Source organism: Drosophila bipectinata, chromosome 3R (genome assembly GCF_030179905.1).
Source record: "Drosophila bipectinata strain 14024-0381.07 chromosome 3R, DbipHiC1v2, whole genome shotgun sequence".
Lineage (NCBI taxonomy): Eukaryota > Metazoa > Arthropoda > Insecta > Diptera > Drosophilidae > Drosophila > Drosophila bipectinata.
This window is the reverse complement of record NC_091739.1, coordinates 4,072,350-4,568,141: the sequence shown is the minus strand read 5'-3', so window position 1 is coordinate 4,568,141 and position 495,792 is coordinate 4,072,350. Positions and strand designations below refer to the sequence as shown.

The 495,792-nt window shown below is 41.7% G+C and overlaps 49 protein-coding genes, 4 long non-coding RNA genes and 1 pseudogene across 109 annotated transcripts; 26 read left to right on the top strand and 28 right to left on the bottom strand.

Annotated features, from left to right (window-relative positions):
• Nucleotides 1–58,483: 58,483 nt before the first annotated feature.
• Nucleotides 58,484–62,917, top strand: Cnx99A (Calnexin 99A). Its single transcript, XM_017245696.3, has 9 exons — nucleotides 58,484–58,858; nucleotides 59,477–59,818; nucleotides 59,958–60,029; nucleotides 60,108–60,241; nucleotides 60,505–61,090; nucleotides 61,157–61,297; nucleotides 61,653–61,781; nucleotides 61,856–62,095; nucleotides 62,157–62,917. Exons 1-9 carry the CDS (start codon nucleotides 58,715–58,717, stop codon nucleotides 62,199–62,201), a joined length of 1,833 nt encoding a protein of 610 aa, XP_017101185.2. The 5' UTR covers nucleotides 58,484–58,714; the 3' UTR covers nucleotides 62,202–62,917.
• A 23,661-nt stretch (nucleotides 62,918–86,578) lies between these two features.
• Nucleotides 86,579–100,399, top strand: LOC138926570 (uncharacterized). Its single transcript, XR_011443133.1, has 3 exons — nucleotides 86,579–87,392; nucleotides 88,609–88,895; nucleotides 99,344–100,399. It is a non-coding gene; the product is annotated as an uncharacterized lncRNA (long non-coding RNA).
• Nucleotides 100,400–122,698: 22,299 nt separating this feature from the next.
• LOC108127994 (uncharacterized) lies at nucleotides 122,699–123,039 on the bottom strand. Its single transcript, XM_017245343.2, is given in 3 exon segments — nucleotides 122,699–122,902; nucleotides 122,904–122,940; nucleotides 122,942–123,039. Coding segments are annotated over 3 exon segments (339 nt in total).
• A 1,018-nt stretch (nucleotides 123,040–124,057) lies between these two features.
• Nucleotides 124,058–127,456, top strand: stg (string). The gene is made up of 2 exons (XM_017245714.3): nucleotides 124,058–124,722; nucleotides 125,325–127,456. The coding sequence occupies exons 1-2, from the start codon at nucleotides 124,667–124,669 to the stop codon at nucleotides 126,703–126,705; spliced, it is 1,437 nt and encodes a 478-aa protein (XP_017101203.2). The 5' UTR covers nucleotides 124,058–124,666; the 3' UTR covers nucleotides 126,706–127,456.
• Nucleotides 127,457–129,328: 1,872 nt separating this feature from the next.
• Nucleotides 129,329–134,644, top strand: LOC108128173 (aminopeptidase Ey). The gene is made up of 7 exons (XM_017245595.3): nucleotides 129,329–129,467; nucleotides 131,134–131,608; nucleotides 131,665–131,820; nucleotides 131,974–132,831; nucleotides 132,895–133,444; nucleotides 133,708–134,228; nucleotides 134,286–134,644. Exons 2-7 carry the CDS (start codon nucleotides 131,142–131,144, stop codon nucleotides 134,512–134,514), a joined length of 2,781 nt encoding a protein of 926 aa, XP_017101084.2. The 5' UTR covers nucleotides 129,329–129,467; nucleotides 131,134–131,141; the 3' UTR covers nucleotides 134,515–134,644.
• Nucleotides 134,645–134,838: 194 nt separating this feature from the next.
• LOC108128174 (aminopeptidase N-like) lies at nucleotides 134,839–138,753 on the top strand. 2 transcript variants are annotated; one of them, XM_043212237.2, is made up of 7 exons: nucleotides 134,839–134,939; nucleotides 135,552–136,020; nucleotides 136,098–136,253; nucleotides 136,309–137,166; nucleotides 137,228–137,777; nucleotides 137,836–138,356; nucleotides 138,412–138,753. In XM_043212237.2, the coding sequence occupies exons 2-7, from the start codon at nucleotides 135,560–135,562 to the stop codon at nucleotides 138,638–138,640; spliced, it is 2,775 nt and encodes a 924-aa protein (XP_043068172.1). In that variant the 5' UTR covers nucleotides 134,839–134,939; nucleotides 135,552–135,559; the 3' UTR covers nucleotides 138,641–138,753. The 2 variants fall into 2 exon arrangements, with proteins under 2 accessions (XP_043068172.1, XP_070137897.1); XM_070281796.1 differs by having other exon boundaries at nucleotides 134,881–135,362.
• Nucleotides 138,754–140,787: 2,034 nt separating this feature from the next.
• On the top strand, nucleotides 140,788–143,929 carry LOC108127993 (aminopeptidase N-like). The gene is made up of 6 exons (XM_017245342.3): nucleotides 140,788–141,251; nucleotides 141,319–141,471; nucleotides 141,535–142,392; nucleotides 142,441–142,990; nucleotides 143,050–143,558; nucleotides 143,615–143,929. The coding sequence occupies exons 1-6, from the start codon at nucleotides 140,791–140,793 to the stop codon at nucleotides 143,841–143,843; spliced, it is 2,760 nt and encodes a 919-aa protein (XP_017100831.2). The 5' UTR covers nucleotides 140,788–140,790; the 3' UTR covers nucleotides 143,844–143,929.
• Nucleotides 143,930–144,486: 557 nt separating this feature from the next.
• LOC108128225 (sphingomyelin phosphodiesterase 1) lies at nucleotides 144,487–147,539 on the top strand. The gene is made up of 4 exons (XM_017245709.3): nucleotides 144,487–144,640; nucleotides 144,822–145,713; nucleotides 146,356–147,223; nucleotides 147,284–147,539. Exons 1-4 carry the CDS (start codon nucleotides 144,514–144,516, stop codon nucleotides 147,404–147,406), a joined length of 2,010 nt encoding a protein of 669 aa, XP_017101198.2. The 5' UTR covers nucleotides 144,487–144,513; the 3' UTR covers nucleotides 147,407–147,539.
• On the bottom strand, nucleotides 147,513–156,483 carry LOC108128226 (corticotropin-releasing factor-binding protein). 2 transcript variants are annotated; one of them, XM_017245710.3, is made up of 7 exons: nucleotides 156,067–156,483; nucleotides 150,799–150,877; nucleotides 148,810–149,096; nucleotides 148,645–148,751; nucleotides 148,467–148,585; nucleotides 148,114–148,277; nucleotides 147,513–148,048 (listed from the first exon to the last, which is right to left on the bottom strand). In XM_017245710.3, exons 1-7 carry the CDS (start codon nucleotides 156,115–156,117, stop codon nucleotides 147,806–147,808), a joined length of 1,050 nt encoding a protein of 349 aa, XP_017101199.2. In that variant the 5' UTR covers nucleotides 156,118–156,483; the 3' UTR covers nucleotides 147,513–147,805. The 2 variants fall into 2 exon arrangements, with proteins under 2 accessions (XP_017101199.2, XP_070137827.1); XM_070281726.1 differs by lacking the exons at nucleotides 150,799–150,877; nucleotides 156,067–156,483 and adding an exon at nucleotides 149,528–149,561.
• Nucleotides 156,484–157,185: 702 nt separating this feature from the next.
• Osi23 (DUF1676 domain-containing protein Osi23) lies at nucleotides 157,186–158,083 on the bottom strand. Its single transcript, XM_017245413.2, has 3 exons — nucleotides 157,663–158,083; nucleotides 157,392–157,594; nucleotides 157,186–157,332 (listed from the first exon to the last, which is right to left on the bottom strand). The coding sequence occupies exons 1-3, from the start codon at nucleotides 158,081–158,083 to the stop codon at nucleotides 157,186–157,188; spliced, it is 771 nt and encodes a 256-aa protein (XP_017100902.2).
• Nucleotides 158,084–158,630: 547 nt separating this feature from the next.
• Nucleotides 158,631–169,397, bottom strand: aralar1 (calcium-binding mitochondrial carrier protein aralar1). 3 transcript variants are annotated; one of them, XM_017245670.3, is made up of 10 exons: nucleotides 169,317–169,397; nucleotides 163,193–163,345; nucleotides 162,420–162,582; nucleotides 162,266–162,357; nucleotides 162,004–162,198; nucleotides 161,722–161,945; nucleotides 160,674–160,840; nucleotides 160,487–160,605; nucleotides 159,563–160,172; nucleotides 158,631–159,497 (listed from the first exon to the last, which is right to left on the bottom strand). In XM_017245670.3, the coding sequence occupies exons 1-10, from the start codon at nucleotides 169,380–169,382 to the stop codon at nucleotides 159,205–159,207; spliced, it is 2,082 nt and encodes a 693-aa protein (XP_017101159.2). In that variant the 5' UTR covers nucleotides 169,383–169,397; the 3' UTR covers nucleotides 158,631–159,204. The 3 variants fall into 3 exon arrangements, with proteins under 3 accessions (XP_017101159.2, XP_017101162.2, XP_017101160.2); XM_017245673.3 differs by lacking the exon at nucleotides 169,317–169,397 and adding an exon at nucleotides 167,101–167,374; XM_017245671.3 differs by lacking the exon at nucleotides 169,317–169,397 and adding an exon at nucleotides 163,492–163,670.
• A 1,485-nt stretch (nucleotides 169,398–170,882) lies between these two features.
• On the bottom strand, nucleotides 170,883–173,670 carry LOC108128000 (STAM-binding protein). 3 transcript variants are annotated; one of them, XM_017245348.3, is made up of 5 exons: nucleotides 173,250–173,661; nucleotides 172,635–173,171; nucleotides 171,815–172,130; nucleotides 171,643–171,755; nucleotides 170,883–171,584 (listed from the first exon to the last, which is right to left on the bottom strand). In XM_017245348.3, the coding sequence occupies exons 1-5, from the start codon at nucleotides 173,363–173,365 to the stop codon at nucleotides 171,419–171,421; spliced, it is 1,248 nt and encodes a 415-aa protein (XP_017100837.1). In that variant the 5' UTR covers nucleotides 173,366–173,661; the 3' UTR covers nucleotides 170,883–171,418. The 3 variants fall into 3 exon arrangements, with proteins under 3 accessions (XP_017100837.1, XP_070137521.1, XP_070137520.1); XM_070281420.1 differs by lacking the exon at nucleotides 173,250–173,661 and having other exon boundaries at nucleotides 171,815–171,910; nucleotides 171,961–172,130; nucleotides 172,635–172,941; XM_070281419.1 differs by lacking the exon at nucleotides 170,883–171,584 and having other exon boundaries at nucleotides 171,815–171,910; nucleotides 171,961–172,130; nucleotides 173,250–173,670.
• An 848-nt stretch (nucleotides 173,671–174,518) lies between these two features.
• CDase (neutral ceramidase) lies at nucleotides 174,519–180,279 on the top strand. 2 transcript variants are annotated; one of them, XM_017245712.2, is made up of 6 exons: nucleotides 174,519–174,585; nucleotides 177,466–177,620; nucleotides 177,690–178,013; nucleotides 178,077–178,949; nucleotides 179,236–179,846; nucleotides 179,908–180,279. In XM_017245712.2, the coding sequence occupies exons 2-6, from the start codon at nucleotides 177,492–177,494 to the stop codon at nucleotides 180,089–180,091; spliced, it is 2,121 nt and encodes a 706-aa protein (XP_017101201.2). In that variant the 5' UTR covers nucleotides 174,519–174,585; nucleotides 177,466–177,491; the 3' UTR covers nucleotides 180,092–180,279. The 2 variants fall into 2 exon arrangements, with proteins under 2 accessions (XP_017101201.2, XP_070137789.1); XM_070281688.1 differs by lacking the exon at nucleotides 174,519–174,585 and adding an exon at nucleotides 175,222–175,886.
• A 447-nt stretch (nucleotides 180,280–180,726) lies between these two features.
• PH4alphaEFB (prolyl 4-hydroxylase subunit alpha-1) lies at nucleotides 180,727–197,770 on the top strand. Of its 4 annotated transcripts, XM_070280987.1 has the most exons (10): nucleotides 186,186–186,203; nucleotides 186,320–186,408; nucleotides 188,896–189,079; nucleotides 193,815–194,123; nucleotides 194,182–194,369; nucleotides 195,950–196,119; nucleotides 196,183–196,665; nucleotides 196,731–196,796; nucleotides 197,190–197,355; nucleotides 197,428–197,770. In XM_070280987.1, the coding sequence occupies exons 2-10, from the start codon at nucleotides 186,393–186,395 to the stop codon at nucleotides 197,511–197,513; spliced, it is 1,668 nt and encodes a 555-aa protein (XP_070137088.1). In that variant the 5' UTR covers nucleotides 186,186–186,203; nucleotides 186,320–186,392; the 3' UTR covers nucleotides 197,514–197,770. The 4 variants fall into 4 exon arrangements, with proteins under 4 accessions (XP_017101134.2, XP_017101135.2, XP_070137088.1 ...); XM_017245645.3 differs by lacking the exons at nucleotides 186,186–186,203; nucleotides 186,320–186,408 and adding an exon at nucleotides 180,727–181,082; XM_017245646.3 differs by lacking the exon at nucleotides 186,320–186,408 and having other exon boundaries at nucleotides 186,066–186,203.
• spdo (sanpodo) lies at nucleotides 191,288–193,472 on the top strand. The gene is made up of 2 exons (XM_017245644.3): nucleotides 191,288–192,802; nucleotides 192,872–193,472. Exons 1-2 carry the CDS (start codon nucleotides 191,465–191,467, stop codon nucleotides 193,205–193,207), a joined length of 1,674 nt encoding a protein of 557 aa, XP_017101133.2. The 5' UTR covers nucleotides 191,288–191,464; the 3' UTR covers nucleotides 193,208–193,472.
• Nucleotides 197,771–199,193: 1,423 nt separating the features above from the next.
• Nucleotides 199,194–200,058, bottom strand: LOC108128004 (serine protease 1). The gene has a single exon (XM_017245353.3). The coding sequence runs from the start codon at nucleotides 200,024–200,026 to the stop codon at nucleotides 199,211–199,213; it is 816 nt and encodes a 271-aa protein (XP_017100842.2). The 5' UTR covers nucleotides 200,027–200,058; the 3' UTR covers nucleotides 199,194–199,210.
• A 1,945-nt stretch (nucleotides 200,059–202,003) lies between these two features.
• LOC108128144 (serine protease 1-like) lies at nucleotides 202,004–202,847 on the bottom strand. The gene has a single exon (XM_017245546.3). It carries the CDS (start codon nucleotides 202,834–202,836, stop codon nucleotides 202,021–202,023), a length of 816 nt encoding a protein of 271 aa, XP_017101035.2. The 5' UTR covers nucleotides 202,837–202,847; the 3' UTR covers nucleotides 202,004–202,020.
• A 1,009-nt stretch (nucleotides 202,848–203,856) lies between these two features.
• Nucleotides 203,857–204,737, top strand: LOC108128143 (serine protease 1-like). The gene has a single exon (XM_017245545.3). The coding sequence runs from the start codon at nucleotides 203,889–203,891 to the stop codon at nucleotides 204,702–204,704; it is 816 nt and encodes a 271-aa protein (XP_017101034.2). The 5' UTR covers nucleotides 203,857–203,888; the 3' UTR covers nucleotides 204,705–204,737.
• A 1,459-nt stretch (nucleotides 204,738–206,196) lies between these two features.
• On the top strand, nucleotides 206,197–207,023 carry LOC108127992 (serine protease 1-like). The gene has a single exon (XM_043211867.1). The coding sequence runs from the start codon at nucleotides 206,208–206,210 to the stop codon at nucleotides 207,021–207,023; it is 816 nt and encodes a 271-aa protein (XP_043067802.1). The 5' UTR covers nucleotides 206,197–206,207.
• Nucleotides 207,024–207,500: 477 nt separating this feature from the next.
• Nucleotides 207,501–209,431, top strand: LOC108128140 (prolyl 4-hydroxylase subunit alpha-1-like). The gene is made up of 5 exons (XM_017245542.3): nucleotides 207,501–207,763; nucleotides 207,828–207,991; nucleotides 208,045–209,018; nucleotides 209,073–209,238; nucleotides 209,303–209,431. Exons 1-5 carry the CDS (start codon nucleotides 207,576–207,578, stop codon nucleotides 209,395–209,397), a joined length of 1,587 nt encoding a protein of 528 aa, XP_017101031.2. The 5' UTR covers nucleotides 207,501–207,575; the 3' UTR covers nucleotides 209,398–209,431.
• Nucleotides 209,432–209,754: 323 nt separating this feature from the next.
• LOC108127991 (prolyl 4-hydroxylase subunit alpha-1-like) lies at nucleotides 209,755–211,565 on the top strand. Its single transcript, XM_017245340.3, has 5 exons — nucleotides 209,755–209,934; nucleotides 210,013–210,176; nucleotides 210,248–211,197; nucleotides 211,247–211,412; nucleotides 211,471–211,565. The coding sequence occupies exons 1-5, from the start codon at nucleotides 209,780–209,782 to the stop codon at nucleotides 211,563–211,565; spliced, it is 1,530 nt and encodes a 509-aa protein (XP_017100829.2). The 5' UTR covers nucleotides 209,755–209,779.
• Nucleotides 211,406–215,630, bottom strand: PH4alphaMP (prolyl-4-hydroxylase-alpha MP). Its single transcript, XM_017245541.3, has 6 exons — nucleotides 215,392–215,630; nucleotides 213,455–213,609; nucleotides 213,242–213,398; nucleotides 212,011–212,866; nucleotides 211,788–211,953; nucleotides 211,406–211,729 (listed from the first exon to the last, which is right to left on the bottom strand). Exons 1-6 carry the CDS (start codon nucleotides 215,562–215,564, stop codon nucleotides 211,629–211,631), a joined length of 1,608 nt encoding a protein of 535 aa, XP_017101030.2. The 5' UTR covers nucleotides 215,565–215,630; the 3' UTR covers nucleotides 211,406–211,628.
• Nucleotides 215,631–216,270: 640 nt separating this feature from the next.
• On the bottom strand, nucleotides 216,271–220,333 carry PH4alphaNE1 (prolyl-4-hydroxylase-alpha NE1). Its single transcript, XM_043212374.2, has 8 exons — nucleotides 219,898–220,333; nucleotides 218,873–219,027; nucleotides 218,670–218,817; nucleotides 218,019–218,224; nucleotides 217,803–217,951; nucleotides 216,872–217,381; nucleotides 216,652–216,817; nucleotides 216,271–216,379 (listed from the first exon to the last, which is right to left on the bottom strand). The coding sequence occupies exons 1-8, from the start codon at nucleotides 220,071–220,073 to the stop codon at nucleotides 216,279–216,281; spliced, it is 1,611 nt and encodes a 536-aa protein (XP_043068309.2). The 5' UTR covers nucleotides 220,074–220,333; the 3' UTR covers nucleotides 216,271–216,278.
• A 699-nt stretch (nucleotides 220,334–221,032) lies between these two features.
• On the bottom strand, nucleotides 221,033–223,616 carry LOC108128141 (prolyl 4-hydroxylase subunit alpha-2). The gene is made up of 6 exons (XM_017245543.3): nucleotides 223,010–223,616; nucleotides 222,740–222,930; nucleotides 222,521–222,675; nucleotides 221,795–222,220; nucleotides 221,531–221,711; nucleotides 221,033–221,168 (listed from the first exon to the last, which is right to left on the bottom strand). The coding sequence occupies exons 1-6, from the start codon at nucleotides 223,495–223,497 to the stop codon at nucleotides 221,146–221,148; spliced, it is 1,464 nt and encodes a 487-aa protein (XP_017101032.2). The 5' UTR covers nucleotides 223,498–223,616; the 3' UTR covers nucleotides 221,033–221,145.
• A 146-nt stretch (nucleotides 223,617–223,762) lies between these two features.
• Nucleotides 223,763–225,991, bottom strand: PH4alphaSG1 (prolyl-4-hydroxylase-alpha SG1). Of its 2 annotated transcripts, XM_070280970.1 has the most exons (7): nucleotides 225,756–225,991; nucleotides 225,542–225,682; nucleotides 224,816–225,483; nucleotides 224,309–224,758; nucleotides 224,201–224,257; nucleotides 223,979–224,144; nucleotides 223,763–223,920 (listed from the first exon to the last, which is right to left on the bottom strand). In XM_070280970.1, exons 2-7 carry the CDS (start codon nucleotides 225,615–225,617, stop codon nucleotides 223,823–223,825), a joined length of 1,515 nt encoding a protein of 504 aa, XP_070137071.1. In that variant the 5' UTR covers nucleotides 225,618–225,682; nucleotides 225,756–225,991; the 3' UTR covers nucleotides 223,763–223,822. The 2 variants fall into 2 exon arrangements, with proteins under 2 accessions (XP_070137071.1, XP_070137070.1); XM_070280969.1 differs by lacking the exon at nucleotides 225,756–225,991 and having other exon boundaries at nucleotides 224,816–225,491; nucleotides 225,542–225,745.
• A 159-nt stretch (nucleotides 225,992–226,150) lies between these two features.
• Nucleotides 226,151–229,652, top strand: LOC108128142 (prolyl 4-hydroxylase subunit alpha-1). 2 transcript variants are annotated; one of them, XM_043211865.2, is made up of 10 exons: nucleotides 226,151–226,358; nucleotides 226,428–226,573; nucleotides 227,206–227,356; nucleotides 227,407–227,704; nucleotides 227,749–228,204; nucleotides 228,253–228,306; nucleotides 228,374–228,539; nucleotides 228,606–228,934; nucleotides 228,993–229,144; nucleotides 229,206–229,652. In XM_043211865.2, exons 1-8 carry the CDS (start codon nucleotides 226,159–226,161, stop codon nucleotides 228,668–228,670), a joined length of 1,536 nt encoding a protein of 511 aa, XP_043067800.2. In that variant the 5' UTR covers nucleotides 226,151–226,158; the 3' UTR covers nucleotides 228,671–228,934; nucleotides 228,993–229,144; nucleotides 229,206–229,652. The 2 variants fall into 2 exon arrangements, with proteins under 2 accessions (XP_043067800.2, XP_070137081.1); XM_070280980.1 differs by lacking the exon at nucleotides 227,749–228,204.
• Nucleotides 229,653–229,749: 97 nt separating this feature from the next.
• Nucleotides 229,750–232,061, bottom strand: LOC108128021 (prolyl 4-hydroxylase subunit alpha-1-like). Its single transcript, XM_017245379.3, has 8 exons — nucleotides 231,838–232,061; nucleotides 231,637–231,773; nucleotides 231,435–231,585; nucleotides 231,180–231,379; nucleotides 230,523–231,124; nucleotides 230,423–230,470; nucleotides 230,201–230,366; nucleotides 229,750–230,143 (listed from the first exon to the last, which is right to left on the bottom strand). The coding sequence occupies exons 1-8, from the start codon at nucleotides 232,035–232,037 to the stop codon at nucleotides 230,061–230,063; spliced, it is 1,587 nt and encodes a 528-aa protein (XP_017100868.2). The 5' UTR covers nucleotides 232,038–232,061; the 3' UTR covers nucleotides 229,750–230,060.
• Nucleotides 232,062–233,856: 1,795 nt separating this feature from the next.
• On the top strand, nucleotides 233,857–237,502 carry LOC108128216 (prolyl 4-hydroxylase subunit alpha-2). 2 transcript variants are annotated; one of them, XM_070280968.1, is made up of 10 exons: nucleotides 233,857–233,949; nucleotides 235,038–235,290; nucleotides 235,348–235,499; nucleotides 235,559–235,715; nucleotides 235,764–236,091; nucleotides 236,142–236,618; nucleotides 236,679–236,741; nucleotides 236,800–236,875; nucleotides 236,940–237,029; nucleotides 237,088–237,502. In XM_070280968.1, the coding sequence occupies exons 1-10, from the start codon at nucleotides 233,874–233,876 to the stop codon at nucleotides 237,228–237,230; spliced, it is 1,815 nt and encodes a 604-aa protein (XP_070137069.1). In that variant the 5' UTR covers nucleotides 233,857–233,873; the 3' UTR covers nucleotides 237,231–237,502. The 2 variants fall into 2 exon arrangements, with proteins under 2 accessions (XP_070137069.1, XP_017101177.2); XM_017245688.3 differs by having other exon boundaries at nucleotides 233,871–233,949; nucleotides 234,932–235,290.
• Nucleotides 237,503–237,791: 289 nt separating this feature from the next.
• On the bottom strand, nucleotides 237,792–247,528 carry jdp (DnaJ domain-containing protein). Of its 2 annotated transcripts, none has more exons than XM_043211868.2 (5): nucleotides 247,436–247,528; nucleotides 246,717–246,852; nucleotides 243,706–243,807; nucleotides 239,980–240,135; nucleotides 237,792–238,900 (listed from the first exon to the last, which is right to left on the bottom strand). In XM_043211868.2, exons 2-5 carry the CDS (start codon nucleotides 246,801–246,803, stop codon nucleotides 238,664–238,666), a joined length of 582 nt encoding a protein of 193 aa, XP_043067803.1. In that variant the 5' UTR covers nucleotides 246,804–246,852; nucleotides 247,436–247,528; the 3' UTR covers nucleotides 237,792–238,663. The 2 variants fall into 2 exon arrangements, with proteins under 2 accessions (XP_043067803.1, XP_017101181.2); XM_017245692.3 differs by having other exon boundaries at nucleotides 240,019–240,135.
• A 5,661-nt stretch (nucleotides 247,529–253,189) lies between these two features.
• Nucleotides 253,190–302,644, top strand: tmod (tropomodulin). Of its 15 annotated transcripts, XM_070280971.1 has the most exons (9): nucleotides 253,190–253,255; nucleotides 253,712–254,131; nucleotides 295,563–295,715; nucleotides 295,776–296,288; nucleotides 296,348–296,599; nucleotides 296,688–296,835; nucleotides 298,085–298,382; nucleotides 300,239–300,475; nucleotides 300,843–301,102. In XM_070280971.1, exons 2-8 carry the CDS (start codon nucleotides 253,901–253,903, stop codon nucleotides 300,243–300,245), a joined length of 1,602 nt encoding a protein of 533 aa, XP_070137072.1. In that variant the 5' UTR covers nucleotides 253,190–253,255; nucleotides 253,712–253,900; the 3' UTR covers nucleotides 300,246–300,475; nucleotides 300,843–301,102. The 15 variants fall into 15 exon arrangements, with proteins under 15 accessions (XP_070137072.1, XP_017100980.1, XP_043067792.1 ...); XM_017245491.3 differs by lacking the exon at nucleotides 253,190–253,255 and having other exon boundaries at nucleotides 253,697–254,131; XM_043211858.2 differs by lacking the exon at nucleotides 253,190–253,255 and having other exon boundaries at nucleotides 253,698–254,131; nucleotides 298,085–298,479.
• Nucleotides 276,376–281,222, bottom strand: LOC108128108 (uncharacterized). Of its 2 annotated transcripts, none has more exons than XM_017245503.2 (2): nucleotides 280,969–281,222; nucleotides 276,376–276,939 (listed from the first exon to the last, which is right to left on the bottom strand). In XM_017245503.2, exon 2 carries the CDS (start codon nucleotides 276,729–276,731, stop codon nucleotides 276,588–276,590), a length of 144 nt encoding a protein of 47 aa, XP_017100992.1. In that variant the 5' UTR covers nucleotides 276,732–276,939; nucleotides 280,969–281,222; the 3' UTR covers nucleotides 276,376–276,587. The 2 variants fall into 2 exon arrangements, with proteins under 2 accessions (XP_017100992.1, XP_017100991.1); XM_017245502.2 differs by having other exon boundaries at nucleotides 280,976–281,222.
• On the bottom strand, nucleotides 287,656–288,834 carry LOC108128107 (microtubule-associated protein RP/EB family member 1 pseudogene; annotated as a pseudogene).
• LOC138926525 (uncharacterized) lies at nucleotides 290,092–294,774 on the bottom strand. Of its 2 annotated transcripts, none has more exons than XR_011443075.1 (2): nucleotides 290,938–294,774; nucleotides 290,092–290,875 (listed from the first exon to the last, which is right to left on the bottom strand). It is a non-coding gene; the product is annotated as an uncharacterized lncRNA (long non-coding RNA). The 2 variants fall into 2 exon arrangements; XR_011443076.1 differs by having other exon boundaries at nucleotides 292,407–294,774.
• A 724-nt stretch (nucleotides 302,645–303,368) lies between the features above and the next one.
• On the top strand, nucleotides 303,369–305,710 carry LOC108128103 (sodium-independent sulfate anion transporter). The gene is made up of 3 exons (XM_017245490.3): nucleotides 303,369–303,734; nucleotides 303,877–304,966; nucleotides 305,028–305,710. The coding sequence occupies exons 1-3, from the start codon at nucleotides 303,369–303,371 to the stop codon at nucleotides 305,600–305,602; spliced, it is 2,031 nt and encodes a 676-aa protein (XP_017100979.2). The 3' UTR covers nucleotides 305,603–305,710.
• Nucleotides 304,352–307,270, bottom strand: Rpt6R (Regulatory particle triple-A ATPase 6-related). The gene is made up of 2 exons (XM_017245500.3): nucleotides 306,876–307,270; nucleotides 304,352–306,827 (listed from the first exon to the last, which is right to left on the bottom strand). The coding sequence occupies exons 1-2, from the start codon at nucleotides 307,030–307,032 to the stop codon at nucleotides 305,776–305,778; spliced, it is 1,209 nt and encodes a 402-aa protein (XP_017100989.1). The 5' UTR covers nucleotides 307,033–307,270; the 3' UTR covers nucleotides 304,352–305,775.
• Nucleotides 307,271–307,813: 543 nt separating this feature from the next.
• On the bottom strand, nucleotides 307,814–311,553 carry LOC108128238 (sodium-independent sulfate anion transporter). Its single transcript, XM_017245726.2, has 4 exons — nucleotides 310,219–311,553; nucleotides 309,512–309,814; nucleotides 309,304–309,449; nucleotides 307,814–308,589 (listed from the first exon to the last, which is right to left on the bottom strand). The coding sequence occupies exons 1-4, from the start codon at nucleotides 311,348–311,350 to the stop codon at nucleotides 308,257–308,259; spliced, it is 1,914 nt and encodes a 637-aa protein (XP_017101215.2). The 5' UTR covers nucleotides 311,351–311,553; the 3' UTR covers nucleotides 307,814–308,256.
• A 5,351-nt stretch (nucleotides 311,554–316,904) lies between these two features.
• LOC108128190 (phosphoribosyl pyrophosphate synthase-associated protein 2) lies at nucleotides 316,905–325,080 on the bottom strand. 10 transcript variants are annotated; one of them, XM_017245638.3, is made up of 8 exons: nucleotides 324,985–325,080; nucleotides 319,351–319,587; nucleotides 319,002–319,290; nucleotides 318,777–318,943; nucleotides 318,129–318,185; nucleotides 317,711–317,855; nucleotides 317,499–317,645; nucleotides 316,905–317,434 (listed from the first exon to the last, which is right to left on the bottom strand). In XM_017245638.3, the coding sequence occupies exons 2-8, from the start codon at nucleotides 319,545–319,547 to the stop codon at nucleotides 317,276–317,278; spliced, it is 1,161 nt and encodes a 386-aa protein (XP_017101127.1). In that variant the 5' UTR covers nucleotides 319,548–319,587; nucleotides 324,985–325,080; the 3' UTR covers nucleotides 316,905–317,275. The 10 variants fall into 10 exon arrangements, with proteins under 10 accessions (XP_017101127.1, XP_017101122.1, XP_070137082.1 ...); XM_017245633.3 differs by having other exon boundaries at nucleotides 324,786–325,059; XM_070280981.1 differs by lacking the exon at nucleotides 324,985–325,080 and adding an exon at nucleotides 324,589–324,605.
• Nucleotides 320,295–323,374, top strand: LOC108128189 (cytosolic carboxypeptidase 6). Of its 2 annotated transcripts, none has more exons than XM_070280967.1 (5): nucleotides 320,295–320,361; nucleotides 321,228–321,793; nucleotides 321,849–322,223; nucleotides 322,278–322,593; nucleotides 322,650–323,374. In XM_070280967.1, exons 1-5 carry the CDS (start codon nucleotides 320,349–320,351, stop codon nucleotides 323,237–323,239), a joined length of 1,860 nt encoding a protein of 619 aa, XP_070137068.1. In that variant the 5' UTR covers nucleotides 320,295–320,348; the 3' UTR covers nucleotides 323,240–323,374. The 2 variants fall into 2 exon arrangements, with proteins under 2 accessions (XP_070137068.1, XP_017101120.2); XM_017245631.3 differs by lacking the exon at nucleotides 320,295–320,361 and adding an exon at nucleotides 320,981–321,041.
• A 626-nt stretch (nucleotides 325,081–325,706) lies between the features above and the next one.
• LOC108127990 (uncharacterized) lies at nucleotides 325,707–332,626 on the top strand. Its single transcript, XM_070281953.1, has 13 exons — nucleotides 325,707–325,914; nucleotides 325,971–326,264; nucleotides 326,322–326,521; nucleotides 326,575–327,122; nucleotides 327,176–327,223; nucleotides 327,276–327,423; nucleotides 327,491–327,518; nucleotides 330,580–330,921; nucleotides 330,973–331,124; nucleotides 331,179–331,329; nucleotides 331,383–332,205; nucleotides 332,258–332,426; nucleotides 332,486–332,626. Exons 1-13 carry the CDS (start codon nucleotides 325,745–325,747, stop codon nucleotides 332,569–332,571), a joined length of 3,159 nt encoding a protein of 1,052 aa, XP_070138054.1. The 5' UTR covers nucleotides 325,707–325,744; the 3' UTR covers nucleotides 332,572–332,626.
• Nucleotides 327,819–329,824, top strand: LOC122321560 (prolyl 4-hydroxylase subunit alpha-2). 2 transcript variants are annotated; one of them, XR_011443074.1, is made up of 6 exons: nucleotides 327,819–328,007; nucleotides 328,059–328,210; nucleotides 328,266–328,416; nucleotides 328,470–329,292; nucleotides 329,390–329,518; nucleotides 329,578–329,689. XR_011443074.1 is itself a non-coding variant. In XM_043211864.2 (6 exons), exons 1-6 carry the CDS (start codon nucleotides 327,829–327,831, stop codon nucleotides 329,661–329,663), a joined length of 1,560 nt encoding a protein of 519 aa, XP_043067799.2. In that variant the 5' UTR covers nucleotides 327,820–327,828; the 3' UTR covers nucleotides 329,664–329,824. The 2 variants fall into 2 exon arrangements, 1 of the variants encoding a protein (XP_043067799.2); XM_043211864.2 differs by having other exon boundaries at nucleotides 327,820–328,007; nucleotides 329,350–329,518; nucleotides 329,578–329,824.
• An 807-nt stretch (nucleotides 332,627–333,433) lies between the features above and the next one.
• Nucleotides 333,434–334,195, top strand: LOC138926612 (uncharacterized). Of its 2 annotated transcripts, XR_011443192.1 has the most exons (3): nucleotides 333,566–333,735; nucleotides 333,796–333,935; nucleotides 334,003–334,195. It is a non-coding gene; the product is annotated as an uncharacterized lncRNA (long non-coding RNA). The 2 variants fall into 2 exon arrangements; XR_011443191.1 differs by having other exon boundaries at nucleotides 333,434–333,735; nucleotides 333,796–334,008.
• Nucleotides 334,196–334,325: 130 nt separating this feature from the next.
• LOC108128034 (prolyl 4-hydroxylase subunit alpha-1-like) lies at nucleotides 334,326–336,279 on the top strand. Its single transcript, XM_070281778.1, has 6 exons — nucleotides 334,326–334,517; nucleotides 334,576–334,727; nucleotides 334,783–334,933; nucleotides 334,987–335,809; nucleotides 335,862–336,030; nucleotides 336,094–336,279. The coding sequence occupies exons 1-6, from the start codon at nucleotides 334,339–334,341 to the stop codon at nucleotides 336,171–336,173; spliced, it is 1,554 nt and encodes a 517-aa protein (XP_070137879.1). The 5' UTR covers nucleotides 334,326–334,338; the 3' UTR covers nucleotides 336,174–336,279.
• A 12,275-nt stretch (nucleotides 336,280–348,554) lies between these two features.
• Nucleotides 348,555–348,940, bottom strand: LOC108127989 (uncharacterized). The gene is made up of 2 exons (XM_017245337.3): nucleotides 348,789–348,940; nucleotides 348,555–348,735 (listed from the first exon to the last, which is right to left on the bottom strand). The coding sequence occupies exons 1-2, from the start codon at nucleotides 348,938–348,940 to the stop codon at nucleotides 348,657–348,659; spliced, it is 231 nt and encodes a 76-aa protein (XP_017100826.2). The 3' UTR covers nucleotides 348,555–348,656.
• A 2,708-nt stretch (nucleotides 348,941–351,648) lies between these two features.
• On the bottom strand, nucleotides 351,649–356,317 carry LOC138926754 (uncharacterized). 2 transcript variants are annotated; one of them, XR_011443381.1, is made up of 4 exons: nucleotides 356,228–356,317; nucleotides 352,818–356,172; nucleotides 352,360–352,701; nucleotides 351,649–352,294 (listed from the first exon to the last, which is right to left on the bottom strand). It is a non-coding gene; the product is annotated as an uncharacterized lncRNA (long non-coding RNA). The 2 variants fall into 2 exon arrangements; XR_011443380.1 differs by having other exon boundaries at nucleotides 352,818–356,240.
• A 671-nt stretch (nucleotides 356,318–356,988) lies between these two features.
• On the bottom strand, nucleotides 356,989–358,844 carry LOC108128018 (uncharacterized). The gene is made up of 2 exons (XM_017245372.3): nucleotides 358,574–358,844; nucleotides 356,989–358,506 (listed from the first exon to the last, which is right to left on the bottom strand). The coding sequence occupies exons 1-2, from the start codon at nucleotides 358,700–358,702 to the stop codon at nucleotides 357,388–357,390; spliced, it is 1,248 nt and encodes a 415-aa protein (XP_017100861.2). The 5' UTR covers nucleotides 358,703–358,844; the 3' UTR covers nucleotides 356,989–357,387.
• A 14,688-nt stretch (nucleotides 358,845–373,532) lies between these two features.
• On the bottom strand, nucleotides 373,533–376,000 carry LOC108128024 (prolyl 4-hydroxylase subunit alpha-2). Of its 2 annotated transcripts, none has more exons than XR_011443176.1 (7): nucleotides 375,677–376,000; nucleotides 375,310–375,612; nucleotides 375,062–375,255; nucleotides 374,482–375,005; nucleotides 374,291–374,428; nucleotides 374,062–374,243; nucleotides 373,533–374,001 (listed from the first exon to the last, which is right to left on the bottom strand). XR_011443176.1 is itself a non-coding variant. In XM_017245383.3 (7 exons), exons 1-7 carry the CDS (start codon nucleotides 375,856–375,858, stop codon nucleotides 373,919–373,921), a joined length of 1,602 nt encoding a protein of 533 aa, XP_017100872.2. In that variant the 5' UTR covers nucleotides 375,859–376,000; the 3' UTR covers nucleotides 373,533–373,918. The 2 variants fall into 2 exon arrangements, 1 of the variants encoding a protein (XP_017100872.2); XM_017245383.3 differs by having other exon boundaries at nucleotides 374,062–374,239.
• A 123-nt stretch (nucleotides 376,001–376,123) lies between these two features.
• Nucleotides 376,124–378,644, bottom strand: PH4alphaPV (prolyl-4-hydroxylase-alpha PV). Of its 4 annotated transcripts, none has more exons than XM_017245357.3 (8): nucleotides 378,399–378,644; nucleotides 377,816–378,118; nucleotides 377,571–377,758; nucleotides 377,378–377,514; nucleotides 376,703–377,170; nucleotides 376,592–376,645; nucleotides 376,357–376,522; nucleotides 376,124–376,277 (listed from the first exon to the last, which is right to left on the bottom strand). In XM_017245357.3, exons 1-8 carry the CDS (start codon nucleotides 378,593–378,595, stop codon nucleotides 376,216–376,218), a joined length of 1,575 nt encoding a protein of 524 aa, XP_017100846.2. In that variant the 5' UTR covers nucleotides 378,596–378,644; the 3' UTR covers nucleotides 376,124–376,215. The 4 variants fall into 4 exon arrangements, with proteins under 4 accessions (XP_017100846.2, XP_070137453.1, XP_070137454.1 ...); XM_070281352.1 differs by having other exon boundaries at nucleotides 376,592–376,642; XM_070281353.1 differs by lacking the exon at nucleotides 378,399–378,644 and adding an exon at nucleotides 378,202–378,279.
• Nucleotides 378,645–412,668: 34,024 nt separating this feature from the next.
• Nucleotides 412,669–414,834, top strand: Spn100A (Serpin 100A). Its single transcript, XM_017245351.3, has 2 exons — nucleotides 412,669–413,813; nucleotides 413,906–414,834. Exons 1-2 carry the CDS (start codon nucleotides 412,710–412,712, stop codon nucleotides 414,749–414,751), a joined length of 1,950 nt encoding a protein of 649 aa, XP_017100840.2. The 5' UTR covers nucleotides 412,669–412,709; the 3' UTR covers nucleotides 414,752–414,834.
• Nucleotides 414,835–416,292: 1,458 nt separating this feature from the next.
• On the bottom strand, nucleotides 416,293–417,764 carry LOC108128023 (cAMP-dependent protein kinase catalytic subunit 2). Its single transcript, XM_017245382.3, has 4 exons — nucleotides 417,204–417,764; nucleotides 416,975–417,140; nucleotides 416,637–416,914; nucleotides 416,293–416,585 (listed from the first exon to the last, which is right to left on the bottom strand). Exons 1-4 carry the CDS (start codon nucleotides 417,614–417,616, stop codon nucleotides 416,372–416,374), a joined length of 1,071 nt encoding a protein of 356 aa, XP_017100871.1. The 5' UTR covers nucleotides 417,617–417,764; the 3' UTR covers nucleotides 416,293–416,371.
• A 75-nt stretch (nucleotides 417,765–417,839) lies between these two features.
• On the bottom strand, nucleotides 417,840–419,487 carry Pka-C2 (Protein kinase, cAMP-dependent, catalytic subunit 2). 7 transcript variants are annotated; one of them, XM_070281376.1, is made up of 5 exons: nucleotides 419,078–419,487; nucleotides 418,785–419,014; nucleotides 418,561–418,726; nucleotides 418,226–418,503; nucleotides 417,840–418,163 (listed from the first exon to the last, which is right to left on the bottom strand). In XM_070281376.1, the coding sequence occupies exons 1-5, from the start codon at nucleotides 419,423–419,425 to the stop codon at nucleotides 417,908–417,910; spliced, it is 1,278 nt and encodes a 425-aa protein (XP_070137477.1). In that variant the 5' UTR covers nucleotides 419,426–419,487; the 3' UTR covers nucleotides 417,840–417,907. The 7 variants fall into 7 exon arrangements, with proteins under 7 accessions (XP_070137477.1, XP_070137479.1, XP_017100862.2 ...); XM_070281378.1 differs by having other exon boundaries at nucleotides 419,071–419,486; XM_017245373.3 differs by having other exon boundaries at nucleotides 419,075–419,485.
• Nucleotides 419,488–428,226: 8,739 nt separating this feature from the next.
• On the bottom strand, nucleotides 428,227–429,888 carry LOC108128025 (uncharacterized). 4 transcript variants are annotated; one of them, XM_043211980.2, is made up of 2 exons: nucleotides 428,677–429,888; nucleotides 428,227–428,613 (listed from the first exon to the last, which is right to left on the bottom strand). In XM_043211980.2, the coding sequence occupies exons 1-2, from the start codon at nucleotides 429,785–429,787 to the stop codon at nucleotides 428,522–428,524; spliced, it is 1,203 nt and encodes a 400-aa protein (XP_043067915.1). In that variant the 5' UTR covers nucleotides 429,788–429,888; the 3' UTR covers nucleotides 428,227–428,521. The 4 variants fall into 4 exon arrangements, with proteins under 4 accessions (XP_043067915.1, XP_070137750.1, XP_043067917.1 ...); XM_043211982.2 differs by lacking the exon at nucleotides 428,227–428,613 and having other exon boundaries at nucleotides 428,683–428,861; nucleotides 428,917–429,887; XM_017245385.3 differs by lacking the exon at nucleotides 428,227–428,613 and having other exon boundaries at nucleotides 428,683–428,852; nucleotides 428,917–429,887.
• A 27,807-nt stretch (nucleotides 429,889–457,695) lies between these two features.
• Nucleotides 457,696–459,897, top strand: eIF4H2 (eukaryotic translation initiation factor 4H2). Its single transcript, XM_017245356.3, has 2 exons — nucleotides 457,696–458,946; nucleotides 459,001–459,897. The coding sequence occupies exons 1-2, from the start codon at nucleotides 458,030–458,032 to the stop codon at nucleotides 459,662–459,664; spliced, it is 1,581 nt and encodes a 526-aa protein (XP_017100845.2). The 5' UTR covers nucleotides 457,696–458,029; the 3' UTR covers nucleotides 459,665–459,897.
• A 13,495-nt stretch (nucleotides 459,898–473,392) lies between these two features.
• Nucleotides 473,393–474,456, top strand: LOC108128030 (adenylate kinase 2). Its single transcript, XM_017245391.3, has one exon. It carries the CDS (start codon nucleotides 473,483–473,485, stop codon nucleotides 474,353–474,355), a length of 873 nt encoding a protein of 290 aa, XP_017100880.1. The 5' UTR covers nucleotides 473,393–473,482; the 3' UTR covers nucleotides 474,356–474,456.
• A 722-nt stretch (nucleotides 474,457–475,178) lies between these two features.
• Nucleotides 475,179–475,862, bottom strand: LOC108128020 (MD-2-related lipid-recognition protein-like). Its single transcript, XM_017245378.3, has one exon. The coding sequence runs from the start codon at nucleotides 475,824–475,826 to the stop codon at nucleotides 475,353–475,355; it is 474 nt and encodes a 157-aa protein (XP_017100867.3). The 5' UTR covers nucleotides 475,827–475,862; the 3' UTR covers nucleotides 475,179–475,352.
• Nucleotides 475,863–495,792: the final 19,930 nt, after the last annotated feature.

Genomic DNA, 495,792 nt, shown 5'->3' with positions numbered 1-495,792 from the left:
CTCTTTGGCCACCGCGACCTGCTCAAGTCGCTCCAGCAGGTGAGTCGATTCATGAAACGGAGGAAACTCGCCCACAAACAGTGGTGATTCAAAGAGCTTCGGCAAGAAGTCCGTTCTGTCTTGATATCAGACTTGAGCTAATAAGACAAAAATGTTCTTTTAAAATTTTTTCAAATGAAATTTGTTATTTTTTGTTTAGTATGGAACATTATTTGAACAAACAAAAATAGTTCAAAATTTTGGTATTATTTACATTTGTGAATAATTATTACTTAAGCATAATTTAATTAAAAAGTGCTAAGTGTCTTTTTTATCATTTATGTTTATTGTTTCCTTATCTCTTTAGAAAGCCAAAAAAACGAATATATTAAAAAAATATTATTTTTTTAATGCTGATTCTGGGTAAACTATTTTGAGTCGACAAAAATTTCCAATGTAGAATTAAGGGTGTAGTCTCATGTAAGAGGTTGACAAAATCGATTTTTTTTTCACATATTTCGAAAGTACTGTTTATTGAGATTGTATTGTTGAAGTTTCAAATAAAAATATCAAATAATGACAGAGATACAGCTCATAATCGAGAGCGCGCCTACACCGAATAGTATGAGTAACTCGGTAGCGTCTAAACTTTAAACGCGTTTTTCTCGGAACGACATTTTTGTGTACCGATCTAGCTGATTTGGATATGTTGTTCTTAAAAGTAACACCTCTGTCCCATACTAGAATTATTTATTTTTAATGATTCGTTTTTTATTTATCATTAATTAATTATTGTGATTAATTTTTTTTTTTTTGAGTTCGCCATTTTGTTGTTTGTTGATGAAAATATTTCATTCTAGTACAGAGCCATAAGCTTACAAAACAATAATCTATTCTAATTTTTTGTTTCGGATGACTCTAGCAGTCGAAATCACCTGCGCCAGGGATCTACAACTTTTTTTGTATACATACTTTGGCATGCTATAATGTGTATTAAACTACACAAGAATAAATTAAACAAAATGTTTTCAAATAGTTGACGATGCCTATAAAAACATATTTGAAAATTGAAACGATCGCATTATTTTATATTAAAAAAATTTTTTTTTCGAAATAACCTCCAAAAGTATGCCGAAACATTAGACTACATCCTTGGTCAGGATTTTTAATCCAAACGAATTTAAAACTCAACAAAAATATTCTTTTTAGTCTGAAAGCAGAATAACATAATAACAATAAACAGAACTAAATAAAAATCTTATAATAGAAATGTGAATTTTTACAGGTCCTAGTTGATTTTCAGGATATCACGATACAGCTCTTTCTCCACATACAGTGTTATTTGGCCTACGCTTCCTTTTGAGTTTTCTGCTGTTAGAGTCCTGCATACGGAGTACCTACAGATCCACGGAAAATGTTACTTTGCGTCTGAAAAATGTTATATTGAAGTACTGTTATTACTGTTAAAGGTCCTTATTCATTTTTACAGAAATAGAGCAATATTCGAAGGGGCTTTGTTTTTAAACTACTGTTAAAGGACCTTTTCGCGAATGTTAATGTTTTTATCAAAAATGTTTTCCTGGGCTATCATAACATAATAATAGACAGCAGGGGAATGGTATTCGAAATCCTTTTAAAAGAACATTCGGGGTTGAAAAATTACAAGGACTCCTCATGTGCTGAAGCTTTACAGAACTGTTAAGAATCCTCGAACAATCTACGAATGTTTAAATTCATTCATCGAATGGGGAAGGTTTCGCAGGACTCTTAACTCTTGTAACATAACAGTCGGCAGGATAACATCTGACGCTTTACAGAACTGTTAAGAATCCTCGAACAATCCACAAATGTTTAAATTCATTCATCGAATGGGGAAGGTTTCGCAGGACTCTGAGCACTTGTAACATAACAGTCGGCAGGATAACATCTCACACGTTAATATTCGGGACTGAGAACAGAGAAGTTTAGAAATCGAAATATATTCGAAAATGTGCAGGACTGCCGAGCCCTTTGCTAATGTTTTTTTTTAAATTTTGCTGTAGCTTTACAGAGATGTTAAGGGTCCTTGAACAAACCACGAATGTAAAAACTCAGTCATCGAATGGAGAAGGTTTCGCAGGACTCTGAGCTCTTTAACGTAACATTAAGGAGGATAACATCTCACACATTAATACTCGGGATTGACAACAGAGGAGTTCTGAATTTGACAAGCGTCCAGGATTACAGAGCCTTTTTCTAATGTTATTTTTTCTTGTCTTTTTCGAAACTCGTTCTGTTGTGTTACTGATGCTGATGCTGAGGATAAAGGTACATCTTTTTGGAGCTGTGACATTAGAGACTGTTATTGCATTAACTTACGGAATGATTGCTTGTTCTGTAAGGTCCTTGAAGCCCTGCTAGAATGGGACTACGTATAATTTAACATAAATTTCTCCAGTTCTATTATTTTTCTATATTGCTCTTCCAACAGTAGCTGTAAGGTATTTGGCGTATTTGAGGATTTTTTCTTCAGAGCAGTAACAATGCTCTGTAAAATAAAAAAGTCATATTTTTTGAAAGGTTTTGGTGAGCACAAGAAAAAGTAGAGCTCCATTTAATATTTTGGAAATTTTTATTTAAATTTATGAGTTTTAATCTTATTTTATATTCTATTTAAGATTATAAATATGCGTTATTTATTTAGATAATAATTTAAATTCAATAAATGTAACTACCCCATTGCTATGGTCTTTAGCCTACCTGCGACCAATGCCACTTACTCGCAAATGGAACCCAATAATTTGTTGCGCTGTCCGGCAGTTGATCAGGCCGAAACTTCCGCAATTATCGGCCTAGCCCATGCACCTGCCTCTAAACGATGGCCCCGCCTCTGGAGGCAGTCAATCGTCCTCAATTTAATAGCAATGAGCTGCAGGACAGCCGGCCCATCGAATGTGTTTACCAGCAGCAGCAGCAGCAGCGCCAACAACATCAAGGCACATCCTGCCGCAACCGCATTACGAAAACAGAGCAGAACCCACCCCCAGGAAGTCGGTGTTGCAATCGTGTTCGCAGTCCTGTTAATCGCAGGCTCTTCATGTTTCCGCCGTTGTCAACGCCTCTGAAAACGAGAAGAAGGCCAAGAAGGCAGAAGGCACACGGCACATGGCAGAAGCCACCCCTAAACTAAACCAGCCACGATTTATAACAAATTTTAAATTGCAAAAAATTGCAACAGTGATAAGGGAGCAGACGACTCTGGCATAGGGCGAAACCGAAACTAATTTGCAACAAGCGCAATAAAAATTATGAACAATAGAGGAAATTAGCCATGGCAGTAGGACGGCGAGAGGGGAGGGAAAGTCACACTCAGTCAATGCGGTTTTTGCCAAATGACAGCGCAACGAAATGTTAACCAATGCATGACGAATGCAAGCTGCGTCTGCCAAGAAAAGGGGATAAATGCACAGAGAGATAAATAATGGAGGCAAATTAAATATACATATTTAATTTCAGTTTTTATAATTAATAATAGGCCAAACAAATAATGTTTTTTAAGTCTCAAATAAATAAGACTTCAGTGTTTTCTTTTTGTATTTCTAATAACTAAAAAATCCATACCTTTGTCAACCATGGAACAAAATTAAGTACTATTTAATATATAATTTATTTTTATCAAATGAACATTAAATATATTAAAGAATAACATTAAAAATAATATTTAAAAATAAAACCAATTTTTTATATTTTTCAGTGCATTGATAGGACTATCCCGAAACAATCGCAGATGACATTGGGGGATAACACTTTCGTTGGGCGGTGGAAGTTCTGTGTTTTGTGGGGCCGAAGTTCATCAGCCCCCTCCTCCCCGCCAAACACAAACTTTAATTAGTAACTTTTTTCGATTTTTTTGTTTTTGCAACTTCCATTTTCCGTGTCCTCGGTCGCGTTAGAGTGGCGGCTGCAGCTTCCGGCATTGCACCTTTTTGCCCCCGGGCACATGTTCGTGGTAAGTTGATACTGCTCTCTATATCTCACTCATTGAGTATGTGTATATGTGTGTGTGGAAAAGTTTGCTTCAGTGCCAGGATAAAGGATACTGCTCGAGCTTGGAGGGCGAATGACACTTGACAGTGATTTATGGCCGGGACCACTGATAACCCGCCAAAGCCCGAACGGCAAGTGCAAATCCAGGGCATAGGGTGCCTGATTGTCTCGCTAAACTCACCCCTCCGATTCCCCCGATCGGGTTTTGTTACGAATTTGTTGAGTTCCTCTGGCCTGCGATATATATTTTCCATGCCGCAAATGCTGCAATTTCGAGCCAAAACGCTCGCATGTGCAATCATTTTTTATCGCAAATCTCCCGTTCGCTCTCCATATCAGAACTCTAAGCGGCTGTTTCGAATCGCTGTCATGTGGTGAGGTCCTTTTTTCCTGCGCCTTCCCCTGTCCTGTCCTCTCCCGCCCCTTGTGTGCTGCCCAGCGGGGTGTTAAATTGCCAGTGCTGCTGCCTCAATTTCAGCGTCATTCAACGCCATTAACCTTCTATCAATTTCAATAAGTCAGCGGCGCAAAAACTAAAAAATCCCATTCATGGAAATCTGCTGCAATTGCATACGAGACCATTAGGCAGCTAGGCGAGTCCAGATCTAATACAATATTGATAAGCACGAATTCAAGTGACCAGGGCTAAATTTGAGCCTGTCAGCCGGGACATGAGTGTTCCACATTATACTCGGTTCGTTGGCAGTCGAAACCACCAGAGACGGGCGGCACGAATCAAAAAATAGATCTGTCCGGTAAGCTATTGTTAATGGAATGCTGTCTAAAGTGTAAAGTGCTTGAAAAGCTGTCCGATTTTAGACAATCCAACTATCAGTTAAAATGTAGTAAAACAATCTATAAATTATTTTGCAACGTAAAACTGTTTGAAGTTGTTATGGAAACCATAGAAAAATATCTCATTTATTTAATGAATTTATTAATTTATTCAGTCGAGCCATAGTTAATTCAAAATTCCGTTGAAGTGACAAACCGCGAATAAAAAAACTGAACGAAACCCTACTGTTCAGACAGGACCTGGAGTATTTTGTATTTTTATCACTGAATTGGTGCGGCACACCTTTGCTGACCGCATTCCCCAGGCGGCGGACATCGGGCGTTCGTTTGGTGGCTGCGCTTGTTGCCATTTCCGCTTCCGTTTGGCGCTGTCGTCGTTGTCATGTCTACATGTCCTGCGTCCTGTGTCCTCCGTCCCACGTCCTGTGTATATGTCCTGTTTCCCTTGCTCCAACTGCTGCTGCTGTTGCTGCTGCCGTGTTGCACATAAATCGTTTAAAATAAAGTGATAATTGCATTTGTGTTTCAACTGTCAAAGTGACGTCAGTCCAGGGAACTCTACGGCATGACTGTCTCTCTGTGTGTGTGTCGTCCTGTATGTGTGTATGTGTGGCTTAACGGTAACTGTAAGCCGCATTGTCGGCCAGCACTTGCGCGACATTTTATGAATGTCGCCGCCGTATGAATAATTGCGATAGCAGCCAATTTGAATTGGTCCCATCCCGAGCCATCCGCGATTGCTCCTCGTTTATGCCACAATTTCGGGGTTGTTTATGTCCCGCATCCCTGCCATTTTATCAGTAAGTGTGTCTGTGTGGGTAAGCGTCTGCTTGTATGTTTTAATTTCGGTGTCACTGTGAAGTGGATTAAAGTATTTCCATCGGCTTACATCCTAAAACGAGTGCAACCCCTCAGCAGCTGGGCCGCCCAGTGAGCTGCACTCCGGGTTACCCAGCCGTCAAAACGCACTTTTGACTGCGTAAATACACGGAGAAATATAGTTATTAGTTATTAAAAAATATATATAAAATTCAATAGACTTAAGATACAAAATCTTTCAATTTTTGGCTTAAATCTGATTTTATTCTCCCCTCACCCAGAAGGAGATATCTTTCTGGGCTTTATCTTTAAGCTGAGAAGTGTTTAAGCAATAAACAATTATTCTCAGTGTCTGAAACTTGTGAATTTATAGCAGCTCATATATAAGGCATTCCTACCTCGGCCAGTGTCTGTGTGATTAATATGCAACACCCCGTTGGCTCGGCGTGTGAAGCAACCAAGTGTTCCCCGAACCCTCTCGGCCGAATTGAATTGTTAAGCAAATAGCATTAATATTTATATTGTTTTTTACCCCGGCCGGGGTGCACTGGAGACCCGACGTCAATTGCGTCGCTAAGTGCCACTGCAAACAATGAAAATTTTTATATACATAAGTGTATTGGATGGAAACGTCGAGAGATCCGCCGCATGTGGCAAATTAGCCAGCCTTTGATGCACGATCATGGTTACGAAAATTGAAAATAATTAAATTGCTTTAAAGAAAAAGTCTGATACTTGTAAATAATGAGAAATTAAAAAATCTTCAAACATCCTTGCCCGGCACTTCCCCAAAGTAGTGTAAACACGCCTTACCTCTTGACCTGCATTGGCTGGGGACTTTGTTCCTTCAGAGGGAGCTCCTGGGGTTAAATCGACACGAACTTTGCGTGTTTGTCCGCTGTCGAACCCTTCGAAAAAAGTACGTGTCGATTTGATGAATGACGTTTATTAAGCAAACAATTTGAAGCTATTTGCAGCCTAATTGAGCCCCATGCATCACCGTGTTGTGGCAGTTAAATGGCTTATTAATATTTAAAAGATATTTAAAGGAGGGAAACTAGAGCTCTCGTCCAAACTAAATACAAAATTGTAACACGACATACGAATGTAACTGGCCCTAATTCGAACATCGGACCTTTGCATGTCCCAAGTCCCGGGTCCCAGGAAAAAAGGTGAAAGCAATCAAAGTGCGGTAAAGCCGAGAAAAACATGAGGAATAACTGCAGTGGTGCAGGCTTTCGAGTGGAAATGAGATTTGCATGCAACACGCTCGGATTCAAGCCATAGAGAGAATACCGTAATGGAAAAAATGAAAATGGAAGGCCCCTGCCATTAGTATTAAGTGGAATGGCAACGCGTTTATGGTCGGAAGTGTAACTGTTGTCAGGACAGAGGTATTTTCATAGGCCCAACTGATTAGTTAATAAGTCTACTTCAGAATGTACACACATGCAACAAATGCATCCTGTCTTTGTTGCCAAAATCTGGGAATTTGCAGAACCTTAATTCTCGTTGGCAAGCTTAATTTGCATAATAATTCCCTGCCACTTGACTGTTGCCAAACAATTTACAACTTGCCATCTACCGGAACCCTTTTCCGTCATCATTTGCAAATTTTTCGGTTTGCTAACTCTTGAAAAAATTAAATAAAATATGCATTATGAAGAGAAAGTTTAACCGAAAGTGCCACACTTTCCGTGGTGGCAAACTCCCTCAAAAAAAAAGAAAAGGGACGAGCGGGGCGAAAAAACTAGCAACTGTAGTTACAATAAATACATATGCAGGACTGTCTACTGTCGACTGTCGGTGGCATTATAGAAATCCCGTTAAACCCACTTAATTCAATAAAACACCTTTCACACACTTTGCGCTAAAGCCGACAACAAACTATAACGTTTGAATGCGCTAGTGAGTGTGTATGTGGGTGGGTGTGGGTGTGGGTGTGGGTGCCGGTGGTTGTGCCAGTGTGTGTGTGAGTATAAATGGCGGGGCTGGAGAGCGTGCGCCAAAAGCTACTTCACGGCGGCAATTTACGTTTAAAGTTGCTTAAAGTTGCTAACGACAAAAGTTATAATTGCATAACGTGTGTATATGCACGTGGGGAAAGGGGGTAGCCAGGGATAGGGGTGCGGGCTTTTAGTATGTGTCGCCTTCCAAAACACACTCAAACGAGACACTAGCTAATGCACTTGGCAAAAATATAGGATAGACGGTTCATAGTTTTAAAAACTTCATCGAAAGTATAAGTTTTTTTAGCTAGAGGTATGAGTGCGGGAAGGCTTTTTATTTTTCTTCTTTAAGCACTGATTATAAATCCTCCCCATTCCCTAATTTGTCAAATATCTATTTGGAGTACTAGTTTTCTCACCCTGTACAAGTGCAGCTAGAATGCCGCCATGCTCCTTGGCTGAATTCGTATGCGAGGCAGCATATGGCTGCCGGAAATGAAACGTAAATCAAATAAGTAAGAAGCGTAAATGCGCGCACACACCCACAGTGACACACGCCCGTGAGGGTGAGGGTGGGGGTGGTGGGAAGGGTAAACTACTCGCCCCGATGGGAGCACAAGTGTATTGTCATTAGCGACAAGAGCGACACAACAACAACAACAACAAAAGCAACAGCAACAGGAACCGAAACAGAAACGGCAACGGCGAGCGATGAATCCGAGACGCTCCTTTTCGCAAATTGAAAAGTTTTGAAGTGCATTTTTCATGAAAGTGGCAGCGATTCGAAAGGAAAGCGAACGGAACAGACTGAAGCGAAGAAATGGAATGAATCGGCAGCCGAGGAAATTGTTCATATTATAAAATAAAAGCGGAAAGTGTTGCGAGCAGGGCAATGACGGAAACTACACGCCCTGCAGACGCATGTCCTACGTCTTCGACCCACGACTCCTTTCACCTCTCGCCCCACCCTACTTCCGACCAACTGGCTTGTCAGTCCACAAAAAAAATGTCAACGGCAGGCGGGGGGCGTGGCTGTCTGTCGCAACGCCCGTCGTTTCTTTTCTCCATTTTCATTACGTTGAAATGCGTTTCGTTGAATTAGAAACATTTCATTCCGTTGCCACTTCCCATTTCCCGGACCCGGCCCGGCCCGAACGGCTTCATTCTTTTCCGTGTGAGTTGTCCGCCCCACCTCTGATTTTCCCCCATCGCCTCCATCCCATTTCCCAAGTCCAGGCCCAGGACCCCTTCCATTTTCAGAGGCGTTCCAAGAAGGTGTTGGAAATGTTTTATGTCTTAATAGCTTTTTGCTGGCTGTGCCTCACGCACTCCCCTTCCAGAAACCAAAAAAGGGATCAAACTTGAGTCTCGCGCTGGTTTAATGGGTTAACGAGTTTGCATTCCCCTTTTCTATTTTTTTTTACATTTTTTTCTATATTGAGGAAACTTCAATTAACGCTGCGGGAGTTGTGAAATTTGATTTCACCCAGTGGGGGAAATTGTTGTAATTAAGTTGGAGCTCAATTGGAAGCTGGTGACGTGGTCACTTCGGGCTTGGATGGATTTTCGGTGGAGTTTGGAGTTGAGTCCAAGCTCGGGCACTGATCCACGCTAACGCAGCGTCCATTCTTTCGAATTAGTTCCTCACGGCAAACGCAACCCGGCCTGCAGAAGCTGGCGCAGTCGATATCCCTTTCGACTCCGCAGACACTTTCGCACTCCTTACAAAGGGATCCAGATTCCTTGGTCGAACATCCCAGAAAAAGTCCCAGTACGTCGCTGTGCTGAGGAATCCATACCCGACCTGGCTGAACTTGCCAAATGCAAGTGGCCAACACAAATGCGAAAACAAACAAATGACTCTCCATCGTGATCCAAGTCAGCTTGTGAACTGAGTCCCATCGAAGGGCAGTTTATATTTTAAATATTTAGACAATTCTGGTTACCTGCGCTTACATATTCAAATTGTGTAAACAGTTTGCTCAGAAAGCATTAACTCAAGCCCGATGAATATGCAACCGCACGTCTCAAGCCCAGAGCTTCGGGATGTACTGCATGCCATTGAATGCAGTTTCACCTAATCGGCTTTGGCGTTCAGTTCGCATTCAAATGTCCATTCCATGCCATTCCACAAAAATAAAGCTGGCGTGCAGTGTTCAACATTTAATTTGCAGCAAACCAAGCGCAAATTAAAATACTAGCCCAAACCCCAACCAGGATCAAATGAGAATTAGACCAAGCAAAACATAATTTCAATTTCCGCTGCAATTATTTGTTGGTCTCCCGGCACTCCATTGTTGTCATTTTGTCGCCAGCTTAAATAATTAAAATTATACACATACTGTATATATACCATATATGGGTCTATGCATTTCTGGTTTGGTGCCGTAGTGGGTGGGAGTTTTAAGGTCACCGCCCATTAACATTCTAATTTAGTCCCCAGCTAGCTGCACTGACCGTCAGTGGCACAATATTTTCATAATATATGACAACAGTATTAAAAAGGGCCACAAATTTTCAATTTGTCCCGACAACCATTTGATACGCGGTCGAAATTTGCGCATGAAAAATTTAGTTAGATAATTCCATGATATTGTCGTCCTGTGTGAATTATTGCAGTTAGTAGCAGAAGTGTACACATATCTATGCAAATGCACTCGAAAGAAAAAGCTGATTATAAATGTTTTCAATATGTAAATGGACAAAATAATGATGGTTTTATTTTTACAAAAAATCTTGTTATTATAGTTAAAAAGCAAAAGGGTAATAGAATCATTCTATCTTGAAAATGTCTAAAATATGGACTTGCTGCTTACTGCCTTTGAAATTTTTAACTTATTTTTTCTAACAAAAATCCTTTGAAATTTATAGAGGTGTATAATTCCTTTTTATCCACCATCCTGTCAGCGGCACTCATTGGGCTTGTCACTTTTGTCGAGTCTAAAACACTGAGGGTCAATAAAATGGTTCGCAAATGCTCATCAACGACCTGGCTTTAAGGCACATCGGCCGTTACCATTCGATTCTATGGGTACTGCGATCTGGGAGATGTGAATTGAGACTGGGAGCTGGTGAAATGGCATGATTCCGTCTCTCATATCAGTCATCTAACCATTTAGATAGGCCGTGGAGCAGGAGAAGCCAACGATGCGTGGTCGTTAGGCCTCCTTTCCTGACACCGGGTCGAAGGTGGGGCAGATTGCGATTGTTGCCTGCGACTCTGACTTCGATTCTGAATCAGAAACTGACTTTGGCTCTGTGGCTGGTATCTTAATGAAGTATCGATTTCTGGCCCCGTCTCTGCTCGAGACGAGGATTTCTCGATTTCATGTGCCTTGCGGTGGAATTCCTTCGAGTCATGTAAATCACTTATTACATTTTCGCTTTCCGTTCGGGCTTCCTTTTTCCTTTTCGCCCGTGCTCCCTGATGCACAAAAATGCTTGCAGAATTCCCGCAGACAGCAATCCCCAATGGCTGACTGGCTGGCTGGCTGGCTGGCTCAATCTCGGAACTTAATCTCAAATTAGTTTTAAGCCCGTAACGGAATTTGACTAACTGAATTGTCATAATGGCAAATAACAACGGAAATAATGGCCCCATGGAAGAATAAAAATGAAATCAGCCTTCCAACCAATACAAATCCATGTGGGTGAGTGAACAAAGCCCCTCGACCCAACTCGACTCGAGTCAGACCAGTTTAGCTTCACTAAACTCATCTCATCTCGCATCCTTCGACACTGTAAGCGGTGGCGTATACGTGATGACTTTGCAAATGGCATTTCTATCATACATGCGTGTTCGGCTGTGTGTGTAAAGTTGTATCGTAATCATATTGAAAGCTAACATCATAAAAAGTATTGGATGCTTTATTCGCATTAGTGCGGTAGTCCGATTCGATAAGGGATAATTTGTTGGCTGCTAATGCCAAAGCAATTTCTCCTGGACCTTGAATCTTGAGCGAAGTGTTGCCATTAATTATGACCCCGACCATTTGTTGTTCCTTGTGGCCCGAAATAGTTCACTTAGCTGCGGCATAAATTGAGATATGCCTACTGGGAGGGTCGGTGGCACATTTTTAACCGCGCACATGAATATGCATGAGTCAGGGCTGATAGAGCGATTAAAACGCTGTCTGGCGCTCTTTCCACTTTCGTTACTTTCGTCTTTTTAAAATATTTTTTATTTTTGTGCGGCTTTTTTGTTTGGTTCCACTCCGTCAGGCACTTAAACAAATGAAGCTGTCGCCGTCGCGTTATTTATTAGCCAAGCTGGTAAAAATGTTCAGCCTCAAATGCTTTTTTATTAATTTGCATTGTGGCCAACATACACAGAGACATAAACGGACGTAAAGAGGGATCTTAACAAGGAAAAATAATGAGTTTTTAATATTTTTAATAAGACTAGTCTTAATATCATTGCCTTTTAATTTTTGTGAGAGAGAAAAAGATCTCGCACTATTTAGGTCTATATTAAAATATGAATTTTCTAGTACAATAAATACATTTATTTATCTAATTTTAATATTAAAAATATTATCTTCATACTATTTTTCCTAATTTAAATAATTTTCTTCAGTGCTGTGTTAAGAGAGCTACCGCCATCTCGTTCAGCGACTGCAATCTGAGCCTGCAATGTGGCTTATTTGTCTGGTTGGAGCTGCCAAAATGGCTGCTTGTCTTCCCTGCCCCCACCACCGCCTTGGTCTTTGCCGCCACACAACCCCCCCCCCCCCATTGGCTGCCTGCCCCTCAATCTCCTTTGGACTCTTTATCGTATGTTAAAGTCAGAGCACACCAAATTTTTAAGTGGTTTTGCCGAAAGTTTTCGAGAGTCGGAGTTCGAGAGCCTTCAGCTTGGCTTTTGTTTCAAATGTTCCGGCTTTTTAAGCGCCACGCTGAGTCCGCCTGCCGTCTGCTGTTAGCCCACTCAGTGGGCGTGGCCAGTCGCACACACCCACACTTAAACAGTCAGACTAACACACACACACACATGGCCAGCACGCTAATTCGCAGCGGGTGACAAAGTAAATTATGATATTCGTTTCCCGACTAACAGACTGCGTGCACTTCCTGCAATGTCTATTTTTCCTTCTTTCATTTTCCGGATTGCCTCCTCCCCTGCGCCGACAGCCCTCCGCTGAATTTTCCGCCTCCTGTCCAGCAGGTTGGGGGCCAACCAACGGGATTTCCATTATGCCCGGTCGGTTGGACGGCTGCAGGATGCTGGGGTTTGAGTTTGGTCCTGGGCATGTGCCTGGGCCTGGGCTTGGGATTCGGGCCTTGAGTTTGGGCCGTGATTTGTTGCACGGCCAATGTCGCGCCCCCGCGACGAGTACTCCGAACTTTGCGTATCTGTTTTTGAGCTTCTTAATGGAAAGTTTTCGGGGGCAAAATTTACGATTGGAGGGTCGATTCGTGGAAAGGTTTTTCGGCGTCATGTGAAGATAGCCGACTGCAGCTGAAGCTCGCTTAAAGCGAATTAGTGTAAGTTTTCGACCATCAAGAGTGCAAAGGGTTTGTCACGTCGTTTGCAGTTTGTGATCCGAGTTTCTATTGGCGAAAGGATCTCATTCAAAGTGTCTTGTCCTGCAGCGATTTAAGGGAGTTGTTGGTAAGCAAAATTTTAATAACCTCAAATAAATAATTAAAGTTCGTTTTTAGAGTTTGTTTATAATTGGAGTTTTTTGTTGCTTATCTGAATAGATTTGTTGGAAGGACAGGACATACTTCCAACTAACAGGGTCATTTCAATCTCTTTGTTTACCCCATTTTTGCCTACGAAAGATCCGCACTTTTTCGTGAAAACTTTGTTAACTATTTAAGACATAATTTAGCAAATTATTTTCTTCCAAGCTGCTTGGCGGTGGGAGCAACGGCGCTGCGAGGCGGCTCATAAGTAAATATTATGCAAATGAGAGCTTGGGGAGCACCCTGTCCTGCCCCCAACTTGGGGCAAGTCAGCCTGACTCGGCTAAGCTGCAGTGAAAGTTACTTTTTTTTTAGTACCCGGGGAGGAGCAGCTGGCTTGGCGCCATGTCCTTGCCATGGCTGTTAGTTTTTTAATCCTTTGCAGTTATTAATTTAATCGCACAGCTGCATTTCAGTAGCGTGTGCGGCATGGAAAGGATTGGGAGAGATGGGAAAAGTTACTGCCAACTTTTTGGCTGCCAGCCGTGACAGTCACTCCGCTGGCTGGCTGGCTGTCTGGCTTGACAAACGCTTGACACATAAATCCGACGTTGGCTTTAATTAGTCAGTAGATTTGTTGTCAAAAGTTGTAACTTTCGCTTTAATTATTCACGTAGCTCAGCCGAAGCTGCACCATGCTGAGTGGCCACTAAATAGACAAATCAACTAGAGCCATAAACATCGCACCAGTAAACGCCATTAAATCCTGGTTAGGGCAGACAAGGAGTTATCTGTTTACATTACCCCGAATTATAATCAATAGGCAGCAATTAAACCCTGTCATGGCATCTGAAAATTTACGGTATTATTACTGCAAACTTTGGGTAAACAAATCTTCTCTTCAAACGACAGCACACTTTCGTGTGATTGTTCTTCTCCGAACAAACAGACAGCCAGAGTTCCTTATGGCCGCATTATGCTTTAACTGATTTTCACATTTGAATGATTTATGCCTCCCACCAGACTCGTTCGCATTTTACCTGTCGGGCCAACGCCTTTGGGACCTCTTGTCTGGAGCTCGTTTTTCATAATTTTGCATGTGATTTGCGCTTGTTTTTAATATGCCCCGGAACTCGAATTTGGGGAAATTTTTGTGAGTTTTGTTTTTGTTGGATAGACCCGTAGACCTCTGCCAATCGCTAATCAAAGGCGTGTGAAATTCTCCTCAACGACATGGGACATGCCCATAAATTTATCAACAGGTTAACAAGTGACTTACACGCACCAGATGTCTGGGCCAAAAAATTTGACTTTTCATTCATTTATGGCTCGACTTTTCGTATGAACGATGAGGCTGGCTGGGACGGCTGGGAGTTTTACAAGCTAACAGAATCATTTTACGCATCATTAACGTTTTTGTATTTCATATGTAAATTTTGCTCTAGTCCCCTCATCTTTCGGCTCCTGTGAAGACGAACATCAGACGTCCGTCCAAACAAAGTCAAACTTTTGGCAACCAGTTCGTATTGGTGTGTGTGTCTTTGACCGCACCATTAGTGAGGTTCACTGCACATCACATCACGGGTTTTTCCGGGATCTCGAAGGGGTAGGGCATCCTTTGAGGGGGAAGGCCGCCGCCCCCACATTGGCCACATTATGTGCACGCAATGAGCCTTGAAATTTAGTTTTCGGTTAGTTTCGGACTCGGCTCCTCAAAAGGGTCCGCTCACAAGTCCTCTTCAGGCCCTTCTGGTCCGGACACTTTCTGGTAAAGTTTTTGCATATATGCCAAGTGGCAGTGACAGGCCAGGAAGGGCCTGAACACCAGCACATTTTCGGGCTACCTTTCGAGCCGCCTCTCATTAAGCCAACTTCTCGTAAATTGCAACGACTTACGGTGCATTGGCTGCATTTAAAAACTCATTAATTAATTGTAATTAAAGTGATTTTCGTTCGCCTTGTGGTGCCACCTCGCATGCCTTTATTGTGGTTGTCGCTGATTGAGTCTTAAATTGCCGCATCGCCTTTTGTGGCCGCAATCGTTGCAATAATGAACAGTAATGCATAATTATTACAAGCTGCTGTTCCGCCTTTTGGCCATTTGGGTCGAAGCTTCAGGGTTATACATATAAATATCCCAAAGATATTTACATTTCTTTCATATCCAGAGTGGAGTGAATATGTAAGTTGGGTAATTAAAAGCGAATATTCTTCGGATAAACACACTAATCATATGGACCAGCATCTTGGGGAGCACTTATTAAATTTATTTGAACAGTTACCAGATACTGCCAGAATTCTTACTTATATATATAGATCTTAGGGCATTAGGCAGCAAACTTATACATTGGGTTAAAGACACTGAAAATCCTAGAAACCAAGGTATCTAACAACTCTTTATAAATACATTAACTTGTCTTCAACTAGACTAGAATAATAAAATAAATTTAAAATAAAATTCTTTAAAGAGATGGACCTCTAATATATCCTTTTATAATTTCCCAAGATAAGGACACATTTTTTCTTTCAGTACACCCTGGCACACATATTGGTAGATATGGTAAACAGATGTTGAAGTTCGAGTGGTGGACGTGTGTCTGTGTGGTGTCGGTGAGGCGATAAGTGACATTTGAGTGAAAGCTTTGGCTCAGCACAGTGAACGTGTTGCTGTGTGTGTGTGAGCTTATGGTGTGTGTGTGGAACGCGCTTTGGCAAGCCAACAAATATTTATCTATGCCAGTGGCCATTTAGCCAGAGCCTGCCAATAAAATTGCCATTGCTGTCGTTGTCAGCTTAACGGCAAAGTGAGCAACAGACAATTGTCCTTCGTGCGCCGTGGCTGTAGTGCGTCTGTGTGCCGTTTGTCACTTAAGTAGTGTGCGTGTGCGTGTTGCTTTGACAATTGATTAAATATGTGAAGTGTGCGCAATTATGTCAATTAAATGGAAATTACTTTATACCTTGGCCAATACTCTATTGTGCTTGACAAATCACAGAGGGCCAGACACAGGCGTATTTCATTGCCGGAATTAACTGATGCATAAAGTGAATAATGAGCGTCAGGATGCCAGGACACCGATAAAGAAGTCCGAAATAATTGGCTTCCCTCGCCTCTGGTTGTCATTAGCAACCGATATTCAAACACTCACATCCGAAAGTGTCTGGTCAATTGCATAATTCATTAACCCAAACATTTCTACAAATAATAATTGCAGTTCTCCCCAAAATAATTGCCTGACAAAATATTTTACACACTGTCCAAAACAATTAACAAGGCTTACCAAATTACGGAAATCAAAGCTCGTTTGCATAGCCGACAAGCGAAAAAAAAACCAAACAGAACAGATACAGATACATGCAGAGATAGAAACAGAGATACAGGGCCAGCTGCAGATACTGCCACACGCCATGTCCTAGGTCCTTGCCCACTATATCCTGTAGTCCCCATTCTGCCGTTTCGGCACCAACTTCTAGTCCTGGGCCAAAGCGCGTGTGTTAATGGCAAAGCGTTTAATGTTTCTGGTCACGTAATAAATCCAAATCTGTGCTCTGCGCTGTGCACGCTGTCACTTCCGTTTTATGATTTAATTTGTAATTTACTCCGAGGGCTGCCCCTGCCCCCGTTGCCCATGAGTTTTTCTGCTTTTTGGCAGTTAGTTGAGTTGATGTTGTTATTTTTGACAACGATACCTGAGGGCATGCTCCCGAAGGCTCGAAGAGACTCAAGAAGGCCCGAAAACGAAATATGTTTCCCCGCCATTTCGATTATGGCGAATAGTTAACTTCTCGGAGCCAAACGCTGCATGGGGAGCAATTTCCGTTATGGCCCAGATGATGGATACGAATCCGCTCTTTAAATGACCCAAAGAAATAATCATTCCTGCCCCGGCATTCCAAATCCATCTCCAGACCCAATCATCTCTTTGTGTCCAATCAGGCTGGCCTTAATAATCCCTGGAAATGTTTTTCGGCCACTAACAAGCAGCCGAAAAATGGTTGCCATATCAGCATAAGTCCCCTCGGAACTTTCCCCCTTCCACTCACAAACTGCACTCATTGAAAGTCCAAACATTTTCTCACACACAACGAACTGTCAACCGGGCAAACCCTAACCTTTTCCACATCCTGCCCTTCCACAGTTTTCCTTCAAATTAACACCTCTGGGAGGCGGCTGACTTTTATGGTGTACTGCTTTGCATATCGGAGCCTCCGCGCCAGCCCAGCCCACGCAGATTGTATATGGAAAATCATTATACACACTGAGCTCCTTTCCAGCAGGCCTCTAGCAATTCATTTTTCTCCCCCACTCCGAAGTGTTCTTCAAAGAGAAATTACCTTTTTTCGCGTTACCAAGCCACGCCCACAAGCTTAGAGCCTCGAGGAGCGGGAGTATTGGCTCGAAATGGTGTGGGATATTTTTCAAGACGTAGCCGGGGGTCGAGGTGGTTGGGGCCAAAAAACGGTCTTTAGTGCTGATGGCAAACTATCTTTTCACGGTTTGCAAGCTAGAAAATTTGAACATTTTCAGGCACGTTTGGCCGAAGCTGACGTCACCTTACCCGTCTCCAGAGGATCCCTTTTAGCTCAGGACTTCAGGACTCCAGGACTGGAGACCCCAGGACTCCTCGCTGTCAACGCCTCGATGCGTTTATGCTTTCTGCATGTGAGTGCAGGGCAAAAAATGTCTATCTTTTTGAAGATTTTTTAAAAATAGCTTGAAGCTCGTTGGTCACGGTCTTAGGAATCCAACTATTTTACGGAATTAATCTCTAATAAAAGCATACGTTATGCGTTAATATTTTTTCTTGTTTTCTCAATAGATTTCTTCCAATAATGTTAGCCAATTTTTTCTCTGAGTATCATGTTCCTTGGGGGATAGACTGAGGCAGATTGCATACATTTTTGTAACGCCAATTGCTTTCAACACCTCTCGGACCGACCTGCATGTAAAGTTGCTTGGCTTCATCTTGCCGGCTCCTTTTTGTACTCGTTGTTGGTTTTGTTGTTTGTGGCTCTGCCGGCCTGGCCGACAAAAGGCGTCGAATGTGTTGGCCATCGGATGGTCGGTCGATGGTCAATGGTCGATGGCCGCTGCCAAGGCCCATGTGCTGCATTCGAGCTCGTATCTTGGCCAGCCAGTCGTCGTTCGCTCTGACATATTGCAAGTGCCTCAATGGGCAGTGAGCTGCGATTATGTGAAACCCACCCACACACACCCATAGATACTGGTAGATTGATACACACACTCACACACGTATATGCCGTGATTGCATGTGCTATCTAAGCGGGCTCGTGTGTGTGTGGGAAAGGTAGCGTTTCCGTTGCCTTTCTGCAAACGGAAGTGGAGTGCTCTAAACGATTTGCTTGTTTCGTGTACTGAAATATTAAAGCAGGCTGTCTTCCCCTTTGACTTTGAGGTAACTTCATTGCTCCGCTTCACTTAAGAATTAAGAGATATCTGGCAATGAGTCGGCAGCCGACGGTTGGCTCACTTTTTGAAATACTGCACTGGCTTTGCATACAAATTATTTGCATTGATAATGCACAGATAAAAAAAAGGTGTATAAGTTATAAAAAATTACTTATTATATATTAATTTATAGGTGTACCAATTCTACAAAAAATGTTGAATAACAATGTCTATATAAACTTTCATTTCCAGCTTATAAATTTCTTTCTCTGCTTGCGAGAATCTTCAAATGGGGAGGTGTAGAGCAAGGCGGAGCCAGCTATTTGTAACCATTTAGTTTACTTAATTTGGCGTGTAAAGTACTGTGGTTGCAGGGGCAGAAGCCCCTTGCCCCTTGCAACCTTCTCCCCTCACCATTCCACTTTAGATGAATGTTTGTTTGTGTTATTAATGTCGCTGGCTGAAAGCCCTGGAAAGTATGCAACGCACTTCACTCAGCCTGCGAGCAGCTGGCCAAGGGCTATTTTATTGCATTGTCAATTTAATGGTGTGGAAATGCTTTACGAAGTAAAATCTGCTGCTGCTTCAGCTCGTGCTTCTGCTTTTGCTTCAAACTTCACTTGTTCCGACACTTTCACAGCTACAGATGCAGATACAGATACATACACAGATACAGATACCAGCAGTTCGATGTTTCTTGCCGTCTTCTCGCTCCGCCTGTCCCTTGCAAGTAAAATAAGGCAAACGTTTAATGCCTGCACAATATTTATTGCCATGTTTCATATTCGTGCATATATATGCAACGCTTCCACTCCTTCTCAAAACTTTTTTATTCAGATTTTGCCCTGGCCACATAGCCATAGTCATGGCTACAAAGTAGCCTGAGACTCAGACTCTGGCTGCATTGTTTAGTTTTGTACTTTGCCCGATCCCGGCCGATGTTGTCGTTATTGTTGCTGCTTGTTGCTGCTGTGTCAAGCGATTTATAAAATGCCAAGCTGCTGGATAGATGGAAAGACGGATAGGCAGAAAGGGAAAAGCCGGCCATAAAAACAACAGGCTGAGACGCAGGCATTGTGCCACAGCCGTTGCAACTACAAGAGATAAACGGAAATTATTAAAGTGCTGCCAGATTTATGAAAACGTATTTGTTTCGCTTTCGTTTTTGAGTGCATATTGAAATTGTTGAAAGCCAGCTGATATGTGTTTTTGTCTGGCCCAACTGCAAGCGCTATTAGCCGGGCTTTTAGTACAATAATCCCTACCCAAAAATAAAGCAGACAGCTTTGAAATGTTAAAAACACAATGAACGTTTTAAATCGAGTTCGATTGCATTCGATGGTTTTTGTTTATTAACAGCTCCGACTGTTATTGTTATTCCAACTCCTAAGCCCACTAGCTATGTATATTCGAAATTAAATCATAAATGTCTCCATATATGTGAGTTGGAAGGAGGATCCAGAGCAGCCCTGCATAAATCATTTTCATAAATATATGGCCACGACCTTCGTCTGCAGCTGGAGCTAAGGGCATAATTTAATCGAAGGCAATAAATTGGCATTTAAATGTAATAAAGACGTGGAAAATAATTACGAATCTGTGGAGGGGGCGAGCCCACGCTTTCATTACTTAATGCCTCCGGCGTTTTCCACACTTACAACCACCGCACAATTTATGTGTAATTTTTGGTGCAGAATTATGCACATATTTTTTTGTCAGACTTTATTTACTTGGCCAACGGCTATTGTCGTATTGTTATGGCCGACGAATGACAGTTAAGTGACATTTAACGGTTAATAAGCCTGACAGATTTACAACTGTCAGCGACGTTTAAAAATAATGAACATCAACTGACAGCACAGAATACGTAAAAAAACGAGAAAGGCCTAGGCCGAATAGCCAAAGCGATTTGGCCAAATTGACTGCGCAAAGTGAATTATTAATGTCATGTAGGGACTTGGCCAGACAGCCGGATGAAAATGGTCAAGAGAGGGGAAAATGTGCGTCTATTTAGTTCCAAGTGCTGAAAATTTACTGGGCGTATTAAATAAATGCGATTTTCCGGCACGTGAACCAAACTTAGATCCAGGCCCAGGCCCAGGCCTAGTCTAAAGAAGAAAACTCCCACATCAAAAATAAAAAAAGAAAAACCCAAGAGAAAAAAAGGAAAAACTGAGGAAAACTTAACCAAAACAAAACAAAACACAACCAGGCAGAACAAAACTGGGAATAAGACAGCGGCAAGGACAACGCTCATAAAACATAAATTTAATTTATGTGCAATTTTAGCAAGTCGTATAAATTTTCGTAGCCCAAACGAAACAACAAGGAGCCAAAAAATAAACCAAATTCCAGCCAGCGGCCAGCTGGACATGGAGAATGTCCTTGAAAATGTCGTATTGTTGTTGTTATTTATAGCCCAAGGCCTGGGCGCTGAAAGGGTTTCTCTTTTTTCTTCGAGGGGACTCTCAAAATATATTTATTTTTTGCCATATTTGTTACTGCACTTCCACACACGTTTGTACTCCTATTTGTGTGCTCGGGCTCGGGCCCTTCTTGAATTTTAATGAATTACTACAAATTCATATGGATGCAAGATAAAGGCCACAGGGCTTGAAGGCTACAAGCCAAATTACCAGAGTATAACAAATATTAATTAAGCCGAAGCTCAGGCAGTAGGACTAGAATTTGACTTCTGTTTCTCAACCACAAGGAAAAGTTATTAATAAAGTAAATTGCATCTTCGGGCTTCTTTTGGATGCATTTTTAAATGATATCCCACAAAAGATCTCTATCGTCCCTGCAGGGGACGCTCCGTTTGTGTTAGTTTCAGTTTGTGTTGCGTAAACATATTCTGGATTCAATTTGTTTCACATTTAATTTGCAATTTTCAGTGCCGCAAAGTTGCCGGAACTCGGCAATGCAAATATGTAATAACGGCTTGAATGAAAACATGGCAGAAGTTGTTCTTTTTGTGACCGTAATTTGCTCTGCAGAAGAAATAAACACACAAATAGTTGGCATAGGAGATAAAGTCTCAACACAATGGGCACTGCACCTTGCAAAATTTGTTTTGCCTAGAATTTGATTGTCAAACTGGTTCAACTGTCCAGATTTGTTGGCCAAACTTTCGGCAGCCAGATGAGTAAACAATTTTCTAGTTTCGACAAAAGTTTGCATTTGCCCAAGAAAAGAAAACATTTCTTTCTGTGATCACAGGATCATGGTAACAAAAACTTTGAGCCAACAACAATTGGTTTCCGAAAACAGGATGCTTTAGCCCCGAATGCAGAATTTAATTGCCTTTACCACAAATCAACATTGCCTGCATCTTACCTGCATGTGTGGAATTTATGACCTCCGCAGATGTTCTGGCCCCTTTGAACTTTTTGTTCGGTATTCTTTTTCGATTCGGAACGATGGCAGGATGGCCATAAAATCATTTTGCGGTCAATGAATTCGGGGGATATGGCGAGGATGCCTCTCGTCTAAGCTGTCGCTCTTTAAAACAAAATAAGAAATTTATGAACTTCCTAGGCGGACTTTCTCCTGGGCACGTACGAAATCCCAACCACAATTTTCCAGCTGGCTTTCTTTCTGTGCCACATCTAATTCATTTGGGAAAGTTATTTATTGTATTATTTACCACTTGAGCCATGAAACTTTGTCAATTGTTTGTGTTTGCTGGCCAGAAACTTTGGCCAAAGACACTAAAAATACTCCACTTTGAATAATCTTTTAGCTGTCAGCACTTTAATATGGATTCCTCTACTTCAAATTTTCCTAAAAAGCTTCAAGCGAACAACACATTTTTTGGTGAAATGGTGTTTACGATTTGGTTTTTACAAATAAATGTAGATTTGTTTATGAAAAAATGATGTTAAATTATGATTGATTATCATTCATAAAACCACAAAAAAAAGAAGTTGAAAATGCCCAAAAGCTGTGGCGTTTCCACATTTAAATGCAATATTAAAATGGAAGTAACCATTGAATAAATTGAGTGAGATTGACAACTTGTTATTTACGAATTCGGAGTTTGCAGCCATCACATTATCATCACAGTAATGGGATATATATTTTCCATTATCCAATAAAAATTGTAAATTAGCTCCGTCAAGATGCGCAAATGTAATTAGGCTTTGCTTTGGGTAAACAGTCCCAACAAAAATAACGCAACACAACCGCCAGGAATCCTTGACAAGCCGCAAATCCACCACCCCATCAACCCAACCGCATCCTTCGTTATCTGGAAGCAGCCACAAGGATTCCAGTGGGGTGGGGCACCGACCCTTTTCCCACCCGTTTTTCTACTTTTCCCATATTTTCAGAGTGTTTACATTGGAGTGTGATCTGCACTTAATTAATATGATATTCGTAAGCCTCTCGGCATCTTGTGTGAGCACTTCCATATCTTTGGAAGATCTCTTCCGTATCTTGGGCGCGGTTGCCTGGCCAACAGGTCTCTTTCTTGTTGTTGTCCCCGGGCTAATTAACATATGTAAATGAAAAATCAAAACTCAGCTACTTATCAAAAAGGTAGCAGGGTTGTTTGTACTCTGCATTACAGTCATAACAACTGGAGTAATCGCTAGGTGTGGCTTCACCTCACGTTGTGGCAGTTAAAAAGCTCGCAAATGGCTCACAACTCCGGCGATAGTTACGGGAGTAGTCGGGAATCTTGGAGCTGGTGCAACTTTTGCGAGTATTTTATTGTATTTAATTTAATTAAAGCCGCCGCAGACAGCGCTGCGGACAGGAGCGTTGACAAACCCACAGCCTAGTGGCAGCCTCATTTAAATACAAATAATTTATGAATGCCTGCTGTCCTGTCCTACCCTGGCATCCCAGCAACCCAACATCCCACCATACCACCTCTCTTGCGACAGCTGCGTAAGGATTTTCATATTTTTTATTTATTTTTAATGCTTGCGCTGCATTAAATGCTTTTTAACTTATTTGCCAGTCGCTCGTCCGGCGATTATTTTTTTGTTTTCGCATTGTATTCCATTTTATTCTGCGCTGGGCCGTGACAACATTAAGCAGATTACATATTCGCTGAGATTATTAAAAAGTTAAGAACTTTAAGTGCCGCATAATGAGATGCTATTGCATTTGCATTCATACTCAATGCATTTAATTAATTCACCCGCTCCCCGGCTCCGTTTGCTTGGCTGCCATCGCGCATACGCCCCGTTGGCACTTGGCGCGATCGAACTGTCCCGTCCCGGTCCCGTTCGTCCTGCCAATTAATTGCCAGGGAGTGTTTCCGCAATTGCCCAGCCCTGCGGTGGCACTTAATAACGATTCATGGCCCAGGGAATCGGGACTCTGAACTCCGGATTCAGGATTGGAGAGCCAGTAAGAAGGAAGAAAGGAGCAAGGACACACAAGGACGGCAATCAGCGAGCGTTTTATTGATGGTCATCATCATTGACTCCTGACCCCAAATTGTCTTTGGATTTCAATCAACCAATACCCCAACCGCAAAATCAGCCACTCTATCGGGCGGATAAATAATGAATGCTTTTGACAAACATTTAATGGAAAGTGGCAAACGCATTTAATAAAACAGAACTTAACTTTCGGATCTCGATCGCATTTGGTTAAATATGTTATTGACGCTTATTTTGATGGCAAAAGGTATACCCTTTTTGCCTGTGTTGGCAAGCCAAACAAGTCACCCCAGATAACTTAAAAACTTTATTGACATTTGGGGTTTATCAATCTACATATGACATTTGAGCATTTTGGGGGTAAACATATTTGCGGTTTACTGCTGATAGTTTTCTGTGGCCGAACTTTGCACGAGACATGTACGGAACAATCAATTTGGTAGCCTGTCGGAATGTGTTCAGCTATCGTAAAACAAAGCCGAGTTCCAGTTGACTGGCACAAAGTGGGGGGAGGTCAACAACAGCAAATGGCCAGAAAGGAAACAGTATAAAACAAAGCAAAACAAGGCTAAAACTGAGAAGAGAAAACTACTTAGGCAATTTTCAAGTGATGTCCTTGCGTTGTTCAACTAAAAGCGATAAGTGGATGGGTCCTTTTTCATCTCCCTGTATCTCTTCTGCTTTTTTTGTGTGGGTGGGCATTTTGTGGTCCATCTGCCATACGCGTCATCCTCGCTCCCCACACTGCCATTTGAGTAACTAAAACAAACGAAAACAAAAACAAATGCCCATAAAAATGGACAACGGCCAACGCGCTGATAAGCTGCAAATAATTTGTGTGTCTGTGTGTATTTTTGTGTGTGTGGGTATGTATGTTAGGGTATGTGGGAGGGGGCTTATGAGGGGCGACGATAGCGCCAATTTCAAAGGCGCTTCAAAAACACCCAAAACAACAGCCACAAAGCATGCTTCGCAAGTGCCGCTGTCTGTGAGTCTCCGAACTTGAGTCTGTATAAGTGGTTTTTGGTGAGTGTGTGTGTGAGTTAGGGCTTTATGTTATGGCGTATCGTCGGGTCTAAGGACCTCGTTGTTTCTCTAGTTAAAGTGTGTTTTTTTCTGTTGATAAGAAATGCAGAATCACAACAGAGTTTGCTTTAAAAAATAATAGGCTTATAGAAATTCTTAAAATAGAAAAATATAACAAAAACCTATAAAATGAAAAAAAAATAGTAGGTTTCTCTGTATTATGTGAGTAAAATTATATGTTTGCAAGAAATGGAAAATAATATAGATTTGTTTTTATTGTATATGATTTTGGTATACGTTTTTATATATTTTATAATATACACTGCGTTTCACTTGAATAGCACACTTTACATAGGGAATTTTAAATCTCGAAATCTTTTAAACAAAAAGAAAACTCGTTGATGTTTTTGTTTCTATTTATAGAGTAATCAATTTTAAATATAAGAAAAGTAACAAAACTTAAAATAAATATTTAAATTAAATATTTTTAAATATTTTTAAATTATATTATTTATATTTTGACATTTATTAACATTTTCAATAAAAGCTTTTTTTATATTTTCCATGAAAAGTTCATAAGAGAAAAGTAAAGTTTTCTTTAATGGTATTGACATTTATAACGAATCAATACTGTCTGACGGGTGGAGGGCGTGGTGTGATTTCTGGCTCATTATTGGCACATTTTCGGTTCACTTGGCGCCCTTTTTACCGAGATCTGGTAATTATGGAATTGCTTGCTTCCTTCCGCTTTGTCAAGCATTAACTTGTAGCTGCGACTCAGCCGATCTGGTAATCCAATCAAAATGCCAATAATTATTGTCATGCAAATGAAATGCAAACAAGGAGTGGGGGAATCAAACACCACACATACCTGGCAAGTTTAATTCGCCCAAGCTGACCAACTGGCGTTCTCATTAGGGCTTTCAGTTTTATTTTTGACTCGGGTAATGGCTGCGATAAGCCGGAGCGGAACACGCCTGGGCCACGTTTGCATTTTCTGGGCGGACAATAAAAATTGAGCTAGTGCAAATGGCAGCACACATGCATGCGAAAAGCGGTAATATTTGCATACGCTTTTTTGCACACTCGGCGCACAGTCGGTTTATTGACCGAAATTGCTGAAATTCGAAGCAGGAAACTGGCAAATGGCCGGCTCAACCGCTGCCAAAATGAACGGCTTACGGTTTTTAAGCGCAAGTTATGGGCCATCGTGCGTCGATTGGTGGCGGTTTTAAATTTCAATAAAAGTGAATTCCAAATTCGGGCAAATAGTGCTCAAAGGGGGGAAGTAATGCCAAATGGCGGAACAACACTGTTAAACAAATCGGTGGATCAGAATGGCCATGGAATGGAGAAGCGAAAAAAGGAATCCCCCACGCAAGAAACGGAATGGAAAACAAAAGAGACTGAGCAGGGAAAAAAGGAGCAGCCACGAGCCACGAGGTAAATGCACCAAGGACGAAGGACGAGGGGCCGCTTCAACGCATGACATTTATGCCTGACATAATCCGCTTACACAACAGGATAACAAGATGAGCACTCGTACATTTTTAATACGCCCGAGATACAATAATTTATATGCGTGGCACGTAAGCAGAATCGCCCGGCAGCAGAATCAGTAGCTCTGCCAGAAACCGTAGCTCCCAAGGACCCAGGACCAAGATCCTGAGTGCCGAGCTGCCAGGAGCAAGGTGGTACCAGTACCAGCATCAGCAGCGTAAACAAAAACTGCGTCTAGAGCCCGCCGGCTGTTTCACTTCCCTTCGAAAGAATACCAAGCATATGGAGCTTAGCGGCGGAACAAAAAGCCGGGGGAGTGGATTGGGCCAGCAGCAGCGGGCCAAGTAGTTAGGGACAATAAGACAGGCGCATATGGCAGCCTTTGCGAATACATAACTAAGCAGCAAATTGTGGTCTAAACCGCATCCGCTGTGCCGGCAAAAAAAGTCCCCAGATTAGCATGTCTTGATTGAACAAAAAAGGGAAACTATTTATCCATAAAATAAGAGCATTTGATTATACAAACAATTATCATAAAAATGCAAAAAGATAGTTTTTAGGACATATTGCGAACATTAATTAAAACTCCATTCTTGAACTAAAATTAAAAAATAAAACATTAATACTCACCATCAAGTCTAATGTACCCGCTTATGTTAGAAACATAAGCCAATAATTGGGTAAACCAATCCTCTTAGGCTGAAAATAAAATTTCCATATAATTTTATTAAATTTCAATTTAAGTTTCCTAGAAAAAATATCGCTTTTGGAATCTGTCGGATTCCAGCCTACGAGGTCAATAGATTTCAAACGAAACCCAAACAAAAACCAAAGCCAAGGCCCAACAGCAAAAAAATAGGAGGAGGGCACTCCGGCCAAGTTAGAGCAATGTCAAGAACCATTTACAGCAGTTGGTGGGGCAACAATTTATGCGTTTTTGACTCGGTTCTCAGTTTGGTTTTGTTTTGTTTTCCACCTCATATTTTTTTCGTATTTTGCTGAGCTTCCCTACAAAAGGCGTTAAATTTAGGAACGCCCACACGTAAGCGTGTCAATGCTATACCCCGTGTGTGCTGGTGTGTTTGTGTTTGTGGGAAAACGTGTGTGTGCGTGAGCACTTTATGTCTTAAATAAGTCAACAACAGGAGTCACAGGCCCACAGGAAGACAACGGCAGCCACAACAACAAGACCCGAAAGTCGGGAACACGTTTGCGGAGCTGTGTTTACACTTCTGTGGGTTTTGTTTATGATGTCAAATAAAAGTGCACAACAATACCAAATAAATATTTTATTACTTTGATGAGTCCGTTTGACTAAAACAACAAAAACGACACGAATCTTTGCCAATCGAACTGTGGGACTGTGGTGGTGCAGGAACTTAAAGTCCTTACCCACACAATCAGGAGAATTAAAGATCTGTTCCCCAAGAAATGGAGAGATTTCATCTTTTCTTTTCTTAGGGGGAGTGTACACACTCGTAAACAGCTTTTGACAAATGTGCGCCTAATAGAAATAAATGCAAATATAAACTTGTCCAACTCGAAATGCTCACGGGCCTGTCGTCTGTCAGACATTGTCCATTTGTCAGCGCCAGTCGACGACCTCCCGCCTGAGAAAACGGCAATGGTGGCTGCAAAGCGCGGCGGAAAATGCTGGGGGAAATGCCTGGGAAATGGGAGCGGTACTGACGTCTGTCTCCGTTTTTATTGTCTCACTCGTGTGATAAACATCTTGGCCTATTGCCGCCAGTATTTCAAGCCAGCCTCCCTCGATCTATATATCCAGTTGCCGCGCCGCTTTTCGCTTATCATTAAGCATTATACCGCGACGTATGTAGTATTTTTTGTCCCGGTTTTTATTGTTTCCTCCGGTCGCGCCCTTTTTGTCTTGCCATTGTTGCTTTTATGTTGATTAAATTATAAAATATTTATTTTGCCGGCTTTCGGCATACTGTTGCTACTACCGCGGCTACCGCTACATATGTATAAATATATCTTTTATTGTGCGTACTATGCGGCGTATACGTAATGTGCTGCTGTCATGTGTCGTCTACACATATCCCGCGTCTGTGTCAAATTATTTTAGAGAGATTTTCACGTACAACCTGCTAGCTGAAAGATTTTCTTGGGAAAATAGTAAACTATTAACTGTAGTAAATTATGATATTTGATAAGGGTAAAATTTGGGAGCATAACTCATATAAAATCTTATGAAGTGCTATATATTTAAAATAAATTAAAGATAGTTTGATAATTAGATATTAAATTTGATAACTTTTTATAATTTGCCAGATAATTTGAATAATCAATTATTTCAGGCACCGTTCTTCTGCAACATTTATTTTATAAAAAATCTAAAAAAAACTTTTTTAAAAAAATATCTAATTTAAATAAAATAAATAGTATTTCTGTTTAAAGTAACAATTTCAATTAGTAAATTTCAAATAAAGCGGTCTTATTTTAATCAAATTCATCAGCCTTGGGGGATTTCATTAGAATAAAAACTCTGATTGAAGGCAGCTTGTGTTTGGGGCAAGCATAGAACAAACGAACCACCCACGGCGACCCATAAGTTCTCACTTTCGAGCGGTATGTAGGTAACCCAAATAGAGCCTGGCAACTGACAGGACAACCCCACTCTCAACTGAGGATATCCCAGAGGCTGCAGCCGTAGCAGTTTATCAATTCCTAGCACATAGCGAAAATTGATTGCAACGATTTATACTTTCTACTTCCTTTCACTTTATCGTCGTAGTGCATCTACCCAGCCACCTACCTCAGTGCTCGCTGTTCGAGGTGCTCGGTGTCCTGAGCGCTGCGGTGCTTTGTCCCTTTCGTTGTATAAATACTTTTACTATAATATCCTTTCATTGCTTGTTTTCTCTGTCAAGTGCTCGGGTATTGTTTTCTGTTGTTGCTCAACATGTGCATGGAAAAAGAAACCTTATGTTTTTTTTGGATTTATTTCCTTTTAAATTAAAGTTTAAGTTTAAGTATATGGGGATTTATTTATTGTGCTGAACTTCATAAAGAAAATGGTTTATGGTTTTTGGATGTCTTAAAACCAAACTATGCATATTTTCTCTAACTGCACCTATTCGTTTCGTTTCGCTCCGTTTCGATTCGAGGAGAATCGTTTCTTTCGCTTTCATTGGCCCTGCCAGGAGTCCTTGTTTCCTTTCTTCCTTCTTGCAGCTGGAACACCGGGTACCCCAACAACCAGGAACCAAGCCGCCAGCCACCCAGTCACCCATTGAATCCATCGAATCCTTTTGGGTGGCACGGCGCTGGCAATCTTTTGTGTAACACAATACAATGTCCTGCGGTTGTAAAACGATTTATTTTGTTATTGATTCGCTGTAAGTGCGCCACACAGTCGTGTGCACGGTGTGCCAAGCACATCCTGCAGGATATGATGTAAATAAAGTAATGGCCGCTCCAAGGCTCCTTGGGCGCCTCCCCAGATCCCATTGCTATACTTTTGCATACCACAGAACCCAAGATTCAAGCTTCAAGCACCACGCTCCACGCCCATCCTGGTCGTCTGCGTGCTAAACATGAATAAATATTTCGTTCAGATTATTGAAGTTTTATAACTCATTTCTGTCGATTGGTGGGCGCGGCGTCCCATCGATGCAGACAAACTCGAGCTCAAATACAAATATAGCGCCAAAGGAGGTCGAGGCTACTCGGTCGGACGGAGCTCCTTCAGCGTTCAGCTGTCCGCTCGCCGTGCTCTGTACTCCGCATGCCTCATGTCCTTTGCCATCGCAGGCTGCTTCTTCTGCTGCACATTTTAATAAATCGTTTAGAGTTGTTGGGGCCGGAGGGGCAAGACACGAAGACACAAGACAGGGACAAGGCCAACAGAGGTGCACTTGAAAAAAATTTCTTGCGATATGAAACCCTCCAGTGGGATATTCCATTTTAAAGCAAGCTAGTGCCAGACATAGATGACCCTTGATTTTTTTGTAAGAATCTTTACTTTAAGGTAGCGTCTATGTTGTTTTCCTTCAGTGCAGCTACAACAGCAGCTAGGAGCACAATAAGAAAATTCATGATCATAAATATCCTGCAGGCGTTAAACGTTTGCCTCGTTTTCGTCGTCCTTTTGCCGCCTTTAATCCTTGTGTTTTCAACTCGATGCTCTTTGCTCCATGTAAACTCTACCCAACCCGCTGACCTCCGCTCCTGTTTCTGCTTTATGCACCACTTTTGATTTAATGTGCTCATTCTCTGCCACCGCCAAGAGACAACAACAACAGTGCCAGGACCTGTTTTGCTTTTGTTTTTGCTCCTCTTTGCCTGCCGAGTTTTTGTGATTTGTGTCTATATTTAGGTGGCTCGTTCGTCTGATGTCCTCCAACTCCTAATGCCTCGTCATCGCAGCCACTCCCCACCCAACTGTGTGTGAGTTTGTTTGTTTATTTTTTCCATTTCCAAGCCATTAAATAAAGCGCCCTGACACTCCAACAATCACATGGCAAAACAACAGAAAGCACAGAAAAAAATCAAAAAGTAGAGAAATTTCCCACGTAATGATTTGCGACACATTTATTCGTGACATAAATTAGAGGCGACCAGGCCATAGCCAACTGACCAACTGCCACACAAAGAAAATATATGTGTGCTTTGTTTTTGGCCACGTTAGTGACAGTCATTAGAAAATCGAACTGGAACTGCAGTTTATAAATTTTAATTAAATTTGAAAGCCCCAGGAGAGCCCTAATTTGCCACAAAGTTAATAAAATTATCATTGTAAATAATTAGATTATTCTGTTTTATAAAGTAAACGTCAAGGTTTTTATTAAAAATATAAAAGCAAATAATATACAAAGTATCTCGTACTTAAAGCAAATTAAAGCTGAAAGAGACTTGGCCACGTAGCAGATGACAACAACAACAAGAAGAGCAGTATTGATAGGAGCCAGGACCACAAGGACAATAACAGGACGCGGCAACAACAATGCGTGAGCATAACTAAACCAAATTGGCACATGCAGACAGCTCATCGCTTATTCCATCTTTATGATTACCGAAGCGACCCAAAGCCAACATTCAGATTAAACAGCGTGCGACACTCGTGCGCCAAACCCACACACAAAAACAGACAGACACACACTCGGGCAGGGACACAGTCACAGATACAGATACAAGAACAGACACACACGCAGTTTTGCCGTAGATACATTTGTATCTGCATGTCTAAGTTGTCAAATGTATGCAGAAACATAAGCTAATCAAAGCTAGTTTAATGCGCGCACAGCCAAAGTTAATCCTAATTAATTTAATTACGCTTTTGGCATAAATTATTACGCAAAGTACGAGAAGTAGCCGTAGCCGGGAGGAGCGGGAAAAGTTATATATTATCCACAATTAGGCGAGGATAGCGGCGCCGTATCTAATTGTTATTAATTACCGATTCAGGCATAAAAATAAAAACGAAAATTTAATGCAGAAACCTAATTTGTGGCGAATGGATCCCATCACAACCCCACAAAAGACAGGCAATTTACCGTCAATGGTTGGAAAAATATGAAATCATTGAAAGTTGCTCCTCTTTCTTAACGTAAATATATTTTATTGAAATATTGTACCTGCCACGCACCATCCATACGCCCAAAAACAACCGACTCTCTGTTGCAGCAATCGAAAAACTTCGTTTTGCGATGCTTTGCACGTGCGGGAAATTGTCGAGATGGCAAATAGTTTTCCACCAACAACAATAACCAAGATGGCAAATAGAAAACTGCAAATGTCCCAGTGACAGACCGAGATCCTTGCGACAGAGCAGAGCAGGAGGGCAGGTCAGCCAAAGGACTCCTGGGACCGTCCAGTTCAGGTTCAGCACCCTCTTCAGCTTCTTCAGCTGGCTGGAAAACTCGAAAATTATTGTTTTTGTTTTCGTTACACTCGAAACCCGCTCTTGTCGCAAAAGTTTTATTAGGTGTCTGCATCTTTCTGCCGATATGCTTCATCTTTTGCCAAAAATTACTTGAGGGACTCTGGCGAGTCCAAAAAAATAATAAAAGTAATGATAAAATCGAAAAGTGCAAAGAAAAAACATGAAGCTCGTTGCAATCACGATGCCACACTTCAGGCCAGTACGGATAGAAAAGAGTTTTTAATTAAAATATTGTCGAAAGTCCCCCGACCAAGTCAATAAATCAACGACCCCTCTTTTCAACAGGTTTTATCAAGTGCTGGGCACCGCTTATACTATATATATATTTGGGCATATCTGGAGGACCTCAAACCCGTTAAATGGTGTCCGGACACGCAATCGGCAAGAAATTGGGTAGCGGGTGGTGGGTGGTTGTGTGGCGGTAAAGGCCTTTTCAGGCGCCGTGAGAAACACATATTTTATCTCTGACCAAAATGTGAACTTGGCATGCGAACCATTACCTAGTGCACTACTTACCTAACCCAAAGGAACGCACTGGCAAAGGAACGTAGAGTTCGGGGGTGTGCGTCGAAAAATCCTGTTAAACTACAGAAACCTAACATTTAAGAGTAGGAAGGTCCTTACTGCGCAATCGCTGAGCTGTTAGACACAATGTTACTCTGAGGAATAATTGGAAAACGAAACAGAATGCCGCCAGGGAGTTCCCTCATATATCAAGTTTGAAGTTTCCATAATGAGCTTAATTTTCTTAAACATAATTAATGTTTCAGGACTTGGAAACTCGCCCAACAACATTTTCATAAGGGCAGTTGTCTGTTTCCAGCGAATACTTTGAGTCCCAGTCAATACCATATCCTTTGGTCTTAGACTATCTTCTGCAGCCGTATATCCTACCGAATCCCCGACGACTTGGAAGGATTTGTGTGCTGACATTTGGTTTGGCTATGCGGTCGCCTTAAGTGCTTGAATGGTCTACAAGAGCAGGTCCTTAAATGACTAGCAATGGCAGCGACACGAGCAAGGACCAGCTTACCAACCAGCTCTTGTCAACCTGTTGGTTTCGCAGCTAGAGGTGGTCTTAAAATATATTAAATGGCTGGGTTTAATTTTAAGATTTGGATATGACGTAACCTGGTGGTTATATTAAAAACGAAACAAACATTTCGCTATATATTCTACCAAAATCTGTAGAAAACAAAAAGTTTACTGCTTAGTCAGAAATGAAGGGGTACTCGAACTTTAAATTCTCACTGAAAACTTCCTAAAAGCGGGAATTTTCAACTAGAAACCTGGTAACCTATGGCTTCCCACTGGTGATTGAATTCCGTGCAACATCAAAATTGGGAACTCACGCACATCCCTAATGCCGCGTATGAGAATGAATGCCAGCGGCTGGCAAACAGTTGCAACTCCGCATATCATGCCCCTGTCTGCCCGTAAGTCTGCGGTGGAGATAAACGCGCACCTGGTCCGGAATGCAGGTGAGTTGCATTCGACCGCAAGGAGGAACACGCATCAGATTAAAGTCGCTTAATTTGAATGCAATCCGGTCTCCAAGGGAATAGCGAAGGTTCATTCAACTAATGTAGCGCCATGTAAAGTTGAAATGCACTGCAAAAAATAAGAGACCTTGACAAGAGATTTAAAAGTGAGGGGATACCTTGTATCGTAATATAAAAAAAGGATAACAAATTTATTTTAGAATATTTCACAAAGATAAAAGTATCAATTTTCAGGCAATATATAACCAGGAAATGAATATTTTTGCTGTGCCTTTGTAACAAAAGCATAAATAAAGCAAACAGTTCGTGCACTTGAAGATTATTCTGCCCTCGACAATGAGGGGTAAGTATGCAGCTGAATAGCCACCCCCATGGACCGATTCCCCCAGTTTTTGGACTGCCCATTAAGCCGGGCCCGTATTCCCAGGGCTTATGAATAATGTGCACGATTTGCGGACGCCATAAATAATACGCAAATCGAAAGCGCGCTCGCCCTCTAATTGAAAATGCTCGACTGGGGAGATCCGGAAATCCATGAAAAGTACAGGTCAGGGGTGGAAGGGGAGTCTGGGGGCGGAGCTGCAGTGGTCAGCTGCGAAACTCACTCTTGCCAAATAGATTCATTCGTTTTGCCAATTAGACAGCCCAGACACGTGTCGCAAGCGTATATCCGCAGTTAGCTTTGAAGGACACTATACTGCTGGGTTTTTTTCAGAGAAAGATTGAATAGAAGGATGGTAATCTTGGTCCTTTAAGAAAACGTCTTTAATTTTCCGTCTTTAGTAATATTTATTTTCCTGCCACAGTAACTGAAATCCTGTAAATGGTTCTCAGAGTCTCAAAAATACTTGACTTTTGTTCTTTAGTGTAATTTATCTTCTGGAGTTCAAGGGAGCCTGACGATTGAGGATATCCGTGAGCTTACAACCGTTAGCCGTTAACCGTTAACTCAATGGCCATGGGGGCTGGGGGTGGAAGCGGTGGAAAGTAGTGGAAGGGGATCCGCCAAAGACAAGGACTTGCCGTGGAATAGAGCGAAAAGACCGCCGACCTCCCGTGAGTGGGCCAGAAGTGCGCACTTGAACTACACACGTTAGTGTTAGCGGCGTGCTTTTATGGCCCAAAGAAGGAGGGCAAAAAACAACAAAGCCCGAGTGGGATGCGGCCAAGTAGGCTATGAAATTTTACTGTCCTACATTGTACCAACAGCCACTTAAACTTTTTAACACCAATTTAATCAACTCAACAACAGCATTCGACACTAGTTGCCCTCCGATCCGCCCAAAAAGTGGCATTGCCCAAAAAGAATACCCCCATTCGCACAATGGGCTCTGAATTCGGAAAGGAATGAAATGATGAACTCAATGAACTGAATGACTGCGGATGGATGCGGATGTGAAAGAAGGACGATTGAGCTGCCAATGATCTGTGAGGAATGATGGCTGCTTTTCGGCTGAGACATGAGGGATTGCCAGTCAATTATGAACTATCGGAAAACAACCCAATTTGCGGCATTTAAATGCCTCGTAAAACATTTTCTCGGCCCCTCTTGTCCATTTTTTTTATTACCCACACGCTGAATTATTTTCAAGCTCTGCTGGGGGACACTTCCTAATGGCTTAACTGCTTTGTTGAGGAATTGCATTAAGTCCCCGCAGTTTCTCTTTAATTTCTTTGACGTGACTCTGCCGGTATTCGCAAGAAAGCCAGAATCGTACTACGGATGGAGGGAGCAGGCAGTGCTCAACTTTCACTCAACCCTACACAAAGGTGCACTCTACACTTTTATGGTTACTTCTTGTTGAACTTGTAGCAGAGTTTTTCCTCCTACCTTTTTGCCAGATGCAACATTGTTGCTGCCATCTTTACCAGTATGTATATGCATGTTGCGTGTTGCCATCGCAGCGCCGAAAAACAGAGCTGCGGCAAAAACCAAAAGTCTGAAATGGAAGCTTTATGGCAGTTGCACAAAAAGCGCGCACAACTCCTACAAATTAACTGGCGACGTAGAGAGCTAATTGGGAAACCTGTTCCACACCCCCACATCCTTTAAACGTCTTCCCCCCGAGCCAAAAAGGAACTGCCAGCATGTAAAACGGCAGTTGACTTTTGGACGTCATGTCACCGCCATATGGCTGATATGGGGTTGCCGAGCTACTTAGATAACGTTTAAAAGCCAACGACAGCAACTTAAGTCGTAACACTTTAAATAACGGAAACTGCCACGCCCGCCAGCTGGAAGACACACCAAAGAAGTCATAATACTCATTCAAAATTATAAAGTTTTATCTTAGATTTTTGTAAATTATTTATTCAAAATATAGACTTACAAATGCGGATCAATAAATTCAATATCTGTTTAATGAACTTTTTGCTAGATAAATAAATACATTTATAATTATATATCATCCTTAATTTTTTTAGTGCATCAACTACCAGGACCACTGGAGACCAACCTGAATCAGTTGAGAATAAAGTACAGACTACTGACACTATAGGGAAAGTGCCGAAAAAGTCAACGAGAACGACAACGTTGACGACGCTTCATTGCAGCAATTTGCATTTTAAGTTGCTAATGACAAAAGTTATAATTGCATAACGCTCGGCATCGAGGACATCACGAATGTGAGTGAATGAGTGTAAGTTTGGGTGTGAGTGTGAGTGCCACATGTGCTTTGTATTGGTGCTGAGGTGTTGTTGCAAGGCAGCCGGAAATGAAAAGTAAATCAAATGAGTTGCCGTTGCCGTTGCCGTTGTCGAGATGCTGCAAGTGCGTACTTCATCAACGCGAGTCCGTTGCTCTAGTACCTTTACTTCTCCCTCCAGAAAACCCCCTTCTCGACCCTCCCCCACCATTTTGGCCGTCCTTCCTGAGGAGGACACGCCGCCTCTTCCTTCACCGCCCATGCATGTATCACCTGTCGTCGTTGGCGTTTCGCGTTGTCGTATTTCTGTTGCCATGCAACAACGTCACTTGCAATTGGCGACATTTCCATTTGTGATTGCTCGATTTTGGGGAATGCCGCCAGGCAGACTTTGAAAAGTGAAAGACAGTTAGCACTCCCTATAAGCTACAGTCTTTACTGGAGAACAATTTTAATCAGGTAGGTTATATGCATAGTACCACAGAGTACTTTACTTTCCCTCCTAAGCTTAAACTCCTAATACGATTGTAAAAAGATTACTCTTTAAAGCTTTAAAAGATAGACAATATGTCAGTTTCGTTTATACCTAATGCATGTTTATCCTTTTGTCGTACATTATCAAAATGCAATTACTTGTGTCTCCTGTCTCCAAAAATAAAAAGCAAACAGCAATAACAAAAGGCGAGACTCATGACTGGAATGAAAAGCGCATTTCTCTAAATGTCAAACACAACCTGGCCTTGAGGGCAGGCCTCATTAAAGAGGATGAATAAACAGAGAAAAGCAAATGCATTAGCCGAGCCAGGTGCATCCCACCTGCTTGCGTGGGTGGTGTTCATACACATATGCAGCCTCAAAACAGGCAAAGCTCTTTAGCACACAAGTGCAGAAAAGAGGCGGGAAGGCGGGGGCGACTGCGACACACTTACAGATGAGCTCACATGTGATTCCATCTTTCCCTGTTCTTTGAGGTCACTTTGACAACTGCCAACCGCAGCTAACTGGAAGCTTTACCACTTACCAACAGAGCAGAGCAGCTTATAAAGGCCAGGACAGACAGACACACCGGGAGGCAGACAGGCATGCGGACAGGCGGACAGACGGACAGTCAGAGAGGGACAGCGTGCAAGCGAATGGTTCTTGGCTAAGAGTATCATTAGAGAAAAATGTTAAATACACTTAAACAGAGGAGTTTAAAAGTCAAAAGCGTACGAGTGCGACATAAAAATAAAATGCTACAACATGCAACTGAAAGTAGCGTACACAAAATTAGAAAACATGCCCCATATGGGGGCACCGAAAAAATGAAGGGTGAACGGGTGCCTGGTCCACTAAAAGCGAGTGTAAATACTTTATTTTTTCTTATTTTTTTCCCCCATCTTCCAGCATCCTTGTTGTTTTTGTAGCCTTGCCACCGATGAGATCCTGGCTGTTGCTGCCACTGCTGCCTCTGTTGGCTGTGCTGCCGTTGCGGTTGTTGTTTTTAATATAAAACGTTGATGCTGACGCTGCTTGTTTTTAGTTTTTACTCGCAGCGTTTCTGGCCGCAAAACAAAAACAAAATATCTCCGAGCAGCCACATACATAATACAGGGAACCACCCCCTTTTGGGCCCCGATGGGGGGATGTTTCGGCCAACCCCCTCCACTTACCAACCGGTCCTGGCTGCCGGGCAGTCCTTTCTATTGCAAATGCTTAGCCAGGTCCTCGACATAAATAGGAAATGCTAAACAGCAAAAGAAAACCGAAAGGGACAGCAGCGCCAAAATGAAATATAAATAAATGTGCATGCCAAAGCAGAAAATCAAAGGGCACACATTATGCATATTGCATGGACTTCACTACCACTTTCTCCTTTCCCATTCCTCGCTCCTCATAAATTATTAATTGACCAGAGGAGATTGCCGTTGGAGGACAAAGAGTTCCATAGCCGGATCTTAGCCCGGAATGATTCGTACCTTTCCTTCCAAAATATTTACCTAAACGGTATGGGAAGCCCTCGACGCCGAAAGAGACATTTGTTGGCAATGCAATTGTCAATATAAATCAAAGGTAAATGCAACATTTCGCCGCCAATCACTCGAGAATGTAACCGAATTTGGCGTAAGCACTTCCCATTTACCTGGAACACATAAAACCACTTTGCCTGCACTTAGTTGACTTTTTCAAGGCAAAAGAAAAGTGGCAGGATGTGAAAATTTACTTCGAAACTCTTAGAGGTCCAAACTCTAGAATCGGCAGAAGTACCTTTCAAGAAAATCTCTCATAGTGTGCCGCAATTATAATGAAATGTTTTCAGGACCTTATGGAAATATCAATTTGGCAAGGCATTTTCGCTTTTAAAATCCCCCACTGCAGTGCAGTTCGTGCATAAGATAATCATATTTTTTACTCATATGCTGCAAAGCCCTTCCCGCACTTTCCAGCTAAATAATATAAACTTAGTGTGTACAAGCCAAGCTGGCAAATTACAAGAGGGGGCTACAGTTTTGAGGGCAGCTTGCTGCATTTGCCAGCTGGCAGCTAACTAAAATTGAAAGCGCAAAAGTGGCTGCCAGCAACAAGAACCAACACAAAAACACAACAAAAGTCAAATTAAATTTCGCATAATTTTTTTTTCGGCTTTGTTGCTCTTGCTGGTTTCTTCCTTTTTTTTTTCTTGAGTGGCAGAAAGTTTTTTGTTTTTGCGGCTTTGGCTGCAACTTTCTTTTGAGGTTTTTGCGCTTCTTATTTTTATGCCAGCCACATGTCGCATTTGCCTTTATTTGTTGTTTTGGCGCAGTTTTCTTGTGCATTTTCGTTTTGATGAAAAATCAGTCGCCCAAGTCCGGACGAACTTGAACCAAATATGCAGCCCCTTTCTCAGCCACAGAGACAGCTGCTCAGATAAATCGGGCAGGAGAAAGTTTTCAGTCACAGCTACAAGGACGAGCGGGGCGTCGCGTGGTACAAATCAAAAGTGGCCCAATGAGGCGCACGAATCTAATTAGTTTGCTAGCTTAACGCAGCTGCACAACAGCAAGAGCAGAAACGGAAGTTTGCCATCGCCATAGCCATCACCATCGCCATCGTCAGCGCCATTTGCCATTGTTGTGTGCTCTTCAAGCAATTAGCCAAACTAAAGGCAGGTCTCGTCCTTCCAGTCCTTTTGGTTGAGGTTAGACACTGCTAAAAATAATGGAATCTGAGAGTCCTTTGAAAAAAGCTATAATAAAACCCTTGAGACTTTGTGTTTTAATTTTTTTTATTCCAGCACAACAAAATAATTATTTATTTCTAATTTAAATGCATTGTTTTTCTGTGTAACCTTTATCCCAGTCAATGCATGTAAGCAGCCTGAGCTCAATTCATACTCGAGCCTAATGTCAGCTGGCCCGCCCCCTCTGCTCAACGCCCATCCTTCCGCCCACCTGCTCATTTCGGTTTCCAGCTGAACTGGGCAACGTTGAAACAAAGGCCCCACGCCGGCACACGTACAACAATATAAACAAAAGGTGTCCCATCCCAGAGCCTTCTACCACCTCTTCCCCCCACCTGGGTGTATGTGTGTGTTCAGCGCTAATCTGCACTAAATTGTTGTTTATTTTTTGGCTTTAAACGCTGTGTTTAGTCCGGAGTCCGGCGTACGGAGTCCGGAGTCCACAGTCTACCGGCCCTTGTCGTTGTAGTCGTCGCCTGTCGCTACCCTTGGCTGATTTTGCGTGGCAATTGGCCATTGAGCGAACTGGCTAATTAGCCGGCGCTCTTTGTCCACTTGGCGCAGGAGGAGCAGGCTCGCTGGCAACAGTAGAGGCACATTAAAATTAATATGTCAAGTCCTCGGGACAAAAGTGTAAATGCATATTTATGAGCTACTCAGCTGCAGCTTGTGATTAGCCGAAGCTTAGATAGATTGTATGTTGGAATAGGGGAACGACCATCAAAGGGCTGTTATTAAGTTTTGCGGGCGTGGTCAGTACAAAAATGGCGGACTTAATCGCAATGAACAGCCACGTGATATTACATTTAAAATTCACAAAATGAAGATTTCGAATTCTTTGCTTATAGAAACTTTCAAACAAATCTTTCCGAGTATTTGTAATTAGTATTCTTTGGCCAAAACATTTTATGGCAACTGGAAATTCGCAACCATAAGCCCCAGGATACGCACAGAGATCCTCCACACCTTTGTCATCTAATTTTTGCACTCCACAGCAGCAACCCCAGGGATTCCCCACGGAATGAGTCAAAGCTGAAAAGGCAAAAGCCTGACAGTTGGATGCACTCGGTTTTTTTGGATTTAACAGGCTTTTGGGCAGGTGCGAAATGGCAGGAGAAAATTCCATTAACGCCTTTTGGGTGCCCAGACTCAAAGGATTGTTCCTTTGGGTCGTTCAGGAGGGCTAGAATATTTCTCTCGTGGCACACTTGTAAAAGCCACAAAGTTGCGCTCAACAGGGCATGCAACGTAATTAGTTTTTAATTGATTTAAGCACAAGTAATGTTGATTAAACGAAGGCTGCCAGCGTGCCAGCATGGCCAGCAATCTTACATGACAGCAGCCACATGACAACAATGTGACAGCGAGAAACGGAGTGGATGTGGATGTGGATGCAGCAGAGTGGTGCAACATTCAGAGCGCCACTCGGTCCCAAAGCCCTTTGCCGGCTCATATTTTCTGTCGAGCTGTCATGCAGCTGCAACAGCAGCCAGTGCGAGTGCCATTGCAACTGCAACTGAGCAAACTTTCTTACACAGTCCCGTTGACAGCACACAACAAAAGTCCTGACATCACAACCAGCCGGGGCAGAGCCAGGAGCAAGTGGAGTAGCACTGGCAACAAAGTGAGACAGTTCCCCCCAGCGGTGTCGAAGTTCATTGGGCAGGCCGCAGTAGGAGCGGGGGAATCAACTTAAGAACAGCAGGAGAATCGCCTTAGAAGATATCTCCATCTCCCGGAGCCCCAGGAGGGCCACCCCGAAAGATGTTCCCCCAACAAACTTGCCAAATGAGCTGGCCGGGGCCACTTAGCCGAAATGCAACTTGAATATTAACCAAAAGAATGCACAGTAACCAATCAATGATATTACGATTTTTGCTTGTAATATAAGAAATATTTTATTTTATAAAATTCTCTTGTCTCTTAATGGCCTTTCACTATAAATTGGTCTAAAACTAAATTAGTGTGCTTTCTGCCAAATTTTTTTTGTCTACGACCAATCTGAATATCCAGCAGACTGCCTGGTACCGGTTGGTCCTATCTCTGGCTATTTGCACTCGATGTGCGCTAATTTGATTGTGTTCATGTGATAAACACAGGCCTCGACCCTTGCCCGGGATCTCGAACTGTAGCTGGAACTGAATGCGGGGACTTAGATCTTCGGCATACGGCGTACAGTTTACGGCGGAATGTTGTTAGTGACTTCCGACGATAGGCAGGCAGCCAGTTGGGCCACACATCCGGTGGCAAATAATTTTCAGGCCTCTAATACGATTTTGCGATTTATTTGCTGGTTGGTTGGATGGCTTGCTGGCTGCCTGGATGGCTGACTGGTCTGACTGCTTCACTGGCTAAAAGACAAAGAAGCCCAAAAGTTGAGAATCCTGGCGGGCAGATAAGACGAAAAGTCAAAGCAGAAGGCGAAAGGAAGAACTATGCAAAGTAATCAGGGAAACGTAAACGGAAGGCGTCTAGGCACCAGAGCACGATATCTTAATGAAGTATCGATTGCTAGCCAGGCTCAATCTGTGGACGTGGGTGTATGGATGCCTGTGTCCTGGTGGTGTCGTGATGCCCTGGCATGGTGTGCGGGGGCGTACAAAGCCAAATGGAAGATATTTTTAAATGACATTTCCCTGAAAAGACACAATGGCGAAACTGAAAGAAAGAAAGAGCGTTTCGGTAAAGTTTCATTCTAATTATGTCCAGGCCACAAGCAAGAGTAACTCTATTCAAGCCAAAATTCTTGGAAAAGAGCTAAAAACTAATCAAATTCTTGGCCATAGAATCTGAAAGGCAGGGATGGTTAGTTAGTAGCTATGAAAATTCCTTCCTAAGAAGTCTATTATTTTCTATTTTATTTTCAATATTTAAAGTTAATTTTTATCCATAACATAGCTCTAGAAATTGTTAACAAAGCCAGGCGAACTGTAATCACAGCTTTTTCGACCCCCAAGCTAAATTCAAGTTTCATTTGCTTGTTTAGCGCTTATCGGATCCCTAATCCCAGCTCATTTCGCCTGTCAGTCAGTCACTCTTCATTGGCCTGGCAACCGAATGTGATACGCAATCGGGCCAAACACAAAAACGCCAAGAAAATGTTGTATAACATACTACAGCCACACGAACATATAAAGTCAAAAGCTGCGGGGGGCGTGTCAACCTCGATGGCTTTTGTTGTTTAATTATTTAAAATGCGAAAAGTTTCGGTTCGCTTTATATACGATTTTTGCAGTCTAAAGCACGCATACGAAATCCCAAATGAGTTCATTAGGAGCTGGAAGTCGGGAAGTTTGTGTCAGGTATATTTGGTTGAACTGCTCGCTAAATATTCAATAAGCGGCAATTTTTGCAGCATACAAATGGGCGCATTAGGGCGTAATTTACAATCGACGCCGGCAGAGCCAAAATATGAGCACAAAAGTGCTGGAGCCGGGGCTTCCGGAGTCTCAGAATCCGGAAAGGAGAGGCCCAGACAAGCGTAGTTTCCATCCGGGATATTTATGCATGCATGAGTCGCTGTCGGTGAGAGAGTGTGTGTAACCAAATGAGTCAAAAGGGAGACATTACTCATGCCGCAAAATCGGGGAAAAAATATGTGAAACCTAAAGGACTCCGAAATTGGTTCCCTAGAACGTACTCTCACACGAAACGAGCCAATGGCCTTTAAGCCTTATCTTCAGCTTTCGGCTTTAGCCGGAAGCCAAATTGAAAACTGCTATCAACACGGTTTTAATTAGTGAAAAAATACTAAGTAGTTGCTGGGGATGTGCAAAATGGAACGAAATTCATTTAAGGGCTTCTCACCGGGCAGAGTCTCCGCCTGGGAACTCGTAATAGAAATGCCAAAAAGATTCCAAGGTAAAATGTCTGGCTATGCAGTCGGCTTCAACTGATTTTAGCCGCCATCCCTTCCCTTCGAATGTCCTTCCATCTCGGCCTCCCGCTCCGCAGTTTTCCGTTTGTGCCAACTTTGGTGCTTGTTAGGAGGAAACAATGTCAAACTCATTAGTGCTCCCAAAAGGCTTTCTTTTACAGTGTCGGCAAGCAGAGAACAAACTTACACTCACACACACCCGTTCGCATTACTATAATACACACGGTGGGTTTCCTACCGTAGGAAGTGTCCTTGCCGGCCCGAGAATGTGTATGTCGGCGGGTGTATTTGTGTGTGTGAGTGTGAGCAGACGCTTTGAACTTTTTCTTGTCGTATACTTAATGGATTAATGAGATTTTTTGTTTGCCCAAGCCAACACCATGCGGAGGCGCCTAGAAAACGAAAAAAAGGACCCAAGACGAGGCGAAACAAGAAGCGAAGGTATAAAGGAAGCCAGCACAAGACGGTGCACTATAGGAAATATGACCACTTTTTCTGGCCAAAAATAATATCTCAAGAACGAAACCAGATATTTAAGTTCTGATTTTTGATTTGAGTTCACATGGTCAATAGAATTAAGATTTAAAAAAAATGTGGGCGTGGCACCGCCCACTTTTTAAGAAACACATTCTAACTCAAAAACTTTGCAAGATATTTAGATTTTGATTTTTGATTTGAGTTTATATGGTCAAAAGAACTCAGAAATGAAAAAATTGTGGGCGTGGCACCGCTCCCTATTTAAAAATAACATGCTAACTGTTCGGTTTTGCACTAGTCTCACAGCTAACAGATTCACATTCAAGGTGTTGAGGTTGCCTCCTTAAATTATGAATTTCTTCGAAAGTGCATCTTTATGCATATTCATATTTCACTCATTTGAAGAAAATTAAACAATCTAAAACATGGACTAAATTACATTGTCCGACTCGGCCTGACTTAGTTTAAATCTCTTTTTAAAAATGTGATTTAATTCTAAAAATTTCTGTTGCTAGACTACTTACATTTTCACTTTATTAAAAAGACAACACAAGTTTTTTGGACACTTCACATACACAAACACATAATACAAACCACATTGAGAAGTATTCATTTCAAAACTTTTGATTTTGTCCATAAAATTTTCAGTATTCGCTTTTTAAAAATAGCACCAAAAAATCTTAAATTCTAAGCTCATGCAAATGTTAACATCAACAGCTGTTTTTAACAGCTGATTTTTTCGCAGTGGCGCCATCTATGGAAATTTCTGGTACGCAACATTAAATATTAATCTATTGTGAATGATATGCAGTTAAAATTATTTATATTCTTTAACTTTCAAAAAATGGTTTTTGGCCAGAAAAAGTGGTCAAATTTCCTATAGTGCGGTGGCTTGAACCGTTTTTTAAGGTAAACACTGTTTATGTCTAAAACGGTGCCAATGAGGTTGCGGGTGCAACGAGGTCGTTCTCTTAAAGGGAAACATGAATTCTTTTCAAGAGGATTCAACTGCGTGGTCAATGTGATGGGGAAAATAAAGAAACAGATAACCTTTAATTTGTAGCCTTTCTGACTAATCAAAACATTGATAGATCTTTCCATAAATAAAATCAAACTTTCTTCTGAACATCCTCCTGCTAAGCTGCTCCAATCAACAGCAATGTCCTGCCATCCAAGTAGTCCGAGCAAATCCGTTTATCTTCCAGCTCAACCACAAACGAATACGAACACCAACTGCACAAATACGTAGAAAAATATAAGCAGAAAACAAGCTGAAACCGAGCTGCAAAACAGTCAAAATACTTTCCCTAGAGCTTTCCCGGCCAACAGATCAGAGGCAACCCCTCTTTAGTGTCATAATCACCCGGCATGGCAAAAAGCGTTGACACTTTTTTCACACTTGGCCAGCGCCCCGCAGGACCTCCAAGGAGCTGTAGCGCCACTGAGTGGAGCAGCTGGCAACCGGGGCCAAGTCATGGCACAAATGACTTTGAATTATTTGTTTACCTGAGCTGCCTGCTGGCCTTTCGCCTTGCTGCGCCCTGCCCCGGCAGCTACTTGCCGTTTAACAGTCAGCGAAGGGTGCACCCGCCCGTTTTCCTCTCATTATATTTAGCACTATGCTCTTTCAGAAGGTTAAGCTATTTTCACTTCAAGTTCAAAAACCAGGCAAGAACGAAAGGCATTAAATAATATGTATTAACATACATTAAACAAAATAGTTGTAGTACGCAATAAAACGAACTTAAAGTGAAGGATGTTCACAATATCTCATTAAAATTTTATAGAAAAGCAACCTCCTATCAAAATATACCATAAAATAATATTTAATAAAACCACAATTAAATGCTCAACACTTTATTATCATCGTATAAATCTTATGGCTGATTTAGGGTATTAAACTCTCCAACCTATTTTGATTGCTTACCCTGTGGTTGCTGACTTTTTTTTCCGTAGCTGACGAAACGTTTGTGGCCAACACGCACCATTGTGCGTAACAAATCGCAGCCATAAACAGGCAACGGCAATCCCCCAGAATATCCTGGCGCCTGCCTACGGACGGATTCAGGATCAGGAAGGGGGCGGTTGTTGAGCGGCTGAACTGCCATAATAATTCACAATTTTTCACAGCTAAGTGTCAGCGGTAGCGTTGCTCGCAATTGTCGAGAATTCTAAGCGGCGGCACTAAATCAACCGAACGACCAGCCAGCAAGAAATAAAGCCTAATCCCCGTGCCTTTATATTGTTGCGGGCGGTACCACGCTGCGTATGCGCGATATTCCCTGGACAGGTGCAGCAGCAAAAGCAGCAGCAACATTTACTTGATTATGATGCTGGTGGTGTATGCATTTGTCCAAAAACAAAATGCGCAACAGCTGGCTGACGGTGACAAGCCCATTAGCCCTGGCAAAAGTGCATTGTTGGACCGAAAAGAGACGGGGCTGCCCGCAGGCGTGGCATGAAATTTCTAGCTTTTATTCGGTTGCCACTTTAACTGTCACCACCACAGACATCAGCCAAAAAACAAGAGCCAGCAGCTAGTTTCCAGAAGGCTAACTGCAACTGGCCAGCAAAACAAACACGCACTTTACGTCCTGTTTCTTGGCCCAAAACACTGTGTGGGTGTGCCTTTTGATGTCTGCTAAGCTTCATATATATTCTCAAAGTTTGATATATGAGCCCCTAGAAACACTTTACCCAAGTCCATGGACTTTAAGAGTGCAATTTAATTGGACACCCGAAATTCAGACGGACATGTGAGCCCCTTACTTGGTAAAGTTTTCTCAAAAAATTCCTTTCAGCCCAGACGAATAAATTTCACTTTCTGTAATTAAAAAATATAATCTTTCTCCAAAGGAGTTTCAATAACTTTAAGCAATTTAGAAAGCAATTCATATAAAATAGTATTTTTGATAATTTATAATCTTCTTTCGTACGTTCATTTATTGGTTCTACACGACGAATTTTTATTTTTATTTAAGCCTTTTTAGTTGACCAATTATTAAATCTCTTGAACGACAAATGAACTTTTTGGTATCAATTCCTCTACAATGATGATTTTGGAAAATATGTATGTATTCCAATTATTGTTTTTATAAACCCTGTGCATTGTCTGCTCTTTGAAAACTCTTACTTTTCTTCTTCATAAAACGGAAAAGTTCCACGGCAATCTTCTTTTGTTATTCGCAGTTTTCACAACAATGCGAACTCGACTTTGCCCAGAATTATTATACTATTTTCTAATAAAGCAAACTGTGGAAAGTGGAATGTACTCGACAAATAATTTGGCGAACCGGGAGTGGGTGGCTTAGGGTCCCAGGTGCCAAGTGAATAAATGTGCCATCAAATTTATTAAAATTGCTTTGTGTTCGATTGTGCAACAGTTGTGCGAAAATAAGTTGCAGCTTTATTTGCAAGCCGCAAGTATAGATTGTTGGATAGGAAATTAGTGCAGAGGAAAAAATAAAGTTATTTTTATAAAGTTTAAATTTATTTTTTCTAACATTAAAGTTTTTGGCTTTTTTAAAATCAATCATACTTAATTTCTGCTTAGTTTTTTTTTTGTGAACAGACACCATCCAAAGTGGAAACTTGCTAGGGTTCCGAGCTTCGCCGACTTGTCTGAGGCACAAACAAACAAGGCGAGTTAGTTGCAGTCCTCACCCGTTGGCTAGCTCCCGGTATCCCCATTCCCCCGCATCTCCATTCACTCGACTGGCTGCAACTTTCAAGTTTTAAACATTTTCATTAGCGTTAATTAATTTGAAATATTCTTTTTATTTTTGTTCCAGCCATTTTTTGTAGTTTGCTGTGCGCAAGCAAATTATTCAACGTGCCGGTCGGGTGAGGCGGAGGAACCCCCGCTGCAAGCTAAACCTCTTACATTGGTCTAAACTAAAAAGCGCATTTAAGGGCAGCGTCAGCAGAAAAGGACCCACCACAGGAGGGGCTACACAGCCTTTTTTCCCGCTTTTCCTGCGGGAAAGCGGCAGGCCCCGAAGAGTGGGGCCGTGGCAGTTGCACGGTCGGCTGGCCAACGGTAGCCGCAATTTTTAATTACGCGAAAGCCGATCCGCAACAGTTTTGGCTTTAGCATCCCACCAACATGTTGCGGGAAAAATGAATGAAAATGGTGCGGGAGGTGCGCAAAGCGGGGGCTCAGCCAGCGAGTTGCAAAGATTTGGCCGCAGGACAAACGTTTAATAAGCATGGCGCAAGATTGAGGCTGTTATGAGGTCAGCACTGCCAAGTGCATCACCAGGACTTCACTTCGATGAGTGCCAAGGACTTGGCTGCCACAACCTAATTGCAACGCCAAGAAAGGCTGTAATCATTGAAATCTTTTCCATCTCTGCTTGTTTTTCTCCCCTTTTCCATTGTTTGAGCTTTTTGCCTTTCACTGAGATCTCTATTAACACTCTTCTGTGATATTATTAACCAACTTTTGCGACTGTACTCTGGTTTTAAGAGCTCGCCAATTGAGTTCATAACTTGGAATATTAAGCAAAATTTCTTGTGTGCTTTTTTCTTGCCGAATGCACTTTAGGACTGCTGGCAGTTTTTCCAGTAGCTCTTAAAGCCCTCTGCACCAGGTGGACTTATTAACTACTTCAAAAATACAATACGGGGCGACGATTTCTGTTTATGCTGAACAACACAGAGAAAAAATGCTCTAAATAAAATACACCTGAATATTTAGAGTGTCGTCGTATGGGTTTTTTCTGAAACTGTCAATAAAATTACACAATTTTTCTCAGTATATAGTAGGGTTTATTAACTCTCAACGGGCGGTAAACAACATAGACTCTTTTCCAGTCAACGGAACTCAATTACAGAATTGTGCATGTCAAGAAATTTGTTATTCTTTCGCGCTTGTCGTGCAAGACTTTAATATTTCACGTGTCAGAAAGGCAGTAACAGCAGTAGCTTAATTAAAGCCGATTTTGTGAGCCTTGTGTAATATGCCCAACCTCCAAGCCGTATAAGTTAGCACAAAGGGCGCTCTAACTAATGCAGTGAACCGCAGGCCGCAGCTGAACGGGTCCAAAGTCCAGTAGTCCGAAGTCCTTGGTCCGTTGTCTGTTGGCCCAAACTAAATTATGCTGATAAAACTGGGCGCTGCAAAAGTCACGTTAATGTGGCAGGAGCGAGGGACAAGATATACCCGACTTCCGACTTCCGTCCGGACTCGAATACGTGAGCCTTCTCTATGTGTGGCAGATAGTTTTCGGGGGAAGGGCGGAGTATGGGCATGAGCAAGTCCTCCTTTGGACAAAATTATTTTTGTTGATTTAACTAAATGGCGACAAGTTCAACGAGTGTCGCAGATGAGATTATAAGCGGACGAGGGGCGGCGGCACGTTGGCAGATTCCGGCACAGCCCAAGGGCGAAGACAAGTGGATGCCACTTGAGCATACGGCTACCTTTGACAGTGATGGATAAAAGTTTACAATCCCTGAAAGTATATAGTTCTTTGATACACAAACTGAGTGATTAAAAAATTGTAAATAAAGACTGGAATATTTTTCAGAGTAATAGTCTAGTTATCTCTGTTATTTGAGAGTCTTTAGTCCTCTTTTAAGCGTAATTCAAGTGTAAGAAAACTTTCTTTTAATACTGTAGCTTTGGTTAAACACATGAGGTCCTGACTAAGCTTTTGCCTAAACAAACACAGACAGATAAACCGAAGGACGGATAGATGGACGGACGGCCGGCCGGGATCCGCACGAGCGATGGCCAAAGTTTGAATAGCAGAACGCCTTCCATATTGAATTAAACGTTTTAATATGCGGCCGGCTCGCAAATTTATAGTTTGGCTTTGAATTAGCATACGAGCACGTATGTGTGTGTGCATGGGAGCAGTCCTGGGGTACACTCGTATATAGCCGGAAATGGAGATGGCGGCCATTTCTTTTCGGTGGCCAAACATTCGACAGCAAGGCCGATCCCAATTTGAACAAATTGTGTGCACAAAGCGCTCATGCATATGTGTGAAAAAGAGAGAGGGAAATGGGGCAGAGAAAGAGACGGGCGATACCCAGTTAAAGGCAATCCGGAGTTTGTGTTTATCTTTGCTGCAGTCTCTCATCTGAATTATCCACTTCATTTTTGGCTCTGCTCGAGACTTTAAGCTGATTTTAAGTTTTCAACCCTATGGAAATCTTTCAAGTTTGAGTCTTCAATCCTGTAACTGGGTTATCAAAACTTGAGGGCATATGATGGTTAAACTGGATATAAAAATATATAATTTTTCCCTTAAAGGTAGGTACTTTTTTGGGAGTAACTCCAAATGGACACACCTTAACTTGCATAATAGAGCAAGCATTATTTGTGAAAAAACCCTTTTGCAATTCATTTCCATTCATCCTATTTTTCTCTATCAACGATTGCGCTACCCAGTGTCATTTGTCATGCACAACGTGACGTATACGTAATGATTCATTAACAAGCCAATTTGCCTGGCCAGCAGAGAGTCCTTGGTCCCCGCCCCTACTCGGGCTCCACACGCTTCATTTGCTATGACTTCGCTGATTGTTGCCGCCGTCATTGCCGACAGTTTGTGTTTATTACGGACTTTTAATTTATTTCATTACACAAAATTAGCTCGCTTATCGTCAGCAGAAATCTTAACGCGCCGAACAAGGACAACACTTAGGCAAATTAATGCCAAAAATATGTACAGACTGTTTGGAGAGGATGAACCAGAATCTGGCCGAATCAAAATCGAAATCAAAAGACACAGTTCAAAGAGTCGACGTCGCCAGGAAGGCTGATGCCGACACGCCCCCTCGTTCATCACAGCCCCCCCTCAGGGTCGCGGGAGCATCGCGATAAGCAAAGGATAATACGGCCGTGTAGATTTTTCCCTTTGCCCCATTGGTTTTTTTCTCTTTTGTTTTTTTTTTTTGTGCGTTCAGTTTAAACCAAAAAAAATATAAAGATAGATAGAGGGGCCAACAAAAAGTAAACGAAATAAATACCGAGGGAAGCCTGACATAACAAAGGCAAACAAAATAGAGATGGCAGGCTATGCCTTTTTTGCCTCACCTCTCCGAATTTTCCACCCTGCCTTACCCTTTAGCGATGGCCCGGCTTTTCTTGTCAGTCGAATTCTTTGTGTTTGCCAATTTCCAAAAAAAATGCTATACAGGACTTCAGTGTATTGAAAAGATGGGAGAATAAACAATTAAACCATATTTACCTTTTCAGAATATTTTATGCCTACCCTTAATTTTTAATAATAAAGACAACGCGATATTACTTGGGATTCCGGTAGTATCCTTAGAATATAGTATTTATATATATTTTTATAACATTTCTTCACTAAATTGATATCTAGTCTTAGGCAACATAACAACTTATAGTCTCGAAAGCCCAAAATTCAAACCTATTTCTTCTCAAATCCTGTCTCCTTGGTTTTTTTAAGCTAAAGGATTATTTGCTTGGTTTATTCCTTTGACTCTGTGTTTTGTTTTGTCTTTGGTTTGTTTTGTCGGCTCCTTCACATTTCGTTTGCTGTTCTGCTCCTGCGGTTTTTTTCGACACCCACCCACGGCCCCGCCCCTTGGGGTTATTTGCGCGCCTAAGCACGACCTTGGGTACTGGCTAGAGTGTGTGTGTGTTTATTTAGGTCGCCTTCGGGTTAAGGCAAAGCCGGCTCTGTTAGTTTAGTTTATTGCTTAGCAGCTGATTTTGGTTTATTAATTTCGCATTAAAGCTGGGACTTTGCTTCCTTATTTACAGCCCGCTGGGGCCGTATTTAAGCTTAAAATAAAGAAATTACGTGGCCCCACTTGTCCCAAACTTGTCATCAAAACTTGATCTGCAATCTGGACGGGCCAATCTTTATGCTGCACATTAATTTCTGGCTCATATCCAATCTACGGGCATCTTTCGAGCTCGTCAAATGTCTCAATTCCATAAAAATGCAAATTGTTAGGAGACAAGCGCTAAGGCTTCCTGTCTATCATTAAACCAGGACAAAAGCACAGCGAGCTGAAATTGCACGAGAATTATGACCTCTATGAGCCAGCCAGTCAGTCAGTCAGGCAGTCAGACAGAGAGACAGTTTCTGGGGGAGTAAGAACCAGAACCGGACCGTAAGTGGGTCACAAAGTGGCCACCAACTTTCGCTGCCCTCAGCGGATTTTTATCCCAAAGATTTATGGGCTGAGACATGGAATGATGACCCGACCCTCGCTCCCTGATGTCCTGATCTGCCTTTCACGCTCGCTTTTGCAGCCTGGACACTTTTTATGCTTCGCCACCTGCGGTCGATTACAAAAACAAAAAATGAGAGAGAAAAAATAAATAATAACCATCAAGCGGGGAAAACACCATAAAGGGCTAATAAAGTTGGCTGATTTGCATAAGAACAAATGTGGCCATTGGCTAAGCATTTATTATCAGAATGTAATTGGATTTGTGTGGCCAAACATTCCTTTGATTAAAAATATCCAGCCAAAAAATGTGGGTAAAGCAACTATGGCAACCGCCGCTGTGAGGAAAAGTTAAAAAAGCATGTGCGGTTTCTGGTAATAAATTTTCAAAAACCAGCGCCACAAATAACAACAGCAACAAAAGGGCTAACCGGGAGTAAAGTAAAAATAAAAACATAAAAAAGAAACAACGAAATTACTACACGGAAAGTAAAAAAATTAAATAAAATACAGTAATTGCTAGAAATTCTAAGAAGGGATCATGAATTTTGAAAAACATACAGCGCAAGTAGTAAGTTATGCAACTTAATAATAAAAACATTTTTTAATTATTATTTCTGATATATTTTCTTAATGTACAGCAATTTTTGGCAAGGGCGCACGCGAATCCAAGGACTCCACCCCCATCCTGGCATCCCATTACCTATTTAATGCAATGTCTGCTAACCTGTGCGCCCACCCAAGCCACCGCCCACTCGAAACCACCCACCCACCAAAAATGGCCGCTGGCTGTTGGTCAATGCGGCCACCAGGTTGGAGCCTTATATTATTTTTTGTTTTTTTCTCTGAGCCCATCCTTTTCAGGTGAGTGTGTATATGGTGGGTGGGTGTGAGTGTGGGTTGTGTGTTGATGATGATTTTTTCGTACTCTTTGTTGGTGTATTTTGTTTGCGGCGGCTTTGTTTTCGCTTCGTGTGTCCCTTTTTTGCGCTTACGCCATTCTCGTTTATTTATTAGCAATTTTATTAGCTATGAATTTGTTTGTTTTTATCGTGCAGCCCTCTCACCGCAGAAAGAAAACAAGCCGGAAAATCAGGAACAAAAAAACGAGAAGAGGAACAAACAACAAACGACCTCCCCACCCGCACTCATCCTTGAAGTCAGCCACCCATTACCCAAAGGGTGTAGGCCAACAACGAAAGTGATTTATATTTCCAATAATGAAAGTGACTACACCGCCAGCCCAAGAGTCCTGCTCCTGTTTACACTCGGGCCCGGAACATTTAAATTTAAATATTTTCGCCTATGCCCTGATTTATTATTTTGCACCGCACAATGCAAAGAAAACAGGAATCCTGGCCCGGAGTTGTGCTGGTTTCACGCCCGAATCGCTCGCCAAAGGAGTGACGCGAACCGCTTTTATTTGTCTTGACTTGTCAACTGAGGTGATTAAAATTTAGGGATTCCAAAGCCCCAACTCAAAAAGAATTGTCAAGCCGAAAATGAAAAGGAAAAGGTAGACAGTTGCCTTGCAAATTAGTTGGTTGGTTGGGAAAAGTTTTCCGGAGAGATTGACTCTTTAATGCGATAAATAGCTGAGGGTTCAATTCTGAAACGACCATGAATGGCACTTAATGGCCTAAAATGTGAATGAAATCCGAATGAATTTAGAATTAGCTGACCACTCCACCAAACGAGTCCTCTTTTCTATCTCTGAATGAGTTGCTAAATTGAAGAACCATTTTTAAGTGCAATTATACACTTTTGTTATTATGCTCATGCCACTGCTTCATCAACATTTTTTATTTAGGTTAAACAAGAGGTAAAAAAGAAAATATGAAATGTTAATTTATTCGAAGAACCCTCGTTCACATTAAAATTATGAAGCCACTCAACCCACAAGCACTCCTTTCCCGCACATATACCCTTTTCAATTAAAATTAGTTTAAGATTTTTGCCAAATACTTTATTAACATAAATCATGCTGGATTATTCGGTTTTCATTTCAATTTACATTTTAAGAAAAACTTTTATTAGAATAAATAAATTGACATTGCTTTACATTTTGTTAAAATTCTTGTCTTATGTCGATATACCTTTAATTTTAAAGGAATTACCGATTTAAGGTGTGCAACATATTCTGTTTTCAAACATGCCACTATGTTGTCGGCGTTTCTCTTTATTTTCTTTTAGTTTGTATTTTTAAACATGCACTAAATGTTCCCCTTGTGGCAATTTAATAAATATAAAAGCCAAGCCAGGACTCTAGAGCAACCCACACAGAGCCATTAAAAAGTACAGGGCCGGCTGACCCTAAGACGAAAAATATAAATATAATATTGTTATAACATTGTATAGTAATAATCTTGTTAGAAATAGTAAGGAATTATATTCCAAAAAATATTAAATAAATACTTAAAAATGAAATAATAAAACAAATAAATGAATTTCAAAGTGCCTATTTTTATATAAATTTTTCTCAACAAAACTCATAAATGCTGATTCCGCTCCTAGCTAAATTAAATGTTCACTATTTTCAGCCTGGGGCCAAAAGTCGGCGCCATTGGCCACGTCAATTGAATGGTAGGTGGAAAGCCAAAAGTGTTGGCCATAAGTCAGAAAACATGAATAACAAATCAATTCAGTTTCAGCGGCAAAGCAAATTCCTCAGCACACACAGCCATAGAGAACACGGAGAGCAGCCGGCCGAAAGGTGAGAAAACCAGGTGTTGAAAGCAAAGCAAAGGCAGGAAAGTAGGGAAAGACGCTGAAGAACTTGCCCCCTCAAACACACACACAAACAGATTCACACACACACTCCATGGCTGGGTGTTAATGGCAGGCTGGGCGTCGGGCATTTTGAATTTTTAATGGAAAATGGCCCGTCTGCTTACACTTTTCCCCGTCCGCCCATTTCCTCTTACCCCCGTGGAATGTACCAGATTTTTTTAGGCATGTTTGCATACACTTACGGCCAGCCAACTATGCATATGCATGTGTATGTGAGACCGTTTCCCCTCCCCGCGGCGGCCATTGCCCCTACCCTTTTCGGAGGGGCTCTCTTTTTTATGCCCCTCGGCAAAATTGTCCGGTAATAAATTTTCAGCGTTTCCTGCCGACAAAGCGCCGCACTTTACAACACTTTTGGCATAAACAAACAAACACCTACACTACAAAAAAGTTTTATTATTCACATTCTTCACATAAAATGCTAAAAATATAATGCCCCAAATAAGTATGCTATAAAATAGTAAATACTACATCATAGGATTCTAAGAGGTTTTAACTTATCTTTTAATCCAAACTCTTTTAGATTTTACTACCATTACTTGTTTTCAGTGTATCTGTTTATGTGTGCCGCTGTCCATGCGTGTGAAAGGATGTGTGTTAAGAGTGTGAGTTCGGTTGTAGGTGTAGTGGTGGCCATGTAACGGAAGTTAAGTACACACTAAGTTGAACTCGTGCGCTTGTAGCGGCGCTTCCTTTATATGTTTTGATACTCTCTCACACATGGATACACCACCTCCCCGTGGCCACCTGCAATACAGAGGCCCCAACTCCCACGAAAACACCTCCTCCGCCCTCTTCCGCTATTTGCTTGCAGGTGAAAATGTTTGAGATTCTGCCGGTGCTGTCCAAAAGCTTAGAACAAAACTTTCTGGTATGCCATCAACATTGATGTACCGTACTCGCAGATCCTGCCCACCCTTGCCACTCACCTCTCCACCCCCTCCATTTATGCCAGCGACTGGATGGTGAGTGTGTTAAGTATGTTTTTTGAGTAATTCGTGTAGACAAGAGCTGCTGTTCCAAAATAGGAGCACAATGGGAAATGGCTGGCTCACTCCTTCCCAGTTTTAAATGCTTCTATAAATTAGCCAAGAGCTGAAAACTTTGGCTAAGACTAAGTGCTTATTAATACAGATTCAGTTATACTATTGAAATGTTATTACATCTTTTTTATGCAGAATTTTCTAATAAGATTCCAGAAAAATAATTGATAAGTTTATGTCCTATATACTTACTATTATTCTAAGAGGTGTATTATTTCCTAACCTTTTAAAATATTCTAGTTTTCGAAAGGAAGCAAAAGCGACATAAATTCCATGGTGGAGGATCCAGCTCAAGTGTTGGTAAGTTGGCCTCGTTGTTAATAGAACACTTGACAACACTGGCTGATTATGCACAGGTGCCAGGAGTGAGGTAAGATCCTTTTACAGGTACAAATACATACGTATGAGACTTACACGACTCATTCAAGGATATGCATCTTTAAAAGTGCGCTTGTCTCTGTTTATGTAGTACCCTCATTAACTGTCATTACACAATTTCCATAAAAAAAGAAGTGTGTTTGAGTGTGTAATTTTAGTTTCTTCAGCCCCGAAGCTCCAGCAAAAGTTGCCAGCCTGCTCCGCCGTCCTCTCTTTTCTCCATCCGTTCACCGGCATGTGAGCTTGCGAGTCTTTGTTTGTCTTTAGAAAAAAAAGTTTTTAAATTGTGTTAAATATTCCATTAAACAGAAAGCTTTTTGTATGCAGTTGCAAACAATTGTTGTTGCGATAACAAAAACAAAAAAACGGGGAAAACTGTCAGTGGCAGCGATAGAAGTAAAAGAACAAGAGATGCGCGTGCCACAGATACATAAGTTGCCACAGTTAAAGGCTGTGGGCCGAGGCAGATCCCACGCTCCACCCACTTCGATCAGCCCTCCCACACAAGCACAAGCACTCCCAATAAGCCAGGAATTTTTATTATAATTTTATGCTCAAATGCAGGCCACTTTATTTTTCACGGCAACGGGAGGGGCGGTGTTTGGGTTAAAAACTTTTGCCAACCATCAAGTTTATTGGGGGGCTTTGCAATTGCAGCGGCGGGGCATTAATTGAGCCACCGCGCTTTTAAAATAATTGCCAACATGCAACTTTTCTTTTGTGTGCCATGCGGTCTCTTCGAATCAGATACACGGCTAATGAACGAACGACAATATTTCAATAGAAAATTATTATGAAAGTCCATTTTTAATTGTCTATACAAACAAGGACATCCTTTTAAAACATGATTAGGATCTAAATTGGTTTGGCACTAAATTAAAATATATGAAAAAAATACTTTTATGTATGAGACTGCTTTATCGCAGCGATCTCTTCATCTGAAGTCAGTCTTCACTCAGTCGTGAGCCTATGCAGCCACGGGCAAATCATAGATTTCCAGTCATTATAATTAATCCCTAAACTTCTATACTGTTTTAATTCTTTACTATTTTCATCACTTAATAAATTTAATATATGCTTTCATACATAAAATAGATTATATTATTTATAGTGATGTAAAGATCACAATGAGGCATTTCCTGATCCTGATGAAGGACGAGTTTTCTTTTGGAAGGAAAAAATTACACAATACCTTTAAAGTGGCTCTTATAAAAACCTAAAACTTTTTAGCGGGTAGATTTAATTTTTAATTAAACAATAGCTAGATATATGTACCTAAGCATTCTACATACTAATCCTAGAGCAGTCATATCCAGTAGGAACCTTCTCCCAACATCCTTTCCGAACTAATAGAATTACATATGGATTTGTATAATTAAGAATCTTTTTCCTTCTATTTTAAGGTAAAAAACCGATCCGGTTTTTATTTCTAGTTTTATATTAAATTTATCCCGTTTCCCACAGGATCTTAAGACTGTAAAGAGAGGGAAAGATATATAGAGAGAGGAAGAGATAGAGATTGTGACAAAACAAGTGTGACCGCATTTTAAATTTATATAATATTACTAAATTTTAATAATTAACAACTAATTAAATAATAATAATATCCCCCATTATTTTATTGTTATAAAGTTAATAGAAAAAAATCAAACTTGTCAAGTTATTGCGAACTAAAAAATATATTTTACAATGGTTTTCTTGAAATTTTATTTTTATTTGTATTTTGTAACAATTACTTTTTTAAACTGAACCCTAAAGAAATATAAATTTATAACTTTTTGTACATGCATTTATTTTCTTTGTTTTCAACCCCTTAGATTGTTTACATTTTCAAGAAACAGCTGGTGGCGTCAAACGGTGGTATTTTCGAATACCAAAGAAAATACCGAATCCGTTCAAAATATTTAAGAGGACCGTTTGTGTGGTGAAAAGAAAATACCAAAATCCCATGGGTATTTTAGGGGGGACGCACACCCACCTTTGACAACACTAAGTAGGCCCAGCGAGAGGCAGAAGCAAAAATTGTTTAATTTAATTTAGAGCAATTACAATTAGTTCGTCGTGCCAGATCTCTATTCTCGTTGTAAAAGCGCCCCAGAACGAGGCAACTGGTGTAAAGCAGCGCAACGCGTTCCCCGCTCGGTCGCTTATTCTTGATTTTCCAATCGCCGGAAAACGCTGCCGAAAACGAAAACACAGGAACGGAAAAAATGCCGTGGAAAATGGGCCAGGGCGCAACGCTGGCGTTGCTAGTGGCCTCCTGTTTGCTTCTGAATGCTGCCACGGGGGCTCATGCCGCCGATCCGACAGCGGAGTCCGACGATTTCGAGGACGGCTATGTGGAAGATGTGCCGGTGAGTTGCGATAAAAAAAAAAAAAGTGGAGAAAAAAAGTACACGTCAGTGGCAGAAGCTACTAGAAGAGCATGTGGTAAGGGGTGAGGGCTGGAGGCCAAGAGTGTGACGGCCGCCGAAAGGGGGAGGAGCAGGTGGTACGGCCGGCGTTTTGATTTTTATGACCCACAATTAGCATGCTCGTGTGTGAGTTTTCCAGTGATACTTTTGAGGAAAGTGTTTACACACAGTCTGGGCCATAAAACTAGAAGCCCCGCATGACCTACTAAAAGTGGTTATCCATAAATATATGTAAGCCTTAAAGTGGTTATCTATTACTCAGGAATACTCTTTTCGTTTCATAACATTACATTATTTTTTAACTTATTTTTTATATTTTTAATATATACCTTTATATATTATATTACAACTATTATCATTCAAATAATATTTTTCATCTAATAATTATAATATATTCAAGAAATAACTGACCATTATAGCTACATAGTTACCGCCACCTGTAACTCTTGTCTCCTACTTTAAAATCACTATTTTTTATCTCATTCCCTCTACAAATACCGCGTGTTTCAGATTTTATCGCACCTTATCTAACGTATAAACTTTGAACATATCTTTCAGGAGGAGGAACCGGCCACCGACAGCACTGATGAAAACCTGGTCTACGAGAGCCCTGTGATTGATCACAACAAGTTCCACTTTGCGGATCATTTTGACGATGTTGAAGCCTCCAGGAAGAACTGGGTCTTGTCGCAGGCCAAAAAAGATGACATAGCCGAGGAGATATCCAAATACGATGGCCTATGGAACTGGGAGTCGCCGCAGCGCATCGTTTGGGCGAACGACCTGGGTCTGGTACTCAAGTCGAAGGCCAAACATGCGGCTATCGCTTCCCGTCTGCGCGAGCCCTTCGATTTCAAGCAAGACAAGCCGCTGGTGGTGCAGTACGAGGTCACGTTGCAGGTACTATCACCACCCATCCGCCCACTGAACCGCTCAAGCGCTGAACCTCTCGGATTGCATCAGCCGTCCGGCAAATCCAATTAATACCCGCTTACTGACCCACTTCTTTCACTATCTCTTCTCCATTTCGTTTTTTTAGGAGGGTCAGGAGTGCGGTGGCTCGTATCTGAAGCTTCTGTCCGCCGGAAAGGAGACGGACGAACTCACGAACGTAAGTGCGGGTGGCAATGCCCCCCGAAAACAGCAGCTGGCTAAACCATAAACAACCCCCGAATATGTATATTTGTAGTTCAATGACAAAACACCCTACACCATCATGTTTGGACCGGACAAGTGCGGGAGCGATGTAAAAATGCACTTTATTTTCCGCCATGTCAATCCAATTAATGGCACCATCACTGAGAAGCACTGCAACAAGCCGAAGTAAGTTTTGGGGAAAATATTAATCCCTTCAATAATAGGAGTAATCTTATGATTCATTTTATGAATTGCAAACTTTATCAGTTATACTTTCGACTTTTAACGTGCCAATTATCTTTGATTGCTACTGTTAACACCCCTTAATGGTTTCTCGTCACCATGCTGGACTTTATTCCCAAGTGTTCCGATTTTCTTTGGAGAGATAAGAAGTCGCGTCTATTTATACCTCCCAGATGATTAACAGCCTTTCGGTCATTTACTTTTAGGAACCGCCTGGAGGAACCATTCAAGGACAAGCTGCCGCATCTGTACCAGCTGGTGGTGCGCCCCGACAACAGCTTCGAGATTCGTGTGGACCACAAAATTATCAACGAAGGCTCACTGCTTACCGATTTCAAGCCCCCAGTCAACCCTCCGGCTGAGATCGATGACCCCAATGACCACAAACCAGAATCATGGGACGAACGCGAGAAGATCCAAGATCCAACTGCCCAGAAGCCTGACGATTGGGACGAGGATGCTCCACCACAAATACCCGACCCTAGTGCTGTCAAGCCCCAGAACTGGCTGGATAATGAGGCTGATATGATCTTTGATCCCACGGCCGTCAAACCCGACGACTGGGATTCCGAAATCGATGGCGATTGGGAGGCTCCGCTGGTGGACAATCCGGCCTGTGAAAAGGTTGGCTGCGGAAAGTGGAAGGCTCCACTTATTCCCAACCCCAACTACAAGGGCAAGTGGCGTCCACCAATGATCGAGAACCCCAACTACCAGGGCAAGTGGGCACCCCGTAAGATTCCTAACCCGGACTTCTTTGAGGATCTGAAACCATTCCAAATGACACCCATTGTAAGTGGTTTTCTTGCACTCTAAGCTCCCGATATTTGAGTTGGCATTTTGTTGCTTATCCCTCAGGGCGCTGTGGGCCTGGAACTGTGGTCGATGTCCAGTGATATTCTCTTTGACAATCTTATTATTACGGACGACGTGGATGTGGCCCGTGAATTTGCCGCCAACAGCTTCGATATCAAGCGTCGCTACATTGACCGCGAATCGGTAAGTTGTGAGACAACCTTTTCCCATTCCCCTTACAAAAATACACAGAGACACGCCATGGATAACTATTTACTTGTTTGATCTGAAGAAAACATTCTGGCACCGCCTGATGCGCCGCATGAACTACAAGCCCGGCTGGTGGGCCCTGTACTTCTTGTACCTGCTCATTCCGGCCAGTTGCTATGTCTTCTATCTGTACCGTCGCGCCAAAGAGGTTGGCCCACGTGCCCTATCTTTTGCTGCTATATTTTAGATAATAACACTGACGAGACACCCTACATGAACACTTTCATATTGGCCCTTGCACTTGCACCCGTAATCGCTATTGCTATTTTTTGGCTTTTTCATTTCGTAGGAATCATTCGTGAATAAGGTAGTCGAGCTAGCCAAGGCCTACCCCTCGGTCTGGGGCATTGGCCTGGTGGCCATTGTGGCCTTGGTGGTCATCGCCTTCTACTGTAGATTTGGTTCATCTAAGAGTAAGGTAAAGTGGCTTTTTCATCGAATTTTATAAAATTATTCCTATTTATGTATCTAATATTGCGTTTTGGAATTTAGGATGCGGCTGCCAAGCGCTCCGCCGCCGCAGCTAAGAAATCTGATGAGCCCCAGCCGGATGATGAACCCAAGCCAGAATCAGAGGAGGAGGAGAGCGATTTGTCTGGCGAGAGGGCTGCTGGTGATTCGAGCAAGGAGAGCACTCCACTGTCCGCTAGTCCCAAGAACAAAAAGTCTGATTTAGATGTTAACGAGGAGACCAAAGCGGAGGAAACTCCAGAGGAGCCCGCACAGACTGAGGTAGGTTTTTAACTTAAATTATTATTTAATGTTATACTATAAAATCTTAATCTTATTTTAGGAAACTACCACAAAAGCACGCAAGCGTACTGTTCGCAAGGATTAAGCGGGCATCCTTAAGATCTGAAGAAATCATATTAAAACTTTAAAAACACTATCCAATTCCATTATGGCAGCGGCTGCTTAGAGAGCAACAACTTACTGACCAACAGCCAGTCAAGAAAAATTTATTTTAAAAATGCTGAATCTTTGCCACGGCCCCGCATCATCTCCCTCACAAACACACACCCCCCAATCATACACACGTATTGTGGAATACACACACACATGTACACGAATCATATGTTCGTTGGCTGGCTCCGGATATCCAGCTTCCAATGCAGTCTTTAATTTAAATTAGTAGTTTACGTGGATCGGTTTAGTCAACTTTATACGTATGTACTTTGCTGTATTATCGTTGCATTTCTGTTGTGTTCGAGCCCGATATTCCCTTAACCCCTAAAAAAAAGATTCCCAATCTAGTTTTGCATTCTTTAGGGCAATCACCTTCCCTTCTATTCGAAAACTATTCATTTCTGTAACAAAAAATAACTAAAAACGAACACCAACTAGACAAATGAGGGAAACAAATAAGAAAAAGCCAACAAAGATGAAACTAAAGCAGAGAGAAAATTAATGGCAAACATAGTTTAATATTATGTAATTTAAACGAAATTGAATAGTACGTAACTATCGTTTCCAAGTTTCCACTCAAGTTTCCATTTTCATTTATATCGATGAAAATTTACAGCGAAAAATAAAACTAAATGTCAAAACCAAAAACTGTGAATTATTCGCCAAGGACTAAGGACCCAACAGGGCAGCGTTCAACCACCGAATCCCATTTGGACTTCCATCAACTCCGCACCAGGCTGTGCGGTGTTAATTTAAATGTCAACCCCCCCAAATTTTGGCCTGGAGGAGATACCAATCGGGTTTATTCTGCTCGATGGTGCGTGTGGCGTCGACCGGACCAGACACACTGCATTTGTGCGGTTTTTGGGTATTTCCCTAAAAATATTTCCATTATTTAGCTGATTGGTTGATCTGCCTGATGGCCTGATGGCCGAAAATACATTTAACAACAATTTGCGAGCCAAGAATAGGAAAGGCTGTGCAAAGGAAACTCTTGCCAATCCATTTCACTGATGCTGTGGCGCTGATTTCGAAGCCGATAGAATCGACATGTGAATTGAGTCGGGCGGGCCTCCTTTTTTGTCGCTCTAAATAATTCAATTCAATTTCCTAAGCTCATAAATATGCCAAACCAGACAGGCAGTCCTTGTTAATGGAATTGTTATGACAACAGTAAACCAATGACGATTTGCATACGCAAAGTCGGGCGGGCTTGTGGGAGTCACATACAGGCCATTGAAAATTAGATTTATGCCCGCCCGCCAGATGCGAACTTGACTCCCAGATAACCCTTCGATTGCCAAAAACCGGAGGGCAATTCAATAAAAAGATTAAACGATTCGCCGAAATGTCTGGCCCCATGGCCGGTCTCACTTAAAAGGATTAAAATTTTGCGGCTAGACTGCGCTGCATATTAATATTTTTATGGCGAATGGTTAGATGCAGGGGAATCCCCATAACTCAAGCATAGACAAAGGCCTCAAGGGTTGCCGCTGCACCCAGAAACAAAACAAAACCACAGAACCACCCGTTACTCAACTCTGAGTAAGCATTATAATTTTAATAAAAATGTTTTCGTTTGTCAAAGGCAGCAACTTTCTGCGAACCCTTTGCATACCCAAGACCCGGAACTCCGATCCAGAAAATTCGCCGGGGTTAGGGCTTTTAAGTGCTCCAGGTTTCCGAGTGAGCAGAATTAGTTGAAAATATTTTTTGGCATGGGTCAGCACGGGACACTCCTGGGAGCTCCCCAAGCTGCGGAGTCCTGATTGAAGTTAGATGCCAATCGATGCGTAAGCAAAATAGAACCACCATATGTAATGCTATTTCAGGGAGGCGACCCCATCAACCCCATACAAGAATCAGCATCAACTTGGGGTTGTCCCCGAGGGTTGCAAAAATAAGTACGCGATGAGGTCTACTCTCCTCATTACCCGCTATTTTGGCAAGTCCCTGCAATTAAGGATGGCATTATGTGATCCAATCGCCTTGCAAACTGCCCCCAGGCACGAGAGTCCTGGAATTAATTGCCGAGCATTGCAAGCTCGATTTCATCATAAAGATTTCGTGTTACAGATAACAATTCATAAAAATAAATTGGTTTTTGAATGCCTCTTAAGACCTGTTCGAAAATATTGGTTTCTGATTTATTGGATTTTGATATTGCTTTTATTGATTTAACACAGAGATAATCGTCTTATGGCCTTTCAGTTGTATAATCAAGGAGTGTATACGCTTGAGCCAGCTTTGTAAATTATATTGAAATTAGAATACGTTTGTTTTTCTTATAAAAATACGTTCCCCTTGTTCGTTCTATAATAAAATTTTATAACAATATCTAACTGGTTACTTACTGAAGTTTTCATTTCATGGAACACACGTTTCAGGAGTTGTGGCTCCATGATGAGCCTGGTAATAGAGATTCAGCGAAGGGTCATTTCTTTATAAACATAAAGATCAGCATCGTCCGGGTTTCGTGATTCGAGAAACATTTTAGCATCGGCAGGCACCTGGCGTCCAGGAGAAGTCCAGGCCTCAAGATATTTTATATACCAAATGAAAGGTATTTGTCTGTAGAATATTTATTTCTGCTTATTTATGCAGTAGATTTCGCCGCCTAAGGGATATTTTGATTCGGTTTTTATTTTTGATTATTAAAATAAAAATCACAAAATAATTTTTATAATAAAAATTGATTGAAAATTGAAAATTGATAAAATTTTTTCACTTTTATTTTCACTGAATGAGTCGGAACGGCTGGGATCGGCCGACTATATCCTATAGCTGCCATATAACTGATGAATCGGAAATGCCTTTCCTTTGAATTTTTTTGGAGTTTAAAAGTTGGAAATTTCTATGGAATCTATTGTTGGCCTATTGTCGTACCTAACAAATTCATAAAAATCGGATCGGCTTGCTTCCATATAACTTCTATAGATAGAAGCTTGGGAATTTTTTAATAATGTTTAGGATATAAATTTTACAATGAAATTCTCCTAATGAAAAAATATATGTATGCTTTATCCGATTTTAACTACAAGGGTATTTCAACTTCATTCAAAGTTAGATTTTCTTTTCTTTTTTTAATTATGTATAAACCAACTCATTCTTGTTATCCAAAAATAATCATGTTATCATTATTAACAAATAATCGCTAAAAGCTAAATTATCGTTTGATATGTTTGGTAAAAAATAATTTTTTTTTTTTGAACTTTATGACCATAAATATTAAACATTACTTAAAAAATATAAATTGTCATTATATGTATATATTATATTATGAGCGTGTTAAAGCTTATTTAAGGATTGAAAACATTTGTGTTGTTTCATACATCAAGGAACATAATTTTATTTAGCATAGGTTTTGATTATTTAAATCCCGCGTTTGCTTTGAAAGTCTTATTCGATAACTACTATCGATAAGAATTGCACTTTACATAATATCTACATTTATTTACATAAATGTTTTGATTGACATAAATTTTACCGAGTTTTTTACATATACGCAGTGTTTATTTTACACATCCCAGCGGGACATTTTTTCAAAAACCTTTAGGTAAATACACATTTTAGGTCCTTTTAAACGTAGTTATACGCGAATTTACTTACTTTATGTAGTTACTGAAAGGTAGTGTTAAACACTGAACATTTAGTTTGAAAAAGAAAATCAGGATGTACAGGATAGAAAATTAGAATGTAGATACATTCCAATGTGTTTACGTGAGTTATTAGATCGTTTCCCTTAATTCGAAAATCAAACACAAGGATTATTTCAATTTGGCGCCACTTGATAAACAGGACAAGAAATCATATAAATATATATAATTCTTTAAATAATGAGAACAGTAGTAACTTCAATACAAATACAATAAATTATATCATCGTTTTAAATATACGTTATAAAACGTTTTAAATATATTTAAGAAAAAGATTTTTAAAGGTTTAAAAATGAGGGACCTTTACGAATCAAAATAGCGAGGCATTTGTATCCTTGACCGTTAAAATCTTTCAAGATATTCAGACAACATGCTGGTTGCAGTATCTAAACAGGATTTTGCGCATTAGACACCTTTTTGAATGCATTATAGTAGGGTCCCGCAGGAATAAAGAGCCCTCGTCCTTGGTGGTGGTCAGCCAATCATTAATATCCTTGACCAGCTCCTTGAGCGCGCAACTTGAGCAGCGCAATCTGGCGGTGTAAAGACAATAAAATTTGATTGTAAATCGTTTATCTTCATTACGCGGCCAGCGTCAAAACTCTGCAAATAACCGCAGTTTGAAAAGTTGCCAAGTCGGTGACCGGAAACCGGTTGCCGTTTTCATAAATGCGCCGTTGGCCGTTGTCCGGCCGGGTTCAAGTGTCCACCCCGGCCAAGACTTATTCGAGGAGACTTTTAGGAGACCCACCCATCTTTAACCCATTGCAACCCCTGCAACTGCCGCGGATGCATGAGTGACCCCGATGCCCGAGGCTTTATGTAATTATATTTCTTTTGTGCGCCGCTTAGTTTGTCTTTTCATTGCCTTGTTCTTGAGATTAAGCTTTTGTTTTTCCATTTAACGCTTAATTTCAACATTTTGATGGCCTAACGCGATTTGCTGACCCCTCCGCGCTGCGGCAGGATGGGATCGGTTACACAATATCCGCTGATCCTTTGAGCAAACGCAACTGACCGCAACTAAACAAACACTTGGCTTGACCAACGGGTTACGCTTCGATCCGCATTTGACTTACGACACAAGAAATTTGAAATTTTAATTGCATTAAAAAAGCCAGAACCCGTAGTTGGTCTATTGTCCTGTCCGGAGTTGTTTGTTTTACCGAACGGGACCGCTTAACCTTTTCCCTCGACCATTCACATGATACTTGCGTTTTAGCTGACCAGTGTCCATTGTCTCACGGGTTGCTTTTGATGCACTTTCCCGTCCTGTTTGCACTATATTGTTAAGCGGATCAGTTTCCATATCAAGGCTCCTTGACCGCAGCTCCCTGCCTTCCCTGCCTTCGGCTGCGGTTGAGCTTCGATTTGCATGTGCACGATTTTTGTGGCTCATTTTTCGGCAATTTTCGACAGCACTCCCCAAATTTCAAGATCCATTCAGAATCCAGCCAGAACTCAATTTGGCGTGATCATAATTTTGTAGGTACGTGCCCTGCACGCTTTGGTGGCCTTTTTGCGAAATAACAAAAGAACTTAGTACAATTGCATGAACATATTAAGACGGCATCTAAGATATCTAAAGTCGGTCTGGCTTATACCCTTTAAAGGTTTGTTATGATGGAGTAGGTTTTTACAAAAAGAGGAAATAAATTGTTGCCTAAAAAATCAATGAAACAAAAATATGTTGTATTCCCCCATTTTAGCTTTAAGATTACGAGGGCGTTCTCGAAATTCCATTACCCTCGGTGAGGGTAAGTTGGCAAATAATTTGCGTTGGATTCCAAACTGACGCTCCCCAATCTGAGCCGATCCTGGCATCCTGCCTCCACACAATATTGCGTGACTTTACGTGGGCCCCGAAATTGACTTTGATCTGGCACTCATTAGTACTCGCACTGCACTCATCGTCTGCCCTCTGCCAGACTCCCCTTGGAAACAATATATTTATGCAATGACTGCCGCCCAAAAAATTGCTCAATAAGTTCTGAAGATTCGAGCCGCCGCAGGAGGATCACGTTGGCGTGTTGCCAAGGAACAACTAGGAGTGCCCAGAGATCGCAAGAGTCAAAGTGGGCGATGCAGATTGCAGTTGTGTGGGCATTGTCTTAAAAAATATAGCTCAAGATATGTTACAACAGGAAATACTATATGTATAGTGATTGAGTTCCACACTCTCGTAGCTCTCAAAACTAAGCTGCATTTCCGCCACACCTGCGTCTCTTGCGAAATCAGACTTTTGGAATTATAGTCTGGGGTAAGTCCCCCCACGATACGGTTCAAATGCTAAATAGCCCAGGTCAGAAACTGAACCGAAATTGCGCGCATTTTACCTCCCGACTTTGAGCATTTTGAGCCAAGAAAGGCACTTGCAGTTGCGTTATACGGTTCGACGACTCTTAACGCTCCTGGTGGTTCCCCTTTGAACCCCACCCCTTCCTACCTTCCCGACTCAATTTGGTGGAAGAAAGCCAGAATGCATAAAAAGAAACACCTGATCAAAATTTCAAATTATTACAACGAAATGCGCTAAACATAAGGACATAGCTCGTGCTACGCTATCGCTACAGATGTCTATGCACCCTCTATAGGGCCTGGCAATGCTTTGGTCTAATGAGCACCGCTCCAGAGTGGATGTCGCAGTGGCTCTTTGACCTGGCCCGGCCCATAAGGAAAAACTTCAGCTTGGCCTCTGTAATTACGCGCATGAAGGAGACGCCAACATAGCGTAAGAGGGAGAGAGCGAGAAAATAAGAAAATTCTTGGCCCATTGAGGGTTGGGGTCGCCTTCGCGGTCGGGGTCATTTCGAAGGTGCAGTGAAGAAAATTTCTAGAAAACACACTATTTTTAAAAGTATTACTTGTATGGAATATTAAAAACAAAATACCATGGAAATTTTGAAATGAAAATATTAAAAATAAATATATTATACAAAATGTTAAAATTATATAACAAAATCGAATAAAATAAAAAAAATATTAAAAGCTTGTAACATTTATCATTAACATAAAATTTAAAATAAAAAGTTCCAATATATATATTAATTAACAATATCATTTAATATAACATCCATTCATTTGAATTTAGAAAGAAATTTAAGAAATTTAAAATATAATAAAAAAGATCCATCTACATTTTACCTGCCATTAAAAACAGAAAATTGTTATGACTATTTTCATAGATATAGTTCTTAAAGTCCTTATTATTTTTATTTTCCTTCAGTGCAGCGTTCAAGCACCTGACACAGTCGACTCATTACATTTGGGTGCTCAGAAGGAAGTTGAGGAAATGGATGTGGAAGCGCGTGCTCCCGGCCCATTCCTATTCCTGTGTGTCTAGTACCCACTCCACAAAATTTGGCCCAAAAGGTCGTGGTGGTAGAAGGTAAAAGTAGAAGTCAAAGTCGAAGTTGAAGGCAGCGCCAAAGACCGGGCCAAGAGACCGAACTCAGCCAAGCGCTGCAGTAACTTGGGCATAATTTGGTTGCGCTCCGGTGATCGGTGGTGCAGTTGTTGGTGGTTCCGTTGGTGGTGGCGGTGGCGGTGACGGAGCCATAAGAACTAACAGTTTTCCTGAGCGACAACCCCCGAGGACAGCGAGTTTTCCTGCATTGGGAATTGGGCGCCAAAAAAAAAAACAGCAGCGCCAGTCAATGACACTAGACACGAATATTCCCGCTAATGTTGTTGTTATCGTTTATTGTTGTTGCCAGGACATATGCCACTCCGATCGTGGCTCGTGCCAACATCAGCATAACAATTAAAACGAGAATATTTCTAGGATAACAACCATTGGGCAATGTGGGCGAGTCAACAGCCGCTGTTTTAGGTGCCGTTTTGGGCAGCGTTTTTAAACTAGAACAGGGTGGTTTGAAAAGCGAGGGAGTTTTGAGACTTGAATTTTGAGTCCTGCATTTGCCGGCTGCATTTAAGGGTTAGGACTTACAGACCAACTGACGCGCGCCTCAACACCCGCGCCCTTATCCTTGTCATATCCTGACTATAGCACTGAGTCATCGGTCCTGTTAGTAACGGTCACGCACGCAAGGATATTCTCAACTGTGTCTCATCTGGCCCACACATGGGTGGGTGAAAAAAACTAAAACGTATCCTGGCTGGTTGTTTTCTTTGTCCTTTGAACTTCATGCTGTGCCTCCCCCTGTTATCTGGCAGTTCACCCATAAAACTGGCCAACTGACTCCTGGTTTGCCGCCCAAATGTGCCGCCCATGTGTGACTTTCCGAAAGGAGAACTCTGTACTTTTGGTTTCACTCAGCGCTAAAATTTGCAATTATTAATTTTCGAAACAGGCCAGGACCTGGGTGGCAGGATCAATTGCAAGCGGTGCCATATGGTAAGCACTTCAAACCGGTGGGAAGTCAAAAAGTTTAACTCCAAATGAGCGAGCTTGGGTTTGCAATAATCTATTTTTCTGGGCAGCAGATGTTGGTTACAAGTGGTTTTTGAATCCGAAATTAACAGGAATCGTACCAAAATTCATTGAGGATTAAAGAGGATCGATGTACAAGTCCTTAAGGTCCGCAATGAAAAGATATGCAATTTTCTCTGAGACTTTCTTTCATACTTTCTTCCACTCCCAGGTCTTCCACTAGAAATATCCGAGTATAATGTTGTATAACTTTTAAAAATCACCCAATATCCAAAGAAATATTTCAAAATCCATTAAATGCAGCTTATAATTAATGATTCTGTGACATATCTTTTCAAAAAATGGTCACAGACTCTTAGTGTATTTGTTACACTTAATGCTCGTTTATCGATCATTTTATTCTTTATTACACAGATAGTGTTAATGAACTCGGGATTTCAAGAGCATAACGATGGTTTCTCAAATTGTTTTGTTGACATTTTCTGATCGGCATTCACAGGAACCGGGCTGAACTCGATACATTTTGAGCACAGCCCCAAGATAACCATAATTTACGTGTTTGCCACAATATTCCCACATTAAAAACGCATTTTATCCTTTCGGTAGCCAGGAGAGCAGCAGGAAGCTCACATCAATGGGCACTTGAGGGGATTCCAGTGTTGGAGGCACGTAGCACCATGTCCAACACAACGAAAAGTTGCCAAAAAGTGATCGAGTTACACCAGCGATCGAGTGAGTGAGTAACCCTATAAGTAGGTCGCTCCGAAGAGGTCGATATTTTGCTATATATAGTTAAAGCACTTGGAGGTCCCTGTGTGGCTTCTTGGCGAACAAAGACGAGGCGCAAAAATATTAAACTGCCATAAAACGGAATCGTGGGCCGAGCAGCAAGTGCACATAAAAATCAAATTAATAGTCCATGTCGGAGCCAGTAACTGGCACTTTGTTTTGGTGCGATCAGTGGGAAACCTTTGCGGACAACAAAAGGCGAGCCTCTCTCCTTACAAATGCAATAAATTCGGGACACAAAAGAGCAGCAAAGTCCGTTGGTCCTATCAGCTAACTGCAATCTCTCACCTTTCAATTGTCAATTAGTTCAAGTGCACAGGATCGCATCGGTCTTTGGTCCTTTGGCAGGTAGATGTGTCTTTGATTTTCGGGCTGGCAGATTCTGTTTTATGGGTTTTCCAAATCAATAAAGTATTTGTGGGGCGAGGGCGTTTCCACAGGAGCACTTTGTCCAGCACATGTTTTGGGCCAACTTAAAGTGGGGCGTTGGCCGGCAGTTAGCCGATTGGCAGAATCGTGGCCATATGTTGGAGATTGGCGTTGAAATGTCCCGCGTCCTGCCCGGCAATTAAGCAGCGGGTGGAGAAGGGAAACGGAAAAGCAGAAAGTCAGAGAAAAAACGCGATTAGATATTCGCTACAAAGGAGTGAAAAATGTGTAAAACGCAGCGAGTGTCGCAGCAGAGTCCTGTTTTGGGAAAAGGACAAGACTCCTTGCGCGTGCTTCTTGGCCTAAAACAATACAGTTAATTGCAAAGCCACCAAACTGAGAGGACACCACGGGATAGGCGCCAGCCTGGAAAACGCTTAATGAGCCGAGCGTCTGGAGCGACTTGAGATCCCGATCCTGGCCAGGATGTCCCGCACGGATCGCTCTGCGTGGGTTAGGCGCAGCCAGGTATTGCCCGTCCGACCGTGCGAAATTGTCCCAGGATCCGGGTCAGCAGAGTGTCCTGCTGGCAATTTGACACGTTAGTCACAATCCTGCGACGAAATCCTCCATAAAACGCGACTGACCTCGACTTGTGTGGTGGCAAATCATAATCGGCTTGCCAACTCCTTCGCACCACATCGAACAGAAAGTCCTTCCCCGCCTCGGAACCTTGAAAAGCAAACAGCCTACACCCCGGCAAACAAATGCATCAAGTAAATAAATAAATATTACCGAAAAAATATCCGAACAAGTGGTGGAATATTAACAATTGACTGGGCTCCGCACAGCATTTATTTAATTACTCCTTATGTTATTTCTCATAATATTTTTGCTCACTCGTTTTGTATTTGCTGGCTTCCAGGAACTCATCCTCGACCACCAACACGTCCCCAAAGAATAAAAAGAACCAAAAATCATAAAAGGCGGCAAAACCTCAGAGAATAAAAGACGACCAAGGAACCTGTGTGCATTTATGATATATTTTGGTTTCTGAGGTCGCCGATGACGCAGTGCATTTGATTCTAAGACACCGACTGTCGGCGGTCAGTGTTTGTGTCCCTATAAATTTGTTGCCTCGGTCATCCTCCTCCTTGTCCTTTGTCTTTTGCACGGCACTCGAGCCGCAATTGTGTGCAATTGAACATTTTGATTTCCCGGGAGGTCCATCTATCTGAGACTGTATCAGGATCGGCTTATGGCACCGACCACTATTTTCCTTGTATCTTGCAATTTCATGGTTGTCCCAAAAATGCCGAGGGACGAGTGGGCGGCACTTGCATTATTTTCGCGTGTCACGAATTTTTACGATCTTATTCCAACTAATGATCTTTTCAAGATACTCTGCCAATTTTTGGGTGGCCCTTGAAACCCTGATATTGGATAATGTTTATGGTTAAAAGTGCTTTGATTCTGGGAAAATTAATGAAGTGTATCTGTTTGGAATTTTTTAAACATTTAAAATCTTTTTAACAGTTACCAGTTCTATTCATGGCACACAAGCCTCTCCAAATTTAATCCTTTCATTGGAAGATTCTTCTCCCAAAATATATTAACCTTGATCCTTAATTAAGCAGACGCCAGATGTCCTCAAATTTCATGGCTTGATAGTTTTTAAGCTGAATCCTCCTCGATCATTAATTAGAATGCACTTGAGCCAATCGGCCATGAAATTGGAGCAACCACGCTGACAGCTTCCAAATCAATGCACACAAAAATATAACCATGAATATTCGGGCTCACAAATTGCTCAATCAACACCACAAGCAACAGGAGCCTCCGATGGAGAACCAAAAAAAGGAACACATCGAGGAGAAGGATGAAAACATGCATATATCACCGGCGACAAGGATGACGACGACATATGGTCGGATTTTTTCCAGAGGCTGACCACTTCAAGGATTCCGCGCTGGAGCTGGAGCTGGAGCATCGAGTTTCACGATCCGCTCGTAATTCTTTCCCAAATTCTGGGTGCCCATAATAAACACATATAGCCGTAAACAAATCGGGGCGGCAGCGCCAAAAAGGATCTAATGAAAACGGATCGCTGCTACCGTTATCCTGCCAGATTTTTGAGTCGAGTATTTTTTTGTTGTTTTGATAAAATCTCAAGTAACCCCTGGCTGACTGCTCATTAGCAGTGTCCAGTGAATTGTCTTCGACTTTGGGTCAAAAGTCGCGACTCGAAAGGATCAGCGGCAATTTATTGAGCCCTAAATCCCAGCTATTGGGTTTTTGTTTATGCCGCCGTTGTCCTGCAACATTTTGTCCACATGTGTTTGAAACTTTGGTTAACATGTCCGTGAAATAAAAACAATACCCAAATGTCGGGTCAACTAAATTGTCTTGTTTATGTCTGCCCAGGAATCGGTCTTAAAATATATTTTTTCTTCAAATATCAAACCTTAAATATCCGATTTTTTAAAGACACATTTACAAAATAATTAAAAATATTCCATAGTCACCGTCTATCCATCCTTCTGAAACAATCAAACCCTTTATTTGCTGCCTTTATTTACCTCTTACAACCCAGCTCATTTAAAATTGTTTTGTTTATGGCCGTGATTCGAGGCCCAAAGAACAAACTCCAACTGATTTTTCCAATATTTTCCCATGCCAATGAAGGATCCAAATCACACATTCCCCCGAGCTCCCTTTGTTTGGTCATTTACGTTGGAACGCCTGCGCAGCACGGAGAAGAATGGAAAATAGTTTGGTAATCTGTGAAAAAGCCAAACCCCCATAAAAACCACAAGACCCTCAACTCGTTTTCATAGTTCTCCCCAAGATGTTAGCCCACGATTTTGAATACAAAACTCGTTATTGGATCTTTGACGTTGGAAGTGCGCAGCGCGCATATAGATGAAAAGGGCTTCATCATTGTGAATCCTTGGCATCCACGTGCAGGCCTCGCTTCAGACGCAGTAGATGTCTGAGGGCTACTGCCCAGATAGGTCTCCTCCACCCCTTTTTCAACGTCCCTGCCCTGATCTACCCCTCCTGCTACCTGTCCTCAACCTGTTTGCATGGCATTTATCATTTTTCCTTTTGCCATCCTTCTGGGCCTGGGTTTGCTTTTCCCATTTCCTTGCGGCAGGAAATCTCAGCAGGTCTTATATGAGAGGTCCCGAGATTCCAGTTGGACTTTTCCCCTCCAACAAACAGGTTCTATTGTCCTCAGTATATACCTGTCTCTATGTATTGGATTTTCTTCTATGCACTGCTTCTCCCTCATACCTGTTTCTCCCTCCTCTCAAGGAGGGGGAAAATTATATGTTTTGATTCTTTAACGGAAAACTGCTGAGCTAGGATGGAAGGGAGTAAAATGAAACGAAATGGATTCGTTGGATACTTGGAAACACTCCAAGAGATCGCATACAAATAGTCCGATTTTAATGACACACTAAAACGCAATCATCTAATTTTTATGTGAAACCTCTTCAGAACTCATTTGATCGAAGGGTTACGCCGTCGGATTCTCACGATCATCTCTGGGGTCATTCAACCAACTCCACCAGAGTATCCTTTTCCCGACTCCCTGATTGCCGGCACTTAATTGCCTTTTCATAACCTGGCGATTTATTCATCCATCGCCCATTAGATACATATACCTGAAAAAATAAAAAATAATTTCACGGCTTGTTAGTTGTGGTCGTAGGCTGGCTGTGGGCGTGTGCTTAGTGTTTGATTTCCATCTAAAGATTTATCCTATATGAATATGTAAGTAGCGAATCGATTGGTTACCGTTATGGATCGAAAGTCCTTTTGATGATATTATCATTAGAATGTCAGGGAGTCGGTGTGTTTCATGTACCATCGTTGGCTCCTGGCAAGAAAAGGTGAATTAATGATCTGCTGGCGGAATGCTTAGCCACCTCAAAGCATTGTGACAACATCACTCCTGTGGCTTAGAACATTATGTCTGTGAAGAATTTGTTTGCAAAAACGTCCTTTTTGCTCATTTACAACTCATTTCTTTGAGACTCTGGCCAAAGGCAATTAGCATGCCCCAATGAGGTTGCAAAATTGCATAGAATGTGGTTATTTCGGTTGGATCTTTGAAGTTTGCTTCGGATCTGATGCACAAAGTCATCAAATGGACCGATACTTTTATTGTCTAAGGTTAAGAAAATCTAACGATATTAAAAATAATACATAGTTATGCATAGGATTCCCAACTACCACTGATGTATCTCAAAAACACTAAGAACCTTTAGATAACTTAAGAATTAGCTGAAATTCCTGTAAAGAGCTCCTTTAAAAACAGCCTCGAAAACAATAGTAATTCCTGTTCTTAACACTCTGTTTGAACAATCAAAGTAATTTACATTCGAGTCAAAATGCATCGTCCTTTGAATTTTAGCGGCCGAGTGTGAAAAACTATTATGCCTTTCCCTCTACTCATATATCTATGCCGCCTCGGCAGACCAGATCTGCATGAACTTGGACCCTCCGAAACAATAAAACTGAAAATCAAAAAACAATAAAATCTGTGCTATATACAGACAACATAAAACATTACGCAAGTCAGCTACTGTGTTCAAAGTTCTCTGGAAAAAATCATAAAAACTTCCGGTGCAGTAGTGCGATAGAGCACTTGTGCAAAAAAACAAAAAATTCAAAACAATTACATATAGAGATGTGTATCAGTGGATCAACTTCCAGGAAGTTGAACAATTTGGCCATAATTTGCATATGAGCTGAACCTGTCCGGGGATGAGCACGAGGACTTAGGGCGGCAACTGTTTGACGACAGATTGCCCAATGGCCAGGGATCAATGCGATTTGACTGGATATCTGAATAGACGTTGGGCCTGGAAACTAGAAACTAGTTGGCAGATGCCAGCTCGAGTTTTGCACAACAAAAACGAGATCATCTCATATGGGAACAAAGGTGTTTCGCACATTTGCGTTTCCAACTGAATGGACATTGGAATATTGGTCATGTTCGCATGTGTGGTCACCCAGAATGGGTTTCGGGTTGCCGGCTCTATTCTAGATAGGCAAAGGAACTCGCAGAAACTGTAACTGAACATCTACAAGTTGCTATTGTGGATAGTTAATCAATTTACAATAGCTACAGGTCTGCTGGGCAGGATATGGATTTTGTTTCCGGATAAGCCCGCTTTAACTTGAAAATATTACTGACAAGCACCGTACTCTTTGGAACCCCGTAGAATAACTAACTTGGACGTGGCTTTGTTTGGTTTTGTTTGGCTTTTCCTAATGAATATACCCCGATCTCTGTGTGGGTGGAATATTTCTTTCAGGCTCTGCACATGCAAATTCTGGAAATGGAATTCTTAAGCCGGCCTAACTCACGATGTGAGCTCGAAGATACCGACTACGAAATGCGCACACACCGTTAAGAGTTATTGGCTTTGGTCCTGTGTCCAAAAAGAACAGCAATACTGGAAAATCCTTTTTCAAAAAAATCCTTTCACAGTAAAATTTTTCTCGTTCTCAAAAAAAGAGCGCTAAAAATAGTCTTTGTCTTCTGGGTACCCCAGATAACAGAAATCAGAAAAACGAGAAAATTGAAAAAATACATGCAACTAGGAGAGAGTAGAAGATATAATCTCGGGTTCGGCAGGACCTCAAGTGGGATGGAACTAGGGTCAGTCAGCTGACTGGCAAAGAAAATAACTAAATGAAATCCTTTTTTCTCTTTGTTGACAGTCCGGTTCATTCAAGCATTCCAATCATTTTCGGTAGAGATGAGAGACCTCAGATATAGCTAGCTGGACCCTGTATCTGGGACTCACTGTGGGTGCTATTGATAACGGGCGACCATTCATCCGCAACTAATCTGCGTTTGCAATAATTATTTGCTCCAGGAAGGAGATCTCCTCGGAACCTGCTCTTGATAATTGAGACGATGATGCGCAAAATGTCTCCACTTATCAGGACATATCTGTATTTTCCTCTCGGACTCTGTTGTCCATTTTTCCTTCCTGCACTTATGTGAAATGTATATAGGGATTTGTGTGCTGATTTTGTGACCACCAAGGAGGCAGTCCAGATTAAAATCAATTAGCCATAAAATGCACATCTTAATTTGGCATCGCCTGTGAGGGCGGGACACTTGAGTTTATCTTTTAGAAAGGTCTTAAAAAATAATCAATAGGTAAAAATTTTATTATATTCAATAGATTTTCATTTCGTTATATGATGAAATTTTGTCTCTAGGAATATTTCATATATTGATGAAATTCTTTATACTTTAGTGATAAATAGAAAACTGTAATACAGCTAATATTACAAAAACCCTTTATTGGGTTTTAGCCCTTTGATAAAATGATGGAGAGGCATTTTCCTTTCCTTAGCACATTAAAATTCATGATTTCCCAAATCGAGGGAGGTCGTTTCCCTCTTCCGATCAATGTCTTCTGTTTAATATTTTCCACGCATCATCGCCTGGTCGACTTCCTTCCGTCTTGGTCTGGAGCAAATCGGCTTACAGAAATGATTTCCTCCAGACTTTCTGCCAGCGGGTTTTATTCCATAGAATCGAAAGGCTCGGCAAACATGGCTGTGGTGAGGTAAATAAACTTGACTCCTAGCCAGCTCCGGCCGAAAGGGGGATCGATCGACGTTCAGATAGAGCCGAAAGGAAAACAACAACATTCTAAGAACCCAAACAGAAGCATAAAAAAGGCGGCAAGCTGAGATACACGTACTGGTACTAGACAAACCTGTTGGACGTGCGCCCTTTGGAGAAAAATCAGGAAAAACGCCAAGCCAGGAGGAAAAGACTGTACCCATCCATGTACAGTGAACGCTGGGGGAACGGATGTCAGTACCAGTTTGGAGCCCACAAGCAAACAAATAAGCGTGCAGCCATAGAGCAGGAAAGTGAACTACAACTGGGATGTATACTAAATAGTGGGATGTTCTAGGCTCTGGGCTGGCTTGTGATTGCACAGTGGAGTCGTGGAGAAAGGAGGCGACATGCCTGGCATATTAAAGGAGTTAAGATGGTACACAGTACCCCCAACCCACCGCTCACAGCAAAACATCATAGAGTCAGGGATTTCCTTTCTGATTCTAAATTTCTTTCAGTGAACCGAAGCTAAGATCAGGGGGGTGGAGCAATGTAAATGTTTATGTATCTTTGGGATACCTTACATATGCACATATCCATTTATGTATGTAGGTAACGCCTAGGCGATCCACCAAAAGGTGACTGATCTTTACAATTCGACACTTAGACTTTACAAACGAGAAAGAGGAATTGGAAAAAGGGAATGGACCTGGGCGTGGGTATGGGTATGGGGATATGGATAGACATGGGGTTGGGGTTGGGGACAGGTATGGCTATGGGGAGGGGGAAGACTGAGAAGCGGACAGCGAAATCAAAACAAAATCCATCGAACATTGGCCCACGTCGAAAACAGAGTTGTAGAATCGAGGAAAACGAAACCAAAAGGTGAGCCAAGGGCAACAAGCTGTGGAAACGAAGACATAAAACAAGTATCCAAAACCGGGGGGAAATAAAAAAAGGATGCACGACTTGTATCTATGAGATACGTTGGTCCGAATGTGTGTGTGGATGCAGGGTCAAGGCAAACAGTGAGTTTTAAGTACTTCTTTAAGGCAAGGCTTATGATTGACTTGCCCGACTGAGCATGCTAATGGATTTCCTCTCCTCCTGACAGGCCAATAATTTTGTTTTGTGTTTTCCATTTTTTTGGAAAGCTGCAGCCTAGGATTTTCGGAAAATGCGATAAATGTAAATGGATATGATGGGGTTAGGCAGAGTGTAAACCAGTTCTAAATGAAAATGGATATACACACAGCATGCAGGGCTGTGTACTACGACTACAGCTTGGAAACTTGTTGAGCTGGCAGCTGGCCCAAGAGGATTCTTATTCCCATTCCCACTACCATTGCCATTACCATTCCCGTTCTCGTTCTTAGCTTTGATTTGGTCCGGTCGGCAGCTAAAGCTACATTTTGTAAATCCACCCTGCAGATACGAACATGCTGACTATGCGTAATTTTTATGACGGAATTATTACATCATTCATCTTCATCAGGCGACAATGACACAGATTTTGAGTTCCGAAACGTGCTTATCTTTTGGCTGCCTTTCGGTTGCATTTCCAACTGACCATTACAGTAGTTGGTGTCTTAGGGATGCGGGTTTTTCTTCGGGGTTGCTGGGAAAACTTCTTAAAATGCAAATGTCAGTCTGTCAGTCTGCTTTCTCCGATTTGTAATCAAATTAAATTGTGTTTTGTCCAAACAATGAGATAGACATGCGACAACATCTACGTTAATGGTTGGGATTCCCTGGAAACGCCAAAGTCAGGCCGGAAAATGCAGTTTCCCACAGTTACCGCATAGCTCCACTCACTTTTCACTTTCCCGAGAACTCCCTCCTCCGCCAGTAAACCTCATAAATTCTCACTTTTTGGCAGGCCGCACACAGCGAGGGAAATATGAGGCGGAAGGACTCTGAGGACAGTGCGCCAACTATGAATAGAAATTCCTGAGATAATCAACAGCATTATCTGCTGATTATGTGTTGAGCAGGAATTCCATGGAAATTGCGTTATAAAAGGAGCGGCCAACTCGCAAAAAATATCGAACTATATCCGGGATGATCGGCGGATGATGAGGATGCGAGAACCCACGAGTGAGTGGCTGAGTATCCGTTTTCCCTTTTTTTCCCTCAGGTTCGCCTTGCAAATTCCCGGCGAGCTCATCATCAAACCCTCGGTCACTTGAGGTTTAAGCCAACATTAAAAAAGGAGCCGAAAAAACTCCCAAAAATAAATGAAAGAATGAGTATGAAATAAACGTGAGAACATTGAATGTCCTCGTACAGAAATTTGCTTGGGCCGCAGCTCCGCATTGTTCCTGAAGTGCTTGTAGAGATTTGCTAGTTGTGTCCTTATTGTTTGCGCGTATTGTAGGTGAATGAATGGTGAGGGCCAAGAGTTGCATGAATGAAGTAGTGTACGACGTCCCGATTAAAAAATATCAAACAAGAGATTGCCGCGTTTTTAGCTGGAAAGCGAATGTATCCCGGGTTCCGGATGCATCCAAGGCGTGAGAAGGAGGCCAATCCTGCGGCCTTGCCAACAACTCTATTAGGGCCAAGTCCACTTGTTTACGGCTTACGAGTAACTTGGGTGGCAATTGCACACAGACACACACGTGACATGGGCATCGGCAGGAAGAAGGATGTTAAGGTCGGAAAAATCTGTGAAAATGCCGCAAGGATGTGCCTTGAATTTTGCGCGCCAAACTGCGTTGGGTAAACACTCGCATCCTGTTTACCCTTGACCCTTTCGCACGACACTTGCAAATGCAAATCGCACATTAGAACCCATGTGCAACTTTCCGCCCAGCAGTCAAAACATTATGCAACCAAAAACGAAGGTCGCCGCAGTCATTGATGGTTAGAAAATCCAAACTCAAGCCCAAACCCATTTGGGACACGTTTTTATGAAGGTGCGAAATGGCACATTTGTATTTTTTTCTCGACGGAACCTGCCGCGTCATTGAGCTCGAAGGCAAGTCCTTTTTTCAGAGGCAATGCAACCTGTGCAACAAGCCTTGCAATTTGTCACCCGAGGCGACATTCAACTCGCCAACGCATTCCAGCTGAGTTTTTGCTTTGAGCCGTGTCACCGTTTCGGCCTTTTCATTTGGCCACGATTTGGTAGCAACTGTTTTATGAATCGAATATCCAACCGTTACAGGAAATTTTCATTCATGCGGCACATACTCCTTGGAGACCTTGACACAAATTTCCAAAATTTTATTTCATGGTTTTATAAAATATTTATTAAATTTCCAACGAAAATATTTGTACTCAAATTTGGCAAATCATTTCCTTGTGCAAAACGAGAATATTTTCCCAGGCTTTGGAGCCAAAAAATTGCAGTTTATGTAAAGGGGAAGGTTTGAGCAGAAAATTAAGGAAATCCCCAAAGGAAATGCCAGAGGTTCTAGGTAAAGGTCAACTATCAAAGATAATTTTTAATCTGGGAAAGAAATCCCCGAATTTCTAGGAAAAATGCTCTAAAGTTAACCTAGTAATACCCAGGATTCCACTTCAATTCCACCAACCTGTCAACGAAATTAAACCCCTGAATCAGCTGATGGCGGTACTGCCTTTCTTGAATGGTCCAAAAAATATGAACAATTCATAAGAAGAGAGAATGCGATAAAAAGGAAAAATTGTGGGCCTTGATTTCGTTTTTTATTTAACCTCTATTTAGCCCCTACGTTCCCAAGGATGTGCCTCCAACACGGCCACTGTTGTTGTGTTAATTGTCCAGCATTGTGAGCAGGTCGGGTGCCATTAACAATATTAACAACATCAAGAACGCAGGATCCACAATAACGGCCGCAGATCCCACGATCCCACGGCTTGTCGCCTGGTTTCTTGAGCGGTTTTTTATGCCATTTACACAGAAATCTTGCAACAAATCACGAGCTCCTTTTTCTAAAGTAAATACAAGTGTGCGTTCGGTCGTGTGTGTGACCTTTATTCATTTGATGTTAAAAAATGGTTTTGCCAGAGACGTTAGACCCTTGTTTTTCCCCCCTGGTTTGTGAACCTGTGACGACGCAATTCTTTGCCATTATCAACCTGCATCCTTACAGGTCCTAGGATCTCCTCTCGCTGCACTAGTTTCCGATTCAATTTGGCTTTTATTGGGATCTCCAGACGAGCGGCGAGATGTGGCCTAATTGCAGTGGAAATAGTTCGGAGGTTAATCATTTTGTACCTGCGGCTTAGGCAGTCAAACCCGAACAGTCAGTCAGTCAGTCATTTCGGCGGGGAAAAGGATGCGGAGGAGGAGTTATGGTCCTGCAAATGGATCGGCCTCGATTTTCACAAGCCAAATTAAATTGCGGCTTTGTTGTAACCTTTTTCCATTTACCATTGGATACAATTTGGATCGTTATCTGGTTCTGGTTCTTTGTGCTTTCAAGGTTTATGGATTTTCGGCCTTCTAGCACATTTCCTGTGAGAACAAATCCCAGGCTAGATGACCCCCGAAGAAAATACAAACCCAAAGTATCATCACAACTAACAGCAACAACATTCCACTAAGTATTCCCATCCCAGTACCAAACGTTTTTTTATGGGGCGAACTTGTGATCGCAGTCTCGAAAATCTACATAATGACAGAGCTATTCTGAAAACTAGTTCAGATTGCAAATTACGAACCGGTAAGGGATGGGATATCCTGGTGTCCTAGCAACTGCAATTCCCATTCAGGACAAGACATCGAACGCGACGGGAGACGCGGCGTTTGAGGTTCAGCAAAGGTCATGTCAAGGATTGCCTTGCAGCGGCAACTTTGCATAAAATATTTGAAAATGTTTTCATTATGGTAAGTAGACACAAAAGCCCAACACACACAGCCTGTGTGCGATTCCCACCGAAGGGGTGTCGTTCCTTTGCCCAGGATCCCTGGCATATATTGGTGATAAATTAGTTTAATGTTCGAAACACCGAAGTAGAAGTAGAAAAAAAGGCACCCGACCGCAGCTGAGCCGGCAAAGCTTGGCAAGAAAAATTACTCTTACCCATTTTGGCGGCATTTTTCCGAAATGTACGTGTCCCCTTAAATGAACTCCTTCCGCCAGTCCAGCTATCTAATGAACTGCCCAAACAAAAACTTTACAAAGAGAATAGAGAATGAGGAAAAACTACATGAAAATCACGTCTTGAGACATTTTCACATCGCTGATTTTAAATGGAAAATAGTACAATGATACAAGCGGACAGTGCAATTGCAGCGGAGGGACAAACAGGAGATCAGGACATGACACAATTGCAGGCCGCCGGACAATTGTTATCCTCACGCACGTGCAACGTTATCCTAGCATTCGGAGTCGAGTGCATTTTGCCACGCCCTTTTGTCATATGGGCGACTATATAGTGCAGAGTCCTGAATGAAGCGAACAGAGTTACGAGATATTTTGAATAGCGGCCTCAGTGGCAAGTGGATGTGATCCTGTGACAATGGTCTTTGTGCACGATCCTGGTTGTTGCTGTTGTGTCCTTTGTCCTCCGCCTTGTTGGGGGTGTGCGGTGTTGTTGCAATTTTAGTGTAATTTTATTGTTATTAATTGTATGAAATGGGTTTTTAAATGGTTTTTGTTTAACGCCAATGAATGGGCGTAGATTTCTGTTACAATTAAGAGGATTTTGAAAACGTGTCCATTGGATGGTAAAAAATATAGGGTTTTTCAATATAAATTTACTAATTGTATAAAAGTATTATAAAGATATAATATGATAAATTTCCTTCAATACTATTCAATATAAAGAAATGATTTTTATTTGAAAGGCGTTGAAAGTTATACCTATGTATAGTATATAAATAAATTATATATAAAATACTCAATGCCCAGGATTTCAAACTGAGTCCTCAATAAAAAAAATTTTAAATATCCTTTGAAAAGTGATAAAGGAGTGCTAGGAAGAAATTCTAAGGTCAACACTTAGGAAACCACAAGATACCTTCCAGGAGTACTTTGAAGTAACCTCTCAAATTAAACAGAAGTCACTCTCCATAAAGGATTCTTTCAGCCCAGTTCTCCTTTCACTCCAGCCCCCTTGGATGCTATTTATTTTAGAAAAATGCTTTTCTTTTTGCTTTTCGGGATCGATTTTTGCACAGCTTCGTGTCGGGCTGCTGTTTGTTTAACACCTACTTCAAGGATCGCGCGAACCAGAACGATAATTTTTTATGGCAGGCACTTAAAAAAATATGGAACTGAAACAAAAAAAATAGGAACTGAAGAGGCAGTGGAGAAACCTGTTACAATGCCTTACATAATAAAGGAAACCCGTGCAGGGCGCGGCAGGTAACTCTTCAGGGAGTTTCGGTCCCGCTCGGAGAGGCTTGTAATTCATATTTTCCAAACAATTTTTCTACGCAATTTTAACACTTTTGTTCAGTATATTTCTAGGTTTCGTATCCAACCGAACCTGACCGCTCAACCTTTGTCATTTCAAATGGTAAAATAATAAAAACCCTTGAGAATCGAAGGCTTGAAAGCCAGGCGGGAGTCTCTAGAACTCGATCGGTTTTTGAAGAGGCCGCGACTCGAACTGGGACTCTCACTGTGTCACCTAAATGTATTCCAGGAATATGGCACTGATAGAGAAACTACCATTCAATAAATGATTTTGGTCAATGGACTGGGAGTGGTCAGGAAATCCCATTGAGAGATGGTCCGACAACGATAAAGCCCGACTATCCCTGGAATGTGGTTGAGCCTGCCGCTTTGAACAATTTATGAAGTCATTCCGTAACTTCCAGGAATATGTTTCAAGCACTTTAATGTTATCATACACACTTCACGATACGCCAAATACAGCTGTGTATTCAAAGTAATAGATAAACAAGTTCATTCAAAGCTTTAAATACATGAATTTATTGCGATAAAATTTCATTATTTTATTTATTTGTAAATAAATGTTTTTGAAAACAGTTAAAAACTATTTTCCTGGAGGCAAATATGGCAAATAAGGCATAAGTCCCGGTGGAAAATCTACAGCTAAACCAAGCATCGTAAACACAATTAGCACTGTTTTCATTCTGACTGAAAAGCCAACGTTATTTTATTTTAAATATTATTCAGCATTTGATACGCAAATTAGTCTTTCTCGGTAGGTGTATGTAATGCACTTTCCGGAAAATATTCTTTATTATACCCGGAGTAGTACTAAATGTATATACCTTCAAGTGTACACATATATTCTTGATCGGAATAATAAGCCAAGGCGATAAAAGTATGTCCTTTTGTCCGCCTGTCTGTATGACCGCGTGGATCTCAGAGACCAAGAAACATACAGATTTGGCACAATGAATCCTAAAATACCTACGCAGATCAAATTTGAGTTTAAAATTTTTTTGTTTGCCCCAAAAATTCTTAGTAGTGCCAGTTTTTAATAATTTTTTTTTTTTTATTTTTCTGTTGCCTAAATTGTTTAACATATTTCCTAGAAACTCTCTATGCTCAAATTATGTAACTAGTTCCATGACTATAACTTATGACTTGTATTATGTTAAAAAAAAACGAAAAGAAAACTTCGTGGAGTCCCCAAGTTTATTTACCCTTGTAATTAATTAGCATTTTAGGTTAAATCTTTGACAGTGTAATTAATTGGCATATGATATATATCGACTAGAAAATATTATATATGTCGTATAGCCAATCTTTTGAGAATTTCATTACGAAGGTAATTCGCGCAGAGCCGAAGATTATATACCCCTGCAGTTAAGATTGGATATATATCGCAATTTGGGTAGATCGGATCATTTGGCCCAAAGAAATGGCCAAATCTGTGGGAATTTCCAACTTTATGTTATGTTTTATAAGATAAACACAAATATTAAAAACTTAAAAACAGTTAAAGGCCATTGCCGAAAACTATTTATTTAATTTTTTAATTTTGTTTCTTTAAGAATGGGGTGGAGGGATTGGAAATCCTCGAGGAGGCAACGCACCCATAACGATAAACACTAGAATGGTCCACTTCATTGCGATAATTGAATCTATTTTCTCCAAATCTTACGTTTTTATTGTGCTTTTTTCTTATACATTTTAACGCCTCTATTTGATTTAACCGTAACAATTTGTTCAATGTAAATAGTTTTTTGTTTAGCTGTTTTTAAGTTATGTAATCCGGGAAGACTTTAAATTGGAACAAGAAAGGAAACCTAAAGTCAAAAGTTGATATACCCTTGCAGATAAAACCAGATATATATCGAAAATATCACATATAATTGGCCGATCCTTATTAGAATTTTAATTTAAATCAATTGTTAGAATCAAAAATTAAAAAAAAGGCTTCTATCTTCAAAAATACCTAAGTTTGGGCAAAGTTTCAAGTCGATAAAAAACGGAGAGAACGGTTTAAAAACGGATAGACAAGTTTCCGGAGAAACAGACAGACGGATATGCTTATATCAACTCAGGAGAATCACCTCCTATAGAATCCTTTATCCTCCTTTATAGAATATATATACTTTATGGGGTCGGAGGTATCTCCTTCACTGCTTTCATTTCACTTTTGACCTACATATTATATTATAGTACTCTCTGCAAGGGTATAAAAATATCGAATAGTCAATTTTTTTGAGGATATACCCTTGCTGTTATGATCGGATATATATCACAAAAACCGTAGTTGTCCCCTCCTTAGAAAATTTGGTAGATCAGGGCAGTTGGCAAAAAATAGAATCTGTAGAAAGTCCCAACCATATATGTACGTATCCCAACACCAAAGATGGGTCATTTATGATCGTTCATTATTATTTCTTGATTAATTTATTTTGTTTATTTAAATATGCATTGGTGGAAATGGAAATCCACGAGGAGGCAGGGCACCCATAACGATAAACACTAGAATGGTCCACTTCATTGCGATAATTGAATCTATTTTCTCCAAATCTTACGTTTTTATTGTGCTTTTTTCTTATACATTTTAACGCCTCTATTTGATTTAACCGTAACAATTTTTTCAATGTAAATAGTTTTTTGTTTAGCTGTTTTTAAGTTATGTAATCCGGAAAGACTTTAAATTGGAACAAGAAAGGAAACCTAAAGTCAAAAGTTGATATACCCTTGCAGATAAAACCAGATATATATCGAAAATATCGCATATAATTGGCCGATCCTTATTAGAATTTTAATATAAACCAATTGTTAGAATCAAAAATTAAAAAAAAGGTCCCAAGCTTCTATCTTCAAAAATACCTAAGTTTGTGCAAAGTTTCAAGTCGATAAAAAACGGAGAGAACGGTTTAAAATCGGATAGACAAGTTCCCTGAGAAACAGACAGACGGACATGCTTATATCAACTCAGGAGGTGATTCTGTTCTAGAATACATATACTTTATGGGGTCAGAGATGTCTCCTTCACTGCTTTCATTTCACTTTTGACCTACATATTATATTATAGTACTCTCTGCAAGGGTATAAAAATATCGAATAGTCAATTTTTTTGAGGATATACCCTTGCTGTTATGATCGGATATATATCACAAAAACCGTAGTTGTCCCCTCCTTAGAAAATTTGGTAGATCAGGGCAGTTGGCAAAAAATAGAATCTGTAGAAAGTCCCAACCATATATGTACGTATCCCAACACCAAAGATGGGTCATTTATGATCGTTCATTATTATTTCTTGATTAATTTATTTTGTTTATTTAAATATGCATTGGTGGAAATGGAAATCCACGAGGAGGCAGGGCACCCATAACGATAAACACTAGAATCGTCCACTTCATTGTGATAATTGAACCTATTTTCACCAAATACTACGTTTTTATTGTAAAATTTTAACGCCTTTATTCGATTTAACGCTCATACCTTTTTCAATTACCATAGTTTGTTGTTGAAGTGTTTTTAAGTTGTATAATCCGGTAAGAATTTAAATTTAAATAATTAATCAGTTTCATACCTTTGACTAATTGATTTTACTTTTTGTACAAATTTATTTATTTTATAGTACGTTTTTAAAAAAATGTTTTATTTATGATTTAAAAATTTAAAAATTAAAAAATTTTTAAACACTCTAAACCTATTCAAGCTAGCAAGCAGACTAGAAACCTTTGATAGTGTCTTTAATATCAACTAAAAAGCAAGGATTTTTGAAGGAACATTTCTAGCCTTTTTAAATCCTGCGCTTAATAAAATTTTTTACTATTTTTGCATTTATTTTGATGTTTTACTAGGAAAACTTCATTATATAAAATTAATTTCAAGTGTGAAACTAATCTTTTTTCCTAATATGTGTGTTTGAAATCAGTACTTTTTTTCCATAATCATTTCCTTAAAAAATGTATGTATACCCGATTAAATATTATAATATTTTTATGTTTTTTTTCTCATATAACTAGTGGGTGATAATTAAGTGTAAACTGACTGAGAAAACGGACTCCACTTAATCTTCGGACTTCTTTAAAAAAAAGCTATCGCATAAATTAAAATTAATTTTTTAAGTGAATTGAATTTCATCCATTAAAAATATATAATAATTATAACAAAGTTTACTATTAATTTGACAAAAATCTACATAACAGGGTATTTTATGACTCGATTAATTAAAGCAGTGGCTATCAGCTATACCCATTATTTGCTTCATTCCCCATCCAAAGCACGCGCCAGCCTTAGTAAATATTGAATGAAGCAGAAAACCAAATAAAATAATATGAAATATATACAAAAATATGCACATACATATATGCATGCTATATGTGATAAGTCTGCATGAATTGCTGACTGAAATTGTAGCGAATTGGTTGACTAAAGCCCAGGGGAAACAGGAGGCGCACAATGCCACATTGAGCACGTCGCAGTCATTTCCGTGGTAAGATAAAATATGATTTTTCAGATACACTACATGTGTAGGTACATTCGGGGCATGTGTGTTGGTTGGCTGGTCCTCACATTATTTGCACACTTTCGTTTTGTGGGGTATCATATGTATATCTTCTGTTTCTTCTGAATTATATGTATTTTTGTATCTTCTGGCAGGCACGACTCAAGGTCAGTCTTCAAAAGCATTGTCGCCGCCTCCGAATCCGCAAAGTATTCGTCAGATTGCAGCGCAAGAGCAACAATCGCTTGGCGCTCTTTCATTGATAAGCAGCGGGAAATAACGGCGTGCCGGTTATGAGGCAATCAAAAATCAGTTTCCTTCATTCATAAAATTTCAGTTTATCAGTGGCGTGCATGCGGGTTGGCGAGGGGGGTTAGCCAAGGGGACATCTAGAGGGGGGCGTTTACTCAGCGAGCAAAACTGCGACAATCACGTGCTGGCGACCTTAATGCAGCTGGCATTAGTTATTTTTTTGTGTTTTTACTTCAAATAACTTTGGTATATTTAAAAAAAATTTTTTTTTTTTTACATGTATTTTATTCATTTTTTTTTTTTTGATATTCATGTTAATTTTTTAAATCTTATGGGTGTCCGTTTCTGGTATCTTTTATATATTAAAAGCTATTAATGAATTTTCCTTTCCGAATCTGCTCCGAAATTTTTTAACGCTGCCCGCAGAATCTTAACTAAATATTTCTCTTTTCTTATTTCCCCACCCTTTTCTTCCGCCCACACTCCCCAAACCACTGATTGTTTATTGACAACCCACAAACAGATAAGTGACATTTATCGACTTTTTACGCGCTTTTAACTAAGTTCAAATATGTTTGCACACTTCTGTCAGACAACTCGTATCTTTCGGCCAAACGTATCCGTATCTGCGACTGCATCTGGGCAGTATCTCCGTATCTGGTATTTGCTTATCAAACAAACTGGCAGTTACTGGCAGTTAGTCGAGGTTTTATCGAGAGCCCACAAAAATAAAGAAACGCGGATTTCTTTTCCCAAATTTTGTAGATTCTGTTGCTGCCTCCGAGTTGATACTTTTTATCGCCAAGATGCCCTATCGACCCAGCTCTAAAGACCCCGAAACCCGAGGGCTCCTCCATGCCACGCTTATCGAACAGCCCGGGATTTATCTCTGAATAAATAGCGGAGCAACAAACTTTCAACTGTTTGCCGAGACTTAGCAACATTGTTGCCATATCCCTGTTCAAATCGAAATTCTTTCCTTTCCATACGCATTTCATTCATGCAATCTCCTCCATATCTGACGCTGGATTTCGTACCTTTGTGTTAAGTATATATCGCAGTTATTTGATTGGGATTTCATTGATTTACGATGTCTGAAGACCTTTTTCCTTTCGATGTTGCTGAACTTGACCGCCGACCGGAAGAGTCGATATTAATGGCCATAAAATGTCGCTAGGGTATCATAAATAATACTTAATTCCCGACCAACAGGTTCAAAGTGCAAAGTGATATTACTGTTGTGATTGTATCTGTAAGGCAACATGTGCATGGAGATTAGAGTTTTGGGAAAACTAAACATCTATTTTTCTTTAAATATTAAAATATCTATAGTAGTTTCTTTCATTTTTCAGAGGTAGATAGGTACTAGGTCAGTACTAGTACTCGATTATTTTATTTAAAAATTAAGATTATTGTTTAAAGGTATTGCCTAAGTGAAGACAATGAAAAGCCCCCTGCTTGCCTTTAAAATTGACACCTATTTCATAGGTCGTGAGAAAGTGTATTGTGAAAATTTCTTCCAATTGCGACATCCACGTTGGTCATGACCAAAACTGACTCTCACGCACGCCAAATGCATCTGCCCCTGGGTTCGGAAATTTCGGCAGGACTACTCCTTCATTTTGGTCCAGGGACTGCTGCACGCCCAACCATTTCTTTTATTTTCCTCCGGACTCAAGTGGCCCGCGCACGAAATTAGACTGTCTCTGATTGTCTTTCCCAGCGCTGACCACTTGAAGGTCTCCTGTAACCTAGTCGCATGGTAAACGCGTACTACACTTTCTTTGTGACCAGTGGGAAAGCAATGGGAAAACAAGTACAACAAAAAATTGGAAACATTTGTCTAAGAAAACACGGACGAACGAATGGCGACACTTGAAGCCCGCAGACAATGCCATATTCCTACTTGTTTTTTGTTTTTGTCACAATGCCCATTCCCACGATACTCTCTTTCGGATCGGACTTGTCTGATTCTTTGGTGTATCTGTTCGGGCAGAATGCCTGCAATTTCGACTACAGTTGCAAGTGCAGAAACCCAAAGATGAGAGGAAACTGGAGACCTTTGCAGACCGAACATAACTCATGCTCTTCACTATCCGATCCCATCCGAATCGAGCCGAGACATGTACACTTGATATCCTGGCGTGTTTACTTTTACAATACTCTTTCTTTCCAACTGTCTGTCGCAGTTTTCTGTCTATTTTATTATTATTATTTCTTTGGCCGACTTTGGGAAAATATCTTCACACACACTTGGCCCAGTGACAGCATCGTTTATGGGCTGGGTCCAGGTCATTTATCATGTTGTCCACTTTCCTGACTACGCAATTTGCTCTCGTATTGCCGGTGAATTCGAGTCCTTATTTCTAAACAATTTTTTTACATTTTGTATTCGCACGTGCATTGATCTCGATTCGAACTGGACTGATTTATGGGCCAGGCCGAAATGCGAATGCCATGAAATGATTCGTGGAAGTGATAATTGCTCATGCATTTTTAATGAACTTCGGAGAAGGTGATTGAAATGCAATTATATTTGAAGGTTTATTTGTTATTGAGTCATGGCTTTTTTTTCTTATATACATATTTCATCATATTCTTTTCAATAAAAAACAATAAAATTATTGCATATATTGATTTGTCGCTTATTAACAAAAACAGTTGCATACTTTTAAGGGCAATTATAAAAAAATCTGTGTTTTGGCCGAACGCTGTGTACATTATTCAATCCTATTGAGATTAGATGATGCTATACTCCTTCTTTCAGATGAAATTACTCCAAACCCTTCGGGGGCCCCCATTTTTCTCAACTCCATCCTCCCCCAATAACAAATGCCGCTTTCCGAGAATTTCATCTACAATAACTCCAACTTCCTCTTTATGGAAATGGCACGAAGCAAACATTACACTCCCCTCGACTAATCTCATGGCTGGTGATCTGCCCCGTATGTCGAGCATACTCCAAAGCCATGATCATACCCAAACCATTACCACCACCCCTTCTAGTCCCCCCAACCAGTCTCTTAACCAATCCACCCCAACACTTTTTGGCAGAACATAAACCATACCAAGACTTCCTCCATTTCCGCTCCGATCTCGTCGTCGTTGTTGTTCATATGGGGTTAAAAATATATTTTAAATTTTGCCAGAACATTAATCATAAGTGTCTTGCTTTCGTCGTCGGCCCCCAAAATGGAACCAACATGGAGCCCAAGACCTTGAAGCCTGAACCCCTTTCTCGAATGCCTGGGCATCTAATCTTTCAGATATTTTTGGGGCGCTATTAGTGCCCAAAACAGAGTGCTGCCCCACACCCGTTAGCACTCGCCCCGCGATCTATCTTTCTATTCCCTTTGCTCTGTCTGGTTTTCAATTATATGGTTTTTATTGCCTTGACTTCGGCTCTGAAAAGTTGACACTCTATGCTGAAGTACACAGAGAGAAATGTTGTACTATTTTTACTACAAAATATACATCTATTTGGGATGTATATTTATGAGATGTCTAATATACATCTATCTATCTATATACATCTAGTAACCAGAATTTAATATCCATATTAGATATTGAACAGTATTAGTTATCTTTGAGAGTAGACAATAGTTTATAATGCATTCATTGTTTTTCTTCTCTGCATTTATGTGGGGGTTAGTTGGGGAGGGGATCTCTTATTTTCTATCTTTCCTTCACTGCCTCCATGTATATATTTTAGTACTGGCGTGTGTGTGTGTGTGTGTGTTTGCCACACCGACAGAAAAATACGTTATTCCCGTTTATGTTGGCTGAGCCTCATTCTCATTCCGATTCTCCGCCTGGCCTGGAGATGGGGGGCATAAACACATGCAGAGAGGGCTCAATGTTGAGCTGCGAGAGTCGCGTCACGTTCTCCCGGTTTTCTCGCTTCTCGCATTCTCGCAGGGAGGCTCAATCTCAAGCCCGGCGAAGGGGAGTTTCGGCGGCCAGAAGGGAATGTGCCCATATCGCATTTTATCAAACATAAACACACACTCACAAACACTCTCGTTCGGCTTCCCAGACGTTGTGTGGCAGATTTTTGTAACGGACAAATTCAGTTTTTTCCTATGCACTTTGGCTCGCTTCGAAAGGAGAAAAGTGAAACCGAAGAAAGATCGAGAAACTAGCTGGGGAATTGGCTTTTGATTCGCAATTAGACCGTCATGCGTTCTTGGGAGGTTTATTGAACTTTGTCCAACGTCCAACCTTGTACATTCCTAATCTTAAAATTAGAAGTTACTTTAAAATATTGAACCAAAAGTTGGAGAAACTTTATTGTCATTACTGTTATTTTTCAATACCTCTAAACTGTCAAAATTTAATGATCCAAGGAGTGAGTTTACAACCAGGACCCAAATGACCCGGAATCCGCTCGGTGGTCCTCAGAAACGAAGGTGGAGCCGTTTCCCAGGGCAATAATTCTGCAATTGTAACACCTCGAGGGGAGAGACAATGGCAATAGAAATAGCGTTATTAGGGTCTATTTGTGATGGGAAATCCAGGGTATCCATAATAGCAACCAGCAACCTGTCCTCTCCTGACCAGCCCAGTACTTTGTCACTGACTTGGCATTGGCATTGTTTGGCGAGCGTGAGATCAGCACACGGCAGGTACGATTCCCAAACACTAGTTGATTCTCGGGACCCCTCTGAACCAAGATCCCTGTTCCTTATCCCTCATTTCTTCGCCCACTCGCCACGCTCGTGCAGCTGGAAAAATGATGCTGCAATCCGACATCGATTCCCATCATCATCATCATCGTCCTCGTCGTCCTTGTACACTCGGCAGCACTTGATGATTTGCTGAGCCTTTGTTGGGTCAGAAAATCAGGACAATAGCTCACCAACACACCTACTCCAGCCCAAGCAGCAACAAGTTAGAGGCTCAGCTCACACAGCTAAAAAACCAAAGCCAGTGGTAACAACAAAAGTCAAACAGGTTTAGCTACACTTCAGGACAAGTCGGTTGAGAGATCCCAAAAACCTAAAAATCAAGAACCCAAAACCCAAAAACCAAAAACCGATCCCCTACGAGGTACCATTTTCCCATAACGGTGTCGCCAACAACAATTTTTATGTTTCGACCAACAGCTGATTGAAGAAAAATTTTCCCAGCACCTCCCGGCTCAGCTGATGTGTCCCCACGTCTTAAGATCCTGCTCAACGCACAGACAGACAAACACTCTTTGAGGTTCACTTGTTTGCTTAACAGGACAACGGAACACCACAGGACGGCGGCGACAGGAACACAAAAATGTCAAACTGTCTGTCCAACAAGGGATATCTCTAACTAGCCGTAAAAAAAGTATCTTTTTGCCGTTGTTGCACTTTATTTGGAGTGTCAACGACTAAGCGAAGTGCACAACAGGATACTGGTGTTTGTCCATCGAGCGGGAGGATCCTTTTGCGGAGTCCTATCTCTGGTTCCATTAATTGACCCAACGCATTGGCAATGATGAGAAAATTGTTCGCCTCAAGTGTCCGAACGGATTCAAGTGCAGTGCTTAGATTTGTCCTTCCCGATAGGCGCATCCTTAGACCGGGATCACTTTCCCTATCCGACCCAGTGTCGTATGTCATCTGCACTATCTCTTTCTCGGGCCATTTAACTGTCACCGGAGGTCCGAAAAGTGGAAGGACTATTTGCGGTCCAATTCCACGAATCGGAAATCCAGGATTGCGCAAGAACAGTTAGTCACAGGTGCCACACCCACCGGAATGTCGAGGGTTTCCCGCTAAAGCAAACACTTCAAAGGCAAATACCAAGTTCGCATCTAACTGTCCCTTGTTCCGCCCTCCCAGTCCGATTGCTTCTGGATCCTAAGAACCTGCTCATCCTCGAGAAACATGAACTGAAATGCGTGCATCGATTATGTAAGACAAGCCCTGACCAAAAACCATTCGCAGCCTCTTCAAGCGTATTGGATTACAGCCAAATGTCACTTCGGTTCTACTTCTGCTCTCTGGGGTTTTTGCGGTCAATCGAACTTTGCTTAACGGCTTCGCCAGATCTCCGCTTCGTCACCGTTCTCATTTCAGTCTCAGGATGTGGTCAGGTCTGTGTTGTCTCTATCTATTTACTTAGGACAGTTCAAGGATGGGTTTCCGATCTCCAGAAGTTCGCCAAAAGTTTGCCCAGAAAAGGAAGTCTGAGGCCATTTCCTTCCGGCGAAAGTGAAAACCGGAAAAAGGAAAACGGAAGGTTCAGTGCTGTGGGAATTTGTTTTCTCCGAGGTTTTTCGTCTTCTCCATTCTCCAGATAATTCGTGAATTAAAATGCTATCTCCATCAGCCTGACCCCCAAACTCCAAACAGACGCCAACTTTCGCGCCAAAATTGCGTCACACACCACGAAAGCGATTGTGCCCAGCACTTTGGCGGTCTTTCACAAAACAAACTCCATACTATAAAGGCAAACCCAATCTCTGGAAATACACACATATACACACAATCCCGGAGAGATGGGGAACCACACATAACGATCTTGGCAAACAGCGATAACAGACATGTACTTCTTGCTGCTTTCAATAAACGAGAAAGATGTCGCGATTGTGGGTGAGACGAGGAGACCAATTCGAAATCTCACTCACACTCCTATCGAGAACCGAGAACCCAATACCAAAAACCCCATCCCCATAACACAAGCCCCAAGACCAAGACCCAGAGCCAGAGAGATGGAGCCAAACCTCGGCGAAATGCACAATTTGGTTCTCTAATCACGCAGGGTCTCGAATTGGCGAATTCCTTGGTCTCTTCTTGGTCTCGAAAACGCCGACCAGCCTAAAAAAAGATATAAATATGATTGGTATTTTGTAATTCGAATGAGGTATACCTACTAAAAATTGTTGCAACTTCATTAAAAAGGGCTTTTTAGGGAATGTAAATTATTAAAAGAATGTTTTATTATAATTTCTTGAAAGTAATAGATAAGGCGGGAAATATTTTGATTTATTTATTTTATTTTTAGCTCTGGGCTTTGAATTTAAAAAAAAAAATACACCCTCTATTTTATAATAGTACCGATTATAAGAAATTTCCTTACTTTCGCATGTCCGGATTCGAATCGATTCAATCCAATCCGTTTCGTTCCATTCCTTGGCAATCCGTGGCGATCCTTCGGCTTTAGCGGCCCTGCACTTTTGGCTGTTAAAAACATTTCGCCGAAAATGTGTCTGGCACGCTAAATGGTTTGGTCAGGTAAGCTTGCAGTTCTAACCAGACAGTGCAACAACAAATAGCATTGATCAATGGCTGTGGCTGTTTAGGTCTTTGATACCTCCGCGGTGTTTGCCGGCATGCATTTTGGTAGTTTTTGCCTTGCCCTGGCTTTCGGTGGATGTCCCATGGAATGCTGTGGCACCAGTTCTCGATATGCTTCAATAAGGAGCCCATAGCCAAGGAGAGCCCAGCCAAAGCAAAGCCCAGGCACCAGCAAAAGTTCCTGGGAAAAAATGTTGCACAACTTTACTACCTGCGAGTGGATGATGACGGCGACGATCACGTCCAACTCCGTGCCGCTCACTCCGCTTAGATTCATTAAGTGAAAAGTTTAAAGGCTCAAATTTTTCGTTCATTCTTGGCAGTTGATTTTTATGACTCTCTTGTTTTCGCTCTTTAATTTTTTTAAGGGTCCCGACGAGGGGGAGGCGTTGGTCTTCGCCGGTTGCGGAGGTAGAAAGACACATTAGTCCTGGAGGTTTATTACAAATTATGCGTCGCCTTCGCCGTCTGATTCGGATTCTGGTGGGATCCCTTTTATGGGTTGGGCACCCCGTACTCCATACCCTTGTCTCGACGGATGTACTTTGAAGACTATCAATTATCTTAGTTTGTTAGATTAATCTCACAGGTCTTGATTTTAGGTGGGATATCCATATCCTGTTTGTGAAATGAGATCATGAAGTGATGCTACGATACTGCATTTGTCAAATTTAATTTTAACTTGTGGGGTATAATTTACTTAATTTAATTTAAGGCATTATTTTTTATACTTCCATTGAAAACTATAGTTTTTTAACCTTCCTGTCTGAGAATATAAGTTCTTTAAATAGAAACCTTCAAATTTCTAGTACTTAAGCCTCAAAACATATAAAATAGGTAAGCAAAAGCTAATTTCTCTAGGTATACCTCTCCAACTTGAAAAAGGTCACTTGGGTTCACTTCGAGGCTAATAGAAAGAGTATTACGGATTCATTCTGGTCTACCCTTTTTTTCGCAATTCAAACGCAAAAGTATCTGAGGCTGTGTGTGCGAAAGCTCGCTATAAATGTAGACCGCACTGACTGCCTCAATGACGAGCGCCGATAAGCGACTCACTCACACAGATTCACTTTTGCTTGGAACGTGCAGACGTTAAAAAAAAGGCGCAAAAAGGATTTGAGGCAAATATGCAACGCAACTGGTTTATCAACTTGCATTTTGGCGCCAAAATTTCTGCAAATCTTTTCGTTTCCACGCCACGCTTTGAACGCCCTTCGTGCTCACACACAGATACTTTCGGGCATTCGGGCTTGAATGTATTAGCGTATGCATATAATTTTCGTTTTATTGGACAAAATTAATTGGGCGCCAAGATAGAGGCATTAAAAGCCACTTAAACTTATGGAGCACGCACTAAACCCAACCGAACGGAGATACCGCCAAAAAATCGAGACTTGTATCCTGCAGACACTTGCTAATGAAATTGTCCAACATTAAAGCCCACACACATGTGATGTCTATTCTCCGAGGGGTTTTTCAGCTTCCTGTCCGATTATTTGCGGTCAGCCCCGAGGAAAATTAGCAACAATGTTGAACCTGAAACCTGGATAGCTGGCCGAGAGATTAGGACCTTGTACGTCATCATCAGGTCCTTTTCGGATCGGTCCTACGGTCCATTCATTTGCCATTTTCGGCATCCGTATATCCTTGGTCATTGTGTGTGCAAAAAATGTAGAATAGAGCTCTGAATAGAGAGATTTCCGCTTTGTGCACTTGCTTCCTGTGATTGTAATTCATCGGCCAATAAAGAGATTGCCCTTCAATTAGTGGTTGACTGGTGGTGGTCGGTCGATATGATCGGGTGGTCCTGCCATCGGGCATATGTATATACCTGTCTTCGTATCCTGTGAAAACCAAGCAAATTAAGCGATTAGAAAATATTAAAGATACGCCTGCTTGGCTTTGTTCCTTATCGAGAGAGGTTTGCGTTTGGTTTTTAGCGCACATTCGCGATTATTTGGGATTCGGACAAATAGGACGGCTGTTTCTTCGCCCTGTATCGATATAATGTGTTTTATGTTCCTCGGCAGTTTTGTTTTCGCCTTTGTGCCTGTATGTCCGTGGGTCCCGTGGGAATACTATCGGAACGTCTGGGTGATTTTTTACTCATTTAGGTTTTTTCATGTTTAATATTCGTCAGGCATGCCACTTTACTTCCGATCATATAATGGGCACAGAACCGGAGGGGAGTGAAGGCAAATATAAATGATTTTTTTTTCGGATTACTCACTGAAATAAAAATCCGGCATGGTTGCAAGTTTTATGTATTTTCTGATAGCTCTCTCCTACATTGTCAGCCACACAGAGTTCAAGTTTAACATCAATTTATGGCAATTACATGTTGGCCACCCCCTTCAACTATGGCTCCCCCAAGTCCAAAATGTTCCCCTTTTTTATGTTTTTTTTTAGGGATAATCTAAAAATATAAAAGAGCAAATCAAATGCCCCCATGGCCATCGACGCCAACACGAAGAAAATGCAAGGCGAGCGATACATAGAAAAGATGCAGGACAAGTTCAAGAACAACTCCCCACACACTAGTGCTCGGATATGGGGGATACACACCCATATATATACAGATACAATCCCAATTCCAAGTCGTGCAGTTAGGTTGTTACATGCATGGGGATAGATACACGGAAAACTCGTATTTCTGCCACCAAGCGAGCCGAGAGGCTGAGGGCTGTAGAACTGTAGGACTGAGGCTGGAGCTGAAAGGTCAATGCATTTAGTTAATGCAGCCCATGCCAGTTTATTTTGTGCTGCACTTTGTCCCAATACGTGTATGTGTGTATCTGTGTGTTTACATTGGAGCTGGATGAGCTGTTGTAGTTTACCCAGCAGCCCCCACACAGAACTGCTGAAGAGATATTAAAACAAGCCTCTGTTCTCCGAACTCCCCCACTCTAGTTTATCTAAGGCCCCAGCATCAGCAAACTCTATAAAAGTACCCAGAAGAGGCCTAGGATATTGAAGATCCAGCATCCCATACAAATACTTTTTAAGGTGGACTTGTAAGAAAAGCATACAAATTGAGGAATCACGAAACCTAATATATCTGAAAGCACTTTTGTGCCACATTGGAGCCACCCTAGCATCCAAACCCTAGATTGGATCCCCACAAATACTGATACAGAGTATCTATATTTTAACGGACAAAAAATTAAAAGCGGGAGGAGAGCCCCAAAGGGAAGATCAGCCTCCACACAGCCACACACTAATATCAACAGCTGCGCGCCAAACACTGTTGTCAACACAAATAAACATCATCATTATCATGCCCGTCGATATCTGGAGGCCAAAAACAATAAAACCAAATAAATAAAAACGACCGTTTAGAATATTCCCACGCAAATTGAAGCCGCCTCCTCCCTTTTTTTTGGGCTTAAAAATTTGCTACAGTAAAAATTAGAAGAAACATAAAAGGCAAAAAAATATTCATATATATGTATAACGAAAATGGACCCACAAAAAAGACCCAAGACCAGATCAGCCGAGATCTATAAACGCCGATTGGCAAATATTTAATACTCTGCGTAAACTTTAAACAACTTGACAATTTCACACTCGCCTGCGAAGCGAAACAACTGGCAGGCCATCTCCTCCTGCCTGTTTTATGATCTTCAAATATGCATGTCTCGATACAATACCCGCCATCCCATCCCATTCCATCGCATCGCCATCTCCTCATCGACTTGTTGGCTTTGTTGAGCCCTTGGACCGTCTGGCTGGTCCGACCCAGTGTCTTTTGGAATATCTGGATGCCTCTTCGCGTCGCCAGCCTCTGGTTGTTGTATGTTCTACAACAAAGTAACAGCCAGCGACAGCCAGAGCAAATATATAACGTGAGGGTTATGCAAAAAAAATGTTTCAAAATCAATATTGGATAGTCACGAATCTTGAAATACTCTTGATTCAGAAGAGTGTGGGTTTTCAGACTTGCATTTTCTTAGAATGGAAGTAATATCAAGCTTTTATATACATGTACTTCATAGATACTTTCATATTAAAGAAAAATAAAACGATACGAAGATACATCGACTGAGTTTATTTGGAGATACATATATTCTTTATTTCCTACACGTATGTTTATATATTAAAAATCTTAAAAAAGTTATCATAATAACCATACACCTTCAAAGGGTGTCGTTTTTAAGAACTCCCAGTTTCATAATGGAGCAATCTCATTGCTAAACTTCAGTTTCCCTCGCATTGTACGTTGCTCCCCTTTTCGCAAGTTTTTCTTTTGTTTTTTGTTATTTATGCAATGTTTTTTCATAATTTTTTGCATATTCAAAATAACTTTGGCGCATACACAAGCTCCATACAATACCACATATGACAGACGGCGCTCAGCATTTCCGTTTGTCAGCTGGTTTCTGGGATTCTGTTGGGTTCTGGTGTCTGGAGCTCTTGAGATTCGAGTACTGGATGAAGCTGAGGATGTTGTCGCTGCTTGGGGTACAAATTCCGGGCCAGGCAAGCATTCGCAGAAAATGTGGAAACAAACAATTGTTTTAACTGGAAGAAGGCGTGCAAAATGCGTCAAATGCTGTTCACACTTGGCCTAGGCGCTAGTCCAGGCCCTTCTACTTCGGCCATGCTCCTCATCCTCAACCATGGATTCTGCCTTTCCCACAATCATCGCACTTCGAGTCCGAGTTCAAGTTTTTAGTTTCATTCATGTTTCTGTTTATTTTCGTAAGGCGTGAAGTTTGTGGCAAGCGAACGCGGGATGCTTGGGTGGCCAAACGGAATGCGTTTCAGATAAGTCGGGTGTTAGTCATTTAAAATAACGGGAAACTGTTCTAGACATTATCAACAAACAAGCTGTTTAGAGAAGAAACAAACAATATTTCTAAAAATAATAGAATATAAATTGCACATACGGGTGGTCTAAGAGGCTAATCATTTGCAAGATGGTATATACATATATTTGATTGTGTAGTTATGGTTTATTTAATGAATTTATTTCCCTTTTCAAGGCAATTTTTAACCAGTCACTCTCTGAAATAGGAAACTAGCAATTTAGCAAAAATTACTTCGGGGAATATCATGTTAACAGCTTTCATAATAAACCAATTAACACTTCCCTTGGAGATCAAAAGCCAAGCTCCTCTCTCACACGATCTGAGGCTGAAATCCTACATCTCCTTTTTCGAAATGCAATTGCAAGTGCACTTTGTATCTGAAACTGCATCGCACACGTACCATGTACCACGCAGGGTCCATCCATCTGTGTCGTTAAGTACACTCAAAAGTCACGAAGCATTAAAGATGCAAACAAGCTGAATGAACGACGTCCACCAGCAAAGCAAAAAATACATAAATACAAAGTGACTACAGTTTGTTTTCATTTAAATTGAAATTGAAGTCCAGTCCCACACACTTACATACTCCAACTCCGGCTTCGATTCCCTCCGAATCGGACCTGCTCCCAGGCCCCAGGCTATAGGTTGTCCGATTCCTGGGCCCCGGGCTCCAAGGCGAAGTCTCCACAACCGCAACCACAGACACTCATTACAAATACAAACAAAATAAAGCCCCAACTTGAGACATGCACATGGAAAAATTGGATTACTTTTACTAAAGGAAATTACTAGTCTTATTTTAAAATCTTATCAAATATTTTATCATTTATTTTAATAAATTTTTGAAATAATTCATCAATATACCCTCTGTGATTTTTCTCTCAGTACCTTTATATGAAACCCCAACTACGACTGGGACTGGGGCATTTATTGCAGATGATTTTCATTGTTTTGTTTCGCTGTAATTCTCGCGCTTTGAAAATTGCATTACAAACAAAGGCAAAAAATCAAGAACAACAAAGAACGAGAGCAAGAACAAAGTCTCCTCTGGGGATTCTCGCTGGATTCTCGGTGGGGATAAGTGCCGAAGTTGCTGGGGGGACTCGAGAGCGTGTTGCAAAGTCTCACAACATGCCACGCACTATGTTTCCTTCGCAACCAACGAAGAAGTCCACTTAACTGACCAAGTCGTATACTTGTTTTTTAATACAAATATTAATATACTAATCAAATTTTAAAATTAATGTAAAATATAAGACAAGTTGGAGTACTAAAGACATTTTTATAGGAACTGTGTATTGAGTTTCTTAAAAGAATGCTTACATCTTGCACATAGCTAGAGCTAAAGCTTTAATACCATAAAAAGATCAAACATTTTTTTTCTGAAATATATTTTTTAAAATATTTAAATTCTGTTCAAAACATGATTGTTGAAGTAGAGTATAAAGAGCTTTCTGCTGTACAAGTCAAAGTGCGTCTCGCACCAATTCGCGCGGCTGTTGATGATGTCGTTCTCCGTCTGATAATCATGCCAATGATGAGCTCAAGTCGGTTCTCGACTGGCGGTAATGATGCTGCCCCGCCATTGGCTCTGCTCCGCTCTGCTCCAGGCGCTTTCTTTGGACCTCCGCTCCGATCTGCAGACCAGACCAGACCAGGCCAGACCCGACCAACCCAAAAGCCAACCCATCCCATCTCATAATTATAATTACGCCCCGGCACCGACACAAGAAGATGAAGGGCCCCAACTGTGTGACCGGGTCCTCGGTCCTTCTCCCCCCTCTGAAGACCACTCCATGTGGAGTCCATACAGTGACTTCCCTTCGAACTTGATGAAGCGGTGGAATTCGCTTTGCAAATAACAAGCAATTGTCGTTGTCAATGTTCGTTTCCGTTTAGCTTGGTGGACTGAAGCAGGCGGCTCCTGAGGAGGCAACCATTCGAGCCTGAAGAGTTGCGTGTTAGGCTGGGAGGCAATAATCCTGGACCGCACTGAAAAAAATTATGCTTACATTAGAGTTTATGAAGTATGGTATCTTGTGTATTGCAGATTTCAAAGATTTTACTAAAAGTAGTATCTTTATATTTTTAAAGGCCTTTTCTTCCTGTGCAATCGTTTTGTGAATGATTCCAGCACTTAGTGCCGCCAGTTATTTACTAATGAGCGCTAATTGAGTTTAAAATGCGACTAAAAGGATATAGCCTCAGCCCTGTGAAGTGTTTTTTGTACAATTCCCATAGTGGGGTGGTTTTGGAGGCTGAGCTAACGGTAGCCCAACTGGGGCATCAAATGCCGCACGCATCTCGGTCTCGATCTCGGGAAAATTAAATTTAACAAAAGTTAAGCCGCAAAATTACAAAACCCAGAACGAGATCTGTGCAGCTGTCATTCAATTGGAGATATCTCCCCTCGAGGCTCTCTTGGATATCTCGGAATAAGTGACTGTTGATGGGCATAATGCAGCAGGATCGCCCCAATTTCCCGCCATGCTGACATACGGCTCAAAATTACGATGCGCGCCCCCCAATATGAGAACAGAAACTGTTTTCAAGATCATGGCTAAAATTAGATACCTTAAATGGAGCATAGAAGGTGCCAGGGGATGGCGGGAAGGTGGGGTAAGTGTAAGTGAACCACTTCCGGGTTTGGCGCGTGCTCGAAAACCACTCCAAAGATCCAAATCCAGAAAACTTGAAATGGAAATCAAACTAATTTTTCTTTAATTGCAGCGAGTCAACGACCGCTGCACTCCGTAAATAAGAGAATGAATGGCTGGTCGGCGAGTCGGCTTTTCATAAATTATGAAACTTTAATGACGTCACTGACATTTATAGCCCCTTTCGCCGAGTTGGCAAAATAGGTCAAGCCGAGCGGATAAATGATGACGCAGCATCCCAAAAACTGGATGAACCCTTCAGATAATCCTCGCTACCCCTTCATTCCTCCGACCACTGGCCAAGTAAATCACAAAAGAAAATAAAAATGTCCAAAGAAAGTGTCCACAAGCGGGGACAACAGTCCCAAATAAAATATAAAAAAAACGTATCAAAACCACGCTGAGCTGATTTCGAATGCAAATTTTCCTCAAAGGGGCCATTTGGTGGCATTGTCTCGCTAATTGTGCAACTGGGCATTGCTTTTTTCATGCACGGTCATTAGCCGCATCCGTGACCTTATGGCGGACACTCAGCCGGGACAGAGGTCTCCGAAGATCCGGGTAGATCCCAGCAGATCCTTGAAGATCACCGGTGAACCCAAATACCGCGGGATGCTGTTCGGCGCACTTTCCCATCGCAGCTTTTCCACCCTTTTTTGCATTTTCCGCGACCTCGGGGCAATCAAATGTAACAACTTTCTGTTTGAGTTTGGGATAGATGTTGGTCCAGTTTTTTGGGTTGTTTGGATGGAAAAAGGGGCCAGCACTTCATGTAAATTACGAGGTTTTAGGAGGTAACCCTTCCAAGACAGCATCCCATTCGCTGATCATTTCGGCTAGCGCGTCAAACGGAGTAGAAAATGTTATGCTTAATTTTAAGTGCCCGTTTTTTAGGGCCGGAAAAGCGAAAAAGAATGGAAAGTGTCTTAAGCTGCTTTATGGGAATTACACTCGCCTTTGCAGATGGCCCATGACAGACCTTAAACAGCTCGGATCACAAAGGTCGTTACAGCTTTTTTGCCTTTTTTTTTTTGAATTTTGAAGATGAAATGCCACATAAAGCTGTCTGCTGATTCCAGAGGCGGGATGCTTCCATTGTGATTTTACTCTTTTCTTTATTCCGCGGGACAAAAGTAAACAGCAACATAATGGAAAACACTTTTGGTACACAAATTTCCACAAAAGACGACCAGAATTAAAAACTCGAAACTCCGTTTTGTCGGTTACAAGTCAATTTCGGTAAATGGACGAGTAGACTACCCCCATTTCTAAGATCAGAACAGAAACTTTTATGGCTGTTTCCCATGTCTCAATTAGGCAGTGAAAGCACCAGAAGGAACCCAACTACGATTGATCAATTAGTGGAGGAACATATGCCAATGATGATCTCACAATCAACCCACTTTCTCGCTCTCTCAGTTCACTTGAAGGAGATCTTAATCGGTCCCCATTTCCCAATTACACTAAATCATTGAGCCAACGAAGCAAATTTAAATACGGAGAAATCTATTAAAAATGTTTCAGCATAAATTTCAATTAATAACGCCTAGGCCGAAGGAAAACATTGAGATCCCGAAACAAAATGAGGGCACAAAAGAGTGTAGTAAGCCCCCGCACACAATAGAAATATAAATCTAAGAAAAAATTGAAATCCCCTAAACTGTAGAAACACAAGTGCTTTGAGCTTACCCCTGCACTGTGAAAAATAATACAATTTTGTATGTATTCCTAAAAGTTATACATGATCCTATAACTTCTTATATTTTTTTTCCTAGTGCTATCGATTGGAGTACGATTTTGTGGGGTAGCCAAGGCAAACTTTTGTTTAAGAAACAAACACTTGAGAAATCCGATAGCTGGATGCGAGACACTCAAGATTGTCGAGCTTGGGTTTGGAAGCGGAATGGATTTGGGTTGGGCTGCTGCTCTACTTTTGCCCCCATCTCATATTGATTATTTACGAGCTGCCGCAAATGGGTTAGACGTCACATAATATAGAGACAAGCGTTTCCGATGATTAATCAACAAAACCATTGTCCTATCTGGATGTGGCGCACTTTCCCAGGATGCTCCACAAGGCCACATGGTTTTAATTGCGTTTTAAGTAGCTCCAGTAGAGCACAGGTGGCTCCACTCAAAACGGGAGCCTCGCAGGAAGCGTAAAAAACCAGAAGCGTAGCTCAGGTCTTGGCTGTGAATGTATCTGTATCTGAAACTCGTTTTCCCTCACCCAGAATGCAAATGATGATCACTGAATTAGTAATGCATTCGGCCCATCGCTTAACTACAGCTCATAAAGTATTCGGAAATATTCATTAATTTGTGCCGCCACAGAGACATTCACCGTTTCCCATTTTCTTTAGCGGAAATATTCAAATGAGACTTTTCCAGACTCCCGATTTTTCGCACTCTCGACGCCTGATAAGGGTCTCCTGGCTGCTGGTTCCTTGTTCAATGATTATGCAGCAGCTTTGTACCGAGGCGTCAAGTAAAAAAATGCATTTGCCAGCATCCCGCCGCCAGACCCTCCCAGAAAACCATCTCGTGGAAAAAAAACATGAGCCTGACGCCTTTCACGGCATGGCGTGTGAAATCTTTGGGTTTACTTAGAGCTACTCAGTGCAGGACTGGGTGAGCACCAATGCTATTTCTGGCACATCCAGTAGGGTGAGGATTTCTTTATATATGTGTATATATTTTTTTCTAGTTCTTTTTTTTATGCCTCCGATTGCGAGCTGGCAAGGGGTGGCCTGGGTGAGTGACTGGCGCAAGGTTACTGGTTCTGTCCTTTGGACAACTCTTTCTTAGCTTTTTTCAATGTTTTCCTTTAGGATTGCAGCCTTTTGCTTGGTTGCATTCGCGGGTAACGGCAATTTGTAGTTGTTTTGGCTTTGGGTTTCTACCTTTAGGATTCCCTGTCATGGGGTATCATTTCAATCAGAAATCTGGATTTTTTTTAAATAAAAAGTGCAAGGAAGTTTAAATACTCTTCTTTGGTTTGAACAACTTTAAAGCTGATTTGTTTGCCCTTTTTCAAATTATTTTAATCCTTTTTTAAATTCAAATATAAACTTTATTGCAGATTATTATATTTTCAATATACTTTAAAATTTCTTCCTTAAATTCTTAGACGTCCCAGTTTATTTCTTAAACTTTAGTATGTCTTAAGGATTCCTGTACTCTATTTTAATTATTTATCTTGGACTTAAAAACAGTGGTTCCCTCTGTGAGAGTATAAAATAATAGACAAAAAGAATAATCAAGCAAACTTTTTGCCTCATTCTTTTTCTTAACGCCCTTTGTAGTCATGTTTTTTTTTTATTGAAAAAATCCTAGGGTTGATGCATTTTTTGTGATCTTGGGTTGGGCGAAAGTACTGCGCCTTATTACAAAACACTTGAAATTTTCAACATGAATTTACCCTTTTTCCCAGTAATTTATAACATAATTTTTGACTGTTTTTTCATTGAATTTTTTTCAAGACATATCAATGGCATGGCCCGGGGTAAGGCTTTCTTTACATGACAGGGGTAGTGCCTTGAATGGAAAAAAGACACCAAAAAGCATTTTTTAAATGGGGAAAATGTTTTGTTGGAAATGGGATAAAAATTAGCTTAACAAAATGCTTTATTTGGCAGGAGGAAGCGTGTTCGGGCGCAAAAAGTTTTTAATGGAAAAAAATTGGAGAAAAAAACGAACAATAAAGGACATTTTTTGTACACATTTTTCTGTAATAAATGTAAATAATAGTGCCAAAGGCAGAAAGAGCTTATGACACTCAATTTAATACAGTTTTCTGCGTTTTTTTTCCAAGGCATCATTTCTTGCAATAAATATTAATTAAGGTTTATTGCGTTGTAGGTAAATCTCACATCTGGCGTGATCTGCAATCGGAATTTCTAATTATCCCTTTTGTAGACAATCCCAGATCAAACCCTCCCAAACGCCCGAAATTCAAATTGCAAAATTGCCAATTTCAAGAAACGCAATAAATTATTCGCAAAAGAATAAGAGTTCTTTTTTGCGAGAAAATCCCTCGGCAATGCATACTGAATTCTTCATTGAAGGGTGCTGGGATCGGTTCGATTTTCAATCGATAGCTGGAAACTGCCACCCTTGAGACCCACTGCTCCTTGGCCACCCTGCTTACCTAATCTTGGGCAAGGGCTGAGATCCGAAGGGTAAGCGAAATGATCATTGTTCGGAAGGAGTCTGGAAGGAGTCCTAACAAATTGCGAAAATTCGTGACGCACCCAAATCGCGATCCCTTTCCCAATTTCCCAACAGGAGTGGGTATATAGCAGCACGATATTAACCGTAATGTATGTTCAATAAATATTTGGTAATTAAATAAATAGCAGCTGTGCAGCTTTGATCAATCCCGGGGTGACGAATCCTCGGTGGAGGGTTGCTACAATTTCACTTTCCTTGAGTTTGTCGTGGGATTTCAAGGAACGCAATGAGAAAGTTGTTTGAGGTAAAAGTAGGCCACTTTTGGTGGGTGAGCAGTACTTGGATAGACGAACTCTTTGTGACATTCCTCAGGGAGCTATGTAAATAAAATTAGAACATAGGGGGTTACTTTAGCCAGTTAAGCCTTCTATTGGTCTATTATGGGGATCACTGTCACTCTAGTAGTCCATTGGGGTTAAGAGCAGCTGAAAATTATACTCCCCAATTGGCAAATGATTTATGAAACAAACATGATTCAAGGGATCTATTCTAATCAGTAAGCTTTAGAATTACTTAGTATAAAATGTGTAACCCTGATTAAAAAATTATTCAATACTTTCAGAAGGGGAATACCATTTCCCTACACACATATCCAAAGTTCTTAGATTTATCACGTGTTCAGAGGCACTCAGCCCCTTACCCTCCCCTTTTGACATTTTCCAAGTCGGATGTCTCCTGTGACTTTTTCCAATTTTTGCACAATTGCCCTACAATCGATGCTTTCTCCGCAAATCAATTGCGAAAAAAACACAAACAAAACCCCATGACACATTGCATCGGAGAGAGGAGGAAACCTTACCCTACCTCACCGATCCCTGCCCCACCTAACCCTACCTCACCTCACCTGGCCGGTCCTGCACGTACTACCTTGCCTCACCTTGCCACTCCCTGAAGTTCCGGAGGACCGGAGACAAAAGGAAAAAGGGTAAGAAACCAGGAAGGGTTGCCTTTGGCAGGGTTTTCGATTTTTCGTACATGGATATTCCGGGGACCGAAAAACCAAAGACGTTTGCTACAAATTTTTCTGGGAAGGGGCAGACGAGTTAAAAAAAAAAATGAAATAGAAGGAAACCAGACAGACCGTAAGGGATTTTAATTGCATTTTTTAAGCGCGCGCGCTGCGATTTTGCGAATTTTCAGCTGGCTTTGGGTTTTGGCGAACTCCCGAGGAGGTGAACTCATAAGGATCAATGCAGTCGAGGACGATCGATCGAATGGTTGATCGGTTAGGGACGCTCGACTGCACATCCCAGTGGCTGCATTCAGGCCTTTGTCATGTTAATGTTGCGAAATGTGAATTTGATTGCCTCCTGCCGGAGATCAATAAACCCTAATGAGCCTACAGGCAAAGCCCATTTGCATTTTCCACCAGCTTTTCCGAATTTTCCGATTCGTTGGCGCTGAAAAGCGCGTGTGCCAGCTTTAGTTAGATTCCTCTAACTCCCCCCGGGGGATCCTTTTCACATTCAAATTCAGGACTCATGGTGATTTGGCCGCAAGGCGTTTTAAGTTGCTTTCTTTTCGGGTAGCAAGTTAATTGGTTTGAAGTTTTACACACATCTCAAGGATTTGCATGTGCCCCAGGAAGGTTTTTCAGAAAAGGTTTTCCTTTCACTTTTCTTCGAACTTTGATTAGTCAAATGAGCTGGTTCTTTGTTGCACTTCAGGTGTTAAGAGGCTGGCGAGTGGGCTTTCATTGGCCAGAAAAGGTGAATGCCAGCTGAAAAGTGTCTAAGAACCTGCTAACGAAGTAGCTGGATGCCAATTTTTCAACTGACTTGACACTTTCTCTTAATTAGGACTCCCGCTTGGCTGGAAAGGAGTCGGGGAGCATTTCCCAAAAGAATACCCCAAAAATAGGAAGACAGCTTGCCAAAAGCGGAAAACCAGAAGAACGGAAAACCCCCTGTTGGAACAATGCCAAAATAATTAGCTCCTATTGATGGTGTCTGAATCAAACTCCCTGGGCGTGACACGTCACAATATATCCACAAACGCCCCGCCAGCGATCGCAGATCCTAAGAGTCCTGCGGCTGCTGCAGCCTGCTGGCAAATAAATCTCCAAAAGAAAGTCAACCAAGTTGGAGAAGAATGAGGAAAGGGAGCGAATGTCTTGGCACGGGACAACGGCCTCTAGATTATCAAAATGACAGCCAGCCGGCATCCAGCATTGTTGCAGCTTCATCATTTTCATTTTTCTTCCCATTTTGCAGACGCACAGCACCAATATCCTTGCCACATCAGCAGCTGCAGTGCCAAGGACCTCGAGCAATTGCCCCCTCTTCTTTGAGGGAAATGTTTCACTTATTTGAGGTCCTTCCTCCTCCTTGGGCTGCTTCTTGGTGTGTGTAGTTCCTTGTGTTTTATCAAGCGCATTATTTTTGCATATACATATTTTCACACACAAGCATTCCTTGCACTTTTTGATTTTTTTTTTTTTTTTGTGCCTTTATGGCAGAGATTTTTGCATTTTGCGCGCATTTCTACACCAAAAAAAAAGCACCACCGGCTGAAGGTTTGGTTGCCTCAGATCCTTCAGGTCCTACTCCTGCTCCTGGAAAAGGGAGATGGAAAAGGAACCGGAGAAGCCCGTTGACGACGTCGTCACCCCATGGGCAAAACTTTTCATTATGCTATTTCTCCTTCTCCCTAACTTTTTGTGCCTCACGGCAGTTTTTAGTTCTACACTTAAAGAAAAAATTATTAATATTTCTTGTTTAATTTGTTTTTTAAAATTCTATTCTTAAACTATTTTAAAATAGTAATACTTAGTCGATTTAAAATGTTCATAGTTTTCTTTCAAGTCCAAGTTGTTCATTTAAAATATTCATTAAAAACCTAATTTATTAAAATAATATTTTTAACTTACTCTTCTATTTTCTTAATCTTATTTTTATTAGTCCCTTATATCTTGTGTTTTTGTTTCCCATTTAAGTGTCTTAGACCCCTAATTTTCTGAGTGTGCCTCCCTGTTTTCCGGCTTCCTTCCTTATTTGCTCCTTTGCTTCCTTGCTTCGCTCGGCTGCTCCTGCTCGGTTCCTTGCGTGTGCATTTGCCACATAGCTCGCGCCAAGAAAACGCATATGCCACCTCGATCGCCCATCGGTAATCCTGCTCCTTACACAAGGACACACTCACACTAGAGCGGGCACACAGACGGAGGCATGCAATCGCATTTGAAATGAAGCAAAAATTTAATGAATCGTGGCAAGGGGCCAAGGCAGGGCCACAAGAACCGAGAAGTCTCAGGGAAAACTCTCCAAAGTCTGTGCCACAAGGAGCAGCTGCTCGACGGCAGGGCGGAGGGTTCAACTTGATCCTCGAATCCGACTCGAACTCGTATTAGTGGTAAAGCACCACCAGTCCCAACCAGCAGCCGAAGCACCACCATCACCGGCAATAGTTTACCTCCCGATCGATCGACTTGGGTCACCACAAGACTTGGCACAAAGTCCCAAGAATATTGATGAGGTTTGCTGAAGAAGATAGGGATTTTTCTTAAAATTATAATAAGGTAGATGGCAAAAAAAGGCACTTGAGTACAAAAGAAAATGTTTAATATTTTAAAGAAGAAAAAAACATTCTTGAGAAAATGAATATTAAATAACAATAGTACCGATATTAAAAAAAACCGCACTTTCTTCCCTTAAATGTGCTGTCTTTATTTGGGGTTTATCTGTTCTCCATGCACCCAAGATGCATTTATGGGGGTACTGCATACAAAATAAATTTTGGTGGAGTTCCAATAATGTGGTGCGGCTGAAAAACATTAGGGGCATGAAGACAGTTGCTCTGCTACATAAATAAATGAAACTGCCAGCGTGACAATGACCCCAAATGTAATTAATACGCTGCTGAAAATGCAGCAGTTCCGTTAGAGCTAGGAATTCCAAGGGGAGTGGAAAAGTCGTGGTGGAAATGAAAAGAAATTATTCCGAGTTCGCGTTGTGCATATGTGGGGCACTTATCTTGCTACTGTCTTAGGTTAGGGACATCGCAAAGCAAACAGTTCGTTGAACTTCCTTAGAGCGTGCCACATACACCGCGTCCTATCTATGGGGCGGCATAAAAAACAGACACAAACTTCCCAGAAATCCATCACATGTGATAAGCAATAGGGAATTAGACAAACTATGAGGAACTATATTTAGATTGCCATACATATAACGGAAAGGGGCCAGAATACAAAAAATAGTCTCTAAAGCAACATTCCTTGAGGTATTTACATTTTTGTGGAGTTTTTATAAATATTTGATAGGCTTGAGCGGTAAAATAATGTATTGGGTTGTTCAAGGTATTTTGGAATTAACTTTAGGGTTTTATAAAGCAAGATTATGGGCTGAATAAAGTTATCTTTATGAAAGTTATCGGTTCGAATTATAAATATTTGGGAGGGAATTTAAAACTTACTTGTTTAGTTATATCCCTCTATAAACCAATTTCTTATGACTATTTCCATTAACTGAAAATCGCACTGCAAGCTGCAAGTGGCACCTTAATTTCACCTTTTGTCCATTAACTCTTTATGAAAATGGATCGGCTTGGTGGAGCAGGTCAATAATTCCAAATTAAGCTCAATTATGCTAAACAAGAGTTCGATTCAATTGGCGCTGCTCCAACCCCTGTGGCTCCCCATCGAATTCATTAGCCAACAATGCTCAATTGGTGGTAAGAACCCGAAGGGCATTGGTAAGACATTAAGGTATTTGCCGTTTTGGGGGGATGATCGAATCGAATTGGGGAGACCCAAGGAGACCCCTTTAGCTAGGGATCACTTACCGAATTTGTCGCCCGGCGATAAGGACGCTGGCACCTAGAAAACATTAGTGTATCAGTCTGCACATTAAAACCGCACAAAATATGGGACAGATGTTTGGTAACGAAAGGTTCTTGGCTTGCGCCAAGGAAAACACACAAATTGAAGGTGTCAAGCTGACTCTGACGCGAAGGAGTGGGATCATCAAGGGAGGAGAGGGTGAGTTTAAGGACGACGGAGGGAGGACGAAGGAGCGGCAAAGCCGGCTGCCAGGACCTCATTATTCGCTGCATTTGCTCGCTTCGCTTGGCTCGTCTTGGCTCATAGCTGTGTTACAGTTTTGCCTCCTTCAAGACGAAAACCCCGCGCACTTTGGCACGAGCTACGATCAGCTGTAGTTAGGGGGATGAAACGCCGAGTCTTCCAGGTGGCGGCGTCTAGCTTCGTCCTGGCAAGGAAACCAGTTACACAGCAAGAAAAAGTGAATGCACCATACAAAAAATTTATTTAGGTTTAGAGGCAATCGGTCTAAAATATGTTTTCTTTATCTTTATTGAGAGAATTACTCTCCTCTTAACATAAAATTCCATATGTCTTATTCTGAATCCACATTTTCTTTCAGTGCACTTTTAGCCACCCCTAAGACATCTTGACGACTGTCTTGAGCATTGGAAATTGTGCAAAATCGATTACAATGATTGCATTTTGGAGACGGAAGAAGCCAGGAATTCGGGGATGGAAGCTGCCCGGCAGCAGAATCGCAGCTATTGCAGGACAATAGCCGATGTGCGCCGGAAGAATAATGGCATAAACATTGGACCCTATTGTTAAGGGGACTGCAAGATGTGCGCCAGGAGCCCGGTGTTGCACTGATTTTCCTTGGCTGGCCATTGTGCGATGCATTGTTGATTTCTTGATTCCGTTTCTACCTCGGAGATTTTTGCACAGCCGCTTTCTGGTGACATTGCGCAATGATTACCGTTGTGCGCAGCTAATGTCCTGCCAGTAATTTATATGATTTGAAGGAAGAAGTAAAAGTGAAGGAGGGGCGACTGTTTCCTTGTGCCTCGTGCCGTTTTCAGTCGTCTAGATGGCCCGGTGTGCCGGACAATGTGCTCCCTTTCTGTGGTCAGTCGCTTGCCGTTCTATTGCACAAATTTGACTATTGTCCTGCCGGGTTTTGATCGAATATTAAAGATCCCGGGCTGTAGAGGACTGTACCCAGCTGCGAGCTCGAGTTTGTTTAGACGGGGGGCAGCAATAGAGCTTTTGCAGCTGCTCCTGCTGATGTTGATGTGCACCGCCCTGATTTATGTCACCCATGTAATCGCCGCACTGATTAAGCTGCTCACGGTCGTTGACTCGACAAGGACTCGTCGAGTGCAGCTGCCGCCCGTAGGAGCAGCATCATCAACAGGACTATCCGTTGAACGAAATCAGAGCCAGACTATCATCAACCGCCGCCAGCATGAGACAGCACCTGCCTGTTTACAACTTTTACAACGGGAACGTGCCATATCCTGGGGGTTGGCAACCACCCCAAAAAAGCAGCATTAGCACCACCACCAACACCACCACTAGTTCACTGTACCGAAATTCGTTGGAAAATCATGTGGAAGTTTTTCAGTTGGCACTATAAAAAAGTTTATGAACAATCCCCCTTTTGTTGCAAACAATACAGGTTTAAATAATGGACTTGCCTGTAGGTTTAAAATTTTTAAAGAAACAAAACATATTTGATTAGAGTTTTAGAAATACATAAATGTGATGCTAGATTTTTGTTTCAGTGATGAAGTCCTTCCACCAGCAAAATGCCACCCTCTGGCGCACTCTCAGCCGTTAGATTCACACGCGCATTATCCTGGCGCTGGTTTTGCGCTGGCGCACTGTACCAGGATAACGACGCCAGCACCGCCGCCACCACCATCACCAGCCACCACTACCAGCAGTACCAATAAAATTACCACCACCGCCATATAGGATCAATTAAGCGACTCGAGTTGTGCGGAAATGGTATTCACTTGTTTTCATTTTTCCAGCCCGGGGGTGAACGCTTCCCATTTCGCGCAGGACTCTCAAACGCACGTGCGCTAGATCCTGATCCTGCTGCGCTCGCCCCTGCGCCTGCTCCTGCGCCTGCGCCACACTTTCGCGCATTTCTGGGACTGACAAAAGGATCTGCTGGCGCATACACACCCTCTACACCATTTGTATTTGATATCCTGATGCCGGGCCCTCTAACAATGCCACTTTTAATGCAAATACAATCGCACATCCTTTCGATCCTGGCGCACAAAGGGACGCATATTAACAATTTTGTCAAGAATAAACACATTTCATGCGGGCCAAATATAAATATACATATTTTCAAAATAGAACGTAGAACGTGCCTAGGAAATTCTATGGCAATTCCAAATGAAAATTGTATCCGGCACACGTGCCAAATTGAAAGGATTCGTCGAAAATGCTGATCACGGTTTTCGGGTCTCGTTGTTAAATATTTTGGTGGGCGTGAGGTGGGATTTGGAAAATTACGAATTTAGTGGAAATACTTCCGAGAAGGACATACTTACTTGTAATTAGAACACCTCGAAAATAAAGCATTAAGTAAGATTTTAAATAAATTGCCTAATAATATCTAGTTACTAATTTTTGCAAGACGCAGAAGATTTCTTGAATATCTTTCATCTCCGCTTTCAAATATGATATGCGGAGAACTCACTCAGCACTCGAGACCCAGAACTATTCGCATATGAATGTGTACAAATTATAGATACATATGAAGAGATGTGAATTTTTTTTTGTCTTATTTTATATCAGACCCCCAAAGACATACCAAAGGCAAGACACAGCCAGAGTCCCAGACATGCCATGCAAACGAAGTTATTTTTGTAGAAATCCAAACCTGCAGTGAGTGAATTATGAGCCAGCGCTGTCAAGGCTATATGGGAATGGGCTGATGCTTGGCAAGCGACACACACACGGTGGGAACTCGGATCGGGGAACGGGGTATTAATGCCCGGAGATACCATACACCATACACCATACACATAGGTGTGATCGCGGGAGGACGGGAACACCTTAAGGCCGAGTGCAGGGAACAGGTTGCAGCCCCGAGATTCCGAACAATAGGTAGACAAACTCACGTACCCTTGATCTTGGCTGGTTGTGTTGCCTTGTTTCTAACATTTTTGAAATCTGCGCAATCTTTTTTGGTATGCACGGTCTTAGTCTTGGGCTGTCAATAAGGTTTCCCATACTGTGATGGCAAGACAGCTATTTTTCAGCTAATTTTTAAGGGGTTTGTGTAAGTATTTTTCGGAAAAAGAAAGAAATATATAAAAGAAACTAATACGTTTGTTAAATTAAATAATTTTGGGATGTACTAAAGGTCTTTTTAAAACATAAGATCTTAAGCAACACCCTTAAAGTTATATTTAAAACTGATTCAAGCTGAGATAATGTATCTATTTAATCTTAAAATAGCTACTTCTTTAAGGCTAGTAACTATATATTTAGTTCTTTCTTAAATATTTTAAAATTATTGAATTATAGGCATATATGTATCTTTGTATTGATAGAACATTTTTAAGAATTTATTTAAAATATTTTATAAGAATTTATTTAAAATCGTTTAAAATATTTAAAAATCTATCTTTTTCTAAAATTGTTTTGGCATTTAAATCCAGCAACACTGTTTGCATCTTCAGGTTGCTCAGATTGCTCAGGTTGTTGTTTCTCTTACTCCTGCTGATGATGATGATGTTTGATGTTGATCATCGGCAATGACTAGGAAATATTGCCTTTCCTAAGAAGGATTTGTGTCAGCAAACGTGACTCGAAATACCAAGTTCCGAGTGCATGTATATGTATATGTATTTGATTGCTGATCCCTTTGTGTGTGCCTATTGTTTGAATAGTTAATTATGGGCTGGATCGGCGGACACTCCTTTCAGCCGGGCGGAGTGCGAGAGGCTCAGGATCTGAAAACAAAAGGGAAGCCTTTATCCCGCTCCCGCTCCCAGTGGCAGCTCGGATTGTTTTGCCGCCATAATCATTTTTAACCATAATTTGGGAATTATTTTTAAAATTTTTTCGAATTTTCACATAGTGAGTGGGCGGGGGGTGGCCCATGGGCGTGGCTGCATTGACAACTGCTGACAATGACTTCATTTGTGTGCCAACCGGCAGGGCTGACAAGCATCATGAAGAAAAAAAGAAAAAATGACAAGACGAACTCCCAAAATTCTGTTTTGCAGATTAATATTGCACACATATGGCGAGGATGGTTAGGATCAGTTGATGGATCGATGGAGTACTTGTCGAAAAATTCATAAACGTCATGTGCCCTTTGTCTGGACCACAAAGAACTGAATGCTGAATGTGTGCAATTACCGATATTCTGGCGAAAGATTGCAGTTCAACAATCCATGAGATGAGCATGTGATTGCACTTGTAACGCCTTGAAATTTTGGATAGATAATTTCAAAAATTTCGACGGTAGTTTCCAAGGATAGAATGGATAATCTTTTTTTCCCTAACCCAGAGTTATGATCACTTCATTTTGCTCATTAGGACTTATAAAATTCTCTAAATTATGGTGTAGGTTTTCATTTTAAAATAGTACACAGGACAGGATATCTATAATGATAGATCTTCCACTAACAAACAAAACAGGTTTAAGTTATTCGAACTTTCTTGTTGGCTATTTATCCGTTAGAAACGTAATACTATTTACAATTTTAATATATTTAAGCCTCTTAAAGTACCTTAATATTGTCTTTGCTCATCGCGGATGCGTTTCCCATCAAGGGCCAGGCAACCTAGATCAGACTTCAGATCTCAGCACGAAGTGGAGAATCCCTATTGATCCCGATACCTTCCCAGAAGATCAACTTTCTTATGCAACCCCCTCGGTGAACCCTGCACCACCACCGCACACCCCAACTGAGACCATGAGTGGAAACTGCATAAGGACATGAGGCAATTGCAAATTGACATGGACCATTTGCCGATGTCTTCGGGATCTTCAAGTTTTCCCACTCGCATCCCACGGTTGCGAGGTAAAAATGCACCCATGTCACATAAATAAAATTTGTATATACGATTAAATTTGAAATTCGAATCGTAATGCATCTCGTGGCGAGGTAGGGAGAGCTCCTGTCAGTCAGGACGAACGGAAGACGGAAGGGCAGACAGTCCGTCGATTCCTGGCATCCCTAACCCTCCTAAAGGGGCACATGATAGACAAAATCTTGTCATAACTTTGATGTTGGAAGTAAAACAATGAAATTGGCTGTCCTGCTGCTGAGACTTGCTTTTTTGCTTTCTTGGTTTTCGTCTTTCTAGCCCCTTTCAAGGTGAACGAGCCATCCTTATCCCAGGACCTTTGGACCTATGTATACCTCGACTATCCTGTCTGGGAATGGAAATGGTGCGAAATGGGTGCAGCTGCCGCGGGGAAAACCGTTTGGGCTGATTATGCAACAACCACGAGCACATCGATGCCATCTAATGTGCTGTGTAATTCGTTGAGACATTGAAAAATTACTGGACCACGATGATTTTAAGATGATTTTTTGACTGATTTCACTTGGCCCTACCCCCGTGTCATGGGGAATTTGTCAAGAGTCCGAGCCGTTCCGAGAACCACAAAAACTGCGCATTAGGCAAGATCAAAATCAGCGCACTAGATCGGGATCCAGAGATGCCCAGTTTCTGGTTCTAACCTCCTCTCCTGCCGCACCAGCCCTCCCTCGTCTTCGCATCTCATCCCATATTCATTGTCCCGGATCTGGTCAGGCAAATACAAATTGCCTATGGAAAGGAAAGGGTTGGGCCAAATGTGTTGATGGCTGTGCCGCTTTCCAGTTTGTAACGCGATAAGATCGGTTCGGATCACATCAATCCCAAGGAATGCTATCCCTAAGAACGTTAATCAATTAATTACATGCTGTGCCGGCATGGAGGGAGCGAGGAAGAAAGGATTCGCCATCGACAAAGGGTTGCCCCTTTCCACTTTCTTGATTTATTTCCGACATGTCCCTAGGCTATCTATATATTGGCATGGGGCGGCGACTTTCCTCGGGAAATTAGCTTGACCAGTGGTCAGTTCGTGGGCCAGTCGCGTGGCTGATATTAATATACAAATAAAATATTGACCATCATTCAAAAGGGTTGAGCAATAGATCACAGGCGGAGGGTCTCTGTTGATCTAACACGAAGTCAAGATCGCGAAGTCAAGATTGTTTTGGGGGTAGGGAGTTCTTCCTGTGAGGTACTATAACATATAGACTTTACAAATAAGATTTAAATTATTATCTTTATTATTTTTTGCGACTAAGGCCAGCCAAGATTGCATCGAAGGCCAATATAATTTATACAAAACGCTTATCTTGAATTTTAGGGACAAGGTTAGTGTGGATGCTATTTTAAGAACCCGTATATCTGGGACACACAACCCAGGATTTGCGCGCCAAAAAGTCGAGCCACTTGAGAAGTCATCCAAGGCTCGTAAAAAACCGAGAAATGGAAAGATCTCAACTGCCTGCTGTGTGGGAACCAAATCGATCCGGTTGCATGTGACAAGAACAACAAAATTTTGCACTGCCTGTCGGACGGACTTGCAGAAAGAGATCAGAACTGTTTCATTGTGTGCAACACTTGTTTTAGTTTTGTTGTTGCACATATTGTGACCCAAATTACGTTTTGGCGAAAACAAAACCGGCCATAGAAACCTGCAGCATACATTTGAAAGGAATGGCAATGTGCCGAGCACAAGGCGAGCAAATGTCCTGCATAAATGGGCAACCACTTGACGAGGACAATGGACTGGCCGCTGCTACTATTCAAATTATAGAGAAAATTGCCAGTAAAACACAAACTAATTGTGTTTGCCAATACATTTCGGAGCTGCAGCTATCCCACATCGGGAGGAGGTGCCCTGGGAAAATTATCAAAAAAAAAGTCCAAAACAGATCACATTGGAGTTGGCCTGGGAAACTCAAGTGGCACTCAGCGTGTGCTCTTTGATGGAGTTTCATCGATGCTATTTTGCCTGGCTGCAATGTGGCAGGCAGATGATGATCCCTACAGCACTACCAGTCCCAATCTAATCTAGCTTTTCGCATCACCCTGAACTGGCCTGGAAACCCCGATATGAGCGACAAGCATATCAAAATCGAATTGAAATGCGCGCAACTCATAAAAATATATTAATAAACATGGGAGAAAGAAGGCACCCTAGAAAACGAAGTTGCCGGGAAATTGAAATACTCTAGCTATGAAGTTCCTTCATATACCTCAAGAAATAAATAATAAATTTATATAAAAGTACACTTCTACGAACTTATTGGTAATAGCACTATTAAGACTGGCAAAAATAACTATTTTGTAGAGAATTTTCCATCTTAAATCTACCATGCTTTTGCAAAAATTGAAATACCCTCCATCTTAGGGCATTAAAATAAACATACCATATCTAAGCATGTCAAGAACATTGTTCGCCTATTAGAGCGAATATGTATGTTGATCTACATATGGAATACTCCACCCCCAGATGTTTCTACTGCGATACAATAATAACTTTTGTTGTACTACTGGGCCGTTAAAAATGTGGAGAGGGAACAGAGAGTAACGTTGATTAGTACTTCCTGAGGCTGCTGTATAGTCCAGATACGACCAGCAGTATTTCCATATCATTCCACAATGCTATAAAAAAAAACATTGGCATAGAGCTCCGCCAACAAACAAACAAACAAACAAATACAACAAGCAAACAGCTACAAGAACAGGAACTTGGGGTGCACAGAGGAGCTTGAACTTAGCTTATCAGGGTGGTACCATTTGGAGCAGTTGCCTTGGGGGACCTATGCCTACCAGTAGAGCTCTTCTTTGAAGATATTGTAAGGAACTCGAAGAAATACTCAGGTGTTTGATATTGTACTTCGTGTTCTTTAAAAGGCTTAGCGAGGAGCTTGACAGTTTCCGGTTGGAGCTCAACTAAAGCTTCCAATCCCTGAAATCAGTGCCATCATATCTTCAAATTCATTAAGGTGACTTCCTTTCGGCACATCGCATGGGGACCGAACACCCACCCAGGGAGATGGCATGCCATTCAGCATTAATGGACAATTGATTTCCTCCTTTTCAGCTTTCTTTCACATTTAAACTCTGAACCCGGCAATTGATTGTCCCGGAGAGAGCTTCATTTTACGGACAATGCGGCGCTATACCATATAGTGTATGGGTGTGCGTTCTCTAACATCGAAATGAATTGCTTATTTTGACATTTATTAAAGCTTTAAATAAAATTTATGCAGAGAATCAATTAGTGGAGCAAGACCATAAAGGCGGAATGAAAAATGAGAAAAGGCGAAGAGTTGATGGTGGAGAAGAGTCGTGGGGAGGGGGAGGGGAACGACACGCAGCCGAAAGTCAAGTAACGAAATGTATCTTGAAGATATTTCTCACAATCAGTTTGTAGACAAGGGAAAAGAACAGAACCAGGCGATGTGACTAAAAAAATATAACAACAACATACATATTGTATCTGCGGCGGTGGCCAAAGGCAAGGGCAAAAAGACAACAAAATCACATGGAAGAAGGCAGCGAAAGATAAACAGAATACATATCCAACGAATACGTTTACGAATACCTCTGGCTCCTTTTCTCTCAAACGAGTCCTGCACTCACACCAGTACGAACAAGGTTTTGGCGCAAAAAAACCTACGGCTATTCCGTCTTCACCTACTTCTTCGCTGCTGCACTTCTGCTCTTCGTCCTTCTCCCTCTCGAAGGAGCGGAGCGGAGCGGCCTTCTCCTCAAGAGTGCAAGAAATCTCAGTGCCGTGCCTCCTGCCTCCTGCCTCCTCCATCCTTTTTCCTCAGCTCGTGTTGAGGAATTTGCGCGCGCACGTTGTGCCTGCTCCTTGCTCTCCTATCCCCCTCCTCAGATCCTTTCACACACACACACCATCACAAAGCAGGATCTCCTCAGGAATTCCTCCTTCTTGCTGCCTATATCCTTCGGCCTTTGGTCGATCAGCTGACTGAGAGGGAACCGCTATCCTTGTCTAACTGTTTTTTTTCTTTGCGCCTTGGCGAGGATGGGTATTTGTTCTAATCAGTATCCTTGCGCTGCTCTTCCCACCTTATGTATAAGGACACTTCCCCTGCCTGGGTATTTACCCCTGAGATGTGTTATGTAGGAGAGGAGTAGGGGTACGAGGTTTAAGATTCAAGTTAATATTATTTGGAATAAAATCAGACATTACTCATACGCCTAGACTGGCTCCTCTTGGGGCCTGCTTCTAATTGCCTTGCCTTGTCTGCCGAACATAAAAAGAACACACACCAATACTGTCGTATGGGGACCGCCCAGTCTTTAGCCCACAGCCACCCCACCACCCCTTAACCCTTTGGACGTGATTTGCGAAATGCGCGCGCGCGCGCAAATGTATCTCAAAGTTTGCACACTTCGCATGGCTCAAACCCTCACACACACAGGCGAATGCTGGCAACAAAAAGCCCACTTCTTGGAATTTCGATTTACAATTTGGCTGTTTTTGTTGGTCCTGTGTTTTTTAATATATACATATATATATTAAAGCCCCCTCCATTCACATTGTTGCTGCAATTTCTCTCTCTGCGGCCTATTCCCATTCTTTGGCCCGCAATCAAATCAGCGCTCGGATGTGTGGGTTTTTTTGCATACGTTTGGATTTCTCCGTTCTTGCCCTTTCCCTGCCTCCCAATCTTCTGGATGTGGCGATAGTACTGTGGGCTTTCAGATAATTCCAAAGCTATGACTACGTTGGATGAATAGCTGAAACTGAAAATACAATGAATGTGGAGACTGCGGCACTCCATTCGCCCCAGAACCTCTCCGCTTGGCCCACTGTTCCCAGCATCTGGCTATGAATGGGCTGGGGCCTGGGCTCTTTCATTCCCTCTTCCCCTATGCGCTTTTTTAACTTGTTCAAAACCACTTTATGATTTCTGAGTCCTTTTTTGTTTGGGTTTCTTGGTTGTTTTCCATAAAGATGATCCTCGGCTCTTCCTGCAGCAACAACAAAAGCTCAAAGGAATTCTTCGGAATGAAACCGTAGCTCATTTGGCTGCTTCGGCGGGCGGAACTGGGAAAAATCATTTACTTTGTGGATGGTTTGGGGTACTGTGAGTGATATTGGCAGTGGATGCTCGGCTCGCAGGCGATCTTACAACAACACACTTGCGCTGCAGCCCATGGGTGTCCAGCCCCCTCGGTGCTGACCCCTCCCGTCCACGCAAGTGACTCCCGCAGGGCCTCGGCGCATATGTAACTCGATTTTTGCTTTAACTTTGCCGCGATTCCATACAAAACAAGGAGGCAGTGGAGCATTGATATGAAGACTGGAAGAATATGGAATCTAAGCAGTAGATCGCTGTTATAATAGATATACTGCCAGCAAAGTCCTCGATAGATCTTGGCCCTAAAAGAAGGTAAGATCTATGTCCAATGCCCGTCTTAATTAACCAATATCCACTGTTGGTTTATCTGGAGCTGGAAGCTTTGCTCATTTAACGACATTGGCGTCTACGTCTGCAAAACACAAAGGAGCCACGCCTCCCTGCCGACGCCCCACTCCGCTGGTGCGGCGATCATATGACTGCCACTACCTGCTGATGTGTGTCTTGGGGCGGATGCGCGGGGGGTCACCTGGGGGAGGCGACGACGTTGAAGAGGGGCACCAGGCACCAGGCAGCAGGAATGCGTGGATCTCACATTATTACCTGCAAACGACACAATCGATGCCGCCTTGAAATTCTGCTTAAAGATTTGCGCGATTCTTGGCCGGCCTAGCCCCATCCCTGTCGCTCCACTATTGTGGTGCAGCGTAAATCACATGTGTTCCCGGCTTCGGCTCCACTCGGCCCCACTTCGGGCGGTCTCGTGTGGCGGGGAGCTTCGCGTCAGGGTATAAAAGCACGCGCGCCAAAATCAGAGCCCCAAATTCTTGTGTATCGACGCTTCCTTCAGAGCTGGCGCGACCATCCGCCTGATGTGGAACTCTGAGACTTTGCCCTGAGCAGCGGTAGGGGAAATGTAGGGGAAAGTAAATACATATATACTAGGGCTACCTGTTGCAGTAGTGGTCTCCAACTGCACAGATTCCTTTCCGATTCCCTATTATCCCGATTTTTCCATTTTCCTCTTTGCGCTACTGCCCTTTCGTTCACTCCCGTGCAGCCCTGGCTGCCCTGGCTGCCCTCAGCAGTAGGTAATCAAAGGTGCAACAACAACTAAACCGGCTTTCTCTCCATCAGCTGTGAGTGCAGGCTCTCTCTGAGTTGCGCTCTCGAGATCGGAGCATATGGCATGCGCCGTCCCTTTCTGGCGCGATCAGAGGGATTGCCGGCAGAGAGCGCAGTCGCTGCGCTCGGCCGACTATAAAAGCAGGGGCCCTCGAAAAACTCAATTCATTCGTCCTCGTCTGCTCAGCTCAGCTCATCAGCTCAGAAAACTAAAGAACTCGGCGTACAATGCAACACTAAGTAGAACCGTCAATCCGGAAAAGTGCAGCCCTAACTCGTACCTAGAACACGGCTATCGCGAAACAAAAAACAATGCCTAAACGGACAATGCTCAACTAACTAAAAACACACACACACACAAGTGCATAGTGACAAAGAAAATTGTGTTTTAGCAATTTTTCTAAGCCAAAAAAACACCGCCATCAACCCATAACTCAACCAACATCATCAACCTTCTAAAAAATAAATAAAAAACCAACAAAATGCTGTGGGAATCGATCGCCGAAGAAACCAACTGCACCATGGAATGCAATATCAGGTAATTATCTCGCCGCCAAGAAATCAAGGATTACCCATTTTCCAAAGGAATACCAGTTGAACGGGATATACATTTTAAAATTAAAATTAAAGAACCGAAAACTAAACAAAAGTGCAAGTTCAAGAACAAAAGTAAGAGTCTTTTTGTGGAAGCTCCTCACGTTTTTCGTTTTTTTTGGCGCTCAGCTGTTGTTGTTGCTGCCGGCCGATCTTGCTTGCTTTTCATTCATTAAACCGGCTCCCAAAGGCGAAAAAACGCCAGTTTTTTACTTTTTTCCCTGTTTTCTGTTTCTTTGCGGTTCTTTGTGCTCGCGTGACGTGTGACCCAAAAGTCTAAAAGTGCAGATGCAACGCAAAGGGGGAGTTCCCACTCCGTTCTGGGTACCGCAACTTCGAGGGCTAGAAGAAGTAGAAGTATAAGTAGGGCTCCCGATCGAAATATTTCTAACCTCGCGCTCGTGTTTACAACAACCCCTGGTTGCCCTACAGCACCACCACCACCACCACCGCCGACGCCTGTATTTTTAGCCCGAGTTTAATGACCGCACTCTCCGAACTCCGAACTCCTGACTAATCCTCCCTCTCTCCTCTCTCTCCTTGCAGCAATAGCAACAAGAACAACACATCCTCGCGCCGGGCCCGTCGTTCCCTGGAACTGATGGCCATGGACCAGGAGGAGCTCTCCTTCTACGACGACGATGTGGTGGCCCAGGACCAGCAGCGGTCCGCCAGTCCGGAGCTCATGGGACTGCTGTCGCCCGAGGGTTCGCCCCAGCGCTTCCAGATCGTCCGCCAGCAGAAGGTGCTGCCGCCGGTCGCTGGGATCGCGGAGGCCAGCAGCGCCACTCCTGCCCGCAGCTTCCGCGTCTTCAACAGCCTGTCGTCCACCTGCTCCATGGAGTCCTCCATGGACGATGAGTACATGGATCTGTTCGAGATGGAGTCGCAGCAGCAGCAGAGTGCCCTGGGATTCCCCAGCGGCCTCAACTCGCTGATCAGCGGCCAAATCAAGGAGCAGCCCACTGCCAAGTCGCCAGGTCTGGCCATGCGCCGTCCCTCGGTGCGACGCTGCCTCAGCATGACCGAGAGCAACACACCCCCCGCCCATCTTCACCAGCAACCAAAGACACCAGAGACTGCCCGGGACTGCTTCAAGCGTCCGGAACCGCCAGCATCCGCCAGCTGCTCGCCCATCCAGAGCAAGCGCCACCGCTGCACCACCGAGAAGGAGAACTGCCCCGCACCCACCCAAATCAGCAGCAGCACCACCGCCACCTCCAGCAACCCACCGCCGCTGAGGAAGTGTATGTCCCTCAACGATGCCGAGATCATGTCCGCCCTGGCTCGTTCCGAGAACCGCAACGAACCCGAACTGATCGGCGACTTCAGCAAGACCTACGCCCTGCCTCTGATGGACGGCCGCCACCGGGACCTGAAGAGCATCTCCAGCGAGACAGTGGCGCGCCTGCTGCGCGGTGAGTTCGACGAGTCTGTGGCCAGCTACCGCATCATCGACTGCCGCTACCCCTACGAGTTCGAGGGCGGCCACATCGAGGGAGCCAAGAACCTGTACACCACCGAGCAGATCCTCGAGGAGTTCCTCACCGCCCAACAGACTGAGCTGCAGCAGCAGCAGAACGCCGAGTCGGGACACAAGCGCAACATCATCATCTTCCACTGCGAGTTCTCCTCGGAGCGCGGACCCAAGATGTCCCGCTTCCTGCGGAATCTCGACCGGGAGCGCAACACCAACGCCTACCCAGCGCTGCACTACCCGGAGATCTATCTGCTGCACAACGGCTACAAGGAGTTCTTCGAGACCCATGTGGAGCACTGCGAGCCCCACGCCTACCGCACCATGCTGGACCCCGCCTACAACGAGGCCTACCGCCACTTCCGGGCCAAGTCCAAGTCCTGGAACGGCGACGGCCTGGGCGGAGCCACCGGCCGCCTCAAGAAGTCGCGCTCGCGCCTGATGCTGTAGATCCGAGTCGTCTCTGGGTCGTTATCTGAACTGGGTGTTATCGTATTGTATATATAGACGTATAGGGGTATTTATTTCACGCTGACTTTTAAGTTGATTTTTGTTGATTTTCATTTGTTAATCCGTAGCCTAAGCTTCTCTCCCAGACACTACCGAACACCCACTACCACACACTCATTCGCAAACACAATTCATTTCGAATCAACGTTTTTAGTTAGTTATTATTGTTTTATAATGGATTCGGCTTTAGTTCAATTTATTTTAGCACTTTAGTTCAAATTTTAAAAGCGAAAATGAAAAAAATGTGCATTATAATCTAAAAACTATGAGGAACACTGTCATTAAAATTTAAGAGGCCGAACCACCCGCATAGATCCAGACCCCTTAATCACGAATAGATGATAAGAAGAAAAAAATGGCTAAAAAACACAAAAAAACATACATCGCTCATCCACACATATTCGACATCCATCGTAGGGCCTAAGGAATTAGCACATAAGAGTTGAAAGTTGAAAACTTCTGCTAGGTACAATTTACGCTTATTATTTGTTTATTTTTATGTAATCCGTAATCGAAGAACCCCCTCCCGAAAAAGAAACTTGCTCATCGCAATCGCATACAACAACAAATGATTATTTTTACTGTGTAATGATTATTATTTAAGCAAAGCTTATTTTTGCATCAAAAAAGGCAATATTATTGAACAAAGACCATCAAATTTTAATATATTTAATACACGACTTGAACCGAATCGCTTGGATTTTTATCTTTGGCGCCACAAGGCGACTTTGGGCGGGAACCTGGGAGTATATGGATTTTTTCCAGTAATTCCTATTCGAATTTTAACGCGGCACTATACTGTATATGTATGTATTTTTGTGCATATGTAGTGGAAGTTTGTTATTTTTTTTTTGTACATGAAAAGTGCAATATAGTTTTATATCAAAATATTAATTTTATGTACACATATATTAATTTGTTTTTGAATAAAATATTTATTTATTTATTTATTATATTAATATATTTGTTTTTGCTTAAATAAGTTTCACGTCCCACTGTGTTTGGCGCGTATAACAGAAGGGAAATTCTTAAATGTTATACATTGTTCAAACGTGCACACCAGAGGGCGTGCTGGTCAGTATACAAATACAGTAATATTAGAAAGTCATGTAGAATAAACTTTGAGCGCGCCAAACGCTTCTTCAGTATTAATTTTATAAAATATTTTGTTGATTTATCCTATATATATCTATATGTATATTTGTGTAAATCTATTGTTAATTTTGTATAAAAAAATAGTTTATCATATACCAAAAATACATTTATGGTAATATATTTTTAACTAAACTATTTATTAAAAAAACCGTAAACTATTTATTTAAAAAATTTTAATTTTTTAATCGGTTTAATACATATTATCAAATATTTAGTCAAATTTGTTTTTATACATATGCACATATGTATATCTATTAGGTCCATTATTAGCCTTTTATTTTTATTATAATATTTAATTTTCAAAAATAATTTAAAAGATAATAAATTCCGTTAAACTTTGATCGATTTAGGCGCCAATATCAAAACCGTTAGAATATTTCCATTATCATAGTTTTAAGAGAAACATATTAGGCCATGAACCGAACATTACAATCCCTCACATTCATTTACACTTTTAGCTCCAAATTTTAGAGATTTAAATACAAAGTACTTACACAAATATAATGCCTTTGAAATCACTATAAATGTATGTTTGTACATATTTCAACCAAGATAGGGGCTAAGTATTCATAAGTATTTCATATGGTAATTAAATCCATAGCTGCGCTTGTTTGAAACTTCTTTTTTTATGATCCCAGCAGGTAAGCCAGGTAAGAAGATTATTAATTGCTTAATGCTGATATTCAATTCCATCCACGCCCATCGAGCTTTCTCTGCCTTTAAGTAAAAAAAACAAAAACTATCACAGAATTAATCCCAACACTCGAAAAGTGAGGAAAGGCGCCAAAGCGCGGTTTGTGGCAATTAGCCAAAGGCAGGGCTTATGCTTATGCCACGACAATATTTACGAGAGTTCCGTGCCAGGTTAGCCCCCCGATTGCCCCAAAAACCCCCACAACCCTTCTGAAAGCCGCCATGCTGGGTCTGTCTACACTCGGCTTGTTTTGGTTTGTTTTTGCCACTTCACGAGTCCGTGTGTCCTCTTATCTGCGGAGCTTCCTCCATGGGGGGTTGCCGAGAAACGCTGGCTTTGGCAAGGAAGGGGCTGGTAACCTCTAGGGTCGAGTGCTGAAGTGCTGCTGGCATACGAAATAAAAAGAAATGGGTTAATCAGCGCAATTAAGGTCAAAAACACGTAGTGACATCTTTTCTGGGCATGTGTGTGTGCAGTGTGATTCAAAATTGCGCATACGCCGGGTAAGCCCTGCCATTATTTCATTGCAGGCACCCGCTGTGCTGCTGTGCGGCTGTGTGGGTGTGCTACCATGCCAGCCAGCCAGCATATAAGTACGGACATGTATATGCTCCTCTGTGATAAAGATTCTTTGCGCCGACGTCGACGTTTCAATGCCCCAAGCTAGGCGAGACTCTCTTGTATCTGTGAGCGGTGTAATAATGCGCCTGTGTTGGTGTGTGTGCGGCAGTGCCGGGCTATAAGATAAAAGCGCCGCGCTCAGAAAACTTTAGATTCGCGGCGACCGTCGAACAGGTCGCACTCGGTCCTCGTTTTCGTCCTCTGGCTTCCTGCTCTTGTTGTGCTCCAAACGGTTGGTTTTTTCTTTTTAGAATTTTTGTGTGTCAAGCACCTTAAAGTGCGGCTCGAAAACAATTAAGACAAACGAAAAACAAGAAACCCGAAACCAGAAACCACCAAATTGCAACGCAAAAGCTCTAACCAAAATGGTTAAGTAGCGAGTGTCCTCCAAAATTGGTTGAAAAAGGTGTTCAAGTACTGCCTCTAACCCGTTTTAGCTAATTAATGGTTTCTTGCTCAGGGAAGAGTGTAAATTTCATTGCAAATCGAACAAAAACGGACAGTTCTATAACATTAGAAAAATCTTAACTTAACGACCATAGGCGTGCAAATCAATTAGCGCGGCTTCCCTCGAGTATATATAGTTAACTTGGATGAGTTCAATTGGCAAGTCAATGTCAGGCAAACACGTGCTTAAGTTGTATCTCAAACAAAAATAAGCTAAGGAATAAATTGATAAAATGCCGATAAACAAAAACCTTACAAAGGAAAGGTTTGCCTAAAGTTTGACCTTTAATCTAAACAACTCGAGCGATTGACCTTTATTTTTCAAACTGACCTTAATGGAAACTGTTTCATTTAGCTGCTGAATATTTAACGTATTTCCTTAATCTCACCTTTCCTTATTACTGTTTTTAATAATCCCAATCAAAAATACTTTATGAATATGCAAATACCTCAAGTTCAATGGCCACACCCGCATTGGGATTCATATATGCACTCAAAGAACTCGAAAAGTTGAAGCAAAATCATTTTTTTTTGCATAATTAAAAAAGAAAGAGACGCACAGCGAAAAAAGAAAAGAATCTACAATCTTGTAATCTGGTTTGTCCAGTATATGCAACTTCTTCTTCTGGAACTATTAGGGCGGGGATACAGGCTCTAGAAGCATCGTAAAATAGGAGCCATAAAGTAACTAGGAGTATGTATACTTTCATGCAAGATGGGATAATATCTTATAATTATAAAGTATGTTTTTATATCTCTTATATATCCATATCCAGTGAAGGGTACTCTCAGGTAGAAGTCACATAATGCGACTTGTGAGGAGAGTTTCAATCGGGTTTCATTGGCCCAGACCTTAATACGTGCGCGGCATAATGAGCCAAAATAAACACTTGCAGCGAAAACATAATAAATAAAACAATTTGCATTAATTTAAAATAAATCAGCAAAAAGTCTAAAAACATTAAAAAACGGGGTTTGATTAATGCAGTAAATACTGGCTAACAAAAACTACTTTAAATTTGGCGGCTAATATGCTTCTCCATCACCTGATTGTGCATTTAATATTTACCGTAAGGGCTTATATCCACCTGTTAGTGTTGTCGAGTATAAAATAGCTTTTATTAAAAAATTTAAGTATTTATATAAATTAAAAACCTACATAAAGTTCTTCAAACACATTTTTTTTTTTTTTTTTAATTATTCCTTTTACTTCAAATAAAAAAACCTTTCATTTCAAATCTACTCCAGAAAGGTGTCAACTCTTAGAAGCAAATGCTAAACAAATCGTGGGGCCACCGCCAAAAATTTTAGTTGGGGATCTGTGCTGTTTTACTGTTTGTTTCGTTAGTCAATGTCTACTGTGCTCGATTTGCCAAAGTGATTTAGTTAATTGCTACAGTTCGCTTCGCTTGAACACCCATTAAACAAGTGCCGTCCTCCCTCGTCCACAGAATCGGGCATGAAGTGGTTTCTCTTGTTTGTGGTGGCGCTCGGGTTGGTTTTGGCCACGGCCAACACCGATTCCAGCTACAGCTACTACCGCCTTCCCACGGCCCTCCGGCCCCAGAAGTACCATTTGCGTATCCTGACCAATCTGGAGAATCCCGAAGATCTCAAGTTCGCCGGAACTGTGAAAATCATAATCGAAGCCCTAGAGAACACCAATAACATTACGCTTCACTCGAAGAATCTGACCATCGATGAGTCTCAGATCACTCTCCGGGAGATTAGTGGCGACAAAAAGGAAAACTGCGTGTCCTCCACGGCCGTGAATCCTGCCCACGACTTTTACATCCTCAAGACATGCCAGGAGCTGGTGGCTGGTAACATCTACGAGCTGAGCCTGCCTTTTTCCGCCGACTTGAACAGGCAACTGGAAGGATACTATCGCAGCTCCTACAAGGATCCAGTGGCCAATGTGACAAGGTGGGTTGCAACTTTTTGAAACAGAGAAATTTGTAAGTCTCTAAATTTGATTTTAGATGGATCTCTGTTACCCAGTTTGAACCAGCATCAGCTCGTTTGGCTTTTCCCTGCTTCGATGAACCTGATTTCAAGGCACCTTTCGTTGTGACCTTGGGTTATCACAAGAAGTACACTGGCCTCAGTAATATGCCAGTGAAGGAGACAAAACCTCAGTAAGTAATAATTTAAAAAATGACATTGTTACTACCACTGTTAATGGTTAAATGTCTAAAAATATTTTAATGAGTTTCCACTAATAACTAAGTTACCTTATCATAATAAATAGGTTCATTTAAAAAATCTTAATTAAAATTCTTTTCTTTTAGTGAAACGCTTGCCGATTACATCTGGTGCGAATTCCAGGAGTCAGTGCCCATGTCCACCTACCTGGTGGCCTACTCCGTCAACGATTTCTCTCACAAGCCCTCGACTTTGCCGAACAGCGCCCTATTCCGCACCTGGGCCCGACCCAACGCCATCGATCAGTGCGACTATGCTGCCGAGTTTGGACCGAAGGTACTGCAGTACTATGAGCAGTTCTTCGGAATCAAGTTCCCCCTTCCGAAGATAGATCAGATTGCCATTCCCGACTTTAGTGCCGGCGCCATGGAGAACTGGGGTCTAGTGACCTACCGGGAGATAGCCCTGCTCTACTCGGCGGCCCACTCCTCGCTGGCGGACAAACAGCGGGTGGCCAGTGTGGTGGCCCACGAGCTGGCCCATCAGTGGTTCGGAAACTTGGTAACAATGAAGTGGTGGACCGATCTGTGGCTCAACGAGGGCTTTGCCACCTATGTGGCCAGCTTGGGCGTGGAGAACATCAACCCGGAGTGGCGATCCATGCAGCAGGAGTCACTCTCCAATCTGCTGACCATCTTCCGCAGGGATGCTCTGGAGAGCAGTCATCCGATTTCCAGGCCCATCCAAATGGTTTCGGAGATTTCCGAGAGCTTCGACCAGATCTCCTACCAAAAGGGTTCCACTGTGCTGCGCATGATGCACATGTTCCTGGGCGAGGAGTCCTTCCGCTCGGGCCTGCAGTCCTACTTGCAGATGTACTCCTACAAGAACGCTGAGCAGGACAATCTCTGGCAGTCCCTAACCCAGGCTGCTCACAAATACCGTGCTTTGCCCAAGAGCTATGACATTAAGAGTATCATGGACTCCTGGACACTGCAAACGGGGTAAGAAGCAACTAGCAATTGTCAATATAACTCTAAACACCATAATATATTTTTTATTTTTAGGTACCCTGTGATTAATGTGACTAGAGATTACACAGCCAAAACCGCCAAACTTAACCAGGAACGGTATCTCCTAAACACTCAGATCACCCGAGCTCACCGCGGAGGTTGTTGGTGGGTGCCGCTTAGTTACACCACCCAGGGGGAGCAGGACTTCAACAACACTGCCCCCAAAGCCTGGATGGAGTGTGGCAAGAACGGCGAGAGTCTGCCCAAAACCATCCAGAACCTTCCCGGACCGGACCAGTGGGTGATCTTCAACACGCAGCTGTCCACACTGTACAAGGTGAACTACGATGCCCAGAACTGGAAGCTGCTGATCGAGACCCTGACCAATGGAGACTTCGAGCGGATCCATGTGATCAATCGCGCCCAGCTGATCGACGATGCTCTGTACTTGGCTTGGACTGGCGAGCAGGACTACGAAATCGCCATGCGACTGATTGAATATTTGCAGAGGGAGCGCGAGTACCTGCCCTGGAAGTCGGCCTTCGAGAACCTGAAACGAGTTGGACGCATTGTGCGCCAAACCCCTGACTTTGAGTTCTTCAAGGTGGGTTTTAAGTCTTGAAATTATTTCCTAAAAAGCCTATCCATAACTCTGCTCCCCTGTAACCTCATTCTCCATTTATATTTCGAAACAAAACTTTCAAAATTGCTCACACTCAACTCCATCCTCTTAAAACACAACCTTTGGGTGCACATCGAATAGATGTTTTTTGTCGTAAGTCTGAGGATCTACAACATATTTGATTATTGTCCAATAAATTAAAGTATCTGTATTACTAATTTTATAAACAAATTAACTCTTCTTAGCGCTACATGAAGAAACTGATCAGCCCGATCTACGAGCATCTGAATGGAATCAACGACACGTTTAGCGCCATCAAGCAGCAGGATCAGGTCCTATTGAAGACCATGGTGGTCAACTGGGCCTGCCAGTACCAGGTGTCGGACTGTGTGCCCCAGGCATTGAACTACTATCGCAATTGGCGTTCAGAGCCCAATCCCGACGAGAAGAATCCAGTGCCAATCAATGTGCGCAGCACCGTTTACTGCACTTCAATCAAACATGGAAGCGATGCCGACTGGGAGTTCCTGTGGACTCGCTACAAGAAATCCAATGTTGCCGCTGAAAAGCGAACTATTCTGACTGCTCTGGGATGCTCCCGAGAGGTGTGGCTATTGCAGCGCTATTTGGAACTCACCTTCGACCCCAAGGAGGCCATTCGCAAGCAGGACTCGATGTGGGCGTTCCAGGCTGTGGCTTTCAACGAAGTGGGCTTCTTGCTGGCCAAGAAATATTTCATGGATAATGTGGACTTTATTTACAAGTTGTAGGTTTTGATATGCTTAGAGTAAGGAATTACTTACCTAAATATTATATTTTTCAGCTACCATCCCCTGACCAAGGATATGTCACGCCTTCTATCACCACTCTCTGAGCAGGTCATAACCCAGAGTGACTTCAATGAGTTCCGCGACTTTGTCAACAATTCTCGCCAATCGCTCAAGGGCTTGGAGCAGGCCATCCAACAGACTCTGGAAATAATGCTCACCAATGTCCAGTGGAAGGAACGAAACTACCACCAGATGTCCCGCTCCATCCAGCAGCTTCTATAGATTAACACTCTCGAAACTCTCATCAGCTCATTTAAGAATTTTAATCTCTTGATTTCAGCAGGAATATTATGAATATTTAAAATCCCCTAAATAAACTATTTAATTCTATAGTATTATTCAAAAATCAGAATATCAATGTAGGCTTATTTAGGTTAATGATTACGATTATTGGAATTTCTAATCTTACCTTTTAGTAATCAGATTTCCGGTTGAAATGGAATATCTTTAAATTGCGTATACGCCGGGTGAGCGCTGTGGATTGAAAACGATTCTCTCTATCTCTGAGATGCTAAAGATTTCATTTTATGGATTGTCTCTCTTGTCTCTTCGAGCATCGCTGATTTAAAGCCGTGTGGATCGTCGATCTTGGGGCATTCGATTGTCGGCCTCTGGCGTGTTCGGTTCAGTGGCGCAGAAATCTAAAAGTGAGTGGTGGCTTCTAAATATAAACAAAACTAATTAAAACCAAAAAGTTAAAACACAAAGCACGTTCCAAATTCAAGCTCAGCAAACAAGAAACACAAAAAGTAATAAAAGTACTCTAGCCTAAACAAGTTTTGTGAAAATACTAAATGCAGTTTGAAGGAGTTTTGGTGTAATATTTATCACCTTCCTATGGCTGTAATTATAAATATGTGATTTGCATATTTAATTAAAATGTTTCTGGGAATTTTAGAGTGCAAGAGATCAGCTGATCGCCGATTTTGATAACGCAAGCGTTGAAAGTTGTTTTCTAATTACACAACAAATTATAGTTTAACAATGAATTCATTGATTACTTTCAGCTTAATTGTATAATAAATAATCTTTTAGAATAATTTTTCATACCTATATGCTAACTATCTAAGGTGAGTGACCCCACTCGATTTATATTCATTAAACACTATTAAAAACTTTGTCTATTCTATGTCTACTCTGTAGTAGTACTTTTCCCTCCATATCATGACCTAAATAATTATTGAAAACAAATCTGAAAGCGGCACCTACCGTAACTAATTCCAAGACCCAATTAATATTAGTTTTTTATCTTTTTATAGAGTTTGCTATGAATTGGTGTTTGTTTTTTGTGGTGGCGCTTGGCTTGGTCATAGCCAGGGCCGAGTCCTCCTACGATTATTATCGGCTTCCAACTGCCCTGCAACCGAAAAAATACAACCTGCGTATTCTCACCCACCTGGAGGACCCAGAGGACTTGCAATTTTCTGGAGTGGCAACGATTGAATTGGAGGCTTTGCAAAACACCAAGAACATAACGCTCCATTCTAAGAGCTTGGCGATCGATGATTCGAAAATAGCACTTTCTCAAATCAGTGGAGAGAAAAAGGATAATTGCATAACTTCGACAGAAGTGAACTCGGTTCACGACTATTATATATTGAATGTTTGTGAGGAACTGGAAGCTGGTAATGTTTATCAGCTCACACTGCCATTTAAGGCGGAGTTAAACAAGCAACTGCAGGGCTACTACCGCAGTTCCTACTATAACCCAGCAACTAATGAAACAAAGTGGGTAAAAACATTGTTTAATTTTAATAGTTGTTAGTTATTTTTAGCTTTATAACTTTTTAAATACTATCCCATAGATGGCTTTCCATTACCCAGTTTGAACCGGCTTCCGCTCGTTTGGCCTTCCCTTGCTTCGATGAGCCTGGTTTCAAGGCTCCGTTTGTTATAACTTTGGGATTCCACAAGAAGTTTACGGGTCTGAGCAACATGCCTGTGAAGGAAACCAGGCCACAGTGAGTTTAAATAAATACTTTGTAAGACATTACACTTACAAACTCTATTCTTCAGCGAAACCCTTCCCGATTATGTGTGGAGCGAATTTGAAGAGTCTGTGCCAATGTCTACCTATCTAGTGGCCTATTCCGTGAACGATTTTTCGTACAAACCTTCAACTCTGCCAAATGGAGCTCTTTTCCGCACCTGGGCCAGGCCAAACGCCATCGATCAGTGCGATTTTGCGGCAGAGTTTGGACCCCAAGTCCTGCAGTATTACGAGGAGTTCTTCGGGATCAAGTTCCCCTTACCCAAGGTCGATCAAATGGCTGTCCCTGACTTCGCGGCGGGTGCCATGGAGAACTGGGGTCTGGTCACCTACAGGGAAACCACGCTTCTCTACTCGGCGGGGTACTCCTCGCTGGCGAACCAACAGCAGCTGGCCAATGTGGTGGCTCATGAGCTGGCCCACCAGTGGTTTGGCAATTTGGTGACCATGAAGTGGTGGACCGATCTTTGGCTCAACGAAGGCTTCGCCACCTACGTGGCCAACCTGGGAGTGGAGCATATTCATCCTGAGTGGCGAGCCAAGGAAAGGGAATCCTTGAATGACCTGCTGACCACTTTCCGCCGGGACGCGTTAGAGAGTAGTCATCCCATCTCCAGACCCATTCAAATGGTTTTCGAAATATCCGAAAGCTTTGACGAAATATCGTACGAAAAAGGTTCATCAGTCCTTCGAATGATGCACTTGTTCCTGGGGGAAGAGTCCTTCCGCTCTGGCGTTAAGTCCTATCTTCAGACTTTTGCCTACAAAAACGCCGAGCAGGATAATTTGTGGGAGTCGCTGACAGAGGCAGCTCACAAAAATGGTGCCTTGCCCGAGAACTATGATATTAAGAGTATTATGGACTCTTGGACTTTGCAAACTGGGTAAGCTTCTAATAAGATCATTATATTTTAAATAAGTAACTAATTTGTAAATATTTTGTAGCTACCCTGTCATAAATGTAACCCGAGATGAGTCTGGAAAAGTTGCCAAGATCAGTCAGGAGCGTTTCCTTTTGAACAGAGAGATACCACATGAACATCGTAAAGGATGTTGGTGGCTGCCACTGAGCTACACCACCCAGGAGGAGCACGACTTCAATAATACCCTGCCCAAGGCATGGATGGAGTGCAGCAAGAACGGGGAAAGCCTTCCTAAAACGATCGACGATCTACCTGGCGGAGATCAATGGGTGATTTTCAATCCCCAACTGGCCACGCTTTACAAAGTCAACTACGATGCCCAAAACTGGAAGCTCTTGATCGAGACCCTCACGAAAGGCGATTTCGAGCGCATTCATGTTTTGAATCGGGCCCAGTTGGTGGATGATATTCTGTACTTTGCCTGGACAGGAAGTCAGGACTACGAGGTGGCCTTGAGCTTGATCGGGTATTTGCAGCGCGAACGCGAGTTCCTTCCCTGGAAGGCGGCCTTTGATAACTTAAAGCTCGTGGGTCGCATTGTACGACAGACTCCTCACTTTGATTTGTTTAAGGTAAGGTCCTTGTACATAATCCTTTACTTCTTAATTAATAGCCCTATATCTTTTACAGAGTTACATGAACAAGTTGATTAAGCCAATCTTTGAGCACCTTGACGGCATCAACGATACCTTCAGCTCAATCGAACAACAGGACCAGGTCCTTTTGAAGACCATGGTGGCCAATTGGGCCTGTCAGTACGATGTTCTGGACTGCATTCCCAAGGCCCTAACTTACTTCCAAAGTTGGAAGTCAAGTCCAAATCCCGATGAGACGAATCCGATACCAACAAATGTAAGGAGAACCGTGTACTGTAGTACTGTCAGACATGGAAGCGATGAAGACTGGGAGTTCCTGTGGACCAGGTACCAAAACTCGAATGTAGCCTCTGAAAAGAGGACTATTCTGAGTTCCTTGGGCTGCACAAGGGAGGTGTGGCTCCTTCAGCGCTATTTAGAGCTCAGCTTCGATCCAAAGGAAGTAATCCGTAAACAGGACTCGACTCTGGGCTTCCAGGCAGTGGCCTCAAGCGACGTGGGCTTCCTTTTGGCCAAGAAGTATTTCATTGAAAACGTGAAACAGATCCATAAATTGTAAGATATTAAAGGAAGCCGCAGGAATTATTTAATAACCAATTTTTATTTACAGCTACCATCCCCTGGTGAAGTCCATTGGTCGCCTTATGGATCCGCTTTCCGAACAGGTTATCGAGCGCAAGGACCTCGAGGAGTTCAAAGAGTTTATTAGCCAATCCGGGGAATCATTTAGCGGTCTAAATCAAACCATCCAACAAACCTTGGAGATCATGCTCACAAATGTTCAATGGAAGGAACGAAACTACGACCAATTCTCGCGATCTATTGAATTGGTTCTCTGAATAATTTTTTACAGTATCCCTGAAACACCTTCACAAATGAAAATCATGCAAAGATAATAATTTACAATTTTTTTTAATAAAATATTAAATACTTAAGTATTATGACATTGAAATTAAGACTTCAGGTTTATTTCTCGAGAATATGAAGCAGATATAGGCATTTCTAAAAACCATTACCGAAAAATTGAATATGAAATATTCTTAATAAAATAATTTGAAAAATTTTAAAAATCAATAATGATTTGGTTTTATTATGATATTCTCATAGGGATCGGCTAACTATATCCGGTATTTGCGATATATATCAGGTTTTAACTGCAAGGGTATACGAGCGGAAGTACATTCGGGGTCCCAGGAAATTCCCATACATAACAGAAATTATTTATGCACCTAAGTACCTTTAACGTAATTTACATGGCTTGCTTTTTTTTCGCGGTCTTTCAGAATTTGGAAATGGAATAAAGCAGACGACCGCGGGGCGCTCGAGAAACGATTAATTAGTATATATTAAGATTAGCTGGAAAACTATTAAGCTATTTGTAATTTATTAAGCTAGGAGGAGTTAGTAAAGAAATTTAAAATTCTATGCTTTAAATTAGCAAAGACAGGACAGGAAAGATATGTTATAGAGTAGAGACCATTGTAGTTCGAACATAAGACCCTAAAGGAGTCGTGCTGTGCATATGTCGAACTACAATGGCTAAGGAATAGAGGACTAAAGTTTCTAGTGCTTCTATTAGGAAATTTAAGCGTGTTAGTAAATACTGGCTATCTACATCCCCATTAATTAGGTTAAGCAGAAAAACTACACCGGGCATTGTCCTACGATTTGTTAAGCTAGGTAAGTTTATAAGTAAAAGTCTACTATTTATTATAAAATGCAAGGTGAAGTTTTTCATCCCAGTTTAGACCTCTAAGTGAAAAAGTTAAGAAATTCTTTTGTACGGATTCTATGCGGTCCTGATGTTCTCCATATTGGGGACTCCAGGCACACGAACCGTACTCCAGTATCGGACGGACCAAAGAAATGAATAATGTGTTAGTTATGTACGGGTCAATTAATTCTTTTGACCACCTTTTAATAAAACCAAGGACTCCTTTAGCCTTATTAACCATTAAGGAAATATGGTCGTCAAATTTAAGTTTTATGTCTAAGGGAATCCAATAGAGAGAATAACAGCTTAAGGCCTTATTCAAACTCAAACTACAATATAGAGATCATATGGCTCGTTTTTTTTATAGTGGCGCGTGGATTTGATTAAGTTCTAAGCAAATCCTTCCAACCCTCTTACGCTCAGAAAACCTTAGAGGTTTAATTTATCTTGATAATCTGAAAGCGATATAAAACGAATTTAGGTGGTTAGCAGGATTATACAACGCAGGAAATAAGATAAATTAAATAAATTTTTTCAAAATTTACGAAAGTTTTTCAAAGGCTGGAAATAGACTATTAGTTGGACCACTGGCGCTTTTCTCATCATTGAGTCATAGAAAAAAAGAGTATACAAAATTTTTAGTAAAGTAAATTTTAATTTTAAAAAATGAATGAAAAGCTAACTTTTCTGGCTTATCCGAAGCTTATGTCCCCTTGCAGTCAAGATATAATGGCCGATCCTTATGAAACTTGGCAATGTAAAAATCATGGTACTTATTGGAAGCTGTTTACGTGGTCCAAGGAGATTTGCTACAAAATAGCTAGAAAATGTAATAGTAGCCCTAATCATAAATTGAGTTATATTTTTGAGCGAAAAAATTTAATTCAAATGCATGACAGCTTAAGGATATAATCGGCCTATCACGGCCATTCCAACTTCCGAATGCATGCAAAGTTTGAAGTCGATAGCTTTAAAACTGAGAGATTAGTTTTCGTAGAAACAGACAGACAGTGGCCCAGCCGGACAAGATCGACTCAGGAAGTGATCCTTTATAGGCTCGAAGATGTCGCTTTCACTGCGTGTACACTTTTGACCAAAATAATAATACCCTCGGCAAGGGTATACAAAATAAAATTGAAACAATTATTCAACTACAATGTTTTTTTTTAAATTACCGGAAGGTTTACCGGAACTAATTATTCATGGTAATTAAATTATTTGATTTTTGCTATGCTTCTTAGTTCGATTTCTCATTAGTTTCTTTGAAACTAGGCGATGGAGTGGTTCATTATATTCGCGTTGGCGTTTGGCCTGCATTTGGCAACAGCCACAAGTACTTATGACTATTATCGCTTGCCAACGGCCCTATGGCCCCGAATGTATGAATTGAAGATCCTGACCCGTCTTGAAAATCCAGAAGATCTGAACTTCTCGGGTTCTGTCTCTATTACGCTAGAGCCACTGGAAAACACTAAGAATATAACCCTGCACTCGAAGAATCTTAAAATCGATGAATCCCGGACCACTCTTGTTCAATTGGGTGAAAAAGCGAAGGCTAACTGCATTAACTCTACATCTTTGAACGAAAAGCACGATTACTACATCCTTTACGTTTGTGAAGAGTTGCAGGTTGGTATTATTTACCAACTGACTTTGTGGTTTTCTGGTGAACTAAACAAGAAACTAAGTGGATACTACCGGAGCTCCTACACGGATTCTGCCACCAAAAAAGAAAGGTTAGTATTTTTTTTGAGCAGGTAAAAATGACTTCTAATAAATCATAATAATCAATGCATTTAATAGATGGCTTTCGGTAACTCAGTTTGAACCATCATACGCGCGTACTGCCTTTCCATGTTTTGACGAACCCCATTTCAAGTCGACTTTCGCGATCAGCTTGGGGCATCCTCAGAATTATACGGCTCTAAGTAATATGCCGCTAAAATTTTTATATGTGTAAGTTTTTTAAATTTTCAAGTAAATTTATCACACTTATTATTGCTCTTCGTTTCGCATTAGTGACGACCCACCACTTTATATATTTAGCAAATTTGAGGACTCTGTACCAATGTCTACATATTTAGTGGCATATTCTATAAATGATTTTAGACACAAGCCCTCAACTCTGACAAATGGAACTCTTTTCCGCACTTGGGCTAGGCCCGATGCCATCGACCAGTGTGACTTCGCGGCGGAGTTTGGACCCAAAGTTTTGAGATACTTTGAGAATTTCTTCGGTCTTAAATACCCGCTGCCCCAGTTGGATCAGATTGCCATACCCGACTTGTCCGCTGGTGCCATGGAGAACTGGGGTCTAGTAACCTATAGGGAAACAGCACTCCTCTACTCCATCAATCGCACTTCTGTCAAAGCCAAGGAGACCATCGCCACCACGATTTCACACGAGTTAGCCCACCAATGGTTCGGCAATTTGGTGACTATGAAGTGGTGGTCTGATTTGTGGCTGAATGAGGGATTCGCCACCTATGTGGCTAAGTTGGGAATCGAAGGGGTACACCCGGAGTGGAAAACTAAGGACAGAATATATGTGCAAGACCTGCTGACCACATTCCGATTGGATGCATTGGAGAGCAGTCATCCCATATCGCGACCTATTCAATCGGTTTCGGATATTGGGCTAAATTTCGATGCGATTTCCTACAAAAAGGGAGCTGTTGTCATTCGCATGATGCACCTATTTATGGGGGAAAAGTCCTTTTACTCTGGTTTAAAATCCTACCTAGAGCTGTATGCCTACAAAAATGCAGAACAAGACGATCTGTGGAAATCCCTTTCGAAAGCTGCTCACCAGTTTGGATCTCTGCCCAAAAATTATGATATAAAAACTATAATGGACTCGTGGACTTTGCAAACAGGGTGAGTACGACATTTTTATACAGGACATAGGTTATATCCTTTTTCTAGCTTTCCTGTTATCAACATAACCCGAGACTATTCGAAAAATACAGCCACACTCAGTCAAGAGCGCTACCTTCTAAACACCCAGATACCACACTCCCAGCGCAAAGGTTGTTGGTGGCTTCCTCTGAGCTACACCACTCAGTCTAAGAAAAACTTTAATGACCTAAAAACGGAAGCTTGGCTGGAATGCGAAAAAAACGGAAACCGTCGAACGACAACAGTCCCACGTATGCCAAAATCAGACCAGTGGGTGATTTTCAACAAACAAATGTCAACTCTTTGTAAGATCAACTACGATGTCCAGAACTGGAAGTTGATCATCAAAACTCTGAAATCAAACCGTTTTCAAAATATCCATCCAATAAATAGAGCTCAATTAATAGAGGACATTATGCATTTTGCCAGAACAGGAGAACAAGACTACAGCCTAGCCTTGCAACTACTTAGTTATTTGAAAAGAGAACGATCCTATTTGCCATGGTTTACGGCCCTTAGCAATCTTGGCCAGTTGAGTAACGTTCTTTTTCACACCGAAAGCTATGAAATTTTTAAGGTAAGTCAAAGGAAATATTTTACTAATTTAATTCATTTACAGACATTATTTATTAACAGTTTTATGTGCAAAACTTAATCACACCGATTTATAACTATCTGAAAGGCATGGACGACAACTTTAAGTCATTAAAAAGTCCGGATCAAATACTTCTGAAGACCTTGATTCTAAGCTGGGCTTGTCGGTACGAAGTTTTGGACTGTGTGCCTAAAGCTCAAGCCTACTATCGTAGATGGGAATCGGAGATGGATCCGGATAAAAATAATCCAATACCAACAAATTTACGTGGAATTGTACTCTGCACCGCCGCACGAAGTGACAAATTGGATTTCCTTTGGAAAAGATACAATAATACAAATGTGGCTGCTGAACGGAGCTTAATCATTAGTTCCGCCAGTTGTTCTGTGAATGAAACAAGGCATAAGTTATACTTAGACTATATTTTTCGGAAAAATTTCATTCGTCAACAGGACTCTTTAATGGCTTTTAATGCGATAGCTGTTGAAAGAGTTGGCTTTCCAATCGCAAAGAAATATTTTATTGACAACGTGGAAGCTATCTACAAATAGTAAGTAATTTTTATGAAAGTACTTTTTTTTACAAATTATGACAAGTGTTTTTCAGCTATTATCCTTCTACGAGGAAATTGAGCAACCTGTTGTCGATACTACCCACACAGCTCACCGAACGCAAGGACCTGGATGAGTTTAAAGAATTTTTCAAGAAATCAAAAAAGTTCTTTGTTGGCTTGGAAGACTCCGTTCAGAAGGTCCTTGAAAACATTCTAATTAATGTTCAGTGGATGGAAAGGAGATATGAGACATTTTTTGAGGCTCTTCTGGAACATATATAAAAAAGGAAGGATTTACTAGTGAATTAATGATAAGTATCAGATAGAAACCATTCAAAAGTTTGAATAAAAGTAGTTGCTTATCACTATCAATGCTAATCTTGTGTTTTTTTTTCTTTTTAAAATAGGACTTTGTTTTTAGTGCTCACATTATCGGCGATTAGCGCCAATTAGTCAATTGGGGCTTTTCTTGGCCATTAAATAAGAAGTCGGCTGCTAGAATGTTTATGGCCCGGGCACTGCCTCTAATGGTGATTATTTTGGGCTTGTTGGTAATACCGAAGCACGTGCAAGTGTTGAAGTATAGAAGAAATATTTTTTCGTAAGATTTATGATAGATTACCAATGGTAGTTGATTCATGGTGTTCACAGAAGCATGATAATCTCTAAGCGATTAATAGGAAGATAAGAACAGAAGTAAAAACAACATTTACCATTTATTAAAATATGATGGAATTTATCCTTTTATCAAATTAATATTTTTATTTGATTACCCTATGCTAATGGTGTTTAAACATCAAGCAACTTAAATTAGTTATTTTTATTGATCATTACATTTTTTCTGGCTATATCTCTGCGTTAGATTAGCTGCTGCCAATAAACTGATATCACTTCTATATGCTATTATTCCTATAAATAGGGGCCTGTTATCACCTTCGGCCACAGTCTCGCGATGAAGTTGATCTGGAGTACAGCTCTACTAGGAACCGCCCTCCTAGTCATTGGCAGCGGTGCCTTCAGCCTGCCAAACGTTCCCGATGGCCTTACCAAGGAAGAGCGATATGCTGCTGCGATTTCAGGTGGGTTACCAATCCTTATATTTAAAGGCCTGTTTCTTCAATTCTAATATAATCCAAAACTTTTTTACTATTAAACGAGTTTATTATCGTAATTAGAAATGGTTTGCCCAAAGATAACCATATATTTTGTGACTGACAGCCTCAAGTATTAACTGACAGACGAAATTTCCTTTTTTTATAGTCAGCATGGCTGAGGAGATAAGCCGTGAGTACCTGAAATATCACCATACTGGAATCGAAACGGAGAGGCTTAAGCAACTGGGATACGATCTCCGGAACAGCCACAGCAAAAAGGCCATTTTTACGGAATCCCTGGCGGATCTGAGCTCCACCGATCAGTATTTCGTGTGCACTCTGTGTAGATCCACTGTGAATGTCCTGGTGCGAACTTTCACGGAAGGAGAGCTGAGTGGAGCGGAAAGGGACGCTGAAGTAAAGCAATTGACCCTTGGAATATGTGATTACTTTGATATCAGCACCCCGGAAGTGTGCTCTGGATTGTTTGAACTTAATTGGCCAGTGTTTGATTTCATCTTCAATGAAACGGCCGCCGAGTCGCAAAGTTTCTGCTCAATGCTACCCATTACCATTTGCCAGGTGAAACAGGACGAGTACAATCTCACTCTGACCATTGAGGGCGCCGTGCCCACGGAGTCCAATTCGAACTTGCCCGCGCGCAGTCCCGACGACATCCAGATCCTCCATCTCACGGACATTCATTATGATCCCGAATATCTGGTCGGTAGCAATGCCAATTGCGACGAACCCATGTGCTGTCGGGATGTGTTGGCTTCTGGAGCGGATTCCTCGTCGGCAGCCGGTTCCTGGGGCGACTACCGAGCCTGCGATGCCCCCCGACCGCTCATCGTTAGTGCCTTCGAGCACATCAAGGCTAATCACAAGTTCGAGTGGATTTACCACACCGGCGATGTCCCTCCGCACAATGTTTGGTCCACCACCAAGCAGGGAAATTTGGACATGCTTTCGGAGATTGACGGTTTGCTGGCAGAATACTTCCCGGAAACGCCCATCTATCCCTGCCTGGGAAATCACGAACCTCACCCGGCTAATGTGTAAGTACCCAGTAATTTGCGGACCCTCGGTATGATTAAGTTAATGACCCATATGGTGAAAGGTCAACCAGAAACGTGGCCGAACTAGAGAGAATTAGGTGACAATAGGTGGTAATTTTTTCGGATAATTTCAAGCTCCTTTTCGCTTCAAAAAGAATAATTTCAATGAGATTAGTTTTAGGGAAATTCATGGAATTTATTCCTTAAAGTTCTTATGGGGTTTTCTCATTTGCTTCATTACCACAATTTATGGTGGGTTTACCTGGCCATGTCATTAATGTTTTTTCCCAAAAAAATTATTTTATGATTGAACTGCACTAATTAGAATATATAACCATAATCCAGCATAGTTTCGCAGCTATTTAAATTCTCAAATTAGCAACAAGGTTCCGATATGGTTTGTTAACTTCTGTATTTTATTATTAAGATAAAGTTTACGGTCAACTTTTTCCACACTAGCCACCCCACGCAAGTCAATAAAATATTTTATGGCCTCCAATATCAGTCAATTATTACGCCAATTGGTAATATCCATTAAACTTTTAGTTAGTCGGTAGGGAGAAATTGGTAGGAGGTAGTAGTTTTAATTATTGCCGATTGTAATCAATGGGGTTACTGAAATAATTCGATAATTTTTATTAGTTTTGGCAACGATGCAATTCCTGACTCCTTGAGAGTGGATTGGCTGTACGAGCACGTCTGGAGTCTGTGGAAGAAGTGGCTGCCGGCGGCGGCAGAGGACACTGTGAAGAAGGGTGGCTACTACACCGCCTCCCCAAGCCAAGGTCACCGGGTAGTGGCTCTCAACAGCATGGACTGCTATTTGTACAACTGGTGGCTCTACTACAACGCCACCCTCATCCAGGAGCAGTTGCAGTGGTTCCACGACACTCTCTTAGCTGCCGAGACTGCCGGGGAGACGGTGCATGTCCTCTCCCACATCCCATCGGGAGATGGCGACTGCTGGAGTGGCTGGTCCAAGGAGTACAACCGTGTCCTCACCCGTTTTAGCAACACAATCACCGGGGTCTTCAGCGGGCACACTCACAAGGACGAGATGAATCTCCACTACTCCGATGAAGGATACGCCACAGTAGTTAACTGGAACGGTGGCAGTCTAACTCCCTATTCGGACAAGAACCCCAATTACCGACTCTATGAGCTGAATCGGGAAACCAAGCAGGTGGTGGAGCACCACACCTACACCACAAATCTCACAGAGGCTAATCTGGCACCAGATGTGCAGCCCAACTGGGGTCTGGAGTATCAGTTTACCCAGGAATTTACGGAGGACACAAGTCCTGCCGGCATCGATCGTCTCCTGGAGGACATGGCCGAAAAGCCCGCCCTTTTGCGTAAATTCTGGCGCTACAAGTTCACGCAGTCGGATCCCAAACTGACCCAGGGATGCGATGATTCGTGTCTGAGTAAGACTATTTGCAGGCTTGCCACAAGTAATTACCAGGAGCGCACTCGTTGCAAGGAACTCCAGGCCAAGTTGGAGGAAAGTGTGAGTATTTGGCTAGGATTAGTCTATAAACCTATCCTGAAGCCTACTTGGTTTTTTCAGCTGGCTAACGAGGATCCTGGCACTGACGACAATGACAATGGCGGAGGAGGTGCCTCCGGACTTAAGACCCTTAGCTTGGCTTCCCTCGTGGCTCTACTGGCTGCATCTACATTTCTTGGATAAGACTTATCTGCCCACACTGGACTATTCATAGCCATCGATAATCGCCAGCCGTTCGGGCCATAAAAATTAAACACTAAAAAACCACCCCGGAGATAAACACAAATAATAAACACACACGATTCTTTGTAGTCAACACTCAGAATGTTCGATATACATATACAGATATATATATATTGGTATATATATATATATAAATTACTTAAGATGCCTCTTTGGTAGAGAATACTTTGCGAATTAGTTGGATTAAGTTAAGAGTTAAGTTTAAGCACTACTGTGGAGTCCGGGCGATTTCTTCTCCTGGCCGCTGTACTGGTTTCCTGTTTTCTTATTTTTTTTTTTACAAACATATACACACTTGGATTTGGTTTTCGATTAGCATAGCTCCTTACTACTGGCCGCTTAGAGCGCGCAGATGAGCGTGGCTATGTCCAGGTCCTGGTCCTCGGCCTTTCGGAGGACAAGGGCGGCCTGGTTCTGGTATCGCCCGGAGGACACCAGCCGCACAGTGCTGACCCCGCAGAAGATTGCCTGCTCGGGTCCCGGCTCACTGGAAGCTCCACAAACGGAACTGGCCATCTCCATGGCGATCGAGTCCAGTCCAGCGGATCCTCCAATCTCCAGACGGTCACTGGGCACTTGACACTGGTTGGTTATGAGGGTTTATAGGTTAGAGGGTTTGTAATTTTTAAGGTTTGGTATATACGCACATCGTAGTTGACTTTCTGCTGGGCTCTTACACTCTTTCCACCAATACGCAAGTTGGCCAGGGAAACAACAGCGGGGAAAAGGGCGGAAATGGTACAGTTCCGGGCCTGACCAAAGTTAGTCATCTTGTAAACAGCAGCGGTGTCCTGGACCAAAACATTACAGGCTGAAAAAAGGTAAAAAGGGTAACAAAAAGAAGTTGCTTAGAAGTGTTTTTTTTTTATAAGCGCCAGTTAGTCGTATAAGTGGCACCTGAAATACGAGTGTTTCGCTTTTATACTTTGAAGTAGTTTCCATGATTTATGATCCATTGAGATTCTGGAAAAGGCATTGCTTTCATAGACTCTATACTTACGTTGTGTTATTTTGTGGAATCGTACGTTGGCCACAAAGGATCCACGAATAGGAATTCTATACTGCAACAGGGCGGCATTTTGACTTGCGCGGAAGAACTTTTTGTTGCTAATACGAGGCCTGAAATATTTCAAAAGAATTAAGCCCGAGATCCAGGGGAAAAGTGAACCAAATCCAACCATTGTCTGTAATTGTTGCAAAACTCGTAAACTCGCTCCTCCAGTGGTCGGTGATGATCTTTTATGCCCGGGAAGTACTCGCCATTCAGCTCCCACCCATCCACAAACTGGAATATTTAAGCCAAACATAGTAACGTATAAATTAGGCTCCTTTGGAACAATTACCGCCATTAGGGCTCCTGTCTCGCAGTTGGCATCATAGTGTTTCATTGTAATCTCCACAATAGTGTCTGGCTCGCCAATTACATACAGCCCACAGACTTCGGGTTGGTCCTCCGTAGCAGATGCCCCAGGTTCTGTGATTCCAGGAACTGCCATTCCGGCTCCCGCTCCGGCAACTACAGCTGCTGCCTCCAATTCGAGCAAGGCTGCCTCCCGATTAAGGGCTGAATTCATGGGATGGAGCTTCTTGAAAATATAGTCACCTGCCTCGGAGGCCACGTGCATACAATCTGGAAGAGGAGTTTTGAAGGAGAGTCTTAATGCATTACAGTAAGAGAAAAAATAGTTCGAAGTGAGGGCTCTGTAAAGGACCGAAATCATTTCTTCTCGTATGGCAAGTGCAGTGGATCCCTTGAAGCAGTCCCAAACTGAATCCGAAACCAATTTGTCTTGGCAAATTTCCACCAGTGGCTGGGGCAGACAAGAGTGGAGGGAAGGATAAGCGAAATCCCCTTTGATTGTCCCTAAACTGGCTCCTGGGCAACAATTAATTTATCATGCGCATCCACTTAATGCCGGCCATCGTTGGCTGATTTATGGCCAGCATTATTAGCCGGGCGCCCACTCATGTGTGGGTGGGTGGTTAGCCGCTTTTTTACGACCTCTTGGCCCCTCTGGCTCTGTTCTGGCCGAAAAACAATTAAACTACTATTTGACTTACTTTTTGTCCTTCTCTTGTCATGCATGTCACATACTTGGAGTGTACTTGCGAGGGCTTTGGCGAGAACGTGAATCCCTTGTAAGGGACTTCCAGTCATGGAAGGAGTTGGTGGAGCTGAGACAGCAACTGGGGACCAACTCCTGGCACTTGGCGCCAATTTGTTTATGGCACTCGCTAATTGCTCTCAAGTGGCGAAATTTTTGCCCTTTTAACACTTGTATTTATTGCGGCTGACAATTAAATGGATGCTATTTACAATTCATTAGGCATTATGGTTTAATAATCATAATTCTGATGTAAAATATTGATGGCTTTTATATCAAAATTACCAAATATTTTCCACTCAGCTCAAACCCTTTTAAAGCCCACCTTGATTTAATGAATAAATTATCTACAACTGGCCAATGCCATGCAAACTGAGTTGCGATTCTGGGGAACTTAGTTTTGTTTATACCATGGATTAGAGTTACTTTCAATTTGCCTCGGAATATTCTGAATTTCCACAAAGTTTCTATTTCTGGAAGTGACGTCATTGAACCACATTGCCCCCAAAGCCCCAACCTCTCGAAGTTCACCTTGCCCGTTGTCCTGGCTATAAATAAAAGCAATTACAAATCGGCATAGCCACAGATTTGTTGATGTTTCACCTGATGACGAGAGCAGATGCAACTTTTCCATTTTCCCTAAACTGATATGCGGTTGCTTTGACGATTCCCCCCCTGGGGAAATGGGAAATGAATGGAAAAGTCGGTGAGGGATTAACTCAATTGAAGTTTTGTACGAGTTGCCAGCTATCCATGAAATTTATTAAGTTTACATTCATCGGAATCACAGTATTTCTTCTCTATGGCCATCGAGTGACCACAGATCTGTAATGTTTCATTTCCATTTGGCCAGTTTGGGTCAACTTTTTGGGACGAACTCTCGGGGCTGAGGGGTAGTGGGTTGATGGCAAAGTGAAGTGCACTTTGATTTGAATTTTAATGGGCAATAAATTCGTGTGTTGCCTCGTTCTACAAATTGCGCATACGACCCGGGGGTGTTGTTGCCGAGGTTGGATGACGGATAACAAGAAGTGCTCACATCTTATGCAAAAATCAATTTGAGAGACAAGTAAACAAGGTTTAGAAAGCGCTTTAAACTTGTCGCTACCGCCAAAGTGCATCCTCTCCACGGCCTCCCCTTTTCCATCGCTATCACTACCTTTCCCTGCCGGAGGCACTCGACTCAGAAACTTTCCCTCAGAGCTGCCGGTGAGTGCGTCAACTTACCTGAGACCGTGTGCACATTGTGCGGCACCGCCGGGCTGCCGGGAAATAGTTCAAACGACCGCTTCACACTGGGCCAGGCCTGAAACAAAAATTAGTTAAGAAGGTGAACCTTGAATAGTACAATTAAATTCCCGCAAATAACAGAACTTTCTCCCAAAAGGATTTAAATTTTGGGCATTGTAGCAAGATGTTAAAAAAAAATAGGGATTAAATAAGAAACAATTTATTTAATTTCTCTTCATATCAGTCTTTAAATATATTTTTTCCTAATGGTTTTATCTTTAATCATTTTAATGTCTGCTGGTATTTATATGATTATTTTCTAACCGAGCCAAAAACTTTACTGAAACCCAAATAAACGAATTTCCTAACTGCCTAAATCACACGATACATTCATAACAAATTCCTTATTTTAATAATAAAATATTTATAAAAGCTTTATAGAAAACAATGGTGTGCCATATATTTCCATGATACTTCCTTTTGTAGGGAAGTTAAACAAGCAACTGCAACTGAATGTGGCAGTCAGATCAGAAACAGTCACCCCATGTCCCCCTTTTGCCTTTTTGCCAGTAAGCACAAAGGACAGACACTAAAGTCAAAAGGTGGGGTAAGCAAGGCGGCGTGTCCTGGCCAGGAGATCAGCGGGATATCCGCGACTAATGCCCGCCGACTTCTCTAGTTGTTGCCAAAGAAAAGAAGCCAATGGGGGGCATCTAATGCGGCACTTAGGGCTCGCCGCAATGCAACTGCAGAGGATTTGGGGACAGGGAATAGAGACAGGGAGCCGGGGGATTAGGGGTCAGCTGGGCTAGAGGACAATAGCCAGTTTTAATTAAACAACCACACACGATTCTCCAATAAACAAGAATAGAGCAGATGACGCCCCGAACGTGCTCAATGGAGGGTACATTTTAAGCATGACAAATCGGTGGCAAAAGCTAAAAACTTTTTAAAATTATGGAAAAAGGAGCAGGATAAACGATGGCAGCCCTTGGCCTGATTTCTGGCTCCTTTATGATTGATTAGAGGTAACTTTTTTCTGATTTTCTTGTTAATTGAAAAGCCCATCCCCTGCGGCGAAGTTGATAAATGGTGACGCGTTGTGAGTCGCGGGCGCGAATAATTGAGTTAGGGACGAAAAAGTTTTGGCTTTCGTTATTCGGCTTCTGGGACATTTGTTTGCGCAACACTCGAGCTTTGGCTTTAACGACTCGTCAGAGCGTTATGAAACTGTCAATTAGTGGCGGTTTAGGCCAAAGCCAAACCAGCTTTAAGCCTCAAAAATAGATGGCAAGAGTAGTGTATCTGGCCCGCTTGCGTCACAAATCTTTTGGAATCGAATGAAAATCAAGATTGAAGCGAGTCTGGATAAGCTGTCAACAGGCAGTAAATAAATAATAAACATGATCCCTTTGAACACACTTGAGGCAGCCTCATTTGCATAATCACAATGCTATATTTGGGGTTCGGTTGGCTGGCTCAAGGGGAGTAGCTCCAAGCTGGACGCCTTTGTCAAACTAAAACGATTCACAGGATGCGCCATCTGCTCCATCAAAAGGTCCCAGCGCGGGTTTCGACTTGGGATGGATTGCTATCCAAAAGTTGCCACGGCGATCCCTCCATTCAAAAGAAGGTGAAGCCCAGTGGGCGAAAAAAAGTCACTGAAAAGTAAACCAAGAATAGAAAAGTTCCATAGAAATTCAACCGAGAAGCCTCAAATTTGCCTTTCAATTTTTCTGAAGTGCATTGATGCATTTCTAACGCCATAAAGGCGTAGATGATAGAGTTATTTTCAGGCCGATTTAATTCAATAGAAATTTTTCTCCAAACCTTAAATAAAAAAGCCTTTTAAAGGTAAAATAATGTAAAAATCATTGTAAGCATTATGCAAATGTAAGATCCAGAAATACCCCATTGTTTACGTACAATTGTTTTTCGAAATTAAATTAATTAACTCTTCATTCCATTATATTCCAACCCTTGAGATTGAGATTGTTCTATTTTAAAATCTCCAGCATCTCCAGTTTCCCAAATTGATTAATGAGTTTTTTTTCGGCGAGTGAATCAATTCCAACACTTTAAAATGGGAAGATGAGTTGGATCAACTCACAAGGCCGTCGTGGGTGACGGCACCCTTTGTTCCTGTCACTTCAGAATCCGCTAATTAGCCAAGGATATGCGAATCAGGTCTGCACATGCCACTGCCGGGAATTAAAAGACCCAAAATATTTGTGACTTCATTAAAAGTTGGCTGGCATTCGAGAGGAGGATCTGAGGGCGACACCTAAGCGGGTAAGCGACAGGAAGCACCTGGCGAGATTGGCATCCTTACGGAGGTCAGGTAAATATTGACTTTCAGCATCGCGGTATGGGATCCGGGTGTAATCCGTAGCCCACGCCAATTTCGCTCGCTTCCAGTTTTGGAGGGGAAATGGATTTTTTGGTGGCAGCATGACTAAGTCATAAGGCAGCTTCAAAGGGGACAGCTTTATGGGTAGCGGGAAATGGTTAAGGCGTCCCGGCCATGAATAAGTGATGCACTTGCCGGAGTCCGGCAGAGGAGCAACAGGCTGCCATCGAATACGCTCGCAGTCGACCATCAAATATTTAGACGCCTTCTTGGCCATCGTAAATTTCACTGAAGGAATCGTCCTGAAAGGATTTGTCTAACTGAGTGATGATGACTCAAATATGCGCATAATGCCGGATGCTAAAGAAACATTGCTCAACTTGGAATACAGTTAAATGAGTCCAGAACGGAAGGACTTACGAGGAGTCCCTGGAGATCAAGTGTGTTCGCTCCGAGTGTTGGGAAACGAAACCCACAATTCAAAATAAACAGCTTTTGGCTTATCAAGAAATCGTTTTATTTGTGTCAACCACTCAACCCGCCATACGATTAAGCAGTAAGCCCGGCGATTGTCAGAGCTCATACTTGTCAAGTGAAATTCCGAGGATTAACAGCCCAAAACCGCAAATGAATTCGATTACGCATACGCACCGTTGAACGAGGCGATGGGGGCGTTGGAGTATCAAAAGCCAATGGGCTTTAATCATTTAATTAATTTCGCGCAACCGCAAATGAACTGTAAAATGCAATTTAGCCCAAAGTTGTCAGCTTATTTATAGCCATCTCAAGTAATTTGTGTGCATTATTTCGATGCCATGGCTACGTGACCTTTTCGATTTTCAATTCATACCAACCGGCTCAGTAGTATCTGCAGTGGCTGCAAAAAAGAGTCCATAGAGCAATGGGTAATTTCAGTACGGAAATTAGTTTTGCCCTAAAAGCCTGGCATCCTACTTTTTTCCGTTTCTATCTCCTTCGAAATTTTTTATTAAACATATTGCATTGCAGATTTATGCACGAGTTCTGTCAGAAGCAAATTCAATACGCGGCATAAATTTCGCGCGGCTGCTGTTACATGACGAGGGCAATTTATGGAAATGAAGGGAACATATTTGGTTATTTTGCTACTCCATTTAGGTAAACGATTCTGGATGATACCGCCATCCGTTGCATAAGCCATTAGGGTAGAGTATGGATAGGTTTCGTAGCTTTAATTAGGGCATTTTAAGTTTTTCAATATTTTTAGTTTACCTTTTTCCCTGCGAAAGTTTGAGTTCAATTTCCTCTCAGATTCCTGATCAATTATGGAAATTGCAGATAATGAAGAGCCCTCTCCCATCTCTTGAATATTGGAAAGGAAATTGAACGAAAAATAAAATGGAATAAATAATTAAGATTGCCAAGCTCTACTGCCTTTGTGTATTGCATTTTTCTGAAACGTAATTATGAAAATTAAACGAAACTTTAAGCCCCACTTGAGGTTTCAGCCACTAAAGGACACCTCTCAGGTTGAGATTATCATTTCAGTTGGCCGAGACTACGACTCTATTTCCTGCCATTGCCTCCGTTGACATTCACGGTTTAATTGTTGTCGTTTTCACATGCTACCAGAGTGAAAAACGAAACTTGTGGCAAGGGGTGAGAGCGTTACGGATATGGGACAACAGGGGTGTGGCTGTCATGTCCTGGCTTAAATGGCTGTAAAGTGCCAAAGCGTCCGTGTCAACATTAAGCGCCCATCAAGTGCAGGACTCTCTGGCAATCGAGAAGGATGTGAGTCCGGGATATGCGAAACGGGAGTTGCGGGTCCAGGGCATGGTGTTGTAAGGTCGTAGGAAGCTAAATCTCATCCATGTCTGAGTGAGTGACCACACAAAGAAATGAGTGCCGTTGGCAGAGTTGCAGCTTAAATGCAATTGCCAATGTCCGGAAACACCTCAACACCTACGGAGCGTCGGTTTTCCCATTCAGGTTTTCCCCACCTGCAACTGTTGGTTTTTCCGCCGCATGCCAGCCGCAGGTTGCGGCTCAATGGCAGGTGCAAAATTTACATTTATCCTTGGCCATTGAGTGGATTCCTGGTTTCACACTGACTTTCCGACTTAGCCCACAATGTTGCCATTAAGCAAACAGATCGGGAGGTTCTCCAATTGATGGATGGCAGGTTTCAAGGCAAAGAAGCTTATAATAAATATTTCTAGCTAGACTTTTGTATAAAATACGTCAAAATGATAAATATATTGCCAAAATTATTTAATTTTTAAAATAACTTATAGGTAAGGACTAGCAGTTATCCTCATAAATTTTTAAACAAAACATATGCTAGCTACATTAACTTATTTTCTATAAAGCTATAAATTAATCACAAAGGGCTGAAACTTCAAAAGATAGGATATTCCCTTTTTATTGAATCAAATAACCTTACACATTTACTCCCCACTTTCTGTAGATGATGATGGATCCGATTGGCTATTTTTGGGCCTTTCTATCTTATCTATCTTGGGAGAGCTTCAATCATAATTAGCTGATTTGTCGTCACGCGTTCTATTTCTGTTCAGCTGCAGCCAAATGCCACGGGAAAGTTTGGCACGATTGGGACATTACCAAATGGAATTAAATATGTATTTGGACAGGCCGAAACTTTGACCCGCTGACCCGTTTGCACTTTCATAAATGAGTTACCCAGCCTAATGAAGGTAATCTGTTCTAACATAAGTCGACACGTTCTGGGGCTAAGGGCTGCCAAAAGTTTGGCAATAACCCCGACAGCGGGAATCAATCAATCAGGCCAAAAATCTCGGCCGGAACAAATTAGATCAAGTCATTAGAGAAACATGGAAACAAAAGTTGGTCTAACTTGTTGATCGAATTACAGGCTCTATATTCGTCTAACAATTTCTTAACCCGACACTCACCTGAACGCCCAGCACAATCATGGATAGGTAAAGGTATACGACCAACTTCATTGCGGCTTTTGATTTTCGAAACCGAAAGAGTCAAGTTTCCAATGCTGGTCGGTTGATTTTGATGAGACTTTTCAATTAGCCTTCGGGCTGCCGGAGCGCGTCCTTTTGATCCTTGGCCTGACCAGAGATTAGCGCAGGAATCACGCACCCAATAACTTCATTAGAGCGTGGAATTAGCGACGGAGGCACGCGATGCTCACGGCCCACACTGCGTATACTTGATGCGGGTTCAAATAGCGCCTGGGAAACCGTTTTGGGGCCAAGAACAAAAGAGCCAAGAAACCGTTGCAGGACGAAGGAGGACGATGCGTCAACGCTGCCGCACGACGACCGAGTGTTGGTCCTTATCAGCGGCGCATTTCCTTTTATAGCCCAGCAGTGAGTCGTCCCTTTTGTAGTTGTTGCTCTGCCTGTCACTATCCTGACGGGCTTCAAACTTTTCAAAGTGTGTAAATTTTCCAACTGAGGTTCTTATAACTTTGTTTTAAATAATATTGTATCAGTTTGTTTTTAGCATTTTTAGTTTTCTGTGTTTTTGTTACATTTGGGTTTAAAATTTTCTTTTTTGAAATTTCAGCCGCTGTTTTAGTAACTCACCACAATTAGCTTTCAAGGTGAATTTCATGAAGGCATTGCCCTCTTCAATGGCGGCTAAAAAGCTTTGCTAAAAGCTCTTTTAAATTCAAATGTTAAAATAATTCATGCCATTTTTATTTGAACAAACATTTTATCTAATAACCATAAACACTCAAACAATATTATTTGTTTTTGGTTTCTTAAAATCGAAATTTCTATATTAAACTTACTTTCAGTTTATCAAATTCATATTTCTACTCAACTCTAATTAGAAAATGACAAATTATATTTACTCACATTTTTATAAAAACTAAAGGACTTTATTTGTGCTCTTTCAATTGTATTAAGAAAATCTTAATATTAGATTCAAATAGGTAATGTGTCTCTAAAAAAGCACATTTATTCTACCATCAAATGTATTTTGGTCCACTTGGTTTTCTTTTCAAAACTTAAACAATTTTAAACTTTCTTCTTCATTTTTCCTATTTCCTTTTATTTTAATCCCATATCCAAAGATGGAGCAACTGCCACGGGTATGGGAACATTTCTCGGGTGATTAACATCCCCCCTGTCATAGTAGCCTCCTAAATGTTCTCCTGGAACATGATATAAGCCATAATGGAGTCCACTGTTGGCCACCTGCATACGAATTTAAGATATAAAGTGCAATTAAAACAAAAAATATAGGCTTAACTTGCCCTTTTTAGTCCATTTATGGAGGCCAGCAGTAACGCCATCTTGGCCAATAACAAGGCTTTGCCGCTCACAATGGATAGCATCTGGAAGCCCATAGGTACCAAAATGGCTCCCAAGGCTGTAACTCCAAACATCATTGTGATTATCATGTTATAGCGATGACGCCTTAGTCGGGCACTTCCAACCGGATCCGTAGATGAGCTTTCTGTTAAATAAACACTTTTGATTAATAAATAAAATCCTATTATTTAATGTGTCTGGTGAGAGACTAACCACTATTCAGATATCTATCGGTGAGTTTCCCCAAGTTCACTTGCAATGTGTGAGTGGTCAGGCCCTTGGCCAAGCTTCCAGCCAAATGGTCAAACCAGGTAAGATGCTTCAAGTCCTTTCTTTCATCATCGGACCTTGAAGAATTCGATGTGGAATTCGGAGCTGATACCAGAAGCACACCATCGTATATGGGAATCACAGGAGCTGTCATTAGTCCTTCAAACATCTTTATACTCCTCGAACGGAAACACCACCACAAACTTCGAGTTACATCCGAGCGATAGCAATCTTGGAGGTCGCTTCTTAACTTTGTCAATTGCGGTATCCAGCTGGAACTTTTTTGATCCTCTCCAGAAACGAACCGATCAATCAGGAGAAGGCCTCCCATGAGAAATAACACAAAACCCGACTGCAAACGCATTGTTCACTCTTCAAATTCCGAATCGAAACTGCAACACATTCCCCAGCATTGCTTGACTTTTTATGGGTTTCTTTGGCCACCGATTGGAAAGCGATCTCGTCTAGTGCACCCGGTCATTAGGGCAGATGTGGAAACCTCTTGGCCCTCTTCAATCACTAACGGTTTGCCTTAGCCATGGTCATGTCATGGTCGGTGGCCACCTTCCGATCAGGAGGCGGTTCCTGCACTTGTTGACTTCGAAAACGAGTCTGACAATGGCCAACCTAGAAAACCAATTGGATTGGGGCTGCGCCTCGAATTAACTTGTCAACATCGATTTGCAGATGCTACCATTCTAATCAGATGCGTATTGACCATGTTAGTGGCAGTTGGCCACGCATTAATCGCTCGATTGAATGGGCAACTGGCTTTCATGGGGCGGACACCGACAACAGTGGGTCATTTTAAATCGGACTAGGTAACTAGGGAGCTGAGTTTGAAAGTTATGCGTCCATTTTAATAAGAAAACCTAGATCGTTTACCAGAAAAATGAAAACATTAAAATGAATTTGTTTCAAACATGAGTTTTTATTTGTTATTTCTTTATTAGCTAAGAGGTCATTCATTGCATTTCCTTTGCTTGATAATTGTTTTGAACAAATTCGCACTAAGATTAAAATATTTACGCTTTGATAGTTCCATTGAGTGCAAAAGTTGACGTTCAGTGATTGGTTGTTGCTCTAGACATTAAACTAGTTAACAAAGTTTACAAAAACAGTTCTACACTTTCCTAAATAGATTTTCATCAGCCCCCGTCTCACGTAAAATCGCTACTATATATCCCCTAGGTTTTACAATTTTCATATTTATGTTTTTGAATTTTTTTTTGTGAGTGTGTGGTAAAAACAGTTGCTCAGAGCCAGGTTTCCGGTTGATTTTCAGATACATTAGTTCGATCGCTTCTATGCTTTTTGTCCCTGATCCTCGTTAGAAATATCCTCAGTGCTTCAGTGTATTTGTGTAAACGCGTCCTAGCAAAAAATAGATCTTTTCTCTCCAAGAGGCCCCCAATCCCGCCGATCGACCACTTTGCATTCACATGTTGACTATGTGGTGCTGGGCAGGCGGTGGCGCCAGTACAATCAGGATCCCGTGGCCGTTGGGGGCGTGGCTACTCCCCGCCCGAATCGCGGAAGGTACAGGCCGAACTTGGACTCGACTCCGGCCAGAAGAGGAACTGCTGCCCTGTAGCCGCCGATGTGATCGACCTTTTCGGTGCTAACCTTCTCTGCCGCCTTCTCCAGTGGCGTGGTGACCTTGTGACCCTCCGATCCCTTTGGCTGAGTGCCGCCAAAGTCCACGTAGAAGAGTCGCTGCAGCAGCTCATATGTCACCAGGGTCACTCCAAACTGAGGCGATGAGCGGAAGACACGGGCTGGAAAAATACAATATATTATATATTAAAATCATATTCGAAGGCTATATGAACTCGCAGCTTACCGGCTGTGCCCTTCCAGAAGGCACGTGGTCCCTCCTCCGCCATAATCTTCTTGGTGGCATCCCAGACTCCCGTATACGTTGTTTGGCCGCTGCGGGCCACCACCTGAAGGCGTGTCTTAATGACGTCGGCGGGTGTGACGAGCGAGGCAGCAGGAACACCAGCAATGGCACCGGCGGCCAGAAGGGTAAGCGGGTGATTGTACCCATCCTTGTCGGCCATCATGGCCTTGGTGTGAGCATAGGTCGGGAAGTAGATGGCCGAGAACGGCACATCGCGCAGAAGGCAGGCCCTGGCTCCCTTGTAGAGACCGAAGAGTCCCAGCTCCCGCACCACAGACCAGGCGCGAATCTTCGACCCACTGGCAATCTCACCCGCCACCTGCAGCCGAATCTTAACGATCTCCAAGGGGTTGGTGAACACCACCTGTGACGCACCTGCACAACCACCCGCCAGCACCTCCGCCCATGTGGCAATGTTGCCCTTCTTATCGGTCAGCTTGTCTCTGACCAAGTCGTTAACCGTCAGTTTGATGGCCTTTTCCGGTGCCACGCCCATCAGCTGGGGCAGCAAGCCTCTGTACAGACCCAGGGCGCCCTCGTGACGGATTACCTAAAGGGGCGGTTCAGGAAATAATTATTATTTAAATTTTTTAATCAGAAATGATAAGCAAAACAGTTGATAAGAAGTAGAATTGATAATACATATTAGAATTGCATAACAAAGTTTAAAATGATAAGGTAATAACTAGCTTTACAATTATAATAATATCTTTCCAAAAATATTCTTTGAAATAAAGAGTTATTCTTAAGTTGCGTAACAATAATGATAAGATAGTAACTATGTATGCTAAGAAATTATGCAAAATCATTCCTATTTAATCTATAAAACTGAAGTGACTAAAATGTTACTCATCTAATAGTTACCTTCTTGAAACAATCCCATGAGTTCCTGTAGGCCACTTCACCAATATACGAGCCCGCTCTCTGATTTTGCATGCGAGTCTTCACCAAATCAATGGGATACACGACCGTAGCACCGACAGCTAAGTATAAATAATTTAAAAATAAATATGTATATATCAGGAATACCTATTCAGAAATACAAAGTTACCGCCAGCAAAGGATCCAAGAGTGAAACGATAAGAGCTCTCCAACACCTGAATAAAAGCAGATCGATCGGCAGGACTCTCCACAGCCTTAATTTCTGTGAGGCGGTGTGTGATATGCTTCGAGTAGTGCTCTGGAGCAATGCTGTTCAGGTCGCTGAAGTCAATACGGCTGTGGATTCCATTAAAAGATCATAATTAGCTAATCAATAATTTAAAGATAATTATTTGAAAAAGGGTAACTAAGATACAGCAACAGGGTTAAGTTTGGGTGGGGTTTTTTGGGGCTTGGAACTACAAACAATTAAAAATGCGAAACTCAGGCTGGGAAAGGACGACATCACTTGCCTACTAGGAGTAATCTTTCTCCGGCGCTTCCACCAGCTGACAGTGGGAAGAATTTAAGTGAGAATTGCGAGTGCAGCGGAGAGAAAAGGAGAAACACGAAGAGAAAAGATACAAACAATGAACGGTTAGACAAAACACGACCAACACTTAACTGGGCTATTCCCAGGCGTATAATCCCATTCTAAAAGACACTCATGCACTCAAGGCGGACAGTTTTAGCTTCTCAGACGGACCTCTAAAGTGTTGCCAACTTAGTTATTAAATTGGTCTATAACTGGCATTTGTTAGTACTTAAGATTTATTTACATACTTTTCCAAGTGGAGAAAAAAGTTCTAGAGTCTGGAATACAATTAAAAATGTTTGCTTTAAGCTTAACTGTTTTAAAAACAATAATTAAAGGCTCATTAAAAAATGTCTTTTTGTAGTATTTAGGGCTTTAAAAATGATTTATTTTGTGTTTATTAAGAGGCATGAAACTATTTTATCTTCAAAATTGAAAAACTAATAATATAAGCTAGAGCTATCACATAATATTTCAAAAGAACTCATTAATGTATGTACATACGAACAATACAATAGAATATTAAAAAATTAACCAAAAAAAATCCGTTTAAGGAAATATAGCTAATAAAAAATTATCTACTTTAGGCAAACCAAAGTTGGCAACACCCAAAACCCCCGGGCTTTAATGGAGGTCTACTTACCCCGCTTGGTGAACAGCGCCGGCCAAATGGAACAGGATGTCCACCTCAAGAGGAGTGATCTGGCTTAAGGGCTGGGCGGCCTGCAGGATTTGATCCTTGGTAACCATGTCAGTGCGGCTTCCTTGAGTGGCTTGCAGGTAAACCTGCTTGATCAGTTCCATGTTGTTCAGCAGCGAGGTAAATGCCATGAAATACGGGAAGCTCACTTTGTGGCCCTCAGTAACCTTTAATAAAATAGTACGATTATTATGGGAGACTACGAAAAATCTACTAATTCAGTACCGATACAAGGTTGTCCTTGACGTTGGGCGTCAGTAAATGCCGCTTGACCTTAACAATTATGTCCTGGAAGTCCAAGGGGGATATGAATCCAGTGCCAGCTGGATCCTTGGTGCGGAAGGCCTCCATTGCATGTTCCTCGTGGAAGTCGTGCAGCAGTTGCGTAAACTCAGCATAGTTGATAAGGCGTTGTTTCTTCTACGGATCATTAAAGATTTAAAGATTAGACTTTGTATACAATTTTGTAACCTTTCCGTTTACTTACATCACCAAAGTATCTTTTAATAAAAGGTCCATCTAAGCTAAAAGGTATCTTTGAGTGCAGTTCGGTTTTTTGTACGACATCAGCAAAGTCAGCTGTAAATATTCGGATATATTCGTTATATAAATTCGAATAGTTATATTTTTGAATAACTAACCATAAGAGACGGTGCCATTTCCCTGACGGTCAAACAGCTGGAAGGCGGTCCTGTAAAGGGCATCGGGAGTGCACAGTAGACCCTCGAAGGCCTGGAATTCCGAGAACGAGATGAGTCCATCCTTGCTCGTATCGGCAATGCCGGCAAAGAGGCGCACCGATTCCTGTCCAGAAAATACAAAATATGGTACGTTTGGAAATAGGTTGAAGAGCATAAATGTTGTTTGTTTTTGGATGAGTCTATTACACAGAGTATTGGTAGAAAAGGCAAGGATGTACTGATTCATAATATATAGTTATTAATATTTTACCAGTGAAAGGTTAATCAGCGTTTATTGGACATTAGACCGGTAGTGGCTATTTAATTGACGAGATAAACAAAGGCCAATAAAAGAAACTGCCCCCACAGACTTCGACACCTGATTGAATCAGTGTTGATTTTGGGGGCACCTACCGATCAGGTTCAGTTCTCTATGTAGTTCTCAGACCATAAAAAACTGATAAGGGGACCGATTAATTTTAGAATGTGTGACGTTGGCATCAGGCACGAGGCAGTCAAGTGATTCCCAGCCAGTTAGCTCAAATACTAATGAGTTTGCGGGTGGGTCAAGGTCAGTCGCGAATGACTATTTCCTTTTTATTTCGGCGGGGATTTATGTACGTGATGTAGTCGGTGGGTGGTAGTTATCTAGTGATAAGATAGCGCTCTTATCGGCCAGACTATGTTGAATAACCTTGCAATGACCCGGTTGCATTGGCTGACTTCGAACTTACGTCATTAAATGCAGATTCCGTGAAGAGTCCCAGGAAATTGCGCACGAAGTCCTCGCTGGTCATAAAGTGTTCGCCATTCTTCTGGATTGAGGCGTACTTTTGGAACACCTCTCGCAGCTTTTCCGTACTGGCGCGCTTCAGAAGCGACGGAGTCTGTGAAAATAAACCAAAGAGAATGTGAGTTTGAGGGTTAAAACCAAGCAAAATAATTACAAAGCTCTCTTTTATGTTGTCTACCGACTCTCCCTGGCGAAATCAACACGTGTCAGCCACTCAAAACAGTGGGGTCTTAGACTTACATTAATTGTGTTCTTGCTTAGAGGCATTCCTGCACTGTCTTTTTGCACTTTCTACTATTTTACTGTTGTTTCCGCGAGCTGATGGGGCATTTAATTAGCTCATCAATGCAAAAAACCGATCTAATCCACGCCAAACCGAATAGCTCCCACCGCTCAACGCGTCTGTTGCTCGATTGCCAGTGGAGCTGGTGGAGAACCACCACCACCGCCACTTGTAGTGCCAGTGAGAGCTATGTAGCTCTCTTGTAGTGGCGGTAGAACTGAGAAGGTTCTCTCTCCCCACATACATAATACCTACAGTCAAGAACACAAATATAAAACCGGTAATAGGTTCAACAATTTGTTAAATGAATTAAACAACTTGTAGTGTATACAACAAAGAGTGTAATTTTTGTAAAAGGTGTTTGAGTTGGAGCTTTAATATAAATTTATAATTTAATACATATAAAAAATAATTATAGCAACCACTATATCCTCTTGAATCATATAGTAGATGCTCTTCTAATGACTAATTTCTCTCTTTGGTCAGTCAGTATTTTGATTTATTCAATTCCCCAATCAACTGTGTAATCAAAACAAGTTGAATTTGTAATCAAAAATAATCTCACTATGTTGAGAATGTGTTTTATATTAATTTTTAAAAAATATTAAAAGAACTCCGTTTATTCTTTTTAACGGTTAAAAAAGAATAATTCTTGAAAATTACTTTTAAATTTTCCATTAAAATTACTCATTACTAATATTTAAAATATGACTTACAGGTCTTACGTTTAATGACACACTTTAGGAGATAAGATTGTTCATGACATCAGTTACAACGACATCAACAAGCGTTAAATACCACAAAGTTGTAATCTTTAGACCTACTTTTTATCAGTTAAATCCATCGCATCTCAGGTATTCCTAAAGTGTATTAAATAACAGTCACACCCTTTTGTTTACTTGCAATCTATAAAGGTCAGCCAGTTCAACTTCGGCGACAATAAACTCGATTCGGTTCGTTCGTTTATCAATTGTTTTTGTTATTGACGTAATGCGATTAGCTTGCATTAAAATTGTAATTTCCCCAGACCACTCTTTAGTCTTCTGGTTGCTGGGGGCTTTATACCTACAATGCCCCAGTCAGATGTTGATTATTTTTGCCAGCAAATGGCAAAAACAAAAACAGATTTCATTACGACAGCAGCGAAGCACGAAAACAATTTGGAGTCCCCAGCCTCGAAATATTCGAAATATAATTATGTTCTCTTCCAACCCGCTTGTTGTTATTTGATTGATATAGCACCCTATAAAAACGAAACCCTTTTACCCTTTTCTCTGGCTGCCGTATTTTTGTATCGGCTAAAAAAGTTATAGTTTTACTTTAAAAATCTTTTAAAAATGTCTCAATGCCAATTGAGTTTTAATAAACTTATTTATTTTATATTTTTTCTTTAGCAGGATCGACTACTTTTCAATCGATTGACAGAGGTAATAAACCAATTCATTTTCCGCACAATTTGCGTTGCCATCAAAAATTCAGCAGTGAAAATACAAAAATTGAATTGCTCGCTTGATGAAGATATATGTATAATTTATATTGGTTTTTGAGTGTGGATCTGGTTGCTGCATTTTAAAGTAATAATTCCCCCGTCTACTAATGAAAATGCATGGGTTATTTCCGTATAAAAGTCATTTTATATTTAAATTAATTCGAGCTGTATTAAAGGGTCACAAGAGGACACAAGTGGAACTCTGAATACTCACATTAAATTATGAATACTTTTATGCCAATAGTGGTATTCAAATACAACTTTTTTGTTAAAGAAAGAACATTAGTTAATGGACTGTGTAGGCATCGAATTACTTTCTTTACTTATATTTCTGTAACCACTCAAATTCAATATTGATGGAGTCGCTGGGCATGAAAGCTTATCCAAACAAATACAAGGAAGTTCCACTATTGGCAGTGCCATGTGAACTTGAAATCCCCAAATGAACTGTATTACATATTCATGCACACTAGAAACAAACTAGTTTTTTTCCTTGCTATTTTTTACACTCCCATTTTTATTTGAAAGAAAAATATTACACATACGACCCGTGTGACGGCAGACAGAAGCAACTTGTTTGCTTGTTTGCTCGGGTTTTATGTCTTTGTGTTTTTGTTTGGCTTGTTTTCGCTTTCTTTCCCCTCTTCCATTCTTGTCCCTCCACTTTCCCTCTTGACTTTTGCTTTGTTGCATTTGCATAATGAGTTCTTCTTGGCCATGGTCGCCGGCCCTGCCTTGCTCCAGTCAAAGGTTACAGAGACAGGTGGTAGTTCCCCCGCTGGTCCTGCCCTCGGCCTGCAGCGAGTGGCACGTGCTTGTCACTGTAACTGTATCTTTGTATTTGTATCTGTGTTTCTGTGAGGACAGTGCAAATATCTGATTTATTTCATGTGAAATTCTAATCAATTGTAGTTGGTTCAAAAACTTTAGAAATAAAATCGAATGAGCTATTAAGCCATAGGACTCATAGGAAATTATATTTCATTTTGCAAAAAAAAATGTAATATTTTGAAAACTTAAAGCATAAAATTTAAATCAAATGGATTTATTCTGGTGAAGTATATTCATAGTTCTCTCAATTTCGTAAAATTCCAGCTTAATAAAAGAAGGGAACACTTTTTTATAAACAGATTAGACAAATTGTATAAACTAGACCACAAAAAAACTTACTTTATGACTCTCCCAGACCTATTAAGTAATTATTAATTTTCTATAATTTCTCTCTGTGTTAGAGCCATGGAAATTTGTTGCGCGAGCGGCAAAGTTTTGTTTTTGTTTGCAATTTCAGGCAAGGTCAACCCGGCTGTTCATTATCGCTGTGGTTGACGTTCCGGGAGCGGTTTCGGTTAGTTCTTTCACCCCCACTTTGCCAACTGAAGTCATACAGGAATTTTGAAGGCCTGGAAGCACCAGAAATTCCCACAAACTAATTTATAATGAAATCTTATGAAAACGCGGAGAAATAACGTTGTACTGCAACTGTAAACATTTTAATGGAGGAAAATGTGTGAAAAAGGCGGGGTGTGCTGGGAATTAGCTACAGCTGCACGGCTGTCGGATTACGTATACGCCGGGCGAGCCATGGGACCCCAGTCAGCTGGCTAATTGACGACATGAACTTGAGAGAAATAGAATCTAAATCCGAAATAAAGAGAATAAACATATAAGAACACGTATGTATGTACGTATATGGATGTGGGGACTGGAAAGATCAAAACTGCAACCGGAGAATCTGAGAAACAGAGAAACTCTGAGGCTTGAGATAGCGGTGACTTTTCCAAAGTCGTGAGCAGCGACAAATCCGACGGATTGAAGGTGATTCTGTTCCGTTCTGTCATCACTGAATCACTGGACGATGCTATGAAAGCTTTTTTTGCTTGGAATGAAACTGTTTTATTTTTTATATAATTATCTATTCTGAGAGCTTTTGAGATATTAAATATTTATCTTTCGACTATTTCGTAATGTTCTCTATCGCATCTGATGCCTGGCTTTATTGATATTAATTAGTCTAGACACTTCCTCAATCGGTCACATATCAGTCAAAGACTTAATTAGCTTCCTGGATGACCGTTACCTCTTCTTGGATATACATGCTATCCACTAATTTGTATGAACACAATCGGTTAGATTCCTTTTATGGCCGCGAACTTTAGACACTTTCGCGTTATCTCGAGATAAAACCGTTTAACTTAAAAAACCGTTTTTTAAATAAATCTCAAATTTTTAATAAATAATTTGTTTCGTTCGTTTCTTTTAAAGGAAATGGAATTCCACTAGCCCGTATCTTAATGCCTCTGCTGGGGAGCGCGCGTTTCGCGATTTTCTCGGTCTGTCATCCGCTGGCGGCGCGCTGCTTTTCCATTCTGAACTGCGATTCCCGTTCGACCATTTGCACAGAGCTTTCCCGCTTTCAGTAATTGAGCGAAAATACACCCACAGAGCCAGAGCGAGAGAGAAAGTGACTGAGAAAATAGAGCCGCTGGCGATTGCATTTCAGATTCATAATAAATTTGATTCACAATTCAGTTTGTTATTGTTTTGGGCCCGGGGCGTGTTCGTTTTGTTGGCACTGCAACTGAACAATTAACAATAACAAGCCCGAGAAAAGAAAAGAACCCCTCCACGAGGTGCCTTATCAAGGTGGTGTGATGTCGAGAACAGTCACACTTTCCTAATCCTCCCAGCAAATTTGATGATAGTATGTCAGTGTGATCCAAAACTGCAATGTGTTCACGGAAGTAATTTCAGTGCGATTTCTGTCTCAAGGTGGGAGTACACAGCAAACACATATGGTGGCATCATTAGCTATTTATTCTTATATTATATTTGTTTAACAATTATACTATCGTGAATATTTTCATATTCCAGATGCCTTAAAATTATACTAAGCGTTAAAGTTTAAATTGAAATGAAATAAAATTTCATTTTAATTGATGCCATTTATTTGCGTCCGTCTGTAAATTCATATGCACGGCCGGCAAGGTCACAATTTTCGTGCGTGCCAAGTGGTTGGCGCTTTTTCTACAACGAAAATTTATTAAATGCAGAGGCATTCATTCACAGCTGCTTGGGTCTCTGTTTACAATGTAAACACGTGCAAGAGAATAATGCTTGACTAAAGAGAAGAGCTAAAGAAAAAACAAGATAGAGAACATATCGAGGGGAGAAAAAAGCGGAAACGTTGCGTATACGCATCGTTGCCCAGCTGCGAAGAGCACGTGAATGAAGCATGCTTGGGTTGAGTGTAAAAATAGCCAGGCGTTTGGTTCTTATTATATTATAGTCATATTTCGGGCCGCCCTGCTCTGAGGAATTTTAACAAGGTCGCGCCATCCTTCAAATTACCGGGCGGAGGGGGCTGGGTGGGAGTTTGTTTAATAAAATGAACAATTACGAGCACCAATCATGAGCAATGTCTGCACGAACCGACAGACTTTGTCATGAAGGTTGCCCAAATGTCAGCTTAGCTCCCTCCTCCCCCGCGAAGAATGTGGGCGTCCTTTTTGTAAAGCAGCAGTCACGAACATAAACGCAGCCCAGTAACCTTCATTTCCGCATTGTCGTTTAACAACACTACTCTTTAGTGGAATGATAGATGATGGCTGCCGGAAGCAATGGCTGCTCTTATCAATTTATATCTGTCCATCGCGTTTTCCTTGTTCAATTTGCTTGAGGGTCCTTCGATATCAGGCTTTAGCTCTTTTATACATTTTCTCATTTTACTGCCTTCTTCAGACTTAAAGTGGATAATCCTGTTTATTCCAAGCAAACGTTTTCCTGACACTGAAGGTAATTGCACTTGAGACTTACCGCCTTGATTAAATTTAAAATTGCGTGCGGCGCTCATGTTTGTGGAATAAGAACGCCATTCCATTCAAATGATTTTCAAAGGATACGCTTATACGGATTTTCATCCATATTATTATTTAAATTTGTAATTATATATACATATATAAAAAACTTTAAAATTCCGTAATGATTTAGTCTTCCTATAGCAAGAGTATTAACTAATTCACCCACCAACTGTTTTAGCTTGATTGTATTTATTTGCTAGCCGGCATGTTTGCGCCTCTCCGTGCTTTTCCTGCCGCACTTATTTTTAGATCCAAGCACCAAAGCACCCGCTTTGAACACAAAGCGGGTGCCCCGCAGGGTCAGGTGGCTGCCACCCAGGGTGGGGGTGGGCAGAGATAATTAAACCGTAAACTGGCGCCCACTTGATGCAGAAGGGTAGCTTTGGCTGGGTGGTGGCGGCATGTACAATGGCTAAGCTTCGCAAAGTGCACTTACTTCTTGACATCGGGCGACTGGCAGAACGGGTATCCAATTAACCGGATACGGGATGTGCATTGGCATTATCAGCGGCTCTCCGGGTGGGCGTTGTTTTGTTATGGCGGTGGTGGGCGGGGCAGGCGCTGACTTTTGGCGCTAGAAATGCACTTTTCCCTCCTCAAATATTCAAGTTCAGCTAGGAATCAACCAGGAGGCGAGGGATGATTTTCAATGGGCAGTTCTTTTATCGATTTTACGCACAATATGGCCTTTATCCTGCAGCAAATAAATTTACGTGACCAGTGATTTTTTATTCGATTCTAAATCGCCATCAGGATCCTGTTCAAAAATATACACCCAGCACTGAATGCAACGCAGCTGGAGGGTCGGTTGTTGCACTGGGAGTCGTCGAGAACAGGACCAACTGTGCCACACAAGAAAACGCGCTAAACTGTGCGACATTGTGGCAATAACAAGGGTTAACAGAGTCTTTGGGGGTTGAAAAGTTTAAGGGGGTACCATACTCAAATCGTTCACGATTTCATACATTTTTTTAAATGAAAGATATAAGACACATTTTCTGAAATTAATATGCAGTTTTCAAGAAATTCAAATGATTTATTCAAAATAATAAAATAACAAAAAACTTAGTATCTGTATGTTTATTATTGGTAAAAATTGTATATGAAAACGGGAGAGTTTTTTTAGAACAAAAGGTTTTAAATATTATAAGCTTGCAAGATATTTTACAAATATATATTTTAAGAAAATTTGTATAAAGTTATCGGTAAAAATTCATTTTTTATAATATCAAAATACTATAATATAAGTAATATATGTAAAAATACATACATAATATAATGTTTAAATTTATATTCGAAATATTAAGTGACGGGTTTATAAAAAACAATTTGTTTTCAACATATTACAGTTGCTTCCCCCTTAATGACAATAGGGAAATGTTAACTTAGGGAAATTTCATTAATATTACAAAAATATAAAAAATATTTATTATGTATATTTTTTTAATATTAAATTAAATTTTATTTAATTTTTTTATAATATTTCTACTAAAGACTATTAAAGGGAAATTTTCAAGGGCCTAACATTTCAAGATATTTTTACTTTGGTCACTCTTCTGCCAAATAATTCTACCGCGAATATTTAAACGGCCACACATAGTTTTTTATTTCTCAAACATCTTACGGCTTTCATAATATTTATGCTATGAAATACAAAACAGAAACAAAGAACTTAACTTAAAATTAGTAATAATTTATTACTTTTGAAAAACTATCCTAGAATATAATATTTTCTCAACGTTGCTGTAATTCGGTGTAATTTTATTACACGGTAAAATATTACTTTTGAAAAACTTTTTTAGATTATAATAATTTCTCAACGTTGCTGAGATTCGGTGGTCTTTTTTTGTAATATTTTATTAAAAGAAGCCTGTGGTGGCCGTTCCGAATAATATTATACCACATCCCCTTTAAAATTTTGTATAAAATATTTTATGAAAGACGATCACTTCGAATTCGTTAACATTCTCCCCAAAGAAGATAATAAAAATACATTAGGAAGTTAGTCATAAATATTTATTCAGTTTAGTAGGTAAGCTTGCACAGTTCAATAATAGCATTTTTATGATGATTCGTCTTTAAACAACAGGTTATTGCAAGTAGTAAGCCATAGAAGGATGCGCTTTCTTTGGATAATTCTGAATAGTTTTCCTCTGTAAGCTGGATGGGTGTGTGAATGGTTTTGGGCGTGCAAGTGTTTGAGTGTTTGTGTCTAAAATATTAAATATATATATGTTTAAAGATATTAACCAAAGCAACGATAAGCCACAATCGAAAATCACATTAGGTTCTTAAGTGACAGAATGCAACGAACGGAAAATCCCGAAACGCAATAATAAATAACAACAAATGGCGCCGAGTGCTGAAAAGTGATGTGTGAGACGATCCGTGGATCAACTGCTTGCAAAAATACATTTCTATCTCTGTATGCCGAAAATATGTACTTTTTCTATCTTTGTATATCTCTGTAATTTCCATGGATAATCACTGTTTGACACCCGAAAATGGAGCGATTGCTGGATCCAGTTTTTTTCGCGACTAGCTGCGCAAATCAATGACCTTTATTTTGGCCTGGCCGTCCATCCGGATGTGCTGGGCCTCCATAAAAAGTGGCGGGTCATTCGGATGCGGATGAAAGCCAGTCTGCCGACACTGGGCTATAAAATCCAGTCCGTAATGCGGCGTTAGTATAAAGAAACCAGTACTAAGAAAATAATTATACGTAAATATATTAGAGAGCTATAGATTTACAAGTGACTCACGTGTTGTACTTGGGCGCACAAACAATGGCCAAAGCCTCGGGCATCATCATCTGGTAGGAACAGTGCGTATGCAAGTCAACGGAGGACAGAAACGCAGTCTGGCTGGGATGTGTCTGTAAATTAAGCCATTTTAATATCAAATGTAACTTTTTGTTAGCCGGAGACTACTAACATGTATCCAGCCTAGGGTAATTAGCTGCATCTGGTCCTGGACATCAAAGATCTGCTCTTCGTGCATCGTGTTGCAGCTGTCCGGAGTGCCCTGCTGCTGCGGGATGATAATGTGTGTGATGTACAGCTGATTCTGCGACAGATTACCAGCCAGAACTCCGCACGTCTCGATGTTTTTCGAGGTGTTGGCGTGTGCCAGCTGCAAGAACACATCCATCGTATCCCCCGGCACATGGACGAGGCGTAGTGACCCCGCCAGAAGGGAGTCCGTGCGGTTATAAGCCGGCTTCTGGTTGCGATCAAAGCTGGGCTTGGAACTAAAAAAAAAAGCGTATTTGTTAGAGTGGTGTTGTACTACTTTGAACTAAAAGTGTCGACAGGTGTCATACGGCATGTTTAAAATAAATATTGGAAAATAAACACCAGAATGAACAATGTTTGTGTAAAATTTGGATACGCCTAAACTTATCAAAACTAATATAATCTCAATGTCAGGTCATACCCAGATTCGTCATTGGGGAAAACATAGTTTTTTTTTAATGCATAAACAATCTATCACTTTAAGGAAAGTATCAGTGCCTTATCAAGCCTAATCAAAATCGTATCGTTATAGCCGTCATAAAAACGATCGGTCGTAAAATAAACCCAACCGCTAAAAAGCTTATGTTTGTTGTGAAAATTCCAAACAAAAACCTTGCGGTTTCAAATGGCCCCATCGTTGCGCCTCATCAAATGACAAAATGAAAATAATTACAGGAATACCTAGACACTTCTGAGTTGGATAATCGAATACTTTAGGCTATTTCCAAACAAAAACTTACTTGGGTGTCTTATCGGCGACGGTGGCTTCGCTGGCAGCTGGTAATAGGAGACCAGAACCCGATCCCGGCAAGCTTCGATTGGCGCCCGTTGGAAAGTCGTTGGGATAGACCACCTTGTCGAGCAGGTCAAGATCCGGGGCTGAGGGCTGGTTGACCTCGTCAATGAGCACATGAAGGTTGGCTGGGATCAGCGAGGGTATAGTAGTGGCACTAGCTTGCTCCCTTTGTCGCTGTCGTTCCCGTTCCAGTTCCCGTACACGTTCCGCTTCCTTGCTCGCTAGGAACTGTTCGTATTCGCGTTGATAGTGTGCCTGCAGCTTGGTGCGCAGCTTCTCCGTCGTCGGCATAATTTCGTCCTTGATCTTTTTGCTGATGTCGCGCACCTCAGACTTGACAGAGGCATAGTCCGGATGTTGGCGAATCTTCTCAAGGAACAGTGTCATGTAGCGGAGGTAGAGGATGAAGGCGTTTTCATGGTTGCCCTCCCGTTGGTAGACTTTCGCCATGCGCAGCATCTCAGTGCCCGAGCGGTAGTAGCTGCAAGGACATTCGAAAAGGGTACGAGCATGAGAAAATCCTTGGCGGCAAGGTCGCCCACAAAATCGAAGGACTCACCGTGTCACAGGCATATTTTTGTCCACCTCGATGAGGGCTCCGCAGTGCGACAGGTGCTTCAACCTCTCCTGCGGCTCCACGACGCCCATGCTCATGTTGTTTACCGACTTTGACATGGTTTCACTTGCTCCGTATCTTCTACTCTGTTCCTGCAAATCTGCATCTGCCTCCTTCAACTCGCCGTTCCGTAGGTCTGTCTCCGCTTATTGTCTGCTCCGATGGCTTTGCATGGGCTGTCAGTTGCGAGATTCGCTATTTTGCAAGGTTCTGGCCAGAAGAATTATTACTCATAATTACGCAGGTGGCGTCCTCTGGAAAACAACACAACAACAATCGAAAATCGAACAGCTGTTGGCGTAAACAACTATCGAAAGAAGTCCACCCCTAAAAAAGGTGTCGTCTCTAAGAGGGCGCGGGCAATTTGAATGTGTAGTTTTGTGAAATGAAAAGCAATGTAGATTTTTCTAACAAAAAAATGTTACAATTCTATTATGTTAGAATTTTTAAAATATTTAATACGAAATAATTGAAAGAGCTTCAGTTAAAACTAATGGTCCCTAATCAAAAGACGCTAAATTTGAAGTCTAAAACAACGAATATATACGAATTTAATAAAAATTTGTAATAAATAAAATTCATACTATAAACCAAGTGTTTGGGTAACGAATTGAACTGTATTGTTTTCGTGTAAAAAAAATTTATATTTAAAGCAATATTTCGTTATTAAAGCAATAAAGCAATGTTATTTTTTGTAACATTATTTCCTGGTTTTATTTTTACTGCACGTGTCGTTTTTTGTCTGTTCAGTACGCTCGTGCACTTAAGTTTTTAAGGTATGTATGTAAAATACAGAAAAAAATAAGTTTATTCAGGACAGCCCTATAACGAGAACAATCAAGGTGCCATAGAAAATATAAAAGAAGAAACCATTAGCTAAAATATAAAACATTATCTCTTAGGAAAAGAAATAAAAAAAAAAACCGTTTACAAACAAATGACCTTTTTATATGACCAGCTTATATATATACCCAAAAGCGAAATAAAAGCCTTTTAATAATGCGTTGCAAATTTAAATTTGTGAAAAGTATAACAATAATTCTTCCTATCAATTGCACGTAACCTAATCCGTATCTCGGCAAATAAAACACGGTTAATCTTGGTAGTACACTTAATAACACAGCGATAGTTGGTAATAATCAAAGTGGCTATTTAAAAGACCCCTTGGCGGATCGATTGTGGAAATCTTTTGCCCGTTCATTCAGTAGCAGCGCGTGGTCTGAACGAAAAGGAAGCCATTGCGACTCCTCCTGGCCAGCCGGGCATCTGTTTCTCTGGGGTAAGTCAAATATCAGGCAATTAGCAGTTTAAATATTGGCGATCCAAAAGTGCGAATATCTGTTGTTTGCGGGGGTCAAAGTGCACACTTGTTTACCCAAGGGTATTAGCACTAAGTGGCCCAATCTAACGCCACTGATCTGCGGAAACTAACGAAGCGATATGATAAGTTATCGCCGGATTATTTAAGGCATGCAGATCGGGCAAAACCTAGATACAGTGCAGGTGGCAATATTGGACAGAGTCAAGAGCTCAATGAGTTATTAAAATTAGATAGTTATCATTTTTGAATTGACGTTTAAAATTGTAGAAATGAAAGAAAATTTCTCCCTGTTTAAGCCCATTGTTTAGGGCTTGTAAGCTTGTTAAACATAGTAAATTTTTTGCTAAAATTTGTAAGCTAAGTGGTCTTCAGAGATTGAAAAACCATGATTGACCGCTTGGGAAAGTGACCAACTGAGGGATTGATTGCACGTACGCCCGCAACTAGCCAAAAAAAAAGAGAATAAATAAAAGCCGAAAACCAAAAAACCCATTCACAGATGTAGACGCCGAAAAGCGAACAAAAATAAATGCGATAAAAGAGAGGGAACTGAGCTCGGATTGAGCCGCGGATTGAGTTTGGCTTCCAGCTCGATCAGTTTTCAGTCGAGTGCCAGCTTGGGCGCAAAGCGGGCGACAATCCCACGGATCTCGGTTTTGGGTTCGGTTGAGATAGTTTCGTTTTGAATGGTTTCATTTGTGTTTTTTGTCGGGGCGGGGGAAGCAAAGTGTCGCCTTCGTGGAAAGATAAATAAATAAATACAGAAAAGACACAAACAGAGTAGTGCCCAGCATGTTTTGAAATCAGTTTTCGGCATCGACAAGCCCCGAATCGCAACTGCAAATGCAGCACATTGCCGGGCAGTTAATTACATCGAATTAACTTTAATTTGGCGTGTGATAAGCTCGCTATAATTAAACCGCTACACCGCGTTAAAACTCAATTTAGACCAGCTCGGAGTTTGGCTTTGAGCAGATGAACTGGCGAGTGAACAAGTTGGCCGTTGTCAAGGAGCTGCCTTATTGCATAACCCCCAAAAAACAAGTCCAAGCATCCCTAAATCAGTGCAAGTGACCTCAACGAAGAGATACCCACGTATAGCGTATATTACCTCTGTATGGACCGCATTAAGTGCGAAGCGTATAAAAGGCTCATCAACCGAAATCTTCTGTAATTTGCTCAATTGGCGCGTTGTCCGGCGATCAGCGTTTGGCGGCCTGTATCCAAGAGATACTTTTGCAGTATCTCTACCTAGCAGCGTGTAAGTGTGTGTTACATTTTCGAGCCTCTAGGCGATTGCAAAAGTATCTGAAGACCTGAAACTGAAACCCCGCATCGAAATCCGCACAAAATTTACGTGTTTACACAGCCATTTGTATCGGTATCTGTATCTTTTGCGATGGCCCTGCAGCAGATGGTTTGGCCGCATAAATGTTATAGCTTTTTAGTTTTTTTTTACCGCCTGTCCGATGCCCGATCCGAGCATATTTATTTAATTTTCGTTTTCAATGTCAGCTCGCTGTTGTGTGTAAATTATGCAAAGTGTGTGGTCAGGGGGTCTTTTGGGGGAGCAAGGAATCACAAGCTGCTTTACATGCACGACACTCGCCCACTCGATTTCCAATTTAACGCCTTTTTTAGGGAAACCAGAGAGTTCTAGGCGAAGCTCCAGTCTGCATACAAAAGAAGTCGATTCATCACTTCGCTTCGAAAAAAAGACAAGGGAAGTTAGTTGATACAAAGGAAGGAAGGCGTTGTTTATGGGGGTGTATGGAAAACCCCACTGGTATTGGCTTTCAAGAGATACAATGGATGTGGCTATGATAGCTTCTGAAATTTCCATTAGACTAGTACATGAATGGAATACCTAAAATTTGGATCTTTTTATTAATTTCTTCCTTATTATTTGGATTTAAATACTTACTACTTTTATGACCGCTACTGTATGATGGCCTATAAGCCACTGAAGAAGCCGCTTTGTGTTTCGCAACTGATAAAAACCGGTTCCGGAGACAGTCTGATAAGAGATCCCCCGGCTGCGGGTCGGCTGTTTGCTTTTGACATTATTGTTATTATTATTATTGTTATTGTTACTCGGCTTGATGTTGTTGCTGCTATTGTCGCTGGCTCGTTGTCAATAAGTCTGCTGGAGGTCACACCCCACCCAACGTTGATCCCATTCGAGCGATTGCCAACTGCAAGCGGGAGGGGGGAATTTGCATTTGTCCGCTGTGGCCAATTAATAGATGATGGCCAAGTGGATCCAGCTGTCCAGTTGTCATTTCGAATCGATTGCTTTCGTCAGATATTTGCAATCTACGCTTCGATTGCCAAATACGAATGAGGGATTGCTGATTTCTGAGACTTTGAATAAATGAAAAGATTTCACAAATACGTTGCCATTGTTCAGAACTGGGGGGAATCCTATAAAAGATTAATTTTCAAAATCAATCTGTATTAAGTTTTTATAAAACAACTGGACGTTTAAGCACTTTAATAAACGTGAGAAATATTGTCAAATTATGTTAAGCAGGTTTATTATCACCATTTAAAATTCAGTTTTAATTTATTCATTATTTTACGGTATTTTTGAAAATAGACAGACACTAGAGGAATGATTATAAAATCTATAACAATTTACTTAATATTGTTAATTGTTCAAAATTCATGTCAAAGATAATGGTTGTTTAATTGAGTTTCTAAAACATGATCTATTAATCTGAACCATGTCATTAGAAATAAGTGGCTAGTTTATGGTTGGGCAAACATGATCATTTTTTATAAATTATTTAACTAATGCTAGATATTTTATAATTTAAAATTGTTTTCTTCTTCCAGATTAAAGTTAACAGTTGAGCACCAAGATGGCGTTTAACAAGATTGTCTTCTTGGCTTTATTAGCCCTAAGTTCCATTTGTGGTTTGGCCTCTGCAACCTACAAAGTGGGCGTGGGCCGAGCTGACATCACAGGACCTTCTGTGGAAATTAATTTTGTGAGTTTATGACCTTACGCAATATCCATTATTGGCAAGTTACTTATAAACAAATTTCTTTATAAACAGATGGGCTATGCCAATATTAAACAAATTGGCCGGGGCATCCACACCCGAGTCTTCGCCCGAGCCTTTGTGGTGGAGGACGAGAACGGCAACCGAGTGGCCTTTGTGAGTGCCGACTGCGGCATGATGGGCTATGGCCTGAAGAGGGAGGTGGTGAAGCGTCTACAGGCACGTTATGGCAATATCTACACCACCGAGAATGTGGCCCTGAGTGGCACCCACACCCACGGTGCTCCTGGTGGATTCTTGATGCACTTGCTCTACGATATCTCCATTCTGGGCTTTGTTCCCCAAACCTTCGAGACAATGGCCCAGGGCTTGTACTTGGTGAGTTGGTGATTCTTGCTTTTTAGTATCTTTAAATTATACGTTTTTTTAACGCCCATTTAGAGCATCAAGAGAGCCACCGACAACCTGGTTAATGGTAGGATTTTCCTTTCCAAAACCACTGTCTTGAATGTAAACATCAACCGCTCACCCTCCTCCTATCTGAGAAATCCCGCCGAGGAGCGTGCTCAGTACGAGCACGATACGGATAAGACCCTGACCCAGTTGAAGTTTGTGGACTTGGATAACAATTTGCTGGGAGCATTTAACTGGTATGCCGTCCATGCCACCTCGATGAACAACACCAACAAACTGGTGACCAGCGACAACGTGGGATATGCTGCCCTCCTCCTTGAAAAGGAGTACAATCCGAACAAGATGCCTGGCAAGGGAAAGTTCGTAGGCTCCTTCTGCTCTTCCAACCTCGGGGATGTCTCGCCCAACATAATGGGTCCTAAGTGTTCTATTTCTGGCAATGAATGTGATCTGCTCAGCTCCCGTTGTCCTGCCGGTGAAGGAGATTGCTTCGCCTCCGGTCCCGGTAAGGATATGTTTGAGAGCACCCAGATCCTGGGTCAAAGGTTAGCCGATGCTGCTCTCCGTTTGCTGGCCGACAATAGTCAGGAGACGGAGACCAAGGCCCGCGAGGTCACTGGAGATGTTCGCTTCATTCATCAGTTCGTGGACATGCCCAACTACAATGGAAGTACCTACAATCCTTTGAGCCGGAAAATCGACAAGATCCGTGGATGTCAGCCCGCTATGGGTTACAGTTTTGCTGCTGGTACCACCGACGGACCAGGAGCCTTTAGTTTTGAACAGGGCACCACCACAGACAATGCCATGTGGAACTTCGTGAGGGATTTCATAGCCGCCCCAACCCAGGAGGATATCAAGTGCCATGAACCAAAGCCCATTCTTTTGGCCACTGGCAGGGTAAGTTTTGAATTAGGTTTGTTTTAAATAAAGGGGTTTTGTGTTATTTTCTTAATTATATCAGTTTTAAAAATTAAATTTTTCCATTTAAATGTTGTCCCTGAAATAAATAATAGCCCCACTTTCAACGTTCACCTCAAACTTTGACCCAAAAAATGCACTTGAATATTAAGGTTTCTAAGTTTTTGAAACTTTACTTTTTTATAAATTTAATGTTTACATTTTTTATGAGATATTTTAGTTTTGTTAGTTTTTATTATAAATCTTTACTATTTTTAAATTTCAGGCCACCTTCCCTTACGAGTGGCAGCCAAAAATTGTGTCCGATCAGTTGCTGAAAATAGGAGACGTTATCATTGCCGCAGTTCCCTGCGAGTTTACCACAATGGCCGGAAGACGTCTAAGAAATCAAATTCGCGCTGCTGCCGAAGCCATATCCGGTATCGAGCCCGAGGTGATCATCGCCGGACTGACCAACATCTACACGAGTTACACCGTCACCCCGGAGGAGTACCAGGCCCAGCGTTACGAAGCCGCATCCACCATCTTCGGACCACACACCCACTCCATCTACATGGATGTTTTTGAGCGATTGACCAAGGCGATGATGAAGAACGAGACCGTCGAGCCGGGTCCAAGTCCGCCTTACATGAACGATGTGATGTTGTCCCTGAACACTGGAGTCCTCTTCGACGGACATCCCATCAATACCGATTTCGGTTACGTCAAGTCGCAGCCTAACAAGGAGTACGGAATCAATGAAACCGTAAAGGTCACCTACATATCTGGAAATCCTCGCAACAACCTTTTCACCGAAAAAACATACTTCACTGTGGAGCGAAAAATTAATGAGGATCGCTGGAAGGTGGCCTACACGGATGCCAGCTGGGAAACGAGGTAACCAGGGTCTGGCAGCTCTTTTTTTAATCTTAGATACTGATTTTTATTTTAATTTCAGAATGATCTGGCACCGTACCAACACCATTCTAGGCTTCAGTGAGCTAGATATCTACTGGGACATTAGTCCGCAAACACTTCCTGGAGAGTACCGCATCCGGCATTCGGGAGAGTACAAGTACATCCTCGGCGGAAAGTATCCCTACGAGGGTCTGTCGCATTCCTTCACCGTGAAGGAGGATTAGGTGTAAATTAAGACAACCCCGATAGAGAGTTTGTCCCATTTAAATATTCCTGGCCAAAAATATTTTGGCCCATCAAAATGAAAATCCAACACTGATTCCATGTATTTATTTACCATTTGTAAGTGAGAGGAAAAGCTTTATTTTTGCAGATTGCGAATAAAAAAGATGCCAAATTTTGTTGAAACTAAGTTTGAAGTTGTTTTATTTAAAATGGGATAAGAAAGCCAAAAAAAAGTTTAAAACCCGAATCGCTTCTTGCGATATAATATTACTATTTAGATTGCACAGCCATATTTTATGTAAAGCTTATATTAGATCCATTTTTAAGGTTTGACAATATTAGATGGCATTCTCAATGGAATATTTAGTTGTATACCGAATTCAAATAACCCGCCATACTTTTTTGTACACAAAAAACAGCTGTTCGAATGCGATCCACAAAAGAGAGTGGAATGTATCTTTTCGATTGTGGAGTGTAGGTGTTTGACTCTCGCGTTCTCTCAGTATCTTTGAAATTTCCAGCTCCAAGAAACACAATCCAAAACAAAAACCAGAAAACACGCACTCTCAGATACTCTCTCGCTGTGGGCCTGGAAATGTATCTTTATCTACGAGTGGCCGAGGCGGCAACAACACCAGTTCCATTCGGTTTTGCTCAACGCGCGGACGCAGTGTTGTGGTTTTAAAGCTCGAAAAAGTCAAAACTAAAAACCAAACGAAATTCAAAAAGAAAATCGTGGGAGAGAAAGAAATCAGAATCAGGACCGAACAAAAATATCCCAAAGATACGCAAATCGTGGGTGCTAGTGCAATTCCTATTTATTTGGTTCCTAGGCTAAGAGTGCGAATGTATCTGTGAGATACGCAGTGCTGGCGTGCAATGCAATCGGGGTGTGTGGTTAGCTGTCCCTTACTTTGAGAGCCTGTAAACAAAGAACGTCTCAGGTGATTGGACCCGATATTCGTCACTCTTCAGCAACAAGTTCACAGGGTAAGTTGGGGCATCCGAGAGGTACTTTTTCTAGAAGAAACCAAGAACTACTGACGTGTTTCACAGCTTCCGTCTTGCACTGATAACACTGAAATAAAACACTGGGCCTTTGAATCGAATAGAAATGCCGGAAAGTGGGGCAACTAAATTGAATATTCGATTTTGATTAGAGAGAAATTCTCGGCGACGGGATGGGATTTTTTCCATACAACCCGGCGGGTCTGGTATGGGTATGCGAGCTTGTGTGTGTATGCACTTGTTGTCACCACATGGTCAGCTACTCAATTGACCGCTGAGCACGCCCCTTTCCCTGCGCCTCTCCACTAAACCTCATTTCCATACAGATGCTTCTGCCCCCCGACTGGCGATAAGGCACTAAATATCTGGACTCGAAAAATATTTCTATGCCTAGACGAGCATACATCTTTGCCACATCAGTCCGGGTCTGTTTATATAATAGTGGGGGCATCGGGATCGGGATCGGGATTTGGGGGGCAGTTAGGAGGAAGTCGCCTCAGTCACGTAGTCAATTGTCGGCATTTGTTTTGGTTGCGTTTCATCGTCTGCACTTCATCTTCTCGCTCTCTGTTGTTGTGCTTCTGTTTTCTGGAATGCGTTTCTGGAATAAGATTCATCCCCTAAAAGAGAACTAGTACTGGAAGTGGTTCTAGGACCCCTAAAGTATTGCCAACTATATGAAAAAAGGATATTTTTGTTAAGATCCTTATTTTTATACTTTTTTTAAATTTATTTAAATTATTTTCTATGGTTATATTATTTAAAAAAGATTTAGCAGCTCTTACTGATATTAATTATTGGCCAAAAGTGAGTATATTCTCTAAGGACAGAATGTCCTCTCTCTAGCCGAGACACAACCCACTCTTTAGTTTCCTGTGCTTGAAATTTCCCTTCTCTGGGTGATATTTAAAAATGAAATTATTTAATCGAAATAAAATTTATATAACAATTGTTTAATACTAACAATTAGTCTTTAAAATAAAAAAATTAACTTCCTTTCTATTCAAAACATATAAATAAATACAAATTTGTTATTATTGCCCAATTTTTCAAATTAATAGCCTAGTTAATTGAGCGCATTTCTCCAATTAGATTTTTTCGAATGATTAATGCTTAAATGCTATACACAAAAATAAATTGGGCAAGCGACTTCAATAGCTTCAATTAACTTACGATTTAGCCGGCGTTAATTTATGAAATTTATAATTCAGCCACCCTCCGGTTCGGTTCGTTCCCCTTTCGCCTTTTTCGGCTTTCGGGATTATTGCTGAGACGATTTGATCAGTCCAGCATTTGGTCAATATTTGCTTGCTAATTAGACCGGCAATGGCAACCGGTTGGCAAGGTGGCGGCTGTCCGCTAATAGAGATGGATTTGAAAACGAAAGTCGCTCTCTTGCCAATTCCAGTCGTGTGTCGAATGCAATGAAAGTGAGGACATTTACCCACTTCCTTGTCTGGCTAATTGCCCCCCTTCGCCTCGTCCTCCCTTGATCTGGCCCAGTTTTTCCCACTTTTTTCCCGAGCTCATCTTTTGCCTTTTTATGATGCTTCGATGTGGACTTTCAACCGGTTTGGATTGCGATTTCCATTTGGGACGCCGTTTATGCTTACATTTTCAAGGTGAATTGTAAAATTTATGTGTGCACACGCTCCGTGACTTCATCTGTCTGGCATTGACAGGGGGTGGGACTTTTGGGGGCACGAACTGGTTGGGGGCGATCTGCGAACATTTGTCATTCATTACTAATTAGAAAACTGGCTGGGTGTGCATGAATTATTCCTAGTCCTTCCTTCCTTTCTGCTGGTCTCATCTCCACTGAAAGTTTAATGCGATGACAATTTTTCAGGCACAGAGAAAAATAATTTACGATTCTAATAGTCTAATAATGTAAGAGTATATGACTCTTATAGTCTCCACTGCCACCGCTTAAAATTCATTACTTTTGATCTCCAATTTAAGAGCCAATATTTCATATTTTAATGTTTATCCCCCATTTTTGAAGTGCTCTGGCCTAAGGGTTGAGTTGTGCCCTCAAGCAAAACTTGGGGCAATCAAATTAACGCTTATGGAATTGAAAAGTTTTTGCTTCGATGTGGATGTCGTACGTCTGGCAGTAGAACTTCTGCCAGCAGTCTGAAAATCACATTACCCCAGGGTCGGACTTCAAGGAGCACTGCAACATGTGGCTGTTGGCCAGGCCAACTCAATTACACTTAACCAAATTGTTTGCATAATTTGCACAAACTAGACCATGATTTTCCCGCTCAGAATTTATTCTCTGTTTATTTTTCTCAGGAAAGTGGAGAGACCCCAACGCTGGGGTTAGGGCAAAGTTTCTTAGACTGATGATGACTTTAAAGCGAATGGAGATGATGAAGTGAAGCGGTTGTGGACGAGGCGCGTCTAACGAGGCCCATTAAGTCAGTGAATTAGAGACAAACTCGGAATCAAATTACAGTGCCAAGCAGAAATCACAAGAGTGCCGTCAATTCGATGCGATTTTAATTATGCATTCGATCGACGAGTATAGCCACGCAAATTGGTCATACCTAATGGAAAAGAGGAGGGTCCCCAAAGGGGGAGTTTTGGACATGAGAGGAAGCCTTACCCATCGCAAATTCCGAATTGGCAAATGTCACAGCAGACTCAGAAAATGAAGAAGCTTTTTTTTGGAGTGCAGAAGGTCAGCTGGCGGGGATCAGGGGTCTGACATTTAGCAGCTGGCAGACTTCGGTGGGAGTAGTTTGGCGACTTCGTGCCACATTAACAGACACTGGCCCAAAGAGGCATCGTGGTCTAGGACCACAATATCCACCAGCACGAAAATGCCATACCACAAAGAGCAAGCATTGAAAAAGTTAAATACGGCACTACCAGAAAATATATCTTTGAATTTTTAATTTAAAAATATTTGTTGAAAAGTTTCCTTTCTATTTAAAGTTTCTATGCATTTTAATAGGACATCTGCTCCACCCAAACTGAGCAACAAATTAATTCAGAGAAACTAGTTTATAAAGTCATTCTGATTTCCAATTCTTTCGTCAATCAAATCCCACAAAATGTATTTATATTTCGGAGTGGCATTTAAAACTACTTAAGGTTCATTTTGCAATTTATTATTTATTTAAATCTCATTTCAATATTATTGAGACTTTAATATGGAACTTAGCCATAATGAAGATTATTAATTAAAAGCTTAACTATACTGCATCTACGCAAGAAACTTGCTTTAAAGCTGATTTCTTTATTGAATCGAAAACTCGCATTTATAAACGTTTGCAATTTTTAATCAGATTCATTTGTCACCTGAACATTTTTAAGGTTAGAGATAAAACACACACTTTTTTCCAGTGCCCATCGGTTGAGTTCCGAATTGGCTGCGAATGCACAGTTAGTGTGTTTTTGGTGGCTCATAAATGTCGGTGGTGCCGGCTACTGGTGGATGAGTTATAGTCGTGGCCCCGTCCATCTAAAACTTGGAGTCGCTTCAGCAGCTTCCGCGACCCCTTGGCTGGTCATAAAATTGATGGACGACATTTGTTGGGGGCCACAACGGAGCGAGACAGATAGCCCGGCCAGGAACCTGCCAATCGGCCTTGCCCAAGCTCTGTGTGCTTCACACAGAACCCAAACACCCCCAACAAGGTGTGTCTGTCTACCTGTAACATTTGCTTCTGAATAATGATGTCGTGTCGGCTCAAATTGTGCCGTTGCATTTATAGAATTTGTGGCAGTTGTTGACAGTTTCATCTGAGCAAGAGTGTCGCAGATCAGCAGGAAGGATGTGGGGGAGCTGGGAAAAATGTAGCTAACAATAAGATAGGTTTTATCATGGGGGCTGCCAGGTGCCACAGTGGAAAATTTGCCAAAGTTTTCTTGCAAAAATAAACAAAATAATTTAGTTTCATTTCGATTGTAAAGTTTTCCTGACTAAAGTTATACAAAAAATTGTACATTTCAATTTGGAAACTCAAAGTAGGTCATCCTGGGTAACAATTTTTTACTGTGACAACAAGGACAATGATTTTGTCCCGCAGGTGGGAAATAGTTGCTGACTGGCCAGATAGGTGGCAAGCTTTATGTGTTAGACGGCGCTGTCGCCCCACACAAACGTATCTGGATCCGTGCCTGCTGTCAGCAAACCAGCCAACCATTGAACCTTCTGTAAGTCAGTGGGTCGTCCGATGTGCTTAGTCAGCGTTTTGCGAAAAAAGTATGTATTTCATAACTTAATTGCAGGCGAGCGCGCAAGATAACAAAAATTGTTGAACAAAAGCCGGCAGAAAATTAATTTTCAGTTCACCCAACTTTTCCTCCTCGGCTTTCGGAGAAGTGCATTCAAACCGAAACCCCGAAAAGGGAGACGGGTGGCGGGCAGAAGCTTCCACTGGCCGCAATCGAAATTGTTGCTGGGTTGCATAAAGTACAAAGAATACGAAAAAGTGCAGCACGCAAGCCAAAAATTGCTGAGCCACCTATTCAGAGGCTCTCCGGTTGCGTCTGTCTATTGGATTTTTGTTGCATCGACTTTCCGGACGGGAGGCGGACTGTGAAAACGAGGCGTGGCCCTTGTGGAAAATGCAATCCGACGATGATGAAAGTCCATTTCATTACAGCACCACAACTTCCACTGCAAACGTGGTGAAGTGGGCAGGTGGAGAATGATGAGGCGTGAATGAAAATTGATTGGGAGATTAGTTTGCCTAACTAACCAGAAGTGGAGATGAGATGGAAAATTATGTTGTATCATAGAAAATTGCAACATTTTTTTTTAAACCCTACTACCAGTACAGCCATAGAATATGCCTTCTCCTGCCATACCTTCTACCAAAAATTCCATATAATCCATCATAGTTGGATTATTATTTTCACCGCAACTGTGTCCCAGTGGCCAGCCACCCTTGATGCATATTAAATGTCTAAAATCGAATTTATCTCGGTTATGCCTTAATTTCCGTAACCATATCAACTTGCAGCACTTTTCCACCTGGCTGCCGTTTGTAATTTACTGCCAATTATTTAAAGTAAAATCAAATTTCAGCTTTGTTCTGACATCTCTGGGCCCAGTTCCGGCCGCAGTTGGCTACTTCAGAGTCTATGGTAATTAAAGCTTTCTGACATTTTCCCCAAATAATCTAAATTATTTGTGTTGTGGTGCCGGACTCTTTGTGTGCTCAATATTGATAATTTTGGCATTTTGCATATACTTATTGGAGGTTTAAAACCGAACTGTGTTTGTATTCCGCTCTCTGACAAAAACGACATTTCGACTTTATTGGGGCCATCAATATGATCGACCAGAAAAGTGAGTAATCCAGTATCGGGTGGCATTGTGTGTCCAGACAACTTGGCAGGTGCTTCTGCATAAAAAATTCACACAAATATACCTGTAGGTAGTTTTATTGCATTATTTTTTTTTAGGTTCGACAACAGGGTAATGTGCTAACTACACCAGTTTGGGATGAGCTCGTAAAATGTTATATTTATTGGATTAAATTGAATCTAATCACGTTCATTAAACAGCATATCTTAATAAGATGGGGATAAATTCAAAAATTAATTTTAAGAACAAAAAAAGCTGACAGTTATAGTTGAGATTATTTTAATGCCTTCACTTAGCGAAGATAACATTTAAATTAAGAGAATTAAAAGGTGCAAAGATCAACTAATACTTTTTTATTAAGCATTTATTAATAAAGTTCAAGCGGTAGTCTATTTATTATTTGACATTCCTGTAAAAGTTTCAGCATTTTATTTGCATATCTTCACATATCTTTAATAGCTCCCACGCACAGCTCATAAAGCACACCTTACTTTAGCAACTTGCAAATGGGTGGTCGCTTCCTCCAGCTGGAATTCTTTGGGCCAAATGGTGCAAGCCATGGCAACAAACATTCCGTTTGTTGCACTGAAATTCTTGCAAATTAAAACACAAGTATTCGGTCCACACTTTATGGCCGTTTCGATGGAATGAAAAGGGTCAGTGCGAAGCGATCGCCAGAGAGGTCGCTGAACTCATTTGCACGAAATGCAGAAGGAACGGGGAAATATGTGTGTCCCATTCATCTGGATGAAATAATATTTGCATTTCAATAACTCTGATTGTGTAATGATGAGGAGGAAAGAGCGAAAGTACCGTTAAACGTTTGGTCATCACTCACAATGAAATGTTCTGTTTTGTTTGCCGCTGCAGCGACGCGTATCTGTGGGATACATTTGCATATCTAACGGGGAGTTCTTTGAACCCCAATTAATCGTTCTCCAAGAGATGCAGGGCCAAATTAGTGAGAAGTGGTCTATCTTCATCTAAAACTAGAGACGAAAATTCCGAAAAGCATACGTAGAAACTGGATGGTAAATGTTCGAGCTGGAATCGTAAAATTTAATGGCTGTCCGAGCAGAAACATGCCCTCGTTCTGATCAGACTGCCCGAAACTCCAACTAGAAATGGAAATTGGAATAGATACGTGTACGTGCCGGGGTTTGGCGGGGACTTCAACCGGTTGGGCCATTAAACTGGGCGAGATTATTTAATATTTGCTGACAGCTCTGTCCGCTTAACACATGTTAGCTGACATAAACCGCCGCAGCTAAGAGCATCCATAATTCTGGCCAAAAAGTGTTGTGACTGTTGGCCGAAATGCCGCGAATTAATAACAGAGCTCATCTGAAAGACTGTGTGATTAATGTGAGCAATTACCTTCCCAACTACCAGTCTGACTTGGCGGTGGAAAATAAATTAATGTTGATTAATTATTCAATGCCCTTCAACTCAAACCGCCTGAGTATCCCATAATCCTTGTGGTTAGCGGATCCTGTTGGACGGCCACCCACGACCACTTCGATATGCAAATTAAGTGCCACAAAGCATTGGCGGCGTGCATTTATCTTAAAGACGCGAGTTAACGGCGCGCAGCTAATTAATATCAATTAAAATTTATTGGCACGCTAACTAAGCCGCAATCTATGAATTCCCCGCCTCGAAAAACGGAACTGGAAACAAACTCGTTTCCTGTCGGGTGTCGGGAGAGTGATTGAGGTACTTTTGCCTAAAAAACATGGGTCAATAACAAGGTAAATATTTCATCGGAGACACGGGGATGATACAAAGCAGTTTGCCTAGTAAATAAAATATACAAATCAACACAAATGTATGTACTTATTCAGTTATCAAGGCAAACTGAGACTCGTTTGTACACACTTGTTATTGAATAACTCCTCTTAACGACCTCTTCAAATTGCTACTTTGGCGTTCTACTTTTTTAAACAAAAATGAGGAAACTATTAAATTGCAAAGGAAATACTCGCTTTTTAAGAGCTTCTCTGTGTAATGAAAAAGTGCCATCGAATGTATTCAAAAGTGTATATCTGGGACTCGTTTTATTATCGTCAGCGTGTTGCGAACGCAGTAAAGCAATCGCCATAAAACAATCCGCTCGCTGGCAGGTCAAATTAAAAAACGCTCATTAAAATAAATGGCCAACTGCCCAAACTCAAGCAACAGCTGGTTTTCAAAAACAATATTTTGTTTGGATGATTCGCTTCTAGGTCGGGAGCGATATTAATCAATATGAAAGTCGAGTTCGGGTTCAGTGAGCTTAGAGCTTCTCTTTCGTTTGGGTTTCCCTTTACACATGGTCGGATATTTAAGGCCAAAATCGATGGACGCGACCCATCTGCCCATCCCTCTATGCCCCCTTGTGGACACAGCATCCCCATACATATTTTCGTTACAAATTGGTAGCTATCGGAAAATGGCTCTCATAGTATCCTATCTGTTTTTCTTTGGCAGGCTTTAAAATGGCAGCGGACTGGCGATTGATTGGCCTTCTCAGCCTTCTGGTCGTATCAGTGGGCGCAGAGGTGTACACCGCCTTGGCGGAGATGGAGGAACTGCTAGAGACTGAATCCGTACTGATAACCAACCTGGAGGGCTATATACGTGAGCAGGAGAACAAGCTGAATTTTCTCAAAAAGTGAGTATCTTTTAAAATGAATTTTTATACGTAACATATTTAGTATACATATATATGTTCGATTACCCAACTAGTAAAAAAATAAACTCATGCTGGCATTTGCCCACGCCCCATTTACTAACTAACTAACTAGCATTTATGTTAGCTTTCTGTAAAAGTTTATTTACAAATAACTGAATTAGCACGAAACAAATATCTAATTAGATTATTTGCCAACATGCCAGAAAAATGGCCTTTTCCATTTTAATTATCATAATTGTGTTTGACCTTTCGCTTTTAAGCTTTCAATTTATTACACAGAGCTAACCTTTAGATTTTGTAATTTAATATGTTTAAAGCAGCAGACGCAGTTACTTACTAATTTATTTTAGTAATGAGGTACTGGAAACCTTTTATTTATCGAGAAGAAATATCCATTCTTATGCAAATGTGGAGATCTAGTTTCGAGGCGAATACAAAAGATGTTCAGGTAGCCGCCTGCATGTGAGGTAATTACTTTTGCCACGTGCGAGGGGCAGCTGTTGCACGACTGTATGTGGCACCTAGTCGCCCGTACGTAGGTTTGTGCATATGTGCATCCGTATCTGCAAGATACATATCTTTTGCTTATGTACAACTGACAGCGGAAATGGGGGAGCCGATAGGTAACAGTGGAGAGGTGCAGGATGTGGTGAGACAACTCCCCTAATCAAATAATACCAGAATGCCAGGCGCACTCAGGATCTATGTGGCAGCGCTGTGGTAGTTCTTGTGTTTGTATCCACTATATTTGTATCTGCATTTGTATCTCAAGCTGTGTTTGTATCTGTATCTGTGTTCTTGTTGCTGTCCCCTGGCTTTGTCACAACAAAGGACGAGACAGGATCCTCACAAACAGCTGACAGCTGTGAGCCTGCTGCCTCAGTCTCTCAGTCTTGGTCTCCTGTCTGCCAAAGTTATCCTTGCGGGCTGTCATTGCCCTGCCGTATATCTGTATCCTGTTCTCTCTCTTCTCTGTCTCTCTCTCTAAGTATCTTCTGGATGCAGTTTCTAGTCATCTGCTTGTGTCGCGTGCCGTCTGCTTGAGTTGTGAGTTTTACTGTTTAATGCCGCTTCTCTGTTCCAACTGGCCAGCTGCCAGTGGCTGCAATTTCTGGCTAATCCGTTTGACAGTTGGCCTCGCAAACTGATTTGCTTTTGTGGCCCGTGGCAAAGCCTCCTGTCCGGCCGAAAGGCAATTGGGTTGGCCAACACACACCGCCGCACCGGCCCACTGGCGCTTCCAAAATGCCGGGATATACAATGCAACGTCAATATGCGTATGACTGCCTAACATTTGCATGAAAACCACGATCGGAATAGCAGGACAAGTTTTTGGAATTTGTTCCTGTGCCAGAGAAATGTAACGGTCGGTTGAGCCACCAAAAAGGCAGGGGAGTGGTTGCCTTTGGGGAAGGTTTTCTTTTGAACAAACAACTAGCTAAACAAGTCAAAGGTTTCAACGACTTGGGAATACCCTAGGAAATACGCAGAAAAAACCTGGAGTCACGAGACTCTAAATAAAAGACATTCCAATCTAGAATTATATTTATAGTTTGTGCTTTCATTGAGATGACTATTTTTAACACTATTTGTTTTTCATAAATATAATAGTCCGAGTTTTTTGTTTGCATTCATTTGAAGCTTTGATAATCTAGTTTCTTTTTGATATTTTATTATCATAGATATGTGCATATTAATGTATAAATTCGAATTAATTCAGAAGTATGACGCTGAAAGGCTTTTAAAATAAAAACTTGACAAGTATGAGCCAAAACAAAAATAAACTGACTAGCGAAGTTTCTTCAGCAATAATAGAGAGACCATTATACCCTTAGACACATCCTGACATAAGAGGTATCAAAATAGCATTAAACAGCCAGAAGGGAGCGCGCTGCAGTTATGAGTTGGTAAATAAGAATTAAAAACGCTGATAAACCGAACCGAATGAATGCCGGCTGCTCCTGCTTATTTGGTGTCATGGTCTTAGGAACTGGGTTTTCAACCCTCGTTCTCTCATTTGGTTTTTGGGCAGGAGCAGATGTTTCTGGCTTAATGGAACGCGCCAAACACAGAGCCGGGGCATTGTGCGGTTCGTTCTACGGGTGTCTTATGTACCAGCTAGTACATGGGCCGGAGTCGGGGATGAGGAGAGGGCGGATCGGGGAGGGGCACGATCCACTCGACTGCGCGCCGGCGCAGGAAGTGGAGGAAGTCTGGAAGTTGAGGAGCTGCGGCCTGGAACGAACCTTCAGTTCAGTTGAGTCGCAGTTGCCGAACGGAGCGGATCGATCTTGAGAGTGAAAAGTGCTTGTCAGTGAAAATAAAGCCCTTGAATACCCAAATAGAAACCAGTACAGTGCGATCATGTCGCATCACAATTATACCAACCCGGCTTTTTGCCAAAACAGTGAATTCTATCCAGTTTCCAGTAACAAATCAGCTCACGTAGAGTCCATCTACAATAGGAGCTTGCAAATGAATTTTGGGGCAGCTCCCCCGCGATCGGCACACGCCACACCGACTAGAAAAGGCCAAATGCAACGTAGCATGTCCACGCGATCGGTGACGCGGAAGCAGTACCAACAGCAGCAGCAGCAACAGCAGCAGCAACATCAAATAAAAAACCAACAACAGCAGGCCAATCAGCAGCAATCCAGTGGCCGGTATGCCTTGGTTCCCTTGGAGGAGCTGAACACCAGCAAAGCTGGTAGATATGCTATAGTTCCTGGGCAGGCGGCCCAGAGGTTGGCCAGATCACAGGATAATCTAGATCGGTATGGCTCGCGGTACGGCATACACGAGGACGAGGAACCGCACTCCTTCCACGAGGAGCCCCACCAGGAGACCCAGTTTGCCAGCTTGCCGCCCATGATCAATCTGCCCCCGAAACCCATCACCCGGAACAACAACAACAGCCAAGCCCCCAACCAATCAATCAAACACGCTTTCAGTAGCGATTTCGGGAGTAAAACCTTTCTGATTGTGGATAAGAACAGCAACCAGCGATACCAAATGGTGCCCACTGCCGAAGACGAGGAGCTGGTGGACGAGAACCAGGAGATTATCCAAATGCACAATGGCCGTGCCCACAGGTATGCGATGATACCAACAGAAGCGGACGAAGATGATTTGCCACAGCAGGACCAGGAGGAGCAGCAAGAGACCTGTCTGAGCACCACCGAGATCTCCCAGCAATTCGCAGCCAGGACTTCTACGCCGCAGCAGAGAAATGCGGCAGCGGCAACCAGGGCGCTGCACGAACTTCTGGTCACGCCAAGGAAGATGCAGCCGCCTCCGAGGCTGGCCCATTCCACGCCTCGGAATGCCGCCCACCTGGAGCAGTTGCAGCTGGAGCGCAGGTTGCAAATCTACCAGAGCCAGCAGGTGCTCAGCCAGTTGGGATCGGGACCACCCGCCCTTCCCCTTCGCCAGAATAGACTTTCGCCCCAGAGACTGCATTACGAGACGGTGAAACCAGCTCCTCTGCAGATTGCAGATCGCTCGATGGCCGTCATAAGCCCTAGGGTTCAGGAGCAGCAGGAAAGGGATCAGGACATGAGCAGTATCCAGGGAAAGCCCCAGAACAACAACTCCTATCCGCAGAAACTGGCAAACGCCACAATTACCTTGGCCGTTGTTTCCCTGATGATGGTTTTGGGCAGCACCATGAATTGTGGATTGGCCATCTATATGATTGCTCACGTAAGTAAATATTAATCTGGCGTCCTCTGTCTTTATTTATTGACCTTATTTTATTTATTCTTTCAACAGTTTGGAAAATCCTTTTTCTTACAATTCAGCCTGGCCTCCTCCTTCTGTGCTGTGGGCCTTGGATTCCTCGGATTCAGATCGCGTCACTGCGAATGGTTGCCCAACAGAAGCTACATATCCGGCTACATCCTGGTGACCGTGTTCTGCCTCTTCAAGTGTTGCGGCCTGCTGGTGATCCTTGTTTGGGATCCCTTCCCAGGCCTGCCTGTCCACGACATAACCTCCGGAGTCATCCTTGGGCTATCAACCTTCACCGTAGTGTTTATTGGCTTGGGCGTGCTGGGAAGTCTCTGGTGCAACCGCCCGCCGCCAGATAATCGCGTGAATGTGGTTTAATTCCCAATAAAAATTAACTAAGCTTGAGATTTAATATTAAAATAGTTGTACACCAGATCCAATAACAACATAAAAACTTGGCACACCGACGGCTAAAAGACCAAAAAGAAGTATTAGACTTTTAAAGAGAGGAAGTTCATCATCCCCTGAAAAGACTGTAAATAATAAGTGGGTTGTACTTACATCATAATATCTTAGAGTATGCTAAGAACGGTTATTCATTATTAAATTATTAAATGTATTAGTCTAAGAAAGTTAAAAATATATCTGCACCCAATAAATATATTTTTTGAACAAATTAAATTGGTTATTACTCAGGGTCTAACGTACATAATTGGCTGGCTGAAGAAAAGTTTTACACAATGCTTAAAAATATTATCCTGCCTTATTAAGTTATTTTTTCAACTGCTTACTTATTGATTGACATTGAACTAACACCGCATAGACTGAGCTTGAGCTACCCGCCCAAGGACTTAAAGTATTCTTGCTGGAAAAGTTCGAACTTCGACCATTTTCCCATCAGCTGGAATGCAATTTTCTGTTCGCGGAAAGCAAAAAGCACTTAGTGAACTGTCTGGTAACTTGGCTCCTCCTTTTAACTTTTCAGCAAAATGGATGACTACCAGAGGGAACACGCCGACGCCTCCAGTGACATTACCGCCTATGTCTCAAATCCCATCAATGCTTACCTACTCACCAAGCGCCTGACCACCGACTGGAAACAGGTGGAGAACCTCATGGAGCACGACGTGGGCACCGAGTTCGTGCAAAACATTACCCAGTATCGCAACATCCTTAAGTTTCCCTCCGACGAGGATCTCAATGGAGCGGCAGTGGCCTTGCTGCGCCTCCAGGACACCTACCAGCTGGACACCTCTAGTGTAGCCCGTGGCAAGCTAAATGGCATACAGTACAGGTGAGTGCGGCACAGTCCCGAAATCCCAGGGATTGCCACTAACTTTATTGCCTTCCAGCACGGAGATGTCCTCGGATGACTGTTTCGAGTTGGGCAGACAGTCGTACGTGAACCACGACTACCATCACACAGTCCTCTGGATGAACGAGGCGATGGCCCGAATGCTCGAGGAGCCCTCGAACCAAACCAAAAGCTTCACCAAGGCCGATATCCTTGAGTACCTGGCGTTCTCCACCTACAAGGAAGGTGAGTGACCAATATTCGGGGTTTTTGTATTTTCCCCTAAAGTGGTTAATTTCACTTGAAGAAAGTGTGGGTTAACTTTTCAAAGAAATGACTACAAAAAATTTATATTTTTATAAGTAAGCAACATTTTATAAAAGAATGTAAATTTCATTAAATGTTCTTATATGGTTTTTAATAATTTGATAGTTTAGTACTTTTATTTTTCACTATTAAACCGATTTCCCTGCCATTTTTAATTAGTTCCCGAAAGAAATCCCCCTAGTACCTAGCCTGTTACTTAAATTTGAGTAATTAAATTCTTAGAGTGTGCTCGCTATCCGCTCTCCCTGTTGTCCTTGCTCGTTTGCATGGCACTTTCAGGGTCCATTTGGCTGCAGGAAATTGCACTCTGTCCCCAGCCACTTGCTATTTTAGAACAACCCCCCCTTCACGTACTTGCACCTGCCCTGGCCAGGTAGCCGGGCTGGGTCGCCTGCCCTGAGAGCCTGCCATTAAGTGCGAAAAAGTGTTGGCCATCTGCAGCCAGAGCGACAATGTTGCCGCAGTGGCTAAGAGCAATCACGTAGAGGGCAGGAGCCGGCCCGGTCCTGGCACGTTCCTGGCCCAGGACCCGTGTGGTTTATTAACGTCTTATTACACCCGTAGACCGTTCTTATCCCCTCATCAAGGAGTTGCCAAGCACACGTATCTGTATCTTTAGTGGGTGCTCTCCGAAAAGCCACCGCCCACTATTGCTGGAGAGTGTGGATTTATGGGCGTGCCGGAGGCAGGGCGGAAGTGCCACCATATTGTGTTGAGAAACGGCACAAAAAACAACACAAATGGGTCCGCCCTCGAGGCAAGTGACAGGCTTTCTGTCATGGGACACATGTGTCGGGAGATGCAAATTTAAATTCATGTAGCTGACAGGATCTCAAAAGTTAAGGTCGTGGTTGAGGTTGAGGTTAAAGCTAAAGGACTCCTTGACCGAGGCAAACTTATTAGTGGGCGGCCAGGAATAAATTGTTGGACGGAAATGAATAAATAAGTGCACAACTTGCAAAGTTTGGCAACAATCCCATCGACTTGATGGCCTTGCCGAGGCAAAGTTCGAGGTCAGTGCCGGGCAACTTTCAAAGTTGCAAATTCACCACTAAGGCGAAAGAAACTGTGGCATACTTTTGGGCGGGTCTTAGTATTGGGGGCATCACTTGACCCTGATGAATTAATTGTGCCACTCGGCTTAAGTGACTCTTAAAAAAGTATTTTACTTATGTGCAGATGATTTATTCAAACAATTTGACCCTTTTTAAGTTACTCTGCAGTTTATGGCTCCGAAGAGCTGTTTATGCTTTATAAAAAATTTAAGCTCTATGAAGGATGAGAGTATAAAGGAGCGTAATGAATTTAATATTAATCGTATTAAGTGCTTTACAATTCAGGATTCTTTAGCTGCTTTTAAGTCTCATTAGGCGGATTAATAAGCTCGTTGTATTATTATTTAAAGAGTTCAAGATTTTGCATTTAGATACCATGACTTTAACATTTAAGAGCTTCGAATGTTTTTTGTTTAAATTAATAGTTTTTTATTATTTTCTTAGGAAACATTGAGGTGGCTCTGACCATGACCAACGAATTGCTGCAACTATTGCCACACCACGAAAGGGCCAATGGCAACAAGAGGTTCTACGAGAAGGAAATAGCCAACCAGCTGCAAATGAGAAAGATGAAGGGCGACGATGGTAGTGACGAGATGCCTAAGTCTGACTTGGTAAGATATATTAAGGCCCTTAAATAAAGTCACTCCCGCTCACAGCTAGAAATCCACTTTCAGCCCGTGGCCAAAAGTGATCCCTCGGTCTATGATTTGACCGAGCGAAAGGCCTACGAAATGTTGTGCCGTGGCGAACTAAAGCCATCTCCGGCGGACCTGAGACCTCTACGATGTCGTTATGTAACCAACAATGTGCCCTTCCTGCGCCTGGGCCCCCTGAAGCTGGAGGAGGCCCACCAGGAGCCGTACATTGTGATCTATCACGATGCCATGTACGACAGTGAAATTGAATTGATTAAACGGATGGCACGTCCTCGATTCCGGCGGGCAACTGTACAAAATTCCGTTACTGGCGCTCTGGAGACGGCCAACTACCGGATTAGCAAGTCCGCTTGGCTGAAAACGGAGGAGAACCGTGTGATTGGAACCGTAGTGCAGCGAACGGCGGATATGACTGGTCTGGACATGGACTCTGCCGAAGAGCTCCAGGTGGTCAATTATGGAATCGGTGGTCATTACGAACCGCACTTTGATTTTGCTCGAGTATGCCAAATATTTCACATTAAATTTTCTTTCTTTATTATATTTTTTATATATTTATTTTTTAGAAAGAGGAAAAACGCGCCTTTGAGGGCCTCAATCTGGGCAACCGCATCGCAACAGTTTTGTTCTACGTAAGTTTATTTTAATATTTCCAATTTTCACTTCAATTAAAAGAGTATCCTTTAAATGGAAAACTCTTATTGCTGCAACTATTTGAAAAGCTCATATGTATCCACACATGGAGTTTAAAGCATTCTTTTCAAAGGAAAAGCATACAAGCAAAAAAAATATATTCGGAAACCAAAAGCATCTGTATAAACATTTTTTTGCTCTTTTGAATGCATATGTGGAGATAAAGCTTTAAGGACTTTGAATTCAAGAGATGGAATAGACAAAAATGTGACGGTTTTAATGTGTTTCAACATGAAGTGCGTCCAGACTAAAATTTTTGAATTTAAGCTCTCCGTTGGAAAACACTTTATACATATTTTATGGTTTTTTACTTTTTTCTTTCTTTTTTCCAGATGAGTGACGTTGAACAGGGAGGTGCCACCGTCTTTACTTCCCTTCACACTGCCCTATTTCCCAAAAAGGGCACGGCAGCCTTCTGGATGAATCTCCATCGAGATGGTGAGGGCGATGTGAGGACACGTCATGCTGCCTGTCCTGTCCTGACGGGCACTAAATGGGGTATGTCCTGCACAAACACAATTTAAAACTCAACGCAGAACCAGAGTAACCATTTTAATTGTTTTCCATCAGTGTCAAACAAGTGGATCCATGAACGGGGTCAGGAGTTCCGTAGACCCTGCTCTATGGGCGAGGATCATGGCGAGTATGCCATCTGAACTGGAGTCTAGTTAGTGAAATGCAACGAATCTTAAATGCGGAATCTCATCCATCGTCTGGCCATCGAATTCCTAATGTAAATACAGCATCTAGCCAGGAGGCGGCCGTCACTCTTTTCTACTTATCGGTTCTGTTCCCGGAACTAATTCTATCTAGTTATATCTTAGACTCTTACGAAAATTATCTACTTTTGTATATTTTCTTAGTTTAAATAGTAGAAAAAAAATTAATTGAAATAAATTTGAAATTGAAAGCACTTATGGGTTTGAAATTGAAAGCACGTATGGGTTTTGTTTATTATTTTTTAGCCCTATTAGCAGTAATAGCCCGAAGCCAATATAGTATAAGTGGACTCATCTAAGAATTTCTATTTTTCCGAGTTTTATTTCCAAAAGTTCAAATTACTTAACTATTTAAAAAACCTGTAAAAAAACAGAGAATTTTGAATCCGAATCGAGAGCCGTGAAGACCACTGATCCGGTTGTGATGTTCGATTAGTGGGTGGCAATTCATCAGCCGGAGGGCTCATCCATCAAGTGCGGTAAGAGGAGCTTCAGCTGCATCGCCTGTTAACCGATACTGGGATGTACAGCCGTGTTGCTGTGTGGGTGAGTATCTGTGTGTTTGCATGGGTGAGTGGATACAAATCGGCTTACTGTTCAGCCTTGCATCTGCCGCATTGGGTTGCGTACTTTGTGGCGCCTGCGGAAAATTCGATTTGGCCCGATATGCTAAAAGGGCTGGCACGAGACGACGGCAAAAACGGCAACAATATTGCATTTGACTGAAACCAGAGAGCATTTTTGCATGCAAAAATGCATTTGGTAGATGATTTTATAAAGTGACGCATGGAGTGTGAATCACAACTTCGTTTGGAGCACCTATCCATAAATTGTGTAAACCATTATTGATTAAAATTTATGTTTCCTGCTAAGGTGGAACATGAAAATGATAAGATTTTACTAAACACCAGAAGTTCCACGTAACTAATGAATGAAATGATTATCAATGAATGAAAGCCACCAACTGGCAGAAGCAATCTTTATTTTTTCACACTGATTTACTGCTTATCTTAAGAGATTGTCAACGAAATTTACAATTTTACTTATCAGATATGCTAAAAGAATAAATTATATGGATTTTGATTACAAGGAAGGCGCACAAGCCGATTTTTAATTCAATTGATAAGAGTCCCATAATGCTTTCATTAAACTTTCGTGTCATTCGCCTCTTCGCACTGGTATAGAAATATATTTGATTTATTAAAGGAATTAATGGTATCTCTAAATAAATTAATAGTAGTAGGACTACTAACAAATATGTGAACAAAAGCTTTTTGTGTTTAGATTGAATTTTTGCAAACCATTTTATTTTTTTTTAGGTTGGCCTGTTAGTTAGCCCTTTTGGATATAGCCTGTTAAACGTTAAATGTTTTTACTTATGCTACTTATTCACATTTCAATTTTTTGTATATCAATATGTTCTAGAATATTTCCTTTATTTTAATAATCCAGCGTTGACTAAAAGAAAGAAAGAAAGCTTTCTGACCAAACAATCCATTTTATTAATTGTTGATTTTGTATTCAATAATTTTATCTTTAATGGAAACTTATGCTGAGTAAGTAAAAAACGATATATTTTGCAATTTAAAGTTATTTTTATTTAAAAAAAACTATTAAATAAGGGAAAAAAAGTCTTAGTAGGATATTCCGGTGTTGTCGCGGATCCAATCCAAGTAGCCAGTGACACGGCTGAAGACAGCGGGGTGTCCGGCCATGCAGCCAGCACCAGAGCCGTATGAGGTGACACCCACAAGACGGTTGCCGTCGTGTGTGACCAGAGGGCCGCCGGAGTCACCGCCGCAGGTGGACTTGCCGCCGGAGGTGTTGATGCAGATCATGTTGTCGTGGAGAGACCAGAAGCGGCTGCATTCATCCTGAGACATGATCTGAACGTCCACGCTCTGGAGCCAGTCGGGCAGGGGGCTGCCGTCATAGGTGCCGCCCCATCCGGAAGCCACGGCCCAGTAGCCGGCGTAGCCGTTGTAGCGGTCGTTGTAGCTGGGCAGCTCCACCTTGTTCACCAGATGCCAGAAGTCGACGTGGGGGGTGCGGATCAGGGAGATGTCGTTGTGGAGGTTGCCGCTGTTGTAGTGGTGGTGCTGGATGATGTCGCCACGGCCAACCCAGTGGGTGTACTGGGGCTGGGTGCGGATGCTGGCGCCGTAGTTGATGGTCACGCCATCGGCGTTGTTGGTGCAGTGAGCAGCGGTCAGGACCCAGGTGTTGCCGATGATCGAGCCACCGCACCACCAGTTACCACCGTTGCCGCTGAAGAGCAGGCCGACGATGTAGGGCACCTTGCCCTCGTAGGCGGGGTAGCCGTTAGTGATGCGACCCTGGATGTCCTTAACGGGCACTGGGGTCAGCTTTCCCTCGGCAGAAGGAGAAGCGGGGGCAGGAATAGCCGAAGCTGCGGCCACGGCCAAGGCCAGGAATACGAACAGTTTCATCTCGAATGAGTCTTACAACTGACTTGGTTTTTCCCAGCAACGGCCCCTTTTTATACCAAAGTTTCGGCTCTTATCAGGTCGGCTAAGAAGTGCCATTTTGTATGTAAAAAGCGCGCTATTGTAAATATTTTGGCGATGACAAGTTTAGCCAACTGATAAAGATGCCTAATTTATAACATCCGAAAAAGAAAGGGCTTGAGAATATAAAATAAAATCCTATCGTAATAATCAAAACGCAGTATATAGAAGTACAATTTATTTCATAATAAAACGTACTTCTTGACCATGATCTAGCGAATATTTCCATTAGTCAATGAATTTGCCTTTTTTCTTAAAGGCTTACTTAACAAAAATGTTTAAATATAAACTAAAACATAAAACACTTTATGCTAAAACATAAAAAAAATATCTCCGCATTCACTTTACTGCGATTACTTTTTGCGATTTTTAGATCAATTTTGTATCAACCTGCATGAATAGGGTAAAAATAAAAAGTTCTTATTGGAAATTGCATTGAATGTTGAATGTCATACTGTAGAGATATTTTTATACGACTAAAGAGCGCATTATAACTTTGGTCAAAAGTGTGTATCACCTCACGAATTAATATAATAAGTTCCATCTGTCTTTTTGTCTATCTTGTCCGTTTTACCTGTCTGATTCTACGCGATCTTAAATAGATTTGAAATGTTTTAAAGATAGAAACTTGGTTAGCTGGTTAGTTAGCTGGTACTCGTAGAGTAGAAAGGTATAATGAATTCGTGTGAACTAATGCATGTCACATAGAGAAGGAATCATCTCCGACCCCATAAATTATACATATTCTTTATCAGCATCAACAGCCGAGTCGATTTAGTCATGTCCGTCTATAACTATATAAGATATAGAGCTATAGGATTTTGCATGGAAGCTCCTAAAACACCCACAAGGTGCGATTTACTCACAAGGTGCATAATAGTTTTTATGCAAACTAGTCTCTCAGTTTTAAAGCTTATATACTTGCTCACCCTTCTTTCCTTTGCACGCAGTATAAAAGTCGGACACCCACTGGACATCCCCTGGACTAATTTCTAATCACAGCCTAGTACTGTAATTTTAAAAATTGTCACATAGTTTAAATCTACTTAATCTTATGTAGCTTGTAGTCATCATAAAATGTTATCTCTTCTTGTTCTTATCTATAATATTAATTTAACAATAAGCCAAGTTTACTGTAAAATAAATTAATGGTTGTCCAATAAGGACAGCTTAAAATAAAAATTACCCCTGTTATACTAAAAAAAAATATAAGTCGGAATTGCCGGGATCGGCCGACTATATCCTAAATCTGCCATGATCGGTGTTTTTAGAGTTAGAGATTCGGGATTTTCTAGTGATTCAATTTTTGGAAAAAATAATACGACATATTAAATTTCATAAGGATCGGCCGACTATATCCTATTGCCATCATACTATATAACTGAAAGATCAGAAATTACCGTGTTTTTAAAGATTGAAGCTTAGAACTTTATAAAGATTATATTTTTTTCAAATTGATTCTACCTGCCATATAACTGAACGACCGAAAATGGTATGTGGTATTTGGTAAATATATGTACCATTTTTGGTTTTTTAAAGAAAGAAGCTTGGGACTTTTTTTGTGACTTTTGGGATTTTTAAACTGTTTAAAATTTTCGTGGGATTCAATACATTTTTTTTATGTTTCTTTTTTTCGTTCTTTTTTTTCGTTTTTTGATACGTTCTATATTAATACCTTTTATAATAATCCTGTATCGTGAATTGGCTAAAACAAGATCAGTTTCATGGAGGCATAACTGCATTCAAATATAATTATCTTTCTAAACAAACAATCCATTTAATTACTCGTATAGTTTGTATTCAAAAGGTTGAGTTTTAATCCAATCTTATGCTTAGTAAGTAAAACATATGTTTTGTGCAATTACAAGTTATTCTTTATTTAAAAAACCAATTAAAATATGGAATTATAAAAACGCTTAGTAAGAAATTCCGGTGTTGTCGCGGATCCAGTCCAAGTAGCCAGTGACACGGCTGAAGACAGCAGGGTGTCCGGCCATGCAGCCAGCACCAGAGCCGAAGGAGGTGACACCCACGAGACGGTTGCCGTCGTGTGTGACCAGAGGGCCGCCGGAGTCACCGCCGCAGGTGGACTTGCCGCCGGAGGTGTTGATGCAGATCATGTTGTCGTGGAGAGACCAGAAGCGGCTGCACTCGTCGTGGGACATGATCTGAACGTCAACGCTCTGGAGCCAGTCGGGCAGTGGGCTGCCGTCATAGGTGCCGCCCCATCCGGAAGCCACGGCCCAGTAGCCGGCGTAGCCGTTGTAGCGGTCGTTGTAGCTGGGCAGCTCCACCTTGTTCACCAGGTGCCAGAAGTCGACGTGGGGGGTGCGGATCAGGGAGATGTCGTTGTGGAGGTTGCCGCTGTTGTAGTGGTGGTGCTGGATGATGTCGCCACGGCCAACCCAGTGGGTGTACTGGGGCTGGGTGCGGATGCTGGCGCCGTAGTTGATGGTCACGCCATCGGCGTTGTTGGTGCAGTGAGCAGCGGTCAGGACCCAGGTGTTGCCAATGATCGAGCCACCGCACCACCAGTTACCACCGTTGCCGCTGAAGAGCAGGCCGACGATGTATGGCACCTTGCCCTCGTAGGCGGGGTAGCCGTTGGTAATGCGACCCTGGATGTCCTTAACGGGCACTGGGGTCAGCTTTCCCTCGGCGGAAGGAGAAGCGGGGGCGGGAATAGCCGAAGCTGCGGCCACGGCCAAGGCCAGGAATACGAACAGTTTCATTTCGGTTGAGTCTTACAACTGACTTGGTTTTTCCCAGCATTGGCCCCTTTTTATACGAAAGTTTCAGCTCTTATCAGTTCGGCTAAGAAGTGCCATTTTGTATGTAAAAAGCGGGCGATTGTAAATATATTGCAAAATTTTGACCATGACAGGTTTGGCGAGATAAGTTGGTCTAAAATATGGTCTGTACTTGACCAATTGACTTGTTTGTAAAAACAAATAAAATAACTTGGTGTATTTTTAATATTTACTTTTATATATTAATATTTCAAATTAAAAATTGTGTACGCTTACGTTTAGTTCTTAGCATTACTTTTTAGATTTTTGAATTATTTTTCTGTGTGGATGGAAGTGACGAACCGCATTTAATTATTTTAGATCATCATTTAGACAAGCACACTAAACGATCATCCTGTTCGTCACCTATGTGGACTCCTCAACCGTATGTAACTCAACTTTCAACGCATTTTTTAATACTTTATATTTTTACTCTTTTCATGCAGGTTGGTAGTAAATTGGGTTATAAATCGCTTTTGATATTCGGTATTCTGTTGTTTAATGAGATACTTGTTCCTTTAGCTGGGCAATCAATAGGATTCACAATTTTACACAAAGTCAGTAAAGTTAATTCGTGAATATTTTTTCATATGTTTTAGTCGGTCTTATTAAAAGAATTTAATATATTTCTTAAATATTTTTGTTAAGTAATGCCGTTAGGAAATAAGGCAAATTCATTGACTAATGGAAATATTCGCTAGATCATGGTCAAGAACTACGTTTCATTATGAAATAAATTGAACTTCTAGGTACATATTGCGTTTTGATTATTTCGATAGACTTTTATTTAATATTCTCAAGCCCTTTCTTTTTCGGATGTTATAAATTAGGCATCTTTATCAGTTGGCTAAACTTGTCATCGCCAAAATATTTACAATCGCCTGCTTTTTACATACAAAATGGCACTTCTTAGCCGACCTGATAAGAGCCGAAACTTTGGTATAAAAAGGGGCCGTTGCTGGGAAAAACCAAGTCAGTTGTAAGACTCATTCGAGATGAAACTGTTCGTATTCCTGGCCTTGGCCGTGGCCGCAGCTTCGGCTATTCCTGCCCCCGCTTCTCCTTCTGCCGAGGGAAAGCTGACCCCAGTGCCCGTTAAGGACATCCAGGGTCGCATCACTAACGGCTACCCCGCCTACGAGGGCAAGGTGCCCTACATCGTCGGCCTGCTCTTCAGCGGCAACGGTGGTAACTGGTGGTGCGGTGGCTCGATCATCGGCAACACCTGGGTCCTGACCGCTGCTCACTGCACCAACAACGCCGATGGCGTGACCATCAACTACGGCGCCAGCATCCGCACCCAGCCCCAGTACACCCACTGGGTTGGCCGTGGCGACATCATCCAGCACCACCACTACAACAGCGGCAACCTCCACAACGACATCTCCCTGATCCGCACCCCCCACGTCGACTTCTGGCATCTGGTGAACAAGGTGGAGCTGCCCAGCTACAACGACCGCTACAACGGCTACGCCGGCTACTGGGCCGTGGCTTCCGGATGGGGCGGCACCTATGACGGCAGCCCCCTGCCCGACTGGCTCCAGAGCGTTGACGTTCAGATCATGTCCCACGACGAGTGCAGCCGCTTCTGGTCTCTCCACGACAACATGATCTGCATCAACACCTCCGGCGGCAAGTCCACCTGCGGCGGTGACTCCGGCGGCCCTCTGGTCACACACGACGGCAACCGTCTCGTGGGTGTCACCTCCTTCGGCTCTGGTGCTGGCTGCATGGCGGGACACCCCGCTGTTTTCAGCCGTGTCACTGGCTACTTGGACTGGATCCGCGACAACACCGGAATTTCTTACTAAGCGTTTTTATTTTCCCATATTTTGATGGGTTTTTTAAATAAAGAATAATTTTGAATTGCACAATATACATGTTTTACTCAGTGAACATTAGTTTGGATTTTTATTCGAGCTATTAAATAAAAATGAGTGATTAAAAAAAATGACTGTTTGTTAAGAAAGTTCAAGTTCGTCATCGCCGCCTGAACCTAATGTAACCTAAAAAAGTTCAATCTATTCCAATGTAGTAAGACATATATTCCTATATAAGACATATATTGCAGAGTTAATATAAAAGGTTATAACCTTAAATACATTGGAAAAAAAGCTTTAATCAATATTCTTATCAGTTAAATTGAAACTAATTTTCTCATTCAAAAACTTGTTATCAAAATCGGAATAATTTATATTTTCAGTATGTATATCTGATAAGTAAAACTTCACCTCACCCTGTGTCAATCTTGTACCATCTATTTATAGTCAAATGATTTCGGCCGTTCCGATTTATATACTGATTTCAAAGAAGAAGGAAAGAAGGTTGTGAATAGATTAAAAGCTGACACACAGACGTAAGTGCTCATATCGACTTAGGAAGTAATGGTGATCAAGAATATATACTTGAAAATGTCTTCTTCAATGCGTTGTTTTTTACACTCAGATTACCTCTATATTAAGAGAAAGGACATCACCTTTCTAGGCTTTATTTTTTACATTATACCCCACTTATGTCAAAAATTATAACACCCATCATATAACCCTATAAAATTAATAAAAAGAAAAGGCCGAAGATAACCTCTTGAGCGGCCCCAGCTTATAGCTAGTCAACGAACTAGTCAAGTCCCTAAAAAGGACACATCGGGTTCTTTCGTCAGGTAGCTAAACATGTGAGAAGATCTATAGAAAATCTCAATTAAGTTTACTCAGAAGGTGTGACTTATTAAGAGAGTAAAATGGTTTACAAAAATAAATTCAAGAAAACTGCCAATTGTTTAAAAACTCTTTTGGAAGCTACCTATTTCAATAAAAACTAGCTCCGAAAAGTTTCTGTGGGGATGCGGGACATGAAATATGGAACATACATTTTAATAAACACGAATACTTTAAAAGATTTGTAGATCGCCTTTCGATTATTTCTTGAAGATTTTTAAAATATTTAATGAATTTTAAATTAAATGATTACAATAAACTATAGACTATACAATAAACTAAGCTATATAAATAATATATTAAAAAATGTTCTTCAATCGAATTATGGTAAAATTATGGAAAAATTCGTATGTTTACTTTTTTTTTACCAAATTGTTTTAACAAACAAGACAAACACCAACGACCAAGTACTGACCATATTTAATCGTCTTATCTCCAGGCTAAAGCTGACATGGTTAAAAGCTGGCAAAATATTTATAATCAGTCGATTCCTACATACAAATAGCACTTCGTGGCCGGCACGATAAGAAGTGAATCTTTTGTATTAAAGGGGCCGATTCCAGGAAAAACTAAGTCAATTAGTTGAACGACTCAATCGAGATGAAACTATTTGTATTCCTGGCCTTGGCCGTGGCCACAGCTTCGGCTATTCCCGCCCCCGCTCCTCGTACCGCCGACGGAAAGCTGATCCCAGTGCCCGTTAAGGACATCCAGGGTCGCATCACAAACGGCTACCCCGCCTACGAGGGCAAGGTGCCCTACATCGTCGGCCTGAGCTTCAGCGGCAACAGTGGTAACTGGTGGTGCGGTGGATCGATCATCGGAAACACCTGGGTCATAACCGCCGGTCACTGCACCAACAACGCCGATGGCGTGACCATCAACTATGGCGCCAGCATCCGCCACCAGCCCCAGTACACCCACTGGGTGGGCAGTGGTGACATGATCCAGCACCACCACTACAACAGCGGCAACCTTCACAATGACATCTCTCTGATCCGCACCCCCCACGTCGACTTCTGGTCGCTGGTCAACAAGGTGGAGCTGCCCAGCTTTGACGACCGCTACAACGGCTACGGGGGCTGGTGGGCCGTGGCCTCCGGATGGGGTAGCACCTGCACCGGCTGCTCTCTGCCCGACTGGCTCCAGAGCGTTGACGTCCAGATCATGTCCCAAGAAGATTGCAGCAACTACTGGTCTCTCCACGAGAACATGATCTGCATCAACACCTCTGGCGGCAAGTCCACCTGTGGCGGTGACTCCGGCGGCCCTCTGGTCACACACGACGGCAACCGTCTCGTTGGTCTTACCTCCTACGGCTCCGGTGCTGGCTGCGAGGCCGGATACCCCGCTGTCTTCACCCGTGTTACTGGCTACTTGGAGTGGATCCGTGACAACACTGGAATTTCTTACTAAGCCTTTTATTTTCTATAGTTTGAAATGTGGTTTTAATGAATAATTATTTTGAATTGCAAAAATAGTTTGTACTTTTAAATCTGTAGAGTAGCCATATCCTCGTGGTATAGGGAAGAAGAACCGGGATTGATGGAGGCTAGACAATGGTTTAAGAATAACGTTGGCCAAGGAAAACACTTGTAGTTGGAGATGTCTCTGAAAATTATAACACCATTTTCTAGGGTATAAAAATAAGTTTTATGAACGTTTTATTGTATTCTTTCTTTATTCTATTTATTCAAAAAGTGTCCATCTGCCAAGTATTTAAAATTTCTTTAATGAGAGCTAGAGTCAAAAAAGAGCAAGCAAGGTGGTAGTTGAGCACAAGTATCTGTGTCTTTATTTGTGTATCTGTATCTGTGACTGTGGCTCTGCCTGTATCTGGCATCTTTGTTTGCACAACATTTTTTCTGGATACGTGACAGTTTTTAACGGAGCATACTTCTTTTTTGTCCCAAACCACACTATCCAAGGTGGTTGGTGGCTCAGTATTCCACTATCGGTCTTCGTATAATGTCACATTTAAATTGGAGCTCCGTTTTGGGAATATTCCTGCACTTGATTTTCAATGGAGGAGTTCACGGAGAGTTCTATTCCTCGGCAGATGCGATGCAAGATCTGGCCCAAGTAGAGCGGGAAATTTTGAATGCCACGCGTTCGTATCTGGAGGAACAACAAAAGCAGTTGGATTTTTATAGAAAGTGAGTTTCATTATCTGGAAACCTTTAAAATCGATACCAAAGAAAGATATTAATATTCCCTCAGTTTTTTGGAGCAAATAAAGGAAGAGCATGATTGGGTTGTCGATCAAACGAACTTGGATGAATACATGGGTCATCCTTTGCATGCTTTTCGTTTGATCAAACGATTGGTCCAGGATTGGGATGAGCTCGTGTTTGATCCCATAATGTCCAACGCGCCTAGAGAAGGTTGGGTGAAACTAATGCAAATTTTACATTTTATATTAAACTTTCTGTTTTAGAGCTTCGTGAATTCGTGGATAGTGTAGTAAGCGAATTGGGCTATCCAAATGAATCAGAACTTCAAGGAGCTGTAAAAGGCATCGCCAGACTTCAAAACGTCTATAATCTCACCACGTCAGATGTCGCCGATGGCCTCATAGATGGCGTATTGTATGAATCGGAGCTTAACTGGCGGGAATGCTATGAAATCGGAGTTATACTCTTCGATCTTGGGGAATACCAACGTTCTCTGGAGTGGCTTCAAGTGGCCTTTGTCATTCTTAGAGGGAATCCTGGCCAAGAGGAAAACGAAAATTTCTACTTATCCGATATAAAGGAATACGCGGCACTTGCAAACTTTGAACTGGGAAATCCGAAGCGATCTGAGAGACTTTTGAGCCAAATTCTGGAGCTGGAATCTTCATCTACTTCCCATCTAACTCGCAAGTATATTGATGCTAAAAAACCGGGAAAGTCTTCGGAAGTAAATAATCCCACATGGTACGCAAATTATACGAGACTGTGTCAGGGTAAGAAGCTACCAGAGGGGAGTAATGGAAGGCCGTTAAGTTGTTATTTGGATGGAAAGATAAACCCTTATTTCGTATTGGCACCGCTGCAAGTTGAGCCAGTACACGTTGATCCGGATATTAATGTTTACCACGGAATGCTGAGCCACCAACAAATGAATTCCGTTTTCGAGGAGGCGGACAAGCTGGTGATGTACCGTTCCTCCGTTGCCGGGGCTGGCGGGCAAGGAACCGTTGCCGATCTACGGGTCAGCCAGCAAACGTGGTTGAATTATACTACACCGGTCATGAAGTCGATTAGCCGGATTATTCAGTTTGTTTCCGGTTTCGATATGGCCGCAGCGGAATTTATGCAAGTGGCTAATTACGGCGTGGGCGGGCAGTACGAGCCGCATCCGGACTATTTCGAATTCAATTTGCCAACGCAGTTCCATGGTGATCGGATCTCTACAAGCATGTTTTATGTAAGGTTTTGACTGTGTGCTAATAATACTATTATTTATGTAACATTATTTTAGCTTTCGGACGTGGAACAAGGCGGCTACACGGTATTCACAAAGCTGAATGTGTTCCTGCCACCAATAAAGGGAGCCATGGTCATGTGGCATAACTTGCATCGGTCCCTGGATGTGGATGCTCGAACGTTGCATGCAGGCTGTCCAGTGCTAGTGGGTTCTAAACGAAGTAAGTTTCGATATAATATACACTTCCTCTTCATTCAGAAAGTTAAAAATCACTCGTATTATAGTTGGCAATATTTGGATGCACTCGGGCTTCCAGGAATTCCGTCGTCCATGTAACATAACTTCAGATAGTTACAAGTCTGCAGCCTACAGAAATTGAAACTAACTTTGAAAAGTTAAATCAGTAAATATTAATGGACAGTCATAGAACTAAATAATTTTTAGCTTAAAAGTTTTCATAAAAGTCTATAATTTAAATAAACGTTTTTTATTTCTTTCTAAAACTGAGTTCTTAATTGTGGAATAAAAAAAGGGGCAGTTGAACGACGCACGAGTTAAACGAGTTATTTACCTTGAAGCACTTGTATTTGTATCTGCCGGTGTCTGGACTCCTTGTTTACATACCTTTTGTATGCCTACGTGACAGTTTGAGCTCTTTGGGCTTAATTCGCACTCAAGTACGATGATAGGCTCGCCCCGAGGCTAAATTCCTCAGTCAGTCGCTCAGAATGTTGCATTTAACTTGGTACTTGGCTTGTGGAATGCTCCTGCATTTAATTTTCAGTAAAAGTGCGAACGGAGAGTTTTATTCTTCCGTGGATAGTTTACAGGATCTGGCTAAAGTGGAGGAGTACCTGATAAATGCCACTCATTTGTATCTGGAGGCACAGCAGGAAAAATTAGACATTTACAGGCGGTATTATATTATAAGTTCCATTTTAGGTTGATACCGTCTGTATTAATCATTTTATAATAAAAATGAGTTATTTTTTAGGTTTGTAGAACAAATCAAACAGGAACAGGAACAGGCCAGGTTTTTAAATAATTTGGACGACTACCTAGGACATCCGCTGCACTCTTTCAGATTTTTAAAGCGTTTAACTTACGATTGGGATTGGCTTGTCTTTGGTCCCATTGTCGACAATAAACCAAAAGAAGGTAAGTTTTGAATCCACGATTCTAATACCAGAGCTCCTAATCTAACTTCCCTAATCCTAATCTTAACTTAGAGTTTGAGAATTCTGTCAATGGTTTAATTGAAAACTGGGGCTATCCCAATAGCTCGGAGGTTCAAGGAGTTGTTAAAGGAGTGGCTAGACTCCAAAAGGTTTATAATCTCACCGCTTCAGATCTAGCGGATGGAATCATAAATGGCTTACTCTACGAAACACAACTGGATTGGAGGGATTGCTATGAAATTGGAGTTCAGCTTTTTGAAATCGGAGATTATTTAACATCTGAAGAGTGGCTGGAGGAAGCCTTGGTTCTAATAGAGGAAAACCTAGAACAGGAACACGGAGCTGTGTATAAATCCGATATTAGGGAATACTTGGAATTAGTTAATTTTGAGTTGGGCTACACCAAAAGATCTAAAAGCTTATTGAACGAAAGTTCCGCTCAGCTAACTCTTAAATTCTTGGAAAATTCAAAACGAAAGGAGATTCTGGCACAGGATGATTTCCCTTGGTTTGCCAATTATTCAAGACTTTGTCAGGGTAATCGATTGCTAGAAAAAAATGACAACATCCTTAATTGCTATTTGGATGGAGAACGACAAGCTTTCTTCATTCTGGCTCCATTGAAAGTGGAGCAAGTCCATCTGGATCCCGAAATTAACGTTTACCATGGACTGCTAAGCACCCAACAAATTTCCTCCATTTTCGCCGAGTCCAATAAAAAGGAAAGGATTCGGTCAGGGGTAGCTGGTGAAAATGGAGAAGATAGAACCGTTAAGGACATTCGTGTTAGCCAGCAGACTTGGCTGAACTATTCAACCCCAATTATGAAATATGTGAGCAGGATTAACGAGTACATTTCCGGCCTTACAATGCAAGGAGCTGAAGAAATGCAGGTGGCCAATTATGGAGTCGGTGGTCAATACGAGCCTCACCCTGATTATTTTGAATTTAATTTGCCTTCAGACTTTGAAGGCGATCGCATTTCCACCAGCATGTTCTATGTGAGTAATAAGTATACTTTTTAGTACCTAATTTAGATGTTTTCTACAGCTTTCCGATGTTCAACAAGGTGGCTATACAGTATTTCCCAACCTAAATGTATTTCTGCCTCCAGTCAAAGGCTCCATGGTGTTGTGGCATAACCTTCATTATTCGTTGGATGTAGATGCCAGGACATGGCATGCCGGATGTCCCGTCATAGTGGGTTCCAAAAAGAGTAGGTTATTCAATTACTTTATTCCATTTAGCATACTTTTCTTAACAATATTTCACAGTTGGCAACATCTGGATGCACTCGGGCTTCCAAACCTTCCGTCGACCATGTCATCCAATCTCAGATAGTCATAAATCACTGGCTTATCATAATTAATATTCTCTCTTACTTTTAATAAATTAAAATCTTATTTTTATAAATGGTCATAAGTTGTAGACTTTAGTCAAAGTCTCTAAAGGGTACTGAAATTTCATGGTTTCGCTGGAGATCGCAGGGCTTCACATTATGCTGATTCCGTTCTCGTATCCAAACATTGGCAACTACAATGAAAAGTTATTTTTCTTTAATGTTCAATAAATATTCATCAGGTCTACTCACTCCATTTGCTTCCTTGAAGGACAGGGCAAGCAGCATGTTTAGTGCGATAGTCCTGATCTCCCGACGCATGAAGATTGTACCAAAAGAGTAGACTTCCTTTTTCAGGAGTAACCAACAGAGGTAAAAAGGGAAAGGCAGTGCCACCTCCTGCCTCCACATCTGAGAGCTGGAAAAGTATATTATTTTTTTTTTGACATAATTATCAATTATAGATTATACCTACATAATATATTCCCGTGGCTATGCGGTTTCCTCTGTCGTCCCCCTCATCGTATACGTGATTTTCGGGGAAACTGTCCCAGTGGGGTTCGTAATGACCACCAATTCCATAATTGGCCACCTGCAGCTCTTCTGCATAGTGCATATCCAGGCTGGATAAGTCGCCGACATGGCAGCTGAGTATTTTGGTGGCTGCATTTCGCGAATAATTAAAGGAGGCCCCTTGACTGGTGCGGAAGGCAGCGGCCTGGGAGGCGCCTCCTCCTCCAATAGCATACACAGTAGATCTTTTGATTTTAGGTCTAGCCATTTTTTGGATGAACTCTGCTGTTTTCGAGCTAACCACTTGATGCACCTGAAACACCAAAGGCTCGTGGCTTAGCTCTTCCAACTTGAAAGGAGCATAGCCCAGTCGACTCCTTCGTAATCGACACCTCAGTTTTCGCTGTTTGGCCGGAGAAGGGTTCAAGTCTCCTCGGCACACCTGTTCATACATTTTAAACTCCCGGGACGCGTGGTAGTCCCCAGGTCGACGCGCCGTCAAATGAAGCAATCCGTTCTTATCCCCATCAGTTATTAATTCCTCTAATTGCTGACGGGTTTCCAAAAGGTGGCTTCGGTGCTCTGGTTCGATTGAGAGAACATGATTCACCAATCCAAGTGCCGTCTCATGGGCCCCCATTTCCCGATGATAGTCCACCACGGCTTCCATGAAATCCAGGGACGCAGACTCCTGGCCATAGCTCTGTTCTCCGAGCAACTGCATCGATTGTTGTAGCCATGGAACCGTGTGGTTGTAGTCCCTCAAGGCATAAAGGTGCTGGCCGAGAACAAAGCAGTCCTGCCAGGACATGGCAGTGCTAAAAAGAAATGAAAAACCAGCTATATTTTTTCGTCTCCTTTTAATTCCAATTTTTGAATTATTGAGTAACTTCCTTTTCCACTTTCAAAGCTTCCCCTGTCATTTAATAAGCTTGTGTTTTGCCAACATTTTAGCTCCCAAACTATAAACTTTCTGGCGGAAGAGGAAAACAGACGCATAAACCCAGTTGCTGTGTATTGTTCAAAATTTATAATAGGTTGTGTGAAAAAGTTGTGTCATCATTAACCACAACATTTGTACCTCAACATCTAACCAGAAAACATTTTAACAATTTGTTGGAAGCTCTGCCAGTCTTTGTACGTCAATGAATCACATTTCGGCTAGAATGAAAATGTGGGAACTAGGAACTCACCCATATTTGACTCCATTAAGAATGCCACTGGCCAACTCGGCCACATCAAGTTGGTAAGTCTGTTGCAACCGGGTCAGGGCAATGGCAGAGCCCACGAAATCATCCTGAGAGGGAAAGCTTAGGTTTGCCTTATGGCCGACCATATTTTCCAGGAAATCTGTAATAGTAAGGTTTTAGTTTTTATATTAATTCTTTTGTTATAGTGAGGTTTACTTTCACGACTCGTGTCTGCGGAAACACTGCTTTCGAAAGTCTCCCAGTCGCTATGTAATCGCTTAATTAACCGGAAAGCGTTTACCGGGTTGTTGAGGTAGTCATCGATGTTTTCGGCGGCACTCAGGTGCTCCGTACGGATTGCATCAATTTCGCTGGGGAGAAGGAAAAAAATTCAAAAAATAAGATCCCATTAATCAGACTCATAAACGCTGGGCAAAGCAGCATAACTAAAGGCATTTGCATTAATTAAGTTTGTTAGTTTGGACAAACTATAACCAAAAATTCTTCACGCTTATACACTGATAAAAAAGTTTTTAATTTTATATATCTTATAAAATAAAATTAAGCTACAAACCAGATTGGAATTTTAAATGCACTTATAAAAAGACACTTATAAACAGCATTTAATTCTCGTAGTGTCGGGCACCTGACTGAAACAATTTTTCAGAATTATGGTACAAAAAATACATTGTAGAAAAAATACATAAATACAGGTATCCAGGGCTATCGGTGGGTTACCTGTTTTGTATAATTAACGCATTTATTTTCACGCCTGTCTCCTGCAGTGAGGCTAATTTCAAGTCATTAAGATGGTAGCGTAACCATAATCTAAATCAGAAACAACACTCTACTAATTTTGGTTCAACTCTATTGTTAAATTAGTATTGTTTCAATGATTAAGTGGCAGATGTGTTTGCCAATAAATCTGCTTTATTTCAAAGAAGACGCCATGCACTTTGAACAATTGTTTACACGGTGAAAAAGTGTGAGACCTGTTCTTTGTTTATTATTGATCGACTGATTACTCATTTGGTTATAAATCGTATACTTTACATTTATCTAACGGTTCTCGAGAGCCAATGCAATCCGGTTTACCAAGTGCGAATGATAAACAAAATTAAAAATATTTATACAAATACGCGGCTGAGGCGATGATTGCACCATATTTTAGTATTCTAAATTTGCCAAGTCGATGACACTTATGGCCGAGCAACAAAATAAACTTAAAGCAATTGATTCTTAGATCCGACTGCAGATAACGGGGCTGGTAGCCATCGATAGCCTCTGATATGCAAATTCATATACATATTTCCTAAATGCCGCCAAATGTTCAAGACGATTGCCCAGCGATTTGTGCTTTATATGAGCCATTAATTAGTATAATAACCGGCGCGAATAAATCAAGCCAAGAAATAGGAGAAATTAGCAGTCCATAAAATAAAAAGAACCGCACCGTATCTAAACAAATAGCCTCAGTTAGCCTCAGACAAATCGATGGGCATCGAAGGCTCATAAAGTCCGTTTGCCATTCTCTTTTTGGTGCAACCGGTTGAATGGGGATACTAAAAATCTTCCAAATCGTAATAAAACAGAAGTTATCTAGAGTTTAATATGGCGATGTCACCTCTATCCCACACCATTTCAATTACCGACAAAAAAAACTATGAAAATCGCCCGCCCACCCGGAGTGCCCATTAGCATGGAATTTATGTGGGTGTTCCACCGCGCTTATGAAATGAAAAATTCATAATCTGTTGTCCGCTGACATCTGTCAATTGTTTTTTATTCAATTGAGAAATTGTATAAATATACATATTCCGTTGGAAATTAATTGGTTCTTCGAATTCCAATAGTTTTGTATGCAAAGTAAGAATCTAATTTGCATTTTTTTAAAGCAAACGACCGTAGGCCTATACTTAAAGCCAAAACCAGCCTGGATTAGTGGGCTCGACAAGAAACCAGTTAAACTTTCATTTTAGTCCAGGCTTTAAAATAGTTTATTACTAATGGAGGAATGATTAAAAAAAAAAGAGCATATGTTCTTGTATTCAGACAGGATTTGTTCACTTCTATTTTAAAGAGATGCATTTTTAATTTTTTTATTCTTTTACAATTTCAAGCATAAGCAATAATATTTTTTACAATTAACTCACCTTTGCAGAGCCAAAGCATGTTGATTTATCTCATTTACATAATTTTGTAATTCTTCCAGCAGCACTATCTCAGTTTTGAATAACTTTTCCAGACCCGAGGTGGAGCTGAAAAACTCTCCACGGCAGGATAATATGTGTAGCACAAAAAAAAGGACACTAATCACTCCGGACATATCTCTAGTTTAACCGAAAATGTTACCGGCTTTCAGATCGCGTCTAGCAATTCGCTTGCTGTTCCACCGGCGCTTCGTTAGAAACTGACTTTCAGTCGACGGCAAAAGCGACGATCTTTGTCCGATCTTCTAAAAAAAACACAACAAATAAAAAGCTCGAGGCGTACTGCGGGAGGTGATCAAGCAGTTCCAGTACTCGAATCAAATGGTGTGGAATCTCTGGTCAAAGAACTGCCCTTAGGGTTTTATTTCTGCATGAATAGCTGCGGCATAATGAGTACTTAACAAGAGGAGTTGGGGTCAATAAACTAGAAAGCTCACAAATTATTAACATTTACATAAGACAGAACTTCTGGCAGCTATTCCAAGAATCATAACATTTTCCCTAGGTGGTGTGTATTAAACATTTAAATTATATGACGCGAATTTCTCCCACTAATTACTTTCACTTTACTGCTAGCAGCAGTTGTCACTTCACAAGCTCTAATATTCAAATCACCCACAGAAACTTTGCCCGTGAACTTGTTTATGCAAATTAAGCCGGCAAAATGAATAGCAGTCGACTGGCTTTTTGTTTTCAGTTTTTTGGCTCAGCTTCAAGTCAACTCGCTTGGTTTGTTTTGAGTGGAATCGTAAAAGCACTCAACACACTTTTAACCCACTACAACCCCGAAACAAAAACCACATTAATCTGACTAGGAAATATCACAATCTTTATTTTATTATCTCGTACTCCAAGGAAACCTCATGATCCCGGAAAACATCGCAGGGCCGGGCAAAGGTCTGCGTCATGTCGTGGATCCAAACGTTGCCAACTGCAAAGATCAGGTCAAAATTGTTAAGTTCATTTCAAAGGTGAGCTCTGTAGCAGGTGGATGTGACTTGATGGCTCAATTGGAGACTCTTAAAGTGGTCTAACATTTAAAGTGATTATCTGACCGAAACAATTGCTGAGATTTTTTTAATTTTGTGATTAATGTTAATGCTTGAACTGGCATATGTAGCTCATTGTATTTTATTGTTAAATGTAGAATGCGTCGTTTTTTAAATAGTTTTCTTCAATAGATTCATGAAAAACAACACTTACTCCACTTACTGCCCTTTAGAACGGGACAACCGGCATGCTTGGTTCGGTAATCCATGTCCAAGGACCTGTGTAAATTGTACCAAAAGAGCACATTTCCCAGCTGGGGTTTGACTGCAAAGTCCAGAAAGGGAAATGCTGTAGCCCCTCCTTGCTCCACGTCTGAAAGCTGATTAAAAAGAGTTGGTAATTTATATACAACAAGAAACAAAAAAAAAATTACATAGAAAATGGCAGTGGCGATGCGATTTCCCTCCTCCGCAGGGTAATGATTTGGATCTCTGAAAAAGTCCCAATGCGGTTCGTAATGACCGCCCACTCCGTAATTGGCCACCTGGAGCTGCTCGCAGTAAGTGGTGTCCAGTCCGGTGGCATCTTTCAGATCTCTCAGCATTCCTTCCATGGTGGGGTGGGACTCGTACGCCAGCCAGGCGTTCTTGCTCACCCGAAAGGCAGACTTTTTATTTTGCCCTCCGGGTAGGGGGTTGACTGTAGACCTCCTCATCCGAGGAACTGCCATTTGGCGGAGGTCTGTGATCTTCTGAGGACTGAGCATGTCGTGGTACGTGACAACATAGGGGTCTAGGTTGTGTTCCTCCAGCTTTAGTGGTGCTAGCAGTCGAAACGGATGGCTTCCTCGGCTTAGCCGACACCTTAAACGTCGCTCCTGCCTCGGTGTAGGACTCACCTCGCCACGGCACACCTTTTCGTATTGAGCGAATTCACGAGTTAGCTGAAAAGGATAATGCAAAAATGAAAATTCAATGTGTCTAAATACAAAATATTCATTCTTTAGTAAAAATAAACTACTACCAACTACTGATACTAGTTCCACTAAATACTAATACTTTCCAATGTAACCCAGGTAACGATTGAAAATACATTTTCATAAAAATCTAAAAGGTATTTTGGTCGGGTGAGAATGCCTTAAGAAAAAAAAGTATTTTCTTAATAATTAAATTTAAAGTATAATTTATCACAAAATCACCGCCAAATTTATTTTATGAACCAAAATTACTCATACGCCCTGTTGTCATGCTTCATCTTAATTAACAAATTATCTATACCTTGCTTTTAGGCTTTAAGCTCGAATAAACCATGCGCTAATTAATTCTTTAATTCATTTCTACATGTTGTGGGATTTTTCAACTCACACTATATGAATCGGAGTGCCTGGGCAATAATGGGTCATCGGTCTCCTCCGGAAGTGCCACGCCTTTGTCGCCCAAGTGCCAATTCCGGATGCGTTTCGGATCGAACTGAAGAACCCGCTGGCTGAGCTCGTAGGCCGTGTCGAAGTCGCCTAAAAAATATAATCGAACTCGAATTAAACAGTGTCCCCAAAGCTTTGGCACTCATTCAATGCTCACCCAGTTGGAACAAACCCTTGGCGACCGTTTCCATTTTGTTGAGGGTATCGTAGTCGGGTCCGTTTGTGGGCGTCGAGTGGGCGGGGCTGCTGTGGCGCCGCAAACGCTCCATTGACTCCCTTATCCATACCTTGGTGTTGTTGTAGTCCTCCATTTCAAAGAGTTGTTGGCCGAGCTCGAAGCAATCCTGCCAACTCATGTCGGTGCTAAAAATAAAAACTAAAAATATTATTTATACAAAAATCGACTCGACGATACACTAGGTTGAAATAACAGAAGTCGGGCTTATTTGAATTTCAATGAAACAAAACTTTAAATAGCAAAACATGCATAGTTTCACGGTTTATGGGTAAATATAAAATCAAAGCATAAACTTGTGGGTGCTCTAAATCTGTTTTTTTAAATAACAGGTATCGGAAGTTTTATGAATGCATAAAGTATAATTTTCTGTGTTTATAATCAGGATATGAAATCTTATTATACCGACATGTTTAAGGAACCATGGATGAATGAAATATAAACTATTTCCAGAGCATTGAGACTTTCTGGGGAGGATTTGGAAATAGATAGGTTTGGGGCCGGGATTAGCTGGAATAACTCGACGTATTTTAAGCCTGGCTGGTTATTGCTTATTCGCCCCCGTCATCTCACCCGTATTTGACGCCATTCAGGATGCCTGCGGCTACCTGGGCCACATCCAGCTTATAGGTGCTCTGCAGGCGAACCAGAGCCAGGGCAGCTCCTTCTACATCCTCTTGGCTCGGAAAACTGAGGCCATAGCTACGGGTGGCATTAAAGACTGAGAAAGTACACAAATTAATTACTTCTACTAAACAAAATATAATGATACTAACTCATATCTTCGGAAATCTGCTGAACACGTCCTTCCATTAATGCCCAATCCATGTTGAGGCGCTTCATCAGCCGATAGACATTCACAGGATTGGTGAGGTAGTTTTCAGTATCCTTTGATGCCGATACATGCTCCTGTTCGATGGAGGACAATTCTCTGCCAGATTTAAAACGGGTTTTGGATTAGTAGTGTGTTAGGTGCCTACCAGTTTAACCGATTTATGACTCGTGTCGTCATAGGAGGTGACTTTGCATGCGCATACCCGTATTCCGACTTAATTAATTCTAATTTATGTGTGATTCTATATTCATAATAGTTTTTATGATCGCTGCGATAAGAAACAAAGCAGGCGAAATGGAATAAAACGAAAGCGAAATGCCACGATCACGCAGCAAACATGATAACCAATTTGATATTAATATTTTGGTCTTCTGCCAATACTGACTATCTTTCGCTAATGTTTGAATGACTTCTCTCTCGAGGAAGTGTCACCTATCTATCATCAGACTTGGTTCACACATTAAAAGTCGACACAATGTCTGGTACCCTCTTGTCTCATGTGTAAACTTTATAAACTAGTTCTCGAAAGGGGCATAAAAACTTTAATGGATTTGCTAACAACAATGGGTTGTAATTAAATTAGCATTGTTTTTATTTGAATACGAGATCTAGCTAAAAGTGTGTTTAATTTTGTAGGCTTTTGTATTTTGATTCTTTTAAAACTATATTATATTAGCTCTTATTCGGGATATCCTTTTTAAGGAAAAAACAGTATAACATTTTGTTTAAATGCAGGGTTATGCAAATTAATAAAAAATATTCCACGACACTTGAAACGTTTTCATTCTAATCAATGTTTTTATTTCATTTTTAAGACTACAGGATAATTTTTTGAATTATTTTCAAATATAGTAGTTTTTTTACTGATATCTGGATATTATATACATAATAACTATCCTTTTATAATTTTTGTAATTTCTGCCTTCGATTTCTAACTATAACACATTTTTTCGTCCTTCTACTTACCTCTCCAATTGCTGAACAGAGTTCTTAATAGTATCAACTTTAGATCTCAGGTTTTGCATTAGATAGTTCTCTGTTTTCAAAAGTTCCTCCAGACCGGTGATGGAAGAAAAATAATCCGAGGCAAGTGAACTGTGACCCCAACAGGACACAAGTCCCAGCAGTAGAAGTAATCTCATTCTCTATTAATTTAGTAAGTCTCGTTTGTAGTTATCCTTTATCAAATGCTTTCAAAAAAATGGTATCAATATTTTCTCTATTAATCCGTCGTCGTTCGCGTCTCGTGGCGAACTGATCGGATAGATCTTCGACGGATCTCGATTCTCAGACATCCCGGAGCGAGAATTAATTTCGCAAACTAGTTGCGGCTGGCCGTCTATGATTTGGAAGAAAACTGTTTTATTAGCCAGTTCTGTGCATGTTCCGAGAACCCAGCCGAAGCCGAAGAGAAGTTCGAGAATATCGAGCGTGTTTTATGGCTTGTTTTGTGCTGATTTACTGATGCTTATCGGCCGAACGAGCTCGTTTCGAATTCAGAATTCGATTCGGGCTTAGATTCGGATTTGCGGCTATTGTTTTTGGTCCGGATTGGAGCCGCCCGAGCATATTAATACGGGCTAATTGGTCTTTGATATTTAGCACTGCACTTCGCAACTTTTTTGGTTTAGCGACAGTGTTGGAAAATCGAGCGAATCTTTATGGCCAATTAACATTTCACATCCGACCGGTGCGACAGTTCCATGTTGTGGTTTATGGACCCCCGGCTGTGGCATTATTTATTCTATCCCCCCGGGGCTCCTCGGGCTGCCAATTTGGAGCAATGATTTGTTAATGAGCCAGCCGACGGAGTCTACTATAATTCACGATGTTTTGATTTGCAATCTTGGATCGTTGATTTATCGACTTCAGAGGTGGTCAACACTTGTTTTATGGCCCACCAGTGAGCTCTGCTGTTTCACCAGCTTCCACTTAACAACAAACACCAAACAAAAACAGAAAAGCCGCAGATGGCTCACAATTATGGATCTCATTCAAGCCGAAATGCCTCCCATTTCGCTTTTGTTTACCCAACCCATTCACATCGCCGACCACTCCCCACGGCCAATAACGCAATAAAAGGCTGATTTTTAATCAAATGCCAAGGCCAACTTTATTTCAGTCCCCCGCAGCCAATTAATGCATACATATGTACGTAACACGCATCGTGGAAAGCCCTCGTGGAAAACTCTCGCATCAATTTCCCCGACAGAGTCAACTGAGTCCTGTCCATGCAGCTGCATTTGCAATTGAAAGGAATACAAATGAAAATGAAAACGGGTTACAGTATAGAGTCGACTATAAGATACCCTGGATTTTGAGTATTTTCATATACATATACTATTTTTCATACCACATCATAGGGATATATGTATATTACTTGTGATATTTAGAACCTTTCGGGTTTAAAAACTAATTAGGAAAATAATACTTTCTTATGTAATTAGCTCTTTTAAAATTATAATATTTGAAATAGTTTATGTGATATACCCTACAGAGTATCTTAAGTCGACTGGCATCATAAGTACATATATGTACAAAAAAATGCCGCTGGGCTGAAAATCAAATCCTGTCACGCACTTTCCGCCAGAATACTTACAAACTTGGAAACCCAAAAGCACCGGACATACAGCATGCTGACTGCGGTAGTCCCACTCCGGTTCGGTGAGAGATACGCCGGAGATGCGTGTACGCCAGTAGAGCACCGAACCACGTGGGACATTCACGCCGAGTTCCAGTTGGGGGAAGACCAAGGCACCTCCCATTCCGGGGTCTTGCAACTGAAAAAGGCCGTGATGAGCCAAAAATTAATTAGCGACACATTAGTCAATTAATTTGGCAGCCAGCGCGGGAAACCACGTACTTTCAGCAGACCACGTGCCACATGTCCCGGATTATCCTCCAGCCGGGTGGTGGAGTGTTCGTGGCTATGACGACGTGCCTCCCACGCTGGGTCCTGGGCTCCCACATCGCTGTCAAGGTGATGGCGAATGCTTCTCAGCTTCTTCTGGGCCAGCTTAGAAAACTCCAGAGGCTGGTAGCCAGTTCTACTACCCTTCTGCTCATCCACAAGCTCCAGCAATTGATCGGTTTGCTTCTGGGTCATCACATCGTGATATAACACCACATAAGGGTCTGAACTTAGGGGTTCCAATCTATATGGCTGGAGGAGGGTCCATGGCGTTCGTCCTTCAAAATGACACTGACTGAAGCGACTTCCTATTGTTGGTCCTTGGGTTGCCCCGCGGCAGAGTTCCTCGATGAGCAACTGCTCTGCTGACTTAGTTTTCTGAGAAAAATATTTTTAAATTACTTGAGGGCATCTCGAATTCAAATATATTTAAATTTTTACTGAAAGTTTTGCTTTTTCAGGCTTAGGTAGAACTTATCGAGAAATAAATATCCTTCTTTTTAAATTTATTATATAACCCCCCTAAAATTAATTTATTATTGTTGACAGCTTTGAAATGCGTACTACAAAGGATTAGAAACATTTGCTTTTATGTTCCAGAAAGGCGTTACCTTTGCCTGCAAAGTTCTTCTCTTTTTTAAATTACAGGCTTAACCTGAAAGTTAGTCCTTCACTTACTTGCGTCTTTGCCTTTGACTTTTGTGTCTTTCCCGCGGGCAAATCCTTCTTGGCCAGACGTTTCTCAATCTTGGCCTTGGCTTTTAGAACGCTTTGGTTCATCGGAAACAGAAGCAGCAACTCCTCGGCAGCTGTCAGAGCCCGGGTAAGTTCACCTAAAACGGGAAAAACCTTTTTAAAAAGGCTAAAAAATTGCATTTAACCCTGAGGTGTAGCAACCTGCTTTGTATTCCATGTTTAGTTGTTCCTCCAGAATCTGGACTCGACCATTTTCCCGCTCCTTCGTGTGGTCCGTGGAGTTTTCAGTGGGCGACGGCAGCTTGTTCATGGCTGTTTCCAGCCAAAATCTAGCCACAGAGGACTCTGAATTGCGCGCCACTTCCAGGCAGTCGCCCCAGGACATTGCCGAGCTATAAGTATGCAAACAATTTTTGATTGCTTTTCTTGGCTCCTCTTTGTTAGCATTTTTTCTTATTTCGGTTGTCTTACCCCATTTTTATGCCATTGACTAGACCCAAAGAGAGACTGCTGGGCTCCAAGTCATAGACCGACTGAAGATGCAGGAGACTGCTCAACGATTCCTCATACTCCTCGTCGGTGGGCAGAGCCAGGTCTCTTTGGCTGAATTCCTCATTCACACCCAGTTGATCCGTGGCGTTTGCCATTTGCTCCAATCTGGGCCAAACACTTTCGAAACGTTTCAGGATAGTGAGGACATTCAAGGGATTCCCCATGTACTCCTCGACGCCATCAGGGTCTACCTGGCGGTGAATCTCAGCAATGCCCTCCGTCTCCCTTCGAATCTCCTCTATCTGTAGCTCCAGCCTCTCAATATAATCCCTCAGTTCATCAATAAGCTGTGTTTCCGTGACCAAGAGAGACTCCAGTTGCTCTTCACCTTTAAGAGAACTTCCACAAGCCATCGAAGTCATCAGCATAAGCTGGCATAGGCACAGAAACCCATACAACATTTGCATAATTAGCCAATGGTTTTTTTGTGATTCTTGTTCTGTATTTCTCTTATGCCCTCGGGTCAATGACAAGGGATTTTTTGTATAAAATCTTTGGTTTAAACACAGAACATGCGACCGAACAGCTTGGACGAAGTTACTAAACTGACCCCTAGAATCATAACATTAGAGACTAGATGTTGGTTTTTTTCTAGAAAGTGGTTTGATCAGGTTTTTTTACAATAATTATCTAACATTCGTGGTAGTCTATTTATTATTTGTAAAGCTTTATTAATATTCAAATAATTTTATTTGTTAATGTTCTTTTAAAAGATTAAAGTCTTGTTATTTGTTATTTATGTTCGAATTGCAAAAATCTTCCTTCATCGCTGCTAAGTCCACAGGGACGTTTAAAAACCTGAGTTCCTTCATGAAACCATTCATTGCAAACTGAAAATGTTTGAGAATAAATGAAATATGCAGGAATTAAGCATTTTGTGAAACATACTCCATTTGGATCCTTTGAGAACGGGGCAGCCAGCATGCTTAGTTCTGAAATCCTTGTGCAGAGAACGATGAAGGTTATACCAAACCAAAAGGCTGCCTTTGACAGGCGGGACGGCCAGGTGGAGAAACGGAAAAGCAGTTGCTCCGCCTAAGGCCACATCGTTAATCTGAAAATTAAACATCGTATGCCACAATTCATTTTTTTAAAGCTCAACTAACTTACATAAAAAAGTGCAGTCATCAGACGGTTTCCTTTCCAGCCAAATACTTTCTGGGGCTCCTAAAATGTATTTTTATTTACATATCTCGCCGAACTGATTTACAAACTTACTTCCACAAAATCGAAATGCGGCTCGTATTGCCCTCCAATGCCATAGTTAACCAATTGCAGGGGCTCTGCACTCTCTGTGCTCAAGCCTGTGATATCCTCCAGCCGTTGCTTGATTTTCGAAAGCCAGGGATTTTCGTTGTACCAGAGCCAGGTATTAGCACTGGTGCGAATATCAGAAGTGGTGGCATTTTGGGATTGGCCCACTCTAGAACGCACCATGCTGCCCAAGCCTTTCTCAATGATTTGCTCCATTTCACTTGGATTTATGGCCTGATGGTAGTAGGCCACATACGGGTCCAGGTTGAGTTGCTCAACTTTAAAGGGAGCCAGACGATAGAAGGCCACATTCTGGTGGCTGAACATGCACCTGAGTTTCCTCTGCTCTCGAGGAGATTGCCGGAGCTCTCCTCTACAGACTCGTTTGTAAAGTTGATAGCTCTCCTTGGTCTCCTGAAATAAAAAACACTTTTTAGCCCCCTTGTGGCTTACTTTTATACTCATACAAACCTTATTATTTGGCTCAGGCAAAGCTACTGGGATTCTGGGACTATGATTACGTTCTTTGGCCAATATAGCTTCATAAACAACTTTATTTCTTAAAGCCTCTTCGTGGTCAGATTCCTGTTCCAAAATCTCATTATTCAGCTTGTTAGCTAGTTTAAGGTTTCCCAAGTGGTAGTAAGCGGGTATTAGCTTTTCCAAAATCTCCACGTCCGTGACATTTGGTGAGATCAAATCCGAAGAATCATCATTAATTTTCTTTCTGGCCTCCAACAGCCATTCTGAGCCATAGAAGTACTCTTGCATTTCGCACAGATTCTTTCCCAATTCTAGACAATCGCTGGCACTTAGGGAGATATTCAGATGATTTTTTTCTCCAGCAAGAACTCCATTGGCTAACTGAGATGTGGGTAACTGGTATATATTTTGCAGGCGAAGTAAACCACGAGTGGCTCCCTTAAGATCCTCAGCATTGGGTCCTTTGAAATCGATCGTTTTCAGGCCCCCGCTTAAAGAATTCTTATAGTCCTCGAGGTTGGTTGTATTGAAAATTGGCTCGAAAACGTTAAACTTCCAATCGTAGACCAGACGTCGAATTGTGGTAAAAGCATTCAAGGGATTTCCAAAATAATCGCCAAGATCGTCGTTATCAGGTTGTAGCTCCTCTACTTGATCTAGAAATCTTTAAAGAAATTGGAATTTTTATTTTAAAAAAGTTTTCATTCATTTAACCTTTTAATATTGTCTTGTTCTCGTTGTGCCCTATCAAGATATTCCTCGAACTTTTCCACAATGAAGGCTTCCACATCTAGCAGTCGCTCTAGTTCACTTGTAGCTGAATAGTAATCTCCATTTACTGAGACCAGGTAGAAGCTGATATAAAGTATTAAAAAAATGGAATGTTTTCGGGACATTATCACTGCTCTGAGTTTGAAAAGTTACTAACCAGAGAATCCAAATGAAGGAGTCGAGACTCTTGGCTGGGAGCGCAGCTAAGTAAACATTTATACAGTTGGAGTTGTTTTTTGGGCATTTCTAGTATGGAGTGGGGCAAACGTGAAAGTAGGTGGCTTTAAAGAACATTCACAAAACGAGAAATACACGCTTATTGTATTACGAACGAGTTGACACAAGGATGTTTGCTTTGGAGATCAGACGAATCATTTGGGATCTAAGTTGGTTAATAACAATATATAAAGCAACATTGTAACATCTTAACAATAGTTTTTATAATTTTAGCAAAAGCATGAAATACTAGAAAATGTATTTAAACCATAAAAAATCGTATTAAAGACATGGTGATTTTTCAGATTTCAATACTTTTTTTTAGTACAGATAAATTTTCCATAATGTCAAGAACTCATAAAATATTTTCACTTTTTTCTTTATTTATTTGTTTTATTATACAAGGCTGCCGAAATTCTACAAATAATAACTATGCAATGTCGGTTTACGATCTTAAAAACCTTATAGTCTTGGAGGAGTACTTACTTGGTGTCTTGGACCGATTTAGGCAAGAACTGCAGTACAAAGTTATAACAATAGAGAAGTATGTGATTATTTTTAACAATGAAATAATAAACCAAATTCAATGACGATTTTTTTTTCTTTTTATTAGTTACTTGGAGATGACAAAGAAACGAAATAATTCATTAGAAATTAATAAGTTTGCATTTAATTTTGAAGAAAGTGTTCCCATCGTGCGCCGTTTATATTTTGATTATTCCCGTTTAGTGGCCTTCCTTGACAATAATTCTTGGGATGGTGAGAAAGACCTTTTTTTTGTCCAAAAGTGTGCAACGCAGTGAAGGAGACATCTCCGACCATATAAAGTATATATATTCTTGATCAGGATCACCTCCTGAGTTGATATGAGCATGTCCGTCTGTCCGTCTGTCTGTTTCACCGCAAACTAGTCTCTCAGTTTTAAAGCTATCGTCTTGAAACTTTGTACACACCTTTCTTTCCTTTGCACGCTGTATATAAGTCGGAACGGCCGGGATCGGCCGACCATATCATATAGCTGCCATATAACTGATTGATCGGAAATGGTATAACTTTGGTGTTTTTAGAGTTAGAGAGTTCAAATTTGACAAGAAAGCTATTTTTGGCAAAATAATACGACATGCCAAATTTCGTAAGGATCGGCCGACTACATCCTATAGCTGCCATATAACTGAACGATCGGAAATGACCCAACTTTCGTGTTTTTGAAGATAGAAAGCTGGAACTTGGTACAGATTATATTTTTGGTCAGTTGATCCAATCTACCAAATTTCATAAGGATCGATATATATCCGGTTTTAGCTGCAAGGGTATATAAACTTCGGCTCCGCCCGAAGTTAGCTTTCCTTTCTTGTTTTTAAGTAAAGTTAAAATAAAAAATTGGCTTTTAGTTTGTATTAAGGCTATATACGATCAGGAACCAAAATTGCCAACAAAAAAAGATTTAATAGAGACAACGAATGGATTGTATATCATGCAGAGCGTTTACTCAATGAAGATTTCCAAAATGGCGAAGGGCATTTTTCAAGGAGTGGACTACAAGTGGGTAATATTAAATTCAATGTTTTAATATATTTTAATATTTTATTTAGTTCCTCACTCAATGCCTTTGAGTGCTTTACCATGGCCATGTTTCTGGAAGAATTGGATGAATTGATTTATGCCAAGCAATGGCTTGAAGTTTCGCTGGATTTCTACATGAAAGATACAGTTAATAGAGATTTATATGCAGAACTTGGATTCTCCTCAATTATGATATATGAACTATACGCATCGGTCTTGCATCGTTTGGGTAACGGTAGAGACAACCTAACAGTTAACGATACCCTTAGGTCACTTAATCCTGAAGGTTTTGGCATTGAAAAGGATCAAATACAGGAACCAGATATGGTAAGATTTTGACAAGAATTTTTTTTTATTTACCTTTTCATTAGATTTTAGAAAAAGAAAATTGGGAGGCCTATACAACGTTTTGCTCAACAGAAAACCGTCCTTCAAAATCTAATCTATACTGCTTTTATAAAAGAAACACTTCACACTTCTTGTATCTGGCACCTCTTAAACTTGAGATCCTGTCCCTTAATCCATACATGGTGTTCTACCACGATGTGATTTCCGACAACGACATTTTCCTCATAAAGGTGGAGGGTCAAAAGAATCTGACAAGAGCACGTACTTTTAACTTAAAATCGAATAATCGGGAAGAAGATTCAGGCCGAACGACTAAAGTTGGTTGGTTGGATAATAATAGTCTGGCTATTGTGCAAAAAATGAACAAACTTGTAGAGGATATGACAAACTTAGACTTGAGCTCGTCTGCAGTTTATGAAGTTCTCAACTATGGAATCGGAGGATTCTATGGGGCTCATGTTGATTATTATTACGACGATGTAAGAAATTGAATACCAACCTGATGTGTTAAAAATATTCGATTACAGTTTCAGAAAAACGATGAATTTTTGGACGATCGCAAAGCGACTATTGTGTTCTATGTAAGTAAATGTATATTTCTGATTATCGAGAACTTTTTACTGTAATAATGAAATAATTACATATTAGTTAAGTGATGTGACTCAAGGGGGAGCTACGGCATTTCCAGCTCTAAATATATCAGTTTTTCCCAAAAAGAGATCTGCCCTAATGTGGTACAATTTGGATAACAAAGGAAATGGTATTCCAAATTCTATCCATACCGCTTGTTCCACTGCAGTGGGCTCCAAATGGGGTAAGAATATTTATTTTAAAAAGGAATAATACTTGGCTAATAATATACATTTTTCACATCCATCAGTTATGATTAAGTGGCTTACTCAAGCTGCACAGATGTTCAGGAAGCCCTGTTTAAAGGAAGTTTAAATTTTTTTATTTTTTACCAGACCGTTTAATTCTATTAAGTTTAACGATAATATTTGTCACGCTGATTCATCGTCAGTTTAAGTGTGTACTTCAAACAGTAATGCAGTTGTTTTTTAAAGCCACTATATTCTTAGTGGCTCTTAGTTTTCCCGAAGGGACCTACACATCGGTTTTGGATGACTACAAAGATCTGGATGCAAAAATCCGAAGCCATTTAAGGGACTATTCTGGGATCTTGAATAAGAAAATCAGAGTGCTGGATCAGTATAATCTTATAGAAACTTAAATGGAATCTTAAAAATAAAGCCCTTATTTGTACTAGTTATCTTGCTGAAAGACGAAGTAAACTGAAGAGTGTGGGATCTGACCCAGAGGTCTATTTTTCTAATCCTATTCATGCGTACTCCATGATACACCACTTGCACTATTACTGGCCGCTTTGGCTAGAATCAATGGAGGAATCACCGGGCAAAGGTTAGTGTTTTTGTTTTGTAAAACGCTTTAGTATCTCTACCAAAAAAGTTTCTTCCCATAGAATTAATAGCTCAACTTAAGAGACTTTTAACGCAGATTTCTAATGCAAAAGTCGCCCAGAATAGGCTGGGATGGTTTCTTCATCTACAGATAGCGATGGATATGAAAAATGACCTAAGAGAAAATTTATTTAATCTCAACCATGAATCCTTTAATCTACTGGATGCTCTAGAAATAGGAAAGTTTGCCCTTGACAAAGAGAAATTCGAAATTGCTGAAAAGTGGTTGGGCTCAAGTCTCAAAAATATAAAAGAACTTAATCCAGTGCAACAGGATGTCTTCAACATACTCGGAGCTCCTACTGAACAGCAAGTGCAACAGCTACATGAGGAAGCAATTTTAACAACTAAAATTAAAAATAAATCAAGCGTGACCAAATAGTTTAGATGCAATACAAAAAGTGTAAAATTAACCATTTCAGATAACATAATAAATTTTGATAACATAATGAATGCTTACTATTAATATTAATATTATTGTTTTTAGATAATCTAAAATGGAATGTATATATTTAAAATGGCAATGGCCATTTTTGCAAATGACAAAAAAATATAAAATGGTATGTATATATTTTTCAAGAGTTATAAACGGTATGGAACATAAATTATTTAAATGGAAATCAAACCCATTAAAGACGGTGGGAAGTTTTGTTACTAGTTTTTCTTTACAGTGACATATGCAGTCGGATTGGATAAACTGACAATCATCATTTATTAAAGTCTTAATTTGTTGGCTGTAAATTAGCTGTCATTGAAAGTTTTTGAATTTTAAATGCACTGTATGTTTATTAAATGCTTTTTTAAAATATATTTATTATATTATTCATAAGTAAACTGTTTACATTGATTACATAAAGCTAAAAAGGTAATGGAGAAATTTTAGATTTGTAACAAGGTTGCCGAAACTCCTGGCCCATATCGGTCACCCACTTAGTCATGACTGAAAATATTGAATAAATGAAAATATTTAATCGAAAAAATTGTTCATCAAACTTACTCCACTTTGAGCCTACAATAACGGGACATCCTGCATGCTCAGTCCTCTTATCCTCGTTGCCCCAATTGTCCAAATTATACCAAAATAGTGCTGACCCAGATTGAGGATATACGGTGAGGTTAAGTTTTGTAAAAATTGTGGCGCCTCCCTGCTTCACATCACTTAACTGAAGGAGAGTAAATATTAAAAACAGGGCTTTATAGCTTAAAATATTATTTATACCCAAAATATAGTAGTGGCAAAACGATCATCTGTTCCGTTGAAACGATCCTAAAATGGAGTAAATTAGTTTTTAACTATTTGCATGGGATCTGTAACTTACAGCATCCGTAAATACCGGATCCACGTGGGGTTCAAATAGACCACCGATTCCATAGTTAATCACTTGGTACATCTCCGAAGTAGCCATTTCAAGGCCCGTGGCATCACCCACTAAATTGGTTATTCTTTCAGTCAAACTGTGATTCGAAGGAGCCCACACTGACTTTGATGTGCGATACGAATCAACACTATAGGCGTTAGTGGTGTAATTTATTACAGTCGACGCTATTAGGTGTTTCTTGCTCATTGTGCGAATTTTTGTGAGTTCCTTTTGGGAAACCACATTATGGAAAATAACGATATACGGGTCCTTGGAAAGTAGTTCTGTTTTGATAGGTGCCAAGCGTAAAAAGGGCGAGGTTTTGGTGTTATATACACAATATAGACTGAAATTTTTCGGAACCTCACAACGGCCATTACAACATCCGGGCATATTGGGGTCCTCTCCTTCTTCTTTTAAACTAAGCTTTGAGTCGTTGTTGAGGGGTTCAGGTTTGGAAAGCATCTGGTTCTCTAATTCCTGATAATTTTTAAATATTTCTGCATTGGGGGGATGATGTTCAATAGCATTCCTATATATCTCTAAGGCATGTTTCGTTTCATCTACATTGAACAAAGGTACATGAAATATAGATATGTAAAATTATTTTTCACCCACTTTGTTGGAGCAGCGAACACGCCAATGAAATGTACAACTTTTCCACGTCAAAGCCTCTTATTAACTCCAGTTCTGGCAGTTTTTCGGTAAATTCAAACATTTCTGTTGCGGCTAAAGTCCATTGTTTAGCATCCACCCACAAAGATTGATTCATTAAATGATGAGCCATGGCAATAGAGTCCAAATAAGAAAATGTGGAGCTAAAATAAATAATTTATGAATAACTTTGATTTACGAAATGCATGTCAGACTTACTTGTACTTAACACCATCTAGTAATCCTGCGGAAATATCCATTGCTTTTAACTTGTAGACCCTTTGCATTCTTTTTAAACCTTCGGAAGCGTCTTCAAAATCCCAGCTTTGTGGAAAATATGGTTTCATAGACTTTATGTAGTCAACATATTCTGAAAAAGAGCCTTATGTCTTGGATTAAACGTAATAATTATTTTACAAACCCGAAGCAACTGGTTTTTCAATAAATAATTGCCACCTCAACCAATCTGCCTGCATATGATGTAAAACGGAATAGGTTTTCAGGTAATCCCATGCAGTATTTTTCTCGTTGTGTCTTTGGGCCATCAGCTGAACACCCCTTTAAAACTTACAGCAATATAAGCTAATGCAATAAAAGTTAACCCTTATAAGTTACAGCCCACCGTTTTATAGTGTTAGCTTTCTGCATGAGAGCCTCTGCATATTTCTCCAAATTCAAAGCCAGTCCCTCCTCCAGTTCTAATAACTCATCCATATTAGCCACGGATCGGGAAACACGTGTATGAACTGTAAAGTTGTACTGTTCAACCAGTAGGCATTGATAAAGAGGCAATAATAAAAATATTCCGATTAATAACTTCATTGTTTACAAGTTATATTTAAACTATGGTAAATAAAATATACTATTTGTACAGCCATAAAATAACTCATTAAAAAAAAATATTCGTTTTACTGTGCTATTTAGTTCTGGGTTTTAAGATTTGTTTCCCCTTACTATGACTTATATGATTTTGTAGTTTTAATAGACTTGCATTATTGGGTTGCCTTTTTAGCAAATGCTCCAAAAATTTAAAGACCTCGGTTTTTTTCTAAAAAAAAATCAATTTTTTCAAATTGTTCACCGAAACACCAATTTTTTTATTTTGTTCTTGAAGAATATATAATATATTAATTTGAAGTATACACCCAATAAAGCTAAAGGTGTTTTCATAGATTCCTGAAGTTTGGTTTGTCCATTAAGGAAATTGTAATGTGCAGTAAATCCTCTGCTTTCGGGTAATCTTGAAAAAACCATTTTTTGATTTACCATACATTTTCACAAAAATGTGCAAGATTTGATTACGACTTTCCCTAGGGGGCAGCCTTTGTTTAGTCGTAAAAAGTCGAGTGCATCTCGCAGCTCCAAACAATATTAAGAAGGATATATACCAATTAAACATTGACTCACCGTTTCATCTTAAAGGCAATGCTTCAAATGAACCCAGTCCGACTACGTATGGTGAATAAGAAAAAAGCTGTTCACAGCACTCGATGCAAAAAACTTTTCATTTTCCGCATCAATATGAAATTTTGCGTTGTCACGTAGCGCTTAAAAAAATTAGTAATATTTGACGTAGTCGCGAATTAAGGCCCACTCATCGTTAATTGTTTCAACTTTGGTTGTTTGTTTTCCTATTGAAACTTCGATTATTATCCAACAATTTTTTTTTTTAAATTCATCACCTGCAATGGATTTTAATAATTTCTTGTATTATCTTTTCATTATCCAAAAATATAAATGAGAACAGAAGGAACCTTTTTTTCGTTTCTTCAACACTCTTTGTAGGGTTAGTTGTTTTGTATTTGTAAAAGATGGGTTTTATTTAATTTTCTATAAGGCATGGTTTCCGGAGCTCTTGTCCTTCGTCATATATCCATTACTAAAACATTAAAATAAAAGTGAGAAAATAATTTTATTATAAAGTTTACTTGTAAATTTTATTTTTTAAATTTTTATATGTAGCTTATATTGAACTCCTAAGGACTTCTAAGGATTATCTGTGGATTGTATCCAAAAAGCGTCATAATTTTGCTTACCAAATTCTGATAATCTGCATAAAGTTTTGCATCGTAAGAATTCTTTAGGGCATCTTGATCTATTTTTTTGAATAAAGTATGCTCTTTCTTAGTTGATTTAAACTGTTTTACTCACTCTGCTTAACCCTAAAAAGTGTCAGTACTTTGTCGTGGTAGGTCCTCTCAACAATTGTAACTCTGGCTGTGAACTGTTCCGTTTCAAGAGCTTAAGTTTGGTTGTGATCCATTCCTTGGCATTCGGATATCTTCGGTAAAAAAAGGATATCTTACTTGTATCTAAGTATATCTTGTAGTATGTAGTCTATCTTGAGCCATGTCACTCGCAAACATTGAATACACGCTTTTCCTTGTTGTGTCATGCCCACAGAGGCATAAGGTGGTTCGATAAGAAAATTTTTCTGAAAAATAAAAAGTCCTAGGGCTATTCGAAAATGTTTCCATAAAGATTTACCCATTCCTACAGGCTCGTCCATATAATGTAGCCACATTAAACTAAGCTATTTATAGTGGAGGAAAGAGAGTGAATATTTTAGTTCCACGATTAGTTTCAATTCACGGCTCGACTAAAACAAATAATGCATTTGAATTATATTTACTATTTATTTTCCAAGTTTTTTCGAATATGTGTGTTAGACCGAAACGGGTTTTCCCTAATATCCTTTTATGCCGGCGGCAAAACTCCAGTTTTCAGCGACTTGGTAAGGACCTTCCACAGAGCATTTTTTTGTAGTACAAACGCCCACTGTGTACTGGGAATTATTACGGGTATCGCGGTAATACAAAATCTGCATGGATCGTTTTATCATTTCGTGAGCCTCTTCTAAGGTAAATTCTCTGTCTTTTGGTTTGGCTCCCCTTATAAACGGAATTGTCAGATGCCGGGCAAACCCCGTGGCTACCACAAAATCGTTATGGGATCGACCCCGTAAATCAACATTAGCCAGATAGGGTTTGCCCTGCTGATCCAAACCGCCCAACACCACATCTACTAGCAAAGGGTTCATTCTAGTTCGTCGCTCGTAAAGGACTCTGGTCATCCATTGACCCAAAGCTTTAGGTTTCATTTCGATGTCGTCACCGTTGCACTGATCCTCCACTATCTTCTGCTCAATACCACGTTTGATGGATTGTACGTCGGCAAAGTCGCCACAGCCCCCGAGCAGGATATTTTTGTTGATCATAAATATTCGGTCAACGTTCTGATAGCGAGCCATGTTTCCGTAAGATACCAAAGTATCTGCTGCCATCAAGACACCTTCGTCGAAACGTACTCCAATGACAGATGATCCGGTGGTTATAGCGGCGGTATTGTGTTTGGTTCCAAAGCGTCCTGGAGTGGTATATTCCAAAGGTAATTTGTGCGGCTGTAGCAATAGATCTGCATTAAAATTGCATGCATCTCCATGCCACAGCGGTTGTCTGACTTGAAAATTGTTGCACATATTAATTTATTTTTAGAAAAATTTTTATTTTTGAATTTCTGAATAACAATACTGAGTAGAAATTCAAGGAGGGATGTTTCCCAGTTTTTAGTTTTTATTATTTGTTCATAAAAGTACTAAATTGTAGAATATTTCTTTAAAACGCATCGCATCGCATTACCAGAAAATCTTTGGCAGAGATAAATAAACAAATCTCACATATTAAGTCATCGACTTATCTAATTTGTCCTCTCCCAAGCCATTTCTATAAATTTTCTTAGTAAAAACCTGTTGCGGCTCAATGAACCCGAGGGTATTCTATCGAAGCGTGTAACAACTGGTTTGTGTTGACTCTTCTTGGTCAGTGTCAGGCCGGGTCAAATGGCGAAATCAGTCGGAATCGAAGCTCTTGCCGGAGCAGATCTCAATCAAAACGATGTTCCCGAAAGTATCGCTAATATGGCTTCTTATGAGTTACATAATTTCGCCGGCACTGGGACGTGAGTTCTTCTCCTCCGTACACGAAATGACGAAGGTTTTCGGGTATGAAGAGCGAATGCTGGGATACATGCAGAAATTCCTCGACGACAACCAAAGCAAATTGGATTTCCTGAAAGCGTAAGGAAAGGACTCTCACCAAATCGAGCAGGACTAATCGAATCTGAATTCCAAAAGGCGGCTGCGGGAGTTCGAGGTCGAGAGGGAGGAGGCCCGGGAATGGGGTACGGCGTACTTTGACAGTCCCGTAAATAAATATTTGCTCAACAAGCGTCTAACCGTGGACTGGCAGCTGGTGGAGAACCTCATGGAGACGCAGTCGGGCAAGAGTGGGTTAAGTGGCCAATCAAAAGGGTAGCACCATTAAATATTTTAAAAACATTTTCAGAATCGCTGGCACGCCTGCAAAAAGCAAGGGCGCACAAACTGATGCCAAAGAAAAGTGAACTGGAAGGCGCCATCGATGGTTTACTTCGACTGCAGACCGTCTATAGGCTGGAGGCCAAAGACATAGCCAAGGGCGTACTGGATGGCGTTGATTACAGGTGAGGAAATTAACCTATCTTTGGTTTCTTGCTAAATGTTGTTCTTAGCACTCAGCTGAACTCGGAGCACTGTGTGGATATTGCTCGGTTGGCTTTGAGGGATAAGCATACTCGTCTGGCCCACTTCTGGTCACTAGAGGCTCTTCATCGTTTGGCCAGCGATAAAGAGTCGGAGGAACTAAAGCCTCAAATATTGGCTCTCTTGGTAGAGACTAAGGCAGCTTTTGGTGACTATAGAGGCTTGAATGAAACCTATCAGGAGCTTCTAAAGATTCAACCGGCCAGTGCAGATTATGCGAAGAACTACGAGCGGTTTTTGGAATCCATTGGAGGAGAGCAGTCTTTAAACGAGACTAGAGCTGTAGAGGAACATCCAGTAAGTAATCCAGTAATTTTATCAATTAAAATTATTAAATGAAATTTCAGCCTATCCCTGGAAAAGGAGACATAGTTTCTGACTTCGACGGGTACATGCTGACCTGCAGCGGCCACTGGCGACCAACTCCGCGCGAAGAGAGGGATCTCCGCTGCGGCTACATGTCTGAAACACATCCTTTCCTTTGGATAGCTCCCCTCAAGGCGGAGGAACTAAGCAGGGATCCCCTGCTAATACTCTACCACGATGTGATCTATCAAAGCGAAATTGACACGATCAGGAAACTAACTACAAACAAGTTGAAAAGAGCCACAGTCACGAGCGAGAAAGAATCCATAGTTTCCAACGTCCGTACCAGCCAGTTTACGTTTGTATCGGTTTTGGACGACAAGGTTCTGGCCACTATTGACCAACGAGTGACGGACATGACCAACCTCAATATGCGGTATGCGGAGGACCACCAGTTTGCCAATTACGGAATCGGAGGTCACTATGGCCAGCACATGGATTGGTTCTACCAATCAAGTGTAGGTTTTAATTGGACTCTACTTTTGTTTTCGTACTAACCTTTCTGAGTACCTTTCTAGTTTGATTCTGGTCTGGTAAGCAGTCCTGAAATGGGTAATCGAATCGCCACCGTTTTGTTTTATGTAAGTTTATGTGGAATTTTGGGAAGTTGAAAATTTTTTATGTATTTTATATTTAAAGCTTTCTGATGTGGCTCAGGGCGGAGGAACTGCTTTTCCTCATATCCGAGTGCAATTGAAGCCTAAAAAATATGCAGGTACTTCTCCGCATATATATTTTAACAAACATTTTTGGTAATGAACTTTATTTTCAACTTTAAGCCGCCTTCTGGTACAACCTACATGCGTCAGGTGTCGGTGATCCCCGAACTCAGCATGGAGCTTGCCCTATAATTTCCGGTTCAAAATGGGGTAGGTTTTTTCTTTATTAAATAATACAACTTTTTAATCAAATTCCATCATTTCATAGTTCAAAACCGATGGATTCGAGAGTTCATTCAATCTGATCGCAGGCCTTGTGAATTGTGGGACGACTCATTGGCTACATTGTCTCAAATCCGTGAAATGGAAAGACAATTAAAAGCCCAGCAACTCACTAGTCAGATAGCCTAAATTTTTTACTACTTAAGCTTTAGGCCAAGTTATTGTAAATAAAAAATACTTACCAATATTTGCAAAGCCCCCAATAATAACACAGAATTGTATACCTGAGGCTCCACCTGGAGTGGGATCCCCTTTCAAAAAGTTATTTATTCGGATCTTTTCACTCGCTGCTTACGTGTGCCAGCTAAGTCAGAACCAATACTAATTAATTGCATACTTGCTAGTTCTAGCTGTTACCCCCCGCCGCGCCATACCCTTCTAAAAGGTCGGGGGCCTGGGGGTCATGCCTTTGGCTTGCAGCTGTTCCTACTGGTCTTTTCATCGATCTATTTTGATCTGATCTGATCTGGGTCTGGTCTTCTCTATCCGCAATATGTGTGTATTTGAATAAATTCAATATAGTATGTCTTAAAACAAACATTCATATGTATAATAATATGTTCTTGTAATGCATTTAAATCCAGCAACAACATTTAGTAATTATTTTCGCTCAAAAGTACATTTATAATGACGGTAGTAATTCTCTGCTATCTGTATCTGTATAAGTTGAAAAGTTCACCACTCTATCCATTAAAACATTTATATAAATTTCTCTTTATTCTTTTTTTTTTTTTTTGATTTTTTCTTTGATATTTTGTTAAATTTTTTTGTGATTTTTTGCGAAAATGACTTTTGTTTCAGGTAGATAAAATAGTTCAGTTGTGGAGCAACATTTTGCGCAAGTGGCTTTTAAAAAGGACACCGAGTGTAGGTCTTTTATTTTGACTATGCAAATGTCTTTAGTGTACAAAGGTTTAAATTCGCTTTATGTGAAGTATTATATGCTTTTTTTGGTTCGCTTGGATTACGCTCTTATAGTGTGTGGTGGGTGATTTGCTAGTTTTAACTTTAGTTTCAACTTCAGTTTGAGTTTTGTTCCAGGAGCTCAGATAGGAGCACCTGCCAAGGGATTGTCTTGAGGGTACATTCATGGTACATTGAAACATCGATATACAAATACACTGATTACATAAATATATAGAGTGTATATTTAATATTTACGCGTTAAAATTTTTCTAATATTATTCAACTTAAAATTCTTGCCGCTCCGCCTTTGCTTTGATTCTTTGGGGAGTTTATTGAAATTACAGTTTCTTTTTCATAAATATAAGTTAATTAATTACCATTTTTTAATATATACTTTTTTGTACACCTATAAACAATTATATATGAGTATACATAGTGCTCTGTATTTCGCAACGCTTAAGTTCACATCGATAATAAGTGGGTTTCCCGTCTGAATATTTTGATAAAATTGCATATCTTTTATGGATGAGTATTCTCCGATTTCTAACCAATTTGCATTTCTCTATTTAGTTTATTTGACTTGATGCTTGCTTCTGGATGCCTGCTTGTCTTTAATTGAAACTCCTCTCGCCGCAAAACATCCTTCGGTCAGCTCCTTAGATCTCGTAGTTGCGGAACTTGTTGGCCACGTCGGTGTTCTCGGTGCCCCACTCCGCCTTGCGTCCGCCGTAGTACAGCGCTGCCCCGCCCTCCGAAGCCCGCCGGTGGGCGGGATTGGGCGAGGCTGCGGTCAGGCCGCCGCTGCTGCATCCTGCGCCGGATCCGGGTCCGGCAGTTCCACCGGTCTCTGGCAACATGCGATCCTTGGTCTTGGGAGTCACCCAGTGCATGGACTTTGATTGGAGGTTGTGGGAGAGGAATAATGGACTTTAATTAGATTGAATTCCACGGTTGTGAACGAAGGCCAAGGCAGCTGGCGCTTTTGCATCTGCATTAACCCCCCTTGGCACATGCAAGCACACCGATACACACATAGAGTTGGATGAAGAGGCACATTCAAGAGAGGTAAACATTCGGTGGAGTTTTCGGGCACTCAGGAGCGGGCTTATATACATAGTATATTCAAATTTTAAAAGATACAGAGAAATAGGAGCAATTTGATCTAGGCTACAATTTTAATGAATGTGGTGGAAGAATAAAAAAATATTTTGGGTTTGTGTAAAACAAAATTTTAAGACAAAATATTTAAGAAAAAATTATGATTAGTTTCCACAACCATTTTGAAAAGAATACATTTTTCTACTGTATTGTGTCCCATTAAAAAAAGGTACTTCACTTTTTACGAGAGAAGTCATTTAATATTATTTAAAAGAAAAACACTTTCAAAAATATATTGATAATAACGTAAGCCTGAAATATTTTAGTCCCTCATAAATAAATTAAAATGTCAAAAACTTATTTTTGCCAAATTTTAATTTAAAAGACTCGTCCAAGGTATCGCAGTTTTAATTGAAAATGCAAATGTGGATTTTCGGGGCTCATAATCCCGCATTGAAACCCAACAGACAACAGGACAATGGCCACCACAGATGGATGGGCGACAATTTCCGCTTGGCCCAAAGGCGGAAATTACCATAGAGTCCTTGGAGGGGGACCTAGATTTTGGGTGGATCCTGGGCGGCTGAAGTGAATGAATAATCGCGTTAATTGAGCTACAACAAAAATGACGCCGGCTTGGCTTACAAATTTCATTAGCTGTGGTCCCAAAAGAAAAACAAGGTAAACAACCAAGGGGGAAAAAAACTAAGCCGCAATAAGGCCAAGTGCTTGGTCAGTGCTGAAAGGACGAAAAAATTATAATTCCTTTGTGCCGGACAATAGAAACGTGTGGGCGAGTGAGGGATAGACAGTGAGTGGAGGAGACGGGGCGACTACTTCTCTGGTTCGCTGAGTTCCTGGCCCATACGCATACCTCTTTATCCACTTTCTCGGCAATCGTGTATCTTCTCACCTGACCGACATGCTCCTTCATGCCCAGCCACTGTTTGTAGCTCATCGAGATGCCGCTGTTGCGCCATTTGTCATAAATGGCCCTCTTCTCAGGGTCGCAGAGGGTTTCCTTGGCCTCCTGTAAAAAATTTTGAAGAATTTTTATGGAAAAGTACTCGCATAGAATAGTCTGAATTTCTGAGAATTTTTCACTTTATTCATTTTTATCTGAAAAGACCTCATGCGAATTTAAGTCCACAAAATAGGCGACTATAATATGATATGAATTGAACTTCATTTAATATCTTAAGCTTATTAAGGGCTCCCTAAAATGTTTTCTTTCTATTTGAAATAATTGTAATTGTCAAAAAGGGGATTCAGAAAAAAACCTATAGAACTTTAGTGCAATTTCTAGTCTGTAGACAAGAGAATTTCCGTTTCGAGTCTGAAAACTAATCACCACATTCAATATTGGCAACTTTACTCCATTAAATCAAATCACTTTGGCAAACAAATAAAACAAATGAAATGCATGTGTTTGCAAATAGACAAACCATTTGAAATTTAAGTATAGGTAAAATTGGTCATTCTTTTGAATTCCTTACCAGCTTTTACAGGCATGCATTTGAAGAGCAAAAGAGACTTTAATCTATTTTTTCTGAAAAATAAACATGAAAGACACTGACACACACTGGAAAACCTTCCTTAAACCCCTCCTCAATGTGGCCATGAAAGTCAGGACTGGGATTTGCTCAAGTGCAAAATCAACAGCTGCCCAGGTTTGGGAGAGCCCACAGTTTTTTTCCGGCTCTGCCTTGATTTAGCCTGCATGTTAATCAATTTCATATGCCCCACTATAGCACACTTATTGGCATGCCTTTGGAGCAAACACCCTATACAGTGTGTCTGATGGGTGTGCAGGGGGACACACACACTCATCTGTGGAGGGCCTCTCACATATTTGCACGCTCAAGTGATTTTGATAGCTTTGGCTGGGGCTTGATATATATCTTGACTACTTTTACGACCAGACCCACACACACAACAGCACTCTTGTTTGGTATTCAACACACAGTTCAACACGGATGCACACTCGGATAAAAAATTATAGAAACTTAATTAATAATGAATATTTATTGCTATTTTATGTATTCTTTCATATAAATATAAACTGTAGTCAAGCTACTATTATCACTAGTCTGTATTAAAATAATACAAAGGGGTACAAGAAGTTTAATGTTGTGGGTTTCTATACTGAAATATTATTAGAGATTTTCCTAATTTAACCTAGACCTACTTGAAGAACATATATTTTTAAGATCTTGAGTGCTCTTTTTCCAAGTGTATAGCCACATGGTGAGACAGATACCCACTCCCACACAAGCACAATTGAAGCCCTGAGATTTCATCACTGGGCCGCAGTTTTATTGTTCCGGCTGCTTTTCGGGCCCTGTTTACATGATAATCAATTATTTCACTACCCACTGATTATGTGGGTCAGCAAACACGACTCACATCCCCAGCCAGCTCAGCCAGGCAGGATGACTGGCAGGATGAGTGACTGACGAATTGGGGAAACTGTCTAACTGCCAGGATAACCGGGCTAGTATGCCCAGCAGGTTATTTGTGTTCAATTAAGGAAATCATTTGGTTGCTTGCTCGAAATATTTTCAACCTCCTGCCGAGTCGCAATTAACAGTTCGGATGTGGTTCATCTGCACCTGACAAGAATCAAATCGCAATTCTTAATTCCAGACTGCCGCTCGTTTATCCTTGTCGGATTGTTTATCCTTTTACTATTATACTACATATAACCCTAACGGCCCGGGGGAGATATTTGGGCCACTTGACATCTGCAAATTGTGTTGTAAGTTGTTAGTGAATGCCCATGATGAAGTCTCCGATGGCAGGACCCGTCTCATTTGCATATTCCACGGGGTGAAACGGATGCTGCGGAATTTCTCTTGGAATTTTCAGCTATGCTTGGCCTTTGAAAAATCTCGACATTTCATTTTAAACGCTTCATGGGCTCACTCCGGTTTTGTTTTATGGCTGCCCATAAAGGTAGCATCCGCGTGCTCCTGTTCGTGCTCCAGCTTATTCCGACATATTTACGAGCTCGGAACACACATGCACGTGCAATTTTACGAGCCGTAAATTGTACGGCACTCTCCTCCGCCGGACAGCAAGGTCCCGAGTTTTCGGAGAACCATAAGTATGATTACGACTGGGAGGGGGAATTGCCACGGTCCTGTGACCAGGATGCTCATGCATATTCAACTACAAAGCCCGTGTGCCTGTCTTCGATTTCGATTTTTGTTATTTTACTGTCTTTAAGGTTCCAAATATGGGGGAAGAATATATATTTGCCATAAATCCGAACTGGAGGGAATTTCAATGAGCTAAATTGATGGGCTTAACCCTTTTATAAACTTCTGGGAATTACACAGACACCTGTTGTTGGAGTTTCCGGCAATTCTATATAGTTTTTAGTTGGAATTTAGCTTGGTTAGTGGGAATTTATGTGGAAGGAAGGAAAGGAAACAATTTATTACTCAAGAAGCTTCCAAAAGTTAAACGAACCTTTAAAACTTGATCAAAGTAGAACCGAAAACTTTTTTCATATATTTCCATTAACTTTAGTGGGACCACCGCAAAAATCTGTCCTTTGACGTCCCACATTAATGAGTTGTCAGGCTCTACCACGCCTTTTTTCACCCTCTATTTTTCTCAATGGCCGAAACACTTCATACTTTAACACGAAAAATCAATAAATGTTTTCAAAATATATACGTACATTATGTATGAGTAATTTATTTTATCTCATCGGGGCTGCCTTGTTTTTCTTTTGTCGCTTGGAAATTCAATTTGAGGCCAGGGTGCGTATGTGTTTTTTGAGCCACTGAATAGTGTGTGTGCGCGTAAGTGGGTTAAGTGCATGTGTGTGGGTGTTACACAAGTACATAAATAGGGATCTGTGTGCGTGCAGAGGGTAGCCATTGTTTAATGCAGCTTAAAACTTTCCCCAACTGACGACACGAATCTGAATAGATGTGTTCGGTTGAGCGGACCCTCAGCTAATTAAGGAAACTATCCACGGGGAGACCCCCAAGGACCTTTACTGACTCGGCGAGTTATCGGGATGGAGTACGAAAAGTTTTAAACTATGATGAAATAGTTCTTGGCGCTTTTTAAAGTCGTGTCCTGAAAACTCAGACTCAGACAGAAAGTTTGCCAAATTTTAGCCACACCAATTATTATACCATTTTTGCCAAACAATGCTCTGAGAAGTATATCACCATTAATTTTCCACATAAACCTAAAATCTCTTATTGGATATAAGGATATAATAAGCATAATAAACAAGAATAAAATATGCATATGTAGGTCTCGCATTTCAAAGAAATATCCTGCCTGCGGCATCCGACGTTCAATGTTCTTAAGCAGCCCTCACCTTAAGCTACATAAGTATCAGGTTTAAACATCTTTTAATTTTGAGCTCGCTCCGGCAACTTTCTCCTCAACATATTGCCCCAAAGGCTGTCAAATTTACAATCTACCCCAAACCACCTTGCGATTCTGCTCCTGCTCCCGCTCCCATCGGGAAACTTCATTAAATATGTAAAATGTAAAATGCTGAAACGCTTGCCTCTTCGTTATTTCAGGGTGGCGTCCCTTTGGATCTTTTTTCGAGCTTCGCATTACTTACCTTTAGCTGTTGGAACTTGGCCTCCGCCTCCTTGTCGCCGCTGTTCTTGTCCGGATGATATTGGAGGGCCAAAACCTTGTACTCGGCCTGGATCTGCTCCGGCTGTAATGAAATTGGGGATTCGAACCAATTAGTGGAGCAAATTAAGTGAATGCGATGATGAATTCTCTTTGCCTTCAATTTGGTAAGTATTTGTTGGCATACATTTTTAAAATGCCCATCCGGGTAAACATATTACCTAATGGCCCACAAATACACACACAAGTCTCCTGCGGCATGCAGATTTCACCGACACGGGAGGAGCGGCGACTCCGAGGAGACCGCAACACAGGTAAAGCCGTCTGTCAGTTGCACACGAATCCCCCCCAAGATTGAGACATCAAAAAGGTGAAACCGCCATCTGCCCACAACTCAAAATAACAATAAGAAAACATTAAAACTTGACTGGGGAAAAACGTTCGTGCGCAGCTGAGAACCACTTAAAGTAATAGAAAAGCTGTCGCACTTTGGGAAAACTAGCGCGGGGCAAAATGTAAAAACTTTGGGGGTTTCAAATACTGTTGCCAAATTAATTCACTCGTCCTTGACTCTGACGAAAGGCTTGACACTTGCCAAACAATTAAAATTAATTAAGCCCAAGTGCCTTTTGGCCAAAAGCAACAAGTTGACAGCCATCAGCCGCGATCCGAGCCTCCTTCTGACGATTGCGACGTCTATGGTGATGCTGCCACTATATAAAGCCGGCTGTTTATTGTCTTGTAAATGGAAATGGCTTTTCGCGCACCATCGAGCGATACACAAAGGACCAAGGGACTCGCAAAAAGCCAGATAGGAGAGGAGAGGGGTGGCTGTGACCAGCATGGGTTCCCTTTTTATTTGATTCGTTTTCAAGTCTATTGTTCGGCACTAACAGGGGAAACGTCAAAAAGCAGCTGCCAGAGAGCAAACCTATTTAGGTCACCATGCACTGAGATAAAATACTATATTTTGAAGTCATCTTATATGGATACATACTAAAGAAAGTTTTCGGCTGAAAGAGAAAACTTTTTCTTTGTATTTCTAAGTATGTTTTTTTGAAAACTCTCGGGAGCTGATGTCCAGGGAATCGATGTCATCTGCCCGTGGTCACTTCTGAATCGCATTCTACTCGACCATAAGCACAAACACATTACTTGCATACATTGCTTTGAGCTCTCGCCTCACTTGCCCCAAGTGCGGTGTCAACCGCGCTGCAACGGTGCGTATAATTAATTTCAACGCAATTAATATTACTCATACGTCAGGATGTACGGCGCTCAAAGCACCCACGGCTAATGAGAAGACCTGGTTGGGGAAGGTAGAAACTACTAATTCACCCACCTGACAAACGTAAACAGCCACAGATTTCTATAATTAGACAAATGGAGTCTGCTTTTTTCGTATACACGAGCACGCGTATGTTTTTGTGCTCCTGTTTGTGCTCCTGGGCGTTTGGTTTTCCGAGAGTTTTCCCCTTCAATTATTATTATTCATCACACCCACTGGCAGTGCACAACAGAATGGCCCCAATTAAGGCAGGCCAATAGATTCGCACCACAGTCACATATGCAGCCAACCAATTCCAATTTCCACTTGATTAAGTCACCCCACAGATTGCACCCAATTAAAACGGTTAGAGATCTCTCTGCAAATTAGCCCCAAAAACATTTGAAGTTTGTCCAGCAGCAGTAGTTAGATTCCTCAGATTGGATTGTTTGGCTTGGGTATGCAAATTCGCATTGCGAGAACAATTGCCAACTAATCTGCATGAGAATGGAATGGAACGGACTAGCTGGCGTTCTCTAGTGGATGTTCTGATTGCAAGTTGAGATAATTGCCCGGCAATAGAGATAGTTCGGTGCGAGACGTGATGCAAACAAGCCCAGAGGGTCAGAAGCCAAGATACGTGATAAAGGCCAGGCCATAATGCTTAGCCAGCCCCCGATTACCAATTCTGTTTGAATTTCCTGCAAATATTTGATTTTGTTTACACGTCAGAACAAAATCGATTCTGATCGAAAGGCGGTCCAAAACCTCCGGGATAACTTGGTCCTTTGCCCTGGGGCTCTTGCATAATTCAATAGGTTCCCTATTCAGCTCAAAGACCGATGCAATCGACAGCCAACCAAATTTGTGCGTGCCTTTGAGTGGCTTGGTACATTTTCCGGGCCAATAAATTTGATTACGGAAAGATTTTCCCACCTGCCAAGGGAGTAACTGAACCGAAAATTCGACAGACATCTGAACCAAGATGAATGTGGAGAACTCAGAAATTGGAGTCAGACGACGCTGATGGGTAAATGCCATTAAGCTGCCCAGATTGTCTGCCAATCCGAAAGTGTTAATTTTTTGAAATACCCAATACCCAATAATTGACAGGCTTAGGGGACGCTCAACGACAGTTGGACTTGGGACTCGATGGATAATGGAAAAGCTGGCAGATTGTAGTCACTGCTCGAACTGCAGCCCAGATGCAGCGGATCAACGCCAATTCTGCCAATCTACGATGGCTGACTGAGTAATTGAAACTAATTTTCAAAGCAAACATCTCGCCTCAAAGACACACTGAGAAAAACTAAATACATTTTTGTCACGCAAAGAATGGCCAATAAAATTAATTACGAAGAAACATGGTTAATGGAATTAGTGCGGAAATATTTTCAAGAAATCGTTGATGATTCATTGGTTTTTATGTTGAAACCAACTTGCTAAAAAGTTTGTGGTTTTTCCCTCAGCGCAAAAATTCCTATTAGGTTTCGTTTGAGTCTCACGAAGGTGAACCTAAATTATTTATTACTTTAAATTTTTTTGTGGTAACTTTTGGCGCACCTCAACTCAAAACTCTTCCCTTTCGTAAGCCTAATTCGATTGGGGAAAATTTTAAAAGCCCCAATTCCATTATGATCCAATTAAATTCGAAGAAAAGTTGAATGAAATTAGCAACCTTGGCAGCCCTGGGTTAAAAAGAGGTATTCGCAGAGAAAGTTACTTACCGATGAGTTCTCATCGCAATGGAGCAAGGCGTAAAAGTCCTCGTTGGGACTGCGCTTGTAATTGATTATGGCATCCACGGCGCTCATTGCGTCAATTTTCAGTTATATGGGATTATTCGGGATTTAATTTGTTTTTCTATTTGAAAATATCACAAATTAATAATCACAAATTACAACATAGATTAAAAGAGATCATTTCAGAAATAGAGATAAAGAAATTGAGTTCTAGTCAAAAAATATGGCATTTTTCAAAGAGTTAATTATATATTTTTTATATTTTTTTATATTTTTTAAATAATGAACAAATCTCTCTTTAAAATTCAAAATTTTATAAGAAATTAAAATGTAAGCCAAGCAGAGCCCAAATCAAGGCTATTGAAGGGGATCGAATGACCTTCGACTTCGCAACAATTAGCAGCTAAAAATAAGTTAATCACAAATGCACAAAACAAACGAAATCGCTGAGAAATCAGCTGAAAGATCTGGTTTTGTTTTGGTTTTTGGTTTCGGTAGTTTGCTTTGTTATTGTGCGTCTTACACTTTCACTTGTTGTTTTAAACCGCACTTAGACACTGCGACTTTTTTTTATTTACTTCTGACCGCTCAAAGTGATAATATTTCTAAGCTAGGTTGCACCAGAACAGTCTCTCAGTTTCTCTCTGTTTTTCCAACTCCCACTCTTTTTATATATATATGGATGGCAGCGAAACACAACGAACCTGTTCAACCCGCGAACTTGCTTTCGATGCTATTTCTTTGAGCGCGTGTTTGAAAATAACTTTCAAGATACTTTTAAAAGTTGCTGTAGTTCGAGTTGCGTGAGAGCGAAGTTCGATTCGAACTCCAGTGCTGAGAAATTTCGAACCGAAATTCCATTTTTTGACGTTTTTCAACACACACGAAAGAAAACTTTTAACTAAAAAGAAGAAAAATGTCGTCAAACATTTTTTCATTTTTAATTAGATTTTTCTAATAAAATAACTTATTTGAGCTTCAAAGAGGCCAGTTCTTCAAAAGAAGGCTTATTTGGACGTGGCCAAGAACCTGTTGATTTGGAAAACCCACTTGGGGGTTCTTCTGCTTTAGTGGATATGACTCAGATGAAGTCACATGCCATGGGGGATCCCCCGAAGAATTTTTCTTATTGTAATTGAATTAATCAATTCAATTTTATACAATAACTCTTCATTTTAAAAGTTAAACATATTAATTGTTTTGTTTCTATTTATAAACAAAAAAATAAAACGTATTTCATGAAAATGTACATTTGCTTTTAATTTTTAATTTTTAAAATAAAGCTGGTGGTTGTCGACACAACTAAAAAAATGACTAAAAGCATTCTGAAGCTTTTGACTTTCATTTGAGCTTTTAGCCATAAAAATGATTTCAGCCATAAATATGGCTCCCGCCTACCACTTGTTGCTCCCACAGCCGAAGAGAATTAGTTTATCTTCCTGGAGCTACAAAAGTTTGCAAAATTCGTTAAAGGGAAATTAATTCTCCACCCGAAAAAAGAAAACTCATCAATCTGCGGCCAGCTGCTCTCGAAAACTTTTCCCTCCCGAAAATGAAGTCAAATCGAAACGAACTGAAACAGAGTCGCATTGGTTTTCAAATAAAAGGAGTCAGCCGAGTGTAACGGGAAAGTTTGCAGGAAACGGAAACGAAATTGAAAACTGTTGCATACTTTGGGCCGAAGTGGTCTCTCAAAATGGAGGCCTAGACCAATGTACCAAAAACCGTTCCAAAGACCAACAGCAGAAGTCTGAAAAGCCGCACTGGCCGAAAAATGATTTCCGTTCATAAATCATCTTAATGGCAAAGCAGGACCCAGCATATGTATGTCTGGCAGGAAAAACAGAACCAAAAACCAAATGAAGACGAAACCGTTTGACCAGCTAACGATGGGGAATCTAGCAAGGGGCGGGGCCCGGGGAAAAAGTTGGAAAAGTGCGCCCGTGCGTTTGTCTGTCACGCACACATAGGGAAGAAGGGAAAACAAGGAATTCCGGCGAAGGAAATCCAATTTAACGACTATGCTGTATCCTGTAAGACATTTCGCGAAGAACTCAGTAATGTTTGGCACAATTGCAATCATTTTTATTTAAATGTTTATTTTAAAAGAAAAAAATAGGGTCCTCTTAATAACACAACTTTGTCGGAATAAATACATCTTTCGTATCCTCTCGAGCAGAATTCCTTGTAACTTTTAATTATTTTTCATGCAAAAGTCACCTCCATTTTAATGACAAAATAGCCCCTGGTAGCCACTTTTAAAGGGTAAAGAACACACACACGTGCATTGTGCGTGTGACGTCAACAAATGGAGCTGGAACGAAATGAAACGTTTTAATTAGACAAAAGAGCAAAGCAACTATTTATTTCCATTTCTGCTTCGCCTGCTCACTGCCCGCAGCCCGCAGCGAAGCTGCAGATACAGATACAACTACTGGTGCGGACACTGATACAGATACAACTGCGAATGCGAATGCGTGGGCCAGAACTCACAGAATGCTTAGAAACAATCCCAGTGCAAACCCATTCTTTTAACTCGGAGCCTGCAGCTTGTGATAGCCAGAGCAATTGCAGTCTACTGAGCGACCTTTAAGCTTTGCTCACATTAAGAAAATGTTTCAAGTTTTTATTAAAAAAAATAAACATTTGTTATGTTTTACCTTCAAAGACACTTAAGAACTGAAATTTATAAAAAATATTTAATTTTAAGAGACAGTTTGATAAAAATATCCATTTTTCTTAGTGTACAACTGTGGTAAGTGCTGGGCCCCACTTGGATTCTGATAAACGTACATTTTCCGCAGCATACTTCCGAGGGCAAACATTGGCAGGGGCCGAAGAATTGCTGGAAATATGCTCATTCCGGGATTCTATGGGTGAAGGGTAAACAATGCCGATCCGAGATTCTTGGCCAGTGCAGATTTATTCATACCAGCACTCATTCTGGCGCTCAGATTAGAGACATTCCAATGGTCTTGCCAACTTCCACCTAAAACTATGCCACGGAAAATCCCTCCTGCTTGCAGTTTCCGTTTTAGTTTCCCCAGAATTGCATTTCCACTCATCTGAGTTGGTGTATGGGTGTGTGTGTGTTTGCTTTTTCTTCATTTTCCTGCTTCTGCTGCTAACTGCATTTCGCTTGACTTAAACGGAAAATCGCAAGTCAAACAAGTTGACTGAGCAAGTGTGTGTGTTTGTGTGGGTTTGTGCACGCCATCTGAACTTTTCAATGGTCGATTGCCAGTAGATTTTCCGTCTTCACATTTTCACTAAACCCCATTTCCCACCAACTCAATTAATGGACGGCAGGGAATGAAAATTCTCCAGAAGTTGACAGAAATCGTTTTTGGGCCTTCCGCTTTTGCATGTCGGGGAACACCGAGGCAGAAACGAAACTTTTCTTCATTTCCGAGAATTATCTTTGTGTTCTACACATGAATCTTGCCATGCGTTTTCCCCGACTCCAACCCCCCACCAGCCAGCCCCTGGTTTTATATTCCCTCTAGGTCAGTGAGAGTCAACGACACTTGGCAAACGACAGCGCATTCAAAGGAAAGTCTCGAATAGAAGAGGCCGAAGGCGGATGGCAGGGGTACACGGAAAAATGAAGAATATAAAACAAGTTCATTGTTTATTGATCGATGCTGTGACTGAATAATGAAAATCGAGAGGTCTTTATTCTTTGAATAAATTGGTTTTTAAATTTTCAATATAATAAGACTTGGCTTTGTCTACATTTTAATGGCTTAATAAATGTATAATTATGTGATTAATTAATTAAAATTGCTATTCAATTTTTAAGACTTTTGAAATGTACATTTTTTAGCTTTTTCTTTGTGTACTGAATAGGCAACTTTAGCTTGTTGGCTTATAATAAAAAGTACTTCATTTACTTTGTGCAATTTACAACTGTGAAATAAACAGGGAGCAGCCAAGGCCAAGGAGCCGAGCCGTGGGCGGGGAGTGTGTGGGTGCAGGCTCCGGCCGGGCCAAAAGGAAGTGCGGTCACGCTCTGCTTGCATATAAGCCACCGTCCCTGCGCCCTGCACCGTCCTTTTTAGCCACATCTTTGTATCTCCGCTGTCGTCGCTTTGTTTTATTACCCGTTCACATCCATTCAGCGCAGTTCATCTCGCCCCACTTTGTTTTCCTTGCCTCGGCTCGCCCTATAATTTATTTATACATGTATTTTATTAAAGATTTCCATGGCGTCGTTCCCTTCAGTTCCACTCGTAGTCGTTGTCGTTATATATTATATTATATGTGTGGGCTATACTGTATTCGTTATCGCTGTCGTCATCCCAGGCCATCCGAGTCAGTTGTTGACAAAGAAATTACTTATTAATCATATTTGAACGCTGATTTCTCGACGCCAAAAGGATCACGACCAGCTGTCCTGAGAAATTCATATTCGCACAAGCACAGATGGCGCCAAATATATAGCACTCGACATAGGACAGTACTTTTTCATTAAAAGGACATACTTTCAATTTTTTTATTTAAATAAACATTTTTTGTTCCTACAATGTTTTAAAATTCCCCTAATAAAAAATACTTTCTAAACTGAATCTATAAGTCTACCCTTTCCTATTTTTATTAAAAGTACGAACATCTGCTCTGAGTACTAGCTCATGTTATCCTGTGACTTTCAGTGCTGTGGCTTGTCTGTCATCAGTGTGGTTATCCACATGCAAACACACATTGGCCGGGCTAGGGGAAAATGAAAGAAGTACTTGCTCTATTTCGTGGCTCTATTCATTAACCCGTACTCCTCGGTTGCCCCTCGGCTTTTCCACATAATTGCATTTGCTCATCAGAGACACAACCATTGGGTGTATCTATATACGGCATTTGTCCCGCTTCATGTCGCTTGGATTGCCGAGCCGAAGAGACATTTTCGAAAATTAATTTTAGAATATTTTGTCTTGCGCTTGCTTGGCGCTTTGTTTACACAGCGCTATGTGGGGGAATACGTCGGGACGTTCGAAACACTTGTCTTTCATATATCTTGCAGTCGTGATGCGATACAGGAAGTCCGCACGTCGCTGTCAAAACGAGAGCCCCGAATGCCAGCAATTGAAGGCACTCGCTAATCAAAATCCAAATCTAAATCGGAATAAGCACAAAATCATATTAGATAGAAGGCAGAAGGTAAAGCCACTCGAGATGGCTCACTGACAGATGCCCCTGGCCCAAAGGCACCCTGTACGATGAGTGCCGGTAAGTCCCATGGATGCGGACTTGCATGTGATGCACTGCCTCTGCTCATCTGTCGAATGCCGGCAACGCAAAAAATACGGTTTTGTTGAAACTGAAAAGACAACGCCAAATGCCGACCGGCCAAATGGCCAGCCAGATCAGCCCCATATATTCCCAACGATTCAGACACTCTGGCTTTCCCAGGGTGGCAAGACATGGTTGGGTATATCCAAGATCATTATTAATATGCGACAAATACAACATATATTTCAATTATTTCATTTTTTTATGATAAACCATTAAAACATAAGCTGAAGAAAGCTTTAATAAGAATAATAATTTTAATAAAAAGGAAGCTGTTTTAAAGTACTACTAGTCGTATGAGTAATATGTCTGTTAAATGGCTGTTAACTGTTAACAGATAAAAAACCAAAAAAGAAATAATACCAATTTATTATCTGAGCTATGCTTGGATATCCCCCAGTCTGTAAGCTATTTTAAGCCAACTTCATTCTCTCGTTTTCCATTTTCCTCTTTTTGTGGCCATTGTTTTCGGGATATCACCAAAAATAGCTCCACGCACCCCGCACATGGGAACGCATGGGAGTCGGGTGGCGAGGGAGTACGGAAACGAGTTTGAAATTTGACGTGCCGCAGACGTCGGGCTGCCGTACTAATTGCAATCGCTTGGCCGGACGGAGAAATTGCAACAGGCGGACAATTAGCGAGCAAACTCATTCGCATTCATATTCACATTTGTTCAAAGAAAAAACTAGAGGCAAGTTGAACTGAAAATAAAGGAAGAAAAAACAACCAACAGTTTTGAAACGAAGAGATCAACATTTTAAAGTACACATGAAACAAATAGTTGTAAGTTTTAGCTTATTTTTAAAATCAATTTTTTATATTGAACTTTAATCTAACTCGAAGACAGGATCTGAATATGTCTTAATATCTTAATATATTAAGGGACTCCTAAAAATAAACATATTATTTTTTAGAAAATATTATTTTCACTGTATGAAACGTCAGCAATGGGAGAGAGTGATCCAAGAGCAGACCCGAGATACCTCCTGTCTCTCTTTCTCTGTCTCTTGGAGAGATCGTCGGGTGTAGCCATCCCGCTTCCACTTATGCCGCCGCCCATTGGGGCTTCTGCCCCCATACCCTGCCCCGATATGTAGGCCATCTCTGTCTACTCTCCGGCGGTTCCGGTGGCAGGCAGAAGATTCTAACTAGCAGCAGCACTAGAGGCAGAGGCAGCGGAATTAGAAGCAGAATCTAAAACAGAAGCAGAAGAACCGTGATCGTGTAATTCGCCTCGTGTGCGTTCCGTTATTCCGTAATTATTCCGGATTTGTTTGCGAAACATCCTGAAGTGATGCGATTTTAAATGCCATTTCAATTTGTTTCGCTTCACGCGACTTTCTCTTGTTCCGTTGTCCCCATTGTTCCGTTATTCCGTTGGCTTTCTTCCGTTGTTCCCACAGTCCCGTTATTCATTCACCGTTGTTGACGCGCCTTTCGTCGCCGCTGAACGGCACATCGCTCTGACAGTTTGAAAATCAAGCACTAGCCGAGAGGATCGTTAACTCACTAGCGAGCCCAAAGGATCAGTAACACATCCAGCCAGATACTGATAGCAATCGGAATATAAAGTTATTAAACAGTGATCGTGCCGCGAAATTCCACTTGTTTATATAATATTCAGTGGCTGCCAAGAGCCCAACGGAATATACAAGAAAATTCATTTTTCTGGCTCTGGTCGTTTATTTTTTCAGGCAACAAGCTAGCTAGAAAAAAATATAAGAAAAGAAACCGAGCATTTCTGCGTGTTATGTGTGGTTGTTGTGATCAGAGATCAGTGGATCAGTGATACGAACCAAGTGAAAGTGAACACAGAAACCCTCAACGAGAAATCATCTCAAGTCTCAAGTGAAACTAAGGAATAGGTCCTCAGATCAGAAACCATGTCGGACATTGAGGATGTTTTTGGTGGCTCCGCCGAGGAGGAGACCAAAACCGATGCCCAGCCGGATGCCGAGAGCAAGAGCAGTGTGGTAACCGAGCAGACCGAGGAAGTAATACCCGGCGAGACCGAGAAAATGGTCACCGAAACCATTGACGAGGATGGCGACGTGGTGGAGGAGACCACCGAAGTCACCCGCAAAACCGTCAAGCGTACCATGAAAATTACTGAGGTGAGTAAAAGCTATAAAATATTAGTATAATGTTCAAAGTATTTTGGCAATCATACCACAACAGGGCTAATGTATTCAACTATCATTATTTTTAAGTAATGGAAAAAACTTATAAGAATCTTTAAAAATGTGAAGTGGGCATTAACCCATCACCAGTATTATTTAAGAAAATGTTCGATTTTTGAAAGCATTTTCTTTTCCAGAATTGTTTACACATAATAGAATAGATATAGACCTCAAAATATTCCACAGAAAAGCATAATTTGCAAAGTAGATATATACCATTTTATAAAAAAACAGAAATCCATTAATTTTTCATCTGTCCAAGTATAGAATTAAAATTATCATTGAAAATGAATATAAAAACTTAAGCCAATTATAGAATGATATTCGACGAAAATTTGCCACCCTTGAAACGCCTCTCTTATGAAACACAATAAATCATCATTTGTTGCTTTGTGAAGGGATCTTTTCATGCACTGATCTCTCAGCTTGTGAAATTGGCCAAAACATGGCGAACTCTGGCTATATTATTTATACCAAATGCCATTTTTCTATGTGCGTCTTAACAAATTGTTTATACGGTCCCACGAATATTATAAATCTTCCCCTACATTATACGTCACACACACACCGCGACTGTCATATACTGGCGGACATATAGGCGGTCCTATGTATCGCTCTGGTCCGGCCACACTTTCTATAGGCGACGTTGCCAAAGAAAAGTCAAAATAAAAAAATATAAAAAAAAAGTGTGCGAAAAACAAATTTTGCAGCTGTTTGATTTCGGCGCAAATTATCACAAAAGATTCCAATTTTGTGAGACAAATCGGACGATTGTGAATAAAAAACAGAAATTAAATATTGTTAAGCTGAAATCACTTAAATACTCGATGCGAGTGATGCCAAAAAATCCCAAAATATTTGACAGCCAAGAAATTGCAAAAAAATTAAATGCAATAAATTCTGTGCCACCAACAAATGCAACAAAAACAAAGGCTAAAAAAACAACACAGCCAAGGCAAAAAACAAAATTAAGAAGACCGACAAAAAACATATAAAAAACCAACTAGCAAGGAAAACGCAAATGTAAAAGAATAACAAAAATAAAAAATGGAAAAAACCGACTGTAAAAAATAACAAAAAAATAAATATTGAGGTTTCCGTGTCTTGCGGTCTGGCGCGCATTACACCATCGAAGGTGGTGCTTGGGGGCGGTGGGGTTTTTTTCGCTCGCTGGTGCAAGTGGCTTCTGGTGCAGCAGCAATTAATTGCCACAAATCGTTGCACAAAATTACAAATTGCATTTCCGGCTTGGCGCGCCATCCACGCATGCAGTTCCCCTTTTTCCACCGCCCCCCACCGTTGCTCTACGCCACCCTCCCGGGGCACCTCACGAGAATCTTCGATTTCTGTGCTGATGTTTTACGACTGTCTGGCCCCCGCCACGCCCCCATCTACCATTTCTTTCATCGAGTTTTATGGCAGCCAAATTAAATTTGCATTGCAATTTGCTTTTTGGGGTCGGCTCGGCCTTTTCTCGTTTTTATGGGCCCGAAATTCAAATGAAAACGCATGAGCTGTGTAAGCTGGGTCCTGTGGATAAGGATAAGGATATGGAATCCCTAGAGCAGAGCAAAAAAATGTTCATTTTATTGTCCAAAAATCATTATTTATTTAATCAACAATAGATACCTGATATTTAGCAAGGCATGTCAAAAAAAAAATAAAAAAAATTTAAAAGTTTATTTATAATTATTTAAATATATAATTTCTAAAAAAAAAAAGCTAAAAAAGCAAATTATTCTTAAAAATACAAATATTACACATACGCACTGTTGGTTTCCCTGTTAAAATTGATTCACAGTCTATTTTTAAGGAAAAATGATATATTTTTACAGTGCAGGCATCTGTCCGTATGTGTGTTTGTAGTATGCATGTGTGCCCTGCCCGGAGCGAACTTACGGAACTAATTGCGTTGCTGATGTCGGGGTCCGTTGCTGAACTCCTGAACTGTTGAACTGAACTTCTCGCTCTCACTTTCACTGCGTCCCTGCCGGCCCTTTCTTGCCCGGCTAAAACTCGGCTAATGAGTCACGTAGCGTTTTTGTCATTTTTATGCGCTTAACAGGTCAAAGTTCCAGCCGCAAGGCTACGTGACCGAAGTCGAGTTCAAATTGAAAATGCAAAATTAGTTAAATAAAGTCACAGATACGGCAGAGCCTTTCCCACTCACTCCTCCCCTATATTTTATCCCTAATTCAAGCCTCCCGGAAAACTGTCATAAATTTCACAGTTGATTTAACCTTTTTCCGTTTGTTTGTCGATTCCATTCGCTTATTGGATGGGCGGTGCTCTGCTCAAGTTACAGTACTTTTAAAGCTATAATGTTACCTCAGCGTACCCAACACGTTATAGTTGATATATGAGCACTATGATTTCTTACATCAGAATGCATTTAAGCCAAGCTATAAGTCGTGATCAAATGGGGCATGCTAATTTGTGCAACAAGCCGTAAACCCACATAACCGAGCAACATCACCACCACCACCAGCCAGCCAGCCATACAGAATGTTGGTCACATATAAGGATAATGGAATTTCCTGGGGCGCACAAGCACGGCCACAAACTTCCATTGTCATGCCATCCTGCCCAGGATTCTGTTGATTAGACATCATAATATTGAACCGAGATTAATTGAAAATCCATGAGGGACCAGCTCAGCACTGAAGGGACTTGGGTGCGGATGCGAGGGCGCATAAGGGCGGATAAGGGCAAACTATTCAGAGCTTTCCAGGCGATTAGACAGGCCACGAACCGGTATCGCGCACCACAGCAATTTGCCAGGATTTTATTGTGTTTTGTCTGATATATTAATTTGTTTTCAATTTTGCGAGCGCATTCCGCAAAATGTGGCTAGCCGCAGTGCTAATCGGAGCAGGGCCATATTTTTCACCCACATTCTGCAATGTCCGCTAAATAGCACCTCCCCTTGGTACACATTACCCCTGCACTGCACTTGTTTACCCCCTTAGTGCCCTTTACCCTCCACTGCCATCCATTGACAGCTGTCAGCGTTGGCGCCTGTTGAAGTCCAAACAAATATTTCACAGCCAGGCGGCCATTGAAACATTTCAGAGCAAATGGGAGAGTTCAACACTGAAAATCGAAAACTGTGAATACCAAAATTATTTCCGATTAAATAGCTCTGGTTAAAGAGCTCTTTTAAAATTACGATTTTATTTTAAGGAAAGAATTTCTCACTTTCTCCCAAAATTATTGCGATGGTTTTGAATGGACTTTCGAAAGTGTGTGCCACAACAAGACAATTCAATGTCAGGCGTTTCTTGGCCTTTGATGCTCGCTTAGCTTCCATTCACTTGTTGCAGCTCCCAAGGAGATGCCGCCCCACCCTCGATGCCCCTGACTCATATCCTCGCCCTCCACCACGCCACCAACGCTGCCCATTCATTTCGAGTCCAAATTTCGAGTACATTTGGTCAGTTATTTATGCGCTTCGCTTTCATTTCGGCCGCGTTTCGTTCCGTTCTGGCCCGTTCATGGCTCTGTGTTTTATTTATTTGTGCCTTTGGCTGTTCAAACAATTTATAATTTTAATGCACACACATGCCCACCCCACTCGCTGGTGTCTCGCCCTCGTCCGTTGACTGAATACAATCGGAATATGTTTATATAATTGAAAAGCAAACGTTTTGCGTGAAAACATACGGCAGAAACATAAGGCGAATATACGTTCATGCCAGAAACGATCCCCGCGCTCATGCTGGGCCGTATGTACTGACGGGTATATAAATAAAGCTGCCAAATTGTGTGCTCTCGGAGCTCGGCGCACACGGGGCGTATGATGAACGTGCCATTTATTTCGCTGAGCGATTTGCTGTCCCTTTCGCCCGCCGCCTTCCCCAACGAAATCCGCTTTATGACTGGCACATATTTCATGTAATTTTCAGACACTTTGCTTTATTTATTTATCCAGATCAAATCCAAATCCGAAACCGCTCTCAATTGCCTGAGACTCATCCTTCGAGCACTTCGACCTGCCACAACGGAAATTCGCCCATTTCTCAGTGGTCCCATCCTTTGGCCGGGCTTCCAGAGCGTTACATCCCATCCAGAATAACAAACAAATAATTTCATTGCCTGCCATAAGCTTCCGCCACTTCGGGCGGATATTCTATTGAAAATTTATTTCAATTACATTTGTGCGCCCCGCCAAAGTCTCAACAAATAAAATTCAATTTACAAAATGTTTTGCGTAGTTTTCTGCGTACCGGGCCAAGAGAACGAAAACAACAATCTTATCTGTTGGCAAGCCGATGAGGAAATTGTGCAGATTCAGTTCGGTTCATTTTGATCGGCTTGTAAGCACTTAACAAAGGCTTCCAGCTCCGGTTACCGTAGTAGAAGCCAATTAGCTGCAAATTGCCGGGCTTACAGATACAAGGCTGATTAAATAGTCACCTCGAGCTATTAGCATTTCCTTTCAATTAACATCTCAAATTTGTGACTGTGTCTTGGCCCAAATGTAATTTGCAAATTAATTCAGCTGCACAAACAGCGCAGAGCTACTTAAACATTTGCGTAACCCAATTCAAACATAATTCGGCCATTGCAAACTGACATTTGCATGTTTACGTAGAGCCGTCATCTTGTGGCTTCTATTTTCCATTATCCCCCATAGCCACCAGCACAGCCGGAAAATAAATAATCCCCATAAAGTTGCATTTCCATTTGGACGATGATCAAAACCCAACAAGCATACCGTATTGCCAGTGCCACCTAATCCGGTTTATAATTCCCCAGACCGAAAATTGACATTCGGCCATGCTCCCAATTGACTTTGTTTTAAAGCTTCCAGTGCCACAAATCTGGTTATTGCACTTGTTTTTCCCGTCATAACTATAAAATAATTGCAATTAGATTGCTGTTCTAATTACAAACTATTGGGTTTGACAAATTTTAATGCAATTTCAAAAATAAAGTAGACATGCATTTCTGCTGATTTTAGTTTTAATATTTTAATATAGGTTTTAGTTATTAAAATAAGTATGCAAATGAAAGTCAGCATCTGCACTATAGTTTCAAGCACTTGACCATGACAATGGTGGCCATTTCCTGGCAAAGAATGCGAAAAGTTTGCAAAGAATATATTTGTGAGAATGCCGGGAATTTGTCAACAGCGAAAGAAATCGAAAGTTAACCCAACACCTTCCCAGATATATATAGACGGACAATAGAGCTCGTCGTCTTCGACGTCAATTGGCACTTTGATTGCATTTCGATGCACTTTTCGATTCGAATTTAGTTGCATCGCGAAACCCAAAATCAAAGCAGCGCGCACCGACAAATCAATCGTGAACCGAGCCAATCGAACCGAAACTATTGATTTATAGCACCAGCTGGAATGAAACGCAATGGCCAGTCCAGTCAGCTAAATAAATAGATTAGTTTTGGATCCCCTCTCGCTCGATAGTCCCCTCGGTTCGCCCTCGTATCACGTTTGTTGCGTACTTTGTGACGTGCGATCTCCAGTATTCTGGTGTGTCAGTGTATCTGTCTATACAATCGAGTTGTGTGTGTCGTTGTGTAATCCAACAAAAAAAAAAAAAGAGTATATAGTAAACCTATATATTTTACCATTGAAACGAAAACTACAGAATTTGAATTGGAATTCTGCGCAATAGAAAAGATTGCCCCATTCAAGTTAATTTCGATTTTGGCAAAAGCGGATTAGACCCACTCCCCCAGCATCGCCCCTGGCCCGCCAGAAAGCTCCCAAAAACCACCAGGAAGCCAAACAGTCACCATGGCCATCACGGACGCTGCGGTAAGTCGCTCACCAGGGGGCACAGGGTCGGATCCGGATTCGTGACAGTTCCCCCATAAATCTCTAGAATATAAATTGAAATGTGTACAGTTGTCGAGTAGGAATAACAATTAGAGATCCTTGAATCATTTAGTTCAATGATTTGTTAAATTAAGTTCAAATCGAAATAAATAACACTGCATAAAGTGGGTGTTGTTGCCCTTCAACTCTTTAATATCTAACTTATTAATTCAGTTCATCAGTTTAATTGCCATGTAAGAGCCACACCTGCTTGGAACATTGTCCGAATTATATCCCTCTTAGCCTTAGCTAATATCGTAGATTAAGTTTAAAGGGCTATCCCTTCAATCTACCCGACCACATTTGGGCAAAGAACTTGTATTAATCAAATAAATTCCCAAACTTTTCGCCCATCAAGGCCTACACTTTCCCACTCAATCATTCGATCAAATTCTGCAACAGTTTCAGTGGTCAGAATCCTCCCCTGCCGCCCCGAACAAATTAAAACCGCCCGAGGGTGAGAAAATCTATCGACTTAGCTAACTAAGCCACACGAACAATGCCCCAAACAATTTCCTCAAACAAATTTTCCAAAAAATAGCCCAAGAGCAGGAAAACCCGGCCGGGGGAAACCCGAGGCAACTCTCAAAACTTTTGCCTCACCTTGTTGTTGCCACTGCCACTGCCGCTGTTGCCTTTGTGTGTGTTTCTGTGTGTTTCCTGCGCTTGCCACTTAGGTGTGAAAATCACTTGTCAATCTTTTATGTAAAGAAGTCGCCAGCTCCGTCGACGTCGTCGCTGCTTTTGTCACCTGCTGCTACCTGCCCCACGCCCCACAGTCCCCCATTTTCGGTTGCTTGGCTCGTAAAATTTTGTCGTCTGCTTCCGTTTTCTTTTCACTTAATTGTGTCTGATCGACACTTAAAAAATATGGCTTAAAGACAAACAAAATATTTAATATTTAGAAATTTTTTTACTTAAAAAATTTGAAAGATTTCTCTGCTTTTGAAATAGCCTAGCCAGGGATTCAAGCCTTAACTTTTTTAAATTGTTTTGAAGTCTGAAAATATTTATAAAAAATACCCTTTAAAAGGAAATTATTTGAACAATTTTCTTAAATTTTTGTGAATACTTTTAAGAACAGAATTATAATTTTTTTTTCAGTGAATATTCGCGGCAGCTGTGTGCGTGTGGTGCTCAGTGTTTTGAGTGGTGCTTCTGTGTTGTTATTCCTGCTGTGGTTCAAGGTGAGCCGACATCGACAACGACGCTCCGACGCATCTTTCAATCAGATATCCTACGATTTTCCTTGGCCCTCCCCTCCTCAGCCTCTTCGCTCGCTTAACTCGAGCGGCAACCCGTTGAGTTCGGGGCAAAAATTTCGCCACTGCCAAGGACCTGAGTTCGCTTTTTGTGTTCTTTTTTCTTCCTTTCCGTCTGCCTTGGCTTTGGTCTGTTTATTTTGGCTGCGGGTTATTTTCTGCCTTCGTATTTTTCACTTAATAAAATTGTTTTCATTCGCTGCGCTTGCCTCGGCCGATGCCTCAACTTAACCATTTCTTCTTGCCTTTTCAATATGTTTAAAAATAAACGTTGACTGCCTCGCTCGCTTAATCTGTGGCCCGTGCCCCCGATTTCCCCCGATTTTCCACGGAGTTTCCCTTTATTGCTTGTACGTTGAGCTGCTATCGACACACTTTTTTATCTGCCTTCAGCCTTTGTTGTTTTTCCTCGGGCCGCCCTTTGCCGCCGTCCTATTATTTGTGCTTTGTGCTGGTTTATTAGCAATTTTGCTAAGCAGTTTGTGGTCTCCTTTTCAGTGTATCGCTTAAGAAGCTAAGAGACTTACGCTAAAAAAAATATTCCAATTTGAGTATCACCCTTATCACTAAAAATAGCTTTTCTTTTTTTTTTACTTACTCTTCTATTATTAATTAAAATATTTATTTAATCAAAAATATGTAGTTTTTCCATCCCATATCGAACATATTTTCTCTCTGTTGGCTTTATCCTTCAATTTTGCTGATGAAACCGCCTGCAAATATTTATTTCCAACTCTGCACTTTTCCAGATTCTCTCTAGAAATATTCCCTTCTTTGATTTGTTTCTGTTTTATTGAGCTTCTCTTTCCATTTCGCAAATAACCCCTGACCTCTCTAGCGCAGCAGTTGCACCTCTGCATTGGCTTTTATGTAATTAGTGCGTTCCATGAGCGATTGAAATTTTTGAGGTGTTAATGTGATGAGTGGTGCCATTTGGCTCGGTGGCGGGGTTTGAACACCGAATGCATTAGATTGATTAAATGCATCTGCGGTCAACCCATTTCCCGTGGCCATTGCCACACATTTTGGCCGGGGACTCTCGCACAATGGGAAGCCATTCGCCCCCTGCGAACGCCTCAGTCCACCGAACATCCACTATTCGCAGCTGCAGCTGTCATGAATATGCTTCCGATTCTTTGGCCCCTCCGGTTGATTTGAACATTTCGAAAAATCATTTCCCAGCGCTTTCCCATTTCCCTATTGTCTTGTTCAGCTTGCAGTGTTCGCGCAATCAATCAAAATGTGCTGTGATGCGGGAAAGGAAATCGAATGAGGTATGGAAATAATAAGAAATTTTTATGGAAGGACGTAGCTAGCATCCGAAACCCTCAAGAAGTTTTTTAAAGAACCTACCTACCCTACCTATAGAGAAAACCCTATGAAAATTAAATCAATTTAAAAAGCAAACTTAATTAGCAAAACCAGTAATGTCATTGCGACATATTAAACGGCTTATTTTCGAAATAAATAAATCCACTTTAAATTCGAATGTCATTTTATTAATTACCAATTTTTTCCACCAAGCCCTTGATTTTTAATGAGCTTTAATTGCGTTTACTTTCAAGTGGCCACATCGGTTTAATTAAATAGTGGATTAATTTTTTTGTCCGTCACATTAGCAATGTGTATTCGCATTTAAATAATTTGTTAACACTTTCGGCCACCACATTTGATGTCGGTATTCCCGAAAGTATGCAACAAAAATTTAAAACGGAAGTGAGGGCATTTTCTTGTGAAGAGAATCCTTGAAAGTTCATAGCTATAACCGAATCATATCTCCTTGCGATTTTGTCTCCCCTCAGCGTCTCTGCCAGCCTTTTGACTACCACTAATGCAAACAAAGCCAAGTCAGCGAACGCTGCGGATATGCATAGAAATGGTAGGAAACGGCAACAGGCAACGGGCAACAAAGCAAACAAACACCCACACACAAACACATGACAGCTGAAAATGCTCGCAATCTATCACAACATTCAGAATATGTTCCAAAGATTTTCAATTTATTTTCACTAAAACGATTTTCATTCTCTGTTCTGCCCGATGGCAGTGCATTCAAAAAAATGTACCCGTTGCTGTTGTTAGTGTTGCCGAGGATGATGGTTTTGCAACGAAATGTTTCCAACCAGGCCAGAATACAGAGAAACTCATAGAACATATAGCACAGAAAATCAATGAAATGAAATAAAATTGAAATGCGCCAGCAACTGCAGGTCCCAGCGAAGTTGATCGCCACATGTGCTCTTCTAATTAGTCGTCTCTCGGGGGCGGGGAAATGAGGGTGGCGGGGGAAAGGCGACTGATCCCGGAAGTGGGCGGCGAAATTTAAGCAACGCGACACGCGAACAACTGCAGTTCTGACTAGCTATTCTGGGAACGTATCCAACACCACATCGCCATCCCACATGGCGTATGCTTAATATCGAACTGGGGGAATGTCGAACAGGGCGTATGATTGATGTGCGACACACTGGCTTGGGACGATTAGCCACAATCAGAAATGCATATAACCAGGGAATAAACATCCATAAAAATGTCACGTGGCACCGACTCCGGTGCCCATAAATCAACTGCCCATTAGCGAGGGCCGAAAAAACGGGGAAAATTATTAATTTACACGAGTCCAACATGCAGGAGGAACAACTGCAGAAGAAACCACTCGAACAGCTCGTTAAATGCAAATTGAATATCCAGCTTCTGTCTCGCTTTTATAGCTGTCATCGTTTGATGATCATTTTATGGGCACGTTTCTAATGGAATCTCGAGCAGAGTGCTAGCAGATGAGTATCTTTTGGAAAAGTTCCTAAAAAAGAAATATTAAGGTTTAACAAGGTTCGAGATAAAAAAATGTATATCAAAAACAACTATAAAATATATAAAAAGTTGCTTTTAAAAAAAACTTTGAATATTTTTGAAAAAATAATAAAAACAGAATTGTGTTATTACTGAGGAACATAAAAAAATGATTTATTTCCCTTTCAAAGCTAGACAAATTCATGAAAATATCTTTACATAACCATCAAATGTCAACGCCACAAACCTGAAACAAAGTCGTATTCAAACTTAAATACCTTTATGTTTCTGAATCATTTAAAATTGATTCATTGGGAGGCTTCTGCCAGCCCAAGCCCATAATCCCTGAACTTGTTGTGCCTGGTCACCCCTCCATCGGTGAGTCCTCTTCTTCATTTCCCAGACCCATCACCGTTGACAATAACAAAATCTATAAATATTCCGTACAACAGTCCTCCGCTCGTGATTCTTCTCTCTACTAGGTACGTGTATCTATCCGCGGTTTTTTGTATTATTTTTTGGATGGGCGACCCCAGACGAGGTGAAATTCTTCAGCTGGCTCTTTGCTTTCCATTTGATGTTTTGCCCGGTCTCTCTATCTCGTGTCCCTCTCATCTGGTCGTTTTGTTTGATTATTTAAATTATAACCTACATAATTTTAATGGCTTGGAAAGAAACATATATAAAATTAAATAATATTTATGGGGCGTAGACAGGCACATGGTCAGGCGCGCCAAACATTCCTGTGCCGTCGCGGATAAGAAAGGCGAGCGAGCGACCAAGAGGAATTCCTTTGCCAAAAACCATTATTCGTGTTTAAGGATGGTGAACTATTTAATTCGGATTTAAGTCCCAGCATATATGTATAGGGCTTAAAGGCATAAATTCCACTCTTTGCAATACTTACATAGAAATGAACCATAGTAATCTTCGTGGGTAGTTCTTTATTAGAATGTATTAATAGTCTAAATAAAATATCCTTTTATGAATAAAATTAAATGAATCTGAATATTCCTTTTATTTTCTCTTTGGGAAAAATTGAAATTTTATTTTTAAAAGTGCTTTTGAACCCACCTCACCTCTTCAGGCCGAAAATGAAAATGATTTACCTTGAAAGCAGCGCGGTCACTCAGCTAAAACTATGAATCAGGTGGGAGTGTGAAGGAGACGGACTCATCCAAACACTCACCCATACACACGCACACCCCAATGGCCAAAATACCAAAAAAAAAAGAAGCAACAGTTTGCTCACCTCTCTTCTGGCTCTTTTATTTTTGTGAGGAGCAGCAGGTGTGTGCGTGCCGAAGAGCCAATTATCGCCACTCAAAGAGAGCGGAGTGCTATTTTCTCTCCAAGAACACCTGAAGAATAAAGTGTCTGTGTGAGTGTGTGTGAAACACCTTCAGCGCGACAATGTCAATGATCATTTCTGACAAGATGCTGTGGGACGTGGGCGGCGTACTGCCAAGAAAGTGGAAACTCACCTTGACTCACCTCAGCAGTGGCTCTCAAACTGCTGTTGCAATTGAATTTCTCGCTGCCGCCGCACCTCACCTCACCTTTCCGCGGCGACAAGAGGTTAAAGCCCTTTTATGCCTGTCGCTCCCTGCTTTCACCCTGATTTATTTCCCACCTTTTGTTTGTAAACATCGATGATGGGAACAGAGGAAAACGCCAGACTACCTATGCTTTCAGCAGTTTTGCGATATACGCCATTTATCTAGCCTGATTTCCCGTTTTCCCTGCTGTATGCTTTTTCTCCGTTTTTTGCGTTGCATTTGCATCTGTGATTTTTACATCAACATGCTGCACATCCAGCTGCGAATTGGAAATTCAAAAATCATTTCACTGCATATTGATTCGAACACACATGTGGGGATATACACACACAGATATATGGCCGCCTTGGGCTATAAATAATATTTTATTTTCTTGCTTTTTGGGTGGAAATATCCGAGAGCGTTATTTTTAGCAGGCGTTGCGCCTACAAATCGTTTGTTGTTGTTTATTTATATGCCCCAGCTGGAGAAACAGTAGTCCCAGTAGAAAGGGGGTGTGGGCCTGCTCAACTTTTGTTGGCCAAAGAAAGAAAAACTTTTCGGCCAGGGGAGCGGAAAAAAGTAAAAGCCGAAACAATTAATTACACGGCTAAAAGGACAGCTGGGATACGTTTTTGGAGTTTTGGGATGAACCCTTGCCGCTTTAATCGCATCCTTTTTTCAGCTTAGCCCACGAAAAGGAAATCAATGCAATTTAAATTAAATGAAAATTTTGCGTAATTAAAAGCAAACAACTCATTAGCCGAGATTTGGCAAGCGGTTCAGCATCTTCTTCCTTGTCCACCGTAGAACGCAATTCGTCCACAATTGATGGCCGCAGAGGAAGAAATGATTCCTCTAAAAATATCCATCCCAGAAACGCAATAAGCACGCGACAATATATATCATAAAGTTATATCATATATATCATAAAGTTAAGGAAAAATGGCAACACACACACTTAAAAAATAACTGTATGGCATAAAGAGAGTGTTTTTGTGTGTGTGTTGCTTTTCATTTTGAAGATGATGAGCGAATTGCGGAATTTTTCAGCTCCCCGCGGCCACATTAAGTGTTGATTGTGTGCGCCGCTCTATTAGCACCCTCTCTTGCTTTGTGCCCCTCGCGCTGGCCCCCTCGGGCTCGGGCTGAGCATTAGCCACTTATTTCGACTCGCGGCGGCCAAAAGAAATTCGGGCTAACTCAGTTCGTTCGACGCGCGTCTGTGGCTGAGGCTGAAAACTGTGCCCGACAAATGTTGTTCCACTTTAAATTTGCATGCGAACAGATCCAGCCAATAATGCCATAATATCCGATGAAAACCAAACACGAGAACACCGCCTACCCACGCGCTATCAATGCAAATCGAAGCCGAAACAAAAACAGGCACACCACACACAAAACAAAAACACAAATATGGACAAAAAAGTGCTACACGCCACAGAAACATGCAACCCAAATCAAACAAATAATAATTCAACACCACCAACAACATCAACAATTCAAACAGAAACAACAAGAACAGTGATACAATAACAAACAAAATGATTTTCAGCGGCATTCATGCTCGCTGTCCATAAAAGTGCATTAAAATGCATTTCATATAAAACACTTTTAGCCACAAAAACTGACACGAATTCAGGCGATTAAAATACAACAACCTAGTAGAATAAAACCATAAAATAGTCAAATAAACAGAGCCTGAGGCAATTTCAAACACATTAATACAGAAATTGCCCCGAATTTATATTTCTATAGTTTGGATTTTTTTTAATAATTTAAGTGACAATTTATGTATTTTTAACCCAATGATTTTGTTTATCAATTTTACATAAAAAATAAGTTTTTGAATCCATGAAGAACTTTCAACAAAAATTTTTCCCATTTAAAATAGACATTTTTGAAAAAGGATTTAAAAGGCTTAGAACTGTGTATAGCTGAATTTTTGAAATTGTGTTTCCAAAATTAAGAAAGTAAATTGCAAGTTAATTATTTATAAAGTTTACGCCTTTGGCCCGCAAATCTGGTTCCAAGAAAAAAGGATTAATTGGTGAGGTTGGAACACTCTGGGTGATGCCGGGGAATGGCTTTTCCATAATTCATGAATGTCAAATTGGAATTAATTTATGGATACGCCCCCGTAGCCGATCCCTCTAGAAGCCCACCCCTCTGGCGGGTTTATAAGTTCATAAATCTGCGTCCATTGCCGTTTATTTACAAATAATTACAGAATTTAATTGCCGACCAACTTTGGCGCACAAATTTGCACTCGAAATTCAACGTGTTGTTTTTGGCTTTATTGCTGATGCCGTTGCTGATGTTGTTGGTGAACGAGTTTAATTAATTATGGCCAAGAATTTCACTTTTCGAGGCAGCTGCAGCCATAAATTCGCTCCGGCGACTAAAAGAAACAGTGAAGGAATAACAAATCAGCGGTTGAAATAAATAAATAAATAATAAATTATATTTTATTCGTATTCATATTCATGTGTAGATATCGAAATGAATGTCTAATGTGTTTCCAGTGAAAATGAGCGTGAGAGAGTGAAAATCTCAAAAATATGTTCGTGAATCACTCAAACAAGTAAAGAAATAAAAGAAAAAGTTCAAGAAAATTATAAGAAAATATTTGTGAAGAAAAAGAATCATTTATGCAAAGAATTTGGGGCTAGAAAGGATTACAGCACTCTCGCACACACACACGCAAGAGCTAACAGGACACTCCCTTCACACACACCACCACACTCGCGTTCTCACACCATGGCGGACTCAGCCAAAGACAATGACGTCATCGAGGAGGAGGAGGAAGAGGAGACCACCACAACGACAACGACGACCAAGAAGACCTCGCAGTGGCGCAAAACCCGCTCCACCAAGGTGGGTGAAGAATCCGGTCCAGGGGGGTGGTGCGGGGGTGGCTGTCAAACTGACAAATGCCCGACGGATTGAAAGTCCCCCTCTTAGTTGACGTTTTTCTGAGAGCGACAGTTCTCCTCAGAAAGTGTGGAATTTTACTAGGGAAGCAGGAAAATCATAATACAAATTCTATAAATGCGTTATCAAATATTATAGCCAAAAGAAACATGTTTTAAAAATATTTTGATTGGTAAAAAATGCAACCAGATAAAATATTACATTATTGATAAAATCTTGATTCATATTCGAGTAGTTCGCCATTAAAAATGATTGCTCTTTAATAAAAATATCTCATTTACAAAAATTAATTTAAAACAAACATATTAGAAAAGGCTGGAAGAAAAATCAGCAAAAAACTATTTACATTGGACTCTATAAATAAAATTTCATTTTTATTGAACTTGTCCTCTCTATGTGTATACTTTCGAGCAAAAAAAACTTTTCATTTGTTTAATGTGAACTCGTATAAAGGGAACTCTGCCTCCTTTTAGGCCATTCATCGATAGCTAATTAACTGAAACATTTAGTGAAGCTCTTGCGCCTGACTAAACCTCTAAAAATAAACAGAAACCAAGACACATTAATCACCATCGGAGGCAGGGAACTCTTTCAGGTCTGAACTAATGTATGCACATGCTTCGGGAGGAAGATTCTGGGAAGGAACTGCCCGGCCACCAAAAGGGTTCCCAGCTCGCAAAGGGAGACGAGGGAAGGCATTTCCAGGTCGCTGAGTTTAAGAGGCGGGGGAGCCAGGATAAGCTGTGGGGTGGAGCGGCGACTGGCCAGCCCACAATTGCCACTTTGATTGTAGTCAGCCACATGGGACCCAATCTGGGGTCTTGCTTGCTTTCCTTTGGGCCCAAGTCTGGACGCATAAATTACGCAAGGCCCCAGAGAAGTTACATAACAAGAAAATACCGTTTCTTTTTATTTGTAAATAATATTCAAATAATAAAAGACAAATAAAGAAGTTTTCTACTGACCATTTTTTGATATAAATAGCTTCAAAGTGAAAAAAATGTGCCAGTTCTTCACTAGAATTTATTTTCGGTGTACTGGCAAGGATGCTTAAGCAGCTACTTATAACGTAGAAGATCCTGGTTCACCTGTCGCTTCAGGAATTCAAAACGTTGAAGGCGCAATCAATCAAGCTGTAAAGTATTTATTAAACGATATTATGAGGTTTACCAAGCCGGGGGAGAAATTCCACAAAATTGTGAAACGAAAGTAGGGGGTCGGGGAACCAACACACACACCCTTGAGTGTGTTTGTATAGAAAATGGCGAAGGTAGAGCTTACATATTTTTTTTAATAGCTTCATTGTTTCGCTTAACAGGATTTCATTTCACTTAATGTACCAACACTCAGACACATGCTCGTATGTGTGTTATATGACACACCCTTCCGCCCGCTCTCATACCTTTGATTGTTTGCCCGGCTTTCTTGTTTTTTTTTGCACCACGCCCCTTTTTGCCCAGCGGCATTTTGGCACTGCCTTTCTCAAATGAGCAAAAAAAAACGCAAGTGGGGCAGGAAGGGAACAGGAAAGGCAGCGGGAATGGCAGAAATAAAAAAGGATGAAAGAAAAAATAACATTCTCCGACTGACTCCAGCTGGCAGGGAACCAAGCGGGCTGTATATGAGCGTATATAGAGCCGGAATAGTTGACTTTTTATCCGCAGGTTTTCATGGCAGGCAGCAATCAAGGCGTTACAATAACAACACCCGCTCCCACACACACACACACACTCATGAAAACATTACGCTCTGTCGCTCACTGACTTTTCCTTTTTTCCTTTTCACTTCCCTTTCCCTTAGCACCTTTCTCCGCACTTTCTTCTCTCGGGGCTTCCCGTAACTGCTCCCAAAGTTTATCAGAAAAATGGCAGTGGAGCAGTCAATGCAGTCTGCCGATCGATTCCGGGACTTAAGCCATTAGAAAATGCAGTAAATAGGAAATCATGGGAGAAGTTTCATAAAGGAACTCCGGTACAGCTCTGGCACGGGAAGCTGATGCCAATATTTGCCAAAGGAAGCCATCAAAGGCTGAGCTGGAACATCATTTTTTTACGGAATTTCGTTTTTTCTTAAAGTTTCATGGAAAAGCAATAATATTTTCCAGCTTTGCAGGCACTTGCTTGGGTTCTTTTAAAGGGATCAGCACACTTCAATGTTTTTATTTAATAAACCCTAACTTTTACATTAAGTTTCATGTAAAACTCAACCTTTGTCTCTGTGGTAATTTTTATCCTTCCCCTTTATTAATTTAAAAACAATTTACATTTTATTGAATTATCTTTAAATTCATTTAGTAGGGCCTTTTAAGCTCCCATTTCCCACACTTCCTAGTGGGTTTTCCTCTAGCAGTTGCAAACATTTCCATCTGTTCCTGGCCCCGCCCCGGGAGTGTCCTTCCTGCGGCTCAGTTTGCCACTTTGGCTTGAATTTCCCGTTGTCTCTGTGTTGTGTGTGTTAATTTCTTTAACAGTTTCTTGTTCTCCGTTTTATGCGTTTTGACGCGTCACCTCCAGGAGCACATTACCCGCCCCTCTCGCAATGCCGCCCCCACCCAGTCACCTCGTAAACTGTTGGACAGGGAATTTTTATCTTTTAATTAAAAGTGATGCGACTCCCCCGCCCCTGCCTCTTTGTGGCACTCTTCCGGAGGGATAAAAGACTCCTGAACAGGACTGCCCCACTTTTCCACCTTTCCCCAGGCCCATGTGTAGGTGAGCATTAATTAAGCATTTTACGATTGTTTTCCATGTGAGGCTGGGAGTCCTACAGAGAAATAAAATTAAATCAATAATAAAGTGTAATATCCTGTGGATATTTTTCCTTTGTAACAAATTATAGATATTTTCTTTTGACAGAATTCTTTAGTTTTTTACTTGTAACACTCTTTTTGTTTTTGTGTAGGGAAATCGAAACCAGAACAATAAGCACCTCAGGAAAATGCTGAATATCCCCTGCAATTTTGTTTTATTTCCCGACTCTAATATATAAATGTTTATATATGTAATAAAATAAATTATATGTTCCTCAAGTGGCTCGGCGCATGGTGGCAGCTGCTTTTCACTCATTTTGCGCAATTAACTTGGCCAAAATAGGGGACAAAGCCAGCGCTGGAGGAGGGTGCTGCAGTAGGGGCAGGGATCATTAGGGTTCAGTCAAGAGGCTAATTGACTTTGAGCTGGTTTGGCCTTTTGTCAGAGGGTGTTTTCAATGGGCGAAAAAATTAGATAATAAAACGATTCGGAAGCAAGGGGCAACATTTCATAGATTTGCATGTGAAGTGGCTCAAAAATAATATCTGGCTTGCAGAATCGATTTTCCCATTTGTTTTGTTCTGGGAATTCAGAAAATCAAATTTATTATTGTTTTTCATTCCTACTGTTGCTTATAAAAGAGGCTTATATTAGCTTAAATAAGCAGTATATGAGAAAAGACGCAGTATTAAAGGTCATTGAATATTTACTTTCTCTGTTGAATGCGCTGGGGAATATTATTTATCTGAGCACAGTCTTGATTCTTCTCTTTAAATTGTTAAGTTTATACTTGGAATTTATTTGTTTTCCTAATTCTATATAATATATATCTGCTATACAAGTTCTAATTTATATTTTTCTCTTTTCAGGTAAGAAAATAGCATTTATTGAGATCTTACTGAGTAAGTTCAGCTTTAATTTATAATTAATTCTACCATTTAGCAACTTCATTACTGTCCCAGTCTGTCTTACAAAACGATTGCAATTAATATTTTCGGATTGAGTTATACACACTGGGGCTGGCCAAGTTAACACAGCTGAGGAAAGAGCTAAGAGCGAGCTGTTCGAAAATAACACACCGATACACGTGCATATATCTGGTCAATTCGCCGATATGTGTGTGTGTGCATGAACAAGCGGTTATAAATAATTTCTGGCAAAAAATCAGCAACTTTTTCCGTTGATCTCCAAGTATAGAGCGTTGGCACGCTGCCAAAGCGAATTGCGCATACGCCGTGTGGTCCATTCGTGGTCCGATGGAAGTGTGCGTTTCTAATGCATATACACGTATGCTTCTGTCTGCTTCTTCTGGCCATCTCTCTGTGCTCTCTCTGGAGAAATCGCTCTTTCGTGTATTCTATAATTTAAGGGATATATAGACCTTATTCCTCTCGTGTTTGGTGCTTTTTTTATAGGCCAACACTTTTTTTCGTGCGCCCAAAGGTCATGGAAACGGGTGGGGCTCAGGGGAAGCCCCTACCCTCCCACCACACCCTCCTGCCAGTTGGCTGTCCCCACTGCCAAATTGTTTGTCAGCTTCTCACATTTTCACATCGCATTTTCATCACATTTGTTTTTCCTTTCGTTGCGGCTGCTGATTTCTCGCTGATGCTGTTGTGGCACGGCTCATTAATTTGCGTCTAATTAGTTTTGATTTTCGTTTGTCAATTGGGTGGAACAAGGACTCCTTGTTCCCCTGTCCTGCCCCAGCCCCCCTGCACTGGCCCCATCGCGCTCCTCAGCTGACTTGACTTTGGCAAAGAACTTGTCGCCGCACAGATCAAAGTGGGCAGGCAAACGACACGAAATAAATATTAAATAAATATCAAATAAATACTATGGCTTGTTTTCGGCCATTCCACAGAGCCAGAAGCATTCCCCTGCGCTCTCGTGAGTGCTTTCCAACCTTCGACAGCTGTCGGCCAATGCCAAGTGAAAAATTGACTGTCGGCCGCTCTAAGCGATTTTCAATGGGAGGAGGCTCTACACTTCCATCTTTGTCCCAGCTTTGGTTCATGTCTGTCTCTATTTATTTTACACTATGTGGAAGATCGCCAAATTTAAACTGAAATTTATAATTTGTTTTTCAGAGCACTAAACCTCAATTAAATAATATTAACCATAAGGTATGCGTTTGAGGATTTTGTAGTGCTATAGTAGTTGCAACTTTTGTAAATAATCTCTTGTAAATATCTCTAAAGATCAAAATATTTTCCCAATTATTTGCAGTGCAATTTCCCTCCGATTTCGCATTTATTTCGTTTCATTTGTTGACCAAATTTGGTCAAGGCGCTGTTCATTGTAATGCAATAAAATTCGGCAAACGAGACCAGCTACAGCGGCCATAACAATAACAAAAGTCCATTTGGGTGGCACTTCGGCCTTCTAGCCCCACCACCCCACTTGCAACAGCCGCCCGCTTTTGTGTTTCTTTTTGTTTTTGTTACTCATCATGTCCGCTGGTCTTTTGAAAGCTCAGACATCTTGGCATGCAATAAAAACAAACCCCAGAAGCGAGAAGAGAAAAGCAGCAGCATTGCAGCATGGTCGGCTGAGGGGTGGGAGGTGGGGGGAGGATGCTGCAAGCTTGTTGCATATAAGGAAAATAAGACCGAGGATGGGGGCAGCAACGGGTGCGGTCGAAATGCCTGCCCGGTAGCTTTTCTTTTTGCATTCTGGCCAAGAGCCAAAAGTTTCGTCCGAGGACTCAGTGTCATGACAAGCGGCTGCCCCGCCCCCTCTCGTCCTCCACGCCCTCTTGTCCTGTCCCGCCCGCCCCCTTTCTCCCCGGTTGCTAAATGGCTGAAATAATGTATTCATTTCTTCTCATGCCAATTGCCCAATGCTCGATGGTTAACACTTCCTCAAGGGGCAGCAAAACGAAAATGGGAACGTTAATGGACTGGTCACTCAATTCGGGGAATGGATGAGACCGAGGGGCCTAAGGCGGGCTAGGGCGGTGCTAAGTGCGGGTTAACCCCAATTATGAATGCCGAAAGCCAGTGCAGTCACAAGTCATTCGAGGAAACCCAAGATGCCCCTGTGGGAGGGCGGCATTTTAAATGACATTTTACAGCTTTATTCATAATTCAAGAAAATCCTGAAAATCAACTCAGTAATGAAACACTTTCAGTTTTTATCCAAAGAACATTTATTCACTTTATTCAATTTAGTTCGATTTCGATTCGTTTTCATTGTTCAGATCTAGCTACAAGTTCGATACAATTTTAAAGTGTTATTTATTTGTGGTGACTGCTTAGCACTTATCGATCGATAACTAAAACTATTATTGTTCGAATGTATATATCATATATCTAAGTATGTATAGCAGAGTATATAACCGTACTCGTAAAATGTTCCTCTATAATAGATTCTTGTTTGAATGTAAAACGTTTTAATTTTCGATTAATACATTTTGATTTTTTTTCGATATGGGTGTGATAGTGTCCTCGTGTCTCAGTGTATTTTTTCGTTTTAAACTTTGACTCTTGAATTTAAATTTAAACACAAGTTTTAACAAAAACAAAAACCTCTAGAAAACTCTTCGGCAAACTTGGCCCACATCCGCTTAGTGCTTAGTGCTTTGAGCTTTTGATGAAACTTTAATTTCCATTTGGACACACTGACAGCAATCAAGTTTAACCGCCTCGGCCGGAGCTAAATGCTGAGCCCCGGCCCCCCTTTTCCGCCCAGATTCACCCACTGCCCAGACCCTACCACGGGCCATTGTAAAGTTTCAATGCTCGGCGTCGAACGGGGTCAAGTGTGTGTATGCCCCTCAAGAGCTCGAGTGTTGAAGCAACAGCAGCAGTTCTGGCTTAAAAGAAAACAATAAAACGCTGCGGCGTGCCAAAAGGAAAAACAACCGAAAATATGAAACAAAAAAATCCGCAAAAAAATGGAACAAAACCCAAGCTGAAAAGACTTAAAAAGAGCGGCCTCGAGTGCGGCTAGAAATCAATAACAAAAAAGTGTCCACAGCTTAGGCAATCTGCCACGCCCACTGAACACGTGGCAATTGTTTTCGGGCCGGGCTTAAATTTAAGACCAGAATTTGTGCCTTTGGGCAGAACCAGGGGGCTTGTTTCCTAACCTCTTTCAAATAAATCTTTTTAAAAGAGTTAATGGATAATTTCATTCCACATTTGCCAACTGCCAGTGACACGCTGGAACAAATGAAACAAATTTGTGCCAAAAGGCTGCAAGAATAAATCAATTACTTTTTATCAATAAACAACAAATAGAAACTGGTTTCCCAAACCATGTCAATTAAAACCCAATTGGTAACCAGTTTCAAACCCGCCCCAAAAAGTAGGCAAGGAAAACTTCTAAAGCCTGGCTGCCAAAGGGAAATTGCATCGATTACTTTCACAAAATATTTCTGATATTTATGTGATACATAACGTGTACAACAGAATATGATTTCCTTTTTTACTCTTTAAAAAAAAAAGTTTATATAAAAAAACAACATAATGAAAAACAAACAAGAAAGTCTGAACAGAAATTTCAATCGAAAAAAAGAAAAATCCCAGAAATTATGATAAAATTAATTCAACCATTTTCCGGACTGCCTTTCCTGAATTCTTTGGCTCCGGCTGTCGCGGATTTTTCAGTGGTTCGACTTTTCCAACGCTTTTCCCCTGGCAACTGGAAAACTTTCTTTTGTGCGGATCTCCCTGTGTGTGTGAGAGCCTTCTGTGGGTGTTTGTGTGAGTGTGTGTTCAGTGGTGTGTGGTGTGTATTGTGCACTCCCAAGACTACCGTTACTAATTAGCGAGCAACCTAGTTTAACAGTTCTTCGAGGGTTTATCTTCCTCCTGCGGTGATCCCCCCAGCCCCCCTTTTGATCTCCTCGGCCGCGCTTTCTCCGCCATTTCCCTCTTTATTCTCCAGACTTTTTCCCACTTTTCTCGCTCAACCGTGAGTTGAACCTAGTTGAGTTCCCTTTCTTATTAAATAGAAACCGCCGTGGTCTGACTTCTAGCCACTGTCGCTGTTGGTGGCACTCCATTTTCCCACACCGTGAAAAAAACTTTTCAACGAGAGGGAAATTCTTGATTCAAGAAAGTTATCATGAAGTGTATGCCTAGTTATATTCCTAGGCTATAACTAGTCTTGATTAGGCATTCAATTCTACAAAAAAAATTATAAATAAATCATTAAAGTTATCTCTTCTCTCAGCACTTGGCTAATTTTTTCTTTGTTTTGCCCTTAAGGTGAGTGGGTGGTTCAGCTGGTATTATGCTTTCCTCGAGTGGTTCAGAGGTCTGTCTTCTAGACAAATATAATTTCATTGCGCTCCGCCTTCTGGGGCGACGGCTGGCGCTGGAACGCGTAAACGTTGACGATTAACTGCGCCATGAAAATGAAGCAAAATAAAACGATTAGAACTAAATACAGAAAGATATCGCGCAGCATCGCTCCCTCTCGCCTCGCCTCGGCTCGCCTTGCCGTATCGCAGCTATCCTTTTCACTCGGCCAGAGGCCAAAGCACCAGACTCCGGCGAACTCCAGATGTCATGGCTCCGGTACGGATTCTACCGCTACAGCTGCTGTTCCGGCTGCCCGTCGTCTCATTGCCTCATTACGGCCGTGAAAATGGGAAATGCGGAGAAATGGAAACCAGCTGCAATGGAAAAAGAGAGGTGGAAAGGGAAACGTGAGTGAAAAGCAGATGGAAATAACGCGCAGATTATTCATATCCCCCCAGCACGCACGGGAATGTGGGAGCCTTAAGGATGTAGTCTCATGTGCCGGCCTACTTTTTAGAGGTTATTTAAAAAAATTTTTTTTGTAATAAAAAATAATGCCATCGTTTCAATTTTCAAATATGTTTTTATAAGCATCATAAACTATTTGAAAATATTTTGTTTAATTTATTCTTGTGTAGTTTAATACACTTTATAGCATGCCAAAGTATGCATATAAAAAAAAAAGATAGATAAGATGGCGCAGGTGATTTCGTCTGCTAGAGTCATCCGAAACAAAAAATTAGAATAGATTATTGTTTTGTAAGCTAATGGCTCTGTCCCGTAATAGAATGAAATATTTTCATCAATAAACAACAAAATGGCGAACTCACAAAACAAAAAATTAAAAAAAATTTAAAAAATTTATCTTAAATTAATGATAAAAAAAAAACTAATCATTAAAAATAAATGATTCTAGTACGGGACAGAGGTGTTACTTTTTAGAACAACATATCCAAATTTCAGCTAGATCGGTACCATAGAATTTTGTGAATCACCTGCGCCGCACACAAAAATGTCGTTTCGAGAAAAACGCGTTTAAAGTTTAGACGCTACCGAGAAACTCATACTTTTCGGTGTAGGCGCGCTCTCGATTATGGGCTGTATCTCTGTCATTATTTGATATTTTTATTTGAAACTTTAACAGTACATTCATAATAAACAACACTATCAAAATATAAAAAAAAAAAAAAATTGATTTTTTTAACCTCACACATGAGACTACATCCTTAAGAAAGAAAAATAAAAGTAATCCCAGTATGGTACACGACATGATGATATAAACATACACAACTATTCAAAAGCTTATAACTAATTGTTGAAAAATGGCAAAAGACTAGCCATTGGCAAGGAAATGAGTTAATTAATGCATGTGCTAATTAGTAACCATGGCGAGTAAGGAGGACCTTAATCCACAAAAAAATAAGAAAGAGTATTTACAGCAGCGATTTATCAGATTTATGGCAACAAGGTTATAAAAAGGAAAAAACGTGCAAAATACAAGCTGAAACAGAAGCAAGAGATAAGGACGAAGCCCGGTCCAAAGGATTATGTGTGGCCAGCAAGAAAGGAATCCTGTCGTTCTCCCAGCATGTGTGGGAAAAGCTTCTCTTTTTTTTCCTCCTCAAATGCCAGATGCCGGATGCCTTCGGGGAATACGGAAAGTTCTCGCCTCACATTTTTCCACCGCCCGCGACTTTTGCGATGCAAGGAGAAGAACACAAATTACGCATACGCCACGTCAGCCCAGGCTTCCCGAGGCCCATTCAGAAAACATTCTCCCACCCCTACTCGCAGAGACATGTACAGAGTCGAGTTGCACAATTGCATTTCATGTTGCCAGATGCTGTTGATGTTCTTTACCCTGTTCTTTTCGCCATTCCCGGCCCTCCTACGGCGCCGCATTGTTGCATATTTGCTCGGCATGTTGCCCAATATGTTGGCCAAGAAGAAAGGACCCCAAAAGGATGTACGAGCTTCTCGGGTGCGCGACGAGAGGAAATTAAACAAATGAAATTTAAACTGAACAAGGTCTGAACGGCCACGAAGGGAATTAGATTCCGGGATTTAAAAGAGTGGGCTACGGGGGCGTGGCAGGCAGTTTCCACATGAGCAACATGTGCACCGAATGCACGCCACTCGACCTGACCCTTTTTGACGTGCCACGTACCGCAAACCGCACCCCTCCTCCTAGGTAGATGCCTACCCCTCCTTCAGTCACAACTTCCACTTGGATCCACTCGAAACGTTCTCAATTAGTGGGGGAAACAATTTAAACCAAATTGGAGCCGAGACGCAAAAAAGCGAAATTAAATCCAGCCAGCAAACTAATGAAACCATCAATTACTCTTAAAAAATCAGAACACATTCCAAACGATATATATATTTTTTTTAATTAAATAATATTGTTTAAAATTCCTGATTCTTGGCATTAAATCTAGAAGCTATTTTCAAAACTTCTTATGATTTAAAACCACCAAGACTATCAAGCCTTTATTTCGCTCAGTGTCAACCCCTTTTAAAAGTTTAAAGAGTGTGGGTTCCCCCAACAGGTCAGAGGTTACTGCTGCATTTGCGTAAAAAATGCATCTGCCAACTGCCAGCTGCAATCATCAGGCATCCAGCGACCTGAAACGGACATCAGCAATGAATCCTTTATGGAGGGTCCTTTCGCCGTCCCCTCCGCCCCAAAAATGTTTGGGGTCGCTTTCAATTAAACGCTTATCGCGGCCCTAGCACTCGCTGAATAAGTTTTAGTCCTCGACTCTGGCTCTCTCTATGCCCCATGTCCTAGCACCGTCCCCACGAAGAAAAACAATTTTCAAAGGCCGCTTGCCACATTCCAGGGCTCGCACATCATTAGGCCGAAAAGCGGGTGGCAGGGCAGGGATGTCGGAGGCGGAGACTGGAAACAAAGCGAAGCGCATCAAAGATTATGAAACTCATTAAAAAAGTTTTGGGGGGCAACAAATCTAACAAGCTGAGGAATGTGACGCAAGGCCCCGCCTCCTCGAGCCGCCTCTTTTTCAACATAACTTAAGGCCAACAAAAAAGAAATTACCACGAGGCCAGCAAGGAGAGTTGGTAGCAAATGACCGGGCCAAGTTCAACTGGGATTTGTTTTTCCTCCCTAGGCAGTTTATTTTTAGCCTAAAACAAGACTATAATTGCATAAAAGAAATAATATTAAGGGAGTTATTAAAGAATTTTAAAAATAAAAACATTTGTATAAAAATCATTTATAAATTATAAAATTCAATAAAAGTCACCCAATTTAATTTCCAAAAAGGAAAATAAAATAAAAATAGAAAAGGCCCATATTGAATCTAAAATATTCCATCAAAAAGAAAACTTATTCTCTTACCAGTCACAGGCGTTTTAAGTTATTTTTCTTAAAGTATATTCCCAAAAAATAACGATAAAATAAGTAAATTACATAAAAAAGAAGTATATAAAATAAAAAGACTACGTGATACCCTGTAACAAATGAGTCACCAGGGAGGAATTGCAGCCTGTTGCTTGAAGCGGAACTGTGCGCCTCCTTCGGAGGATTTAAGAGGGCTTCATAAATTAGACGTCAAAGCCTAGGATCAGACAGCCATGGCAACACCCCCACTCAGGCCCTCTTGGCCACACACGTGGGTATTTCCTTCTTTATATAAGTGCACACATTCATGTGTGTATCAGGGGTGTGTGGGTGTGTGTGAAAAAGGGTCAAAGGCTATGAAAGGAGTGGGGGTAAGAATGTGCTGCTGGCAAAAGTTTGCGGCGCCTGGCAAACTTATTAAAGAGTTCGAAGCTAAACAAATTGGCAAGTTAACGCATCGTGTGGAGAGAGATGGCCTGAAGTAAAACTTGCCAAAGCATTGCGGCCATTAATTTTCACTGGCGGCGCACACGAAATGCAAATGAAACTTTCACTGGAATGTTGACAGTCAGGCAGCCAGGCAGTCAGTCAGCCTGCGAGTCAGGGAGTCAAAGAGGCCACAAAAGTCAATGAAGTGTTAAATGTCCTGCGGTGTTGGGCCGCTGGTTCTTGGCATCCGAAAAAGGTGCTATTATCCTTCCATACGCACACACATGTCCAATTTTCTGCGGCCTTCCATTTGCATTTCTGCGTGCCTGGCTTCCATAATCATCCCGGCACATCAAAGCGCCAACTTTCGGACCCGGACCCCATGCAGCCCTCGAAGTCATATAATTAAAGCAACAAACGCCAGACAGCCTCGCGGCATAAATCACTTTCGCCAGGAGTCCGCCTGCGTCGGTTTGTCAGCTTCATTCATGAGTTTTCGGTTGGAGATTCCATTCATGGACAAATACTCGGCTCACACGCACTTTTATGAGCCATTTGACCCGCGTCCCGAATCCCCCCAAGCCCCATCCTCAAAAAATAAGAGACATACACGTTACCAATTTATGCTGAGCCGCTCGTAAACTGGCCAAAAGGCAAAAAATTTTCCACTAACGAGCCGAGGCGGTAAACTCTTTTTTCCTTTCCCTTATATATTTTTTTGTTGGGTTTTTTTGACAGCTTCACTTCACTGTTATGGTTTTCTTTTGGAGACAGTTCCACGCGGCGTATACGTAATATTTCGTATGCTGAGTGTTCGGCTTGGTGAGCCTTTGAGAGAATGCCGCGATGCTTTCAGCTTGACGTTGCTAACGCGACTCCGACTATTTGGCTTTGCAGGCGGCTTCTTATAGCAGGACGTTCGGGGCTCGTCCTTCGTCCTGAATCGTGCGAACCTCACCAGTTGAGCCTCGTCTCGTTTGGCGATTCGTTGCCACGGCGTTCTCGGCATTCGCTGCGTTCTTTTCGTGCCGGAAATTGTTGTTCAACAAATGCAAAGAGTTCTCAGTCAACAGGCAGAAGCAAGTGGATGGATGGACGCTAAGCGAAAGGATTGCATATCCTGCCTATCCTTGTGGGTCGGCTCATGGATGGAAACTTTTCAAAATGGCGATCGCCTTGAAATAGTTTTGAAGAAACTCTTGCAAAGATGAGCTCTTACTAAGAAAATCTCCGATTTTTTAATCCTTTTTCTAGAGACCCCTTAACCCTAATTCCAGTACAATCCTTTACCAAATCGCTTATCGATCTGACTAGCAACGACTACCCCAATTTTAAGCCCTCCTCCCCCCCAAAAAAAAACCACTCCTCCAATTCAAATATTTCCCATTTTTCTTGTTTACGCCTCCTTCCGCCCTGTCATGTTTATATTTTCAGCCGCATCATAAGGCAAACATTTTAATTTTCCGTAGCCTGTAGTGCCACGCCCCTTGCGCCCCTTCTAAAAAACCGCCCATACACAGGAGGCGCACAAATATTGACACTCAACTAAGCCGGCAGGCAAACGCTGACCAAATCAACCGCCCTCCCCCCTGTCCCCTGTTCAGGATCCATCGCTGATGACGCCAATCATGTTTCTGGCCTGCCCCCTCAAAGGAAGCTGGGGCGTTGCTGGTGGGAGAGAGGGGCGAGGCTCTCGGGCCGTCAGTTGGCGTGACAAGCAAGACTTTAGACTTGCAGGAAGCGGCGAGCAGGGTGGAGGGGTGGAGCGCCAGAGCCATACAGACATCGGCACAGTTTGTTATTATTTAAATCAGGAAGTCGACGAAATTTCCTGTGCCACTGGCATGGCCAACAAATTGGCAGCTGACTTCCGCAGTCGAGTCAATTAAATTTTCCCTTTAAGTGATTTCTGTCGCCATCAAATGTCGCAGCAGGATCTCCCCCTCATTCTCCTGGTATCCCCCTCATTCTCCTGGATGAAGGGGCATTCTCCTGGTATACAACTCACCTCACCCATTGATTTCCTTTTCCCTCCGACCCTAATGAGAAATCGATGTGTTGTAATTTGTTCAAATCCAATTTCGGAGTACGGCCGTCGTAACCGTGGTCCGGAGACTCCGGACAACACACCTGGCCCCCAATCGTCACCGGAGCCTCTTGGTATACCGTAAAAATAAAGACTATAATATGAATATGAATAATGAATAATATGAAATATATTCAACATATTTATTATTGAAATTATCCTTAGAAATTTCCTATTCTTCAGGTAATAAAATATTATCCTATTTTAATAATTTTCTTCAAATATTAAGAGTTTTTTAAGAACGAAAAAGTGGATTTTTTATGAAAACTTTCTATTCTCTAAACCATCTTTTGTTCTTTTTTAATAAAGTTTATTTTTTTGTGAATTATATTTATATTTTTTTCAGTGCACTCTTCGCTTCACCTGTTTCCTATTTTGAGGGGCTCATTTTAATGAGTTTTTATTGCGCTTCAGGTGCTTTGATTGCTGCGATTTTTAACTTGATTTACGCGAGTTTAGTGCGGGAGTGGGTGGAAGAGGGTGGAAGGCCCACTATTGATTTTTCAATTAAGCCGGACTCCACGCCCCCCACAGCCCACTACCCCCCTCCAGACTCCTTCAATGCATTTTGCATGTTTTTGCGTGTTGGCAACATTTGTTTTGCGAGAAAGCCTTCGCGGCTTCGGAAGGACTGTCTTTTGTAGCAAGTTTTATGCGCCGCATCCTGTGCACGCCAAACACAAGGGGGGGTGAGGCAGATGGGGTATTTCGGGAGTACATGCCAGAGGGAAGAGGTAGTCGGGGTACCATACCGCGTTGTAGCGCAATTTATGCGGTAATTGCTTTTTTAAGCGCTTCGCATTTATCTTTTCGACACAAGTGAAATGAGTTTCTGCCTCCTTTGCGTGCCTTTTGTCGATTTGCCGGCAACAACAGCAATAACGAGCAAGGATAACAACAACAGCAGGAGCAAAAATTACTACAAAAGCAGATACCGCCTGTCACAACGCCAACAAAAGCCAAAAAAAGAAGCTCAACTACTTACAATGGCATTTTTATGACGTCTTCTATTTGTCTGCGCATCACGTTTGCCCTCGCACCACGCCCCCTGACCTTCCCTACACTGAGAAAATATGTTTAAACCAGGAAATGATTTTTTTTTTAATCACAGAGGACCTTAATCTTGTACTATAACCATGAAAATCCACTATATTAATATGCCCAGACCCCTCAGTTGAAATATTCTCAGTGTACCGTGCCCCCTAAAGTATGCAGTGTCTCCTGTTATGGTTGTTTATGGAAATGCCGCGCAAGTTTTTCCCTCGCAGTTTCATTCCTCTGCCCTCCCCTTGCCAGCCACCACTACCCTAATTAATTTCACGCAATTCGCTCAAAAATTACACAAGAAAAGTTGATAAAACGAACTGAAAATGATATGCAGAGCGGGAAATGGCCACATCTGGATTCTTGGGTCCTGCCAGTTGATTTATGGCGTGCATCTTGGATAATATTAATTTTATGTGACGGCCATAAAAATTACCCGTATGGAAAATTTGTCATTTGCCTTCCAAATGAGAATGAGTTAACGATGTGCGGGAAGTAACTCAAATTTATGTTCATAATTTCCATTAATTGGGATTGGCAGGGAAATGATTTTTGAATTTTCAATGGCTCTCAAACCTTGCCGCGTAGTTACTCTCAAACTGTAAGCTCCAGATCATTAAAAACACTCAAATCTAACCAACACAAAAGGCACTCAATTGAGAATGTACTAAAAAACAACATTTTATAAACATTTTTTTAAGATTTATTTTAAATAAAATTTTAATAAATTTATTACTTAAATTTTTTGATTTTTTCATTAACTACTACATATTTAGTATTATTTATAATTTATGGCTTATTTAAAAAAGTCTTTGTTTCACAATTTGTAACCAGATGTTGGGATAAAAGTTTTATTTTGTTTATTATTAAATTTGATTCTTATTTAGTGATATTTTTCTTTTAATATATTTATTAAAGTTATCAATATTTAATTTTACCTGTAATCAGTACTATATTGTATAGTAAAACCTCCCCACTTGAGTAATTTTTTATCGTTTGAGCTCGGCTTGACCTTTACCGGTTCATAAATTTCTACCCGGTTCGTCTCAATGAGATTATGAGTGGAAATGAGAAATTAGTGTGGCCAGACACAATGGAAAAATTGTAGATTTTTCGAGAAAACAACAAAAAGAAATAAAATTCGTAAATAAAATTAGACCAGAAGTAAAAAAAATAAACAAAAATATTTTGAAGTTAAGTGGGAAATAACGATAAATGTCATCCAACTAGAGTTCACAAATCTGGCAGGTAAACATTAAGAAGACCGTTTTCCACTGGTATAAAAATACCATCTGGTACTTTTTCCCGCTGATCCAGCCAGAGATGGCATGGAACAACATACTGCCTTTCAACCACTACTTTTTTCGACCTTTTGCCGTTAACTACTAGTAGCTATTAACTATTAAACAATTACGCTGGCTCGTGATTGAAGACGCAAATCTGTAGGCGTGCTTAAGTCAGAAAACGAGTGAAAAAATCAGCAGGGTCGGCTTACCGAGTGTCACGCCCAAAAAAAAACAAAAGAGTGGGTTCAAGTGAAAGAAACAAAAAAATTACAACAACAAAATTCTTGTGCGTGTCAAAAAAGCAAATAGTGAATAACAACAAACACAAAAGGGTGACCCTAACGGCGAATCAAATACACATAGCAACAAACAACAACAATAATGGAGGTTAGTGGCGCTGCTCAAGTGTTTAAATTGTTTTTTCATTGATGTTTCGGTGGCTCTCCTTGAATGATTTCATTTCATTTTATTGTTTAAATTGTTTGCTCCGAGTTGTGTTTTCGCTCTCTGGTTATCTCCTCCCCCCATTTGGCTCCGATTACGTCAGTTTGTTTGTCTCTCAGTTGTTGAGTTCTGGAGTTTGCGCTCTTTAACGTTCTCTCTCGCTCAGCCGGCTTCGTCATCGAATATTTTTGATATTTTATTTTACGAATTCCACCCCGTCTCACCTTTTGGTTAATTATTGATCCCCCCCAATCGGTCCATGAGGCTATTAATTTCCATTAATTAATAGTCTGTATTATATCATCGGAAGGCGCTTTCTTTTCCTTTGTTTTGTGTCACAATTTTGGGTATTTAGCATTTTTACATAATGTCTCCGAGTGAGCCTCCTTATCTCGCTGGAACAGCTGTTTGATATTGGCAACCGTTTACCGCTATGTCGCGCGACCTTATCTGGAGAATCGAGTTACTCACCTTACCCCTGAAGTGACGTTCTGAAAGATACCGAGACGTCCCTTCAGATAGTATGTAGTACAGCAATACCTCAACAAAATCGTTAGTTTACTCCAATCGTGGTTTCATGGTCAAAATACGGGGATAAATCTTAGGTTTCTGAACCGGTTTTCTATTAAAATTATCAAGTTTTGAAAGTATTTACCTTTCTAAAGTGGTCTAAAAAATATATGTATATCATATTTTTAAAGTGGTCTAAAAAATATATGTATATCATATGTACATAAATAAAAACATACTCAATATATCATACTCAATATTCAATAAAAACTATATTAAGGTTATAAGATTATTTTAAAAACCCTAAAATTAAAAAGGGTTTAATTTGATTCCTTTCTGCAGAGATTCTTTTAATTAGGTTTTTTGCACTCACCTAAGCCCGTGGGATAATCCCAGTTCTCATTCGCCCTCAATTAAGCTAGCACCACCCCCCCGGCCTAGGGCCCACTCTTCAGCTAACCGGAAGAACTGCCGCGGGGGCGTCAAAAGCGCATTTAACATCGCTGATCTGAGTAATTAATCGCCTTTGCCGGTGCTCTGCCTTTGGTTTCTGGGGACAGATGGACAGCCATCAAAGCAGACATGAAAAGCCATTTCCCAGCCCCGGAATAGGGGCACAGAATAAAAAGCCAAAAGCGAAAAAAGCAACAGAGATGTCGGCCAACATAAAATTGCTCATTTCCGTCATTTAATTGACGGCCGGCACATGAAAATTGACGAAAGACAAAACCATCAGAGACCGCAAACCATCAGATACAACTTGTTGGCCCACAACTGCTTGCCTACAGTGGGTTTCGTGAAGGTAAATGAGTTCAATAGAGGGTAACTAATCCTTATCTATATAATATACACCTGATGGACTCCCACTTTGTTTACCTTTTTTATCTACTCGTCGATATTGGATCCATAATTTATATTTCAATGAGTTTGGCAACAAAGAACTTACTGTACTTCCATAAATAGACCAGCGGAAGATGACACACTGGGCTCACAACCAGGTTCAAGCCAACTCTCTTCAATTAGCACCTCGTTCCGGCCCAGTCATGGCTAAGTGCTGGGCGGCAAAAGTTGATATTATCATCGCCTAATGCCGTGACACGATTAAAGCCTTTTTCCAAACTGTCAGACAAACTTTTTCGGTGAAAAGTTGTTGCCCACTTGGATTTTGGTTGTAAACATGGCCCGCCCTCCTCCTCCGACAGCTGAGATGTTGTGGGCTCTCCTGGTGGCTTAAAACTTCCGAGAGTTCTTCTATGGAAGTGCACCGTCCCACATTTATTACTCGGCGCTGCGCATTTTCATAAATTTCCACTTACTCATCGGGGGGGAGGAGTGAGCCCAAGGGCGATGGGACACGGGATTGTGTCTCCGGCCTTATAACACGCTCCGTTAACCGTTTCTGTTTCTGGCTTGGATGGGCATTACTCCATCATTCGGATGAAACTTTGCATAATTTTCATTTATTACCGCAACAGTTTTTTTTATGAACATTGCGTATTTTTTATGCGGCCCTGTATCTCACCCTCCGGAGGGCCCTTTATACCGTATAGGTTATGATTCCCTGGAAAGTGACTGACAAGGCCTGCCCGCCACTCCAATTTATCTTACAAATTTAATCTTTCACATAATTTTCTCTGCGTGGCTTTCATGTAATTACCTGCCTCTTGCCGCACTTTGTCCTGCATTGTTGGCCCTCCTCTGGGAAAGTTTCCAGCTGCCGCTTTATCTTTTGGCCAATATACATAAATCAGGCATAGCCTTCCCTGCCAGCTTTACGAGCCCAGTTTCCCCCTTTCACTTAATAATGCATTTCGTTCTCCGTCTTTTAATTGCAGGTGAGTTTGATTCGGAGGTGCGATGGCTGGGCACTGATCGAAAGGTCAAACCTACTGTTGGCCACTGTTGGGTAAAGTACGAATGCATCGGCTTCTAGAGTATAATAGTAACAACTGAACTGTTTCTTTTATTCACATGCAAAATTACAAAAATACAAGTGAAAACCCCTCCAGACACGTTGCGCTGTTCGGATTGTGGATTCATAATCTCGGCTCCTCATGACTGATTCATGAGTGGTTGGTCGGTCTCGTCGGGCTTATCACGTGTGGGAGTTCGGGCTCTTACATAAGGCAGTAAATTTCATCAGCGTTTTTAATGAGCCTTTATTACATGGTGACTAACTAGCGCCCCCTCCTACTCTTCTCTGGTTGCATGTGAGATAAAAGTGGCCACACCCTCTATCGGGGGCCAGTATACCTGGCTTTTGGCTTGTGGAGAGCGTTGACAATCTTGAGGACCTTCGCGGCCACGGCCTTCGCGCTGCACCGCCTGAAATCGCCCTGGCATAGTATTTCTATATCTCGGAGTTTCGAGAAAGCCATGTCCCTGTCCTTCTCGATACCCTCCCAATGGTCGTTCTTTCCAAAGTATTCCGGCGCCAGCTTGTCGACGACTCTGCGCGGTACTGGCCTCTGGTCCTCCTGGCGAGGGCGCTTAGCAGTTCGTGGTGCTTCGAGTGTGTCATCGACTCGGAGAGGCGATAGGATCCTGTCCTTGGGCCTCACGAAGTTGGGACCATAGCCCAAGATGTGCCCGTTCCGGGCTTTGCTGGCATGGTAAACGTGCCCGTCGTAGTTGGTCTCCACGAATTTGCAGAACCACTGGCAAAATTCCAAGTTGTCCTGGAAACGTCCCTTGACCAGCCTTTCTACGGGTATCTCCTTGGCCACCGCGACATTCTTGAAGGCTACTTGCAGCAACTTGAAATTCTGCAAGGAATCGTACTCCGTGTTGGTGCGGAACTTGATGCGGTTCATCGGCACAGAGTTGGGGAACATCATGTCCATAAACTGGCAGTAGGCAGCTCCGGTGCAGAGCTCCTCTACCTTTGTGAAACTCGCCTCCAGCAGCTTGTTGACCCACGCAACCATCTCGTGGCGCGACGGATTGTCCACAGTTCCGTTTGTGGCGTACACGTTTACAGCCCTTCCCATGGTCCCGGACATCGTTAACTTTGAATTTTTATTATTGTAATTTGAATTTTTTTGATTTAGCATCTAGATTTTGGACGGTCCTTTCGAGTCGATGTTTTGTAGTAGAAAGATGTTTGTCGGGGAGCTGTTGTTTGAATCTCCCTAAACAATTTTGCATGGATTGCTTGATCAAAAAAATAAAACTAAGAATACTGTAAGCACTTAATAACATTTTGTGCTTTATAATAAAATTGAATCTAAAGCTTCTAAAAATCAAAGAAACCAATTTTTCTTTGGAGGACTTTTTAGTTCTTAGTGAAATTAGTGGATCAAACCATATTTTAATTTGGGATTAAAGGAAATGCTTTTTATTTTTGACTATTTAGGAACTTTTAATATCATTTTATGAAAAAGTCAAGGTCATTTACAAAAATTATAATGGTTTTCTGAACCGAGCTTTCAAAGGGACTTGTTTTTAACCTGGAAATTGTCCAAATGTGTAATCCTGAAAGCGAATCCTTGCCGAATAAGCCACTTTAATTGAAAATCAAAATCTGAAGCTTTAGAATTAAATAGCTTTCAATAAAAAAAATCTTCATATTCAGTTTTTTCCAATGTTTAATGGTACGGATGGCTGTTAGTGAAGAAATCATTGTACTAAATGGCACCTGTATATGTTTTCTAGTGAGATATGCAGTCAAAAATCAAGAAAATCTAATACCTAGCGCGAAATCATGAATAGAGTGATATTTTTAAAATTAAAAATAATGATTATTCATGATTTTTTATCGAAAAGATCAGAGAATAATGATTATTTTCAGATTTCTTTTCGATCATAGAATAATGATTATTTTGTGATTTTTAAAATAAAACTCATAATAATTACAGTCCCTGCTAAAAATCCTAGTGTGTGGTCTAAAATAGATTTTTCTTGATCTATTAGAAAATGGAGCTTCGAAAAAATAATTAATGAATTTAATATCTTGAGATTAATTCATTAATAGATAACATACTGAGGCATTTCCCCGACGGTATAGCATGACACTTTTTACCGAAATTGAGGCTTAAATGCTAAATAACGCAATAATATATGTATGTGCCCCACAATCCCGGCATATATAACATAAAAACCACAACAATCGTTACAATTAAAAAGTTAAATTTCTTAATCTAAAATTTCATAATCATTTTCCTGAAAATTGAAGACTCAGTTATACTATTTTCATATCTTTTTCAATAAACTTGCCCCTACCAAAAATGCCTCTACCATAAAGTTTGATTTGATACTTGCGATACGATACTTACCCACATAGTATGCGCTAATACATTTATTTAAAGAGAGATATTAAAAGAAGAGAAAATATTGTATAATAAATTAACATACAGTGGGGAGCAAATTAGGAACATTTTTAAAATTTTGATTGAGTATTTTGCTCAAAACCCATAAAAGACAAAGGAAATGGTAGTCTTTTTTTCTAAGATTAGGTATTTAACTCATTAAAAAATGGCACATTATTTAAATTCTCAAAGAAGCCATAAGAAAAATAGGTTTATTTTCAATTTATTCTTATTTAACCTTTCAATTCTTTTACAATATATGTATATATTATACAATTATATATATGGTACAGTAGCGGACAATGAAATCCGAGCAGGCAGACAGCGTTTACCTTATACTATAAAGTTTATAGAGTAAATTTGTTTTAATTCGATGAAATTAATATAAATGTCAATCAAAATTGTTTTTCATTTTGTTTTGTTTTTTGGAAATAAAATGTATACTTCAATATTCGATAAAATAAACAAAAATGTAGGCAAAAAAAAAAATATAATTTTGTCAACCATTCCAAGGTAACAAAATTCGTTTGAAAATTATTTCTCAATAGCTTAGTATTTAACGTATTAAAAAATAATTTTGTTTTTGTTCAAAATTTATTTTTCATTCTTGATGGCATAAAATCGATAGTATCGATGCTGAAATCAAATATACTCCCACCTTTAGTCTAAAAAACACAAACCTCGCCGAGAATTTCTCGAATTTTAAAAAGTTCGTTCAACTCGCTGCACTTGCAACTGATTGTTGAAACTATTTCCCGGGAGTTGAGTAAACAAATGGTAATTATGGCCAACACTCCCATCGTGTAAACAGGGCAAGTCAAAGACCCCGTTCGGGGAAAACTGGAGAAAGAGGGAGACAAATGAAAAGTGAGGAAATTTACATGAATTTTTAATTAATTTACATCCAAATTTTGTCTGGCAGCCAACTTTCACTGGTTGACAGTTTGTCATCCCGAGACCCCCACCCCTCGGAGGCAAAACAACCAACAGCCCCCAACCGCCCGCCCTAAACACCATTGTTAGCCACATTCCTGGGCAAAAACATTTGTGAAAACGTGACCCAGAGCCGAGTCACTTTTGAAATTCAAAGTCAAATGTAAACTACATAAATTTCAGCACTTCTCAGCGCGGGAACTGCGGGGTACTGGGTTCCGGGCAGACCATAATTTATTATGATTCTACTGGCTGGCTTATTTGGGCATCTTATTGATGATTGGGGCTCCAGTCTCCAACTGAGAATGCGACGCACGTTTCTCATTTTGTCTAAATGCGTCTGCTGCTCGAATTTCACTTTTTCTCCTCGGGAGGCTCTCTGGCTTTAGCGACATCTGTGCATTATGTGCGGATTCAATTTAGATCGGGAAAGTTGCCTGCCACTGCAACGGAGTTTTCCTTGCCAACTGTCAGTTGCTGCCAACACCCCAGCACCTCCACCCAGTATCCCCACTCCTCGTTCTGTGATGCAGCCAAGCTTTGATATCGGAGATTTCTGGTTGCAACGAGGCGGCAGTGATTTGGCTTCATACCATACTGTGTAATTGACGAGAGCTAGGGGGGATGCATTTACTGGAACTTAAACTATCTCAGAACTTGGTGGGTATCTTCTAGTCCAAACTGCCGCCCTCCTCCACAGCCACTTGTTTTAAATGCGAGTGCATTGAGGCGGAACTATCGACGTCTCAGTTTTCAGCAGTTGCAACGCCTCAGTGAAGGCAGATCCAGCTCAGAACCGACCCCCAGCCGGACTCCCTTTCGCACTGACCAGCTGCGGTCTCAACTTTCCAGAGGACGACCTCCCACGACCCCCGGCCCCTCGGGCTCTAAGCTGCCTGCTGCTGGCATGCAAATTGCATAAAATATGGCCATATAAAAAGCATATTCGTGTTCACTGAATATGCAATCGACTGCCATACTCCGGGGGGAGTTGGCTTTGGAGGCGAACTCCTTTCATCCCGGCATTTTCAGATTTATGCAGGCACTTTGGGGAGCGACAGCGGGATAAATGCAATAAACCATCATGCCCCAAGAAAATAGTGCTGTATGGCTTACAAAACCGACAGTCTATCAGGCAATGAAAGATGTATGACTGCTCGGGAAAGTATTTCCTAAGAGATGGCAGAAAAAAAAACAAACAAATAGAAAGAAATGGAAACGCATCTTTTCACCTTCAGTTTGTGATTTCTGGTTTTCCACGCGACTAATTGTCGAATGGCCATAAAAGTGAGCCCGGTCGCGTTGTAATTAACGTTTCTTGCTCGAAATTTCCTGCTACGATTGCAATTTCCCCTAGTTCCCTTTTCCGACGCATTTCCACGCCAACAGCCGGTCATTAGCCAGGTCCCATCCAGCCGGCTCTTCCCATTTCTTTTACCTGTTTTTGGGACGTGTCCGGCCAACTTTTCATGCACTTTGAGTGTGTGTTTGGGTTTTTTTGTTGTTTAGTTTGCCGCTTCTGTTGAGTTTCCACAATTTTTCCGCTCCGCTCCGCGGGCAATGTGAAATTTTTCGCTGTAAACGTGACCGCTAAACACTCTTGTTACTTCTTCTGCCGTGTGCCTTGTGCCGCTTAATTAAATCGCCTAAGCACCTTGACCACCGCCGCCCAGAGCAGTCACCCGTCAGATACAAAATACTCACCATTTTTGCAAATAACCGAAAAACATGTTTCACATTTCGTCCCGCCATTCGGGGTATGGCACTAAGTAGGTCACATGTGGTCCTCCTTAAGCCGGGGTTAGTCTGGTTCTACCTACCCAGCTGGATTTTGGAAATCTCTAGCAGGAGATCAACTATTTCATTATGTTCTTCCTCAAAGGCTTTAAAACCAGTCATCCATTGCTTTGATTTGCATTTATAAACAACTTTATGGGGCATTTGAAGCTCAACAAAGACCCTTATCCATTCAAAGCTATTCTAGACAAAATCTTTAGAGATTTGCCAAGCAACTGCTTCCCAGTCAGTTTGGCCTTTCAGCTCAACCATATCTCTTGACAAGTACTTGCCTTGTAATTGCACGAAATCCAATGACAGCCAACTACCAGCTGTGGGCGGAGTACATGGCTCCCCAGCTCTGGTTTGGATGGTTTATTTTGTATCTGGCACTACCGTTCCAAGGCCCGTTGCAATTAATGAGCCTGCCACTCCATTACTCCGCTTATCCGGCGTACTTGGAGGCTACAGTTTATGCGCATCGCATCTTCTAATTGGCTCGGGACTTGGTGGCTGACAGATGCACGCCAGTTAACAGTTTTTAATGTGTTGACGACTCGTATCTGACAGATACATTTCGGCTGGATCTGGTTGGCGGTTGCCAAGTTAGCGTCTTGTTTACGCGGTGGATTTGCATGGAGAACAGGTCTCTTTGATGCAAGTTTGATTAGAAGGATCTATTGGCAAACTTTTCAACAAGTATATACCCTACTATTTAATGCCAAGTGTATCTTAAACTTCGACCAACCAAAGAGCAACTTGTTTTCGCTTGAATTTATTTGTCCTCCTCTCCAGATGTGGCAGAGTGTCTCCGGAGTGCCGTGAACTCAATTATTTTTGCAATTACTTTTTATGATTCTACAGTTTACAGTCGCCGCTCCATCTCCAGAGGCCCTCCGCCGCGATTGGACTGAAGCCGAGTGGCCGTGGAGTTTCGTTGAGGGTGTTTGTTCTCTGTCCCCAATTGAAATGTCAACAATCGACTCGATGCCAAGCGAAACGAATCGAGAAGAATCGCTGATTTTAAGCATTAGGAGGAGCTGACATAATCGCCGGCTCTTGAGCTCCACTAGGAAGTGGGTCAGTCGCTGGCATTTAGCTGTATCTATCAGATACACGTACGAGTATCTGGGAGCGTCATCTGCGCCACAAAGTGCCAGCCAAAGTTGGCCATTTGTGGGTTTGTTTTGCTTTGCTAGTACGCTAGTACACTCGGAGTAGCTGTTTGCTGGTTTCTGGCTAAATGGTAGCTGTACCTATTGTGCCCGAAACCGGTTTCCCTTAAAAGCTCTAAGTAAACGTAAACGTAAGCGGCCAAAGAGGAGTTTAAGCCCCGGTTTTATGGCCACTTCGCGGGTCCGTCGCGGTTCCTGGCACTCTGCCCTCCAGGCGAAACCAGTTTTCCATCGTCTTCTGATTTGCCTGCCCGCCCTAAACGCTCTTTATTCGGTCACGCTTAGCTAGAATTTATTTTCCGAAGTTGTTACAATTCTTCAAGTGTCGTTATGTAAATTAGCGACTGTTCCCAGCCCCATGTCTAATGTCGTTTTCGTGGCTTTTCGAGGGGACTTCCGCCCGGCTCCGGCTTGTTTATGGGCCACAATTTGTTGACTTATTTATATTCGGAATCTGGAAGAGTTGCACAACCGTTTCCCACTACGAAATCGTTTAAGTGCAGACACTGCCGACATGAGAGTCATGCCACAGTTGGTTGAGCCTGTCCCCCTACAAACATTGAAAAAAATACTCTATTAACTCGGGGGGATATTCTTAAAGCTTTTTTAGGGCCTACGCCTGTCTATTTTGTAAGAGGTCCTTTGTCAAACATTTTTCTTCGATCCTTAGACATTAATATTCATCAACTCCCCCCCAACCTTTAGGGCCTGTTTATATTGACGATTTTTCTCTCCGTGCCCCTAATTTACATCGCCAACTCTTCAGGCCAACTGGCTCAGTGACTCGACTCGAATCGGCTGGCTGACTGAGTAACTGACTAACTGAATGACTGACTGAGCCATTGCAGCTTGTCTTTGGCCTGGCTCGAAGCGAATGTTGCACGACTCTCGCTGCTGCCGCTGCTGCTGTTGCTTTCGATGTGGTTGTCTTGCCTTAATTCGGTGGTAGTGGTCTGGTGGTCTGGTGTTTTGGTGGGTCTCTTTTGCCAGTCAGTCGGTGGTGGAACGCAGACCCAGTCCCAAGTCGCAACCACAATCGCTGAAAGCGTTGAGCCGTGAGCTGTGAACTGTGAGCTGCAAGCTGTCGAGCTGCATTCATAATTGGATTTGTCATATTTCCGTTGCATATTCGACATATCGATTCGCGCGAAATCTAGAAGCCAGCATGGAGAGTGCCCTCCCGGTGGCCGAGTTCCAGAAGATCAAGCTGCGCCCGGTGCCAAAGGTGAAGCGCCGGGCCCCGCAGCCGCCCGTGAGCCTCCGCCTCAAGCAGAAAAATGTGCGAAAAGAAAAGTGTACTTAAGTAGCCTTAGGTCTCCTTAGGTGCCCTGAACTCCTCCTGGCCACCCCCCTGAACTTTCGCTCTCAGCCGAAAGGTGGACAAAAGTGAAAACAATGGCTGACCTGAAAGGAAAGGGAAAAGGAGAGCAAAAGCGTGGGAAGATTGGCCTGCGATTGAGATCCAACCGTAGCATGCTAGTTTCACTTGAAAAGACACAGCATGATGCAAGATTTCTATCGCCTGGGAAGTGCAGCGAATCATTAAAAAGTGAATTAAAGTCAGACCACAAGTAGTTTTAAGAATTAGGCAACTATTAGAAATTAGACAGACTTTTAAAATATTATTTTATTTATTATTCCAGACTTCAGCCACCACAAAGACAACCACGCTCACCACTCCGGCCAAGTTGTATGGCAAGGACTTGAGCGAGTACGATGATGTGGATGTGGAGAGTCTGCTGGCCCAGCTCTCGGCCGAGGAGATAACCATATTGGCCAAAGAAGTGGATCCCGATGTGAGTGTCCTTTTGTTAACAAAACTTTCCAAATGATGCAATAATGTGATACCTCTTTAGGACAACTTCCTGCCGCCTGACCAGCGCTGCAGCTATGAGTGCACCAAGGACGCCACCGGGCCGCTGAACCGCAAGCAGCTGATCGAGCACATCAACAAGCAGGCTATCGAGACCCCCGATCAGCCAGAGTTCGAGCCATTTGTTCAGGGCAAGGTTCGTGGCAAGAAGTGGGTGCCCCCGCCAAGGGATGCCCTCGACATCGAGGCCGAGGAACAGATCGCCATCGATCTGGGCGAGGAGTACGAGCACGCCCTCAACGACGCCACGCAGGAGGAGATCATCGATCTGGCTGCCATCCTGGGCTTCCACTCGATGATGAACCAGGACCAGTACCACGCCTCGCTGCTCAACAAGGGCCAGCCAGTGGGCACGGGCTGGGACGGCATCACCAAGTCTACGCAGCAAAAGCTCTTCCCCATGGATCCGCCCAACAGCACAGATGTCGAGGAGTCCATTAAGCGGGTCAAGGACGACGACTCCAAGCTGATCGACCTCAACTTGAACAACATTAAGGTTTCACATTAAATCATATTTCCTTTAAAAGCAAACTAACTTTAGTGATTTATCCGCAGAACATCTCGGACGAGAAGCTCGAGCAACTGTTTGCCGCACTGCCTCAGAACGAACATCTGGAAGTCCTCTCGCTGACAAACGTCGGCCTCACCGACAAGACAGCCCTCCTGCTGGCGGAGGCCATCGAGAAGAGCAAAACCCTGAGAGTATTAAACGTCGAGACCAACTTCATCAGTCCGCCCGTGATCGTCAAGCTGGTGCAAGCCCTGCTCAAGTGCCGGACCATTGAGGAGTTCAGGGCCTCCAATCAGGTGAGGGAGCTCTTCTGAAGCCCACCCTTGGGCTTGAAATCTCACTGAGTGCTTTTAAACTAAACCTCTTTTCCTTTCAATAACGCAGCGATCTGCGGTGCTGGGCAACAAGATCGAGATGGAGATCACCGACCTGGTGGAGAAGAACTCGTCGCTGCTGCGCCTCGGCTTGCACCTGGAGTTCAACGACGCCCGTCACCGTGTGGCCGCTCACCTGCAGCGCAACATCGACAGAAGTAAGTTGACCCCGGGGGTTTGCCCTTGTGACCCTGCCACTCCGCTGGGTTGCATCCCCTCCCATCGATCAGCAGGCGATCAGCGTTGGTCTCCGCGTTCTCCCCTCGCTAGGATTGAGTATCCATTAGGTATTTTATTGATCGAGTTGCCTCACTTGCGCGTTTAGGTGAATTGCAACAAGGTATGTTAGCCAGCAGCATCAGCAGCACCGCCTCCACCACCACAGCTTCGTCATCGTCACAGCCACCATCTTCACCCAGCCTCCATCCCGATCATGCTGCTGCCAAGGCAGCCAAGGACACCTCGCCCACGCGGGCCAAGTGCCTGGCTGCCTTCGAGCAGTTCATCAAGGCGCGCACCTTCACCGATCCGGCAGATACTGTATCTCTTGGTTTGCCACCGGCAGTGCGCCTTGTGCGCAATCTCCAGGCATCCTCCTCGCCGGGACCCGGTGCCGAGAAGAAGATTTGAGCCCGTTTGGTAACCAAGCTCCAAGTTGTTGTTGCCACAGTTGCGTCTACCCCTCGACCCACTATTCTCAAACTTTTCTCTATAATTATCTCCCGTTTGTATGTGTGGTAACCAGGTAAACTGTTTTCGGCCTTCATCAGCCCATCATCTGTCCAGTTCCAGTTCCAGATCCAGATTCAGGTCCAGATCCAGGTCTAGAACCAGATCCAGATAATTCTGGTTTAGCATTAACCACATCGTTCTCCATTCTCACATCGTTTCATCAGCCTTCGTTGCGTTTCGTTCTCGTTTTCGTTATCGTTCACGTTACCATGTTATCGTTCGTTCTCACCTGTCGTTCTCGTTCACTGAGTGTCGTACCTGGTTAAGGATTCCATAAGATAGACTAAGTCGGTGGATGGGTCGAAAAAAGTAGAAGCACCCTAGACCTCAGCTAGTTGCTACTATTTTGATTAAAGTTACACACATTATATGTAAGAAGAATCAGTGCGTATATCATTCTTCCATGTCCAGTCCATGCTAACTCAATGTTTGTCCCCTAGAGTAGAGAACGGATCTCGCTAGCTGGGATCCTCCGATGTAATTATTCTCTGTGCCTCCTCCCTCGTCCACCCTCGTCTCTCTCTATCCGTCTCTTGTAATTACCATAGACTGTAATAGTGACCTGCCAAGATATAGAAACATTAACCAATTATCCACTTGTCTGTTGTAAATGGCAACTCAACTCAACTCGAACTCTAAACACGCAACTCAACAACTACAAACGATCGGTCGCAGTCTTCCGGGTTCAGAAACTCAAACCGAATCTGCCCAAGCTGATTCTGCCCGGGAACATGGAGATTGAACGCGACCTGGTGAGCTACCACCGATCGGCCACGCCCACTCCGTCGCCGTCGCCCTCGCCGCAACCGCCGGCGGACGATTACGATGTGGAGGTGGATCCAGATAACATGGTGATCCGCGGCGGCGGCGGAGACGCCTTCGATCCGGAATTCGACCCGGACAACATGGTGGTGCCGGGCAGTCGCTCGGTGACCCCGAATTACGACGACGAGGGTGTCTACCAAGCGCACACGTGAGTGAGGGGCCGCACCACCGGAGCCACTGAAAGCCACAGAACACCACCACCACAACAGCCACCAGAATCCACAGAAACCACAATTGCGAGCCATGTACAGACAGTCATTCGATCCACTTTCGCCTTGTCCTTTTCGTCTCATTGGTTATGTAACCTCGATGTTGTCGTTGTTGATGTTGCCCGAAAATGAAACCCAAACCGAACACCCCTGTGATCTTGCAGACCAAGAACTTGTACATACCCCGAAGAATACACTGAGAAAAAGCCCAGAGACAGTTGCAAAATTGCCATTTATATTTTTGTTAAAAAATGTCCTTATTGTTTAAAAAGTAAAATATAAATGGCAAGGTTGTTGAATTTGTATCCCCTGTGCAGAAACCGAAGACCGAGTCCAGCACATAAACTCTTAGTTAATAAATAAATGTTTTCCATGTCGTCGTTGTCAGTCGCTTGCCTCATCACACCCGATCCTTGTAAATAATATGATCAGGATCCCCCATCACTCAGATCAGTTGCGTGCTACTAACCCAACCACACACACGCACACCCATAGACACACTCATCGCAGCACTCTTTGTTTTGTATCTTGTATCTTTCTATCTCGACACGAAAAGCCCAAGAAAAGATGTGCCAACCACAGAGATCAGCCAACAGAATCCAGAAAACAGTATTCGAGACAGTCAAAAGTCAAATACTATACGAAAGCCCCACGATTATACTCTATATGTTATGTTCCTTTTATTTATTGTCCTATCTGTATCACCCTTGTTTATGTGTCCTATTCTCTCTTTTCCCCTCTCTGTTTCTCGTTTACAGTAAGAAAAGATCTTGAGTTGCGACTGCAGTTCAGATTTTTCAATAATCTGCACAGAAAGTCAACAAGAATTCAATAAGCAGACCAGAAAGCAAGCAACTAAACCATTTTTAAAGCGTTTTGTAATCTAAACCCAAGAACCGAAGATAAAAAACATAAACCCATAACACCGAGAGAACGTGTATAATATAATACTTGTATAATGAAGAAGGACAAAGCAGGAGCAGAAGTTTAAGATAAAGATAAATCAGCCCCCGAGCTCGGAAATAATATATATCTATATACTCTAGAGAGACTTAACTAAGCACAGCAAACTGAAACCAAAGAAACGAAGTGAAATATCAAAACTATATACCTATACTTAACAATTATATAACGTTAAAGCGCAGTTCAAGCAGGCCCATCTAGATCGGGCTCTGTTCGAACTCGAGGCCTGTTTTATAATCCAGCAGAACAAACGTTTAGGCGACACGTATATACTTTTCTCTAAAGCTTGACACAGGTATCTATGAGCACGGATTCTCCTTCAACTTCTTCAAATTTCAATTCTTCTGCTAATCACGTTGTTGCAACTTGCAAAATAACCAAAGCCACCAAAAAATATATATATAGCTTTCTAGCCTGTGCAGCTTCGAATAGAGACAGTCTTTAAACTGCATTTGGCTGAATGTTTCCATAACTCGATAATATAGATAATGACTGTAAACTAAAACAGGAACTTGCCAAGTCCTTGCAAATTAACCAAAGTTTTCTATTTGATTTAAAATATTATTTTGTTTGCAAGGGTTTCCCAGTCTTCGGTCAACCGAAGCCCATCTTACCTTTCTGTTTGTAATGATCAGTCATGAACACTTGCATTATGAGTACTTTAGTTGTTCACTGTTTGATTTAACCATCTTTTGCATGATTTCATTATTTGTGTTGCACTATTCCCATCCAAACATTTGCATGTTGTGTGTTAACCAGTCAGAACACAATCCACACACCTAACCACTTTTGAAGTGAGCGAACCAGCTCTAATGACGTTCTCTTCGTATAGGAATTAAACTGCGATGTATGATCTAAGTGAATACCCCAGATCCGAATCAAAGTAAACCATAATCCCCAACAGCAAGCATAAAATGTTTTAAGACACTTTTGTGATTCAATAAGAACCAACAACTAACAGCAGAAAATAAAACAGCAGCACCACCGACATCAGAGCCATGAATATATAAAAAATATAAAACTCGATCCTGAAATAATAGTGTAGCTCTGCATTCGGCGCAGACGAACAGTTGGTACCCTTCTGTATACTTGTTGTTTGATCGTTTTTTAAAGTGTGCGATTCTGTAGCTGAAAAATAGCCCCCTAACCATATTAATAAAATCCGAAAAGCTTATAGATATGATAAGAAAATCGCATTTATAAAACCGAACAATTTCGGGGATGCCTTGAATGTTGTATCTTCCCCCTGACTGAACCCTTATTTACATAATTGATTGATTGAACGAATTTGAAACTAACCAAACGACTAAAATTGTTGAATTCCTCTCTATTTTTCACTCTGTGCCACCACTTGACTAATGCCAAAAATTTATTTGTTTCTTCTCTTCCCAACCCACCCACGCACACACTCGATCCTTCTGTGTTTGTGTTTCCAGTACGTGTGAAACGCCTCAACCAGCGTAAATAAAAAGACAAAATCGAAAAATAAAAAGAAAACAATTATATAGCAGCAACCAACAACAAATTTAAGCTACCACCACCACCACCCAAGAACAAAATCAAGCAGAAAGCCATCTACTATGTGTGTGCATTCGTTGTCCAACTCTTGACTACCAAATTAACAAGCAATCCAAGCCAGAACACCAACAGCAACCAGAACCAGAACAACCACGAATACAACAACCGCGGCAACAAATCTACAAATTTCTATCCAACCTATTCTCCCACCAAGAAACAAAGTCCTATTGTGAAACCCGAACCAATCTACCAACCAAATGTGAACTAACACCGAAGAATGATGTGTGACATGATGTACGTAAAGTATTTAGACAAATAAATGAGTCAAGAAAGTAAATAATAATTTCACAATCTAGAGTAATTTCATCTACAGTAGTTACGTAAGTTTTTTTCTTTCGAATATATAAAAAAACGGAAATAAGTCTCCAAAAGGACATTTTACAAGCTTAGTTCTATAGACTATTGAGCTTACTTCCGGTTTTAAATTTTATAATTCAAAATCTTCGATTTTTAGAATAGTATCTTAATTTTATTTTTTATCATAAGTAATCATAAGTTAACACCTAAGTTCCCTTGGTGACCCCGAAAGCAAAATAAAAGCGTCAAGTTTGGCGCCTCAATTGGAATTGGACGAAAATAAAGCCTAACTGGCCCGGTAAATATTTATGGACTTTAGCCATTGGTTAGCATCTTTTTAGGTTAGTCTTAAGCCAACAACGGCAGTATTTCTGTTGACACTGTTGTCAGTTCTGTGCGTCATGCCCAAGAAAAAAATAATTAAGACATTTTATAATTATATCTACCCTAGAATCTAGAGCTAACCGATTTGGTGTTGCCTTTCCTAACAGTCAGCAAGAGGAATTATTCGGATCAAGTTACTAATCCCGCTTCCGTGTGTATTTTTCAGTTGGACGTCAACGTCGCATGGGACATCTGAGCAGGAACTACACCATTGGCGTCTGGCAGTAGGATGTATTGGATTTGGAGTCTATAAAACAACAAAAAACAAAGTGTTTTCATACTTGTTGCTGTACTCACACGAAGCATTGTTTAGTTGTTCTGTTTAGTGTTTGTTGCGTTCTTCAGATTGATGATTTCGGTTCGAGTTTGTGTTCGGTTCACCATATAAGCATAATCACATTTGTTTGTTACGAGTTAGGCGAATTGTCATTGAAACCCAGGATCACACACGTACACATTGGTATCTGCTTGCATTTGGCAGCTGATTCTTTTTAAAATAATTCTTTCCTTAAGCACTTCTTCACATTTACGCTGTAGCTTCACACACGCCCTCTGCGCCAATCATGTTCTTTATTTTAATTTTATTTTATTCGATATAATTTCCATTCTGTCCCCGGTTTATCCCCCAGATGGGATAACGATTCTAAATTTTAGTTTTAATTGTGTTTATATCCAAATGCATATACATGATACACACACATACACATAAAAATACATAATACTTATATACACTTTATATATATATGATACATATATAGCCATGGTCTCTAAAAACAATTTACTGCTATTGAATTATGAAAATGCTTAAACATAAATTTAACTTATGGTTAAACACACAAAACAAATGAGAAACAAACAATTGTATAATGTAATGATATATCTTACTTTATATGACATAATGCAATGCTTTTAAAATACAATTTTTAAAAATCATGTAAAAACTTTAAAATTAAATAAAAAAAATTATAAAAATACAAAATATAGATGGCTTTTTGTGGTTGGGAATTAAAGGTTTTTTAAGGAAAGAGTTTTCTTTTTATGACACTTCACTCTCTTTATTTATCTCCCTCTGATGTTAAATTGCACAATTAAAGATAGTTGGTAAACTTCCGTTCCTACTTTTAATCTTTAAAAGTCAGCCGTAAAGATAAAATCGGATTATACAGTAGCTGGTAAACAGCTTCTTGATAACTGAATTGTATCGCCCTTCATCTTTCCTTGATGCGTATCTCGAGTCACTTTCGATTATTAGTCGAGATGCGACACCGAGTACCTGATGCTCTAATCACCGCTGGATAACTGAACATCAATATTTACCCGGGGAATGGGAGTGTACACTCAATCGACATCTCAATTCTCCATACCTGGCGCTTTGATTAATGGAAAAATTTCGATTATCAATGGGGACACTTGTGCCAGTTGGCAGGCCGAGAATTCGAAGGCAAACAAAGGGGTCTAGTCCATTGTCGAGACCCCGACCGCTGCCGAGTGGAGTGTAGAGTTTGGCGTGTTTATGGAAGCGCTGTGGATATAACTGAAACATACAACCTGTATCCCTCTTCCACTCACGACACGCGTCGGAATCTGGGCAAACAGCCTCCCGAGATAAGAGCGCGTGACGCAGCCGCCTGGAGCATCAGGCTTATCGGGCGTGTCTTGCCCATCGCATCAGTCCATCAGTTCCGTCGCAGTTCTTGTCCAGAATGTCCACGTTGGAGAACGAGGTCACCTTCCGCAAACAGGCGGAGGTGAGTCAGAACCTGGAGGCGCAGTTCCACAGCTCCTTCTCGGACTTTATTCTCATCACCGATCATCGCACTTCGAAGAGCAAGAGCCTGGAGCAGTTGGAGGCCTCCAAGGATGCGGATGATGGCACCTCCTGCTGTGCCAAGTATGCCAAAAATATATTCCGGATGAAGACTCTCAAGCGGCGACTCCCCTTCCTCACCTGGCTGCCTCATTACAATACCCGTGACTGCATCGGCGACCTTATAGCCGGATTCACTGTGGGACTCACAGTAATTCCCCAGGGTCTGGCTTACTCAGGCGTAGTGGGATTGCCCCCCGAGGTAGGTATCTTTTTCGAGTCCTTGGAACTATAGTTCTAAAATACAGAACTCACTTGGTGATATGGTTATTATATCATGTTCCAGTTAAGATAAGTACTCAAGGTGCTATGCAGGAATAATAATTCATATTTTTCACCTTCAGTATGGCCTCTATGGCGCCTTCATGGGCTGTTTCGTTTACGTCCTTTTGGGAACATGCAAGGATAGCACCATTGGCAGCACCGCTGTGGCCTCGTTGATGACATTCCAGTTCGCCCAGGGCTCCTGGCAAAGATCTGTGCTGCTGACCTTCCTGACTGGCATTATTGAAATTCTGATGGCCATCTTCAAGCTTGGCTGCCTGGTGGAGTTCGTTTCCGGCCCAGTTAGTGCTGGATTCACCAGTGCTGTGGCTCTGATTGTCTCCACCTCCCAAATGCGATCGATGCTGGGCGTAAGGAGCGAAGGCGACTCCTTCCTAGCCACCTGGATCAGCATGTTCAAGGACATCAATAATGCGCGAGTGGCGGACACGTGCTTGGGCTTCGGATGCGTGTTCCTCCTGCTCGCCATGCGAAGTCTGGGGAAACTTAAAATTGGACCTAAAGAAGAGACCAGAAAGAGTAGTTTCCATAGAGTCTTCAACCACGTGATCAAGTTCCTCTCCACCTCGCGAAATGCCTCGGTAGTTATTCTCTTCACCCTCATCGCCATGCACCTGGATGCTAAGGGAACGAACCCATTCCGACTCACTGGAGAGATCCCCAAAGGAATGCCTTCGTTTTCGCTGCCACCGTTTTCGATTGAAGCCCAGCCCGGAAACGAAACGGCAGGTATTCCTCCAGTACCCGGACAGAACTTCCTTCAAATGGTTCAGAGCATGGGCTATGGATTGGTTATTGTGCCTCTAATGGCTCTTCTCGAGACCATGTCCGTCTGCAAAGCCTTTGCCAAGGGAAAGCAGATCGATATTACCCAGGAAATGATCGCCTGCGGAGTGGGCAACATAGGAACCTCCCTATTCTCCGGATATCGATGCAATGGCGGATTGGCCCGATCGGCGGTAAATAATGCCAGTGGCTGCCGCACCAATATGTCCAATCTGTACATCGGTGTGATTGTGGTTCTGGCATTGAATTTCCTCACCGATTACTTCGCTTTTATTCCCAAAGCGGTGCTAGCGGCTATCATCATCTCGGCGGTCATCTTCCAGGTTCAGTACCAGGTCGTCACGCCCATGTGGCGCAGCAAACGTAAGTCCAGACATCCATCGGGAGAGTATCTAACCATACAAGTGACTATACATCCTTTTAGGTTCCGATTTAGTGCCTGGTATTCTGGCCTTTGTCACTTGTCTGGTTTTACCTCTGGAGATTGGCATTATGGTGGCCATCGGAGTCAACCTCCTCTTCATCCTGTACTACGCCGCTCGACCCAAGGTAACCCTCGAGCAACTGGAGACCCAGCAGGGCACCCGTTTCGTGAAGATCACCCCGGATCGTTGTCTGATTTTCCCCTCCGTGGAGTTTGTGCGGAACATGGTGCTCAAGTCCGGCAGCAAATCCACCCTGCCAGTGGTCATCGATTGCACTTACATCTACGCCGCGGACTATACTGCCGCCAAAGTAATCTCCTCCTTGGTGGATGATTTCCGGCGCCGTCACCAGAAGATTATATTCTTCAATCTGAAGCCCAGTGTTGTGAGCGTGTTCGAGGGCTTGAACACGAAGCTGGTCCTGTGCTACAACACCCATGCTCTCAACCAGGAACTTAGGTCAGACGATGCCGATCTCAATAGATCCGTGGACTCCTTGGACCGAACAGAATCTGGTAATGGCACCAGTGAGTGTGTCAGCATGGCCAGTACCCTTTCTTTGGCCAGGAGTTAGTATAACAGCGATTTGAATAAATTTAGTTAGGAGAACCCAAAAGTTAAACTTAAATTCTAATTTTATTTAAAAACTTAAAAAATAATAATTTCAACTATGATTACTGGACTATATGACTATATGACTGTTTATTACATTAGTTTCATATTTATTAAGAATTTTTGTAAGCTTAGCTACTTCCAGAATTTCTTCATCGACATGTTTTTCTCGGAGTCCTTCATCATCACTTTGGAGACGGCCATCTCAAAGTCCTCCTGGGTGACGTGCACTCGTCTTTCCCTCAAAGCGTACATCCCTGCCTCAGTGCAAACTCCTTTGACCTCCGCTCCCGAAGCTCCTGGCATAAGCTCGGCGATTTTGCGCAGGTTGATGCCCCTCGTCAGATTCATCTTGCGGGAGTGTATCTTCAAGATATCCAAGCGGGCCTCCTCGTTGGGCGGCGGGAACTCAATCTTGCGGTCGATGCGGCCGGGTCGAAGCAGAGCCTGATCCAAGACATCGATCCTATTGGTGGCCATGATCACTTTGATGTTTTTGGTTGCCTCAAAGCCATCCAATTGGTTGAGAAGCTCCAGCATGGTGCGCTGGACCTCTGAGTCTCCAGTTCCCGTTTCCAATCGAGCAGACCCAATGGAGTCGATTTCGTCCATGAAAATGATTGACGGAGCATGTTCTCTGGCCATGACGAAAAGCTCTCGCACCATACGCGATCCCTCGCCAATGAATTTCTGAACCAACTCCGATCCGGAAACCCGGATGAAAGTGCATTCCGTGTGATGGGCGACGGCGCGGGCCAACAGAGTCTTCCCTGTGCCAGGTGGACCGTAAAGGAGTACGCCTTTCGGCTGAGCTATGCCCAGGGCATCAAATAGCTCCGGGTGTTTGACCGGCAGCTCTATTACCTCCTTGATCTCCTGGATCTGCTTGTCCAGCCCACCCACCATTTCGTAAGTGGAATCTGGAACCTTTTCCACCAACATGAGGGAAACCAAAGGATCCACCTTATTGGGCAGGATCTTGTGAAGAGTGTAGCTTTCATTTCTCAGAGCCACTCGACTGCTCGGCGTCACATCCTTGATATTGATGGATTTGTCCACATCCACCACATATTTTCCTTCCGGATGGACCTTTACTAGCACCTTGTTTTTGTCCATGGGCTTCACCACCTCGCCAATGTAGCTACCATGTTCCTGGAGTAGTTGCAACTCTTCTCTTAAAAGCCGAACTAAAAATAGAAAATTATACAAAGAATATATCACTTGAAAAAACTTACCCTTTGAATTAAGTTCATTGCGTTGGGCCTGCAAACGCAGCAAATCCTTTTGACGTTCCATAACTATAAACTGCAGCTCAGAAATTTTCTGGGTAAAATACGAATGAAATCCAGGTCCGTTCCCATCTTTATCAGAAGTACCAACATCGACATCCATCTCTTTGGTTCTAGCGATTCTTTAATTTTTTAAAGACAAGCAGTATCGCACTAAGTATCCTGTCCTAAAAAACCTACGCCTGTTGAATTTAATCTTCAAAATATTCTGCTCTACAATTTCCAAAAAGAAACAGAATTCTTGTTAAATTTTGGTAATATTTTGAAAAGGAACTGAAGCGGGCTGGCTTACTGAGCTTTCAAAGATGAGACAACAGTTTTTGGCTAGTGGTTGTGTTTTTTCTGACAAGTTTTGTAATGGTAGGGTGACTGAATGACTGCCAACTTGGTTAATTTATAAAAAGGTTGAGAAACCGACTACCACTTTTACGTTAAAAAAGTGTTGGAAAAGATTTAATTTTTATAAACGTTAAAGTTTGTCGTTATATTTAAAAAAATATTAAATTTTATTAACTCCTAAATATATATTAAATAAATTCCTAAATAATACATATTATACTTTGAATACATCAACAGGTCTATGTTTAGGATCCTATAAAACCTTCTTAGGATCTCTTCATCTATTTAAGCTCCATAATTAGATTCATTTATTTATTTTTAAAATTAAAAAGAAACAAATGTGGATTATAGTTCCTTTTTAAAAATTGTAAGGTTGATAAAGTTACAAATCCTTTAGTGCCTTAACCACTTGTAGGTGATGAAAAACTTCTCATACATTGCATGTATATTGAAAAATTAGAAGTATTTCAAAAAAGACACTTTCCAAGTTTTTTTATTTTATTCCAATTTATGCCCTTGCCCAGACCAATAAAAATTTCACAGCCTTTTCACTTATCATATTTACTTGATTTATTTAAGTAGTTAAGCTAATACTTTTAGTTCGCTATTCACACATAATAATACTAAGCACGGCGGCAATATCGCGGGTGGGAGCTGATTTTGACTTAAGCTCTGACTCTGGTAGTTCGCTCAGCGAAATTCAAACTGTTTCGTCAGAGACCGAATAAATATGTGCAGATATCTGCGGTATCCGCAACTTAAATGCTAATTAAGTGAGCTAGCCACATGGAATGGTACTTTCAACTAAGGCGATGTGCGTGGGCCGACCGCCCTTGCCTTGCGATTGAGTCGCTGGCCTCGCTGGCAAACTAACTAAACTAAGCTAAAACAGAGACTAAGCTAACACAGAGACTTAGGGCGAGTCTTAAACTATCGTATGTCGAGGTTGTAGCGTTGATCACGGACAGAACCCATGGGAAACTCTCTTCTAGATGGGCGTCTTCTCCGCCAGTTTGGCGTGGAGTGTGGTGATGTCGTATATCACCACCAGATCCTTGTTGAGGCCTTCGAAGACCTGCGCCACACGAGGCTGCAGATTGTAGAAGAACAGGGGCTGATGGCGCTGCTCAAAGTCCATGACCATGGTGGAAATAACCTTGGCGGCGGTGAAATCGGCTCCATAGATGTGGGTGCAATCGATGACCACGGGCAGAGTGGATTTCACACCCTGTTTATTGATCACCTTGCGCACAAACTCCATTGAGGGGAAGATCAGGCAACGATCTGGGGTGAGCATCAGGTACTTGAGACCACTTGTTGTCTGTAGAATATATAATAAAATTTAATTTTAATAAATAAAATAATAAAGAACAAATAAATTCATAATACTATTAAATCATTTACTTGAATGATGAATTAACAAAAAAAAAAATTGAATAAAACTTAAGACAAAGAATAATAAACAAAAGAGTATTACTCATAAACTACATTTTAAAATTTTATAAAAGTTGCAAAAATTAAAAAAGTGTTTTAAGTTTTAGTATTGGTAATATTTAACGAAAAGTTGTTTTGATTTTTAAAAAATATTGACAGTGAGCGAAGAAGTTCAGCGATTCGCCAATAGGTACGTGGAAAGGCTGGACCGACATCCTAACCCTGAGGCCATCAATCTTATGGACAACAGCTACACCACAAGGAGGCTGAAACGGACCCACCCATTGGACCTCTGCCACTCGGGCGAAATAACTTGAATTCTATCGCTAAGGTTTACTGTTAAAATTAGTTTCCTAGGATAAGCAAACATTGTACTACTCAATATTTCATTAAGTTAAGGTCCCATTATAAAATTTAATTATTGTCCATATCTCCGGACAGATTTTAAATATAACTATTGATTGATTGATAATAAAAAAAAAAAAAAAAAAAAAAAAAATATTGACAATGCTGTTTTGCAATGTCCTGCTGAGAACTTTGTATTTCTATAGCATACTTTTAGACCCTGAAAGCTCTGAAATAAAATATTCAGATGACTCACCGCCAGAGTTTCGATCCGCAACTTGGGTCTGGCTGCCTGATATAGAATAAAGACCACATTAATGCCAATGCCCACCAGGATGCCCAATTGCAATGGCAATACCAAGCAGGCGAAAAAGGCTCCCAAACCGGGAATGAGATCGGTTTCTAAAGTAAAGAAAATAATTTATTTATAAAAATTGTTGAATAATTAAACAGTAGAGACTCACTTTTGCTGTGCCACATGGGCTTGATCACACGGTATTGGATCATGAAGATCACAGCTGCAATAATGATCGAGGCGAGTGCCGCTTTGGGAATATAGTAGAAGCAGGGAGTGAGGTAGAGCAGGGCAATGATGACGATCACACTGGTGTACAGATTGGACAACTGAGTCCTTACGCCACTGGCATTGAGGATAGCGCCCCTGGCCACGCCTCCGTTGCTGCGCAGGCCCTGGACAAAGGAGTTGGCCACATTACAGACTCCAGAGGCAATCAGCTCCTGAGTGGCGTCCGTCGGCTTGCCGTCAGCTGCAGGGGAAAAACATAAAAAGATAAAATCACATTAGTTTAGAGGCGCAAAAAGTATTTCCCAAAAAAAATGCAAATTTGTGACTCAACTTCGAATGACGACATGGTTGGAATATAAATTATTACTTTAATTATCGTGATCATGTAAATGCGTGTCTGCTGACAGCGTTATTACAAATTTAATTGAATTCAATTTAAATATTACAATTTAAGTAGCCAATACCTTTTAACAATAATAAAAATTAGTTAATGATGCGATAAAATTAGAAAATAGGCATAAAATTGAAAAATTAGATAAATTAGAAAATAAACAAATTTTTTAACTTCATATATTAAAAATTATCCAGGAAAAGTAAAAAAAAAACTTCCTATTTATTAGTTTTAATTTTAAAAATCAAACTCACCAAATGCTTGAACGACAGCCATTGTCTCCAGAAGAGCAATTAATGGAACCACAATTAATCCGGATCCCAAGGTGCTGACCATATCCCAGAAGCTCTGGCCATCCTCCAGGATCTCGCCAGTAGTTTCATTCAAAACAGGATCGATATGGAAGGGTGGTGGTTGAAACGAGGGCATTCCCTTGGGCACAAAGCCAACTGTCTTGACGAGATCCTCCCTTCCGCTCAAGGACAACCAGTATCCAAGTCCTGCGGTTCCACAAACCAGAAGAGCATTTCGGGCGGTGCCAATGGTCCAGAAAATTCCAGTAAACACTTTTTGGGATGAGGACTTGCCCTCCTTGGGACCCAAGCTGAAACTGGCCAAGGCCCTCAGACTCAGCAGGAGGGTGATGCAGATGAGTCCCAGGATAAAGTCTGGCCAGCTGATGTTGTGGATATCGTTCACAATGCTGATCCATACTTGCAGGAAGGTATTGCCACTGGTCTTGATACCCAAGAAGTCCTTCATCTGTGAGCTGAAGATGATCAAGGACACGGCACTCGTGAAGCCAGCTCCAACAGGACCCGAGACGAAATCGATTAGGAAACCAAGTCGAAAGACGCCCATCAGGATCTCTATGAGTCCTGTGAGGAACGTGAGCAACGTGGCCATTTGCCAACTGCCTCCAGCGATTTGGAAGGACAAAAGGGCAGATATAGCTGTGGGTCCAATGGGCACATCCTTGCTGGATCCGATGAAAATGTATATGAAGCATCCCAGGAAACAGGCGTACAGGCCATATTGCAGATCGAGTCCTGCTATTCCAGCATAGGCCAAGGCCTGAGGAATAACTGTGAGGGCCACCGAGATACCCGCCACTATATCTCCGAAAATGTAATCCTTTTTGTACTGAGGCAACCAGACCAAAATGGGGAATCGCTTGTACAAGGTCTTCTTGCGGAAAATATTAGACCAGAGATTCGAGCAGCAACTTTGTGTGGACTCCAGACAGCTCTCCTTGGAACTCTGATCCTCTTGGACGATGCAGTCCCTGGAAGTGTGGTACAGAGTGTTGGTGGGTATGTCCAAGGATACCTCGGAACCACCACTGAAGCCATTGTTGGTGTGACCTCCTTCGTTGCTTGGATTCATTTTGATTTTTTCTTGGAACTATTCTATTTTATTAGGGTTTTTTTCAATTTTTTCTTCTTTTCTTTTCTAGACGCCTCTAAGGCTTCATGGCACTCTCACTTGACACTGAAACCGTGATCTTACAACGATGTATACCAAAGACCGAACCGATCGCGTGGCCATCCACTGCGGGAATGATTTGAAGCCGCAGAAAGAGCAGAGCTAACAACCGCCCGCCTGCTGGGAACCGATTATAAATAGGCATCGTCGTGGGTCGCGAATCGCGAGCGCATTCGAGACTATCCGCCGGCTTTCATTAGCTCCCCGATCCCCGCGAGATTCTCTCAATGTACTTCGCTCTATCTCCAAACCGGCTACAGGGGATCGGAGCTGTAAGATCGGGACTTTTCATCTTGGCGGGGTAGTCGTGTAGCCACCCAAAGAAATGGAAATGACGCAGCCGCATCGGTTACTTGCCGAGTGGGAGGAAACATGGGACAGGCCCAAAGTAAGACAACACTGGTGGAGAAACCGAAACATAGCCCATCCCCAAGTATATCATTATTTATTATTTACATCAATAAAATGGGAAATTATATAAGATTTTTAATGAATATAACACTACATAATTTCTGAATCTTAATGAGGCTAGCTCCCATGAGAGAGACTCCAATGAAATGTTCAATACTATGTTTAAAATGTGTGTTTTATTATTAAATAATTTCAAGAATGCCGAGTCAAGTAACTGTAATAATAGTTAACAATACATTCTAGTATCCATTTCAATTACAGATCGAAGATGTTTTTTCTTGGGGAAACACTTGTTAGCTTTGGAAAATCAACAATTCTTGTTGTTATTTTTCCGCACGTGCTGGCACCGAACATGGGAACCGCATTCATTGAAATTACAAACAATCGAGAAATGTATTTTATTGCATGCGAATCGATCGGATTTTCACACCCTGGATTCGTTTATAAGCGATAGAGGCCGGGCTTAACAGGTTATTCGTCTTCCCACAAGTTTGCACAGTTCTCAGGTTTTTTAAAAAAACTTTAAAGAAAATCAATTTCAATAATAACTATTGAAATGATCCTGTTTTTCTTGAGGAAGGCGTCAGTTTTTTATTATTGTTAATGAATAGAAAAGTACACTACTGATTTACGATAATCTTTCATACAAGTGCAAATTTTCAAAAGTTTCCAGGCCGAATATTGCCAACCTTTGTCAGATGTTCTATATCTTTACGATCGGGGTAATCGCGTGCTACCATAGCTTGTCGACACGGGAAATCAATCAGCCGTAGAACCAGAGTGCATATAAATCAGTATGAGGAGTGAGCTCTATAAATCAAGTGTACGACCGAGATAAAGGCCGGAATTTGTCGGTACTTCGCAGTGCTCAACTATTTTGGCATCACATTGAACCGGTTAACTTGTCAAACTGTCCGTCAAACACTGTGCTGATCGAATAAATAATTTAGCAATTAAATGTATAATTTTATTACCATTTGATGGAAGCCCCTTACCAGAGCATTGTCACTGGACTGGTTGGTTTTTGAGAAACACTTCTGGTTTGGACCTTCCCATTTGCATCACGACAGTTTTCTGCAGAATCCGAAACTGGCTTCGTGTGTTGGGGCTTTTTTTAGGGATTTTCCTGAAAAGCACGCTATAAATGCATGACATTTGACGTGTTTGTTCGGGTCAGACCGCAAACCTGCCGAAAATGAGGCTCAAAGGCTGCTGGTGGGCTATTAATCATATAACTAGTCATTTCCAGTCTTCTCCCCAAATGGGAAACACGCGTCAGCCGGGTGATCAGTGGATCAGCAGAATCAAAAACGAATGGGTTACGAACTACGATCCAAGTAGACTAATGAAAATCAGACAACTTTTACAGGGATTAGATCGAGGTCGAAGATTGCTTGCCCTTCTCCGGGTAGTTTCATAGGGAAAAGTATCCCCACCTTCTCTTGGGGTTTTCAGCACTCAATTCTCATTATATAAACCACAACAGCAGTTAAATTAATAGTAATTATTATCTTTCACTGATTTGTAGTTGTTTATCTTTCAGCTTGCGGTTTTAACTTGGAGTTACATTTTAGGACATTTCTTACGTCAAGTTCAGAATTTGTGGCTACCAGAACGTTTGTAATAAAAATGATTAATCGACTTTTTTATTACATCCAATATAAATCGATGTTAAGTCATGTTCAACACCTCACTGTCTTGGTTAACAACTGTAGTAGTATCTATAAATTATAGAATATTGAAAACACTAAAGGGCTGCCAATTAAAAGCTACTGTACTTGCAAAACTTTTATGGCCCAAAATATATAAATTTTTACAATGGGAGAATCCCTTTATTAGTAGATTTAATAGACAGTATTTCTAGAAAGATTTCTTGACCGCAGTTGTACAATTTATTGATCTCCGACCGATCAACCGACATTGCTGAGATACTTTCGCGGCATTTGTTATGAATATTTATAGGTCGCTGACTTAGTTGTTCAGGTGATTGGGCGGCGATTATGCGACTCGAGTGGATATATGCAACACTTGTTCGGTCAATTTGCATTACTCATACGCGACGTAAACCCCCGGGAGGAGTTTGGGGGCAGGCACATTAGAGAACAATTAAATGTACATAGTCGGTCCGGGAGCGAGTCAATTATAATTTTGAGAAAATTTAATTTGCTTTTAATTTTGCTGGCGTGCGGTTAATTGTTTGTTGTTTATTGCTGCCTGCCTCTCAGTTGTTTTTCCCTTCTATAATTTCAAATAAAACGAAAAAACAAACCCATGATGATGAGCTTAAGACCTCTTGGATATTAAAAGCCCATAAATCTTAGCCGCGCGTGGGCGGCCTACTTAAGGCGAGACTAGCGAATTTTGAGACCCTTGGACATGGCCAGATTTCGGCGGTTATCTGACCAAAGAAGTCTCAAGGTGTACTCAGATATCTCTGATAAGGAGAAACCCATCTCTCCTTGATGGTCACATGCCATTCCGGAACGGCTAGTCCATTTGTATGCCCTGCTTACTGCTCATAATCAAATATGGGCAGCACGTAAGGTAGTTGGGGTTATACACTGAACAAATAAATTAATTTCTAGAACATATATTCAAATAATTAGATTCTTAGTAAGATTATAAATATAATTATAATCTTTAATAAATTCAAAAAATTATTTTAAAATTTCAAGTAATTTTAGTTATTTTTTTCTCTGTACAATGTATCTTTGCACATCTTTCAATGCAATTGTAAACAAAAATCAACAAAGATAAGTTAAGCTCAAAAACAATTGCAGTGAATGACAATCGCAGCTCAAATAAAACTGTTAATTGTGCATTCAGTTAATTGTATAAGATCCCGAACCTTACGCAAACCGATCTGGGACCGCCCCCGGCGACACCACCGCCTCCATTTGGCACCACCCGAGTGCAGCGGACTGCATTGAGGCGTGTAAAGTACCGTGAGTACCGTGAGTACACGTGACTCAAAACCCGCCGATCGTGTATCCAAATCCATGATCGGTCTGAATTTATGAATCTACAAGCTTGTCTGAGGTCAGCCTGTGCCGAGGAAGCTGGCTTACAATCCATGTCATGGTTTAAGATCAATGGCAGCCAAAGATCAAGGGTTTTTTTTTCGAGTCGGAAAGAATCCCCCTGGGGAAAAGGCAAAAAAAATTCCCTCCATAATGAGGCAGACATTTAAATTCGTGTCGATATTAAGCTGACTGTGTCTCACGTGACTCGATCCACTTTGATTTGTTCGGACGAGAGAAAAGTGGGAGTGTGAGTTTTTTTTATCACGGCAATAACCGCAGAAATGGCAGCGAAACTGAATTAATTTGGTCACATGACCGAACCAGAAGAAAACAAAATACAGAAACTCAAGCATCTGGGCATTCATATATTTTTGATCACCAGGGAGGAGTACTCACCAGCCGTGATGACATGAAGAAATTCAAGAAGGCAACGACAATATTAAATAACACTATTTACGTACTCTATAGGCAAATATTCAAAAAATTACAGAGAGATAAAAATTGTTTACTAAACTACAAGCTTTTGTTTTTGATTTGATTTGTTTACTTCATCTCAACAAGGAAAAATACTTCGGTACAGAAAAGATAAAACTTGTAAGATAATAAAGTAAATTAAAGAAGAGAATTTATATTTTTCTTGAAAACTAAATTTCGACCACCCCTGGCCGGCGCTTATTTAAATGTAAAGCATATTCCAAATAAACAAAATGGTAATTTGGAATGGCTACTGACCCGGTCGTGTGACTAGTTTGTTGTTTCGTTCCGCCAGAAAAAAAATATATGAAATCATTAGAACACACGGGTCGTAGTCGCCGAGATAATTATCATGTGGGGAGCAGATCCAGATTATGGCCCACTATAATTTCGATAATTGGACAAAAGAGGTGCTAAACCGCTGCCGTGCGGACCAATTAATTTATTGAGCTGTGTGCCGAAATTGCTGTGCTAATGAGTTGTCAATCCAGACCAATTAACAAATCAATTTCGATAAGAGAGAAAAAAATCAAATAAAAGCGGAAACAACAAAAAGGGTCTGACGGCATGTTATCGCCCCACAAAAAACAATAGCTATTTCAATTGCAGTGCTATGGGAATGATAAATAAAAAAAGCAAAAATTAGCCGACAGGCTCCATTAAAAGTGATGGCCCGTAAATAGCTGCAGGGGGGCTGCTGTAAAAAAGCCGTATAAACCCACTGACGGAAGTCGGTTCAATGCACGCCACAAAAAGCCGGGGCAGAGCAGGGCTAACACGGCGTATGCGCAATGCGGCGGCTTCACGTGACTGGCTGCTGGTACGGGAATGCAAATGGCATTCTGTGGGTATTCGATTTCAGGGGCTAGGGCTACTAATGTGCGCTTTTTATGCCACTCGCTGCCATTCAATTCAAATCCAGCAGGTGCCCGATATTTCTGGGATTAGCACTCCCGCCCGCTTTACAATGTTTTTTATTTACCGCCCCAGCGGCGATAATAAACCAGCAAGTGTCACAGAAGAGTTTCTGTTTGGGTTTCGGGCGAGCAAGCAGATAGAGGTTTATCAACGGGACCCACAAATATGCGCCATTGGCCCAGCCCAAATATTGGGTTAATAAGCCTCCCTGAACCATGAACCATCCCGTCTCGTCATTGCTTCAAACCGCATTCCTTACTCATCCCGCTGGTATTTAGCAATTCAAATTTACTGTCCCCAAGGTCTGGAAGTTGATGCTTGATTAATGGACCATGATTTATGTATGAGACAGTTACCTAAGCAGGGTTCTCCCGCTTTGTATAAGTTACGAGGAGCTGGAATTTCTTATCTTATCACAGCTGCACTTGTTTCCGCAGCGATATTTGTCAAATAGGAACGAACGCAGCACGACATCTGTCAAATACTCTGTTTGCCCAGCCAGCTATTGCAGAATGCAAAGTAAGCGACCTTACGATCGCCATTTCACGTTCCTAAACTCAATAGCTGCCATAAATTAGAAACCATAAGTGGCCAAATGACACCTTTATGAGCCACTGAACTCTCCAGACTAGAGTACAATCAGTATTTATTTACTTGTTTCTTTTTTTTTGACAAAGTTTAGCGATCTTTGACTTACAAACTAACAAAGAAAGTGGTTAACCTTCCATGAACGATTGGATTAAGAACCTTACTCTGTAGCTCAGTGTGGAGTACAATGTGGGCCTAAAAGTATGCTACAATGTTGGATCATTCGTTTATTTGAGCAAACGCACGCTGGGCGCACTTCCAATGGGTTTCTAAAGCGAAAAACAAACAAAAACCGGACACAAAACAAGCCGGACTCTTTTCCGTATTTCTTTCATTTGTGACTTCAAGCTATGGACTGGGTACTGTGAGTGGGGTACTGTGAGTGCATGTGAGTAGTGGATAGCCAGACAGCTTAGTCCTCCAGCGTTACATTGCGGAAGAGGTACGACATGGACTCCTTGTTGTGAATGCGCCGAATGGCCTCGGCAATCAGTATGGAGATATCGATCGTCTTGATTTTGTGGCACTGCAGCTTCTGGATCTCGTGTGGAATGGTATTGGTGACAACGATCTTTCAAATAGATTTCAGAAAAGTTTAAAAATTAAAGTGTTTGGAAATTAAAGGTAGCACTCACTTCGTCGATGGGCGACTCATCCAGTAGACGCGGGGCATCCGAGCTGAGCAGACCATGCGTGGCCAGCACGTAGATCTTGCAGGCTCCATTGTCCTTCAACATTTCGGCGGCAGCCACAAACGCCTGGACGTCGTCAATAAGATCGTCCTTTTAAGATAATTATACATCAGTTAGGACATTCAAAATATATTTTAAAACTCTCCAATACTCACCACCATGATGGCAATACGCCCGTTGACATCTCCCACAATTGTCAGCGGCGGCTTGACCTTCACGGGGTGCTCCGGCACTCCCACGGAGACGGAAGTGGTGCGCGTCCGGTTGCTGCTGGATGGGGCGTGTTGTGGAGTAGAGTTTCTAGTGGTTAGTGTGCGTCAGTTTCACGCGGTTCAAGTGTGTCGAGTGGTGCAATGTGGTGCATTGAGTGTTGTTGGTTTTGTCGAGGTTGTTCATTGGATCGAGATCGAAACCAAAAAAGAAAAGAATCATGTGGGGTGTGGGTGGTTGTTGGGTGGGTGGAGTGGAGTGAGTGGTATTTTGGGGTGGTGGATTTCGGTGGGGAAAAAGTACAAATGGCAATTGATTAAAATCATAATTAAACTGAAATGAAACAATAGGTAAAATACGAACCTAGGCGTCGCTGGTAAGCACATTTCAACTGAATTTCCTAATAAATTGCTATACGCACTGCATAACACAAATAAAGATCAATTTCGATTTTCGTTTTCTATAACTTTTTCAATTTGGACAAAGACTCTGGTCGGACATTGGAGTGTCGAGCTTTTTGTGACCCGATTAGAGCATAAATTAAGCAAAACAATCAAGGACTTTGATACTCAAATAAAGCCAAATAGGGTCTAGCCAATATAATTAAGAATTCATACAAAAAAGTGCCTGTCTTGGCTGTGAAGTACAAACAAAAGCCAGTAACACAAACTTATAAAGGGCGTTGCAGCTCAGATGGGATGAAAAATGTTGAAACTTTCCAAAATGTTTGAAAAAGGATTCAAATGATTAATGTCAAAAATGCAAGTGCTACTTCTTTAACAAAAGTGGTTTAAAATTAACAAAAGGTGGTGCATGGTGTAAATTATAGGGTTAATGTGCAACCAGCTTCAGTCATAAGATAAAGCTTGGCGATCATGAAAACTAACCAAGAAAAGCTAACAGCAACTTAAAAGGACATGACTAACAAATCAAACAAAATCCCCACTAAAGGACTTCAACTTCAACTGGATCAGCGAGGCCTGCTCTTTGAATTGGGGAACTGCAACTCACCTGGTCGGTGGAGGAGAATAGCGACCATCTACCTCATCGCTTTCAGCCTCCTTTTGTTCCCCATGAATCACCGCCAAGCCCAGACGCAGTCGCTCCGCGTACGAGTTGGCCTTCTTAGCCACGCCCGGATTGCGGGCCACAATCACCGAATTACGATAGTCGGGAATCTAGTGGAAGTGTTCAAATTAAATATATGATTAACGATATATATGCTGAAGCACTCACGCTCTCCTGAATATATTGGAGCAAAAAGGGCGACGCCCTTAGGTTGTCCACGGGTATGTCGAAGAAACCCTGGATCTCCTTCTGGTGCAGATCCATTGTGATGATGTGGGTCAGGCCCGAGGTGCACATCATTTTGGCCAGCAGCTTGGAGACGATGCAGCCGCGCTTGCGCATCTTGCATTGCTTCGAGTATGGCAAGTATGGGATCACACCCACAATGGACCGAGCAGACGAAGTTTTGCAGGCGTAGGCCATGATGAGCAGCTCCATGATGTTGTTGTTGGCATCCCTAGGGTCAGTAAGAGTTGACATTAATAGCCATTAGCACCGGCAACTTGTTTCAACTCACTTGGTTCCTGTTTGGATGATGTAGATGTCCTTGCCTCTAACAGAATCGCTGATTTCCACAATGGTCTCCCGGTTGGACTTGTGGAAAACGGAGCACCCTCCATTCTTCAGGCCCATGCGTTCGGCCACCATGTTGGCCAAGTCCGGATGCGAGTTTCCATTGATGATGACAATGTCCGAGGTGGAGGTGTTGTCCATGTCGCTCCTGCAACGCTTCGGTGGGCGTACGCTGCCTAATCTGCAAAGGATCACTCTGATTATCACAACCGCTTCCACTTCAAGATCATCGTTTAAAAACAAACACAACAAAAACTGTAACACGGCCAGAAATTAGAACATAATACCTCCTTTTGGACATAATGTCCTGGGAACTGGGTTAAGGGTTAAGCTGTTGGGGTGTTGCTGGGTTCATTCACTTGCGACATAACCGTTAAAGTAACACACACGCAGTCGTTAGGGCTCCCACCAGTCGTTACCATATACGAGCTTATCGATTAGCCCCAGTGAACCAAATAGCCCCCGGTGAACGCAATTAGTCCTTTGGCCTTTCTCGTCTCGGTTGCCCAGTTGTGGAAACTGCGGGCCAACTGCGCTGCGAAATACAAACCACAGGCGAACCCTCCAGCCGGAAGCTACTCCGAGTTATCGACCAAACAAAAGGCGACACACGTGAGTGGCGTGGCAACGTCAAAGTGCCAACATGCGAATGAAGGCTTCTGGGATTCCGAAGCAGTCTCTTGGTGCGGAGGAAGCGGCAAGGAGCGACCGGGAGCTGCCCAGGATTAGCAGCCATCAGATAGAGATCTCCGGCCTCTCACCTCAGGCCTTGCACGCGACTTCTCCACTCGAGAAAAGTGAAAGCCCCAAGAAATTCCATCACAGTGCCGGCCCAAGCTAATTGAATTTCTATTTTCGATCCTGGCCCAGGGGACGAGGGCTAGCAGCTTCAAAGTAAAGAAAAAGTTGATGGGTTGAGGAACTCGGCACGTCAGCGGCGAAATGGGCGACTCAGGTAAGTGAAATGGCCATAAATATGGGCCATCAGCGGAGCAGGACATAAGCGTTTTTAAATACGCTAGAAATATAAATATTTCTTGGATAATACAAGTAATAGGACATATTTTTTCAGAATTTAGAATCAAAAATGCATAAAAGGGTCTTAAGTTTAGAGCTTATGGTATTTATCCCCTTCCAAAACCATAAGACCCCTAAAAAGAGTATCTATGAAGCTATTTCAAGAGCTTTGAAGCCTCGAGACATTCACCTCCGGTTTCCAACTTCTTCAACTTAGACTTGCATTGTGGGCCAACGCAACCGCGAGGCGACTATTCAATTTTAGACATTTGACGGCTCAGACCTGCCACTGGCAGCGACTGCAATGGAAACTTGCGGCACGCATATGTGTGGCGCAGAGTGGCAGGAGCAGCTAGGGGGATCTGGGTTTAAAGATAGCAGAGCTGGGCGGGATTAGGAGGAGGCGCCTAACCTCAGGCCAAGAAAGTTATGACAGCTCAGGCGGAGGGCCAGAACCAGGTCGGATTAGGGCCAGCACTTGAACGGGCCAAGACTGGCGGCATTAGAAGAAACTAGAATTTCGCCAGAGAAAGACGCACCAACGGACAGACTTCAACATGCTGGGAATAGCTTGCGATCCTCTCCAGCATACGAGCATGTATGAGCGCGGCTCAGACGGTATTGAAAAGGGGACTAGTCTTCCTAGAATGAGATTTGAACTAAGTGCTCAGATTACAATTGGCAAGGTCAAGAACTCACTTGATAATCAGCTTTTACTTTCGATTCTTATCAAAAAAACCTTGAAGTACTCGTATTTGGACAGAAACTACAGGTTGTACATATAATACTTTAATCTCTTTACAGACAGCGAGGACAGTGATGGCGAGGGAGGCCTGGGAAATGTTTCCCGCGTGATAATCCGGCCTCCGGGCCAAAGTGGCAAGGCCAAGCGAGGCCACCTGTGCTTCGACGCCGCCTTCGAAACGGGCAACCTGGGCAAGGCCGAGTTGGTGGGCGAGTTCGAATACGACCTCTTCCTCCGGCCGGACACCTGCAATCCCCGCTTCCGGTTCTGGTTCAACTTCACGGTGGACAATGTGAAGCAGGACCAGCGGGTGCTCTTCAACATAGTCAACATCAGCAAGAGCAGGAACCTCTTCGCCTCGGGCCTGACGCCGCTGGTGAAAAGCTCCAGCCGGCCCAAGTGGCAGCGACTGCCGAAGCGGCAGGTGTTTTTCTATCGGTCCGCCATGCACCAAGGACACTACGTCCTGAGTTTCGCCTTCATTTTCGACAAGGAGGAGGATGTCTATCAGTTCTGCCTGGCCTGGCCCTATAGCTACTCCCGCTTGCAGTCCTATTTGAACGTGATCGATGCCAGGCAGGGATCAGACAAGCGATTCACCCGATGCGTCCTCGTCAAGTCCTTGGTATGTCCTATTCTATCCTTATTTTTCCAATAAAATAATGTTTCATGTTCCTTAGCAAAATCGCAATGTGGACTTACTGACCATCGACCATGTCACCCAGAAGCAACGCTCTACCAATCGCTTGGATCGCAGCTTTATCCGCGTGATTGTCATCCTGTGCCGGAGCCACTCCAGTGAAGCCCCCGCCTCTCATGTGTGCCAGGGCCTCATTGAGTTCCTGGTGGGCAACCACCCCATAGCTGCTGTTCTGAGAGACAACTTTGTCTTCAAAATAGTGCCCATGGTCAACCCGGACGGGGTGTTCCTGGGCAACAACCGCTGCAACCTGATGGGCCAGGATATGAACCGAAACTGGCACATCGGGTCGGAGTTCACGCAGCCGGAGTTGCATGCAGTGAAGGGCATGCTACGCGAGCTGGACAACTCAGATGTGAGTGACCTTTTCTTCCGATACTGTCTTCTTATAATCCTCCCTTGTTCATAGACCTATCAGATAGACTTTGTGATTGATTTGCATGCCAATAGTAGCATGCACGGCTGCTTCATTTACGGCAACACCTACGAGGATGTTTACAGGTACGAACGGCACCTCGTTTTTCCGCGTCTGTTCGCCAGCAATGCTCCGGATTATGTGGCGGACCACACCATGTTCAACGCGGATGAGCGGAAGGCTGGGAGTGCCAGGAGGTTCAGCTGCGAGAGACTCAGTGACACGGTGAACGCCTACACCCTGGAGGTGTCCATGGCGGGCCACTACCTCAAGGACGGCAAGACCGTCTCCCTTTACAACGAGGATGGATGTGAGTATCTTTGGAGGAAAAACTTTAGGCCATATCTTAATCTTTTTCCTTTGCAGACTACCGGGTTGGCAGGAACCTGGCCAGGACCCTGCTGCAGTACTACCGCTTTATCAACATCCTGCCCATGCCCATTGTCACCGAAGTACGGGGCAAGAGGCGGGGTCGCAACCGCCACGCCCACCACTCGCGATCCCGCTCGAAGACCCGCTACGAGGTGAAGCCACGCCCCAAGACGCCCCGTTGCCACGCCCCCATCGCCTACACAAATCTGAGCATATGCTATGACTCCGGCGGAGGCGGGGGATCCTCGGACGAGGGCGGGTTTTCGCCCGTGCGACCTATTGCCCCGGGAAGTAGCTGCTTCAGTGGCTGTCGGAACTATAGGAGGGCAGCGACGGCCAGCTCCTTTCTAACTCCTGGACACGATCAGTATTCCCCCTTCTCCCTGGGGGCTATCAAGGCGGGAAGCGACCAGGGAGGCGGGGTGGGCGGTGCGAGGGGCAAGAAGTCGGCCACGGTAACTATTGAACTGCCCACGCCTGTGAACGTTCCGCCCAAGCCCTACCTTTCCATCATCGATCTGAACCAGCTGACCCGAGGAAGCCTTAAATTAAAATCGAACAGCTTTGACGCCGACAGGAGGTAGGACCAGGAAGGACATCTCCACCCCCTTGCCCTTGAGTGATGCTTTAACCTTTCTAGATATAATCGAACCTTTTCTACGCTTGTCGCTTGTTTTTCCAACACATTAGCTATTACAATAAATTAATGAGTCTTATGACTTCTATGGTTTGCGCCCAACGAGTGTGACCTTCCGAAAGCTCAGAACATTGTGGGGCAACAAGTACGCCGCCTGAGAGCCACCTCTTGAGTGACTTGCGGTGCCTTATCTACGGCCATTGTTTATTGTTGTTTCTTGCTCTTATTTTGGCCCGCTGCCAGATGCGTTCAATTGGCGACCGTTGACATGTGAGCTCTTCATATCACCGTCTCGTAGGATGAACGGGCTTATTTACAGTTAGCAGACACCCACATCAAACACTGCAACAACAACAACGAAAAAACAAAGAACCGCAATGGGAGTGTCGCATTCCACTCAAGTTCCACTCGCAACACACGTGAGTGAGAGCAGAGGTGTTGGTCTATCACTCGGCCGTAATTAGATGGATTTGCTGGCACTTTTATCTTATCGGCCACGATATTACGACCATATAGTTGCAGCAAGCCCATCAGCTGTACTAATAAATATGTACCTGAGGCGATTTGCCACTCACACACACGCGACGGGCCGTGGAAATGGGGAAAACACGCGCGAAAACTGTTGATAACGGCGGGGAACTGACAGGCGAGTGGGCCAAAGCGCGCTTCTTAACTGATTAACGCTTTCAATTAACACGAAATCAATAAAGTGGCCGTTTGCCCGTTTTTTTGATAAATAAAAGCGAATGGCTGGAGGCAAAATGGAGCGCAAAAGAGCGAAATGAAATTAAAAAGCGAGGGCAGGCGGGGTTGCCAGATCGATGCAGTGAAAAAGCAACAGCTGTTTGGGGGTTTTGAGGAGAAAACTTTAAACAGCTTTTAAAGTGGTTTAACAGGAGGAAAATGGGTTAATAGAATACAGAAATGAAACAGATTAATTAGAATTCTATGAACATTTATTGGATTCAACACTAAGTAATTAAAACGCATTCCCACACACAAAATCTGCTTGTGAGCAGCTTTACTTTGGTATTGGTGAGAGTCAGCCGCGCAGTGCACAAGAAAGTGGAGAGCAAAACAAAGAGCGAGATGAAGTAACAAATGAGAACAATAACAAATACAACAAAAACACCAAAATGGGGCTAAAAATAAATGCAAACAGAATTTCCAGCCAACGGGGGGTTGGGGCTCGTGGGGGCCATCTACGTTAGCACGCAATATCTCGCAAATTGGTTAGAAAAACAAAATCAAAAGGAATAGGTGTTGGTAACTTGTAATTCAGTTTAATCTTCCAACCTGTTCAGAATCTTCGCGGGCACTGGAAAAATAAACATGGAAAACATATGACAACTGATTAAACACAAAGCAATTGGGGAAAAAGGGGGGAAAATAGAAAATAATTATTGAAAAAAGGAGGACAACACACACACGCACACTAATTAAATTAAACACAGAAATAACGAGAAAAAAGCCGTAACAGCTGCTTTTTTTACTTGTTCCGCTGCAGCAGCATGTTGTAGTTTCTTTGTAGATTTCACTGAAGTTATAATCCTTTCAGAAGTGCAATTTAAGATTTTCAATTGGTATCCTTTTTCTCAAGTGCCGGCAGAACGAGGGGAGAACGGGGTAGAGAGAGACAGAGATAGGCACACACACACACTCAGCTACCAACTAGGATTAATTGCTAATTACTCTTCTTAACACGACTCTGCGACTTTCTATCAAGAAATCTTCCCGAAATCTGCGACCCGAATATAAATATATTTCTTTCTATTTTGTCTAGGGTTGTCGGTGGTATAAACATATCGATATTCCTTGTCAAAATGTTGTATGTATATAGTGTTGTGAATTTTACCTCATGGTCGAAAATAAATATAAATTATTAGTATTGTTAATATTAATTTATTTTTCTATAATAAAGTAGACAAATATTGTATTTTGACTTTTACTCTTCCCCCGTGAGCAACATTTCTTTACAATCTAAGTCTAAAATAGGAGTAAGATTTTACATTTCACCAATACATTTTACAGGGGTAACATTTTACATTTTACCGGCACCACAAGGAAAAGACCAATTTCCAATGATCTGGCAGCGTTGTCAATGTTATTTGAGCTTTGTTTGAATGATTTATTTTTTAACCCACTTAAATAGTTACTTAATGAATTTTAATTTTAATTAGTTAATTTTAATGGATTATTATTTTCAAGTTTTATAAGTTTTATTCGTGTTTTTATTTTTAGTTTTTTCCCAAGTATCTTGTGCATTTCTTCCGCTACGTTGAAAAAAATTAAAACTCGATCTTTTTCTGTTTACATCATATGAGTCACTCTTGAGCAAAATGTTTTGTGTAATTCGATTTGTTATAGATGTTAAACCAAGATCATTTTAAATTTTGTTCTTACAGGTATTTTCTTTTCAAAAATTCAGTTAGAATCGGGACTCTTCCAAGTTATGGCAAAGCCACTGCATCTTCTGAGTTTCATATTCATCCTTGGATGTTCTTGTGCTCTGTCCAATCAGGATAAAAGTCAAGAAACCTGGATAAACGTGGAACGCTATCTGTTGCGGAATCTAAAGGAATATGCGGAAAAATTGAGGGAAAAAATAAGCGTTATAAATAGGTACGATTTTTTTCGGTTTCTTGAAAATGTTTCAAGTGTATATATCCACTCTATAGCTCCGTAAACGAATACCTAGAAGAGATCGAAGAGGCCAAAGAAGATCCCGAGTTGTACCTTGCCAATCCCCTAAACTCCTTTCGTTTAATCCGCCACATGCACCAGGACTGGGTCTCTTGGCAGATATATATGGAGAAGACAGTGGGCGAAGAGGAGGCGGCCAATATAGAGCGGGTCCTCGATAAACTTCCCCATGAGTGGGACCTTCAAAGAGCGGCAGAGGATGTCAGGATTGTGACCAAGTTCTATAACTATGAGCCTGCTGAATTGGTAGCTCAGGACGAAAGGAATAGGTGACATTGGTCATTCTTACTCCTAAAATTAATATTTGTTGAATATTTTTCTTCCAGTCCCATTCATCTATCGCCCTTGGATTGTTACCATTTGGGATTAGAGCGGTACAAAGAGCAGGATTATAAGGTGGCAGCCAAGTGGATAGGAGCGGCTGCCAAGAACTTTTCACAGTCGGAATACAGTGACCTTTACGCCCAAATAGGAGCACCACGTTGGAAAATGTATCGCGATTATGCCAGGGCCCTGGACAAACTCAGTAGGTCCCAAAAATATTAAAGCAAAAAGTACTGTTTTATCAATCTCCACCAGATCGCAGGGAAAAGTATCAAGCCTACGAGGTAGCTACGAAATTGAGTCCTCATAACGTTCACCTCATGCAGGAAATAGGTGAAATGGAGCTGCTTACTTTAAGGGATCCCTTAGACCCCATTTCCGATGATGTAGATCGTCCAACCGACGTGCAGGAAATGTGCCGTGGCAAAAAAACTTCCAACGAGAATAGGTTGGTTTGTGAATACAACAACTTTGTTACCCCTTTCCTGCAACTTGCTAGGATGCGCTTAGAGGAGGTTATCAGTGACCCTTACACCATAATGTACCCGCACAGTGTCTACGAATCGGAGATCGAACATATGGTAAATGTATATTCGAAGTGTCCACCCAATGCTTTATTTCAGCTGGAAGAAGGGGTTGCGGTTTGCTCGGTTTCGAATGGTTATAGTTCGGTGACAAAAGGTCTCAGAGAGAGGGTGCTGGACATGACAGGATATAACAGGGACTCTGACAACTTTTACATAGTAGCCTACGACACACTGCAACCCATGGAAATATTTAAAAAATTCCGCGCCTATTCTCAGGTAATGAATCTGGATAAATGTTAGAATATTAAGTACGTAATGTTTCCACCCAGTTTTCCGACGTGAGATTCACAAAGATCGAAGCCACGGCCATAATATTTGTGAGTTGCATCATCTACATAGTAAAGTTATCATCAAAGATTTTTTTAATAGCTTAATGATATTCCTTTGGGTGGAGCTCTTATCTTTCCTGACTACAAGCTTGATGTGTTTGTACAACCCAAGAAAGGAAATGTTTTGGCCTTTGATGAAAAAAAACTTAGGACCACAATTTGTCCTAATATTGCTGGCCATGGTCTTGGTAATATAGATAGAATATAATTTAAAAATTACATAAAGATAAAATCGGTAATATATCTTTTTTCCAGTAATGGTCAAGTTCCTGTACCAGGAAGAGTAAACATTTTTGAAACTTTATGGATTCACAAAAAGGTGTGTGTTTTTTTAAGGGAGCATTGTATCACACTTTATTAAATAAAAAATATAATAATAATATATAATATTAGTTTAAATTAAATTATAAATTCAGTGTCGTAAACCTATATCCCAAAAGTCCAGAAAATAAAACATATTTTAAGCAGAGAAATTATATTTCAATTGATTCTCCTTAATTTTTCAGAACGGCTGCATAGAAAATCAATTTAGTTGTCACGCTTTTATTAATTAAAAATCAAATGCCAGGAAAATTTTCCAAATCAGTCTTAAAATGATTTGGCCTCAGAGTGTTCTATTGGTACTACTTGTAAGTGCAAAAAATGCAAGAAGCACTTCCTTTCATTTATCAGATGCTGACAAGGATTATCTAATGGAATTAGATGAGCAACTTAGTTACAATTTATTTGAATATGCAGATAAACTGGAGGAAAAGGCACAGCATGTACAAAGGTACTTCCTTTATACTATATAGACAATATTTGAAAATTATCCTTTAAACAGAATAGTTAAAGAAATTCGACAGCCCTTGAAGGCAGCAAAGGGTATTGAAGAGGAATATCTATCGAATCCCTTGCACAGTTTTCCACTCATTCGGCATTTGTATGAGGACTGGGGCTATTTAGAGGAGTTCATGAAAAGGCCAGTAGGTCAAGGTTTGTGGAAAACAAAGAATGAGAATCAAATGATATTAAAAGAAACACTTCCCAGATCAAAAAAATTTTCTCAAGGAAAAACTTCAAGAATTACCCATATACTCGGAGGTAGTGGAAGCCACAGAGGCCATTGCTCGCATTCAACATACCTATGGTCTCACGGCATTTGAAATGATTAATGGCCACATAGAAGGAATACAGTTAAAGTAGGTTATCTAGAGGATATAAGCAAAGATAAACATTAATATTTCCCTTTAAGTTCTACTCTCACAGCGCTGGATTGCTTTGCTATTGCGAAATATTATTTAAAGTCTGGTAAAATCGATGCGGCTGCTGATTGGCTAAAGAACACCAAACACTTGATGAGTGAGGATAATGAAGAGGTTCACGAGGTCCTTGGTCTTTCCGTTCGTGAGGTGGTGATGCTGCTGGCTCGATGTCTGACCCAATTGGGTCAAACTGATGAAGCCTTCAATCTATTAAAGTCCCAGCCTGATCTCGCAGAGAAGACACCTGATCTGATGGATCTATACATGGCACAACCGAAAGGGTCTAAAAATTTGTTTCCCACTTGGTCGAAAGCGTATAGTGCTTGCTGTCGTTCCTCTCATACCCCAAATCCCACCAGACTTCTCTGCCGATACAACTCCACCTCTACACCATTTCTGAAAATAGCACCTTTGAAAATGGAGGAGATTTCTCTGGACCCGTATGTCGTTGTCTACCACGATGTCCTGGCCGAACGGGCTATCGCAGAAGTTCTACGTTTGAGCGAGACTAAAGTGGAAGCTGTGAAAGTTGTTCAGTCCCCAGGAACCATAAGAAGGGAAAATGTTCGATCCGCCTTGGGATTTTGGTTGCCAGAACTTGGTGAAGACATCAACGGACCCAATGGACCACTGTACAAACACATTCAAAATATAGTGAGGGATATTACCGGATTCGTTATTGGGAATGAGCAATACTATCAGGTTCTAAAATATGAATTCGGGGGCCATTATTCCCCGCATTGCGACTTTTTTAACATGTCGCTACAAATAACGCGAGAGGAAGGAGATCGCATCGCCACCGTTTTGTTTTATGTGAGTTTTTGGATATATTATATATAAATTGATGTTTTGTTAGAAAATTTGTTATAGCTTAATGATGCACCACATGGCGGTGCTACGGTATTCCCAGATTTAATGGTTAAGGTCCCGGCCCAAAAAGGAAAGGTATTGTTTTGGCATAATCTTAGGGGAGAGACCCACGACTTTGATGTCAAAACACTTCATGGGGCCTGCCCTGTTTTCCATGGCACCAAACTGGGTGAGTTTCTATAATCTTGTTGTAATATAAAGTTTATTCTACTCTCAATATCAATGCAGCCATGGCAGGATGGATTTATGAATATAATCAAATGTTTCTTAAACCTACACTTCGCCAAGGAGATCGACCAAATGCATATACATAACAATAAATAATAATACTTCAAGTTTAGCTTTCGTATTACGCGATTTTTTTCTTAGTCTCAAGCCCTAAAACCTTTCTAATTTAGATAATTTTTAATTTGATATAATTTTTCTCCCATATTTAAAATAAATAAAATGTAAAATATAAAGTTTTAAAAACAAAGTTTCAACGACCCAAAAGCCAATCTTAAATTAGTATCTCTATAATTAACCATTCGTCAAGTCGAATGAGGCGCGTTAAAATATTTTCAACTGTGATTTAAGCCAGAAAAGAAACTATCTTCTTTACAGTCATGTCGAATTCAACTTACCTTTGTTTTTGGTTCATTATCGGGTGGCTGCCGAAAACTTTTCACAGTCGCAATATAGTGACCTTTACGACCAAATAGGAACACCAAGTTGGAATATGTATCGCAATTTCCATATGCCAGGGCGCTGGACAAACTCAGTAGGCCCAAAAAAAAAAAATAATAAATAAAAAAAATATTTTTTTAGCAAAAATATTTGCATGTCCACCCAATGCTGTATTTTAGCTGAAGGACGGGTGGAGCTATTATCTTTCCTATTACTATTGAGCTATTACTATTAAGTTTGATATGTTTGTACAACCCAAGAAGAGAAATATTTTGGTGGCCTTTGATGAAAAAGAACTTAGGACAACAATTTTTCCTAATATAGATGGCCATGGTCTTGGTAATATAGATACAATATCATTTAAAATTTATGTAAAGATAAAATCAGTAAAATATCTTTCTTCTAGTAATGATCTAGTTCGGGTACCAGATTAGTAAAAATTTTTGATGGATTAATGAAAAAGGATTTTTTTTAAAGGAAGCAATGTGTCACACTTGATTAAATAAAAAATGTAATAATAATATATTAAATTAGGTAAAATTAAATTATAAATTCAGTGTCTTAAACCTATGGACCTATGGGAGATGTCCAAGAAAATAAAACATATTTAAAGCAGAGAATTTATATTTCAATTTTTCAGAACGGCTGCATGAAAAATCAATTTAGTTATCACGCTTTTATTAATTTAAAATCATATGCCTGGAAAAGTTTCCAAATCAGTCTTAAAATGATTTGGCCTCAGAGTGTTTTATTGGTACTACTTGTAAGTGCAAAAAATGCAAGAAGCACTTCCTTTCATTTATCAGATGCTGACAAGGATTATCTAATGGAATTAGATGAGCAACTTAGTTACAATTTATTCGAATATGCAGATAAACTGGAGGAAAAGGCAGAGCATGTACAAAGGTACTTCCTTTATACTTTATAGACAATATTTTAAAATTATCCTTTAAACAGAATAGTTAAAGAAATTCGACAGCCCTTGAAGTCAGCAAAGGGCATTGAAGAGGAATATCTATCGAATCCCTTGCACAGTTTTCCACTCATTCGGCATTTGTACGAAGACTGGGGCTATTTAGAGGAGTTCATGAAAAGGCCAGTAGGTCAAGGTTTGTGGAAAACAAAGAATTAGAATCAAATGATCTTGAAAGAAACATTTCCAGATCAAATAAATTTTCTCAAGGAAAAACTTCAAGAATTACCCAATCACTCAAATTTAGTGCCAGCTACAGAGTCCATTACTCGAATTCAACATACCTATGGTCTCACGGCACTGGAAATGATAAATGGCCACATAGAAGGAATACAGTTAAAGTAGGTTATCTAGAGGATATTAGCTAGGATAGAAATTAATATTTCCCTCTAAGTTCCACTCTCACAGCGCTGGATTGCTTTGCCATTGCAAAATATTATTTAAAGTCTGGTAAAATAGATGCGGCTGCTGATTGGCTAAAGAACACCAAACACTTGATGAGTGAGGATAATGAAGAGGTTCACGAGGTCCTTGGTCTTTCCGTTCGTGAGGTGGTGTTGCTGCTGGCTCGATGTCTGACCCAATTGGGTCAAACTGATGAAGCTTTCAATCTATTAAAGTCCCAGCCTGATCTCGCAGAGAAGACACCTGATCTGATGGATCTATACATGGCACAACCGAAAGGGTCTAAAAATTTGTTTCCCACTTTGTCAAAAGCGTATAGTGCTTGCTGCCGTAACTCTCATACCCCAATTCCCACCAGACTTCTTTGCCGATACAACTCCACCTCTACACCATTTTTGAAAATAGCACCTTTAAAAATGGAGGAGATTTCTCTGGACCCGTATGTCGTTGTCTACCACGATGTCCTGGCCGAACGGGCTATCGCAGAAGTTCTACGTTTGAGCGAGACTAAAGTGGAACCTGTAAGGGTTGTTCAGCCCATAGGAACCATAAGATGGGAAAATGTTCGATCCGCCTTGGGATTTTGGTTGCCAGAACTTGGTGAAGACATCAACGGACCCAATGGACCACTGTACAAACACATTCTAAATATAGTGAGGGATATTACCGGATTCGTTATTGGGAATGAGCAACACTATCAGGTTCTAAAATATGAATTCGGGGGCCATTATTCCCCGCATTGCGACTTTTTTAACATGTCGATACGATTAACGCGACAGAAAGGAGATCGCATCGCCACCGTTTTGTTTTATGTGAGTTTTTGGATATATATAAATTGATGTTTTGTTAGAAAATTTTGTATAGCTTAATGATGCACCACATGGCGGTGCTACGGTATTCCCCGATTTGATGGTTAAAGTCCCGGCCCAGAAAGGAAAGGTATTGTTTTGGCATAATCTTAGGGGAGAGACCCACGACTTTGATGTCAACACACTTCATGGGGCCTGTCCTGTTTTCCATGGCACCAAACTGGGTGAGTTTCTATAATCTTGTTGCAATATAAAGTTTATTCTACTCTCAATTTCAATGCAGCTATGGCAGGTTGGATTTATGAATATAATCAAATGTTTCTTAAACCTACACTTCGCCAAGGAGATCGACCAAATGCATATACATAACAATAAATAATAATACTTCAAGTTTAGCTTTCGTATTACGCGATTTTTTTCTTAGTCTCAAGCCCTAAAACCTTATTAATTTAGATAATTTTTAATTTGGTATAATTTTTCTCCCACGTTTAAAATAAATAAAAAGTAAAATATAAAGTTTTAAAAATAAAGTTTCAACGACCCAAAAGCCAATCTTAAGGGGAGGTTCTTTTGGATTTTTTCGAAAATAAAGCAAACTTTGAGAATGGATTGCCGGAAAATGAAAAGACATACGAACTTATGCTTTTGAACTTTTGATTCGTTGTTTATTAACGATTAGGAAATATTCGAATATTCAGGAAATTCAAAATGGCGGATCTCGTCGACCTCTATATTTCTGCTTTGTCGAATGTCGGGCCGCTGGTAGTAAACTTAAATTAGAAATGTATATACTTTATTAAAATTGATGGAATTTCCTATGCCTTATACCTAACGACAATTAATTTTGGTAAAAATAAACCAATTTCATGGACGTTTAAAAAAAAAGTGACATTTTTTCTCTTTTTTTTACTTTGATCTCATTTAAAAATTAAAAATAAACAATTTTTTATGTCAATTTTAGGTATAAGGCATACAAAAAAGTATGTACTTTTAAACATTTTTTGAATGAAAGAAATCGGATCAATAGAACGAGCCCAGTGCGCGACAAGAAGTTTGAAAACATGGTTCCGAGAAAAATGCGTTTAAAGTTTTTAGAAGCTTTGCCTTTAGATAGCTTTCTTGTTATCATGGGTATGTTCGAAACGCTCTAGCTCAAGAAATACACGTCGTATCGAAATATCTCTTGGCACGTATATTTTACACATATGTAACTTTCATTTTATTAAAAAAAAAAAAATCGATTTTTTCAAAAAATCCAAAAGAACCTCCCCTTAAATTAGTATCTCTATAATTCACCATTCGTCAAGTCGAATGAGGCGTGTTAAAATATTTTCAACTGTGATTTAAGCCAGAAAAGAAACTATCTTCTTTACAGTCATGTCGAATTCAACTTACTTTTGTTTTTGGTTTATTATCGAGTGGCTGCCGAAAACTTTTCACAGTCGCAATATAGTGACCTTTACAACCAAATAGGAGCACCAAGTTGGAAAATGTATTGCAATTACCATATGCCATATGCGCTGGACAAACTCAGTAGGTCCCAAAAATATTTTAGCAAAAATATTCGCATGTCCACCCAATGCTGTATTTTAGCTGAAGGACGGGTGGAGCTATTATCTTTCCTGACTGCAAGTTTGATATGTTTGTACAACCCAAGAAGAGAAATTTTTTGGTGGCCTTTGATGAAAAAGAACTTAGGACCACAATTTGTAATATAGATGGCCATGGTCTTGGTAATATAGATACAATATCATTTAAAATTTATGTAAAGATAAAATGAGTAAAATATCTTTCTTCTAGTAATAATCAAGTTCATGTACCAGGATTAGTAAAAATTTTTGATGGATTAATGAAAATGGATTTTTTTTTTAAAGGAAGCAATTTGTCACACTTGATTAAATAAAAAATATAACAATAATATATTAAATTAGGTAAAATAAAATTATAAATTCAGTGTCATAAACCTATGGACTTGGGGGATGTCCAAGAAAATAAAACATATTTAAAGCAGAGAATTTATATTTCAATTGCTTCTCCTTAATTTTTCAGAACGGCTGCATAGAAAATCAATTTAGTTTTCACGCTTTAATTAACTTAAAATCAAATGCCAGGAAAATTTTCCAAATCAGTCTCAAAATGATTTGGCCTCAGAGTGTTCTATTGGTACTACTTGTAAGTGCAAAAAATGCAAGAAGCACTTCCTTTCATTTATCTGATGCTGACAAGGATTATCTAATGGAATTAGATGAGCAACTTAGTTACAATTTATTCAAATATGCAGATAAACTGGAGGAAAAGGCACAGCATGTACAAAGGTACTTCCTTTATACTACATAGACAATGTTTAAAAATTATCCAAATTTTGTTAAACAGAATAGTTAAAGAAATTCGACAGCCCTTGAAGGCAGCAAAGGGCATTGAAGAGGAATATCTATCGAATCCCTTGCACAGTTTTCCACTCATTCGGCATTTGTACGAAGACTGGGGCTATTTAGAGAAGTTCATGAAAAGGCCAGTAGGTCAAGGTTTGTGGAAAACAAAGAATTAGAATCAAATGATCTTGAAAGAAATATTTTCCAGATCAAATAAATTTTCTCAAGGAAAAACTTCAAGAATTACCCAATCACTCAAATTTAGTGGCAGCTACAGAGTCCATTACTCGAATTCAACATACCTATGGTCTCACGGCACTGGAAATGATAAATGGCCACATAGAAGGAATACAGTTAAAGTAGGTTATCTAGAGGATATTAGCTAGGATAGAAATTAATATTTCCCTCTAAGTTCCACTCTCACAGCGCTGGATTGCTTTGCCATTGCAAAATATTATTTAAAGTCTGGTAAAATAGATGCGGCTGCTGATTGGCTAAAGAACACCAAACACTTGATGAGTGAGGATAATGAAGAGGTTCACGAGGTCCTTGGTCTTTCCGTTCGTGAGGTGGTGTTGCTGCTGGCTCGATGTCTGACCCAATTGGGTCAAACTGATGAAGCTTTCAATCTATTAAAGTCCCAGCCTGATCTCGCAGAGAAGACACCTGATCTGATGGATCTATACATGGCACAACCGAAAGGGTCTAAAAATTTGTTTCCCACTTTGTCAAAAGCGTATAGTGCTTGCTGCCGTAACTCTCATACCCCAATTCCCACCAGACTTCTTTGCCGATACAACTCCACCTCTACACCATTTTTGAAAATAGCACCTTTAAAAATGGAGGAGATTTCTCTGGACCCGTATGTCGTTGTCTACCACGATGTCCTGGCCGAACGGGCTATCGCAGAAGTTCTACGTTTGAGCGAGACTAAAGTGGAAGCTGCGAATGTTGTTCAGCCCCCAGGAACCATAAGAAGGGAAAATGTTCGATCCGCCTTGGGATTTTGGATGCCAGAACTTGGTGAAGACATCAACGGACCCAATGGACCACTGTACAAACACATTCAAAATATAGTGAGGGATATTACCGGACTAATTATCTGGAATGGGCAACGTTTTCAGGTACTAAAATATGAATTCGGGGGCCATCACTCCCCGCATTGCGACTATTTTAACATGTCGCTAGGAATGATGCCACCGGAAGGGGATCGCATCGCCACCGTTTTGTTTTATGTGAGTTTTTGGATAAACTTAAATTTATGTTTTGTTAGAACATTTTTTATAGCTTAATGATGCCCCACATGGCGGTGCTACGGTATTCCCCGATTTAATGGTTAAGGTCCCAGCCCAAAAAGGAAAGGTATTGTTTTGGCATAATCTTAGGGGAGAGACCCACGACTTTGATGTCAACACACTTCATGGGGCCTGTCCTGTTTTCCATGGCACCAAACTGGGTGAGTTTCTATAATGTTGTTGAAATATAAAGTTTATTCTATGTATTCTTAATTTCAATGCAGCCATGGCAGGTTGGATTTATGAATATAATCAAATGTTTCTTAAACCTACACTTCGCCAAGGAGATCGATCAAATGCATAATATTTTTACGCGATTTTATTCCCAATTTCAAGCCTTAAAACCTTATTGTTAGATTATTTTAATTCTTATAAATCCTATTTTAAAAATAAATAACAAAATAAATACATTTTTAAAAATAAAGTTTTAATAATGCTTCGAGTAAAGTTTTCTAAAAAACCAAAAAGCTTTAACTATTATCCTTATTATTCATTATCCAGCATGTTGAATGAGGTGTGGTAAAATATTTTCAACAGTGATTTAAGCCAGAAAACAGTTTTTCAGTTATGTCGGATTCAACTTATCTATGTTTAGTCTATGGTTTATTATCGATATCAGTCCCTTGCACCAAATCATTGTGTAGCTCTGAAGGTCAAATTTTATATCTTATGGATTTGTATAAGAAACTCATTAAGGAAATGAGTTTGGACAACCCTTTTGAAAAAATTGCCATTCTAAAAATGTAATTCAACTATTTTATCCTAAATGGTTTTCAATTGTTTAATTTTTCAGAATGGTTAAGGAGTTGCTAAAGAATTATTTTCTAATTACAAATTAATGTAATAACTTTAATTACTTATTAATTTGAACTTATATTCCGCAGTCTGTGGGAGAAGCTGAGGTCGCAAAAATATGAGCCGAAAACATAAGGCAAAAAATTACAACCGGGGAGTACAGGATTGTTCAACGGAAGAAAAGTAAAAGCGTCATATGGAATATTTTATGTTACATATGTACATACAAACATCGAGATGACTCGGATGGATATATTGGATATTTGTATTTGATGGATGGATATTTTGTAGTACATGCGAAATAGTCCATAAATTCATCCAAAGGCAAAACTCAAATTTGTCCAGACAAGTGTTGCATACTATTAACAAATACACAGGAGATGAAAATAGAATTAGATGCAGATAAGAATGAGGTCATAAAAAGATTTATATCTTGGATCGTGAAGGACTGTCACCCGTATTCTGCATGCTTTTTTCTAAAAAATTTAAGGCTTCAAAGTCGGGTTCTATGCCTTAAATCGATGGATTTCGAGAGGTCGACGGGGGAAAATATTTTTTTAAATTGGAAGAAGCCTGTTCTGTGAGTTCAAGGTTGAAGCCCTGAAAAAAAATAAAATTCATCACTGATCGTGGTGCGAATATTAAAAAGGCTTTGCAAGGAAATTTCCGGATTAGTTGCAGCACTAACCTGTGGCACTAAGCACTAACAATGCTTTGAAACGCTTCTTTGATAAGGCAATTGGATTGGTTGGAACTTTGAACAGGTGTAAGTATGTAGGTGACAACGTTCTTTAAAAAGGCGAATTAGCAGTCGGTAGATTGAAAACCAATAAAAAAAAACACTGCCCCACCCGACGGAACTCACAGTTCACGGTGGTAAGATCCAGAGTGGACAACTGGGTGGAGGCCAATCAAATAATTAGTGAGACACCAACGGCATCTGCCCTTGAATTTCGCGGAATTGAAAAGCATTGTCTCAAGTTTATAAAATTTTTAAAGAGAATATTTTAGGATCTTCAAACAGGTAAAGCTCCCTCTCTTGGCTTCGTGATTCCAGTGATTGCTGATGAAAAAGTTGGTAAGCTATTTTAAATTTTTTGGTTGGTTGCTAAAAATAATAGTTATTTAGTGATGAATCGCTGGAATTATGCATTGTAACGAAGTTTAATGTTTCTTCTTCTCTTGATATGAATTTCAGCCTGTCGTTTCCTATTTAATAACTTTTTGATTTATCATTAAGCTTTTGAAAACCATAATTTAATTATTATTGAATATTTCTTATTGTTATTTGTATTTGTATAAAAATTACTCCTCTAACTCGATTCTTAATTGCCTGATCTTCCCATTCAGTTCTCGTTACCTTGAGCTCTAAATCGCACTTCGATTGGCTTTCTTCGCCGGCATCTGGCTGCAGCCAATTGCACCATTAAGTGGGCAATTAAATTCAATTAGCCGCAGTGCTCCACCTCTTGGCTTCCCAGTGGCTCCTCTTGGCCATTTATCACGCATGGCTGGCACTCCAAGCCACCACTTCCGCAATATTTTGTCTGCAAGTTTGCACTTCGATTTCGATTGGGGCGGCTAATAATTTTCCAGATTTATTGTTTGTTCGCCTTCCTGTTTGTTTGTCGCTCTTAGAAAAAGTTTTCCAATTTCATGGCTGCATGTCGTTCCTTACCGCCTTTCCGACTTAGCTTCCAATTAAGATTGATGGCGTGCAGTTTTCTCCGTAAGGAGCACGATGCATTTGTCTTGATTTCACCTTACTGGATTGAGTCCTTTCATCTGCCAGACAACATATGTATGCAGGTTTTATTTCCTTTCTTTTCCTTTCCACCCCTTGCCGAATAACCTATGTTTGTTGGCCAAAGGTAGTGGCGGCAATTTATCAAAATTTGCACACACCCTGCGGATGAGTGATGGACTGGGCAAAGAAGGTAGCTACAATTGGCATGCGTATCCAGTACGCCTGATTGCAGTTATTCTTGTGACTTTTCCAACAGTGATGGTCTAGGTACTCTGCTTTGTTTTGGTACTCTAAGGTACATAATAAATTTGGCCATTTTCAACCAAAACTTTCAAAGATAAATAAGGAAAATGGTTGCCTTTTTTTAAATTATATTCTTCTATTAGATTTTCATATTTTAAATATTTAAAGAAACAGCTTTTTTTTGTATAAATATAGTATGTCAGTAATGTTCACCTTTATAGGGTAAGTACTCATCTATCCCTGGCATCTAGGTAGGGCTATTATGCCTCCTGGCTCCAGCCCTGCACTTGACTTAAATTGCTTTTTTCAATGCCAGTGCCTGGCTGCTCCTGTGCCTGTTGTCCTCGTCCTCATCCTGGCAGGCTTCGTCCTCATACGCAGCCTGTCACATGCGGAGCCAAATGTCATTTCAGCAAAATCCCTCAAGTCGTTCGTCTGCCCTTGTCTGTTTTGTATCTGTATCTCTTCGCAGTGTGCGTATCTGTGTTTCTATCGCACTCTGGTTGCACATGTGTTTGTGCAAAATATGTTGCCAAGATTTTTCTGCGGTGGCTTAAATTGCACTGGGAAATAGGTTGGGGAAAGCTAAGAGACAATGAGCAAAAGCAGCATATTTTTGGTAAAAAGGTGTTTCTAGTCTGCACACAAAAGTTTTAAAGAGATTTTAAAATATTTATGTTTTAAAAGGCTTCTAATTGGCTGACTCTTTGCTTTCCTTATCTTTCAGATAGATTTTTTTACCATAAGCCTTGCAACAATCTCCTTAAAGGGATTTCTTTTTATCCTGGCTCTGCTTGTTGCTCTTTCCCTAATAAAATTAAAATGCCAACCATTTACACTCGACGATGTCGTCGGCGGTGTCCTCCCCTGAAATGCGATATCTCCGGATCTCCATCTCCGCTGACTGTTAAAAAATTAGCAACAATTTTTTAGCATCGCATCAAAACGCGCCCAACTGTCAGCCGCATCCTGGGGAAAATCCACCCCAACCTTTGCCAGGCACTTATCAAGGAGCTGACTTACTTTGTGCGGCTACACCTTGTTACACTCCCTTCGTCCTGTTTGTTGCTCCTTCGCAAAACCACGCACTTTGTCATCTGGTTCCATCTCCCGTTGGTCCCAACTCTGGCGTAATTTGATATGCCGTGGCTTACATTTTTTATCCACCATTACCACAAAACGATTTACTTCCGCGTAGCAATTTGCTTTAAATTTTTATTTAAACAACAATTTGCTCGAGTGCAGATTGAGATTTCCGTTTCTGGGATTTTCTGGTGAGTTTGGAAAGCAGAAAAAAGAGGATTGGGAGTGAGTTTGGATGGAGGTGCAGAACTCAGAGGTTTTTATTTTCAAAGCCAACTCATTGATGCACCTTCAGAATGGCCTTAATATCAAGTCCTTCTGGCTGTAGAGGACACTGCTGAAATTAATTTTCTCAAGAAAACTAAGACGACTTGGCGTGGTATTGTCCTTGCTTCTTGACGCCAGATCCTTAAGCTGGTTGAGGGTTCTTTTAATACTCTATTTGACAGAGACCATTATATGATTTTTTTAATTTTAGAATTATCTATATTAAATAAATAACAAAAACAAAAATAAAATAATTTGTAGGTCAATGTAATTATTTCATAAATAAGCCACATGACTAGAAGACTTAAATTAACTTAAGCTGGTTTCATGTTCGCAGTTGGATTTTTATTTCTTGAAAGAGAACTCCAAGGTAAATCTTCACCAGGACACCCTTATGTATCATTTTTTTTGAGTTTGTTTTCTGCGGTTTTTAATTTGATTTCTTGCACCTTGGCTAATTGGCAATTGGATGCGCTGATGGTGCTGACAGTTTCCACTCAAGCGTTTTCGCCGCCCCGAATTTAAACGCTTTAAATTATCCCCAAGGAGAGGGAGGAGGTGGTAGTCCTGGTCCAACTCCTGGCGTTAATGGCTCTTTTATGGCCGCCACTGTGCGGTCCCCGCTGCTGTGGCAGCTGCAAATATTTCGCCACTGCACGGCCAAGGCGAAGGGGGCGTGGTGCGGCTGGATGGCAGCTTGTTCCGGCAAAAATCTAATCTATGCAAGCCCCACACACATCCTTCCCCTTACCGCCCAGAGAGACAACTATTTTTTTCGCCTGATTTTGTACTTTTTTGTTGCCGCCGCTTGGAAGCTTAACAGTTAATTGCCCCTTGAAGAATACCGCTTCGGAACTCCAGAGCTCTACGGTAGCGGAGTGGACTACACCGTACCTATGTGGACGCAGAGGCACGGCCGGACAATGAAGCTGCAGTCCTGTCTGTGTCCTTGTTGTACCTCGTAGTTATTATCAAGGGTGTGATGAGCTTACTTGAAGGGTTAGTTATGATCTGGTTAAGAATAGAATATTTCGTAAAAATAGGAGGCATGAAAAATAACATAAGACTCAATAAATCAATTAATTCCTTATATTGTTATCCTTGTTAATAGGTATCCTTAAGGCGATATCATAATATCCGAACACTGACTTGTCTATCTCGGTCCCTTGTGCGTGTGTTTTAATCGGTTTGACTTTGTTGCCTGACCTGCGTGGAGTGCACTGAAGATGGGTTGGGAATGGGGGATACGGAGATCCAGGATGGAGTGGAGAGGATGTGGGGGGCCAACAACAAGGACAAACAACGTTGCCAGTGTGGCCTGCAGCAGCAGATTGAATCCTAATCGAGGTTTTGACTTTGGTTACGTTGCGTAAACACGCAACAACCGGCGGACGGAACACACACCCTCCCAAGCCTCCCGTATCCTGTCTGCCCACAGTGCAACTTGCTTGCAGGATCTCTCAATTGTTCAAGTCTCAAATGCATAGCTTTTAGCAGGACCTACTGTGTTGCTTGCCCTGCAGTTTATTGTAGCATACTTGTAGGCAGCTGTTGTTTGCTTGTCCTTCCAGCAATTTGGCAGGATGCGTGGGTGCAGGTGAAGGTGATCAGAGAGGGGCTTTTGCAATTGGGTGGTTCAATTAACCCTCCTGATAGGAGAAAATATTTCTGGGTTTGTAAAATATAAAGTTTTTATTTAAAATTAAATTTCTAAGTATTTTAGAGAAAAAAAACAATATTTAATTTATTATTTATATTTTAAAGCAAGGTATATTTAATGGGTTAAACGTTTTAGGTTTTATAGGATTCCGCGGTGGTCTGCCCACTTGATGATGGCTCTGCTGCAACTTGTGGTCCAGCCACCCTTACCTCCCCCACAAACCTACCCACTCTTCTTCCTGTTTTAAATGCGCTTTTAATCGCCGCGTTGTTGGCCAGAAAGTTGAATCAATATTGAACTGCGGCATGCCTTTGGAGGAGCAGCTGTTGACAGACTCACGTACCGACAGAGCCGGGAAGTGAAACAAGGAAAGAGATGGGTATAGAACGTAGAAAAGAGACACAGCAACTTTTTGACAGTTTTAAGTTTCGGTTTGGGGCCATTCCTTGAGCATGTGTTGGCAACTTGTGACACAAAGGCGCCGTCTCCATCTTCATCGTAAGATTCCCTTCTCAACTCTCTTTCTGATTTTTCCAGCTTTTCCGGACTTTTCCCCTCGTATGCAACAATGCACAGTCTTGACTGGTCCAACTTTCCCCCCTGCGACCTTCAAAGAAAACTTGAACATCACGTAAGCATTTCCCAAGTCCCAGACCCCTTTTTTCGACTGACCCCACATTTGTACATACATCAAAAATGTTGTTTTTCTTTTGTACGATTTTTGCTTAAATTTTGCTTTTACTTTTCGCCGTCGTTGCTGCTGTTGAAAAGGTCAGACATTGTCAGTTAAGTGTCCATGTCCAAGTCCAAAAAGTGTTGTCCAAGATTTCGAGTGCTTTTCACAATTTTTTAGTGCCAACCCTGGGGTTCTTCGTTCCCGCCCATCCTTTTTTGGCTTGTGTCTTGTCTTTTGGCTCTTATTGAACGCCTTTCGGTTAGGTGTCAATGTGCAAAACAGAATTATGGCAAATGGTATTGGAAAACTTTGCCAGCTCTTGTAGTAAATGGATATTACAATTCAGTTCGAAAAGGGAATGGTTTGGAAAAGGCAGGAAAAAGTGGGAGGAGGTAGAAAAGACGGTGCTCTTTAGTGGCTTTAGATTTGAAAATATACATGAGTTTATACCCCTCTTAAAGCTTTAATTATTTTAGATGAATACTAAATAAAATAGCCCAACTCTTACAATACCTAATATAGGAAAAAATTGAGTATATTTTATCTTTAAAACTAAAGCAAAACACACCGTGACATAAATCACAAAATCAACAACTAACGCAAAACGGTATAAAAATCAAGTTATGGGCCAGCAATACAGATTTTGATTTATTGGCTGCTGGCGTGACTCTATCTTTCGTGGCTCCAACCCCTGGTCTATATCGCTCCCTACCCTATCCTTCCCACTCCCTGTTCCTAAGTAGACAGCTCAAAGGCCTAAACGAAGCGAAACCAACAAGAAGAACATGCGAAAACAAAAACAGAACGAGTGGAACCAAAAACCGAAGCCAAACAATGGAGAGCATTTTGATTTGTGACTTGCGACTTTTCACGTAGCATCCTCACTTTTGCCCTTCGACCCCCGCAAAAATATACACACACGCACCGGGGAAAAATCTCCATAAAAAATATGAAAATAAAAATCACGCAACAGGATATTGAAACGTCACACATATGCCACAAGTGTGAAGCCTGGGGGCCGGGTGGGTCGGACAGGACCTCATTCGGCATTAAAACTGTCAGTGGCGCAGATTGCCTGCGGTGGCTAAGGACACCTTCGCACATGATTTATTTGCTGCTGCATTTGTTTGTTGCTCCTGCAGCATCGGAATTGAGTCCAATGGTCTGGGAAATATCCGAGCCGAAGGGGAAAGTGAGTTAAATTGGCGCAAAAAACTGCGCAAAAATTCCCCGTAAACAGTTGCACTTTTCTTCGACTCTTTTTATATTTCGATCTCCCCCCAGCGAGCACGTGCCAAAAGTGCGGAGTGGGCGAGTCCTGGCCAATTGTCAGCCCGACAGTGGAGTCTAGCAGTCAGGACACAGCGGACTGATTGGAACTTTGAGCCTGCAGCTTCTGCCAGGACGAACGTGCAGCGAAAGTTTAAATAAACACGACCGTCAAATAAGAATCGTTGGGGGAATCGCTAAAAGAGTGGGGCATCAAATTAAAGTGGCTTAAGAAGTCATGTGTTTGGTTTAGGAGCCTTTGCAAAAAAGTGTCATTATATTTTTAAGCTTAAAGATTTAGTTTCTTAATCTCACTTTTCTTTCAAAGACATAATTGGAAATTAAAAAAGCTGGGTATTACTTGCCCCATGGTCATCCAAGTGTTATGGATAAAACACACAATTTACTTACACATCTGTGGAAATTCCTAGTGTGATTTTGCCTGAATGTAAGAAGTATAAAAACAACAATGTACTCCTCCTTCATGGATGCCTTTGCTCTTCTCGTGTGTGCGTAGCCTGAAAGCATATCCATTTCACGCCCAAGTGCCGTGGCCGCCTTGGTACCGTGTGTCAAATCCATTAACCTTCTGTTTACTTTTCTACGTCAAGCAGGGAAAAAATCAAAAGGACCCATACACAGACTCTCAGCCGTAGTGAAAGTGTTTTGCGGTAGAAATTTGATACTTTCACCAAATTGCGTTGCACACTTGAGGTCCTTCGAGTCAAGCTCTGGGTTGGACCTCCCCTCCACCCATAAATCTTACCTAGGCGTGGGCAAGTGGTGCGGGAAATGGAGCAGCAAATCAACCACACTGGACCACCCACCCACAAGCACACATACACTTTCTCCCGTTCATACACATATCCTGGGAGCTGCGAAAAACTCCTGCTCAGAAATGAGTATTAAGTTGACGTAAATTGCGGTCCATTACATTAGCCAGAGGAGGGACTCGGAAATTGGGTGGAGATATTTGGGGGTCTTCCAATTAACCTCGTGTCTCTGCTAATTGCTTTTGTAGTTCTGCTCGTAATTGAACAAATATTGAGGAATAATTTATGGGGAAGTAATAGATAAGAGATAATGATGGGAAGAACTGGGAAAATATAGTCTGTTTGGTTGTTTTGGAAATTCCCTAGTAACTATCCACAAAAAATGATTCCCTAAAATATTTTTAATTTATTTCTAGCCTATGTCTTATCTTATTACAGATCGTTTAACACTTTCTGTATGACTTACCTTATTTTCACAGATTAATATCTCAACCCACAAACCAAATAAAAGTTGTTTAATTAAATTAAAAAACGTAAATCCCGATTTTAGTCCTGTGATAAAATAAGAACTCAACGCAAGCATTAAGGAAATGAAAACCACATTGGGAGAAAAAACAAAGGAAAAGCCAAGGAAAACGTAAATGATTTAAGAACTTTATCGGACATCGGCGACCAAAAAAAAAGGAAAAAAAACTGGAAGTGGTGGAGTTGAAAAGGACACTTGCCAGGAGCTTAAAAACAACGCTTGTAGGTGATTATGCAGCACATAATTTATGCAGGCAGCCAGGAGCAGGATCCAGGACCAGAAACAGGACAACAGAACAATGGACGAAAAAAGGAGCTGGCGACCTGGCGTTGGGCGAAACTGATTTAATTAAGCAGGTGATTAAAGTTGATGCCGGTTATTTGTAGCAGCCAAGAGCGCAACAAGAAGAGTCCACTTCGTCCTTCTGAAGCATCCTGTTGCTCTTTTTTTCTATTTCCGCTTTAAATAAGAAACAAGAAAAGTTTGACGGAACTCCACTAGACGGAACTTACTTTTGGATTCAAGATAAAATAAAATTTGATGACCAACGAGGCGTATACGTAATTTTTGATGCCTTTGACGTTGAAACATAAGTACCATTAAAAGAAAAAGAAAAAAGAAAGAAATTAAATGTGTATTCTTAATTTAAGTAAATCTAATAATGAGAGCTAGTGTTGTTTATTAAATCTTATTTTTAAAAGCCAATTCCAAGTAGGTTTGCATCCTTTTTATGTCCTTAAAATCTTTGTTTGTGCATCATTATTTTGATGACATATTTTGCACAAAATCGATTCATTTGAGGGTCAGCCCAGAGCGCACTCAACAATAAAACGCAAGAATCAACAATTATGTTAATTTCCTTTGTGGGTCAATGTCTCTCACACACACCCACATCTTCATCCCACACACATCCCACAGAAAGTGTCTAGTGTGTGTGTGGGTTGTATTTTATGGTTATATCTTGGCCAGAACTGTCAGCACTCGAGCCGGCGAAGACAGCTGCAGTGGGTAAAATAAATTAACATTATTTATGAATTTTCTTTTGGCGACTTTACACTCACGATCTTGGGCTAACAGCGATTGCTCCCACATTTCCCCTGCTGTTAGGTAGGATTTTCCACTCTACTGGCTAACAGTGAAAGTTTTCGCTCACTTTTTGGCATCCGCTCTCTTATCGGTACTGCGCATGTCCTACGCTGATACCTTGGAGACACGTGCCTGAAGTCAGCTTCAGATATATAATGTACCTTACGCATCCACCAATCTACCTGCGTCAGAACCCCCATCCCCCAACGGCGCCACCCCCTCCCCATCCTTTACATATATATTGGCCTGTGTGTGTGTGTGTGTGTGTGTACCTGCTTTAGGTGTTGGCTCATCGTCTTCGTTTCCATCGTCGTCGTTGTGGCATCGTTTCCGTTGGCGCAAAGAGAGCGGCATGCTGTGCCGTAGGTGCCAGCTGCGCTGCTACATCTCTCTCTTACCTGTGCCCCACTCCTGCGCTCCCATTCCACTAGCCCCCCTTTAACCGTTCCCAGCTGCAACCTCAACCGCAAGTAACAGTTCACCGTCTCATTCGTCGTACGTTTTTCGTTCGTTGGCTTCGCTCTCACACATACCGTCGCACACCGACACACATACACAATCAGAGACAGGTTGTTGCCTGTCCTGCTGGCTCGCTTGCTCTCGCTGGCATATATGGGTTGGTCTACCTACGCTTTTTAAGGTGAGCACGAAAATGTTGGCAGCCAACCAAAGCCAAGCACCTTCGAGGGGGGTGTAGGGGGTGGGGTGGGGCTCGTGTGCTTTTCCGACGGCGAGGAAAAACCTCTTCCTCGCGAAAGCCTTGCAATTTGATTTATGGCTGCATAAAACTTAGATTGCACTCTTAAGGTCGTTAGTGAATGGCTAGAACGGGAATTCTATCGATTCAATCTTCATTTTCGCAGAGGTTCGGTTTTCTTCTAATTTCCTACTTTCTCCCCCGTCCTCTGGCTTACAGCCCCTACTCTTCTCTCACCTTTTCCGTCTTCCCCATCAACGTCATCGTCATTTTCCAGCATCGTGTCCTCGTCAACGTCTCGTCTCATCTCTCTCGGCTTTCACCTTTCTCCGCCTTCAGTGGTATGCGTGAGTGTCTGCCTGTGTGTGTGTGCGAGCTGGTGAGGTGCTCTCATCTCGTCTGGAGTTTTTGTGTAGCGCAGATTTAGGTGCGCAGCTTTTGCTCGTTAGGTACTCGTTTTTTCTTCTACGTTTTTTTTACTGCTCCTGCTGTCTTAGGTAAATACAAATGAGAAAGCAAAGGGGCCAGAGCAAGAAGGCACGATGTGCGACAGAGAGAGAGCGAGGGCCAAGAGAGAGCAGGTGCGCTGGGACTCGAACCAAGCCAAACTAAACCAAACCAAAGCGAACCCAACCCAACCCCGCCAGCCGCCAGGACCGGAAGGTGTGTCTCTCCGAGTGCGTTAGGTGCTCGCCAGGAAAAGCTGGAAAAGCGGGAGCAGCTGGGGGAGCAGCTGTGATTTATGCCAGCCAATGGACGAGCTCCTGGCTACGTGAGATAGAGGTGGGTAGGTGTGACACTGCCACTCTCCATCTCCGTCGCTCATACGCCACGTGGGCTAAAAAATGGCGACTCGGCTACTCGCACCTATGAGCGCTCAGCTCTCGGCCAAATTGGAAAGGGGCAAACTTTTCTAATTAGCCAGAGTCAGAGGGGAGCCGGGCGGGGGAAGAAATAGGAGCCCCGACAAGAGTGCGGGTAGGTGGGGGCTGGTGTGGGCGGTGGAAAAACTTTTGCCTAGCCCCTCGACAGACGCGCCTCTTTATGGATTTTCCGACTGCCCGCTGGGTGTTCTTTCCCTTTTGTTCCCTTTTTTTTTTTGGCCTTCTTTGCTCTTCCTACATTTCCCTCCGACTTTCGTCGGCGGTGTCAGTGTCCTCGTTAGGATGCTGGAGCATTTTCTTGTGCGCAGCGATTTTCCTCGACTCTTTTGTTGCAGATAAAATCGATAGCTCTTTATGGCAATTTAATATGACCTTCGTGGCTTACTTATACACATAAATTCTGTACTTTTGCTAGGCTCTTTATGGCCTCTTCTCGCTTTCGCCCTACTTCGCCTCCCTTGTAGGCAGTTTTTGTTTATAATGCTGCGTTTTCCCCTCGTAATTCTGTGCTGCTTTTTGCAATTGCGACGTTCGACTGTTTCAACAGGTCGTATGCGCAATCTGTTACCGCCCGTTTGCCATTTTTGGCTGTCCTCTGGCTAAAGGTCAGCTATTTGACATTGAACTCGAATCTCTCTGTTCGACAGCAATTGAACTCTTTCTTTCTTTGTGTGTCTGAAATCGCGGCGACCATCATAAGCAGATATCTATATATATCTATAAATGGGCTTTTGATCTTTACTCGGATCAGAAATCTTAAGGAATGAGATTTTTCAAGCTCAATAAGGGTTTTTAAACTTCAGAGTAAAATATATAGATACATATCTTAGATTTTAATACGGTTATATCGCCATAGTTAATTTATTTTTAGTAAAATCTTAATCTTATTTTTAGAATATCTTAACCTTAATGCTTATATACATACATTTATGAATGAACTTCAACCTGCATAACAATTTATGCTTAAATATTATTGTTGCTTATTGTTAAGAATCGTATTTACTTTTTACTTAATTTTGTTTCTTTTGACTAATCTCCACTTTTAAAATTTGACCCTATTCAGAGGTGGTGGTCAGTATCTTTAACTCGTCACCCACTCCAATGGCCACTTTGAGGTTTGTCTGCTGGCACAAGAACATGTCCCACACTTACTCATTCCAATCCTGCCCCTTGAGTCCGACAATAAGTCAGGGCATTAGTCGCTTGAGAAATTGTCTGTTTACCTTGTTGGGCAGTCGCCATTGCCATTGCTGTTGCCGTTTCCAGTTGTGCAGTTTGCCAAATGGCACTCAAAGCGCTAAAATATGAAAAATGAGACGCAGGAAGCGAAATTACAAGCCAGCGCCAGGAGTATCCTGCTACCATTCAGTTATCCTGCAGCACCTCCAGACTCCGGGGAGCAAAAAAGAAAAAAATAAAACCCGCAAAGTGGAGAGACCCAAATGAAAAGTTGAAGTAATAATTGTGCGGCGAAGGCGACGACGACGACGCCGCCAGGGGCAACCTTACACATTTTCATTTGGTCATGTCCGGTGGTGTCCGACGATGGGTAATGTTTGTCCAGACGACCCCAAGTAGCCCAACACACGTTCTCATCCTTGCTTACACACAGATGCTACGCTTTTGTTTTTTTTTTTCAATGGGTATTATGGGGTATGCTGTTTTTAAGAGTACTTTATGGTTAAAAAATATATACCTTTTATTGCTTTACATTTAAAGATATATAAAACCGTGGGCTTATACGTACTTGTAACCATTATTATAATTTTTTAAAAAGTATATTTTAGTTTAGACTCCGGTTTATGATTTCCATTTTGCCTTTTTCCCCCACTTCGTTTTCCTGCACTCTGTCATCACCAAATGTTGCCAAGCATTTCTGACCATTGGTCAGAAGAAAAGTAGTTGGGAAGACAACCGGGCGGGCAGAGGGAAAAAGGAGCAGGGACACCTCTAAGTGGACTTCATCAGATGCGCTTCGCCGAACGTTGGCGGCGGCATCATAATCATTCCGTCCTGCTCATCATCTTCTCGCTGATTCTCTATCTTCGTCATGGGTTTGTTTGCTTCCCTTTGCGGTTGCCATTTTTGGGGTCAAAGTTCCGGCACGCCATTTCCCATACTCCTCCATCTGCTAACTGTGTAAAGTCCTTTGGTCTTTATTTATCTTTAAGATTTTCAACTCAGTGCACAGGTTTTTTGTCCAGTCGCTGACTTATGACCACAACAATGCGTCAGTCTGGTTGCTGGACATGCCTTCAAAGGCATACACTGAGCGAAAGGGGTTACGAATGGCATTGGACAAGTTAAAAAACTAGCACAAAATGTGTAATTTATATTAAAAAATGTATTTTTGTCAAGGAAAACTTTCTGAAAGTCCTAAGTGTATATAGCTCCTGAGATTTTTGTCACTGTCCACTCGAATCTGCCATTTGCCACATATCCTGGCCTGAGTATCCTGCGTGTTTGTGCGGCTGGTCTTGGCCCAGCTAAGTGGAAACCGTAGTTTTTCTTACTTATGTCCTGGCAGGAGTGCGCGACTCATAAAGATTTGTGTCTGCGCTCTAATGTCATAAGTCAAGTGCCGGTCGCAGTTCACGGACTCACGTGTCCTGTTTTTCCTGATTTCCCTTGTACCACATATTCCCTTTTTTCTACTCCTGAAAGAACTCTTTCTAGAGTTTAATTGCGAGAGGGCATTAAGCAATTACTGCTAGTAGCTACAATGGACTTTTGGCTTTAATTTAATTTGTCACACTTTGTGAGTGCAGACAACTTTACACTCTGGCCACAACGAAGTAGACCAGCTGGCAGGTCCCCAAGGGAGCGAATTGAGTGGTAAGGGCAGGCAGATTGTGGCCTGCCGAAGCCATTTTCAATTTGACTATGCCGGAAGTTACCTGCTGGCGCCAACATCTTACACACACAGTCACTGGGTCCGGCACTGAAGTCATTTCCTGTGCACAGACTGGTGTCCCAGTCCTGGCCCCCTGAAGTCCTGTCCAGTGGCTTTACGAGCAAGTGTCCCATGTGGCCAACAGGGACTAGATTAAATTGGCATCTTTTGTTTTGGAGTGACTTTGTTCTCGCAAATGAGAATGTGAGCAAATTAAAAGTTGGCCAACTGGGAGATGGTAAAAGGGCAGGTTATATAAGCATCAGCAGTAGCACTTCTCACTCTGTTTAAATAGTTGAGCCATTCATCAAGGCAACTTGAATTAATGCCTCACATTTTCAGACTCTTCCACCGATTAATGAAATATTTACAAGCTCAATTGGCTAGACAATGAATGCTGATTTATTTGTGGCCTGGCTTTCTTATCTTCACACTTAATATGTCCTGAATGCTCGACTGTTTGATCTTAACCCTTTGCCGAGTGATTTCCTTGGCATGTCTAATTGAAAAAGTTTGAGCCCGAAAATAGTTGACGAGCGGAATGCGACAATTCGGTAATGCGACTCTGACTGGCGACTCTGTTGCACTTTGCATCATTTTGGAAATGCGGTTCACTCTGAACAGAAACTTTTCTTAGGCTCTAAACTTTGCTTGCGGTTTCTGCAGGCCTTGGCTAATGCAATTCGGTCTGGCCTTATCGGATTCTGGTCGGATTAGAATTTTGCCGGATGGTGGTTGGTCAGCAATTTATGATACGCACACTTTCAATTTTCCTTTCGATTTCTCTGGACAGGCTAATTGCCCGATACGCTTCGCATACGATATTATATATAAATCCGGCTGGGCTGGGCCAGACGGAACAAAACAAGTTAATTAAACGCTTCCGTTTTCCTTTCGCTTTTTGCATGTTATCAGTGTCCTGGCATCACTCGGTCCTTCGGGCTTGGTCCTTAATTACGGAGATTTGTATGCCGCTTCGGACTTTCACTTCTCTGCATGTCTCGGATTGCGTCTCACACATGTTTGCGGGGACGTTTTTATATGGAAATTTATTATTTATTAACATTAATTATGGGGGTCAGTGGTGTAATTGAAGAAGCCCATTGGCCGAAGTTCGGGTTTCGGCTGCTGATGTCAGCGCGGCCAATTAACTGAACATTTGTGGGCAGAACACATTCCTATGGGCTCAAAAGGAGTTAAAATGGAGACATGTTAACCAGATTTTCACAGAAAAAGGAACATTAATATGCCAAACATAGGCGCAACTCTATTTAAATGCTTCAAGCATATTGGCCTAAAAACGGGGATTTATTTATGGCTTGTAATTGTTTTCAACGGATTACACTTTTCAAGATGTACATGACTGATAAATTCCTTAACCATTTTTGAAAAGTAAGTCTAAGCCGCGTTACTTAGCGCGCTGAAAGCCTAGATGTTCTTCCCCAAAAAGTAGGCAACATTTTCTGTACTTTATACCTACTAGCGCATTAAACAGTTTAACATGCAATTAACACGTAAAGCTCTGGCACATGCTCATGTGTTAGTTTGCCCCGCACTTGTTGTCGTACGTGTTAATAAAACTAATTTGATTAGCTAACTAGTGTAAGTAGCGGTTTCCACTTGTCTGTTTGCCTATGCCAGCCACTAGCTCTCAAAATCCGCCCGCACATCCCTTCGCCCACTGCTCCATGTTTGCATTGCCTAAAACAACAACAGTCTGCTAGTGTTTCGGGTATCAAGGGGTTGAGGTGGGGTGTGCCGCACACGTTTGGCATTAATTTAATCCTTCCGCAGAATAAAGTGATATCGCCCTCGAAAGCCAGCCACTAACAAGGCAAACACATTAAATATTTATGCAGACATCAGCACTCAGACACACTAGCACACTCACATATGGGAAATTAGTCCTTTAAAGCTGGTGCGGCAGTATCCAGTGTGTGTGAGAATTTTAATTGCTGTCGTCAAAGGCTGAGGTAAGAATAATTGCAAGATTGGGAATAATGTGCCAAGTTTGGTGGATACGAGTCGGTGGGGAAGGTTGATTACATCAAAGGGCACCCATTCGCACTTTGAAGTGTCAACAGGCAACGGAAGGATATCCAAAGGCAGGAGACAGCAGGAGCAACAACAGCCACAGTCCTGTTATCCATCAAGGCATCTTTCACTTTTGTCAGCGAAATAACAATGGCCTCTTAATTACACCAGTGAGTGTCGCTTTTTTCATGTGTGATTACTATGGGTATAGAAGAAGGATCACTGTGGATAATACATACATTTTTGAAAGAAGAAAATAAATTGAAATCTTAAACATGTAATATATAATTTATATTTAATAATAATTTATATTACTAATAATCTCTTTGTTTAACTTCTTTCGTTAGGGTGTTTTTCTGAATATGACTTAAATAAAATACAGCTTAAAAAATACTTTATTATTTTATTAGTAATTTAAAAGACTTTTCTGCCAGTCTTATGAGAATTCCACAACTTCAAGTGTTTGTTTAGTCAGATGTTTGCTTGACACTTTTCTTTTGGCTTCCTTTGCTTTGCAGATTCTGCTTTTGGCCAGCACTTGTTGGCAAGTTTTCTTTTTGCCTCTTTGGCTTCCTTTTCTTTCCCTTTGGCCTTTGCCTTTGACTTGGCCTGGTATAATGAGCACACATTTGCCGAAGTCTACATCCGTATGTGAGGATCTGCCGACAGGATGTTAATTTCAATTTAAATGCTGGCCAGTTCCTTGAGTTCCCATGGCCCCGAGGCGAATGTCTCAAGCAACTTTGTCCAGTTTGGGCCAACTTCCTTGGCTCACTTTTGACTGGCAATTGCATTTGACCAGAGTCGAGGCCCTGCGGCCTTGGTCTTGACTTTAATTGGATTCTTTTCGGATAAGTTTGAACTCGGGCCAAGTTGAAATGAATTCATTTTGAAACAGGCCTTCCTGGAAGTTTGTTTTCCTCTTGAATTTAATTCCATTGCTGATCTTTGGCCACTCATTTGGCTAATTAGAACGGCATAAACAAACAGACTCAGCTTTTCACAGATATGAATTATCGGTTCGAGTATAGCACACCGTCATGCCACGCCCACCATCCTCCGCCCCGCATGACAGCTCATAACTCATGTATCGAACTTGGTTTCAGGCTTTGGTTTCGGGCTAAATCTTGGAGCAGCCGCGGAAATCACGTACAGCCAGGATGAAAGTTGCCGGAGCCGTGGCATTATTGTCTTTTAAGCTAACCCAGTTTCCCGTCTCCGTTCGCCCTCCTTCCGTTGCCATCGACCACAACAGCTAATTAACGTTAATTTATTAAATCAGTGAGCAAGTAAAGGCATCCGGGGAACTTTTGGGAAGGGGCTGGCAGCCAAAGACAGCGCCAAGATAAAACTTGCACACGACGCTGCTCGGTTCTGAGCTCAGGCTTAAGCACTTGGGTTTTTTCTCTACCCTGTACTACACTAGGTATTCAGGGGTATATTCTGTTCCTTGCTATTAAATCAAATTCAAGCTAAAACTTTAAACCTTAAAGTATGGTTACTTTAAATAATAACTTTAAAGCCCTTAGTTTTTTCAGATAATTAAGTCCCATCATATTACAGAGTATCCTTTAATCTATACTCCGGTCCTTACTTGGCATTCTTAGTTGTCTTAGCTGGAAAAGCATGAAAACCACACGCAGCAATTATTAATTCAATTATTTTAGCGCAAACAGCCACCTCAGACTAGGAGCAGGATTCCAGTGGCAGGACCAAGACGCAGGAAGCTGTGTGGCATAAATGAGTTCTCTGCGATTGTGCGAGTGTGTTCGAGTGAGTGGAGGAAATAGAGTAGCACAAACACAATTAAGACATCGCTGGGTAAGAGCACCGGGAATGGGGAGCCAACGAAAGGAGAGCAAATAAAGTGGCAAATTTAATTAGGAATCGGCAAAAAGAAAGCAGAAGTGCACCAGGCACCAGGACCCATCGTATTCGGGGGATAAAGTTGCTGATACCTGATGATGATAGCCCACATCCAGTCAGGGTTGCAGTTGCCGGACATGTGAATTAATAACAGCATCCGGTTCCGGTCAAAAGAGGCGCTTTTTGGGCTCCGTGGAGTTATAATAATAATATTAATAATGAGTGGCCAAAAAAGCAGCCGGAGCCAGCAGACGGCGAATGGCGGGCAACGTGTCCGTAACAACTTCCGGCACCGAGTTGGACATTTTATTGTCGCTGGAAAAGTTTCCCCCGGGGGGCCATGGCCGAATGTAGGTAAATTGTAAAATGCAAAAGTTTTGCCAAGTTAAAGTCACCTGCTCGGGTTCCCAAACTACTAAACAGTCCTTGTAGGGGGGAGGAAATCGAATGGCATGTCCCTTTTGTTTCAATTCACGGGCAGGACAATTGGCCAGACGGCAGAACAGGAGACAGGCAGGCAGCTCATCAGCCTTCAAGGTATAATTTGGCCGGGGACTATTTCATTTTACGGCCAAAGTGGCGCATTTGCATAAAGTTTTATTTTCTTTGACCCGCACTTGGGGATTTCTTTGACTCGCTTGTCCTTTTGCGTTTCCTTTGCCTTCGCCTTTGCCATAGCCTTGCCATCATCCTGGCTGATTTCCATTCGCATTTCGTCTACTTTGTCGCCAGGAAGTGATTTCCTGCAGCTGCAGCTATTGAAATTCAATATCTCTGCGAGGGGACCAACAAAATCCCAGTGGCGTTGGGTGTGGGTGTGTAACTTAAAGCTCTAGATCCCGGATTGGCTTTAACAAATGTTTGCACCACATCCCAGTACATCACACATCAGTCACCCACTCAATATCGAAAGGTAATTTGAAAATCAAACAAGGAGCGCCAAGGAGCCATGGCAAATCCTTTCAATTGCTGCAATTTGCTGGATAAATAGGATCAAAATCGAATTTAAACGGCAAACACATTTTCCGTGATTTCGATTTTGTTGACAGAACTTTTCACTCATGTTGCCGAATAAGCAGATTATTGCCAAAAAAGAGGGTTGTCTACCGCGCACCTAAAGCTCACGGATATGCAAACAAGGTCTTGGTCTTGGGGGTTTGATGGCAGCGTTTTTAAACGCCTCAGAAATATTTTAATTAAATTTCGCATTTGCACTTGAATGGATATTTCTGTGGCAGGCGAAACTATTTACGTGCCTGAAACAAAAGTGAAATCATTCGATTTTATTTATTTTCACTCGAAACTGGAAACTTTTGAGGCTCCATCTCCTGCGTCTTCGAGGGAAAACTTGCGCAAAAAGGCAACCGAAAACTTTTAGAGAAAACTTTCTTGGTTTTCCCATCGCCTTTCTGCCTCGCCCGCCCCTCCTCTTCCACAAACATAAACAAGATTAATTTCACATGTTTTCCAAGAGGTGGAGATGGGTTGGATGGAGGGTGGAAAAGCTGCTCGAGTTATTACTTTGATTATGTTTATTCTAGTCATGAAATCCGAATGCCCGTTTCATGTGCACTTCATTTAATAAGCCCCTGCCCCAAACTAAAAGCGCGAAATGATTTCCATAGCATTTTTGTCAGCTCGCGGAAGTTTTCCTCGGCTCGTGTGATTAGCCAAGTGAAAAAACAAGAGATTAGACAACTATTTCCAACTTCATTTTCGAGTGGATAAACAACTGGTTTGGAATTAACATACCTCATTATCCATTTAAGTGAGGTGAGTTGAAGAGAGGACTACCCTGGGGTTTCTGGATTTTAAAATTTAAATCATCATAATTAATATTAAGTTTCAATATTTCTTACTTTTGAGGCGACTTTGAAATGATCGCCAACTATTCTTTCTAATATAGTCACTAATCTAGGAACCGTCTGTGATCTTTCCACTATTTTGCCCATTGCTTGGCCAATTTGGCTGGGATCCAATGCTAGATTCCCACAACCCCGATATATCTGCATATACCTCAGTCGGTGCGATCTGTGGCGACTCTTAAGTGCTTTTAATTATGTCCACTTAAGTCTCAATATCGTCAGCTTCCGAAGTGCGCAAATCACGAAGAACCACACGCATTGCCATCGCGATCGTGATGGCGAAATGAAAACAGGAAAGACCCGGGGACTCGGAGGAACTCTCTTCTCTGCGCTCGGCGCACTCTAAATAAAGCATAACAATTTATGAAATTTTAATTTTTACACTTAATAACACGCCGAGTTATGGGCGCGCCAAGTGAAACGGGCCAAGCGAATTTGCCAGGAGAAATGGCAAAAAAAGTGAGATGTGTGATAGAATGGCCAAGGTAGGGAGACCCAAGGGGGCGAGGGCAACGAAACGCTTATAGAGACATCAATGTGAGACGCCCGGGCAGGTGGCCCCCCCTCCGGGCAATAGTGGGGCGAATAGTGGGGGCAACTTGTGTGGCACGGCCGCAGACGTTGGGCGCAATTAGAGACGCTCTATGCCCGCTATATTTGGTTTCCAACGGATTCCCGTGGAATATTCTCAAAAGTAGAGTGCTCGCACCGAAAAAAAAATTAATTTACTTTTTATGTATTTTTATTTCAACAACCTAACCATTAGTTAGTTACAAGTGACGAACAATTTTTTTAACTTTTAGTTATCAAAGTATTACATCTATCCGGGGACAACTCGATCGTCCGCATGAAATACGTACAAATTTCTCGAATACTGTACAGGACCTCTGCCCCCTTAATACGAGATAAAAAAGTTGACAATTATTTTAGTTAAAAATGCACCAAACAAGAATTTTCAATTTTAAAGCAGACCAACTATTGAAAATTCTAGTCGGAATATGACTAGAATACGTGTATCCCGGTCTTTTAAAGGTTTTTGTTGCAGTGCATTCCCGGATGAACGATTAATTTATGGAGCTGTCTCATGGACATGTTATACTATGTTGGGTCCCTCTCCAACACTCCTAGCACCTGGTAGGTAGTCCAGGCTGGAATTAGGAGGGGCTGATGCTGTTGGTGTTGTTGCAGCTTGCAATGGTAGCGGCGCTGCAGCTACCGGGAGCGGTATCCATCTCCGACGGATAGTCCGCGGAGACCTCGCTGGTGGCGTGGATCAGATCCCCAAGCATCTTATCCATGAGTTCCTGCTGCTGTTTTTCGAATTCGGCATGGAGATACTTTTGCTCGTCGGCCTGACGTGCAACCATGGACAGAAAGCGTTTCCTCTGCTCCTGGATTTCAAGTCGAGCTTGTTCGGACAGCGGAGTCCTAATGCTCTTGGGAATGTTAGGTTTGGGGACAACCTTCTGTTTCGCCAATGATTCTTCACGTTTTTTGGCCATGTTATATCTTCCCACAGACAATTTTTGGTCATAATTCTTGCGCCTCTCAGCAGCACTCTGGCACCTGGACATCGGTGGAGTGGGCTCGTAGCATGCCTCATGACCCGGGGTAATATAGGGTGCAGCTTCATCAATCTTGACTTTTTTTTGAATTAGAGGAATCTTACTACGAGGTTTGACCTTTGTCTCCTCCTTCAAGACACGGGATCCGGACTCTGAGCTGTCTGGTGTTTTGATAGGAGTCTTTCGCACTTCCAGCAAGCGCTGACCAGCTAACTGGTTGCGGCGCCACAATTGGTGGTGCAACTTGGTTGAGTCCACGCAAGTTTGACTGCGTCTTAAAATGGGCAGCTCTTCAGTCCCAGTCACCCAGCTGGACTTCTGAATTTCGCTTGGAGTACTTTGAAACTCGACCGCCATTTGTGGGGGACCCAGAAAGGTATCCTCCACGACCACTTGAGCGACAACAGGCTCCGGTTTGATTTTTCGCGGTTCCAAGTTTATGACCTCATCATTTTTTCCATTGTCATGGATCGTAGTTTCCGAAACACTCAACTTCTGACGGAAGCGTCCCATCACAATCAAAGGCTCAATAGCCGAATCAGTATTGGTTTCTTTGGTCTCCGAAGAGGGCTTCGGAGGCGGTGGCAGAGTCTCAGTTGAGGCCTCAAATGTAGCGCACGAATCAGTCTTCTGGACACACATCAGTTTCTTCTTTAAAGCGGCTTCCAGGAGCAGAACCTTTATCTCCAAGCGTTTCTCATTAGTCATCTAAGGTGAGGGAAAAACAAGAGCCTGTCAATACAAGCACTTTCCGAAACATGTTATTAATGCAAACCAGTGGCGGCAGAATGGGCTTTCCACCCAAGGTAAATCCGGATTCAAAGTCCGCGACAATATTCTTCTCCATCTCATTGTTTTCGTTTCGCTGAATTGCGTCATTGGCCTCTTGCAGCAGGTTGTCCATATTGAATAGTACAAATTTCAGGTATCAAAAAAATAGATGTGTCTTATAGATAGGGGAATATGGGAACAATTTTTTTTAGATGTGTCCAGTGTAGAGTAAAGTAATAGAATGAAGTAGGGAAGGGAATGAGGTCTACCTAACCTAGTGTGACAGTAAAAGTAGTATGAGTTTGTTTTCATGGCATACTATTTCCCCATTATTGGCTCAGAGAAATGGATTGTTTAGTAAGAGGTACGAATGGTAAGAACAACTTTGATATTTAGATTTTTTAAAAGTTTATAATTGATCAAAAATTTAATCCAAAAACATTGTGGATTTGAAAAGAAACCAAGAATTAAATATCAATCCAACACAGTTTTTAAAACTTTGTATTAAATCCTGGCTATTTCTTGCAGTGATGACCACATGCAATCCTCATCCATTTGGCAGTCCGTGTTCGTATTTGAGTCCACATCCGGACGGAGGCTGACAAATGCGCCGCTCGTCGTCGGAGCGTGCCGCAAAAGGTATGGGCAGCCAAGCGTGTCCAGTGGCAGGAGTGGCAGCAGTAAACAAGGACGTAGCAGGAGCACAAATAAAGTCCACTCCATTACCGGCAGGATGCCATGCCACAGTTTCCCTGCGTCTGGGTTGCAAGTCGCACTTGGACGGTCTGTAAATTTGTCTTGGGCGCTTGTAGGTGTGATTTGTTTTTTAAATTTCGGTCCGCCTTCAGGGTTCCTGAAGTTCCTGAAGCTGGCCAATTTGTCCTGGGCCCTTTTCTATTTTTGTTTGCTGGTATTTGAGTCCCCCTGTTAGTTGACTTTTTATTTGCAATGGAGTCACGTAGCATTTTCACTAGCACACTCTTGTACGTATTTGGACAGCGACATGCGGCAATTTTCCACTAAATTTGCCATGTCAAACATATTTTGAATCGAATCCAGCAAGACGGGCGACCTGGCTCATAAAGAATTCAAATTAATACATTAACAGCTTCAGATAAGCGACCTTCGGGGAGCGTCAGGTAATAAACGTTGAGTTGTTCGTGCCAAAGTCTCGAAAGTTTGCGCGCCAAAGCAATTTGCCTCAAGTGGCAATTCGGGAGCGTGCCAAGTGCCTTGGTAACGGTAACAGCTCACGGATTACACAACGGAAAGCAGGAGGTTGTGGGAGGTGGGGATTCTTGGGGGTTTTTACGGTTAACCACCAGCACCACAAAAGGTATTTATCTCATTGTGCGTAGATTAAGAGCTCTTCTCAAATTAGGTGAGTGTCGTCACGTGACACAAGATTCCGATGAGGATAAAGCAGGAGACGAGGCTTAGATGAAGTAAGGTGAACGAACAGGAGAGAAAGGATAACCCTCTTTGTAAAGATGTAAACTTTAAAAAAGTGAACTAAAAGCCCGGCTAGTAGCTTAAAGATTCTTACCACCTTTGGTCATTCAAAGCTGCACCCCTTAAACCCCTTTTTCGTTGAATCCCAAACCAAACCAGACCAGAACCAGCCTTTGCTCCGGTTACACTTCATAAATTTAAAGAATTATGAGCCGTGACGCAGACGGAAATGGAATGCAACCGCAGTGGCAGGAACACGGCCAGCTCCAAGTGGCCAAGTCGACATAAACGTATAGACGGGAAGTTGAAAGGGGAGCCAACAGGTAATAACGGTTGCACGATTGGATGCTCCCGACAATTTCTGTTAAATTTACAACGAGGGCTGGTGAGAGTCGGCTATCTGTGTCTCCAGTGTCCGATTCAAGCCTTGATATCCTTGAACATTGATATTTTTGACCATGACTTTGGGGACCCAAATCAATCAAAGTTTATCATCGATTTTTTCAGCTCTGGCGCATTTTTAAATGAGAGTTCAAGGATCAAAAAACAAAGTTCAAAGCGTCGGCAGTCGCTTTAATTGAGTTGCCACAGACTCATGCATATGCAGGGCTCAATTAAAAGTGCGCCAAGAAAAACTGGAAGACAAACAAAAACAGGAACGGCGCAAGGACAACTCCTCTTTGGCTTTCGTGGGGTAGAAAATGTCTGCAAGTGACTCGAGTCGAGTCTGAAGTCGAGCCGGCACTGTCTGTTGACATTTCGCGGTATGAAAAAAATTAAATTAAAATGCAAATTAGGCATTCCCAAGGAGTCTGGCCACCTTCACATATTTTTCCTACTCCTTGGAGCTGCTCCGCCTTTATTTTTTGCAACTCCTTGAGTGTCTCGGGGTAAAAGTGACAAATTGTTGTAAACACTGCAAGTTACGTATACGACTCGTGGGACCTGCTGGCTCTCGACTGACACCTACCAAATAAAGGGCACCACAAAGCCAGGGAGCTGTACCTATTTTATACATATTTTATCAGAGCCAAGAAGTCCCGACTTAGGGCCAAGATGAATGTTTTTATTTCTGTGCCCTGCGCCCTGTCCGCTCTTGTTTCTTTATGCGGTAAATTATGCAAAGTAGTTGCGTAATGCTCTTGTTACAATAATTTAATCTTGTAATCTGTTTCTGTTCGACTGCGGTTCTCGTTCTCTAGGAAAATGCCATAAATAATTCAGCCGGCCCGCTGCAGATGTCGCTGAAAGCAGCCGAAGGCCATATCCTTGAAGGAATCTTTGCATTTTTAATTTCAAGGTAAACAAGCGAAGATAACTTCGCCGCCAGAAACGGAATCCTAATGAGCACTCCTCAAGGTAGCTTCACCCTGTCTATATTCCAAACTTCCAAATTGACATTTCAGAAGAGCTGAGGACGTTAATTCAATTTCCGCAAGCTGAAACAAAAATAAAAGAATCTTTGCTCAAAGTTAAGCCAGGCAACCCCTTTACCGGTTTTATCAAGGGGGCATAATAAGGAACCCCCTTTGCGGTGGCTAATTATGCCGCATGGCACATCCTTTGAAGAGCTCTTTAATAAGGATGCCACGTCGGTCCATAAATCAAATGCCACAAAATGTAAATCCACCGGAGGAAAGAAATCGCAGACAACATAAAAATTCAATAACATTCTTCGGGGGCCACAAGGTGCACCAGAGTAACACACATACATACACCAACAGGCAATAACATCCCATGGATGGGTTTTTTAGGAGGAAAAGGAGCCGGAACAGGATCCAAGCGGAAGCAATACACGGTGACACGTCGCAAAGGATACAAAATGTGGCGCTGTTAGTTCCGCAGCTCCTTTTCCTAGACAAAGGACAACGGCGTAATGTAACGGAAACTCTATTGAATTGCGATAAAAATCGCGTTTGCCAGGGAGCAGCCTTTGAACTCCGCGTATCCTTCGGATGCAGGAGACACGGGCTTAGCCATTTTAAAGCATACTTTGGGGCTTGTCAACAGGCGGCAAAATTTATTGCAAATGTACGCCAAAAAAAGAGTTGCACGAACGGTGCGGCATGTGTGTTTGTCTAGTCGGGTAGTGTTGCTCTTCTTGTTTGATATGAGACATATTTAAGTGCAACAAAAACTATTATATTGAAATTTAGTGCATAGTTATACAACAACCAAATAATTCGAGGTAATTTGAAATATTGAACTGAAAATTAGGACTTTACATACTTTTCGTACTCTGGTTATCGGTCCTTGAAAAAGAATATTATCTTCAACATTTCAAATTCTTCAAAAATTGTAAATCAAAATAAAGTGTATCAAAAAGTCAGCGTATTTCGCTCAACTATTTAAGAATGCTATCCTGCTGACAATGTTATCGTTACGGTTATTGATTGAAATTTTTTACACTTTGGTTGTTGTCTCGGTTCCTCTCCCTTAACCCCTTAACAGGGATGACACTTGGCGACATCGGCCAAGGGTTAAGAGAAAATGACAGCTGTTGCCAGAGTGGATTCTTGTTATTTTTTTTGCTTGTTCCGTTTTTGTGTTGATTTGCAAAAGCGAAGAAAGTCAACCCGAGGAATAGGATATCTTCTGAGGCAGGTACGCCTTGTTTGTCCCATATGGTCCTGTTCTGGCTTACACGCACATCCTGTCACTTGCAGGACCAGCAAAAGGACCATTCACATCACCTACACAATGCGAGCAGAGACGCACAATGGCCACATCAATTGTGCATTTCATTTAACTTGCCACGCCCGTGTGACTTTTAAGTGTTGCCGTATAGCACACACCCCTTTCCCCAGGACCATCTACAGGAGCCAGGACTCTCCGAGTGCTGGACATGACAGCTTCTGCATGAGCGACTCCATCTCTCCGGCTCGCAAACTCACTGCCCCTATGGCAAACATTGTACTGCCAAAAGGCCGAAAGCCAAAGCCAAAGCCGTTGTCTGTAGGTTTTTAGGTGTGTTAGGTATTATCTTTGGCGCGGGCGGAGGGGGGAGGCGTGTGGCATACAACCACCCACTCGCACTCGCACACCCACATCCCATCCGCCCACAGCAAACTTTGTGTGCGTTTGTGTCATTGTTAAATTTTGCGCTCGAACGATCTGCAACGGATGACATCCGTATGGCAGGCAAGTTACTTTTTGATGTACAGTATTCTCCTTTTAATACCTCGTAGTTTTGGGCAGAGCTTGGGCATTGTTATCGTTGGGACTTCAAACTTTACAAATATAGTAACTAAGTTTCGCATATCGTTTGAGAAGTCATTGAGAATGACAAACAAGGACTAGGTGTATAAAAGGAAGACCATATTTAAACTTATTTTAAAATCCAAATCGTAATAACTGAATCGTAAATCGCAATTCGTATTAGCTTCCATGTTCTTAATGTTTGGGGCTCATATTCATATTTTAAATCATATTAAATGGAAATATAAAACTTTCACTAATATACTCTTTAAAACTAATAGTGGGTATTGTAAATATCAGAGTGCCACCAAATCATTTCAACTTGTTGTTCATCAAACCCCCGGCTGACCCCTGACCCCTGGACCCAAAGCCCCGGACCGGCTTCCTGTCCCCCCGAAAAAGTTAGTGTGTCCAAGGTGCAGCAAAGGTTGTCACAAGTCGCCTGCCTGTCGTTTGTTGGTTGTCGCTTGTTGGCTGTCGTTAGCATTTGGTTTAAATTGCGCAAAATGCGTGTAATTGCTGGAACTGACGATTGAATGAGCCCCTGTATTAGAGGGAGATGTAGAAGTTCGAAATTGAAAGAGACCCGTCCTGACCCGTCCAGATCCGTCCTGGCAGGCGCCTCGTGTCCTCAAGATTTAAAGTTTCTGATTTGATTTGAGGCTGAGGCTTGTATCTGTATCTTTTCGTTATTCACCCCACCCTTTGCCCCTCAAGGCTGACTGGCTGTTGTAATTATGAGCGCATTGTTGTGCGAAAAATTGAGTTTCGGCTTCGAGTTTACGAGTTTGTTTAGCTCTAAACTTGTGCCGCACTATTTTGGGCCTGGGATCTGGGGTTGGTCTGGATCTGGACCTGGAAGTAGACTCTGGCAGATGTTTCCGTTTCCTTTTCAGAACCGGCTACAAAGTGAAAGTGTCCAAACAGGACACAGGGAGCCAAAAGGGTGGGTGGCTAAGTTTTGAGCAAATTGATAAACGTATTAGAACGATAAGTCTTCTGTTGGTTTCTGATAAACAAGCCTTGATTTAATAGTTCACAGGCTATCAAAACAGTATACCCTATGTAAACCCTATTTCAATGTTAACCTTTTACGCTGTTACCTTTCCCCATTTTCATTTCACTTTACGCTCAAGTAGGCGCAATTAAAAAAAACCCCCGACGGTCCACTTTCCATTTTGCACGGAGCCCACTTTCTCTCACTCTTACCCGGGACTTCCATTTGCATTCGAAATGCCTGTTATTATTGCTGTTGATAAAAGATTGCACAATGTTTACTCGCACAATCCCCCAGCACCCAGCCCCTGCCACCAGCCTGCATTGCAACATTTTTCGCAGTGTGCAATGCAAATTTGCGGCCGATGCGGTAATTGCCGCTCATTATGGTCAGGCAAATGTGGCCATCGCCATTTGCCAGTTGGTTGCGAATAAGGGAATGCGGCCCGAACCGGAGCTGATAAGACAAATGCAGCTCCGGAGCCACCTGCCACGCCCACTACGGCGGTACAATGGCAACCTCCTCCACAGGACCCAAGCTCCGGGACTGGCTTTTAATGCAATTTTTACATTTCGCACTCACAAAAAGGAGCACAGGACACAGGAATCGGTCCATAAGTCACTTTAATGGGCTTTCAATGAGGTGTGCCCCGGGAAAATAGCAGGGGCATTACGCAAATGCATTAATGGCATTTTAATGTTGAGGTATTCCAGCAGGCCTGTGTCCATTCGGTGCACCCACCCGTCGCATCAACACCCACCACCCAGGTAAGGATTAAAGTTCGCCTACGGAATCCCAAAAATGTCCACAAATTACAAAAGAGAAACGATATAAAGGCAAACTTTAAATGACTATAAAACCGTTTGGCAAAACTTTAAACCACAAAAAGGTAGTGGCACCCGTTTTTCCATTAATTTTCGCCCCTGAAAATGATAAATTATTTTGAGCAAATGCCGCAAGAATTTTGTGCTTGCCAAGTGAAAAGTTAAGAAGCCAACAGTGGGCTATGTGTGAGGAAAATTTGGGAATCGTTTTCCATGAGATTTATTGTGGGCTTCGGTTAACCGAGGTTCGTTGGAATTTATGCGACTGCGTTTGTCATCTCGGCCCCGAAAGGAATTCCAAAGATTCACACCTCCGAAAAATATACGTATGCCCATGTGCAAACTTCATGCATATGGTTTATATCCTCACCCACTCAAGCCCAACCCCGTGTCCGACTTAATTTGCTGGAAAATTTAAACAATCAAAAAAAGGAAAAGGAACATAGGAATTAATTCGCAGCCACGGAATGAACTTTGACACCTCGTGCAGCAATTTTGCGGTGGACAAACCTTTTTGGGGCTTTCGAAACTTTTATGGGAAGCCCACTCGTTTTTTATTCTCGGCCGGAGTATTTTTTGTTCTCGGGACATCCCGGGACTGACTCGCTGGCATTTAATGAGCCCAGACCGATGTCGACAGCAACATTATTATTTCAAATAAAAGCGCATTATGCTGGATTATCAACTCAAGTCGGACAACCGAAATGGGAATAGAGCCAGCGGGTCCCATATGGCGAGAAAGGTAGGAAATGCGAATGCGAAAACTTAATTTCCAGCAGGCACGCCATGTATGATGCTGCCGCATTCCGCTGCCCAGTTCTCTGGACAGTGTCCTGGGCAAAGGACACTGGACATGGGACACTTGACCGTCCTCTCCCCCGCCGGCTTAATGAATGTGCCGAGTTGTCGGTCGAACCCTTTCCACAAAACTCCTGCCCCGTTGTCCTTGTAGTCCTGTCCTCAGCTTTGCAATTAAATGTGAAAATGTTGAAAATAATTTGCATTACGTATGCGCCCCCGTCTCTGCCGGCTTATCGCCTGCAATTAAGGTAGTTTCTGGAAGGGTTTTGTTTACCCAGAACTGGAAGGGGGAATGATTTTTTGGGGAATTTAATTACTGCAAGGATTTAATTATGTCATCCCCGGTGTGGAGCTTTGGACCAAATGTCACTTAAATTTTAAACAAAGTTGGTAGTGTACATTTAAGCCTTGCTGGTGGCTCTTAACTTTGCCTGATATTGAAATTTATCAGTTTTTAAACAGTTTCAACTTTTTCCTTTATTACAACAAAGTTATGCAGAATTATTTTTTGATTTCCAACAATAACCAACCGAATAATTCAATAAATTGGACAGTTTTTTTCGTTGCAAAAATTTGCTCGGCTTGTCCTGGACAAAGCCCGAAATCCACAGTCAATTTACCTGCATTGTCCTGCTGCAATGGCCCTGCCAGTTTTTTTTTCTGTGACGGTTACTTTGTTTTCGTTGGGGATTTTTGCACTTGAGATCCTTTGGACGTGCGTTTCATGGCTTCTGTGTTCGGTTATTTTAAATGCAATGCAAAAAATCGGGTGCTGACAATGAGCGGAAATGAATTATGTTTGAGGCTCAACACCGATGCACCCCATCCTGTCCTGGAAACTGAACCACCGCTGAGGTGGCGGCCATTGTGCAGCATTATTGTGCGAGTGCGAGTGCATTTCGCGTTGCACAGTCACAGTTTATTGTTGCCACGCGGAGGCAGACAAATAAATCAATGACAGCGCGACTTTATTGTTTCGCTCACAGAAATATTGCCTTTATAATATAAAACAGCGGAGCCACCGGGCAGGCCTCGATCGTGGCTGGCTGATAAATAATAAAATACCTATAGGGAGTATCCCCCCGGGAGGTGGGTCCGATGGTGGGTACCCTTTATATATATTAAATGGGCTGCGGTCTGGCCTTCTATTGACAAATTTTTGAATGATGTACGGCAATAAAAATCCATTAATTGTGGCTTGTGAAGAGAGGATTAAACCTGATTCCCCATTGTCACTTTGGCAGGGATTGCCCTTTTTCTAAAATTCATATCAAGCTTTAACTAATTCTTTATGGACAATTTTCATAAATTTCATTGCCAATTTCCTTCAAAGATGTACGTTAAATGTCTATCTTATTGCCGCACTCCTGCAACTCTGATCTAATTTTCTGAGCTTCTGTGCTTTAACTTGGCAAAACCCAAACCTCAAGCAGCTCTCGAGCTTAATCCAACTAATACGACTCAATTTAAACACCGCTAAATCAACAACTGCCACTTTGGGAAAGAAGCGGGAAAATGCGGAGAAAGTAGCTGGGAAAGCCCTCGCCAAAATCCAAGCTACGAAGATTGAATAAACTGTGAGTAAAATTAAAAGTGCCACAAGTAGCGGGGAATGGGAGGTACGTTGGCGCCAAGGACCAAAGCAGCTGGAGCACAACACCCACTCCAAGGAGTGCTTCGAGTACACCTACAGGACTTTTCCCCGTCCTGCAAATTCTTCAACTGAACAAGTTCCTTCAGAGTGCGCAACATTTTTACGCTTCTTTTGGTTCATTTTCAATGCATTTAACTTGAGTGACTCTTTAATCCTTGTAAGTATCTTAGAATGTCAGGGAAGGGGATGGTCCTGGAGAAAGGACTCTCTCCTCCGCCTGGCAGCCACTGCTACAGTATTTATTTACCTTGCGCCTTTTGTGCCCACGTGCAGTTTCTTGCTCGTCGTCTTCTCCTTCAGATATATATTGCCCGACTCTAGTTCCTTTCCCAATTTCGCTGTCGTCGCTTCGCAGCTACGTGTCCTGAGTCCTTGAGGAGAGCCGTAGAGGATGGTGAGGGGAATGAGGTTGTCTGCCACTTGGCATATTTTAAATACATTTCATGCGCTCCTGAGCTTGGTTTTCCTCTTCCGATTCTTACGTCTTCGGTGCTCCTTCTGCTCCAGGATATTTACTTCTTCAAAATATGTTTACTCGTGTTGTGCATATTTTAATCGTTTACTTTGCCACACACTTTTTCGGCAGGGCCTTTTATCCCCCCAGTTGCAGGACTCTTTGTAAATGTGAAAGTCCTGTTTGAGTTAAGTTTAAGTTAAATAAGCCATGTGAGTCCTGTTTCGGCTCTCCTTTTCTTAAGTGACTAAATTTGAGTAGAATTTAAAGCGTCTTCTAGAGAAGGTTATTTATTAATTAGAGATTTTTATAATCATTTATAACTGGGTATAAATAGCTATTAACTATTAGCTTATAACAATTTTATAACTAGCTAGATTCTGTATCTGGCAAGAAATTTTATAATGAAGTATAAGATACAAGATGTGTACTTATGTTTAAGGACCTTGGGGCAATTCGTTAGCTCACAAGATGCGCTTCGACGCCTTACCTTCGCGCGGTGAACGTTGGTCTTGTTTTTAAAAAAGGATATGAGGCAGGGGCCCTTAAAGCGGGCAAAGTTTGGCACACAAATAGCCAAAGGCTCCAAGGAGCTGTCTGCCAAAGTTTGCCTTTAAATGCTCACCGAAGGGACGAGATGAATTTACATATGTTAAGCTTCCAAAATCCCTCACTTCATTGATGCTTATCGAATATTAAAGGTGATACCAAACCCATAAATGTACAAAAACCACCCACTGCTTTCCCGGTTCACCCCTTTGGCGATTCCTTTTGATTGCTCAGTTTGTCGTAAAACTTTGTGCTTACCCGCCAAGGATGCTTTGATTTCTGGGGAACGCCTGCCGAAATTATTTCAATTAAGTTTCTTACAAACCACTCCAACCCCATCCCCAGAAGACTCACACCCCGCGGATTTTCTTTCATTAGTTGCTCTTGTTTTTGTTTTGCCCCTGGAATTTATTGTCAGGTTCGATGGCTGGAAAAGTTTTTATTGCGCGCGCCTGGAGTTCGCCTCTTGTTTGGCTTTTGATTATTCAAATTAAGCTTAATTGTTAAGGTGGCTCTGTAGATGGCCAATAAAAATAGTCGTTGAGTCGTCTTGAATTGTTTGGGGATTACGATCGTTATTGGGGCAGCACTTTAGTTTAGTTTTCGATGGCGATTTGATTTCTCTCGCATCGAATTTTGTCCTAGCTTTGTTTTCCACTCACTCCCTTCTGTTTTTGCCGTTTGGAAAAATCGAAGGGCGGAAGCGTTTCCAGTGCCAACAATTTTTTTCATCGATTTGCGGTGTACCTTTTTGTGACACTCCCCTTGTTCCGGTGGTTTTTGTCAAATAGGCCCTTACCACCACTAGAGTACCACTTTTGAGTGGTTTCAAAAGACCATATGATGTCCTCTACAATTCTCTGCTCATTTTATGACAGATTTTATAATGTCTTTTAACCTTCTTTCCTAATTTGTTTTATTTAAAATATATTGTACATATTTTTTAATATTTTTAACGATTTTCGTTTAATTTTAAAACTTATAAGCTGATCACTACTCCATCAGTTAAATCTGAAACACTGGATATTGACCGAAATACCCACAGAATTTCAGTGCCAAAGTTGGTCAGCGAGTATGGCGCGAAATTCGTACATTAAATGGAGTGGACTTCCGCTTGGTGAAAGCTGCGGCATCGAGTGGTGGCTCCTCCATTGGAGTGGCAGAAATATGTGGATAGATGGAATCGACTGCCGAATTTATGCCCACTGGCCAATAATCCATTTTTGGGGCCATCAACTAAACCGAAATATTGGCTCATCCATTGTTTCCGTGCTAATTGTTTGGGAGAATACATTTGCCAGCAATTTGCCAGCGAAATCTCCGTTTGAAGCTTTTCTTTTTTCCCCTAACATCTCCCCGCCATCCCTTTTATTTTTCCACATTTTTTTTTGGCACCACCTTTGCTTTTGGGGTTGGGGATTGGCGGAGGATTTGTGGGCACATCTGCTGGGAAGGTTTGCAATTATTTTGCAAACAATGAAATTGTTGCTGCGTGTGCAAACATAAAATCAAATTGTGTGTAGGTGTGCAGCTGTTACGGCTCAGACACAGATACAGATACAGTAACGGAGGCGGACGCAGATACAGATACAAAGATACTTGTGAGGTGTCGCAGCTGCCGAGCGAGCGTTTGCCATTGATTTGATTTTGCTCGGTTTACCTATTTGGGGGAGTCCATAGATATGCAAATTACTTGCCAGGGAGTGGCAGGTGATGGCTCCATAAAAAGCGTAATCAATATGTTTCGTGGATGGGCAGGGAGCGTGTTGCATGGTGCTAGAGCGGCATTTACTCAGAAGTTGGGCGGCAAATGAATTTAAAATGAGCTGGGGCTGGCGCGAGAAATTTTCTGGGCAAATTTCGCTAACAAAGTGCAAATCGAGCGAAAAAAATCACGGAACTGCGACAAACGCCACGATCTGGCTAAATTAATCACGTGGCCATACATCAAAACAAACAGATCATGACAAATGCAGGGCGTAAATCGAGCAGGGACATCCCCACCGGATCACTCCTTCCTAGATTTCGTACTTTTTGTGGCTCATTGTCCGCAGTCTCTTTTTTTTTTTAGATACTCTTCCTTGATCTTACTAACAAATGAGACCAAAGACTATTTAGGGACAGGTATTTATTCTCTGGTACATGAGTTTTAGAAGGCCCGAGTAGAGACCAACTAAAGGGCGTTTAAACTTCGACTTGCTTTCAAGGAAATCCCTTCACTGGCAGTGCTTTAATTAAAATAATTTTTACGTTTGCTGGCAGGGCTTTTTCCACGTGAAATTCCACCGCAGAACAAAGCAGGAGGACCGGAGCAGACGACAGCCAAGAAGACGACATAGCCGCTGTCATGTTCGCTTGTCTAGAAATGTGTCCGTTGGCCAGGTTTGCATCCAACATCCAACAGCAACACTCCAACCCATTCCCATACCAATTGCCAGACTCCGGCCAATGCCAACGCATAAATTATGCTTCGTTGTCGTCGGGAAGAGGAGAAGAGTACTATAGTATCATAGTTCTTAGTGCGGCAGACTGAGGTGACAAAAGGTACCACAGACTGAAAAATAAACGGCAGACTGGCTGCGGGAAATTTCTTGGCAGACACAAAATAGTTTTTAGCCAGACGAGAACCAAAAGCAGCCTTCCCGCTCACTTGCCCACATTGTCCGACAGGCAATGGAGTTTTAATTGTCCAACGGGCCCGCATAAATTTTAAGCTGCGCGATTTAAGATTTTCTAAGACATTTGAAGTCAATCTATCGAAGCCTCTTAATGGTCAACCAGGTGCCAGCTTCCCAGACATGACCGCAGCAGAAAACATATAGAAATGCATCTGAAAAAGCCGAAACAGAACAAAACACGACTATTTGGCCGACAGCCAGCCAGGCAGCTGGCCAAGGGGAGAACTCTTAAAGTGTGGTCGGGCGGGAGCATGGAAACAAGAGTTTTGCCCCCACCTTCTGGCCAAGGAGTAAGGGAAATGTTTTGCATTTCAAATTGCATTTTAATCGCATTTCAACCTGAAATGCCATTAGACATAATTCGTTTAGCCGCATTTGTCATTGGCTCGTATCCCGTATTTCGCCTCTCGCCTCTTGGCTTTCGGCTTTCGGACCCTGGGTTCTCTGGACTCTGGACTCAAATCATTTCGATATGGCCAGGAATGTGCATAGATGATTGGGATTGTTTCGCTCCAGCGGAGGACAATTGGCGTCCGCACACGTAAATCAACTTTGGCATTGATTTCCACTGGCTGACTGGCTGTCCCATGTCGATTTCGATTTGCATGCAACTGTCCAGATTATGCAATCACTCCCCCATGTCAAATTCGTCCTGCCGTAATTGATTGTGAGCCATCACCGCCCCTCAGTCCACTGGCATTTAATCAATTTATGCCCGGTGCTCGAATGTCAATCGAAAGTTCGAAATGGATTCGTTTGAAACGATCGATCGATGGCCGGTGCACTGCACTCGATGCAGGCACGTCTTGGCACCTGTCAACACCTTCGATCTAGTGATTGATCTGCACTGAAAACAATCACTATTAAAGGTTTGACTATAACAAACTTTGTTAAACAAAGATTTATATTTTAAAAAGATCTTTAAATGCCTAAAAAAATGATTCAAAAAGACTAAAATATCTGAGTTTCAAAACGTAAAAATTATATTATTTTCAGTGAAAGTCTCGGGCAAATGGCTCTGCATCTGTTCTGTTTTCTGTGCCTTCTCTAGTATAAATAGAAGACTCACCTTGCCGATGAAGGTGTTGAAAGGCTGGCCCATCTACTGATTGACCGATCGTTGGCATATTTAGATTTAAATTTAAATTAGCTCTATACATTGTATGACTTATCGATTTAACCAGACTGACCCTGACTGAGGCAGAAATCATTTCTTTTAGGTTTTTTGCTACTTTATTCATCTGGTGGGACAGCTGGTGAAAAAACTCAATTTCCTGGCCGTAGACTGGGGCCATCAAAAGCTTTACGACGGCAGACCGCAACTTGAAATTTAACACACGTTGCGCCGGGATAGTCGTCGGTTGACCCTTTGGTCTGTCTGGGTTCTGTTGCTTCTTTTTCATTTTTCGCATGTAATGTGTGTAATCAAAGTAACAAAATCCAAATCATATTTCCTTCATTGACCACAAAATGTGGGCGGCCAACCCTTTTCCGCTTCCCACCCATTCATCTTCGATGCGCATATAAAACATTTTACTAGATTCATACAATCAATGCCCGGCCTCGGAACATTTCTTAACCTTGTTAGATTGTACGTTTTTTCCCGGTCTCTGGTCTGTAGTCTCTGGGCAAAATTATTGGTCTGCGCATATGTAATCATCTCTGTGGTGGCTGCGATTCAAGACCCTGGGCAAAGTGGCAGGAAGGTGGATGTTCCATGGGACACGCCATAAAGTGCACACAATCAAAACGAAATTCGTTTTTAGGTACAACTCCTTGGAGTGTTTTCTTCAAGGGTTACTTTGTTACATCCTTTTTATTTATTTCCCGTGTAGTATATTTGAAAATCTTACTGGCCTTTTGGACAGGACTATTTCACATATGTTGGCAATTTTTTATTTATTGGCATTGCGTTTTATGAAAAGGTGTTGGGCTTTGGATGGACCAAAAAATATAAATTGTCTGCGAAATTCTTAAAGCGGTTAAAGTTGAAGAATTCTTTTATTCTTCACTATTAATTAAACTTTTGAATAGAGTCTACTCCATGAAACTTATTTAAATAAAAGGTGTATTTGGGTGGAAGTCAACAAAATTGCCGAGTCAGCAGATGGGGTTGGGGTGCCAAGGTCTGACACCAAACACGTCGTTCGGCGGTGGACGAGAGTTCATTATTAAAAGTTTTTAAAAGCAGATAAGTGCACAGACTGATAGAGATACTCGTATCCGAGTTTGGCAAACACACGCATAGAAGGATATGACACTGAGAAAAAATTAAGAATTATATGCAAGAACGCAAGTCATTCTTATGATTCCAAAAATACCTATAATTGTCCTGTTTTTTAGACTAAAAGACAAGTCATTTTGAATTATATATATTTTTAGCGAACATTACAACGATTTTTTTTTTCAGTGCTGTGGAGCGATAACGATAGCCCCTGCTGAGGCGTCACTTCACCTCTAATTGAAACATTAAGTTGCACATCACGTACGCGGTGTCAGACACTAGACGCCACCAGAAGACTGGCATTTTGGGGCACGAGGGAGCTCGTAGTATGCTAGGAGTATGCTAAAATGCGGTTGGCGGTGGCCTTTGGGTTTACCTTGCTTCTGGGGCAGGGACTATCAACCACTCAGCACTTTATTTTTTCCGTGTTGGCATTTTAAAAGGCATTTAAGCTGAGCTGGTTGGGTTTATGCTAAGAGTGCAAAGTGATTATGTCCCGGAAATTTGTTTGTCGATGATTATGTCGGGGTAAGGGACGGCGAGGGCTCCAGACAGGGTCTGACAATGATTTGACTACGTTCACGTATCCACTGGGTCATCACTGAATCAGAAATAAATATGCTTTTAACTAGATTTTTAGGATATATGTTTGTATACTCACCCCATTTGGAGCCTACGATGACCGGACATGCGGCATGCATGGTGGTTTTGTCACCTATGCCATCCGTGTGTAAGTTATACCACATAAGTGCCGTTCCAGCTCGGGGGTAGACAGTATACCCTGGAAAGGTTGATACTTTTGGAAAAACTGTAGCTCCTCCTTGCTCCACATCGCTTAGCTGGCTTAAAGAAGTCAATAAAATATATTTTTAAATTGTAAAATAACTCACATAAAACAAAACAGTGGCTATACGATCTCCCAAATACTTTTTAGTCCGATTACGATAGTAGCCCGTAAAAAATGTACCTGATGAGTTAAAATAATCCATGTGCTTTCCGTAATGTCCTCCAATACCATAATTTATTATCTAAATTTATAAAAATTAAAAAATAATATAAAAAAATAACATTAAATAAATACCTGAAACATCTCAGCATCGGCCAACTCCAAGCCACTCATATCGTGGATACGCCTGGAAATTCGCTTAGTGAGTTCTCTATACCCCTGATAGACCCAAAGTGCTTTGGCTGTTCTAACCAGCGTTTTAAACGAATCTTTTTTTACCGTATTAGCTTGAGCCAATCTCCGATCAGACATTTTAATAAGTGCTGATATTTCTCGTGGAGAAAGGACATTGTGAAATAGTACCACATATGGATCCAATCCGACTTGCTCCATTTTAAAGGGTGCTATACGAATAAAAGGTGTAGTGCTGGAGTTAAAGAAACACTTTAATCGACTATTTCGACTAATAAAAGTTCCTTTGCAAGATTCTTTTAAATTACTCCAAAGCTTTTGATCAGCAATTGTGCTATTTTTTGATGGTGTGCTTGGGTTTTCCTTCTTAAGGCTCAGGATGTCTTCCTTTTCACGTAAAAGGAAGGCATTTTTACTGCTGAGCTGTAGGCCCTTATTCAGGACAGATAGAGCTTCTGGGTACAGTTCTAAAACAAGGGGATAATTGTTAGATTAAGAAAGCAGAAAAATTACAACTTGTTACTGGATTGGACAAGTGACTCAGCAAGAAGTTTTATAACATCCAACTCCTCTATACTCAGATGTGCACCCATGGGCAAAGGATCCTCTCGAATTCGTTGCCACACTTCTTGAAGCAAAGGAATAGCATCCACAAATTGCAATTTTTCAAACAAGTGCTGGCCCATGGCATACAAATCAGCTACACTCATTGTAACACTAATTAAAAAAGGTTTTTTATGGCAGGAGATATTAAACCAAATCAAAACATACTTATATTTAATGCCAAAGAGGTTTCCTCTTATAATATCCTTCATTTTCAGATCATAATAGTCCCTTATTCGGAGAATACCTTCACAGGCACCATAAAGATCCAAGTCCGTGGGCAATTCCTTGAGCCAAAGGTCTAGTGCTTTCATTTGCAGGACACCCACTGGCTTTTGAATAAATCTTCGCCACATTTCCCAATCTTTGTTTAGCCTTCTGATAAGTGAAAGTCCATTTAATGGATTCGACACGTAGGTCAAAGGATCAGCGTAACCCCTGCCATTTTCCACTCTCATCGATGCAATTTGACTAATTAATTTGTAAATTAATTGATGTAATTAGAATCAAAAAACTTGCAAAAGTGTAATTGTACCTTTCCATAATCTGCAGTTTTTGTTTCAAGTCAATTGCGTATTCCTCAAGGTTATTAATTAATTTTCTCTCCATTTCCAGTAGTGGTACCATAGAAACCACCGATAGTGATGGTTTCTTATCAGGAGTGCCATTTGTCAACGAAAAAAGTATAATTAATATCAAAAGCGCTACTAGTCTCATTGCAAATATGTTTGAAATTCAGAAACTGAACATTCAAATGTTAAATTTTATAGACTTAAATGGCGTGGCATGCTTGGGTTAACATGTTACCACTTAAAATAAAGAAAATACTGAATAATCTAGAGGAATTTGTCTCTCGATTATTTCGATATGACGGGTATTTCCACCTGTCGAATATGGTGAATGATGATGTTGACCAAAGCGCTTTGGAATTTTTCAAACTTGACATTAGATTGCTTTTATCAAATACCTTGTGACTTAAATTGACACTTAGTTTGGTTTGAGGTAGTTTTTATTGAGTTTCATCGTTGGTGTATAATATCACTAGACTAATTTTAGAAAATTTGAGAATCAAAGTCACTTTTTAAGGCACGGGCGACTGCGGAACTGGGCGCGTTCTCGAATCCATTTGTTGCAAACTATAAAGGGTAGATAAATATATTATTATATATTATATATATATATTATATTATACATAAATATTATATCAATACTTACCCCACTTGGAACCAACTAAAACCGGGCAGGCGGCGTGGAGCGTTAGCTCATCGGGCTCACCATCATCCTTAAGATTATACCACATTATAGCCGAACCTCGCTGAGGATAAACGGTTTTATGAATGGTGGGAAAAACTGTGGCACCGCCCTGTTCTACATCAGACATCTACAATATTTCAAAAATATTAAATATTATTTTAAGTATCAAAATTTTAAGTAAATATTTCTTACTCACATAAAATAGTACTGTAGCTATGCGATCTCCAGTCAATGCGCTGGAATTTTGCTGCTGTCGTACGAATTAAATCAATAAAATTGTATTCACATTTCAATTGACAATACTTACAGTTGTATTAAAAAAGTCGTAGTGCCTGTCGTAGTGCCCTCCCAATCCATAGTTCATTAGTTGAAGCATTTCCGAGCCAGACAGATCGAATCCAGTCATATCGTTTATGCGAGCATTTAGACGAAGAGTTAAGGAGTTGTAAGAATCGGGGAACCAGGCCACCTTGGAGGTTCTGGTCTTTACCACGGTATTCTTTCCCTCTGAGGCCTTGAAAACGGTGGCCCTTTTCAGACTTGGGGTGGCCATTTCTTTCATTTCTTCAATCTCCGCAGTAGAGAGGACATCGTGGTAAATGACCATGTAAGGATTCAGACCCACCACTTCCATCTTGAGAGGAGCTAGGGTGAGGAACGGTGTGGTGGTGCTATTGTAGCGGCAGAGAAGCTTGGAATCGGTGGAAGGTGGATACATTCCTCGACAGCCCATTTCATAGAGAGTTGGGTGGCTGTTTGGATTGGAGAGCGGGTTCTAAAAATGATTTTATTTAAATAATAATCAGTCATAAATATTTTTGAAACCACAGTTCAATCATCTAGTTCCTGTTTTGTCAATGGAAATGATACTCATATTGATTATTTTTTCTGTATGTGTATCGGTTTTGTTTCTTTTTTTGGGGTCGTCAAATTTAGCCCTATCTATGTTTCCACAATGCCCTTATCACCTGGAAAGACCTACCGTCGGTTGGGGCTGCTGGTTGCTGGTTCCCGTCCTTATCAGAGCTTCTATTTCCATTTTCTTCACCAGCAGTTTAATATCATGCGGCTTATCAGTCAGTGCAATGTTGACAACTTTTAGAGCATCCGCCTTTTGGTCTATCGGAGTGTAATATTTTTAGAACCATATCGAAACTACGAACTTCTGCACTTACTAAGCTTAAGCAAAGTTTCCGCATAAAAGGTCCGGACCTCATCTTTGGCCAACAAGAAAGGTTCCGCCAGTTTGAAATTTTCCATCCAAGTTAGTGTTTGGTAAATCCACCTGGATGCTCCATATAAACGCCCCTGGTCGAAGAGGATCTGCGCCATGGCATATGAATCCAAAGCAGTGAGGCTAACACTAAAAATGGTTAAAATTAAAAACAATTTATTATTCAAATGTAATATCCATACTTACGGGTATTGGTTTCCATTAAGAAGCCCCTTGGCTATGTCCTCCACCTTTAAGCCATATGTCACCTGAATTCGATCCAAGGCGCTTACTGCCTCTTCGACATCGGTACTTGTGGGCATTTCCTCCCTGAGGCTCTGGATCTTGTCAGCCTGGGTCAAGCCCACTTGATCCTCCATGTAAAGCTGCCATATCAGCCAGTCACGGTTCATACGACGGATCAGGGAAAAAGAATTCAAAGGATTCGACAAGTAATCCACCGTGGTGCTCCGTGCCTTTTGGTTCTCCAAACGCAGGCTGTCAATACTCCTGAAAGATATAATATTTTAATCTATATTGAGGCAGTATTGTTTGATTTAAATCAAATTTTAATGGCATGTCAACAAAAGTACCTATATAAAGATAACAGAATAATCTTTTGTTATTACTCAGAGCTTTTTTTGAACTTTTTTGTTTATTTTGATACAAGTTGTACCTCAATAGCATATGATATACTTTTTATGATTTATGATATTATTGATCAAAGTAGACCTCGAAAAAACCGCATAAAGTATAACGATAGGTCTGGTCAAATATTTTTATTACCCACCTGCGTACGGTGTCCAGTTTTTTTTCCAACTCGTCGGCGTAATCCTCGAGGTTCTGGATGAGTTGGTCCTCCAGTTCCAGCAACTTCACCATTCCCGCCACCGATGTGCAGTGACTCGCCTCCTCGACACTGTGCACCTGCCTTAGGACCTGACAGGTGAGCAGCATCAGCGAAATAAGCCACTTGAAAGATGCCATTATCCACTAACGCTATTGGGTGTTGTTTTTACCGGAATTGCTCCAGTTGGGTCTACGTGCCAGAGCCAACTGCCGGGGCGCTTGCCAATCGAGCTGTCAAAGTTAACATCGGGCCGAGACGAACACCACTATGGTAGTAAGTTCCGTTTGTTAAGATTACGAGTCTGTGGCTTTCAGTTTCGCCCACTGATAAGCGGCGCATCGATAGCGGCACGCAGCGATTTAATTCAGGTGAAAACAGCACCGGAACAAAACAAGAGTTGTGCCAACTACGTGACGGCCAAAGAGCTGCGTCATCAAAGTAACGTGCTGGCCAAGATCACTGACCACCGGCAAGAATGGTGGGTTGCTGAATCGCTTAAACTTTTTATGAGATATTCCACCGTTTTCTAACAAGAGAACGCCCAATAAGAGATTAATAAGCCCAATAAATAACTTAGTCTGCAAAAAAGTAGATAAACACGTTGAAAATTTTATCAGAATTGGCAAGCTTGCCTTATTAAATACCTTTATCACTTTTAATTAATTTACTTTCAAATACCAGAAAAAGAGTAAATGAAACTTGAATAAGAGTACTGGTACACATCCAGGCGGAAGCACCCGACCGGGACATGCTTATTGGTTAATGCTCGCATTGCTGAACATTGGTGAATTGTTGGCCGGGCTATCTGCTTTAGCCATGAGTGCGTCCGTTGAAAGGGTTTTTGCGGAAAACCTAAATACCATACCATTTTGTATGGCAGACCCACTTGTTGTTATTGTTGAGCTCGCCAAGGTATATCAATGGCAGAAAAGGCTTTAAATTTTACACTTTTTCGGGAGGATGCTCCGGGCCAGTTCGGTCATATGTCCTGCCGTTGATATCGGCTTAACTCTGCCATAAAACTGTCAGCGTCATGCCTACTATGCGGGGTCGGGTTGTTGGACAAATGAAATAAATTTTACAGCCAAATGGACAGAGCGGCCGAACAAAAAGGCCAAATGCAAGCGTACCCGGAGATTTGTGTTCTATGAAGTGGGTGGGCGTTTTTTGTGGGGAGTGCGGAAGGCAAATCTAATGCGGACAACAAAAGCACCTGTGACCTGGAAAGTATCCAACAGCCAAGGACCCCTCAGTCCGCATGCATGTTTATGTCCGAGTACGAGTCCGTATCCGTGACCGTAGCTTTTGGCTTTACGGGTTCACTGTCAACAGCTGGACGGGACTTTAAGCTGCTTTCGGGCCACTTAAAGCCAGACATGGGCAAATATTTGCCCGCCGCAAAACATTGTTGTGACGCTGAGAGTTGTGCTGCCCTCCCCTACGGCAGACCAAGCCAGGAGCATGTTCATCAATTAAGTGTCATCAATCATCGGAGAATGGATCAAAATCGGCGACTAAAGCGACGGGCAAACATGTCACGGTACAAAATATCGTTTAACCTAAAATGTCAGAACCACAGAACCTATTTACTTCAGTCAGTTTTTGCAACTAAAGGAGTTTGAGGTTCTTAGTAATAAATTTAATTTTCCGGGTAAAGTAATATGACTATTTGACATTAAATCTTTATTAAAAGAGAATTCATTTTTCCTGGAATATTATTTAATTAAAACTTTTCTATTTACGTTCTATAAAATATCATACCTTCTCATACCCTATATAGAACCACCCCTTAGATATTGGAATACCTAAATACACAAAAGCTAATGCATTTGCGGGGGTGAGGCTTCAGAATCGTCATCGATGGCACCTTCTCCAACATATCAGTTTCATTTTGGTGACCCACTGAATTCCATGGCGGGAATAAAATTCAAAACGTTAAAACTTTGAACGGTTACCACTTGGCAAAGTTTTTCAATGCTTTATGGGCCGACCACTAAGCTCAAATCAAGCGGAAATGAGAACACTCGGATTCGGGATTCGGGATTCGGAGTTCCCAAAGAACAGGGAATGAGACTTGAGAAACAATGCTCCATTAATGGCGCCCAGCGGTCGAAGATGCCGCCCGCCAATCTATTCCAATACGAAATCAATGTCGAGCGGTTGCAGTTATGATTATTGCAGTTGTAGAAAGTTTTTCCCAAGGAATGGGGGTATCCCCCAGCATAATGGGCTGGGCAAACAGAGAAGCTGATTCTCGGTAAAGGTTTATGCAAATGCCGGAGCTTTTATACACTGGCAAACAGAGAGCGCTTGAAGGTCCAAGGCGACGGCGATGGCGATGGCTCGCTAAAAAATGCTTATGACTTGTGTAAACAATATTCCCCGGACCAGGATCCTGAGTCCTTCGTTATACTTACGTGAAGGTATGCCCCAACCCCATTTCGATACGTTTCTGTGGCTCCAGTTAGAAAAGAACACCCGACGAGTATCTCCGGATCTGGGTGTGTAAAAATATTTTATGGACTTTGGCATTTGCCGGGGAAAAGTTACTTTGTGCCAGCGTGTGTGACTTCCGCTTGTCCTTGCATGTCCTTCTGCTCACACACACACATGCTCCCACATTTTTATGCATTTTCTTAGCGGCTATTTTTATGCCCGCACACGTTTTCCATTAGACATCAACAGGACTGTCGTTTCCTCCAGTTCAGCTCGTTGTTTGAACTCCCAGATATCCTGGCGTTTGGCTGGAGGAGGGCTCGGGGGTAGACAAGCTGGCTGAAAACCTGTCACTCCCGCCTCTAATTGAAACTGGGTCAATTGTGCCGAGTTAGAAGAACATTAATCAAAAGCGGAAGACAGTCTCTCTCGTTTTGCATTCGTCATTAAAGCAATTATCATGTTGGGACAATTACTCTTTGTTAGGAAGCTCCGAGCGATTGATTGAAACTGTTGGCTGAGCTGCGAACTTCAAGCTGCGAAACTTCAAACTGTGAATCCGCTAAATAGGAACAGTTCCTAGGTGGCATTAATCTTCATAAGCGTGACAAGTTCATTAGAAAAGCAAACACGGCATTGATTCCGCTTGCCTCCGGCCGGAGGCAGTACCTACCCCTTGATGGGAGGCTAATTAAAAATGTAACACGTATTAAAAAGATATCCTGGGGCGTTTAAGTAATTTATCAAGGATACATTTTCATTTCCAATAGCTTAAAAATCGAAGAATACTTTTTTAACCTTGGCTTTAAGTCTGATATAAAACACAAAAAATGATTCACATTTTCCGGATATACAAATATTATCCTTGCCCTTACTTTATCTCCCACTCCCACTTGTGCGCCTTCCACCGTGCCTCGCATAATATCGCGGATATAATTTTTTAGCAAGGCGCTGAAGCGCGACGCGTATAATGCGCATAATTTCTATGCCACGTTGGTCACCCGAAAAGTAAATGTAGACGCAGCACCGAGGTCGACCTTTGTGCCAGCCGCCCCGCCGCCCCACCAACTACCGGCAATAACTAAAACAACAACATGGATAGCCGAAAGGGCTTTTGGCAATGGGCTTAGCCAAGGAGTGGGAAGGGGATGTTTGGGAGTCGGACTCATGAACAAAAGAGGTACATGCGAAAAATAAAACCTATTACCGGAATCATAATTATCTTTTATGGCCGCGTCTGTCATGACGACATTATGGCGTGGTCTGCTCCTGTTACCCCGTCCTCTGCTCTCCATTATACCCTTCTCTTTTTCGCTAATGTCCTGTATCTTATAGTCTATCTCTGTCGAGCGGCGCACGTAGCAATAAAAAACCGCGAAATGCGGCCAAGTAGCAACAGAAAAAGTAACATAAATTACATACAAGCCCCAAAAAGCAGGGGGAAAACGGGGCAGGGGGATCCGCCGTGTTTTTGGGGGCCTCACAAATTATGTAGCCGGAATAATATTTTCATTACGGCCAGGAAAACAGTTTCGATTCGTTCCCAGTCACCTCGCCCCCCAGACATCTGTCGCCACGTTGCCCTGGCCAAAACGAAAACAGGTGTTTCCTAATTTATTGGCTTGGCCCGCAGACGGTCCCCCGCTCTGGGTAATAATTTCCTCCCACCCACGCCTCTGGATTCTATGAGCTTGTAGCCCTCCTGGCGAAATGATTATTAAAAGTGCTCGGGAAGGGGATGGCAAACACTGTCTGCGGCTGGCAGACAAATCAAAGTGCCAACATAGCTTGTCATGTGTTTTTTAATTTCTAATATTTCACGCGTCGGAATACACGCTCATCCCTCTGCCTTGGCTCTATTTTTTACCATCCATCCCCAAAGTAATGCTAATGCCTCGCAGTGCTCCTGACAGCCGCCGACAGAGGGCGCTGCCATTGTTGTGCACTTTGCTGCAAATTATGCGAGACACGTCGCCCCGGCCATTCCCGCTTCGAATGGAACAGATCGAAGAGGCCAGGACTCGTCTCGAGGTGTGCCCGAGGTGCATTTCGCCAAGGATCACGAATGGGAGCAGGACTTGGGCCAGGGAAAGAACTCATCCTGCGGCAACTACGTGTGATAATCCGAGGACCCCTCAAAGTTTTTTTAACGGGTGCATCGAATTGATAAGTTTCTGTGGTAACGACAGGGAAAGAACCCTTTAGATGGACTTTTAGAAGTGTATGTTAAAAATATCAGAAAAAGGATATAAAGTAATCTGTATATTTTTTATATTTTAGGAAAGGGGAAGTGGCGGTCTTATTAAATATAAAATATTTCAAGCTATAAGCTACCTCTTTTTCTTCGTCTTAAGAATCCTTAGCTACCCTGTAATTTAGACTGATTGTGGCGGCTGCTGAATAGCCCAAGGCCAAGCGTGTGGCATTCCCCTCGTTAAAAATCGCAAAATGCACGTGCAGCCTTTGTGTGGCTGTCGCTGTTGTTGGTTCTTGTGTTGCTCCTGCTGGTGTTGTTGTAATTGCTAGCCGCCGCCTGTTGACAGGATACTTCAACTATTGTTTACCAGGATCCCCACCATCAACCCACCGCCCCCACTCCTGTTTAATTCAGCATGAAATTGGTTTGTATTATGATTTCGCAGTGGATCGCCGCTGGCGCTTGGCGAACACCTCAGCAAGTGCCAGCAGACTTAAAGCTTTAACCACTGCGGTGTGTTCCTTGAAACTGGGAGATCCTTAAAAAATATATATGTATAAGCGTTCCTGAAAAAGTTTGCTTTGATGCTGGGCTTTAATTAAAAACTGCGCGCTTCGCGTAACTAGCACTTGATTAATTTTTGGTTGCACGCAAAAGTAGCGCGAAAAAATGCAAAGCAAAACAGAGACACTGGCATAACCGCAAAAGGACGAAGGGCGAAGGGGAAGCAGCAGGAAAAAAGGATTCAAATTAATTATGTCCATGCTGTGCCCTGGGGTTCCCATCCTGGCCCAGAACTCGTCCTGGTCGTCCTGTTCGCTGGTCCTCGGTCCTCCTCCTGGTCCCGAACCCATCAATTTCGGTCCGCTTCTACTCGTACTTTACGTTATCAGCGCGTGCTCTGCATACGTGGCCGGATACCAAAGGACGGGATATGTGCCAGAAACAGGACCGAATTCGGTATGAGGACATTGCACGCTGTGTCCCGAGGACGCGGTGCCATTCGTTTCGCGGAACTTTGCAGCTTAGTGGGCGGTTGGCCATGCCCAGTGCTTTGATATTGAATTTCCGCGAAATGAAATACGGAAACTGTCCACGGGTTATGAAAATGAAAAAGGGGTATGGGCGTGATCACCGTTTCAAAGTGATTTACTGTCGACATGGACACTGAAATGAAATGCTCCAAAGGGGAGTTACTGTGTTCTGATTGCGTACTGATAAACGATTAAGAAACTTGTATAAACATAAACAGAAACTACTGGATTAATGGCACCTGTGTACTATATAAAAAGGGTTTAGTACTTGCTCTAACAAAGAAATTCCACATTTAAAGATTCTCACTTAATACAGTCGCTACACGAGTTGAAATCCTTTTGAATTCCTTTCGTTTGTCTGCCTCGCGTTCTCCCTCGGCGCCCACGTAGTCATTAAACCTGGGCACACGCACTCACAGATACACGCCACCACAAACGGCGGCACACAAAGATACAGATACAAAAGCCGATGCAGACGCAGGCTCTTCATTTGGCTTCGGAGACAAAGGCCAAAGGCTGAAACAAAACTCATGGCTGCTGCTCAGATATTAAATACAATATTAATAATCTCACATATGTGGGTGGCGCGGCAGTGGGGGATTTTTGGGTGGGTGTGTCGGCAGCAGCCGCCAAGAGCCATCAGTCATCCACTCAGCCACACACTCAGTCAGTCGACCGATTTTTACCTTACTCTGCAGACTGGCGCCAGGCCAAAACAAAGAGCCATCAACAAAAGGGAAAGAGACAGCCATCCAGAGACAGACCCCAGAAATGTCCTGGATATCGACCCCAACCCCATCTCGTTCCTTCGCCGAAAAACCGAAGCAACAATCGCTAATGTAAATGTTTGTCTGCTATTTGAATTTTAATTACTTTTTGCGCGATGGCAGAAACTATTTGATATTCCCCAGCAAAACCAAACTCACCTAAATGTAAACTTTTTAATGGAATTCCTGGCCAGAGGAGCAGAAAAACTTTCCCCCTCCTCTGCCTTGTCCATTCTCCTTAAAGTCAATTGGTGGCTCAGGCCAAAAGCCGAAAAGCCCAGATCGTAATGCGCCTTAATTGAAATAAGTCCCCGGCCAATTGTTAGCCAAGCAGCCACTTAAACTGGTCCAAGTTAAGGTGGACGAAACAGAGGAAAAATTATTTAAAAATTCAAAATATGAACTATTATTCAAGTAGATATATATTTTATTTTAGATTTAGATATGATTTAACATATATGTACATATATTTATTATATACTTTTGAAAAGTAAATCAATAGTTTCATAAAACTTATTTTTTTTATTTCACAGTGTATTTCTTCCACACTCCCAATTGCACAATCAAGAATCAGCCTCAGTCTTCTTTCGGGTGGCATAAATTTTGGAATTGTTAGCCGGGGCCACTTGAACGGAAACGACTAATTCCCGTTGCCGAGATTGAGCTGGAGCTGCTCCACCTTGTATTCCCACACCATTTTATTTGATTCACTCCAGCCTGGCCAGCTCCTTTGAGACTTGAGACTGGCTCAGCGTCTGGCATCTGTTCCACAGACATCGAGTCCTGCCGCTTCCTTGGGCGGCACAAAAATATTCGGCTGGCTCCCGTAACTTGAAAATGCTTTTTATCGGATTGAGACGTGCGGTGGTTTTATTCTGCGGAAAACTTTGCTGCGGCGGTGAAAGAAATTCAATCAAAGGTACAAGTTAATCCCGCGTGAGTTCATAAAGTTCACAAGGCAATTTATTTGCCAGGAAGCATAAGTTTTTCTCTGTCAGCCGGAACTTTTACCTTTAAATGGAAGATTTTTGAGGTAAGGTTTAAAAATGGATGCAATATTTAAATATTCGGTTTCTCTTGCCTTTAACCCTTTAATAATGACACTTTTAACTTTTTTTCATACTCACTTAACTCTATTGCGACATATTGAACTGATTTCTCAAAAAGCACGCAAAGTAGAAATTTCTTGCCATTTTCTCTGTGATGCAGCATAAATCACGCGCCTTTGATTTGAGTCTTTTGAAGTGGAGAAAATTGCGCAGATTTTTGGCTGTTGAACGAGAAAAACACAAAGAGTTGCCTGATGATAGGAAGTGGGTCTTGGAGTGTGCTTCGATTGTGTCTTCAATTAGTGTTAAGAGCTTGCCAAACAAGCAGCCGGATTAAAGCAAAGTCGGCTTCCCGGGCCATCCTTACTCCAGCTCCTTGTCAGCTCGATATTGCCCTGCTAAAATGCAACTAACCATGGAGAACACGTTTCGATTGTGGGCGTTTCGGTGTTTTTCGGGAGGAACCCCGACTCAACTCAATTCGGATCGAATCGATTGGCAATAGCCGTGAGCTCATTTCACCTCTCGCAAAAGGCAACAGTTCGAGACGAAGGCAAACACCTAATTGCCTGGACAGAGCAAACAGAACAAGGCACTGGGGACTACTTAGGGCTTCTGGTCCTGGGACTTGGGACAACGATAAAGAGGTGAAGGATTAATAGCAAATAAATTGATGTTGAAAAGGCGATTACCGAAGAAGGACAAGCCACTCGAAAAGTGCCAAGGAAAAATGGTTTACAATTAGCTCCTCCAAGGTACACCTTTTACAATTTAGAGGATACTTTAAAAGTAAAAAAACTAATCGTGTAAAGCTTCTTGAAGCTGTGTTGTCATTTAGTTTTTTGTTGGCCCATAAATCACATGGAAAATTTACCTATGAAAGAAACTGTCAGCAGGACAACAGTCTGGCCCAAAAAAAATATGCGGAAAATATATGCATAAAAACAAATTCTCATTCAAGCATTATCACATGAATTTCTTTTCTTCGGTTGTATCCCCTGGAAAAAATAAATAACAAAAGCCAAATGTTGCATAAATTCGGCTGGCACTTGATGTGTGTATTACAACAAAAGGTGAGCTGGGGAAAAAAATAAGGGGAGGACTGGGCTGAGGGTGAATGTTTATTGGGGGTGACCAATGCCGGACAATGCAAATCTTGGCCGAAGAAGCAGAATGCGAATCAAAAGGCACTGCTTGCATAAATTTTCATAAATTTACGACTTTGATTTATTTCATACATGGTCTCGTTTTTTATGGACATGTAAGGGAGACCGGGCCATTGATCTTTGCCTGAGATGTACCGGAAAAACCTTTAATCAATGTTAGCTATCCGAAACTCACCCAAAAATCACTCACTTTTCACATTCATTTTCACAATGTGAGAGTGGCCAGCTAGAGGAAAAAGAAAATTGTTTGCATGTCCAACAGAAACAATCAAATCGCAATTTACTGGCTCATGGAAAACCGATTTATCGTTGGCGAAGTTAGTCGGTCATAAAACATCCATTAACTTCATGTCAATGTTGCATACGCACACCAAAGACCTCCAATATCCCTGCAGGACAAGCGTTCATTTGCGGTATCGGCAGGGATACGAGGATGGGGGATAGTACATAGGAGGACTTCTGGGGGCAGTCACTTTTGACTGTGGGCCTTCCAGGCCGTTTTCTATGTTGCTCGGTGCAAATTACTCGAACTCGAATTCGTATCGGTCTAAACTCGTCTGTGGCCTCTGCAACATGTCAGCGTTTTATTGTAACGAAAGGATACGAGGAACTTTTGGGTATTTTGGATATTAAATAGGTGAAGGTTTAAACTACGAAAAAATAATTGTGAAGTACTTACTCCCTATTCCTATCTCGATTACCCAAGAATTAGTTATTAACTGAAAGATTTTCATTAAAGGGTATTGAGGGCACATCATCATATTCAAGCAGTACCCTTCGACTGACCCATGACACGTGATAAGAAATGTCAGTTGGTTTAACTGTTAGGGAGGTGTATGCTCTAATTGAAGGCCGAAGGGCTAAAAAACGGCTTACAAAAAACCGATTGCACACGTAGGCAAAAGCAATTTGCCAATTGTCGCAAAGGAAATGTCGCCAAATGTATCTTGCAGTTCATTTTTTCCTCCACCGAGATATTCCTTCCCATTCCCCATTGCCGCAGAAAGTTAATTGCTGGCTTCTGGAGTGAATTCTTCTCGCTGTCACTGGCATGCCAGAAATACCACCTACACCTTCTCCTCCCCCAGCTTCTTATTACCGGAGGAGTGGCACTTAATGTAAGCCGCCTTGGCAGAAACTTTTGAATTACCTCAGTTACCCAGGAGTTGAAATGGAATGTTGAAATGGGAATTGGTACGGTTACAACATTTAAACCTCGACGCCGTTTTCATTTATGCCGTTTCAAGTTGCCCAGCCAAGCATCCAAGTTTGTCTTGAGGGGTAGGAAAATGTTTGTCTTTCATTTGGCTCGTCCTCCGCCTCGGAATTTCCCTTCGCCTGGAAGCCTGGTGGCCTGGTGGTGTCTGCTTAACAAATTCTCTACGATTATTACCTGCTGTTAAAAATTTCATAATCTCGCAGATAATAATTTAATGCGCCGTTTTAGTGGCTAACATTAAAAAGTTTGCCAAGAAAATTTTCCCAGATAGGGAAAATTGAATGGGGCTGGATGGGGGTGGCACAGAGCTTGTCTGGCTTTTAATATGGTTGTAAGCAGGTAATTCCGTTACCATATTCCCCCCCTTTTTGAGGTTTCAGGGCGATAAGCAGCTGGCCCTGGCTTGACTCCAATTTGAACTGCAATTCATAAGGCTACGAGGGGAACAAACATTGGCATAATACTCTTGAAAAGAACTCACAAGATTTTTCTTAAATCTTAACAATATTTCTATATGTACTTTTGCAATTTAAAAATAAAATCGTAAGTTTGTATATAACAATTAATCTTATTTTATAAATTACTCATGAAGTCCTAATCAAAATACCCTTAAATATCTATTAAACTTTCTTTGAAAAGAGTAACTGAAGTTCTAAAAGTCCCTTAGTGACCCTAGATGTGCGAACATTAGCACGGCACATCGAAGTTTATCTATGACCAGGAGGACAAACCTCTTACTCCTTTTTCACTGCCCTGCTGGGCCCTGGAAGGTGGTGTGTGTCCTTGCGCCTGTCTGCCCAGCATGTGAACTTTTCAAAGTTATGCGCATTTCTGCAGACCATTGGCATTTTGCAGCTTTTGTTTTTGCCAGGAGTTCCAGGACTCCTGGAGCTGGGGGCGTCACCCCTGGACAAAGGAAAAGGTCGAGGGCGACAGATGTTGCCCAATCGTTTTGTCTGCCGGCGCATCCTCGCATCGGTTTCGGGATTAATGCCTCGCCTGCTATTTTACTTTTTTTTCCCAGGTCCTGGGCAGTTTATTGAAAAGGTGACGTTGCTGCTGCTGCTCCAGGAGCCGTGGGCAAAGTTTTGCCAAAGTTTGCCTCAGTTTGGCTTCTTTTTTTCGTCCAGCTCCACCGGCAGCTGCTGTTGCTGTCGATAATATCGATGCGGAACATATGTGAACATGTCGTTTGACACATTTGTCAGTTGGCTTAAAGTTCCGGCAGGAGAGGAGAACCCATCGAGCAATGCTGCAATTGGTTTTGTGAACAATGAAGGTGAATAAGAGGGCTATTAAATTGATTATTCACAGGATTATTTGATTATTCACAGGGAAATAGGCAATTGTATTTTCAATTATATAACAAAATTGGTTTTTAATAAGGACACATAAGGAAGTCAGGCCTTAAGGACTTGTTGCCGAACTATCTCAGACACAACTATCACAGCATTTAAGCCAAAACCCACCTAACCAATCCGCATTTTAGGCCACTTCACAGCAAATTAGACGCTTTCAACAGTCTCTCGCATACACGAAAGGATATGGGGGAGTCTGTGTTCACATCTGTTGACAAATGACTGGCAATGTTCAACGGTGTTTGGCAGCACTTGTGCGCCTCATTATGTGGCATTTTGGGCTAACCGCTTTAATTAGCCCAGCACACGCATGTCGGCAAAGTGCAGGATGCATTGTCCTGTACGCCGGCTGACCAGTAAAGCCACTTGAGAGCCACCGAGCAGCGGGAAATCCTGTCCGGAGAGTGGGTGAAAGTGCACCACGCACCTCGCCCATAGACTCTAATTGAGTCACAAATCAACCAAAATATATTATGCACCGCAAATTGTGCGGTAATTACAAGCACACACTCGCATACACACTCTTTCCAAAATGGTGGAGATGGGGTTGTCGCCGAAACAGAGACACTCGCTAATTTATGACGCACACTGTAGCATACTTTCCAGCACCTGCACAAGACATCGACTCCCGGCGACAATGGCGGCGTTAATTTGCCTGCTAATGAGCCACAAAAACAAGCACAGCCAACTGGCTTAATTATGTTAATTTTCCCGACAAGCTCTTACCGTTCGCAGCAAGGGAGAGTGTTTGAAAATTTTGTCAACACGTTGGGAATTTTTAAGCCTAGAAGTAGAACGCTTCCAAATATTTACCAAGCTTTTGTGTTAAAAATATATTTTAAAATTTTAAATTACAGTATTGATGAAACACATTATTTTTTTATTTTATCCGTGACCTTTGTAACAACACTGCGTATACGTAATGCGACTCCCATGAAGTTTTAGTGACTGCGCTTTTTGGCATTTTCCCCCGTCAAGTTTCAATCGCCAATCCATATCAAACGCAATTTTTGCACTGGCGCCAGTCGCCGTCAGGAATTTTCTTTAAAGAACAAATTATTTGCCAAGGGAGGAAAATCGGGGTTGTGGTTTCTCGTAGAAGTCAGTGTCAGTTTGTCGCTTCCTTGCTTTCATATTTTGAATACAAATTGCTTTATTTGCGCTGCTGCTGCGCCAATTTCAAAGCTCCCCTCCACAGTTTCGAGTCTCCATCCCCCGGCGGGTTGTCAGATTTGCTCTGCTGGAGTTATAAACAAGTGAGTTTGCCATTTCATACCTTTTTTTCCACTCTTCCACTACTTTCACTCTGCTTTATTTTTTCCGTTTTGAATTTTTAACACACACAGAGTGAGGGTTGTTGATGTTCTATAGGTGTGTTTTTACGAAAACAAATTGCTCCCCAAAGAGCGTTTGTCATGACAAAGTTATTTGCATAGTACTTTCTGTTTTTTGCTCTCTTGGCCATAATAATTGAATAATATTTGATATCTGGCAAATCATCTGATTCTAATTTGACAAGCGACCTGACAGGCGACCGACTGAATCAAGGTAATTTGACACAACAATGTTGGCAAATGAATCTCGGGCTGGCGGGAGTTTTATGCGCGGATTAATGTCATCTGACTTTACGATTTGGCATCTCTAATGCAACAAGCCCCCGCCACGCCCATTTTAGGACAACTTTGTTGTGTGTGTGGGGGCCATAAAATGAAAGATGGAATGGAAATGGCAAAAAAACGTCGACCAAACCGCAACCAAATTAGCCCTGGTTTATGACTTCGCATGCAGATCCGTTGCCGTGGAAGTTATGCATTGGAAATTCGCTTTTAATTAGCTGCTGACAACACGAGAACACAAATTTTTCAAATAGAATATGGGTTAGTCCCAACTTTGTAGCCTCAAAACATCCGTTTGCGACTAAATTTAGAAATTTATCTCGAATTTTTAATGGACTAAATATCCGTGCGAAAATAAATACTTCACAGTTACTTGCATTTTTTTTAAACCTATTTTAAATAGGTTCTCCTAATTAAAAGTAAGTGTAGATTATGCTTATCAGTATTCCATGGTTTTTATAATTTTTACAAATAACACAAAAAGAATCATATTTAACGAAATTAGATATGATTATTGGTAACCAAAAAGGTCGGAAGGACCTAGATACCTGTTTGAGTACATTTTCTATAGTTTCTAAAAACTTGAGAATTTTAATGTTAGAACTCTATGCTATAAATGATTTGACCTTATCTATGATTATAAAATTTAGGAAATGTATATCAATTTATTTTATAGAAAAGTGACACAGCAAAATTATTGGTAAACATTTTTATATATTTTTTCAATGCGCAAAAAAGCGAAAATATTTTTTATGAGCCGCCGTCTTCTCGGCTCGGTACGGGCTGTATAATTTTATGACAAATTAATACAATGGCCTGGCCAAAACGTATGTTTAGACTTTTTCTGGTAACAGGATGGGTCCCATTTATGCGGTTATTTATCATTTTTGGCTAATATCGAACAAAACCTATTATTATTATTATTATTATATTTTGCACATTGCGCCTCATAAATGTGTGGAAAATGTTTACGCCGAGCGAAAATGATTCATACAATTACCGAATGAATGTTAATGTTGTTTTTTTGCTCCGCATAAATATCGAATATCTATTTGTAAACTGAAGTCGGGCAAGCCAAAGGTTAACAACATTAAATGGGCCGGGTCGTAAATAAATAAGTGATTTAGGGCCAATAACTCATGTGCTGTATTCTATAAAAAATGAAGCTAATTTATAGTTGAACATATGTATGAAATTGAATAGTTGAGCAAGCTCTTTTCATAATTGCTTGATGATTCAGTGGAATTTCTGAGGACATACCATCCTCTGTTTTGGCCCAATATCGTAAGGGGAAATTCTGTTTGGCTAACATTCGCTGTTTGAGGTTCTGTTATTTTTCTCTTGGCAGATTGGCATGATGTTGGCAAAATTTTTCTCTGGGCCTTTAGTCGCCAGGCGGCCGCCGGAATAACCACAGGTTTTTTGGACTGAGCAGTTGAGTCTAATAGAAGGCAAAGTCTGTCTGGTCGGAGGAGCACTCATTTGTCGCCACATCGATGGCTAAAGTTTCGCTATTAAAACGCTGCCAATTTCTGTGATTCATATGCTGTCAGGAGACAACTGACTGAACTTTTTATGACAAACGGAAGACACTTGAGTTCCCCAAAGTTTTCCCTCTTGCCTGAGGGCCATAAAAAGTACAACTCGACCTGTCTCAGCTGCCGTCGTTCCCGTTAATGGCCGAAGCCTTTGAACTATTGATGAGCCATTTGATACAATTAGCCATCCCTTATCGGCGGACAAGTGCTTCCTCCCGAAACTTCCAAATGGAACTTCAATGCCTCATCCCCCAACGACACTCCACTTCCTGTTTTGTTATTTATGTGCTTATTTCTTCATTGGGTAATGCCTGAAAAATGGCCACATTTCGCGCACCTTTGGCCCGTCGTTTGTTTCTTCTCTTATTTTTCCCGTAATGAGTTTTACTCCTTTTTCCACTTTCCATTCCCGACACGTTGCTGCATCCATCGACTTGACAGCCGGCCAAATGATTGAACGCGTGTCCATCAAAAAGTGCGTCTAATTGCTTTTTCCCGCTCCAACAAAACGGCAAAAAAATTACAAAAAGGGGTAACATTTTTGGGCAAAGGTAATTTTTTGTGCGCTATTTTTTGGCTAGCTGTCCTAAATTTTTTTGGTAATTGGAATGGGTTTCTAATTTGATTTTTTGGGGGGATTTTTGGGAAGGGATGAAGAATACTTTAAGCAGCATGAACTAAACAAAATATTACTTTAAATAAAATAGTCTTTATTTTCTGTAAAGAAAAGGGACAAACATCTTTAAATAGCCAGCCTGCTGTGTAAATTTTTGGCTCAAAACATTCTCGTCAAATCGGTTAAAGTATTAAAACCAAGAAAAGCCTATATACACTTATGCAATAAAGCAGGGAGAATGGCCAAGTTCCTCAACAGCTGCGTTTCATAGGCTCCTTTTCCCCAAGGTCCTGGGCTTTTGGCCTCGTGTTAATGTTATGTAAGTAATTTACCTCAACTACAATCTCTGTGCGTGTGAGTGGGCTTAATTTACTACCCTGGACCCCCCGCCCTCCGCTCGGTACTAAACACATTTACGTGTTATTCAATTTTGCAAACTAAACGTAAAAATATCATGTTTCACCCACTCCGCCCACAGGCAGGCCAGAAAAACAACAACAGGAAATAGGCCTGGTGGAAAACCGAGGAGCCGGGGGGAGCAATAACAACAACTCCGCTCTATAGGGAGAAAACACTTTCACTTTAACTCTGTGTGCGTGGGTGTGTGCCTGTGGAAAAGTAAATATCAGGTTAATGGATTTGACGCCGTAGGAGAAGCAGCTCGCTTTTACTTTTGGCCTCTGCCTTCGTTTTCAAGCTTTTCCTGCTACGGCTGCAGCATTTTCCACTCAATAAATTTTCTCGGCGGCTGCGGCAACATTTTCCTGCCGATAAGCAATTTTCATCGAACGCACGGCAGAAGCAGCTTGCCTCATTTGTTCCTGCTTAGCGCTTCCAGCAGCGAGCGGAAAACACCTTCAGCTCCATTGTCTTAAACGCTGAAAATTGCTTAATGTGCCACGAGAAATTGTTCCGAACAGGCTGATGGAGATTGCCGTCCAAATTATTTAAAGCCAAGGGGACACTTCTTTTAGTAAAATCAGCTTTAAAGGCTGAAAGCCTAGAAAGTCTTTAAATTAAAAAAAAAAAATTATTTCTTGTATTTATCTTATAATTTATGTTTTTAGGAATCCAAAAATCCATTTAACTGATTTTTATAGATACTTTTTATTTTTCAATTTTACTGCCATAATGCCATTTAATTTCCACAATTTTGTATGCAAAATATTTTATAGAATTGATTTCATCACGTTATCTGCGGCAACCACGTGAGCAACCATGTGAGGCATTTGATTCGCATTTGCCTGAAGCCATTCCCTCAATTTCTCGCCTCGTAAACCGTACTTATTCCCGGTCAGATAGATATCCTTGCCAATACACACCACCCATCCATCCATCCATCCGTGCGTCCATCCACCCGATATCCTTCGTCTCAGGACTCACATATGCAAAGTGAGAAAAAAAGGGGGGACAAGGTACAAATCACACGCGATCTCCTTTCGCCTTTCGCTGAAAAGTCCGCCAAGTCGCTAAGTCGTTTTAATGGCCAATAAAAGCAAAATGTTGTCACTTTTTTCGAATTTGTATAAATTTTCATTGCCCCGGATAAGCCGTTCTCAGCTCACAGTTCTCGGTTCGCATCCAGACTGATGCTGAAATACTACGTGCAATTTTTGTCCCTCCCCTCTGGTATTACCAAAAGGGTTGCTCTGTTTGTTGTTGTTTACGATGTACAAACTCTTTACTCTGTTCTTTTATTTTTTTTTTGCAACTTATCGCATGCAGCAAGTTGAATTTTTCTCAGAGTCTTGGCAAAAAGTGGAGACTCTGTGGGGCAAAGGAGAGCCGTGGACCGTTTTATGTTTGCCTGGGCTTTGATTTAGTTTCGGCGGGCGAATCAATTTGTTTGCATGCGAACAAATAAATAAAATTCCAGGCGATGGCACAAATCGCCATCGGAGGCCAATTTGATCGGTTTAAGCAGTTTTTATGACTCTCGCTCGTGGCTAGATTTGTTCGCATTATGTCGCCATGATTATAATTTATTATTATCTTTTTGCAGTGTGCTCTATTAGACGATTTGTCGCGTCTCGGCCAGTTTTCAATTTGGCCCAAATCAACCGCTAAGCGTTGGCGGTTCGCGTTTTCGCGGTTCCACTTAATCCCATTGCATACTTTTGGGCTCTGAGCGGGGCTTTGAAATGCTATACTCGACTGTTAATGTTGGGCAATTTTATTAAACTCTTATTTATTATCGGAATTGGTAAAAATATTTCTGACCAACAATTTTTTTCTCATGGACTTTATATTATAAATATTTCTTAAAATCAAAACATAACAAATCCTAACATCGGAGTGGTTCGTATCGTAGTCTTTTTACTTTCCCAATAATTTTTCCACCTTTAACCATCAAATATCAGATGCTTCCTGAATTTATCATAATCCTCCCACAAAACCCCAGGCCTAGAAAATTACACCTTTTGTAATAATAGCTTTGCTCCTCTGTTTTACAATCCAATCAAAAATGTTGGAAAAAATTGTGGTTTATGCCACAGCCTCCGCATAAATTTATTTCACCTTGGGGCATGCATGTACAAAGCAGTTTATGGATGTCATAAATTGTTGTTTGCCGTGAACCTGCAACCTTTGGCTCTTCACATAAGCTTACCTCGTGTAAGAGCTCCATATTACCCACGACATTTTATGGCTATTTAATGGATCGAATGCGAAATGAGTTTTGATTGGTTGGGGGAGGTTGGATCGAGGGACTAGGGATGAGGAATTGATAATGACGTTGGTGCATTTGGCTAAAACGAAAGCGAAATTAAGGCAAATTAAATGAGCATTTCTCTGGGCTGCTTTTTGCGTATCGCCGTCGATTTGGCTTCGGTCCAAAATGATATGCAAAAGTGTTTTTAATTCGCGGAAAGTGTCGCTGGCTGACTGCAATTTATGAAACTCATGAAATGGTCTAGGAGAATCCCTCATTTCCAACCCGTTTTTCCCCGCTGCTTAGCCAAAATGCTTAACCAAATTCAGGTTGGCCACCCGGACTGCGAAAATTTTTAATTGATTGAATCCGGCATGTACTCGATTGCATTGAATTCGTATGCCACCGCGTATGCTCTTCGTTATCAATTAATGCGCTGCATTTTATTGTTAAGCACATTAACGCAGTCACGCAAAGTAACTCCATCCTCCACCCATTGGTTCTCCTGCATCCTCGTTTGCCGGGATAATTGCGCCTGGTCGGAGCGTGTAAATTTTAATCCAATTGTGTGCTGCCAAAACACCCACACGCATGTGTGTATTTATTTTTCCTAGCAGCTTTTCCAGTCGAATGCATTTGATTGTATTTTTCCCTGCCAGTCCGGCCACGCCCCTTTGGCTACATGGCCATGTTCATTGTGTTGGCCAGCTGAAATTTGTTTTTCGATTTGGCCAGCACAAAGGTAAAACAAATTCGAGCCATGTGGCGTAGTGCATGGTTTATTAAATGGCTCTTGTTCATATATGACAAATTTAGTTAAAAATACAAAAAATAAAAATAGTTCGAATAATTAAAGATTCAAGTTTATGTTTAAAAATAACACTTTTTAAGATATTTCAGTGATGTACTTATATTTGGTAAAACATGTTTACTTTCGGCAGATAAAAAGTATTCTTAAGCTTCAGACATCAACCATAGGAGTCTACAGTTCGTGTCAAGTTCGGCATTGTAAGCTACCTACCGGTAGGTAGGTAGGGGTAGCTACCCCACCACCCGTATTAGCCCTGTTAGTAAGCCCCGTTCATATGCTTTAATTTAATTGTGTAAACTGTCTTGCTTAATTTTCTGAAACCGAGACAAGACACAGAGGGTATCTCAGACTCATCTTCTTGTAAGGATGTCACGCACATGATACCTTATGCCGGCTAAAGTCACATCCTTCTTCATATCCTTCTCATTAATAATTCCGCTTAAATGCTTTCTAATAATTTCCGCATAATTCATGGCGTCTGAACGTGGAACGTTTTATGCGTCACTTGCGATAAGGTCGTCCTTTTGTCGTCCCCACCGCAGATCCTGTCGCTGTTTGCGCCGCACAAATACAAACACCCATACACTGGCACACAGACACCTCGACGTTCTCGGGACATACCTATATTCATAGCCGATTGATAACCTTAATAAAATGCTTCGCATTATGCCAATCGATTGCACACCATGAATGTGTTTATCCTTTGCTCAGCTCCTTTCCGCCTTCGCCAGGCGCTCCCGCTCACACTCTCGGTGTCCTGGCAATCTGAGAGGTGGGCCAAGTGGAAAAGTGGAGCCCCCGGGGGCGTGGCACACATCAAAACCGGCTGTTGCCAACAAAGGAGACGACGATGATGATGATGCGGACTCCTTGCAACTACCTTGTTGGCCTATCGAGCAGCTCCCCTATATCCAGTATCCTTGCTCCTTCTACTTTTTTCCACGCTCATTTACAGATGGTGGGTTAAGGGGTGCATGGGCGGGGTGAAAATCTGGAGAGGGGGCGGCACGGCAATTGTGCAAAAAGTGCCAATAAAGCACATTCTTTGTTCGGCTCGCAAAGTGCTCAACAAAGCGGGCAGGAGGATAACGTGTTACGCAAGCTTAGACCGTCCTGCGAGAGTGTACGAGAGTGTGTGGGTGAGTGTGCAAGGATAATAATAATAACCTATGAATAGGTAACAACTGAGATGAGTCCTGAAAAAAAGCTAGCCTATAAAATACCCTGAAAATTTAATTATTTTAAAAATAAATAGAAGAATTACAATTGGTTTGTAAAAATATGTAAATGGAAATTTTTATGAATCAAACAATTTTATAATTAGACAATATTTTAAGCTATTTTATGAAGCTTATTTTCTATTGCTTGATTAATTTCATACATTTGTATATTTTTATCCAACCCTTAATGAAACCTTTATTGTTTCCCAAAGAAGAGTATCCCAATTGAGAGCCGTCCTTAGAAGCAGGGAGCTGGATCCGTCCCGGATCAGCCCCCGTCGTTGATTGCACCGTAGGTGGCTCCGTCCTGGTGCTGAACCTGCGCTTGATTGTTTAGCTGTTGTGTCTGTGTATCCATCAGATACCCGATTGTTTGCCCAGCCCCTGGATGCTGCGGATGTGGACGTGGATGTGGTTGTGGATTTGGATGCTGAGGTGCTGCAGTCAGACGCAGACACACCTCATTGATTTTATTGTGCTTTTTTCGCATTGAGCCATTGAAAACGCTCATAAAAATGCCCACACAATGGAAACGATGATGTGGCGAATGGTCCTGGGATTAGGGGGCTTGAGTGGGATGGCCGAGTAGTATGGTGACCTGTGGTCCGGCCCTTAACTGGACAATGGCCGGCACACTTTCCGCCATTCTATTCCAGTTGCAGAGCAACCTGATGTCTATTTTAAGTAGCACACCCCACACCCCTAAGCAAAATAAATAAACAGCAGCTGCTGAAGAGATGGCTTGGAGATGTACTATATCTTTTGGCTGGCTGCCCTAGTCTCATTGAATTTCAGCGGCTGCTTTTGGTGGATAGACTGTCAAAACGGGTCCGTTTTAGTGCGATGCTCCTAATGAGCTGGCCGGGGCAAATGACTTTTTGTAACTCACACGCGGCTCGGATGAAAATGAAATGAAAAATGCATTTTCGAAGTGCCAGGAAAAAAGTGTCGAAAAAAAGCAAGGGGGCAGTTGCAATTGCTATTTGCCATTTTCCTGGCCAAATGAGTTTTGAAGTCTAGACTTTCTCGCTCCGGCTATACAATGTTGCCGTGTTTTGTTGCACCACTGAACCGTTGCACCACCGCTGCACCATCGCCCTGCACTGCCTTCCCTCCACGCCCCCCTGGTGTTAATTTGTTAGCACGCTGCACTCGGGGCAGACAGTGATTAATTACATACAACAAAAAGCCAGCAGCGCCAAAAATAGTCAGCTGCAAAAATTTCAGCATCAAACTTAAAGTTAATTAGTTGCCATGTCCAGGAATAACGCACTTCAAATTTCAAATAGTCGCCGTGGCCAGGTCCAGATGCGTGATTTATTTCTGTTCCCGTTTTCGGCTCTCTCACCTGGCGGGCGGGAATAAATTTTAAATTCTGGTACGACCGCAATTTCCGTATTAAATCATTTCCAGGCCATTTCACAGCCGCCGTTGCCACCGCAATGCATAGGCCTCCCAACCATTCACTCGATGAGCCACTGAAAAAAATCTACAAATATTTTAGCTTGTCTTGAATCAAAATTGGTTCATATTCATATGATTTTGTTCGCTGTGCACTCATCCAGCATTCGGGCACTCATTCATCCATTCACTCGCTCATTCATTCGTGGCGATCCGCAGGTGAGAGCAGCCACGTGGAATGCCCCGTGCCATGAATTTTGGCGCTGGGAATATGCAAAAATTACACAGTCGAGTGCATCAGGTGGTGGGTTGGGCATAAACTGGGTGGCGGCCACCGACTGCTGCCGTTGGCCACTTCAAATATATCACGCGTGAAGCCTCCTGTCTGCCGGTTGATTGACAAACGTTTCAAAGGCCTCCCGATCCTCCATGCCAAAAGGTGCATTCAACGCGTTTAGAAAAGATAAATTTAAGTAATTGTCAATATTTCAAGCGGCGTAATTGCTCTGGACTCGGTCACTCCTGTGGCGCGATGCAACCTAAAACCAAAAAAAAAGGGGGGTCGCAGCCTAGAATAAATCCCAATGCAGAAGTACACTCGAACAGCTAACCCCAACCTTTTTCCTTTTCCTGGTTCCCTCTGACTTCCCCCGACTTTTTCCCAGCTTTTCCAGTTGCGGCTTTATGCAGTTCTATGCCATTTTACACTTGACGTTTTACCAATTTCAGAGTTCTTTTTATTGCACATCCTGCAGTTACGGTCATCAGAGGGGAGTTGAGGATAATAGATCTATATGGACAAGATATGATTTTTAGCTTCAATATTTCTATTTTTGAAAACCTAAAAATTAATGATTGTATCAAAGATTTTTGTAAATACTTCAATAATCACTGTGAATATTTCTCATACAAAAAAAGATTCCAATTTATTCAATATTTATGAACTATAGATCTATTTATTAATTTGTTATCCACCTATCTAGGGCACTTTTGGGTTGATCATTTCATAGAAACCCTCTGCGTTTGGTTCGATTTTTTTTGTTGGCACTTTTCGTTTTTTGTTACTGGTCCTCATCGTTTTTTGCCCGAGTTTTTTAGCTGCAGTGCAGCAGACAATTTTGTTGCGTGTTAACAACTGCAACAATTTAGGTTTAATTGATGCGAGCTGCAACAGCGGCAAGTTGAAGTGTCGGACTCTGCCCCCAGGATATGCTATATAGACCATTCCCCCTCTGGCTCCCCCAACATCAAACATTTTTTGGCTTTTATGCAACTTTTTCAAGCTCCTCTGGATGAGGCTGGCTTTTTTTTTTGCCGCTTCCGCTGTGACGAGAGCTGTTAGATAAAAGCTATTTACATGTTGTTATTTATGATTTTGCAGCTAAAATGCTCGGTGAATTATTCGACCAAAGTCAAGGGTTTTTATTTATTTGCCACTCGGTTGCTCCTTGCTAGCTTGTTTACACCTCGAAACTAGGTTTGAAATAGAGCATATGGCTGCTGTTTGCGCTGCTCTACAGCAACAAATGGTTATTAAAAAAATGTGGAAAGAAATAATGTGGACCCCTGGCATTATTGAACACTAATCCATGTATGAGCATGTTACATCGAAGGATAATGGCCTGCTATTTGGCCCTCGCACTCGCCCCCGAAACGAGGAATCTGCGCTTCAACTTTATTACTTTCCGCTGACTCATGGGAGTTTTCTGGGGAGAAAGGAAAGCGAAACTCATGCAAAGGTTGACTTGATTTATCGCCACATGTGCTTGACTCTTTTCGACCCCGGTTTGGTATTTTGCTTCGCTCCTTTTTTTATGAGTTGCCAGCGCGGTCCACGGGGCGTATGATGAATATGTAATGGCTGTGTTATCCACTGCGTTGAAACTTTGATTTACTAACTGCGAAATAAATATTAAATTTTCAATTACACCCGGCCAACTGCAGCAGTACAACTTTGACTTTGACTTTTTCCATGCAATTACCTTCGCCCTGGGCTCCAGACCAGGATGCCCCATGTAAGTCCTCCGTCGGCCGGCGTCCTTTGTCCGGTGGCCGTCTACATCGACAGCAAAATCAGTAGCCCAAAGAAAACAGAACCTGCCGCAGGTTCGACTCTGCTTGCAGTTTGTCTGGCCATTAAAGGAAATTGTCTGTAAAAATGTGGCCGTATTTCTTTTTGCAAGGTACTTAAAATTAAATTATTGGACACATTAACGTCTTGACTTTGGTGCAGCCAGACATGGTGGGTGGTGGTTTATAGGGGTGGTGGTGGTGCAAGTAAATGCCACGTAATGACGTCATTAAAGCAAGTGAAATGTGCTTTTATTATTGTGGTGTTTGCCGTCCAGACTCCAGAACACTTTTCAATGCGCCCCACGGCGTGATCCAGTGCACATGCTCATTAATCTTAATAAAGTTAACAGTGCGACAAGTTTATTAAAAGCGATCCAGTGGCGCCAAGGCTCAAGGTGTTCTCGAATCCTTCGAATCAAAGTCAAGCTGGCGCCTTTTCAACTCAAAAAGCGTCCAGTCATCGTGAGTGGATGTCTTCGGCGAAAACCTGGCTCCGAGGACAACACATGCTCATTAGCATAAGCTAACGAAATGATTAGAAATTTCATTAGCTACCCGGAATTCCACCCACTTTAAATTTCGCCACCCCGTGACACATTCCCCCTGCAGTCTGCAAATCGAATCAATCGGGAGACGAAAAAAACAGGTTCGATTAATATGCCTGGAATCCGCACTTGACAAAATACGGATTCAGAATTTTAATTTTTAGTAAAACAAAAACATACTATTTTCTAAAATTTATTGTAAAAGTTGAACGAGTTTTGATTATATACATATTTAAATTTTTTGTCACCTTACTATCTCTTATTTTTTTCAGTTTCTTAAAAGAGCATCTCTACAGTGACAGGCAGGCAGCAAATGAGGCGTAAATGGAATTAAATGGCAAATGCAAGCGCGAAAATTGTAGCTGCCGCTTATTGGATTACTGCCACTTTACGTGTGCCAAGGCCTTCGAACAATGTGCAAATTATTTTGCCAATTTGCGGAATTAGCTAAAACACGTACTCGACAAAGAAATTCGCGGATATCAATTGAGGAATTTCAATAAGGATCTGGATTCGAATAGGACTCCTTGGTTTTTTGTTTCGGCTGATACCCTTAAATCATCAGCCACTTTAAGCCTGCCCGCAGCACTCGAGAGTCGAAACTTTCTCATGCATCCCTGTTTGGGACAGGACACGTCACACACACACACATACTCCCGCACAGATACACCCTCACAACACACACACACTCTGGCCAAAAACTAAGCAAAATGTCTGCAACTGTTTATTGTTGATAAATTGCTGCTGAGGAATTAGTGCGACTGCGACGATGATGGAAGACCAGAGCCCATCCTGGAAGGCTCTTTTCTGCTTTGCTCCGGACTCGGTACTTTCTGCTGGACTGTCCAGGACAGCAGTTTTGAGCTCCCAAAGCTTTTGACCTCCAGAGAAAGAAAAATAGCTTTAAATAGTAATTGATATCTTAAAGGATATAGGTTTTGTTTTTAATAAATGATTTTTGTATAAAAACTGATAGATTACTTTTAGTGATTGCCTAAACTTTGGTGTCCCTTTATTGTTCTCTGTGTACATCTTCTAGCCTTTGGCCACACCTCACACTCGCCATAGAGTTTTTAGAAAATGCAAATTTTGCACACTCCCGAAACAGAGGGAAAATATGGAACTGGTATGCATGGGGAAGCCGGGATATTGGTGGACTGGGGCTGGTGGAGGCCCGCAAATCTTTATGCCTGCTGGACTGCAGAGTGACACATGTCGGCAGCATAGAATCCGGAATCAGAACGCTTTACTTTTTCTGAGCGATGGCCGAGGAGAGATCCACAGATACGTAATATCCATCCTGGGCCCCCGTCCACCACCAAAAATCCCTCATAATAAAGTTAACTATGCGGCCAGGCCAGGGGGAAAGTTTTCGGTTTGTTTTGGCATTTATTTAGTTTTAGTTTAGTTTTCGGAGTGGAATGATATGCAAATTTGAGTAACTGCAAAATGCAATTGAGGTGCCTGCATAATAATCGAGTTGTCTTCTGTTGTTCGGGTGGGCCCTTAAAGTGCCTTTAAGCTGCCACATTTTGTGCCCACTTAACCTTAAGTGATCAGGTATTAAGTGTGGCCACTCCCCTCAACAAATTCCCAGGGCCAGCAAATCGGTGAGGGCATAAATCTTGCACTGTCCACTTTTGTCACTGACCGGAAATGTCCAATAAATTGTAATTTTTCCCAAAGCTTTTCTCTTTTCCGACTCTATCTGAGTGGGTTTTGTGTGGCAGTGGGTGTGTGTGGGGCTGCTGGGGTTTCCAGCTCAATCATCGTTTAATATTTATGTGCTGTTCGATTGTGAAGTTTATTGGATTTGTTGCCCCACTCGGATTGGCCTTCTGCCTCGATAATTGCAGCGTTTGTCCTTAGGAAGTTGCAGGTGTGTGCCCGGAATTTATTGCGGTATTTCTCGGGGTATTGGCGGAAAAAGAGTCTATTCTGCTCAATTGGCTTGTTTAGTTGTTATTTATGGGCTTTCTTATGGCATCTAAGCCAAGTTGAAGGGATGATTCTACGGATAATTGCTTGATTATATTGTGACATTTGTTTAGCCGAGAGTTAACTTCAATTTGAAAAGAAAAGAATAAATATGTAGCCTTTTAACCTCACATTGCATTTTGAATTTTGTTATGAAAAGCGAATTTTTAACAATGACCTATATAATGAACCAATCATGGATTTTGATAGGTTCAAAATAGATTTGAATGTACCTTCATTAGGCAGCAAGTGTCGCGTATTGCCTGCATATGTTGCAGATACTTACATGGGGACTCCATAGGGGGAGATGACATCAAACTCGGCCTGCAAACGTGTCACATCAAACGAAATTGATTAAAATCTAAAATGAAATAGTGCTCGGTCTTATTGTCGTTGTACGGATTTCGGTTTTTCGTTTGTTATTGTCGCCGCAGCACGTACTCAACGATTGCCCCTAAAAGTATACACCCACCCATCCAGCCCAACGACAATCCTTTTGTGAAGCACTGTGCCACTGGAGGGTGGCAATTCAAATTTCAATCAAATGCGACCAATACTCCTCGTACCTTTTGGGCACACATGCTGACCACAAAGTATTGTATCATTTGCTTTTGGACAAATCCCTCCACCCCGAGTCCGTTCGATCTAAAATCAAATCAAAGGCTATGGCAGAAAGGGTGCAACTATTGCCAGAATCAGATAAAATTTTCATTACCTTATGGCCGCACATTATCGGCATGCGGCCATCGTCTCCGACTCCATCTGCTTGGATCTCGGACGCGGACACGGACCAGGACTTGGACACTTGCCTGGACCGTAGCAGGCACAATGTGCTGCTGATGACGTCGAATGCTGCTGTTGCTACTATAGTTGCTGCCACAGTCTTTGCTATATATTGTTGCTGTTGTTGGGGATGCTTATTGTGCGAGCCATAAAAAAAGAACTGAAAAAAATCAAATATATAAGGTAAAAATAAGGTTTTGACTTTGAAGATACCCTGCATTGCTCTTTTTAGTAAATGCAACAAAAGTAATATAAAAAGCAGCCTTATCAATTTTTATGAAAGAAAAAGATAATATTTTCTTAAAATTGAAAACATAATATTGTTTTCTAATATACCCCACCAAACCCTAACTAAAAGGTATAAAAAAAGTATTAGAGGTGGAGTGAAAGCGGCGACTTTTTATACAACAAACGACAAACGGAAAGTGTCCAACAGGAAATAAACAGGCGACGGCGACTCGGACTCGGACTTGGAGTCCGTTTCAGATTTGGATTTGGATCAGAACACGGACTCCAGTGCGCCTCCAACCACCATCTTTGTGTCCTTTGAAAAGGAGACCGGCACGGATTCGAATTCGGACAAATACCAACGGGCAGCGGCCAGAATAAAAAGGGTAATAATTTTATCTAGCATTCAGATCAGACACACGTCTGTCCATCCCAGAGTCCCTTGCTCTTTCAGTGAGATTTTTTATGCGATTCTTTTTTTAGCATTCGGCGGGTCTACTTGAAACTTTTGTCAACAGCCACTTGCAATTTTGCATGAGGCAGCTCATGAATAAGCGGACTCCTTGCGCTTGTCCTTTAAACGCAAAGGGAATACATCCTTGGGGACAGTTCGTTCACCGAGGGGATTCAATTACAAGTACCTTAAGTAGCGGTAAGCTATCAACTTCCGACTGCCAACTGTGACAAACTGAGGACTTTCCAGGATTCGAACTATGGTATTTTCTCAACTGCTGGTGCTACTGTACGTGGACCAATCTATCAACATAATTGATGGCTTCGATTAGTCACAAGGCGCTCTGTTTCTGGTTGCCAAAAAGAGTGGACGAAGAGTTATAGAGAGCTCAGTGCACAAATCGGCGATTAATTAAATATTTACTCTTAGAGCTCAGCGAGCCAATTAATCCTGCACGGCGATCCATATCCTTGTAAATCTTTGTGCTCGACTAATGAACTGATGCGGTGGCGATAAATGGAAAACTTTAAAGGGATCAGGGCAGGAGTCCTGAGAAGGACACCGTCTTCGACTTGGTACGCTTTTCCGATTACTACCCGCCATTTGTCATGCATCTCGTGTTCAACTGCACGGAAAAAAGAAAACCCTCGCCACGACCAAGAAGTCCTCCTTGGGAGCAGGAGAAAGCCTCTCTTTTTCAGTAATTTATAATTTTCACAAGGAAATGGGCGAAGGGTTGGGTAGAGGGTCTGGGGGATAGGGGATGGGAAGGGGCCAGCCAAGTGCGTTTGTCGCCAGAATGGGACAGACTCATCATCATCTGGGTGTCCCCGGCGCACTTCGCCCCGCAACAGGGGGGCCATAAACACACCAGGGGCGACGGCGGCGTCGCATAATTCCGCCATAACATTTTGGCCAGGACTCCGCAGCCACCTTGGAACTTGGTAACGGAGCTGCATTGCCGTTATACACTTGCCAAAAGTATAAGTAAAAGAAAACTTAAATTCTTTTAGATAAAAAACCTAATTTCTACAAGTGCATGCCCAGACATGGCCCATAGTCATCTCGTCTCCGTGTACCTTGGTGTCATAAAAAGGAAGCAGGCCAGCAACTGCAGCAAACTCGAGGTTGGGCGTTGAGTTAGTTTCCATGTATCGCCGCTGCCCTCTTGGCTGCCTGACAAAATGTGAAAATGTAAAAATGTAAAAATGTGGAAATGTCCTGCTGCTCGCCAACAGCTCGAGTTCAAAGTCAATTGTAATTTTTATGGCAAAGTGCTACGCAATATGAATTACATCGGCCATACACACTCCAGAATCCTTTTGTACTTGGCGACCATAATCAGGTGGAAGACGCAAAAGGAAATCGCAGTACTGCCTCCTGCAGAGTATTTTATAGTCGAGAACGAAGCTTTCTTCAATTACATTCGACTTTTTTGACTCATAAAAAATAACATTTGCAATATTTAAAAATTTATTGTTTCAAATTATAGAGAAAAGAGTTTTCATTTAGGAATATGTCGTCATTTCTAATTAGAAACTTTTTTACCTTAAGTTTGAGCCTTCCTTATCTCTTCTAGCAGCCAGAAAATTGAATTAGGAATCTTTTTCTCACATAATTAGATGAGAAAATTCTTTGAAAAAAGGTGGAAACGACCGAAAGAACCACCCTTTGAAATCCTTTAAAAAATCATGAGCCAACTAATCCTTTTAAATGGCTAAAGCTTGGAAAAGTGCCCGAAAAATGGCCAGGAAAAATATTTAAAAGTAATGAGAAATCCGTGCCTTCATTATTTTGATGGCTGATCCAACCTGACGATTCTACGGGGCCCTTATCAGCCCATTCCCGCCCCTGCAGCTGGAGTTTTGAAGTTTTGAGTTTTATTTTTTCGACTCCGGGCAGTTCTCGGACAACACGTTGTTTTCATTGCTCATTAGCGGCGACAGCGCGAGTTTAATTAGCAGTGACGCAGCAGCCTCTGAGAGTCTCGCCCCGGAAACCCTTTGAGAAGGGTTCGGTTAAATTGCTTCCGGCATTTGCCCAAAGTCCTCTAACCACTTGGTCTTCCCACCCCGATTAAATTCACGACTACACCTTGGCCGAAAGAAAAATTGAGCAACACTTTGATTCAATGAACGAACAACCAAAGGTCGAAAGTCCGACTTCGAGCTTAGGTTGCCGGAGTGAAGGAGTCCAGAGACTTCTGATTCCGCCGGATGGAGGGTTGTTGGTCCAGCAGGAGCTCCAACTAATTGCCTTTTCGACATGCATTTAATCTCTATTAGAGATGATAGAAAAGTTTTTCCAGCACATGTGGAGAGCGGTCTTCATAAATTATTAAGGGGTTCGTCCGTTCGATTGTTCGGCCCTCACTTTTGGCATTTAAAACAAATTGTTGTTCTACGCTAGTTCGATTATTTGACCCTTGGGGGTGGCTACTGGGCGACGGCCGGACAGGAGTACCCATGACAGGACAGGAAAAGTTTCCCTGCTGTCTGTGCTGATAATGATGGAAGTCATCACATGTGAGTGGCGAGGAGTAAAGTGTTTTTTGCTCTTTGGAGAAGGTGTGAGCATGCTTTGTACATATCAATATCGTTTTAGGTAACCCCAGGGCAGCAGCTGTGTCGACTGCTGATGACCTTTTAATTGAAGTGCCAGATATTGAAGCTTGAAGTTTTTACTTTCCCGTTTAATGTTAGAGTCGCCTTGAAATGAGAATCTGCAGCCATGCACACAAAAATGCAAATAAACGCTTGGCCACTCGGCATTCAATAATTCGCGTTCCACAGTTGCAAAATCAAATTTTACGACAAGCCGCCAAGCCGCGGGAATCCCTTAATAAACAGTCAAGCTCCTAGGCAAAGTAGCGAATTCCATCCAAAACAAAACCACCCACCCTTGCCGTTAATTAAACCCTTTCGTTCTGTTGCTGGAAATCTGTGGGCAAAGTTTTTCCATTAAAGGAAAACCCAAGAAGCTGAGGACTGCCCCAGGCAAACGAAATCAAAAAGTAAAAATTTATGAAGCGTTTAATTGAATTAATTAAAAGCAATAATACCTTGAAATAATTGCGCCTAATAGAAAAAGTTTCCCACCGATTGCCATTCTTAAAACAGACTTACACTTTCGGCTACAGATAAGGAATACCAAAGAGGCATTCTCGGCCCGGGCTTAGACACTCAGAGTTATGCGACAAATCCTGGACAGCCACCAGCCATAAGTCAAAATTATCAACAAGATGGCGAGGCCAGGAGCAGGACCAGAAATCAGAGCCAGGACCTAAACCAGGACTCTCCAACTGCCAACTGTCACGCACGTAGGCCACGCAACATTGCGAAAAATATGTCTTTGATGTCATAAATCAATTACGAGTGGGATTGCCCCGAAGCCACCACGGCCCAGGACGCACCAAAGCCAGGATCGCAGCCGAAACAAGTTGTTTGAGGTGACTGACACCCCAGCCACCACTCCTGGCCACCACTGCTGCCAGCCGATTTTAAGTCTCGAGTTTAAAACGTGACCAAATCGAGTCCCCCAGAAATTTTTGTTACCGAATTAAGTGGAGCAAATTAAGCGGATGAATTCCTTGAACTTCTTTTTATACCCTTGCAGAGGGTATTATAATTTTGTCCAAAAGTGTGCAACGCAGTGAAGGAGACATCTCCGACCCTATAAAGTATATATATTCTTGATCAGGATCACCTCCTGAGTTGATATGAGCATGTCCGTCTGTCCGTCTGTCCGTCTGTCCGTCTGTCTGTCCGTCTGTCTGTCTGTCCGTTTCTACGCGAACTAGTCTCTCAGTTTTGAAGCTATCGTCTTGAAACTTTGCACACACCCTTCTTTCCTTTGCACGCAGTATATAAGTCGGAATGGCCGGGATCGGCCGACTATATCCTATAGCTGCCATATAACTGATTGATCGGAAATGGTATAACTTTGGTGTTTGTAAATTTAGAGACTTTAAATTTAACATGAGAGCTATTTTTGGCGACAAATTACGACATGCCAAATTTCATAAGGATCGGCCGACTATATCTTATAGCTGCCATATAACTGAACGATCGGAAATGACCCAACTTTCGTGTTTTTGAAGATAGAAAGCTGGAATTTGCTACAGATTATATTTTTGTTCAGTTAACCCGACCTACGAAATTTCATTAGGATCGGCCGACTATATCCTATAGCTGCCATATAACTGAACGATCGGAAATGGTATTTGGTAGAAATATCAACTTTCGTATTTTTGAAGATAGAAGCTTGGGACTTTTTTTTAGATTTTTTATTGTAATTAATTGGTTTTATTATGATGTAATCATAAGGATCGGCCAACTATATCCGATGTTTGCGATATATATCCAGTTTTAACTGCAAGGGTATATAAACTTCGGCTCCGCCCGAAGTTAGCTTTCCTTTCTTGTTTTATTTTGAAATTTTAACTTTTTGATTTTCTTTATTATTTTTCTAATGGCTTAGGCTTCCTTCAATATTACCTCTGTTAAAGACTTTCTGTCCCCCCCTGAACCTTTTGTTCCATAATTATGTCAAACACATGGCCGCTGGGTGAACAGGGAGAAGATTCATCACTTGGGGTCCTGTCGAGTGCTAAATGTCAACGTGTCATGTGTGAGTTCTGCGAGGGGATGATCCTGTGCAGTAGCAGCGAAAGCCTATGTTAGTTTATCAAACATAATTAAGAACTTCTTGGTGTGTCCTGTGAGACAAAGAGAAAGGCGGGCGAGCAGAGCGGGAGAATAAACAGAAGTTTAATTATTTTGCAAGTCCTGGGGCAAGTGATTGAGCCACAGGAGCTCACCTTTTGACTTATGATGTATTGCATGCTCTATGACAGCTGACAGATGACAGCTCACCTCCTGACAAATAGTGAAGATGAAATGCCCAAAAGGATTCCTTAAAGCCGAAGCAGTTGGGCCAACATACTTTAAGAGCTTTCACTAATTACTCAGCGAAAGGGAAACAAGTTTTCCACAACATTTGCATAAATCAAACAATTAGTCACGCCGTCTATAAAGAGCCATTCCAAGGGCCTGGATGCCCAACTATTCAGCCTGAAACTACTGTCCAAGGATACTTCTTATTTCGGACTCTTAATGTCTCCCCGCGGTGCTGTTTCAGCCTCGTCTTACAACTATCCCGGCCCAAAGAAATCCGTATAAGGTGTCCTGCCGGATTCCTTTTCTAATTTATGCGACATTTGCTAGTTTGCCATTTTGGCATAATAACTTCTAATTCACCTAACCCGGCTCGACCCTTTTGCCAGACCAGTCATGTGGGGTTGATATTCGTAAGACCAAGTCCAAGTTAAAGCCAGAGTCAGAGTCGTAGTCCCAGTTCCAACCACTCAGCACTCACCACTTTTCGAGGCACTAATTTATGGTTTTGGGCATTGAAATTTATGGACAGAAAACTGAACAAAAATAAACACAAAATATGCGTATTTGTTTCAAAATACAACACCAGGCCCAAGGTGACAACTACTGAAAAAAGTTTTGTTTCTGGCGGGGTTCTTGAATTACAAGTCGAAAGTGTTGTACCCTTTTAGAAATTCGGTCTATTTAAGTGGATTGGCATTAGACATTTAACTCTTGAAATAAAACTATTAAACTTAATCTTTTATAACAAATATTTTTTTGGGCTTATTCGTTGTAGTTTCACATAAATTCAATGTACGTATTCAAGGCGAATACCTTTAAAACACACTCATCAGTTTCGTTCTGATTCGTTCTTTGTGCTAATTAATTTATTTATCACCTCTGATTAATCAAACAGTTCAGTAACCTTTTCCCTTCGGAGAGTATCAGAACAAAAATGCGGAACTCGAAGAATAAATTACATAAGCTGCTCGGTAATATTTTGTTCTGGCTTTTTTATATCCCTCTGGAAACTTCGCTGTACTGCCCACTTACCTCATCTCAGAACTCCCTCCTCTTTTCCAGAACCCACTTCTTTGGCAAATGCAATTGTGCAACTTTGTGAGACTTGTTTTGAAGCGGAAAACTCGTTTACAAGCCCCCGAAAAGATGCGGCGTTTGTGAGCCGTGTTTATATTTAGCAGTTTTTATTAGCAAGATTCTGCGTCACACCTGGTACTTACAACTACACTTCGGAAAACAACTATAGGGAAGAGAGTTGAAGTATTTTTGGATGACTCTTTAAATTGTCTTAAAGGTTGCAAATGTCTCCATAGGGTTGCCCTCTCTTGGGCTCAAGAATCCAAATTATACTACAATTCTTTAACAACCAAATATATAATCTTATAGGATTTTTAAAAAATAAATTATTTTTTGTATAAACTCTTTTTGTATTTTTTTTATCGGTTCTGGCCGCTTTCGCCCGCTGAGCGTATTTGGTAATCAAAAAAGCAGCAGCACTAGCAACAAACGGCGATGGCCAAGTTCAGTGGCCTCGAAGTGTGTTGAAACTGTTTTGGCCAGTTTTTCGGCCAGTTTATGTGGCCGGGGATAGGATTTGTTCTTACTTGGCGTGGAGCCACTCGATCGGAACCTGGAAACTGGGTTAAGCGTGGTCAGGTAGCAAAGCCAAAGATTGCCAAACCCACCTCTAATGCTCGGAGAGCAAATGAGGCAATATACCAAATATCATAGCCATCTGAAGTTCGGGGAAACCGAACCGATTGCCACACTGAAAAGTTGTGTGCCGTCTGAAATGACAAGAAAATGCAATTAAACGGCCAGAAAAATCAAATGTCAATCACGTTTATGGGCAGGCTGTTGGAGCTGCGGTGGAAACCTGTTGGCTCTCTAACATTTCAATGACTTTGAACTTTTGTTTGCGCTGGTTTGTGTAGCATTTACATATTGATTGTTTGGTTGACCCATTTGCTCGAAAACCGAGCTCTCAAGCGGCCCACGCCACTTCCACTTTCATTGGAGCGGCGCTGACTTTCTTTGTCCGGCGATCGATTTGTTTGAAATTATTAAGAGCCCCCCTCGGCTCGCGGACGACCATCGGCGGCTCAGTAACCAGTTTGAGCTTCGTTCTCGCCGCTGGTTGGCGGTTCTTTAGGCCGGGCTTTCATAAAAAGTCTTTGGCCAACTTTCTTGGGCTTCATTCGCGCTCTAAACGATCATGAAAGCGGTTCTCTGTGCGATTTTATTTTCCTTCCTGGCCGTCTTGGTCCAGGGCCTGCCCACCCAGGGCGGTGAATCCTTCGCGGGCCGTACTTCTCAACTGATTGCCCTGCAGCTGCTGAAGTTCAACAAGGATATTGACTCGAATCAGGTCCACTCGCCCCTAGGAGTTGCGTCCATTCTGTCCGTTTTGGCTGAGGCTTCTGAGGGAGACACCTTCGAGGAGTTCCAGCAGGTCTTTGGCTATCCCAAGGACAGGACTCAGTTAAGGGACATCTACCAGCGCATCTTGAGCAGCTACCAGAACCGAGATGCCGCCGTTGCCTTGCCCTCCTTCCAAACCTGGTTGTACATCTACCGAAACAACAGTGCCCGAGAGGAGTTCAAGGATATACTGCAGAAGCACTACTTTGTGGAGGTGAAGGACATTAATCGACAGGAGTACGATTGGAGTGAGCCCAATACCTCGCTGCAGCTGGAGGAATTGTCTGAAGGCAGCAACACAGAGCCCAGCAACAGCAAGGATGTGATTGGCTTCGAGACCCTGAAGAGGATCAAGCTGGATGAGGAGGATGATGTGCCGGCAATCCCAGACTCATATGGCCAGGAAATCATCAACAAGGAGGCGTCCAAGTTCGATCGAGAGGTGGACGACAAGCAGTATGTTGAAAAACCAGTTGCCCAGGCTGAGGCCGAACAACTCCAAAAAGAGCAGGCTGCCGCCACCACCGAATCCGAATTAGAATCTCAATCAGAACCGGAGGCAACCACCCCGGCTGCTATCTTTGCGGAAAAACAGGAAAAACCAGACATGATAGCCGAGGAAAATCCAGTAGAGAAGCAGCAGAACAAGCGCAGCGACCAGGAGAATGGCCCCGAGGAGAGTCAGATCAAGAATCTGCAGGAGAACGAGACGGTGCAGGAGGAGGAGAAGCTGGCCAAGCTCGTGCCAGCAGCCAACGTCGCTGCCGTGACCGCCGGTGAACCCGAGAAGGTGCGTCTTCCCCTCGAGAAACTAGAGAATGCAGTTAAGGCGGTGGCCAAGGATGGAGCCGACGAGATCATGATCGCTCTGGAATCCCACTTGGCATCAGTCAGTAGGGTGAGTATCTCTTACAAGGTTTTTTTTAAGAGACACGCTTTTAGGCGTGTAAAGCTTCTGTGATAAGGGTAACTTATAATATAATTTTGCAGGCTTATGGAGCCCGCAGCCTATTCCGCCAGGACGACATCACTTCTGCCCTGAGTGCCAACTCGATCACCGGGCGCTCGGCTGGCTCCAAGTCCAAGATGCTGCTCTTCAATGGACTGTACTACCGTGGCAGCTGGGCCAATCCCTTCTACCAGCTCCGTGATGGAAGTGATGAGTTCTTCTTCATGACCAACGAGGATGCCATGAAGGCGCCGATGATGCACGCCCGTGGAAAGTTCCAGGTGGCCGAGTTGCCCAAGCTGAAGGCCAGAGTCTTGAGTCTGCCCTACGAAACCTCCCGCTATTCCCTGTGCATTATCCTGCCGGATGAAACCGAAGGACTGAGTGATGTCATTGCCCAGCTGGAGACCAGCGACTTTGAGCAGGCCAAGAAGTCCTTCCAGCTGAAGGAGATGCACGTCTCCCTGCCCAAGTTCCAGGTGGAGGAGACCTCACGCTCCGAGGCCATGCTTAAGCAAATGGGCTTGAAGAAGCTCTTCTCCCGCACGGAAGCTCAGTTGGGATTGCTGTCAGAGGACCCGGATGTCCATGTCGATGAGATCGTCCAGTTTGTGAATGTGCGAGTGGACGAGGGCGGCAGCAGTACCAACGCCCTGTCCGCGGCCAACATGCAAGCCAGAACACCTAGTGTGGAGTCCACTGTGCTGCCCGTCCCGGAGCCGGAGCCCGAGCCCGGAGTAGAACGCTTCGAGGTAAACCGTCCGTTCGCCTATTTCTTAGTCGACTGCGAGGAGCAGTTTGTTCTGGCCTCCGGAAAGGTATACACGCCCGAGTTCAAGGAGGATCTCCCACCAGTCTCCATCGAAGTGGAACTAGAGCAGTCCTAGGCCGACTGTGAATTTAGACTTATAAGTTTCGTAACGAATTTTCACCGATCCCATGCAATAAATAAGCACAATTCATTTTCTCAAGCGAACAGTGGCCACCGATTTCCCAGGCAAGCAATCAAAACAATAATTAATTCGCTTACAGATGAGCACAATCGAAAGGGCAGCAGCAACCCCCGGAATTCAATTGTCCGTCCGTAATGTGAAATGTATCTGGTGGCGGGCATCGCTAATTTCCTTCGCCGTGATGCGAAAAATTTGTCATTGGGTTAAAGCCGGCAGGAAAAAGGGGTTGGGGAGAGGGCCGGGTCCTCTAAGCAGGACTCGAATACAGTTTCTGATTCAGTTGCAGATAGAGCTTGTGTTTCGATTCACGAGCCAGTCAAGCGTGAGGCGCATCCGCCACGTGTCCTTCGAACTGCGCCGGAACGAAAGCTGACAGGACTCTTCAAGTGGTCAATGGGCTGCAATTAAAATTCTCATTAGAATGCATGATGTCTTACTTACGTAGAGGTCTTGAGAGTGTATTGTGTATGTGTATCTGTATCTGATTCGCAGTCTGGCCAGGAAGTGCGAGCCTTCGCCCCTTCCCGCGTTTCACCAAGAAAGCAAAACACAACACCGAGAAAATGTGAGAGTCTGGAAGCCGAATGGGGGAAGGTGGCAATCCAGTCTGGAGCTGAAAGTGGCGCCGGCCTGGCGGGCGCCAAAAAGCAGAGGTAAAAACAGGAGTAAATGCGTGCCATGATTACAGCGATGACGACTACAGCTTCCACCCCAAAAGCCAGAAGGAACTCCGAACTGAAACCAAAGCACCCAAGGCATGCCGAAAGGAAAACCCAACTCCCAGACGCAGACTATGATGATGTTTCATCTTTTCCACATGAAAACTCACGTAACAAAAATTATGATAATCATAACTTTTTTCTTGTGGCGAATGCCACTCCTCCGCTGGACGCCGGACCCTGGGCGCTGGACGCAGGACAAAGGATCCACCGAAAGGTAGCCCAGCTCGGACCTTGAACACAAGACTGGCGTCTAGTTTTTCTGCCGTCTGGCCATTGCTCTATTTTTATGAAGTCTTTGCATATAAATCAATGTTCCCCGATATGCAGAAGAGCAGAAAAAGGTATAAAAGATTTATGGCCTTGGCCAGCCCAACTCTCAAGAAGAGAGTTCGTTTAAATATTGTTTAACATAATTTCGTGCAAAACTTTCGAGAGGATAGCTGGCTACACCCACGCGTAGAAAAATAAACAAAGTGGCCATAAATCCATCCGTCCAATTGCATCAGTGACAAACGTTAAAGATTTATGGCACTGCCTCAAGTCTAATTACAAGTCAAGTTTGTTGAATTGAAAAGTGGGACTTGTGGTAGCCGAGAAATAGCGCAACAAGTGTGGGAAATCACAAAGCCAGCTGTTTTCTCACAAAAAGTGGGAAACTCTAAATTGGGGGAACGGCCTCCCTTCCCCAAAATAAAAATTTTCTTCGCACATGTGTGCAACATCATTTGGGGAAACCAGAATGAAAGAAAGAACTAAAGTGGGGTATTTTTCTATACAATGCCGAAAATATACAAAATCAAATGGGTTGTCACTGACACAGAGTTAGCTATAATCAAAAGTCTTGAAAGGCTTCTTCGTGTCGCATTGTTTTGGCTTTGGGCCGGGGTTTGTCAGAGACCTTGTCAAAATTGGATATGTCCTCGGGATTGCTGATATTTGGCACATAGGGAGCATTCACCGTTTGGTTGAGCAGCGGTATCCACTCCACTTCCTTGAACCACTCATGCTCCTTGATATCCCGATTCCCATTAATGAGGTTTCCATAGCTTCAATGCACAAATAAATGGTTTGTTAATCAAAAGGCATTCCCTACTCACCGCTTTGAGAGATCCACTTGCAGCAAATGATCCACCAAGTGCCGCAGGGCCCCACTGAAGTAGCTGGGCATTTTGTAGTCTCCTTCACATATTTTATTGTACATGCTCATCACATCCCGGTTATGGGCAGAGAACGGCGAGTGTCCTGCCACAAACTCAAAGACCAGGACTCCAAATGCCCACCAGTCGACGCTGGTTCCATAGGGTTTCGATTGAATGATCTCCGGCGGCAAGTACTCCGGGGTACCACAAAGCGTCATGGTTCTAGTTTCCACTTTCTTTGAGGAATTTAAAAAATAGTTCGAGTATTAAATTACAAGAGAGAAAACCTTTCAAACCTTTGCAAAACCAAAATCGGTGACTTTCAGGTATCCATTTTTGTCCATCATTATGTTTTCAGGCTTCAGATCGCGATATAGTAGACTACAATGGTGAAGGTATTCCAGGGCCAAAAATACTTGGGCAGCATAGAAACGAGCCTGCTTTTCAGTAAACTTACGAACCCTAATATTTGAAATAATAATTTATAAATATTATATAATATCTATTACAATGAAAAGTACTCACTTTCGATGGTAAGTAAAAAGCTCGCCTCCACCAATAAGCGGTAAGACGAGGTACAGGCTGTCGTTGTCCTTGTAGGAAGCCACAAGATTAACCGTGTTGGGGAACATCATTGAGCGCAGGACATTCTTTTCGCTCATTACATGAGCCACCTGCTTGGTCTTCACTATCTGATCCTTGCTGAGCTGCTTGGAGGCGTAGTAGGCACCCGTTTCCCTTTCCCGCACCAATTGCACTTTCCCAAAAGACCCAGATCCCAATGTTGCCTTTATGTCGTAGTCATCCAGGCCCGTCGAGGGCGATGGTGTGTTCGTGGCGAACTTCTTGTTGAACTCATCACGCAGCTTGTCCAGGATGAGGATGTAGTCCACCTTGGGACTGAAGTGCATCTGCGGCTGTTCGGGCTGCGGACCCATCGCGACCCCTTACCAATTCTCTCTGTGGAAACTGTCTGAATTTTTGATAACCTTTGCCAATTCACTCTACCGGAATTTCGAATTTATGTCTCCTCTTCGTTAGTTTCAAGACATTATTAAAAAGATCACTGTTTTACTGACTTTAATCACAAGGGCTATATGATTAGGAATTTTTCATAATCATTATTAGACTCGTTTCATACATAAAAAATTTAAAAATACCTATCTTTTCAAAACATTTATTTTTTAAAAACAATTAGCAAATGTGCCTCTTTACAATAAAGACATTTTTCACACCAATATCACCCAAAACAAGCTAACAAATGCGATCTTAACATTTAAAAATTCACGAATAATTCCGGATGCCGGTTTATTCGCGACTTCATCTTGTCCTTCAATTCGAAGTTCTCGAAATTGGACAGATCCTCGGCGCCGGATACCGTGGGCACATAGGGTGCCGGAACTTCCTGGTTGAGAATGCCATACCAATCGATCCCTTGAAACCAGGGATGGTTCTTCACATCCGCAGCGCCGTCGGACGCATTTCCTAAACTAATAAGAAACCACACAACCTGCATATTTTGGAAAATAAGTGTCGCACCCACTCACCGTTTCGTGGTCTCCACCTGCATTAGACTTTCCACCAGGGTCTTCAGATTTTGAGTGAAGTAAGTGGGCATTTTATACTCGCCCATGCAAATCTTCGAATACATTAGGATCACGTCGCGATTATGAATGGCGAAGGGCGAACGACCAGCTACCAGCTCGTAGACAAGGATACCGAAAGCCCACCAGTCCACCGACTTGTTGTACGGCCGAAGTTGCACGATTTCCGGAGCCAAATACTCCGGAGTGCCGCACAAAGTTGAGGTGCGGCCATCTACTCGCTTTTTTGTTTTTAGTTAAAAGTTAATAAAGGTAAATATTAAAAAATTTTCTCTCACTTTAGTAAACCCAAAGTCGGTTATCTTGATGTACCCACGGATGTCCAAAAGAATGTTCTCCGGCTTGAGGTCCCGATACATAAGATGCATCCGGTGCATGTACTCGAGAGCCAGTGCCACCTGGCAGGCATAGAACCTAGCCTGCTTCTCGTTGAACTTCCGCATCCTGCGTATCTGATGCTCATATGGCTTTTTTGCATTTATTTTAAGCGGATGAGACTTACCTGCGGTGATAGCTGAAGAGCTCACCGCCGTTGACCAGTGGCAGGATCAAGTAGAGGTAGTCAAAGTCCTTTGTCGAGTCGATCAAATAGATGAGAAACGGAAAGCGGGCCGCGTTGAGCACGTGCTTCTCGTTGTGAACGTGGGCCACCTGCTTGAGTCGCACCAGATCCTCTTTGCTCATCATCTTGGCAGCATAGTAGTTTTTTCCAATCTTCTCCTTGACCAAGAGCTAGAAAAGAACAGTCACAGCCCGAGATTCTATGAATTGTCACCAGTAAACCTAACCCACCACGGTGCCGAAGCTGCCGTTTCCCAGGACTGCACGCTGGATGTAGTTCTCCAAGTTGGAGTGAGGCGATTGCGTCTGATGGTTCCAGCGCTCTTCGAACTCCCGGCTCATATTGTCCAGAGTGGTGTTGTAGTCCTCCTTAACATTGAAGAAGGACGACGCAGCCTGGCTCAAATGATGCTGGCTCATAACAGCAGTCCGCCCTCCAGCCAACGTGCATCTTACAGCACCAAGCGATTTCGATTCCCTATGGAGGAGTCGTCGTCGAGAGCTTCTGGACCGGAATCTGCGATCTGGGTTAGCTATTGGGTACTCAGCGGATATCAATATACAAGGAATTTGGAATTTCATCACTTAAACCAGATAGCAAAGAATCAGTGACGACTGACTCAAAGCCGATAAGTCTGTTTGTTTAATTTTCAGGTAATATCGGCAGATTAATTTCAATTCGTTGTGCCCTTGCGACTGCAGGACCAAGCCCCACTACTTTCAATTAGCCAAGCAGAGCCTTTCTCCAAGGTATGACAAATTTGCCTGCCCCCTGCCCCTTCCGGAGCTACTGAGAAATGACAATTTCCTGTGACTGTGACTGAGTCCACGCACATGTGGGCCAGCATGCGACTTCTCGACATGGCCTGGTCGGATTCTGGCTCCTGGTCCTGGCTTCGTCCTGGCCGCAAAAGTAAGAAAAATTGCAAAACGTCCGCTTGATAAATGATGCTAACCAAGATTACATAAGTTGGTAATTTTCTAGTACATTTATTTCCACATGTCAGGCCAGTCAGCCGAGTGGGAAGAACTCTCTTGCCAGCCGGCAGTCGGCAACCGCATCTTCATGTTGATGGACATGTGAGCCAGATTGTGTGGGATGGATAGTTGTAGGCTTAGGACGAACTTACGGCCGGATATTCGAGTTGTTGCATGCTTTTAAGGTAACTGTCGGCCGAGCCGTTTATTGGCCATTTTGGTCCTTGAAATTGCCAGGGACATTGTCCTACCTAAATTGACAATTAATCATTATCTTTCGGCCCGGACTCTCCGGCATTCAGATTGCTAGATGGGTCGACTTTAGGTTGGGCTTGTGTCCCTGCATGTGAAAATGGGTTTCTAAATATGCTTCGGTCTGACCTAATGTCCTGGCATTTATCCTGGCCCACTGGAGGACTTCATTATTGATTGGCTGCCAAAGGGTTTTTTTGTTGTCTTTGTTCGGATTTGGTGGGTCACGGGGTTCGGGTAAATCAATTCAATGAAAGTGGAAGTCTGACTCATCTGGCCACAAATTATTTTCCAGCTAGGCGGCTCCCATTCAAATGGCTTTTAATTCGCTTAAAATAAAACAAATCGTCACGTACTTAGCAAAAGACACATATAAGAAACTTTCACTTGCACTGGATCGGGGGATTCGTGCAAAAACTAAGCAAATTCACTTAGTTCATCTCAGTATGTCGAAATCCGAGCTCATTTAGTTTGTAGCACACACTGGAAATAATTTTGAATGAAAGCAAGGGACTCTATATGCTAGCTCCAAAACTATTCGCTATATCCTCTCTATATACTAGACCCATATCTTTTTCCAGTGTCCTGGCCCACAGCTGCCGCCAGATAAACTCCAGTTGGCTAAGATATGTTAACGACGGCCATAAATAAACGGATAATATCTGGTGGCAAGGCCTATATTATATGTGCTTTTCTCTATTTCGGATGCGTTTGCTTAAGCGGGCCAAGAGCAGATTAAGTCGTACGCACACGTTTCTTGCCCGTTTCTTTTGGCCACACTTAAAATTCATTTGTTGTCTTGGAGGACAGCCTCCCACTCCTACTCCCTCTCCCACCCCATCTCCCACTCGGGCCTTTGGTCCAAATCCTGCTACCAATTCTATGCAAAGTAATTGACGCCTCGATGAACTGTTGACACACATGGCATTTGTCTTTGGCTTGCTGGCTGCCAAATATTTGGCTTAGTTATCAGAGGCCATTTTTTGGGCTTAAGTAGGTGAATGTCCCGGGACTATGGCTAAATTCAATTATGCTGAAAGGTTTCAGTTTTCCAAATAATATCAGAGCCAAGCCAGCAACCCCCAGCCCAGCGAAAAGCAGCTGCCGTCGGACTGGCCTCAGCCATTAGCGCTAATCTCCGCACAATCGGGAATAAATCAAGGCACGCTTTCCACTCGCTGCCCGGAAAAATACAAAATGCAATCCGCATATTCCCCGTACTTGGTTCGTTCTATTCAATTCCGATCACAGTTCACCGGGCAGCAACAATGTAGCCTTTTAGCTCACCACCTCAGAGCCGTCCTTTCGACGTGTGCTCGGATTCAGAAGGTGTAACTAATCCGCAGGCCATGTGACTTTTGTCATGCGCCGATGTCAAATGCTACTCCATCCCGACAAATCGACACCCGACGGCCGACGACGAACCCTTGCCAATCGAATGGCAAAGGTTTTCCACTCGATTCCACCCCAAAAGCATAACCGAGCGGATGGCCTTCCACCTTCAATCAGTGTTTGGACCTTCAACTCCTTCTCATTGCCCCCCTCTCTATTTGAATCGTGTATTTGGTTCGATTTGTTGCTTGTAATCCCTTGATTCGGCTATGCACTTTAAAAAAACTCAACAGGATGTCAAAATAAAATTATATTGATTTATTAATCTGATAAAAAGGATATTAGAATGTCGTTGTAGCTAGAACAAATGGTATTTTACAATAAATGTTTTATTTTATTTTGATACTGTGTTTATTTATTTAAATAAAAACTCCGTCTTAATTCTTAATGTGTAACCGTAGAGAAATCATCATAGAAATAAATGCTCTGCGGGTGGGCCCATTGACATTTTGCAGTCGACTGGCCTAACCATCATGAAGGTCTTCCACCCAGTTTGGCAATAATTTTCATAATTTCCCTTTTCCCAGCCCGTAAGCGCTACCTTGCCGCGGGATAATCATAAATCAGCCACGAACTATTGACACAGCCCGTTAGCCATAAATCAGTGGGATTCAGGGACATCAGGTTGGAGCACACACACATGGCCCCTGGCCAGTAGCAGCCCAATATTTCAATAGCCATATTCTAAACAAATTGCTTCCAAAACCAGGAACAGGGATAGGGAGAGGGACTATCTATGAGAAATGCATCCGTAAATGTTCCGGCCGAGCAAATGCTCCGGCAAATAATGTAACAAAGCGCGGAATAAAACAATTGCCACAGTTTTAACATTTTAGCATTTGTTGCCATAAATAAACATGAACCCGGTACGATTCGGTTCTGGTTCTGGTCCTGATTCGGAATTTGCGATTTCCATTCCGAATCTCGTCCTGTGGCCACTTGCAGGCCTCTTCCTTTTCCGCTGCCGAATGCAAAAATGCTCAACATTTTATTGAAATTCAATTAAAGTCGTATTTCAATAATTGGTCACGCATGGTGCGCATTTCCGTGCCAGTCCGCTTCTAAATGCCGCTTCACAATTTATGACTTTTCAATTTCAACGTTGTAGGTTTTACATTTATATGTATCTTTTTTTTTTGCTAGGGGGCAATTGAAATGCTGCCACTTGGCTAGTGCCCTTTGTCCTTCGTCCTGGGTCGAATGGAAATCGGAAATTGTGGCAAAAATTGGTAGCATTTGTAGATGAGACTGGTATGGCTGCATTAAGCTGCAAGTTCTTATCAGTTTCTGGGCTCACCCTTGTCACCCAAACCGACCCAAAAAAAGAAACCGATCCCACTCCCCTCCCACTTTTCTTCTATCAATTTCACCCTTAACGAGTGCCTCACGTTAAGTGTGCAACATTTTTGCGTGATTTGTGCGAATTTCTCGTCGCCGAGGCCGATAAACTTCGCCGAGGGGTGGTTAGTTTCTCAACTGCCTTTGTTGATGTTGTTTAGTGCCATAAATTCTTTTTTACTTGTCATATCTGACTTCGGTCTTCGGCTGCCCCCCGCTTTCTCTCACTCTGAATTTAGGCACAGATCATTAAGTTCTGCACTGCGTCTATCTGATTTAAAGAGTCGGTTGGGAACGGAACATGTGTACTTTCATACTCCACACCCTGAATTTATCAAAATGTCAATTGCCCGGCAGACTGTCACGGCTCTTTAGCTTTAGCTCCACTCGGCAGGCGGGCAGCATCCAGCATCCTCTAATTAACGAGGCGTTGATGCCGCATTTCGACGGAATTATTTAGCAAAAAATCAATTAGATTCAAGGCATGCCATGGCCATCGCCAGCTCCAGACCGTGGCCCAAACTGACAATCTAGTGTAGACCAAATGCAATAGATCAAAACATCAACGAATACTGTCAACGAAAACACAACCGCCAAAGCATTAAATTTCAATTTATTTTCGAGTTCAAAAGGGAAATGTTGCAACTGAAGTGATTTTTTAATTTATATGGTATTGAGAAATTGAGTATTGGCCAGTCCTATTTCTCTTAAATATCTGCCTGCTTTCTGCATTGGAAGTCTCTTCTTATGCCAAATATATTTAAAATATATTTAAGTTAGGAATTAAACATTATATTGTCTGCTGGAAGTACTTGATATCTGCCAATTAAGATAAAACCAACGCATTTAGTGATTAGAACCTCACAAACTTATTTAAAAATTTTCAGTTGATTCCAGATTCTGTCCAAAAAACAATTATTAATTCTTTTAACATTTTTCTGTTAAGACCAAAGGGGATTGAATTCCTACTCTATAAACTTTATAGTATAAAGAAACAATAAACTGAATGGACACCTTACTGAATGGACAACGAAGAACTTATCGTTCTACCCAACAATAATAAACTCAAATAAACTTTACATTTCTTTAAATTAACGAAAACATTTTCCTTTTTGTCGAAATACGCCCACCCCTTCTCCTGTTTTAATTATCACATATTTTTGCACGCATGAGCATCATTTGAGGTGCATTCCGCGACACGGGAACAAGTTGCAAGTGCCGAACAAATAATTAACCTGAGGCACGATCAAAGCACCGCTGAAAACAACATCTCCTGGGTGTGTCCCTAGACCAGATTCCCGCCCAGCATCCCCTTCCCGACAACCTTGGCGAATAATTTCTGCTGGCCATGCTCCGTGCATCTTTACGATCGTCTTAGATCTCCGCGGGCTGCCAACATATTTTTACACGCCAAACATTTTATTTTGACAGGCGTGCGATTTGCACGCTTAATTGAGACAGGTGCATCCGCGGAAGGGGGTGGGCGGTGTGGGCCGGCGTGGGGCAGAGTGGTGGAGAAGTGGTGGCGAGGGGGCGGGAAATAGGAGACACGGGAAGTGCGGCCAAGCTGCGACATATGTTCACGTATGGTGTTGCACAAATGCGGAGATTTATCATCGTGCCACATGCCACGTGTGTTTTCCATTTTCCATTTCGTCGCCTGCGCTCCGCTGCGATTTTCACGGGAAAAGCCAGCGACGCTCGCCAAATGCAAAATTAACAACCTAATTAATAGTTTGCCGTGGCAGGACAGGTCCCCATAGATAGGATTCTATATCACCCCAAGCCATCCGATTGCATTCCGTTTTCCTACCCACTATTTTTACTTTTTTCCACAGTGCATAGGTACCACACCCACTCAAATGGTTGCCAAGTTCTCCTTAATTCTTCTAAATTTAAAAAGCAATATTGGGTTTGAGGAATCCTGCAATTTTTATATTTGAATTGAGTCAATTGCGCAAAAAGAATATAGTGAGGGGAAATATTATAACATGAAAGTAAAGAAATATTTGTATTAAGTAATATTAATAATATTAAGTATTATTCGATATAATAAACCATGCTATTTACTTATTGCGTTTTTTTCATTTTTTCCGATCTTTTTAGACGTTTTTTCTTTAAAATATTTATAACCTATTGTATATATGTGCGGGTATTATTAATTTTTAAAAATTAAAATTTGGATTTAAATAAAATCCTAAGTATTTTCTAGTCGAGAAAAAAAAAATCGCTTCTCCCACATGTCGCTTTTCTGTTTTTTAATTGGACCCATTCCGGGCACCGCCAATATTTTCGAGCAACGGAACCGCAAACTAGGAGTAACTAACTGCCAGCGGGCGGCCCTGTCAAAGTCAGCTGCCGCTTCTATATCCTATATCCTATTTGGCTGCTATTTGCTGCTTCTGTGAATGTCTGAAAAACGTTGAAAAATCCGAAATTGACTGCCCGAGCCCCTGGATGTCCGACTCACAGCTATTGAAGGCGTTTGCGGTTGGGGGCCGGACGTTTATTGAACATTTTTACTTGCGGCCGGCTCCAGAAAATGGTATATGCCGGGACTAGTCACTTTTATTAATTTTTGTATGCTAGCTCGTCTCAATTTCACGGACAGCCTTAAATGCAAATCGCTCCAAATGGGATTTGCAAAGGCCACTGAAATTGGCCAAGAAAGAGGAAAAAATGTGTATATATATATGCGTTAAATGCAAATTGGATAAGATGTCGTGTCGCGGGGAGAACATTGCATGTGGCTGCCAAAAGCAAGGCAGCAAGGCAGATATCCTGGCGGATATCCTTCGCCTATCACATGACTGAGGCTGAAACTGAAGCTGCAAGAAATCTGAGGCTGCGGAATGGAAACTTTAAAGTGGATTATATCTCGTCCTGGTCTTGGTCCTCGCCCTCGTCCTTTTACCGACCGCCCCTTAACCATCAAGTGCTATCTCCTGCGCTTTGCAAACATAAATCCGTGAGTTTTTGCTAGCAAAATTTATGGCGCTCGCGACACTCGCGAAAGTTTTGGCGGCGGCATCAGAGGCATTGTTGTATTTATGACCGCGACATGACCTGCTCACATAAACGGCCAGCTCTGGAGTCCTCCTGAATCCTGATCTGAAATCTGAAAGTGTTGCAGGCAGGCTTTTCTGTACGTACGTAGTATGTACGTGTACGTGCGAGTCCTGCTCGGAAATTGGATTTGCCGGAGACTGAAATAAGGAGCATTCTAAGCGATTTAAGCACCGCTCTTAAATCTGCACGCTTGTCAATTTATTTCTTAATCGAAATTTATGTTCGCTCCCCTAATGAGCGAACTGCAGCCTCGAAAATATAACAAGCGTCCCAGGAAGCTACATGCAAAACAGGAGCCTGGCACTTTGCCCCAATTCCAATTGAAGTTAATTACGTGGAACATTCACAATTCCAGTTAGCCACCCCTCGGAAAAAAATATTCGAACCAAATCAATTCAACCGGATGCAGGATGTCTGCAGGATTCTGCTTATGACTGCAGAATCCCATATACACACAAATATCGACATGAAACCACTCGGTGGTATATTTGCAGAATGTCTCCAGGCGAAATGGTCAGTCCATAATTATTGTTATGTTAATGGCAAAATGCTGGAGACAGGGAACTGCTCTCGGGGTTGATTGGGTCCGTTTTAGGCTATATCGACAAATGTTGTTTGTCCATCGGTTTTCAGGTTCTTCTTTGTGTTTGCCCTGCGACTTTGCATAAAAATGGATAAGTGTATTTTCTGGCAAGAGGGCAGAAATATTTATGAAGCCCTGCCCAGAAAGCTGTCAGAAATCAAGTTAATCATTCAAGCTTTGGTACATTTTCTGAGAGCTACGGTTTAGTCCAGCTATTTTCCAGATATGAAATCAAAATAAAAATTGGAATATAAAGAACGAAGAACACGAATAAACCCCTCCAAGATCAGGGGCTCAGTTTTTCCCAATGTGGCACAAAGCTAGAACCGAAAGGTAATGTATCTTTCGCTTCATCTAAGATGAGTCCGGAAAAGATGCACCAGGAATAGGAAGATAAAATACCATAGACCCAGAGGTAGAACCACAGGTTAAGCTCAGGCAACAACACTCCTGGGAGTCTCGAATGTGGAAACGCCATTACTGAACTTTCCAATTCAATAAGAAGTCCACCGTCCATAATTTGGACGACTCTTAGAGTAATTAACCTGGCGAATGCAGACTTCAAGTACCTGATCTGTTTTTGGAAGGTAATGAGTGAAAATCAGCATGATGGACTACTCTACCCAAAGAATAACCTGCAAAAGGGCATTCAAATATTCAAACTGGGAAATTCAAATTCAAACAATTTTTAACTCTTCAAATTTCCCTACAAAATGATTTGAATTTAAGCTTTTCTTTTTCTTACCATCTGATAATGAGGACCATGTCCAATTATTTCCGAAGGTTAAGTGTTCTTAAGTGTGCCACGGAACCCTGACTCAGCCATTAAGTTCACACTCCAAAACTCTCAAAGAAAATAGGCGTGGCATACGCACTCCTTTTTTTACGATTCGCCATAGCTTTCTGAAACGGGATAGGGAAAGGATTCAGGGTTGGGGCGATCTGCATCTGATCCAAGCGTCAGCAGCCCTGATAGGTGTGACATGTCCCGTGATTGATGAAATGTTTGGCCATAAGCCCAACCGAAAGGAGGAAGCACTGTAAAGTTTGAGGAAAAGGGGCGGATGCCACCGCTTGGACCGCCAACTAATTTCCACATTTTTCACATTTACGAAGACAAATTGAGGTGCGAACTTGGGTCGAGGCAATAAAACTGCCGAATATCAAAACAACAAAATCTTTGCAACAGTCGGCTATAAAAAAAGGAAGAGGGCGAGGAAGGGATTTTGGAGAGGAAGGGTTGGACCTGGTCTGGCAGTGGCAGGCATGCGAAATCCTCGAATGCCAATTGTTTCCCGATTCTCGAGATGAGCATTCGCCGAAATCCGTGAGAGATTCGCATTATGAGTCGCAGGAGGAAAGGGAAAGGGACCGGACCACTATAAAAGTCAATATCTAGGACAATAAATTGCGACTCCTTCGATACAGCGGCACTCGTCTTTTGAGTTAGAGTTTGAATCGTGAAACGTGGCGAATCGTTCGCCATTTGAGTTTTCCATTTTGGGTTTAGTTTTCCATTTCATTTCGTTTTATGCCGGCCCAGCCGAAAGTTGTCAACGGCCATAAACGCCGACCGGGCCAGTCCCCCTGTAAGTTTTCCGCTTTCCACCCCCTTTCCCTTCTTGACTTTTCAATAAAAACCCAACACCAGCCGCAGACTCTACCATTCCTACCATACCCATTTCCATTAGCATAATGTCTGATGCGGACTTTGATTTCCCTGGCTCCTTGGCTCACTTTCGATTTGCCACAATTCTATTTTATTTATTTGCCGGGCATCGAAATTACATTTTAAAAAGTTTGCCTCTCGTTTGTTTTATTTGTTTCTGTTTGAAGTACAACGAATTTTTATGGCTAATATATGCGCATGGGAAATTGATTTGGCCTCCTTCTACTACACGTCCATCGGGATTCTGGGTGGTGGGGTACTTGCCTTGTTGTCTTAATTCTGCGCGACCTTGAATGCTGAGCGCTGCTGCGGCGTTAATTGTTAATCGAGTGGCAATGCCATGTCAAGAACGACCTTGGCGAAAAGTAGAGGATCCATTATTCACAGCGAATCTGGTTCAAGAGCATCGAGCGCCGAGGGCTTCCAGAAGGGGTAGAGTGGGGCTGCAGATTTTGAGTTTTTCGCACGAAAATAGATTGGCCGCAACATCTGGTTCGTATAAAATGGGAAATTTAAAAGATGGAAATGCAAATGGAAAGTCTTCGGCCTAACGCAATCTGTCGAAAAGTTCACGCACAGCACAGTGATCTTCTGGGTCCACACTTCCCTGGGATACGTAGTACAGTAAGGCCAGTAGCGCGAACGGCAGCCGCTGAGAGCGCTCCAGTTGACACCAGTGGGTTCGCAATTCGGTTCTCAAGCGACGACCCGAGGTCCGGGGGTGCCTTCTGCAAAAGCTATTCAAGAAACTAATGCGAAAATTTTCGTAGGGGGTCTTCTGTAACTCATCACCTGTGATGGCCTTCCACTGGAAGCGCAGCTTCTTCGCGGGTGTCAGGAACTCCCAGGCAGGTGAATCAGTTCCTTCACACTGTTTTTCTACGAACTTTTTGTACAACTTTTTGGCCAATTTTTCAGTTTTTGCGCATTGGTTTTCAAAGGAGGATTTACAGCGTGTTTTTCTTTCTCTGGCCTTGCTTTTTTGAGTGCCAGGATCCTTGGGAAAAAGGGTTTTCACCAAATGCAGTATATTTTCCTGCACCTTGGAGGCCTCTGTCTTGGCTTCCTCTGCTGAATTTTCATCACAAACGTCCTCTACCGATGTCTGGCTCTGCTCTTCGCTCAATTCCTGTTTTACGGGAGGACATTGCATCATGCATTCGCTATCACTATTAGATTCCGGTGGACATTTATGTTCAGACATAAAGTCGTCTTCGCCGTTTTCATTGTGGAGTCCTTCATTTTCCGAAAAAGTTTCTTCCAGAACCATCTTCTCCGAAAAACACACTTCTTCAGAAGACTCATCTTCGCCCTTTACTTTACATTCCGCTTTCTCGTTTTCGCAACTATTGAACATTGAAACCACTTTGCGGTTTCGCAAATCGGAAAAGCGAATCAAACGAGGTTCACCCATCGCCTCGCCATCGTAGGTGATCAAGGGACCCGGGTACTTGTGGTGGATTGTATAGCTGGCATGTTTAACCACGTAGCATTCCACCTGCGAATTGTCTTCTTTTTGAGTCTCGTTTGAACAGTAGTATGCTTTGCCCGCTTTATTTTTTCCTCTGGAACTCTTGTTGCACGATCCATAGCCCAGACTGATTAGCAACTGGTTCAGCAACTCGCAGATATCTGTATTTAAAATTTTACAAACAGTATTCATATTCTTCAGCCTTATAAAAATAAAAGCATGCAAAACGTATTCCGAATTTCAAGAAATGTGTGTTATAACTGTTTATCGTGTGATTGTTTTGTCAAGGGAATCCTGCTGCTTGTGCCCAATTTTATCCTGGGTAATATAGTGTTCATGAAAATATATGGCCCTCGCATTATAAATGCGAAGAATACACGCTCGCATAAAAGTCGAAACAGGGGCGGGGACTCCAGAGTATGACAGCAAATTTTTCCATATTAAAAATGCTGCTGTAGCTGCAAAAAAATAAATATAGATAGAAAAATATCAGAACAGAAACTGAAATAAAAAGAGCAACGGAAAGGAAAACATTTGGATTTTATTTATGTTTTCTGCTTATAATCTCCTCCCCGCCTGCCAAAACAATTGGAACGTTCATATTCATTCTTCCGATTAAGCAGTTTTCATGGTCATCGCCATGGCCGGGATAAAATAAAATAAGTGGCCTAAATAAAGGCCAACAACGAGAGAAGGCAATCAAAGCCAACGAATGAGAAATCTCTCGCCGCCACTTTGCCAACCGATCCAGAGACCAGAATCGCTGCAATTATTAAAATTAATTTCATTTATTACATCATGAAAATATTTACTATATTTTCGCCATCCATTGAGCAAAATATTTTTGCCACACGCTGTCCCCTGCAATTAAGGATTGGACATTGACTTTTCTGTCTGTCCTGTCGATTTTTGTGTGTGCGTAATTTGAAGTTAATAATGTTGAAATAAAATACCCCATTCGAAGACTGTTGTCCCCCATGTGTGGCCAACAAATATTGGGAAAAGTCAACCCACGAAAACACTGTAAAAAGAATACAATTTCTTGTCGATGAAATTCTAAATAAGTTAGTAGGAATAAGTTTCAAAACTCTTGCGTTTCCATTTTAAATTATTTATTATAAAGGTTATAAAATATGAAATAGATTAAAGCTTGAACATTATTTTTGCAGTGTCTAAAAGGCAGGGGGTATACTACCTATAAAGTCTGCATTTAATTGCCATGAATACGTATATTTTGTTGATATGTGTTCTAATATTTTTGTGAATTTATGTTGTGCACTTGTTAAAGCGGGAAAATATTATGATTTACTATCATTCTTCCTCAACCGATAACTGGTCAATCTCTAGAGAATCTAGCTTTTAAAAAAAATCATTTATGAGCTAGGAATTCCCAAACGTGGCGAAGTTGCATATATCTTGGAGATTCGCCTTCTTGATTTTTATGATACCTAGGTGAGCTGGAGTACCGTGTAGCTACTAATGGCGATGCGTCGGCCACAGCTCCCAGAACAATAAAATTCCCATTTAGAAGTGGCGTGAAGCTTTCGCAGTGCCCCTTGCCCCAGACTCCAGAGACTGCCCCCGGAAAAATGTGGTGGCAGCAGTTTTCCATCACACTGTGCGTTTACGTGAAAACAATTTTTATGGCATGTCAAAAACCTATTTTAATGCTTTTAATGAAAGCGAATTTTATTGCATTACTTTTCGATTTTACTGCCCCAGACCCTCAGAAACGTTCTGAGCCACTGAACCACCGCAACCACCGGCAAGGACGAGGCGTAAAAATGCACTCAACTCAAAATGTTGACAAGATCGTAAAAAGTTTTCCCGGGTTGGCTGAAACAGAAAAACAGGTGACAAAGCAAAAACAGAAACCACGAACTCCAAGAAAAAGTAAAACACAAAACTTGCTTATAACAAAAGCCACTTAAACTGCCAATTGCGGTGACTTTTCCACGAGCTGTGTCACAAGAGGAAAAATAACATTTTCGCTAGAATTTTTGCATAAATTAGAGTTCTGCTGGCAACGTCTCCTGAAAGTATGCTTCGGATTTTTCGAGCTGGCTGCTACCTTTGCCAAATTCATTTGACCAGAAACTTAAGTTATATTTTGGATCACAGCCAGGAGTGCAGAAATCAGGGGCTCCACATGGGAGACATGTTTAGTGGCACGGCAGCGACAAAAGCTTTCAGCCATAAAGGATGCAAAAGGATGCGGAGAGGCAAAACGAAGGACTCTGACTCTGCACACGTCGCCTGTCGGAGCACTCAATGTCAGCAGGAAAATGGAGGCAAAATGCAGTCCGCCGAAACAATGACATGAATTTTGGACGCACTTTCCTGCCACACACCCCGGTCCCTACCACCCCTCGGAAATCCATATTGCATATGCATTAAATATCTCATATATGGCGGGGCAACTAAATGGATTCGGGGTCGCCGCTATTGACAGGGTCAGTCATGCATTGTTGGCCGGCCAAAAAGCGGTTGGGTTGTCAGCGGCAGGACAGCTTTTGGCCCGGCCCGATGATTTCTGGGTGGTACAAAGGGGTACGTCTAAAACAAAGGACTTCTCCGAACTTTTTTCAAAGCCAGAACAAATGATATTAGGTTTTAAATTACTACAATGGGTTTTTTTGTTTAAATTCTCAACACTCCCAAATAAGCTAAGTTGTGGAAGTACACTGCAATTTATTTTGGGGTGACTGAGAGCCAGACATCTATTGCCTCTTCAGCTGCGTGACGAATCTTCTTCCCAAGCAGTGTCATTAGCTTGGATTCATAAAAAACAATGGCAATGGCAGCCGCAAGTGACAAAGTTAGAGCCACGAATTCGTTTCATTGGCCCATAAAAAATAGCAAAAACAAAATGCAAATGAGAAAGCGATGCGATGCGGCCTTTGCCAAAAAAAGGTAAGACTCTTTTGCAAGTAATTCTCGCCGCCAGAGACCCTTGACATTAGGGGTCTCCACCCACCCCACCACTCGCATATAATTACAGTTATTTGTGTAGCTAATTAATTGCTAATCAATCATAGGACGAAAGCGAGACAAGCCCAGAGACCCACAATATAAAAAAAGAAAAGGACGCGCCGTTGTTTGCCTGTCACTAGACCCTGGCCAGGACATCTCAATCCCGGGACTTCTGGGGCATCCCATCCAGTTTCATCATCATAGGCGGCGACCCAACTTTTGTCCAGAGACAAAGCCCGGCGAAAACAAAAGCTTAGCAAGATTGATCACAGCAAACTGGCGGACTGCACCTGTTTGCTTACTCACGGTTATTAGCCAGGACACGCCAGGATCCGGGGGACACGCGGGTAGAGATGCAAATGGCCAGCGGCGCAAAAGCACTTAAAGAAAATACCTAATAAGTCATTGTAATATAAGACAACTCCTAAAATTGCTTAATTTGTTAATATTTTACTCTTGCTTAAAGTATTTTATAAACATTTAAAAAATTTAAAATAATACTCTTTTTTCTGAGTGCATACTTGGCCTTCCATAGCCGAGAAGTGTCAATCCTGGCCAGCTTTTTTGCACCTTGCCGGAAGTGTCGAGTGCTTCTGGAAATCCTTCGGCATCCCCGTTGTCCTGTCCTTGTCACTGTCACTCAGAGCTGACGTCAGCCTCCACCTCGTCCCCTTGCTCCCATAACCCGCCCACTCCTTTATCCTTTTTTACTCGCCTTCCCCTTGGAGTTTTTTTTCGGCGCACATTTTATTTTACATAATTTGAACATTTAAGACGTGCCTGGGCATAGACAAGCGGCTTTAGTTTTAGTTTATGCAACCCCGCCGTATCCTTGGGTCCTGCTCCTGTCCACTTCCGTCCTTCCACACTGGGCGCAGTTCCTCTCATTTTATTATTAAAAGGCATTCGCATCCTTTACGCCCCAATGAGTTTTATGAGCCCGGCACTGCCCTCAGCTCCTCACGGATTTCTTTCGGCTGTCAATCCGGGATGTCTTCATCTTGTGGACACAAGTCTTAGTGGTGGAGTCGGGGCAGGGGTTTGGGAACGCGTTTAGTGTTCGCAATTCACATTTGTATTTGTCAAAAACTTGCACGTTTGCCGTTTGCCGTTTGCTGTTTACTGTTTGCTCTTCGGCCTGCAGAAAATTTTACAGTTAACCCAAATTGTCGGCAATTTGGCCAAGATGCTGTAGATGCTGTTCCTCTAACCAGAGTTCGCCATTTGATGATCCTTTCAATTCAATTGTTTGATGGTGGAAGGAGTTAAGTTAAGTGATAGTAAAGAGCGTTCATAACGCGTTTGATGGCTCTATATATGAATTCGAATGGAAAGGCTATACACTTGGAAAACTTCAAGAGAGTTTTAAAATCTTAATATCTATTGAAAGTAAACTAGATTCTGTTTTTAGTGCCTAGACAGGTTCAAAGGTGATGTCACAACTAGCACTCTTGTCGCCCTCCCTCTCTGCAGGGGGTGTCCTTTTGCAGGGTGTGGGATTTGACCCTCTGGCATGAGTTCCATTGTCCTGGCTGATTGGTAATTCGATACAGTTGTTCGCTCTGTGTGCAAATCTTTCGAATCATTTGAAGCGCATCGCCAATCGAGGAAAACTTGTCCGCTTTCCCAATCAAACATCCCTTCCCTGTGCGATTTTTCCTTCCCTGATCCATATTTTTTTTATTTCGGCGCTGGCTCGTGTCTCGTGTCTCCGGTTGGCACTAATTTTCCTGCTTGTCGCGCCGTGCGAAACGTATAAATAATTTTATTTTATTTTTGTTTTCATTCCATATCAATACTATTTATGGACTAATGGATTTATGGCTGGAACGCACTCTTACCCTCGATCCTAGTCGATTGTAGTGTGTACATCAATATCGGAGAATGTCATCTTCCTCGGCACGTGTGTTGTCCTCGTTTCCGCAGCCACCGCCATTATCCTGTAGGATGCAGCTTTAATGTCCATGCAATTATGAATATTTTTTCGTGTGGGAACTGGCACTAGAATTTCGCATGGATCTCTCTGAGAAATTTCTCGTGGCTCGTCGACTTCTTATTATTCTTTCATTTTGGCAAATTGTTTTCGTTTTATTAAATTTCTTTTCACTTGATAGTCCCTTTCGGTTGCTCCTCGTTTTTTTTATTTCGGTTATTATTATTATTTCTACGATTGGCCAGAAGAGAGAAAGGTTTCCATTTTGCCTTTGGGCCAGCAACTCCTTTCGGCTTTTAATAAATGTCCAGCCAGCAGCTGAAGCCGCTCGTATTTCGTCTGCCAGCAGCTCAAGAAATATGCACAAATTAATTTTCTTTTATTCCAGCAAAGGCAAAATTTAAATCAACCAAGTTGGAGGAGAATATTTTGGGGGGTGGCGGTGTGGACCAGGGAGTCCAAGAAATACGTCATGTCCACTGGAGGGAAAACAAGAAAAGGGTTTTTTGCCCCCACAATCCCTTTCTCCTTGCTTGTTGTTTTGGGCACAGGACACAACTGCTGGCGAAAGTCGAGAATATCCTTAGCCCTGTCCTGGGCACAAAGGCAAAGCTCCGCTCAACCCCTTCCCAAATCCCCAGTCAACTCCTCAGCTGTGCCAGTCTGTTATGAATGCAAATTAAAAGTATACAAATCTAATAAGTTCCATTTAAGTTGCTTTAATTTCACTCGTTTGCCTTTTCTGCATTTGCATTGGGAAATTGTTGCTAATTGTTGAGCTTTTAGACAGCGAATTTTTAATGCAAAGTGCACCATTCCATTCCTGCTTTTCGTTTCGGGCTCCAAGACTCTTGTTAATATCTTTCGTTTTGCATTTTTCATTCGGTATTTAGAATGCATTTTCGTTAGTTAATTGAAAATTAATCAGGGTTGCTTTTAACGCGTTATTATATTTTAGTGCCTTTTAATCGAACCCAGCAAAGTTGGCTGCGCCACGGAATTTCCTATAAAATGCGACGAAAATTCTTTTAAGGCTCCACATATCTTGATGCCTCTAAGGCCTAAAGTTGTCATCGTCTGATTTTCTTATTTTTATTTTATTTATTTAAAATTCATTTTTGAGTGGTTTTTAGTTCAGATGCTCTCTACTCGTGGTCTTACTGATTTTTTTTATTTAACTATCATGTTTTACAAATTTTACAATATTTGTGAATTTATTATAAAATTTTTTTTTTTTTGGTTTGGTTTGGTTTTAGTATTGGCTTGCTCTTCAGTTTTGTTTTCAGTTTTGTCAACATTATGAATATGGTTGCTTCTAGTAGTTCCATTTCCGATGTATCACTTTTCATACTTATTTTATTTTTTCTAGTACTTATAAAGTGCTTCCATGGATTTTTCCATGGATGGCATCTGTTCTGGAGTGAATTAAAAGTTTTCACAAATTTTACAATTTTTATAAATAAAAATTTTAATTTAATTTTTTTTTTTAAATTGCGCATGTGCCAAAGAATGAATACACCATAAAAATTGAGTCTCAATTAATTTTTATTTTTTCAATAATAAATTAAATTATAATTTTAATTTTAATAATTTTATTGTATCAACTATTAATTCAATATCTTCCATGTCCATTGGATTAAAGGGAGTTTCATGGTTTTTTTATTTTATTATTTAATTTTTTTTTAATATCCTGATATTTATTCATATTTTTGAGACGTAAATCAGGCACACGCATCCGATTCATCCTATGATAATTGATTAATTTTCGAATACTATTAAGATTATTGTTTTTTTTTTTTTCTTATTTTATTCTTTTATTTTCTATTTGGCTTTTAAGATTTTTATGTATACATACTTAATTTAATGTTAAATTTTTTTGTTTGTTTTTGGTTTGGTTATATCTTCAGCTTTGTCTTCAGTTTTGTCAATAATATGCAAAATGGTTGCTTCTATTAGTTCTATTCCCAATTTTTCAACTTTCATGTTTATTTTATTTTTTCTAGCACTCATAAAATGTTTCCCTGGATTTTTCCATGAATGGTATATGTTCTGAAGTGAATGAAAAGTTTTTTTTTATTTTTTTTTTTTTAAACTGAAGTTTCTTAATTATTGGGCCTTATCATATTTATTTTCTTTATTATTTTTTTTCACATTCACAAAGCTAATTATTTAGCACAAACGAATTGGCGGTAGTGCAGTTAATTTTTTTTCTTCTAATGAGATGCTCCCCCAAAGTGTCCTTTGATTGACAAATAAAACGATACGTGAGCTGATTCCAAAAGGTGGACAAAATTGGCCACTCGGCTAGGTAATTCACGCCTCTCGTTTTTCTGCACCGAAAGGTAATTCCCCCACCGAAGAAAGAAGAAAGTGCCTGAGCGTATGTGACGAACATATCTAAGCAAGCCTGGGACACCCTGGGGCTATCCTGAATACCGAATCCAGGGCGAAGAATCTCGCATCCAGATGTCACACGAGAATTGGAACTGATGATGATGATGAGGACTCTGATGGCTGTTCATGATTCAGGGTCGAAATAAACTTTGTAAAATGTTGCGACTGGCATAAACAAAGTGGCTGTACCCTTGGGTGTTTGGGTGGTGTCGTGGGTGGTGGTCCATCACCAACCCTGCTACCTTTAGCCCTCACTTTTGACCATATGTTGCCAGAGCCCCAGGGCTGTCGTAGGTGTAACTGCGTGCGCCATAAACTTTGGTAATAGACTCGGGACGTCCCAAAAAAGGGACACGCTACGCCGGCTACTACTGCATGAAGGATACACCTTCAAGGAGCTGGCCATCACCTCAGGCCCTCGATTTTGCTGAAATGTGCACAAATTTTCATTGTCGACCGGCAACCCAAGAAAACGAAATCTCGTAGATGTCCGCACATTGTCCGGCTCGTTTTTGTTATGCTCTTAGCACAGTAACAAAAAAATATTATTTAAGAGTATATTTCAAAAATAATATTACATATTCAATAAACTTATCGATAACTATAATTTTTTTTTTCTTTCACCAACCATGTTATTTATAATAAGTAAATACAATATTATAATTTTTTATCGTGTAGGGTTGTGTGTGTCCTTTATAGTTTTGTTCATTTCATAAATATGCGTTTTGTCCCATTTTTTGAGAGGGAGGGAGGAAGGAAGGCCGCAGCCTGCGGCTTTCGTAACTGGCATAAGAAAATGGCTCACCTTTTAGCCATCCCTTGTCCTTAGCTTGCCCATAAGCAGATTCATAATTTGATCCTGGGGTAAATACATTTTATTATGCTTTTATGTGCGAGCCATCTTGGAGTGTCCAACCTTGGGACAGGACAGGTTGGTCATGTCCTTTAAGTGCAAACTTATGAATTGGTCAGGGGACATGTGTGGACTTTTTTGGGGGTGGCTCGTTGTTTGCGTTTAATATTTTGCCTATAAACATATTTTTATTTATTTAGGTCGAGCAGAGCAGAAAACGTACCTACCACAGCTGCACTTGATGGCCCCAAACCAGACCCACCATCGCTCATGTATCGGCTATATATAGTGTAGTATGTCTATATAGTGTTGTATATTCCCCCCGTATATAGAAGGTATGGCAAGCGGCAGCCAAGCAAATCACTTAACACTTTCACTTCAACGCTAAATTAATTAAAATTTATACTACAGCATTGGCGAGAGCGAAAAAACAAATAAATTAAGTAGGCGTTAAAATAGTTCATATTTCATCTGGCCTCGGCGCGATTTTGTGGTTTTCCTTCGGTTTTCCTTAGGTTATTGTGTTCTGCTTCGTTTTCCGTGGAAAAGTCCAATTGCGTTGACGTGGCAGGAGAGCAGCCGAGAACAATTGGCCAAGTGCTGACAGCTCCGATGCTCGTAGTCGGGCAAGACAATGTAGCAACAAAGTCGAACCCTAGTCACGCCTCGATTCGGCTGATATTCCACATGCAAACAGAGATGCAATTGCATCTGGGCTGGTCTCCTTTTGATTAATTTCCTGCAGACAGCGACAATGATCCAAATGAGGTAGAAGACCAAGCTCATCAATTAGCCAGAACAGGCCGGCTAATTGGCCAGCAAAACCGAGAAAGCTCGAAAAACAAGGGAAAGACCACCAAATCCCAGCACTCTCAAAGGAAAATTTGATACTGTGCCATCACGTAGCCGCAACTCTGTATGATTTTGCACTTTCGGTTTTTTATTTCACTCCGGGGAGCTTGTTAGCTCGGAAAACGTGAGAACTCAACGTGAAGATGAGCTAAGATGATGTGTGTTTGCATTTTAGATTTCGCCTCGTGTTGCGTAAGTCAATAAAAATTTCATATTTATTGACCATTAGCACCTAGGGCCCAGCTGAGTGGCCCAAACCGCATCCATGCCGTACTTCGTACTTTACACTCCGCACCCCAAACGCTAACCAAATCCCAATTGAAATCCCCATCGAATCTCGAATGTCGACGAATGCGAACAATTCGCGTCGACATCGTGTCTGCATAATTGCAAGACATACTCGCTCTGGGAATAGATGTAGACAGTCTAGAGACCGGGAGACCGAGCGACCACAAGACAGGAGGACCGAAAGACTAGAGACCGAAGACTGACACTGACGCCAGCATGTCGGGCCCGCCCCTTGCCACTCCCCCACCGCCCACCTCCGCCCATCAGCGTTTCGAGCACCTCAGGCGTCAAACTCCCCAAAAAGTGGCACCTTTGGGCCGCCAAATACTTAAGTGGCGTCAACCTACTTCGCAGGACAGTGAAGGTTTTCTTAAGGTAACTTGTGTAGGGATATAACGATGTCCCTGGAGTAAAACACCAACACTTTCCTTATTCTAGTTTATTTATTATTCTTGACTAGATCCGCTTCGGATCGCTGCTGGTGTTCGACTGACTCCGCTCTCAACTCGTGATCAGCATCAACCCTCATTGCTCGCTGAAAGAGCAATGAGAGCGATGAGAGCACCAGAGAGAGAGAGCCAGAACCGACAACCGCCAACGACACCGACTTACACTAACAGTTTACAGTTATACAATACACTTATAGCTAATATATATATACCCTAAGTAGCAATCCTGCTACAATTCGGCCGTCCTGACATTTAAAGATCCCCTGATCTTGTGATATTTTACAATTGATTCTTACATCTATTTGACTTAGATACTATTAATTATTTATTTACAAAAGTTTACATAATATTTGAGCTTTATCTTCGTTTACCTATCCAATGTTTAATGTTCTGACTACTCCAAACACCTTGATATGGAATACGTGACAATTGAAAACCTTCAACATCTTTAATTAAATACCTGTCATTGCCTAAAATTTTGTCTATTACAAATGGACCCTTATGTTTGGGTATTAATTTTCTTGCAACGCCTACAGTACAATCAAAATTCTTAACCACGATATAATCTCCTACCTTGTATTTTGAACTCGCTTTCCTTTTTTCATTGTAATTTCTTTCATTGTTTTTCTGCAACTTTGTTTGACACTCTGTTCCTTTTTTCCTAATTTCGTCTAAATTCCTAACATTATCAGTATTATCTAATTCTTCTAACTTTTGCCTTAATTCATCTATAATTTTTCCTTTTTGTGCAATTCCAAATAACATTTTGCTCGGCATTTGCTCAATGCTTCTCTGCTTTGTATTGTTCAATGAAAACTCAACATCCTCAATAACTGTATCCCAATGCAATCCCTTTTCTGAGTCTGCCAATTTCGCTATCATCGGTCCTAATATTCGATTAATTCTTTCCACCTGCCCATTAGCTTGAGGTGACCCTGTTGCTATTTTTACGTGCTTAACATTATATTCTTCGAGAAATTTTTGAAAATCCTCAGATGTGAAACAACTGCCCCTATCCGAGACGATACACGTCGGTCTACTATATGATCTAAAATAATCTTTCAATGCTATAATAACTTCCTTTGTATTTGTTGTTTTTGTTGCATATAACCTAACATATTTTGTAAACCCGTCTATGACGACAAAAAGATGTTTATTTGCCCTTCCCTTATCCACTGGCCCGTAGTGATCAATATGTATGATCTCAAATGGTACATTCCCTTTCGGAATGCTGTGTAATAATCCTTCTCCTTTTCCTGACTTTGGTGAAAACGCTACACACCTCAAACAATTATCAATATGCCTAACAACTTTCTCTTTCATATTTGCAAACCAATACGTCCTAACAATTGCATCCATAACCTTATCTCTACCTAAGTGACCTAACTCATTGTGATATTTATACAGTATCTTGTCTTCCATTTCTTCTGGAACATAAAACAACAATTTTCCATCATTTGCTTTCCTATACACTACTCCATTTCTCATCTCAAACATTTTGTCATCTTCTTTTTCTAACCTCATTCTAATTTTCTTTAACTTTTCATCTTTCGCTTGGCATATAACTAAATTGTCTTCAAAATTCACCGTTTCTACTACACATATGTTCGTATTCCTACTTAAGGCATCTACATGTTGCATAAGCTTTCCTGCCTTATGAACTAACTCAAAATCATATTCAAGTAACTCTAAAGCCCACCTCGCAATGCGAGGGTTAAGTTCTATTCTGTTTAACGTCAATGTCAATGAATTACAATCAGTAACAATTCTAAACCGCCTACCTTGCACATAAATTCGGAACCTTCGTAGAGCATAAATAATGGCTAACGTTTCAAGTTCAAAGCTATGATATTTTGCTTCATCCTTCGTTGTAGCTTTAGAAAAATAAAATATAGGATGCAATTTCTTATCCTCTTTCCTCTGTAATAGTACTGCACCAAAACCATGTGCACTTGCGTCTGTATGTAGTTCTACTTCATCCTTATAATAATATAAACCTAATACCGGTGCTTCTATGAGTTTCTTCTTTAGCATTTCAAAACAATCTAACTCTTTTTCTTCAAACACGAATTCGCAATCTTTTTTCAACAAATCATATAATGGTTTTGCAATCCTCGAAAAATCCTTTATGAATCTTCTAAAATATGAACACAATCCTAAAAAGCTTCTAACTCCATGCACTTTATTGGGGACTGGAAAATCTCTGATGGCTTCAATTCCTTTATCGTTTGCTTGTATTCCTTTGCTCGACACCAAAAACCCTAAGTACTGAACACTCGCTTGTAAAAACTCACATTTATCCATTCTTAGTTCTAATTTGTTCCTTGCTAATCTTTCGAAAACTTCTTTTAGTACACTCAAATGCTCTTCAATTTCTTTACTTGCGATCATAATATCGTCCATGTATATAACCACTTTTCCTTCTCTTATCATGTCTGCAAAAATCTTATTGATAAATCTTTGAAACACCGCCGGTGCGTTTTTTAGGCCCATTGGCATCCGCATAAATTCGAACTGTCCTAACGGCGTCATAAATGAAGTATATTTAATTGATTCGTTCTCAACAAATACATGAAAGTATCCATGTTTAAGGTCTAATTTCGAAAATATTGTCTTATTTACTAATGTGTCCAATAAATCATCAATTAAAGGTAGTGGATAATTATCTTTAATCATTGTCTTATTAAGCTTTCTGTAATCCACACATAATCGCAAATCACCTGTTTTTTTCTTGACTAACACTATTGGAGATGCATATTCTGATTCGCTCGGCCTAATAATTCCCTCTTTTAAATACTCGTCTAATATGCTCTGTAACTTTTCTCTCTCTGTATACGCTAACCGTCTCGGAGAACTACTAAAAGGTTTCGAGTCCTCCAACCTCAGCTTTATTTCACACTTAACCTCTGGTTCCCTTGGCCTTTGTTTATTGACATAAAAATTTTCTATAATTTTAATAAATTGCTGTCTAACCTTATACTCAACTTGTTCACCAATTTTGTATTCTACCGATTCATCTTCAATATTAATATTCATCAATTCTTTTTCCACTTCATTTATGTCGAATTTCGTTGCTTCTTGTAACCTAATTGCATTTCTAATCTTTTGTTTAACATTAACATCACTAACTATTTGCTCTTCATCACTAACATCATAACTGTCTTTAACATTTTCTAAATTTTCTACCGTAACCATCTTCAAGGTGTCAAGGTTCAGATTCAAATCACATGCTTCCATAAAATCTCTTCCCAGAACTACATCATGACTCATAGATTTGTTTGCCACAACAACTAAATGAAAATGTACTTTATTAAATTTTTTCTTTATATAACATAATATTCTGCCATAAGTTTTCAAATAACTTTCATTTATTCCATGATATGAACTTAAAACTGGCATTTTACAAATATTTTCTGGTACTTTAGATATTTTGATAAACGAAATTGGGCTCCCTGTATCTATGAGGCATTGTGTAATTAGTCTGGTGTTAGTGTTATTCTTAAAGTAAATTTCAAAATACCTTACATAAATGCTCTTGACCTCGCTCTTAACTTTGTTCTTTAGGCACTTCGCCACAAAATGTCCCATCTCGCCACACGCATAGCACGATCCTTTCTCTCGTCTTGGCTTCCTGCACTCCTTCGCCCAATGTCCTTTAGCATTGCAATTATAGCAACGCGTGTCCTTGCTGTCCTTCTCGTTCTTGTTCTTTGTTGCATCCTTTTTGTCGCCATTATATTTAGGCAACTTCACCTCCGCAAATGCACGTTTGATGTGTGCAATATTTTCAAAGCACTGAATATGTGCCTGATTTTGAAGCCCTTGATTAGGGATTCCTTCAATGATACGACTTATCATCTCCTCTGTATCTATGTCGATTCTCTGGCCAAGCATCACTTTATCGTCCACGTAACTTCCAAAACTTTCACCGGAACTCCATTTCCGGTTCTCGAATTGACGCCTTGCTTCTAACCTTGAAACTTTGTCCGAAAACATTGAAATTAGCTCACCGGTTAACTCATCCAGCTGTAGCATGATGCGGTCAGGGTTCGCATGTAGCCACACGTTTGCCTTTCCTTTGATTTTACTAATCATCAGCATTTTAATGTATTTTCCACTAACTCCATAAATGCTTGCAATATTTTTCATTTGCGTAATCCATTTTCGTGCGCAAGTTTTGCCCGAAAAATCACTCACAACTTGTGTTGCCATGCCCAATGCAATGTCGATGCTTGGGTTGTGAAATTCCAAAAACTCCGACTTTGCAACGTTGCCTCTTTTCACTTCTTCAGTGGCGCCTTCTTTTGCGCCGCTTCTGCCGGTTTCATTCCTGTCATTGCGTGCATGATCTCCATCTTTGTCTTCTCCCTCGCCGCCGTCGCTGTTGTTGTTTTCGTCGCCGTCGTGATCGTTGTTTCTGCCGCCATCGCTGTTGTTGTTTTCGCCGCCGTCGTGGTCATTGTTTCTGCCGCCATCGTTGCTGCTGTTTTCGCCGCCGTCTTTGCTGCTGCTCTCGCCTCCATTTTTGCTGTTTCTTCTGTCTCCGTCCTTTCCGCTTTGATCGCCGCCAACTTTACTCTTATTTTTATCGCCATCTTTTCCTTTAGTTCCACCTTCGTGTTTGTCGTTTCCTTCGCCTCTGACTTTTTCGTTTTCTTGGACTCCAGCTTTGTCGTTGTTGTTGCCTCTGTCTTCGTCGCCATTATCGTTGTCATTTTCTTGGCTTTCTAATTCCAGATCCTCTTCATATTCGTCTTTATCGTTGTTTCCATCGCCGTCTTCGTCTTGATTCCTAATTGCTTCCAGATAATTACGCGTTTCCGTTGACATTTTATCCAAACGTAATATTAATTCGCTCTTCGTTCCCGTTGTTGGTAGCCGTAACGCACTTAACCACCGTTTTAATTGCGCAATTGATGCGTTGCTAACATCCATTTTGATTATAATTAATTGTCATTAATTGTTTATTTGGCACGAGATCGGCCCACTTCTGATTTTGTAGGGATATAACGATGTCCCTGGAGTAAAACACCAACACTTTCCTTATTCTAGTTTATTTATTATTCTTGACTAGATCCGCTTCGGATCGCTGCTGGTGTTCGACTGACTCCGCTCTCAACTCGTGATCAGCATCAACCCTCATTGCTCGCTGAAAGAGCAATGAGAGCGATGAGAGCACCAGAGAGAGAGAGCCAGAACCGACAACCGCCAACGACACCGACTTACACTAACAGTTTACAGTTATACAATACACTTATAGCTAATATATATATACCCTAAGTAGCAATCCTGCTACACTTGGGGTTAATTTTTTTAAGGAAAGAATTATTTATTATTTATCTATGGGGTTTTTAAAACTAAATAAGCTACTCTTATTCAGAATTGATTTCAAGAAAACTATTATTATTTTTTTTGTTGGGGATTTTCGAACTTCTCCTTCATTGTATAGCCACTGTAAACCATTCCCATTCCTTGGTCAAAAATAGTTGCCAACACGTCCCACAAATTATTGTCACTATGCGGGCCTTGTCGCCATTGTCGCACCTTTTGGGCGTATCTTTTATTTTTTTTTTACCTATATATATATTTTTTTTTGCCATGGCGCTTTCGAGTGGCGCTGATCTCGATAATGCTGATCCGGCCGTGATGGGATTGCTGACAGTTGCCACAGCAGCAGTAGCAACAATTGCTGCAGCGAAACAGCAACGAAAACAATGCACCTTGCTGCAGAAAGGTGCAACCACTTAATGCCGCATTATTTGGCACATTTCAACGGGCAAGAAAACTCGGGACCAGATCTAGGTGCGAATTTCCCGAGTGAGCGACTGACAATTTTCCGCGGCATTTTCCGAGTGAAGAGGGGCGGGACCAGAAGCAGTCTTGTTGGCGTCGCAGCGTCGGCGAATAAATGAAAAATCATTTCATTTCAATTCATTTTCACTTAAAAATACGCCGTACACTTTTCACGTACACGTACATACTAGTACGTATAGTATATGGTGTATCGGTTCGACTTGGGCAATAAATTAAATTTTCTCTCGGCTGGCGAAAAAGCCAAACGCTGAAAAGTTGAAAAACTACATTTCACATTGAACGCACATTTCCTGGGAAAACGTGAAAATGCAGCCCTAATCGAAGGCGATGTTGTGGATTTTCCGTTCAGCTTTTCACCGTTTCGAGGCAGCACAAATGAAGCGCGCCGTGTGCCACACACACTTTACCACCGAAAGTCGAACGCCGAAATGCGTTTCCAGTTTATTTTCAAAATGTTCAATTTCAATAATTTTTTAATGGCCTCCAACGCACGCACGCACGTCCCGGGGTAACTCTATAAAGCACTGTCTATATATGCACCAATTTATATAGCCCCGATCCGATGCGATCCTATCCCATCCGATCCGAACTGAGCCGTTTGGCCAATTAGTTGAAATGTTTGCACAAATGCCAGACGCAGAAAACTGCCGGCGGCATATAAAATTTCAAGCTCATCAAAGCCCATGGGCGCCATTGGGCCGATTATAACCTGAACAATATGGATATATCTTGGGCACCTAAAAAAATTATAAGGACTCGGATTCACTATCATATCTCACCAAATTCATAAAATATTTCAAAACTAAGTAATATTTCAAAACTGAAAAAATTTGAAAATCTTTCAAAATCTGAGTACAAAGTATCAGAAACAGTGTCGAGATTCGTTTGGCAACATTTTAGGTTTTCAGTGCCGATTTGCCTTCGTGATCGGAATGCCTCTTGATTATTTGTTTGTACACAGGCTTCAAAGGAGAGACCCGAGTTTTATATCGGTGTTTTGATGATTTTTTCCGCTATTGCTTTGACATCTCAAAGCAAAAAGCTAAAGCAACATAAACTAGATGAGAAACAGCAGCAGAGAAAACACCTTTGTGCCAACAACACCTATAAAAATGTCCGATCTCCCCAAAGACCCCAAGCAAGACAGAAAGAGCGAGGGATCCCAGATTTTTATATGGCCGCGGGACTTCCACGAATTCCACGCCGGAAATTATGACCGGCGAACGAGCGGAGGTCGGCCTTTTGAGGCGACAACAATGTTGCCGAAACATTAAAATATGAAAATTCACTTAAAAACGTAAACAACGCCACAGACTGGCTTCGTCTCTGTTTTTCTCCATTTCGACATAAAATCAACAGAGACAGAAAATTGAAAGAATCTGAAAACCGGAGAAGCGAAATCCCAAGTGACCAAGGCGAAAACGCTTTACGATCGATCGTTAAATAAATTGGCAAATAAATGTAAATGAGGCATGGTCCGAACTAAACAAGTCTGGGTATCCGCCAATTGCGAGTACGGCGGAACAATCCGCCGGACAGTCGGGCAGGTCGCTGTAGTCCAAATTGCCCGATCGACGCTGTGAAAATGTAAATTATAACTGAATTTGCATATCATTTAAAGTGTGGCACTCGCATAAATCAAAGCTCTCAATGGGTTTCTTTGAAGATTTTTTGCGAGTCCAGTGGGTTGACAGATAAATGGATCCCACATGGGGTCAAGGTGTGTGGTTTTCCGATTTTATACTTGATTATGACCAAATGAAATGCTATTTTATAAAACCTTTGGACCTTAAAGGATTTTTACGATTACTTTATGATATTCAATTAAAAAAGTTTTGTTGATTTCATAGATTATTTTTAGTTTTTAAAGATTCTTTAGTTGTCCAAGACACATAACCTTTTAATTAATTTTTCAAGTAAAATATTATAATTAAAATTTTGGAAACTTTTAATTAATATTTAATTTTTCTCATCTATATAGCTTAGAATTATCCCATTATTTAATAGTCCTGTAATTATATTAAGCTTGTGAGGACACTAAAAAAGGACTATGAATTAATATACAACTATTACAAAATAAAAGAAAATTAAAATGTATATATTACGAATTTTTTGAATCTAAACAATTGACACAAATACGTATCATAATTTTTCTGAAATGTGGGCTATGCAATTTTTTCCAATCTCATAATATCGAAAAGTGGATTTTCATACGCATCCGCCTCATTCAGCTGACAGCTGCTCATCGAACTTTATCGGCGGTTGTAAATGAGAAATGGGTGGAGCCACTAAACGCATATAGTTGAATATTAATGAACATGATTTTTACTGGCACTTGGCCGCTTTTATCGCCCGCAAAGACACGGCTAAGTCCACGGCCCGATGGAAATGGCAGAAATCACTGCAGCAATTAAAGTGGATTTATGAATCCTCCAATGACAGATACGAAGAAGGAAGAAACGCTATCAGAAGCGTTCCATTCCATTCCAAAGGCCGAGGGAGCAGACCGCCAATATTGTATTAAAATTTTGCCATCATAAAGATTATTATTTTATGGCGGGCATCTTCCCTGTATAATACTATATGGCTGTATGGCCACGCGTCGCAGGCAGATTCAAATAAATTTTTAATGCACTCGTTCTGTTTTTGGTCCTGGCGTCGCACTTTTATTATTGATATTTACAGCTCTTCGGCACACTCACAAAAACACACACTTACTCGATATGTGTCTCCGCCCGATGATGCATTATTCAAAAGGAGCTGACGTCAAGTCAAGGATTGCCTTCCCCCCTTTTTTTGTGTCGCTAGCCCCGCAGCTGGCCTGCAGTGTTTGGTAATTAATGAAGCCATAAAAACTAAACCCAATTAATTAAAAATGCACACACAAACACTCACACTCGCGCATTGGAACTTGAGTGTCCCGCGCTCGGGGAAAATCGAACATTGAACATCGGACATTGAATCGAGCGGTGCCAACTGTAAAATGTCTTTTACGACGCGATCTGCACTTGATGGCCATTACCCATTACCCCCCAGCCCAGGGGCAGGGCGGGCACTGTTTATGCCAGGCGATTGTTGTAAAGTATTTCCCAAGTAGAATGGCGTCGGCCATTGTTAAAGTTTTTATTACAAAACTCGTAAATGTCAAATGTAATTTAAGCAAACATGTGTGTGCGTGTGAGGGTCCTCGAATTAACAGTGACTTGATTGAGCCCTGACCACATTGCCCAGCCTCCTTGGCCTCCTTAGCCTCCATAGCCTCCCCAGCCATATGTATTTACAGAATACTCTATTCTCTCCGCTTTTGGCCAAATGCAACATGTCCGAAAACGCTGCCACAACAGCAACTCACTCGAGCTAATCAAAATATTTGCCGACAAAGACACAAAACTAGTCTGAAAGGTGCCAGAGCAGCTTCCACAGCACATGAAACAGTTGCCAGCTGTCAAAATCACACAAAATGCGGAAAATGCAACTCAAGTGCAGCCAAGAAAATGGGTATCAGGGCAAAAGGAGAAAATCAGGTTGCTGTAATACCAAAAATATAAAAATAAAGTAACTGGCTAAAATAATTTTTGGTCCATTTTAGCCTCACAGTTTCCCATTCTCACGCTCAAACAATTTTACGTCGCAGTTCTGCATCCTGCATATTTAATCATTAATTAAATTAAACTACTAACAACAAAATCGTGTAAACAGTTTGCCCCTGGGGAGCATCCATACATAAACACTCTCCAAAGTTGTCGGCGGACACCTTCCAGGGTACGGCAGGACACGTGTCGCCCACTGAGCAAACGGCCCAAATTAAGCAGCTCTCCGGCTGGCACTCTACGGCGGACAGTCGCGTGTTGATGAGAAAAGCAAACCGTAAATTGTCACATCCCCCAACCCCCTAGGAAATTACAGGGCAACCAAGGTGGTGGATAGTAGGCTGGGGAATACCCTGGGATGCTGGAAATAGTACATTGAAGAAATTATCTTAATACGAATAGAAATTAATTATAAGGTTTATCATCTATTCCCGCCAGAATAACGTTAAGATATGTATATTTAATATTTAAGTTTCGAACCTTTTTAATGCCAGATATACCCCAATCATTAATCAGAAACACGGCATGGATTTCAAGAAACGTGTGGCATTTGGCATGTGACCCACCCATTGCATGTGAGTGGCACGCCCCACCGCCGCTAACCGCCCACTTCCCAGCATGAATCCTCTCTCTGGAGGTCCGCTGATTGCCGAGCCCGATGACAACTATAAACTCAGCCAAAGCAGCACCTGCAGAAGACGGAAGGTCCACTGGGGATTGGTGTTACCAAAAAGCAGAGGTCATGTACCATCCGAGGGCCGCAGATAGAAACCCTCTGAAAATGTGAGAATAATTTGAATAATTTCCCAAATATTTTTGCACGTGCTACGGCCACCCTTTTTAGTGGATTGTCAATGTTAATGAGGCCCCTGAAAAATAACCACTTTCTAGCCAACTGTCGTCGCAATGACGGATATGCATTGACACAGCAAATTAATATTAATTTCTGACACACGCGTCAGTGACACTTTCCAAGTTTCTGAGGAGTCAGCCCCAGATCCCTGGCAGAAAAAAAAAAACAACTCGAAATTATTTTCAAAACATTTATTTTGTCTGGGATTCGGGGAGAGAACGAGAATGAGATTGCGGAGAAGGCCAGTCTGGGCCTGAAATTGGGACCGGGAATCCTGTGACAGGACAGGACGGTATGGGATGGGACAGGATATCAAGTGAAATGATGCGCGCGTCCGACGGCAAGCGGCTTGAGTAATTAGTTTGGATTTTGTGGCATTATAAAATCTCCTTTTTCGGGGGCTGCTGCTCTCGCTCGGCTCGGCTGGCGCACAAATATTTATTCAAGTGTTAAAGTGTCTGCCGCGCAAAAAGTGTTTTCTTTGGCCACTCACTCACTCTGCTCGGTGCTCTTTTTATTTGTTCGTACATTTTATATTTAAAAATTTCATTGGCCCCGCGCGACAAAGGCCGTCAATCTTTGCATTCTGTCTGAGGAGCGAAAGCCCCTCGAAGACCTCCCCCCATCACATTTCGACGTCTGCCACTGCCATGAAAAATTAGACACCTTATGCATTTACGAGTGCCAGCGAAGAACTTTGCATTGAAAAGTTTTCCTCCGCTTTTTTTCCCAGCGAGGGAGGAACATCATTTTCATACACAATCAATCCTTGTAATTGGCCGTTACGCGCTTTCCACCGCCTTCTACTCGCTTTTTTCTAGTTTTTCCCATGAAAAACGTAGCGCTAAATGAAAATGCAGGAAAAGGAAACAAAAAGTACAGAAAAGCCGCCATTTTTTTGCCCCCCATCTCCCCCGCGACAAAAATCAAAGAGCAGATGAAAAGCAAAAGCAAAACTCACGCACAGCAAAAGGAAATGCCAGCGAAAAGTTTAATTTCACTAATCACAGCAGAGTAATTACGTGGAAAATGAATTCTTTTCTTTATTTTTTTCTGGTTCGCCTTGGCCGCCATCGCTGCCGCCGCCGAGGAAGCTCACTCTCCGGATGGAAGACTTGAGATGGAGTTCCGGAATGGAAAGGTACAGGAACTTCGGGGCAAACAAATAACTGGCAATTTGTATGTTTTAATTTTTGTGTGCATTTTGGAGAAAAATTTCAATTTTACTTTGCTTATTAATCAAACGAAAGCTGCCAAGGATTCGAAAGGTTTTTCAGTTTGGTTTGGAGGGGTAAGTCAGAGGTCAAGAAACTTTGAACTGGAATTACGGTATTTATTGGAAAAAATCTTTTAAAATTATTCGAAAAATAGCAAGTCTAAAATTTGTTCAAAAACCTTAAAGAAAGCCTAGACACTTTGATCTCTGCAGACTGCTAAAGACTTTCGGCTTATCTATGGGGACTGTCAAGGTGGATGGGGGAGGTGGAAAAACACTTGTTAGTGCCACGTCTGCGCCACACATGGCTCTCGGACGAGTTTCCCACATTTTCGTCACCCGCTCGGGACGGGATGCACATAAATCGCTCGGAAAACTAAACACGCAATTCGAGAGTCTAATAAAGTTGCGCAAACAAATGATGCGGTGGCCCCGAGCACACCGAAGTGGAGCATCCCCCTGCCCCAAGCACCGCCCTCTTCAGAATGTCCCTCCCTAATGCACAAAGCAGAGAGACAGATACAGATACGGCTGCATAGATACAGATACATTCTGCCACTTCCCCTTCAATAAGTAGACTTTTTTTTTTTAATTGCAACGAGAGGCAAAGTGTTAAAGAGTTTATGTGCAACATTTACAGGAGGGGGAGGTAGTCAAGTGGGCGAGAGAGAGGCTGGGGCCAAATAGAAGGGGGGCATTCATTTCCCAGACACACTCACACAATTATAAATGCAATAAAATACTTTTCAAGCGAAACTCATAAATTTCCAAAAGCGTACGAACCTCGATGGCGACATATAGTCAGTCAGACCCTGGCTCGGTCTCCAAGTCTTTTGGAGGAGGGGGGATTGGGAAGGGAGTACTCCCATCCGCTGGAGATACCCCTTTGCCCCGCCCTTGAGGATCCTCGACCGTCTGCCGTGAGAATTTCAGGAGACAGGAGCTCACCCCTTTTGGAGCTTAGAGTCAAGAGTTAATCACACCAGATGTTAATGGATTTTATGGAGCTGTTTACTCAATGGGATATCCAACTTTAAAAGGTGACATCATCATTGTAGTGCAGAGAAAAAAAATAAGCAAGCTGAGGCCTAAGATAAATTAATTCAATAGAGGAACAAACATAAAAGTATCAGTGTAAATAAATGATTTTATATTCCCTTACTCGGTTCATTTGTTTATTTGTTTTCAACGCTCTTGAGTGATTTGTGAGGGGGCAGCACACAAAATGGCAATTTCGGTTTGGGTGTCGTCGGATCTGCATCTATGGCAGCCGTGATCTGTGATGATAATTATCCATTGAATCGCAACTAATCTGCCTGGCAAGCCCCTCGTCTGTGTGTAAGTAGTGCAATCAATTACTGGCCACAATTGCCTCCGTTGCACATGTAGCACGGCAACCTACCATATCCACCGAGTGATTCCAAAAATAAAACCCACCAGCAGCAGCTGTAAGAGCACCCAATACTTTCCTTGACTTCTTGGCGTTTCCTCGGGCGCATGGAAAATAAATTGCCAAACAAATATCAACATGACAAATTGATAAATTCATGTTATTATTTCACTGATGGTACTCTCGGATATGTCGCTTAGAATATGCCGCACAACAACAAAAAATAGTGCCACTGGCAAAGGCGTATTTAGTTTTTAGTCCCATTCACACATTAACCAAATGAAAATTCGGTGTTGACGCATTTGTCTTGCCCCAATCCGTCCGGAAAAGGCGACAAATGAGCTAGTCGCTCTCCCGGCAGCTGGCCACAATAGCAGGAACAACAAGTACACCGAGTTGGAAATGGAAATAGTGGTGGTAATGGAGACATTGAGCACGTTGCGGCATTTGTCAACGATTTCCATATGGCAAAGTCCACCAACTCACAATCTATTTCGTTCCCAAAAACACACAAGTCCAAGTACATCTCTTCTATTGGAATTTTAATGATGCGCGAAATGTTAATTTTTCATCTTGATCGCTGCGAGTTCCGACAGTCTCCATTCCCAGCCACTTAATGAGCCGGCAGCTGAGTCATCCGCCCTGGCTTTCAATTAACGTTGATCACCTCAATTGAGGCACGTCGCTGTTGCATGCACTGGCAAAAAAGCACAAGCATTACCAGTGAAACAAATAACAAAACCATAAACCTATGAGCAAACCAGGTATCTTGTTTCTTCCAGTGCATGATAGTCCCCTTTTTATGTCGGCCAATTAAGGAATCGCCGCTCAACCTCCTCCAACTTCAACGGCGGCAGTTGGCCCGAGATGTGGGCGCATTCCTCCTTCCTGGGCCGAGTGCATTTGGCCCCGAGTTGGCCATATAATTCCTGCTAATTGAACCGAATGGCTAGAGCAAATATTAAGTTACACCCCGAGGCGGTGAGGTGAAGAAGAACAAACATTACTCTCGTACACCAGCAGCTTTCGAGGGTCGCGTGTTTAATAATAATTTCTTTGGAATATGTTTATGGTAAGCCGTGGTCTAATTAAAATCAATTGCCTTAATTGAAAGTACAACAAAGCCAAGGAACTCTGCTCCTCCTTCGCTGCTTCGTTCATTTTTTTCCGCACTATCAATACATGAAGGTAGCAATTTGATCGCCGGCATTATTTATGGGTCCGCCCGAAAATTCGTTGGAGCGTGTGGAAGAGACTCCCCATAAATCAGCATCACTCGGGTCTTCAAATTGGCATAAATCTAGTGGTGGCCGATACACTGAAGCACTCTATATATGGCTAGCATGTTAATTTTTCAAAATGCCGCGACAGTTTCTGCTGGTAATTGCGAACTTGGCAAGTGCCATATATTATATTATTTGGCCAAAACACTTGATATATGACCGGGCCAATGATAAATCTCAGACGATACTTGGCTGCTAGCTCTGTAGCTAGAGAACCCACACTTTGAGCCCGATTTCCTTTTGGCCGTAATGTCGCCAAATCTCTGCCTTATCTTGGCCCAAACAATTCATACAAATATCCCTGGCATTTCATATGCAATTCTGTTTATTGGCCTGCAAGCCTTTATTTCGCTGTCCTTTGCCAATTCCCTTGCATCGTAAATTATGTAAATAGTTTCGACAATACACTCCGTTGGCAGTTTAATTAGCTGGTCAAAATAAATCCAAGGACTGAGAACTATTTGTCATACTTCAGAAGGCGCTATTTGGCCAACAAGAGTATGAATCAGTGAGCATTTAAGAACTTTAGTTAGAAAACTAAAACTGAAACACCGAAAGACCTTACAAAAAAATGTGTTTGTTTATCCTTCACACTTAATATTTCATCGTGAACTTCAACCTCAATTATGAAATTAAAAGGAAAGCGCGACTCGGAGGTTCATATCTCATTTCACCAAACCCTAGTACTTTTTTGAGCCACCACCCCCTCCACAAATAAAATACCACTCACCCCATAGGCAATCTTCGTGGACAAAAACCAGTCGAACATACCTCAACTCGGGTATTTTAAAAAATGGTTCAACGCACTTACGGGTATGAGAAACGAGAATGTGCACATAATATTAAATGGGTTCACTTACGTATCGCTGTACAGGAGGGGGATAGTGGGTACGGTGATACAGTGAGCACTCGGCAACCCGCAGCATCATATGTGGAAAATGTATGACAGCAGGGCAAAAAGGAAAACAAATTTCAATTTAGCTTAAAGATTTTGCACATAAAATTTGTAACACTCAATTAGTTTAAACGACAACGAAAAATGTTGCCAGACCGAGCCATAACAACAATGAATATAGCTACCCTTGTTGCTGTCTCTTTTGCCTATTGTAGTCCCGTCTCTGTTGCTCCTTGGAAGTTTTCTAAAATCCTGGGCAAATCGCATAAATGCGACGACGTATGAATTTCGCTTAAGGGGTTATATACAGTTGTACCGCGCAAAAATATGGATTTTTATCGATTTTTTTTTGACACCATAGAAAATATTTATGAAAAATGTTTTACCGACGTTGTTTAGTACATGTTTCTGGGTACTTAATTAAATTTTTTCATAAAAAAATATTACATAACAAAAATGTTATAGCCGAATTCCCGGATCGTCTTTTTTCGATGGTGTCTTGCGGTGGACAAGATTTCTCGAAAACGGTTCATCCGAAATCCAAAATTCAAAAAAGTTTAGTTAGTATATTGTATTGTTTAGTCCGTGAACGAGGGATTTTTAAAAATTTTGATTTAAAAAAAAATGGCGACGTTTTTAACAAAAAATGTACTTTTTCAACGTATAAGATTTTCGTTTTTTGTGCTTTAAAAAAGGAGTTTTCAAAAAAATTTAAAATCCCTCGTTCACGGACTAGCTAATATCATAATAAATAAGTGGTCAAAATTTGGTGTTGATCGGATTAGTAGTTTTTTAGTAATCGTGTCCACCGCAAAGGTAATTTCCCAAAAAAAAGATTCTGAGATAATCGCGTTTAAAGTTTCAAGTTTGTTCAAGATTTATATGCAGATAGTGCGCTATAAATAGCTACAGCTTCGGTTCTAATGCTCCGATCGTTATGAATTTTTGTGAGAGTATTCCCAATAAAATATACTTAAAGAATATGCAATAAAAAAAAAACCGATTTTTTCATATATCACAACTGTATATAACCCCTTAATATGATTAGTGAGCGGTTGTTCTTGCCTCATCCTCCATTTTATCCATTATATGTGAGGTACTACTACAAGTGCATTAATGGAGTGAAGAGGGTGGAAGCTGAGGGACATAAAGATATTAACGCTGCATACTTACGGGCGCTGTGGCATAAATCAACCAAGAAAATCCTTATTATGAGCTGGAAAAATGAAATGGGGAATTTAGAATATAAACCTTAGCATCTATTTAAATTTTAGTCAAACAAAAATTCGAATAAAAACGTATTTTTCCATTAAACTTAGTATATCTCCTATAAAAAGGTGGTTGATTCTCTGAACAGCCTCGAAATCAATTTAATTTTGCTAATGTTGTGTAATACGGAAATCGTTTACGCTTCCATGACATTCAAGTGGGATTCTCGTGATTGTACCCCGACCCAGAACGATTAGAAACAAATGCTCTATTCGAAACTGCTTACCAAACTGCTAAACAGGAGGCATCGGCGGCAAGGGTGGTAATGGTGGTGCAATGCCTCCCACTGGACACCACTAACCGCTCAGCAATCCCAGCTGGTCGAGGTGGGTCAGTAGTAGTCAGTCAATCACTAGGACAAAATCTTTATTAATTCTGATCGATGAGCTTCGGTTGTGGCTCTCTGCACTGGCTGCAATCAAATGATTGAGCGCTTACAACAAAAGCACTGGATCTCCAGTGCGAGCTGGCCAAGTCGCACTTTTGGCTCATACAAATTCGACAGCTGAAAGCATTTCCGTTTCCGTTTGCTTGTCTCTGTTTGTCCATACATCTCCCTCAGAGCTTTGGCCCTTTGTTTTCCATTCGATTCCCCTATAGTCCACCTCTACTACATGCAGACTACTGTCCATCGATGATGCAATGAAGCGCGTTTATTTGTTGCTCGTAATTTATTTACTGCCCAGCTCCTATTCGAATGGCAGCATTCAAACGTCTCCACTGTGTGCCCAGCAAGTTGTTAGTTAAATATTGCCCCAAGTGGGTAACTCTTCTTTTCGAAACACTTGAAAAAAGTGTGCCCTTGTAGGTTATTTGCAAGATTATATTTAAGATAGAAGAGGTATATGATATTAAAGACTTAAATCAACTTAAGGGATATCATAAATACTGATAAATATTTAAGCTAAATATGTAAATATTATTTTATAAATTATACCTTTTTTTGCCAGTGCATTACTGCCTGAAAGTGATAAATTAATCGCTGCACTTCAGTTTTTAATTCCGTGTTGCTGGCGATTTATCTTGGGCTCGATGCGTTGAGTCGTGTGTTTTAGTGGAAAAAGGCTTTCCGGCTCCATGGAGGAACTAGGAAGGATTCCCTAGTTGTGGCTAAAATACAGTGATCTCCCAATCTTGATAACCTTTATGGCCATGTGGCCCCTTCCTCCAGTGGCACTGTTTAAAATGATGTATGGCACAAATTTTGACAAATGTACAAAAATGAGTCATGAGTTCGCGAGACAAAAACAAAGATTGTTGCTGGCTGGTTGTTGGTGTTGCCGCTGCTGTTGCTCTTGCCCCATGTTGCTGCTGCTTGGCTGCACTATTTACTGTTGACTTTTTCATGTGCTGGCTGTTTCGTGCTTTTGTTGCTGTTTTATCCATAAAACAAACACAAACTGGCAGCGAAGATGGAGCCGCTTCTGCTTACACATGTTTCTCCCTGACTGCAAAAATGGTCTGCGAGGAGGGGCAAACAGGCGGACAGGCGCCGTAATTAATCATTTATGGTTTACCTTAACTCGGAGTTGGATTTGGCATAAAACTGGGACTTGTTCATAAACAAAGGGGTTTCTTTAGGTTTATGGCATAAAGTAACTAATTATATAAAGTATAAAACAGATTTAAAGGAGAATTTATAAACTTTTTAAAATTTGTTTTGCCGGTATACCAAAAGCCTGTTACACACGTTAGTTAACCAATTTCTGGATTTCAGTGCTTCAGCATTTTGACAAAAGCTAAGTGTCATAAAACAAAGTATCATGTAGGTCCAGGCTAGGTAGGTTTGTGGAATTTCAGGTGACTTTTGATTAAGCAAAAAGCTCCAACTTAGTCCCACTTCTCGTGAAAAATTTAAGAAGCCGGTGTTATGCAATAGTTTTGTAAACATTACTTCCTTTCCTAACCAATCCTTTCGAAGGTTCCAGGGCTCCAGCAGTTTCCAATTTTATGACAAAAGCTATGTGCCTCAAAACAGAATGCATCCCTAGTGAAACAAACCTAAAAACCAAACATCTAGTAGCTTTCAAAATAGTGTCAGTGGATTGTCAGGTGTCTAGTGGTTGGGGAACAGGCTCCAACTCAGTCCCACGTCTCGCGTAGACCTATTAACAGGGTCTGGGATATCGAGCGCCTGACTTTTCGTTTAGCGTGTGTGGTGTCGTGTGTCGGTTGAACTTTCGGTACGGTTACGGCCCCTACAGATCGATTAGGTAAACGTTTCTTTATACAAGACATTATATATATTTTTTTCATTAGTCATTAGAGTTAGGTTCGCGACTTTGGAATTTGAATTCGGATTTGTAATTTTTGGCACAGAAAATCTAAAACCGATAAACGGACATCGCATATAGGACACCGCAATTATCGGGCTCGATAACCATGGCCAGCCGCTCGAACCAGCGTGACCGCGAGTTCAACCGTGACGCCGAGCGTGACAACCGTGATAATCGGGACTATAATAACCGTGATCGTGGCGGCCACGACAATCGAGACAGTCGGGACAATCGCGGTGGTAATCAGCGAGATTTCCGCGACTTTCGCAATCGGGACAATCGAGACAACCGGGACCGTGACCGTCAGCGTCAGGTGCCCACGGAACCGCCGTTCATCGCCTATGTCGGCAACCTCCCCAAGGGCCTTGTTCAGGGCGATGTCATGAAGATATTTTCGGACTTTGAGGTCAAGAACGTGCGCCTGATCAAGGACCGTGAAACCGACGAATTCAAGGGCTACGGCTATGTGGAGTTCGAGACACTGGCTCAGTTGAAGAGCGCCCTCTCCTGCAACGGTCGCATCAAGCTGGACAACTTTTCGGCACCGCTCCGCATCGACATAGCTGATCATCGTCGGCAGAACACGGGCTCCAGTGCTGGAGGCGGGGGCGGAGGACCTGGCTCCCAGGCTCAGAGCGAGGGCCGTGGAGGTGGAGGAGGCGGTGGCGGCGGAGGTGGTGCCGGAAACTACTATCAAAGACGCAACTATCGCCGAGACGACAGCGTGGGCTCACATCAGTATCGCCGCCGGGACAACATGCGCAGCAACAGCAGCCATCAAATGTCCAACAGCAGCCCCACCCAAAGCACCATGTCGATTGGCTACAACCGCAACATGCGCGGCAACTTCAACAACCGTGGAGGAGGAGGCGGCGGCAACGGCAATGGCGGTGGAAATAGCGGAGGAGGCGGCAACGGCGGGAGCCGCTATCAACAACGCAACAACAGCTCTGGCTACGACACCCGTGGCGGAGAGGGGCCGCCAGGAGGCTTTCAGCGTAACCGCAACTTTAATTTCAATCGGTAGGCTGAATGGTTATTCACGAATTCTATAACTAATATCTTAATATTGTATAGCTTTGACAACAATGGCGGTCCGGGCGGATCAGGCGGAGGTGGCGGTGGTGGCGGAGGCCGCGGGCCGCAGCGGAATTACGGCGGTAACGTCGGTGGAAATGGCATCGGAACCGGCAACTACACCAACTTTGTGCAGAACCGGAACCGCGATCGCCGTGGTCACTACAATCCGAACAATGGTGGCATCTCCGGATACGGAAACAACAGCAGCAATGGCAACGGCAACGGTCCCTATGGCGGCGGCAACCGGGATAACAAGAGTCCTAGTCGAGGGGCGGAATCAGGATCAGGAGGGGCGGTGACGGGGGAATCGGCATCAGGAGTAGGACCAACTTCGACCAACCAATTCGGGCCACTTGATGACGATGATCGCCCGAAATTGTTTCTGAAGCCTCGAACCGTCACCGCCCCTATCAATGCACTAGCGGAAACCAAACAGGCAGCCCTGATCTTTGGAAAAGCCAAGCCACGTGAAGACAATAGCACGCCAGTATCCTCGCCGCGCCAGGAAACCGATGAGGGGGACAAAAACCCAAGCGCCGCATCAGAAGCCTCGGAAAGCCATGAAGCCCCTCCCGAAGATGAAGGTTTGCCGGACGATGAGGTAGACGATGGTGTATCGGAACCAGAAGATCCTATCGAGGGCAGCGACCAAATTTCATAGTCCAGGCAGAAAGTGAAAACATTTAACAGAAAAATCAACCCAAAGCAGCCGGAACCGAAGTAGCAGCGCATAATACATCCCTTTTGTCGAAAACCATCATTATACGTCGTGTATCGTCATCTGTATCTATATCTATGTCTTACTTTTCCATTCTGATATCCTGCAGGAGAGGTCAAGAGGCATAGGTTCAGAATGGAGAGTTGTTACAATAAAATTTTGGAAGGCGTACACAATATTTGCAGGTTTTTTCTTGACTTTATGATATATATATCATAACATGGAATGATATGTGTCTATTAGGTTATTGGCTATAATTTTTTAAAAACCATGTCACCCGAGCCATACCGAAATTTGTAATTAGCTTTTAGCATCGAACCCAAAACCAGGATAGGTTATTTTCCTAATTAGGCTCTGATCGGCCAATGATAGGCATAAACATTCCCCACTCCCTCAGTATTTCAAACACTCTGCTTAGATTACCCATAAATTGCAAAAGTTAATGCCCAGGAAGATAACTCACCTCCGGGCAGAAGGACAATCGCGGCTACTTGGAGAGGCATTAACTAGTCAACTCGAACTAATTGAATTGAATGAGATTAAAGAATTTTACGCCGAAATGAAGACGTTGGCAGTGAACCGAGGCGGAAGCGGAATAAACCAGAAAGTAAGTACGGAATAGAGCAGAAGGCCCGGTCCGGACACTTGTCCGGGTATTTATGGGCCAAGATTTACGAGCCACAACAAGTCGCGGCGGCCACTTTCAGTTTTGTAGCGCTGGCCTCCTGAAATTGAGCCGCACATCCTGCCCCGTAAAGGCAAATTGGTTTAATTTCTTTTTAATTTTCTGCCTGGGTTTTCACTTTCCCTGTTTCCAGGAGCTCTCCAAAATGGAATTCAATTTGAAAAGTGGCCGACCCGTAAACGAAAAAGCGAAAAAAATCGGATGCGAGGTGAAATGGCCACGCCTGTTTCCATTTAAAATTTCTTCTCGATGTAAATAGAAGAACTCCCGGCCAAGAGCCAATTTACGCACGAACATTTTTTCAATTTGCGCGGCACAAACCGCAGTGACCCCCCTTAATTTTCCCTGACTCCCACCCCGCTGCACTTTGTAGAAATCCCGCGGAAAATTCACGGCATTAAAGGACTTTTCTTCTCCTTGCGTTCCATTTTTTTTTTTGTGTTCCTCTATTCTTTATTTCTTTTGAAGTTCGCCCACTGGCCGCGAGTTTTATTTGCCTTTTTTCCTGGCTTTCCATGGGGTTTTCTCGCTTTTCACGCCGGACTTTGTCCCGTTAATGTGTCACACGCACTTTATAAGCAATTGTTGTCGGCGGAGATGGCGTCTGGAAAAGTTGACGGCGCTGTCGACGCCCATGGCGCAATTATTATGATTATTAGGTACAGCTGCACTTCCCCAGCTCAGGATGAGAGGTCGAACAGGGGGTTCCTCCCGGAGGGCGGTTGCCACTTATAAACAAAAAAAGTGTAATTTACCTCAGAGTCTGGATACAGGGAGAAAAAATAGTCTTACTTTTCAAAAGAATTCCTACCAATTTTAATCATTATTTTTAAAAAATTCAAAAAAACAAGATTCTTTTTATAGTTTTCTAAAATATATATATTTTTCATTCCCCTATTTCGTTCAAGTGCATTAGAAAGTTTTGGGAACTGTTTGGTTTTTTTCTCATTGTTCATTAGGGTGGACCTGGACCTTCGTCCGATGCTGTGCAATCGCCTTGGGGGTCACGCGTTAATAATCGCGCCGAATGACTTCATAATGAAAATATTAAAGGTGTTTGTTGGCATTCTTGTTGTTGTTTGGCTCTTAGCCGCCGGCCAGGATCAGGATACGTATACGAATAAGTATACACCCAAGCCCGCAGGACTTTGCTCACACAAAAGGCGCAAAGTTTATGTTTATGTCATGCGCTCAAATAGGATAAAGGAGACGGTGGTCCTTTCCCAGGGTATAATTTAATAATAATGCTGCCTTTTTTTTCATTAAACATAAGTGCACCAGGAGCAGCGGCAAGTGGCAAGTGGCAGGTTGAAAAAATATAAGAAAAAACTTAATTGGTTTGAAAGGGAGTTGGATATTTCAAAGGAAAGTTCTAAGCAGTTTGGAATTTTCTTTTTAAATTTTAGGGGGAAAAAATAATTTTAATTTCTCAATCAAATCTACAACGAAACTATCCCTACTTAAAAATTTGTTGAATTTAAAAATATCCAAAAACATACTTTATACAAATCCCAATCTGGGTTACCCTCTTTCGTATTCAGGACCGATAGTCAATATTTGGGATATCAGCAATCAAATTGCTCTTTCAACAGACCACCCCAAGAAACAATTAAAACTGACCAGGACGAGGACCAGGACCAGGACGTCCTGGTCGGACAGGACCCCAAGTAATATTTTAAATGTAGTTCGGGCTAATTGTCATGCCATCGACGGCGTCTTATCGCACAAAGCACGAGTGGTAGCAGCTAAACAATTTGGGAAAATTTATGCAACACAAACGAGCTGAGAATGCCCCAAAGGGCACAGGACATGCAGGACACACAAAGACCCATGCCGATTCGAAGATACCCCGATAAGCAAGGACATATTAAGTCAAAAATGCTGCTATTAAAATGCTAACATATGCAAGTTTATCTGCGACTGTGAGTTGTATCGACAGGAGGAAGGATACAGGATACAGGGCACCGGAGACAGCACATAGGAGGAAAAGTTAAAGGAGGTGAGCGGAAATCTAGACATGGCCATTAATGAACGAAAGAGTCCCGGTACAGTGGAGTCCATTAAAAAGGACTAAATGGCAATTAAACATTGGAAGGCAGGGACAATTAGGCCTCCCTTTTGCGCAAGGACACTCGGCAATTAAGCCGGACCAAAGTTGGCCAATCCCTCGGCGACAGTTTTTGGGGGAGGCCCGGACTCTCCAACTCGGACTCTGGCTCGACCTTATCCTTTTCACCTATCTCTGGCGGAGGAAAACTTAAATGAGTTTGCCAGGACCCAAGGACGAAGGACACAGTCCCGCTGCGAGCATTTAAATGAAGCCACCGTCTGCCACTGCAACTTTGATTGGCTGGCCGCTTGAGTGGGCAGAAGATTTATCTTTTCTGCCTCTGATTGCACATAAATCCCTATCCCTACCACCACGTACTATGCTGATACCTCTACCCCCATAGCGTAAGAGGTCCAGGGACCTCTATGCCCATAAAAATATTTGAAATACCCGAGCAGCACATGTGAGAGTGAAATTTTAGACAGCGGCATCTTCGACATGCTCGTTTAAAATAATTTATTGCACTGACTTGACACCCATTGCCGCCGTATTCTAAGCATTTCCACCGCCGATTTCTATTCCCAATCTTCACGAGACACAAGATAAATTGCGCAAATAGAAAATGGAAAAATGTTCTAATTAAAATTATGCACCAAATATTTTGGATTTCTTTTCGCTGCCATCTATCGATGGGGTGCCAATTAAAATTGATTGAAAATTCCGGAATTCCTGGCATTCCTTCGGCACGTGGGCGCTTCCAACTTGTGCACCGAAACGGCAGCTGGCTTTCTGGCACTCAAGCAGCCTGTATCCTTTCGTCCCATATCTGGATTAGCATACTGCATTCAGATCTTTAATTGTCCCGACCATTTCGGTCGACTGCTTTTCCAAACTACCCAATAAAAAATGTTTCAATTAACACTTTTGTTGAGCAAGAGTGCAAAATAAAATGGAATGGCTTGAGGAAAATGCAGCCAGATGGCTAAATGGATGCATTTAAGTCACCCCAGCCCCTGCTAATGTAGCAAATAAAATGGTCACCTTAATGGATTTCTGTTACGCGGTCTAGCTCCGAATTGGACAGAAGGTGGCGAGGTACAAGCGCTCGCCATTCCCAATTTCTCAATCCACTAGGACCATGCTGAGCCGTTGATTGTCCTTGAAGCGCTGCCGCCGCTCGCCACTTAATCCAATAGCGCACATGTTGAGTCCTGACAATAGACTCCCTGACCCTGAGTCCGCGTACCACCCTCTGCCACCTTAAGCGGCTTTCACCTTGACGTTGCCACCACCATTAGTAGTAGCAACAAAAACAAGACCAGCTCGAGCCGCGGCAGCAACTTTTGGCTTCTTCCTGATTGCCGCACTAGCATGCACTCGAACAAATTTTTATTTTTAGGCTTAATCCTCTCTTAGTTTTTCTTAGGAAAGTTATAAGTGATAATAGTAATGAATGATAATAATATTTTTGTTTCTTATATTAACTTAAATATTTAACTCTAATTTTTTCCAGTGATCATCTAGCTCAGGCATATAAGGAAATCACTGCCAACCAAAGGGGAGGTCCTGAGGGTTGTGTGCAGGACCAACTGTTGTGAAAACTCGGAACGTGTAGTTCGCCGCTTTCCAGGACTTATCACACACACGCACGACCGCACCAACACTGAACCGCCAAAATTGGTGAACTTCTGCACCACCTTTGGGTGGCTTAGGCATCGACTGACGCATTACGATGATGTATTAGTAGTGGAATTAAAATTAAAAGCACCACAGCCGACCGAGCGGCTCAGTAAATTTGACAAGCCCGATCAGGTTGCCCCTTTAATGAAGTCTTTGTGCCGAAGCCCAGGCCTAATTAATCCCACAGAACGGGGAATGAACAAGCAACCCGAGGAGGAGAAGAACTTGGGCAACATCTGGGCTCTGTGACTGACATTAACTAAAGACCGCCGCCACTTGAGGCGAAATGTGTACAAATTTCAGCCGAATTTCCAATTGGGGCTGACAAGCGCGAACGGAGAACGGAGAATACGAAAAACACATTTGGGCAACTCGAATGAAAGATCATTCAGCTGTCAGAGTCATTAAGAAATGTGAAATCGTTTAAATGTGGTCCGCAAGACGTTTCTCAGAGGTTCCATAATACCATATTTCTTTCCCTAAACCGAGCTTTTTTCTCTGTATAAAGGGGGCTCACTTAAATGGGTTGAAGGTGGTTGGGGTTGGCGCCGAAATTGAACACATGGAGAATTGGTTTTGAAGAGTCGGAGAGTCACACAACCAAAGTACCTTCTCTGTTTTAAAAAATTTTTTTAATGAATCCACAGAACTACTCTATTTTTCCAAAATTAATAGCAAGCATTAGCAAAGGAAATTTCATTAAAATTAAACTTCCATTTTCAGTTCCCCAGTATTAAAAAAGATTTTTCGTAAACACTTGTGAAATGAGTTCAACTTGTTTCCCCCAAATCGCTGGCACTTCCTGTTCTCCTTTTTTTTGGCTGAGAGGTAAATAAAAAATTTTTAAAATTAATGCCTGTCTTTCATTTGCGAGGCCTTCCGCTCTGAACCATTCCATTTCAATTTCAGCTCCCTCCGAAAAAAATCCTCACTTTTGGGCCACACGTTTGGCAGTGCGAAACATTTTTATTACGAATTCGTGAGTTTCGCTGCAAATAGCAGCTCCGAATGCTATTGAGATATAGGGGAAGTGCGGGAGATATATGTCTAGTTTTACACTATTATTCAGGGGAATCGCGAGCGCAGGGCAAGGGCAATAAAAATACCCGAGCATATCAGGAGTCGGCGAGTCAAAAATATCAGGAATATGATGGTCTTCTAGTTAAGCAGCTGCCTTTGGCAGCGTGTGCCATTCGACACGCCTACAATAGTCGATTGTCTTAGGCCCACACAGATACGAACTCACAAAGACCTAAGTGCACTTAAAAAAATAAATAATTGCTAAAATTAACAATAGTTTTTCCTAAATAATAAATAAATATCTAGTTTTTTTGTGTATTGTGTCACTAGAGTCTAGTGACTAGACCTTCTTAAATTTTATGAAAATTAATTTTAAAACTATTTATTTCAAACTTTAGAAACAACAAATATTTATTTTCAGTGCACAAGATCATTCAAATTTCGGTACGTTCATTGAAATATGAACGATGAACTGGTGATAAAAGTGGACGTCACGGGGCGGGGTCTACGAAATTTTCATATAAAGTACCTTTTGTTGGCATTTTAATGGTGCGCTTTATGGAAGGATTAAGCACATAAACTTGTCAATAACTCGAGTGCCGCACTCAGTCTTAATATACCCCGTGACTGGCTCTTCCAATAATGTCACCACACTTTGACTAAGACTGGAGAAACCCAAGCGCAATCCTTGGATGGGGACAAGCGATTTTATTTATGAGCTCAACATTAAATTGTTGCCGCATATGTCGTGTGTTTTCGGGGGACAGGGCTAAGGGTAGAGCGACTTATTAAAAACAATCGAGAGCAAAACACCAGAAAAATATCCGAGCTCTTGGTGAACATTATTGATAAACATACCATAAGTTAGAGTCGGTTAATGGATTGATGGGGTGAAGAAAATTCCCATAATATTAAGTGAACGTTGATAACTAAGGCTCTTATTTTTATAGGTATAAGTTAAACAAGTTGTGGAAAGACCTAAGATATTATGGTTTCTGGGGTTGAATATATATAGGAAAAGTGTTTCACAAGTTTATGGAAAAATAATCTAGTCTTGCATATTAAATAACAAAGAAAATCCCCCACTCAAATTGTAATATTTTCCTCTTTCACCTGTCTGTTTCCTAAATATACAATCAAACCAAACAATCGATGAAGATCCGCTAATAAACTTGTTTATGCTGTAAGCTTCAGGATTTTCTTGAATGCCAAACATCCATAAAGATGTCCCCCCAGTAAGACAACGTTTAGGAAAAAAAAGATAAATGCAAAAAAATGGAAAACCAAATTTTGGGAGAAATGAAAATTGCAAGCCACCCAGACCAGGACCCAGAAGATTACAAACCCCTGCGGCAATTATTTTACGATGCACAAAGGTATTGTTAAACAAAAAAAAAACAGTAAACGAAGGAAGGAAACAGGAGCAATGGAGGAGCAAACAAGCCGGCAGCCAAAACAAAGCCAAATATGTTGAAATGCGGCCAGGACCAGGAGGAAAATTCATAGCAAGGATACCTCCCACTTGTCCGCCCCCAGTGGCAAACGATGCCGCAGTTCAATATGCAGCGGCAGGCAATATTAAAATATCTTAAGGATATTATGTTATTACGCACACATTACACAGCAGACCGAGGGGATGGCTGCGGATGTTAAGGACGAACGGATGGCTGGCTGACTGGATGGATGGATGGCAGGGCAACTCCACTCAAATGAGATAATTCCCTGTAAAATAATAATAATAAAATAAGCAACCTTCAGCCCAGCTTCGACCACCCACTTCCCACTCCCCTCAAGGTTTTTATGATTTTCATATTTTCGCAACCCCCGCCATTTAAGTGCTTTTCAATATGAGCAAAATGCATTAAAGGTATCTTTGTTTCTCGGTTTCAGATTTTCCCTGGCCGCCGGCTAGGGTAGGGCCATCGAAAAGGGGGCGTGGTAGTTTGGCCAACCTCCGCCCTCAAGTCAAGGGATTTTCGTATTAAAACCAAACACACGCAACCACTCCGGCTTCCAGGCTTCGGGGCCAGTGGTATAAATGTAAGGACCAAAAACTCTGATCCGCCGAATCAGCAGAAAAATAGAAACAGGGACCCAAAGACACACAGTATGTTGTAAAAAGTAAAAGAAAGCTGGAGCAAATGGGAGACAATTTTTAGTTTTGATCTAAATGCGTCAATAAATTTTAACACTTTCAGTCGCTCGGGCGACAGAAACAAAAGTCATTTCGAGGCTTACAATAAAAAAGGAGAAAATAAACGAGCGGTTAGGATTGCCCATGAAAATTGTATGATGGGTATATGAGTTTTTTTTTAACACAAATATTTTAGTTTTTTAAAATTAATAGAATTCTTAGCCTTTAAAAAAATTAGCCTTAAAAAATCGTAGCTTTTAATTAAATATAAATCCATTGTGAAAAGTTTGAAAATTTTACTTACAATGAGTGGTTCTACATGTATTGAAACTATTTTTTTGTATTCCAGGGTATCTGTAGGTCACTATCTCAACTTCCCTTCACGAACTGCCTGATTTTTGGCTACCTCAGCAGTTTCTTTAACTTCGCTCCCAGCTCGCTCTTATCAATGGGCTCATTTTAAAATCAACGCCTATTCCTTAAACTCCTGCAAGTCCTGCTTATTTACGAGAGATGTCAATGACTTGGTTTGGCTTTTTCCTTGGGCCGAGTTTGGCCAAGTTTTTCATTTTCATTTATGGCTGCAAATTGGGCCCGGCCAAACTTATCGTCCCATGTGCATCTCCAGAACAGCCGTTTTCAAAGGACTTTTTCGCCAGGGAGGGTCATTTTATCACTCAGTCAGTCAGGCAACCGGGGATTGGCTCGGATCCTGTGGCCCCAAAGTAAAGCAGCCGCAAAGAGCTCGCACAGAGTTTTAGCCGTAATCCAGCAAAGGGCCATGGACGGGCCAGATGGACAAACAACCCTGGCCAAAAATTTATCGCCACTGATAAGCGTTAATAAATTAATTAGAATTATTGAAATGCGTGGTCAGTGGAGGCCCTGGCCACTGATTCTGGTTTGGTTCTGGTTTGGATTCAGATTTGGATCCTGTTCCTGCGGCAGAATGCAAACACAGCCATGGACATGGGCATGAATAAGGACATGGGGACATGGATGTGCAGCCATTATGCGCTGATTTGTGTTGCGCACTTTTGCGGCACAGGCACAGGCCCAGGGCCAGGACAAGAGAGTCCTCCGCAGGACGACACGCACTTTGAATTAGTTTGTTTGAACTCTCTCCGGCCTTATCTCAAGTTGTAGATTTTCAACATTTTGTAGTCATTTCCGGCCGCACTTTGCATTTGCATTTTGTGCGGGTCCCCCCTCCTCCGGTTTTTATCAATTCAATTTACGCACTTGCATAAAGAGCTGCCGGCCGGCCACTCACTGGCTCTAAAAATGCCCTAAAAATTACAAGCTAGCAAATTATTTGATTTATGAACGCTCTCTAAATTTCGGTTAAATTCGTCCTCGCTCCAAATTGAATTTTCTACTATTTTTGTTGCCTACCTTTTGGGGCGGCGGGAAAACTTTCGACGTCTTGTTGCGTCATTTTTTCATTCTTTAATGGCATTAAAAAGTTTTCCCGCCGCTGGCCAAAGTTCTTAGTACTAAGGTGCTTTTTTTATTGGCGCCTGGACGTGTTGCCCCGCAGGAATCCTGTTCGTTTTTTATTTTGTTCCCAAGTCCTTGAGCTTAAGGTGCCACAACTCTGGCCCGGGCCAGGAAAAAAGAGGAAACGAAAAAATTAAATAAAACTTTTTTAGCTCACAAATGTTTTGCTGCTAATTGAAAATATCTGTTGGGTTCAATTAGACGCCGCTGCACCGGGCGGCGGCTTTAGCGGCTGACTGGCTACGCCCCCTTCTGCCACTCGCCCACTTATCGGGATAAAAGCGCAAAAAAACGCTGATTTTAGCAATTTTTTTTTTTGTGTGAAACTTTTCGCTTGTGTGGCGAGACTTTTCAGCTTTCCGTGAACAACTTGCAGCTGATGGATCGAATTAACTTGCTAGATTCGGGGTATGGAGTTTGATTCCAAAGCAAATTGTTGAAGTTTGGCTAAAGTTTTTGCACAATTTAGTGGCATACAAATGAGGACAGGACAAGACTTCACCTGCAGGAGACGCATTGATTAAACAAATATAAACTTATCAAAGGAAAAGAAAAAGTTTTAGTTACAGGTTAATTGGTTAGTTAGGCTAAGAAGTCTGACTAAAGTGGACAGGTATTAATCATATTTTATCGGAAGATAATAGTGCTCTAAAAAAACATTAAAGGTTTTGTTTAATAAATCAATAGGGTAGGTAACCAAAGAGATTAATCGAGGTATCCTCATTTAATAAGCCTCCAAAAGCCCACGGACAAACCCCCAATAAATAAACAAAATCAGGCATCAAATGACGCAACACAAATTGTCAATTAAAAGGTATTTAAGCTTAATACCCAGGTCACACAGCCCGTGTTGGCCTTAATCCACGTAAATTAGTGCAAAAATCAAGTGGATACCTTGCGATACACCCACCGCACGCATGAACACCCCTGGCCATCAGTTAGGGGGAGGTCGAGGCCAAAGAGTAGCAACCGACACCAATAAAGCCAACAAAGCGTTTTTAGGGTTAAGTCCATGTCAAAGTGTCAGTTTAGTATCGGTATCATGTCATGTTGTCTGCTCGTTCATGGTGGCTATGTTTCAGTGCTTGTTGTTGTTGCCGAAGGGGGCTATTTGGTGGGTGGATGGGGGAGGTTTTAATTTCGTGTGTGCTCTGTGGCAACATCAGGCCAAACAGACGTGTGCCCCCAACCTCACAAAAATAGCGCTGAAGGTGCAACGTTTTACTAATGAATTTAACAAGGATGCTGGCTGGGAAAACTGACAGAAAGGGGGATGAGTGGTAAAAGTGGAAAGTGCACTGAAAAAAACTCAATTAAGCAACTAATTAGCATATTTTTAATCCAGTTTGTTGGAATATTACTTACAATTTATTTAAATGAACCCTATTGTTTCCACAAACAAAAGGATGATTAATACATTTTTAAATACATTTATTCTTCTATTAGTGACTGATATTTTGCAAGTGCAACACGTTGCATCGTTGCATGCTCATTAAAATGTCAGAGGAGCAGAAAACAGTCTGGAGAAGAGTCCGTCTGGGGGCATCAGCTGCACTTTGTAGCCCTACTGTTTATCCTGCCAACATATTTTTCAAATGTTCCGTTTGCATAAGTGAAAAGGCCAAAAAAGGAAGATAACACATGGACTGGTGGACTGGTGTGTGACCGGGTGTGTGGGTTGGTGTGTCCAACATTGGCGTCAACACAACACCAACGAGCCAAAGGGGGAGAGTGGGCCAAAGGAGTGGGCTGCCAACAATGGCGCGTAAATTTACGGCTCACCTACGCGACTAGACGATTCTGACCAGGCCAGAAATCCTCGTGCAGGGAGACCTGAACATTACGGAAACAAGGGGTTAGGTCTAGGGGATCATGTGGCACATGTGTGCGGCATATTTAAATACGTTTTCCACGCGTTCAGGTTGCGCCTGTTAATCCAATAAAGTTGCGTAATTAAATTTGCGCTTCATTTGGCGTTTGTCAGGTTTGTTGTTGTGGTGACAAATTTAAAACCTGTTGTCTGCTAGCCCCCCAACCCTCTTTGGCCAAACAAAAAAATGAACTGGAACAGAAATCGTTGTACACGTAGTAATTTTTCAATTGCTGTATAATTGAAGGCAAACCAGCAGCAAACTTCCCCTCACAAACAAAAAAAAATGGGGGAAAAAAATTGGCAAAATATTGGCAGCAAATTGTCGGCATGACAAAGTGGTCCAGGACAAAATATCCCTGAATCCGGCATCCTGAATCCTGTTCCAGCCTGTTGATGTGTGGCTTTGTTAGCAATCGTTTTTACTTTTTTCCCGGGTCCTCTGGGGGAACTGGCACGTTGACTAGCAATTGTGTGAGCGGCAGATGAAAAATGATTTTTAATTGTTGGGCGTTGAGTGTTGAGTGCTTTGTGGGCCAAAGAAACAAATAAAAAATTTCAAAAATGTATGCTGGAAAAAAAAAAAACAAAATTCAGAGAAACTCTTTCCCATTTTGCGGTTTTTTATGCTGGCTGCTTGCTGACCGGCAGATGATAAAACCAGTGCAATTGTGAAATTGATAAGCAAAGTCGGCGACGACGACAACACACGGCACTCGTTACTTCCGGCCCTTATACGTAGGAGGAGCATTAGGGGCGGGTGGAGGATGTTGATAAGGGTCTGTAACCCGACGGAACGGGTCTCGAACTCGGAGCCGATAAGAACTGAACATCGTCCGACGTTGCAACCGAATTCCGATTAATTCAAAATGCTCCTCAGATGGCGGTCGGCGGACTTGAAAGGAGCTGACAATCTACTCCCTAGCACTAAGTACACAATGGAAAAAAATTGTGGAAATATATTTTAATTTTACATGTTAAATTTGAAATTTTACTTAGAAAGGGAAAGCTTAAGCTCTTTGTAGAAATCTGGAAGAATAATATTTCTGGCTGAACAAAGATTCTATTCATTTCTCTTTTTTAAACTGCCTTTTAAATCCCAAAATATTTTAATTTAGTTTTATTTAGAGTGCCATATAGCCACTATTCTCCTAAGAATTGGTGCCATGCACCGAACGTCACTTTTGCTTATCGGCCTGCTTATGCTAGAATTGCGCCTTAATTTCCAACGGTTGGCAATGGTTCATGCAAGTACTTACAATGAGGCTGTGTGCCATAATTTATTTAATACATATATGTTTCTTAGTCCAGCTGTAATCACTCCATCCCCCCAACTCCCCTTGCTTTTGTGGTTTTCTCAATCAGCGACTCTGTGAATGAATGCATAATGTATGTACACCCAAGAGTAAAGAGTATTTCAAAACTACAAGTTTTAAAAACAATTTTTTATTTATTTTTTTCATTTCGTTTCTTAAAAATCGCAAAGAAATATCTATATTGAACTAGGATTATTAATAATAATTTTTAAGAGCATTTGAAACTTCGTATTTCCGATTAATATATGCATTTTATGGGGCGACATCTTGTCTCCCATTCTGCGTGACTCGATTCGCGATTCGCGGGTTTTCTGTGATAGTTGCAGAACGACGACAATCGTCAGCGGCGGCTTGTGCCACAATTTTGGCGATTAAAAAGGATAGGGGCCAGTGGAGGGGTAGTACGTGGACCCTGGCCATAATGATGAAATGTAATTTAGCACACTGCCTGCCCCGACGAACGGCGAGATGAGATGAGAAACTGTCGGGTTGTTATCGTTGTCGTTGTCGCTTTTGCTTTGAGTTTAATTAAAAAGTTGTGCTTTTGTGGCAACAGCCGAAAGCAGTCACATCAACAGCCACATGCACTCATTTCTCACACTCATATTCATATTCATATTCATATTTTGATTTTTCGTTTCTCATATAATTAAAACAATCCTTGGTCCATCTTGAAGGCGGATCTCTACTGAAAGGCCGATAAACCAAAGAGCAAATGTTAAGGAAGCCAAGGATGCGATATTAGTGTGTGAAAGATATTAACAACATATTTGAAATAACAATATGGAGAATGTCCTGGCCAAGAAGCAGCAGCTATAGCAACAGGAAACAATTTTTCATCTTATGCTAGTTTTTATTAGCCACTCAGCCACCCACTCTCCTAGCCATACTGGCATTCATGGCATCCTTGCAAGGATACTTGGCTAAGCCGGGCAGCTCATAAGACAACATAAAGTATGACAGACATTTTGGCAACACTTTGCGGACCGTTAGCACTGCCGGCTTTTTAAATTGTTAATACAGCGAGGATACGCGAGGGTGGAGACAGGAAAAGACAAAGAAGCTGTCATAATTCGCTGCAAAATATTGTCACCCAAGGAAACTCCACTCATATGAGGCCAATTCGCCTTGGCATTTCTTGGCTCCAGTTCTGCCCCGACATTTGTTGGCCACTTTATATGGGCTGTGCTTCAAATAAACTCAAAGTGGCCGGAAGTACGGGCCATATTCTAATATTGTAACGGAAGCAATTAATATGATCATAACAATAAGCGGAATCTTAGCCAGAGTCATCTTAATGGCACTACTTGGGAAAATGAGACTAGGATGGAAAGGAAAAGAGCTTGAACAGGATATGGAAAATAACCCTTCCAGAAAATGGTATAGAATAATAAAGAAAAGTAGCCTTTGAATTTCCAATCCATTCGTATTTCCCGCTGACTATAACAGTTCAAGAAAACATATTTATTTTTCCAAATAGGATTCCACCAGCTGTAATCCGAAGCCATGTCCTTTCCAACCAAGTTCGATCAGTCCATGCTGGTCCAGTTCAGCGCCGCTTTCATGTATTACATCGAAAAACACAAGCTCATGGAGGTGATGAGTCGCCTCCTGGCGGAGATTTCTGTGGCGGATCAGGTCCCCGACGTTCGTCGCTGGTTGGGCGAAAATGTCAGTAGGATCGGAGTGGACATTTACAGCAAGTGTCTGGATGCCTTTCAGCGTGGAGTGGCGGGAGACTTCTACCAGCTGCCCAGGAACTTTTTCCACAGGATAGTGCTGCATGGTAAGCCGGGGTCGGGTCGGAAATCCTTGGCCCATGCCCTGGCCGAAAGGTGGGATCTTTTGATCCTAGATGCTGATGTCTTGGCCTATCACAGCATCAATGGGGCGGAGCAGAATGAGGATACGCGCTACCTCCAGTATGCCATTGAAAAGGATTGCGTTTATAAGAGATCCGAGGCCATAGGGAATCTCATTCAGAAGAGGCTTCTCAAAGACGACGCCCTTCACCGAGGTTGGATCTTGATCAACTATCCGAATAACCAGTGCGAGGCTAGGGAGCTCTTTGAAGGCTTCACTGTACCCCCCAACAGATTCATATTCCTGCAAATCGAAGAGCGTATGGCTCGCATGCGTATCCTGATGAACAGCTACTCGCCAGGACCGCAGGCGAATATCGGTTACCTCGATCGTCAGATGCAGCAGTTCCGGAAGAGTGAACCTGCTCTCAACTCTTACCTCAGCCAGAGGCGAGAAGTCGTCTATGTGAACGCCTCGCCCTGCTTCGAACAGGTCAAATGTGAAATCATCTCGGCGTTAACAAAAACTCCCTATGTTTTGGGTAAAAAATACGGTGAAGCCAATGCCGAAATTTGAATTTGATTCCCGGCAGTCCAGCCTGCATCAAAATTGACTAACAATGTGTTCTTTAAGATTTTTTCTGATTACTTTCGGTTATTATTATTTGCTCAAGTGTCTGCTGTTGTTTGTGTTATTATTGCCTTGGTTTCATTTTTTTTTTTTGGGGTCAGGCCTAACAGATTCCTGACCATTCCCCCAGCCATCCAGAAATTATTTCTAGGTAAACATTAAATGAAAGTAAAACTCGGAGGGGAAATGTACAGAGAAAAAGGATACCCCGCAACAAAATAAATAAATTAATAAAAAAAAAATTTGAAACTAAAAACTCATCTTTTAATTTATTTCATATTTACTATATATTTTTTTAATATAACTAAAACCAACCCCTGAACACAACACTCCTTATCTCTCACTGAGTACTGAGTATGAAAAGCGATTTGCTATTTGAATATTTCCACCACTGAAAAATGTAAAAAAAAGAAAAACAATAAAACCGAGAAAAAAAATGAGTGGAAAAAACGAGAAAAACAAATGATTTTATGACCACAACTTAAGTGCTCAATTTTTAATTGTTTGACGACGCTGATAAGACCGACGGAGAAAAGCTGAGAGTGGAAAGTGGGGCGGACTTTTTAATGGCACCCAAAAGTTCAATCAAAGTTTTAAACATTTTTCTTCCACAGCCGGCCCGCGGGGCCTTGGGACTTAAATTAGTCGCCAGCAGGTTGATGATTATTGGACCAAATATCTTTATGCCACGAGGTCGTCCCAAGTGGGTTGTAACCACTCAACAATAAGAGAAGCCCAGGCCCATTAATAATTAACAAAACTCACTAAATCGTTAGCAGAAAATAATTTTTTTAATTGCAGAAAATACGGACAATGCAAGGAAACATTATTTCCATCTTTCGAAAACCAAATAGTTTTTTTGAATACTTTTCCATCAGTTTTTTTATGAAGAAGAAAACGTGTTCCAACCTTTTATGAATAAAAGAAAGTGAAACTTTTCTTTTTAACGCACAACCTTGATGTCGATGGTGAAGCAACAACGTTTGCCGGAGGAAGGATCCTTGAGAGCCCATCGGATTGTGTAAGGACTCAGTGGGAACTTGGCTTCGATCGGGACGTCGATGGTGTAGGTCTGCTTCACTCCACTCTTGGCCGGGCAGGAACTGTACTTGCAAGCATCGCGATCCAGGGTCAGCAGGGGCAGCTCCTCAGTCTCGGACTTGGCCCATCCCAGGGTGGCGTCCAAGGAGTCGGCATCGAAGTTGGGAGTGTAATCGAAGCTCATTTGGGATGGACGACGACGGCGGATGTTGCAGGCAGCATTCTTTTTGGCCTCCGGGCAAGGAGTCACACGCACCTCGCTGATGGTGCAGGTGTCCACACTGTCGGCGCACGGCACGAAGTTGACCACGTCGCCGGAAACGGAGCCGAGGACCAGGACGGCAGCCAGGAGAAGCAGCGAGCTCGAACGAAACATGGTGGATTGAAAGCCGGACACTGAATGCACGAAATGAGGCATAGAGCGACCTGCGAGCTCGACTTTAAAGCCGGCTTATCTCCCAGCAGCCGGTGACCTTTAACCTCCGTAGAACCCAAGTGCCTATCGTCATGAGTACCAAGCAATCTCAAGCGTGTTTAAAATGATAAGATAGAAACTTATAAATAGATTTATTCCGTTGTTTAAGTACTCTTTCTATAAATTGAAAAAAAAGCACAAATATAAAATATTTAGAAACAAATCAGCTTTGAACTTGGTAATTTGATCAATATTATTTTTATAATTCTTATAATTCTCTTAACAATTCTGTAGAAGATCTAGACCCTACTTAAAGAAGTGTATACTAAGTACACCGCCAATCCACCATGTCAGGCTTATCAGTTTTGTAGGCCTCTGTCCCCAGAGTTATCTCCAAGCCGACGGCGTCAAGGTAAAACGAGCCTAATTAATTATTATATTATAGATAGGCAGCCAAGAATCTGAGCCGTTCAGAAGAGTTGAAGCCAAACAATACTAATGGGAAAAGAATTCCTTTAAATATCCAGAAACAAATGATGTCCAGTTGAGGTTGTCAGCGACTTTGTAGCAGATCTAAGGCATCTGCTTGGGGCAACCAATTGATTTGTGGCACCCTATAGCCCATACTCCCATATACCATATGCCAAATAAATCGTCACACTTTTCAGTGTCAAACCCACGGAATTGAAGCCGCCAGTTGTCAGTCAGAGAAGTCGCAGATGAAAATGAAGCCAAAGTCGAGCGCACGTCTGAAACTCGAGACAAATCCCAGGGGTTTGTACTTTTTTTTTGAATATACTTATGTACATATACTCAGAGATAGATAGATGCATTTTGACTATCGAGATGGGAGCTGTCAATAGAAGGCAGCCCGACAATTGCACGGCTCATTTGCGGGAATGCATGTCAACAATCGGGAGACAACAAACAACAGGCAAGGCGAGTGACAACCTGACACCCCAATGTCACCCTATGCTAGCTACACTGAAGAAAAAATTAGCTACATATTAGCAATATATATTCAAATAGCTTTTTTATATAAAGCCATTGTAATAAGTACCATTAATTCCACCTACTTCTGACTGTTTCAAAGCTATGAATATTTTAAATTCCCAATCCATTCTCTTAAATATCACCCTATTTTGCCCAGTGCATTTAGCCACGCTTGCATAAAATCGTAGTTTCCTTCTATAGCCCCAGGAAGACCCCCAGAAGAATGCAATTAGTCGCTGAGGAGAACACACAATATTTTCCCAGTTTTTACCAATTTTTCCACATCTCCGTTTTCATATGCAAAACATGTTTTTGCGTTCTCAAATTAATATATCCTATCCAGAAATTGATAGAAAAGTTTTGCCGCCAGCGCATAATTAACACTCGACAAACGCGTTTTTCGCCGCCGTAATGTTTTTCGCATAAATTATATGAAATATTCTGACCTTTTTCTGGCTTCTTCAGTTTCATAGTCGGCGACTTGCGCCTTTTTTTTATCGGAGTCCAGTGGACGGTGAATCAACATAGGCAAACCCCAAAAGAATAACCAAAACAGAATTAATTCATTAAAGAAATATGCAAAACATTATTCGAAAAAAACAACAAAAACAAGCTGTGAAAAAATGGAAAAAGTATCAAGAACTCGGTGGCAGGGTGCCAGAGCAATCAAAAAAAAATTATAAAATTTATGTTTTATTACTTAATGAACTTACCGCAAATTAAGCCAAGGGTGGACGAGGGCAACATCCAAGGGAGTTGAACAAAAAAAAAGATGAGGCCTTGTCCTCAATTAATATGCAAAAAATGTCAACAGCAAACGGCTGCTCATCAAAGTTGTGGAAAAAGAAATCGTCAGGAGCAGGAAAATCCAGTTCAGGACACTTGAGAAAGCAACAAGGAAGAGTGTCCTGACTGCAAATTGGTTAGCAATTAATGATGGCCATTTTTTAATTGAACTCACGAGTACTAAGAGAGGGGGAGAGAAGTTTCTCAAGGAATAATCAGAAAATGTTAAATAAAGTGAGGAATTTAAAAAGTCTCTTAGTAATCGCTTAAATTCTTTCTAATTTCATTTGATTAGCCTGGATTGTGTGGCTGAAGAACTCTTTCATAAATTGCAGATGATGCCAAATCTGGCCATCATTTGCAGGTTAAATGTAGCTTGTGATTTGCCCAGATTTCAGCTCAACTAATCTGACATTCCTCCCGTCCTTTACCCCAGAAAAAGAAAGAAATCCAAGCCCCTATTCCCCCGGGCACAGAAATGGGGGCGGCGAACTTGAGCAAATCACCTCAAGGGGCCATAAAAAGCGCACCACGCCAGCGGCGAATGGAAAATACAAATAAAAATAAGCGCCAAGCAAAAGCCGCCACAGCAAAACGAAAAAATAATGAACGCTCCGGAATATCTGTTACTCCCAAATTCCAAGCTATTCCTACCCAGAGTATCTGAGAGATTTTTATTTCTTGGAATAATCTAGCGAGCACACGACTAATCTTCGTTTAATTTCATTTGCGCCAAGTAAACCGAAATTGAAACTGTCTTTGGGGAGGGGAAGGTGGTAGGAGAAGGTGCAGGAGTAAGTGTACCTCCATTTACTGGCGGCAAGGACAATGTAAGGACATTTAGCCGAGCAGTGCAACATTTCATTGGCTGACTCGCCGTCGCCGTCGCCATCGCCTTCGCCGTCGTCAGGGAGATCAAAAGTATGCGACACCGTGGCTTAATTCGATTTTAACAATTGCAGCCAGCCAATGGCAAATGCCAAAGGACTCGAGGTCCTGCTACCCATTTGCCATTTTCTCCTTCCAATCTTGGCTCTAATTGAAGCGAGGGCGAAATATTCGACACTCAGAAAAGAGACTATAAAAATTTCACATACTTGCTTTTGGAAAGCTGATGGATATTATGACCAAGCTATATCTCAGCTTATTTTTCATAGATTTATTTTGTATTCCATTAAATGTTTTCAATATTTTTCTCAGTGAACAGATACTTTTCTTTGGGGAACATAAAATTAATCCGACGTGTGGCGCCGCTTCTTTGTCAGCGTCTTCAGCGATTTGAATTTAAATGTCGCTGCTGATGCTGCGATGCTCCGTCTTTTTGTTTTTTTATTCGCCGTTTTATTTTCCCAGCTAAGCCAGGCAAAAAAATATATAAATAAAAAAAGAAGAGCCATGCCATGCCAAGTCAAGTCAAAGAACCTTCGCGGATTGAATTAAACGTGTCCTTCGCCCCCAACCCTAGCTCTAAAGCTTCGCTTTTAGGTGTGGACAAAGGGAAAATGGTATAAGGAGAGAGGAGGGCAGACCAGAGACTAATCATCATCAGCTTCATCTGAGTGTATTGAAAATTTTATTGCCTGGAATAATTAGGCGAATTAAGCACACAAATTAATTGCCAGTCGCAGAGCATATGTGAGAGAAAAATACCACAGAAAATGGAAAGAACGGAGCATCGAGTTCAAACTGATTTACTTTTATAGGCACAAAGCCCTGTCTCTAGTTTACGATGACTGATAAAAAGATAGCAGTTCTATCGTAGAACTAATCACCCATTGAAACAATTAAACACAAAGGCAATGGACCAATTCTAAGTCATAGATGTTAGTCATTTATATTTTTGTGAACATGGGAAAAAGTGAGATAACTTGTAATTTAATATTTCTTTAACAAAGTTTCTGACTTGGATCATATATTTAAAAGTCACTGTTTAAAAAAGCGTCTTTGTATTTGTCTCCCGACATAAAAATTAGTGGAAACATATGTATCATCCTTGCACCCAAACAAACACATTTCATGCAAAAAAGGTTTTTAATTTAAATTTCTTGAGTTGACGTGTGGCATGTGCCGACGTTGTCGTCTTTGTCCCCTGATGTCTAGGTCTGAGCTACAGTCTGAGTCTGCAGAAATGTGGGCAACGGAATGGGGGGCGGGACCGAGCTAAAGAAACTACCCACATTTAAGAGCCACATCACATCCAAAGTCTCATACCCATACCCTTTCATTGGCCATGCACAATTGACGCTTACATTGTTCTCAAGAATTATTATGTGGTTCCCAGCATGTGTGTTCCTGGTTTAAGTTCCTGTTTCCTTGCAGCCCCTTCTTTTCCCTCACAACCTTATCACTTTACCTACAGCAGCAGCTACAGCGGCAGCAGGAGAAATTGGTTACAATCTCACCCAAAAAGAATGGCCATTTTATCTGGGCCATCAAGTCCAACACACATGTGGCAGACCCTCAGCCTTAAATTGAATCCCTTGGCGAGTTGAGGCGGAGGTGAGCAGGCTCTTTAACCCACTCAACCACTTCTGGGGTATTTCTTTAAAATTTTACACAAAGAAAAATAAAGGAGGTAAATGAAACACAAAAAATAAATATAGATATTTAGACTAGTAGGCTATACTAGGCATCGAATTTAAGTTAAATATATGTAAATGCCCTAAGATTAACCTTACACGCATGAAATTCTTAAAGAATTTTGTGAATTTTTTTTCTTTTTCTTAGTGTCTTGCCGCCTTAGCTTGTGGCCTGTGAAAGGCAAGACAAATTTCCCCTTAATCCTTTGAGTGGCGACCACTTCCTTGGATAAACCCGAAGCCAATTAATAAAGCTGGGCAAAAGGCGCACACTTTCCTTGGGCCTCTGCTCATGTGTGACCCATAAATTTTCATTTTATTGGCCAAGGTGCGCCGCTTTTCCGTTCCAAACAACATATAGTAAGCAACACCCCCAAAACTTTTAATTGTAATTAATTTTCGAAACATTTCTTGGCAACGCCAGGCGGGTGGTCCCCTGGTTTTGGGGATTTTGTCTGCCGATTCGGATTTGGATTTTTGTTTTCAAGTGCTGCCAAAGTAAACACCGTCGGACACGAACACGGCGAACTATTTTTGAAGCCGCCTTTGGAAACTGTGAAATGTGAAATGCTGCCTTGCATTTCGCGGTTTCTGCCCCATTCGCACATCTGACTGACGTTTTGTTTGCGTTGCAAAAAGCCAAACGCCCTGGGTGGCCACAGAAATACAGCAAAAGCGGTCCGTTTTCAGGGAAGGAAGAGATTCCCCCTAAATTGAAATGGTTTTTGGTCAGAGACCTTACCAGGTGATGCCTGGCACTTGAACTTGATGCGGAATGTGACAAGGACATGGGCACATTCGCTTGACAGACGTTTGGCTGAACAAATAAGAACAGACAAAGTTGCAGAAGATTGCTTAGACTTTAATATTTTCTACATTTTGGGTATCATATCTCTCCATTACTGGTTGGAGCAAGAAAACTTGGCACAAAACTTTCAACCCTCGTATGCAAATGTCTTGCTTCTTTATCGAAACACAAAGTTTCACATATCCCGCAGGACATAAGGGACATGCAACACGCATTATAAACTATGGACATTGGACAGGAGAGGCGACAAGTGTGTGCCGTGTGTTTATACACTCAGGAAAAAGTTTATGAAGCTTTCAGCATGATTTTCTTCGGTCTGGTGTACAAACTTATTCTCCAATATTATTTATAGTGTCTTTATAGTTATGTCCCTCGCAACATGTCCCTCGCTGGGATTCAACTGAGACAAATGTCTTGGGCTCGAAGGTGATTCCACACCCTTCTCCTTCAAGGACTCACTCTTTTTGTGGGACCCTTTACCAATTTATAAAATTTAACTGGCCGCCCTCCAAGCTCATTAAGAAACGAGAATCGTTCTCGAACCGTACGTAGTTAGTCGTTAGACTATTAAGACTAATGAGGGTAACGCATAAATGTATTTTCAGCATCTAAAACTAACCCCCAGCCATTTATATAAATGCAAATTTATCAACCACATGATTTCATTGCTGGCCATTTCCAAAAGTTTACCCAGCTGAGGCCCTGAACCTGATTCTAGCTTCCAACCTCATCTGGTTGAGTCACGTAAGAAATGTCGCATGTGGGCGTTCCGTCATCATTCAGATTATAATTCTGAACCAGAATCAGTGTCTGATTCCTGCCGCATCTCGGAATCGTCATCACAAGGTGCCGTCTTTGGGATCGAGTGTCGAGTGTGGAGCTAGCAGAATTCAGCACGTTTCGCATTTCGGGGCAGTGTGTTTGTCTTGTGCTTTCCGCGAATCGCAATTTGGGCGGTCGAAAACAAAGGTTTTCGAAACAATCAAAACAATGCTTTTGTCTTTGTACAGTTTCAGAAGCTACCAATGAGAAAAGACGAAGGTATTCAAATATTCACATATATGTACATACATATGAATGATCACTAGTCATGTCTATATAATATTGATTTTTTGGGAAATCATTGAGAGGTATATCTCATTGAATTCCTAGATCAGTTCCCTATTGATCTGCTTAAAAACCTCTTAAAGCCTCTACTATATATGTATATATAGCGTATACTATTTAGGTAAGCAGAATCAGGCTAATTCAAAGTCTTGAAAGTTCTGAACCAAAATCAGTGTCAAAAATAAAACAAAATATTACAAATTAAAAACTCTCATACTTTCAATGAAACAATTATGTACCTCTTAAGTTAGTGCTATATAAAATACCCTCAATTCTTATTACCTATCAAAAACTTTGACTTTTATTGTTTGCCTTTCGCCGGGCGCGTCCTTGTCAGGATCTCACCTATCGAAAGCCAGGTCTTAACCGCAAAGTGTTAAAGTTCCTACATGGCTTACCTTCTTCCCACAGCCGAGCTGCCGAGTTACTTCAGCTGCCGAACGCCGAGGCCCCAAAAAGCAATTTGCGGACGTGCATGGAAAACTTTTACTGGCAGCAAATTGAAATTAATGTGAAGTTTCAGCAAAAGTGGCTTAAATGCACACACGGGCCGTATTTGGGGAATTGCTGCAGGACAGGATAGGATAGCAAGGGACAGGATGGGACAGAAAACTTTCTTCTGGCTACAGGATTCTCAAAGATACTTATGTTATTTTGAAATACTTAGACGTAGATATTCAGGATAGTTTTGTGCCTTTGGCAGTCGCTGAGCCGCCAAAGCTGTTGATTATAAGTTTCTTTTTCGTGTGGGACACCTTCGTAGCAAACTTCTGGTAACTGATATTGTGGAGGGGGAAAGCCTTTCCCAGGATATTCACTTCGATTTTCTTGGTTGAGCTAACGATTTGTGAATTGCACTTCCTGTCGGTAAATAAGAGAGAACTATAAATTCCTAAAATGTTCTCGGCTCCTTGAGAGCAATTTGCATGCATGCGTGATGCTTTTCGAGATGCCTTTCTTCGAGGTATTGCTTTCTTACAGATACGAGTATCTGTATCTGTATCTGGAGCTACATCTGCAATCTGAATGTGCGTGGGTGGGGGTTTACCCTGGCATTTGTTGGTTTAACAGCAAAAGTTTTTCTTTCAAATCGAAAACTAGAAAAACGTTGCATTTTATGTTGGTGGAACATCCAGGCGAAGTGGTTGGTGAGCTTTTTCAAGGATCTTTAAGGCAATTTCCCAAAGAGCTGCATGGGGCCAACTTTATTAATATGTGCGGGAAAGTTTGGTTTGATTACTCAGATATATGGCTTTCGCCATACCCTTCAGGTATACCCCCATAAATACCCGATATCCCGATTCGTTTTTCTTTACTTTGCATCTATTTGCATTTAATATTTGTTTGTTTGTTTGCCGGCCCGGAATCCTTTGTGCGGAGCGTGTTTGTTTTAAGTGAATGATGCAAATTTGATGCTCTTATATAAGCGCAAAACTTTTGCACATGAACATGAATAGAACTGGCAGTGGAACCGAGAGCAGTGGGACTTGTAGATGCCGAATCGGAGTCTGGAGTTGGAGCACATCGAGGAGATGCAAACTTTTATTGCGGACTAAAATGAACTTCCGCCCGGGCAATGGCAAGGAAGTTCATAATTTCAGCTGATTTGAGAAAACTTTTCGCCACATTCGCAGGCGGGGGAGCCTCTAAAACATACATATATTTGTATATGGAGGGGTCCTCTCAGCAGTTGGCAGTTTAAAGGCAATTTGCTTAGCTTGGCTTGACTTGACTTCCATTGGCTCCATGGCTGTTCGGGGCTGTTGACGCTTGTTGACAAAGACATTTGACGGGTCAATTCGGATTCAACGCTTGTTTTTGCGCGGTCTTTACACTTAAAAAAATCTCCAAAAATATAAATCTTTTTATCAATTATAAACTATTTCCCTTACAAATAGAGATCCACATGATTCTTTCTTTCAAGCAAACATTTTCCACAGTGTGCCCTTGTTTCTCTTTTCATCGTTTGGCGCGAGACAAAATAGCAAACACGCAGGACATTTGATTTGTTTACACAAAGGATAGCTGCGGAGGAGTGCAAGGACTATGAGGAAGAAGTGCGGCGGGCAGGGGGAAGTGGCAGCCGCATCAGGAGCAGCAGCAGTGACCAAAAGGCGTAGGTACACACAAACCGTATCGCTGCCATGCATCTGAGTATCTCTCGGATACGCAGTCGAAGCCAGACTCCCGGCATTCGCCATGTGTTGGCCAAATGTTTGCCACGGCATGTGAAAAATCTACCTCCCTTGCCACGTACCCCTCCCTGGCATTTTTCCTGCTAGGTGTGAATCCGCATGAAGCTGAAACCGAAACAGAAACCAAAACCAAAGCCGAAGTTGTATCTGAACCTCGACTTTGACCTCGAAAGGCAAACGGAAATCAAATGCAGACATTGCCTTTCTGTGTGCGTGTGTGTTTGGGCTTGTCCTGTCCGCATCCTTTTGCCGCATTTTTATTTTAGGTACAAATTTCACACTTTGTTTATGTTCGAGCCCACCCGCCGTGCAAACTCCTAAATTCTTATATTTTTTCTGGTTCCCTCGTGCCATTTTGGGCGGCGTTTTATTTCGAAGGCGCACCGGCGCTTCCAACTGAAAATTTTGAATGGGCGGTAACGCCTCTGTCCGTCCTCTTCTTTGAGTTATGAATTTTTACATTTTTTGGCCAACACATGAATACCTTAAGGTCTTTAAGGTCGGATAGTACAAAGTCAAGATAAAGAAGGGGGTGTTGAACAGCAGAATAATATTAAAAATTCTATATAACTTGTATTAAAATCAAAGTTAGACCTTAAGATCTTACATCTTCACTTCAAGACTAAAGACTGTGGGAAAGTTATCCGTATCTTAAGACTCGCTATCTCAATCTCAAATATCACTTTTGAACTCCAGGGCCCATCGATCATCCAGATCAGCCAGTCTGTGACCCAGTCCCCTCACTATTTTGCACTTCTCCTTGCCAGTTGGGGGGAGTCCAAAGTCCAAAGTTTTCTGGCTTTCTGGTATTTCTTGTTAATTAGACAAAATGCACAAAATGCACCAACCGCGATCATTTGTCTTCATCAAAGATCCGTTGATAATGTCGTTCGTAAGCTGCAATTTCATTTTCATTAACTGCATATCATCTGGGGAAGTGCAAAAATTTGTTTAGGCGCCAACAAATGCATTAAATTTACTATCCATCCCGATCGACTGGCGCCTACTTCAAGTTAAACAATTAAAATTATATGCGAAATGTGACAAGTGGTTGTCGCATACCTCAATTAGCCACCGAAAGACAGACTTCACTCTACGGCTGTGTAGTTCTACGGCACACACCCCGCATCCCCTTGCTTCATGCCCCCTCGTGCCTACTAACTAGCTAATTACAACGGTTACAAAATATTAATGCAATTGCCAACGGTTCGGTGGAGCTATTTTTAGACGACAAATGACGACATACCCGAAGTGTCAGGCGGATCTTCGCACTTGTGCACTGAGACAAGTTTTTGGGATAATATTTTAAGTTAAATTTATTCTTTAACCCTATTTTCTTGGTTGAGAATTAACTTCAGTTCCTTATAAGGATCAAAGATGACACTTTAAGTTAACAACATTAAAAAAAATATATACATTTGCTATATATCTAAAACTTTAAGCTTATTACAATTTTGAATAACTTACCTCATATATTATATTATGGGATACTCACACATTTTTGTTTCAGTACTCATGGGTTTAATTAAAGCTGGTTAAACTGCAGCTTTGCCAGGACATTGACTTTTGTTATTCTTTGGCTCTATATGTATGTGTTTTTTCTTTGCCGGCGAGGGCATGTGAAGTGGCCGCTGCAGCGTGCTGTCGAAGTGTCGAGCGGAATGCGGCACAGTTGGAGGAGCGACAGCAGCACATTACACAACAGTCAATTAAAATTAATAACTTTTGCAGAGGCCGAAGGAGAGGACAAAAAAATAAACAACAAATTGAAGAGGAAAATGTTGCACTCACCGCTCCACGGTTGCACATGTGTCATTGCCGAGTCACCGCGTGGACAGGCCGCCCCAAAATGCATCCGACAGATACGTTCCGCATCCAAACTCAACTCAGTCCCGGCTTCAGGCACGCACACGCGCGTTCCCTTTGACAAAAAAAAAATATTAAATACATCCGAGCTTCGACACTCCTTTTATTTTATTAAGTTCGAAGTGTCATTTTTATGAACAGCCGTCAGAGAAAGTTGCAGTTTAAAAAATTGAAGAAAAGGAATTCCCACAAAAAACTGAACAAAAATGTAAACCAAGAACATGTGGCGGCTTATTGACGTTGAGGGCTTTATTAGGCCCAAGCTGAAAGGAGAAAATAAGAAAAATCATAAATCACTCTTGCAGTTCAAGTATTTTTAACTCAAGAGTCTTGGATTAAAAAGAAACAATGACAAGGTTTACTTCAACTTATAACTATTCAATCAATCAGGGTAAATAGATACTATATGTTACATGTACTTTCTTACTTAAAAATGTCCATTTGTCTGCTTCTGCAATGCAATAGTTTTTATTAGATTATTCGCTCTGGTGGCCTAATCCAATATACTCGCAGAATACATTACCCAACTGTTCTCGATTGGGCTGATTCTGTAAATAAAACATGCAGAAAATAAAAAAACTGAAAAACGGGCAGATGATGACTTTCGCTTGGTTTAACAAAATCCGTATTATTTACACCTCCGGCTACAGAGATCCGGGTCTAAGACCATTACGGCGAACAGCCAAACGGAGGCGTAAAACAAGTCGGAAAACACGGTCGGACTATGCAACAACTGTGACGATATCCTGTCGCCACCCCTCGACCAGGATTGTTCGCATTTCAATCAATTAATCTAATTTAAATTTTCCCTTTTGTGGCGTTTTTTTTTTTACATTTTTTTACGGTTTGCAATGAGCCACCACCATTAAACGAGTTCTTTCTCAAATTTTGCATTATCATGCGCCGCCAGGTTGAGTGTCATTAGTGGCTTCAAGTGCCGAGGGTTGTATATTGGCATTTGAACAATCGCTTTACCTAGCCCACCCTTTTCCAAGGTGAAAAAAAGGAATCCTTGAAAAAGGGGAATCCACAAAAAAACCAATTGAGTTATGGAAACTCACTGAAGTAGCAGTTTTTCCTCAAAACAAAAAAATGGACGACTCTTCCTAGCGGAAATGCGCTTTAAATGCCTTTTCAGTGTAGCCAAAGTGCAATGAGCCATTTCCTTCTTTTTCTCCTGGCCAGAAAAGCACAAAAAACTTGGCCATAAATGTTGAGCACGACCACAGACACACCGACGAACATTCGGCTCTAAAAAAGTGCAGACGAAACCAATCTGCTCGCCGCCCACTCGTTCAACTGACAGCCGCCACGCCTCCTTTTCTTTACATATATCCCAAGGTACATATAAAAAAGGTGCACCATACTCTGCCCTCCCCCTTCTCCAAAAAAAGCTGCAAAAACTCTAACGTGTGCCCGTGGAAGCAACAACAATAGGAGCAAAAACTACAACAAGGATGCAGTCAATGCGTATCCATATCCTCAGCCACTTCCCCATCGCCACATTCAAGGGATACACATCCACGGGAGTCGGCTGCAGGACATGCCATCTGTCAGGCAGCATTTGAGAAGCCAGCAGAACAAAAACAAAGTCAAAGGATTGAATCTGCTGCTGAAACTGAAGAAGGAAGGGTGTTCCAAAGGAGGGGTTGTCGAACGCATTCGAAACCTTATTTGAAAAACAATTGTGTCTTTTGGTTAGAAAACAGATTTTGAGTAGAATTTATTATACAAATTTAAGAATATTTTTAAGATGGAAAGGTTAATAGAAATGGTAGAAATTGAATGACTGTCCCCAAACAATCTGATTTTCGTCACCATCCCACTTGACTTTGGTGTTCCGTTCCCACCTCGAATCACATTATGATCATAATTCATAACCCAGAGCAAAGTCCTCACTGGGAATCCATCAAAATCGCGATATGGCAACAAATGTGTTGTAGTGGCAGGGACGGGAATATGAGACTACCCTCAGGTTTAAATAAGCCCGAGGTCCTGAATGAACAATTGAACAATTGCGAAAAATGCGACAGCAACAGAAGGATTAATGCTGGTCGTGGTGCATGCGTCGGGCATGCGTCCCATATACACAATATATTTGTATATCCCCTCAATCCCATTTCAGATGTTCGGCTATGCGGTGATTCCTCCCCTGCAAAGGTGTCGTCCTAAAACCCCCGTGTCGCTATAATGCCATATCGTATCGGTTTGCAACCCCAAATTGCATTCGCAGCCCACCCTCCCTCCAAGCGCTGCCTCTGCCCCTCATCATTGGCAACTTTTCATTATGCTAAACCGTAAATGAAGAGGGTTGATGACTGATCAGCCGGGGGGGTGAGGCGGTGGCAGTCTCAGGTAAATCCAAAGGTGGAACAAAGCCAGAGGGATGCACCCCTGCAGGCCGGGGTGTGCGGGGAGCGGGGTTCCACCGAGCGTGACAGATTAGCGCTCTGCAGAATGCTGACATACGGGCGACAGCGGGAAAGCTGTCCGAATGCGGGGCAATCCTTGAATGCCAAACTAGTCATCAGGCCAGGTTCACTGGCACTCCCCCCTCCCTAAGGTTAGGCCACCTATTCCCTGCTGGGTTCTCTACACTACAAAAAAATTTGTATTCTGAGACCAACCTATAAAGGGAGTACAATTTTCTTCAAACTTTATAACACCGAACTTTAATGGGTCTATTCAGTATTATTATTAAAATTATCCAACTAATTCTTAAACAAGCCTTTTTTAAATTTAATAATGTTTTATTAAATCTAATATTTAATTTAAAATTTTTTAGAAACTGCTCTAAAAGACCTTATTTTAAATATCAGTGCATTGAAAAGTATTGCATACTCTGCGGCAACTTCCGCACTTCCGGCACTTTGGCCAGCATCCGCTGGTAACGTGCGTCGCCTCAGCTCCAGGGGCTTATCTTATCCCCCCTAACCAGTCATTTCCCTCCACAGCCCCTGCCCAACAGAAAACACACACTCGCAGTACAGAGATAGAGAGCGTCCAGCAAAATCGGGATATTTATTTACCTTTTATATCAGACTGGCAGAAGTGCATATGAAAATTATTTTTATTGCTTTTATACCCTGGCAGGAATTTAATAAAGGATCAACTGGAACGGTGGCTGGAAGCAAAGTGCGTTGAAAATAATAATTAAATCCAAAATCACTCCGCAAAGAAAATAATTTATTTATTTAAACAAAATAGCTTGGTTTCGTTGAGAAAAGTATTATTTGTACCGTCTGTTCTCGATCAAAGTTTATTAGCTAAAGACCCAAGGGGATAATTAATTTTTAGTGTGTCAAGATTACCTATGTGTGATTCAAATTCCAATTAAAAATAACGTTTTCGATAAATCCCACTTCAAGTGGTTTTACGTCAATCAAACTCTCAAGGGATGGAATCTGATTTGATTTGAAATTCAAATTCAAACAAAAAATATATAAAATTTAAAAATATATTTTTTCGAATGTGACCTTATGTTTCAGTAGTATTATGATTAATGATTATGTCTAGAAATTATGGAAAAACTAGCTAGATATAATTTAGAAAAATAATTTTAATTAATTCCCAGGGTATTTTTAAATCGTTGCAAGCTTTCTGTATTTATTTTTTGGTTTTATTGTTCCAGCCCTTAAGTGGACATCGTGGCAATTTAGAGCTGCAAACGATTCTACTTTTAGTGAATCGAGTAAATTCGATTCGATTCTGAAAAAGATCGATTTAAATCGATTTAGATCGAAAAAATAAATATATAAATATATATGCTCAAAAATTGTAGAGGAAAACATAAGCCTTTAAACAATAATATAAATACAGAGTTCTTGAGATCAACAGTTTTAAAGCTATTTTTTTTATAGATTCCATCCTAATATCTTGCACCTGTAAGAAATATTTAGAATTGCAAATTAGACTAGATTTATCACAAAATGAAATCTAAACAACAAACCTTCCAATAGTCTAACGGGCTTATATTTGGCGTCGCGTGGTTGGCTTCTAAATATTGTCGGAGCACAATAATGGCATCCGACATTGGGGTTTTAATTTTATTTGCAATTTTGGATTGCATAAACGAAAAGTATGCGTTGTTTTCTTTGTTAAAGTGACAGATTGCTCGATGCATCGATTCCCTAAAATAGGAATCGATGTTCTCGCTCAACTCAAAAACATCGATGTAATCGATTTAAGATCGAATCGTTTGCAGCTCTATGGCAATTGGTCCAGCATTAATCATTAAATCTCGGCACGCACACACATGGCCCAGAGACTCGATAAAGGTGCACAAATAATGCCATAGATGGTACTACTCCTCGTTTGGAGAAGGTGTGCCATTTGGAAAGCTACCCCGGATGAGTTCACGGATTCACGCAAAACCACTTCCCACGCCATTGGACGCCAGAAGCACCCACGGCGAATCTCCTGCGCAATTTCGCCAAAAATAATTTCGGCAAAAAAATAGAAAATCGCTTTTTTGGCCAACCTAATGAGTAAACGTGGCGGCTGCCGTTGCGATGACGCACATGTTGACGCCAGTTGTCCTTGACGTCCGCCCAGGATTTCTGCACCCCTCCCAACCCCCAGCCCCCTTCTCTTACTGCCCATCGATAATACTGATGATGATGATGACGGTGATTACTTACAACCTAGTGAGGTAGCTCAACGGCAATAACAAAATACACAAGAAATAAACATTTACACATTTTTTATTTATTTTTAAAATTGTAGAACTAGATAAGAACAGACTAAATAAGACCTTTAAAAATCTATAGTTACTGTTAATATTTTAAAGATTTTTTCAAATAAATTTTAGATCTTAACTATTTTCTTCTCTGTAACATCAGCGCCCGCCGCTCGCTTTCGGCCAGAATAAGGGCTGATCCTGAGGGAAAACTACCCCACAGAAATGTGATTTTGTCCTCCGTTTTAGACCGATGATGTCAACAATGCGATCTCGATTCCAGTTCCTGCTGCAATTGAGGTGAAACAACAACAGCATCAGGATTGCCAAAAAGGTGGCAGCCGCCCCTCATCCCTCCGCTCCGCTCCGCTCCGCTCCGCTCACCCCCTGGAAATCCTCCCAGTGTGTTTCAGTGCACATGTGACTGACTTTTGTCTTCTGTCTGACTGCCAACCAAAGAATCCACCACCAACTGCACTAAAAAAGGTGACTGGAACTTGATTTTTTTCGCCCAGTTGCTGGTTGTTGAGGGGTACTGTGGGACAAAATACTGAAATTTTCTTATTATTATTAAAAAAAAAAAGGTGAAACAAGAATGTTTAATACTAATATATTTACCAAGTTTTTAACAAATAATAATAAGAAATAAACATATATTGCAAGGTCCTTCAGAGCTCCTTGTTTTCAGTCTGATTCTAAGTACCATGGCTAAAATTTAAAACACTTATTACCTATGTAGTTCTATTTATGATCGAATAAATATTATATTCAGGTGGTTTGTGTATTTTATACTAGTAGTGGAAAACTTTTCTACCCATTGATTACTCCTATTTTACTCCTAAGATTTCATTAAAAACTCTCATATAAATCATTTTTATAAATCTCATCTCATTTCTCATAAATCTTAGACTCAGTTTTATAAATCTTAAAACCTAAATCCTAAAAGGATATAAATCCTTAGACATTTTTAAAAATCCAAAAACCCAAAATTCATAAAGTTTTCATTGACTTTTATCCACTGTCCTCAACCTGGACTTGCTTTGATTTTGCTGCTCGATTGCTCGGCTCGCCCGAGTCCTGAGTCCTGGATAGCTCCTTTGTCCTGTGGTAGGTCGCCAGACGCGTGCCGCAATCTCGTTTACCTCTCATTTCACCCCTCTACCCCGTGTATTATTTCTTTTTTTTTTGTGTTTTTGTTATTGTGCTTTTTCGGCGAGCGTTCATTTGCTTATTTGTTTGTTCACTTTGTCCGCTGATGCGGCCGCATCAAGGTAAACTTGGTCGGTTGCCGTTGCCACTGAATATGAATCTGTATCTGAATCTGAGGAAACGAGAGCGTGTCCTGATCCTCCGGCTGTTTGTTATTGTTTTTCTTGAACCGGCTGCCGGCGGCCAAATGGGATTTATTATTATTTTTATACTTTAAATATTGTTGCAATCTCAGGCAGCCATTTCATTTATTTTTTCGTAATTTTTTTAGACTCGATAAGGTGGCCCACTCTAGGTGGTTTTCCTCCAAAAGTGTTTAACCTTTTAGCAGCTAATGTTACACCAATCCGAAGGACATCCTTCACTCAACCTTTACGAACTAAACTCAAGTATTTACTCAGCTGAACGCTGTGACGTGTGCCCCAGTATCTGTTTCAATTTTCGTTAATTTCCTTCGAATGCAGAGCAAACATTTTTTGCGTAAAACAAACAGAGTTCATACAAAATATTAAATTACCAGATTGGAGTAGAGGGACTTTGGTTCTTGGGGGAAAGTGCACTGGCAAACGGTAAGGACGCGAAAGTCTAATATGCGGGCCCGTTTCAGCCCTCACTCCCCTAACTACGTTGTTGCTGGAAAATGTGGTTCAGGTAAACCGTTAGGCTGCTTAGGCCAACAAAAGCCGAACCGCAAAATCAATGCCATACAACGCACACGTGCCCAAGGATTTCCCAATGGCTAGCCTTCTCTTTCGCACTCCCAGCAAGCGCCAAGGACCTTTTCCAGCTGTTTTGTGAATGAAAAAGGTTTGCGGCTGCGAGCGCCCGGCATTCAAATGCAGTTTCCAGTTGCTCGGGCATCGGTACAAAAGTCAACAATTGACAGTTATGAAAACAGATAACGATGATCGTCCTGACAGTATTGAGGATGATGATGATGTTAGGATTGTCAAGGATAAGGAGAGGGATAAGTTGTAGCTGCCACACTTTGAGGATAAGGAAAAAGGATTACCACGAAGTGATTCGACTTGTTGGCCCTTTTTGAAATGTTGTTTAATGATGTACTATTAGTTATGTTTCTATTTTATGAAATTAACGCAGAATTGCACTTTACGCCTTTGGGAAATACATTGGTTTTGGGGGAAAATCTTCCCACAGAATGCCAGGCACTTGACTAGGCCCATTCGACCCAAATTCCCCCCTTTTCTTGGCGGAGGTGGAGGTGGAGCGGCTTAGACCGCGGTACAAGTATCCAAATACTCGGGAAAGAAATTTGACATTCCCCCGCACTTAAATGTCACATAAAGCGTTAAACGAAATGAGGAAAAGGCGGCCGCAGAACAGAGAACACTTGAGATTTCGATTCCGATTCCGAGTCCGAGTCCAATGTTGTGGTGCGACCCCAAAATGTGCATCACTCTGCACCACCGCTCTTACAGCCACCCCTACACCGACATCGCCGACGAATGAACCACACTCGAAAGTATTTATGCTGTCATTACTTTCGGTTCGGTTTCGGAATCGAATTGGTTTCGGGTTCGTTTCTCTTTTCTTTTCTGGGGCCGCGCAAAGTTTACTGCTAATTAAAAATTGTGGAGAAACGAGAAACATGCATGCAATTCAATACAAAAGGGCTGAGTTACCCCTACAAAGGGGTGTGAAAATAGCTGACCCATCTGGAGACCCTCTTTTGATCTAAGACTCAATCCTTCCCCTCGCCAGGACTGCCTTTCCCACCATTACCGAGAGTCCTTTTCTCACTTCGGGGCCATCCGTAATTGTAAAGTAAAATTAATTGATTCCTCAGTCAATGACGTCAGTGCGGAACCACCAAAGTACTTAGTTAATTCCATTTTATGTGGGTACCAGCAGCAGAACCCAAACCAACAGAAGCCAGGGAAAAATCCAAGTGAAAACTGAAATCGAATATGATCGACAGGCCCAATTTAAATGAAGAACTTTCAGTGGGTGTTGCCGGAGCCTGGGAAGAAATCCTTGAAGTGAATGCGGGACGTGGTAATTGAAGGTACTTCTACCCACAATTCTACTCGGAAATATTTACATTCGCGTGTGTCTTAATTATTTGCTTTATAGGGGTATTACTCAGAAAGCAGGAAGTGCCAGGATACTATAGTATTAAAAGAAGATCAACTATATGGTGACTGAATGATCTAATTTAAGAGGAATATTTTCTAGACATACCAATAGCACCTCCACCCACATATGTATTCCCATCGCGCTCGTCAAAACAAAGTTCCACCAATCGAGTGTATGCAACAGGTGCCACAAAGCAACCAATGTGCGCACCTTTCCCGAAAAGACCGCACCTCGTTTCTCATTAAGCACCCACGCCGAACTCACAGATGCAAAGATACAATCCCCCACCACACACAGCCACTCATACAGATACATTTAGGTGAGCAATGAGCGGCTCTCGCTCGCTCTCCCACAAAAGGCCATGGAGCGCTGGCCGCCACGTCAAGTGAGAAAATTATGAAGCTCCACCTATTTTACACTTACACCCGAAGGTGTGTGTGTGTGTGTGCGTGACTAAAAGAGGGGGGAACATGTGTTAACCGCATTAAAAATTAATGTACAAATTGTTTGTTATTATGTTGAGGTTGTTTTTTGTTTTACTAATTTTTAAGGGGTTCCTATCAGTTCCTAAAAAAAAAACAACCGATAATATATCTTCGATACTTGGGGTATTTTGAGAGTAGAGTATCTTTTACCATTGCCAAAGGTATCTCGAAATATTAGACGTGGAAACTCAACTCTTATCTAAAGAGAATTAAAAATATTCATTTTTGTTTGTTAAAATTCTACAAAAACAAATCTCTAGAGATCGTACAACTTGTTGATGGAGCTGAAGAATGAATTTCCCATCTCTTTGTTGTTTCGTAGGAAATTCTTCAGATCTTCAGCGATTTGAATTCTTCTGTCATTTGCAGGCGTGTCCATTGATGGACATTCTTGGGAACTGGATGTCATTAATGTGTGGGGCAATCTTGGCATAATTTCGGTATTTCTTACTCGGAAATCCCCAAATGCGGAGATTGGAGAAAATTTTGCAATCGCAAGTGCAAATGAGTGTGTCCGTTAACACAGTGATATAAAGACGGAAAGGGTAAGGAATTCACTTGAAATAAAAAGTTCCCTGCTTCTATGCAATTCGCGGAAATAAACGATAAGAAGGTTTTAAAAGTGAAAGAGTTCACACAAGAGGGAATTTTTAAAAGGAAGTATGTATGTATGTATGTGTGATTCAGATAAAAGAAGAATAGACAAAAATTTCATAAAATGACAAAATATTTAACCTATTTAACAGATTAACCTATATCTTCCATTTAAAACATTCAGTCTCACACAAAAATATAATTAGTCAAAGCTAAATTAAATTTCATTTAATATTCATCGCTAAAATACAAACGTAGGCCTATCCCCAGATCTACCATATGTTGAACAAAATAATACATTTAATAAACAACATAATATCAAATATTATTTAACCAAAACCCTTACGTTTGCTTACGTTTTTTCTCGGCTTTTACGTTGCTTTTCAGGGGTGCTATGGCGCCTAGTGCTTAACATTTACGATATTGAAATAACATAGCCATGTTATATTAAAAGAATTCTTCTACAGAATATGCTCTCCAATTGGAGAGCGACCACCACCAGTACCACCCCACTTTGGTATCACCTCGCC

Coding starts and splice junctions, on each gene's coding strand:
- LOC108127992 (XM_043211867.1), top strand. CDS start 206,208: ATGAAACTATTTGTATTCCTGGCCTTGGCCGTGGCCACAGCTTCGGCT.
- LOC108128108 (XM_017245503.2), bottom strand. CDS start 276,731: ATGCTGCGCGATATCTTTCTGTATTTAGTTCTAATCGTTTTATTTTGC.
- LOC108127993 (XM_017245342.3), top strand. CDS start 140,791: ATGGAGTGGTTCATTATATTCGCGTTGGCGTTTGGCCTGCATTTGGCA. Junction 141,252..141,318: donor TCTGCCACCAAAAAAGAAAG/GTTAGTATTTTT, acceptor TGCATTTAATAG/ATGGCTTTCGGTAACTCAGT. Junction 142,991..143,049: donor AAAGCTATGAAATTTTTAAG/GTAAGTCAAAGG, acceptor ATTTATTAACAG/TTTTATGTGCAAAACTTAAT.
- LOC108127990 (XM_070281953.1), top strand. CDS start 325,745: ATGGCAAAGCCACTGCATCTTCTGAGTTTCATATTCATCCTTGGATGT. Junction 327,519..330,579: donor AAGTTCCTGTACCAGGAAGA/GTAAACATTTTT, acceptor TTCAGTGTCTTA/AACCTATGGACCTATGGGAG. Junction 332,427..332,485: donor TTTCCATGGCACCAAACTGG/GTGAGTTTCTAT, acceptor ATTTCAATGCAG/CTATGGCAGGTTGGATTTAT.
- LOC108128190 (XM_017245633.3), bottom strand. CDS start 324,805: ATGCTGCTGCAGCGGAACAA. Junction 318,944..319,001: donor TCCAATATATTCAGGAGAGC/GTGAGTGCTTCA, acceptor CACTTCCACTAG/ATTCCCGACTATCGTAATTC. Junction 317,646..317,710: donor GGCGTATTGCCATCATGGTG/GTGAGTATTGGA, acceptor TTATCTTAAAAG/GACGATCTTATTGACGACGT.
- LOC108127991 (XM_017245340.3), top strand. CDS start 209,780: ATGCTCCTGCATTTAATTTTCAGTAAAAGTGCGAACGGAGAGTTTTAT. Junction 209,935..210,012: donor AAATTAGACATTTACAGGCG/GTATTATATTAT, acceptor GTTATTTTTTAG/GTTTGTAGAACAAATCAAAC. Junction 210,177..210,247: donor CGACAATAAACCAAAAGAAG/GTAAGTTTTGAA, acceptor ATCTTAACTTAG/AGTTTGAGAATTCTGTCAAT.
- aralar1 (XM_017245670.3), bottom strand. CDS start 169,382: ATGCCAATGCACATCCCGTATCCGGTTAATTGGATACCCGTTCTGCCA. Junction 162,583..163,192: donor CGGAATCTGCATTTAATGAC/GTAAGTTCGAAG, acceptor TTTTCTGGACAG/GAATCGGTGCGCCTCTTTGC. Junction 159,498..159,562: donor CTTCTGGAAGGGCACAGCCG/GTAAGCTGCGAG, acceptor GTATTTTTCCAG/CCCGTGTCTTCCGCTCATCG.
- Rpt6R (XM_017245500.3), bottom strand. CDS start 307,032: ATGGATGTCGATGTTGGTACTTCTGATAAAGATGGGAACGGACCTGGA. Junction 306,828..306,875: donor CAATGAACTTAATTCAAAGG/GTAAGTTTTTTC, acceptor TTCTATTTTTAG/TTCGGCTTTTAAGAGAAGAG.
- PH4alphaPV (XM_017245357.3), bottom strand. CDS start 378,595: ATGGCATCTTTCAAGTGGCTTATTTCGCTGATGCTGCTCACCTGTCAG. Junction 377,515..377,570: donor GGAAACTTTGCTTAAGCTTA/GTAAGTGCAGAA, acceptor ACACTCCGATAG/ACCAAAAGGCGGATGCTCTA. Junction 377,171..377,377: donor ACCAGCAGCCCCAACCGACG/GTAGGTCTTTCC, acceptor AATCATTTTTAG/AACCCGCTCTCCAATCCAAA.
- LOC108128216 (XM_070280968.1), top strand. CDS start 233,874: ATGTGTGTTAGACCGAAACGGGTTTTCCCTAATATCCTTTTATGCCGG. Junction 235,500..235,558: donor GGAGACGCAGTCGGGCAAGA/GTGGGTTAAGTG, acceptor AAACATTTTCAG/AATCGCTGGCACGCCTGCAA. Junction 236,092..236,141: donor GAGCTGTAGAGGAACATCCA/GTAAGTAATCCA, acceptor ATGAAATTTCAG/CCTATCCCTGGAAAAGGAGA.
- LOC108128189 (XM_017245631.3), top strand. CDS start 320,981: ATGCTGGGAATAGCTTGCGATCCTCTCCAGCATACGAGCATGTATGAG. Junction 321,042..321,227: donor GTATGAGCGCGGCTCAGACG/GTATTGAAAAGG, acceptor ATCTCTTTACAG/ACAGCGAGGACAGTGATGGC. Junction 321,794..321,848: donor GCGTCCTCGTCAAGTCCTTG/GTATGTCCTATT, acceptor CATGTTCCTTAG/CAAAATCGCAATGTGGACTT.
- stg (XM_017245714.3), top strand. CDS start 124,667: ATGCTGTGGGAATCGATCGCCGAAGAAACCAACTGCACCATGGAATGC. Junction 124,723..125,324: donor ACCATGGAATGCAATATCAG/GTAATTATCTCG, acceptor CTCTCCTTGCAG/CAATAGCAACAAGAACAACA.
- LOC108128226 (XM_017245710.3), bottom strand. CDS start 156,117: ATGAAGTTGGTCGTATACCTTTACCTATCCATGATTGTGCTGGGCGTT. Junction 150,878..156,066: donor TGATTGTGCTGGGCGTTCAG/GTGAGTGTCGGG, acceptor TTTTTGTTTCAG/GCCTGGCCCAGTGTGAAGCG. Junction 148,049..148,113: donor AGCAGAAAGTCAACTACGAT/GTGCGTATATAC, acceptor ATAACCAACCAG/TGTCAAGTGCCCAGTGACCG.
- LOC108128103 (XM_017245490.3), top strand. CDS start 303,369: ATGTCCACGTTGGAGAACGAGGTCACCTTCCGCAAACAGGCGGAGGTG. Junction 303,735..303,876: donor TAGTGGGATTGCCCCCCGAG/GTAGGTATCTTT, acceptor TTTCACCTTCAG/TATGGCCTCTATGGCGCCTT. Junction 304,967..305,027: donor GCCCATGTGGCGCAGCAAAC/GTAAGTCCAGAC, acceptor ACATCCTTTTAG/GTTCCGATTTAGTGCCTGGT.
- LOC108128238 (XM_017245726.2), bottom strand. CDS start 311,350: ATGAATCCAAGCAACGAAGGAGGTCACACCAACAATGGCTTCAGTGGT. Junction 309,815..310,218: donor GGCTGTCGTTCAAGCATTTG/GTGAGTTTGATT, acceptor TTTCCCCTGCAG/CTGACGGCAAGCCGACGGAC. Junction 308,590..309,303: donor TGCGGATCGAAACTCTGGCG/GTGAGTCATCTG, acceptor TATATTCTACAG/ACAACAAGTGGTCTCAAGTA.
- LOC108128142 (XM_043211865.2), top strand. CDS start 226,159: ATGTCAAGAACTCATAAAATATTTTCACTTTTTTCTTTATTTATTTGT. Junction 226,574..227,205: donor TGACAATAATTCTTGGGATG/GTGAGAAAGACC, acceptor ATTGGCTTTTAG/TTTGTATTAAGGCTATATAC. Junction 227,357..227,406: donor TTTCAAGGAGTGGACTACAA/GTGGGTAATATT, acceptor TATTTTATTTAG/TTCCTCACTCAATGCCTTTG.
- LOC108128025 (XM_043211980.2), bottom strand. CDS start 429,787: ATGAATACTGTTTGTAAAATTTTAAATACAGATATCTGCGAGTTGCTG. Junction 428,614..428,676: donor TGAACTTTTCGACAGATTGC/GTTAGGCCGAAG, acceptor TATACGAACCAG/ATGTTGCGGCCAATCTATTT.
- eIF4H2 (XM_017245356.3), top strand. CDS start 458,030: ATGGCCAGCCGCTCGAACCAGCGTGACCGCGAGTTCAACCGTGACGCC. Junction 458,947..459,000: donor CGCAACTTTAATTTCAATCG/GTAGGCTGAATG, acceptor AATATTGTATAG/CTTTGACAACAATGGCGGTC.
- LOC108127989 (XM_017245337.3), bottom strand. CDS start 348,940: ATGGTAGCAGGATACTCCTGGCGCTGGCTTGTAATTTCGCTTCCTGCG. Junction 348,736..348,788: donor GCCCAACAAGGTAAACAGAC/AATTTCTCAAGC, acceptor AAGGGGCAGGAT/TGGAATGAGTAAGTGTGGGA.
- LOC122321560 (XM_043211864.2), top strand. CDS start 327,829: ATGATTTGGCCTCAGAGTGTTCTATTGGTACTACTTGTAAGTGCAAAA. Junction 328,211..328,265: donor GAAAAGGCCAGTAGGTCAAG/GTTTGTGGAAAA, acceptor AACACTTCCCAG/ATCAAAAAAATTTTCTCAAG. Junction 329,519..329,577: donor TTTCCATGGCACCAAACTGG/GTGAGTTTCTAT, acceptor ATATCAATGCAG/CCATGGCAGGATGGATTTAT.
- Pka-C2 (XM_017245373.3), bottom strand. CDS start 419,425: ATGAAATTCCAAATTCCTTGTATATTGATATCCGCTGAGTACCCAATA. Junction 419,015..419,074: donor ACGGCAGCTTCGGCACCGTG/GTGGGTTAGGTT, acceptor GTTCTTTTCTAG/CTCTTGGTCAAGGAGAAGAT. Junction 418,504..418,560: donor CCGACTTTGGGTTTACTAAA/GTGAGAGAAAAT, acceptor AAAACAAAAAAG/CGAGTAGATGGCCGCACCTC.
- LOC108128020 (XM_017245378.3), bottom strand. CDS start 475,826: ATGTTTCGTTCGAGCTCGCTGCTTCTCCTGGCTGCCGTCCTGGTCCTC.
- LOC108128023 (XM_017245382.3), bottom strand. CDS start 417,616: ATGGGTCCGCAGCCCGAACAGCCGCAGATGCACTTCAGTCCCAAGGTG. Junction 416,915..416,974: donor CCGATTTTGGTTTTGCAAAG/GTTTGAAAGGTT, acceptor AATTCCTCAAAG/AAAGTGGAAACTAGAACCAT. Junction 416,586..416,636: donor CAAGTGGATCTCTCAAAGCG/GTGAGTAGGGAA, acceptor TGTGCATTGAAG/CTATGGAAACCTCATTAATG.
- LOC108128141 (XM_017245543.3), bottom strand. CDS start 223,497: ATGCAAATGTTGTATGGGTTTCTGTGCCTATGCCAGCTTATGCTGATG. Junction 222,931..223,009: donor GTCAATGGCATAAAAATGGG/GTAAGACAACCG, acceptor GCATACTTATAG/CTCGGCAATGTCCTGGGGCG. Junction 222,221..222,520: donor AGTCAAAGGCAAAGACGCAA/GTAAGTGAAGGA, acceptor TATTTTTCTCAG/AAAACTAAGTCAGCAGAGCA.
- Osi23 (XM_017245413.2), bottom strand. CDS start 158,083: ATGCGTTTGCAGTCGGGTTTTGTGTTATTTCTCATGGGAGGCCTTCTC. Junction 157,595..157,662: donor CGATAGATATCTGAATAGTG/GTTAGTCTCTCA, acceptor TTTATTTAACAG/AAAGCTCATCTACGGATCCG. Junction 157,333..157,391: donor CCATAAATGGACTAAAAAGG/GCAAGTTAAGCC, acceptor ATTCGTATGCAG/GTGGCCAACAGTGGACTCCA.
- PH4alphaSG1 (XM_070280969.1), bottom strand. CDS start 225,723: ATGTCCCGAAAACATTCCATTTTTTTAATACTTTATATCAGCTTCTAC. Junction 224,759..224,815: donor TGCCTGAGCCAAATAATAAG/GTTTGTATGAGT, acceptor TTTTTATTTCAG/GAGACCAAGGAGAGCTATCA. Junction 224,145..224,200: donor TGATGACTGCACTTTTTTAT/GTAAGTTAGTTG, acceptor TTTAATTTTCAG/ATTAACGATGTGGCCTTAGG.
- PH4alphaNE1 (XM_043212374.2), bottom strand. CDS start 220,073: ATGAGATTACTTCTACTGCTGGGACTTGTGTCCTGTTGGGGTCACAGT. Junction 219,028..219,897: donor TCTGTTCAGCAATTGGAGAG/GTAAGTAGAAGG, acceptor TAAATCTGGCAG/AGAATTGTCCTCCATCGAAC. Junction 216,380..216,651: donor TCTAAAGGGCAGTAAGTGGA/GTAAGTGTTGTT, acceptor TGATCTTTGCAG/TTGGCAACGTTTGGATCCAC.
- LOC108128140 (XM_017245542.3), top strand. CDS start 207,576: ATGTCACATTTAAATTGGAGCTCCGTTTTGGGAATATTCCTGCACTTG. Junction 207,764..207,827: donor CAGTTGGATTTTTATAGAAA/GTGAGTTTCATT, acceptor ATATTCCCTCAG/TTTTTTGGAGCAAATAAAGG. Junction 207,992..208,044: donor GTCCAACGCGCCTAGAGAAG/GTTGGGTGAAAC, acceptor TTTCTGTTTTAG/AGCTTCGTGAATTCGTGGAT.
- LOC108128034 (XM_070281778.1), top strand. CDS start 334,339: ATGATTTGGCCTCAGAGTGTTCTATTGGTACTACTTGTAAGTGCAAAA. Junction 334,518..334,575: donor AAGGCACAGCATGTACAAAG/GTACTTCCTTTA, acceptor TTTGTTAAACAG/AATAGTTAAAGAAATTCGAC. Junction 334,728..334,782: donor GAAAAGGCCAGTAGGTCAAG/GTTTGTGGAAAA, acceptor AATATTTTCCAG/ATCAAATAAATTTTCTCAAG.
- Spn100A (XM_017245351.3), top strand. CDS start 412,710: ATGAAAGCGGTTCTCTGTGCGATTTTATTTTCCTTCCTGGCCGTCTTG. Junction 413,814..413,905: donor ACTTGGCATCAGTCAGTAGG/GTGAGTATCTCT, acceptor ATAATTTTGCAG/GCTTATGGAGCCCGCAGCCT.
- LOC108128030 (XM_017245391.3), top strand. CDS start 473,483: ATGTCCTTTCCAACCAAGTTCGATCAGTCCATGCTGGTCCAGTTCAGC.
- LOC108128021 (XM_017245379.3), bottom strand. CDS start 232,037: ATGAAGTTATTAATCGGAATATTTTTATTATTGCCTCTTTATCAATGC. Junction 231,586..231,636: donor TGAAAAACCAGTTGCTTCGG/GTTTGTAAAATA, acceptor GCTCTTTTTCAG/AATATGTTGACTACATAAAG. Junction 231,380..231,434: donor CTAGATGGTGTTAAGTACAA/GTAAGTCTGACA, acceptor TATTTATTTTAG/CTCCACATTTTCTTATTTGG.
- spdo (XM_017245644.3), top strand. CDS start 191,465: ATGTCGCATCACAATTATACCAACCCGGCTTTTTGCCAAAACAGTGAA. Junction 192,803..192,871: donor CCATCTATATGATTGCTCAC/GTAAGTAAATAT, acceptor TTCTTTCAACAG/TTTGGAAAATCCTTTTTCTT.
- LOC108128173 (XM_017245595.3), top strand. CDS start 131,142: ATGAAGTGGTTTCTCTTGTTTGTGGTGGCGCTCGGGTTGGTTTTGGCC. Junction 131,821..131,973: donor GTGAAGGAGACAAAACCTCA/GTAAGTAATAAT, acceptor CTTTTCTTTTAG/TGAAACGCTTGCCGATTACA. Junction 132,832..132,894: donor TCCTGGACACTGCAAACGGG/GTAAGAAGCAAC, acceptor TTTTATTTTTAG/GTACCCTGTGATTAATGTGA.
- PH4alphaEFB (XM_070280987.1), top strand. Junction 194,370..195,949: donor GTTCTCCACCTACAAGGAAG/GTGAGTGACCAA, acceptor TTATTTTCTTAG/GAAACATTGAGGTGGCTCTG. Junction 197,356..197,427: donor CCTGACGGGCACTAAATGGG/GTATGTCCTGCA, acceptor GTTTTCCATCAG/TGTCAAACAAGTGGATCCAT.
- PH4alphaMP (XM_017245541.3), bottom strand. CDS start 215,564: ATGTCCGGAGTGATTAGTGTCCTTTTTTTTGTGCTACACATATTATCC. Junction 213,610..215,391: donor CATGCTTTGGCTCTGCAAAG/GTGAGTTAATTG, acceptor CCTTCTCCCCAG/CGAAATTGATGCAATCCGTA. Junction 211,954..212,010: donor TAGCCACGGGAATATATTAT/GTAGGTATAATC, acceptor ATACTTTTCCAG/CTCTCAGATGTGGAGGCAGG.
- tmod (XM_070280979.1), top strand. CDS start 253,901: ATGTCGGACATTGAGGATGTTTTTGGTGGCTCCGCCGAGGAGGAGACC. Junction 296,600..296,687: donor AGTTCAGGGCCTCCAATCAG/GTGAGGGAGCTC, acceptor TCAATAACGCAG/CGATCTGCGGTGCTGGGCAA. Junction 296,836..298,084: donor GCAGCGCAACATCGACAGAA/GTAAGTTGACCC, acceptor GATCGGTCGCAG/TCTTCCGGGTTCAGAAACTC.
- LOC108128143 (XM_017245545.3), top strand. CDS start 203,889: ATGAAACTGTTCGTATTCCTGGCCTTGGCCGTGGCCGCAGCTTCGGCT.
- jdp (XM_043211868.2), bottom strand. CDS start 246,803: ATGAGCGCCGTGGATGCCATAATCAATTACAAGCGCAGTCCCAACGAG. Junction 243,808..246,716: donor ATTGCGATGAGAACTCATCG/GTAAGTAACTTT, acceptor ATTTCATTACAG/CCGGAGCAGATCCAGGCCGA. Junction 238,901..239,979: donor CCGAGAAAGTGGATAAAGAG/GTATGCGTATGG, acceptor CTCCAATCAAAG/TCCATGCACTGGGTGACTCC.
- LOC108128018 (XM_017245372.3), bottom strand. CDS start 358,702: ATGGACAACCTGCTGCAAGAGGCCAATGACGCAATTCAGCGAAACGAA. Junction 358,507..358,573: donor AGCCCATTCTGCCGCCACTG/GTTTGCATTAAT, acceptor CCCTCACCTTAG/ATGACTAATGAGAAACGCTT.
- LOC108128004 (XM_017245353.3), bottom strand. CDS start 200,026: ATGAAACTGTTCGTATTCCTGGCCTTGGCCGTGGCCGCAGCTTCGGCT.
- LOC108128000 (XM_017245348.3), bottom strand. CDS start 173,365: ATGTCAAAGTCGGTAAACAACATGAGCATGGGCGTCGTGGAGCCGCAG. Junction 173,172..173,249: donor AAAAATATGCCTGTGACACG/GTGAGTCCTTCG, acceptor ATGTCCTTGCAG/CTACTACCGCTCGGGCACTG. Junction 171,585..171,642: donor TGTGCGCCCAAGTACAACAC/GTGAGTCACTTG, acceptor TTATTTTCTTAG/TACTGGTTTCTTTATACTAA.
- LOC108128024 (XM_017245383.3), bottom strand. CDS start 375,858: ATGAGACTAGTAGCGCTTTTGATATTAATTATACTTTTTTCGTTGACA. Junction 375,256..375,309: donor CTCTTTGGCATTAAATATAA/GTATGTTTTGAT, acceptor TTTTTTAATTAG/TGTTACAATGAGTGTAGCTG. Junction 374,240..374,290: donor TAGCCACTGTTTTGTTTTAT/GTGAGTTATTTT, acceptor TCTTTAAGCCAG/CTAAGCGATGTGGAGCAAGG.
- LOC108128144 (XM_017245546.3), bottom strand. CDS start 202,836: ATGAAACTGTTCGTATTCCTGGCCTTGGCCGTGGCCGCAGCTTCGGCT.
- CDase (XM_017245712.2), top strand. CDS start 177,492: ATGGCGTTTAACAAGATTGTCTTCTTGGCTTTATTAGCCCTAAGTTCC. Junction 178,014..178,076: donor TGGCCCAGGGCTTGTACTTG/GTGAGTTGGTGA, acceptor ACGCCCATTTAG/AGCATCAAGAGAGCCACCGA. Junction 179,847..179,907: donor GATGCCAGCTGGGAAACGAG/GTAACCAGGGTC, acceptor TTTTAATTTCAG/AATGATCTGGCACCGTACCA.
- Cnx99A (XM_017245696.3), top strand. CDS start 58,715: ATGCCGTGGAAAATGGGCCAGGGCGCAACGCTGGCGTTGCTAGTGGCC. Junction 58,859..59,476: donor GCTATGTGGAAGATGTGCCG/GTGAGTTGCGAT, acceptor CATATCTTTCAG/GAGGAGGAACCGGCCACCGA. Junction 61,782..61,855: donor TTGGTTCATCTAAGAGTAAG/GTAAAGTGGCTT, acceptor TTTGGAATTTAG/GATGCGGCTGCCAAGCGCTC.
- LOC108128174 (XM_043212237.2), top strand. CDS start 135,560: ATGAATTGGTGTTTGTTTTTTGTGGTGGCGCTTGGCTTGGTCATAGCC. Junction 136,254..136,308: donor GTGAAGGAAACCAGGCCACA/GTGAGTTTAAAT, acceptor TCTATTCTTCAG/CGAAACCCTTCCCGATTATG. Junction 137,167..137,227: donor TCTTGGACTTTGCAAACTGG/GTAAGCTTCTAA, acceptor AATATTTTGTAG/CTACCCTGTCATAAATGTAA.
- LOC108128225 (XM_017245709.3), top strand. CDS start 144,514: ATGAAGTTGATCTGGAGTACAGCTCTACTAGGAACCGCCCTCCTAGTC. Junction 145,714..146,355: donor GAACCTCACCCGGCTAATGT/GTAAGTACCCAG, acceptor AATTTTTATTAG/TTTTGGCAACGATGCAATTC. Junction 147,224..147,283: donor AGGCCAAGTTGGAGGAAAGT/GTGAGTATTTGG, acceptor TGGTTTTTTCAG/CTGGCTAACGAGGATCCTGG.